The 576716-nt window shown below is 36.5% G+C and overlaps 1 protein-coding gene across 5 annotated transcripts; it reads left to right on the forward strand.

The window, feature by feature from the left end:
• Nucleotides 1-202516: 202516 nt before the first annotated feature.
• TRPS1 (transcriptional repressor GATA binding 1) lies at nt 202517-459748 on the forward strand. Of its 5 annotated transcripts, none has more exons than XM_057532194.1 (7): nt 202517-203014; nt 246214-246373; nt 249452-250380; nt 263713-264839; nt 279820-280423; nt 449783-449905; nt 453485-459748. In XM_057532194.1, the coding sequence occupies exons 2-7, from the start codon at nt 246337-246339 to the stop codon at nt 454544-454546; spliced, it is 3882 nt and encodes a 1293-aa protein (XP_057388177.1). In that variant the 5' UTR covers nt 202517-203014; nt 246214-246336; the 3' UTR covers nt 454547-459748. The 5 variants fall into 5 exon arrangements, with proteins under 5 accessions (XP_057388177.1, XP_057388181.1, XP_057388180.1 ...); XM_057532195.1 differs by lacking the exon at nt 202517-203014 and adding an exon at nt 203563-203678; XM_057532196.1 differs by lacking the exon at nt 202517-203014 and adding an exon at nt 203563-203678 and having other exon boundaries at nt 246214-246359.
• The last annotated feature ends 116968 nt before the right edge of the window (nt 459749-576716 follow it).

Genomic DNA, 576716 nt, shown 5'->3' on the forward strand with positions numbered 1-576716 from the left:
AGATGAAGGAACAAGATAAAACACCAGAAAAACAACTAAGTGAAGTGGAGGTAGGCAACCTGCCAGAAAAAGAATTAAGAATAATGATAGTGAAGACGATCCAGGACCTCAGAAAAATAATGGAGGCAAAGATCCAGAAGATGCAAGAAATGTTTAACAAAGACCTAGAAGAATTAAAGAACAAACACCTAGAAGAATTAAAGGAAAAACAAACAGAGATGAACAATACAGTAACTGAAATGAAAAATACACTAGAAGGAATCAATAGCAGAATAACTGAGGCAGAAGAACAGATAAGTGACCTGGAAGACAGATGGTGGAATTTACTGCCACAGAACAGAATAAAGAAAAAAGAATTATAAGAAATGAAGACAGCCTAAGAGACCTCTGGGACAACATTAAGCACAACAACATTCGCATTATAAGGGTCCGAGAAGGAGAAGAGAGAGAGAAAGGACCTGAGAAAATATTTGAAGAGATTATAGTTGAAAACTTCCCTAACATGGGAAAGGAAATAGCCCCCCAAGTCCAGGAAGCACAGAGAGTCCCAGGCAGGATAAACCCAAGGAGAAACACACCGAGACACATAGTAATCAAACTGACAAAAATTAAATGCAAAGAAAAATTATTGAAAGCAGCAAGGGAAATACGACAAATAACATACGAGGGAACTCCCATAAGGTTAACAGCTGATTTCTCAGCAGAAACTCTACAAGCCAGAAGGGAGTGGCATGATATATTTAAAGTGATGAAAGCGAAGAACATACAACCAAGATTACTCTGCCCGGCAAGGATCTCATTCAGATTCAACGGAGAAATCAAAAGCTTTACAGACAAGCAAAAGCTAAGAGAATTCAGCACCACCAAACCAGCTCTACAACAAATACTAAAGGAACTTCTCTAAGTGGGAAACACAAGAGAAGAAAAGGACCTACAAAAACAAACCCATAACAATTAAGAAGATGGTAATAGGAACATACATATCAATAATTACCTTAAACGTGAATGCATTAAATGCTTCAACCAAAACACACAGGCTGGCTGAATGGATACAAAAACAAGACCCATATATATGCTGTCTACAAGAGACCCACTTCAGACCTAGGGACACATACACACGGAAAGTGAGGGGATGGAAAAAGATATCCCATGCAAATGGAAATCAAAAGAAGGCTGGAGTAGCAATACTCATATCAGATAAAATAGACTTTAAAATAAAGAATGTTACAAGAGACAAGGAAGGACACTACATAATGATCAAAGGGTGAATCCAGGAAGATATAACAATTATAAATATGTATGCACCCAACATAGGAGCACCTCAGTACATAAGGCAACTGCTAACAGCTATAAAAGAGGAAATCGACAGTAACACAATACTAGTGGGGGACTTTAACACCTCACTTACACCAATGGACAGATCATCCAAAATGAAAATAAATAAGGAAACACAAGCTTTAAATGACACAGTAGACCAGATAGATTTAATTGATATTTATAGGACATTCCATCCAAAAACAGCAGATTACACTTTCTTCTCAAGTGCACATGGAACATTCTCCAGGATAGATCACATCTTGGGTCACAAATCAAGCCTCAGTAAATTTAAGAAAATTGAAATCATATCAAGCATCTTTTCTGACCACAATGCTATGAGATTAGAAATCAATTACAGGGAAAAAAAAAAAACGTAAAAAAGACAAACACATGGAAGCTAAAAAATACGTTACTAAATAGCCAAGAGATCACTGAAGAAATCAAAGAGGAAATCAAAAAATACCTAGAGACAAATTACAACGAAAATACAATGATCCAAAACCTGTGGAATACAGCAAAAAGCAGTTCTAAGAGGGAAGTTTATAGCAATACAAGCCTACCTCAAAAAACAAGAAAAACCTCAAATAAACAATCTAACCTTACACCGAAAGAAACTAGAGAAAGAAGAACAAACAAAACCAAGTGTTAGTAGAAGGAAAGAAATCATGAAGATCAGAGCAGAAATATATGAAATAGAAACAAAGAAAACAATAGCAAAAATCAATAAAACTAAAAGGTGGTTCTTTGAGAAGATAAACAAAATTGATAAACCATTAGCCAGACTCATCAAGAAAAAGAGGGAAATGACTCAAATCAAAAAATTAGAAATGAAAAAGAAGTTACAACAGACACCGCAGAAATACAAAGCATCCTAAGAGACTCCTACAAGCAACTCTATGCCAATAAAATGGAAAAGCTGGAAGAAATGGACAAATTCTTAGAAAGGTATAACCTTCCAAGACTGAACCAGGAAGAAATAGAAAAAATGAACAGAACAATCACAAGTAATGAAATTGAAACTGTGATAAAAAATATTCCAACAAACAAAAATCCAGGACCAGATGGCTTCACAAGTGATTTCTTTGAAACATTTAGATAAGAGCTAACACCCAGCCTTCTCAAACTCTTCCAAAAAATTGCAGGGGAAAGAACACTCCCAAACTCGTTCTATGAGGCCACCATCACCCTGATACCAAAACCAGACAAAGATAATACAAAAAAAGAAAATTACAGACCAATATCACTGATGAATATAGATGCAAAAATCCTCAACCAAATACTAGCAAACAGAATCCAACAGCACATTAAAAGGATCATACACCATGATCAAGTGGGATTTATCCCAGGGATGCAAGGATTCTTCAATATGTGCAAATCAATCAATGTGATACACCATATTAACAAATTGAAAAATAAAAACCATATGATCATCTCAGTAGATGCAGTAAAAGCTTTTGACAAAATTCAACACCCATTTATGATAAAAACTCTCCAGAGAAAGTGGTCATAGAGAGAATCTACCTCAACATAATAAAGGCCATATACCAAAACCCTACAGTAAGCATCATTCTCAATGGTGAAAAACTGAAAACATTTCCTCTAAGATCTGGAACAAGATAAGGATGTCCACTCTCGCCACTATTATTCAACATAGTTTTGGAAGTCCTAGCCACGGCAATCAGAGAAGTAAAAGAAATAAAAGGAATCCAAATCAGAAAAGAAGAAGTAAAACTGTCCCTGTTTGCAGATGACATGATACTATACATAGAGAATCCTAAAGATGCCACCAGAAAACTACTAGAGATAATCAATGAATTTGGTAAAATTGCAGGATACAAAATTAAAGCACAGAAATCTCTTGCATTCCTATACACTAATGATGAAACATCTGAAAGAGAAATTAAGGAAACACTCCCATTTACCATTGCAGCAAAAAGAATAAAATACCTAGGAATAAACCTACCTAGGGAGACAAAAGACCTGTATGCAGAAAACTATAAGACACTGCTGAAAGAAATTAAAGATGATACCAACAGATGGAGAGATATACCATGTTCTTGGGTTGGAAGAATCAATATTGTGAAAATGACTATACTACCCAAAGCAATCTACAGATTCAGTGCAATCCCTATCAAATTACCAATGGCATTTTTTACAGAACTAGAACAAAAAATCTTAAAATTTGTATGGAGACACAAAAGACCCCAAATAGCCAAAGCAATCTTGAGGGGAGAAAACGGAGCTGGAAGAATCAGACTCCCTGACTTCAGACTATACTACAAAGCTACAGTAATCAAGACAATATGGTACTGGCACAAAAACAGAAATATAGATCAATGGAACAGGATAGAAAGCCCAGAGATAAACCCATGCACCTATGGTCAACTAATCTATGACAAAGGAGGCAAGGATATACAATGGAGAAAAGACAGTCACTTCAATAAGTGGTGCTGGGAAAACTGGACAGCTACATGTAAAAGAATGAAATTAGAACACTCCCTAACACCATACACAAAAATAAACTCAAAATGGATTACAGACCTAAATGTAAGACTGGATACTTTAAAACTCTTAGATAAAAACATAGGAAGAACACTCTCTGACATAAATCACAGCAAGATCTTTTTTGATCCACCTCCTACAGCAATGGAAATAAAAGCAAAAATAAACAAATGGGACCTAATGAAACTTCAGAGCTTTTGCCAAGCAAAGGAAACTACAAACAAGATGAGAAGACAACCCTCAGAATGGGAGTAAATATTTGCAAACGAATCAACGGACAAAGGATTAATCTCCAAAATATATAAACAACTCATGCAGCTCAATATTAAAAAAACAAACAACCCAATCCAAAAATGGGCAGAAGACCTAAATAGACATTTCTCCAAAGAAGACATACAGATGGCCAAGAAGCACATGCAAAGCTGCTCCACATCACTAATTATTAGAGAAATGCAAATCAAAACTACAATGAGGTATCCCCTCACACCAGTTAGAATGGACATCATCAGAAAATCTACAAACAATAAATGCTGGAGAGGGTGTGGAGAAAAGGGAACCCTCTTGCACTGTTGGTGGGAATGTATATTGATACAGCCACTTGGAGAACAGTATGGAGGTTCCTTAAAAAACTAAAAATAGAATTACCATATGACCCAGCAATCCCACTACTGGGCATATACCCAGAGAAAACCATAATTCAAAAAGACACATGCACCCCAATGTTCATTGCAGCACTGTTTACAGTAGCCAGGTCATGGAAGCAACCTAAATGCCCATCAACAGACGAATGGATAAAGATGATGTGGTACATATATACAATGGAATATTACTCATCCATAAAAAGGAACGAAATTGTGTTATTTGTAGAGATGTGGATGGATCTAGAGACTGTCTTACAGAGTGAAGTAAGTCAGAAAGAGAAAAACAAATATCATTTATTAACGCATATATGTGGAACCTAGAAAAATGGTACAGATGAACCGGTTTTCAGGATAGAAATAGAGACACAGATGTAGAGAACAAATGTATGGACACCAAGGGGGGAATGTGGTTGGGGGTGGTGGTGGTTGGATGAATTGAGAGATTGGGATTGACGTATATACGCTAATATGTATAAAATGGATAACTAATAAGAACCTGCTTTATAAAAAAATAAATAAAATTCAAAAATTCAAAAAACAAAGAATACTTAGACAATTTATATCTTTCAACATCTTTTAGCACAGTAGGTTTTAAAAAGATATCATAGTTTACTGACACTGATGAGGAACAGAAAAATGAAATGTGGATTAAATCTTCTAAGTAACTTTCTGAGTCCTTTTCATACTAAAAGAAAAATTAGCAAATGGTTTTTGAATTGCTTCTAATTCATCAAATATTGATGAGTACTTGTGATTAATTTTGTTGTACATTTTACTTAGCATGAATAGGAATTTGAAAATTAGTTTGAGTTTTGCTCATAAAATGACTGCAAAAAGTGTTGTGGATGCTCCAATAATCAGGACATTTATTGATGATTCTTAGTAGTAAATGATGCTAACCCAACTTGATCCAGCTTAGGTGTAAGGATTTATTGACTCATCTAATCAAAATGCAGGCTGGGCCTATATAGATCTTAGCGACAATTAGGTCCACAGGCAAAATTTTCCTCCCAATATCAGACTTCTTTTTTGAAAAGTAGTGCAGGAAATATTTGATATGATATGGTGGTAATGATTTTCCAGGTGAATACATATTTCAAAAAGGATCAACTTACACACTTTAAAAATGTGCAGTTTAATGTACTGTGATTATATCTCAGTACATTTGTAAAAAGAAAGGAAGCGAGGAAGGAAGGGAGGAAGGAAGGGAGGAAAGAAGGAAGGAAGGAAGGAAGGAGGGAGGGAGGGCAGGTGGGCAGAAGGGAGGAAGGAAGGAAGGGAGGAAGGAAGGAAGAGTAGGAAGAAAGGAAAGAAGGGAGGGAGGAAAGAAGGCAAAAAAAGAATAATAAGGATGGTCCAAAACATTACTTCCCAATTTTGCCCCCCAAAGGGACTGAGACCTGCATCCTTTAGCCAAAATCCCAAGAGCTATAACTGGTCCAGCTTTGATCAAGAACCTTTGCTAGCCCATCATTGTGACCAGCCAGGTGAAGTCTTTGAGAAGACAGCCACTCCAATCCCACCCTCACGGTTAGGAAAACATTTCCCCCTCCTCCTCCCTCACCCCCCAAAATGGGAAGTGCTGTTATGACCAGAAAAAATAATATTTGTGCCCCATGTTTGAATCTATGATTTTCATGGGCAAAATATGCAAGTAAATGTCAAGTCAGCAGCATTAAAGAGAAGTTTTACTTAGAGGAAGGTTAGCAAAAGTTATATCCTATACTTTTTTTTCTTTGATTATTTTTGTTTTGTTTTTTTAAATATCTATGTAAAAAATAACAAGTGATTTACAGATCTCTTTCTCTAATCAGAACCTCAAGTGTATATATAAAGGTACTGTACAATATATAAACATTTACAACCAGTACATATTTTGCTTAGTATTCCAAGGCCACACTGCGAAGTCAGTAATCCTATACTTTTTTTTTTAATATCAAATGATTAAAAACCTATGGTCAGGATTTTTTTAATTTAGGAAGGTTTTCCTGATAAAAAGCTGTCATCCATTTTCTCAGGGCAAGGCAAGTTGTAGGAAGAGAAGGGGTCTGAGAGGAGGAAAAGCTAACACTGTGAAAACACATTCTTCTCAAGATTCAGATTTAAAGATTAGTTAATCGTTACTTCTTAAGGGTCTCGATAACAAATGAATATTGCTATTTAACTAATAGAAAAGTTTCCCTGGGAAATTAAGAAATGCAAAATGGCAGAACACATGCGTGTATAGTGTTTCCATCTTTTCCTGACTTGATAAATAATAGTAAAATATTGTGAACACTGTGATTTTGAGGGGTGGGTTGGGATAACCATTCAATTAGCGCAATACCTTTTGGCTTCTTTCCATTTTCTTTTCCTTGGGAGTGCTCTGAGTCATTAGCTGCTAAAGTCAAAAGGAGAAAGAAAAGAAAGATAAAAGAGGAGAACTAATTTTTTTTAATCTCTTGTGAGACAGACACTTTAAGAATTTCTGTATGTCATCTTATTTAATGCTGATAACCCTGAGTTTTATTATTTCCATTTTACAAACAAACTGAGGCTTGGAGAAATTAATCCAATTACCTATATTTAATCAATATAGTAAATGCTAAATCTCTCAAACTTCAAAGCCCATGTTCTTTACCTTATAACTAGCTGTTTACCATTTACAGTTGGGCTGTGTAAGTAAAAGAAAGAGCAGCATTTAGGATCTTCATTTAATTTTACAATTGAGTATGGGAAAACCAACTCTTCTTCGAGAGTCCTACTCTTCTTTATAAATATTGTCATCTGTCCGTTTCCTCTCGCTTTTCGGTTTTTTTGTTTTGTTTTGTTTTGTTTTTACATCTCCAGATAGCCAGAAGCTTTAGTAGGCAAACATCATCAGACTTGTGTGAAGTGGAACTCTTCTAGATTCTCTTTCTCACTCAACTCTAAGATTCCTAATTGTAAAGATTTTTTTGAACAAGGAAAAATCCACCTACTAAAATGTCAGTGTTGTGAGGTGAAGAGAATTAATATTTAGTGAATTTCTACTCTCTACATTACTATCACTGAGCAATTTATCTTTATGATCACATTTCCTACAACCTCTGAGATAACTATTATTATCCCAATTTCATGTAAGAAACACGAGGCCTAGACAATTTATACGCTCATGGATTCAAATTCAGGTTTATCACCAAAGCTCAGACTTGTTCCATCTAATAAACAGAGAATAATTGCATGTGTTCCGTTCCATAAATGAAGGATTGTATTGTCAGAGAGTTTGATATGTAACCTACTTTAAAAGACTCAGTTTAACGAATATATAGCAAGGTCCTGATTTATGTCAGGCACTGGGCTAGGTCCTTGTATAAAAAGAGGCATAAGACATTCTTCATCCTTTAGGAGCTCATAATCTTTTGCATGGGGCAGGTTGAGACTAATTTGAATATATCAGATAATGACACACTCTTCATGTAAGAGAGGCACAAACAAGTGAACACCAAAGTGTCTAATCTTGAGAAACTCTATTTTTATTGTAAAAATACATGTGTATATATCCACTTTCCATTTCTGTTTTGATTTTTAACCTCCTACTAAATAAAATATTTTCTGAATGACGAGGTCCCTAGTTTAGCCAATATCTTTGTACTATTCATTTCAAGAGTAAAGGGTTTTCTTATAAAATGTGTAAAACATTTTGAAAACTTTTTTTTAATTCAAATCTTTCTCTTAAATGTTTTGTCACTTCAGAGAAACTTTTGCTTCTGAAGCACTAACGTTTCTTTAGTATTATATTAACTTACATATTTTTGTATAATTTTAAACAAAAGCTGTCTTAAATGAAAACACAAAAATATATGGATTTCAAACAAACAATTTTACCAGAAATGTCTACTCTATTAGACTTGTGACAAATCTGGTTAAGACCTTCTAAGAATTGTATAATTGGTTTCAGAAGGGGAACAATTTTTTATTAATATAAACTAGCAAAAATATTTTTATGATCTCTGCTTGCCCCAACATAAAAATCAGTTGTCGGCAAAGCTCAGCTGGCTTTAGAAGGTCCCCATGTAATTTAGGAAGTTTCTTTGACACTCAGAATATCTCCTTGGCAGTTTCATTCCACAATTAGAGAATTACTTTTATGGCTTAAGATTTCTTAACTCTTATTAAAATGTGAATACAACAGAGAAAGTAATATCTTAAACTCTGCCAGTCCAATATTTACTTAAGCTAAACATATGCCTATTCTTTGATACTCAGTTGCTTTCGTAGATGTACAACCAACAGAAATATTTACATATGCTCACAGAACTAAGATGTTCCAGTAGCACTACTTGTAAGAGCACCAAATGAAAACTACTTAAATAGTTATCAGTAGAATTGGTTTATTCCACAATGGAAAATATAACAATGAGCATGAACTGCAACTTTTACAATATTGGTGAATCTCACAAGCATAATGTCGAGTGGGAGAAGCTAGACAAAAAAGAGAATATACTCTATGGTTTCATACATATGGAGTTTAAAAAGAAGTCAAAGTAATCACGGATGTTAGAGGTCAGAAAAGTGGTTACTTTTTGTGGAGATGGATTAATTACTGGAAGTGGATAAGTGGGAGCTTCTAGAGGCTGGTAATGTCCTATTTCTTGATCTGAATTCTCATTATATATACGTGTTCAATTTGGGAAAAAAACATTGAGCCGTACCTTTTTGATTTGTGTACTTGTATATATCAATAAAAATACAAAAAGAAAAACAAAAGTACAAAGCTTTGCCAGTCATTATAATTTAATACCAATGAGTTGAGCCTTTATTTTGGTTTTTACTATGGTGCGTGCCAGAATCAGAATGCCTGAATACAAGGTCAGAATGCAGTACAAGAGAAAAGTGATCCAGAAAGGGAAGGTTATGGGATGCTGTATGTATACAGGCATACAGTTGAAGAAAGGAAATGGGGCGACTCACCAAAAGGGTTCATTTAACTGTGACTTAGCTTTGAGCTCTTAGAGGATGGAAATTTATTTTAAAATAAGCACTCTCCTTAAAAACACTCCAATGTTCTATTTCCTGTCTGTCTGTCCCCCCGCTCTCTCTCTGTGTCTCTCTGTTGTTGATGGGTAATAATCAATAAAGCAATCTATAATAAGAATAGAAAAGAGTTTTATCTGAGCCAAACTGAGGACTATAGCCTGGGAGACACAGATTCAAGAAGTACTTGAATTGTGTTCCACAGGACTACAAAATAGGGGAAGCTTATAAAGGCAAAACCCACAAAATTACATACATTGTTTGGCATGAATTAGGATTAGAGCTGGCAAGAAGTAAGGGTGCTTGTTAAGTAAGGATTGTTTGGAGTCTGAAATGGTTGCATAGTTACAGGGGGAGATCTTGGGACTGTAGCATTGCAGCTGTCAGCTAGCAGATATTGTTTTGGGAACAGCTGGTGGTGTCCTTGAGTCTGATACAGTTCAGAAGATTCAAGTTCTCATTAATACAGGAACATGTCTGAAACCACATCCACAATGACCACCCAGCTCCATTTTGAATGCCTGAACCATGGTTACTCCATTTTGATTTTGATTTTTAATGGTTAAAGCAGTTGTACAATGCATGTTTAATAGGCCATGAACAGGCTGTTTTGGTTAGCCTAAATTCAAGTCAAATCATGTATAAGCCAGAATGACTTCTCCATACCTTAATATGTGAAAAATTCTCCCATCACTCTTTGTGTGTGTGTGTGCGTGTGCATATATGTGTGTGTGTGTATGAAAGAGAGAGAGCGAAAATGACTCTCTGACTAGGTGAAAAGTTCTTTGCCTCTAGTTCATTACATGGCAATCCTGTATTCTGTAGGCACTGCTTTAAAGTTGCCATTTGACTGCTTCTTGGTGCAGGTCTGTCTATCCAAACACAACTCTTTCCAGTGTGGCAATTAATGTCAGTTTTGAACAACTTTACAACCCCAGAGTACCCTTAAATAATCCTCATGTAACTAACCTCAAAAAAAAAAAAAAGCTCAGGCTGTTCAAGCTTCATGCTTCAGTGCAGGCAGGGCATACCTAGGCTATAGAAACAATTGGGTCTAAAGGCAAAACTTCTCTCCCTTTTTACACTATTTCTTTTGAAAATCAAGGCAGAAAATGTTTCGTATCATAATTATGGTGATAATTCTGGTTTAGTTCTAATTCTTATTTTGTTAGTTGTATATTCCCCACTGTGTGTTTATATATGCAACACATACCCTAATTGTAGCTGATGCAACTCTTCTGTGGACAGGGGACATTTGGTAGAAGCAAGATGCTATGCTTAGCCCACAGGATGATAAATTTGGCTCTTTGATCTCTTAATAATCAAAGATTTCTGTTGCTTCCACCCAACAGATTATAGCTAAAGGGTAGCAGAAAGAGATCTAGCTGCTTGTTCACTTAATACAAATATTTTTCCATGTCACTAAATAGCCTTAGAACTATTTTTAATGAGTAAATTTTATTCCAACTCCCAGATTTGCCTTACTTCGTTTAATTGAACCTCTATTGTTGTATCCAATTTTATCCTTTTTTTTTTTTTAATTAATTAATTTATTTATTTATTTTTGTCTGTGTTGGGTCTTCGTTTCTGTGCGAGGGCTTTCTCTAGTTGCAGCAAGCGGGGGCCACTCTTCATCGCGGTGCGCGGGCCTCTCACTATAGTGGCCTCTCTTGTTGTGGAGCACAGGCTCCAAACGCGCAGGCTCAGTAATTGTGGCTCACGGGCCCAGTTGCTCCGCGGCATGTGGGATCTTCCCAGACCAGGGCTCGAACCCGTGTCCCCCGCATTGGCAGGCAGATTCTCAACCACTGCGCCACCAGGGAAGCCCTATCCAATTTTAATATCTAAAATTATCTTCATTTTTGCTTCTATAAAAATCTACACATGTATGTTTCACACACATTTATTTTTATTTCTTTAGGACAGATTTTTAGAAGTAGAATTACTGAACCAAGAGTTATATGCATCTTAAGGCACTTGATATGTACTACTAAATTGATCGGGGACATTTTTATTATTCCTCAGGTTTTCCAAAGGGATTCATTTGGCTTTAAAAGAACATCATCAGTCATAATTGAATTCTCAAGTGCTTTTTTATATTGAATAGAAAAAGTTAACAAAAACTTTTTTTTAAAGATATAGACTGTGACATGGAAACATACTATAAAGTAAGAATCCTCAAAGATAAAATAGATAATAGTTCACCTAGGTGGATTCGTAAATGATTGAATCACTGCAATCGATGTGTGCAGCTTAACAACAGTCAATATCAATCTGTAAGTAGTCTATAGTGGCATGCCACAGGAGACTGTATTCAGTTCTGTCTTGTCCAAGCTTTTATTAATGATTTGGCAAAGAATGTCACCTTGTGTGTTTGCATATTGTTTGCATGTTTGGTTTACATTGTTTGGGGAGAGAAACCTAAACGTTTGGAAGATCAAATTCTAGAGAGACTCAGCAGACTAGAACAGTGGATAAAACTTAATATGAAAGTCAACTATGATAAATTTGCAAACTATGATGAATAGGAATATATTAGCATATGTGAAAATTAATAAGGATCATCATTTTACCAAAGCTGAATAAGAGGTCATTATGAGATAGATAATAAAGGTTTTATGATTTGAGATTTTATTACTAGATGTATATTCTCTAGAATGCGGGAGGTGATATAGCAAATCTATTCTATGCACCTCACACCAAGGACATTAGCAGTCTAGAATTTATTCAGAGATGAGCAACTGTCTTAGCATAAGTCCCTAGAAAACATGTTAATGTTTTATTGAGTGATGCAATCTCTGGGCAACAAGAGTTATGGAGAATGAGAAGAGAGGCAGGGAAAGAGGGAAAGCTTACCAAGCCATCCAGAGCCTCACAAAAAACCCAGCCAGTTGCTCAGTCATATGGGATGTCTTTAGAGAGATACATAGAACAATCAGTAGGGGAGAGAAAGACGAACTTACCTGTGACTCCTTCCCATCTCTTGTCTGTATTGGATTAAAACTTGTTCACAGATTCGCAGACATAGAGATCAGACTTGTGGTTGCTAAGCGAGGGGGGAGGTAGAGAGGTGGACTGGGAGTTTGGGATTAGTAGATGAAAACTATTATATATATAATGGATAAACAACAGGGTCCTACTGTATAGCACAGGGAACTATATTCAATATCCTGTGATAAACCATAATGGAAAAGAATATGAAAAAAAGAATGTCTATATGTGTATAACTGAGTCACTTTGCTGTACAGCAGAGACTGGCACAACATAGTAAATCAACTATACTTCAATTAAAAAAAAAATTGTTCTACAAAACCATTAAGTGTCCTGCATTTCCAAACTGACTTTACCAAGCCCTCCGGGCAGCCACTAAGGAACCCAGAGACTCCATAGACCTGGTTGCTTTGACCTTGGGCTCTGGAGCTGCTGGAAATCTTTTAGCAGTAGATGATACAATGAAATCCTGCTGAAGCCCAGACCCAGTGGCAAGAGGATAGAGTTGGAAATCTTAGGAGATAAGACAATGGTGACAGTGATGGGGGCTCTCCATTGAGCAAGTACCCAAGGCCCAGGGAACAGGCTTTTCAAAGTAAAAATATGGAGGCACTGGATCCAACATAATCCACTACTTGATATAATTTACTACTTGAGCCACTCAGATGCATTTTCACCCTTTATTATATCCATATACCGTATAAGAACTAGATGTTCTTACTTCTTCCTAAAATGAGAGGTGCAAGAACATTCTAGGAAGATAGTGACTAGTGTCAACCTCTTAAAATCTAGAGACTGTCATACAGAGTGAAGTAAGTCAGAAAGAGAAAAAAAATATCGTATGTTAACGCATATATGTGGAACCTAGAAAATGGTAGAGATGAACCGGTTTGCAGAGCAGAAATTGAGACACAGATGTAGAGAACAAACATATGGACACCAAGGGGGGAACACAGCAGGGGGTGGGGGTTGGGGTGGGATGAATTGGGAGATTGGGATTGACATGTATACACTGATGTGTATAAAATGGATGACTAATAAGAAAAAAAGTAAATTAAATTTAAAAAAAGACTTAAAGATTAGCCCACCAAGCCCTAGCCCTTCACTGCTATAACTGTACCTGGGACCCTAATAATTATTGTCATCCTCCTTTATTATTCTTCCTGTAATTTCTCACCTTCAGCCAATATTTTGGCTGGTCTTGATTTCTTGCCAGGTAGAGTGGCACAAACCTTCCTTTTCAGGGGCCTTCAATGACCCATTCACGGTTATCATTGGGCATGGAAGCAAGAGTTCCCCTAGTGAATATTCTGGGTTCCAGACACATTTTGTTCTGCTCCTGCTGTGTAGCAGCAACCTGTTTCTTCATGTTAATCAGAATTTATTATCCCAGCCAATACAGAATTTCCTGCCTTTTTCTACCGATTCATTGGTATGACGTGTAAAAAATGGCCAGGTGGTAGTCTCAGCTCATGCATCAATACAGCCATTGCTGTGTCCTCTTGTGGAAGTATCCTTCCTGGGAACCGGACTCCTAACTACAGGAATGGGATGCACCAGTTGTACAAGTGGGTCTCTGAGAATGATGGTGACAGGCACTAATTATCTCCTATTTCCACCACTTGGTTCCTGGACCCATATACTTTGTTTATTTGGGACATAGCACTACAAAAAACATGGTCGGTTGCTAGTCATACATGACATCTTGAGGCTAAGATAGACGGGCTCAGCTTTTTCCCCTCGCCCACCTATTAGTGGTCAGATTGCCCCATAGGATGTTCATTCTTAGCACTTCTGAGGTTTATTACCAAGCCCCTCTAGGCATGCTGAGGGAGTCAGAGTCTCTAAGGATCTAGCAAGATAGGACCTGGGCCTTGGAACTAGTGAAGATAATAAGGAGAATTAGTGTGTGCCATATGAGGAGCTTCGGGAGGTACTAAGGTTATCAAACTCAAAGGATGGAATACTCGATTACTTTCACTAACTTAACATGCCCAATCATAAGCTGGACAACTATTGGCTGAAGAATCTTAGAGTAGAATTTCAATAGTACCGTGAAGCGAGTAAATAGACATTAACAGGACAGTAAAGCTCTATTTATTAGGTAATTTTTCAACAGTTTCAAACAACCTAGAAAACCTAAACATACATAGAATATCTTTGGAATATATCCACAGCCAGTTAAATCCATTCCTGTTTAATGAGATTGGATATCTGATTTTTTTCTTTCTGGGACATGGAAGTAACCAGATTACAAGTGGAAACCTGACTAGGGCCACAGGTTGAAAAGTGGTAAGTGAGTCTAGGCTACCTCACCATTAGGACCAGCAGTCTTGGGTCACTCATTATGGAAGTAACCGGTTCCTATAACCTTCACAATATGACTTAAAGGCACCATGATAAAATTAAATTTATGTTTGATTGACTCTGTTTCCATGTGATAATGAATACTACAATATATTAAAGTCTTTTTACCATATGTAGTTAAAATAAAATTATTTCGTGGAAAATATTAATTCAACTTATTTATAGAGCAGTTATTTATAGAGCACTTACTTTGGATGCATCCCTATTGGTTGTCATATGCAGAACTGGAGACAGAAAGATGCCTCGGCTGTACCATAAGTATTTGTTTATTGATTATGGATCCACTTATGGCAAGGTCTACTCAATGATAATATTGTTTTTTAAATAATGACTAACTTACAAAGCAAAAAAGACATTTTTCTGCCTGTATATGATGTTAAAAGTGCTCTAAAATTGTAAGACCTAATTCTAAAAGTTATCTACCACTGTTCTGTTTATCTAATTCTGTATAACTCATCACACAAGAACTTAGTGGCTTAACAGAACAACAATCATGTTAGTATCTCTCATGGTTTCTGTGGCTCCGAGATTCTGGCAGGACTCTCAGCTGGGCAGTTCTTACTCAAAGTTTCTCATGTGGTTACAGTCAGACCATGGCTGGAACTAGAATAGCAGAGGTGGAAGGGAGCAGAATATCTGGGAATTGTCTTGGCATCTCTCTCTCTTCTTGTAAGTTCAGGCCTTTTCATGCGGTCACTTTGCATGTGGTAGTTTGGGCTTCCGTACAGCATGGATGTCTGAGGATAGCTGGGTTGCCTACATTGCAGTTGAAGACTTCTGTGATGACTTAGCCTTAGAAGTCACAGAGGGTGGCTTCTGCCATAATCTACTGGTCGAAATAGTCACAAAAACCCACCCAGTTTCAAGAGCAGCAGGTTGAGTCTACCTCCTGATGGGAGGAGTGTCAAAGTCACACCGTAAGAAGGAGCTGTGAATATTGTTGCAGCCATCTTTGGAAAATGCAATCTACTACAACCATGTTTAAATTATGAAAACTAAAAATTATCTGCTGAATCATCGGGATAATAATATATCTATGAAAGTTGCTTTACATTGTTGCATTCTGTAGAAAAACACTAATACTCCTTTAAAAATTAAAATAGTGCCTTTAAGAATGTGACAATACTACCCAATTTAACCTACATATTCATTGTGCTCATATAATTCCAGATGTTGGGGATTAAAAAGGCAAGGAATAATTAAGACCTGATACCCTTTTACTCCCTTTATGTTCCCAAGTAGAGAATCAGAGCTCCTTTTACAGAAAATGGAACTTAATCACATATTTTGTTCATGACAAGTGAATCTGAAAAGCAGCAAAGAACTCTTGGCAACCTTTCACATTATGTAGTCAGAGTGATGACAAGTACCTCCAAAACGGGTGTCCTATGAAATAAATTGTTCATGAACGAAGAATCTGCACAACGCTGTCTCAGAAGGCTCTATGGGTTCCTTATAGCTGCTGGGTTACAAATGCACCGAAGCAATCTCAGAGATTCCTCTGGGGGTCCTTATAGCTAAAAAAAGAAAAAAGAAAAAAAACTACGAAGAGTTACACACACTGTAGGTTATTTGGGAATAAAAACACCAGTAAGCATCCTTGGGTCTAACCATCTCAATGGATTTAGTTAACAACTCAGATCAGTATCTTGGTTTTAACATCTCATCTTTCATTGTAACGTGCCCAGCCCTTAAGATGTGTTTTCTTTGTTTCCCAAATTTGACTAGCATTTCAACTTTTTAGCTATTATGGATTTTTATGGATTCAAAAGTAATATGAAAAAAGAATTTTCACTTCATTACGTTCCATTATTTTTGTGTTCACACAATAACAGATTTTTAGTAATCGAAAGAGGGTTTCATTTTCTTTTTCATCTATGAATAAGGCTGTAGTCTCTAGTTTGAGATCTTGTCAGTTTCCCCTTAGGATCAAAATATATAAACGAACATATTGCTTCATTTAAGGGGAAAAAGATGTAAATAAAGCACACAAAGAATTGGATGACTTGGCAGACTCATTCTAGACTGCTTACTTCTGTGAGGAAGGTAATGTTGACTATGTGCAAATATTTTTTGAAGGATATTTTTAAAAGCCTATGTTGTTATTTGGGGCCATCTCTACCTGGTGAGAATCTTTAGAACATAGTTATTTTGAAAATTTTATTTTTTGTTCCATTTCAGTGAAGGGAATCTCAGCCTTGGTATGAACCAGTAAGTAAAAAATTAATTCCTAATGTAGATTCCTAAAGTAAGCCACTGGAAATCCCAAATGTCAAAGTGGGAGAATTATGACTTTGTAATGTAGCCATAGCATTAAGGAATGATTCCTAAGGCATTTTTCAATCTGCAACACCTTTTTTAAAAATTAGTAAGAAAAATGACCTCTCTTCTAATTCGTTTTCCCAACACTGATGTATTTGACTTAGCAGTGTCTGGATCTAAATTAAGATTAGTCTCTAAAGTACCTTTTGGCGAAGGAAAACTATAATGATTTTATTACTCTTTTACATGAACTAAGAAAGGGAATTTTACAAGCATGAAGAGGTTCTTAAATAGAGTGGGTAATGCAGGAAAAAAGAAAGAATGAAAAGAAAAGCTAAAATCAAGATCCTTTTCCATTGCATTGTTTAGCTTCCCACATCACAGAAAGAAGGAAGGCTGTTTGCTCACTTGGTTAATCTCATTTTTCCATTATCAATGCACAGGGTGTGTTTTCCACCAGTTTGAAGCTGGAGTTGTAAAATGGACTCTAGAGTAATGTGAGTGAGAACAAACAAAAGGGGCTATTCTCTCCTCCCTGCTTGTGTGTCACTCCCATTAATGTCAGCAGGGATTATGTACTCACATGTAGGAAAATGTCTGTTTACAACTGGAGTGGATGCATTACTCTCCCCGTTACCACCATTTCAATTCATTGAAAATGGAATGGATTCACACGGGGTGTGTTTGTGTTTGCTTCAAAAAGGCATTCTTTTAGAATAGGCCACTGATGTTGTAAACCTAATTATGTTCTTTTTTTCCCCTGACATACTAAAGTAATACAGCTGGCTTTCACTATTCATTCTTGCTTTTCTGTGCCCTACCACCTAAACTTAAAAAAAAAAAAAGAAACAACAACAACAAAAAAAAAACAGGCAAAGCAACTTTTCAACTTCCAGCTCATTTACATTATTTTTTTAAGGCAAACAATATAATTGAGTGATGTTAAGTTCAACAGATTGTAAATGGAACCCAAAGTACCTTGTTAAGACAAGATGTGTTTGCTGTCCACTTAAGCACTTCTTGTTGCTGGTAGTTTTCCCCAAATGATCTGGGTGTAAGTGATGTAGCTAGTGGTACTTATGCCATGGAAATAGCAGTGACCTATATTTTCATGCTTCAAAGTAACCCTTATTCTGCTTAGGGTGCTGATATTCTCCCCCTCACTCTTGCCTCATTCTTTCAGAATAAGTCCTCTTGGCATAAAACAAAGCAAGCTCTCTGCTAACATAGAAGCTGCAGATTTGTAAGCCTGCTGCAAAGATCTCTAACTTATCTTTGAGCCAGAAAAGTTGGTGTGATTAACATGATGCCAAATCTGTTGGACCTCTTGCATGCTTCAGTTTCTATCAGTGCCCCAGTCAATAAGGCTAAAATTATACAGTCAGGGGTTTATTTACTTTAAAGCTGCTTGCAAAATATCAGGAGACTTTTCAAAGCATTAGCAACCAATTTAAGAGAAAATGAGTGGTAGAGGGGTCAGGGGAAAATATTTACTCTGGAAGGTCAATTGAATATTTGAAGAGAGTAACGGGTTTGGCTTCTAGGGTCATGTTAATGTACCTAGCTGTCTATTTGATCCTAAATAATTAAGCTGTAGAAGCAGGAGGTCGCAAAGTTGTTGTAGATTAGGTCCCCAGCAGGGACCATGCCTTGACATGGTTTGAACAAAAGAAGGGCTGTGTCTTGCATGTAAAGTATGGTTTGTTGCTAGGGCTGATCGATCCTGCTGTCCCCAATCCTTAGTCTGGGCAACTATACAAGAGATCAGAGCAATCACATTCTGTTCTGTAAAGCCATATGGGCAGCGTTTGTCCTGTGATCCGTATTTTATGTTACTGCCACAAATGATAATGATTCTATAGATGTGGCTGTTTCAGGGAGATGTACAAGCCCTCCCTGAAGCTGAGTATCACCAATCTTTGAGTCACACACACATTTCAACGCGGTTGGCTTTCTTGAAATTGAAGTACAACCCTTAATTATTTTAGTTAATTGCAATTACTGCACTTGAATTATATCCATGATAAATGAGCACTGGCATCTATCAAATTGACTTTTTTTTTTTGTAGAAGAATTTGTGTTTTTTAAAGTGATTGTGTTATCTGCAAGAACATTTATGTTATAAAAATAAGGGGGTGGGAAGTGGAGAAGTGTTACACTTTTCCAGTGGTAATCTTACTATGTTTATGGCAGGTAAAATCCTCACAGATAGACGGCTGAGTTTTTCCTTTTACACATCGCACTCTATGAATTTAGTGGTCACAAAGTTAATAATGATGAAAATAAGCAAAATGCTGTACTTTCTATTTTGATATTAATTTAATTAAGTTTTAAAATGTGGCAGAGCCAAAATCTTCTTTTCTTGCATTATCCAATTTAAAAGTCAACTGTTCAGTTGGGAGTTAAATAATTTTTCAGTCTCTAGCCTTTGATTAAAGTAAACTGAAACTAAAGGTTTGTTTAGTTCACAGATTTGACTTTCAAAATTAAAATCATATTTTCCGGGAGGGATTTTTCCTTGCTGTTTCTATGCTCTGTACCTTAGTGGTTCTTTCAGGAAAGTGCAGGAAGAAATTTAAGAGTGTTTTCAGATACAAATCGTTCATGAACTCACCATGACTCTTGAAGGAAAAAAAAGTACGTTTCTTTGCAAACTGATATTTCTGCTCAAATTTTATGTATTATAGAGTTTCAAGTAAGAACTGGATTGACTCACCAGATTTTGAGTACTTTTTGGTTAGTAAAATCTAACCATGCGAAGTTCAAATTTGTGTAAATGGGTATAAATCGTGGTTGGATTGGGGTATTTGGTTTTAGGTAAAATAGAAAACAAAAGCTCTACTGACCTCAATCGAATTCAGGTGAGCAAAAGGAATTATATTTGGTTGAATGGAACAATCTTAAAATGTTTCATTTTATACCTCCTAGGATTACGCTCAAAGGTGTTTCTGAGATGTTTGTATTTGAGGTATCATCCTCACCAAAAATATGTTAAGTTTTGTAATAGCAATTATTGTCATCACATAATGCAGAAAAAGAGAATCATCAGCTAGCCTGACTCTGGTATAATCATAATATAAAATATATTTTACATTTAATAAAGGTAAATTATGTGTGGAAAAGTAAAGCAACCTATAATTAATAGGAACTTGGCTTGCAATAGCCAAAACACATCAAAGCTCTCTGTTCCTTATTGACTAATGTATGTGCTCTGGGCAATCCCCACCCCCGTCGGTTGAGATCTTTTAAGTTTAATAGTATAAGATGTACATGGAAAGATTTTTTTTAAATAAAATATCTGCTTGTGGCTAAATTTTGTAGGTGCCCGATGATTATTCTAATAGGATTTTGACATACGAGAGAAGAGAGAAGTGTGTGTGTGTGTGTGTGTGTGTGTTTGTGTGCGCGTGTGTCGTAATTTCTCACTCTTTAATTGCAAGATGAAACGGGCACAGATGCCTTTTATTATCAGTGATTAAGAAAACACACACTTCTTGACGGAAAATTTTGTGTTTGTAAATGAAAATTAGCCCCTTGCTCTCTGCATTTAGCACTCCTTACGCCAAATGGAGGGAGAAGAAAAAGATATATTTAAGATATTAAAAAGAACTATGTGTTTATTACTCCTGAACATTCTCTCCTGTTAAATTATCAGGATAGAGTGCTTGTTTAGCCTGAATTATTCCTGTTTGTTTTTAAAGCACTTTTGAACGGTTTTCATTAAGACAAGGTATTGAAAGCTTCAAAACTGGAAGAAAATTGTGTCCCTCTTATAGGAAGCCATAAGATTAAAAAAAAACAAAAACAAAAAACAAAAAAATCTTTGCCTGCTTTGAAATATGTTCTAACGGAGATTGGAGAACCAGACCAGAAGTTATTACAACCGTCTTTTTAAAAATGGAAATCAAGCTGAAACTGTTCATTTTATTGTTATTCTGGTGGTAGTTGCTGCTGTTGTTTTGACAGAGTGGAATCTTCCTTTAACTTAGCCCAGTGGAGACCTGGGTTTGCTGAGTGTCCTTGTCACCTTTCAAAAACAGGAATTTGATGAGTTATGCTGCAAGCAGGGGGCTTGGAGGAGTCTCTCAGCTGGCATATATTCCCTTTTTTAGAAACCGTGTGACTAAAGGTTTGCATAATTAAAGTTGCCCTGAAAGTGCTCACAGACCCCGGCTTCTTCCTTGCTTCCCTAACAGACTTTTGCTTCAATTCTGCCCAAGTAATCCATCTATTACAATTATTCTTACTAGAACCCCAAAACACTTTCCCCTATTTTCACTCTTATCGATCTATTCTAGACAGACCTGCTCCATCTTTTACTGTTAATTTTTTATTTTGTGTAACGTCTTTCTTAAGCTTTGCTTTATTTTTAATATCACTTGAAGTCGACAGAACTAATACAATGTAATATGATGTGTAATACGATGTGTATGTGAAATCATCTACATAATCTCTAACGGAGTCACCACATTTGGTCACAGAGCTATTTGATTTTTTTTTTCTCAATGCTATTTTCTTCCAGATGATAATCTCTACACATGTCTGAATAATGCCTTACTGCTTACTGAAGAACTTCAAAAAGCACTGAGAGAAAGCCTTCAATTTCTGTGAATCATCACAGGGCAAGAGATTATTGTAATCCCCATTTTATAGATGAACCCTCTGAGGTTTAAGTAATTTGGCCATTGCCTGGGTGTAAGACACGAAGCCAGAGTAAAACTCCCAGTGTATGATTTTGATCTCTGATGAACTTCTCTGTCTCTGAGAAGCGAGCTTGTTTTTCAGTTTTCTAACATGAAAGAACGAGGTTATTTGGTATGACTTCTATCTGTAAAAGGCGGAACTGACCTCATAATGTTAGATCATTTCCTAACCCAGTTTTAATTCACCTATAGCTGCTGATACAATTGAAAGCTTCTCTTCCAGTTTGCACTTGAGTTTTCTTATTAATCAAAAAACAGCTTAAGTTAGACTTTTGCAAGGGCCAAATATACCATTGCCAAAAATTCTATCAGTGGAAGAAGTGCTGACTATATAGCTTTTTTTTTCCTTGTTGTTTAATTAAATGTTTGGATAATAATATCTGCATTACCATTCTCCCTAAATGGTAATATGTATAGTGTAGACTGCACTTAGGAGTTTTCTTAAGTGATGGCTTCAGGGTTTCTAGACTAATAATACAAGCACATCGTCCAGACCTCAGGATCTCTATGCTGAAATCTGACTCTACTATTCTAGAAATATTCATTTTTAAAAACTAACTTTGTTTGCTATATTGCAGTAATAGCAGAATGTATAAGCCTGTGACATAAAAGGTGATTTTCATAACAAGAAAAAAAAATGTAATTGAAAGGGTTGAACAGTTAGTTCAAGCTTGTAATTAAAAAAACAATAGTTTTGAAACTTTATAGGAAAATAGTCTGGGATTTCTGTCAGTTACAAGTTCCAAATCATAAAATGGTCTTTTAAACAGAAGAAAAATTAATCAAAATAGTAAAATTCAGCCAGTTCTGGAAAAAATAAAACACCTTCATTTTAATCCACCTTGAAAGTGAAGATTAAGATTAATAAACTAAATAAAAGCTTTCTCTTCTATGTGGGACTTAGGATGTTACATCGTTGACCTAAAGATTCTCATTTATAACTCTAACTGCTTTCAATGCTCTGAATAATTTTCCTTTCAGTCTAAAACTTTCCATCGTTAATCTCAGGCCAATAGTAACTTTTTGTAATTTAAAAAATATTTAAGGAAGAAATTAATAACACTATTTTGGTGATTCTTAAAGGGGACTTGACATATCCTCTTACATTTAAAATACTATCCAAATAATTCAAAATACACCCTCACATGTCAAACTTTCCCAAGGTCTTTAATTCAGCAAAGAATTATTGCTCTTTGGAACTTTAAACATATAACAAATACATTTAGGTGCTAGAAATGTTTTTAATACATAAAGTATACAGTATTTCTAAAAATCTCTAATCTGTTGATTTTAGAAACATACACTTAAATACTGTACATTCCATAATTCCATAGTACCAGAACAGAGGATGTTACAAATCTAAAAGACAATATTGCCTAAAGGTAACGTAATTGGAGAAAATCGTAATTGTATTTTGCCAACTTGATTTTCTCTGATTAAAAAGAAAAACTTTAAAGTTGAAACAGTAAACATTAAAGGCAATTTTACATTACTAGCTTTAAGTGAATAATATGTAAATCAGAGTTGGGAAAAAATCTTTAGTAATTCAGTCACATGTAATATTCTTTTAATATTATTGCAAGACAGCTAAATGAAAGACAGAAGGTAATAGATGCTAATGTATTTGAGATTCAAATAAATAGCTTAGTTGCTATATTCATATTCACATTTTATGCAAAACTACTTTGAAACAATGCACATGTCCTATTTAAATAAAGCTCAATCAAGTACCTTGATCTCTACATAGAAGTAAAGCAGAGAAAATAATCAGTAATTAAAATGCAAGTTCCAAGGGGAAATAACTTTCAGAAGAAAGTCACAGAATCACCTGATTCTAAAAATGCCAGGCAGTTTTCATAACCACGAGTGCCATTTCTTAGCAGGTGGAGGTACAGTTTTTCTCACAGCATGTGTCTGTCAATAGCTTCATTATAAAGCTGGTAATATAATGAAAAATTTTAAAAAATGATTAGAATAATCTCTCACTCATTCTGGTAGCCACCATTTTAATCACTGCAAATTATATCCTTCTTCAGTGATACAACTTTCTCAGTTCTTCAGCTTTCTTCAAAAATTAGCGATTTTCATAATATGTTTCTGTGAAATCCTGAAGCTAGTAATCAGATAGACATCCTACATACTTCTTAAAATATAAAAAGACACTTCACATGAATGTATGTGTTACAGAGGGATCTAATAGGATTCATAACAATAGGAATAGAACAAAATAGTTCAGTTTTCATAAAAGTGGCCCTTTTAGTCTATCTAGTAAATATGAAAACGATTTAAGATTTGCATTTGAAGGCAGTAAAATGGCAGACAATAACATTCCCTTCATTATTATTGTAAAACGATTAAAAAGATGAAATAAAACATCTGCCTCTTGATTTATTTAGCCAGCATTTTATCTAAAATATTTTCTAAGCAGGTGAGTTTAAAATGGACTCTACCTACAATTTCCTTTTATGTTTAATCTTGCTTCCCTCGACTAATGACTTTATTATTGGAAAACTGCAGTTCATTGTTAGTTTCTCCTAACCCAAAAATAAACCTTGAGAGCTTTGCCCATTTGCGTTAACATTCCCCTGGTTTGTTCTAGGGGACTTTGCCTTGCACTTATCTCAGTCACTTCCCCAAGGCCTTAACCCTTCTGGTGTATGAACGTATTTTTATGTTCTCCCTTCCTAATGCTTCTAATTCTCCTCATTTTAGCATTTTGGGAACTTCTATAAAGGCTCTGTAAGTACCAAGTACAGTTAGTTGTTACCCATTGTTCATGGGGGCCAAGTGTAAACTTCTCCCCCCAAATCCTTGTTAAACATCTATTGTAAGGACTTAAATGTATAAACCACTTTGCAGTTTACATTTGTGCTTCTGACTGTAAACCTGTTATACAGATAGAACCAAGGCCATGTATTGGATGAAGAAATAACAATGTCCATGTTGAAATTTACATAAAAATTATCAGTCCTGGATCCCACCCTCTGTACTAAGCACTGCACTCTGTGCTTTATGTGCTGGTTCTCATATGTATGTCTTGCAATAAGCAAAGTCTTTGCAGTTTTCCTCGTGCCCTCTTTTTCTTCCCCATCTCACAGCTGATCCCTCAGCAAATGCTGTCTGTTCTACTTTCAAAATATATCCAGAATATGACTGTTTCTTACCGCCTCCATGGCTACCATCCTGATTCAAGCCACCATAGTCTCTTACCTGGAATATCACAACAGTCTCTAAGGGGTCTCCCTGCCTGTATTTTCTCCACCACAGTCCCTTCTAAACACGGCAGCCAGAGTGATCTTGTCAAAACACAGGTCGGATTATATCATTCATTTGCTCACTGCCCTCCGTTGGCTGTTCATTTTACTCCCGAGTAAAAACCACAATTATGACTCTGCCTTAGTAGATCCTACAACACAGTCCATTCCCCTGACCTTCTACAATACACCAAGCTCTCTCTCAGCTCAGTCTCTGCCTCTGGTCATCTCTTTTCCTTAAAGATCTTTCCTCAGGTGTCATCTTGTCTGTGATTCCTCAGTTGGGTTCCCCACCTAAAAAGGCAGTCATTTTCCCCATCTTGATTCTGCTTGTTGTTCTTAATGCTTTAGTTTCTTCTCCATAGCACTTAATACTATCTAACATACCATACATTTGCTATACATTTTACCATATATTAATCATGGCTGAGCTCTGCCTGTCCCAATAGAATGTAAACTACATAAAGCAGTGGACAACACTCAATAAATATTTGTTGAATGAATGAATAAACACCTGCATAAGGTAGGCAATATTATTATTATCTGTATTTTAGCAATAGATAAATTCGATGTTTAGAGTGGTCAAATAATTTGTCTGAGGCCACAAAATCAGGTGCTCTTAACCACTACTCTATTCAGCCTGTCAAACCAGAATGGTAATGCTTGAGTCTATTGCTTTTCCCAATTTACCATGTAATCTCCTACATGGCCTGTCCCTGTAAGACATGAGTCCAGACAAATATAAAAGTGTGAGATAGCACTCTAGCTGTGCTGAATATAATGGCTTGCAGAGAGTGGGTATGTAATGCATATTTGATGGCCTGAGCTAAAAGGAAGGATAAGAATTATCATCTGGGTGTTTGCAACTTCTGTGAAATTTAAGGGGTAGAGTATTTATCATTAAATGACTCAATTTCTTCCTAGCTGGGTGACTGGGAGAAGGTCCTTCATTCCCCTGTGCTTCACTTTCCCATTTATGAAGTAGGGATGGTGAGAAGGAGTAGATGAGGTTATGGGTGGTACTTAACGCAGTGCCCAGCACATAGCAACACTCAATGAGTTACCTCTTGCTATTAGCATCATTACGGTTATTGCTGTTATTTTAGGTTAAATAAAATACAGACTCCCTACTGTGGGCTATGTATGATCTCACGTCTACCCAACGCTCAACTTCATTTCTTCTCCTCCCTCTCCACGTACTTGGCTGCAGCCAAGGCTTTCTTGCTCTTTCTTGAACCACTCATTTCCAGCTCAAGGTCCATCCACCGGCTGTTCCCCCAAGATTAAAAAACACCATTGCTGCCTTTTCACTCTTGAAGTCTCAACAAAATGTCACCTAGCTGCTGAGCGTGGCTTCTTTGAATGACCCAAACTAAAGAAACTCATGTCTCCCACCAATCACTCTCTCCTGATTTTTCTTTCCATAGTTGGTGTTACTTAATTTTCTTTTCTTCTTTTTTTATTGTCCATCTGACCACCGGAATAGAAAATACAAGAGGAAAATGACCTTATTTCTCTTCTTTACTACATTTCCTTTGTACCTAAAGCAGTGCCTAGAACATATAGGTGTCCAGTAAACATTAGTGGAATAAATAAATGCGTGAGTAAATAAATAAATAGCATGCCTGGTTCAGTTTAGGACATTCAGACGTAGTAGAGCATGAAAACACATCTGACATAAAATAGTCTAGGAGGTAGAAATGAGGGCTCTAAGGGTAGGACTACCCTTGAACAAAGATGTACATTTTGTTTAACCTCAGGTACAAATATTGTATGAAGCTCTTCAGATACAGCCCTTATATTTTCTCACAGCATTAAAGCATGGTATTCAGAAATGGTACAATTGCAGAACATTTTGAGGCTTGGTTCCCATCTGTCTTGAAGGGTATGATTTTGGTCCATGGCCCACTTTCACAGGGCTCTTTTCCCTAATATAGCCAGCATATCATTTGACCCCCTAATTACTGAAGATAATCTTAATCCCAATGCTTTTGAAGTACCTACAGGTAATGTGAATCATTAGAAGCATATGTCATAAAAACTGAAGACATTTTTCAAATCGCTTAAATTATAATAATTAATTTAATATGCTTCATATGTTTAAACTATATTTAGTTTCAAGCCATATGCTTTCTTACATGAAATGGAGTTCCAGATTTTTCGATTGCTTTTAAAGTACAGTACCCAAACTGGAATTTGCCCAGCACATCAAGAGTTAACATGCCCACACTAGAGAAGTGTCTAATATCTGTAATAAGTATTAAGAATTAAAAAACAAAACAAAACAAACTTGTCTTAAAAAAAAAGACCCACTTCTAGAGATACCACCTCCCAAGTCGGTTACTGCTACACTGGTGAATGCTTGCTGCATTCCGCAGCCTCAGCTTTCTGTTCAGAGTCCTGGGCAGCCAACTCTGCTAAGAATATTGATGTCAAAGCCTAAGATATGTTGCTGTCACAGGTTCTTAGCTCTATTCTTCAGACATCTTTTTTTTTTTTTTTCCCGAAGAATCTGTTTTACAAAATAGCTTCCGATTTGTTTTGTCTTTTTGTCCTTAGATCTTTCTAGTTCTCCCCCATCCTTTTGGAGATGAGTTAGTTGTTTTAAAGTTTATCATTGCCTTTGTTTTTTATTTTGCTCAGTTTACTTTTCCACTGTTACCATGCCAAGGCCATGTAACAGTTAAATCGTGCCATTTGTGGCTTTCAAGATGAACCAGATAAAAGGCAAAGTTTGCTGACAATTTTCACAGCGGCAAATGAAAGATTTTATGACATACATGTAACTTGAAGTGGAAATATTCATCATCCAGCACTGACTTCTCTTCTTAGACTTGAAATGCTTTCTTTCTTTTAGGAGAGTATTTAATTTGTGGCTTATCTGGCAAATGCTAAGTAGATTCATTTTAATTTGCTCTCCCTACTGCTTTCAACAATTGTTGGGTAACTGGGCTGATGATGGGATGAAATGAAGAAAGACTCCTACTTTGTGAAATGACAAATCATGATTACAGGTATGATTAATTATTTAAATTCTACTGTATCAGTTCTTTGACTTTCATGGACTTATATGTAGAGAAACAATGACATCACTTTAGAAAACAATTTTGATAGAGATGGAATTTGTTTTCATCCTGATTCAGGACTTCCAGGGATTCTCTATTTTTTTTAAGAGAAAAAGCCCCCTTGTTTCAATTTGCATACTTGGGGTTACTTCACTGATGTAATAACCTGTTCCACTGTCTACTGTCAAACAGTTGTACATAAAATCACCCTGATATTAATCTAGGGAGACACTGGCAACCAGAACTTACCACCACCTACATAGCTATATTTTGAAAGGTTCTTATTCCAAATACATGTGAATACTTGTGTGTTTTTTTGGGGGGGGAGGGGTTTTTTTTTGTTTTTTTATACAGACAAGTCGTTTTGCCACATGTGTAAATCCCAGGGAATCTAGCTGACAACATATGATATTCCCTATTCGATGTTTGTAAACTCAAATTAGCTGCAGAAAGAGTGATTTCCAGGCCAGTGTGTAACTCTGCTAACCAGCTGCATGGACAGGGCTGGCTATCTACTTCTGGACTTGCTTTAGCTAATGTCCACTGGAACATGAGAGGAAACATAAATAAGTTTTCTTTTTGTAAAGACTACTTCATTACAGGCCAGCTGTAACCCTAATGATCAACAGCTGTAAGTACACAGCAGCCAAAAGCAGAGAATTAAAGCATAATGGAGATTTAGGAAATAGAAGAATTGACAGGTGTTGGGAGGATGAATTATTGCTTAAAGTAATGTATGATTTAAAGTAGAATATTCTGGTAAAATATTTATAGGAAGAACATTCCTGGTAGTAAAAAAATACTAGTAACCAGTACTTCAGCATTAAGAATTGGTCCTTAGCCTTTAATTATTTATTCACACTTTTAACTCTCATGCCCTATTTTTTACAAATGCTATGCCAACTAGGTTGGTGACCGACAATGGGTGAGCGTAGATTTTTATTTTGGTCTATGTGCATTTGGGGGAAAATGTGTCCTGCTCTTACCTTTGAATTATTGAGTACTTTTTGAAAAAAATGTTTCTGATCCACTTTATTTTCAAAGTTTTATTGTCTAATTAATTACATATTTTTCTGCTCAGAACATTAATATTAGAGCTATAGCCTTAAAAGCTCTGATTTTTCTCAGATAAAAGCCAAATTAATAATTTTATGATATCCCTCAGGATATTTCAAATATTACTAAACACTTTTATGACACATTTAAAATTTTGTCGGGCATTTCTACCGTACTATTTATTGAATTAAAGGAATTGGGTCCAGGATATCAAGTAATAAATGCATTGTTTCCAAGAATTAATTTCAGCTCTACAAATGATTCTCTTTCTGATTTTAAAAATGTGATCTACTCACATTTGGTTCTCCAATTCATTAGATTTTTTAAAAGATGATTTTCTCTATGAACTTTCAACATGCAATTTTGTGCACTCTTTAAATTGTTGCTAGTCAATAAATATTACTGGGGAGTTATTTTATGTATAGTCTATTCAGGTTCATGCAATAAATTCTGCTCTGTAATTTTAAAGAGCCGTTTGTAAATAATTTTTTAGATGATCGCTTTAGGTATAAAGTATTAACATTTGGGGATAGTTAAGAAGTAGGACGGAGGATGGTAGGGAAACAGTCTTTGCTAATCAACTCACTGTTCATTTTTATTTTTGGAACTGCCAGGTGATGATTTATATGTATATTTTCTTGTAAAACCACAATTCATTAACTTCCCTGAGACCTGTAGCTATGGAAATTTAAGTTACATTAAATCTGCAGCACCTGCTTGAACTTCAATAGGTTTGTGGCTAGACTCTCGGTCTCTTTCTGCAAACCTTCCACCAGTAGAAATGCCAGCGCTGCCTTCTGGCACCCTAGTAATGCCATGCTACCATTTTACAGCATATTGAGAACATGGTAAACACTTGAACCTCCAAAGCAGCAATGAGATCAGACTGCAGACTACTCTCTTTATGGTGATGGTGCCAATGATAGCATTCTACAGAGCTACCCCCTCCAAAAAATAGCCTTCTCCTTCTCCTCACTGATACTATGTTCTTCTTCTTTTTTTTTATGTTCTTCTTTTATTGAAAACCTTTTTCTCTTCTTTTTGCTATCCAATTTTACAATAAAAGAAATGAAAGGAGGCACACTTTAAATAAATTAACATAAGTTAAAAGCATATCCTTTTATCTCTCCTAACTCTTGTCTCTATAACAATGAGGCTTATAGTGTCCTCCTTGTTCTTGCTGTTAAAAGAAAGTTTACAATTCATGCCGAAAAGTGTTCTGGTAAAGCCTCTGGCAAATGCATACAGTACATCAGCCCCGCCCTGGCCGAACTTTTAATTTGCATGCCTGTGTCTCTGGGAACATTCCGGAGCCTTCTAAGACAGCATTCCAGTGTCTGCCTCGGTAAGAGTCCATATGGCAAATGCCTCTGAGATCACAGAACTTTTCTTATTTGAGGCCAAACATACCCCCCTTTACGTTTGGAGTTCTCAGTAGGAGCCTAACAAAGATTCTGGAAATTATGAGAGAATAAAGGCAAAGTGGAGTCAAGATAATGAAGGAAGTATATTGGAAGACAAAAACCTATATGTGCTGATTAAGCGACCCTCACGTAATGCACATCTTGGAACAAGACATACTTCTTGCTCTTGGCTTCAGGAAATGAGAATGGAGAGGGCATATATCAGATGATGGAGTTGATTAGGTTAGCAGTTCAATTAAGATGTTTAAATGTACCCTCCGATACATACTGATTTTGCATTTATTTTACTCAGGGGGGAACCTCCCGTGAATGTCCTTTAAAATGCAAGAGCTAGAGATTTTCTGAGCATGTGATTTTTTGAATGTGGCACTTTTAGATGTCCTGAGTGTGCAAACAAAACTTTCAAGTGTGTGCTTCCTCAGCTCAGCCCTAGATGTAAAAGGCAATCATGCTTCTGGAAAAAATAAATCACAACATCAATTTGGTCTCTGAAATGCAAAATTACAACTTGGAAATCACATTTAGGACCTTGTCCTAATGATGAAGGAACTTAAAAGGAATAATAAAAGGAAAGCTATTTCTAAGTGAGTCTTTTCCCCTGAAGACATTGGTGGTTTCCATTCATTGCACAAGCATTCATCCAGTGTTTGCTCTGTGCTCTGCACTCCACGACGTGCTGGGGGGAAAGGGAAAATTACACCATAGTTCATCCCTTTAAACAGTCTAGTGGGGAGACAGACACATAATAGATGACTGTGAAACCACGAAGGGAGAGCATGACAGAGATGGCTACAGAGTTAAATTCTTATTCCCACCATCACTGCTAACCTGATGGGGTCAAGGGTCTTATGAAAAATAATCACTGACTGAGTCTTAAGGCTAGGAGTTAGCCAAATAAATTGGTCTGGGATTGGGATGGCAAAGAAGAGGGAGTGCGAGCATGGGTCAAAGAGGGGTAAGAAAGAGCCTGGAATGTTCTCTTAACCACTCAGAGTTCTGCACAGCTAAGGTGTTAAAGGTCAGGAATGGAGTGATGAAGGGTGATGTTTAAGAGGTGAGCAGGCATGAACCAGGTGATGTAGGCTCTTGAATGCTTATTAAAGAGCTTGGATTTTTTTTTTTTTTTATTCTAAGTCTGGGTGTCCCAGAGTTCACGGTTTTTGTCATAGCTCTGCATCTACTGAAATATATTCTTTCCATTTATCCTTCTTTTTACATCAGTAAATTTATTTTAAAGAAACTTTAAGTATGTTGGTCTCAGGATCACGATTTCAAAGGGGAGTCACTGGAAGTGCGTTGGGTGACAGCCATGAGGAGGTTTGGGGGTGAGATGGAGCTGGAGACGTAAACATGGAGGGAAGTGAACAAGTTCCCCGTTAGTGATGGGGACCCAGGACAGTGCTAACCACACAGCTGGCCCTGAGGTCTGGCAGAAAGAGGAGCCTCAACTGTACAAGCCACAGAGACAAAATTTTCAGGGAAAACTAGGTTCCGGTTGAGGGCAAAGGAAAAAGAGTCCTCTGCCAACATTGGGAGGCTATAATAGAAGCTGTTAAATGAAACTTGTGTTCCAGAGGCAAGAAGCAAGGGAGGGTGGTCTACAGTCAGGAGTTCCAGGGGAGGACATTTATGACAAGAACAACAGGTGGGGACCAGAGACGATGACAGTCTTTGTGGGGAGTAGAAGGTGTCAGTGAGAGCCTTGGAGAGTGAGTGAACTCGAATTGTCAAGTTTTTACCCAGTTGTGTCTATTGCAGAACTGGTTGAGCCACTGGAGGTCCAGGATGGTATCAGAGTAGATTTGCGATGGTGGTTTGTTTTTTTAAATTTTTATTGGAGTATAGTTGATTTTAAATGTTGTCTTAGTTCCTGCTGTACAGCAAAGTGAACCAGTTATACATATCCACATATCCACTCTTTTTTAGATTCTTTTCCCATATAGGTCATTACAGAGTATTGAGAAGAGTTCCCTGTGCTCTACGGTAGGTCCTTATTAGTTATCTATTTTATATATAGTAGTGTATATATGTCAACCCCAATCTCCCAATTTATCCCTCCCCCCACTTTCCCCCTGGTAACCGTAAGTTTGTTTTTTACATCTGTAACTCTATTTCTGTTTTTTAAATAAGTTAATTTATATCCCTTTTTTTAGAGTCCACATACAAGTGATATCATATGATATTTGCCATAGTGGTTTTTGATTGCCCTTTATTGACCCTCTCCCGGAGTCCAAGCTACAAGGGAACCGAATTCTATTACAGTAAGTCCCCTACATACGAATCTTCAAGTTGTGAACTTTCAAAGATGCGAACATGCTACGACCCAGACATCACTGGATCATTTTTTCAAGAGGGTAGATAGAATTGAATCCAGCAAGGAACCAGAACCTGTGCCATCAACATCAGGCATGAGTGACATTGCAGCTTGCCCTCCATCTCCTATTGCTGACGATCCTTCAGCTCTACCATCTCCCACCTCCTCTCCCTCCTCCAGTCAGTAACTCTTCTTGCCTGTTCACTGGGTGCCAGCCCCTGTATGCCAGCTGTCGTACTGTACCACTGCACTTTTCAAGGTACTGTACTGTAAGACTTATGTTTTCTTTATTTTTTGTGTTTGTTTGTTTTCATGTATTATTTGTGTGAAAAGTATTATAAACCTATTACAGTACAGTACTATATAGCCAATTGTGTTAGTTGGGTACCTAGGCTAACTTTGTTGGACTTAGGAACAAATTGGACTTATGAAAGGGCTCTCAGAATGGAACTCGTTCATATGTAGGGGACTTACTGTATTAGGATTGCAATGTTGACTTGGCTTCTTACTTGTGTGATCCCGTAGCTCAGTTTCCTTAGCAAAAAAATGGATATAATCACACATACTTCATAGAGTTGAGGCACTTGTTAAATGAAATAATGCATATAAAGTGCTAATCAGAGTAAGTGTCCCCAAATTTTAGCTAGTGTTAGATGGGACTTGAATCACTTGGAATATAATGCTTCGCTCCATTTTCACTATTGCTTAATGAAGTTTTAGTGGAGTATCTTTATAGAGAAATACTTAGGGCATATATTACTCTTGGGTCGTATACAGAATACTTAAAACATTCCAGCATTCCAGGAACATTCTGTTGTTTTTTTTGTTTTGTTTTGTTTTGTTTTCTATCCCAGGCACTTAAAATTGTCTTTGAAAAATCAAAATCAATGGGACAAGCTACCTTCATGACAAATAATTTAGTCTAAGACACAAGATACGGTATTTTATAGCCGATATGTACACCCATGCCTGCTTGGTGAGAGCTCCTTTTGGTATGTCAAATACCCTTTTGCTACCACTGCAATATGACTACCATTTCACCTCTGGGGAAATACTCATTTTTTCACTGTTTGCACGGCTTCCTATACAAAGTCCCTCCCAAGACATGTTCTTGTATTACTTATATATATTAAAGGAATGCTTTCCATCACTCAGAAATACAGTAAAACCCTCAATATTTTTCCAGGAGCCAGCTCCTAAAGACTTCTTAATGGGAACAAACTATTGGAAAGGGAATGGATATTACAGACAGGGAGGATAAAAATTAGTGATGGCTGAATCCAAAGGGTAATATTAGGGGTGTTATGGGACCAAAAAATAGAAGGATGGGTTCTCCAGGTTTCCTTATCCTCATACGCTACATTTCCTTGCCTCTCCCAAGTTTCTCTGCCATCCTTATTCCCATTATAAACTTATTTGGCCAAATGTGGAGGGGTGAATAAAATAGAAAGCATTTTCCCAGAAGCTCAGGAAGCAATACCATTGGCTCCCGGAGAGATTGCCAGGCTCTTAGCTACCTCCCTATGGATCAAGTCCAAGGAAAGATACAGGAATTGATGGAACGGTGCAGTCAACTCATCCATGTTTCAGAACATGCCACGAAACAACCTGGATTTCCAGAAATTTCAACTATGCAGATTCTTACTATTCTCTAAATTGGCTCCTAAAAAATAGTAAGATTTATTGTCTTTGTTTCCATCCTTTTCTTTTCAAACTTCTGACATCAAATACTTAAAGCCTTCCCAGGATTTTCTGCCAGGAAGAAAAGTGATCTGATCAATTAATTCACACTGAAATGACTGTGACTACATGAGTTTATTCTCCCTGGGGTATATTTAAGGTCTGTTTAAAACGAAAGAAAAAAATCATTAATAATAAACCTTTAGAGAAATTGTAGTGAAAGGGAAATTTCAGCCATCCTTAATTTTCATCTTCTTTGCCTATCCATAATATCTATTTACTTTCCAATAGTCTGTTCCTACGTGGTCCTTCACCTATCTGTAGATAATCCTAAAGGCAATATTAAGTTTATTTTTTTCTTTTTGTTTGCTACTTGATTTATGTGAAAATTATACTTAAAAGCATTTTTTCCTCATAGTTACATCATGAGAGCAGTTATGCCAGATTGTAAGCAAAAATGTAACTATTCATTTCAGCCTGATTCATCTTCACCTCTTCTTTCTCTTAAATGCATTTCCTGCAATTTCCTCCTTGAAGTCTAATCTCATCTTACCTTCCAAGGTAATGAAGGGAAAACAAAAAACAGAAAAAGGGAAAAAAAATTCTCACCACAGTTATTTGTGTCTGAAAAATGGAACAGCAAAATATGTTTAATTTAATCTCAATATAAAAGTGAATATTTGTTCCACATATATATAATTTTACCTGGGAGAGGCTCTGTGTGTGCTGGTCCTTCATTAGCTCTCTGACCAAGTTTCCTATTTCCCTCCCCGACTTTTACTCAGCTACAACCACTCTGACCTCCTCGTTGCTCCCTCTGTTGCTCTCCAATTCAGAGCCTTTGTGTTGGCTTTTCCTTTTGCTGGGAGCAGCACTGTCCACTAGAATCTTCTACAATGATGGACCTGTCCTACGTCTGTGCTGTCCAGTAGGCTATCCACGTGAGCCTAGGAGCCACTGTATTTGTACAGTATGTGTTTAGAGCCATTTTTTCCCTTAGCTACGTTACTCATTCTTTTCCTCTTTGGGGTCTTTAATGTCACTTTACCTAAAATTTTTTCACCCCCTTTCTCAGCATTTTCTATCCCCTTCTTTGATTTATTTTTTTCTTCTTAGCATTTATCACTATCTACTATACTTTACGTGTATTAGTTATCTCTTTAGTGCTTGTTTGCCTCACTACTATGTAAGCACCACGAAAGCAGGGAATTCTTTTTCTCCTTTTGTATTGGTTTTTGTTTGTTTTCATTCACTGTTGCATTCCCAAGAACCTAGAACAGTGTCTGGCACAGAGCAGGTTGCCCCAAATATTTGCTAATTGAATGAATAAATGACTATAAATTAATTCTTTATAAAACAGACATCATGGGTTTCCCTGGTGGCGCAGCGGTTGAGAATCTGCCTGCCGATGCAGGGGACACGGGTTCGAGCCCTGGTCTGGGAAGATCCCACATGCCGCGGAGCAACTAGGCCCGTGAGCCACAACTACTGAGCCTGCGCGTCTGAAGCCTGTGCTCCGCAACAAGAGAGGCCGCGACAGTGAGAGGCCTGCACACCGCGATGAAGAGTGGCCCCCGCTCGCCGCAACTAGAGAAAGCCCTCGCACAGAAACAAAGACCTAACACAGCCAAAAATAAATAAATAAATAAATAATTTTAATAATTAAAAAAAAAAAACAGACATCATGACTTTTGCGTTGGTCGTGACACTTGCTGAGGGTATTGGGGGGAAATAATAGAATAATTCAATTCCTCTAAAATTCCCTGTGCTTCTGAGTTTTGCACTACCCAGGCTCAAGGAGGAACTGCTATAATTCCAGGCACTAGATGTTCCTGATGCTGTAAGTTACTGCACAGGCCTGTGTAATACTCCTGTGTAAATTTTGCTCGAGCTGGGGATCTGGGAATACCGTTTTTCTTTCTTTGTCCAACTATTTATTTGTCAATAAAAAAAAACTTTCAGGTTGGGTCAAAAAAAAATTCCCATTACTAAAAACAAAACAAAAAATTCTTTAAATGTATTTTATTGAAGTATAGTTGATTTACAACTTTGTGTTAATAATAAAAAAAAGAAACATTTAAACACAAAGAAAATGACTCCATGATCACTTACTATTTTAAAAAATCAAACCTACTCCTTCAGCTGCAGCCACCTGGAAGTCTGTTATCTAACAGTATTATGTTCCCTTATGCCGCGCTACATAGGAAGATAGAAATCTAACTGACAAAAGCATACTTCCCTCACAAAAGTGCACAGAATTTTACTATATCCAATTAAAGCTCCGAATAACTTCCAAAAAACCTGAAATAATACATAAATAAAAATTTCAAAATAATTCCTTTGGCCTTACCCATCTTAGCCCTCAGATGGCGGCTTTAAGAGAAATGGAAGAATACCAGTAACACACTGTAAATTTCATCTGATGCTAGAAATTATCTTGCTAAGGAAATATTAGGGAACAGAGCTTAAGTCTGATTTTATTTAACTGAGTATTGAACACAGTACCTTTATTTTTCTGGTTGGTTTTGGGAGAAGGTGCTTTAAAACGTATTGAATGTGCCCATGATTCTAATAGAATGGGAGGGCAGCTGTCTGTCTGTACTTTTAACCACTCCCATCCCACCCTGCCCCCACCCAAGAAAAAATAAAGTCTGACACACATCATCAAGCTATTTCCACATGATTACCTGCAGGTTAAACACTACCTTCTGAAGCAGATGGTCAATTGCCAGTCTAATAGAAGGAATTGTTATCCTTCCTCTCATCCATTTGAATATGCTTTTGATACTCTCAGTGCCAGCAAATTGCTACAGGTTCAAATAGTGCCCTGTGTATCATCGAGAAACTGAATAATTGAGACTGTCAGATAGCCTCTCTTTTCCCATCCTTTTCCTTTGTACAGGAAAATTGTTCTACTTTTATATAATTAACGTTCAAGAACACAGCACAAGGGAATACCCTGATGGGATCTTACAACTCCATCAAAATTAAAATCATAACAGTATGTAAGATAAAGGATTAGCAATAAATGCAGAGTTCCCAGAGCAAAAAAAAAAAGTCTGTTTTCACAAGTGGGCATACTGTAGCATGAACCCAAATCCTTTTTGTTAGCCAAAAAAACAGAAAACAAAAAGTTAACTTGGATTTTTAGTTGAAGCTGTCACAAAGGTGAACTGTCCACCACGGTTCTATCACAGCACTGCAATTTTGTGTTGAAACTTATCTTTGGGAAATTTGTACTTATTAAAAGTGGGAAATTCTTGTCGATACAATGTCATTTATATCTCATATTGAAACTTAAATATTCTCAAATTCCACAGACAGATGTAATGATGTGGAATGAGCATAGAAAGAAAAAAGTTCGTTCAAGTTCAGTTATGCCGTTGACTGGCCATGTCATCTTTGGCAAGTTTGAATTTCGGTTCCTTCATCTTCCTACTTATATGGTTAATTTAGGGGTTAAATGTAAAGTAGATAATGTATCTGGGATGTTATGGATGCTAATAACTTATGGATATCATCATTATTATTATCATTATCATTATTAAATTGTGCAAGTGGTATAATTACAACTAAAACATATTTAAGAGAATGAACTCATAGAGAAATAAAGAAAAGGATCCACATCAAAGTGTCAACAGCAGTTGTATTTATGTGATAAGAAGCCTTTTTTCTTTTTCCCGTATATGTCTGAATTTTATTTAATAAATTTAATTTCACTGTTAATGAAAACATTTGTTTCCGTTTTTATACTAAAAATTCCTTCTTTGCTTATCAATATGTTCTACCAGGAAAAGATAATCCAAATTATACATTGGTTTATATAAAATATGGAAGTGCTTTTTTAAACATTTTATATTTCAGAAATATTCAACTTAATCTGCCAATATAATTATCTCCTTAACACTTTTTAAATCTCTGTGAATCTGAAAGAAAACTAGTTTCAACTTATCAATTAACATTTTATTAAGAATTATTTGATGAAGAAATGTTCTGAAATTTTTATAAATTTTCTTCTTTGAAATAGAAGTTCCTTTTCACCAAGACTGAACAAACTTCTATTCTGAAAACCACAAGATTTGAATAGAAATTCTGGGCAAACCATTCTTCCTATTCTAGTTTCTGCCTCACATCATAGCAGTTTAAACTTTGCACTAACAGCAACTTTTCATTGAAACTGTATAGATTCACACATCTGAAAAGACTTCAGCCAAGGTTTAAGATCACTTCATTTTTGTAAGTTTAAGAACCAAGAGTAATCATTTTTTAGTAGAAAACTTTCCACAGTGTGTGTATATATATATTCTTGAATGCATACCATCTCATAACATTAATGGCCCCAGGAAAACTTTCTGCATTGATTTCTTTTGGCTCTTTTTTGAGTCATTTATCCTTACTCATTTATCCACCCCTTCTCTTTTACTTGGTTTATTTTTCTTTGTTTGTCCTTTGTATAAGATATTACAGAGTGTCTTTGAGTTTGAAAGAAAAAAAAATAGAAAGAAATGATGGAAGGAAAAAAGGCAGAAAAAGGGAAAAGAAGAAAAAAGAAAAAGAAACCTAGGACAAAAACTTTTCTTACTTCTTTCTGTTCGTGATTATCTCAGCCTTCGGTGGCTGGTTAGCAAAGAGTCAAGTGCACAGCACAAAGATTCAGTGAAAATTTGCTAGGAGGTGAGGGACTACTCTCTTTTCCCCACACAGCAAAAAGACAAACAGGACTTCTTCAAATGTAAATCTCAACTCCACTATGAATATGAGGTAGCTGTCTGTTTGGAAAGATGCCTCCCCCTGGAAGCATCATTCCTCTCTCTGTGGCTTTCAGCACATGACGAAGGCTTGTTTGGCCTATTGTTCAACCTTTAGATCATTCTGAGACACCACATAAGCATTCTTACCCCTTTCCCCCAGAAGGTGGCAGGTGCTTATTAAGCACATAGAAGGGGGTGTATTTTTCCTTTGTCACTCTATTTATCTTTCCTTGAGAGAGAAATCTAAATGTCCCTTGTCACCTTGAGTCTTCCACGAAATGGAAAGAGCTTTGCAAATATCCTCCACAGAACCCTCTGATTTCATTCACAACATGACACGAGAGCTCAGAGCAGTACTTTATCTGTCATTAATCCCACGGCAGCATGTAGCAATCATTAAGGGGGTTACTTACAGCTTTCTCACCAATGAATATACAGAAAGGAGTAGAAAGGAAAGTTGGCAGAGTCCATGACAAATGATCCCTGTGACTGGGAACTGAGACCCAGCTACTCCGACTGTTGGGGAGCTATTTCCCCTGTGTCAACACACAGCCCACAGGGAAGAGGTAATTTTACCATTTTATGATCTACTGTACTTGGCATCTGTTCTGGCACTGGAGACTGTCTATTTTGGGGATCAGTTGTATATTCCCAGATTGCCATTTTCCTCTGCCTTGCGCTCTGTTAAATATTCTACAGTATATTATCACTTCATTTGACTTCAGTTCTTTCCTCTGACAGTGGTGCAGGGCAGTCTGGACTCAGAGTCACTTCCTCTCTCAAACTCAATCTGTCTAAATGTCAAAAAGAAAAAAAAAAGTAGAACTCTTTACAATCCTAGCAATCTGGCATTTCTGAGGAAATATTTGATAGGTGTTGCATTTCTGAAGCTTTATTTGCTGGATGCAGGGGCGGGGAGGGGGACACTTGGGGTTGAAAATACTGTTACTTTCAGAGTTCGCTTTTTCAGAAAAGTGATATTTTGTTCTTAAAAGCCCCAGTCACAAAAACAGAGGCTGTGTTGATATAAAGGTTTTTTGTTTGTTTGTTTGTTTAGGACAGTCCTTCTTCCAACCTTTACTCACAGATCTCAGCTATCTGGCGACAAATTTGGGCAAATGACTTGGAACACAATTTGTAACACTCACGAAGCTGAGAATTTTCTGTGATTTCTTTCCTCTCTCCCCAGCTCCCCTCCTGGGTTCTCTCTTTTTCCCCCTCCCCTTTTCCCTCTTTGTGTTTGCATGCTGAAAGATTGTCAAATCTACTGACATAAAAGGACAAATCCCAGAAAAGACCTTACAGAAGGTTTTGCTTTTGGGGAAGAGTGTCGGCATTAAATATTTTCAGGCTGTTTTGGAGCATCCTAATTGAAGGCTATCAGAAATAAAATTAGAGATGACTTCGCTAGGTCAGCAGAATTCAGGATCACATATTACTCTGCATTGGAGTAGCTTGGATTCATGAAATGTTTTACCTAAAAGGACTTCTACTGAGTAACTTTCAGGAATGCTCCTGTGCTTGGAAGCAGCGATGGATCGACGAATAATGCTGAATAACTCAAGCCACACAGAGACAGGATATGCCTGTTGCACCACAGATTTCTTAACTTTTAGAAGTCAGGGTAGCTTTTCATTCCTTTAGTTTCAGTTAAAAAAAAAAAAAAAAAGAACGAGAAGGAGGAGGAGGAGTCAGTATAGTCAGAAAGCAAGAAAAAGCAAGAATAGTGTGAAGGAGAGAAGAGGGCAAGGGAAATAATTTTGGTTGAGAGTCCACAGCATGAGTCAGGCTCCAAGCTAGGTATTTAAGAGACAATAACTCATTTAACTGTCAGGCCCTCTCTGGGAGATGTTTCTTTCTCCATTTTCAAAATAGAGAAACTGAGGCTCAGCCAAAAATAACCATTTGCCTAAGATTACAACATTAATAAATAGCAGAGCCAGGATTTTTTTTTTTCCTCTTTATTACTAAAGTCCATGCACTTCCCATAACTCTAAACTGAGATCTCAAGTCTGTGTTGACCAGGCTTTTTTTTTTCTTCTTCTTTCTTTAGAGACTTGCCTGCTTTCTAAGACTTGAAGCAGATTGTTAACCTTCAAAATCACTGCCCACTCATCTGGCTAGAATGCATGCAAGGCAAAAGGAAAATTTATTCTGGATTAGGAAAATCATCACTAATTTCATTTTCTCACTCCCGAGGACAAAGACATGTTGGTCAAAAAAGAGGAATAGTCTGATAAATATTTTCAATTCATTTTTAATTTGAAAAAATATTGTGAAATATTTTTAAACTTTAAGCTATTTTGCATGGAAGGACTTTATCATTACTATAGTCGCCTATCTCTAGGCATTGAAGAAGAAAGAGGCTACATGAAAATATCGGCCAAAATTATGTATTAGGTTTCAGGAGATTACAACCCTAGCTTTGAAAATAAATAAAATTATTTTTTCTGTATTTTTAAAAATCTATTGCCATGAAAATACTCAGGATCACCTGAGTTCAATTTCTGACAAACATGACCCTGATTTTTTAAATGTCATCCAAATATGTTTTTAAATCAATAAAATTTCCAAGACAGAATTTCCTATTTTTCAAGTTTGGCAGCGTTTTGGTAAGGAATTCTGGGTCTCTTCCCACCCTTCCAATGTGGGGTTATTTTCCAGAAGAACGGCCAATAGTTCAGTTATCTTCTTGGAAGAAACAGAGTTGTCCGGTTCCCCTGCTGCCTTGTGAGTTATTTCTTAACTCGACAGGAATAAACCCATTCCCGTAGACTCACATGGCAGGGGCTGGATATTTGAGCCTGGTTTTTGGCTCTTTCGTCAGAACTCTTCCTCTGTTGACAAGCCTGTGTTCTGGATGGTTCCTCTTTTATCAGCGGCACTTTCCGTCTACAGGTTCATGGTCCATATCTAAGCTTAGGAATGGTGGAGACAGCCATGGGGAGATCTGACCCTCATATTCCACACACTCTGTGACAGCAAAAATTTCTTTTAAAAAGAGCTCCAGTACAAGAGACATTTAGTCCAGTCTGGCTACAACATGAAGGATAAGCCTAGAGCAATTTACCCCATGTTACTCTTTCCTTTCACTCTGATTAAATGTGGTCTCTCTGAATACTCTTGCGTGGTAACTTCTAATACCACACCTAAACTTTTTTTTTTTTAACTAAAAGAAAAATAATGCCTGAAGGTACAAAAAGCCGTACGGCTTCTGACAAAGTAATTTCAGAAGGCAAATGATAGCTACAGACCCCAATCACTGTCATATAGTTAGACTGTACAAACAGAAAAAGGATGACTCTAGAATGTTGAATTCTTCCTGACAACATGATGTGACAAGTTTTGGATAATCTTGGGAGCAGGCTTGGGTTACAGTCATGGAAACTCATTATATACACACACAGACACTCATACATAAATACCATATATGTGTGTGTGTATTTGATGAATATAATGTGCTACTGTTCAGACAATTCTATTTAGGAAGAGAATAGTAAGTTTATTTAGGGAATATATGTACTTTGCAGTTAAGTGGGGATTATGTTTTTCTAAAGCCACTAGTAGGAACAATAAAGTTGCTTTATCAAACTATCATTAAACAAAGAAGCTGCCTTCTTCATCTCTATATCACTCAGCCCAAAAGTGGTAAAAAATTCCCTGTCTCTGTTGCATCTTAGCAGTTTACAAACCACGAAAGGGGCAGGCACACCCCAACATTTCCATTTTAAACCATTTTTTTCAATGTGCATGTTGAAATGAGGGGACTGATGAATAGAAATTTATATTCCTGGTATAAGTCTGATTGATATCATTCCAGTGGTATTTTTGTTTTATTTCCACCGATCACTCAGATTTCTCTAGAAAAGCCACACTGCATTCACTAAATAGCCTCTAGCAAGGAGAATAAGAAAAGGACCATAGTTTTCTATCAGATTCATAGAAGAAGGTTCCTTTCAGGGAAGAAAGAACCTTGAAGTATTTGCCAAGAATGTGAAATTCCTGGTTTATCTAGAGTTCAAGTGTCTTCTTGGTGATTCTTACGTAGGGAAAGAATTTGAAGTAAAGAGAAAGGTTTTTTTTAAAATATTATATATAGGGAAAGAATGTGAAGTAAAGAGAAAGATTTTTTTAAAAATATTATATATTCCAAGGGAGCTAGACTGAGAAACTGAACAGCCTCAATGATCTATGGAAAACTTAGATGTACCTAAGAATTGTCACTGATCTCAGCTGTTCCTGAAACCTGGATTAAGCCATTTGTAGTGGAAATCTAACTGAGTTTCATTCACTTCATTTATTTGCCAGTATCTACTAGCTGCCACAAACTGTGCTGTGTGCTAGGGATACAGGAACGGAGTCCTGCTCTCACAAAGTTCATAAGCTAGTGGAAGAGAAAGCAATTAAACACAATGCGATTAGAAGAGATAAGTAGTATGAGAGAGATGCAACGAAAGCACTAAGTCTGGTGGGCTTTTCAGGGGATGATCAAAGAACACTTTCTGAATAACATGGCACTACCATTGATTGCTCTAGGATGAATGTAGAAGGGAGAGGGTGTTCCAAACATGACCAGGAGGAAAAATCAGAAAACCTCAAGCCATTTATTAGCCATTTATTAGCTACTTGCTGGGGACAATGTGAGATCCTAAGCAGTAGAAAGGAATCAAATCTATTCCTTTACATATTCCAGTATTTGGAGTTTATCCTCAAAGGATTTTAATTGAAGGATTTTAAATAAGAGAGTGGCATGGTTAGATCCTTCTTCTTCCTTCTATGATTGTAGACAGGTTGCTAAGAGGCTTGGGGATAAGAGTTTGTACAATGGCACTAGCTTGTCAGAACCCGTTGTTCAAAGCAGATTCACCAAAGCGGTGGAGACCCGCACATGGTTTCTGTGTTGGGATCTGATTATCAGACAGAAAAGAAAAACCCATTTCTGCTCAGCAATTATTCATGGGTGGCTGTGGAGGAATCACATGTGCTCTACACTATTTCAGCTTAGATTACTCTGCAGCCTCATTGAATATTTATCTCTGATTTTTTTTTTTTGGCAACAAAGACCAGTTCCGTTTCCTTTGAGTCTGTATGACTCAGGAAAGATAGATCATCTCTCATGACACTTAGGTAAAGCCAAAAGTTAAAATGATTTTTCAGGAAAAATAAACTTTTCATGTAAGCTTCTTTTCTAGTTAAATTTATCATTTCATTAACAGAGTGAACATAATGACTCATCTTTATCTATTTCTCTTCCTGTTTGGGGAAGTAAAGGTGGGACACATCTTACTTAAAAAGGCTTCAGGCAAGGACAGTTCCACTTTTGGCAGTAAGCCTGCTATTATTCCTTTAATAGGACACATTCACATTTCTTTCCTTATCACTACCGTTCTAAGCAAGCATTAGTTGCTAATATAAATTCATATTTAAACTTTTTTTCAAGTATACTTATTTTTTATAAATCTGCGTGGTGGGCTGTGCTGGTTCTTAGAATGGAATCCTCCACATAATCATTTGCCAAAATAAACCAATGCTCTTTTAATTCACTAGAAAACTCGTTATCATTTTACATTTGTAAATTAATCCATGAGGTTGGAATACAGTGCTGACCTTTCAAAGTGCCCCTTTATTAAGAATATCACTTTTTATGTTTATTTTCTGCCCCAGAAAATATGTTCTCTTTGTTTTTTAAGAAGACTCCATAGGACTTCCCTGGTGGTGCAGCGGTTAAGAATCCGCCTGCCAATGCAGGGGGCATGGGTTCGAGCCCTGGTCCGGGAAGATCCCACATGCCTTGGAGAAGCTAAGCCCGTGCGCCACAACTACTGAGCCCACGTGCTGCGGTTACTGAAGCTTGTGCACCTAGAGCTCATGCTCTGCAACAAGAGAAGCATCTGCAATGAGAAGCCCGCGCGCTGCAACCAAGAGTAGCCCGCTGCTCACTGCAGCTAGAGAGAGCCCACGTGCAGCAATGAAACCCAACAGGGTCAAAAAAAAAGAAAAAAGAAAACCCCATAAAGACTTTGCTGATCAAGTCAGAACCCTCTAAAAGATATTTAAGAAAGTAATTGGGAAAATATGATTATGTTTAAAGGTAGAAAGGTCCCTTCTAAAAGTCAGATCCTGTTGTGTTTTTTTTTTTCCTTTGAGTCTCTCTTATGCATTTACACTACCCTCACCCTGTTCCAGGCTGTCTTTACTTCCCTATTGATTTCCTCTTCCCTTTTTCAGCTAGTTTATAATGTCATTGTCCAGCTAGCAAAAATAGCTAGAATTTATAAGACTCCATGCTAGGAACTAGGCATGTATTATTTCATTTAATCCTCACATTAATCCTAAAATGTGGGTGTTACCTCCCCATTTCTTTACAAAGAAAATGAAGTTCAGAAGAGTTTAGCAATTTGCCCATGGTCATAAAAACAGACAGGCTCACCTGTATCCAAAGCTGATGTGCTCCCTGCTCCCACACTCAATCTCCCAAAGCAGCATCACTTAAACCTTGACATTTCCATGATCAAGAAGTCTTCATTAATTCATCATATTGAATCTATACTCCTCTGTTTGATTTTGAAAAACCTTTCCTAATTTGCTTCAGTTGAACTCAATAAACAGTAATTGAGGGCAGACTGTGTACCAGGCACTATTCAGGGTACCAAGGACGAAAAGAAGGATGATGTGTTTACTCTTCACATGCAAAGTCATTGGCCATCACTCCCTGACCTCTTCACCTCTTCAGTCAAATCAGTATCCTTCTTGTTCTTCACGGCAGTCATGTTCTTTCTCACTCTCACACATTTTTTTTTTTTTGCCTCGTTGAACATTTTATTAACAGGCCATTTTAATATATAGGATAGGCTTTCTCAAACTTTGCTCTTGAAGATATTAATAGGTGCTTTTAGAAAGAAAGAAAAAGAAGAAAGTAAATTTGGATACATTTGGCAAATGCTGTCAAATATTAACTACCCATTGGTTACTAACAATGATAACTAGCTGACAGAATTCTCTGAAATACCTGGAAGTAAAGAATTCCTAAATTTGTTTAAGCCAGTCTTTTCCATACTTTTTTGCCCACAGAACACATTTTTCTTCCAAAATTCTTAAACTTCATTGCATTTAGAGGAGAAAATTCTTAGGATGCATTCTCTCATTCTTCTTAAAATTTAGTTTACTCTTTTGAGTCAATAATCCATATGATTCAAAAATCAGAACAATACAAAAACATTATATTTAGATTTTTCTTTTCTATTCTGTTCTTATCAATCACTCCCATGATTAGCCACTTTTTTAGATTCTTGAGTTTCTTTCTTCAAACACGAGGAAATTAAAACACATGTATATTTTATTTATTGTTTTTTTTTTTAAATAGCACAATATATTACATTTTATTCTCTATGTCCTGTAGTGAGTTTTCTTTTGTATTTTCAAAGTATAGTCTTCTTGCGAGGCCTGATTTAAATCTCACTTCTTCAAGGAGGCTTGCCCAGTCCTTGCTGAAATAGCTGGTGCCTCATGGTTTAAACTCTCAGTATCTTATTGTTTCCTATCTGTTCTTTTGGTCTCACCAGTGAGATGGTAAGCTGTGCTGAACATGGGAATCAGAGACACTGCTTTTTTCACTTCTTACATACCACCAAGCCTGCAGTAACTGCTGAGTTAATCATCCTGTCTACACATTAGCAGTCAGGAGAGAAAGCCACAGAGACCTGTTGGAATCTGACTCATTGCCTAGAATTATGGGAACTTTCTCTCCACATTGCTGCGTACGGAGTCTTGTCCAGTATCATGAATCATAGAATATCACCAAATTAATTCTTCCCCAATATGAGAAAATAAAACATTGAACATATTAAAAAGTATGGTAAATCATAAGAGTAGGCATCACGAAATATGGGCCATGTTCCTAGCTGTAACATTTCCAACCCTTGTATAAGCCAATAAACATTGTCTGCACCTATAGAATGAAAATAATTACTTATAGCTATTGACGTTGATACGTATAAGGCCAAGAATTAAAGTTCTTAAGATTTGGGTTACTTAAACAACAACAACAACAACTCTTGGAATCCTCATTATTATAATGTTTTGAACAAGCAGCTTTTTCAGAGAAATCCACGAAGATGATGGCTGCTGAAATAAATAAAGCATATTGCGATAAGATTCAAGTTCAGCCAGCAATGAATGACTGCCCACCTTGGCAAAGCCACATGCAAAACTTGAGGAGGTAAAGCTTGAACAAGACAGACTCCCTGTCTTCTAAGAGTGACAGTCGCAATGCCTCCAATTGACATTAGATATTTTGTGACGAGATGTAGAGAGGTAGAAATTGTTGTTGGCACTTGGACAGATGCCTGGGGGGGAGAAGTCTTCACGTTTATTCCCACAGAACAGATCTCATGTAGACGACTTGAGAAAGGTTTAGGAATATTAAAATTTTATGAAATAAATAATTGTAAAATGATGAGATGCAAAACCTGGATATAGATATGATTGTTTTCCTTTCCCTCTCTCCCTTTCAATGTATTGAAACTCCAGTGCTTTTAAAGTGAAAGGTACTCCTTGATGGACACCGCTGTTGGTAAAAGAATCCAGTTTCCAGGTAGACCAGGGAGCATGATTTTCAGATTTTCTGATAACGCTATCAACTGAAATCTCAGTTCTAAGTACAGAATCAAACATCATTCCAACATCCTGCCAGGGTTGTCTTTCATAGAAAAAGAGAGATGGCAATCACATAACTAAGCCTCAGGTTAGAGCTGGATCATATTCACCGCCAGGAGTTTCTATGTAGGATACGGGAAGACTGGCAAGATAAGCCCTTCCTCTTTTGGCTACAGAGTTTCTGATGTGCCCGTGAGGTTTCTCTGTGTTAAATGGCCAATGCTTTCCATTGCCTTTAAAGACACGCACGATGCCCATTCCTTGTTTCTCTGCGCAGTACATTAAACACAGGAGGTTTTCTTCTGGTTCTAGACTGTCAAAAGAAATGAATTTAATTGACTCTAAAAAGGGCCAGAAATAAGCCTTTTTGTGACTGAGTTCTGCCATTTTTACCTGGAAAGAAGGATTATATCCTTTCCTGTGGCTGCAAAGTAGATGTTATGCTTGAGAAGAAGTTTTAGCCATTTCAAAACATGGCTTTTCTTTCCCAGTGACCCATCTGCACTCTCCTGTTAAGATTCTGAAATAAGGAAGTTAACAGGCTCAGAGATCCCACTGTTTCCTATTTCTATTTCCAGTAATAGCTCTCAGGGCTACTTTGTCACCAAGACCCACAGAATTGAATGTGATTGCAGCAAAAGGTACTATGAGTAGAAAATGAATTCCTTATGTTGAAAAGAGAAAAATGTGTGGGTGCTTTAGGAATGAGGCTGTAGACAATGGTAGACTTTTCAATAACATATTACAAAGGGATGGCTAAACTGACAGTTGATTAGATGATTGACATAATTTTTGAAAGTAATAAAACTGAATTTTCCAATTTATTATGGCTTTCATGCATTTTCCTTTTAAACTGCTGGTTATAATGCTTACCCCCAATTTTTATGTGCAATCTAGTTTGATGTGTTTTGTCAGCAAAAATCCATAAAGCAATATGAACTCACATAAAGCTGACTTACCTTGTCGTTTTCTTCCACAAAGTAAAAGTCCTTGGCTGGAATCTTGACCAATGATTCTTACAAACAAAAGGCACCCAGATACCCATAGCTACTCAGTCAAAACTGAAATGGAGATGTCATTTGAGATTTGGATGCTTAGTGACCTAATGAATTCAGAGAAAACTATTGGGAATTTGAACAATTATCTATCATACTGTGCCCTATATTTTCGTCCATAACATATGTCTAGGCTACCTTGTTTCACCCTTCTGCCATAACCAGTCTTTTTAAAATTTGATGAGCATATTCAGTGCAGTTGCATCGTACACAATGATTAGGTTAGAAATTCAGCTTGTAAAATCAATAATTACACAATAAAAATTACCAGTTAAAACCTCTTAAGTTACCCATGAGTTATAATAAAATGTGTATCATTTATATAAACAACCTCATACAATATGTGTACATATGTAATGTGTAAAGTACAGTATTTATTAGCAAATGCATTTTGTATAATTGTGGTAAAATATACATAACAAAATTTACCATTTTAACCATTTTTAAATGTTTAGGTCAGTGACATTAAGTGCGTTCACATATTTGTGCAACCATTACCACCACCCATCTCCGGAATTCTTTCCATCTTCCCAAACTGAAACTATGTACTCTTTAAACACTAACTCCCATCTCCCTAATGGCTGGCAACCACCGTTCAACTATCTGTCTCTGTGAATTCGATTATTCTAGGTGGCTCGTGTAAGTGGAATTGCACAATATTTGTCTTTTTGTGACTGGCTTATTTTACTCAGCATAATGTCTTTAAGATTCAACCATGTTATGGCAGATGTCAGAATTTCCTTCCTTCTTAAGGCTGAATAATATTCTGTTGTATGTGTATACCACATTTTGTTTATCCATTTATTTGGTGATAGATTCTCGGTTTACTTCTATCTTTTAGCTATTGTGAATTATGCTGTTATAAATCTGTGTGTACAAATATCTGAGTCCCTGTTTTCAGATCTTTTGGGTATATACCCAGAACTGAAATTGCTGGATCATATACTAATCCCGTTTTTAATCTGTTAAGATACCACCAGTTTGTTTTCCATAGCTGTATCATGTTACAGTCCCACCAGCACTGCACAAGAGTTTCAATTTCTCCACATCTTCATCAGCGTTTGTTATTTTCTGGTTTTGTGTTGTTCGGTTTTTATAATAGCCATCCTAATGGCTGTGAAGTGGTATCTCATTGTGGTTTTGATTTGCATTTCCCTAATGATTAGTGACACTGACCATCTTTTTATGGACTAATTGGCCATTTGTATATCTTCTTTGGAGATATGTATCTTCAAGTCTTTTGCCCATTTTTTTTCTTTTTAATTATTAGCACCTTTAATTATTATTCATTTATTTTTTTGGCTGCGTTGGGTCCTCGCTTCTGTGCGAGGGCTTCCTCCAGCTGCGGCAAGTGGCGGCCACTCTTCATCGCGGTGCGAGGGCCTCTCACCACCGTGGCCTCTCTTGTTGCGGAGCACAGGCTCCAGATGTGCAGGCTCAGTAGTTGTGGCTCACAGGCCCAGCTGCTCCGCGGCATGTGGGATCCTCCCAGACCAGGACTCAAACCCGTGTCCCCCGCATTGGCAGGTAGATTCTCAACCACTGCGCCACCAGGGAAGCCCTTTTGCCCATTTTTTAATCAAGAGGTTTTTTGTTGTTGAACTGTAGGGAAATTGATGCATTTTTAATGACATATACATTTGAACAAGTTGAATGCATGATATGATTCCATTACAATGCATTCTGGGGAATTCTGATTCAGGGGAACTTGAGATATAATGACTTACTATTCCACAGCCAATGCTTTGACAACATACTGGATGTTATCAATAGTAGAGGAAAAAGAATGAGTAAAGAAGATATTTAAGTAAAGAGAAGACAGGCAAAAACCACTGAATTGCTCATTCAGACAAACTTGCCGATCACTGTGTTAGTTCTGATGGGTAAGTTACAAATTTAGGAAGTGAGTGACTCATTTCTCCATTCCTTATGATTGCTACAGAAAGGATTGCGTGCACTCACCTACTCACCAGCAGTGAGCACCCAAACACACCGGGTCGGCTGGGTGAGTGTTTCAAAGCTGTTGAGCAGGGCTGACTTCTCCGTTGCTAGGCTGTGCAGAAGCAACCTCAGACTCTCTTCACCGAGCAGGTCACTGTGACCTCCAGTGTTCTGGTTCCACCTCTGAAATCCCTCCTCTAGCTCTGGAAGTTCTGCCAAACCCTCTTGACAGTAAATAGCCTACAACAGGTTAGTCTGCCGCCGCCGCCGCCGCCGCCGCCGCCGCCGCCGCCGCTGCTACCGGTGCTGCTGTGGTTTCCTAGCTGTGTCTTCCTCACCTCTGTCTGGCCCCAACTTGTCGGTTCGCGTGTTTCTTCTGCTCACTCTGCCCATGCGCTCCTCACTTCAGCATCCTCTACAGCAGTGCTTGCGAACCCCGCCGTCATCCATCCCGAGCACGTGTCGCACATCATGGGAACCTGTTGCAGCAAGCCCTGTTGGGGCCTGGGCTGTGTTCCAGAATCTGTTTGTCAGGGCTCCTTCTTACCGTGTAAGAAATGAGGATCGGGGATAACGCTGATGAAATTGTTTAGAAGGCTGAATGTCGTGCCTCTGGAGTAGGTCTAGGTCCTATCATCGTTAGAAGGATGGGAGGGACTTGCCTTTCAAGTCTGGGTGGATGCACAATTGCAGGGATGCCCCAAGGACTTTTACTTGAAATGCATGCAGGGCAAATCCCATTTTGAAAACTCCAAGAGCTTGTTTACTTTGCCAACACTATGAAGGTTCTTCACTGATGCACAGATTTTTTTTTAACCACATGGAAGTCTTACAAGTTTTTTCATACTTCTCTCTATCATACACTTGAAACACTCTTCTTCATGCATTCCTTTCTTTATTCAACAGACAGTTCTTGAGCACTTAGCATGAACCAGGCACTGAGCTAGGGAAAAGGAAGCAAAGCATCTTGGTGGGTGAGATTGCATGCTTAGGAGCCATACTACATGCTTACGTGGCACTCCAGCTCTGCCACTCAGTAAAGGAACTCAGGGCAAGTGTCCCCACCCCATTAGTACTCATTTAATCTCATTTGTAAAACTGCGAAAGTGATAATATTCTTCATAACATAACAAGGATAGCAAGGATTATCGGATATTGATGTATGTAAACTGCTTAGCACAATGCCTAGCTCGGAGTAGGCATTCAATAAATGAAATGATACTATCGCTGTTATTCTTGAATTGAGAGGTGGAATATCAGGTTTTTACCCTCAAGTAATGCATCAGCTAGTATCGAGACAAGCATGTAATCAATTACAAGATAACCTAAGTACTATAAAGAAGATAGTGAGATAGAAGCTCTAAGGAGGGGCTAATTAATTCTGTCTGGAAGTTGGGGGTATGGAAGTTTTGTGCATGGCATCTCAAAGGAGATTTTACTTGGGCTGGAACTTAAACAAAAAAGATTTTGACAAATCTTTTAATGTTGTAAGATTTTTTTTTTTTTGTATTTAATGTGTTTCTCAAAATGCCCCTTCAGCCCTCAATATCCTTTCTCTCTTCCATTCCCAAGCCCACATTTTATCAGTCCTCTAATCCTTCAAAGGCTCTGCTCAAATGTCAAATCTTTCTTGATTCCTTCCCTGATGAATGAATAAATTAAATATCACTTGAAAGTATACTTGTATGCTGGGGCCTGAAAATAATTTTTCTTATAGAGAAATTTATTTTGTCAAGAGAATTGCTGTAATGCAATATAACCTGTATTAACATGAGTGCCATCAATCACTCTCTGAGATGAATATGATAAACATTTCCATTTTTGATCCAATTAAAGCTAGTGGAGCTAGAAAAAACCATATGGACTCCTTTTCTTTTTTTAAGTGGGGTATAAATTTTCAAGGCATAACTATCCAACTGATTCAGAGACAATAATATGCCAGTAGAGTTTGGATACAATCTGCTGATATAACATAAAGGTCTTAGAACAATAAACGAAACCCATAATATAAGGAACTGATGGCATCGGGATAATTAGATCCATCAGGACATTCAGTAACAACCAAATGAAAGAAAACCACAACCCAGCAAGCTAGAGGCATATTACTTGTCCCTTTCTGCTGAATAGCTCCAACTAGATAATATTCAGTGATAATAAAAATAATCAGTAAAGTTTACTGCGTAAATAACTAAGGCAAATTATACCTATAATAATTCCAGAAAAATAAAACCCAGTAGGCAGTACACAACATACACCCACGTTTTTATCTCCCACAAAGTATTGCCCAAGTCCTAGTGCTGAGAATGTAAATATCAGCTGCAACAAACACAGGACCATCATTCAGACATGAAATGATAAGCATATACCATAAGGGTTCTAGCAGAAAGGCATGAGAAACAGCTGTATCTCATGCAGCAAAGAGGAATATGTGAAGGGAAGATGGAGAGAGGGTTGCTGGGGTTAAATTAGCCATAAGATGCAGAACTGACATTTTTGCATAGAAAATGAATAATAAATGGATGAAGGGTTGAATTTTACAGAAAACACAAATTGGATATCTTATGTATAAATGCAGTCTATTGACATGTTTTGTTTGTTTGGCCCATCCAATATTTAAATTAATTTTTAATGAGAAGATTTCACATGAAAGTCCAGATTTCTCTTTTCATTTTAAAACTGGAAACTTGGATACTCCATGTGCAGATATTTGTAATGCTCTCACCCTCGCCTCCTTTAATTCTTAACTCAAAATTCTAACTTCACAGATCACCTTATTTGCAGTCATCTCCTAACTCTTCATTCAAAAATTGCACCCCACACACTCCCTATCACCCTCCTCTGTTTTGTTTTTCTCCATAGCACTTGTGACCTTTAATATGGTGCTTAATTTACTTATTTATGAAAGCTCCGGGTGGGCATGGATTTTGTTGGGTTTGTTCATTGTCTATTTTTCTCTATTTTTCACAGTGTCTAAAATGTGAATATAGTATACACTCAATAAATATTTATTCAATAAGCCAAGCTGCTTTCATTGGACAGGTTCCACAGCCCCCAACTCAGCAACCCCCAGTCCTCACACCTTAGCCCTCTCTCAACACATAGTTTAAAAATATCAGTTTCATTCTAATCATACAGTACTCCTACAAGATTAAATGAACATACAAAATAAGTTTTACAATACAATACACAATACGCTGTGTCAAATGCTTTTACATACATCAACATCTGTTTTACAAAAGAGAAATCTGAGGTTCTGGTAGGTATGGTCAGTTGCCTAAAAAAGGAGACCTGAGATTTCAACCATGATATATCTCATCTCAAAGCTATGCTCTTAACCCCTAAGGGTCTTGGAATTTATTAAGACATAATATGAGTATTTTTATCTGTGGCAAAGAGAGATTGAAATGTCTTTATAAAACCAAGGCTTTATTCATCCTAAATCTAAGAAAAGCAAAAATACCAGCTCTAAGAAAAACAAAAGAAATGTTTCAGGAGATTACTCAAAGATCCCTCAGTAAAGTCAGAAATAATGCTTGAGGTGAGGAGTGGAACAAATACACCAGATTTGTTCTCTGGTGGGCAGTTCTCTGGAGGAATGGGCAGTCAATGGAAACACCTGCAGATTCTCCTAGTAAACTGTAAATCCTCCCACCAGCCCCAGTTCAAGACAGCGCAGAAGTTTAGAAAACTTCTGCTTGATATCACTCAAGTCTATGCAGAACCTGTATAATCCCAGAATCCTGATTTTAACGTCAAAAAAAAAAAGAGATCTGGCGGAATTGGCGATTCTTATCTCCACCATGGAAAAAGACTGTATGGGTGATTTGACTGTCAATCATGATCTGATTGGTGCTCTCACCTGACAAACGAGAAAATGTCAACTGTTGCATCCCTGTTTACTCTTCATGAGTTATGTGACTTTGGGCATATCTCCTCATTTTTTATTTTCCTTTGACATAAGCTTGGCTGCGGGAAAATTCCAGTTTCCCTATGGACCTCATCAGTTGTGAAAAAAGACAAGGGGACAATTAACATTTCCTGCCATCTTTGACTATAAATCCACAGAGGACAGTGCCTTGCCCCAAAACCTATAACAATACTTTCTGCTTCTGTTCATACTTGCTTTCCAAAATCCAACCCCAGGTAACATAGCTCTGATCACTCACAGGAAAATGTTGAGCCATAACTCCTTTCATTAAAGAATGGCCTTGGCGATTATGGATGAAAAACAAAAGAAACAAAGTTATTTTGTTGTGTTGCTGCCATCATTAAAAAGCTTGGCTCAAGTCCATGCAAATATAGTAAGTTGATATTCAGAGAAAATAGCCACCCCTCGGGGCTCCCCAGTTTTCTTCCTCTCCATTTCTGTCCTCATATGGCCGGAGGAAAGAACTGTTGCCTCCCTCTCACCTTCTTGCTTGACTGTTGGACTTCACAATCCCATCTCAATTGCCTGTTCTGCTCTTGTGTGAGGGTAATACTCATATTTCTGCATCCTCCCTTATATGTATGATGTTGGTATGAAACGAAATTTTTAAAATCACCTTGCTGGGAACTCCTAAAGACCTGTTTTTGTTTTTTATTTGGTTGATTGATTGGTTAGTTGGGCGGGCCTACTTTTGTTTTTTTTTTTAATTCTTTTTTGATTATACTTTTTTCAATGTTTCTTAAGTACCATGATGGGGTATATGTTTTTGGCTTAAAGTGTTACACAAGTTTGATGAGATATAGAAAAATATGAAGGTAGCCCCTTTGTTATTAAACAGTTCAGGTCCTGGCATGAAATGCCCCAGGCCTCAGCCCTAGGAAGCCTGGCATGACAGAACCTGCGGTCCCAGACAGCACAGCTCGCTCCAAAGGAAGTGCTCAGTGTGGTGTTTGTGCAAACAAGTGGCACCCCTCAGGTGGTGCTAAGATGCTAAGACACTTTAAGATGGAGTTTCAGAAAACTTCTGCTTGATATCACTCAAGTCTATGCAGAAGCTGTATAATCCCAGAATCCTGATTTTAAGGTCAAAAAAAAAATCAAAAAAAAAAACTCGGAAGGGGAGGTGATTTACTATGATTTCTCAGTCAAAATGAATAACTACTTGGTTGAATGACACCAAAACCTGTCAAATTGAGGTCAAACATAAAATGCCCTGATCTTAGGATATTGAACTCTGATCCAAACAATTCAGAGGCGACATGAGAGAGAATCAAAAGTTAGCATCCACAGTATTAATACAAAACATATTTAAAGATGTTCTTCACCCCTCATGGTATGGAACGTTCATTAGTTCATTAACTGAACATATTTTTTTCCAAAGAGATGAATTGATTTTGATATGTACCTTTTTCTTGCGATGAATGGAAAAAAAGAGGCCTTTTCCAACAGAAATATTTTTACATGCAGTCTAAGTAGGTATCCTCATGAAAACTTTCCTCAATTCTGGAATGTCTAGGCCCTCACTGTGTTTGAAGATTGCCACCGAGTGTGGAATTTGTTTTTTGCCCATCTCCTAGCTGCCCTGCATACTGAGATCATGAGGTACACTGCTCTTTGGAAAGGAAAAGTAAATATTGGGTTGCTCTAACTGAGGTCATAGTTTCTCCATGTCTAGACATCACTAGTAACTGGTGCCTTCTGGACCTGCTGTGCTTTCCATGGATTTATAAATGTATGAATTGCTTTCTATTTGGTTGCATAAAATGTACTGCACTTCCCGACAAGTTTGAAAATTGTATTTCAGATCTTTCCGATAAGTCTCTGCTTGAGCTATTTTTCCCTCCACCTAAAGCAAACGACTTACGTAATGAATTGGTGGACAATATGATGGCCATTTTCCATATTTTCAAACTCACCAGGCAAATCATTTTTAATTTTTGTAAGCTAGCTATATTTTTATTCCATTGGTACGGTATCTTTCCTCAACAACTCTGAGTTTAAATGAAAAAGAGAGAGTAGAAAAAGAAATTTCTACTAAAAGTAGTATGAAAAAACAATTGCTTGTTGTAGAAAAAAGAATGAATGGAAATTATTTTTTCATTGTACACTTTTTTTCTCCTTGTTGATGGACCATTTGCTTTGGTTCTTTAATTGCCTTACTATGTCACAATATATAAGAAAAGTGAAGTATGGAAAAAGACACAGTCATACACATATGTTTTTAAAGATAGTCCAAGGAAATAAGTCTTTATGAATAGGCCTGAACAATTTTACAAATGGTATAACTTTCGAATTCTATATAGTTACTTTCTTAAACTCACCAAATAATCACAAATGCAGATCTATATATGTACTTCTGCAAACAAAAAATAATTTATTACTTGTTATGCCAATGTCCAAATAAAATTTAGGTTCTGTGTGTGTGCCTGCTAGAAAAAAAAAAAATGTGTTCTAAAAAACACCCTGTGAGCCTCTGTGAATATTTCAAGACACAAAGTATTTTTTTCAGCTTCTTTCTATTCTGTGCATAGGATATTGCATAATCTTTATGTCTCCAATTGATCCACGTTATGTTATTTAGAGAAACACATTATAATGTATTCTTTGACATTTGATTCCTAGTGATGCTTCAGTTATTTGTGTTTTTAAATTGAAAATAAGATATTAGGAGACTACAAAACCATTACAAAATCTCCTCCTTATACTTGCTATCAAAAAATTTTAAATTATGTTGATTTGCCTAAAGCTAATTGTTCTCTCTAGTAATCTCTTAGCAATGATTCCACTTTGTTGGTTTTGCTTTGGGGGAAGAGCAAACCTTCCTTCATGCCAGCAGCAGCAGCAGCAGCATAATAGTCTTGTCAAACTGTAGTATTATTGTATTAACCAAGCATTAATACAGAAGAGTATTACCCTTGCCTAAGTTTCAGGAAGGCCAAGCCGTAGTAATGAAAATACTTCCAGTTGGCTTTCTTCTCGATGTGTGCAGGGATTTTTGCTTTCTTGAAGGAGCAAGGGGGTGTATTGATAATCCATACGTTGTTTCATTCACTTGCCCCATTTCTACTTGCCCTTCAGTTTGTCACCTTATAAAGCCTCCCCATTATCCTCCCATTTCTGTTAAGCAACCTCAGTGTTTCCTATAACATTTTGTACTCTCAGAGTACTGGTCGTATTTTATTATATCAAGTTATTTCTATGTCTCTTTCCTTCTCTGAGTTTTCTAAAAGCAGAGACCTCCAGGGCCTTACCCAGCTCGTCAATAAGTGTGAATTAATTAACCAATTAATATGTATTAAGTGAATGTTTTTAAACTAGTTAGCATTTTGAAAGACAATTAATTTCACTCCGTAAGTTATATAAAGTAAATTACAGCTGGAACAAAGGATCGAATGTTAATAATAATACTATAATGAAAATATCAATGTAAGAATCAGGAAGAAAATGTGTTTTTCTTAGCAGTTGAATTTGCCTCTAAGAAATGACCATTTTTTGTTGATAGCTGCATGGGATAAGACCCTAAAAGCAAGACTGAGCAATAATAGTTATTTGCTAAGATTTAGGAAATCAAGTTCAGTTAAATTAAGAGCTTTCATTGTCCTAACTCAGAGTAAGTATGCAAAATTGGAGCAAGCACTGAATTGTTTCAGAAAATAGAAAGGATTTCAGATACTGAAAATAAAATAAAAAGAAAAAGAAGGAGAAAAGAAAGAAGAGATTTTTGACATACACAAAGGGAACTGGGGGGAAGAACAGCAATATCTATAGAAATACCATGTGAAAACCGTATGTATTTTGAGGGGTGAAATGGAATCATGAATCCAGTTTCAAGATTGGTATAAGACAAGACCACACCACATCCGTGTTTACACTGGTCAATCTAAGAAGCATGCTTATTGATTTTGTGGAAGCATAGAAATGCTTTAGAGTCTAAAAGAATAGGAAAAATAAAGAATAATATTAGCATATTCAATTGTAAAAAATTTAAAATTTTATATCATAGAAAAATATATATAAAATTAAAACTCACCAAGAAAATATTGTAAGACAGGGTTAATTCATCTGTAAGAGCTCATAAAAATTCATAAGAAAACATCAAGACACTAATATGGTAAAAAAAAAAAAAAGATGAAGAGACAGTTGATAATTAGTAAACAAACATATGGGAAAATGCTCAAACTCACTGGTTATTAAAAGCATGTAAATTGAAAAAAATAACAAGCTACCTTTTTATATTATTAAATAAGTAAAAATTTCAAGTATCGTTTTAACCTTGTATGAACGTAGATGTTTTCAAAGTAATATGCACACATTCTTTGCTATTGGCAGTTTAAATTGAGCAACTTTTTCAGGAAAAGAAAATGTTACTTTATGTTTCAAAACCCATAAATATGTTCATATTCTTTAACCTAGTATTTCTGGAATTTATCCCAAGAAAACAATCGAAAAGGCAGAAAATGTCATATGGATAAAGTTGTTCATGACAGAGCAAATTAAAACTGTTGATTTTAAAGAGCAGTGATATTTTAAATGCTTTAAAAGTTTTACTTTACATTATTCTTGTGCTGTATATGAAGTTTTTTTAAAAAAACGTTAAAGCTTAAGTTTTTTAAAACAAGATTCTTCATTTTCTTTTTATCAAAATGTAATCAAGATCATTTTATTTTATTATGCAAATTTTGCTCAAAAATAGAGTGAACAAATACTATACCAATTAAAATATAGCTTAGAAAATAGTGCTTTGGTTTCAGAATTGTCATGATGTTGAAAAATACATTAATTGCTATTTCTTCCACTTAATTCATATATAGTATTGTTCTGCTTTTAAACAAAACAAAATTGGTTTTACAGTACAATGCTGAGACATTATTACAGATTTCTAATAATATTTAGGCTGGGCAAGCCTTGTTTTTTAAGAATCCCTTTTTTATGATCAAAGAGTAACACATAATCACTGCAGTAAATTTGGAAAAAAAACAGAAATGAAGAAAAAAATAAAATCTTCAGCCTCCTATCACCCCAAGATAACCATTATAAATATTTTGGCCTCTACTCATTCTATATCTATGAACAAAAATAGAATCATAACGTGCAAAACTGTTTTGTAAACCTTTCTTTGCCTTTACATAACATGATGTATTTGTGCATTTTATTAAATATTCTACCGCATCATAATTTTTAATCCCTGGGTTGTATCTAAAACTGCCTTTTTTTTTATGGATATATATATATTTTTAACATCTTTATTGGAGTATAATTGCTTTACAATGGTGTGTTAGTTTCTGCTTTATAACAAAGTGAATCAGCTATACATATACATATATCCCCATATCTCTTCCCTCTTGCATCTCCCTCCCTCCCACCCTCCCCATCCCACCCCCCTAGGTGGTCACAAAGCACCGAGCTGATCTCCCTGTGCTATGTGGCTGCTTCCCACTAGCTATCTATTTTACATTTGGTAGTGTATATATGTCCATGCCACTCTCTCACTTTGTCCCAGCTCACCCTTCCCCCTCCCCATGTCCTCAAGTCCATTCTGTACGTCTGCGTCTTTATTCCTGTCCTGCCCCTAGGTTCTTCAGAAACTTTTTTTTTTTTAGATTCCATATATATGTGTTAGCATACGGTATTTGTTTTTCTCTTTCTGACTTACTTCACTCTGTATGACACTCTCTATAAACCTGCCTTATTTAATTCAATATCAAGTGGTGAATTAGATCTGTTCTTCTAAAGGCAGAACGGAAAAAGAAAAAGTCATGCAAATGCCTCATAAAGAAAGATAAAATAATAGTACCAAAAAAACGTTTTAATAAAGAACACTTTTGTTCACTTGACCCCCTATAAGTCTGCTTTACGGAGTAGATGTCAAATGTTTTTGCTTTATTGTGATTTTTACCATAGCTCAAAGTCAATATTCTGCTGTCAGATGTGAGCTTATATGTGAATAGGAAAGGAACTCAACTAGGAAGTATGAAGCTCAGGGAATTGAATTTGCATCTAATTCACTAAGCATACATGTTTACATGACCTTTAGAAAAAGGAATTAAACCAGTTTTTCACTAGCTCTAGGCAATCCAAGTTAAAGAGGCGATTGAATCAAGAATCTGAAATACTCCTTACAAGATAGCCAGGCTAACAGAAAATTACATTAATTCAAATATATTTCACTATTAAATTCATAGTTGCATTAATGTGGTACTTTGAGCCTAGTAAGAAACTGGGTGTAACTTTTAGTTCTAGCTGAGTTGTTCCATGAACCATAGGTTATTTTACAAAGCACCAAAACAATCCTACTTCTCCCCCAAAATTCAAAAGCAAGATTTTTAAAGTCCCATTTGGAAGCACCCAGATTTTCTTTTGGCACTATTTTAAATCAGTTCCAGAACTGTGAATAGAGATATTGTCTAGTATAAAATTGATGTAAAATCAGGAAGCATAGGTTAGGGGCCGCTTTCGTCATTAAATGTCTATATGATATAAAGAAGTAACATAATCTTTGTAGGACTTACTTTTATCACCTGTAAAAAAAAAGAATTGGGTTATGTAATCTTTGAGAATCCATTTAGCTCTAATACTTTGGTGTTCTAGTCTGCATTGCCCACCCTTTTTGAAAAGATAGCAAAGTGGTATGAGTACCTTGCAAGGGACCTGCTGCACTTTGCCGTTGCAAAGATGGGATAAAATAGCTAAATCTCACCTCGTTCTCAGACTTCCTGACTAATGCTGAGGAACATATGACTAAATATTTACTGAATGAAATGAATGTATGAGTAAACTGCTATAAATATGTATGTAGGGCAAAAAGAGGATTGGATTAGTATGCCAATACAGTATTATCTATTGCCAGGGTTGTATAAAGCACAACTCTATACATATTTTTTAATATTATTGAAGTATAGTTGATTTACAATGTTGTGTTAATTTCTGCTGTGCAGCATAGTGACTCAGTTATATATATATTCTTTTTCATATTTTTTTCCATTATGGTTTATCACAGGATATTGAATATAGTTCCCTGTGCTATACAATAGGACCTTGTTGTTTTTCTATTCTATATATAATAGCTTGCATTTGCTAATGCCAAACTCCCAATCCAATCCTCCCCAGCCCCCCAGCCCCCTTGACAACCACAAGTCTGTTCTCTATGTCAAGCACACCTATACTAAGCAGGCATACAGTTCTCTTTCCTTTACTGTATACCAGCTCCTATATACAAAAGATTCTGACCTTATAGGAAAGGCAGTAAGAAGAGGACAGATTAGGGTCCAAATAGATGAGACAGGAATAAATATTCCAGTAGTTAAAAGTTATTTTAGTATTTGTCCTTTTTTAAAAAAAAAATCTATCTATCTTAATTTCCTCTAAACATTTTACTTAGGAGAGCTGAAGAGATATGATCAGTGAACAGGAAAGGATCACCAATTTGGAGAGAATTCAGAAAAGAAAAATTAAAAAAAACAAGCTCCATGGATTTCAGAAAAAAATGATTAAAAGAATTACATATAGCCTGACTGAGCAGAGACTGAGAATTTAACGATATTTTTGTTACATAGAATTAAGTTCGTACACTTGAGTAAGAGGGATGGGCAGGGTGGCAAAGCTAATGAAATTAATGTGAGAGTCCTGATATTTGAATCCATAGAACTGGATGAGATCACCTAGTAACTGATTGTAGGTAGATACACATACAGATCTGTTACCATCAATTGTTGCCCTTGGAGTGTGTGTGTGTGTGTGTGTGTGTGTATACATCTATATATGTATATATATATATATAATTTTTAAATGCAGATGTTCATGGATTAAAAAGTGAAAAATCATTATTTATTTCCTGCAGTTCTTCCACATCTAACTCTTCTCATCACTTCACCCTGCCAAGTCCTTCATCCTTATTATTTTATAGAAATTTTAAAAGTTTACCCTTCAAATGTATCACTCTCTCCCTGTGTAGCTTTTTCTGTCACTTAATTAAGACCTTTTCCACCTTGAGGTCATAAAAATATTCTCTAATATATTTTTTCCAAACGTCCAGCTTTGTTTTGTCATTATTGTTGTCATTGTTTTACTGTTAGATGCTGAATATATTTTTGTGTGTGCTATAGGGTATGGGCTTAACTTGATTATTTTACAAAAACAACCAATTGTCCCAACAAAGTTAACAAAGTCCCTTTTTTCCCCACTAACTTAACCACTGTCTTTATCATTGTGTTGGAGAGCTGCTCTTTTTGTCACATCCAGCCATCTTCTACTAACAATACCTCCACCTTCTTGGGGAGGTACTGTCAATCTTTGCTTCCACACAGTTCTCACGGAGTTGTCAATGATATAATTCCATCTGCTGAGGCAAGAGGGATGGTCAAATCACCAATCCAGGTCAGTCCAATTGTGTCTGTCAGGAATCTGAATTCTAAGAGCTGACACACTATGACAAAAGACAATAAATAGAGCCAATGACCAACATTTTGCCAAAGTCAATGACCATCCTTAGCCTTTTCTCACTTGCTCTCTCGGCAGCACGTCACATATTTGACCACTCCTTCCTGAACTCCTTTTCCCTAGTCTTCCACACCACTGAATCTAGTTGCACTGCCACCTGTCTCAGTGGCAGCCCTTTCTCAGTCTCCTGTGCTCACTTCCCATCCTCCTTCATCCTCTACATGTTACCTGGGGCTCTGAACTTAGCCCTCATCACTGATCTATCGCCTCTTTCTCAAATGATCTTACTTATATAATTGTTCAGGAATTTATTGTTTGCTTTCACTAAAATATAGTTTCTGGGAAGGCAGAATTTTGTCAGTTTTGTTCACTGCTCTATCTGCAGCACCTAATATAAGTACCTGACACATGGTAAGTGATCAATACATGTTTGCTGAATACCTGAAAAAGAATACAGCTCATTAAGAAGCTGTATTTTAAAGTATTCATCTTTCAACATACATATTCCTTGTGTGTCTTCTGAGTATCAGGTACTATATTAGACACTGGCTATAAAATGACATAGAATATCATCTCTATACTTGGAGACATTATAGTCTAGTCAGTGGTTACCATAGAAAAAGAGATGCCTTGTAATTGCAATCATTGTTGCTTTTGTTGTGGTCATCCATTTACAATGCTTGGTGTCAGTTTATTTATCTCTTGTAAAAATAAAATACAGTGTGTGTGTGTAAAAAAAAATAATAAATAAAAAAAGAAAGAAAAAGAAAAAGAGATGCCTTGAACATTATGGGAAAACCTCAGAATCAGGTGGGAAAAAGATAGGTGAGAAACTTTTCAGTAAAATAGAGCCAAGATATCCTCTGAGATTAGTATAGAAAGGAAAATAAGTTAAGTCCTTTGCACCAAGATAAAAGGCAATATCTAAGAGAAAAGCTTTATCTGGAAACATAGCCATAGATGGAAGCATCTGATGCTAAGTTCCATGACTATATTCTCACCATTTTGGCAGCCATTAGCTAGAATGCTCCAAATGATCTAACTGTGAGGGGAATAATCCATTTCTAAAAACACCCAAATCACATAACACTTCATTACTCAAAGATAACATCTTCAGTCATACTAAGTAGTAAATCAGCAAAATTATAGCAACAGGCTTGCAATATATTCAAGAACTAGAGTACAATTAGTCTTGACTGAATTTTCATTATGGAGTTTAACATTTAATATATGATAATATTCGTATATAGAAGTTTGAACTCCTGGTCCTAATGAGTCATTTTAGGGACAATGAGAAGAGAATACAAACTATGTGGCACACCAGATACTGACAAAGGGCTTTACTAAGTCCTTCTACCATTCTGCTTTCAGTGCCTTTTTCTTGTCCAGGCCAGTTACCCTTTTCATGCTTACCTTCTCTTTAATCCAAAAGTCTCCAGAGACTCAGCCAACATCTCCCTCCTTTTTAAAACAGTTCCCATTATACGCCAAGTTGTGGGGAAATATCCCATTCACAATAGCAACAAGAGATCTACAATATCAAGAACTAAAGGGGCTTCCCCGGTGGCGCAGTGGTTGAGAATCTGCCTGACAATGCAGGGGACACGGGTTCGAGCCCTGGTCTGGGAAGATCCCACATGCCGCGGAGCAACTGGGCCCGTGAGCCACAACTACTGAGCCTGCGCGTCTGGAGCCTGTGCTCCACAACAAGAGGCCGCGACAGTGAGAGGCCCGTGCACCGCGATGAAGAGTGGCCCCCACTTGCCACAACTAGAGAAAGCCCTCGCACAGAAATGAAGACCCAACACACCCAAAAATAAGTAAATAAATAAATTAAAAAAAAAAAAAAAAAAGAACTAAATATAACAAATATGGAAGGAAACCCAATGTGAAGGGAAAAAAAACAGTTTAATAGAGAGTATGAAAAAATATCTGAATCTATGGGAAGGCAAACAGACCATGTTTACATAAAAGGACTTACGTAAGTATGTCATTTCTTCCAAAATTAATTTATAGATTATTTGAAATTATTTGAAATTCTAATCTAGCTGCCAATGATATTTTTGGAACTTGAAATTTTAAGTTCATATGGAAGACTAGGCAAAAAGAATAAAGATAATTTTGGAAGAAAATTAAAAAAAAAAAAAGAACAAGAGAGCATTTGCTCTCCAACAAACAAAATTTTGTAGTAATATAAATTATATACAACTGGTTTTGGAGTAGATGAATGGATCTAAGTAATAAACTGGAGAATACAAAATATGACCCACATGTGTAGAAATTAGCATATGATTATGTACATTCAAGTTCATTGGTTGCAAGCAACAGCCATGGGAAGTGATTAATTCAGAGATTTTCTGAGTAGCCCATGGAATGGAGAGTGTTTTAAATAAGAAATGCAGGAATAAGGGAAGCTCTGGGATTTTCAGTATTAAAAAAAAAAAGCACACAGCAACAACAACAACAAAATCTCATGGGTTATCTCTGCGTGGTACCAGTATAGGTCTTTGGTGACCACAATTAGGTCAGTGAAGTGGTGAGAAAAAACTCTAGGTCGGTGTTGGTTGAAGAAAAAACGGAAGGGGAGAAAAAGAGAGATGATAAATGTCTACAACCATCTGGAGGACTCCTGTTATGATGAGTTACAGAAAAAATGGGTAGTAGCCAAAGGAGACAGTGGGTCAAGGAAAGTGTTTTGTTTGTTTTGTTTTGTTTTTTAAGATGTGTAATATTAAGACATATTTGTATGTCAAATTGAATGAGCCAGTTCAGAAAGAGGCATTAATAATGCTGGAGAGACAGTGTTCCATTATAGGAACAAATTTCTTGGGAAGGCAAGGTGGAAGTCAAGGTTTTTAACAGGAGAGAGAACATTTCTTTTACTTTAATAAGAAGAATGTAAAGTATATGGGTTCCGATGTAAAATGATGGTAGAATCAGTAGTGGGAAGATAAAGTGGTTCTATTTTCTTCTGTGAAATATGCAATGAAGTTATCACCTGAGAGTGAATCAGGGATGGGAGAGTAGAGACTTAAAAAAAGAGAGAAGGATGAAATAGTCACCCCAGATTGAAAACATGAAAGCAAGTGAAGGGAGTTAAATGCAGTAAGATCTCCAGACAGTGCAGTAATGTGCAAAGTGAGAGCAATCAGTACAGATGCATGTTTGGGGTTTTTATCCTTAGTGTTTAACGTCTCTGGTACAGTAATGAGAACAGGGATAGTTAGATTTAGCACATAAATAGCTAGGCTTGGATGTTTTCCAGACTAGATGAGAGGAGTGTTTAAAGGAAATCCAGGTTATATGCAAAGAGACGTTGTATGCTGAATCACAGAATTTAGGCTGGGTAAAGTGGGGAATGAGGATGTGAGGAGAATGATGCAGTGAAAACACAGTACAGTCCATGGATTAGAAGTACCAACCAGGTATCAGACTTGCTCGAGGAAGACTAGAGAAAGTGAGATAGGAAGAGTAGTAAAGAAAGCCAAAGGGTAGGATATTTGACTTCGAGATGTTGGATTTGCTCCAATTTCCCATGTTGTTAGGAAAAGGGAAGGGCAACTTGAGTGGGTAGCTGAGATCATTGGAATTAAAAGGTCACTAATTAAAGAGGTCAGAGAGATGAGTGGGTCAGAGACTGTGAACCTTCAAGTCACCAATTATTAGTACTATCGGCAGTAGTGCTGAGGGAATCAGTGAGCTGGATGCTAATAAAACTAATCAATGAATGAGGATGACTTAGAAGGGGTCCGTGGTAACATACTTCAAAGAAGTTTTGAAGGAAGAAGAAAGAAGGAGAGTTTGGGAGTAGTAATATGAAGGAAGGAGGACACCCGTGCACATGAAGCCTTGAGGACAAAAATCAAACTCTGCTTAAGAGAAAAATAGTGAACAGAGCATCTTCAAAGCACAACCGTGTTTCAGTTAAAGCAACAGGATGAAGGGAATGTCCATAAAATAAATAGAAGATTAAAGTGGTTTATTGATGATGGACCATGAGTTCCAGAAGGCCAAGTGGAAGAGTCCTGGCAGGGGAGAGAGGTGTTCTAAATAATACACTACAGAGAAGTGTGAGGATGAGTGCTTATACCATGCCAAGGCACAGAGGATGAGCTGAATGGCATGGGCCGAAAGCACCAGGCAATGAGCATCTCAGGGTGGTCTGCCACTCTGGAGAAAAAGAATTGAAGCAGAATGGAGCACGTAGAGACATTTTTCTTACATTTTTCACTAGGAATTCAGTTTGGGATTTTTAGATTCATCTTTGAATGAATTCACTCTAGGTGGCACTTACTAATCTATATAAAATCATCTTTTTAAGATGAAAATATTCATGGTTATTTTCATAACCATGAAGTTTAAAAACTTCAAATAGTGTGGAGGGTTGTAGGGTGAAATGTAAATGCCCCCTTTTATTCCAACTCACCATCGGATATATGCCCTTAAAGTAACTAGTGTTAACCATTTCTTACGTGTTTTTTCAGAAATAGTAAATCCAGAACCACAGATACAATTATGCATATTATCCTATACTTTCTTTTTTCCCTTTTGTTGAATAAGGTGAAGTTTCTTTAATTCCTCTAACAGCATACATCTCCGTGCCTCATCCATTTACAGGCTGCATAGTATTCCATTATGAGATATCCTATAAAAGGGTATATGTAATATTACCATACTGGCCACTGTTACTCCTGAAGACTTAGAAGCATCAGGGCTAATTCTGATTAAGACTGTCAATCAAGTATCTTAGCAAAGACCTGACTCAGAGCAAATAAATGAATGGAAATACTGCCTTTCAGCAAGCATCTCACCTGGATCAGTGACTTGCTAGATTTCCCTGCTACTGTTACATATTAAACAAGGAGTCAAAGCCATGATCAGGCTCAGTGGAACCACCATTCAGAAGGAAGCACTTGCACTGATGTTAATGAAACAATTTTTTTTCTGAATTACTGAGAATGGGAATGATGACTCATCTGTGAACTGGGATCATTTTATCTCCTGGTTTATCTCCTAGTGCCCTAGGAAATGGTACACTATTATCCTCTCCCTATGAATAATTTCTATGTGTTTTATTTAGCTAAATTTATATACTTTGTGTACTCATTGCGGGGAAAAGCAGTAACGAAAATAAAAACAATCACATCACAGTGAAAGGCTTAGCATCTGGCACTTTCTAGAACCAACGTTTCTACAAACTAGTTTTTGCAGAGATACTCCCCATTTTATAGAATAGATGTAGTCCTGGAAAATTGATTTAAACATGAAACTTTTTTTCCCACTGAATTTTATACAAAATGAAAAATAGTTTGCCTCATAAAATCCATAATCTGTTGATTTTTTAAAAATATTTTTAGAGCAGTTTTAGGCTAAAACCAAATTGAGAGGATGGCACAGAAGTTTCCCCTAAGCCCCTGCTCCAACGCATGCAAAATGTCCCCCATTATCAACATTATCCATCACAGTGGTACATTTGCTGTAACTGATGAACATACGTTGACATAATCACACAAGTTTAATCACCTCCCAAAGTTCCCACCTCCTGACTCCATCACATTGGGCTTAGGATTTCAACCAATAAACTGGGGGAGGTAAGGGAGCACAAACATTCAAACACGCAGCACCCCTCCTGAAGACTATATGGGTACTTTCTGTTACATTAGAAAAATTAATTCCTTTTTAAAAATTTTTATTGGAGTATAGTTGATATACAATGTTGTGTTAGTTTCAGGTGTACAGCAAAGTGAATCTGTTATGTGCATACATATATCCACTCTTTTTTAATATTCTTTTCCCATATAGGCCATTACAGAGTATCGATTAGTGTTCCCTGTGCTATACAGTAGGTCCTTGTTAGCTATCTATTTTATATATAGTAATGTGTATGTGTCAATCTCAATCTCCCAATTTATCCCTCCCCCCTTACCCCCTGGTAACCATAAGTTTGTTTTCTACATCTGTGACTCTACTTCCATTTTGTAAATAAGTTCATTTGTACCCTTTTTATAGATTCCACGTATAAGCGATACCATATGGTATTTGTCTTTCTCTATCTAACTTACTTCATTCAGTATGACAGTCTTTAGGTCCATCCACGTTGCTACAAATGGCATTACTTTGTTTTTTAATGGCTGAGTAATATTCCATTATATATACGTACCACATCTTCTTTATCCATTCCTCCGTTGATGGATACTTAGCTTGCTTCCATGTCCTGGCTATTGTAAATAGTGCTGCAATGAACACTGAGATTCCTTTTTTAAAAAACTCATCATCAGCATGGTTATTATTTGTTTTCAGCCACTTTGAACAGGGCTTTCTGTCACTTGTGACTTAAGTATTCATACTGATGAAAGAAAAGGAACATGTGGGGAATTTTGATCTTCCTTAGCACAAACCCATAGTGCCCAATGGTAAAGAAGCAATGTGGAGAAGCAGATTGAAACCAGGCTCCCAGGCCACGTTGGTGTTTAAGGTGTTTATTGTTAGTACAGTAAGAATTTGTCCAAAAGTTGGCAATTGGGAAGTGATGTAATTGGTAGGGAGAGGCAAATGTGGCTACAGGGAGAAGACGCTCTAAATAATCCATGTGACAGATGACAAAGGCTTAAACCAAGTGGTGGTAACGGAGATGGGGAGAATTAGATGGACATGAAATATTCTGTAGAAAGATTTATAGGCCATAAATCATAGGCTTCTCCAGCTCTAATATTTCCCATTTATTTGACCAAATGACACAATTGCTAGTCTTCATTCGATATGCTTCCTTTATGTTCTAAAGATTTTTTTTTTCCATTTCAATTTTTATGAGTCTCTGGAGATAGCACTTGAATATCATGGATCATTCTATTTTCCCCTCCCATTAGCATCCCCTGCTCCTTCCTCACCCTTCCCTTCTCCAAAGGAATAAGATACATAAAATAATAATCAATGAAATTTGGACTCATTCTCCTAATAGCCAATATTATTCCTTAATTGTGTGTTTTTTTTTAATTCAGCAGTGTGTTTAAGGAGATAAATTAATCCAGCTGCCAGGATGACATGAAGGGAGACATAAAAGTTATTGCTTTGGGGGCTGCTTCAGGCAACCCTCTTTCATTTTGCTTTACTGTCTCCCTATCTGTTGGAAAGGGGAAAAATATCTTTGCTGTTCGCTGATCTCTTGCACTGTCATACACAACTAACCAAGAAATAATATTTTTCTAGGTAATGTACTTTCATGTTTGATTTGATGGAATTTCATGAAGTCTTGACATAGTTTTGAAGTTCTCTTTAAAGATCCAGTGACTTTTGCATTTACTGAACTCCACCTTACAGAAATGCATTCTTTCAAACCTCCAAAAAAATCTGCAGTAGCGTTTATTACTTTACTCCCCCTGAATCCAAATAAGCCAACAGTGTACAAGTCAGCAGCTTGGTAAATTATAAAGTGTGGGAATATATAGATTTGCCTCACTTTACAGAAAGATGTGCTCCTGAAAAGTTAATCGGTTTTAAAATAAATCAATCCTATTTTTAAAACTCTGCGAAGTGGACTATTTAAGGGAACTCAGCAGCTAATCTTTTTTGTGTGTGAAGCTGTATCCTTTTGTAATGCAAATGTTCATGACTGAATTTATCTGCTTTATTATCTGAAAGCTTTGTATTTGGTTTTGGTTTTTATGAATGGCATATTTATATTACTTTTTAATGACCAGTAATTATAATGACAAGAATCTCTTTCTCAGTCAGGTACACAAACTTAGTACCAAGGTATAAATTCCCAAGAAAAGAACATTTCATATATACTTCTGTTCTTTCTAAAAGAACATCTCTACACTAAATTATCAATGTGGTGAAAATATCAATAATATTAACATTGGTAATAAGCATAAACAGCTAATTAAGGTCTTATTTAAATGACTATTGTCTAATATAACCACTTGATTTTCACTCTTGTGATTCTCTTCATTAAGCTATTACTACCCCTAAACAAATGAACTGTTTTAAAAAATTTGTGTGTTCTTTTTTAAATTTCATATGCTATATATTTGAAAGCAGAAATCCAGACTCTAGACAACATATCCATGTATATACACCCATAATCAAGGTACCATGTCATTATTTAGATAACAAATGTCTGGAACGGAAAGAAAACAGACATATGGGAGAAAAAAAAAAAGTCTTGTGCAGTTACATGTTACAGGAATCTGTTTGTCATATCAAAGGTTTTGAAGCATCCCATAGTGAGAGGTACCAAGAAAGGGCTTCTTGTGCCAGAGGAGAGCTTCTGCTCTACCAGGCATAAGAAGCCCCTTCCGAGCAAAGGATAAAAAGTGGTTATCATAGATCAGGGAAAAGAAAATGTGTGATCAAGGGAACATGATGTGAACCCATAATTTTGAAATCACTTAGATGAAGAATGTGTTGGATAGCATGGGTCTTAAAAGAAAATAAGTGAAGGGCTAGAGAAGCATTTACATGGGCATGTTGCTACCGTAATAAAAATTCTCAAGACTTCTACTGTAGTATGGGGGTGGGGTCCCTGAAAGGCTAAAACAAAACTTTAGAACATTAAAAGCATAGATTATTTAAGATAATTCTTCTGAATATTTTCCTTCAAGAGTGAAATTTCAGGGTCTTGGGCTAAAATGAGCATAATAAAGAGAAATTCAAGCGATGATAAAATCATTCCAATAATATGTATCTAATGAGTCAATTAACAATGAGTCTACTACTCAGCCCTCAAAATCATCATGTTTCCCTAACACAGATTATATGGATTTCCTTTCTAGTGAGAAGACACTGAGGAAATCTCAAGTATCCTCATCCTGAATCCCCTCTATCTTCTGATACATAATCAATTTCTTGAGCTGCACTGCAGTTGCCCCAGGAAACATTTCTTTTCCTTCCACTGAGCGTTTCCAAACTCTCCAGCTCTTAGTTGGCTTCATCTCACTAAGTCTATGTAAGGCTTGTGGAAATTTAACATTTCTTAAGTTGGAATGTAAAACAAGAATGAAGATCTGTTTTAAAAAGTCATTTTAGACATATTTATAATGTCGTATTTCAGTTAACTTAATGGATGCCCTCCAACAGCACCAGATATCTATCTATAAAGTGCTTCTGTTAATTGTCTTGAGCAATTTTTTTTACTCTACCCAAGTCAGTACTTTAAGTTTTCTCTTATTCTTTGACCATATTCTTTAAGAGCTTAAATAGTCATTCAATATATATTTATTAGAAGACACTGTTAATATGGTCAATAGACACGGAAGTACAGGATTCCTAGAACATAAATCTTGCTTCCAGGAGCAAGATGGTCTGATAGGAAAAATAGGAAAGCAAAACAAGCAAAGAGCAAGAACATAGACAATAAAATGGGATAAGTGTTATGATGGCCATAAGTGCAGGGTGCAGATGGTCTACAAAAGCAACTGTAATTTTCTGTGGAAATTACTTTTAGACTTGCTAAGACTATAATGTATAATGTTGAGTGGCAATGATGTTCAGCCGTTAATTAGAATTTTCATTTCCATTTGAGGGGGAAAAAAAGTAAAACTGAAAAGAAAGAAGATGGGTGATTTAACCGGTGAACCTATTAGATAAATGTCCCTTCATTATTCTTACCCCGGCCAGTCCCTTCAATACTCAATTGGGATGGTTTGCAGAGATTGTGGTGACACTCGATGACTTGTAAGATGTAATAAGCAATATCCAGGGTTGCTTCTAAAGGATCATACTGAGATAAGAAAATAATAAACAATGAATGTGGATAGGGATAGAAGTCTTACTTTCATGTAATTAACTTATAATGTGGAGCAAATAGAGACCAGATATTATACTTAGTACATTCATGTTCATACTTTTATGTATTTATACTATGCTTCTCTACAAATGCTTAAAATGACTTTTGAAATTTCATTAGCAGGGGGGAGGATATTGCCTACGTGATGAAACTGATGTGGTTTTGGATTAGATATGCTTAAATAGATTCAATGTTTGAACATGATAGGGAAATTATAGATTATGAGATAAGAGTAGACATAAAGCCAATCACCTTATTTATGCAAATAGATTAATAAGAAAATATTGGTTTAGTTGGTTTGTACATACAACAAACAGAGGAAGATGATTTTCACATTTCTCATCTCAGTGACCTAAAACTCCAGAAGGTTAAATCCAACTAAATACAGAATATGTATAAAATATTCACCCTGGGAGTGGAAAAAAGTCTCTTATTTGTTGACTAGTAATATGAACTTCAATGAGACTGAGAACTCTAATATAGGGAAAACTCTAGGAAAAATTTTTTTTAGTCATCTTAGGAAAATAGAATGCTTGTAAACCACATTTTTATTCTTCTTCACTCTTTTTTTCACTCCATCACCGGTCTTGATATGATGTAACACATTTTTTTAATTGCTTTTTTTCTTCTATCTTCATCTATCCTACTTACATTATCTGGATATTTAATTATTTTTCACTAGTGTGAACCACCTTTTAAGACAGGAGAATGAGCTGGTGATACCAGCTTTATGTATGGTTTGACTTGTTCTAGAATAATCCACTTACTTGATTTGTTAAAGCCATGATCCTTCCAGACTTAACTTTCAGATTTACTAGCCATGTAAAAGAGATGCTGTTCTCTCAGTGGGAAAGGATACCCTACAGAATGACTGCATCTCAGCACCCCTCCCCGTGGAATGTTATAATGTTAACTCACACTTCCCTCAGAGGGAAAGCAATTCAAAGGTAAACAATCAGCTACCTCTCCCAGACATCTGACACATTATGTACAAAGTACCCTCAGTCCTGGAGGCTATTTTGTCAGCCTCAATCTTTAAAGTATATAGCATAAAGATTTAAAAGAGCCATCCGACAAGGGCATGGACATGCCTCAACCTTCACTTGGCTACATTTCAAAGAAACTGCACTGGCCATGTGAGCAGCTCTGCTTTATATCGTACAGAAAAGACAAATCTTCTGAACAAGGGGGAAAAAAAAATCTACCAGACTAGAAAACATTATGGCCAGCATGGTTGTGGAAGACACAGCATACCTGAGCAGTAATGAGCCTCATCCACATAATGTGAAAATGAGGTGATGTTTCTGGTTTGTTTTGTTTATTTCTTTTTTGTTTGTTTGTTTGGGGTTTTTCTTAACCTGGTTTTTGCATCTGTAGGAGCTGAGTCTGGTTGTGATCTCTTGGGGAGCATATGGTGATGTACCATCGAGCAATGTGATCCTTTGGCTAGTTTGATAAAGATCTGTCTGTAATAGGCTATCTCATTTTCTTACATCGAAATACAGTTTTGTATTTTAAAATTATCCTTACTTGTGACACTTGCATTTCGAGTGTTTATATCAGTTTGTGCCAATTTACACAACTCCCAAGAATCCAGTTAATGGTCTAGAAGCCGGTTTCTTCAGAGTTTTTAAAAACTTTTATTAGTGTGTCAATAGCATTTTTGGTGATCTTTATTATGTAATTATGAACAAATGCTCTATTATCAATTTGAATCCATTTGTCCACATGGGCATTTAGGATCACGTCTATAGATTTTTACCTATGAAGAAACATGTTGGAGTAAATTGTTCTTGAATAGGAAGAATCACATTAAACTGCACAAGAGTCTGGCATTAGTCCCTAGCTCTCTGACAAAGGGAGCCTTGACAACCTCAGCAAGTATGGCCAAGCATGTTTTGGCCCACAAGGGTCCTCCTGTGTGTGTCCTACTAAGTTCCTGTTCCATGCTGTTTGGTCTGTGTTACAATGGCTGCTTCTTCCTTTAAGGCCTTATGTGTAAGTTTTGGTTTTAGCACATGTGCTTGCTTTAAAAGAGTCTTTAAATATGAAACCTTCATCGACTGATGTCAATGGGAAGTTTAGCATTCTGCAAAGCATTTTGAAAGCCAGCCATTTGATGAGCACTTGCTTCCCTTTCTCTCTGTGTGATCAGAGATCCCCTCCTTCAGAGCTGTACAGTAATCTTCTGCAGTGTAGGCAATGGAATAGATGCTTTGAACTCCTTTTGCCCAAAAGATTATTTCCTACTTAATGTCTACACTGAAAAGAACCACTCTATAGGCCCAACACCCCACTGCAAGCCCACAAAACTAGCCAAACGATGGCATTAAAAGAAATAACACAATTTCTTCATTGGATGCAAAGAGGTGTTTAAAAAAGATGTCAGTTTTGAAGGCTTAGACTTGGTTCAAATTGCAGCTCCTCACTTACTATCTGTGTTGTCTTCAGCAATGCATGATTTAGATTTCTGGGCTCCTATTTAACAGGGATTGTGAAACATAATGCCAAAGCAGCTGGCACATTAAACAGTTTTGAAGTACATGGCATTTGTGGTAGTGACTTGAGAATTGGAAAATTGGCAATAAGTGAAACATAAACTCTAACTACCCAAGAATGAAAGAGGAGATGGAAACGCTGCTTGGGTTTGCCGTGAAGCTAAGGTGCCTCTCATGAAAGCACGTGTCCTAGACAAGTTTTGTCCCTCAAGGGCGTTGGTCCTCAAATGCCTAAGGCTGGGTTGGAAGTAGCCGACATGCATTCCTGACATGCATGATTCCCTTCTGTCATTGTGGTTCAGATAGCACTCCTCATCTGTTCTCCTGCCATCTGTGTTCAGGTGGGGTCTAGGAAAAAAATTGGAGGGGTAGGTAGACTTTGTCTTTTGTCCACCCTGACTCAACCATTTCTTTGCTTTTGCCTGATTAATCCTCTTGTCATGCCTCTCCGCCCTTTCCTTATCTCCCTAATATATCCCCTTCAAATACTGTTTGGTTTTGTGAATCTTAATTTACGGACTTTAAAAAATATTTTAGTTCAAAAGGAGAATTATCAATGATAGCTCATTGGTTCTTCACCCCATTCTCAACCCCTCTACTATTTCCTATGTCTGTCCTTTTGTCACAATTTTTATTCACTTTCAATTTGCATTCTTAAACTTTTGTTGAACAGGCTTATATGTCAGTTACTAAGGCATACAGACCCAAATCACACCAGTGCCCTGCCCTCAGAAAGCTCATGTTAAATGTAACAGCAAATGGTTAAAATCCATTCATGGATATTATAATGTATTTATTTATTCAGAAAACATATACTGAATGACTGCAAGGTACCAGTCTCTCATTTTACCACTGGTAAGTGAAATGATTGCTTTCTATCTTGGATTTATAATATAGTGTTTCCATGATGGATTTATAATATACTGTGTGTGGGGGGGGAGATAAAAACTAATTATACAAATAATTATATGATTGCAAATTCTGATTAAGTGATGTAAAGAAATAACAAATGTATTACAGAGACTAACAAGAGACCAGAAATGCTAATTTTGCCTATCACGTGGTCTGGTAGGAATGCATACAGGCAAATGGTCATACATCTATATATACGGGAATACAGACAGGCAAATGAAGTTGGAAGCACTTTACAGCTTCTTTGCAGCATTGCCAGAAGCACTACTCCTATGCTTTGGGGCCATTATTAAGTAAAATAAGGGTTACTTGAACACAGGTACTGTCTTTCATAGCTGATTCTGTTTTTTTATCCACTTTGATCACCTCTGCCTTAAAATGTAATAATTATATTCTATTAACATTTAATATAATTATTGATATAGTTAGATATAGATCAACTATTTTATTAATAGTTTTCTGTTTGTTCCTCTGTGCTTTGGTACCCTTCTTCCCTTCTCATGTCTTATTTGAGATGATTTAAATATTTTTTAAAATTCCATTCTAATTTATCATTTGCCTTTTTAACATATATTTCTTTGTATCTTTTTAATGACTGCTCCAGGGATTAAAATATACAACCTTAACTTTTCACAGTCTAACTACAGTAAATATTGTATCACCCCAAATAAAATATAGGGAATTTGTTTATTCCCTCTACTTGAAACCTTTTATTCTAAGGTTGTCAAATGTGATCAATTTAATGTGCTACAATCCCCAAAAGAAAATATAAATTTTGCTTTAAATAATTCTATGAAATTTAACTGAACTTAGAATGAACATTTTTAAAAATATTTACACAGATATTTGCCACCCTCAAGGCATTTTGTTCTTCTATGAAGATCAAATGTTCCTTCTTGTTTCATTTTCCTGAGACTAAAGATCTTTTATCATCTCTTGTACTGTCAATCTGCTATTGACAACTTGTTTAATTTTCTATTATCTGAAAATGTGTTTATTTTGCCTTAATTATTGATGGATATTTTTGGGAACCAAACATTTCTGAGTTGATAGATTTGTTTTTTTCTTTCAACTTTTGAAAAATGTTGGTCCACTGTCTTCTGACTTACATAGTTTCAAATGAGAAGTCTTCAGCCATTTGAATCATTTTTCCTCCTATATATATGTTTGTTTTTTCCCTGGATTCTTCTAAGAATTTCTTTATATCTTTAATTTTTATCAGGTTGAGTATAATGTGCTTATGTTGGCTTCCCTTTATTCATGCTGTTTGGGGTATGCTAAGTTTCTTGATGTTGTAAATGTATGTCTACCATCAAATTTTGGAAGTTTTTGGCCATTATATATTTAACTGTTTTTTTCTGCTCTTTACTTTCTGTTCTCTTTCTAGCACTCCAATTACACACATGTTGTAACTTTTGATATTGTTCCACTGGCCGTTTAGACTCTGCTTACTTTTTCAATATTTTTCTCCTTTTATTTCAAATTACATAACTTGTCAGGATCTCTTGTCAAGTTTACTGACTCTTCAGCACTTTAGTTATCTTATTAAGGCCATCCTATGAATTTTTAATGTTAGAGTATATTTCATTTCTAAAGTTTCCATTGGGCTAATTTTTTCATAACTTTGATTTCTCTGCACAGAGTTTCTAATATTTCATTCATTACCAATATAGTTTTTGCATCCAACTGATGATAGTTCTACCAGCTGCTTTAAAGTCCTTGTCTGATAATTCCAACATATGATTCATCTTGCCTGTGGCCTCAGTCGACTGTCTCCTCCTTTCAGGACACTTTACATTTTCCTGGTTCTTTGTGAGGAGAATAATATTATATTGTTTCCCAGACATTGTGAATGTTGTGCTGTGGAGACTCAAAATTTGAATTTTGTTAGATTCCTCTGAAGAGGGTCGGCATTTTGTTTCAGCAGACAGTTTGCTTGCTTACGCCTAAACTGCAAAGTCTCACTCTCACCTCCGGTGAGGCAATTCCTATCTTGGTTACTCCTGTTGTCCTAATTTGAGGTGTTTGAAGTCTGCCTTGTACAAGTGAGAGTTGGGATATACAGTGGAATATTAGCTATAAAAAAGCGAAATACTGCCATTTGCAGCAACATGGATAGACCTAGAAAATATTATGCTTAGTGAAATAAATCAAGCAGAGAAAGAAAAATAATGTACGTTATCACTTATATACGGTAAATAATACAAATGAAAGTATATGCAAAACAGAAACAGACTCACAGTAATAGAAAACAAACTTGTGGTTACCAAAGGGGAGAGGGAAAGAGGGAGGAACAAATTAGGGGTATGAGATTAAGAGATACAAACTACTACATATTAAATAGATAAGCAACAAGATATACTCTATAGCACAGGAAATTATACCCATTATATTATAACAACTTATAATGGAGTGTAATCTGCAAAAATACTGAGTCACTATGCTGTATGCCAGAAACTAATGCAATATTGTAAATTAACGGGGCTTCCCTGGTGGCGCAGTGGTTGAGAATCTGCCTGCCAATGCAGGGAACACGGGTTCGAGCCCTGGTCTGGGAAGATCCCACATGCCGCGGAGCAACTAAGCCCGTGTGCCACAACTACTGAGCCTGCACGTCTGGAGCCTGTGCTCTGCAACAAGAGAGGCCGCGATAGTGAGAGGCCTGCGCACTGCGATGAAGAGTGGCCCCTGCTTGCCGCAACTAGAGAAAGCCCTCGCACAGAAACGAAGACCCAACACAGCCATAAATAAATAAATAAATACATAAATAAATTTATTTAAAAAAATATATATTGTAAATTAACTATATTTCAATTAAGGAAAACATATTTAAGGGGGAGGGATAAATGTGGAGTATCAGATTAACAGATACACACTACTATATATAAAATAGATAAGCAAGAAGGATTTACTGTATAGCATAGGGAACTATATCCAATATCTTGTAATAACCTATAATGAAAAAGTATCTGAAAAAATATGTATAACTGAATCACTTTGCTGTACACCTGGAACTAACACAATATAGTAAATCAAGTGTACTTCAATAAGAAAAAAACATTCAGTAAATATCTCATTTGAGCTATTGTAATTTTCATTCTTAGACATTCCTCTTGTGTCTTTTCATAGCCTCCATATTTCTATTTCTTTGTTTTCCTTTAAATACTACTATATATGATTACAATAGCTGTTTAATGCTTTTGTCTACTAATTTTTTCTTTGCTATTATTTTTATCTGTTTCTAATGACTGATTTTTGTCACCTAGTTATGGGTCACACTTTCCTGCTCCTGGAATGGCTGCTAATCTTTCATTGGATGCTGAGCACTGTGAATTTTTAATGTTACCTTTCTGGATTTTGTTGTCTTTCTTTAATGGCTGTTGGCTTTGTTCTGAGAGACAGTTAAGTACTCACATTTTGATTTGATCTTTTGAGGCTAATTTTAATTCCTAAGCTTTGTTTGTGTGGGTCTCAAATAGCCTTTACTCTTGGGATATTTTAGTCTCACTACAAGAACCAGCCCTTCTACAATTTCCACCAAATTTTCCAGTTGACCATGAAGCGATTTCCATTCTGACTGGTGGGGACTTAAATGCTTCTCAGTCCTGTGTGAGCTCTGAGAACAATTCAACTCACAGAACACCAGTTATAATGTTGCACAGTCTTATGGATTTCTACCATACATACACGCATGTTTGTATTCCAGAGATTATAGAAATTTTTTCATGATTCCCTCCTCCCCAGAACTATGCCACACAACTTCCCACTAGCTCAGACTTGATGACTTCTTCTCAGTTTTCAGACTTCTCAACTCAACAAGACCTCTACTTTCTACTTAGGATTCCAGCTTCCTGTTCCATAGCCCAGAATGTGTCCCCAGTCAGGACAACGTAGTCTTAAGTTTTACCTCATTTTTCTCTTTCTTTCAGGGATTAAGGTCCTGCATTGCTGGTGTTTCAAAGTCTGAAAAGAGTTATTTTATATATTTTGTCCAAGTTCCTGTTTTTTAAAACAGGAGGTTAAATATGGTCCCCATTCCTCCATTATCCCTTTAGAGTTTTTAACAAATATTTACTGCAGAAGGTAAAAGTTGTAGCAAACATGATGATATAAAGAGGAGAGATGGTGTTTGTTGAGGTGCTACAAATCCCATATTTGGTCATTAGTATCACATCTCATTCAAATTGCAAAGCAGAAAAATAATTGCTTAAATACATTTATTGATTGATTTCCTGGTATATTTTACTTAAAATATTATTAGCAAAGAGCACAAACTCCAAGAATCTTCAAGTTTGGCTAGGAGGTCAGTTTTATATCCATATGATGCTAGAAGAAGAAACTTCAAGATATCAGTCATCATACCTAACAAATAAGATAGATGGCATTCCATACATATCCTTGATTACCTGTGACTGCGGGGTCAATAATTAATTAATTTTATTTTCTGCTTTAATAACTTATTGTAGCTCCAGATACTAGACTTAATTTAATGAAGAAAAAGATAGAATTTTTATCTAATATCCAAATACAAGACTCCAGCTCCATCATGCCCCTGTGCACACCAAAAAAACAAAACAAAACAAAACAAATTCTTCAGGCCTTTTTCAAGAGTCTTAACAAGTTTTGTAAGATAAATGTCAACAAATGTGAACAGTTTCAATCACACATACAATTATAAAGGTAGCACCAGCTAACATACTATTGTGCCTTTATTTATTATAAAGGATCATATTATAAATTTATTGGATAACCCTATGCTCCCATCAAACATAAAATGCATGACTTTAGAGTATAATTAAACTATTTTAAGCTGTATATTTTACATGAACTTTGGAATTATTACCAGATATTTTTATTTTTCAAGGTCAACTTAGATGTTAGCAAACCATGGCTCACAGGCCAAATACAGTCCATTCCCTCTCTTTGTAAATAAAGTCTTATTGGAACATATTCACTCCCATTTATTTCTGTATCTTCGGATGCTTTCATGCTACGACGGCAGAGTCCAGTAGTTGTAGCAGAAGCTGTAAGGCCTACAAAGCCTAAAATATTTACTGAACAGGAAAAAATAAATGTATGTGGTGGTAGAAAGAAGAGATTAGAGAACAGGAAGGGAATGGTGGGCAATGAGTTGAAAGAGGTGGAAGAGGAATATGAAGAGAATTGTGTCCACATGGTTACTGTACATATTACTCTTTGATCCTCTGCCTCACTTAAAGTTAAAAATTTTAAGTTAATTTTTAGCATCTGGAAGAGAATCTAGAGAGCATTTAGACTTTTAATAAACTCCCCTAAATCCTACTGACTTCCTTCTTCACTCATGTGAAATAGGTTTGTAATCAGTTTTATACCAGATTAACATAAGACCAAGATGAAATAAAGAGTTTATGTGAAAATGTTTTCTAAACTTTAGAGTTGACCACCAGCACGCACTCAATATATGTTTGTTGTATGCATAAGAGTTGTCTAGACCCCCTGGTTTTACAGAAGAGGAAATCAAGGCAGGGGGATTAGATGGATTGAGCAAGATCTCCCTGGTTATTTTGTGGTGTACGTGGAAATTGATCCAAGTCTTGTATTTCCTCTTTCCACACCATTTACACTGGAGCCCTAGATCTCCTTCTTCTGGATTCCTCTCCCCATTGCCTAACTTCAGGCTAAAAAAGGTTTACTCAACCCTATTCAACCTCCCATCCAGCTCATAAGTATATAGGTATCTTTGTAAATATTTGGCTTGAAACTCATGGCTTAGGGTTTTGTTTTTAATTTTTCTTTTTTTATATCTTTCCATCAGATTTGGGTTTTTTGTTTTATCTAGTTTTTTTTCATTTCTTTTTATTCTAGGGAATGAAATGGAAAGGAAAAACATATCCTGTGGTACCCACATCTTATATAATAACATATCATAATTAAGATTGAAACTGACACATAGTTACAGTGGATCTTAGCTGAAATAGAAACATATATGTATGTATGCGTACACTTCTATGTTGGGATACATCTATGCACAGATGGAAAATAGATGCTTAAATACTACTTTACTTCCTTGAAGTGCCTATAGATTAGTACTGCCCAAACGTCAGTATCAGATCTAAATATGATTTTTCTTAATGTATAAAAGAAAGGCATAAGACCACTTTCTGTTAAACTATACAGTGTATCCCCAGGTATACTTTTAACCATTAGAAGCATACAGAAAAATCCTACTGAAATACAATACCACCCACACCAAGGGCACTTGAAATGTTCCTCCCAGCGAAAAAGATATTTTAGTCATTGTATCCTCAGTATCCGTAATGTCTATGATGTCTGGGGCTCGTGGTAGACACTCAGTTGTTTAGCAAATGAATTTTTTCCTCCCTTGAATGATTCCTTCATTTCAATCTCTTACAGGGAAAAAAAATATTATATTAGTGAACAAAGGACTTTAAAAATTATATCTTTCAAGCAAACTCTAAGTTCAAAAGCATTTTAAAGCATTTTAATTTGTTTTGTTCTTTCTGTACTTGATGCCAAAGGCATGATGCTGCCTGCCTTTGATTGCTTACAGGTAGAGGCAACTTGAATCTGTTTTGTGGAGGATGCCAGGGGAGGTGAGAGGAAGCGTGAGATGGAGATATTTCAGAACCAGATTGTACTTGGACTTGTCACAAATCTCCTTTGGGGGAGCATGGCAGCTCCAATTCTCTCCTTGCTATGGGAGCAACAATAAAAGAGAGGAATGTCCTGACAGTTTGTGGGTGGGTGGACTCTGCCAGACCTGAAGAACCCACACTGTTCTCCACTTGAGCCCAATTGTGTCTGAATCACTTTTGTTCCCAGAGCAGCTGTCTTTCTCTTGGTAAAAGATAGTCACATATCCATACTTAGTAAACAATAGAGGCTTGCTGGTCACTCAAAAATTATTTAGATTCCTATTATTGGCATTAGTTGATAAGACTTACCTCTGTAAAATGGTCCGCAGTGAGGGATCTGCATGTGTAGAATACTGTTGAAAAGAAAACCTGTATGAAAGAGGAAGGACTAGCATTTGGCAGGGTTATGCATGGTTTCATTTTTTTTTAAGTTTTTATCTTCTGAAATTTAGGGCAAAAATAAAAGACACAGAGAAAAATGCAGCTTGTGGGCAAGGCTTAGTTACCTTTAAAATGTAAACAGGGACAAATGGCAATACCACATCCATAAAATGGGATGTATAAGCAAAAGAGTTATCTTTTCTAAGAAAAAGTAAGTTGACTTACTTACTTTGGAAGTATTTACTACAAGAAAATTCATGTAACAACTTTATTATTGAATGAATAATATATATTAAATTTTAATTTTTTAGAAGAATGACAAAAATTTGGATTTTGGAAAAATATCAGCTATCAGCCATAATCCACCAACCAAATTTTATTTTTGCATATCATTTTAGAGTCCATGTCTACAAGTAACCATATTCTTGTCAGTAACAATTATTAAATACACATATACTATATAATTTTTCCATAATTAATTCAGTATGAATTTAAATCTGAACTATTTTGATGAAGACAACTCTCTGTATGGCACTCTTTAGGGTATTGAAATGTCGGCTGTATTTTTCAAAATTTCATTGACAATAAATACTCCCTACCTATCTGTACAGACATCAAAATGTCTTTACACAGTCATCATTTATTTTGACTTATCAAATATCAGAGGGGAAAATAAATGAGTGTGTTTCTTAAGGCCATCTCATCAGTAGGTGTGGCTGGTATTCCCTGGCATGGATTTTCTAGTAGATGGCATGCCAAAGTCTTAAGGCTAAAAGTAATTATATGCAATGTAAGTTAGTTATTCTTTGTCAGTTAAAAGTGTCTTTTCAAAGAAGGATTTGACTCTACATATAATATAAACTATTTCAAGAACAGAAGTACAAGACGTACAAGTTAAATGACTTATTCAACTTTCAGACACAAAGTGAAAGTCAGAAAATATTGAGCGAGAGTAAGTGAAAAATACGTTGGAGTTATAAAGGCGTTTCTAGGTAAGGAATTTTACCTTGTTTACATTGAAAATAGGTTGGCAGCAGACTAGAAGTTATTGAGCACTGCCTTTTTCCTGTATTGTGTTACCCTTTTCCTCTATTGTATTCATTATATCCTAAGGAAAAAAATGTCATTGTATTGCAACTGTGTATTCAACTACACCTGTTATATAATATTACTTAATTTAGCTAAGTGATAATGTTTCCTAATGTTGACTAAAACATTTCATAAACTCTGGTAGTCAGACTAGAACATCCCCTGGTAGCACAATGATAATATGCTTTCAGTTAAATTATATGAAGTTGAGTAATATAGAAATATATTACCCTATATAATAAGACATAGAAACCTAATTATTTTAAATTAGTGTTACTTTGATAGCACTAAATTTCTTGCTAAGGACATCATGACCTTCTCAAGGGTTTTGGTTTAATCCAACTAAGATTTAATAACAACTCTTTGAACTTACATTTTTATTCATCTCCTTTCCAAGTATTTTGTTTTAAATACATTGGTAATATTCTTTGAATCATAACTGTAATATAGTTTCTGACGTGTGCTAAACCAGGGATGTTTTCCTCTCTGGATCTTTACAATTTGTGTAAGTTACATGTATTATGCCCTTAATATGACACAATTATCACTCTAATTAGAGGCAGATGTGACTGACAATTATGGATGTAGTTTCTCTTACTTTCCGATCTAGTTTTAACACATCCCCAAATAATATGCTCCCCCTCCAAAAAAACATCCCCCCCAAAAAATCTGCAAACTTCTTTGTTAGGAAATTTCTACCTAAATGTTGTAACACTATAAGATTCTCAGTCCCAATAGGATTAAAAATAAAGAGATGAACTAGATTTGTGAATCTGAGTCTTCTCTTTAAAGCCACCAAACACCCCCCTCACCCCACTTCTTGGTGTTCACACCCTTGAAATATTTGCAGGCAGTTATCATGTTCCCACTTAGTCCTTGCTTAGCCAAGTTATACATACTCTTTTAATCTTTTTTCATGCAGTAAGTTAAACTCTTCCTTCTGATGTTGTCTGAACTCTTTCCAGTACATCCATATATTTTGAAATAGCATTCTAGTGTTGATATGTCCATTGTTTTCTATTTTAGAAAGCTTTTCATGGGACCAGAGCAACAAACTGAATTCTTTAGATAGAGTTTATTTCAGAGAGGACATGTAAATAATAGCATAATTATTACAAATTATCACTTGCCCATGTGACAATGGAGGGATGTCCCAATTTCACTTACTTTTCTACCTTTGTGGGTTATAGGGATAGATGATTTTTAAAGTCACATTTATTTTGTAAATTCTTTTTCTCCAAATGTATGTGAGGATGGGTTCTATAATATTTAATAATACCTTCCAAATGTCCCTTGGGTAAGTTTGTTTTTCACCCAATTTTATAGATGAAGGTCTAGTTTATAAATTATACTTTCACGTCTACTTATCTTTGCCTCCTCACATTTTATGCGGGCTTGGCAATGGTATGGTTTTACAATGAAATCGACACACTGTACCTTGATCCATCAAGAGAATTTGAAATTCTTTATCTTGCTTTGCAGAAGACTAGGGGATTTTTATTTTACTGTACTTTACATTTTATGAAATGGAACATACACATTTCTCTTCTTTCTGCCTCCTTCCTTCCCCAAAGAAGTCCAAGCTTCTCCAATAATGCATATGAAACCCACCATTTCTAATACCATTTCAAATCATGGACTAAAGAGCTGTTGGTCCAGTTTTCATGTCTGTGTTTGTTAATCATCCTCAGTAATTTGGTGCGAAGGGAGATGAGTGAGGATGATAAGGAGACGGGAGTGGACTCTCTTATGTGAATATGATATTAGTGAGTGGGAAGCTGGGGCTTTCCTATTCCTAAAAGAACTAATTTCATGGATATAAGAGACAGTGGTTCTACAAGCCCTCTGCCTGAACATATATGATTATTATCATCGTTACTACTCCATATTTCCCCAGAAAGAAGGCTGAACCAAAGAGCTGAAATCACTTGACAAAATCTCTGTTGATGAAAACCGTTGCCCAAATCTCTGCAAAAGGCACAAATGCGTTAGAGACCTCATCTTACTAGCTCACTATCATTCAAATGTATTGATAGTTTAATACTATCAGAATAAGATGAGTGCTGCATTGTTAATCAAAAAAGTTATAACCTAAGTAGGTTAGTAGGCAAACCTACTACTTATAACCTAAGTAGCTTAGTAGAAAAGATAAGTAGGCAAAGTAGGATTGAATGGTAAGAGAAGAGTAAACGGTCTGAAACAATGTAATTGGAAACATTAAAAAGGGCCACATAGCTGGTGTGTGTTTCCTTGAGTGTGATGGTTTGTCCAGGGAGAAGTTACCTAATGACAGTTTCTATCAAACTTCTATATGCAGATTTTTGGTGTAGGAAAATAGGACATTCAATTTACTCTCTGAAATTTTCAGTTTTTATCAAAATATTTTGGTTATATAGACATAGTCACAATCTTATTATTTTTCCATAACTCTAAAATGTATTAAAAGACTCTAAAAACATTTTATTGAATGAAATCCCACTTCTTCAGTGAGCTGAGCCATTGAACAAAACTTACTTAGAATGTTGGGATAATTACTCAGAGATATTCTCTCACTGGTCAACCTAAAACTTTCATATAAATGCATACAAATTTAACTAGGGAATTCCTAGTTTCCTCTTTCAGGAAGCATTTCCTCTTTCAGGTGGAATTTTTTTTTTTCCATAAGCAGATTATTTGGGAAAAGAGCCCACATATTTTTCAGGGAGGAATATTCTTCATTTAATTAATTTCTCTTTCTTTCCTTCTTCTGTCCTGCCTTCCTTCTTTCCTTCTTTCTTTCCTTCCTTCCTTTTTCCCTTTCTCCCTTTCTCCCTTCCTCCCTCCTTCTTTCTTCCCTCTCTCCAATTCTTTCTTCCTCCCTGTTTAAGGAAGAAAAGCATTATGTCCTACACCATTACAAACTTTACAAGATACTGATGCACAGTGTACCTAAACATGAAATGGATGCACGTGAAAGTCACAAGTGTGGTTTCGAATTGGAGGAGAGGAGTCCTGCCAGGATTGTCTCTTATCCTGCAATTTGTTGATTTTTTTTTCCTTTATCAAAGCACTTTTCTTGGCCAATTACAATCCATTTTGCAAGCGTAACTGCACATTAAGAAGTAAATCTAGTAAAAAAAAAAAAAAGTAAATCTAGTAAAGATATAAAGAGCAATGTAAGGGTCAGTTTTCAACCTAAGCAAGTAAATATAAGGAAATATGAAAACTCAGGTAGCAGAGTGTAACTTTTTAAATACTACGTGGACTAAAGTAGAATCTATGACTTTGGCAAGGGTTGAAAGAATTAAATTGTTCTCAAAAGTGAACGTGGATCCAATGATCATGTCGTTCCCTTGTTCACGTTCTTTTTCCTGAAAACAGACAGTTTGGTGTCAACTTCTCTCTAAAAGCCAAAGCATTGCTATTGAACTGGAAATAAACTCCAATCGTGTGTCTGAATTAGGAAAAGATTTGGACCTTGTGGGTGAGAAAATGTTCGGTGGCTTTCATTTCCTGCTTGATCTCCATTCTAGAGTGAGCTTCTCTCTCCAACTCTTGTCTTCTTCTTTTGGAGCCATGGCTGAAGGCAAGCATGGGTCCTCCTGAGCCATGGAACAGAGAAGTGTTTCCCTCAGCCTCCTTCCAGGTTCTCCAACCTCTCACAGGCCATACCCCTAAGAACTTTCACTGCCACTTCCTCTCAGCTTGAGAGGACTCTTTCCCAAGGGGAAGAATTCCAACAACATCTCGGGGAAGCTGGGTGGAAGGACTATCAAAGAAACAGATTTTGGTTGCTCTTCTCAGCCATTCTTTATAATGGTCACCGGCCCCCAGAGAGGCTAACATTCTCTGAGCATTTAGCGGGGCCAGGCACTTGGCACCACAGGGGTTCCACCTGGTGTCTTTGCAGAAGGTGGGAGTTGAGAAAACCTTTATCCTTAAACTTCCCATTGATGGGATTTGCTGTTTGCTCTCCCACACTCACAGGGGCAAATTGGACCCAATAATCTTTAATATTTAAAGGTATTAGATACTAATATAATAACACTGTCAGATGCAGTAAACGTCAACTTTATCTTTATTTATTTATTTATTTTGGCCACCCTGCTCATCATGTGGGATGTGGGATCTTAGTTCCCCAACCAGAGATGGAACCCATGCCCCTTGCATTGGAAACACAAGGTCTTAACTACTGGACCACCAGGGAAGTCCCTTCAAATTTATTTTTAGATGTCTTCTTTACTCAGATTTGCAAGTAACCAGAGAATGTAAATCCCTTTTAAGAGAACACTTTCTCTACTGTACAAGGAATCAAGTCACATTAACATTCACTGTAACTCTGCTGCTACCTGATAATAGAAGAAAAATGGTTTTAAAAGAATATTAGTAAAAAATACTTAAGATTTCTTGCTCAGATTAATTCTACTTGCAGGATCTAACCACTAAATCTGTAATGGAAATGTTGCTTTTATTTTGGTTTTCCTCCTTTAGAGAAAAAAATTTTTAACACTGTTTGTTCTTTCAAAGATTCCCAAATGTAAAGCATATTGATTAAATGTTAACCTTTACCCATCATAAAATAACACATATACAAAAAAAAACAAAAATAGGGTGAGGTTTTCTCAGTTTTTAAGGATATGTTTATTCTTAACTATAGTAATTTCTCTTGTGGATCTTGATTCTTGGTCTTAGAAAAGTAGATTTCGTAGAATTATAGGCTGGCAAAACATCCTTTAGTTCGTGTAGGCTTCTTAAAAAGATACCTGTCTAGTATATCCTTCACAACTGGCAGAGAATGAGACTCCACACCCTTTTGTAGAAATACAATTCGTAAGTCTCTAATCTGCAAGTTTTATTAAGAGGCTTACCTAAAAAACACACTCATAAAAAGACCAGTCTATTCTCATTTGGCTATTTTGAGGGGAAATAATAAGATCGTTTAGCTTTGTTCCTTGCAAGTATTTGACTATTATTAAATGTCAACTACGGCCTTCTCCAGGTTACATGACCAACATTCTTTTTGCCCACTTTGCCGTTCACCATTGCTTAGAGAGTCCAGAAAGAACTGAAACATCCTTAGAGCATAATATTGAATTTGAAAAAAAATATGTTATGAAATGATTTGTGGTTAGAAATTAGGCTGTTGCTGAGTTTGTAGGATTTACTTATTCAGTAAACATGTCCAGAGTACTTAATATATATATGCCAGGCATTTCGCAAGACTCTAGGCATAAAATGTCATAAGACAGTTGTACAGCAAAAAATTACACTAGAATCTGGTAAATACTATAACAGAAATTTATATAACATGCTATGAGAACATAGGGAGAGAGCTCAGTCCAGAAGAGCTGGAAATATTTTCACACAGCAAGTGACGTTTGAAATCGAGTGATAGCTCTCCACAAGAACTGAGCCTCATAGGCAAAGGCGGAGATTTCTAAAGTATCATAGTTAATAAGAAGTAATTCAATAAGGGTGAAACATAGGCCATGCATGTAGAAGTTTTGGCAGTTGGGACCACAAGTTTATAATGAAGCCTTGAGTTGAGGATTATATACATTGCAAAGCATTTGGACTTTTATCATGTTGGTTCAATAATGTATGTATTCATTCAAAAAAGTCTTTGAACACATATGTACTGAGTACATACTATGTGGTGGTAATATAGTAAACACTGGAGGCAAAGAAGCGAATAAAATAAAACTCCGTGTTGTTTAAGTGTTTATATTTTATGGGTGAAGACAATAACTAGTCAAGTAAAAAATTGATATAATTTTAAAACAATAATATTAATATATTTGTAGTAATAATGTGTTTTTTAGATATTGTGTTATAAAGAAAATTAAAATGCTTTAAGGAGAAAGGAACTGATGTGAAATGGAAAGAGTGGATAGGGAAGTTTCTTAAGAAAGGTAACACCTAAAAGTTTATCAGTTTGTAGGGAAGTAGTGAGCCTTGTAAAGGTTCTGAGTAAAAAGTATTGAGGGCAGAGGAAAGAACAAGTTCAGGGACTGCGAAATGAATTTCTTAGATGATGAGAGACCATCACTGAAGTTGAAATACGGTGAGCCTTGGAGGATATGGCACTAACACACATTCAGAAACCCTGTCATTAACAAGAAGATGAATGAAAATATATTCTTCTTTATTAGGAAAAAAAAGCTTTACATAACAGAATTAAAATCCTTTCAAATTGTTAACTCTAAATTCCTTTTTATACTCATTGCCCCTCACCTAGAATGAAGGCTTTGGGATATGGGTAATTTTAGAAAAGACTAATTCAAATATTGAACATTTGCCTACATTTTCAGATCTTAAAGTTCATAAATGTTCATGGCCAGTATGGGAGAATGTTCCCTATTTTGACTTGGGAAAACTAGGCTTTCATTGAAATTGTTAATGAGAACAATTGCAGAAGAAATCTTGATAAGGTAAATAATGGCAACTCAGAGTTCAATACATTCTGGGGTTTCCCATTCTTTTGTTTTCCCTATGAAAAAATGCCGCTCCTCTCACTGTCATTCTAAACATTTGTTATTAAGTCTTGATGCTAAAATACAGAGTATTATTGGGAGATGGGATTTTTAAGGGTTGTTTCTGACAGCAGCTTGAAGTTTGCCTCTGTGCTCTGAATTGGATTTAGCTTCAATTTATGCTCTTGTTCATGTACCGTTGGAGACATGACAAAGGCAAATAGATTGACTAAAGGGACATCAGAGGCCAAGATGAGTTACCAAAGGAAGCATCTTTAGTTTCCCAGGCTCACAGCAGATTTTCAAGGCAAAAGAGAGTTTCACTCTCTACGTTCTCAGAGCTTTCCTTTGTAACAAGGACACTTGCTTTCCCCGTCCTGATTCTTTGTTGTTTTGAAATTCACATGCAGGGGACAATATTTAACATGTTAAATGTCCTCAGATTTGCACTGCATTTGATTCTATGACTAACCTTCTCTTCTGTCACCTGACATTTGCCAGTGAATTTCTGTTCATAACTAAAGCCTTAGACAAAGACTTGATAGATCTTCCCCACAAGTGCACCCTATCCTGAATAAAACAAGCGACGGTTTCCCATATGTTTTATGAAGTGACACACAAGCTGTTTAATTACAGTGTGTCTTAAGAGAAGAGTTTGAAACTTCAGATTCAGGGAAAATGCCTTCCTTTTCTAGAGTAAAGCAACTCCCCAGAATTCCCATGGCCTCCCCCTATGCTCAAAGCAGGGAAAGATGTATCCCTGCTTCCTTGTACTATCACAGGTAAATAAGGAAAACGAATAGTAGCAGGTGTGTTAGAAACCAATTCAGGAGTGAGCAAGGAGGCGATGGCGGCATGTCGACTCTTGCGTGTCAGTGTTTCACGTCAATTTATGTTGAGTTCAGCCAAACTTCTTCTTCCTCTCTTCTCACTCCAAGGGCAAGCTATAAATCTCATCTCAGCACCTTAATTCTGGGTAATGCTGCAAGCACTTTATCAATAAATGTAGACAAATCTATATTTGTGTTTTATGAGTTGGTTGAGTTTACACTGTCGTAGGAGAGTTATAGCCACTGAGGGTTTAAAATATTTGCTTTGGAAATAACAGAGTTTGAAGAACTCAAGTTCTCACTGACAAGGAGCAGAAGAGGACGAATGGGGGATGAGTCAAAGAGAGCCAGTTTGCTCTGTTCCAGACACTTTGCTACTCTTTGTACTTCCCACGGTCCTTCAGCCTGAAAATGAGATAGATGCCTGACTGTCGGGGGAATGAACTTGAGGTTTAAGATAGAAAGTGTGGCGTTATTTTTCTACTTAGAAAGTATTTTGAATTCGTCCTTAAAATTTTAATTAGATAAACAGAAAAACTAAGAGAGTTGGATTTAACCAGTCTGTGGGACAAAAGCATCCCATAAAGAACTGTTAACCTCCTTAGCAACAATAGAGAGGAGAGGAAAACTGTGAAAGCACTCTTTTTTATATATATATAAATTTATTTATTTTATTGTATTTATTTTTGGCTGCGTTGGGTCTTCGTTGCCGCACGCAGGTTTTCTCTAGTTGCGGTGTGCGGGCCTCTCATTGCGGTGGCTTCTCTTGTTGTGGAGCATGGGCTCTAGGCGCACGGGCTTCAGTAGTTGTGGTTCATGGGCTCTAGAGTGCAGGCTCAGTAGTTGTGGCACACGGGCTTAGTTGCTCCGCGGCATGTGGGATCTTCCCAGACCAGAGCTTGAACCCGTGTCCCCTGCATTGGCATGCGGATTCTTATACACTGAGCCACTAGGGAAGCCCGAAAGTACTCTACTACCTTCTGCTTCCTTGTTCAATGCTGAGGATCATTTAAGAGCTTGTGATAATGAATGTGATATTTAGCTCCCTCTTTCTTCAAAGTGCGTGTATTTAAACCACACTGTATACCCATTCATTCCACAAGTATGTACTGAGTATATAATATACCATGTGCCTAGCACTATCCTAGGCATTGGAAACATAAAGGTAATCCATATAGACATTTTCCCCACTGTTCCATAGCTTATAAGCAAACGGTTAATTATTTAAAATGATCAAATACTCTCCTCTTGGGTATGGAAGGGAGGGATTCAGGAAAAAGGGAAAAAAAAATTCTAGTATAACGGTGCATTTGAAAAAAGTATTAAATAGGGAATCATGACAAATAGACCTAGGAAATAATAAAAGTGATTAAAAACTATTGGCAAAACAAACAGCCACGCAAAAAAGATGTATAAACATAATATCTACATGACTTGAAGCAAATGGTGTTTATGTGGTCATGTGCATGTAAACACTGATTATTAATCTAATTAAAATATTGCTATAAGTATAATAAGAAGCATGGGAAGAAAGAAGAGGGTTGGTATAAGTGATCTAAATTCCCATCTATCAAAAAGAAGTTAAAAGTACCAAAATTTATACATCAAGAAATTATATTACTTAAAAATATGGAGATAAATTCCAGAAAATAACATCTAAAGAGTTAAATGTTTTTTGTGTCTCAGAGACAGGACTAAATAGAGAGAAGGCAGGGGGTAATACTTCTATAATAAATCTGTGGCAACAAATTGATTTTTTAAAATATGTTCATGTATTGCTTTAATTAAAATTAAAATAATATTAAAACTGTGCAGTCTTCCTTTGACCTCTTTCATATCCTTTGTGAGTCTGTAAGCTTATTAATGTTGAGCAGAGATGTAGAATACAATTGATGGACTCTTCACAGAATATTCCAAGTGGTATTACCCTCATATATCCCATGTTACTTATCAATTCAGTCATTTATAATAAAACTAGGAGCAAGGCTATAGGTCTTCAATGGCCTTCTTATCTGTCAAGTGGTTTTCAATTATAAATTAGCATTTTGGAAGGAGAGGTAACAGGCAAAAGATCATAAATATTAGAGGTGATCTAACTATGTGTATGTCCTAATACTAGAGAGACTTTGAGAAGGAAAATGGGGTGGTAACTCCTCCTACATAAATTGCAAATCACCTTGTACTTCCTAGGGAAATGTTTTTGGAATATAGGCAGCAGTTCCATTGCCCCTCACTATAACTTTGGTGATAATGTATGGTAATGAATGAATATTCAAAATTCTAGAAAAAACACATATACACATAAGCAAATTTGAAAGCTATCCTGCATTTTCCTATTTAACCAAACTCACAAAATTGCTTCCTACCTCAAAAGCTGTTAAAACAATGCAAAAGGAAAGAAACAAAAAATCCTGGATACAGAATAAAAGAGATACCTAAATACAGAGAGTCATCTGTATCATTTATTGAAGAAGAAACTTAAACAGCAGATGAACAGTTCAGTTTCAGAATTAAGGCTTGTTGCTCAGACTTTGAAATCCAACACATCTAAATTCAAATCCTGTTTCCACCTGGAGCAAATTACTTTAGTTCATTTAGCCTCAGTTTCCATATCTGCAAAATGGGGAATAAAAAGACAGTATTACAGTTTTGTGAGACTTACATAAAACAATGCCTATAAATCACATGGTGACCAAACACAGAAAACCATCTCTAAGTACAGGCAGACCTCAGAGATATCGCGGCTTCTGTTCCAGACCACCGTAATAAAGCAAATATCGCGATAAAGCAAGTCAAACGAATTTTTTGGTTTCCCAGTGCATATAAAAGTTATGTTTCACTATACTGTAGTCTATTAAGTGTACAATAACATAATGTCTAAAAAACAATGTACATACCCTAATTTAAAAGTATTTTATTGCTAAAAAATGCTAACCATCATCTGAGCCTTCATTGAGTCCTAATCTTTTTTGCTGGTGTAGGGTTTGAAATATTGTGAGGACTACCAAAATGTGACACAGAAACACAAAGTGAGCAAATGCCGTTGGAAAAATGCTGCTGATAGACTTATCCGATGCAGGATGGCCACAAACCTTCAATTTGTAAAAAACACAATATCTACGAAGCACAATAAAGCAAAGAACACTAAAATGAGGTATGCCTGTATAGGTTTTTTCCTTAATTATTAATGCCAAATCACACTATTGCATGCATAGTGCAGTTTTTAGTAATAATGATAACTGCCAGTCAGTGACTATCCCATTTGTACTCAGTGTTTTACGTGAAGGTCACTAATCCCCAGGAAACCCTGTGGGATTATCACTCATTTGACACAGAGAGAACATAAGCAAGCCCACAGAGGGAAAAAGGAACTTGCTCTGGGTCACACAGTTAATGTGTAGCAAAGATGGAATTTGAATCCAGAAATGTTTGACTCCAAAAACCCAGGCATTTTACGTTATTATTGTACATCACCAAGAATGCTGCATTTCTATCAGGAGGTCAGAATTATTAAATAAAAGTGCTACATTCAAAACAGGTAGAAGTCCCACGGAAATGAGAACAAGCTTCTAACTATGTTTAATATTAGTAACATTAATACAACAATGCTTTCTTACAGGGGCAATTTTAAATCTGTGTCCATTCAAATTAATTAAAGCAGCACCTGTCTCCTTAAAAAAGAAAAATTAGGGCCAATACATTGAGCTGTATACGGGAATTACTTATTTGAGCATTAAGATAAAATTTAAAGTCTACTAATATGAGTCTCTAACAATGTAATATATTACACAGGTATGCAGGGCTTCTGACAGCAAAGTAATTTACATATATTATTTTAATAGTCCTCATAATTTTTCTGCTGGGAAGGTAAGTAGCAATTATTTCTCAGATTTTTCAGATAGTGAAACAAAAGCAAAGGGGAGGAAAATCTTTTATATGTATCTCTCAATAGATCTCAAATTTTATTTTTAACTTTGGGAGCATTTGCTGTATTTGAGGATGATTATAACAAAGTATGTCTCTATTTTAAGTGGGAACTAGTAATGACTAACCTTGAGGTATACTCTGAGTTATAACAAAATTGAGAAGTAAATCAATTTGTGTGTTCTTCCTACAACTACAAAAAATATCCAGGGGTACTCTGGCAACTGTTTCAATCAAATTAACAACAACTCTATCAAATAAGTGATTTTTGGATATCAACATTTAAATTGACTTGAAATGCAAGTGACAGAACCACCCCCTGGAAAGCAATTAGCCATCAGATTCCGCATCTACCTCATACTGTGATATGCAATGCAAGAATATTTCCTTGGGATGGTTGTTTGTGATACCAGGATCACAACCCTCAAGTAAAAACTCAAACTATAGGGGGTAAAAAGTCAGCATGGAACTACCACTAGTTTTATTTGAAAACTCATCATATGGTTTTTATGAGTTTTCAAACAAACTAGAAAGATGAAACCAAAATGGAAGTAAGGAAATCTGATATCCCTCATGAGTCAGATTCTGTTTGCCTGATTGTGCCAAGTTGGGCTTTACTGCATCTGTGATGAGTAAATGGCAATTTAAGCGCACTAATTCGTTGCAGAATTCTCCTATCAGCAGTTTACTTAACAATAAGACTTAAATTAGTTGTCTCCGAATAGTGAATGATGTTACAATTTGATAGAGCAGTTGTCCTTTTGTTAATTTTGCTTTGGTGGGATACAGAAAGTTTTAATTTTATGGGAGAAAAGCTATAATAACTGATTGGTGCATTCCGTATGAAAGAAAATATAGGAAATAATAAAACTTTGCACAAAAGATGAATTTGGAAGTAGTCTCATTTTGCTCACCTATCCTACACATATTTGATGAGCACCTACTATGTGCCAGGCACTGTTTTGGATAAAATGATAGGCAAAGACAGAGTCCCTCTGCTTATTACAGTTTTGAGGAGGAAACAGACATGCATCAAATAGTTATATGTAAATGTAAAATTAAAAATGAGGTAAATGTTATGAGAGTATATAACAGAGAATCTGACAATTTAGGGAAGTCAGAGAACACTTCCACTGGAGAAGTGATGACTGCATGTAATCTGAAGGGTGAGTAGGAATTGAGTGGACAGCAGGAGGAAAAAGCAATTTGAGCAAAGGAAAGACTATGTACAAGGGCCCTTTGGGAGTTAGCTCAGTATATATGAACACTGAATGAAGTTTAGTGTGCCTGAAATAGAGGCAGAGTGGAAAGGTTATATTGTACAATTATATTACATATAATTCATGTCAAGAGCTGTAGTGGAAAATTCTGTTTCCAGCCACAATGGAGTAATGGGGACTAGATACACCCTCCTACCTTAAACAATGATAAAAAGAGATGAAAATATATGAAACAGTGATTTTTCAGGCATTGCTCAACAGGCAATGCAGCACAAGAATTACTACAGGAAGGGAAGCAAACTAGATAGGTGCTATGGGCCCCACCTACTGCCTAGAGAGAGTATCCAGGCTACAAGGCAGGGAGGGAAAAACAAAACAGAGCCTGCAGGATTCCGAGTTGAAGAGACTGAGTTGAGAAATTGGGGACAGCAGAGTAGAAAAGAAAAGAAAGATACACAGAAAAGGGAGAGCCACACGGAGAAATAATTTGAAAATCTACAGAAATCTGAAGAAAGTGCCTAACACCAAGAAAGAACCACCGGAAGAGACCAGGCTGAACCATACTGAAATATCATACAGAGCCAGGAATACCACTTAAAATAGTATAAAAAATTGAAGCACTCATATAAAAATCTAAAGGAATATATTCAGAATCTCTGTGCTGTAAACTACAAAAAGTGAGTAAAGAAATTTTTAAAAGATCTAAATAAGTGGAGAGATGTATCTGTTTTGTGGATTGGAAGGACTCAATATTATTAAGATATCAACCTGATTTATTCAACACTACCCCAATCAAAATCCCAGGAAAGTTTTATCTAGAGATCAATAAGATGATTTTAAATTTTATGTGGAAAAAAGGAATTAGAATAGCCAAAAAAAAAATCCTGAATAGGAAGGAAAAGTTGGAGAACTCATGCTCCTTTATATCAAGACGCTATAAATCTACAATATGACAATGTGATATGGTGAAAGGATAGGTACAAAGGTCAATGGAACAAAATAGAAAGTTCAGAAATAAACCCACAAAAGTGTAGTCTAACTGAAATTTTACAAAGTTTCAAAAGTCATTATAATACAGAAAGAACAGTCTTTTCAACAAATAGTACTGGAATCATTGGGCATCCTTTTGTAGAAAAAGTAACTTCAACACCTGCCTCATATACTATATCAAAATTAAATCAAAATGTATCAAAAACCTAACTGTAAAATAAAACTATAAAACTTTTTAGATACAACTCCAAAAGTACGATCTATAAAAGGAAGCATGACCCATGCGTTAAAGAAGAAATCAAAAAGGAAATTAAAAAGTATTTTGGGGGCTTCCCTGGTGGCGCAGTGGTTGAGAGTCTGCCTGCTAATGCAGGGGACACGGGTTCGAGCCCTGGTCTGGGAGGATCCCACATGCCACGGAGCAGCTGGGCCCGTGAGCCACAATTGCTGAGCCTGCGCGTCTGGAGCCTGTGCCCCGCGACGGGAGGGGCCGCGATAGAGAAAGGCCCGCGCACCGCGATGAAGAGCGGTCCCCGCACCGCGATGAAGAGTGGCCCCCGCTTGCCGCAACTGGAGAAGGCCCTCGCACGAACCGAAGACCCAACACAGCCAAAAATAAATAAATAAATAAATAAATAAATAAGAAAATCCTTTAAAAAAAAAAAAAAAAAAAAGTATTTTGGACTGAATGAAATGAAAATGAGAGCATGATATATAAAATTCACAGGATGTCATTCTTAAGGAGAAATTTACAGCACTAAACCTCTATAACAGAAAGAAAAAATGTTTCTAATCAATGACCTAATATTCTATATTAAGAAACCGGAAAAATAAGAGGAAATTAAACAGAAAAAGTAAAGAGAGACATAAAGGGAAATAATAAAAGGTCGGAAAGCAAAGAAATAAAAAACATAAAACCAATAGAAAAAAAAATCAGTAAAACCAAAAGCTATTGAGGAGATCAATAAGATTGATAAGGTTCTAGCCAGACTGATCAAAAATAAGAGAATACACCAATAACCAATATCAGAAATGAGAGGAGGGGACATTATTATAAATACTACAGACATAAAAAGGATAATAAGAGAATATAATGAATAATTTAGGTCAATACATTTGACAACTTAAATGAAGTGAACAAACTGCTCAAAGACACAATCTATATATACTAAATAAATTGAATATATTGTCCAATTCCTTCTCCCCCCCCACCAAAAAAAAAAACTTCAGGCCCAAATGGCTTCCTAGATGGAGTCTACCAACTATTTAAGGAGTAAATAATGCCAATTCTACATAAACTCTTGTAAACATTGAAAAGTAAGGAATAGGGACTATTTTTCAATATATTCTGGGAAGTCAGCATTATACTGTCAAAATTAATGATATTACAAGGAAAGAAACCTACAAACCAATATCCCTCATGAACATAGAGGCAAAAATTTCTAACATTTTAACAAATTGACTCTAGTAAGAATAATATATCAATGGGGTTTTATTCCCCGCAAGAATACAAAGTTGGTTTAACAAAAGTTCAAATCATACCATATTAACAGACTAAAAATAAAAAAGAAGCATAATTATTTCAATGGATGCAGAAAAAAAAATTTGATAGAATTCAGTGTCGCTCTATAATAAACACTTTTAAGAAAGAAAACTGAGAATAAAAGGGAACTTCCTCAACCTGATAAAGGGTATCATCAAAAATCCTACAGCTAACATCACACTGAGTGATGAAAGATTAAATGCTTTCCCCTGAAGATCAAGAAGACCAGAGAGTATCCAATCTTACCATCTCTGTTCAACATTGTATCAGAAGTTCTAGCCAGTGACATAAGAAAAATAGAAAAGTAAAATTGTCTTTATCTCAGAAGACATGATTGTCTGTGTAGAAAATCCTAAGGAATATAACAAAAACAAACAAAACAAAGGCCATTAGAACTAGTGAGTTTAGCAACTTTGCATGATACAAGATCAATATCCAAAATCAATTGTCTTCCTGTCGTTCTTACAGTGAAACAGTTGCTATAATAGCAATTAAATCACAGACTCTAACACCGAAATTCATCCCACCTGAAGCCATGTTTTACATGCACTGTATTTTGTAGACTTATTAAATGTCTGAGTTAGAGTAGGTGATTTGATTTTTTTATTTTTACATCTCCATGACTTATTATTTTGTAGTTGGAAGTTTGTAAATGAGGTGATTTTAATACTGCCCTTAGACCTGGGTCAGGAACTTCTGCCCTGAACCCCATCTCCAGCTGCACCGCTTCCCACACTGGGGAGCAAAGAGGACATGCCCTCCTGGAGCCCTTGCTCCCACTTCTAGACCACACTCTGGGTACAACACCCTGCCCCAAATGGTCACTGAGTGGGCCTCTTTCCTGGGTCTGTCTTTCTAAGTGTGGACTGTACCGTAGTATGAATATTTCAAGGCCATTGGGTTGGCCCTGGGCTTCCCTTTGCTGTGGGCTGTTCAGATGTTGAACCTATAGGCTCAAGTGTCTATATACATGGGCACAAGACCCTGTGGTGTGGAAGGAAGATAAGGGTGAGATAAGGGTGGGTAGGATGAGAATGGGTGAGCCAGGGGCATAGGCCAGCTCTTCATATTGGGCCACAGGTCTCCAAGTCTTCCAAGAATCCTACATTCAAACCTGGCCTTCTGGATATTGAGAAGTATATTTGTCAAGGGATGTGGATAGAACATATTTTACTTTAACCATTTCTTAAAACTTTTAAATGTTTAGATCCATGGCAAGTGGGCCACCATTTATATTCTTGTTCCAGGCTCTGCAAACATCCGAAGGAGGCCTGTCTTTAAACAGTAAAGCTTTAGTTGAGTAACTACTAGGTACCTATCGCTCTAGTAGAAGTTCTTGATGATGTCTACTCTTCTGACATTTCTAGACTAACCATTTTGATTTCTCATCTACGCCATAATCTCAGGTTAAGCAATTCATTGCCTCATAGTCAAACCGTTCATTCCTCTTCATCTCTTTCCATCAACAACTCTTGTTTTTCTAAGTCATCTTCTTTCACTGTGGTTTATGTTACTGTTGATGATCTAGCAGACATTTATTTTTTCTCCATATGTAGTTTTCCATTTTGTTTCTGAACAGGTGCTGTTCTTTGCAGGAGAATTGTGGGTATTTTTTCTTATTTCAATCCTGCCTCTAAACCATCAGTTCTTTCTAACTGAAACAAGAATATAGATTTTGTTATGAGGAATAAAAAATAATTCAGAATTTTAAAAGTACAGGCTGATCATATTCTCTAAAATATTTACACCTGTTGCACTGATGAATCGTCTGGCTTCTAGCAAATGAATTATAATTTATTTTGTTTATTAAAAATGGCTTAACCAGGAATAAAAACATTTTAACACACTGAATCCAAAATGAACCTGTTCTGTCACATATTGTAGGTCTTAACTTCTCAGAAAAACAATTACTAATAACTCCTCAGGGGTTCATTTCAAATGTCACTTTTTCCTTTGCTGTTCTCTATCTTCTAAGTGATACTTTTGCTTACCTTTGGCTTTCTTTGGCATTGACAGCTGAAGAAAACCATCCTAATTAAAAAGTTTGGCTTTTGAGGTGAAATAGCCTATCTCGTGTATTTCACTGAGCCTCTTTAATTGAAAAATGTAAATATTTTGAGATGATGTGCTCCATTTCTGTCTTTTTATTATTTGCTTTAATTTGTGTCTGTATGCACCATGGTTATGATAATAAATAATCTGGCTTTATAAGTTTGTATTAATGTCTCCATAAAGCTACAAAAAGCAGCTGCTGCCTTCATCTCATTTTATCTTTTTAAATTCCTCTGTCGCTTAACATTTGTTTAAATCAGTTTAACTTTCCTTACAAGTCATGCCTTGAATGTGATGCGGGGCTTCTTAGTGATTTAAAATTTGCCATTTAGGATCAATTACTTCTTCCTTTATCTTAACCTTGAAGCTAAAGTATATGTGTTAAAAAACAAAACAAAACATACATTTAAGAAATGTTAATAATCTGCAGATTTTCTCCCACCAAGCTGCAGAAAGAACGAGGTACGCCTTAGCTATCATTGTCATCATCATTAGCATAACATTAGGTTTATTAAATTATTTGTAAAAGAAAATCATTTCTTAGAGCAAGAATCAGATAGGAATCAATAATGTGGAAAGGAGTGGAGAGAAAAGAATAAATAAATCAACCTGAAAGCTGTAGAATCTACAGTTTGTAAAATAGTCAGCCTCCAGACAGTTTTTTGGAAGTGAGGAGCCATCCAGTTCTAAGTATCTGAAAGCCAGAAGATTGTGTTTTTACCCATGAAAATCTGTACTGTTCCTCCTGGTTAGGGTATAGTTTTACTTAAACAGGCCAGCATTTATTTTCAGGAGAGAAAGTGATAGATGGTGGCTTCCTGCTTCCATGTGTGCTCTTCTGTGCCCAGGCACAATCCAGTTGACTGGAAAAGGAGAATGTGACCAATCCTCCCATCCCACTATTCACCCACTGGCAGGGCTCAAGGCCTGGTGCCAAGGCTCTGGCAGGTTTGAGACTATTTCCTGGCAGCCATTGGCTTTGAGAGGCCATATGACTCTGCTTCTGTCCGCCTGGATTTTGTTCTGAATTTCTTAAGGGCTTACTTCTGAGCAGCATCTCGGCAGCAGCAGGAGCCCTGGGATTCAGTGAAGCCATGTTAGCCAGGAACTCTGGAGCCCTGAACTGCCCCAGGCTCCTGCCAGCCGCTCGCTTCAGGGCTTCAAAGGAGGGCTGGGCTGGAGGACCCAGGGTGCTTTGCAGCGGCTGCCACAGCCCCTCTTTAGAAGCACCATGGTAGCCAACAGAGAGGATTCTGTGTTACGTACAGTATGACCCTGGAGGTGCCAGCCAGCTGCTGTGACTCAGCTAAAAACAGGGAACTCGCTGTAAGAGAGCGGGAGTAAAGGGGAGAGATTACTGAGGGGGAGGGAAGAGAGGAAAAGCAGCAGGAGTTTATGATGCCCAGAGTGTGTCAAAGAGCTCAAAACACATTTCTGAAAGAGCTTTCTGGATGGGCCAAAGGAAGCCCATCTCTGTGAGTCTCCAATCTGCTTGGGCAACATAATGTTTAATGGCCTTGGTATCTAATGAAAACAGGCAGCAGAAGGATTAGGGCAAACCAAGAAAATAAATTCTCTGTCCTCTGACTCTCAGGTGCCCTGAGGAAATGTGTACTACTTGGTCCTTCCAGATTTCATTTGTGATCAAACACACTGATGAAAAGAAACAATCACTCTGAGTGCAAACTTTTTTTTTTTTTTTTTGCTTTTTGCTTTTTGCTTTTTCCTATGATGCCCTTAGAACAGGAGAGGTTACTATCTGAACTGATAATCTCAGAAGCAACTCTGAATCCAAATTGTCAAGAACATAACACAACATGGGGGAAATTTACTTATGAAATATTCTATTATGCCACTCCCCTTGGCTCTGGACAGTTGTTTAAGGAGAAAATTGATGCTCAGCTAAAGGTAGGTGTTAAACAGCAATCTCAGTTTTATTTTGTGGAACATTTGCTAGTGTACATTGCTCAGTTCAAAGACGGAAACTTATAGACATGTAGAATATAAGATGCAAAATGCACCTTGGCTGAGAAAACAAAGACAGGCTTGGGAAAAGTGCTAGAGAGGAGACATCACAGGAAGAAAGGAACAAGATTTGATTCGATCAGCATTTTAAAGCAAAGACCAAGATACTCTCTCCTTAACATCCCATATGAAGAAGGCATCTCTGAGATGATGCAATGATCAGTCTGGTTGGACAGAGAAGAAAATCGGGTTTGTGTCTTTTATCCATCAGACTGGAGGTTGTGAGTGAGAAAGAAGCTTAGGGTTAAGACACCGGAATGATCAAGTTTGTTCATGACAAGCAAGAAGGCGCGTACAGCACATCAGCTCAGGCCTGGGTGTGTCCAATCCTGGCAGAGTTTCTAAGGTGAAAAAACCTTGAGCAAGTGGTGACAGCCATCCTCTGGGAAAAAAACTTGGTCTCCAGAATTTTCCCAACGATTTTTTTGCTGGTCGGTTCAGCTCTCATGAAACATGTCAAATTGATAGCAAAGGAAAAGAGGCTGGAACCAGGTCTAAGGTTTGGATTTGCTGTTTTATTTTTTGCTTTGCCTGTCCATGCCAGCTGGATAGGTAAGCAGATAGGTTTGATTCAAGAAGAATAATTTTCCTCTTGGATCCAATTCACACATAAGCTTATGAAAACTGGATCCTCAAAAGAAACTTAATGGGATTTCTGACACATTATTTTTATTGTGGAGTATATGTTCTTGATAAGGGGCATATGCTAAGAAAAGGAGAAGAGAAACATATATTTTCTTTTTCACAGGGGCTCTCTTTTGAAATTCTGTTTCCGTGTGAGAAGGAACTAGTATCTCCTCGGCAGGCCTTCTGATGAGTGCTTGAAAGCAAACTGAGGTTAAAAGAGGGCAAGTTAGAGTTAAGGACGGAAGCCTCATTTCTGCTTAATCCTAAAAGATTATAAATAGCTTCAATAGGAAAATGATATGAAAAGAAGCATATGATCAGAATATCAGAGAATGGTGTGAGGAAGGAACATAGAATCAGTAGAACTAGGAATTCCTCTAATTCAAAGAGTAAAAGAAAACATCGGGTGACATCTTCCCAAATGCCCACCATCTTGCCATTGAAATAAGAAGGCCATGAGAAGGAACAAAAATGAGGATGAAAGTCTGGATGATCTGCCTGACAAACTGGACTGCTTGTAGCCCCAGGTGAGATGGGGAGGATCAACTGGCTGGATTTCAATACTTATTCACATGGTTTATGTGACTCATTTATTCCAAGTCCCATTTGACCACACAGTAGTCCTTGCCTGATTCTGGGTATTTGGTGTGTGGTTTACTAAGCAACTGCCACTCCTAGTAATTTACTTGGAAATTTTAGGACCCAGTACTGGATTGAATGGCAGTCCTTGAAGAGAGTCATCTATAACCTGTGACTATGACCTTCTATGGAAAAAGGTCTTTGCAGATATAACTGTGAAGGATATTGAGATGAGCTCATCCTGGGTTAGTATGGGCACTAAATCCAACAACACATGTCCCTATGAGAGAAGAAACGGGGGAGAAAATGCGCAGAGGGGAAGACCATGAGAAGACAGAGGCAGAGATTGGACTTACACAACTATAGGCCAAGGAATGCCAGCAGCTTCCAGAAACTAAGAGAGAGGCAAAAACAGACTCTCTTCAGAGCCTCCAGAAGAAACCAACCCTGCCGACACCTTGATTTCAGACTTCTGGAAATGGTGAGAGAATACATTTGTTGTTTCAAGCCAGCCAGTTTGTGGTCATCTGTTACAGCAGCCCTAGGACATTAAGACGGACTCTCTTCAAAGCCGGCATTGCAGGACTGGATGTGCTGAAGATGGGACGGGGCAAAAAAAGCAACATGGATTGATTTGAGCTGATTATAATACATGTCTATATGAATTCCTCCAGAAATTATAAATGGCTTGGTAAATCAACTCAAGCCATGTGTGAACTGAGCCCTTATTATGTGCTGAGCACCATGCTAGGAGGTCAGACAATAATCAGCTCTCCTGCCCTTAGGAAGTTGATGGTCTAGCTGCACACAGAAAGTTTTTACAGATCACCAAAATCCCCTGGGAGATGGAAGCTCATGTTTGGGGGATACGAGCACGTTGGGAATTACCAGGTCTGATTTTCAACATTGATGAACCCAAGTTTCATCCTGAGTACCCCACATAGTGTCTGGAGTAGTCTGGGTGGGGGAATGTGTTAACTGGATAAATGAATAAATGGATGCAATTCTTCTTGCTCGAAGGTAAGGGCCCCAGGGAAGATATCAACAGCAGATGGTTAATAGTAGGTGGGATCCATCAAGGCCACAAAGTGCGGAGGGGGTTTTGGGATCAGCCCCAGAATCCCTCTTCATAGGTCTCTTGATTCCTCAACTGCTCTATCAACACTTTAAAACTCCCTGATTTCTTTGACCCTCACTCAGTTGATTGCGTTCTGAATGAACATCTGCTCCAGGGTGCCGTGCAATTTCTGATGCTCGGTTTGGAAAGGACCCATGAGCACGATGGGGGAGGCGTCTCTGGAGGCTCCAAGTCTGAGAAGTCTGCTCTTTTCACAGCCGGCACTGCTGTTGGTTTTGCCTTCTGGCTTACAGGAATTGGCTTTTACGTTTCTTAATTTAGACACTAGCGGTATGGAGACATATATGTATATACATATATGTTTTTTTTCCTGTCTGAGAAGAGCGATGTTTTCTGTTGCACAAATATGGACAAGTGCCAGGAGCCAGTAGGCACACAGAGCAGCACACAACCCACAGATGCATCACCTCGTGGCATGAGGCTGGGCCCTGGGGACTCAAGGTCTTTCCTGGGATTGGTTTAGACTGTTCCTTTGTTTGTTTGTTTGTTTTTAAATCTGATTAGGAAGCAGGATGTTTAAATAATAATTATGCTCATTCCATAGCGGGGGAGTGAATCTCTTCTTTCTGGTGTTTCCAAATGTTTGAGAAGGCATCATGTTATCAGAATTCCCAATCCATGTCGCAAGTAATATAACAAATAGTATAGCTGATAATATAAATAGCTACACTGTGTGCCAGGTGTTATGCTAAGTGCTTCAAGAACACTTCATACCTACAACAAAATGATAAGGTCCGAGTTAGTAGCCATCTCATTTTAGCAGAGGAGAGACCAGAAGCAGAGAGGCTGTCACTTCCCAAATTCACCTAATGTCACAGGTCAGTTTCCCTAGAAGTAGAGCCAAAGTAGTCACTTATTTAGGGGAAGACTGGCGCCTCAGCTGGCGTCCACCGTCACTCTGATCCCACATGGAGTTCTGAAGTACAAGGCACACCATAGATTTGTTCCCACCTTGAGGCAAGAAGAGGTCTTCTGTACCAGGCCGACAGCCAGCCTCTGGCTCTCAGGAGGTCTTCGCATTTTCCCCAAAGGCAATTCTCTGAAGCATGGGGTGGTTTGAACACGGTTGGCAGCCAATATTCATAGCAGATGCCGTGCGTGCAAAGGTTGGGTAAAGGGAATCTTGATGTGGCGATCACAGCGTCCACTACTAGTTAACAAGCAGAAGAACTTGGCTTTAAATCCCGTGTGACTCTAAAACCCAGGCTCTTAATACTGTGCTAAATTGTAAACATGAAATCTCTTAACAGGGTTAAAAAGTGCCATGGTTTTTAATCAATCTCCCGCTTCCCAGGAATATGCAATCTCTTATACTGACTCCCAGAGAAGGTGTCAATAAAATCTCATACCTTTCCTTCACAGTTGAAAATGACATGATCTCAGAGCTCTTCTAGGTGCTGCAGAATACAGTACCCACTCCTGGCCCCAAGGCTACTTGCCTTCCCCCCAGCTCACTCACAGCTTGTGCCTCCCACTTCCCTGTGGTCCCCAAGTTCATGATGAAGAACAGAGCCTGGGCAACAGCTGCATTTGGACATGTGTATCCCTGCTCCTTGCAACCAGCAATAAACAAGAAAGAGTAAGGAGAGAGAAAAACTTGTTAACACCATGCTGTATCTAAACAAGCAATCCCAGATGGCATCCTTTATGCCTTCTGCCTCTGATAAGAAAAGATTGAGCAAGGAAAATAAGCAGCAGCTGACAAGCCATACCCAGCATTAAGACCAACAGGAAGAACAGACCCCAGCTCTGTGTTCTGTCCTCAGTCATGGCTCAGCACCCAACCCAGAGGCCTGCCCGCCTTCAAACACCTTCAGCTGTGTGACTCTTACATGGAACCAATAGTCATGGAAGGTTATGGGCCCAAAGATTTTTCTTTCTGGTTCAACACTTAGTTTGCTGATGAAGACTGAGGCATGGAAGGAGTAAGGTGATTCACTTAAGGGTACTTTGTTGTTAAAAAGACAGAGAAGAACTGAAATTCACAAGCTCCTGACTCCTGGTCACTGTTTTTCCTGGAACCCAAGGTTGACTTTTCTTTAAATGTGTGTCATTCATATACATACATACATATATATGTATATGTATATATAGGTACGTATGTATATACATATATATGTGTGTGTGTGTGTATGTATTCCTTGAACAACATTCCCTGCACTTCAGTTTTTCCATTGGCAAACTGAAGATAATAATTGTACTGTGGAGGTTTGGGAAGCATTAAGTGAAACAGTCCATATGCAGAGCTTAGCAAAATACCTAACACACAGTAAACATTCAATGAAGTTAACACTTGCTAGCATTTGTCTATTGACTCAGGTAAAAATATTGAATACCTTCTTTATGCCAGGGACTGGGATAAGTCCATACAATATGGTATCCTTCCACAAAAAAAACTCAGTCCAGTTGTTTTAAAATGCTGTCTTGGAATTAAATGTAGCTTATGACACTTCACTATTTCAACATGGACATTGTTTATGTAAAGTGCAATAGGACATAAGTTTTAACAGGCTCCTTCCAAAACCCAAGTCAGCAATAGTGTTTATTAGTGAGAGCATGATGCTGAGATGAATTAATAGACGTGTTATAAAACGATGTGGAAGGAATACCTCAATGTTGCCACTAGACAACCCATTATATCCTAACCAACCAAGCATCAAGGATGGTTTTTATTTTCACAACTCGATAAATGTGAAGTAGTCAGAGATGGTGCTGAAATGATGCAAAAATTTTAATGAAAACCCTAGAACCAAAGGTCAAAGGCAATAGTGTGGCTTTTCACATAGATGTGAAACCCAACTGGATTTGACATTCTCCCCTTCCTTACAATTCCAGAAGATGGCTGAATGTTCCATCTCAGCAAGAGACACTGAGATTAGACAAAGGAAGAATTTTCTGATAGTCAAATTCCAGAAAGCAAAGGTTAGGAAGTCATAGATGACACAAATGCATCCTTTGAAAATGCAAAAATGCAGCAACTCTTTTAAAAGAGCTTAGATAATGGAATGGAAATGAGTCAGAAATATGCAAATTAAATTCACTTGAAATATATATGTCTTTAAAAATTAAGTGATAAATTGCTTTGTCAAATGCTTTTTGTATGTGATTTACCACCCTCACACACCCATATTTAAATTTGAGTTTAAGATGCTTTTCTTAACCGCGAATGAGTGTTCAGGAGTGACTGAGAAGGTCAGAGGGGAGGTATTCTTAAAAATGTGAGAAGAAATGGCAGAGTTCTTAGTTCAGCATAAAAGGCAAAAGAAAAATGAGGGTAGTATAGCACAAGTAGAGATAAACCAATACAATATCACAGGAATTTTAGTAAATTGGTTGGAGACAACTGAAGGACTTACATGCTGTAATGAGCCCAATGTGAGATGTTCCTTAAGAAGAGGGAGCTCTCATCATCCAATACACTATTCTTAGTAATTAACATAGAGCTTAGCACATTGTCCATTCATGAAATGCTTATTGAATAAATCTGTGTGCATTTTCCTGAAATCCTCATGCACGCCTTCTTTGGAAGTTGTCATCACAGATGAGCCTTAACTCTTCTAGGTACTGGGAGATGACAGTGCATTTGGTTGAGATGCTGTTCACTTAAAAAGACCTACAGGGCTTCCCTGGTGGCGCAGTGGTTGAGAGTCTGCCTGCCAATGCAGGGGACACGGGTTCGAGCCCTGGTCTGGGAAGATCCCACGTGCCGCGGAGCAGCTGGGCCTGTGAGCCACAATTACTGAGCCTGCGCGTCTGGAGCCTCTTCTCCGCAGCAAGAGAGGCCGCGATAGTGAGAGGCCCGTGCACCGCGATGAAGAGTGGCCCCCGCTTGCCACAACTAGAGAAAGCCCTCGCACAGAAACGAAGACCCAACACAGACATTAAAAAAAAAAAAAAAGACCTACATCTGATTGTTTCCAGGAAGAGCTACAATCAGGCCGAGAACAGCAGTGGATTAGGGAAACTAAGGTGCGGCCAAAGATGGATAGAACTCAGGCTAAGAATGAAAATGGGAAAAAAGAAGTTGAGGAAGTCAAAGTTAAAAGTTAAGCTTTCCAAACTGGAAAAACAAAACAGTGTCCCAAAGCTGACAGAAAGCGGAGAACGAAAAAGCCGGCACCTAGCCAGGGACAGGAATGGCCCCGAAATCCCTCGTCAAATTGCATTCATTAAGTCTATGCCGGTTTTTGTATATCAATTATACCTCAACAAAGCTATTTTAAAAAGTGATGGAGGCCATGCAGTGAATGAAAGCAAGGTGCCCAGCTGAGAAAGCAGGTACAGACTCATGGCTCCAGAAACATAGCCACCTTGAATTCAGCGAAGCCCTGACTCAGACAGGAAGACGTGGATGATGTTACTGCTGCAGCAGGCATAGATGATGACAAAAGGAGAGAACAGAAGAGCACCCAGAACCTCACAGTCAGCTGGAAGATGGCACCTGCCTTTACTGGGCAGCTTCTGACCCGGGCTATGTTGAAAGCTATTGTGGGACCACAGTCAGCAGAGCTTAAAGGCTCCTTGAAAATTGATACATATTTTTCCAACGATCTGTAAATCCCGAGAACATTGATAATGCCCTGCCGCTCATCTGACATGAAAGTGACTAATGCAGAGCTTCCCAGTGTCTCTCCTTCGTCCCATTGATTTCCTTCTCTGCACCATGAATGTGGGAACAAATGAAATGTGTTCTCTTCTGCATAATTTCTCTCTGCTTGCTTAAGCAGTGATCACACATCTTTGATTTTTTGTCACTGAACTTTCAAAGGTCTTAGCATACTCTAAGTTCACAATGTCAGTTACAAGAACCACTGACAAATATATTTTCTCACCCTTCTCGAACCAGTTTGCCAATGTAATTTCTAAAAAAAAAAAAAAAAAAAAAAAGGGAATGTACAACAGATACTCAGCAGATATTTCAAAGAGTGTAAGACAGGAAGAACCTCTCCAGATGGCCAAACCAATTGCTTGCCCCATCTAAGGGCTCATGTGTAATTGCAATTCATAGGGGATTCATGTACAGTTTCCCCTAGAATTCCTCAAGAAAAATGGCAATTCATTGTACCTTGTTCCACGTGCTGTTAGAAAGTTCTATGATACAAGGAAGTTTGACTCTCTGGAGTTCATCATGTTTGATATTAGTTCTACCCTCTGTAAGAACAACATTTTTATAAACGTAAACCTTTAAAATATTTGAAGACACTTACCCAATCAGACAAACACAAATCCCCAACCCTGAATCATTTCTTCTGTGTGTTATAATACCCAAGTTTGCATATGTCATGATTTTCATGTCTCTCAATATTCTGGTTACTCTCTTTGAGTATAATCAGTCTGTCAGCGTCCTTCTGAAAATGTGTCACCCAGAAATAAGCTCAATTTTCCAGGTATGACCTAACCTGTGCAGAGAGTTTTATGTACTTTCCTACCTGACACCGTCTTTGATGCAACTGTGATTGCATTAATTCTTCTGGCTGTGCATTACACATTTGACTCACTGAGTTTCCAATCAAGCTAAGTCTTGAGGTATTTTTTATATATGCTTCTGGGTAACTACAGTTGCTCTAGTCCATCAAATTGAACAAATAAATGAATGAATACAAGCAAAAATGCAAAGATCTTGAAAATGATATATGTCTTTCTTACTAATAGCAGCTTAGCTATTAGAAGACATTCGAGCAGAAAGAGAATTGGGAAAGATTATTTTTACAGTTAAAGCTGATTTTTTAAAAACGTAAGTCTAGGCTAATTTTTTTAAATTTTATTTTATTATTTTATACAGTAGGTTCTTACTAGTTTCTATTTTATACATATTACTGTATACATGTCAATCCCAATCTCCCATTTCATCCCACCACCACCACCCCCCACCACTTTCCCCCCTTGGTGTCCATACGTTTGTTCTCTACATCTGTGTCTCTATTTCTGCCCTACAAACCGGTTCATCTGTACCATTTTTCTAGGTTCCACATATATGGAGCCAGATATGTGGAACCTAGTCTAGGCTAATCTTGAGTTTCAAGTTCATTAAAGAAATTATCTGGTTCACATTTACGTGTTGCATCTATAGTGGTTCTGACTTTTAATTTACACCTGACCTCATTTAGATGATTATTTTAGACAAATCACTATCTTCAACTAGTAATGTGTTGTTATCCAGGCCACAAAATGTCTTTACAAACTAGATTTCCCATTTGCTGAATGGTTTTAAGAGTTTTTAAGCACCACTGGGAATCTATAAGTCATTTGAAATTTGGTTGTTAGCGTTAAGCACCATATAAAGTTTAAACCAAATTAGTATAAAGCAAGTAGTTTAAAAATGATTTGGAATTTTCTGATAGGCTTTTGCTTAAAAACAGATTTGTTGCTTTGCTTCCCAAAAAAATCATTTTCTTGAAGTTTGAAGCACATTTCTTGATAAATGATGATTAGGAAATCAGTGCCTTACATTATTATTTTATATCATATTACTTTTCCTATTTTTGCTCTAAAGAAGGTTGAGGAATCAAGATGGTGGTCTACTTTATTGTTTGTAGGTTAAGTGAAATGAATTCTCAAATAAAATTTGACTAAAAATACCAAGTCCAAGACTTAGCCCCATAATGAGTTAAGAGAGGTCTATAAAGCCCTGAACATGTGGAGGACAGTTGATACTCCCCCTGCCTGCATGTCACGGGATGCATATTTGGATCTAGAGGAGAAAAGAAAGGGACATACAGAGGAGGGAGCATGGGACAAATCCTCACAACAGAACATGATAAGCCTCTAGGTATTTTTATTAACTCCTTCACAGTAAGGGTTGGGTGCAAAACAGTTTGCTGAACCTCGATATCAGAAATTTGGAAACCCCAGATGTCTCTGTCTTCCCTGGCCATAGATCAATGCAACTCACCTCCATGCCCTGAAGAGGAATAAATATGTACGTTTCAACTAGAAGCCATCAATCCCGTGGAGCTCTGTCTGTCAGTCATGTGACCAAGGGGAAGGGTCCTCAGGTGAGCACCCCTACGATGGCCGCGAGAAACATTTTAGAACGACATCATTGTAGAAGCACATGTTAATAAATACATTCGTGTCCTTCTATATATATAAGCCAGTACACTCACATCTACACATGCAGATAATTTTACATCTCTAGGTTCAATTAGACAAAATAGGTCTATTGTGTGAGAACAAGCCGTAGGAAATCTGCCTGACAGTTACAAGTATCAAGGAAGGCCTAGTGCTACATAATGAATCACCGTTGTTGAAAGAAATAGCACAAAACAGCTATTATTTCTTAGATGAAGGTGAGGCTATTCTGGCTCTTTGGGTGATTGTAAATAAATCTTTTGCAATGTCCTGGAACCTGATCAGCCAACAAGAGAAAGAACAGTTGTGAAGCTTCTAAGCTGTTTGACCACAGCCTGAGCTGAGAAGGGAAAATATTCTCCTTGAAAATCTTCTTCCTTATACCTTCTGCATTTACAGGGCTTGAAACCAAAGTGCACCACCGCCCGTACTCCTTCTTTCTCCTTATAAATGGAACAGAAGTGTTGTCCTCTTTACTGGGAAAAGTTCGCCAAAGGGTTCAAGTTTTTCTTTCATTTGATTGCCAGTAACAGCTTAATGTGATGCCAGTCGGCAGACGCAGTGTGATCCCAGGCTCAAACAGGAAAAGGTAGTGGGGCCAAGCGGTACGAAGCCTCGGGGGCATAAGAGAGCCACAAAACTGTTGAAACGGCCTTCTCTGATGAATGGGCAAGATACGTGGAGAAAGCATGGAGCCCAGCCACAGAAGCACATTCGTCTTGGGTGGAGTCTTTTGTAGTAAAAGACGAGGTAGACGCTGACTGTCCCTGGCTCAAGATCTGAGTGGAAAGGTTGGAATGTCTGTTGTTCCCTGTAACTTGTGGATCAAAACATCTGGAAAAGAAGGAGAAGGAAAACAGGCAGGAACAAATGCCCATGTTGGGATCTGCTATTAAAAAAAAAAAAAAAAAGATAACTTAGAGCAACACTCATTGGGAAAGTTACTCTATACTTGAAAAAGTTTGAATTTCCATGCCTGTGTCGACTCAAAAGTCCACTTCCCAACCCAGTGGATCACTGATCACTGCAAGGTTCAGGGCCCCATGGAAATGTGCATGAGTTGCTGGGCCCCCTCTGGTATGTGTCATATTCTAGACCCATACTGTCCAGTACAGTAGCCACCAGACGCACGTAGCTCTTTGAATTTGAATTAATTAAAAGTAAATATATTTTTAAAAAATTAGTTCCTTAGCCACATTGACAACATTCACGTGTTCAGTAGCTACGTGAGGCTGTGGTTGTCATATTGGACAACACAGAATATTTCCTCAGAGCAGAAAGTTCTATCCGACTGCACTCTTCTAGAATATTGACAGATTTGTGAATTCCTCACAGATTTCCTTGGCGAGGTATAAAAGGAGCAACACCGGCGTGGAGCCACCTGAAATGGTGCCCTGCAGTTAATCTTGTGTGGAAAACCTGCTGCTCCATGAGAAAAACATTCCCTTTAAAAAAATATACCATCCTCTATGCCCAGCTGAGAAAATAGGAATACCCGTGACATGTTCTGAGAAGTCCCGTAGTAAAAACCTCACTTGTCATTGATTAACCCAAGTCCTTCCAAGATAACTTAAACATATGACCTCTATTTACAAGACATCTATTAACTTTTCACAGAACTTGGGTTCCGTGAAGCACATCTTGAAGACTTTTACCCTGAAAGGAGATCAAGCCAAGCCTCTACATTCACCTGCCCACCTAGGATCACCGCAGACAATTAGGACAGTCCGAACTAGAGTAAATTGACCAGGGTCTGACCAGGTGGGATTTAGGCATTCTGATTTTAGCGAAATCAAATTGGCAGGTATAAATTAGAAAAGTTCAGTGGTGGACATGAAATCAGGTACTTCTTAAATGTCATTCCTGGAGATACTGACCAGTTACACACCGCCCTTTCTAAAACGGATCACTGATTATCTACCTGAAATCGAGTCTATCACATAATCTATCCTGGCTTTATCTCCCATAATCCTGTGACATGGAGTCCTCTTATTTCATAAAATTTACTGAGCCAAGCTTGTCAAGTGGAATTCCTCATTGGATTTCTCTGTATACACGAGCTCCAGAATTTTTAATCTTCTCAGCTGACAGAGGCTTAAAATTTCTTAAGAAAAATAGAAACAGAGTTTGTAAGCAAGCCATATATTCTCAGTTCACTGATCCAGCACCAGTGGCAGGGGCTGTGTGTGTCGGGGGCGGGCTTGCTGGTAGGGGGGGATCGTGAAGTCCCTGCCACTGAAACGCTTTGCTTTACTCCATGCAGCAGAACCGGGATTCCTTCAGGTTCCCTCAAGTTGCTTTCCTCTTCTTTCCTCCTCTCCTCTTCTTTTCTCTCTTCTCTTCCTTTCTTTTCTTGGCTTCACTTTCTTTTCCTCTTCCATTGAGTTGGTCTGGTGGCGGCATTGCACTCCAAAGGCTCTTAGTATCCAGGACAGCCTCCTGCAAGTGTACGTCAATGAAAATAAAGAGGTGCCTAGTATCTCTCCTCTAAAAAACATCAGCAGTTTCTCCTTAGAATTTTACACCCTGGTATGTGTGCTGTGCCCTCTGAACAGAGAATTATGAAGTGAAATTAACTCCATACGGATTTCCGGGTTTTTCTCTCTGATGTCTTCTCACCTGAGGGATTTGTTCTTGCTCAAGGACCCTCAGGTATAAAGAGTGTTAATGCTAAAAAATACAAAAAGAAAGGAAAGAAAAAAAGCCTCTGTTGCTCATACTAATGCCACTAACGCGAGGATTCCTGTTTAGAACCATGTTCTTCAAGCCTCGGACTAAAAGGCTTATTCAAGATGACAGCAAGATTCAGGTTAATAATATATTTGAGCACTTTAACTTTAAAATGTAACGCAGATTATGTGGTCCAAAGTCAGTGATGTATAGTAAGAGAAAGCTAAGATAGAAAGTTTAGGTTCATTGGCTAAATTTATCTAGTGTTTATATTTGCAATACCAGTTGTGAGATTAAAAGGGTAATCATTTAACTTTTTATAAGGAATTTTTTTATAACAATACAGAGTGTTTGTACATTACCTATTGCTATAAATCAGCCACAACCCAAGAGAAGGTGTTTGAAAATATCCAGTTTCCCTCAGTGGAAAGGAATCAATGTTAACAAATAAAATCCCAGCAAAAAAAATCATTTTGGACAATATTATAATAAGGTCATCTCCCATGTGTTTTAAAAAATATTAGACAAGTCTAAATATACACTGACAGTACAGTTCCTGCATCATCACATTAGTGCTTTATTCTGGGGCACTAATTCAATAGAGCCTCTCTTCCATGAGTTGCAGAATTTTTTACTTTGGCAATATAAATAGCGCTACAATATAACTGGTTCACAAATCTTATTCATCTGTTGAAGACATGACCTGGATAGCTCTGCAATAAAAGCAAGCATAGCAAAAAACTGTTTTGCTGAGAAAAAACCCCACGAGCCAGCAAATATAAAAGAAAGCTGAAGAAGTAAATATGGTGTTGGTGCTAATCCAAAATTATGTGGGTAAATGTCATCTAAGTGGATGTATTTTCTCCTTTTGAGGTTCTTATACTTCACAGTGAGTCCAAGCATCTCTTATCCACTTAGTAACTAGAAGCAGAATGAGTTTGCTGGTTTCCTTAATGAACTAATTTCAAAATAGCCTTGAATTACACCAATATTTTTGCTTCTAGAGATTGCACCCGCCTTTGTTGTTTCAGTGACTCCGGGCATAGTTTTCTACCATACAAACCCCTGGAGGAGCGTTCTTGTGAGAACAGGTTTTCTGTAATCTCAAAGCACCTAGATTCTAGGAAATATTCCCCCTTCTTGCCCTTGCTTCCCAAGAATCCTAACTTCAAATACCTTCATCTGAGCTTTATGTTCCCTGAAAGGAACGAAATTGAAAGAAAGCAGGAAATGAGAATTAGATGTTATTTTGTCCTTTCTAAAGTTGAAAGTACAATTTATTGAAAAGAGGTTTTACTATTTCAGCTACATATATCTCTATTTCTATCAATACTTTTAGGATCACACATATTCATTTCAGCGATTCCTCCTGTAAAAGCTTTGTTTAGATCATAGAACGTTCACTCACTCTTGCACGGTCATCAATCTGGTTCTTTTTACCTGCTCCCCGTTGTGAATGTTAGGAAAACACAAAAGCATAGACCTGCAGCAAATAATCAGTATAATGTAAACGCAGGTACCTGTAATAGTAGCCAAAAGGAATAAAAGTAAGAGAAAACACATATCTTCTAGGCTTTGCTAATTTCCTACGTGTGGGCCATTTTCACTGGACTCTTCAAACAGTGTTTTTCTGTCAGTCCCAGATGAAGATGTAGGACATCTAATTACTAAAAGGTCCCTGCTTTATTGCCCCCAGAGGACTATTTATTGTTCACCTTCTATGTGTTTTCGTTGTACTATGTTTACACGACTACAGAGCTTTCTTCACATGCTATTACATTTGCTTGTCTTTCTCCAGATAGATGGCAAATTTAAAAGGCAGGGATCTTATTCATCTTTGTCTCCAGCTTCTAGAATAGTACCTGGTACATAGTAAACACTTATGTTAAATAAACATTAGGTTGCATTTAATTTTTCCCAGTAGAGGTGTGTGTGTATGCACACGTGTGTGTACAGTGTACGTGTATGATAGCAACATTCAGATGAGTGATAATTTATTTTGAGCACATATATGCACACACACATATATTGATCATTTATATTCATTTTGTACCCTCGCACACATGAACACATGGCAAAGACAATGTGATGTTTCAACACCATGCACGTGTGAAAATCGAACTTTGATTTCCAGCTATCAGGAGAAGTTATGTTTTATTTTCTCTAAGAAGCAGCATACTCTGCTTCCATATAAATTCTCCTAAATCATGACACTGATCTTGTTCCTTATCTGCTTAGAAATCTTCACTGAGTTCTCACTACCTACATATTAAAATCTAGATACTTTCACATTCTTTTTGGCTTAACCTTTTCCACTTCATTCCCCATTATTTCTGTCATTCAGTAATCAATGCCCTGACCTTGTTTACTCACAACTCCAACTCTGCACCTTTGATCCTGCAGGACCACCACACAGAATATTTTTTTCCACCTTTGCATATCCAAATGTTACCTCTCCTGCATGGCTCAGGTGAAATGTCATCACTACCTTCTGGAAAATTTCTCGATCCACTAGTGAAAAGTTAATTTCTCACCTCTCAACATCTGTAGCATTTGCATCTCCTCTGAACTCTGATAGCATGTGTGTTTCTGGCTTATTGATCTTATTGAACCAGCATTTATTGAATATCCACAATAATCAAGCACAGTTAAAGTGTCAAGGGAGTGCTTGTCTAATCAACTCACTCAGGGTTCTCTTTAGGAGAGAAACAGCAAATGTTGGGTGGATGTACTCTAAAAGGATGTTTTTAATTTACCGTTTAATATGACCAAAAGAACAACTGAGAAGAAAGTAAACTACATAACGAGGCTATGCACAAGGTTACCATCAACCCAATTTATACGTAATGTATGATCTTCATTTACTATCTATTAACTATCTATTATATCTGTAGGCATATACAAAATGTTTAGTGAATTATGAATAATATGCAGGCCCTGTGTGATTATAATTTAACATGGATACTGGTAACATCTTTAGCCAGAAGTCACTGGGCTAGACTTACCTCTTCACTTCATCCATCACCCTGATTTTTTTATTGCCAACCTCAGATATCTACTTGTGCACCTCAAAGGGATCTGCATTCTCCCAGACATTTCTTCATTTCAGTGGCAATATTAGAATTTCCAAAATGCCCACTCTAACATTCTCCATCTCTTTCTCAATTTTTAAACCCGGAGGGTTTCCATTGTGCTAGCTACTCACAGTTTCCTCAAGCAGTTGCTACAGAAGTACAAGGTGAGGAAACGGTAGGTGTTCCGTCTGAGTCTCTCAGCATTTTGGCCTCTGTGACACTCCCAGTCCTGGTCTTAGTGACGTTCCCCATCCTAGGTTAATATGTTGAAATAACCCAGCTCCTAGACACCCAGGTTCCCACTGTCGGCATGGGGGTCTATCTGTAAGAAAGGGAAGCTGCGTTAGCTACCCAAGGAGTACACACATCTCAAGTCTAATTCAGGATCCACGTTTCCCATGTGATGGATGCCCTTGGATACTGCACTGTTTCTTAGCCCAGGCTTCACAGTACAGCAAGGGTTGACCAGAAAGTGACAGTGGTTTGAAATGATCATAGATGAGCCTCACTAGGGGAAAGCATGAGATAACCACACTAAAGACATTCGTGTGAAGCAGATGGAGCTGTTAATTCCACAATCTTGATTTCTATGCCAGAGGAGAGGAAAGCGGCCCGGGAAGAACTAGAGAGGGGTAACAATCAACTGTTGGTAGTTTTTTTAATGCCTGAGCTGAGGGAAGGCAGAAAAGGATGAGATAAAAGAACACACCTACTACATCCAAGCATTTATCCCCAAAACTTCAGGAAACTTTTTTCACCCCATAAGACTAACAAGGTGAACTTTTGTTAACAGTGTTGGTCCGTTTTCCGAAAGCAAAATTGGTGCTCAATAAACACTTGACACAAATTGCTTCTTCCTCCTTATGTCTTTATTATGCCTACTCAAGATGGTATTTAATGAGAGACCCTTGCCTAGTTTTCTCAATTCTGGGAGGACCGCCTTTGACTGACATCATTCTATACCTCTCCATATAACAGTGGCTGTAAAAGATGTGGTCCCCTTTGTGACCCCTCAGAATACACATTCACACACACACACACAAATATTGGATTACCTTCTGTGACAGTTGGAAGGAAGCTGTTGGTGCCTCCACTGGGATTAGAAGGGTAAAATAATATATTCCTGGCAAAAAGCTAACAAAAATCTTTTTCATCTATGCTGCGTTGTGTCTCCCGCTACAAGTGTCCCCAAACATACCCTAGTCCTATGTTCAGTCTAGTGAGCATTTTAACTGCTGTATATTAACTAGTCTCACTTTAAGGATGACTTCATACATTATTCATCCAGCTGTATTACAAGAAACTTGAAGGACAGTTCTGCTGTCTTCATATCCCCTCATCATTCACCCTATACAGAGTAAGAACTTAATGAATAGTTTTTTATTTACAATTATAGCCATAGTCTAATTCCTTAAAATTCTTCCTATTTGGGAGTTTCTTACACTGTACTGTTTTATTTTGAGCTGGTGCGTGTGCTCTTGTGTGCCAGCAGCACAAAAGATACCATACTGACGGAGTGTTTCTTTAAACAGTTCTTTCATCCACCCTTTTTTGTGGTCACCTCATGGCAACTCATCATATTGAATGGTTATTTACAAACCTTGAGATTGCTTTCAACTTGGTCCAACCAGTAAAACTGTATTAGCATGAAACTAGTTTGCGTGCCAGTGGATTAGATATATACCATATTCTAATTAGTGATCTTTTATCATTTATGTCTTGGAGGTGTCTCTGGAAGGAAGGAAGGAAGGAGGGAAGGAAGGAAGGAAGGAAAGAAGGAAGGAAGGGAGGAAGGAAGGGAGGAAGGGAGGAAGGAAAGGAGGGAGGGAGGGAGGAAAAGAGAGAAAAAAAGGAAGAAAGTGAGAAGAAGGAGAGAAAGAGAAGGCAAAAATAGGATCTAGTAGTCCCATTATATTTTATAACCAAATTGATTATATACAGAAAGGCATACCTGAAGAAATAAAGAGAAACTTAAAGATCCTCAAAACTTGGTCAGTTAATTCTGCAGACTGACCAACTATGCCTCAAAGATGTTTACATGTTAGAGTGAGGAATTTGGTCATTGGTATTCAATCTACGGGGGCATGAACAGATTATTGCAAAAGATTTCTCTGAATTTTGATGTTGGTGTCAACTTGGAATTTAATAGTTAACAAAATTATGCCACTATTGCTATGAATTAACTTGTATCTTGTAGGATCTGAATGTCTGTCCGTCCCTGGAAGGCAGCAGTCACTTTCATCCTTGAGTATTTATAACTGTTTTTAGTATCGAGCACTGAAAGTGTTGTCTTTGGCATCCCCCAGCACCTCTTAGGATAACAACTCTACCAAATATTTTCAAGCACGACGCAGGTTGTAAAGAATGCTTGTAAGTCCTATCTCTCCTTTGTATGGCTCACATTCTAAATAGCAAGTACACAGAAGTTTCCTTAATCCCTTTCTAAGAACTTCATTTTCCTTTTTTCTTAAGATTATTTGGCTTTGTATTCTGCTTTTTCTATTTCAGTGAAGAGAAACTTACCACAGTTTTCAGACTGGTTAGGGATGAAAGTTAAACATTCCTGTCTCTTAATGTTTCAGCAAACATGGGAGGGTCAGGAATTGAGTTAGTCATCAAGTATTTATCAGCCATCCACCATGTTAATAGTTCTTAGCACATGATTTAAATGATGTCCAAATTCTCCTCTTGACTTAAGGCTCAGGTCAAGTGCCACCTCTTCCGGGAAGCCTTCCTGACTTATTGGCTGCTTTCCATGTTCTTCTTCACCATCATGAAATCCCATAGCACTTTTTGTTTCTGCCATATTTGTTGGCCTTTGATTTTCATCTGCCATATGTTGTTGCCTGATTCCTTTTTTATGTCTAAGATTTTCTCCCCTGTGAGAGTATAAAGTCCCTGGGGGATATGTATAGATAATATTTGACTATAAAACTATAGAAATGATTTGTCTCATAAAGAAACCTGAACTTAGTCATCCAAGTGAGAGCCCTCACCTTCCAAGCAACCACTGTGCTATGGAATTCTTGTATTGGAAGGAAATTGCCACCACTCAGAAATATCTGGGGGCCTGCCCTAAGAATCTATGACCAAGCAGATTCTTTGGAATATTCCCTAAGATGACAAATCTTTGACTTTTGAAGGTGGATTTGGGTTTTGGAAACGGCCAGGAGTCATTTGGGGCCTGGAATTATGAATCGTCCAGTGATTAAGAAGGCGTCACAGTTTCTAGTGAGGAATAAAGTAAGACTCTAAAACATGGACACTGATTTTTTGTGTGTTATTTATAAACCAGCTGTGATGGCAACGCCAAGGGTGTAGGGATACATGTTTTAAAGAACGACACTTCATTATTCTAAGCGTATTTCTTCCAAAGGTGACTCATTTGAAGGAGATGGTTCTAACTGTGAACAAAATTCCTGGTCATTTGGTTAAAAAAAGAAATTGGTCCTATTGCTTCATACACATACATCCTAGTTCTTCTGTTTATGTTTCTAGCCCAGTGCTGAGCAGTAGGTTATAAATAGAAACTACTACACATTCTGAAGCCAGATTGCCTGGGCTTGAGGTATGCCTTTGCTGCTTCCCAACTGAGTGACCTTGGACAGGTAACCTAACCTCTCTGTGTCTCAGTCTCCTCACCTCTAAAATGGTATGGTTCATTTGTACCATTTTTTTAGATTCCACATATAAGCGATATCGTGTATTTGTCTTTCTCTGTCTGGCTTACTTCACTCAGTATGACAATCTCTAGGTCCCTCCATTTCACTGCAAATGGCATTATGTCTTCCTTTTTTATGGCTGAGTAATATCCCACTGTATATACATACCACATCTTCTTTATCCGTTCCTCCACTGATGACATTTAGGTTGCCTCCATGTCCCGGCTATAGTAAATAGTGCTGCAACTAACAAGAACCTCCTGTAGAGCATAGGGAACTCTACTTAGTACTCTGTAATGACCTATATGGGAATAGAATCTAAAAAAAGAGTGGATATATGTATATGTATAACTGATTCACTTTGATGTATAGCAGAAACTAACACAACATTGTAAATCAACTCTACTCCAATACAAATTAATTAAAAAATGAAATAATAAAATAACATAAAATGGTATGGGTTTCTGTGAAAAATTAAATGAGTTTACATATGTGAAGTGCTTACAAACGAGCCTGGCACATTGTATTCACTAGTATATTAGTTATTCAAGTAGAATTGACTAATTAATATTAACTTATTATTTTATTGTTCTTTTTAAATTATAATCATCATCATTTTAACTCAAAGTTGAAATCACATTTTTAAAAGTCACCTTCTACAAATGTGATCTTTTTCAACTTATATATGGGAGGACATTCAAATAATGCTCTCTCCATGGGGTCATTACTTACTGCCTGTGCCACTGGGTCTGCCCTAACATTCTACACTGTGGAGACCATCAGCCTGAAGATATCATGAGTCAGAAAATCTTCACATTTCACTGGGTGTTATCTGGTCTCGGCATAAAGCAGCACACTATACAAAATAGGAGGTAGAAAGGAACTTGGAAAGAGGCAAAAGAAAATATCTGGGTTCTGGACCGAGGCACCATACATGTCAAATGGCTTTGAAATACCTGGCTGCCTTTCAACATTCTACCCTTTAAGACCACAGCTCTTAGTTACTCTGCTATATACAAGTGCAAGACACTTCTACTACCCATCTATCCCTTGGGTTACCCCAAGAATCACAAATGAATTAGAGGCCATATATCTCAGCTCTCTAGTGCAAGGGTAAATGTTCCTTTCCTCATGGATCACGAAACACCAAGGGCAAGCAAACCCTCCTTCTCTTTTTCATGGCCTCAGATATCTGACCATGTGAGCAGGAAGACCCTGTGACTCTCCAGTGATGGGGCAGCTGCCCCTGCTTCCCGCCACCTGGAAGTGGGTGGCCTTAAGCTGACGACCCATTAGTGTTGCAAACATGTATTGTGTTGAGTCCATCATCCTGTTTAACTTGGCATCACCTCCAACCACTCCAACATTTGTGAATGAGATGACTGCCAAATCGGTATGTTTCGGATTCAGTTACACTTAGCCCATTATCTCTAAGTGCTTTCGTGGTGCCTATACTGATGATCAACCCTGCCTTCAATCTTCTTTTTTTAATAAGACTAAGTTTTCTCTTTCTGTCGAGGAGATTGAAAGCCACGAGACTCTTTCCAAACACTTTTCAGGATCTGCAGTGGCATTTTCAGTGGGAAATTGGCAAGGGCTTATGTGTGAATGAAGACAAAGAAAGCCAGTGAGCAGTCGAAGCTACGCAACTGAGCGTCTGCTTGTCCACATGTCAGAGAAGAAATGTGCAAATCTTCCTTCAACTCCTAACAGGGTATGTCTGCCTGAAACTCATGAGGTCTGATGCATTTTAGGAACTTAAACAGAGGAGGAAGAGAAGGAAAAAAAAAAAAAAAACCACCTAAAGCATTAATGCAAGCTTGCCTGGAAATGTCATTCCTTTAACAACTGTGTGTAGTCACACCCTTCCTCTACTGCCTCCAGCAGAAAATGGAAGATATGACATAGGTTGTGTCTACACGGTGCCAAGCATCTGGGTTAAATTCGATCTTGGTGTTTTGATCTCATATGGACATAGGGTTATTTTTTTAACACCATCTGCAAAGCTGACATAATCTATGTCAGCTAGGATAGTACAATCGCCAGACTGCGGCGAGTTTCACCAGATCATAAAATTTTCACCAGCCTTTCTTTCAGTGACTACTGTTTTATCATCATTTTAAAAATAAAATTCAATTAATCACTTCCTTGTATAGGAAGCTGCTAACGGTTCTTGTTGAGATGGCTGTTTTACAAGCAAGATATATAATCATCTTGACCAGAAGAATCAGCTTCGGACAGTGTTTGAATGGCCAAATAGTAGATTCTGGAATGATTAGCCAAGTTTTCAGTTTTCAGCTCAGCTATTAGCCAAGTTTTCAGTTTCAGTTATCCAAGAACTTTGGAGTTCTTGACAAGCCTCAAAAAATACTAAGACATTAAAAGAGGTAATGATGTAAAGCAGAAAGAATATGGACTTTAGATTAAGATAAACTGGTATATGAATGCTAGCTCTGCCTTGTGATATCCTGAAAGTTATTTAATCTTCTAAGCCATAGTTTTCCCATCTGCAAAACTGGGTTATAATATTACATAACAAGTTAGAGTCGTTGTATGACTATCAGATTAAATGGTAGGTGCTCAAAAACATAGTAGCCATTATTCTTTTATTTTTATTCTTATTAAAAATGACAATATTATAAGCAAAAAGAAAAATGTAACTATTCTTAAATTCCTTGATCTGCTATTAGAGATGGGCTCAAAAGATGCGAAAGAGACATGGAAGAAAGAGCGCTAAGCTGGAGTGAATTTTCAGTCAGTCAATGTTCCAGAACTTGTTGTGGTGACCTTGGACAAGTCAGTTTCCTTGTTTGGGCTTCCTATTATTTATCCTCAATGGTGAACAGGTTAGATCTGCTGTCTAAGATCCCTTTAAGCTCTATTATCAATGTTTCAAAAGTTTCAATAAAGCTAGAGCTAAAATGGGTATGTGAATACAATTCCTCCATTTTTGGATTTGATTGTGCTTAATCAGTATTAGTTACTGAAACAGGTAGAAGTAAAGGGCAATCGTGTTGAGACTTTGATATTAGTCACCATTACTACTATATTCTGTATTGCTCAGATACTTTAGGTTGTACCGGTGGCTTTATTTTAAAATTCTTCACTATGACTTCCTGTCTTCACACTGGCTTTTACAATCTGATTTTAACTCAGCAACTTCACTGATATCCTGGTTGGAAAAGTCAACACTTCCACTCTTCTCCACATCTTACTTGGTACCTTGAAAAGATTGGGGGATCAGGTAGCAGCATCTAAAGTTTATGCTGATGTGTGTGAGAGTTTCATGGAATTTCATTCTTTTTCTCCACTCATGTGTGTTTTCCTAATGTCTTGTCTTGTGTGTGTTCACAGAGGGCAGAAATGATTAGCTTTCATCATTTTTTAACAAGGGAGGACACATCCAGTGGGAATCTGTTCTGTTATTGAAGGCGGAGGATTTGCTACGTCTGAGTGGCAGAACTTCACGTCGATTGTGTATATTTCCTATCAACTGCTTCCATGACTTCAGTTGCCAAGTACTTGATTCTTGTATTTTGGTACCAGCATCACTATGCTGAGATTTCTCCTCCCTCCAGTGAATTAAGGGGTGTTTTAAAGTCTATGTTTAGAAATGTCCAAACATGTTTTCTCTGACTAATATTATAATAATTCCCAGAAGAAAGGCAACATTTTTGGCTTTTTAACACTCTGTTTTGATCCATCATGAAGAAACCATATTTCTTCCTTACCTTCATCAGCTTTTAAACATATATAAAATACTGGATTGAGTGAAATAATGTGAAATATGCCACAGAAATCTGGCTAATATTAGAGTGATCATTTTCTTAAGGATGGGTCTTATGTAAGTAAACATGACTAGAACTGAATTTTCTAGGTGCCAATCCAGCATAAGTCATTTACATGGATTAAGTAGTGAATACATGTTTGTAAAACCAAAGAATAAGTAACAATAAAATATAAAAACATACAAAATTAAATTTAAAGGTGAGAGGACTATCTCTAAGAGTATGAAAAATGCTTCTTGAATATGTAAAGAATACCTGTCTACAATATGAAGTCCTAAACAAGACTCTTTAAAAAGTAATTATTGAAAAAATAAAAAAGGAATATAAAGGCCACAGATAGAATTTAGAAGAATTCTCTACCTTAGAAAAGAAGGCAGTCTATTACTCTAGAGGCAGGAAATAATGCAAAGTAGAGTCCTTCTCAAGAGACTAGACTTGAAGATGTTCGGCAACTTGAAGACTGACAAATTCCTAGAGTTAGCAAAATGTGTTTGTCCTATATTTCCCTTTCAAAAGTTTAATATCACATTTTTTGCAATCATTGAAAGTTTCCAGATATGAGTATAACCGTTTGACTTATGTCTACATTAGTCAGAAGAGTAGATCTAGAATACATGTTATCATTGCACTGTACATTTTAATTCAGATTCATCATCACTAGTTTTCTTTTTCTTCAAACATGGCTAAAGGATTTAAAGGCATCTAATATTTTTCTGTGCTTTATTATGAACTGTGTTTTCATATTCAACTTTCTAATATCATATTTTTATCCTATGCCTTTTATGTTGATTTTCTCTAGACTAACAACATCAACTATTTTTGTTAGAGTAGACTAAGCTCCTGAGACTACTACACCCCCAAGAATCAGTAAGGTAACAAATAGGAGTTTACTTTTTTCTTAGGAAGCAAGCCCGGGCAACAGCTTTAAGTCAGCAGCATCTCTGCTCCCTGCATAGGCTTTCAGGGAAATTGACTAAGATGGACACTGCCATTTTTAACACATGGCTTCCATCATAGACTTCTCCATTATAGTCTTCAGAAGTCAGAAGGAGTATGGTAGCCCATATCGCTTCTGCTCACATTGCATTGGGATGACCTCAATCATATGGCCACATCTGAATTCAAAGAAGGCTGGGAAATACGGTCCAGCTCTGTGCCCAGGAAGAAGGGTAATGCTTACTTTGGTTCTCCATCTACCAGTATTTACCCACCATATCATTCTCTTCCCCATACTTCTCTTTTATAGCATGAATAGTTATTCCTCTCCATCTTTCTTCACTTTTACATTATTTCTAACTCAGATCCCATTTAATTTGGAGGGCTAAAACAGAGAAGAAATTCAACCCAAGAAATACTAAAAAGCCGATCTTGAGGTGGTTGTCTGGCTTAAAATGAATTTTTTGTTTGTCATCGATAAATGGGATTAAAATAACAAACATCTGAATCAAATTGTATAGTTTGTATCCACAAAACTTATGTGAGAAAAAGTGTAACATGGTTCTAATAATAATAAAGACTAAATCTTAATAGTTACTGAATTGATCACTCAAGAGAGGTAACAAGTAGAGCTATTGAAACAACTTCCATTTATATTTAGAGAGAAATCTAGAGGTTATCCAATGTTCTTTTACATTTTATTTTTAAGCCTTTAAATATATTCAAATTCAGCAATAAAATGACATAATATTTCTTATATTTGATATATTTGTTAGGTGATTGTCACAACCTCTCATGTTATTTAAGGACCTTGGTGATGACACATCAAAAATGAAGTACAGAGTAAAGCATGTAGAAGCTGCACAGTATGTCCTAAATGCTTAATAAACCTTAGACATTATTATTTTTTTATAATCAGGCAATTATTTTTCCTATCCTATTACTTGTTTTCTTTATAAATGGGCCCCAAATAGCTTAATTGAAATTAATATAGCAAGAGGGAAGCACACTTTAAAGCAAGAGGTAAGAACTTGCCTTTTTTGGTGGGGGGAGGGGAGCATCTCTGAGATTTAGTTATCTCACTTTTGAAATGGAAGAGAATGCCTCTTCCCAATGCCTGGCATGGATCCTTTGAAATCAGATGAGGTTTTGCATGTGAAAGGACTGTGAAAACCCAAACCTAGTGGCTCTCTGACTTTTATAAATTTAGTTATTTGCAACTGGCCCCAGAGGTCCTTAGGATGAATATGTTTCTAATTCTGTTTAAACACAAATTTGAATCCACACGGTTCCTAAGTAAAAAAGATTCTGCTATTTTAAAAAGCATATTTAGCTACTGCCAGGATGGTGTACCTAAATCGCATAGCTAGTAGATATTTTTGAAGATAGGATGTAATAGGAGTGAGGAGGAGGGGAGAAAGGGAACTAACCCAGTGTGTCCCTCTTGCATTCCAAATGCAATCACAAATATTAATATCCTTGCATGGGGATGATGAAGAGAGACCCTCAGGGGAACTGAAATCCTATGGTCCTGAGTAAGCACTGTCCTCTGGTTAGAGAGTCGGGAAAGCACAGTGCTGGCATGAGTCAGTTAGTCAGAAAGGCTGAAGGAAAGGGGAAGAAGCCCTGGCCAAGGCATCAGTTGGCTTATTGGTCAGAAACACCCTCACAAACCCTGAAGGCATCACTTAAAAATCATCACTTATTGCCTACTGTTCTTTACAGGGTAAATTATAAGCTATAGAGGTATCTATGGATTTAGGGATTTGAGATCCCTCTGAAGAAATCTTTTGCAAATATAAAGGGCTCTAAGGTCATCCTGAAGCTTTAAATGGACCCACACTTCCTGTATTTAGAGCAAACTTTAAAAATAACGTGGAATAAGAAGCCATTAAAAGACAGATATTCATGTCATTTATCACAAGTTAATTGATTTGGAGAAATATTTTCCTCCTCCATTCCAGCAGCTGCCTGTTTCTTTTTTAAACTACTTCACCTCCTATCACAGAGCATTGTCTATTGAGGTGCTCCTTAGCTATGCAGCTGGAATGATAGTTGGCTTCTTAAGAAGTGAGATTGGAAACTTGCTGATGAAATTGCAAAGACACCGAGAGGCTGATTTAGCATTGCCCAATTCACTCTTTATTAGTAGATATATTACAATCAGAGCTGGTCTAGTCGATAGAGAGGGCTTGTGTTACTGCAACATTTGCCATACACATGCTGAAGAGAACGCAATATGTAGTAGGTTAATTAAAATTTTATTAAATAAACTGATGGTCCTATTTTATAATTCTGACTCTCAGGAACCTGTCTGGTTTCTACCCATTGGCACAATAATCAGGTTTATGTCACTAGCAATTTCTCATGAAAACTTGGATTTCTAATGAATCTACATAAATTTATGATGTAACTGTAGTACTTTTCCTCAAGCATAGATAAATGACTTTATTTTCGTAGATTCTACTTTGTTTCAAATTATTCACTTTCCTTAGAAGGACTTCAGGTTGCCAAAATTCAGGTCCCCGTATTCTGCTCTTGAAAACTGTTTGCTCATGACCAGTGGACACAAAGTCAAAATAGAATACACATGACCTCTTGCTTATGAGATGGCTACACGTCTCATTAAATCATGATATTGAGACAATTGCTCAGCTGGCCCGCATGGGATGTGAAAAGAGCTAGTAAGAATGGAAATGGCTTACATGTCAATCCCAAACACCCTAACTATTCCTCCCCCCACCCTTCCGCCCTGGTAACCATAAGTTTGTTCTCTAAGTCTGTGAGTCTGTTTCTGTTTTGTAAATAAGTTCACTTGTATCATTATTTTTTTAGATTCCTCATATAAGCAATATCATTCGATATTTCTCTTTCTGTCTGACTTACTTCACTCAGTATGACAGTCTCTAGGTCCGTCCATGTTGCTGCAAATGGCGTTATTTCATTCTTTTTAACAGCTGGGTAACATTCCATTGTATATATGTACCACATCTTCTTTATCCATTCTTCTGTTGATGGACATTTAGGTTGCTTCTACACACTGCTATATTTAAAATGGATAACCAACAAGGACCTACTGTATAACACAGGGAACTCTGCTCAATATTCTGTAACAACAAAATTGGGAAAAGAATTCGAAAAAGAACAAATACATGTATACGCATAACTGAATCACTTTGTTGTACACCTGAAACTAACACAACATTGTTAATCAACTATACTCCAATATAAAATAAAAAGTTAAAAAAAAATAAAATAAAATAAAAATAGGAAAGAAAAAGAATGGAAATGGCTTGGAAGATTGTACCAAGGACAGGAAGAGAAGCGCATTGGTAGTGAAAGGAAGTTGCAAGGGTTTATGACCATTATGCTAGAGTTGTTTTTTTCCAACCCAGTGAGATCTTTGAGAAAGTCATGATGTGCTATGACAAAGCCCTACCTCTTCCTGTTACTTCATACCCGTCTCCTGTATTTAGCCTAAGCCATCTCTTGCCTGGTCATCTTGTGGTTCCTCTAGCACACTAAGCTGGAGTGCCTTTGACCTTGACAATCCCTTTCCTGAAAAAACTGACCTGCTCTTGTGGCTTGCTGCTCACTTCATTCAGATCTCTAGTCTAATGTCTCACTTTGAAAGGCCCTGCCTCTCCACTCCGTCTAAAATAGCCCCCTCCCTCTCCCTACCACTCTCTTCTTTATTCTTCTTGAAACTATTTCTCTTTATCTGACTGAAATTACCTTTTATTTATATTGGTTTATTATTTTATGGTTCATCTCCTCCACTAGAATCTGAGCTCCACAAAGGCAGTTCGTCATATTCTCCACTCTACCCTCATGGTCCTGAGAAGTTCCTAGGATAGAAGAGATGCTCAGTAAGCGTGTGTTGAATGAATGAACGAATCAATGAATGAATGATATTTTGCAGCCATAAAGTTCAAATCCTAGATTGCCTGAGATCTGATGTTGTTTCCTGGTCCTCCAAATGAGGACAAGAATTTTTCTGCTTCCAAGATACTATGAGAATAAAGTAGAATTATGTATGTAGAAAGACTTATAAACCATAAAGCACTATATAAAGTTAGTGACTGTCACTGCTCAGGCACTGTGGTATGATGCAAAATTAGCTGACCCTGAGTTCAAGGTCAGACTGTTAATGGGGGCTTTGCCATTTCATATGGCATGTGCCTTTGAACAAGTATGTAACCCTCTGTACCTCATTCTCCTTTTCTGCTGTGTGAGAATAAAGTGAGATAATGTATATGCTTGCACTTGATCTGTAAAGCGATACAGGAATATATCACTTGTCTGTATAGAGCAGAACCACTCCCCTCACTGCCTTTATCCCTGATCTCCCATGTTCATTTATATACATGAAAATGTATACAGATGAGAGGGAAAGGTAAGCAACTTATTCTGTTACCAGGCTGATGCTTTCCCAGAGGTGGAAAGAGAACTTGGTAAATGGATGAAGGTATAATCCATAAATAAATAAGTCAAATTATCAGATAAATTTATATGCTACTGATGTCACCATGGTGCCAGAAGATAACCTTTAAATTTGTTTTAGGTTAAATTCTAAAGTTAACCAATTCCCTGGAATTCTTCAGCTGCAAAGAGCCTGTGAAGATCCTTGACACTTTGGTTCAAGTTAAGCCATGCATGAATTGAACCTTCTTCAGATTATCTGCTCATGCTCAAAGCACTGCATTAATCAGAGAAGGAGGCTTCAGTCTTGGGCTTGTTCTCAGAGGCTCTGCCACATTGTGTTGCCTTTGATGAAAAGCTTAAAAGGCAGAGAACAGGAAATCCTCTCTGATTTCATTGTTTGCTTTGAACAGTTCTTTCTTCTTAGGAACAGTGTTGGTTTGATTAAAATGGCTAATAATCACTACTATTTATTGAACATTAATTCTGTCCCAGGCACTGCACAAAGTAGTTTCTATACATCTTTACATTTCACTCTCACACCAGTGCTCTGAAGGAGATTTTATTATCCCCATTCTACAGAAGAAGAAACTGAGACTGGGAGACGCAGAGAAGTAAAAACAGTTCTGCTGTGGTCACCTAGTGAGAGGAGCATAGCTAGGGGGAAACCACATCGATCTGGCTCCCAGGTTTATGCTCCTAACCACTAAACTAGAACCGATAGAAGCTGAGGCCTGGAAGGAGTTTGGGAAAGACCAAGGGAATCGTTTCACATTTCCTGGAACAGTTTTTGAGACCTCTCAAATTGTAGACTACCAACTCCATCCATTGACATTGGAAAACCAACAATTCCATATCTCATTTGGTGTCTTTGTATATCATTACTTATTTTGTTCTCTGAAATTTGATTACCTGATTTTGTACAATGAAAATATGTCACCTTGGAATAATTGATTCAGAGAGATCATTTTGAAGTACGGACATAGTGCCTGGCATTGGCTGGATTTCAGGCAATGTATGTCGTAGCCAGTTAACTAGAGTTATGTATATTGATGTTAGCACTGTGGTTGCAGTGTGGGCTTTGGAATCAAGCTTGACGGGCCCCAAGCCCATGATCTATGATTCTGAGCAACTGCAGAATCTCTCTGATGCTCAGTGTCTTCATCATTTAAATGAGGGTGATGATAATTCCTATCTCACGGGCTTATTTTGAAAGTTGAGTAAGATAATGCATCTTTGATGTGAAGATTACTCGAAATCAAGTGTGTTAAGCATATAATACAGAGGTAGCACTCTTTTGATAAATGTCAACAGCAGTAATTTTTTATAAAATAGAAAATGTTTTTTGCAGAATCAGGACTATCAGATATATTTTCATGTACAGTATAAATAAGTATATACAAGTTGTTTATAACCTACATATTTCCAAAAAGGATTTGAGATTGCTAAATCGATATTTTACCCAGTGGCTGGCCTCTAAGCAGATCACTGTCTTTGAATATTTGGGAAGAAAAATTAATCTCTGTAGCCTGAAATCAACCTACAATTCCTTCCAGCATTTTTTCATTACTCTCAAAAACAAAAAACAAAATCTCTGCTCAAGATTAACAAATTACCCTCAGTTTGTAAAACATATTAGCATTTTTCAACACTGCTTTCCTGTTCAAATTCTCTGCCCTCATCTATTTATTCTTCAAATTAAGTAGCCACGCCAAAAATCTCCTCTCTTTTCTTTTCTTCTGAACTCAGCCAATACTAATGGACTGTCTACTCAATTGCAATTCATCATTTTTCACCTGATTTTATTAGTTGGATTTTCATGTGATTTTTTTTTTTTTTTAATTTTTTTTATTTTATTATTTATTTATTTTTGGCTGTGTTGGGTCTTCGTTTCTGTGCGAGGGCTTTGTCTAGTTGTGGCAAGTGGGGGCCACTCTTCATCGCGGTGCGCGTGCCTCTCACTATCGCGGCCTCTCCTGTTGCGGAGCACAGGCTCCAGACGCGCAGGCTCAGTAATTGTGGCTCACGGGCCCAGCTGCTCCGCGGCATGTGGGATCTTCCCAGACCAGGGCTCGAACCCGTGTCCCCTGCATTGGCAGGCAGACTCTCAACCACTGCGCCACCAGGGAAGCCCTTCATGTGATTTTATGTGTCTTCTCTGACCAGCTAGACGGTAAGCAGACGGTCCTATAACTTCTCTGTACCATTCACATTGTGGAATTTTAGTTTTATAAATATTTATTCATTATTAAATTTTCATATAAAATCGTTGACAAACAGTAGGTAAGGAATGAATGAATTCTCCTTTCCATGGTAGTTTGTGCCAAAATCCAGGCACTTGGATTATATTTACACTCCAGCATCCCAACTTCCGAAAAGTCAAATTTTAGTCATACAGCTAGATTTTTTGTTGAGCAGTGCTATGTAAATTTTATCTTCATTTGTTTAGTTTGTTCATTATTCATTTTTGAATATCAGCAATTGACTTAATTACAAGCAGTCAATTTTTTTGGTTACTACATAGACATAATGCGAACAAGATCAAGTGCTGATGTGCCCCATTTAGTTGATACTGTATTTAATCTCATAGTTTACAAGAAGATGTATAATAGCTCTCGATAATATAATAATTTGGTAACCGAAGCAAAAAATGGATGCTTGCTCTGATCAACTAGCATACCACTTTGTCCCAGACAATGTTTTCAACAAAGAAATGAAACAAATTTTAGAATCTTGATAAACCTGTTTTTACACACCCACAGCTGATTCATGAAAATCCTTAAACCAATAGCCATTTTATCAAGCTTTGAGTGTCTAAGAATTATTTCTATTATGTTGAGGTTTGCAAAAGTGACCATTCAATTTTAATATTCTTGGTTGATTTGGTAAATGCTGAGAGCATGATTTACATTTTGGTCATGATGTTTTCAGGTAAGTTAATAGAATAGATAATTCAAAAATAGATTCCATGTATGCACATAAATCCACCCTTATTCTCACTGCTAAAAAGAGAAATGTGGTGTTTGCGGGATTTCCTGAGATCAAATATTTTGATGTGTTCCAGCCAGGCACTCAATGACATGAGAGGTATTGACAAACGCACAGTCAATCAACAGTGGCTGAGTCTAGACAAAACTTGAGGAAAGTGTGGGAGGAGCCAACACATTTTGGTCATTACAAGAGTTGTTTACACAGCTCCAACCTTCTACAAAAACACAAGAACTTTTTCAAGGATCACTACTACCTGGATACAAAACCTTGAACAGCCACCCATGGAACCAATGTGGATATTGGAAGTTTTGGAAACCAATGTGGGTATTCCTGATGTGTTCCCACACTTCCGAAAATCCCTCTTTAAGAGCATTCATTGCAATTTGTGATATTACTTATTGGATTGTTAGTCTTTTATACCAGGCTGTGAGCTCTCTGAAGAAATAGTTGTGTTTATTTTGCTCTCTATTCTACCCCTTGCATCTCCAAGGCAGTTGGCACATGACAAGTCCTTAGTAAATATTTGTGGAAGAAAGGACGCAGACAGGTTGAGAAGAAAATAGTGATGTGTGGGGTTAGCAGAGCCTGTTTTAGAAAAAAGTGGTGAGGTTTGGTTCCAAGGTTGGCCTTCAGTGCCCTTGTGTTTGTCCCGTTTCAGACTTCTTTTTCCCACTTCTGAACCCTGCCCTCCCATCACCCATGGCACTCCAGTGAATGGATCCTGCTCTGTACTCACAAAATAGGTAATTTTATTGACTAAGGCTACTCAGTATTATACCATCACTGCAGCCTTTATTCTTAATCCTTAACCCCAAAGTGTCAATCATTAACAGTGGTGTAGAACAGAGCGGGTAGAGCAGAAGTTTCCCAGCACCAGATACAATCAGCTCTGCTTACTGTAAGACCAACTATCCCATGTAGGCAAAACTTCTACATTCATTCATTCAGTTTTGTGAGTCATTCATTTAACCACTATTTATTTAGCCAGTATTTATTGAGCATCTTTTGTACGCTAAGCTTAGTGCTGGTCAATGTCATCATAATCTGAAAAGAAAATAGCAAACTTATAAGGAAATGATCAAATTTCTCTTTGGGGGTCCTCTCTTGTTTTCTTGAACCAGCTTTCAAGATGTGAGAGTATGAGAGACCAATATTTATCCAGTCATTGACTGAAAAGGTACAAGCAAATCTTAAGTTGCTTTCAATCTTCAAGGAAACAAGCATCACTTAAGGAAGGAGAGCCAGTATGCCAGGCAACCTTTGGAAATCTGACTCTCCTTCACTGAGTCATCCAACAAACCTGTACTGAGCACTGTCTGTGGGGCACCCACTGTACGAGGCCCCAGGACATGCAGATGAAAGAGAGTTCCCTCCCTAAGAAGGTCACAGTCTAGCGACAGACAAGAACAGACAAATTAACACTTACAATAAATACAGCGAGATAAGTACAGGGCAGACGTCAGCAGAGGGTACTATGGCAACCCAAAGGAGGGGCACACAACTAAGCCTGAGGCAGCGGGTAAGGCTTCCCAGGAAAGATGACACTAGGAAAGAGGGAGCAAGCCAGGTGAGAGGGTGTGGAGGAGAAGGGCTTTTTCAACAAAGGAAGCAGCAAACGCAAAGGCTCAGAGGTGAGAGAGAGCAAAACACTTGTGGGAATCTACACATCATTCACTAAAGTAGGGACTTACTCTGGAAAACAGCTGAAATGAGGTAGCCCAGCAGGGATGGATTATGAAGGACATATCTGGGGAGCCACCAAAGGTATTAGAAAGCTTATGATGTGATGGAAGTAGCCTTTTAGAAAATTTATTCCAATAAGATGGATTAGACAGAGGGAAATGGGAAGGGAGGGTCTAAAGAGGTGAGTATTTTTATTTATTTGTATGCTTTTATGTTTTATACTCAACGTTGCTCTTAAAAAAGATTTTAGAGTCTTAAAAAGACATACAGCACAGTGACATAAATTATTAAGTAATGTTAGAAATAAGGCAAAGGGAAAATAAAGGTAGGGACATGAAATGAGATAGAACAAAAAAAAGGATACTATGCACTTATAATCAACATCTAAGGGAGGCAAATATAGCTCTCAGCTTCCTATGAGCCAATGATTCATATATCCATAAGATAAACATGTTGATCAGGATTGTCCTTGTGCTATGATTTGAATGAATATCTACTAAAGAGTCATATACAGGAAGTCAGGAACAATCTTACCCTTTGTTAAAACAAACTCCATGAGTATAAGGATTTTTTTTCATTGCTCTATCTTCAATGACTTGAAGAGTGATATATATCCAGGGAGGGATCAATAAATATTTCCTGAATACATGGATGAATGAATGGATGAGATTAAATAAGTAATTATGAATTAGAGTATTCTTTCTCCAAAAGTGAGATAAATAAAAGCTGGGTGAAAGTAGACCAGTATAGAATAGATCTATGGGATCCCTCAACCATTTAATCTATCAGAGAGATTAATGTTTCAACCACAATCATTCCCTGAAAGGAGAATAGTAAAACCAAACTTTCTGATTATTCTATCAAACTTTGACACCTTGAGAAGAAAAGGAAGGAATTTAGACAATTTTCAGTCTATCTTAATGAGCAGCATTTTCATGAGGATTCTGAGAGTCAACCAAGCAAGAGTTTTTATGAAGGTATTTCAAATAAGACTCTAAATTTAGGATTAAGATATCATACCAAAAAGTAACTTAATAAAAATGAATTATGGGCTATCTACTCTGTTCTCTAATAGTCTGGCATAATTTAAGAATAGCTTTTAGAAGAGCTTCATGAATTTCTTCTAAAAAACATCATGAATTCCTCTAGAAATATTATTTCTCCTTGCCAAGCCATGCCAAGTATCAGGCAGTAGTGAATTTAGAATTAGACTCTCTGACAATTATCTACTAGGCAGCCATTTGGTTTGTCCAGTTCAGGTTAAAGCCCTTAGCCAAACTGTGGATGAAGCTGATAACCTTTGAGACTACTGTAAAGCTTAACTAGGATAGTCATTGGATATAAGGAAATTCCTTTTCTATCCAGAAATAAGCAAAAGGGAAAGGAATAACATCAGGTAAAACCAATACATCACTGAAAAGATACTCACGTATGTGTTCTAACACAAAATTCTACATAATATGACATGACCGGAGCTATAGTCTGAAAAATGTAAAAGGTGGTTTGACTCTCCACCTAGGTAAGGACTCTCCTAGGTCCTTAAAATATATTAGTAAAATACACACAATAATGTAACTTTCGTATATACCCTTGACACTGAGGTAACTGTATGGGGTGACTTGATCAATGAATTTATTGATAACAAAAAAAGTTAGGGGCTTCCCTGGTGGCGCAGCGGTTGAGAATCTGCCTGCCAATGCAGGGGACACGGGTTCGGGCCCTGGTCTGGGAAGATCCCACATGCCGCGGAGCAACTAAGCCCGTGTGCCACAACTACTGAGCTTGCGCGTCTGGAGCCTGTGCTCCGCAACGAGAGGCTGCGATAGTGAGAGGCCCGCGCACCGCGATGAAGAGTAGCCCCAGCTTGCCACAACTAGAGAAAGCCCTCGCACAGAAACGAAAACCCAACACAGCCAAAAAATAAAGTGAAATTCTTTAAAAAAAAAAAAAAAAAAAAGTTAAAAGTTGTCAAATACTGATTAAAATGATGGCTTTTATTTTAAAATAGTGACCCATGGCCTCTTGTTGGGACAAATGTTATCCAGCTGGGCCAGTTTTCTTTTAAGGCCAACCTAGGTCATGGTAATAAAGCTGCATCATATGCTTAAAAAGGGATATTCACCTTTTATTGACAAAGAAAATGGACGTGCATCCTGATGATAAAAATAATATGAGACTACAAGATTAGAACATTAGAAGGAACTCATGCAAGTACAAGATCCAGAGGTTTAGGTTTCATCAGCTTCGTGGAAGATTTGATTCTCCTGGAGGGTCTATTCACTAAGAGAGAAAATATAGAATGAGAAGATTTTCAGGGTCAGTGATAAAATAAATTTTAGATATGTCAAGTTCTGGTGAGTCATCAAAATGAAAATGTCCAGTAACTAATTGGATATACAAATCTTGCCTTTAAAAGAGAAGTCTGAGTTGGAAATAGATAATTTAAGGGTGATCATTTAGATTTAAATCTATGGCAATGACTTAGAGGGAAATCTGAACCTAGTTATTAAATACAGAAGATAATTTTGCTCTGTGAGAGAGTCACAAGTCTTCTTTTCAACTGCTTAGCTCTAAAGCAAGACTACAAACATTAGTAATTTATTAAGAGCAGTTTGAAGATCATTACGTAAGTAATCTCAATTCCTGATACCATGTCAGGCAAAATTGGAGGTGACATTCTCAAACTCTGGTTTCATCATCTATAGTCATGAAGTGGAACAAATCAAAGGAGGGTAAAGCATTTCTGAGAATGAGTAATTGGTGCAGTAAAATTTATAGGTTAAAGGAAGTCTCAGTTCTGTGAAGATTGAGTTAACAACAAGTTTAAACAATGGAATGATGTATCATGGCATGCTTCTTATATTCTGCATATGTTGGAAAGGCTGATAAATTCCTCAGAAGACTTTAATTTGGGAATTTTGAGAGTCAAAGTTGACCTAGGACAAAACCATGGAGTTAGCAGAATGTGGTTTTTAGACCCCCTTCCACTAGCCCTTGTAGCTTCCCCTTTCCCCATCCCCTCTCCCGAGTCTCAAGGGTCTTATTGCTGGTCTAGATGCCTTGAGTTTCCAAACAGAGTGATCTGATAACCTTATTCATTTCAGTGGATTCATTCATGCATTTATTTATTCAACAAATATTTATTGAGTATCTATCTATTCTGTCTCTGTGTTAGACATTGTCCTATGTCTTAGAATACAGTGGTCAACAGATAGATGAAGAAATAAGTAGATATAGATGGATTGATTGATGATGAGAGAGAGAAGAGAGGGAGGGAAGGAGGGAGGAAGGATGGGAAGGAAGGAAGGAAGGAAGGAAGGAATGAGGGAAGGAAGGAAGAAAGGAAGGGAATATGAAGCAGGATACGTGATACATTAAGTAAGAATTTTAAAAAGCTAAGAGAAGAAAATGATACTATTTTAGATAGAATTTTCATAGATGGGGATATTTGTACCTATGAAACAAGTGGAATGACATAATGGAGCCAGTTATACAAAGAATGGAAGAAAAAACCTATTTAGACAAAGTGAATAGCAGGTGTGTGGCAGATTGTATTTTCCAAAGATGGCCAAGACAATATGTGCCATCCAATATGCTCTACTTGCAGTGTGCCACTGACGCTCCTCCCTTAAACCTGAGCAGAGCCTAGTGACGGACTCCTCCTCACTGGAATCTGGTGGAAGTGACGCTAAGTACTTTTGAGACTAGGTCCTAAAATTGCTATGCAATTTTCTCCCGTTCTCTTGGGATGCTTGCTTTTATTACTCAGTTTCCACGCTGTGAGGAAGCCCAGGCCACAGAGAGAAAAAAAGCAGGTGTTCTAGCCAAGAGCCACAAGTGAGTCCCCAGCCGATAGCCAGCATCAATCACCAGACATGGGCATAGAGGTGTTTCCAGGTGATACCAGAGTCCCCCCCAGCCTTTGAATCTTTCCAGCTGAAGATCAGATGTCACAGAACACACGCATGTTGCTGCCGTGTCCTGTACAAATCTGTGATCTGCAGAGACCGGGAGCATAATAAAATGCTTGTTTTTTGGGCCACCAACTTTGGAGGTGATTGTAATTCAGCAATAGGTAACTGGGACTAAGTACTAAAGCCCATAGGTGAGGATGAGCACAGGATATTCAATAAACACATGAGGGCTACCGTGACAGAGCAGAGTAGCTTTGGACTGGCTGTAGGGATACGATGGAGAGCCTGGTAGGACAGAGCACCTAGGGTCTTTCAAGCCATAGAAAGGAGTTTAAATCTTTTCTTTTCTAAGTGTGATGGGGCCCCATTTCCTATTCCTATTAATCTTTTGAACTCTTAGCTTCATCAGCAAAGTAAGGAATGAAAATAACACCTACTGCTTGACAGGGTTGTCGCAAGGTGATCTCGTGTGTGTGAAATCACTCGGAAAGGAAAAAGCATTCCAGGTTTTAAAAAGTTTGGATAAATATGATATACAAAATTAGTTAAAGTTTTAGGCCGAGAAATTTAAATGCATCAAATTTTCTTTTCCATGTAACTTTCCATTAACCAATTATACCATGCCTGCCCATACGGGATTATTAGCCAACTTGAAATATATACATCCCATACCTGACTTCAAGCCGATGGTCAAATAAATGCGGTGATATATCTGGTAGATAAATGGAAGATAACACTTGCAAATCTTGCTAGGAAAAGGGGTGATGGTATTTATATAGAGAGAGGGAAAACAGGAACTAGTGAGCGTTTTGAACTCTTTTCTTTGAAAGCCACCACTCCTCTCAGAAACCCAAGGAATATGGATGCCAGTGAACTCTTTATTACTAGCTGGGTTTTTGACCCAAACTCCATGTAGAATTTCAGTGATCTAGGTTGGATTATCAGAGTTACTTTTTATTTTGACTAGATTGGCTAATGCAGACGAGGACCAAAGCCAACTCTACAGGACTCTTTCCCCAAAGCCAACACCCAGGGGAAAAAAAATGATAGCAGTGGCGTGGTGATGGATGGAGAAAGACATGCACCTGTAGTTGGATTCCTCCTGCAGAGAGAAAGAGAGAGAGAGAGCGCGCGCACTGGGCTTAGACCAGCTTGACAGCTTCAGAAAACAAACACAGTCGAGAGAAAGAGCAATGGCTGGAGATTGTCTCATCGGTGAGCAGCTTCTGCTCCCTCACTGATCTCCCCAGGTTAAGGAATAGCAAAGCTGTTATGAGCAATAATAATTGTAGTAATAATAACATTTATTTAATGCCTACTGCTTTGTATGGAACACATTTAACATTCACAATAATTTACAGATATCCAAGTAATCACTGATAATATTATTATCACCATTCTTCAGGTAAGGAAAAATGAGGCTTAAAGTGGCTAAGTATTATACAAGTCAGTTCAGCTAGTAGGTATTGGAGCTGAGATTTGAACTCTGGTTTATTCTGACAACAATGCCGATAGTCTTAACTTCTAAGATGTATTTTGTTCCTAATTTCCAAAGGGAAACCACACTCAGTACATTCCAACTTTAGGTACTGCCAAAGTCCTTCCCCTCTGGCATTGTGCATCAATCTATATGGTCACGCCTCTTCCTTGGGCTTGGAGTAAAATGTCTGAAAGTTGACCACTCCCTGTTGGGGGTAAGGGGAGTAGAGAAGTTGCACAATGGGAAGGAAGCTTCACCAATGGCTTTCAAAGACTGACACATTAAATTCATCAAACTTATCCACATGAAACTACTCCAGTTTCATCATCATTGGTATAGTTTATATATTCTTTAAAATTTTAAAAGCATAATCTACTTTTGGGAAAAATAAGTTATATATATATTTTATATTCTAAATTCAAGCCCAAAACAGTACAAGCAGTTGCCTATGTGAGATGATTTTATACCTTTACTTTAAAATATCCTCCCCTCCTTGGTCCCTAGTGCCTGAAATCCTATCATTAGATGCTCATTCCTTCGAGAGCATTGTCAGACATTCAGATGATGGAAATTTTTATTTTTCTTCTAGAAGTCTAACTTTGAAGACACAGCCTTCATGAATCATCTAATTCATTATTTGTGATAATAATGGACATTCTGACTAGTGCATGTTCCAACACAGAACTGGGTGCAGAGATCAGATAAAAGGCAAGCAGACAGACCATCACAAAAGAGCTTTCAAATCCCATTTAATGATCAGTTTCTAAATATTTTACAGCTTCAGGTACTGCCAAATTGGGCAAAAAAGGAGACAGTCAGAAGACATTGTAATGGAGATTTCTGTCCTTTTCACTGTGCATATTCCCATGAGTGAGCTCTTTTTGACTTCAAATAGTATCAATGGATTACATTTTACGTAGGAGTTAATCACCATTCTTTTCTTCCTTCCTTTCTCCCTCCGTCCCTTCCTCCCTCCCTCCTTTCCTTCCTTCCTTCCTTCCTTCCTTCCTTCCTTCCATCTTTTCTTTCTTTCTTTCAACTGTTGAGCAATTCCTCTGTGAAACACCCTTTTCTCTTGACATTTGTGACATGATTCTCTGCTGATGTTCCCCCTACTTCTCTGGCCGCTCCTCTCACTTTCCTTTGTCAGCTCCTTCTTCTCTATCTGGTGCTCAATAGGCCTCAGCTTTCGGTGTTGTTTATCCTCACTCTCCACGTACATCTTAGGTACTTTCATCTGCTCCCATATCTTTGAATACATCTGTAAAAGAGCAACACCACATTCGTATTTCCAGCCTGCATTTCTCTTTGTAACTTCAGACCGGTATAAGTGACAGCCTACTTGAAATATCTACTTGCATATTTCAAATGTAACATGTTTAAAAACCAACTCTTTGATCTTCAACATTTCTTTCCCCCAAAGGCCTTTCCTCTAGTGTTAACCTTCTCCATAATTGACACCCCCGTTCCCCAAGATACTCATGCCAGGGGTCTGCCCTGGAGCCTCCCTTTCCTACACCCCTACAAACAATCATCAATTCCTTTTGTGTCTACACATGAAATATACTTATCATTCATCTGCTTAAATCCATCTCCACTGCCTGCCTCCTAGTCCCCAAAAATCATCTCTTCCCTAGATTACAGATTCCTATTAAATTTAGGAATGATTCCATAACAGTCTCCCTATAGCCAGTTCTCTAATACAGCCCTTTCCATTGAACTTCAAGTGATATCAAAAGTCTGTAGAAAGGGATGAAAAGTCTATAAGGAACACCCTGTCTGGCAGGGGTCTTCTCAGTGTAGTTTCTTCACTCCTAAGAACGAGACAAAGGGAGGCAACTGTTTTTTTCTTCCTCTGGGCATTTTTGAGTCTGGATGTGACACACGGACCTGTGGGCAGCCATCTTTCAAAGGTGAAGGAAACACACGTGAGAGCAAAGCTGAAACACTGAATCTGGCAGAATCAAGAGATGGAAGGAACCTGGATCCACGACAATAGCATTGAGCCCTGATGAAGTTCATACCCTGATACTCTCTGGTGGAGCTCATTCTATCTCTAGAATTGTTTATGTGAGATGATAAATGTATTTATTATTTAAACCAGTTTGAGTGAGAGGTTTTGCTACCATAGCTGAAAGCATCCTAACTGATAGAAGAGAGACCAAGAAATCAGTTTAAACCTATAGTAATTATAATCTAAATGAGAGACCACAGGAGAGAGGAAAGATGGATTATATGTTTAAGAGATTTAATCAATAGGACAGATACAGAGGAAAGAACTAACATGGGGGAAAAACATGAACACAAAGTAAGAGGGAAAATGTAATAATTACAACAAAAGTGCTAACAAAAGACTATGCGAACTCAAAGGAGAGAGTTCATTTCTCAGAAATAGGTGTTAGGAAATGCTTTATAATATAAAGATATATGAGATAGAACTTAATAGAAAATAGAATTTTGACAGGCACCAAGGTGAAGAGATAGCTGCAAGCATAAAAAAAAATTATAAAGGGAACATTCCAGGTGGGGAGAGTAAAATAGAAATGTAATACATTTATAGGAAAAAAAAGATTGAAAAGTTCCCCGAAGTTTGAGTTTAGAAGTTCAATGCACTATCCATTGTGTGACAGAGCCCCAAAGTTTGAGTTTAATGTGGTGGATGATTATATCTACTGAAGGTACATTATATTTGCTGCTAAAAATGTTTCCAATACCTTTCCAAGAAAGATTCTCTTATAAAGGTGCTCTTCTGGGTTGTATTCCGAATTTGATGGTCTGCTAAAGCAGAATTAATTAAGAATAAACTCATTTATTGCTAGTAATTTTAATAGATACTCATTATTTCCTTGGTAGATGAGATATTTAATATTTTTAATGATTTCCAAGTTCAATATGACAATAAATACTATTAATTTTCCCTTACTACTGGTGTTAATTTTCTGAAAGATTGTGGTGCAGGATGTTAAGATCTTATTTTTTTAATAGGATTAATAGGGCCAAGATCATGAAAAGACATGTGATGCCTTTTTGAATTTTTAATTAAAATTAAATAATAAAGGTAGAATATTAAAGAGATCAATGAAATGTTGCACTTACTAGGTTAATAGCAATGGATTTGAAGCACATTGAACTATATGAGATTATCAATATTTGGTCATTTGACCTACAAAGTGTATGTTTCAAACAGTTTAACCTGATATTCTATTGACAAGTTCTTATTTATTAACAAGGATATTATAGTTTTAAAATACATTGGTGAATTTATTCTGATTTGTAGTAAATAATTTTCATTTTAAGAGACATAAGTGCTAGTGATTAAGGGCATGGACTCTGAAATTAGAGTGTCTGGATTAAACCCTGGCTCCAAACCCCACATATGCTAGTTTTGAACAAGTTACTTGACTTTTCTCTGCCTTAGTTGCCTATTCTATAAAATGGGTATAAAGATAGTACTTACTTCATAGGATTATTCATGAGGAATAATAATTACATCTAAAGTATACAGAGCAATGCTGGGCACATGGTAAATCCTCAGCAACTACTAAATAGTAGTCATGGTCATCGTAGTAGTAATAGTATTCTTTATTTAATATTCAAAACTTTAAATTTAATGAATCAGAGTTATTGGTACCTATCAACTGAGTCCTGTTCTATATTCTTCCCAAGATAATAGGATAAAAACAACATCAGTCATTTGTATTTACTCTATTAAATATTACTAAATTGGAAGTTTCCCATCTCTTTCCTCAAAGGAGAGCTTTAAATGGTCTCATTCCACACATGGGTGACAGAATGCCAAAGGTCATACAGTCTGTCCTTCTTAAACAGTCTCAATTTTCAACCTCTTCCAACACCAGACAATGCTTGCATAGTCAGGTTAACTTCATTTGATCTTCATTTGTTTCTCTCTCTGATACATTGAAAAAGAAAATTCTATTTCCCTTCTGCTTTCTGGAATCTCTTCCCTTTCAATTCATCTTTTCAAATCTGACTTTTCCTAATGAGCCTGACCAAGGAGTCACTTGCAACTCACATATAATGGAACTGTATATTTCACATTTGCAATAAAATTTTACAGAAATAAAGTAGCATGTGCTAGTATTTTATATGAGGGAAACCATAGTTTGGATTTGGGAAAGGATTATATTTTTTTTATCAAGTATCTTTCTTATGATTTTAAGTAATAGAACCCTTAGCAACTCATAGTAGTCATGTAATCTAGTGCACTCAATTAAGGCTTTAAATAGGTGGACTTTGTTCTATTCAGGACTTTAGGTGATTAGATAAGTCCCATCCACATTATGAAGGGCAATCTGCTTTACTCAAATGTCATCTATTTAAATGTAAATCTCACCTGAAACCACCCTCACAAAAAATCCAGTATAATGTTTGAACAAATAGTTGGACACTGTGCCCAGTCAAGGTGACACATAACATGCACCATCACCTTTACCCAGAAATATAAATTTATGTGTTTAAGGACAATGGACCAGCTGGTCAGTTCCTCTACAAAGGGGATTTTACCATGGTTAGTTTATTCTTTTCAGGGTTTTTAACCTACCTTGTCTGATAAGAAACTTATGTTTACAGGTATAATCAACACAGATTCAATTCTTTGACTCAGGTTCACATTAAGCAAATTCACAGATCGTATAAATATAGTTATGTTTGTGTACACAAAATTCCGATGTGTTCCTTGACAATGAAGAAAAACTGTGAAGCCAAGACAAATGAGTGAGTCCACAAATATTTATTGAAGGCTGCCATGTTCCTGATACCATGTGGATGCTGAGGAATGTAATAATGAACACCACAAGCTTGAGTCCTGCCCAAAGGCAGCTTGCAATCTAACTGGTTGTATTGGAATGTGCCAGACTATGATATCTGTTCTTCATGTGTTGTATTAGTTTTTATTGATGTGTAACAACCTACCACAAACTTAGTGACTCGAAACAATGCCCATTTATTAGCTTACATTTTTGTGGATCAGAAATATGGCCTGCTGTAGCTGGATTCTCCACTTAGAGTATCACACAGTTGCAATCAGGTGTCAGTCAAGCTGAGTTCTTGTTTGTAGACTCTGGAAAAAATCTGCTTCCAAGCTCATTCTTGTTGGCAGAATTTAGTTCCTGGAGGTTGTAGGACTGAGGTTCTTCCCTTCTTGCTGGCTTTCAGACAGGGAGCACTCTCAGCTCCTAGAAAACTCCCTCCAGGACCAGTTGTACCTCAAAAGCATAGCATATGCTCTATCTGTCTGTCTGTCTGTCTATCTATCTATCTATCTATCTATCTATCTATCTATCTATTTATCTCTACCTCAGTCTCTATCATTTCTATCTCTATCTCTACCTCTCTGTTGTTGCTGAGAGTCCTTTTTACAATAAAGCAGGATTTCTCAACTTCTGCACTATTGACATTTGGGGCAAGATAATTCTTTGTCATGAGGGGGCTGTCCTGGGCATTGGGACAGTAAAATCACCCTTGCTTCAGTTGTGACATCCAAAATTGTCTCCTACCACTGTCAAGTATCTCCTGAGGGATGAATAGTTCCCACTGAGAAGCACCGTCTCAGGGCTTTGTTATATAGCCAAGGATCAGATGGCTGCGGAGTAAAGAGAGTTATGTGAACTTAAAAAATTCCTTTCAGTCTATCCATGTTGCTGCAAGTGGCTTTATTTCATTCTTTTTTATGGCTGAGTAATATTCCATCATATATATATATACACCACATCTTCTTTATCCATTCATCTGTTGATGGACATTTACGTTGCTTCCATGTCCTGGCTATTGTAAATAGTGCTGCAATGAACATTGGGGTGCATGTATCTTTTTGAATTATGGTTTTCTCAGGGTATATGCCCAGGAGTGTGATTGCTGGATCATATGGTAGCTCTATTTTTAGTTTTTTAAGAAACCTCCATACTGTTCTCCATAATGGCTGTACTGAGTGAAGTAAGTCAGACAGAGAAAGACAAATATCATATGATATCACTTATATGTGGAATCTAAAAAAAAGGGGGGCATACAAATGGACTTATCTACAAAACAGAATAGAGTTCCAGATGTAGAAAATGAACTTATGGTTACCAGGGGGTAAGGGGGGAGGGATAAATTGGAAGATTGGGATTGACATACACACACTACTATATATAAAATAGACAACTAATAAGAACCTACTGTAGAGCACAGGGAATGCTACCCAATACTCTATAATGACCTATATGGGAAAAGAACCTAAAAAGGAGTGGATATATGTATATGTGTAAGAGATTAACTTTGCTGTACACCTGAAACTAACACAACATTGTAAATCAACTCTACTCCAATAAAAATTTTAAAAAATCCTCTCAGCTAAGGCAGCTTTAAATTTTCTCACCCTATGCTGTCCCTTGGTGAGGAAACTGTAATCCTCAAGTTCCCTTAACCAAGGTAGTTTTCTTCCCCAACAGCACTTGGTAATGTGTCTTGCCCTTTCTGATCACTGTGTCTATCTCCCAATCTATTCTATTGATTATATTTCTGCTTATTAAATGAAAACTCTGTCCTCCCTCTCTGGGATTACTTCATGCTCACCCTGATGGAAGGTTTAAATGTCTCTTACCTCTTTAATTGCACCCTAAGGGACCCCCACTTGGTTTACCTTGGTTTGCTTCCAATGAACACAAGCACAATCATCATGCTTGGATTTAGTTTAATTCAAAGGACATTTTCAAATTCTTACAACATGAGGAGAGGGAAGATTTCTCATATTTTATATTTAACATCCATTTCTTTTCTATCTTTTCTTTCTTTTTTCTATAATTTAAATTATGTTTTTTAAATGTATTTTTCTTTTTTCCCACTAGACAAAGGGCTCTCTGGAGGCAAGGACTTAGCCTATTTTACTCCACACTAAAAAACGTAGACCTACATAGTGCCTGCCTTGTAGTAGTACTGCTCCATGAATATTTATTGAATTAAAGAAATGTGTGTGTGTGAGCCCTCACATATACCTATGTATTGATACATGCACATACATAAAGCATTCTGAACAAACTTTAACATTTCTATCATTACAGAATATCCTCGCTTCACCTTCAAACAAAGTAAGGTGTCTAAAAATATACACTTAACATGTGTTGCTGTTGTTTCTGTTCGATGGGGAAAAAGGACATCGGATGGCTGATTTGAGACAATAGCATGGGTGAGGGCTGCTGTACTGACTTCAATGTTTAAATTCATAGCCATGGAGTTATCTTGAAAACTGGGTTAAGTCAGGGAGGCAAGCCATGTCTATCATAGTAATTCTCTCCAGTACCCAGCAGGCATATGTCTTTTTTTTTTTACTTTTCTAATGAAAATAAAGTAAAATTTAGAAGTACATGCTTTATTTAACCAAGTGACGCAAATAGCTTGAATAGCTTCCTCAATGCAGTTTCTTAAGTATAATCACTATTATAGCTGAATTGCTATGATACATTCAGGTATGGTGATTAACAAGTAATATAAGTGATACATTTTAAACCATAGCATAAATCTGAAGAAGTGAAGTCAAAGCTCTCATAATTTCTTCACTCCCCTTTCAAAGGTCAAACAATTTTCCCTCCAAAAGGTAGAGCATGTGGTGTCAGCTGTGGTCTTACATCCTGTTACTTAACCCCTTACGCCTTGGGGAGCTCATCTATAAAATAATGATCAGATTATTTACTGAACAAGGTTGTCATGCCTCACACATAGAAAGTGATTAATAAGTCCTAACTTTTCTTCTCTGTTGGCAGTCACCTTTTTGTAAGAAATACCCCTTTTTATGTACCATAAAGAAAAAAAAAGAAGGGGTTACCACTTAAATTGTGAGACAATGCTCTCCTTTTATGTAGTATAGACTATAAGACATAGCCTAGTTCTTGAATGTTAAAATATAAAAAACAGTGTGTTTTATAATGAAAGATATATACATATTTAAAGTTATTTAGAAAGGAATCATTCACACATTCACTCATTCATTCAGAAGACTTTTCCTGAACAGTATGGAGGTTCCTTAAAAAACTAAAAATAGAACTACCATATGACCCAGCAATCCCACCACTGGGCATATACCCTGAGAAAACCATAATTCAAAAAGAGTCTTGTACCACAATATTTATTGCATCTCTATTTACAATAGCCAGGACATGGACGCAACCTAAGTATCATCGACAGATGAATGGATAAAGAAGATGTGGCACGTACATACAATGGAATATTACTCAGCCATAAAAAGAAATGAAATTGAGTTATTTGTAGTGAGGTGTATGGAGCTAGAGTCTGTCATACAGAGTGAAGTAAGTCAGAAAGAGAAAATCAAATATACAGTGACCAGTATTTGTTATATAACACATATATATGGAATCTAAAAAAAATTTTTAAATGGTTCTGATGAACCTAGGGACAGGACAGGAATAAAGATGCAGACATAGAGAATGGACTTGAGGACATGCGGAGGGGGAAGGGTAAGCTGGGACGAAGTGAGAGAGTGGCATGGACATATATACACTACCAAATGTAAAATAGATAGCTAGTGGGAAGCAGCCGCATAGCACAGGGAGATCAGCTCGGTGCTCTGTGACCACCTAGAGGGGTGGGATAGGGAGGGTGGGAGGGAGGGAGATGCAAGAGGGAGGAGATATGGGAACATATGTATATGTATAACTGATTCACTTTGTTATACAGCAGAAACTAACACACCAATGTAAAGCAATTATACTCCAATAAAGATGTTAAAATTAAAAAAAAAGACTTTTCCTGAGCACTAATTTCAAATAGTCAAGACAAAAGTTAGGTTTAGTTTCTTTTAGGTTGCACAGTTATTTACAGCATTTTAACAAAAGATTGAAATAAAAGCTAGCATTTTATTATGGTACTAGTGTTAATTAACCATTTCTTTAAGAATTGACTTATTTTCACATTCTGTGAAAAAATATCTGAACCAGGCTTTGGCTTAGATATTCAGGACAGAAAGATGATAAGGAATTGACCGTGTGCCGGAGGCATTCACCATCCAGAAAGGAGGCAGACAAGTAATTATAATACAATGGAACCGACTCACTGTCAGGAGAGCACAGGGGAGGGAGCAAATACCGAGCCTGCTCCAATGTACAGTGACCGAAATGTAAGGTGATTTCCCACATTTTCACAATAAGAAGGAAAAAAAAGAAAGAAAATAACTAAACAACGTTTTTGACCAACTTGAATTAATAACATTTTAGGATGATGATGAATTAGTTAAGAACAATTTCCACTATTTAATTTGTTGACCAGATTATAAAATCTATTTAAAATAAGATATCAATTTAGCAATTCTGTTTTTATACCATTCACATATTCCATGAAGCATTTTTTTCAAACTCTTCCTAGCACTTTGACATCAATGTCTTTATCATCACTAGAGCTGCTCCTTGACCCATCAAACTGTTTTTTTGGGGAACTTGCCATCTTCATTTTGTCTAAATTATTAGAGGTATAGCATTTGTTTAATCTTAATGTCATCATTGAAAATTTTATCCAAAGTCTCAAGTGCCTATGCAAATAAACATTGGAATCACTTAAAAAATATTTATCCTTTACAAATAATATTTTTGGGATCTCCACATTATAACCACTTCCTATACTACATTTTAAGTGACTGTTAAAAGACTTATTTTCAATAATATAATTTTTCAAGTATGATATCACACAGGAAAAAATAATTTTAAAATCTGTGTAAATGTATTTGCCAGCTTTTATTACCCAATTTCATCAGGGGCGTCTCTAAGAACCGATAGCAGTGGGACTTCCCTGGCGGTCCAGTGGTTAAGACTTAACCTCACAATGCAGGGGGTGTGGGTTCAATCCCTGGTCGGGGAGCTAAGATCCCACATGTCTCAGGACCAAAAAACCAAAACATAGAACAGAAGCAATATTGTAACACATTCAATAAATCTTTAAAAAGAAATGGTCCACATCTTTAAAAAAAAATAGCAGTTATTTCTGCTTAATATGACTTCCCCCAAATAAATTGTTATTCAAAATAGAAATGCATAGAATTTCCCATAATAGAAAATACTTTTAAAAGAATTAAGGTGTCCCTCCTTTTTTTTGAAAGATGATTTTGAGAACGAAACTCACTTTACTTTCAGACATATATGGTACTCCCGAGACCATCATGGGAAAGTTGTATCTTTGGAGGATATGTGACCGAGTCAGAACTTGAAGGATTGGTTGGGTATTCCTAAGAACAGAATGAAGGAAAGAGAGGAAGAAATAAGTGTATTCCATGCAGAAGGAGAATGCAGACTCAAATATAGTATCTTCAGGAAAAGATAGCTGTATTCAGCAGGAGCACAAAGTACAATGTAGGTGAGAAATGGGAAATAAAGCTAGAGAAGCGTGTAGGTCACGTAGAGCTAATGAATTTCACTTTTATCTTAGAGGCAATGAGGAGTCTTATGAGGTTTTTAAACAGACAAATGATAACATTAGATGTTTTTAAGGTACATAACATAGCTAAATGCCAGTGACATTACACTAAAGGATATTTGTAGTGAAATAGGTATAATGAAAGCTAGGCCTATGCGAAATGAATTTGCTATCCACACCCATCATTTTTTGTCTGTACCCAGTTTCCCCTCTATAGTATATTCATTTTATTCTATACAACTTGCCCAGTATCCCCATACACTCTGCTTCTTCCTCCTCTATCAAAAACTTCTCTTGGAGAAAGATAGGAAACCTGTCATGGACATCTCATTTAACCCAACAGACGTTATGAATAAGTCTTATTATCACTATTTTACAGACAACAAAACTGTGCCTTACAGAGTTTAGGTAAGTTTTAGAGCTAGAACTTCAGAAACAGGTCTCTGGGAACACACATACTTGCTCTTAAACATGGTATAATATACAGGTCTAAAACTGTGCTGAGTTTGATGTGCAATATCGGGGAATTTACAATCCAACCAGGGAGGAAAAACTAACAGATGGGGGAACAAAGAGGGAAGAAGTCAAGGGTGTATATAATTTAGTAGTACATTCAATTAGAGAATTAAAGAGATCTTTGGGAGATGTAAGAGTCATGAGAAAAGAACCTTGAACATAGAACTTACATAGCCAATGAGCAGGGGTGATGGGAAATCTGACAGTGGGAAGTGCAAGAACAGACACATGGATCTAGAATGTTCAGGAACATAAAGAGTGACTAAAATAGGAAGAGGTTCCAGTTACAGGAAATGAGATTGGATATGGGTAAAGGTTTACATATGAAAGACTCTGGTGTCAAATAGAGCTTACACCAGATGTGCTAGTCCTTATAAGTCATGATATGCTGTAGGTTTTGATATGATGAAAAAGATAAATATCAGAAGATTCCTCTGGCAGCCATATACAGGATGGATTAAGTTTGGGAAGGGACAGAATAGAAACAATAATAATCCAGGTGTGGAATAATGACAGCCTGGACTTTCTTTATCCATTATGTAAAACTCATTGCAACAGTCATGTCTCTGAAGCTTTTCAGAAAATAATACAAAAACATGGCCTTGCCAACTTGGAGATTACCAGTTTCACTGGACAGAGGCCATGGACCAGTGAGTCACTGGAGACATTTTAAACAATGCATTCAGACAGTCTCACTTTGTATTCAGCTGCAGTATACCTGGAAGGTATGGCAAGGTTATCGTCAAAAACTGTGCTGAATAATTCTGTGATGCATAAACCAGCCATTCAACCTATAGAACTGCAGCCTATGACCCAACCAGCAAATGGAATTATATGTTGAGAAAAAAAAGCCATCTACTGTTGTACATTCACATCAATAGGTTCCACTAATTGAAAAAAGGTTGAGTTTATCAAGATTTAGAGAAAGCAACAGTTTCTGTGGTCACTCTCAAATGACAGGGAAAACCCCTCAATTTGCTGTCACAGACAATGTCTTTAATGTAGGAAAATGGAAGAAAAAATGTTAATGTTGTTAAGCACTTCAAATGTTTTTGGATTCACGTTCTTTTTCTATTTGCTTTTTCAGAATGTTTCTGCCTGTGTGCTCTGTTTACTAATGTGGACAGTGTAATAAAGACTTCCAGGATAGAGGTACTCTTCCTATTGGTATTCTACAGAGTAGACAGAATCTACTTTAGGAGCCTATATGGATAAGCAGCTGAATTTACTTAGATGCTCCTGGCATTTCAGAGAACTTAGTGCTTCTCTCTGCTTTATCCCTTTAGATCTTACAGGAGAGGCAGAACCTACACTTGCCTAAAATAATTCACCAAGGAGCAAGAATAGTTCTAGGAGTGACACCCATGGTTTAGTGAGTGATGTCTCCTGAATTATTGTCTCATCAGATATGGAATGTACATTCTGCTGTTAGGTTGGGGTCATTCTGGGAGAAAGGAGACAAAGCCACGTGACATCTGAGGACAGCAACAGGGGGAGCTAGAGAGGAAATGGGGAACCTGAGAACTCTGGCCACAGTATTCATTCAATGCAGACCAGCGCTGTCCAACAGAAACATCATGAGAGCCAAGATGTGATTTTAAATTGCATATGCCATTTTAATTTTTCTTGTACCCACATTAAAAAAGTAAAAATAAACAGGCAAAATTCATTTTAATAATATATTTCATTTACTCTAATATGTTCAAACTATCATCATTTCAACAAGTAATCAATATAGACATGATTTATGTATATTCTGTGTTCTATTTTGTACAAAATCCGGTATCTATTTTACATCTTCAGCACATCTCAGTTTGGACTAGCCATGTTTGAATTGTGTAATAACTACATGTGGTTAGTGGTTACCCTGAGGTACCCTAACCTTTCACAAAACTTTTTAAGCCAAGAAAGGTGTTCTCATTCTGAAATAAGCATGGAATGTCACTGAGATAAGCTCATCAGGGTTGAAGAAGAACAAAGAGAAGGAGGTGAAAAAATCCCTCAGTCTTACAATCATTCTAACCCAGTGTTGAAGTTTATTCTCATGAGGGAATTCTCTCCTTGTGTGAAATGCAGAGAGCTTACAAATGAGGACACAATAATAAAGGTGAATACCAACTGATGGTGAAGGGTTTGCTGGCCTCCAACAAAATGAGCAGAACAAAGAAAATGTAGTGAGATTTCCATAAAGTAAAATGTATTTAAGTTAGAATGCATCCTTTTATTTTGATTGTCTGTTTTTCCTCTTTTGTGTGTCAAAACGTCATCTCTTCTATCAAATATTAGTAATATTGTTGGTGGATGTGTTTTTAATGTCTCCCATGACAAAATAAATTTTGGTAAATGTATATTGATTCTTTAAAAATGTCTGTTTGAAATATGAAAATCATGAAAATAAGTCTAGAGACACCTGTTACAGGTGATAGAGACCTATTTTGGGAATCAGAAGTTCAAGTCCTATTTCTGCAAACACCTTCAATGAGTCTATTCCTATTTTGTTACAAACATTCCTTTGTCTTATATTTTAAATTCCACATATAAGTGAAAAGATACAGTATTTGTCTTCCTCTGTCTGACTTATCTCCCTAAACGTAATACCCTCCAGGTCCATCCACGTTGTTGCAAATGGCAGACTCACAGTTACAGAGGACAAACTAGTGCTTCAGTGGGAAGGGGTTTTGGGGAGGAGCAAGATAGGGAAAAGCGGTTAAGAAGTAGAAACTACTATGTATAAAATAAATAAGATACAAGAATGTAACGTACAGCACAGCGAATATAGCCAATATTTTATAATAACTTTGTATGGAGTGTAATCATTAACAGTATTGAATCACTATGTCATATACCTGAAACCAATATCATATTGTAAGTCAACTATATTCAATCAATCAATCAATTAATTAAAACAAAAACAAAACACATTCAATGGCCTGAATCCACTCACTGAGTCTTTCTGATGCTCACATATTCATCTGTAAAATGAGAGATTTGGACCAGGTTGCCACTAAGGTAGATTATACCTATGAAAATTTTTGCTTTTATGACTCAGCTAAGATCTTTTTTAGAGGGCAGTGGCAAGATACCAAAGGCAGACAGCAGCTCCTGACACAGAACTGGTGCATATTTCCACTAGAGGCAAATTATGTGATGCCTTTTTCAGAAACTCCTCCTTCAATGCCTATGAAAGAAGATATATTACATAAATAATTATTATCAAAGGAAAGATTTGCTTCTAAAATATAACCTATATGTACATGGTGATGTAGACATGTAATACCTTCTGAGTCATACCGACAGAGCTGCCCCATCTCCTGACATGACTAATACACCTTCCGCAATCATTATGTGAAGCTACATTATGCTTTTGGCAGTTAAACTGATTGATATTTGGCTTTATCATTTTAATACTTCTATAAAATACCTGTTTAACCTGTTCTAATCTGTTGGTGAGTAGGAGTTGAAATAGTTTCCAATAAGTAAACTGAAATACCTCTCTTGATTTACTACCTAAAGTTAAAAGGAAGAGGAATTGAGGATATAATAGTATTTGAATATATTGTATAAAAATAAAACTGAAAATTATCCACTGTACAATAGTATTGATATTTCACTCAAGTTAATGATGTTAAATATTAAGCCCCTGTAGAACTTTGCATAGCTTTAAGTCTGAATTCTGCTACCTGGAACTTACTGGCCTTTGGTAGTACTAGCAAGGATCAGTCTTCCATGCCAAAGCTTTCAAACTGATCTTTTGTTTTTAATGGTCTTGGAAATGTGCTGGTGCCCAATTTTGAAAAGCAGAACTAGCTTTATAAAGTGTGTGTGAGAGGTGGACTTACTTTTTGTTGCTTAAAGTTTATGTGTGGCTATTATTTATGACTCTAGTTCCTTTCCATTTATATTCTTCATGACAGTAAATAATGAATGAATGAATAAATAAATAAATAAAAATAAAAGTAAATTTTAAAAAAGCTTGTCCCCAGTCAGTGGTCATGCCCCAAAACAAATTTTAAGTGCTTCAAACATCTATGAAAAAATATAAATGGAAAATATAAAAATTAAAAGTGAGGGTTTTTGCAATAAAACTCTTTAAACCCTAACCTTCCTAGTCTGATGTTTACTTATTATAGAGCACACTTCCCAGTATAGACCTTTAGCTACCAAAGAGATAAATTTAGCTTGATTTCCATTTACCTTATATATATTTAGACCTTAAATGAGTCAGGTTCAACAATTTTTAAATAAAAGTTTCCATGATTTCAGAAAGTGAAAAAGTTCCATATAATAGTTGAGAAGTGACATTTACTAAAAAACAGGCTGATCACATTATCATTTTCCTCTTCACATTGGAGAAATAAATAAGCTATTCTGGCCTTCCTTCTGAGTAATAATTCAATTATTTGGAAATTACATGTATGCTTATTATCTGAGAAAATTAGCTAAATTCTAATCATTTTAAATAAAGATGAAGAAAATACATAGACAAATCAGTTCATCTAATATAATTTTTCTCTGCCACGTTAAGTTTTTGGTTGATAGATGTAATAGATTATATCTATGCATACATGACTAAATACAATAGAAAATATACGATTTTCTGAAAATTTAATATTTAATGTTTCAGCAAAAGCAAGGAAGTAAACCAGATTTTTTTCCCTGAGTTACTTAAAGCAATTCCTCTTAATATATTTAGAATAGAACTAAATGTATGTTTCTAATGTGCCTTTTTAAATTTGAACAGATGATTTCTTTCATCTGAACAGTTGAAGATAATGAAGTCATTTCTGCAGTAATAAATCTCTTCTTTGCAAGTATTTGTCCACCGGTAATGAGCAAGTTAGGCTATCTTAGCGTTTGTTGAAAAATTCCACTTTCTCTTAAGCATATGAATTATGTTATTGAATCTGGACTTAATATTACTGAAGTAGTCACATTCAATCCTTCGTAGAAACAAGAATAAGAATAAAATATAATTGATCATTTCCTTGGTTCTGCACTTAAAACTGAGTTGTTTAATACATAGCAGGACACCAAACTGTTCATCCAATAAACATTTCTTGAAGAGCTTTTGTTCATGCATTTGTTCCTTTGTTTGTCCTGCAAAAAGTTTTTGAGTGCCTACTATGTATCAGTCATTGTGTTGGACACACAGAACACATTAATGAAGAAGACCTTAGATGGCCTCCATCTGCATGTAGCTTACAGTCTAACATGGGGAGTTCCACATCAAATAGGTGTGCAAGTGTGATGAATGTTATAAAAGATAAGAGGGCATGGAGGAGATTATGAAAGACAAAGGAAAATTGAAATGAGAGTTTATAACAGCTCTTTCTGATCTGAGAGGCAAAGAGAAAAAATTCTCATGAGGAAGTGACATGTAAGCTGAGAAGTAGAGAATGGGTAAGAGTTAATGTTAGGTTGAAAGAAGAAAAGAGGGAACAGACAGAGCATTTTAGACATGGGTTGAAGGTCCTCAGTCCTGAGAGATGTTGGACGTTTGAGGCGTAGGACGAGCAGACGGAAGAACAGTATAAGATAAGGTCTCCAAGAGCTGGTCAGGCGGTTCATGGTGCAGGATCTTAGGGGCCGTGGTATGGGCTTTGTATTTTATCCCAAGTGCAATGGGAAGCCAGAGAAGATGTTAAATAGGAAAAACCAATCTCAGGATGGAGTGTGGAGAACAATTTGATGGAAGGCAAGAAAGAAACAGACTGTTATAAGGTTATTGTGGTAGTCTAAGCAATAACGTTGACCAGCAGCATGGCTGTGACGATTGAGAGATGGTTGTAGATTTTAGATAATTAGAATATCAACCAGTAGGACGTGGCTATTAGCTTAGCTATGTGGATAGAGATAGACTCCTAGATTTCTGGCTTGGGCAACTAGGAAGATGGTGGATTTTTGAGGAAACCAGACCAGGAAGACAAATTCAGGGAAAGTCAGATGAGCTCACTTTGAGCATGCTGCTTTTAAGGTGCCTGTGAGACACTCAATTGTCGATGACAAGTAAGCATTTGAAAACATGATCTGGGGCTCAGAAAAGAGGTCTGAGCTGGAGATATAAATTTCAGATTTGCTTTTATGGATGGTAATTGAAACCATGTGAGTATATGAGATTGCCTAAGGAGATTTTGTATAGAATGAGCAGGAAAGAAGTTACAGGACAGAGCTCTGAGAAACCCCACTACCTAAAAGTCAGATGGAGAGGAGCAAGAAGAAGAAACTGAGAAGCAGTAGTCTGAGTCATAGAAGGAAAACCAAGAGGGGAGCCCACAGAAAAGAGAGTTTGGAGGAAAAAATTGATCCAAAGTGTTGAATTCTGTTGAGAGGTCAATTCAGGTATGTGCTGTGTAGGAGAAATTGTGCTGAGGACTCTGGGGAATACAGAGATGACAAGACATGGACCTCACCCTCAAAGAGCTAACTAACCAGTGGGGGAAATGGGCATGTAATTAACTTTCAACAGAATAGAATACAGAAGTTCTTGCTAGGTTATATGCAGACACTTGGAGAATAAGGAAAAATTAATGTTATTGTCTAAATGATTTGCAAATTTGGTTTTAAAAATTTTAGGCAAAATTCATATTTGAATGTTTTGTTGAGGTATTCACTTTAACAATGGCATTAAGAAAAATACTGTTCTACTTTATGTATGTGTTGTTTGGCTGGTACAAAGCAACCATGTATGGCAAAGGAGAAAGAAATACTTTCCTGTTCAGGAATCTGAGAGTTTTTTACTCTGGCTCAGTAACTCAGCTACATATTAGCTTATTCAAGGAAGAGGTTCAGGATTTGTTTCTTCTGGAGTTGGCTTTGCCCCATCCCGACCACTTCATAGAGATCCAGGAATTTGGCCTTAAAGAAGATTGGACCTTAAGGCAATGGAAGATATTGTTTTTTCTTCTTCAGGGTGACAAAATGGCCCATCTGTTAAAATGCTCAGCAGTAGCTGGGACAAATGTCATAGGCACTTAGTAATTCAAAATTGGAGATAATTTGGACACACCATAATTCAATTATTACTTAAACTATCATTAATTATTTAAAAGTTGTTCCCAAATATTTATACATTTTGTATGTATATTTCTTACTTTATCTTACAGTTCAAAATTTAAACTTTCAAAAGAAACAAATTCAAAAGTTCTTTTTAGTAAAGTATTATATTTGCTATTTCCTTTAAATAATGACCTCTCCCAGGAATTTAACATTCGTTTTCATTCATTTTCACCCTTATTTTACCAAAATTTCTGGCAGTTAAGCCTGTTTTTTTGTTTATTTGCTTTTGTTGTTGTTGTTTTAGGAATACCTTTGTTGTTGAATGAGACATTGTTGTAATATTCTTATTAATACTTTTTAATATCATACTAGAAAATGCCTCGTGCTTAAAAGCAATGATTACATTTCATTAAAATGATTTAATTTAGAATATTCATTAATTAGCTAGAATTTCTCTTTATTTTTATGATAACTTGATAAAGCTTTATAGACCGTAATTAAAATTATCAACTTAATTTAAATACCTTGAGAGACTTTGTCTTGGACATTGATTTTATCTTACCATAAGGCATAGTAGGCAAAAGGCCTTTTGGTAGCCCTGCTGATATTAAGATGCTCTTCTAGCCCATAGCCTCCCTCTTAGCCTTCTTAAATATGTCACTAAAGAGTTATCATTATAATCTGAAAATATTTAAAGTATGGAAAGAAACAAAAAAATACTGGTTGTCTTGGGCATAGTGAATTATTTCACATAAACTGTATGAATCTCAAACAAATTGGACAAGCCTTTATATTTATAGATGTATGTATTGAATCAAGTTGTAGTTCTGTATATTTTGATAAAAGTTCATATCTTAGGTGACATTTAAGGCTCTTTTGACAGGAACAAACCAGGAATTAAAATTTATTTTCTTCCTAATATATTCTAAGAGAGTATCCTTTCTGTTTCTCTGGGAAATTTTTTATTGACATTTCAGAGCATCTGTCACGAGAGTTTATATTTATCAGTTTGCTTAGTGTTTTTAAATTTAATCCCTAGCAATTTTGTCATCAGAAGGTAGCCATATTCATAACAACCCACTTTGGGTTTAATTCACATGTCAGAGATTCAACACATGTGGTTTCCTTTGGGCTCTACTGGTTGTGACTCAATATATAAAGAGCTAAAGGAATACAGGTGCCAGACGTTAAGCTGCATTCTCTGAAGGATGCTGGAATGAGCCAGGGGAAGGGGGAAGCAGCACGAAATAGTGTGAATGGAGGATCCAATTTTTGTTTAAAAAAAAAAAAGAGAGAGAAAGGGATGTGTTTAAACATGCATGTGAATAGGGCAGTGAGCTTGGAGATGATTTTTTAAAACCTTCTCTGTATCTTCTATTGTGCTTGAATTGTTTTTACTGAAACATAATCAGTAGAAATATCTATATTGTTTTCATTTTGGAGGAAAATGATGTAGACAGCTATTGAGAGGAGAATCTTTTATATATCAAATTTGAATATTTAATTATTAAGGACAATTTTGAGCAAGAAATAGCATTAATATTTTGTTCTTATGTTTTAACATTTAAAAATGACCAATGTAAACCTGAGTTCTATTGCAATTCTGAGTCTTTAAATAAGACACTCAAATAGATCCTGCATATGGATTTTACAGATTTTAGTTTCCAGATTTCAGATTTGAGGGTGCATACTTTCCTCTACAAATTTGCAAGAAATTTCTGCAGTGTTCAATGGTGTGCACAAAACATCCTTTCCAAAACTGAACTCTCTCTTTCCACACACAGACATTTTAGAATATTCTTGAAGTATTCCCAAATTAATCTAATTAATCCCCATAACTCTGTAATACTCCTCCTGTCTTTTTTCCCATTCCTTTTTACCTTTTGCTGCTCACTGTTGCTCTTGCTCATTCTTGGGAAAACACTTGGATGGACTGGAAAGAATTTCAAGTTAGACAACTTGGACTTGAGTCACATCTTAGCCACTTACCAAGTGAATAACCTTGAGTATCAATTAACCTTTCATGTAATTGTCTCAACTTCCTCATCTGCAAAGCAGGGATAATAACACCTGCCTTAAGTGCCTCATTGTGTGGATGTGGGGATCAAATTATAGGAAGTATGTACACTATAAAGTAGTGTACAAGGACAAGGTAGTGCTGTGATTATTAATATTATTTTTAGTAGGTTCAGGAAGGCTACCAAAGATCATGTGTTATCTTTTGCCTGTCTTTATCTCAGACCATAAAAGATAAAGCATTTAGAATTTTGAAAATTACAGTTTTAGGAGCATAAGTAGAAGGTCACAATTGTCTGGACAATAACAGGGAGGTTGGAGAGAAATATGAAATATGTAAATATGAATGCATGTTTGTAGGTATGAGAAAATTGAGTTGCATGCTAACTGGGTCAGTGTGTATTTCCCTTTGGGTGTGGAAATGCAGAGACAAATTTTCTTGAGTTTATCTCAAAAGTTCTGTGTTCCATAATTTATTTCTTTCTCTATGTCTTAATTTGTAAAATGAACTTAATAATATCTGATAATAGGATTTTATGGGGGCACTGCTTTATGGTATTAAAGAAGGACTTAGTCTCATGACAATTTCAATAGATTCAACCCAACAAATACCGACTAATTAGCGACTATGCACAAGATATTGTACTTGGCAGGTAGAGAAACCACCAAAACATAGGATGTAATCCTTGGCCAAACATACATTCTGAAAAGTAGATAATATGTACAAATAAATATGATGTAAATTAAAAAACCAAGTGCATAATGGGGGTAAAACAAATTGCCATGGGATTCAAAGGAGGGAAGAATCAAACTTGGTTGCATTAAAATCCAGAAGCTTTATAGGAAGGCAGAGGAGTGTGAGATAGTGTAGTAGTGTAGTTTGGCTCCCAGAGAGGATTGCCATAGTGGCATCTGACATAGACCTCAAAGGATCGTGATAAGGAGGAAGAAAGGCAGAATTCATTCATTCACTTCTTTGAGATTCAGCGTGAGCATATTTTTGGCCATGCATTGTGCAAGGACCTGAGAATATGATGGTGGAGCGATTACATATGAGCTGTCATTAGGCAGTAAGACCAGGGGAGGCAAGCATGAGGCACCTCATTCAGTTTGGTGGGAGCTGCAGGGAGAGAGGATGTGGTCATAGGATGTGTCCTGGGAATAAGGACATGTTGAAGAGGACACAGAATGACCAGTTGAAGATGGAAAGGCATTTTTGAACCTAGAGATGAAATACCCAGGAACCGGTTTTGAAAGTTTAATCTGACAACAGAATTCAGAATGAATTGAGGTGATTTTAAATACCCAGGTGCATATTGAGGACTTCATGTGAACGTAAAACATTTTATGTATATTCTTTCCTTTACTCCTCACAATGGTACTTAGAGGTAGGTGTCATGATTCCAGTTTTAAAGATGAGGAAACTAAAGTTCAGAAAAGAAAAATGACTTCTTCAAAGCTATAGAGTTGATGACTGGCAATGCTGGGATTTCAATCCTGACATTGACTCCAAAGTCTGTGATCTTGAACTCTGCCCTACGCTGAATCCCAGGGAGAAAGAAGTGAGCAGATGGGACCAGGCTGTCATCCTTGACCCTCAGCACTGACCATGTGGAGTCGTTCCATCCGGTTGACTCATTTTCACAATGGGAATTTGATGAGAAACTATGCAAGACATTCACACATTATTCATTTATTCATCCCTTCAACAAAATTCTTATTATGCCAAGTGTGGTGCCAGGTGTTTAGATATGAGATGAATGAGAATCTTTGTCTTCAAAGAGCTTAAAATCTAAAAGAGGGGAAATTTGGGTCAACAGGCTAATTCAGGGCACTGAGGTAAATACTATGGTAGGAGTCAAGGAGAGGATCTATAGGAACAAATAAGAGAAGCCGCTGATCCAATGCAAAGAGGGTCAGGGAAGGCAAGTGGAGGAGCAGCCTCCAGCATGAAATGGGAAAGGTAACGGGGTGCTTGCCGAGGAGAAAGCAGTGAAGCCCAGGGAGACAGACAAGGAGGCCGAGAACACGTGGGATATTGGCGGGCCTGTGAGTAGTTTAGTACAGCTGCCTAGTAGGGTTATCCTACTGGTGGTGAGAGAGGCGAGTTCTAGAGAGAGAATCTAGATCTTTCTGGGGCTGGATTGTGAAGAGCTGCTCAGCCTTTTGGAAAAATGACACCTACACATTACTAGTGGGAGTGTAAATATAGCCAAGTCTTTAAACAACATACCACAAATGCTTTAGAATTGTCATACCCTTTGATTTCATACTTATGACACCTCTGGGAAATTCCATTGAAGGAAATAATTTGAGATGTAGACATAGACTTATCCCCAAAGTTATTCACTGAAGTTTTACTTATAATACCAAATTTTATAAAAACCTAAATGCTTAACAACAGAGGGACGACAGTTCAGCCAGTCATGGTGCTTCAATATGAATGTGAGATACAGCATTGCTATACTATTATAGAGAGTTGAACCTCATTATTTGTGGATTCCATATTTTTTTAATTTTTATTTTATATTGGAGTATAGTTGATTAACAATGATGTGTTAGTTACAGGTGTACAGCAAAGTGATTCAGTTATACCCATACAAGTATCCATTCTTTTTCAATTTCTTTTCCCATTTAAGTTATTACAGAATATTGAGCCAAGTTCCCTGTGCTATACAGTAGGTCCTTATCGGTTATCTATTTTAAATATAGTAGTGTGTACATGTCAATCCCATGGATTCCATAATTTTAAATTGGCCAACTCACTAAAATTTATTTGTAAGCCCCCAAATCAATCCTCATGCACTTTACAGTCATTCACCGACATGCAGAGAGCAGCAAAAAAGTTGAGTCACCAAAGACATACGTTCCCAGCTGAGGTTAACAAGGTCACTTTCTGCCTTATCCTTTCAGCCCTCATACAGTAAACAAGGGTCCTTTACACTTAAGGTCATTTAAACTTAATGCCACATTTTGTACATTTTTGTGCTTTTTCTTTCTTGGTGATTTTGCTGTTTAAAATGACCCCCAAGAGTGAAAGTGCTGAGGTGAAGTCTAGTGATCCTTAGCCCAAGAAGGCTGTGGTGTGACTTACAGAGAAAATTCACGTGTTAGATAAGATTCGTTCAGGCATGAGTTACAGTGCTATTGGCTGTGAGTTCAATGTCAGTGACTCAACAACATATTAAGTAAGCTCTCTTTAAACAGAAACACACTTAACACAAGGTTATGTATTGATCGGCTGATGAAAGTGTTGTGACTAGAGCGTCCCAGGAATCTAACCCCGTTTTCCCCTAGGAGCAAAGGCTCAGGATTCGCTAATTCAGTATTATCGACAACTCTAGGAACATAACTAGCTCAAATAATGACTGTATTTATACACATACATACATATAGATGTGTGTACATGCAGGTACATACATACCTATGTGTGTGTATATACACAGACACACATTACCTAAGTATTAACTAATTATATATCTTTCTGTATTATAGGAGAGTAATTTTCTAGTGATTTTTTGTAACATTCTGTATGCCCTATACCCCTAATTCAGAATGAAAGAAGATTGGAAACATGTAACTAGAGGATCTGCTTTGTTTTAGCAACATTAATTTAAAGTGATAGGATAATGCAACTAAATAGCAGCAAACTTAGATATTTAATTCTGCTTCAGTTGAACGGCATGGGGATAGCTAGAAGGCTCGTTCGATATTGTGTTTAGAGGAAATCAAGGGCTGAAGTCAATATTCCCTTAACCTCCCCTGCGAAGAAGGCTGAGACACTGTCATATCATAAGCTCGTTCTCCTTAATCCTCACCCTCCTCTGTAAATTACCTCAGCCTCTGCTGATGTCACGAAGCTGAGTTGATGAATATCTCAACTACAAAGCTGTTTATATCTCTTGGACAAAGTCCACATGGGAAGGGTGATTTGCTGAAAGGATGATTTGGAATATTTTAAAGGTAACCGAGAGAAAAATCATTTTTGCCTCGGTGCATGCCTAGAGAAGGTCTCTGAGACATTTGGCTAGGAAATAAAATCATTTGACTGGGATAAAGCCAAGAAAACATATATACACACAGTTTACGATGGCTGCACATGAAACCACAAGACATGCCCCATAGTAACAGGATTAATCGAAGGATTCCATCAAGGTCCCTCCACGTGGTCAGAGGCAACAGAAGGAGATTCAGTGAGTTCTTCTAACCATCTCCTTAGGATTCTTCATTCTTGTTTAAGCAGGAAACGCCATGATGGCAGTTGTACGGTTATGACCAGGATGGCCAGATTTGGAATAACCGTGGAGAATTTTGACAACGAAACCTCACTGTTTAAGAACCTACGGTGGATCTGTGCACAATACAGCTCAAAGGAATCAACTAAATCGACTTTCTTTTTATTCTCCCCTCTTGTGGGAGTGCAGCAGTTTGGAGGCCGACTTTGGGGAAGCCGGTTCCTGGGAGCAGATATCTGAGGGGGGATCCCCCTGTCATTTCTATTCCAAGTTTTAGCATAATTCCTCAAGCACAGACTCTCTAAGATACCTTGAGTTATTTACTAATATTTAAAGAGGTTATTTGGCATGAAGCATGGAGTATAATTCTTAAAAGGAGCTGACAGCAGAATGCATTTGTTAACTAGAAAGACATGTCTAAACTTTGCCAAAAGAAATACTGTGCACATCAAGCACTGTTGATGGGGTGGGTTGTTTTTCCTACAGACGTGTTTGTGTACGTGTGTCTGTGATTTTTTTGTTTCTCCTCAATTTCCACTTAACACACCCCGCCCCTGTGTCTTGGACCCTTTTTTGAACAAAATACTAAAGATAAAGGAAAGACAGGCTTGCAATGGCCATGAAGACTCACTGCTCCCCCCATCTGCGCCCGGGGCAATATCTTCTTCTGGTTTAGGATTTAATAGTAGACCACCCCTACTGTCCTCCCATCTAACTTGTTTATACTTTGTTCATTTTCTTCATTTTAATGAGGTGATGAATAAATGCGCTTTACAAGGAAAAAGGGACTATCAGGGCTAAAGACTGGATCACTCTGTTCATTCATACACTAGGTGAGGTGCAAACAGGCAAAATGCAGCTCTATCAGTAATCACACATTTGGCCTGGGGGGAGACTCAGTTAAGTGAAGGTAGTTAATTTTTCCTCCCAGCTGCTTCATTCCTGGGCCTCTTCAGAAGGGGAGTTGAGTTCTGGTTACTGATTTCTTTCTTTCCCCAGACCACTGACTAACACATTTTGTTTCTCCTGCAAGCTTCATAATACCAAGATTTTCAGCATGCAGTGAAAATGTTGAAGTGTGCCAATAGCAAGTAAAGACAAATCAATATTCTATATAATTGTCTGAAAATGCTCTGAGAGCTCTCAGCACTATCAAAATGAAATACAGTTTAAAGTATAATGTCTAGGGATTCATGCTTGGGTGCCAAACCATAAAAGTAAAAGCAAGGAAATGATTACTAGAAAAATCAGGACGGTGGTTACATTTGAAGGGAGGGAACAGCTACAGTTAGGATGAGGTACGTGGAGGGGCTTTTGAGTAGCTGGCGAAGTTCAGAATGTTGACCTGGGTGGTGGGTATTAAGAAGGTGTTGACTTTATAATAATTCACTAAGGTCTGTAAAAAAGTTAAGTAAAATTCAGGATAGTTGGTGCCATTGGAAGAGAGAAGGGACCGGCCTGACAGGTACTTCTGGGATGCTGGCATTGCACTGTTTCTTGATCAGAGTAACGGATATATGAGTTTGTTCAGTTTGTAAAACTTCTTCCAGCTGACTACTTAGGTACAGTAGTTTATATGGAAATTATATTTCAATCAAAGTGTAAAAATTCAAAACTAGACTTCTCATAAGTCTTTAAAACAGTTACTAAGATTTCACCCCAACTCTGTTTCTACCTCCAATAAATCTCTTCGTGATTAACAAAAATTCTTTGATTTTCCTGAACTTTTCAGTGAAAAAGCCAAATCAACTACCAGAAATACAAACTGTGTTCATGTTGGGGGCTAGACGTGGAGGGAGGAATTTAGAAGGTGGATTTAGAGAAAAACAGTTTATCTAGGGAATGCCATAAGACTTCCCGAGGCTACGACTTTCTATATATACAAAACAACATTGCACAACCCAAGGCAGCAGGTCAAAATAAATATATAGTAGCTTCTCAAACTTTGACCTTGTATGTGTTAGGATAACCAAACAGCACTCAATGAGAGTGTTTTGATTTGTTTTTCAGTTTGCTGATAGGATTTTTCTTTCTCCTGGGCTGTAAGGTCCTGTTAGGACTGAAGCCAACAGAGATATTTTGGTAGCTGAATTAATTTTTTTTTCCATCTATTGAGAATGCTCCTCACTGAAAGTCAAGTCGGAGTCCATTTGGGATGTAATCTAATCTTTTTAATAGCTGATAAACGGAAATGAATAGCTTCTTGGATGCAACAGAGGTGCAGCAGGTTTGAACAGCTGGCATTCTCCTTTTTTTACATGTCCATGCAAAGACAAACAGCTCTTCTAAAATATGGTATGGCTAGAGAATCAAGCAAGCAGATTATTAACCATGTTCTGATTTTTTTTTTTTCCGCAGCATTTTACACGATGTTTTTTTTAAAATAGGTTTGTAAAAACATAGGAACAGTTTTGAAAATCCTAGTTGAAAAAAAAAAAAAAAGACTGCATTAGAATGCTCTGCTGAAGATGTAGTGGATGCAAAGACTGTAGGAATGATAACAATAAAGGGTGTGGGAAGACTTTCCCTGGCATCACGAAAATTAACGTGGGCAGATTGTCTTTAATCATCACCTAAACTGACAAAAAGAAAGGGCAAGGATTTCTGAGTGACGAGAGGAAAGTGCTCTTTTTCTAAACCAGGATTACCATACAGTTCCCCAAGAAAAGCCGGGGTGAAGGTAAAGGAAATACAGTTTAGTGTAACATCCCTTAATTATTTACAGATGTTTATGAAACTCCTAGTTGTCTCATCTGTTCAGCAGGGGAAAAAACATAAATGGAAAAACAGGGATCGTATCCCTCTGTCTGCTATCAATTAAATCATCAAAACAAAATTATCATTCAAATTACAATGTATCATTTCACTTTTAGAATGTATGGGGGAAAACCATCTATGAAACAGAAATCTGTAAACCATCAAAGCAACAAAGCAACATTAAAGTTCAATAAGCAGTTTGTTCATGCATATTTTAATCTAGTTAAAAAATGGAAACCATGTTCACGTGGTCAAAATAACACTTGCGTCAAAGGAGTCTTTGAGGTTCAATCCAGTGAGACAGGCAAACGATTTTTGTGAAACCCCAAAATATTTTCAAGAGGAGAAAAGGTTCCCTAGAGATCTGAATACGGTGGCATTAGTGGAATTTTAATGTGGGAAAGTATCTAGCATTAAGGCAAGCTTGTTAGAGGGAGAAAATATCATATGTTCAACTTCTAAATGTGTTCTTTTCAATGATTATGTAATTGAGAGCTGTTTTTTATTTTCTATTAATACTTACATTCTATTGTTTCCTAACATGCATATGCTAAGCTTGCTTTGTATTAAGTCCTGTGTTATTGTGTCTTGCCATGTTAAAGTAATTATCTGTCTCTACCAAAGAGATTTATTACCTTCATGAATCTGACCATACACACATCTTAAATAAATTAATGAACTGACAAACAAAGAGTGCCCCATCATTCTAAGTAGCTGACAACATTTAAAAAGCAGTCACTTTGCAGTGGCAAACGTTTTAAAGAGATGGGCACCTCTGGAAAAGCAAAGGAAATTATTTTCTGAATAGTCATTTCGGCAAGTATCCTAATTGGATCTAAAAGTTAATCAAAGATCAATGCTACTACTCCATTTTTCTAGAATATGGTTTTGTTAGAGATCCTTGAGTTATTTTCTACCAAAAGACCATGTCACACTGGTGTTTCTCAAGAAGCAGTTTTCTGGATTGGCTTAGTTATTTTATCCAAAACATACTGACCAGTTTGATTTAGTAATTTGAGACCAGGTATGTGGAACTTATTGAAGATGAAAAAAGATTATTTATTTATGGACATGTGTAAAGAATTAGCAAAGAAAACAAACACTAGATATGTTTAAGCAGAAATAGTTTTCTCCAATAAAAACTAAAAAAAAAAAAAAAGATTGTATTTCTTTAAAAAGACTGCATTGTCATATTTTTAATCTGAAATTTAAATGTTGGCTAATCCTTAGGACTGCCAAATTATCTCCCACTCCCCTAAAGAATAAAAAAGGGTCCATTTCTCCTTGTTTATCCATATTGTTCTTTTGAATTTTTAAATATAATTGCAGGAGGAAAATTCATGACTGATAATTCAAGAATTATGTTGACCTGATTTTACCATAATTGAACTATAGGAGATAGGCACAGAATTTTCTCTGAGCCAGATTACTGCTATGCTACTTTTCTTTCACGTAGCTAGCAAAGGGTATTATTTTCTTATTAAATTTTAAATCGATAAAATGGATACAACAAACATTTGATTCATCACAGGATCAGGGATGTCTCATTTCTGCATTTAAGAATCGTCATAGGAAGCAGGGAGAGTGTTTACTTCTGGGTCTCATGGATCACAAGTTTTGAAAAATTATTGAGACAAGTGGGCTCTGCTAGGTGCACAAGTAAGCAATTCCCAAACATTCATTTTTATGGTCTGACAATTATTTTTTTCCCCATGAACAAGGCTCTTAGGAAAGATTTGGAAACTTGATTGCAAGAGAGCTTCTAAAAAAAAATGTCACAAAAACCAGTAATTCCTCCACCACACAAATGTCTTCACTGTTGTGATTTCTTAAGGATGCTAAAAGTGTTTTTAACCTGCCAGATTATATTTGAGGGTTCTAAAATGTATTTTGTAGAACTAATTAACATATCAGACCCACATTTCAGAGACTAACTTTTCTAGTAAACAAAACGCTCATGTTCCCCTAGTGAAGTATACATCCTACATTTTCCTAAGCCGCTTGACACAATTTTTAAGTTTTTATTCCAATAGATTATCAAGGCATTTTCGATTTGCTCATAGAGGATTGATGTTGGTTTTCTTTCCTTAAAATTCAAAATGAAATGCTTAACTTGAAAAAGAAAACAAAATTTCTGTAAATTTAATTTAAAAGTGTAATTTTCGTAAAGATATCAAAAATATTCATTGCTAATAATAAAAATATTCATTCTAATTCATTGTTAATAATCTTTTTTATAAGCCCAGTACCCTAGATCTTAAAGTGTAAGCTTGTAATGTTTTCTATGCATTAAAACATAAGTAACTATTGCTTGCAGTTAGGATACACTACAGTAGTTACTACCTGTTCTATATATCATTGTATTTTATCATCATCGTCATATCATAATGAAAATTTTCCAAGCACTTGTTGTGTGCGATGCACTGTGCTAAGTGCATTATGTGCATCATTTCATTTCTTTATTTAGCTCTCACTTCCAGGAAAGTCTCATAAAATCAGCACTTGATCAGGGATGTCTTAATTTGAAGTTGTCTCTTGGTGGGAAGATTTCACCTAACAATATTGGTCCACATATTTAATGTCGCTATTTGAATTAATGGAAAAAAACTCTTAACAATTTTGTTCCCTTGTTCTTTCCAGCGCCCAGTAGAAAAGGAGATATTGGTGGGAGGAGGGTGTGGGGAAGGAGGAGGGTAAAAATAATTGCATGGGGAGAAATAGGAGAGTGGCCTCTATTTAGATTGGAGGGAATGGAATTATTTTCAAATACGATACTTATTTTCATTATAAATTTCTCCTTACATGTAGAAGAATGCAATTTATTGTGAATGCTATTTTCAGTGAGTGTTCAAACATACACAAAACTGAGCATTCTGAGGCCTGTTTTAGAAATGCCATATATTTCCCTCCCAACTAAAAATTATTTCTTTAGAAAGAAAAAAACCCCAATGTTAGCAATATTTTCTTTAAACTGTGCATTTCAATTTTGATTCTATTGTGTAACTTTAGGAGAAGGACTGCACCTGAAAAACATTCAAATTTCATTTTATCTTTCATGTCATTTGATACTATTCCACACTTCCAGGAATTCATTTTTGTTTTTTATGTTCTTTCACAGATGAAATAATTTTAAGTTGAGTTGAGCTTAATTTTAACCCTTCGGCCAACAAATAGAGCTTTTTAATCCCCCCAACTCAACTTTTTAAAAACGTTGATTCCATATTTCTTAGGTAATTTAGCAGTGGCAATTTATGGATAAAATTTTATTACTGAGGATAGTTTTTCTGTTACTAAAATTTCCTGATATTAATCTCGGTACAAATAATTTTCTAAGAATCCCTTTTTTCCTTCTTCCCTGTTTCATTTTTATTGACTATTTTTTCTCATAATGATACTCCATAAATATTCATGGGTAATAAAAGCTGTCCTGTAAACGCAAATATGCTTTAATGAAACTCTCCTCTACCAAAATGAGGTGAGTGAACATTCATTATTTTGCATGTCCTGGAAGAGAATCATTTCCAGAAGTAAGTTGCCGGTGGTATGAGTTCACGCAGACACTGGCCTCTAACGCATTCCCCATTTCAGCGCTTCACTAAGAATGTTTTCTAATAAGTCCAGCTTTGCTAGTTCCTTTCAATATATAACTTGATTTTAATGTCCTTTGGCTAGAATGCAGCACTGTTTTCAACTTTCAAAGAGCTCAGAGTAAATATAAAGTTGTGTGCTTCCAAAACAGTATGATCCTTTGTAAAAATTTCAAATCGGCCAATCACGCTTATTTAAATCCTACAGTGCAGTAAGAATCTTTAAAAAAAACAAACAAACAAACAGCCACCTACAGAAGAAAAGGAAAGGAAAAAAAAATAGAAAGACAAGCTGTTCCTTTAAGATAGAGAAGATCTTTTGGGGCAGTCCTCACCTGTTCTAAAGAATGTAGGTGTGGAGAATTAAAGACTGTTTCACCTGGAAAATTAGAGGAACTAAATCCTTACATTGTAGGAGCAAATTATATAGTGTATTTTTTCTATCGCAGAAAAATATGCAAGTCAGAAAGTAATGTAAACTATTCAATAGAAACTGGTTTATGATTGTAACACATTTATTAATTCTCCTAAGAGTATCACCTATTTTTTAAATCAACTGAACCAGCCCCAAAATGCATTAACTTAAAGGGAACATTGAATATCACAGTAATTTTTTTTTTCAGTTTGTTGTCTTTTTTTTTTTTTTAACATCTTTATTGGGGTATAATTGCTTTACAATGTTGTGTTAATTTCTGCTGTATAACAAAGTGAATCAGCTATACATATACATATGTCCCCATATCCCCTCCCTCTTGTGTCTCCCTCCCACCATCCCTGTCCCCCACCCCTCTAGGAGGTCACAAAGCACCGAGCTGATCTCCCCGTGCGATACAGCTGCTTCCCACTAGCTATCTATTTTACATTTGGTAGTGTATATATGTCCATGCCACTCTCTCACTTCGTCCCAGCTTACCCTTCCCACTCCCCGTGTCCTCAGGTTCATTCTCTACGTCTGCATCTTTATTCCCGTCTTGCCCCTAGGTTCATCAGAACCTTTTTTTTTTTTTTTTTAAGATTCCATATATATGTGTTAGCATGCAGTATTTGTTTTCCTCTTTCTGACTTACTTCACTCTGTATGACAGACTCTAGGTCCGTCCACCTCACTACAGATAACTCACCTTCGTTTCTTTTTATGGCTGAGTAATATTCCATTGTATATATGTGCCACATCTTCTTTATCCATTCATCTGTCGATGGACACTTAGGTTGCTTCCATGTCCTGGCTATTGTAAATAGAGCTGCAATGAACATTGTGGTACATGACTCTTTTTGAATTATGGTTTTCTCAGGGTATATGCCCAGTAGTGGGGTTGCTGGGTCATATGGTAGTTCTATTTTTAGTTTTTTAAGGAATCTTCATACTGTTCTCCATAGTGGCTGTATCAATTTACGTTCCCACCAACAGTGCAAGAGGGTTTCCTTTCCTCCACACCCTCTCCAGCATTTATTGTTTGTAGATTTTTTTACATCACAGTAATTTAATAAGGTGCATTTTTCCATAAACTAAGTTTTTTAACTTTATGGTTTCTCATAGAGAGAAACTTTTAAAATCAGCTGAATTTGCCTACATGCAAACAGTTTTGAGGATAAAACAGTTATTTGAAAACAAGGGAAATTCAGTCTGCTTGCAGAGAAGCAAGTGTAGCATGTTTTTTTCCTTCTTCTAATCTTTCCACAGGTCATCAATCATGAATTTTCCCTGGTATGTTGCCGAAGCAGGCAGTGAAATGCACAGCTGTGGGTCTACCAATAGGAGGGTTTCCCATACCTGCACATTTTAATAAGTCATCTAAACACAGCCAGAAGGAAACCCAAACTTTGTTTTTTTACCTCATCTGTGATTGTAGCTGACATCAGAGTGTTTTGGCTGAATGTATTATTCACTTCAAATAAGACACCTGCATGTTTAAAATGAGAAGACATAGTTTAAAATTTAATAACATTAATAAATATATAAATTAACAAAGTCAATTATGTATTTTGGACATAACTATAATTTTTATTTTTCATCCTTTTTTTAAACATCTCAGTCCCATTAAATCTGTGGCTTTACCTAGTACTTTCTGTGTGTTTAAATATCTTCTCCTCTTCATTTGGCATTTATAATTATAAATCAGTTCATCAAAGCAATATGGCAGATAATGTGATAGGCTTTTCCATATTTCCAGATAATAAAAATTTAGGATATTTTCTAAGGTTCATGAACAAAATGTGCTACAAAGAAAGACAGGACTTAAAAGCAACCAGTTCCTAATTAATTTCTTGAATCATTCTCTGCCACTGTTTCTAAAAGTGGTCCAAGGCTTCAAAGCTTACACTACAGTTTTCCACTAAAAATGTGATGGCATATTCATATTTGCCTTCAAGAGGCTGATGCACTTTTAAAAGTGAAAAGTGGAAAATTTAAACATGTTCAGGTTAACTCAACAAACAATCACTGAGCACCTATAATATGCAAGCATTATCCTAGGCACAGTGGAGTACAAAGGTGATCAAGATATGGTCCTTCACCTTAAGGAGCTTATGATATATAAAAACAGGAAATAAACACATAGAAAGAAATATCCAGGAACATATGGGGAATATCATAATGAAAAGTGAAGCTGCTACAGATCTAAGAAGACTTCCTGAAGGAAGGGGCACTTAAGATGAGTCTTGTATTATTGGTGTATTAAAATCTGTGAGATGTTGTGGGATAGGTCTTGAGAGGTTGACAGGTGGGTACTAGGTCTTTAGAGGAAGAAGCATGGATTTTCTCCAGTGCCTGAGAAGGGCTTGAAGCAGCAGACATAGATTGTTTTCCAGCTCATTCTAGAGTCAACGTAGAGGGAGGATGATGTAAGAGGACAAATATGGAGGCAATGTACCCACTGCTGTATTTAAAATAGATAACCAACAAGGACCTACTGTATAGCACAGGGAACTCTGCTCAATATTCTGTAATAATCTGAACGGTAAAAGGATTTGAAAAAGAGTAGATACATGTATATGTATAACTGAATCACATAGCTGTACACCTGAAACTAACACAACATTGTTAATCAACTATGCTCCAATATAAAGTAAAAGTTAAAAAAAAAACGAGATGATTCCAAAGTGTGATCTGCAGACAGCAGCATGGGCATAACCTGGGAGCGGAATCTCCTCCGGTTCCACCCAAACCCTAATGAATCAGAATCTGTTTGATCACGAGCTCCGGGTTATTCACGTGCTCACGGAAGTTTAAGAAGCACTGATCTAGACTAGACTGAGTGGGGCTAGGCAATGGGTTAGAGTTTGAGAGTAATTGAGAAGGAGAAGCCTAAGCCTGAAGGGGTGAGAGGCACTGCTGGGGTCTTGCACGCCTTCCACTGGAGGCTAACACACTAACGAGCCATAAGTATGAGCGTAAATGATCTGTTCAAAGGCTGGAGAAACTTAGCTCGAACACAGTACAAAGCAAATGCAGAGTAAAGAACAGGTGACAAAGAGGATATGGGAGAGGACATTTTTAAATTTTAGCAAAGCAAAATGTGAGATAACTGGGAAATTCAAAGGGAAATGTCCATTAGGAGTTTTGATTTACATATCTGTAGATCTGAGGAAAGGTCAGGGTAGAGCTAAAGATATGGGAACCATCAGTCTATATTTGGTTGTTAAAATCATGATAGAGGGACATAATCACACGGGGGGGATATGTTGACTTAAAAGAGAAAGAGGATGCAGAATTCCTGAGGACAACCCCAGTTGAGAGAAAGAAATTAAGAAAGAGAAGTCAAAGATTCCTGAGAACATCCAGGAGCCCAGGGAAAGGAGTATTTCAAGAGACTGTGTTCAACAAATTCCAATGCAGCAGGGTTCCAGGAAGATTTATGTCTACGGGATTTGGCAATCGTTTTAGTTCGAAAGCTGGAACATTCATTTCTTAAGGAGACTCAAATTCACAGACTCTGCTAGCTAGCTCATATTACTTTTATAAGTGAAATAGCAATCATTACTGAGTCAGAGTCAAAAATGCAGTCTATGTTGGTGGTTTTATCCAGTATTTAATTTTCTTCCTGACATTGAAAATTACATCAGGTTTCAGTGGGATTCCCTAAGATGACACCTGAAGATCCAGGTGCGATGTAGCACAGGTAGCCCTAAAATCCCTTGGGGAGTGAGTCACACGCTAAAGGTTAATTTTCTGGCAGATTAGCTGGCAGTGCAATATTAGTTGTAGGCAGTGGGATCCTGAGCTTGGGATTTGAAATCAGGCATCTCTGCGGTCAAAACCCACTTATGTCAATTACTAACTTTGCTCATCTGGAAAATGGGATGAATAATGTTTGTGGAATCACTGAATTATTTAAGGGAGAGAAAGAGGAGAAAGAAGTCCTGCAATTTGGCAGACTCAATCATCCTCTCCTCCCCACCCCTTTAGAATCACATTGATTTTGTGACTATTACCAAAAGGTAAGTGTAATTAAAAAGTTCCTTATCTCACCTTGAAATTATTTAGAAAATTATAGTTTGGATGATTATCAGAGGGCAACATAGTAGTTGTAATTGTATTTAGTATTAGTAATATCAGAAATACTACAAATATTAAGAATTTAGAGACCTGGATGGAAAGTTCAGTTTCCTAAGTAATTAAGTGAGCAATAGTCATTTATCTAACATATGTGTAGCACACTCATTGTAGATCAGTTCTTTGGTAGGAAAGACAATGTAAATTCCATGAGGGAAGAGATTTGGTTGTTTTAATTCATTGCTGTAACTTAGCATATAGTAAGAACACTCAAATATCTATATGTATCTGGGTCCTTAAGAGTTTTAAATTTTTGTTGTACATCTGAATTATTGTAGACCTCAATTTTATCATCTATAAAATGGTATCTAGGGTCTTTTTCTGCTCTAAGACTCCATAATTTTACAGTCATGGACAGACTACAAGAGATAGACAACTGTATATATAAATCAGAGCAGGAGCAATGAAACTGTCCATTTAGTTCATATAATTTTTTATTAGGTTGTTGAGACTGGGATGCCATTAATAGTCCAGGTAGAGAACATTCGGCATATATTTTTGTACCTACTGTGTGCTAAGCACTGAGAATTGGTAAACAATTTGATATAGGCTTTGCCCTCATGGGATCTATAGTTCACCCTCTCTTCTATATCCCTGTACCCAGTGGCATTAAATGTGAGATGGCTGGCCGGGAGATAGCCTGCAGTTTATAACCATGATAAAAAATGAATTAAACTAATCTATACTAGAGTTAGTCCCATTCCACTGAATGTTACTAAAAGACAGTGGTTTGCAGAAGATGAATTAGTACTAGAATAATTCCTTCCTGACAATTAACAGTTGTTTGAGATAAACAAAACAGATTATAGTCTACCATTGTAGCCATCAGCAACCAGACCAAGTAGGGAGAAAGTATGCAGGCAAGCAGAGAAGGAAAAAGAGAAGTAAATAAAACCACACAGAGGTAGAATCACAAGGGCGGTGAAAGAGCAAGGGTGACATAAGTCACGTTGACAGCCTACTTGGACTGAGCCTGATCCAGAAGAATGTCTTTGCAAGCAATGGGTTTAAATCCCATGGGCCCTTGCTGAATGTTTAGTTGTATTTCCTGGTGTATGGTGATAACCCCTTACCTACAGCCCAGGAAGATATTCATCACTATGTATGTAAGCCTTTCCATAATTTATCAGCCCCCCCTTTATTTTGTGGACAGTATTTCACATATGTTTAGAAACACCATCTCATAGCTATTCCCACTGGTTGTTTTACTATTTATTTATTGTGTAACAATAATTTTGTTACACAGTGATGATTTATAAAGTGTTTTTTAAAACTTTTGTTTAATTGTGAAATGTGATTCCATTTTCTTATTTCTATATGTTTTCCATTTTTAGAGTAATAATGATTGAGTAATTACCATTTAATTTGTCAAGATTTTCCCCTAGAAGATGTTAACAGTAATTACTGAGTAATTTCTCAGTTAACCTGAGAAATTCATATTAGTAATATTACTCTTGTTTTTGATATACTAACATGTTGTGTGCATTTGTAACTTATCTTTAATTAGTTGAAAATTTTCAGCTAGTGTGTCTGAAAATACACTGTTTTGGCAGATGTTTATATACAAAAATAAAGTCACATTTCTCTGAAGCATTAGTACTTTTATAGCAAACCTAAAATGTTTTCATATGTACGGTTTAAAACGTGATGTAGTGAAAGTGCCTATTTGTATGCGTAGCTGCTAATTAATGTTTCCTTAGACTGAGAGTAATACATAAATGTGTACATATTGACATGTATTTAGTATAGGCAAACCTGTGTAAATAAATCTACTTAGCCATATGTTAAACAATCAATACATATCACCTCCTAAATACTAAAAAGAGAAGCCCAAAATGCCCTGTAACCTGTTACAAAGTATTTTAAGGACCTCAAAACACTGGTTCCTCCAGGATCATTAAACCTGAACGCCAGATAGTTTCCCATCTTTTACAGGACCACGTATCCATGTTGTCTTCATAGAACTTCTACTAACCATTATAAAGTCTGCAAAGTTTAGAAAAACAAGTTTTCCTATCTTGCAGAATTTTTTGAAAAGGGGACTATAAAATCACAAAAATGAGCATATTTGCTAATAAAATCCAAGAACTTGATTTTGAATCAAGTTTTATTATATGATTTGAAAACAAACCTTTCTCCTGATTTTACAGCAACTTACTTAACTTTAGAAATAAAATAAAAGGAAACTATCTTTAGTGATCTTCACATCACTTAGAAGGAACAATGTGGAATTCAGATTTCATCTTGGATTGATCCCATGTGATTTCTATATGAGGGAGCTCTCAATTGCCATGGCATAAGAAAATCTCCATACACTGATTAATATTATTAAGACTTTTAATTACTAATGATCAGAGTGCTGAAAATAAAAATAGATTTTTATTGTTCTTGTTAATGTTACCATTTTATTTCAGAACACGAACAAGGAAGGGTTATCCTCATTGCTTAAGAAAAGATGTTGTAATGTTAATAGGCAACAAAAAATAAGCAGAACAACTCAACTTCTTTCTTTCCAACTTTTCTATCAAGGAGCATGATCTTCAAACTGGAAAAGTTAGAACAAACATTGTTAAGAGGGAATTGAATTCCAACATAGATGAGCAGATAGTAGAAAGTACCTAGCACTTCAAATGAGTTCAAGTCTCCTTATGAATAACATCCCATGGTGCTGAAAGAACTTGCAGATGTGATGATGAAACCAGTGTCAGTAATATTTAAGAAATCACAGACGACAGAAGAGGTGCCAAAAGACTGGAAATGTGAAAATATCCCAGTTCTCTGAAAGGGGTAAAAGCAAATTGCATCAACTACATGTTGGCAAACTTGTCAGCCCCCAGTCAAATTCAAGATTATGTTATCAAATAGATGGCTTATAAGTAAGTAAGAAAAAAATGCAGTAATACTAGAAGTCTTCATGGGTAACCTAAAAACAAATATTGCCCAACTCACCTCATTTCTGAATTTCAGTACAAATCACTATTAACTAAAATGATTGTCAAAAACAACTTAAACCAAAGCAGTAGGGTATTTTAGGTGATAAAATTATTTACTAGTTCAGGAGAGATAAAAATGTATATATCAAGAGCTGTCCGAAAGGGACTTGTGGTTTTTAATTGCCAACACGCTGTGTTAGGCGGCTGGGTGACAGCGATGCTGAAATGGTGACAACGTGGTAGGGTCTATTAATTTCAGGTGAAGGAAAACAGTATTACCGTTGCACCTTCAACTAATCAGAGCTCATCGTGACACTTCTCATTTCCAGTTTTGGGGGCACCAATATTTGGAGGATGTTGCCAAAGTGAAGCCTGTCCAAACAAGAGTGAAAAGGCTGATGAAGAGCACTTGAGAGTGGCAAACCACTGAGGGACTTCAAAAGATTGAAAGAGTCGTTTTCAATGATGTAAGTAGAAGGACACAGTCGTGAATAGCTTGTTTTGAGCAGATACAGAGCCCGTAGGCAGGAACAATTGGTGGATGTTGCAGGAAACCAGGGAAGAGGTTTCTTTCAATGAGAAATACCAAAAAATGGATCTGTCTCTCTTATGAAGCAATCATTTTCCTGTCTGTCTCTGGGAGTGTTCAGGGAGAGACTGCATAGAACAAAGGAACTTCTACATTGTTTGGGCAATTGATCAAGTTTTTAGATTCCTTTCAATTCTATGATTGTTTGATTCTAAGTATTTCTAACTACCACTTAGTATTCTTTGGATACCCCCCCCCAAAAAAAAAACAGTAAAAGAAAGAAACAGAGACAAAATAGCTTGAACAGTCTCTAAATATTTAGAAAAAGTTGACTGAGTATAGTAGTTTTTCACTACCATGAAGAAATGCATTCAGATGTCGTCATACAAGATATCCCAGAAAAAGCTCTAGTTTAGCTTTCTTCTTTAGCATAGGCACAACGTTTATGTCATCTTAACGATGAATATATATTTTGCCATTTTATCTGATTTGTTGTTATAAAAGAACCATGTTTAAGATGTATACTTACACAAGCTCAGCATCATCTTCTCTTTACTGATTTCGTTAAATATAGATTGCAAGACTCTGAAGTGAGCAATTGGTTGATGATTCTCAGAGCCTTTTGTGCTAAAAATTTATGACTGAGAAAGTAAAGATTCCCAACCAAAGAAGACTGACTGTAGCCACAGCTCCTGACAGGATGGAAATAATTTGATAATGTGAAAAATACAACCATGTTTACTCTGTTTCCATGAGCTACTCAAATTCAGCCAATGTAGTAAGATATGTCTTCACAAGTGACAACCTATAAAAATTTTGGACTCCTAATGAAGGAAATTTGCATGTTGGTTAAAGAAAAAATCTTTGAAATGTATATTCAAATCAATGAACCATATGCAAAAAAAAAAAAACTCTCTCTAAAACAGAGCACTCCCTTGAAAAATGCTAGTACCTCAGTGCATATTTTAGAGGGAACGGGAAGTTTTAAGATATGGAAAAAATTAATTTACCAGTTAGAAACATGTGAAGGTTCTCCTTCAAAATTAGAGAAAGCAGTTCTATTGTCTTACAGATCTTGCTCACTACACCATAAATATTTAATATACTTAACTATGGACTGATAACATCAAGGAATATTTTTGAACATATGCAAAACATAAGCAACTTAGCTAACATGACTTTACATATTCATTATATAAATTTCAATGCTTGCTTAAGTTGTGGGGAAGTAATTTAATCATCATAATGAAGTGCTTATAGGAGAATTACACTATTGGCAAAAGTTACTATATGTAGTTGAATTTTAAAAATAATGTTGTACAGCAAACTTCATATATAATACATCACATTATAACAAGGATTCATATATGCCAAAAGGCAAATTAAGACCCACCCACCCATTCCAACCCCCAAGCCTATATGAACTATGTACAAAAAAAAAAAAGAAAGAACTTGATGCACCTCTTTAGCCCTTGTTTTGAGTATTACTCCTAAATTCTGTATCCAAACATTGTAAATGATTTCACGGTATTTCAAAAATGAAAAGAGTTACTGCATGTATAATTTTATGATTAAAATAATCAAACAGATATGAACAGAAAAAGAAAAATCTTAAGGTATAAAACCTTAGGAAACAGAGTAAAAATATAAGAACAAATTAGTTTTAGGAAAAACATAGCATTGCTCAGAAGAATGCCAAATGAGGTAAAACATAAGATGAAACATTATCTTTCAGAAAAGCATTAATTTTCCTTCCCAAATAACTCTCGATGAATTTGTTAAGCAACAAGATAAGAATACATGAAAGAAAAAGGGACCAAAATACAAAAAAATGCTCTGTGAAGGTATGTTTTGTTATATAAAGGTATTTAAAGGGCATTACAAGTATATTTTCCTTTAGCTTCTTAAAGATTGAAGAAGGGCATCTATATTAATGGAGTTTGCAGTTGGATGCCAACATTATATTAAATTGTCAACACTAAGAAATATGTTAAAATATGAGTCGTCCTAAAGAACTGGAAATGGTTACAGAAATAATGATATAAATTAAACAAATATAAAGCAAAATGTCTGTGGAAAATCACTGAAAATGTACCATTCTGTGGTGAACCTAAAAGATACTTAAGAATTGTCATAGATCATTGGTTCCCTTCCTTGGGTCGTGACCCAGATTAAGGTTGCTGAGGGTCTACAGAAGGGTCAGGAAGGATCCTCAGGGGGAAAATGTGTTCCCTGACCTCCTGGATAAACAGAGAATGGCACAGGAGAAGGAGGTGTATTTTGGTTTTCTCTCCGCCCCTCCCCAGAGTTCCCTCCACCCAAGGAAAAAGGAAATAGTAGGGAGGAAAAATAGGATGCTGAGAAGTCTTTTTCTGGGCCACAGCATCAGAGCTGGCAACCAGTATTTACAGATCAACATCACACAAATACCTTCCTTTCTAGAGCTGGCTGCCATCCATAATCCTCACTGTCTACCTGGGACTCAGGGAAGCCAATGACCCACAATGTTTCATTACAATAATCCTTGTTATGTATTAATTTCAATAGCGCAAATAGGTGGAACTCTTTTAGTAACTTTTATAGTCTGGCCAATGAAACCATAGTGATGACCAGTTTATAGCTTCCTTAAGGGAAAATTGAGAAGCAGGGTAGTAGATGATAGAAATTGAGGGGAAATAGTTGGTTCACAAAGAAATAGACTGAGGTCCAAAAAGGAAGCAGTGTTTTTTTTTCCTTTCTGGGATTCAAATGAGGAAATTCAGAGCAATTTTGATTTTTCTGACTGAGAGCCAAGAACAACTAAAATAATGAAGAAGCTCCAAGGATATGTTGGAGGAGAAAAAAGATGCGTCAGTTAAGCCACAGAACGAGAAGCCTGCAAACAAATGAGTGTGGCAGGCAGTTCAGGTGACTGGTAAGAATAACATTGTAACTAACACTAAAAATTTAGTTTGAATAAACGGAGAACTATTTCCAAAAGATGAGCATCTAAATATCTAAGCTTGGATATAGGCTTTTAAAATGATGGATGGCACATTCATTTCTTCATAAGATGAATCTTAGACAATAACTTAGTACTATACTTTCAGAAATGAACCGCATAATCAGTTGCTATTTCTCTAATAGCTAAGACTTCTGTTCTATTTACACTGAAGGGAGAGATAATTTCAACCTGATCGTTTTCAGCTCTGAAATATCATTTCGGGTGCACACTGCCAACCTGTAGACCATCTCGGGGGTTTGCACACTGTAATCAGGGTTGCACTGTCCAACATTCTTTTCCTAGAACAATAAAGCCCTCCATACCTTTTCAACTTGTCACGTTTTCACTGCATTATAGAATTTAAGCAAGCTTTGAAGATGAAAAAGACTGTACACAATGCTTAAGTGTTACTATTATTATGATGATGATGATACGATCTACAAGATGTACAAGGACATTTTGGGATGAATGTATTATGAGTCACAAAGTTGCAACTGAAGACAGCTGTTTGATTGCTACTTGAGAGAGTGGAGTTGAACAAGCCTGAATATGGATGATCTCATTTGGCTTTATAAAACTAAACAGAGCACAGGCAGTTAGTTGGATAATATATCTCCAAGGGAAAGAAGAGTTAGTGTAATTCATCTCTCTGCTGTAGTGTATATCATGCTCTTGCTTATAAACGCCAGATAGGATTTCTGTTTCCAAAAGGTCAGATTATCTTTAGCATGGTGACCTCCCTCTTCGGTCACAACACATAAGCTTGCATTTTATTATTGTTTTTAAACTTTAGTTATGTTTTTCACTTTCTTGTTTTCTTTTATTTCTCGCCACTCGATTTTCATTCTTGTGTTACTGATATTTTCCTTTACCATTTTCTCCTCCTATGGGAATAAAGAAAAAGTTACTTAGAACATTGTCTAGTATTTATGAGCTCCTGCTACAGTAAAGTATGGAGAAAAAATATGGTTTAAAAACCTACAACCCACTTCACGATTCAAGACACAAAGAAATGAAGAGTGAAATAATTATATAAGATTAAATAACAAGAAATGTGGAGGCTATCATGTGGTCAATTACCATATGAGTCATATAGACCCAAAGGACTAGAGATTTAGGCATGGAATTTATCACAATATATTAACCTGGACTAGTAAATGTTGTAACAAAGAAGTCGGACTTTCCTAAAGTCATAGTGTTAGGAAAACAGGAGCAGGAATGGCATTTTAGACTGGAGGAATGCTATGAGACAAGTCATAGAGGTGGAAAGGAAGAGGTGCTTTCATGGAACGGTATGGTTGGAGTAAAGAGTCCACGGAGACTTTCTGGGAAAAAATGTTGGGAAGGTTGCTGGAGAAAGATTTAGACAGTTGTTGAATCTAGATTAAGAGATGAAACTTCATTCTGAAAGTCTAGGGCAGTAAATATCATGGAATCACATCTGATTTACTGATTGATCTATAGATAGATTGATTTGTAGAGGATGATCTGAAATTTGTGTTAACAAAGATTAGAATTGGCTCTAGGAAGGATTTATTTTCAAGATTCAGCTGGAGAGAGTGCCATGAACGTGGACTTAAATGTAATGGCCATATGATGCAGAATGCACACTAGGGTTGACCCATCTGTGGGTAAAGCAGTATGGAGTCACTGGATTTCAATAAGAAGAACAACTGGACTAAAGGCTTAAAAAATTTCTTTAAGAAATATGTAAATCTGGGGGCTTCCCTGGTGATGCAGTGGTTGAGGATCTGCCTGCCAATGCAGGGGACACGGGTTCGAGCCCTGGTCTGGGAAGATCCCACATGCTGCGGAGCGGCTAGACCCGTGAGCCACAACTACTGAGCCTGCGCGTCTGGAGCCTGTGCTCCGTAACAAGAGAGGCCGCGACGGTGAGAGGCCCGTGCACCGCGATGAAGAGTGGCCCCCACTCACCACAACTAGAGAAAGCCCTTGCACAGAAACGAGGAACCAGCACACCCCAAAATAAATAAATTAATTAATTTTTTTTTAAAAAAGAGAAAACTACGGAGCAATATCCCTTGTAAATCAACGCAAAGTCCTCAACAAAATACTAGAAAATCAAATCCAGCAGCATATTAAAAAAAAAAAAAGAAATATGTAAATCTGGATTAGAGAAAGAAGACAATGGAGCAAACCAACAGGCATGAGATAGAGGCCTTAATAAGGGGAAATGGCTGTAAGGAAGGAAAAATGATAGAAATAAATGACATGATAAAGGAAAAAATCAATAAGGCCTAATGACTTGTTCATATGGGATACGGTTGATAATGAATCAAAGATGAATACACAGTTTTGAGCTTGGGAGACTGAGAGGTTTAGTCTTATAACTTAAAGATGTACTTTTGGGGACTTCCCTGGTGGTCCAGTGGCTAAGTCTCTGCGCTCCCAATGTAGGGGACCCGGGTTCAATCCCTGGTCAAGGAACTAGATCCCACATGCCACAACTAAGAGTTCACGTGCCGCAACAAATATCCCATGTGCCACAACTAAGGCCTGGTGCAGCCAAATAAATGAATAAATTTTTTTTTTTTAAATGTACTTTTTCTTTGCATACGCCTCTCTGACTTGTGGAATCTGGATCATTGAGCAAACGGATTGTGTATTCTGAGTGAGTAATACTCCAAAATGGAGTGGAAGGAATACGAGGAAAGTTTGGTTGGTAGACTTGAAAAAAAGAAAAACATATCTAAGGTAGAGGTGATTCATTATAATTATTGATAATATTTGACTGGTGATTTTTTTTTTAAAAAAAGAATACATGATTTTCAGTGGCTTATATTGCATAAGTGAAGGGTGGATGTATTACACTTTCTTGACCAAAATGCATTACAAGGGTTGAGTGTGTAAGTTCCTAAAAGGCAGAGATCATATATACTTCTGATAGCAAACATATAGAAGTGGAAGCTCTTTGGAGAGCTCCAAATGAACGTTTCCACTGAAAAGGAAAGTATTCATTTGATTTTTTTTTTTTGTCCAGAAGTGGTCCGATGGACCGTGTGAAAATGAGGTCTTTCATCTTCAGATCACACAGCTCCTAAAAACGTAGCTTTCTAAATCATAAATTTTTCTTACTAGGTTGTGACACTTTGGGTAGTACATAAGATAAATTAGGCACCAAATTATAACATTTGGGAAGACTATCAATGGGGAAATTGGTCAAAAAACATTCACCAAGTAGAGCAGTGAAACTAATCCCTCTTCCTCAAAATTTATCATTGACTCTATCTTATACACAGCACTATCTCAAGAGAGAACATCCAAGGTACACAAGGTCAAAATTACTAGTCATATACTATTGTTTCACTATAGAAATATTCATCAGAGACTTAGTCACATATTCCCATAATATGCTTAAATGTATTTTACTTGTAAGAATTTGTTTTAGGCGCAGTTGTGAGGAAAGATATTTGTGTTAATTCGCATTTTGGTTTTATTTTGCTAAATTTTGAGAGCTGTTTCTCAAATCATGGATGTAGAGCTATGCCCTGTGATATATAGCTTAAAGTCAAATCCTGAAAGAGATAACCTACTTCTCCAAATGCTTGACATATCTAAGAATGGCTTGAACTCATATGACATAAGCTAACCTAGAAATGGATGGGGAAAATATCATAGCGCAGGAACTAAATTTGGTTCCGTTTCTTTTTTTTTTTTTAATAAGTGGCTGTGTGAACTTGAGAATGTTACTAAATTTCTCTGGGTTTTCATGTCCTTAGCTGTGAAGGGAAAAGATTATACTCGATGCTCTCTCATGGAACTAAATTTTATGAGGTTTTATCATGTGGAATCTATGTAGGTGGCCAAGCAGGCTGAACAGAAACCCATGAACTTTGATTCTGAACCCTATCAACACAAGAAAGTCTGGAGCTACTGGCTGACTGCTTTTTACATGCTACTACATTTCTTCACTGACTAATACATAGGGAAAAAATCTGAGAGGAATACTAAATGGAAACTTGATTATAGCGCCCCAGCAGCTCTAGAGGATCAAGGTTAGCTGCCTCAGAAGATATGAAATTATAGAGCCCTGCCCAGTGTCTTCAAAATAGTCTTCAAAATAGTCTTGGTTCCCATGGGCACTTTTATGCCGTGCTGGTAAAGTTATTATCAGTGCTTTATTTCTTGAGACGATTTGGGCAATATGTACCAGAATTTAAAATGTGTGCACCCTGTGTCCCAGCGATCCCCCTTCTAAGAATTTCATCTAGGAAGATAACAATACATGGGTGAAATGTTCATGACGGTGTGGTTTATAATGTGAAAAATTGGGAAAAATCTAAAATTTAGGAGATGAAAACTCTAGCCATTAAAATAATGATGTAAATAGAATGGGAAAATGTGGATATTTTATCAGGTATAAAAAGGAAATTAAGGACCTAGATGCCTGATATACCATTTATGAAAAATTTTGTATGTGTATACATATACACACACACACACACACACACACACACACACACACACATATATAATGAATTGGTAGGATTTCAGAATTTTTAAATTCTGTTTTGGAACTTTCCTATAGCACTTGAATTTTTTAGAATCAACATGTACCAATATTTCAAAAACAGTAAAATGAATAAAGAATAATGTTGGCTCCTAATGAGCTGAAAAGGAATACAGAAGAACACCTGGGTAACAGCTATACCAGTGGTGAGCATTCTTTTTGGATCATGGGTAAGTTGTGAAATATTAAAACTGGGAATGCCTTGTTTTTAGAAAACTCTTCAGTATCAGGAATTACAATGTCTGCAACTGTGCTTAAGTACTTGTCACATTATTGTAACTAAAGGATTTCCCTTTTTTTCTGGCTTAAAATCTCTGAACTTATATACCTATCAGGTATTATACTATATGATAACTTTGCTTGAGCTTTGAAGGGCAAGATTTTGTTGTGATTTTTTTAATTAGTATGTTTTGTCTTTCCTTGATAATCCTTGTGGGATACTTCTTTTGCCTGTCCAACATTTGAACCCACTCTTCACTATGTGACTCTTTGTAAGGAGTAAAGAAAAACCTCTCCTTATAGAAGCTAATCATGTGAGATACTTTTATGGTATCCCTGGAGAGAAGGCACAGCCTCCACCATCAGACACTCCTGCATCAGACTTTAAGGGGCTATAATGGCAAGAAGAGGGAAGTAAGGAGGGATACTCCTTCTTTCTTGGTGGCAGAAACAGTGGTGATGGCTGCATGGCCAAGATTCTGGGGGCAAAAGTGCCAGCTGTGCTAATGTCACATCTTGGGATCAGTAGTGGCAACAGAGATTTCTTTATCAGTCTAGTTCTGAAGACAGTTTCACGTGTTGTTTCTGAAAGCTAAGCTTTGAGTTGGTTTTCAAGCTCTCCCAATGATTGAGCAACTGAGAACACTTGTAATAAATTTATTTACTTCCTGATCATCCATTCAGCTTGCACCTGAGGACTCTGCCTGATACACTCATACTCTCTGCTTCCCATCATCAAATGTACACACATACCTGTATCTTTACCTTTCCTCTGATACCAGGGGGCATGGATGCCCTCCCTTATCCAAGGAAAAGGATATGCTACAGATATGCCATCTGTCGCAACCCTAAGGACTTGTCTTCTCACCTTATGTCCTCTTTTATCGATCTCTCCCTTTTCACAGAATCTTTCCCTGTGAACATGCAGACATGTTGATGGATCTGCCATCTTTAAAAAAGGTTTCTTGCCCCCATACTTTCAAGTAACCAAGCCTCTGGCTCCTTAATTGCCAAACATCCTAAAAGGGTTATGTGCTCACATTGCTTCCAGTTCCTCACCTCTGACTCATTCCCAGCTCTCTCCATTATGGTTTCGGTTCTCATCATTCCACTGCAACAGATTGTGACAAGGTCTCCAACAACTGAATGCCATACAATCAAACTTATGTAACTCAACCTCTTAGCTTTCCCTTTCTTGCAATAGTTTCATTCCTCTTGGATTGTTTGCACCTTGCCCTTGTTTTTTATCCTTCACATGGGTTGTTTTCTTCCCAATCTCCTTTTTCTGGCTGAGAAGAAATTTTTGTCCCTGGTTGATCTCTATAGTCTCGGTCCTAGGTGCTCATCTTTTCTGTAATTTTTCCAGGAATAATGTGATCTATTTCAATGGCTTGACATGTCACTTGCATACTGATGATGATAATGATGATGATGAGATATATATCTATATCTATCTATCTAGATCTAGATTTAGATCTAGATATATACATATTCTTTCCTTCCCAGATCTCTTTACTATGAGTTCTAGATGTCACATCTCCACTTAAAAGTTGCACTTGCCCCACTAAAACATACTCCTTCCCTGGCCTTCTCCTTCCTAGTAAATAACACCGCCATCACCCTATTTCTTCAAGTAGATAAACTGGAAGGCGTCCTTGCATCCTCCTTTCCTCTTATTTCTCATACTCAGTCCATCAGAAACACCTACTGATTCTGCATGTGGATTAACTCTCAAGTCTGCTCACTTCTCTGGCCTCTTTGGGCACTACCCTCATCTCTTACTTAAAGTACTAAGTACCCTGACAGCCCTATAACCACTCATGCTTCAACTCTTGGCTCCAATGGCTTTTCCCTATAAGATCATAAGCTCTATGACAGACGGGTTCTTGTCGGTCTTGAATTTCTTGCTCTTCGCCCAGTGCCTTATACATAGTAATATACAATTGATTAGACTCAACTGGCAGCAAGCTGAGCACTAACTTGTTCTAGAAAGCTGAGGAAAAATCAGCAGATGGTGATATGAATCGGATTTGGATGCTTTATAAATAAAATTAAAATCCCCATTATCACCGCTGCCAACTAAAGAACTTCAATGATAAAATGGAATATTCAAAGTAGGTGGACTGAGAGGTACATTCATGTTAATGACATTGCAATTTATCTCATTTGCAATGGAAATTGCTCTTAAAATAATTTAATACATCCAACTACTATTAATTAACTGATTAATATGACAAATAATTGCTGAGCACCTATTATATGCCAGTTACTGTTACCAATGCAGGAATCCAGCAGCAAACCAGACAGACAAACCTCCAGCACTTATAAAGCTTACAGTTAGTTAGGAAGACAGACAAATCAGGTAAATAAGTAATATTCATAGTGTATCATATACTGATAAACATGGAGGATAAAGAATAAAGCAAGAAAAGAGGGTGTAACGTGTGGAGAGGGATTTACCATTTTGAGTAGCCAAGGAAGGCCTTGCTGAGGAGCTGACTTTTAAGTAAACACTTGGATGAAGTGAGGGAGAGAGCCATGGGGAAAGCATTCCAAGCAGAGGGAACAGCAGGTGCAAAGGCCCTGAGGAGGTAATGTGTTTTCATATTAAATGAATATCAAAGAGACCAGTGATGGAGTGGAGGGAACAAAGGTGAGAGTAATAGGAAATTAATTGAGAGGCAAAGTGGGGAGTGGTGGTGGGATTCTTCCAGTGTTACAGTGAGGGCTTTGGCTTTAATGCAGAATGATATGGGAAGCTATTAGAATACTCTGAATAGAAGTGTGTTACATGATCTGGCTCAGGTTTTAACTGGATCATAAAATATGTTTCACTTTGATTAGCCTGCAAGGTTAGTTGAGTGATGCCAATATAAACCAGGTTCAAAATTATCTTAATTACAGAACTTGTACAAATATTCATTACAGTCATGTACTTTAGAGCATGTTAGTTATATGGTTTTCTGATACTTTGGCCCAAGCAAAAAAATAAAGACCCATTAAAGACAATGAAATAATGCTCAAGAGCACTTACAGTACTTATATTTCTTTATTTTAGAACAATTAATTCTAAAAAGAAAAAGTCACTTGATAAACACAGTATTTATATAACTGACTAATTTTTAGTGAGTGAAAAGATTATTTTTAGCCTAGTAATTATATATCATCATTAAGTATAAAATATAATATGAAATATCTTAATTACTTTTTTAGGGAAACTCTGGGGCCAGACTGCTTACATTTAAATCCTAGCTCTGTCACCCATCAGCCATGTAATCTTGGGCAAGTAATTTCTCTGTGTGCCTCAATTTCCTCATCTCTAAAATGTGAATAATAATAACTCCTTCAAAGAGTTGTTTTGACAATAAAGGACTTAACGCAGTGCCTGACACAGAGTAAATGTTCTATAATAATAATTATCATTATCATTATTATTGTTATTATTATTACGGTTGCTTATTTTAAAGTTGTTGCATTTAAGAGGGAACAATCAGATGAAAGAATCTTTAAAGAACCTTTCAGGTCTAACATTTTATGATTGTATTTGGACTAGAGTAAGATTATGTTGCATCTTGCCTCACACCACAGTTTTATTTTTTATAAACAATATTTCATGGGTAAATTGGAAAATATATGTTAGAAGGTCAGAAGAATTCCAATATTTTACTTAACAGATTTTTTAGATTTGGCATAATATCCGGAGTCTAGGTATCTTGTGCTTTTAGTGTCTCATACATTGTCACAGAATAACCATGTTTTAATATGTGCTGTGTTTATAGGTAAACATAAAATAGACACCATCAGAGCCACATTGCATAGAGTTCAGTAAGTAATAATAAAATACAATGTAAGGGGTTGGTATTTAATCCCTATTAAAAATGATAACAGAAAGATCAGAAAGATCATTTGAGTCTGTCTCCCTAGATATCTTTAGGACAATAAACTTCTTTTAGAGCTGAAAGCTTATAGACGTGATATATGTAATCATCATTCATACACCAAGGCTAACACTAAATGTAAACCTCTTGCACTGAACAGATTTTTTTTCTTTTCCATTATAGTTTATTACAATTTATTGAATATAGTTCCCTGTGCTATACAGTAGGACCTTGTTTATCTATTTTATATATAATAGCTTGTATCTGCTAATCCCAAACTCATAATTTGTCCCTCCCCCTGCCCTTTCCCCTTTGATAACCATAATTTTGTTTCCTATGCACCAGATTTTAATCTTGTCCCTCATCATTCTGTGGCCACCAATGACTTTCTATGAAATCTCCATTCCCACATGTGGATTTGAATTCCTTGGTCATCTTCTTATGGATGCTTTCAAATATCAAAGGATTATCAACATGTTATGATAAACATTTTGCCTAGTTAGTGTCTTACTTCCTTTAGCATATTTTGAAGGGTATTGTACCAAAAACAGTCTTCTATTAATTCAATAATAGTAATTTGTGAAGTCAAGGACACATGTAATTTAAGATTATTAAATACAACTGCTGATTTAAACAAACAAATATCTCAGAGCTTCAGAGAGCACAGGGTATCTCAAACATTCTGCTATTGTTCACAGCAGTTATTGGAATTTGTTTTTGGAGATATCTACTGCATTTCCAAATCGTTTCTAACATCGTCATCGTCTTTGCCATTCGAGGGTGAGGGTGGATTTGATGTTGAATACTGTCAAAAATTACACAGAGCCAAGTCTGGCAAGTAAAATGGCTCATCGATCTGTGCAATACAATTTTGGGTAAAACATGAAAATTTATTTGTTTGACTCCCTTATAATTGGCTAGAAATGCAATTATAATTTTTTAAGTTCCATAATAGAACAGTTCTGTGATACTAATTCACATTGGTTTAAGCCATAAGTAAACGGGAGAACTAAGGGGTTAAGGCTGACTTGGGGTGCAGTGTAATTCAGGGATCCCAGCAATGTTGCAGAACCCAAATCTCTCTCTCTGTGTCTAAAGTCTGTTTTCTCTGCATTCACTCAAACCTTCTGTGGTGACAAAACAGCTGCAAGAGCTCCACCCTCGCATCTTCGCAGGACCAAGTGCGTTGGAATGAAAGATCCAGATTTTCTCTCCAATTGTCCCCCAGGTGTCCGTGGCTCTGACTCTGTCAGGTTCCTGAATGTGAAGCTCTGATAAGCAAGGCCAGAGTTGGATGCTTGCTTTCTTGCAGTGAATCATCATTATGGATTAGAAACGGGGGCTTCTCTTCCTTCAGAGGGAAACTAGTGGACCTTGCTAGGGAAGAGAGAAAGGTTGTTGGTAGCTGAAAAATAGCAAATGCTCACCACAAGTGGGGACACACACACACACACACACACACACACACACTTCATATTTGCAAGGTTAAGTGTCAAGTCAAAATCATAGGTTTTAATTTGTTTCCCAGTTCTGCCACCAGAATTAAAATATAGTATAGTGGGGCATTAGACCCTTGACCCAGCTAGTTCTACACCTGACTACATGTGACTTTGGCTATGTCTTTGCATATGCCTCAGTTTCCTTATCTATAAAATGGAAACAATGGGAAAACACTCTACCTCTTAGAGTGTTTATTCAGACTAAATGAATTAATAGATGTGAAATACTTAGAGCCTGGCACATAACAAGCCCTGCACGGGTGTTAGCCATTATTATCACTTAAGTGTGTCCTTGAGCATTGCAGTCATTCACTGCCTAGGCCTCTGTTTCCTTATTTGTAAAATTAGAGGGAGGATCTACACTGTAATGGAAAGTCAATGCTCCGTAACTGTGCTTTCAGAAGCATACCCTCTAAATAGCCTTTCCTAAGGAAACTTTGAAGCAGGAGGCCTAAAGCCCGGCACAAAGGGGCTAAATTTTACCATGACCTCAGTAGAAATTACATAACTTTCCTCTAATTATATTCTGAATGAGAAACGAAACCCACTGTCAAAAATATGGCTAAGGAATATGTATGTGTTAGAATAGCTTGTATGTAGTTGAGTCATAAAATATCTTCATAAAGCAAAATGATCCTCAGCACTTCACTCTGCTCTATCAATAGTGTATCATACTGGACACATGACAAAACACTGAGCAAGATTTTAAGTTTGACTAATGACATTAAAAATCACAGTATAGTATTCTGAGCAGTGCATGCAGTGTAGCAGCGCAGAGCATAGAGTTAACAACTGTAGCCAGTACTTGAACCATCTTTAGAACATATTCCGTATATTAATCTATACACGTTGTTCAGATGTACCTCACAGAAGGTAGATGGTTTCTAGATGGTTACTTTATGATCATTTTTACTTTTGTGGTCTAAAGATAGAATTGCCTTTACTCACCTAACATGAGGTCAAGATATGAAGTGACATGTCTCTTTAAATAAAATAAGATTTGGTTTGAAGTACCTCAAATTTGCACTGGACTCTTAACTTATACAGCAATTAGAAACTCAGAGCATAATTGAAGTAGTAGTTGCATTCTTCATATGTTTTGATGTTTGAGAGACAGAATAGGAGATATGTTTGATGATGTTTCCTTGTTGAAAGGGCCTCAATAGACATGTGAATATATGTATATGAACATATATGTATTGTGCTATGATATTCTGTGTGACTGGTTAAATAATTTGACATGAGTAGTTCAAGGATCTTGCCCAGGACTGCTTTTAAAATAGAAGTTAAAGAAGGTTGAGAACATATTAGGTAGTACTGTCTAAAAACTTAGTTTAAGAATAATAGGAAAAAAAGATAATTAAATCATTTAATAAAAAGCTACTCACACTGATCATGTAGCTGTCATCTGTAGTCATTGGCATGCCCCTTATCTAAAGATCTCAGATATTTTTGCAAGAGGTGAATAATATAGTTAGAAGAAGTTTCAAATATTACCAGTGTTCTCAATCTCTAAGTCGTGAATTTCTTGGGGTTCAAGAAATTCCCCTTATTCCCAGGAGTCTTACCTTGTTTATCTTACTGACTTAATTAGCTTTGAACTATGAGTGTCTGTGCTTCTCTTTCCAGACAGAGCTAGCTCCAGAGTCTAGACTAGAGCAAGCTGCAACAATTGTGCAGAGCTCTGCTCTGCGGGGGAAACCCAGCAGCTGGGGCTGCTGCAGCAGGTTTGTGGATGCTGGCTGTGGAAGGAGGAGGAGGGCGTGGGAGTTAATACGGTAGAGCACAATGATCAAAGACAATTATCACAGTTTGTAAAGCATTGTCTACCCCTAACTTTTGACCACCCCATGATAATGCAGTAGCCCCAGTGCCTAAGCACTGCAAATACATGACCTTGCCCCCCATATCTGAACTACCTTATTCCCAAAAGTTCATGCCTTCATGCATTCACCCAGCTAAACTTTATCAAGGTCTTTCTTTGTATCTTCACAGTTGTAATGAATTATTTAATATATGTCATAGTCAAAGGATCACTCTCTCATTCTTCAGTGAAGACAAAAATCACATGGTGTCCTTATTTTAAGTGCATTCTCAGGCCCCACCTCCATTCAATAGGTGCGGCCCATACATGTGTACTTTTTTTAAAAAAGCACCCAAGCTAGTTTAAGAAGTACTTAATTAGACCATAAAATGCATAAGATGGGGGGCATGTCAGCTCACTTACCTCTGGGGCACCCAACACCTAACACAGTGTCTGGCACACGATATACTCAACATATATTTGTTTCACTTTATTGAACTATAGTTTATTGAATTATAAGGACTCTGCTAGACCCTAGGGTACAAAGATGATTTTATTAATCAGAGTCCAGGGAGATAAAACGAGGCACACTCAAAGAAAAATTTGAAAAGTGTTTCATTAAGGCTCATTTACAAAGTAACGGCAGAATTTAGGGATGCAAAAAGAGGTGGTGAAGCATCCAGGGCCTAAAAACCACCAGAAGCAGCTGCTCCTGGGCCTAAAATCACAAGGGGTCAGGGTGGGAGGGCTTATTACCGGAGCCCTATGAGAGTGTATCCATGGCAGATGGGCTGCTGGACAGAAGAAAGTCAAGGGAATAAGTACCCTGACTGTCGCTCCTCCCATTCTTTGAGCTCATGATGTCATTGGTCAAATCCCTCCAGAATCCAGATCACAGGGGAGCCCAGGTGATGAAGTGGTTCTCCTCTCATGGCACAGAGCAGAGAAAATGTGGAGTGTTGCTTCCTTCCAGAAGCTGATAGTTTACCGTCTTCTGAGCAGTGTACAAGTACTGATGAACAAAGTTTGGAGTCAGAGTAATAACTAATACTTCTCATTTGATCATTTGTCCATGTCTACGTGGATGTCTGTACACCAGACCATTCAAATTGTCTAGATACACCAAGGATGAATCAATTGTGTGAACACCAAGATGGAATGTTAACTAAATGGAAGTTTTCATTTACCAGGTGGTCACACACTCATAGACACATGCACATGTACACACACACACACACACACACACACTTCCACGGGATTCATGTGACCTTGTGAAACATGATCCCTGTGAGAACCTGGAGGTTTGGATCTATACCCTCAATTAAATGTCACATGTGTTTGATAATTTAGTATATGGAAAAATGAACAGTTATCAGTAGATTGGCATATGCTAAACTGATTCAATATTTTTATGTTAAACAATAAAGAGAAAAAACACTGTGAATGTTTAAAGAGATTGTTTATCTCTACCTCACTTCTATAACTTTCCTAATGTATACTTCTGGCTCCTAAAACTACAAATAATCCCTTCCCATCTAAGAATTCTCAGCTTTCAGCCTCATTTTCTATACGCCCACATTTTAATGCCTAGGATTTAGTTAAAGATAATTTAATTCACTATTTTTAGAGCAACATGGAATTATGAACCCAAACTTAACGATAATGAGGACAATATTTCAGAGCAGGACAAACATCTTCTCTGATACAGTGCCAAAAATATGCTGCTGAGACGAAGCCCACCCTGAAGCTTCAACTGGCACATAATGCATCAGCCCATATGTATTAAGGAAAAAAAGAACAGAAAGAAAGGAAGAAAAGGCCACATGGAGCATTTGAAACTTGCACTCCATAGTGTGTTTCTAAGTAAAATGTAAAGAGCTTGTTCCAACCTCCAAATTCAATTGAACAGATGTTACTGAGTACCTATGACTTAATGGTCTTCTGCCCTCAAGGATCTTACAGTTTAGCAGGGGAGGTGGTTAGGTCAACAAACGCCATTATATAAGTCACTGTGTTGAATCGCCACCTAGAGAGAGAAGCGAGCCTGTGGGAGCTTACTTCCTGCATTGCTGATTCTGATTTGGAATTTGGGAAGACTTCATGCAAAAGGCAGAATCTGACTTTGATCTTAGAAGAAGACAGGGTATTCAGCATGGAGATCTGGCATGAAAGGGCCCTTCAAAGCCTTCTAAGTAGAAGGTGGTGGTAAGGATAAAACAAGACATTTGAAATGTCAGATGGATCTGGGGAAGGGCGCAAGCAGTGGGTCAGGACCGTGTGGAAGAACGGAGTGAAGAATGAGGCCAGAAAGGTGTTGGGGACTAGGTTATGGGAGGCCTTGAACGCCCTCCGCCCTTTTTGGTGTAATTCTTTTGGCAGTTGGGAGTCGCGGGATTTTTGTCATGAGGAATAAAAAATGCAGAAGGGCGATGACCTGATCTGGTAGCTCTGTATGATAATGAACAGAGGGCAAGAAAGGAAGGAGGAAAAGCTCCATGGGATGTCTTGGGGGAGATGATGACTTTTTAATTTGGAAAGGGTCCATGTGGATGGAAAGAAAGGCAGTAAGAGGTACAAAAGTCTTTAGAAAGGGAACAATGGGAAGACTGGGCAACTGATTGGACGTGGGCCCTGTGGGGAGGGTGTTGCTAAAGATGTCAAGTGTCGAAGGTTTCTGGTCTGGATGACTCATGCCTTTACAGGAGATACGGTTTGTCTCTTTCCTTCCTCCTTCCATGTTGTCTGTCTTTATAGGCTCCTCTTCCTAAATTATGATATTCAATATGTATCACATCATTCAGATTCACAAGTTTGAATTTCCAGTGGAATATTTCAGTCTGAAATTTAGGCAGAATTGGGTGCTGGGCTTGTTTATATACAACTGAGAGTTCATTGCACAAAATTGGAAGAGTGAATGGGATGAGAAAGTATCACGGCAGAAGATCCTAGAGCAGAAGTTAGAAATATGGAGAAAATTGGAAAACACCTACTTTTCAGGGTCAGATGGTGAATCAGATGTAAATGCTCTCTCTGTTGTGAGACAAGGGTAGTGAGTCCAGCTATTTCCCGCAATGGCTTGGTTTGGATACACAGTGCTGAGCTAGCCTATATAAATCTACTGTCACTCCAATGGATAGTATATAGTTGGACATTCATAAAACCTAATGAAAAGGCAAGAATTTTTATTATTATTCTCAGGCACCCAGGCAGGGATTTTGTGTGTATGTTCATGTGTATGCATGCATGCTGTGTGTGTGGGTATGTGTGTGTGTGTGTGTGTCTACACCTCAGAAATTTGTTTCCTCTTTTAATTAAATAAAGCCCATATTTGTTGGCTTTTAGGGTGGGCTGCAAGGCCCATCTGTTTAACTAGGCAGTTGCCTGATATTGCAGGGGGAGGATTGGCAAGTGTTAAGTGTGAATTTGAAAACAAGATACAGGCTATTTAAAGCTGAATTTATCTTTAATAAATTCACCCAGAGGTGTTCAGGAATAGGTAGTTTGCAAAATGATCATAATTTTGCAGAAGAGTGTGTTTTCTAAAAGGTTGAGTGGTGTGTGATTGCAAGAAGAAAGGGACTCAGGGAAGTTCATCTTTGATACACACTCTGTTGCTTGTCTCACTCTGAAGTAGGGCAGCCTGCTTCAATAACTGCTTTTGATATGCTGGAAGGCCAAATGGTCTTCCATTTCCTATGATATAGTACGGTCTTGAGAGCAGATAATACATAAATATTTTCTTGTTAGTATGTGTTGAAGCAGTTGGCATTTAGGACAAGGGCTGTCAATCTTTGAGGTTTCTGAAAGGAATTGCAACTTATGATGTGTTAGAGTAAACAGTTGGATTACATTTCTGAAACACGTGTTCCATCAGGTAAAATCATTGTGATTACAGGCACTGGAGCTGTAAGTAAGTTATGTGCTAAAAGGTTGAAATGTAAAACAAGTAGGCTTGTGCTTAACTACTAATCCGTCTTTGTATCTCTGCTGAATAAACTACAAGAAAAGAGGGGAAAAAGAATGTTTACAATAATAAAACAGAAAAAAGTGTATTATGTAATTTTGAGAAATAAATAAGCATTAATACAGCGCAAGGAATTGTTTCATCAGTGGTCCAGCCATGAGAGAAAATTCCAGAATTCAAAGAATTAAGGAAGATTATAAAGAAGTTATTTCATTTGGAAGTTATTCCTTTTATTTGCTTTTTTAAATTTCTCTTAATTTTTTTTTTATTTTCTGATGTATCCTACAAAAAGGTAGGTTGTCATTTTAACATCCAGGCTCCATTGTTCAGAAATGCATTGCAAATAAAAACGAAAGAATAGAATGGTTTTAAGAGCTTTGCATATGTTTGACAGCAGAAGATAATAAATGTAAATAAATCTTTAATATTTCCCCTAATTCAGTTTGTGCCATGCAAATGTCAGGACTATAAAAACAAATCAACAAACATTTGAAGGAAAACAATATACATAGCTTATTTTATATATTAAAAACAACTGTCAAACAATTATGACCTCATGTATTAGCTGGTTGTTTTGAAATATTCCTACTAGAATTAAAAAATGCTAATGCCACGAGGGCCTTTGAGCTTAAACATATTGTGTCAATCAAGAGCATATGTAATATATCTAAACCATGAGGTAAAATTTTTCTTCATAAATTATTTCATAAATAAATAAGTAATTTGCTTGAAAAAGTTTACAAAAAATATCTGTGCTTCTATTAAGTTCTCCACAGATCTTTTGTGGTTAATGTAAATGGATTGATACAGACAGCATTTTGATCTGCCGTATATTCCAACTCAAAATACTGAAAGGAACATGAAGAGATTCTTCATTTCTCAGGCAAACTTCAGCAAAATTGAGTCCGTGAAACTTCATTCATTACATTTTTAACTGACCATGAATTTGTTGGCTTAGTACCTGAAGTGTAACTTTATCTTTTCAATTAAAGGACATAATTCACCCTCAGACCTTTGGCTTTAACTTTTTATATAATATATAATTTGGTGTACACTTAATGGTGAAATTTTTTATTATTACAGGTGGAAAAACACCAGCCATCTCAAGGGTTTTGTGCTCGCAAAAGCGTGTAATTTTGTTTTTTTGAACCAAGTTAATCAATGACTGTTTCATGTGAGTAAATTTACACTCTTGACGATTGCCATAGACTTGAGGGTGACAGAGAGGAAGATCACTTCCCTTTTTAATATATCATTTAAATCTTGGCGAGCAGATGGAGATTAGGGGACGAATCCTTGTGATAGATTGTACTATTTAACTTTGCTGCTAAGATGCTGTAGCCTGTTTTTATCAGTTACATACCAGCTTCAGCAGTTTTAGGTGGTATTAACCCTTTAAATACACAAATGGTTTTACTATTCAGATACATATTTCAAAATTTATTCGATCTAATATTTTTAGTTAGTCATGGCTAAAGAATGTTTCACTCAGATCCTTTTTTTTCCTGAATAAAAATGCTTCTCACTGTGCCGTGCATATTTCCATAAAAGTTGGTAAGCTAATCTATGGCTTAAAAAAGAAAATAAAATTCTATATTTAATATATGAATACTTTTTACAGTGGAAATTGGTGGTGGACAGTATTAAATGACTCTGGTGTGGAAATACGCAGGTGGTCATTAGTAGCTGACTATGAGATTTACTGAAGATTTTGATATTAATTTTCTCTGCAAGCAGGACTATATATAAATCTAACTCTCTTCCCAAATCCACTTAAATTGATGATAACATATGAACAACTCCATGCATATGAGGTTCATTGTCTTCTCACTCCTCTAGGGAATATATTGTTTGCCTCATTGTAAAACTGTATTTTAACTACTCTTTTACCTGACTAATTTCTCTACTGCAAAAGTACTATTGTCTTTCTACTCCTAAAGAGTGTATGGGACAGGATACTAAAATTCTGGAACAAAAGTGGTACAAAAGGAATCACATGTCTGCCTGACTAGGTGTATTAAGCAGAAATGAAGACCTTACAGAAAAAGCAGTAAAGTTCTAAAGAGCATATACTTTTTTTTTTTTAATGATTGGCTTTTTCACTTCTGATAATAGTATGTTTCAAAAATATACTCATCTTTTCTCTGAAAAGATGCAAGAATCATTTAGTGAAAATATTTTAGAGGAAATTACTTCATCTTCAACTCACAGATTCATGATTCGTACCTCTCTAAAACTCTAATTTTAATCATTTTATAGTTTGGAGAAGGAAGAATGTTTCTCCTTTTAGCACAGAATGAGTTTAAACTGACTTTCACTAGCGAAAAAACGAGCCACTTAAAGTCACCCCACTGAAGAAAATGAAGTCCAAACGCCCAAGAAATGTTTACTTAGTTTTTAACACCTACCATACTTCAAATCCTGTCTTGGTCCTCTTTTATGTATTGTTGATCTTCAGAAGTTAAAGAAAAGAAAAAAGAAAAAAACAAACTCTCAATTCAGTAACTTCACGTTGAAAGAATTTTATTTAACAATGAGAGTATCTGAAGATGTGAATTGGTGAAAAGAATGTCATGCTTAAGTCAGAATTCCTTATCTGCTACTAAAACCCCAAAGAGCAGCAGGTATTAATCTTGCCGCATTTGAATAATGTTCCCATTTTATCTATTTTGTAGTACCCCCTTTAAGCACCCATTGAGCTTGCTAGCTTCTCTCCAGCTCAGAAAACCATAGCAACCTCAGTCCTCACTTCTCCAACTCAGGATAGAGTTCAAGTTGTTCCCCTCCAGCCCTCTTGCCATCAAACGCAAGGGAAACCCTGACCACCGACTAGGTGTCCAAAGACTTTCAAGTCCTAGAAGAAGGGCGGGGGAGGGGACACACACACACACACACACACACACACACACACTCCTGCGTCGTTTAATTGGGAGCGAGAAGAGAAAGTAGCAACTGAAAAGGTAAACACTTTTAGAGTTCTTTTGATTGTTCAGGAGAGCATCTCCGAGTGTTTGGGGACCGTCGGTTGGGCCGCCGCGCACTGGCCCCCACCTCCCCCCCCAACCCCGCGCCACTCCCCAAGGTAGGTCCTTGTCTTTATCACATTATTCCTAAAGCTTGCGGATTTTTCCTCCTTGTCCAGCTCGCGCGTTCCCACATGGGGGGTGGGGGAGGAGGAGGGGGGAGAGGCGGGGCGGGAAGGTAGCCGGGTCCCTGCACCGCGCAGCTCTCATTCGCCTCGCTCCGACTCGGGCGAAGTTCTCGCGCAGCCGGCTGGCCGCGGCCGGGGCCGGTCCGGGCGGGCGGCGGCGGCGGGTGCTCGGAGCCGGGCGGGGCGGCGGCGTCGGCGGCGGCGGCGGCGCGGGGACGCGCGCTGTCTCTTTAAGGGAGCTCGGTCTGGGGTGGCGCTTTCCTCCGCGAAGGCTCCTTTGATATTAATAGTGTTGGTGTCTTGAAACTGACGTAATGCGCGGAGACTGAGGTCCTGACAAGCGATAACATTTCTGATAAAGACCCGATCTCACTGCAATCTTAAGCGTCCTCTTTTTTGGTGCTGCTCCTTTCTCCAGACCCCGCGTCCTCTCGATCGCTCTCTCGCCTTCCTAATTTTTTTTTTTTTTTAAACAAAAAACAACACCCCCCCTCCCCTCTCCCACCCGGCACCGGGCACATCCTTGCTCTATTTCCTTTCTCTTTCTCTCGCTCTTTCTCTCTTTTTTTATAAGGGGGGGGAGGGAAGGGAAAGGGGGGGGAGGCAGGAAAGACCTTTTTCTCCCCCCCCCCCCCAATAATCCAAGATCAACTCTGCAAACAACAGAAGACGGTTCATGGCTCTGGCCGCCGCGCCACCATCTTTCGGGCTGCCGAGGGTGTTCTTGACGATTAATCAACAGGTAAGGAGGGGAGGCCCGGGCGGGCCGCGGGGCCGGGGGCCGCGGGGGGTTCGGGGGGCGCGGGAGCCCCTCTGCCAGGCCCGGGGAGCCGCGACGCGAGTGCTGCGCCCGCTCGTGTGTGCGCAAAATGTGGGCGATCGCAAGCGGGGAGCCCTGGGAATTAAAAGTGACTTTCTTTGAAAAAAAAAAAAAAAACGCAGAGGGAGAGTGTGCAGAAAGCCAAGCGCAGGCTTCTCGGGTTTCACATGCATTTTCTTTCTTCCTTTTTTGCGCGTGTGATTTCTTTCTTTCTTTCTTCTTTTCTGCTCTCTTTTGCCCCCTTCCTCCCTTCCTTTTGGTGGGTCTAAGGCATCTGAGTCTTAGAAACGAACGACTTCAAACTGCAGTAGCCCTCGGAGTCAGGAGGGTCAAGTTCAGCCGCCGGGGAGGAGGAAAAACAAATCCCCATTTGCCAAAAAAAGAAGTTTCAGTCCGGTGCCCCCTCCCCCTCGCAGCCCCACTCCCCCTCGCTGTCTCTTTCTGGCTGATTTTAATTCTCTCCTACCGGGCGCAGCGGAGGAGCTGGGGGTGGTAGGAGCCGAGGGGCCGCCGCCGCCGCCGCCGCCGCCAGTTTTCTGGGGCTCCTGACAAGCGGGGAGCAGACTAGGCACCAGCATGCAGAGTAGTAAGTTGGGCGAACTTGGGAGGGTTGGGAGGGTCTCAGAGAGGGGCCTTCGTGTGGTCCCCAAAGTGGGAAAACAGTACAGGACTGGCGTTGGCTTTGAAGAGTTTGCAAAGCCAGGCTTCAAACTTTTTTCCCTTAAAGGCCCAGCTGGGCTGTAGATGGAGGGTGTCGCATCCCCCGATGCACCCGCCTCTGCGCGGCTCAGGGCAGCTTGACCGAGGGGGTCTGTGCCCTGTCTGTGCCATGTGGCAGGCCTTGCAGCCAGGGCGCTTCCGTAGGGGCTGAGGAAGGGGCAGACTTCCTCTGCGGTGAGGATGGTGCGCCCTGTGTCGCGGGTCAGCGGACACTGGCCGGTGATTAAATGCCTGACAGCGGTGGGACATCCAGGCGGACGGGCGCTTCGCCTTCTGTCTAGTTCCTGTTTGGGTTCTAGAGAAACGCATCTTTGAAAGGCCAAGGCAAACACCGCTGTCCCTTCAAATAACTCCAGGATTATAGGACCCCATGAATAATTTGAGGGTGAGGCGGAGGTGGGAGCCCTTTGAAGTGCAGAGCTGTTTTTGTGGCTGGGAAAGCTTTTTTGTTAGTACCTGTGTGAGATGGTGGTGTTTCCCCTTTTCCCCCAGGGAAGTCAGTAACTGTTTTATGGCCCTAAGACTCTAAAGCAATTCAAGTTAGAGGGCGAGAGGGTCTGGTGGGTGTCAGAGGGCATCTTGGCCGTCTTACATTTTAGGTCTTGCTTTACTTCCTCATATCTTTTTAGGCCTCAGAATTGATACTATGAAAGTGAGTAAGAGCGATGGATCTTAATGATGAATCAAAATTATGGTAGTGTATTCATCCTTATCCTATTTTGGAAAATCACAGCTAGAGTTTTAAGTGATGTAAGTGAAGTGAGAAGCTTAGCGGAGAAGTTAAATCCACTTAGGCCGATTCATTGAACTTTCATAGATTCATTGAACTTCTGTAAACGCACCAGGTGAACAGGAAAGGGTCTGAGAGCACAGCAAGTACAAAGGGAAAATGCAGATAGGGCCTGAGACAAAATTACCAAGAAATGCTTACTCTAGGCCTGCTTGTTGGCTTAAAAATTTGATTGTTCCAAGCAAAAATAAAATAGGAAGCTTCCAGCCACCTCTTTCGAGTCCTCCAGCTCTTAAGTTAAAACCTATGGATCTTGCTGGCATCATGTTACTTTTCCTGCTGGTTTTAGGAAAAGTTGATCATTTAGAAAAGTCTGCCAGAGTTAAAAATGCAAGGGGCAGCAAAGGAAAGTCATGCGGGCGGCCAGTTCTTGACGTGGACAAAATGAGAATGAAAGTTTCTGAGCTCAGTGTTGTAAAGTTTCTTACATGCTACTCATTTGCTTAGGCCACTTTCTCGGATGTTCCACCAGTTAATGTATAAAAGCAAACTAGCTCTAAAACGGTGTGGGCTTTTTCTCTTTCCCCAAGTATGCCAGGGTTGTGAATAAATACAGGGTTTGTATGGGAAGATGAATCGTTTCCTGTAAGTTGTGATGCTCACAGGACAGTCTGGAAACGATACCAACATTTTGAGGATTTTTTTTTTTTTTTTTTTTTACCCTTTAAGTGAAAGTTTATTAATGACATGCTTAATCTTAACAAGTCAAACATATCGTTCTTAGAGCTTCTCTGTCCTCAGATTTCATAACTTCCTTTTTAAGCTATACCCTTGGATGGAAACATCTCTAGATTCAGTTATTATACAGGGCCACCAACGTGCTAAAGTTTGACAATTATTTCTGGATATCAGTAACGTGAAAATAAAACTCCTAAAGGGGAAACAGAGTTTTAGTGCCAACATTATGACTTGATTTCTCTAAATGAGAGGCATTCCCAAGCTTCATTAATACTCTGTTGGCAAAGTATTATTTACCATCGGCGAGTTGACGTTTATGGCTTCCTGATATATCTGTTATATGTTAGGATATGTGTGTGTAGAATACTTTTCCACTCATAGTAACAAAGTCGGACCCTCTCCAAATAAATGGTGGAACATAGCAAGTTCCTCACAAAAAAGTTAGTCACTCTTGGATTTTAGACGCTGCAAGGGTCTTTGCTGCTTTTTAGATTTTGTCCTTTGTCTCTTAAAGGTAACATTAAAAGAAGGAGAAAAGTGTCATAGTAGCTGGGAAGTCTGACTTGATTTTAGAGCTCAGCATTTTGAAGAGTAGGATTTTATAGGATTTTATAAAATCTTCTACATACTTGCTTAAAAATAGGTTAGAATCCGTATAAGTGTGCTAGTCATAAGTGACTTACACATGGCCCTACCATATTTTCAGTATTATTTTTACTTTTCTTTTAAGTCACATACCACTCCTGAGTTTCCTCTGATTTCCACAGGGTAGGTCTCGCTAATACACACAAGGAAATCTTCATTCATAAGGAAAACCTTCAAAGCAGGGAAATGAATTCATCTGTGGAAAAGCTGCTTTTTAAGATTCTAGTATTTCAGTGATGTTTCTATTATTATTGTTGTTATTATTTTTGGTGTGTGTGTGTGTGTGTGTCTGTGTCTTGTGGGGAGGGAGAGAGAGAGAGAGAGAGCGCGCGCGCGCGAGAGAGAAGAAATACAGACTACAGTTTGCAATTAATGACCTGCACATTTGTACTAAATACATAGGGTGATAAGTTTTAATAAACTCTTGTCTTACCTTCTTTGTTGAAGTAAATAAACATTACTGAAAGTTTTCAAAGGGCTTGCAGCAAATTGTTTTTGAGCTAGAACTTTATTTTGAATTTGAAATGAGCACAGATATTGATAACAGGCCTTTAAATTTTTTTAATAATACGTGTATGTAAAAATTTTTTTCCTTCAATACCCCTTTTGATAGCAAACAATGTAACAACACTATACTATTGTGTGCAAAACAAAACAGACTTTAAGAAAGTTAGGGGCAGGTGTTTATAATGGATTTAAAGGGAAAATTATTATTTTTGTAAAAAGTGATGCACTTAAAATAAAATGACTGGTGCACATTAAAACATATTCTTATTAAGATATTCTGTGGTGTGTAAAATGCAGCCATTCATTCAACAGGCTGACAACTTTCCACTTGGTATTTGCCTTTGCTTAATTTAGTTTCCGCAGGACAGCTAGTGTGGTAGTCTGCCTCTGTTTTTGGCAGGCATAGAAAACTATAAACTCAGACAGTTTTGTCCCAAATACTGCAGCTCACAAGTTACAATCAATTTGATAAAAACAGGCAAGTTTTATGGACTTGCTTTCTGTTGTTCACCCTTGGTCAAGCTTTCAGGTAACAGAGGGTTCTTTCTCTTCCCCTCTTTTGCTGGTTATAAGTACTAATAGCCTTGATAACTAATTCTGAGTCTTGTTTACTCATTTAGCTTCCTTATTTATTGCTGATTGAAATTTGGGGAAATTAATGACAGCATGTCTAGACTTGGTTTTACTTATACTGTCTATCTATGTGATAACATAGATAGACATATTCTATATTCATCTTTTGATACCACCATACAGAAATAAGTGAATTCTTTGTTACTATTCTAGTTATGATTTATGGAATTGTAGGGTCCCTCTTAGATAAAATATGAAGCGACTCTTACAGCCTTTGTCAAGTAGAAATTTAGTCTGATTCTCTCAGGGCACTTGTAATCATCATGGATAGAGAATACTAACACACTTTGCAGTTCTTTATGTTGAAAAAAATTGAGAACAGTTTTTTATAATTATCAAAATTATTTACCTCCTAAAAGCTTTAACCAGTAGATTAAAGTAAATATGTTAAAATACCAAGTGGTATTTTATACACTGTTCAGTAGCAAACAGTGTTGCGGAGGGAATAACCACTTTTAAAAATTTATCCTCGGGTGTAAGTGGGTCTTAAGCCGTTTGTTTATTTGTATAGGATATTCTATTAATTATATATGGCCTATCACTCAGTGGTTCTCAGATCCCTGGCAACCAAATTCGTTGGCCTTTGATTTGGTTCTCTGATGGATATAATAACGTAGAACTTGGTTTAGGTTAGAAAGAGCTTTGGGTTTACGGAAACCCCTTTGCTGAATTTGCAGAAGGATCTATGGATGAAAATGATCTAAATTGTTAAGAGTGAGTTAGATGAAGAAGCTGGCTGGTCGCTGCAGCTGTAGTAGCTGTTATGGTAGCAATGTCTACTTTTTGTCGTTAAACTTTTTTTTTTCCAAAGAGCACAAATCCAGGCAGCAAACTGAAGATGAAATTATCTATGTACTTCACATTTGAAGCATCAGTGGAAATCATTTTCTGATTCAAAGTTATGATCGAAATACAAATAACATCAAAACACCCCAAAGAAAGACATGAAGGATATGCTTTTTGTTCCTAAGTATGTTTCATTAAAAATAAGAAAGAAAACTTTTAATTTTTAAAATGTTTCTAGCTCTTTAAAAACCTGCAGTAAATACTTTACAAGTGGCTAGACACCTTCCCTGGTGGTTTAGTTTATACAAGCAGGAAACTTTCTCTCTTACTCTTTCTCTCTCTCTTTCTTGTTTTCTTTAAACCAACTGACGTAATGCCAAACTTTGCTTTAAAAGAACAGACAGAAGTAATTGGTAGCTTTTAACTTTTAATAATGTTCTGGATTGGTTTTAGTGGCCAAAATGCCATTTAAAAAAAAAAAAAAAAGTTCAAGTAAGAACGGGCTTGTGGCCTGAGGAAGAAAGGCTCTGTTGATGCAGTTATTTTTATTCTGTTTTTCAATCTGTTATTAAAAATCTTTCCTGCTGAGCCCTGCTGGATTTCTCCAATTGCTCTCTGTGATGGCTGGTGCATTTCAGGTTACCGTAACTTAAACAGTTTTTGGGTTTTGGGGAGAGTGGGCATTTGTGTTGCGTTATTTCTTTCTTATTTGGGGGAAAAATTTGTTTTTGTTTCATTTGACATGAATTAATTAAGATTATCAATGGCGACAGGTCAATGAATACGTTTATATAAAGAACGCTACACCTGTTAGCAGGAGTCTGAAATGTGGAAGTTTAATTGTGACATTAATCATTTTTATGTGCAGAGGAAGGAAAATAGATGAAACTTTACAAAAATATATTTTTAGATTGAAAGCGTTAATTTTAAGGGTCATTTTGTTTCTATGGGCGGCCCTTTTTGCTCACAAATTTAGATGATAGTTTTTAACCCTATTATCACACAGTGTTTTTAGTTTCCTTTTTTTTTTTTTTTTTTTTTTAATAGTCATTTTCTCTCTTCCTGGTCTTGTATAGGCAAACAGAACTTTCTCCAGTTAAGAGATAACTTGGTGATGTTGGTTGACATCAGGGCAACTTCAGAAGCTGGCAAGTAGGAAAATCTTTTCAGAGGGCAAAAAGATTTGTGCCAGTTTTTCCTTCCTTGGAGAAAGACGTTCCACCCAGAAATGGGGCCCTGTGCCCCATTTGGTGGGCCAGAACTGACTATCGACATTTCTGGTAGGAATTGTTCGGAAGGTTTAAATCTTATGGTTACTTGTCTTGGTTTAAATCTTACAGTTACTTGTCTTGGACTTTGCTTTTAACCCCAAATTTGTTCTGAGGGTTTTTGTTTTTGTTTTGTTTTCCTTTTACACAGAGTGTGTTTTAGAAATAATACATACTGAAAATTAGGTATCATACAGATACCTTAAAATGTCTTTTAAGGCATTAGTAATTATCATGAAAAGCATTCCGTATATTCAGGGAAGTAGAAGAGTTCCCTGCGTGGAAATTTGATGGTTTTGATTTACCTTACGCTTTTCTCATTTTTTCTTGTGAGAACTACAGATTTCAGTTCACATCAGGCATTTTTTCTCTGCTAACCACTCCTTTACATAAGGATGTGTCAGGAAAAACCGTAGGAACCTAAGCTATAACTTGTTCGCATCAGCATAGAGAGAGTATCTTAGAGTGAGTCTTGATTTATTTTTTACAAAGTTTTCAAACAGGAATTTCAGGTGATGGGTCTCTCCATCACTACGTTTTTATTGAATGAATATTGGTTTATTACTGCAAAACTGAGGGAACAGTAATAAAGTTTGGTGAGAAGAGAAAAAAAAGGAAGAGAGAGGTGTTCAGAGCTGCAGTCCTTTAATATCAGTAGTTTGTTTACTGTTCAGTGGTGGGGAGGGGTTGGAGAGGCTTTGTGGAAGATGATACCAAAAAAAAAAAAAAAAAAAAATCCATCAATTGCGCATAGGATCCCCTCCCCTTAAGGTTTACTTAAACAATATGTTTCGGTTTTGCCTCAAGCCATTCCGCACCACTTCTGCTCCAAGAATCCACCACTATCTTGGTTCCTGAGCAATTAAGGATGACCCTTTCTGTTATATAATGAACTGCAGTATTGTTTGAACAAAGGTAATGTATTTTGATTTGTGTGATATTCTGGTAACTAGCAGTAGGATGTCTGTAGTATGAGAGGAAATTCTGCATTGTGAATGCTTGCAAACGGTTGATGTATCCACGGTATGTTTAAATTACTGCTGATATGTGTGCATGCTATTGCAGGTATGTGTTATGTATGTAGTATTTGCGGATGGACAATACGTAGATACACCTTGATGGCGGAATCCACTTTGCTAAACAATTAACTCTACACTTTAAAACATAAATCTTTTAAGGAGCTACATGACCTACTTTATAAAAAGTCTCGAAGTTTGAAATGAGTTTGGAGTTTAAACATAATGAAGCCATCATGATCATAATACTTATACCTACGCTGAATTTACTAAGAAATTTAAGAAATGACAAAAAAAACTGTACATCAAAATGCCACCTTTCAGTGTATCTAAGAAATGCTTCTGCAGATAATTTTTTTCAAATCCCAAATTTCTGTTGAGAGGAGCAGTTAAGTGACGGTGCTGTTTCTGAATATATCTTTTTAATGGATAGCACTTTATAGTTTACGATTCTGTCATCTTAAAACGTTATGTAGAAATAATATGGAACATGTAAAGACTTTGTACTATGATCCAATGCGTTTATCCCTAGGGTGATGGATTCTGTGCGTCACCCAAATGTGATGCTATTTGCCAGGCTTGTAATACTGGTTTGAGGGTTGCTGTATGTCCTATTTCATCAAGCAACACAATACAACAACTTTGGTATCTAGGTAATTGACGGTCAAAATACGTTCTGGAAAATGTTCTGAATACTTTTAAGTAAGTCAGAAGTTAACTTATATATTCAGTTTATTTAACATGAATAAACAAGTGACTCACTGTCAGCTATTTAAGCCTTCTATTATAGACAGTGTTAGAGGGAAATAAACAAGTGTCCATAGTTTATTTTCTGATTCTTTTTTCCTTTATTTAATGGGAGCATGGTTCTCTTTTTTGCATTTATAATTGCTTTATCTGTTAATTATTTGTATCCATGATAGTGAGTAGTATTATAAAGAATAATAAACATATTCATATTACCTAATGTATATGTCCCAAGCTCTAAAAAAGCATTAATATTACATTATTAAATTATTAGAGTAACCAAGAATGAACCCAGTAGAGGATGATAGATATACCACAACTGCTATTTAGACATTAAATGTATTTTAACTGTAGAAAAAGGAGAGGAAAAAAGATTTTTGCCTCAAAATTTTTTTTCACTTGTAGAATTTGGACAGAATTTATGAAACTTACAAATCAACAAACATTTTTTACTATAACATGTGTTTCTTGGTTAGATTCTACAATATGGCTTTCAGTGAATCCTTGTGAATCAGTATTTCTGTTTTGCCTTATAGAAGCATGTATTATATCTGAGATCAGATACAGCTATAAATAGTGTAAATGTATACGGCAGACGTTAGTTTGTGGAATCTGATTTCTCTATTACATGATACACTTCATGTGTAAAGGGATCAAGCATTACTAATCTATTTTAGCTTTATTGTTTTCTCTGAGCTATGCACAAGTGTAGCATATGAATTAGTGACTTCATATGAACTATGTACATGTACATGCATATGTCTGTATTCTCACTCGTATAGAATGTTTTCGCATTACAGGCACCAAATGGAATTTTAACGTAGTACATATTTTTTTTGAAATGACTTTAGTTTTTGTAATATCCATTTTAATTACTTAATGCATCCCAACACCTATCTGAGGATTAATTTAATTAGAATTTTGGTTCTGAAATGAGAGTGAGAGTGGCAAAACAAATTAAAACTAACTTCTACTTGTGACTTCTTTGTGATGTCAGTATCCACACATCTTTAGCTCTGAAAGATGCAGGAAGAAATACATCAGCCTGTTTTTTCTTTCAATACTATTAAGTAGCTCCGAACATATAAAAGTTCTTAAAAGAGATTTTGGCATTTGTTTCTGCTTTACTTTTTGATACCATTAAATATTTTTGAGAAGAGAATCTAGCTGGCTTTAATTTTTAAAAATACCATTCAACTGATGGAAGTTAAGACGGGTCATATATATATTTTTATATATATATATATATATATATATATATATATAACTTTTAATCAAGGCCCATGTTATTAAATTTTCTCAATACATATTAGTCTGATTGTTAAATAATTAATAGTTCTTTACCAGTTATTTATAGATATATCTTTGAGATTGTTTAAAATCATGTATTTTTCTGTATTTGGCTGCTAAATTTTTATGTTAATAAATTGATTAAATTATAAATTGAAAAAACACAAATGATTATGTTTAATACTGTCTTTAACTTATTTTTGGAAGTATTTTTTTTAAAGATTATTGCAAATTTTACTCCTCAGGTTTGCCAACTTAGGTACGTTTTAGAAGCTAACTTTAGGTACAAGTGGCCAGTGTAAGCAATAACACATTTAAGTAATGAGTAATATGAAACCTCATTTTTCTGTAATTTACAAGCAGATAGTAAGGAGATGTTTCTCTTTTGTATTTAGAATGAATTTGCATTACATTCATTGGATGCAAGATGTAGTAAATTACTTTAAGAAGCTCGCTGTCATCTAAACCCCAATTACAATAAACTCTTTATTTTACTCTCTGTCCCATCACTGTTTATTCTACTTTTAAATGTCTCGTTCTTAAGACAATTTATGTTGTTGAAAGAGTGTCCTCATTATTTACATTTTACTTTTCCTTTGTACTTTCATAAGCTTTAAATAAGAAAGCTGTCACTCAAGATTTCAGGCCAGTAGTAAAAAATCATAAAGTACACATTTTATGTGTAAATGTTTGTGTATGATCTTGCATGTTCACTTTGTCAAAACATTCCACTCTTTAGCATTCCCCATATTTGTGTACACTCTGTACACACCTGTCTTGTACTTTTTACTCCCAGGATAGTTCAGTATATCATTGTTAACATTTAATTATGTGTATACATGCTTGTCTCACTCCCTGAATAATTCCATTGGCAATAATAAAAATTAAAAAGTGAGACCAGTGATGATTAGAAATGGAAAATAGGGGGGTAGATATTAGCGTAAGCAGATTTCCCTCCTTTTTGTTTTTCCCATTTTCGGTTCCTATTTAAAAAGATTTATGTATGTATATCTGAGCAGAAGAGGGATTTGGATACTGCACAATCCATTAGAACATAAGGAACTGTTGCTGTGTATGGCTTTCCTTATTTATATATTTTTGACATGGAAAACTCTGACCTCTTTGCCTGTGGTACTTGGGAATTTTAGATAAACCCCACTGGGGTCCCACTCATCAGTTCTGGCTTTGCGTGACAAAAAGCATCCTCTAGCTTCTGGTGTGCTACTGTGCTGTTTCCCTTCAGGAGTGGAAGCCCTGTAAGTTAATTTGGCATTTGAAAGCACAACTAGAATTTTTCGTTTTTGAAAATCCTCTGGATGGTTTTCAGAGGAGTAAGCAGAGATCATGGGCAGCGTGATGTTGTTCATCTCAGGATGCTAAAGAAAATTATGCTGAGAGCAAGCATGCTTCCTCTGGATTATTCTGCCATGCTTTATTACCTTTTTTTTTTCCTCTTTGGGATCTAATATTTCAGGTTTTGGAGGAGTGAGGCTTTCTCCTTTCAGTGGAAAAATGTGCCAGCTCTAGGATTTTTACTTCCATTTCTTTATAATATTTATATTTTTAGGGAGAGAGGCATGAGAAGAAGAACTTATATACTGTAAAACAATAATTTGATTTTATTGTTTGCTCTTGAGCAGGCCTTTGCCATTCCATTTCTATGAGGAAATGCATCCAATGAAATTAAATAAAGTTGTGGTATAATTTTGCAACAATTCTAAGCACCAACTGTGACATATTTCTGGCAAAAAAATTAAGGCAATTTTAGATACTCAGTGCTTCCACCAAACTCTGTATTCCAAGTTTATAAATATGAATTTGATCGTTTGATCATGGATGATGCTTGAAATGAATGTATCTTGATTCAGGGAAGAGAGTACTTAAATTATGCTCACCATCAATGTGCTTTAGATTTGCAAGAAATAGAATGCCAAGCATCATGCTTTCAGCCCTTTGAGATCTTTAGGAAAGAGTTTTACTTGTTTATGGTAGCTTATATTCAATAACATCAAGCACAGACTGTTTATCTTATTTGTGCCTTGAGCTGTAGTGAAGTTCAGTAAGTGATTGTATTTCCATCAAGGTTTGGGGAGTAATGAACACTTAGTAGCCATCTGCTAAGGATGGTTCTGAGGTTTGGAATTTGTAACTGATTTTTAGGAGCTACGGCGTAAGTATAAAATAGGTGGAAATACTCGGTGATCTCCTTTTATAAAAGTTAGTTCTGTCTTTAATGTCTAGGAAAATATAGCAGTGAATATTTGCTTTTTGTATGTTTTGTCTCCAAGCAGAGGAAACTGACAGTTTTATGTTTTAAGTGCCGCAAGTTGTTCTTGGCTATGCACCCCCTAAGTTAATCACTGAGATGTTAACTTGATTTTCTGTCTTTAAAAAGTTTTCAAATTTTAAAGCACAGTACGCTTCCATTATTTCCAAATTGACATCCTGCGTTCTGGATTGGTTTTTAGAGAAATGTTCTCCAAATTCTCTTGAATTGCTTTAAGTCCATTGATTTTGAAATACTGAGTTTTGCTTTTTTAAGCTTTTCAGAAAGGAGAGGAAATACTTCATCTTTTGAGGCTTTTCTTATTATAGAACCCTTTTTATCTCCCATAAAATGCAAATTAATTTTGCATTCATTTTTTATTCTTGTGTGTGTGTTTTCTTTTCAGAAACTCATTTTGAGGCATCAGAAATTGATCAGTGATTTGAGCTTCCCTTTCACACCTTCCTCTGATAAGATATTTTGGTCATTTCTAAGGAGTCACTACGGATAAATCCTTTCTTATGTCATTTGCACAGTTTTATTTTTACTTCAAATGAGTGGTATTTGAAAAGCATATATTTATTCCTTGAGGTTAATTACAAAAATTATGAACAGTATAAAATAACATGACATTTAGTTGTTTCTCATTTGCGTCTGAGGCAATTTGTATCTAAAAATTTGATTGAAGGAAAAAGAAAAAATATTTCAACCAGCCTTGAAATCAGTGTAAGATAGTCCTATGGAATTTTCCAAAATTAGTAAGAAAATGTGAAATATTTTCAATGCACAGTGTTAAAATTAAACTGCATATGTAGTGGATACTTTAACCTGACATATTTTACTGTAAAACTGTTTTAGTATAAAGAAAAATTCCTCTGGTTTTGCCTGTATTTTATTTTTTTGCAAACTGCTTTGCTTAAAATGATTGGCATCCTTAAATTATAGTTTTGTGTAAAACAAATAAGGCTGCTACTTAAAGAAGCAGTGGCTCTGCACATTCATCTTAAAGACTATTTTGAAATATTTTCATTTGGAACAAGTGCATCAAGCCCTAAAGAAATAGGTACCAAATTGCAAACTAGTATCCCAAACACATCATCCAGCTATTCACTGAAAGTGGGATTGACTCTGAGAAAGCACATTATTTCCATTCACAGTGTAGTGTTTTTAACAGTATTTTGGTGTCTCCACTGGTAGAAACGTGGACATTTCAACCAACCACCTCCTTGTTAGGTTCCCGTGATGTCAGGTGAACATTTTGCCAGAACTTTTGGTCTGGTGTAATCAAACCGTGTTGTGGAATTAGGCTAATATGATGATTTCAGATCATGTTTAATGTGTTATTTTGAAAAGATACTTTAAAAAAATTCACCTATTTGGAATATAATGGAAGAGCCTGGGCAGTGTTTTTAGATTTGATTCCAAGCCTCTAGCTACAGATCAAGAAGGACAAAATTCCACAGATATTTCTTCTTTTCCTAATGTAGGAGAAAATGGGGCTTATTTGCATAAACACTTCTGTAGAAATAGTTGGTCAACTTTATTTCGACCAAAGATGATTGTATAAAATTGGAGCAAACTTTCTGAGCCCGACAATATTATGCATTTTAGTTCCTTAGGTAACATGGATAAAACCATGTACAAAAGGAAACTAAGAAAAGAATAAATTTCATCTCCTGTTGGAGGTTAGATGTAGAGTGAACTGCTTAGTCTCTGAGAGAATTTTCTTAGCTCTGTGCCCCATTTCCTTGGCTGGCAGGTACATTTCATCATGTGCATGAGTGTACAATGTTCTGCTTCTCGCATACATGTGCACATGTGGATCTATTCTGAAGAGTCTTTTAACACTTTTTTGTTGAGGAAAAGTAGACCGTGGCCAAGGAAACACTTCTTTCCTCAATGGCTGAACTTTCCTTGGATGGTCCGTTTTGTATCTGCTGCTCAAGTTTAAATTTTGTTTCTTTGTTTTTCTTTAATTCAGGTATTGTTCAGAGTGACCATAGGGTCCTGTTTTATTTTGAGTGATAGAAGGGGCATGACCTCTATCCATTTGAGCAGACTCGTCTTATTTTACAAAGGAGAAAACTGACAATTAACTGAATTTTCCATGATCACACAGCTAGTTAACTAAAGGACTGAACTAGAATTCGTGTTTGATCACCATCCTCATTTATATCTATAACACTAAACAATTTTGACATTTGTTGAGGAAATCTGCCTGCTATTTGCTATTCACTCATCTTTATTTTTCCTTTTGTGGATGGATGGGAGAATAGAATTAGAATACCATTTAGTATGCATTGGGGAATTGATGATCATATAATAAGTCAGTTGGTATATTCCATATTATTTCTCTATCAATATCTTATGAAGATATGGGAATCAAATATTTAGTCTAGAGGTTACCCTGGAAGGTTAAAACGTTACTGCAGAAAATCTAGGCTTAATGTCTCTTTCACACACCTGAGCAATAGATGCCTCTTTGGGTTCATATATATAAAATCCAGTTGGTCTGAAGAATTGGTTATAAAATGATCATTAATAAGAATTTAACTTTGTATTATTATTCTCCTTTTAACTTAAAATACCTCCAACATTTATCTATTTTGAGACCAGTTAAAAAAAAAGCAATCCATTTGAATTAAGGACTTTTTTTATCTTCCAAGAAACTGAGAAACTGGACTTTTCTTTACTCATAACACCCATAAGCCCCTTGGCAGGTTGAAAACTACAGACAACATCTGTGAGATTAGGCCTGAAATGTGCAATGAGTTATTAAAATGTGGTTGAGAAACCATTTGTGGCATTTTACATAGACTCCTCAGCATTTATAAAAACAAATTAACAAAAGAATAATGAAGGAACCTCATTTATTTTAAATGCTTTTCTTATCCTGTCTTTTGAATGATAAATTTCAACCTACATGTAGTGAAAATGAACTATTTTAAAATATAAATTTAATCTATATTTTTTAGCATTTCTTTAACATTCCATTTTTATCTATGACGCCGCTGTACAATATGGATGCAATTAACATTTCTTTATTGGTTGTAGTTAAGCTAATTTTAATCATTTAATCTGTTGCATTGGAAAAACGGGAAAAAAAATCTCTGTCTTTTTAGACATCTGAGGTATTTCATGTAAATCTCTTGTTTCTTTTTAGCTTTCAGTCCTAATAGCTATATTATATAATTTAAAATGTTAATGCAACTCCCCCATTCAGTGAAATTTGTGATTTATACCCCCCCATGCCACCATTTCCATTTCTGTTTTAAAGAATTGTGGTGAATGCCATGCAGAAGGGTATTGGACCCAAGACCTCCCCAAACTCTTTCAAAAGACAGCTTCAGAAGTGGCTTTGGAAAGCAGGAGGAGGTGTGTCCACCGCTGAAATGGGCTGGTTTGGTCCAGGGTCTGTATTTGAACTCGCATGTTCAGTTGCAAGGTGAAGATACCTGTTGGTCTGGCTTTTGTTTGTCTGGGTTTTCCTCTGTTTTTTAGCCAGAGGGCAGACTTTTTTTTTTTTTTTTCCTTTAAATATGGTTGTTTTGTTTCTTCAATGTTTCTTTCAGGTGAAAACCCTTTATAAATGGCTGTGGATAGTTATTCCTGTAAAAGGATATATAGTTTGCTTATGGAAGATTATCATATTCAGTTAGTTAGAGAGTAATGGAATGATCTTTAACATTAAAAAGCAGTTCTTCCAAAATGGATTAAGGAACCATTTTGACTATTATGCTGATCATCCTACAGAGCGAAAATCTCTTTCTTGGTGTAGTGAGCATACTATACAGAGCAAGGCTGAAAACTTCCATTATTATTATATAAATATCTAGGATTTTTCCCCTTCTCTTCCTCTGGCTATTATTTCTTTATATAGGTTTTACTTTTTACTTTTTTTTTTTTGCCCCGGCTGTAAATTACAGTTTAACATCCAATGTATACCTAATCGAACCATAGGAAACACTATCAGTGCCTATCTCGCCCTAGTCTGTCTTTTTATTTATTTATTTATTTTATTTATTTATTTTTGGCTGCACTGGGTCTCCATTGCTGCACACGGGCTTTCTCTAGTTGCAGCGAGTGGGGGCTACTCTTCGTTGCGGTGCACGGGCTTCTTTCTCATTGCAGTGGCTTCTCTTGTTGTGGAGCACAGGCTCTAGGCGCATGGGCTTCAGTAGTTGTAGCATGTGGGCTCAGTAGTTGCGGCACGCGGGCCCTAGAGCACACGGGCTTCAGTAGTTGTGGCACACGGGCTCAGTTGTTGTGGCTCGTGGGCCCTAGAGCGCAGGCTCAGTAGTTGTGGCGCACGAGCTTAGTTGCTCTGCGGCATGTGGGATCTTCCCGGACCAGGGCTTCAACCCGTGTCCCCTGCATTGGCAGGTGGATTCTTAACCACTGCACCACCAGGGAAGCTCTCACCCTAGTCTTTCTTAATGATTTTCTTAATGTTATTTTGGAATTTATTTTTCTACTTGATTCTCTCCTTTATATTCCAGCTATCTATTTTTCTCCTTTGACTTTAGGAGATTGGAACTTTATCCTGTATTCTTGGCATTGCAGATCAAAATAAATTTAAAGTGGTTCTTACTCTGAGCTTTGTTTATCAGAAAGTACTTTTTTGTTGGCTTTTAAAACAGATCAAATCCAGATAAGGTTTAAATGAGTTTTTTGTATTTCATTTTTTCTTTCCACTTATTAAGGGGTTTGCTTTCCTGATAAATCAGTATACATTTAATTTTATTTTATTCCCCCTGAATCAAAACTATTCTCCCTGAATATATTCACTTACTTTTGGTAAACACCTTCTCAAACAACTTTAAACCATTTTATACTTGTTCTCACAGCACGTATTTGTGAACAAAAACTATCCTGGATATTTTATAGAAGGTAGTTAAATGACATTTATCTTCTACTCTTTTGGATTATAATCCAATTGCAGTTCTTGGAATCTAGGAAAAGTTCAGTTGCAATTATATAGCTAATGTATGGTTACTGAAGCTGAGAGATAGGTTATGGTTAAGCACTGTATTGATTTTAGGTAACAGTCGGCAAATAATGAAGGTAGTTCCCTTGACAGTTTAGAAAAATACAAGGTAAAATGAAACAAAAGGCTACTCTTTATTTATTTCCAGATGGATTTCATCTCCTACTTGGCATGGCACAAAGTCAAAACGCTGCTCTTTGAGGTTTATTAATTAGAATGTTTCTAAGCCAGATATGGAATCCTGTCTCCTTTTTCAGATAAAAGGTAAACCTACTCATATATAAAAATAACTTTAGAGGGGGAAAATATTGAAAGCCTGAATCTGGGGCTCTTTTCATGTACATCTCCATGACTCCTCCATTTGTGGACACTGCTATATTGAGGACACCAGTGGCCTCATGGCAGCCAAGCCCAATGGTCTTTCCATCCGACTGCACCTCTTAAATGAATTGGATGCTGCCAGCCACTCTCATGAGTATCTCCCTTGGCTTGGCTTCCGGGGCACTGCATCCCTGCCACACTCGTTCTATTCTGTGCTTGACTTTCCTCTTAATCTCTGCAATTTTCCTTGAGGATTATATGCTTTCACCTTTTGATCTGAATGAAATCAGTCCAGTGTTTTATCTCTAGACCCAAGTTGACTCTGAGTTCGGGTTTATCACCTGTTTGTCATCATTAGCTTGGCATGCGGGACCCTAAACTCTGCTCCCAGTTTATCAGTTCCATCTTTACAATACCATGTGTTCTATCCTTAAAGTAGTATTGAGTTCCAGAACATGGCCAAACCTACCTTCCTTCATGTTCTCTCCTCTCTGAAATGCCTTTCTTTCAACCAGGCTTAACCATAGGAATTCTACCTATTCCTCAGATGTTGACTTTTGTATTTCTTCTTCCTGAAACCTTTCCATTTCCACTCATTTAGATTTAAACATCCTTGCCCTATGCTTTCACTTATTTATGGCTTTAGTATAGCCCATACCAGAATCCACTTGGCATTGCAAGTGTGAGGAGAGTAAAAGCATACCCAATTTCTGTTCTTTTTACAATGCCTTGGATACAGTGGGTTCTCAAACATGTTGTATTACATTGGCACTTAGGAGAAGTACACTTTGGCCAGAAGAGCATAAGACTTTTAGGGGTTGAGAAAATTGTGAAATTGGATTGTCAGGTTTCAGAGAGGAAAAGGATTATCTGATGTTGCATAATTGATAGACATTTTTTGAAGTCTGCCCTAATGTATTATTCCTAAAGTGTCATACTGCTGGTTACAACTTATGTTGTATTTTGCACTGTGGTTTCAAATTCTGTCTTTTACTGATTAATGTCCTTGAACCAAGTGTGACGGGGTCAGTGAAACCGAGGCAAAGGGAGACCCAAATACATTGGCGAACCGTAAAAAAATGAAAACCCACACCACCTTGTTGCACTTTATTGATATTGCAGTTGAGGTACCACAAAGTAATCAAAGATGCAAATTGATAAATGTTGTGCTCTTAAAATATGAGGGATAACAGTGTTAGCCTCTAAGGTCATGAGTGGGGAATGTATAGTTTTAACTTCCATGTGTTGAATATTTGTCAGCCAGATGTTGTGTTCTGATATTTGTGGTTTATGTATTGGCTTCATGGTGAAAGTTACCTGTAAGTGGTTGATACTTGGATGCTAAGTGGGCAAGGATGATTTAGACCTTCAGAAGGAGATATCCTAACGAGGATACTGATGAGTAGGGTTTGTCAGGAGCTGAGAAGAACCATAAGTAATGCTGCTTTGGGAAGTTCAGGTTTATGGCAGTGAGAGGATATTGAACCCCTCTTTGCTCTTTTTAATATCCATGTCTCCTTGAGAGATGACCAGTAAAGTGATAACTAAATAATAGCTGCTGAGACATTTCTTATGTTGAAATAAGAGTGTCTGAGACTTCTTTGAATACTTGATTTTTACTAATCACTTTAATTTCATCTTAAAAGCCAAGGAACAATTTTTGAAGCTTTTTTTTTTTTTTATAAGACCATACCCTTAGCCTTCTTCTCTCTGTAGTTTTTTCTTTTTTAAACTAAAAAACTTTCTTTTATCTGAGAATTGGGAAGTCCCTTTGATTTCATGTGTGAATCTGTTAAGCACTTAAATATTCTTTTAAACAGCTTTGGGAAAGTATTAAGACTTGCTATTATTGTGTATTCCCAAATCTGTATGGACCTGGAGCCATGAAGGCGAAATCAAGGAGAGGATCTATTTGATGAATTTCTTTACTTCTAGGACAGCTCATTACTTGTAGGACTGGTATTTGTCTATTTCTTCCTTAATAACAAAACATTCCAAAGCTTCCTAGAAACCGTAGCTAATTGCATCTCTCAAACATAGTTTTCTGATGTCACCTTGTGTCTATCAGCAACTTTAAAAATCTTTTGAAGGAGATAGTTGGAGTTTTAAAAGTAATATCTGTCTGAGATTTACAAACTATTTAAGTGACAGGAGAAAGCGTTTCCTCGAAGAGTACATTCTAGTTAATGAGTAGGGGCTTTTAAATCTTCTGTACTTTTCCACAACTGAAGGGGTGCATACTTTTGGTTGAAAGTGAGTAGGCGAAATTTAGTCCTGCTGTTCTGGTAGTCTTGGTGGTTTAGAAATCTCTTTATTGCAGTTTTATAATCCCTGACATGACTGTCCAGCTCTCGTGTCTGCTAAATACAGAAATAGAGGAAGGAAATGTATGTTTTGGCTCCATTCAAATGGAGCTTATCAGACTGTATGTAGGAGGAGTGGACTTTGTTGAAGATGCCTCTGTTTGCCAGCTGGATAGCATGTGCGCTGGGCGAGTTTCCTGTCTGCTAAAGCTGTGTGCTGCCCTTTAATGATGGGAAGGAGCACATTATTAAATGGGTCGTGGTGTTTTCACTTGTGAAAATCAGGGTGCAGAGGGCATGCAAACTTTGCCCAGAGGCTGGCCACAGTTTGCATAGAAACGAGTGACTCGAAGCAACAACTGATCTGGTGGGTGCGTGGCGAGCACTGATCACTAAAAAAGAAATGAGAGCCACCACCGGCCACAGGTGAGCTAGCTTTTGCAGGGGAAAGGCTGCATCCCAAGAGGTTAGTTTTCCATTAGGGGCCACCTGCAAATGATGATAATGGTTCACAGTTGTCGAGCACTGCTTGAGTGGCTTGTCTCCACTTGAGACAGGAACTGCTGTCATCCCCATTTCTCAGGGAAGTTTAATCAACTGCTTGGGCTACAACAGGGTGCAGTCACAGCATTAGGACTTGAACCCAGGCAGTCTGGCTGGAGCACTCAGGCTCGGTCAGTTCTGCTTTATTTCTCATCTGCGGTGAGCACGGATTTGCGATGCTGTATGTTCCGGGGGTTTCAAACACTAGGTGACTGTCATATCAGCAGTGTTCCATTCGGCTTTCTACTTAAGCCCTCATCTACCTTTGTTTATCGTCTGAGAGATAAAACCATCGCCTTTATATATAAGACATTTTAAGTCTGGTTTTCGTCATAATTCATGTTCAACTTGCATTCTTTCTATAGCGATAGCTGTAATCTCCTGTTAAAAAATCTATATTAGTCTAAGTGACTGCCTCTTCTTGGCTCCATTACAGCAAAAAGGCTGTGATCAGCAAACTCTCGTAGGGGGAAGTTGTTGATTGACGTGGGGCTGTGGTGCTGTCCTGGAAATCCTCTGGGCTTTGTGTTTCTTAAATTATTTGCACTCCTGGGTAACTGCCCCTGCACCAGATGGGGTCTTGACAGCGTGGCTTTCTGGCTTGGCTTCTGTTTGTTACAAACACATAAAGCAAAGGTTGGATTGGGTGAGACATACAAATAAACAAACAAAACCTTTCGTCATCTAAATATCAGCCGATTTGTCTCTGTTGGATTAATAAAAAAGTAATTTATATTTTATGAATGAGCTTTAAAGCCCCAGTGTGTTTTAGTGGTTAGTACTGCCCCAGAATTAAAAGCCAAGAGTAAAATTGCCTTCTTATTTTGAAGGAGAACTAAACAATCAGAACCGCAGATCAGTAACAAGAATAGGATTCCATTTTCTTGCAAGGGCTTCTCAAGAAGCTCGAGTCAGAGTGAATTGCTGGTGTCTGGGAAGGAGGCTGCTTGCTGCCAGGGGCCCTGCCTTTGAAGCTGCAGCGACCGACCCGAGCTTTGGGTGTGTCGGTGGCGCTCGCTGTCCCCTGCGCCCCGGGGCCGCTGCAGCCACGCGTGCTCCCCACCGGGCTGTGGGCGTGTTGTCGCAGGAAGTCCTAGGGAAGCAGCCGCGCTCGCCGTCCGGCTTCCTCGCCCGCTTCCCGGTGCGCGGAGCTCCCCGCCGCGCCGCCTCCCCATCGCCCTCCCTGCGCCCTGGCTGCACGGGGACCCGCGTCCTACCCGCCCGCCGCCCGCCCGGCCTTCCTCGCCTTCCTCCTCGTGCATCTCCCGTCTCCTTGCCCTTCTCCGCACTTCCCAACTTGGTTCCCTCTCTCCACGAACTCTTTCTCCTATCTTGGTTTCTCCTTTGCATCCTCTTCTTCTGCTGCCCCTGTTAGATGTGACGCTCACATTTCACTTGCTTCTGCCTGCCGATCCCCAGATGGGTTTTTCAAACCCTCACTCCGCTTTAGATCTTCTGATTCACCTGTGATCAGTGTACCTGTGCAAATGACATGGAGAGACAGTGGCCAGTGGAGATAACTGAAGTTCTCGTTTTTCATGAATTGGAAAAAAAAAAGAAAACTATTATGAGCCTTTCAATCAGTTACATACTTTCTCATACAGAGTTTTCAAGGAGCTGCTTAAACCTCTGTTGCTGATATTTTGAAGTATGTGTATTTACACAGACCTTCTCGAGTAGATGGAGGGATTGGATCTCCTGCATTCTCAGTCAGAAAGCTATGAATAAAATGAACACAAGAAAGTCATATGCACCAAGTCACAATTCAGGTTATAATTTAGTAGTCTTCATAAGCACATGAAGCCTTTTTGGAGTGCCAGAGGCTTCTGTTTTATTTTTGGTGTTCTGGGAATTGAGGCCTTTATATTTTTCTTGAATTACAAATTTGGAGACAGTTGCTCTACATGGATCCCTATCAAGTTTTATCCCTCTCTACATTATCAAGTTTATTTTTAAATTAATTCTTTTTAGAGCCATGCTTTTTATATCCTTTCTGTTTCCTTTTCTGGAAGCCCCTATTATTATGGCCATATCATGAAACATCAGTACTTTTAGTAAACTTGCTCTTAAATTCCCTACTGCAAGAGATATTTAGTAAGGATTGAACTTTATTGATTCATATAGTTTATATCCATTTGCTTCATTTTTGCCTTGATGGTTCCAGTATGCCTGACATGAAGAAAATAGTTGATATATAGCTGGATCTGAGGGGTTCATTTTAACTTGTAGATGATAGGATTTCTATATTGATGCCTTGGTTAATTTTAAAATTAAAAAAAAAAAGGAAACTTAGATCCTCCTTTTTAACTTGTAACAAATTAACTTCTAGTATTGAGTTCCATAGGGAGAGTATGTAAGTTGATATCATAAATTGATTTCATAAGACAGTATGGAACTCGAGATGTTTGAAAAAAAGTTGACCCTTAAATATGTGAAGTGATTTAATACAACACATCTTTTAAAAGTAATACATTGCAAAGAAAATGATAATCTTATGATAAAAATGTCAACACATACTAAACCCAATTATTAGTAGGCACTGTTCTGTCCTCAAAATTCTTAACTGAATAATAACTCTATGAAAACAAAGTACTGAAGTCACAGCACCAGGAGCACTGGTTCTCATATACAAATAATAAAGACTGAGCCTACCGTACATTTTTCTTATTGTTGGAACCACTATTCCTGGAGTTTAAGAGGTATTTATTACTTTAGCGGTCATAAACATGCATCACAGTATGTTTTAACCTTTTTGGTTTTGGTGTTTTTTTTGTTTTGTCTTTTTCTATTATCTGAGGACTTTGTCCTCTTTCCAAGCTTATTTGTTCACCAGCTATGTAGAAAATAAAATAAAGACGTTTCAGCCATCTCAGTGCCTCCAGGGCCATCTGATTGTCTGGAATAGGTTTATGTCCAGCTGTGTTTGGAAGATCCATAGGTGGTAGCTGTGTTTTCTTATCTGTGGAGTGGCTTTGTTGGAATAAAATCAGAATTAAAGTCTCTAACATCTCTAGTTTACAGCCTCCCCATCTATAGGCTGTGAGTCATATTACTTGGGCTCAGGTTGTGCTGAGAGGGGAAGAGTCAATTTAAATAATACATGTAGAATGGTTTCGGTGAATGCCAAAGGGCTGTGTGAATATTTATTATTATAATAATAATTATAATCATTGTTCTGTTTCTAATCTTTATAATTTTCATATATCATCAACTATGTGAGTACTCATTAGACTGTTCAAAAATGGTATTTCTAAGGCCTTATTTTAACTTTTAACTTAAAGAATTATAAGGATAGATACAGAGTGGAATTCTAGCTGTCAGGTATTATTGGGAAGTGTGGCATCAATTTATTCCAAAAGACTAGCTGGCATTGTTCCCTTGGAAAAATATATGCCTTAATTCATCAGTTCTTCTGTTTGGATTTCTGTTGTATAAACTTTGGTGTTTGAGGCCACTCTGAATTGTAAAAGTTCTTGAAAGAAATGTTTTGGGTTATTTTTTCACATTGTCCATCTGTGCCTCATTCTTTGGGCCATTAATGACTTATGCCATCATTTTTATTTTAAATTGCATTTGTACTGATACTTAAGTTTCATATATGACTTTTTTTAATACATGACTTTTTTTTTAACATCTTTACTGGAGTATAATTGCTTTACAATGGTGTGTTAGTTTCTGCTTTATAACAAAGTGAATCAGCTATACGTATACATATGTTCCCATGTCTCTTCCCTCTTGCGTCTCCCTCCTACCCTCCCTATCCCACCCCTCTAGGTGGTCACAGAACACCGAGCTGATCTCCCTGTGCTATGCAGCTGCTTCCCACTAGCTATCTATTTTATATTTGGTAGTGTATATATGTCCATGCCACTCTCTCACTTCGTCCCAGCTTACCCTTCCCCCTCCCCATGTCCTCAGGTCATTCTATACATCTGCGTCTTTATTCCTGTCCTGCCCCTAGGTTCTTCAGAAACATTTTTTTTTTTTTTTGATTCCATATATATGTGTTAGCATACGGTATTTGTTTTTCTCTTTCTGATTTACTTCACTCTGTATGACAGACTCTAGGTCCATCCACCTCACTACAAATAACTCAATTTCATTTCTTTTTATGGCTGAGTAATATTCCATTGTATATATACAGTGCCACATCTTCTTTATCCATTCATCTGTTGATGGACACTTAGGTTGCCTCCATGTCCTGGTTATTGTAAATAGAGCTGCAGTGAACATTGTGGTACATGACTCTTTTTGAATTATGGTTTTCTCAGGGTATATGCCCAGTAGTGGGATTGCTGGGTCATATGGTAATTCTATTTTTAGTTTTTAAGGAACCTCCATACTGTTCTCCATAGTGTATCAATTTACATTCCCACCAACAGTGCAAGAGGGTTCCCTTTTCTCCACACCCTCTCCAGCATTTATTGTTTGTAGATTTTTTGATGATGGCCATTCTGACTGGTGTCAGGTGATACCTCATTGTAGTTTTGATTTGCATTTCTCTAATGATTAGTGATGTTGAGCATCCTTTTATGTGTTAATACATGACTTTTTGAAAGCCAGAGATTTTGTCTCATACCTTACTTTTCGTATCAATTTTATGACATTTCTTCCTCTTCTCCAAAGTGAGTCTTACAGAATTCCCCTTCAGAATTAATCACTGTCTTATTTGTAAGTAGGTTGTGGTAACTTGTTCAGAATGCATCAGACCCTTTCCTGAGGAGTAGTTTCTCACAGATAATATTTTGTGATTCTCTCTGGACATTTCAGAATTTATCATTTTTTTCACATATACGGGATATGTGCTACATGATCATATACACTTTGTGAATAAAAATGATTTTTTACTACTGAGGTCACCCAGTTTTTCCGCAGGAGAATAATAAATAGTTACATGATTTCATAGCCACTGTAGGTTGTATTCCATGGTACAGTGATTCTGAGGCATCATTTGCAACCAAATGTCCTAAGTTTTCAAGCTAAGTGTGTGTGTGTGTGTGGGTGTGTGTGTGTGTGTTCTCTTTTTTTTTTTTCCAAGAAGTAAGCATGCTTTTAACATCAGCGGTAAAGATATTTATTTACAAAATATGTCTATCAAAAATAACAAAATGATTAAAATTAATAGAGGTTTTTTTTTTTAAGGTTAGAAGCCCAAAGCATTTTCTTAACAGTGACACATAAGATGCCACTTATATTTTCTAGGGGAAATTACAGTGAACCATTAGAATTGTTTTTTATTTGATAGAAAAGAGATCCCTACTAAGAGCACTAATCCTAAATTTTTGTTGGCAAGTGCTGCTGTCAAATTATATTTGGAATAAAAAATTCATAAGTTCTGACTAGGGGCTTGTATTGATGAGGTGACTTGAATTTCTCTTTTTGCTATGCAAGTTTTCAAATAATGGAGGAAGTTTTAGAAATCATTCAAGAATTTCCCAAATGGGACTGTCAGAGGGTCTGAATGATACTGAGTCTCTGCAAACTTCTTTGTCATTTTGACACAGTTCCCTATTTATTTTGTGTTCTGCGCTACATGACTCAGTAGGTTCGTATCTATATTTGTGTTTGTATTTTATATTGTATTTTGATTATTATGCACGTATATAGTGTTTGTTAATAAGTATGTGTCTATTTAAAAATACTCATATTCCTTAGGCTTTGGAAATTAAGGAAACTGAAAATGGGACTTTTTCCTCTCCACGTCAGTTTTTTTCCTATACAGATCTTCAGTAACTGGAAGCCATTCTATATTCTGGTAATCTGATAACCCATTTTGAAATGCATTTGTTGAGCTCATCGTTAATTCCATGTGATTCTAATGAAAGGCATGTGAAGGTAAAGATTGAAAGAATGAACCATAGTTGGTCCCTGTAGAGACCCTGCTGCTGCTTTTGGGCCATCTTTAACCTGGCACCCACTTGTGTTTTTACTAAAACGGAGTTTTCTAAAATTTAAATGATGTCACATTTGAAAGCGATGCCAAGCAACAGTGTGGCAGTTTCTAAATTTTGTGAAGCTAAAATCCCTGGTTACAAGAAAGCATACATGTCACAGATGAGTAGTTAGTAATGACTTCAGTTTAACAGGAAAAGAGCAATTCCCATATGCTGATTCTAGTCTCAAACAAAGAATGTTATAGAAAGATTGCACAGTATTTAACAAGCTGTGAGTTAATGTGACAGTGTCAGTGGATCTAGTTCCAGAAGGATAATCACTTTACCATATTTCTTCAAAAATATTTAAGTTCTACAGCAAACTTGCTGCAAATGAATCCAGACTGTTCCCCACTGCACCCCATCCCCCAGTTTAGGCAGTAATGCTGAGTTTAGTTAAGCAGATTACTCAGGACTGCCTTATCCTAAGTACCTGGATACCTAACTCTCATTGTCAGACTCTGAACCTCAGAGGCTTGCCTCCCATGTAAGGGAGACTGGGTATAGATGAGAGAGTTACCCCTTGAACCTTAAGTATCCAAGACTTGGTTTTCAGTACATCAGTTTATCTCTTCCTGAGAGCTACACCCCATTTGGAAATAGACTATATCCCTCCACATTGATGGACACCTTAGAAGTCAGGACAGTGAAGTAAAGTTGTATTGCTTTCAATCCTTTGGAACACGTACTGCGGACAGTCTTTGATTTGACTTGTTATCAACAGTTCATTTCCAAGGCCCTTCCCAGAGACTTGGTCTCTCTTGTATTTTCATATTGGCACTATGATTTCTGTAGAGCTATGAGCTCTAACAAATGGGTGGGTTTAATTTTGAATTGTAGGCTTGACTGTGTCCCTTTAGAGCTTAGAACTCACTCGTTATTTTGCTGTTGCAAAGATTCTTAAAGGCAGGGATAGAGAGGAGCTGGGGAATGGGGGAGAGGGTCTTATTTCCTTCAGTGATTTAGAAAAAAGTGCATATTTTCTGTCAAGGAAAAAGATAACCTTTTTCAAAATCAGAGAACATTGTTTTATCATCTCAGTAATGAAACTGTTTCTCTTTTTCCAATTAACATACATCATTGGCTATTAGGAGAGGGAGGTACGTAAAATTAACAATCTATCATGAAGAATTTTTACAAAATGCCTTTTATAAAGGATGTTTTTTCTTTGAAAGCAATTATAAACTTGGTAATTAAATGAGATGCAAATATGATTATATTTAAATAATATTTTCCAATCTTCTTATTGCTTAAGACATTCCCTGGTAATAGACTGTGTAATTAAGGTGTTCTGATTCTACAAATATACATTCTGCTACTACTGGGTATTAACTGCTTTAAGAAGTTAAGGGCTTCTAATTTGTTAAACGAGACAATGCTTACACTGATCACCTCATGAAGTGACATAGGCGACAGACATTCTGCTGCCACTCTTTGATTTAGCCTGTACTTCTAGCACACAAACTGTTTAAGAGAGATGCTGACTTAAAGCAAAAAATTCAGTGACTTTTGAAAAAAGTGAAAACGAGAAATATAGTCAAATTTATTTGTTTTTCTTTTTCTACCCCAAAATGTTTGGTTGACTGCTTTTTAAAAAATCATATAATGACTGTGAATTTACCTGTTCAAGAAGTACATCTTGCCTCCCAATAGATACTGGCATCTTGATGTCAGTTTTCATTCAGGGTAGGTATAGCGCCTGCCCTGTGTGCTGTCTGCGCTAGGAGCCTGGAGTCTAGCAGGGAAGAGTAGAATGCAGGCCAACAGTTATACCACATTGCCTTTTACAGTCTCTTGTCTTATGCATTTAATTTGTATCCGCTTCTTTTTTCATTTCCTTTAAAAAATAACTTTGTAGAATAGACACGTTATACATATTTTACAGGAATAAAGACAATACAGGTAAACTCGAAGAGGATAAAACCTGGCTAGAACCACTCTTGATTGTGGTTTATATGCTTCTGTAATCCTTTTGAGTGTGTGTGTGTGTAACTGTGTGTGTTTAAGTGTGTACAGTTCTCTATTTATCCTATTCAACCTCGAAAAAGAAGCAGTTTTGCCAGGGGTTGTTTTTGGAAGTACAAGGAGATCTCTGCCCACAACTTTTTGCAAGCTCTGTTACTTCAAACCTGTAACCTGAAATTTTCTGGCTAAAAATGCCGTGTGTCTTGTGCCTAAGGGTACCTTCTTGGCCTTAATACAGATTGTCAGGTCACCTTGTTTCATGCCCTGTGCTCACTCTTCAGGTTTTCTGCTATAGTCTTAGAGGAATTGTTTTGAGTGGGCACAAAGAAGGCTGATCTCTGCCTAAAAGTGACCTGATTTTGGAGTGTTCCTACTTTAAAAACAAATTCCATCTGGATTTAGAAGAATGGGACACTTGAGTGGTGACCAGGAAGTAGTGCTGTGAAACAAAATTTTAGATGGATCTTTAGTACTTAAATCTGAGGTCTGCCAACACTTCCTCTGTGTAGATCTGGCTTGAAATCTTTATTTAAAGGTGTGTTGTGTTGGGGTCTTCCTGGCCATTATTTTAACTACTGACTTCCATGGATCAGAATGTACTAGTTGGATCGTTACAGAGTTTCTGACCACATTCTGACTGAGTTCCCAGTGGGACTATGAAGATCTGGGATCATTTTGGAAGGCTTGTTTTTAAGTTACTTTGGAAAACTTCATAAAAGGCCGCAGTGTAAGAACTGAAGAGTTAGAATGGAGTCAGGAGAAACAGGGCTAAAATAAAACACTAAATATGGGCAGGCAGTTCAGAAACAAATGGGTGTCAAGTAGCTAGGTTAGTTAGCCGATTAACTATTTTTGTCTTTTCAATAAGCTTCAGAAGCTTATTCACTAAATTTCAGTAACTTCATTAAGTCCACTCAACAAATATTTACTAAGTAGCACCTACTCATTTATGGGTACTGTAGTTGGTCATGAGACTATCAATATGAATGACCAAAGGAAAACACCGTCCAGGCAAGGATTTAAAGTTGGAAGCAGATACATAAAATAGTAATAACTCCCAATTTGAACTATAGAAAGATATAGTGACACATAAATGCTTAAATAATCCATATCATTAATGTCTTGCAAAGGTATGTCAGTAACCCCATCTTCTTATCTGAACTGGTAAGAAATCTCTGATGTTTTTTAAAAAATTCACCCTTCTTTTATGATCAGAGTTGAAACATAGTTGATTGTCTGAAATACATAGCATTCTTCATTTTTCACTTTTCTTCAATGAACACTTCAGACAAGGTCTAGTTCAGTTTTCCTAATCTCTTCTACTTGGAAACTTCAAGTGGGTTCCTGTTTTCTACAAGTGCTCCAGCCTCATCAACTGGGATGCAAGATTCTGTCTTACTAACCTTTGCAACCACATATTTTAGTAATTCCAACTCTTCCCTTGACATGTTTGTATTGGAGAGTAACCCTTTGTTTCTCTTACATCCTGTTTTCTGAAGCGCTGTTTTCTCTTCCCCAGAGCTGTGCATTTCTTATTTCTTCCTCAGGGTCATCTTCACTCTCATCTCCCTTATATGTTTCCACTGCTCTTGACCACATTACATTCTTTTATTATGAGTGAAATAAATAGTGGAAATAATAATAATACTCATAAAAATAATAGCAGACATTTAGGACCTAACTGTTTGCCTCCAAAGGAATTTATTGTTTGCACTGCTGATTTTGGTGCATAACCCTATCTCATCCTGTATTGTTACTGAGATGCTTACTGTGAACTTCCCTTCTTTGACAGAGGGAGCTCGTTCCTTAGAAAGCAATAATTTTCTCTTAAAATTTCTTCTCTTTTTGGTAATCAGCAACATTGTTTAAAATATACTATGTGCTCAATAAATTTAGACTGTATGAGTGAATTAATTGATTAGAAATTTTAGTATGAAATGCCTTTGCCCATAAGCAGAATGTATATATGATATTCAGCATTGCTGTGGTACCTTATTTTCCAGACTGATGAACCAGAATCGTTTTTTAAACCATTAATATTCTGCATTTGTGGCGGAGTAAACAGGAACCTTATTGAGAATTAAATGTGAATTAAATGAGAATTAAATATCAAGCTTTTGGGAAGAGATCAATTTTCAATAGATTATACATATACACATAACCATTAATATATTAATATATAAATGAACATAAATTCATTCAGAATATAATAGTCCTATTTCCAGGATTATACTTAATTGCTTATGATAAGAAACTATAAGACTATTGGCACTATCTTATCATATGGTAAAAAAATTGCATTGAAGTCAGAGACAGTATTTTTAATATTAAATTATTTTTATCTCAGTAATGCTTTTTCCATAACGTAATTATATAGAAGATTTATCCATATTCCAGTAGTAAACACTTTGAATGAAGAGTTTATCTAAAGTTTTGTGAACATGGATGATAAGTGAATTGTGTACTCTTTTCAGAAAAATAGGAATTTCCCACAGGATTTATGCTTTAATCCTTTATTTCACAGAATTGAAAATTTTAACCGAACACCACTGAAATGGCTAACCCCTCAGAACCTCCTTCAGTTGCATTAAGAAGCCACGTCCCCTCTTGAGGGAGAATGGCCTTTTCCACTTGCTCTTTCTCCTGCCTGACTCCCTTAGTTCTCTGCTCTCGCCTGGCCAGCTTCTGCTCTTTCAGTTTGCACTCATTTTTCCCCCCAGGACCCTCTCTTGTTATACCAAAGCTGGATCAGGCACCTCTCTGTCCTGGTTTTCTTTTCTCTGGCTAGACTGGAAGCTCACGGAGGGCAGGCTTCCTGCTTGCCTCCTTCCCAGCTTCTTCTTAGCACCTAACTCGATGCCCACAAAAACACAAGTTGAATGAATAAATGTGATGTTAATTTATTCTTGAGTATAAGTATCAGTAATCATAGCATATGGTCATTTTTGTCATAGTTGCACAAAAAAATAAGATTTAGTGCTAAACGGGTACTGATGCCTGCAGAAACGCATGACCTGGGTTGCTGGGAAAAACATTCTGGTAGTCGCTTGTTTGGGTAATCATTTGCAATTTTTTCATGAGAGTGAGGTGAAGGATGCACAAGGGGATAAATTATGAGACATTATTCTAAGTATAAGTTACTGAATCAGACTAAAGCGGTTCTCTTTCAAGCAATATTCTGGGTCATCAAAAAATATTCTTGAGTAGTGCTATCTTTTAACTTGTTAGCACTATCCAAAGTATTTCCTGTATTTTTTTCGCCAAACTCTGAACTGTGGGCCTTACCTGCCAGAGTCCACCTCCTCTTTTAGCTCATTTGGATCATATTGATGATACTTTGTGAAGGAGAATTCCATGTTTATTTTCATAAACCAGGGCAGGATATTTGGGGACCTACAGCCTGTTTTTTTTTTTCCCTCCAGAATATGGTATACACTTAGTAGGCTACAATTTTCTTAGAGATTTCTGTCATGTGTCACTTGTAATGTAATTTGTTCTATTTCAACCTTAAAACAGGGCATTCTTAATATTATAATAAGATTAGAAGGACTGTATGTCACTCTCATGATATATTAACTTTTTCATGAAGTCATTTTGGTAACAGCATTTTATTTTCTGAATAAAACCCTGATTTGTAGCCTAAATAACCAAGGCATCATTTGCAGGTATGAAGATGATAATAATATTACCAGATCCCAGTGTTGTTTGTTCAGGTGAACTCTGCAGTAATCTTGATTTTGAAATAACTAGGTAAAACTGTCATTGTGAAATGTCAGGTCACAAAAAGTTCAAAAGAATCATGGAAGCAGTTAATTTTAAATAATACAACAGAGTGCCACTGTTTTCTAGGCATTGTGTTGCTCCTTTCTCAAACAGCTTTTCCCATCCATACCTCAACTTGTTTCCTGGAGTCAACAGGTAAATATATAGAGCATTAATGCTTTGATGTACAGGAAGCATACAAAGCGGGGCCAGCCAACCAGTTCTTGTTCTGCTTCAACCAAAGCTTCTTAAGCTCGTTTAGATGACTATATTCTCGGACTTTATGGTTCTCTTTGAGAAACTCCCTAAAATAGTCTTAAATTATCATATCACACAAATCTAGAGCGATTTCCGTAGGATAAAATGTGATTGTATTATATGTCTGCTTGTACCTACAAAACAAATACTAAACGTCCCAGGAAATACATTTAAGAAATGCTGTGTTCGAGTTTCTCTGTTAACGTTTGTATGCTGCTTTTTCATTCCTTTTTGGAAGCCACGTGATAATAGAAGCCAAAGTCTTAAGAAAATATTAACCAGGTGGAAAGTTTAAAACTGATAGAATTTTACCTATTAACTTATCTTTTTTGTGCAAGATGAGAAACACCTATCATTGTTCGATGTGTGAGATGGAATACCTTATTACATAGACTGAGAGCAACTACCTTAGATCAAGGTAGAATCTGCTACACTTCATTTAAACAGGGCATTTATTCAGCCTTATAAAAATACTCAGGATTTCAATGTGTGGATTCTCTGAAAAAGCCACAGTGTTGTTTGATTGGCTGTTTTTCATTTATTCCAATCCAGTCTTCTCAGGTAAGCGGGTTACTTTAACCCCTTTTCAATTCCAGTTTTCCTGTTTGTTAAAATAGTGTGAATAGATTTGGACTAAATGAGAAAATTATGTGAGCCAAGAAGCAAATGGCTGGTACATAATAGATACTCAACAAATATTTGCTCTCTTCCACCTTTCCTTAGCCTGTCTCTGTGGTCTTATGCATGTAGTGTGTCCTAATGATACACTTAACAACTACAGATATGTGTCTTTGCTTTGCACCTTTCTGACACCCCTCCACTATGACCAGAATCCAAGACCAAGATCGCTCTCCTGTTTCCTTGGATATTATCTTTTCCTTTCTTAGGGTGTCTGTTGCTTTTTGCTCCTGTTTTTACCTCTGACCTCTTTTTAAACCTTTCACCCTTTCAAATCTCTTTTGCCCAGAACTCTTTATGTTCTTCTCCCTTCATTTCTCTTTTGTTTTTTCTTCTACTACCTTGTTGCCCACTTGGCACATCTGGGCTCTTTGTGCCCTGCAACTTGGCTTGAATGGTCAATGACGACATTCCACTCCATTGGATGGCTTGATTTGCCCATAAAAAATATCAGCTGACAGGATTCCTCTCTATATATTATGTACTCCATGGTCCCTGCAGAGCAACTGCTATTTCACTGAAAAACCACACACACACTTTAACTTTTCATCTGAAAAATGCATAAATCATAAGTCTGTACTTCAGTGAGTTATTACAAAATAAATACACTTGTGTAACTATCTCTCATGTCAACAGAGACATCGCTAGGGCCCTCCAAGCCCAATTGTTGTGCCCCCTCCTCTTCTGTTCCTTTCCTTCCCACAGGAGTTAATCACTCTCCTGACTGCTCACACTTTAGATTGGTTTTGCTTGTTTGAGGCTTTGAGTGCGTTAGAGCACAGCATTCATAATGTATTAAAAGTATGCATTCTTTTATGTCTCACTTCTCAGTCAACACATCCCGTTTGTGAAATTCATCCATGTTGTAGTATGTAATTTATTTATTTTTATTGCAGTATAATATTCTATTGTATGACCACACATTCCATTGTATGTTGCAACTTTTAAACCTGTTCTGTTGATGAACACTTGAGTTGTTTCCAGTTTTGACAGTTCAAATAATGATGTGAGCATTCTTGTGAATGTGTGTGTGTGTGTGTGTGTGTGTGTGTGTGTGTGCGCGCATGCACACATTTTTAAATTGAACTTCTGGCTTTCTGTCAGTCCAGATGCTTTAAGTTGCTAGGAGTCTGATCCAGATGTTTGAGACTTTTCTGTATTCTTTTATGTTCCAGTCTGTTCCCTTAAAGATAGACATTTATTTATTTTTATATATTATGCTATTAGTACAGAATATTTTGAATTTTGGAATGTTAGAGGATACATGGTGAAAAATTTGTAAATAAAATTTATATATATAAATGCATGTAGGGCTTCCCTGGTGGCGCAGTGGTTGAGAATCTGCCTGCCAATGCAGGGGACACGGGTTCGGGCCCTGGTCTGGGAGGATCCCACGTGCCGCGGAGCGACTGAGCCCGTGAGCCACAACTGCTGAGCCTGCGCGTCTGGAGCCTGTGCTCCGCAACGGGAGAGGCCACGATGGTGAGAGGCCCGCGCACCGCGATGAAGAGTGGCCCCCGCTTGCCGCAACTAGAGAAAGCCCTCACACAGAAGCGAAGACCCAACACAGCCATAAATAAATAAATAAATAAATAAAATTTAAATGCATGTAGTTATAGTAAATATTAATATATATTGTAAATACATTAAATACCATATGATATTCACATATAGAATAGAAATAATCATGCAGATATATGAACTTGTAAAATTCATTTTACTGATTATAGTAACATTATTATAGAATTATTACTATATAGAGTGTGCTTGATTTTTAATGAACCTTCCTCTATGTAATTCAGTTCACAAATATTTTCAGTATGTAAATTTATATAGACATATATAGGACCCAAATCAAACCAACATAGTTGTGTGATTCACAGTTTCAAAAAACAAATTTAATAATTCTTATTTCTCACAACTTATGCATTTATTGCTCTATGACTATGGATCCGGAACTATGATATTTGATTCTTTGTTCAGCTTAAACAATGTCAAAATTAATACTTTGAGTCTCTGTATGTCTTGATTTGATTTGTTATTAATTATGTTAACGAGACAACTGTAACAATATTCTGGTTTTTATTTTTGAGAGACTATCTAACGTCCAGAGATTCAGGCCTTCCTCGAAAAGATAAACACTAAGCAGAGATTTCTAAGTGTGCTAACATTCATCTATCCAATAAGAACTTTTGTGAGTGTCTACTCTGGGTAGTAGGCTAGTCTCAGTGGGGAGGGCCATGTTAGTATCATTGAACTTTTAAAAAACTTGTATGTCCCTAGCCCGAGTATGCTACTCTGTTTCCCTCTAATAATCATTATCATAGTGTGTCACTGTTAATGATGAAGTGTGTTGTAGCCTCTGAGAATCGTTGATAACATATAGATATTTGAATATATAAATTCATTTTTTATCAATTTTTATTAAGTAGTCACATACAAGAATGGATATATATTAATACTTTGAATTGACATTAAAATATTAATAATGATATTTTCTGGTCTGGAGGACTTCACAGTCTAGGGAGGTAGCCTAAAGCATAAACTCATAATTACATTGTGTGTGACAAGCAATTAAAAATGAGATGTGCATACATTGCCACAGATGATAGTAGAAAAGACTCAACTTTTGCTCAGGGAAATTGTAAAGACTTTGTAGAAGTGAATCCATTTAGGGACTTGAGTAATTTCATAACCTTAGTGATGTGCTAGGTGTTAGGAGGAAAATTCAAACATTAGGATAACCCAGTAGTCCATGAGAATATTGGGAAGATTGTATATTTGCTTGACACAAGTATAGAGTAATTAGAAATTACTAATTGGGGTGCAGGTGGTGAAAGTCTTTTCTAAAGGTATGTGTGGGTATGTCTGTGTGTGTGTGTGTTTAGATAGATTCTTAGGTTTATATTGAACGTAAATGGGAAGATTGAGTAGATTAGCTATACAAAATATTTAATGAGTGAGCTCATTTCTGCCCTCACTGATTCTAGAGCCCCACTTATATGCATCATACCGCCGTTCTTTCTTGCTTGGTGAATGGTAAAGGAGGTGCTGTGGTGGCCATGAGTAACCTGAATATGTGGTCATCCTCTCAGACTTGGCCCTTACCATGACCTCACCACTATGTCTGACTTTGCATTTAAAATTAACTTCAAATAAATTCCCTGTTTCACATTTACTTTGGCATCTACCCAGCCTATTTCTATTTTTAAATTTATTTTTAATCTTTGTTTTCATCTTTGGGGGTAGGGGGAAAGCAACAGCAATAAAACAAAATCCAAGAGCCCATGAAGCAAGAGCTGAGATTTGCAAGGGTGAGGTAGAGAGGCCGCCCTCTCTATATATATCGTTGCTCTTCTGCATCACCCAGAAACACGAACTAGACTCTATTAAGCTGTACTAGAAAGGATGCAGTCACAGACTCAGTCCTAAGACACATGTTTCCTGACTGTGGTCCAGACACCGGTGTTCTATTCTTTATTATGGGTACAGATGAATCTGGAAGCAGAGGCTGAGTTTGGGGGAATGGGATTTATTAATAACCAGAGAGGAGCATGTGGGCTAGACGTATTCTCTCCAGTATCTTCAAGCAGTTGAGAACTACTGATGCTGTAAGTTCCCTCAGTGCAGTCCTGGGTCAGTCTCTGACTGCTTTCCACACACCATAGTTCCTTAAACTCCCTGCCATATTTCTGTTCCTAAGTTTAATCAGATACATTTTAAGTTATTATAAAAGACTGAGACACATTTAGTATACAAGGTAGTAGTGCTTTAAATTGATAAACTATAGTGCACAGCATTAGAAAGAATAACTGAAAAAATAGGACTTTTTTATGCAATGATATCTGTGTAAACTGTTTAGCTCAGAGATAACACTGGGCTTATATCCATACATGCTTATGCATATATGATTTGGACATTGGAGATCATAGTGTGCATTGATGTTTATTTCCTGCCTTTTTTTCCCCCTGATGTTCTAGCATGACTCTTACCCTCTGCCATTACACATTCTTTTAAAATACTGAATCTAAATCTTTCATGATAACAGAGCCCGATCTTCTTCTAGTGTTGATAACCATGCTGGAAAAAAACCAAAACAAAACCCTTCAAAATTGTCAACTTCATATCAAAGCATCCTAGTTTCCTTGCCAAATTGATGATAGAATACTTATTTTGTTTAAAAACATTACCTATGCTTTTATTTAATATTTTAAAATATTCCGTATGCATAAGGCAAGAAGATAGTTACCGTCCAGAGCAGCACCTCCCACTGTGCTCAGCGGAACATTAGTTTTGTTGGTAAGTGGTAGAATGTGACTTAAAGCCAATTGAGATTTGGGAAATTCCAGTCCAAATTGAACGGACTCCCCACTGTATAACTCCCAGGACTTTTCAGAGCTGTAATCGCTAATGTACATTGTGGATCTATGAAGAAGGGGTATAAAGTAATATACAGTTTCCATTAAACTTATTTTGACCAAGGAACCTCCTTACATTTCTTTTTTTGAAGCTAATATCATGGAAAGAACGTAGAGAAAATTCTTGAATTTCTTGTCATCTGTGCTTAACTAGTTACCATAGTAAAATTCCAGATAGAGCGTAGCTAAATTTGGGGTGAGCATAGGCAGTGTCCAGAAATAATGGTTTATTCAAAAAAAGTTCCTACAGCTGAAGATTTCTAAGCCTGTTACCTACCCAAATTACAAAGGAATTCTGTGTGTACTTTATTTTTCCTTCATACATAAAACTTTTCTCATCCTAGGAGTCAGGAAAAAGTGGTTTAACCTATTCTACTATCAGAAGTTGCTTTCCAGTTTTAAAATACTTCCCATTTAAAACAGGACCAGTTTTCTTTGAAAAATTTCAGTGTACTTAACAAAAGAGAAAAATGATTCCAACCTGTGTGTGTATAATTTGTTTTTTGCTTTTATCAGAAGGGAAAATGATGCTAAGTTGCTTACATTAAGCATTTAGCAATAACTAAGGGGGTGTCTAAACCAAATTTCATGTCATTAGTGTGTATTCATTACACAGTGTGAAAGATATCTTTGTACTGTTTGTTAACTTAAATGAACTTTTAAAAATACATACTACACAGGAAGATCAGCTCGGTGCTTTGTGACCACCTAGAGGGGTGGGATAGGGAGGGTGGGAGGGAGGGAGACGCAAGAGGGAGGAGATATGGGGATATATGTATATGTATAGCTGATTCACTTTGTTATAAAGCAGAAACTAACACACCATTGTAAAGCAATTAAGCAATTATACTCCAATAAAGATGTTAAAAAAAAAAAAGAATCTAAAAAAACCCAAAACAAAACTAAATAAAGATCCCTGGCCTCTTGGAACTTATATATAGAGCAACACTCTGAACTTACTCATAATTTCCTTTCATTGCCTGTATGCATTTGCTGATTCCTCGTGATATTTGTGCCTTACCTGGTAGGTACTCATTGGACTATTGGTCTCCGACGGGTGAGACCTTTTAAGCTGCTTCCTTTGGTACCTTAGGGATGAGCAAGTGGTACCTTAGTGGTTTGCAAGTTACTTACCAGAGTTGTAAGCAAGAACTGTTGAATGTGGTGGCACAAATTTATGTTCCCCATCACTTTGGCTATTTTATATACATACATATATATATATATATATATATATATATATATATATATATACACCCACACATACACACATATACATGTATACATTATGTTATGTATTATATATGACATTTGTTAAATATCATATTATGATAGTATATTTAACACATAGATACACATGTGTTTAAAATATATGTGTGTGTGTGTCTATAAAACCAGTATAAGCTCACAATATCCTTCATGGCGATTGTTTTAATCTTGTATCTAGTTTGGCACTCTTAAAAAAATGAGCAAAAACTTTGCCTAATACACTTAAACAATGCTGTGAAGACAGTGAGCATTCCTTTTGAATTGTCATGGAATGCATCTGTTAGGTTCACCATATTGTACATGTATGTTAATTTACCAAATGGATTGGCAGTGATTGACACAGATTTCTTACGGGAGGACACAGACAGCTGTAAGCCAGTTACATAGCTGGATTGAGGTAATAATTGAGATTTTCTTCACAATTGAATAACAGATTAGAAAACAGTCAAAGCAGCATCGATATATTAAAATTAAATTACCTTTAATATACAAAGATTTTTTTTGGCAAATGCTGGGAAGAAAGTCAAAGGCATTCCTATGGAGCACAGAACTCATTATTTTTGTTATCAGTAGAAATCTAATTTACATACAAATAAAATGTCAATTCCCATCATAACCATCAAGATAAAGAGCTGCATGTACACTTTTCTATGAGCTATTCTTTTTGAATTTAAGTGCTGTGTTTGGCTCTTTGCCCGTGGACCAGTTGAAATATTCTCAGTTTAACAGAGAAGAAAAGATAAAGTTGAGCCTGGCCCATGCACACTTGCAAAGTCAGACTGGCCTGTTTGAATCAACAGTTGTCATTGTAGATTATTTTAATTATTTTTTTTTCTTGGAGAGGAATACAAAAGGAAAAATGACTTATGTATGGGCAGTGAATGGTAACGTTTCTTAATTTGCTTAGTGAAATTGTAATCTTATTCAAATCAGAGTCTTTAATACATTTGCCTCTCACCTGTTACGAAGGGAAAAATAATGCCCTTTCTCTTTGATTTTCCATGATGTACACTTGCTCTATTTTAGTTATCCCATTTAGTGAAGTAGGCAGATGCTTAATTTTTTCAGATATATCCTACAGTTTCATTTAGACTTCTAGTATAAAGTCTTTAAACGCAACCCCCCCAAAATTTTTTTTGTAATTTTTTTTTTTTAGACATTTTGTGTCATGCTATGGAACTTGAACTTTATCTCATTGGTAATTTTTCAGCAGGGGAATAGCATAGGCAGAGTTGTGTTTTTATTTATTTATTTATTTTATTTATGGGTGTGTTGGGTCTTCGTTTCTGTGCGAGGGCTTCCTCTAGTTGCGGCAAGCGGGGGCCACTCTTCATCGCGGTGCGCGGGCCTCTCACTATCGCGGCCTCTCTTGTTGCGGAGCACAGGCTCCAGACGCGCAGGCTCAGTAGCTGTGGCTCATGGGCCCAGCCGCTCCGCGGCATGTGGGATCTTCCCAAACCAGGGCTCGATCGAACCCGTGTCCCCTGCCTTGGCAGGCAGACTCTCAACCACTGCGCCACCAGGGAAGCCCTGTAATGTTTTTAGTAAAAGTAAGTACTTAATGAAATTCTTTCTCTAAGATGTACATGGATACGTGGATACTCATTTTGGCAAATATGACATTATTACTTATTTACCAGACTATCTCCTTTTACCTAAACTAGTACATTTGAAATGAGATATTTAAAATATAGAGAGCATAGCATGATGAAATAAAAGCCTAATAAAATGTGTTTGGGCCAGGATCAAAATTCTTTGAAATCAGATATCTAAATAGTGTGCATTTTATCTCAGAAAGGCTCGGGTTAGTTCTAGTGTGCAGATGACTGTTAATGGGCTTTGTGCTCTGAAGCATATGGTAATAGAAGTGATCATTATGGATTAATTTGATGTGAATTAATAAGAGATTTATTTGATGGGAGTTGTTTGAAGGTGATGACATTTAAATCTCAACAGGATTTAAGATGTCCAGAAATACCTTTAAAGATTCAGGAATAATCAATTCAGAGAGAGCAAATTAAATAGACATGGATAGCAAAGAATAGGATCTGACACTGGATTTATGAAGTTTGAAGCAGTTTACAGAAAAAGCGATCTACCATTGAAGTATTGCCCTGGAATCTGAAGAAACAGAAAACATTTAAACTCCTTCAACAATTCTTGGGTTTGTGAATTGGATAAACAATGTTCTCTTGCATTTTATAGTTCACTTAAGCAATCTGATTTTGATCTGTATATATGGAGTAGACAGGATTCAAGTTTGTTTTTTTTTTCCCCCTAAACCAATGAGCAAACACATATGTTCTTTAAAAACTGAACTTTATATGTTGTTCATATGGAAGCTATCTAGTTTGCCATGAGCCTAAGATTCGACCTTCCTTTTATTTTGCTATCACTTGCTTAATTCTTTAAATTCTTTGTGGGGGACTTTTGATCAAAAGAAACAATTTGCTCTTCTTTTTTCTTTCTTTTTCATTTTTTAAATAAAAGCTACATGAAATGTGTAATTAATAACTCAGTACTCTTGGGCTGTTGATACAAAGAAGCCTGGAAGAAACATATATTAAGGAGAAGACTATGATATCTTTTCTTTTTGTGTAAAGCTTTGATTTTAAACCCTTGAAAGATTTATTATCTGGAAAAACAATAAGAAAATGTCATCTGGTATTATATATTATGATGATAAGAGCTGCTACTTATAATAAAAATCATACTCAGCAGAATTAGAGATTGAGGTCAGATTACATAGTCTTGCTTCCCTATCTTTTTAGTCTTGTTCGGGTTTTATATATATATATATATATATATATATATAAAGATGTGTGTGTTTATATATACGTGTGTGTGTATGTATATCGATATACATACATACACATATATATGTATATGTACATACATAGAGAGAGAGAAAGTATCAGTTGAAAGTGCACCTACTTGAAATTATTGTTTGGAAAAGTACTCGAAGGTTTCAGCTTTTTTTTAGAAAGAGGAGTTCCTTATAATTTTTTCTTTACTTTTGAAAAATATCCTTCCTCTCTTAAAATGATGACAAATAATAAAATGAAGTCCTCTTGCTGGATGTGTTCAGCACATAGCTGTTGTTGGATATACATGTGTTGAATGGCTGAATGAAAGTTGGAAAAAATGGAAAACAGTGAATGGTAGGTGTCAGTGGTATTTATGCTACCCTTAGTTGTTGATGGCTTAATATTTTGTAATGTTTCAAGAAAATTAGGTAAAGCTTTTCTAAGGTAAAACTAAAGTGCTTAAGCTATTAACCAGAACCATCATGGAGTCTTAGAGGCAGAGTGCAGGTTAGAAATAATTTATTGTAATTCCCTCATTATACGGATAAGAGAAGCTCTGGGAAGGGAAAGGGCTTGCCCTTGATTACATCAGCTGGTGATCTGAATCAGGTTCAGAAACTGGATGTGATTTGTGTCCCTTCTACCTTCTTAGGTTTTGATTCTTTATTGTGTTTCGGGTCAAGATGCCACAAAGAACATAGAGTTTATATCTCTTTCCTTCAAGGAGTTTCTCATCTAATGGAAATAAATTCTTAACTTCATTTGCATTGGATGGTTGTGTGATCTCAGCTCTCTTTTTAAATTACTGTGATAGTTGATTCCTTTGGTGGAATAATTCATTTGATTATCTATGGCAATGTTATTTGAGCAAGAGTATTTCATAAATGTATGTGTGTGTATATATTTTTATACATACATATTTATATACATATGTACTTATATATTCATAGAGATGAAATAAAACTAAGTAAATAATAGTTTAAAATATCTGGGTAATAATAGAAAACTTAGATTCCTTTTGCTGTGAAGGTGCCATTCTGGGAACTTAAGTCCATTTTTTTTCTTGTTATATTTAAGCATTTTAATCAGTGAGATGATGTAGTTACCAGAATTATATTTTAAGCTCTAATGCTGATTGTTTCCACTGCATAAACCTGTCTCAGTGATACTGTAACACAGAAACAGTGCAGTATGCTATTGCTTTTTTCTAATAAATTCTTCTACTAAAAATGCAAAGAAGACTTATAGATTTAAGTTTTAGTTTAGGAGGAGATAAGAATAGGAATTGAGATTTTTGCAAATGGAATGTCTTATATCTCAGTAATAAAAATTAATACAGTTAGAGCATTTTTAGGAAGCTGAATACATTTTGAACCTGCTTAACAATCTTGGCACGTGATATGCATTCATGTGTTTGTACAGGTGGAAAATGATGTAAATGTGGGAACGCTCACTGTTACCCTCTGGCCCCCTAGCCAGCCCCCAGGTCGGTTTTTATCTCATAATGAAGTAGAGGACTGAAGTGGGCACTTTTGAGCCTCGTAGCGCTCATGTAGGTTCTTCAGCTCCTCCTTGTCCAATTCACTTTTCGTTCATTTTTTGCCCCGTTGTCTAAATGGTTGTCTATAGTGGAGCTTCTGTAACTGGCATTTTGAACTTTTGTGGTAGTCAGTGTGAGGGATATTGCTGTACAATAGAATGAAAAAGTTTAAAACAGAGTTGGCAAAACTGATGAGTAAGGCTCATTGATGTGATTATATATATTTTTGTATATATACACACACACGTGTATATATGTAGTACATCTGTTTAATTATATTATGACCATTAATGCAGTATCTGCCTCAATAATTTCATTCAGATGAAAAAAAATGATATAAGGATGGTTGAATGCTGGTTCAATCATAGCTTTACAATCTTATTTATCAAGAGTGAAAATATGACTTAAAAATAGCTAAAAAGGTAATACATGTTATAATATGTAATGTTTCTGTAACTCTTGGTAAGGCGTACTTAGATCTGATGCAGAATTCCTGATGGCATTGAAATAGCTCTTTTCTCAGCCTCGTGGTATATGTACACTGGTACTGTGAGTCTGGAGGAGACTGGTTATGGGTACCACTCCATGTCTTTAGCTGTGACTGTGCAGATAGGCAAGTGCACTTTGTATCTTTTCCAGAAGCAGGCTCCCTCCATGATTACTAATTAAGATGTTTTATCCCCACCCCAGAGTAGGTAAGTATTGTGTTCCTTAAGGTTCAGGGGGAGTTCGAGGTTAACTAATTTTGCCAACAGCACAGTCTGCTGTGAAAATGACTTCTATAATCTTTTATATCATGGTTCCTCCTTCTCCTGTTGCTTTATTAAAACCCAGGGGAGGGAGAAAAATCTTACTCAAGATTTACTCATGCTTTTATCAGGTATCTTTCAAGCAGCTTGAGGTGCTGGCATATTAATGTGTTTTAGGTGTGATCCATTAAAATATGTTTACATCATTTAGGAAGGAAAATATTTTTTGTTTTGTTTTGCAGATGTACAGATCAGCTCTCAAAATGTCTTCTGTGTCTTCTGAGCGTCTTCTAAGACAATTGCATTAGCCCTCCTGCTAGTTGACTAATAGAATTAATAATTGTAAAAAAGCACTCTAAAGCCACATGCCTTATGAAGTCAATGCTGGGTATGATTTTACAAGTATGTGATCTATTTTTTCAAGTGAAATTGTTAACTGGAAAAGTTCTTGGCACACAGTACAATGTCATGCAATCTGTTATTTGTCTTAGAGATAATAACTTGAGGGTGGGTCTGGTCTTACGGTATCTAACTTATGAGTTGCTAGGGGAGTTTCTTCCACTTAAAAGTATTGCGAATGTGCTTATATTTACATAATATGTCATTCTGAAAAATTATAGCGATGTAATTCCAGTAAAAAATTATTTTTTCTCTAACTACTTCAAAGTGTAGTCAACTAAATTAACCATCATTTTTTTAAAAGCAGCTAAAAAGAACATGCCCCTTCCCCCCAGAACAAAAAAAATAAAACCCAAATGACCTTTCTGATACTTCTTTGAAGTTTTAGCAGTTTAACATTCTTTGCAATGTATATTATTAAGGGCCCTATTCAGTGAGTCATATGGGTTGTAAAGGTCTGTTCTTGGGTGAAAGAATGAACTGAAATTTGAAAGGATGATAATTTAATCCAATCATATTTTCTCTCAGTCACTATAGATGCTGGTTGAGTAGTTTTTAAACTATGACCCATTACCGTTCTTCATGATGATAATAAATCAGCAAGATCCAACTTTTTGGTTCTGGAAAATACATTAATTTTTTTCAATTATTGACATATTTATATCTGTTCATTTCTAAGTATTTTATCTTAGTTCCCTTGCTGTGTAAGATGTTGCTGTTTTTCTCATCGCCTTGACCTTAGTATATGGGCATAAACCATTTTCTTTTCATTTGAATGGAAGGATAATCTTAATGAATTGGATTATTTCATCCTTTTTTCTTCATGAATCCTGCCTTTCATATAGATTTTTATCTTTTCTGTGTAGCCTTATTTATTTCATCTTGGTGCATCACTGTTAGATTTTATTTATATGATGGAGGAAATGTTAAAATCCAATGGAAAAACAAACAAACGGGAAATTCTGGAGGGAAATGCATGAAATGCTGTACCAAATCATCACATTTTTGTATGCAGGAATGACTGATACTCTATAAACTAGTATTTCCTTTTCTGTAGGCCAAGTTAAAACAGTATATTTTTTACTCAAACTCTTATATTTTAGACTGTAACTTATTTCTTTTAAGCTTCCCTTTTATTCTTTCCTTTTTAGTTTTCCCTTTGTTGACTACCAGTAAAATTGCCCTCCAATCTTCCATGTGTTGGTACAAGTTCCCAAGTTCTGGCTGTTCTGACAGAGGAATAGAGGTCTAAAATGTCAACAGCAACAGATAAGACATTAAAATGCAAACATTAGAAGATAAATTAGTTAGCTAGTTTTCCATTTTTTTTTAACGATGGTTACCTGACTTAGTTAATTTTAGGAGCTAATGGTAATGACACCAAGGTGAAGACCATACTGCCTCCCTTGCCCCCATGCCAGGCAGGTTTACATGCCTCATGACCATCACCTTCACTGGAAACTCCAAATGGTTTTTCTTTTGGTTGTTGTTCTCGTTCCAAGTGGGAGATTCTATGGATATTTTGATGACTAACATTCTCGGTGTATAAGAAGAGCAGTATACTCTCTTAAGTACAGTTACACTGTTTTTGACATTATTCAAGAAAGTGAATTATTACCTTGTAACTGATTCCTTATCCTGTATCTAGTGCATTATCTTGGTTCAGTGATTCATATTATACAAATTTTGCTTGACCAGCTTTTCAGAAGCGAAGGTTTACCCATATATCCAAAGCCAGTGTGGTTCCTCAGCACTTGTGGGAAATTATAGATGAGAATGACTAAAACATGCTATTAATTTAGATTTTCTAAGGACATTTTGGATAATCATGGTGTAACTAACTCTGTTAAATCTGCCCTTGTGGTAGCGTCAGCTAGTAAAGAAAGAAGGTGGATTTTTCCAAGAGACAGTTGGGGTGACGACATACGGAGCCCTTGCAGTTTTTCGGCTGGAGGCTGAAGGAACACGGGCCATGAAAGTCAATTCTCCACAAGCCTTTGTTACTGCATTCTTTTATTGACACTGTACAATTTGTTTCTTATCTCCTTATACCCTTAGAGTTCTGATTCATTAGACTCCCCACAATGTTCTTATGTGGACCCTAACTTGAAAGGCACAGTTGAGCTAGCATGTGAAGGTGAACCATAGGAAACTGCTAACAGTTTGCCATGTTGAGCTACAAAATGGCAATGCCACATGGTTCAATTGAATATTTTACTTTAGTCAATTTCCAGTGTGCTCCTGATGGTGGGATAGGTACTGTTTCCAGCATGCTGTGCCTAGAAACCCTGGCCTTAGGTAGGTTCTCATCATGCCAGATGGAGTCCTAGTAAAACCCAACCTGGCCACTATGATGTGTACCAGGTCCCCCTTCTTTCAGGCAAGTCCCCCAAAGGGGGCTTAAAGTAATTTATCGGTACGGCAGAGATGAAACATTTGTTATCCTCCATTTCTGGAAGTAAAGGGGCAGTTTTCACTTTGTTTATAACATGCTCTTTCTGTCTTTTGACTGTGAGGATATTTTGGTTGAAACTATATTGGTATCTTGGTTGCACAGTGTGTAACAATATCGAGTTTCACTTTATAGTTGTTTGTATACACATATACGTATCATAAATAAACACGTAATGTATATTCTATAAACATAAACAGGTGTATATATTCTATAAACATAACGTGTACATATTACACATAGTATATAACACGGATAAATATGGAAGCATTTATCTATCAACTCTTAAGAAAGAAGCTGAGCAAAAAATATAATTGGCAGCCAAGATTAAGTAATAGGAATGATGATAGAGCTAGTAATAATAATACCTTGGTATTCATAAAACCATTTAAAAATAACAAATGAGCCACCCTTTGTGACAAAAATAATTCTAAATGTAAATCGTTGGCATCAGTCTCAATTTTTTGCTATTTTTTAAAAAATTAGCAGACTTTTTTTTCCTAGAGAAAATTTTTTATTATGTGCCTTAAAAAAAGCCTTGCATAGAGTAAGTAAAATGTTCTAGATTAGATTACATGCCTGCAAATTTCAAATAACCCTGTATCTTCCTTTTCCTTGTATTTTAACAGATATGGTCCGGAAAAAGAACCCCCCTCTGAGAAACATTGCTAGTGAAGGCGAGGGCCAGACCCTGGAGCCTGTCGGTACAGAAAGCAAGGGATCTGGAAAGAACAAAGAATTTTCTGTAGATCAGATGTCAGAAAATACGGATCAGAGTGATGCTGCAGAACTAAATAATAAGGAGGAACATAGCTTGCATGTCCAAGATCCGTCTTCTAGCAGTAAGAAGGACTTAAAAAGCTCAATCCTGAGTGAGAAGGCTGGCTTCAATTATGAAAGCCCCAGTAAGGGAGGAAACCTTCCCTCCTATCCACATGATGAGGTGACAGAGAGAAATATGTTGGCTTTCTCATCTCCAGCTGCTGGGGGAGTCTGTGAGCCCTTGAAGTCTCCTCAAAGAGCAGAGGCAGATGACCCTCAAGATATGGCCTGCACCCCATCAGGGGACTCCTTGGAGACAAAGGAAGATCAGAAGATGTCACCGAAGGCTACGGAGGAAACAGGGCAAGCGCAGAGTGGTCAGGCCAATTGTCAAGGCTCAAGCCCAGTTTCAGTGGCCTCAAAAAACCCACAAGTGCCTTCAGATGGGGGTGTAAGACTGAATAAATCGAAAACCGACTTACTGGTAAATGACAACCCAGACCCGGCACCTCTGTCTCCAGAGCTTCAGGACTTTAAATGCAATATCTGTGGATACGGTTACTATGGCAACGACCCCACAGATCTGATTAAGCACTTCCGAAAGTATCACTTAGGACTGCATAACCGCACCAGGCAGGATGCTGAGCTGGACAGCAAAATCTTGGCCCTTCATAACATGGTGCAGTTCAGCCATTCCAAAGACTTCCAGAAAGTCAACCGTTCCGTGCTTTCTGGTGTGCTGCAGGATATCAATTCCTCAAGGCCTGTTTTACTAAATGGGACCTATGATGTACAGGTTTGTGCTTTGTATTGTGATCTCTTTGTACAGAAAATGTTGTTAGTAATGAAATGTGAATTTTTACATGTTCGTTAAAATCAAGCTCCCAATACCAAGGGGGTAGCCTGCTCAATGGAGCAGAAGAGAGACGCAGTCTGTAGCTGTTTCATCCAAATGTGTATTCAGAGTTATCTTTAGCCTCTCATCATGGAAAATAATCCCAACATTTCTATTAGGCTGGGAAAAGTTTTTTCATGGAATTAGCTTGGCTTCATATTTCTGGACATATTTCATGGTAATTTGATGTTTTCAGAGTCTTCCAAAAATGGCACTAATCTTTATGGTTCTACATGATAGTAATTCGTGCTTTGTTCTAGTTTTAGATTATAAATCTTTTGCTATAGCCTTTACTTCAGGGAGGGTCTTTCCTGTGTCTTGGATGAGGATTTAATTTTACACTCTGCCAAACTGGACCAGAGTTGGGTCACACTGATGGTTGCAGAGATGTGCTACTGAAAAGGCAACATAATTGCAAATGAAACTTCGGGAAAAAAATTTTACATTGATTTAAAAAGAAGTCAATGTGAGTGTAAGTACTAGGGACACCAGAATGACCTTGGTGTGGACCAATAAAGCATTCCTTCCTGCGTTTAAAGAAAATCATAATTTATGAAAGCATTTAGTAGTAATTTAGATTTCTACTTTTATTAAAACTGGCATACCTTTTTGATCTACCCCTTCTGTGTTAGCTTATGGCATATGTGAGATAAAAAAAAAAACCCTACCATTTCAAATAGAATGAAATGCAGAACGGACTCAAGTAATGTATTCATTTCATTTTAGCAATTTTAGTATAGTTGAAACTGACAATCAGCTTGAGAAAGTGTATTAGTTTCTGTTACAGTCTGTAGATTTTTATTGTATTATTAGGCCAGGGTTTTCAAAACATATTAGGTTTAATATTAACCTTCTTTAGGAAAGATTAGAAGAAGTACCTGAGAACTAATGAAATCGCATCACACTTACTTGACCTCCTCAATCCCTGAAAATATCAATCATTTTTTATCAACTCAGTGGCTACAGCACATTTGTTCTAGACCTCTCTTTTGACCTAGTGCCAATTAAGAAAGACAGGCAAAGGGGTTATAAATAACAGGTAGTGAATATATTTTGCAATACTTGTGAGAAGGATCAGAAGAGAAATTTCCAAGCCCTTTAAAAACGTCAGAATGGCAATCTTTTCACTTTAAGGGAGATAAAGAAGAACTCTTAAAAAGCCAGTTTCATCTTTGTAAAGCTCTCAAAATTCCATCTTACTTTGTGAATTTCCACAAATAGAATGATTTCTGTGGCGCAGCAAATTAAGCCAACATAGTTATTATGCATGAAAGCTACATGCTTTGAACTGCTGTCTTATTAAAGATCATTTCACTGGCTTGTGTCAGATACACTCTGCTGTCAAACTATGATTGGAAAGCAAATACGTGTTTTAGATAAAAGGGTTAGAAGTGAATAATGTCAGTATGTGAAATGGTGTTTTATAATTAGCGGGGAATATGATGTTAATACCTGGATTTCCGGCCGGGGTTTCAGTTTGTTCACTCTGGGGACAACTTCTGAGGGAAGCTGATCTGGGCTGTCAGGAAGGCTCTAAAACGAAGATTACTAAGGGCCTATAGTTTGGAAGAATTCAGATTTTTAAACACACTTCCATTTCCCCCAAACAGTTATTTGTTAGGTTCCTAGTTATTTATAGTAAAGTTTATGTTTGGGTAGAACGAGCTGGACACTTTTCCTGGGCAGTGATTTTAGAAATAAAACAGATGTGGGAGCTATCTGAGTTTGAACTAATAGAACTAGAAATAAAACAGCTGATCCTAGACTCTGCTGTCTCCTAAATCCTCGCAGCAGTGCCCAGTAAAGAAGACAGAAATGGTAGGAAATCGCATGGAGGGAGATAATCTTGTTAAAATCAATTTTTTTTTCCAACGAGAAATAATATGGCTAAAAATAGAAAACAGCGATCTATGGAAAAAGTGACTGATTCTTTCGAAGAAACAATTGGAGAGAGAAAGAAGCCTAAAGAGAGTTAACTTTCTTCAGTTTGGGAAAAGCACACTAAATGTACTTTAGGCCAAATGTTAATCTTGAATACTTTACACACACACCAGATGTTGATGCAGAAACATGTCTGAAGATAAATAACTTATTAATATTTTTATGCTGAAATAAATATCAGGCAGCTTCGCTATATGCGTAAATTGAATAAAAGCGCATCTGAAATCCCCCTTTTTCACCCACATATGTTTGTGTTGCTGAAATGCCGTTTGAGAGGTTCTTTCCTTGGCATGTGTGCTGTGTGGAGACTAAAAGCTGTGGGAAGTAAAATGCTGACTGCAGAATTTCTTTAATGCAGTTTTGTCAGAAATTGATAGCAAGTTAATGGCTTGTGTGTATTCTGATAAAGAAGATGTTGGTAAATACGAGGATTAAAGACAAATAATCATTCCATTCCAGGAATTATTGATATCAATCTGTAATTTAAGCTAGTTGAAGTAATAGATGAGCGATTCATTAATCTTTTTCAATTAAACTTTTTTTTTTTTTTTAACATTCAGGACAGTTGGTGGTTAATGATAGATTTATGACATTTTAGGCCAAGAAAAAAGGAACAGAAGCCAGAAGTGGAGGACTTAAGGACTCTGTGGCTTTGATCTATATTTTGGTTTGGCATGGATGGTTTTAAATAATTCAAACTGACTTGAGTGCAAACATGAGATATACGGTTGGGGAAAAAGAAATAATTTAAACAAATTTTAAGATTTCTAGTTCCAAGTTCAGATTATCTGACATATATTGAAGTTAATAATTGAAGTTTTGACCTGCTTTTACTGATGGTATCCACTTCTGTGTAAGTTTTATTACACATCATGAAGTCAAAGAATTACGAATTTGTAAAAATAGTGTCAAACAACGTTTCTTTGTACTTCATAATCGACAAAGCCCCGGCCAGATAATGGAGGTCATTTTAAAGGGCCATCATAAAATCTGGACTGTCATTTCTGAGTCTGTTGAATTCAGATCCTTCACACACCATGAGGTAGCATACCCAGCCCTGAAATCAGAAGCGATATAGACCTTTACCAAGAAAAAATAAGGAAAGATACAATGGCTAGCTTAGGACTCATTGACTTGACCTGGATGTTAGTTTCTCAATTTTAAAATTTCCCCTGCGTGTTTTATCAATTATTGTGCTTAAATTTTTAAAAATAATGGATGTGGCATGGTGGCTAAGCCCTTCATGCAAGTTTTACTACCTGTATTCAGCCCTTGAGGCTCACGTGTAGACCGATAATAGGACAAGAGATTGAGTTCTTCAGAAAGTAATTACAGCCTCTTTCTTTCTAATCTGCTTTATTATGCTTATATTTAAACCATCGCTGAATGGAGGCCTGCGTTGCTAAACGCGGACTTTGCTGTTTCATTAGGGCTTAATGTGTGGTGCATTAAGGTGTTTGCATCATCTTTATGGGGGAGCTCTTAGCCCTCAGATCAAGTTATAAAAGTCGGAGTCTTGTCAAGTTGTGCTTCCCACGGGAAAGTGTTTAAGCTAGCCCAAGTTTATAAATGCTCACAGTGTATATGGTGCCTTTTCATATTAGGAAACCTTTCCTGTTATTCTGCATTATTCAGGCCTCTAAGAAGGGAGCTACAGGATGCCAGCTATTAAATTCATTTTGGCCCTGAATGAAATTTTAAGGTTAACAGAAGAATCTCAGTGATTGTCTTGTGTTTGAGTTAGGAGCCCTGCGTTTCTGTTTTATAAATATTTTTTATCAGAGTTGCACAATATGTCACGTTAGAAGCAGGAAGAACAGATTTTCGAGCTAGGAAGTCATCTTCTGTGTTTGCATTTTCAACATATTTAACTCCATGAGCTTTATAGATTCTTAACATGTGCCCGTACATTCATTTGAACAGGGGGTTACAGTTTGGTCTGGAAAAAAAGAAAACTCCAGAGAACATTCATCTTATTTTGGTCTATTTTGAATTTTCTTGAATTTTAACCTCCAAATATTTATTTTTTGCCTTGCTGTTTCCTTTGATCCTGGAGCAGGAGGGAAGCTGTAGATCTTAGCAGGTTCTGTTGCTTTGTTCTTCTGAGTTGAGGACAATTGCTCTTTAGAAACGCTGGTGAATGAGATTTGAATCACTTCAGACTCTCTCTAGAGTACGGAATGTTTGGCATATGAACCCATACTTATTTTCAGGACCGTGTCTCTTTAACAAGTAATAAAGTGTGCAAAATAAAACATATGCTCACCCTAAGGCCATAAAAGCAAAGCAGTGTTCTGGCATTTACCAGGTTATTTTCATCATGAAGATAGCTGAGCTTTATAATGCAGCCACAGGGATGGAACAGTTTGACCATCTTCACTAATCCTTTTACCTGCATGATGGTTAAATCTCCATTTGGCTTTGTTACAAGAGGGTCAGTATGATAAATGTCAGTCCCTTTTTGATTTTCAGTCTATTTGCCATCGTTTAGAGAACATGTATCACTTTCTTGAATATCTGTATTTCTCTCTAAGCAGAATGTTTAGAAGAAGGAATCATGGTTATCAGTGCATTCAATCGAATTTAGCATTATTCAACTCAATAAAAATTTTATCTCCAAATGGCATGTTCTGCTAACCATATCAAGTCAGCAGATTATTCAGTGCTTTTTGTTTCTTGGGTCATTGTAATTATAGCATATGTGCAGCTGTTGGAAACACAGATACATGAGTAGTATGCTAACTCCAGGAAAGTGGAGAGAAAGAGCCGTTCTCTTTCATTTTCTGATTTCCTTCCTGGAGTCTGTGTCTGAAAATCGTTAGACCATAGACCTCTTGAATTCTTCATCATATGATTCTGAAGTTTAAAGTCAATGTTATGCATGTTCAGAATATCAGAGAAGACCATGTTTAATTTTAATTGGAAATCAAATATAAAATTTATTTTTCTGTATTACCTTAAATGTGATCTATCCTTCTTTTATTTTTTAGCTTCCATAATCAAAATTACACATATGTCCTGTTTTTTCCCCCAGTTTTGGATTCAGTCCTAATAAGAGCTAGCATTTATTAAGGGTTTCTTATGTGTATATGTAGATCTAAGCTCTTTATGTGTATTAATTAACTCATCTTCATAAAAACCTTTGAAGTTGACACTACTATTATGTCCATTTTAAAAAATGAGGAAACAGACATAGAGGGATGAAAGTAACCTGCCCAAGCTCACAGAGTTGAAGTGGGGTAAATGGGGTGTAAACCAGGGTAGATAGGCTACAGAAAGTTGTCTTCACAACCACTATGATATATGGCCTTCCCAATTGTAAGACTGAGTTTACTGCAACTAGAAAAGCAATGGAAGACAGACCAGCCGCATGTAAGGGAGGAGATATAAGACTGGTACACCAGGGCTGTTTGATGCATACTCTGTGAATTGCATTGAATTTGGGGACTTCAGCGATTTCTTTGAGATGATCTCTTATCCAAACCCTGGAGTGTAATGCTGCCTTATTTGAACTTACTAGCTTATAATTGAAATCATTGAAAAGAGAATTAATTTTGCTGATTTGTCTTTTCTTAATTACTGTGATTCATTTTCACTGGTACTTTGGCTGCAGAAACCAGTTCTGATAGAGTGCATAAGGGCCGAATTTTGATTTTATCAATTAAGGATGCAGTGCTTTATCCCCACATTAAGGGACACTTCATCCATGTATTTGATTTACTTCATAGTCCCCTTGTTTGAAGGACTTCGTTTCAGGATTTTATGATTCAGTAGATGGTCTGAGAGTTGTATTCCCCTCTTTTGATTACTAGGCACAATCTAGGTTGGTTTTTCTGTGAAGATTCAGTGTTAAGGAGATGCACCCAGCTTCCATTTATGTTCTCCAAGGCTGGGTAATTAAGGTTTTACTCTTTGCCTTTGAGTAAGTAATGGAATGGGTGTGGAGGCAGAGGAACTCAGAATACTTTTAGACTGTCTAACTTGAGTGTACTCATTCCCCAGCCATGCTCAGAGCTGTGTGAGGTCCCCGGATGCTGAAAGTGAAGAAACTGGGGGCTGCCATGAGGGGCTTGAGAATTCAAAGAAAGTCTAATTGTCCAGCAATTCTCCTTTAATATTTAGATGACCTGTTGATGTAAGATAAAGAACACCTGCATTCTTTCATGAGTCCAGTAACATATTGGGAATCTTAATAATAAACAGTGGTTTGTTCTAAGACCTGTTTTTCCAGCTGATGGGCAGGTAGCTCCACCTCGATATTCCAACTGGCATCTCAAAGTCGACATGTGTAGAAGTAAAGTTGTTAGTTCCTTCCCTAAAACAACTTTGTGTTCCTCTCCTTTTTTCTAGACTGCCATTTTCAAGTCAGTCAGGCTGGAAATGTCAGTTCTCCTGGATGTCTTTCTGATTTGTATCTCTGTCCAAACAATGGAGTGATTTGTCCTGTCTTTCCTTCTTTATTCTTTCCCCAGCACCACCCTTTTTTGTTTTTTTAATTTATTTTATTTTATTATTTATTTTTGGCTGCGTGGGGTCTTCGTTGCTGTGTGTGGGCTTTCTCTAGTTGTGGTGAGCTCGTTGTGGTGCGCGGACTTCTCATTGTGGTGGCTTCTCTTGTTGTGGAGCATGGGCTCTAGGCGCGTGGGCTTCTGTAGTTGTGGCACGTGGGTTCAGTTGTTGTGGCTCGTGGGCTCTAGAGTGCAGGCTCAGTAGTTATGGTGCACGGGCTTAGTTGCTCCGCGGCATGTGGGATCTTCCCAGACCAGGGCTCGAACCCATGTCCCCTGCATTGGCAGGTGGATTCTTAACCACTGCGCCACCAGGGAAGTACCCCCGCCCCCCACCCCCGCACCACCCTTAATGTTTACTTAGTAAATTCTTAGTGGCTTCTTTACTTATTTACTTTCTCTTTCTGTTCCCTTCTGTGCTTTCTCTTCTCATCTGCTCTCCCTTCCTTCCTCCCCCTTCTCGCCTTCCTTTGGTTTCTGTTTCTTTCTGTTCTTTTTCCTCCCTCCTTCCTCTTTATCCTTCCTGTCCTCCATCTCTTCTCTTACCCATCCTCCTTCCCTCCCTTCCTTCCTTTCTTTAATTTTTAAAAATTCCACTTAGAGATCTGTCTTCCTGTGTTTTGTACGAAGTATAGGTCTACTTTCTATAAAAAAAGCAGATCGTTTTAATTATACTTGTATAATTCAATGTAGACTCTCCATTAAGACATCACTTTTCCAAATTCTCTCTCACCCCCAAACTTCCTCCACATTTCCTGAAAGAAACTTGCACTGTTTCATCCTCATTTATGCTTTACTCATTTTGTTTCCTGCACCTGAAAAACCTTTCTGAGATCACTGCCTTTGAGGCTCATCCCAAATGCCAACTCATCTGTCCACAGTTCAGTTGTCACCTCCTTCCGGAAGCCTTTGTGGACCAGTCAGTGTAGGTTAGGTGCTTTTCCTCTGTGTGGTCATGGAACTTGGTACAGCTTTCAGCAGAAGCACATATTCCACTGTTGTCATCTATTTACCTGGGAACTTTATGCACTAAAATGCAGACACGTTGGCGGTTTGGGACTTTGTCATTTCCTTGTGTCTCCCAGTGCTTGGCACATAGTAGGCATGCCACAAATCACCCTTCTCTGGAGGAAGGATGTTGCACAGTGATTCAACTCTGTTTTCTCATTTAGACCCTCTTTAGGACAAACATGCAATTATTGTTTATCTCCGTTATGAGCCAGCGGCAATGGCAGATCAGCTGGAGGAGAGGAACGCTGTGGATAATGTACTCAGTCTTACCATCCACTTGCACTGCGTTTTCAGTTTTCTTTTGCATATTTTCCCCTAAGAGATTACCTTCTAAATTAGTGAGACTGACTTCAAGGTTTACCGGTTTTCTATCTGTCCAAATACCAAATAACCATAGAAAATTAGATTGATATTATGCTGAGTAAAATGAGAAAACCAGTTTGGGATAGACTGTTTATTATTGTAAATACAAAACATTTATTATAAAAATGTAGATAATTAAGGATAAGCGGTATTTTACCCTTATATTTTCACCTCTACCAATTTAGGTTTTGCCCTCACCCCCCAAAAAATTAGTTGGCTCTTATAAATCCAATGACAAAGATGTATATGGGATTTATTCCAGCGACACAAAGAATAGGCTATGATAGCATGCGACTGAGGTGACTGCCGTTTAATTAGATTTGTTATTGAAATTTTTAAATACTTAATTTCCATCAAAGGTACATCGTTGAGGCACACTCTATATTCTGCAGTGTGTTTTGAAGCATTGTACAACGCGGAAACATTCCCTATGTAGATTAGCACATTGATTCTGAATTTAGTTATTTTCAGCCAAGATTGGCCCTGACAGATTTCTTCACGTTATTTGTGACTTCAGTATTTGAACAGTGATTTTTAACAACTTAGTTTTTTACAGTCGTGGTTTTACTTTTTTGACGATCAGCCCGTAACCTCAAGTCCTTTTAAATTAGTACCCTTCTAATTGTCTCTGTTGCTATCAATTACAGTCCTTGAATATGAACCACATCTGAGGAAGAGTTTGTGTTTAGTTCAAACAACTCTTTTTGTTCCATTGAAAATAAGTACATTTGCTAAAGTGTCATTTTAAGAGTTCTGAGGCTTTAAAAGATCTTTCCCTTTGACATATTCTTTTAGATACTTTTCTTACTAGTTTTTGTTCCATATTATTAGGAGGAAAGAGCTAAATTGAGGTTAAAGACCTTGAAAAAAAGCCAACCTTTTATATTTTTAACTTCTGTAGTGAAACATTTTTGTGAAAAGCCATATGTAGATAAATTATAAATGAAAGGCATGGAACAAACTACATGGAAGGAAGAGTTTTTAGAACTGAGGTTAAAATAGAATAAAAAGGCATCAGAGTCCTCAATCAGTGAAAAACAACTTAAAATTTGTTCTTTTTCATGCCTTAACAGGTATCTTGGGTGTTTCTGTATAGCTCTAATTCACAAGCAAATGACCCCATAGTCATTTGTTTTTGGGTTGAAAGATGCAGTTTGTCTTGTCTTTTGAAGAAGCCCATATGTCAGGTTGAGTCAATGATACTAGGGCCGTGAATTAGTATAGCTCCCGTAGCCCAAGTAAGTGGGAGATTTCACATCTCCAATAACTAGTTCGTTCATTCAACCAAAGTGTATCGAGCTCCTGCTTACTTCCAAAGATGAATGTAATACCATTCCTTCAGTCCAAGAAGGAATGTAAATGGAAGCATTAGCTTAGTAACAACAGAATTGATCTTTTACGTTTACAGCTAAGAATACTAGGGGTGACAAGTATTTGAGTTTGACTTTACCACTTCCCCTTCTGTTTAGTCTTTTCATTTCATTGGCAGGAGAAATTCAAAGAGATAGTTCATTTTATTAGTCCCATTCATGTGAATAGTACTGTAGAGTGTGCTGTCTGATATGGTATTCACCAGCTACATGGGGCTATTTAAATTTCAATTCATTAAAACTAAATTTATGAAAAATTCATAAAAACGACAAATTAAATTTTAAAAAATCAGTTCTTCAGTTGCACTAGCTCTGTTTCAAGTGTTCAGTAGCACTTAGCTAGTGGTTGCCGTATTGGACAGGGTAGACTACAGAACATTTCCATCAACTCAGAGTTCTGTTGGACAGCAGTGATGTAGACTTTTGCAGATCACTTTTTGGATGCATTCTCTCACTTTATCCTCACGATAATCCTATAAAATGGCAAAGTGTACAATATTATTTATAGCCACAAAGATGATGAAACTGAGGTGCCAGAAGGTTAAATAGTGTGTCTTTCTACAGGATTTAACTTGAGAACTTCCCTTGGGAGCAAACAAATGCAAGTAAAGATAAATACAAATAAATAAAGGATTTTACCTACAAATTTTGATCTTAAAATATAAGTAATTTAAAAGCAGAGTTGCGGTCTAGCTTTTCACTGTTGTATCCTGATGTCTGTCACAGAGATTGGCACAAGCTAAATACCCAGTAGCTACTAAATAGATGAATGAATACGTGTAATTTTTAGTCCAAACAGAATTTGCAGTTTAATAGGAATTTTTAAATGTGGATGTCTGTATCAAAGGCACTGCTGGATTATGCGTTATCATTAAAGTTCTGGTTAGCAAAAGAAGAAAGACTGAAGTTTACACTCTTTGTTCTGCTTGTGGTCTCTTTTTAGTATAGCCATAGCTAGGGAATAAGTTTTTCTATTCCTTGCTGGGTTCAACCGTTTGGAAAGTTTGAAATAATTCTCTGAATGTGTAGGTGCTGTTTCCTGGCAATAAGATTAAATAAACTGTTGCTGCAAAACATTGATTTTGCATTAACTGTTCTTCCTGTGTATTTGGGTTTAACCTAGAAAAGAATTGTTTTAAGTCAGCATTTGTGGGTCATGAACATGAAATGGGTATGGTTTAGTCTTAGGTATGGTGTCCTAAAATAATAAATTATATTTTATTTCAGAATTCAGTTAAATGATATATTGTACAACAGTCATATTTCACCATGACTTAAGGTACATCTCTTATAGAGATAGCATAGAAATGGCCACAAATGTAACCTTAAAACCTTATTTTGGAAAGAGAAAAGGAATAGAACACTGAGTAATTATGTTTTCCAAAGTTGGCTTTTATAATATGTAAGATATGTAATTCTAATATTATATTAGCTTTTAATAATAGGTAATACTAATATGATTAACTGCTATTTATCAGGAAGGCAAATAGATAATCTGTACAAGTGTCAGTATTTTTGTTCTTGCCATTAAGTTAGATCCTTGTGTTATTTGGTTGCTTGGGTGGTTTTTGAAAGGGCAGTGGGTAGTCTGAAGGCACTTTTCAGCATAAAGTATATAAGCATTAAAAGCATCCTAAACAATGGAGTTGGCTGAAGACACAACCTTTAGACACATAGACACTGCCAACTTTAAAGATTTAATGCAGTTTTCATAGTAGCTTAGTTAATCCCAGACCAAAATGATTTACTGGCGGTTTTTGGTATGAAATGTTCTCTTCACCTGATATTAGTCTTTCTTAGCGTGGATTTTCTGACTCTTAAAGTTGATGTCAAATACTGGAAGGGATGTTGTGATGCTTCATAATAATTTAAATTCCCTTCAAAATCATAAGTTTAGGGCTTTCTTAAGACTGTATGTACTCTTTGCTCAGCCCTCTCAGTGTGGGCATGGAACATGAGGCTTGAAGATTGCAAAATCAAAGAAATCGTGATGATGTGTCATGGTTTCTCAGGAATCCCTGTTCTACAAGCAGAAGTTCGAAACATTTTCTGTTAAGGAAACTCAGCAACTCTGAAGCAATGTGGTAGCTCAGAGAAGCAAATTTCCATGTCTAGAGCTTGTACACTAGCTTTCTTTGCTCACATTAGAGATGGTTGGGGTAGTTCTGAATTTGCTCCTTTTGATTCAAGTTGAAGTTCCTGAACCAAGTACCTGAGTAGGTGACATCCCACTGAAAGGTTCATTTTGTTTTTGAAAACAAGGTTCTTCTCACCTCTAGCGAATTGGGAAATGGATGAATTTTGCAATATTATGCATTACATTTCAGTGCAAATTTTATTTGCTTTGGTCACTAAAGTGTTAGGTTAGAATGGTGTTAGACTTCTCTTGTGTCGTCTGGCTTTGACATCCTTTACACCAGTGATTAATTGTCAGGTTGCTGCCTGGGAGGGTGACCCCCATTCTTGCCCTTCTGCTTAGATAATGCTCTGCTGTCAACAGACTGAAATCTGGGTGTTTGCCATGGTGAATATAGACACTGTTTAAAGTGGAATATTGTCATCCTTCGATTAACGGTTGTGGGAGAACTTCATAATTTATTAATCTTAGTGTACAGTAAATGAGCTGTTGATGCGTTCATGCACATTTCCTCCAACTGTAATATTGGAAGTAAGTTTAAAGGTGGCCCCCAGTGAGGAAACTGTTGGCCAGAGAGGTTAAGTAATTTGATCCAGGTCACACCTCTCTTTAAGTGGCAGAACGGACTTCAATCTTAGTCCTGTGTAGTAGAGAACAACTATGTCTCTCAGTGCGCTAAAGGAATATTATTTGCATATTAAGTAGAATCTTTTAAATGATTTTGAGATGCTCGAGACTTTTCTCATGGAGTGATTTGGATGTGAGCAGTGATCACACATGTCATTTTTGAGCAGCTGTGGAAGAAGGAAGAACACGATTATGCCACGTGCTTAATCTATTACATCTGGTTGCTGGAAAAATTCAAAAATTCCCTGATTGTTGAAAGAGGAAATTTCTCCCCCTTTGGAGCATTTCTGTCAAAAACTCTTTTAAACAATGAATTTTGGCTGCTGGGTGGTGGCACTTAGTTATGCTGCCTGATGTGGTGCACCCAGAGAAGAGTTTTAGATAAAATGCCCTTTGAAGGCCTTGATTGCCCTAACACTATACACAATTTTATAATTTTGGATAGAAAACAGAGCTGTGGTGATTTTTATGGTGAAATTATTTTATTTTGGCCCTTGACTGTCCCCATGACCCGCTCATGGGAGGGGCTGAGTCTTTTCTATGAGACAGAGCCTTAATCAAAAAAAAGCCCTGGAAGGTTTTCTTTATTTCATTTGTCCTAGATTGGGAAACATTTTAAACTCCTTACATTGATCCTCCTTCACCAAGATTTCAAGCCCACCGATGATTTCGTTTTACTTTCAGTCTAATTGTGCATGCTCGGGCTTTAACCATAAGCCATTTTGTGTGGTCATTTAGCACCTTTATTTTACCCAAAAGATAGACTTCATCTTTGCAGCCTTATTGCTGTAGGAACTGAACAGAGGATTTCTTTGGAGGACACCTGCGTTGAGTAATCTCTGAGCAACTGCCCCTGGTTTTGATGGCAACCCTTAGCTTTGTGAGAAGAAATCCCCACGTGATTTGGCTGCTTCCGTGGGAATGGGATTTGAAGGAGGCAGTAGTAAAACCTCTTTAATTGAAAGTCTTCTTCGTAGGTTTTTTTTTTTTTAAGTATATACTATTAAATCCTTTGCATTAGTTATAGTACTTTTATTACTTACCTTCATCAGATACTTTGGCCAAAAATGTTTTGCATAATGAGCCTCTCATAGAGTTGCTATTGAGTAATGAAGAGTGAATTTCTTTGGCTCTGATTATTCAAGTGATTTCATAATAAGCAGAAGTACTATTGTATTTTTGGATGTGGAATACTTGGCAGTGTCACCTCCTCCCTCCCATAAAAAGCACTGAATTAATGATACCTTTAAAGTAACATCCATTTCTTCTATGCCAGGTCACTTCAGGTGGGACATTCATTGGCATTGGACGGAAAACACCAGATTGCCAAGGAAACACCAAGTACTTCCGCTGTAAATTCTGCAATTTCACTTATATGGGCAACTCATCAACGGAACTAGAACAACATTTTCTTCAGACTCACCCGAACAAAATAAAAGCTTCTCTCCCCTCCTCTGAGGGTGCAAAACCTTCGGAGAAGAACTCTAACAAATCCATCCCTGCACTTCGGTCCAGTGATTCCGGAGACTTGGGAAAGTGGCAGGACAAGATCACAGTCAAGGCAGGAGATGACACTCCTGTTGGTTACTCGGTGCCCATCAAACCCCTTGATTCCAGACAAAATGGTACAGAGGCCACCAGTTACTACTGGTGTAAATTTTGTAGTTTCAGCTGCGAGTCATCGAGCTCACTTAAGCTGCTAGAACATTACGGCAAGCAGCATGGAGGAGCACCGTCAGGTGGCCTTAACCCAGAATTGAATGACAAGCTGTCCAGGGGCTCTGTCATTAATCAGAATGATCTAGCCAAAAGTGCAGAAGGGGAGCCAATGACCAAGGCAGACAAGGGCTCTAGTGGGGCGAAGAAGAAGGACTTCTCCAGCAAGGGAGCAGAGGATAATATGGTCACGAGCTACAATTGTCAGTTCTGCGACTTCAGATATTCCAAAAGCCATGGCCCCGACGTTATTGTAGTGGGGCCACTTCTCCGTCATTATCAACAGCTCCATAACATTCATAAGTGTACCATTAAACACTGTCCATTCTGTCCCAGAGGCCTTTGCAGCCCAGAAAAGCACCTTGGAGAAATTACTTATCCATTTGCTTGCAGAAAAAGTAATTGCTCCCACTGTGCACTCTTGCTTTTGCACTTGTCTCCGGGGGCAGCCGGAAGCTCAAGGGTCAAACACCAGTGCCACCAGTGCTCCTTCTCCACCCCCGACGTGGATGTGCTCCTCTTTCATTACGAGAGCGTGCATGAGTCCCAAGCATCGGACGTCAAACAAGAAGGCAATCACCTGCAAGGATCGGATGGGCAGCCGGCTGTCAAGGAAAGCAAAGAACACTCATGTACCAAATGTGATTTCATTACCCAGGTGGAAGAAGAGATTTCCCGACACTACAGGTAAGCCGTACGGGGGAAAAATAGTGAGAAAATGATAGAAAGTCTCCAGAGGGCTGACCCAAGAATTGTTGGGAATGATTGTGGTGACCTTGGGCAGTTATAGAACAAGATCATGTTCTGTAAGATCATAGACTGCAGATTCTATATTGGTAGATGTGATAACCACAGATTTTAATTTGGTCACTTGTTTCAAACTGTTTACTCTTATGTTTCATACCATCTACTGAATATATTTTAAAATTCTCAATGATGCTGATATTGCTGATGGTTTTACCGCAATTCATTAATTTGTCCTCGCTAAGTATGACCCCATATCCCATGATTTTTGATGGAGAGACTTCCAAATGAAAGATGCCACTATAATATGTACTATTCTCTATTCCAACTGGGAAAGAATCTGCTTGAGAACATGTTGCTCGTTTTTCTTTTAAAATGAAATCGGACATTCTTCTAGTTTTAAAAAATTAAGCAACATCCTTGTTTTGCGTACAGACAGTAATGTGAAGCAGAGAATTCTGTAATATGTGTGACTTTGGGTTTCTGTACACTCTGAGCGAGTAAAGCTGCTTAAGTTGTTTCAGATTTGTAAATAGATGTAGGGTGTGTTAGTGTTTTCCATCTACTTTCATCTTATTCTCGTTATAGACATTAACTTTCCCAATTAATCTTTCATACTTTCTAGAGATGAGTTTAGAATACATATCTTTATTTCATTTATGTATTCATTTCTTAACTAATTAACTCCAAAAATACACACAGTGCCAGGCATTGATTATAAAATAGGAGAAAAGAACATAAACATAGTGCCCTTATGGAACTTATGATTTAGCAAAATCCTGGTAGCATAGTGCATTCAGATATTACTTCCAGAGTATTGGGTACTCTTGTTATCATGCCTCTAAGCATCAAAGTCAAGAGCTTTATTTACTATTTTTAAGGGCTTTTCCATATGCAAACTCAATATCCTAGTTTAAAAATCTGGTTATTTAAATTTTCACATCCCGATATTTTAAATAGTTCCTCCCATTCTTTTAAAAAGTTGTGTGTTAGTACCATTGTGTGTCTGTTTTCTCAGTCACCAGTAATGAAGCAGTTTATGTCCAACAATAGGCTAACAATGTTACATGTTAATTTGAAGGGCATCCTAATGTTCACAGTGGATCTAAACGTTCAGAAAACACTTCCTTGAGATTTACACTGTTTAATTTATAAGGTCAGCCCTGGGAAAGACACAGTCCTGTGATCAAATATGTGTTCACACTTGCAGTGAGTGTTTCTGGCTCTTTTGATGTTAGCTGCATGCTTATTTATTTCTGGGGCAAGCAGACATTAGCTTTCTTCCGAGCCTTGTTTGTGTGTATACTGTGCATGTACATTTCTTAAGCGATGTAGAAATTAGATAACCCATTCTTTTTTTGAAGGAGGAGGCTTTTTTTAATCATGAAGAAATTAGCCAACACACACACACACTGATGCATGTAGATACCAGATCCCTTGGATGAGTGGCTTTTTTTGAGGAAGCTGAGGCTATTGGTTGAAAACTTGGCTGGAAAAATAGAGATTCCATATGTTTTGGTTAAACAAACAAAAAAAATCTAAGAAATAAATATGAATAAAAATACTACAGAATAATCTCAGAGTTTAATTAATATTCAGTAATGAAAGTAAGCTCCAGAGGGAAGAGACTAGTCCTATTTTGTTCATTGCTGTATCTGCACGATTTAGCGTAGTAGTGCCAGGATGGTAATAGGTGTTCCGTGAGTACATCTAAATAAATGAGATCCTTGTGAGATTTTGACTTCACAGTATAATAAGTGACTTCATGAATAAGTCAAAATCTCCATGGTGAGTTTTAATTTAATCTTTGACTATTGTATGGTCTTGGAACCCTTCTGAGGACACACAAAATGAAAGTACATTTTGAACTTAAGTCAACTTAAGTCAACCTTCTCAGTATTTTATTAGATTAAAAATAATTAGCAGCACTTGTCTCTAGGTCATTATAATCCTCTCACACTTATTCTTAAAACCTGATGTAGTTTGTGTGATCCTAGGTCCTTTAAGGTGCTCTGCCTGAGTTCTTTTAGAAATATTTGAAATTTGGAGACTTACTGTTTCAGGAGCCACAGCTTGGTAAGAAGTATAAAGAAACTCTACTGAAAGTTGAACAGTGGAGGCTCCAGGGATGTGAAAACAAATAGTCTCATGAATGTTGAAAACTTAATCTGCTATCAAAGCACTTCGCCCAAATGCTACATTTTGAAGGTAGTGTAGGAGGAGAGAAGTTTACCACATCACAATACTATCTTTCTAGTTAAATTTATATTTATTCATATTATTCATGTTGGGAAAATTTTACCACAACTCTGTTATTACTGGGGAATATTCTAGGCTTTTGAGTACTTTATGTACAAGACTTACAGTGTACTAAAAAAGATAGCACAAACAGAGAGCTGTACAATGTGTGAAATCATGTAGCTATAAAATAACTACAGCTAAGAAGCAAGAGAGTTGATTTAAAGCTATCGGAGAAAAACTTCAGTGTGGATTTCATTCCATAGGCATTTTCCTAAAGAACCAGTTTAACCTGAGTTGAACTGCCAACATTATCCATTTAGTAAGTGAAACTTGGCCAGTTCTCCTTTCTTTATGTTTCATATTTACTTATGATACCCCGTAGTTCACATCATGACAGAATTGTTATATTCCACTCATGTTTGTTTCTCACACTCCATTTCTTTTATTATATATTATTTAATTAACCAGTGTACCCATTCTCTAATTGACTACCATTCTCCTAATCAACATTTTCAGTGTTATAACTTTGTGTTTCTAGAGTCGTGGGAGGAATATCTCCTTACAAAGCAACTATACCAGATAAAACATAATTTCTTAGTGACTTGTTAGACTTCCATAAATTAAGTGAAAGTTCTGAAGCTTTTCTCTTCACCCCTTCACCAAAAGTGAGCTAAACCCAGACTGGGGAGAGCAAGCAGGGAATGCAAGTTTGCATGGATGAAAAATGCTGACATTGATACTGCAGTTATATTGAGACTAAGCCCAGAGTCACTGACAGAGAGAGGGCGTTGAATCCATGGGTTTCACTCTAAGCTGGCACCTTGAAGTTGGCTAATGTGATTCGACATTACTGCCTTCCTCTGGCTCCTGTCAGAAGTAAACACAGATTTATCTCCAGGAAAATACTCCAGTTTTCACCTCCATGTTACGTATGGCTTAAGATAAACCTTATATGAGCTTCCACATTACAACAGTTTACCATATGAGTGTGGATGTAAATCACTACATGTGAAATCAGTAGGAAAAGCAAATAATAGCTTTAGATACCCAGGAACTTCAGATCAGCAGTTTTCATTTAGAAAATAATAATTAATAAATGTTTAAAGAAATGAAAATTACACTTATAAATTGATCAAGCTACATGAGACTATAAATAACCAGGAATATTCAAAAAAGAAACAATAGCATTTTTGAATGGACAATCGAATTATTGAAATTTAAAACATATGGATAAGTTAAGTAATATATTAGCAAATGAGTTAATCAGAAGTTAAATCTGAAGATATTAGCCAGAATACTTAAGAGAGGGGAGGGCTATGGAAAATATCAAAAGTGGATATTAAGATATGAAAATACAAGAAGCTGTTCTGACATGCATCTAATTAGAGTCCCAGAAGAAAAGAATATTGAATGGAAGATAAGCAATCAATATTTGAGAAGATAATGGCAGATGAGTTCTTAAAACTGATGAAAGACATAAACACACAGATACAAAATAGGATAGCTTATGCTGAGCAGAATATGCAGATCTTCCTCGACTAATGATAGGTTTATGTCCCAATAAACCCAGTATAAGTTGAAAATAACGTAAATCAAAAATGCATTTAATACAACTAACCTACTGATATCATAGCTTAGCCTAGCCTAACTTAAATGTGCTCAGAACACTTGTACCCTATAGTTGAGAAAAATCTTTTAACACAAAGCCTATTTTATAATAAAGTGTTGACTATATTATGTAATTTATTGAATACTGTACTGAAAGTGAAAACCAGAATGGTTGTCTGGGTACAGAATGGTTGTAAATGTATTGGTTTTTTTCCCCTCCTGATCATGTGGCTGACTGGGAGCTTCAACCCAGCATCATAAGAGAGTATCGTACCACATATCCTGCATATTATTAGCCCAGTAAAAGATCCAAATTCAAAATTCAAAGTACGGTTTCTACTGACTGCATATGGTTTTTGCACCATCCTAAGGTTGAAAGATTGTAAGTCAAACCATCATAAGTTGGGGGCCATCTGTATACAAATAAATTCAGTCATAGACATCTTGTAGTAAAAATTGACATGCTAAGGCAGAGAGATTCCTTAGAGCAGCTAAAGAGAAACAACAGCTCAACTATTCAGAAAAGACTATTAGGTTAACAGTAGACTTTATATCAGCCACAGTGGAAACCAGAAGACGGAGGAATACCATTCAGTTTTGGAGGAAAAAAAAAAAGTCAACCTAGTATTCCCTGCCTGTCAAAACTACCTTCCAAAAATAAGAGCAAAGACATTTTCACATAAACAAAGACCAGGGAACTGTGAGTAAGTCTCAACAGCCATAGCATGCCTAATTTATGCAGTTAAAAAGGGATAGACTGAGTTATTGGACAACACTATTATGTGAGTTTGCAGGGAGATTGATCAGAATTAAGGTGTTCTAAAGTGCTTGAATTGTCTGGAGTTAGTGAGTTAGGACTTTGTTATGCATATTTTGATAACTTTAGGGATAACTAATGAAAGAGTAGGAAATGAGTACATAACTTCCAAAGCTTTAGAGGAGAAAAATGGACAACAAAATAAACAACACCCATAAAATTCAATCTTTTTTTTAATGTATCCTTTTTTAGAGGATACATGGGAAAAAAGTACACAAATAGAATTTTTAAAGGAAGATGGTAAAAAAAAAGTCCAGATATCAAAAATCTTAATGAACCTGTGGGGATTAAACTTTCCACTTAAAAGATATTATCAGACATATTAAAAAAAAAATTTAACTATAAGCTGTTTATAGGTTACACACTCAAAGCATAAGGCTATGGAGAGTTTGAAAGAGCAAAATAGACTAAGTTATAGGTGCAAATATAAACCAAAGAAAAATTGAGGTAGCGTTATTAATCTCATACAATTTAGACCCTAAGACAAAAAGCATATGCGGGAAAAGTAATTACTAATGATAAGACGTTCAGTTCATCAGGGAGGTATAATAATTCCAAATATATAAAATATAAATATAAATAAATATATATGTAAAGCAAAAATTGATCAAGAACTACAGGGAAAATATGACAAACCACAATCACAGTTGTACATTTTAGGAAACCTCCCTTATTAAAGGTTGAACAGAAAAAATTTTTTCAAAATATAAAATATTTGAGCAACAAATTAAGAAACGTATTTATTTATTTATTTATTTATTTATTTATTTATCTTGGCAGTGCTGTGTGGCTTGCGGGATCTCAGTTCCCTGACCAGGGATTGAACCTGGGCCACGGCAGTGAAAGCCCAGAATCCTAACCTCTAGGTCACCAGGGAACTCCCTGTTTTTTTTTTTTAACTTGATTTAATTAAAATACATAAATTCTACACCCAACAATTGGAGAATGCACATGCTTTTCAAGCAGATATAAAATGCTTATAAAATTTGACACATACTAATCCAATAAGAAATCAGATTTCAAAAAAACAGTATCATATAGAACATACCCTTATACTCAGTGTAATTAAATCAGACCTCTATAGCAGAAAGGTAAGGATAGATGAAATCACACAAGGCAAATATTAACCAAAGAAAAAAATGAGGTCATTTTATTTATTCCAGGAAACATAGGTGTTAAGACAAAAAATATATAATGGATAAAAAAATGGATAAAAATTTCCAGTACTTATGATTTTATAAAGTGAATTTAGCAAATTCTGGCAATATCAGATGCTCGTATTCCCAAAGACCATGTAATTTCACTCCTCAGAAGAAAACTTCTTGTATGGGAGCACTAGGAAACGTGTGCAAAAATGTTCAAAGTAGTATTTTTTTAAAGAGCAAAACAACCGAAACAAAAATTAAAAAGCAAAACAAATAAGAAAAAAACCTCAACTATACATAAGAGGTTAGTTAAGTAACTTATAGGTTTGTCATACAGTGGAATATTATACAATAGTGAATTTGAATAAATGACAGTTGAATACGACATGGATGTCTTATAAGTATAATTTTGACCGAATAAAAACAAATCAAAGACAACTATTTGTAGCTTCATACCATTTCATAGAAGTTCATAAAAGAAGTTCATAAAAACTAGCAAAACAAAACTGTATACATATATTCATATATATTTATATATGTATACACCATGTGTATTTGTTACATTCATATACATATATTGAACTGTACCATAGGCATTATTTTCCCTCCATAAATATATCATTCTTTCTTTCTCTGTATATATATGTGTACATAGACTCTTTGTCACTCTGTATCTCTCTATAGATAAAGAATATATATACATATATCAATCTTATTTTATGATCCTATGATTATGTTCATTTTCATTTTTTGCTAAACCTAGACATGAATGTGTATATATGTGTGTGTACACGTGTGTGATTAACATTACACGATAAAATTTTAAAATAAAAATGAGGCATAAGTTCTCATCAATACACATATCCAATAAATATTTGAATAAATAGTCAACTTCCCTTATTATTAAAAAACTACTTGAAAATCAATGATATAGTCATTATCTACCTAATTGACTAGAATGTGGGAAAATGTATATATTTTTTGGTAGTGTATGTGTTGACAAGCATCTGTCTGTTAGAGATTTATGAATGTGTTAAAATTTTTTAAACAGTGATTGAATATTTTAGACATAAAATATATATCTCAGGCTAAAGCAAATAACATTGGATGCAGCAGCTGATTAAATTAATGTAGCTACTGCACAATTTCTACCTTAAAAGAGCTCTGGGAAGGAACATGAACTGTGTGCTCTGCTAGTTCTGAAGAATAGATTTTATGATAAGCACTTAATTATCAGCACATCTGAAAAAGCTAAGTACACAGTGCATTAGTACAGAGTTTCTAAAAGGGTGAGTACCAAGATGGTTACATCTAGATTTGTGTATTTTATGTGTCATGTTCTTTTAAACAATACCTAATAAATCAGTTGCCTGTAAAACCTTGAAATGGACATCATGGTTCAAGTTGAAAATTCCCATTGTGAGAGAGAAAGTTACCCAAGGTATTATAGTCCATCAAGAAAATAACCCACAATTGCACTACCTTTATTTGGATACATTATTTATTAGAAATTTCAGATTTAATGGTCCTGAAGACTTTATATAGGAACAGTTATCAAGTCTTAGAATAAGATAAATTTTAGCCATGATTTACATTTCATATTATATAATTTATTTCCCTTTTCTTGTTTACTGTCTACTTCATGGGAAGATTTATTTTTCTGTTTTGAATGTTTGGTAGGGATATCTTCTTTCTGAAAGTGAATCATAAAGTGAGATTTTTCAGCTATGACATTAGTTGTGTTTTCTTCTACCGCATGAAGGTGAAATCACCCCGTACCCTTATAAAAAAACCCAGTTACTCCAAATGAGTAAATACTCATCATATTATTTCAGTATAAAAATACAAGATGAGTGGATTGAATAGAATCTTATTCATTCAGAATTTCAATTTTCCTTAGATTATATTTTGTAGACTACTCCTTTGCACTTGACTAAGACTGAATATTAAATTTTCAACTTTTAAAAGTTGATTATCGGTTACCCACCTATACATCTGTAATTCCTTTTCTGTTTTTGTCCCTCAAATACTTTCTTCAGATGCTTTTCATTCCAACATTCAACAGTGCCAGTGACCTCAAGTGCCACACCTGTAGACTCTTATGACACAAAAAATGACTAATTAGTTGTCACATATACTGAACTATATTTAAATTAAATCACTTCATTTACTCTTTCTTTGTGACAATTTATCTGTAGGTATTTGTTTCCATAATTACCAAAAAATACCTTTGAAGTCTTAATTGATTAGTATTTATAATTTATTCATTTACTTTGATGTCCATTTAGTCATTGAAGAAGAAAAACCATGGTTAAAACTATTGAAAGTGAAATACAGTTATTCGGTGAAGGAGAGCTTTTTAAGTCATGGCATAAATCTCTGGAAGTTAACATTAAAAGGAAAAAAACAAAGCGTTGTTTAGAGCTGACTCCACAAATACTGTGAGCTGTTTGTTATGAAAATCGAAATATAGAAATATTATCAGAGTAGAGCAAAAGACTAGCACCTTTTAGCTGATTTTTTTCTAGAATCTAGAAAACCTCAGTTCTTTATGAATTATGAAAATAATTTTTAATCTCTACTAATGAATAAAATGCTACTGCTAGGATAAAAGGTATTGAAATATGAATGGATCTGAAATAAATGCTTTCTTATAGCACATGAAAATTCTGTCAAGTAGGATAAGGAATAAAACATCTTTTCTCAAAGAAATTTTAAGTCACTTGAATTAAGTACAATTTGGTTTTTTTTATGCAGCTTGATGTAGTTTTCTCTGGAGGCAAAAGATGTTTATCTCTTTTATCAAAGTTGATTGTGTTCATTGTCTGAAGTTTTGCACTGGAAAAATTGAGATTTTATGTAAGTATGTCCCAAACATTGTATGGGACATACTTACATTAAAATATTATTTGTTTATTATCTGAAATTCACATTTAACTGGGCATCCTGTATTTTATCTGGCACCGATAATGGTAGGGAGATCTACAGACTGCCATCTCTTTTCCTCAGGTAGCATGAAGAGAATGTTTGCTATCCAGTTGGCAGCAGAGTATAGAATTTAAATTAATGCAAATATATTTGCAGTGTCTTTAAAATTAGTTGGGCTTAATGTAGCTGGAAGTTCTAGGAGTTTTTAAATAATGAAGAGTTTATTCAGAGAACCATTCAAAATATACCATCTGCAAAATATCTATGTGCTTCTTAATATTTCTCTGCTGCTTTATGACTTTACATATTAAGTCTAGCATTACCAGAGCTGTGGTGGTTCATTCCTTTGGTTATTAAGTAGATATTTACTGTCTGGATGTTCGGGGTGGAGCTGGAAGGGATATAGAGATGTGTGGGCTTTGATCTTGATTTTAAGGCAATTACAATATAACTGTAAAGTAAGACATACATGATTATTTGGTAAATGAGAGCTTTTTAAATGATGAAATAAATCTTTTTATGCCATCACTTAAATCAAAGGCCATTCATTTTAATAAAACGCAATGTGAAAAAAATCCTCTGGATGACAGAGTTTCAGAGTAGCTCAGAGGATGGTAGGTTTACTCTTGGGTTTGAGTCATTTGGGAAGTCTTTACGGATGAGAAGGTAGTTAAGGTGGGTCTTGAAAAATGAAGAGAAAACTCCCTGAACCTTCTGAGGTTTTCATATTAATGTTGATAAAATGAAATGCATTCAGTAGGTTAGAGCAGAGTCCAAACTAATGTAGTTTCTCAATGACTAAACTTTAATTCTTCAGTAATGTTTCTTATACTAGGCATTAAAATAATCTTTTTATTTTGGGGGGACATGGCATTAAGTTGAAGGGCTTTTCAGTTATTGTTGAGAGTGACACGAGTCAGAAATATACCCAAATCTTTCAGGAACTAATTCCTGAACAAGCTAGTAGTGTTGCATCAACTACCAAACAGCACACATGCAAGAATAACTATGGACACGAGCTAAAATACTGCATCACGCGCTCCGTATTATTTTATGAATTGACTTGTCTCTGCTTCACATTCTTATTGTGTGAAGTAGGGATGGAAATAGGTACTATGTGTGATTGTTGTAGAATAATATATATAAATGGCCTAGAACTAAAGAATACTAAAAGATGATCCCCAAACAGTGAAATAAAGAAGATGAATGACTATTTGGGGATTATGCTTGACAATGTCATGTTTATAGTTTTAGCTTATAAAGCTGTTAGGGTTGACTTTCGGAGGTGGGAGTATGTGCTTTAAGAGGGAAGACCATGTTACTCATCATAAAGAATTCATTTGGGAATGTTCTGTCAAGTACTGAGTATACATACTGAGAGTTCATTCTAATCTAATACTCATCTTGACGTATTTCTGACTATGGCTTCATGACTTTTGCTATTTAAGGTGTGGTCTGGGAACAAACAGCATCAGAATCATCTGAGATTTTGTAAGAAATAGAGACTATTGGGTACCACCCCAGATGTCCAGAATCAGAATCTGAATTTTAACAAGATTCCCAGATGATTCTTCTGCATGTTAGGGTTTAAGAAGCACTGCTCTAGATGTTAGCATAGGTGATTGAAAAGTTCTATGTTGTTCCCAGCTTTTGAAAGCACAGTGATGTTGTCTTTTTAATATATTTCCTATCATTTATTTGATGACTATTATATGGAGAAAGAAGTCCTTCAGTTCTCTAGAGTATTATGCAGCAAATTGCCTTTCCTGCTTCACCTCAGGGTGTTCAATGGCCTGAAAGATGGAGCAGTTTAGCAGTTTACTGCTTAATTGTCAAGCTTTACGCTCTTTTCATTAATAGGAGTCACACTCAGAATCTTATGATTCTGAATAACAAAGATAGTAAGGGCATTACCTGTGTTTTATTAGAGTCACAGGTGGTAGAGGATGTCTTTGAGTGTGTTCATTCAGTTGTTTTGAACCAGGATATATCTACTAATGCAGTTTGTGACTGGTCCCTGCATGGGTGTCCCCTGAAGACCTTACTAAAAATTCAGATTCTCAAGTTATGTCCAGGAGATTCAGATCTTCAATAGGGCAACTGAGAGGTCCTGGAATCTGTATTGCTAAGAAACTCCTTCAGTTGCAGCGCTGCTTGCAGCCTGTTTTGCAGACCATTGCTGTAGTCAGTCTCACTTCTGTCAGTTAGAAGACCTTTCCCTTCCCCTCATGTTTTCAATTTTTAGCCCTCATTTTTCATGGTCAGTATTGTCAGTAATTTTATTTATTGTTGTATAAAGTTAAAAATTCAGGCAACCGAGGATAGAAAAATAGAACATCAGTCTGGAAGGTAGAAGCCCTGTATTCTTGACTTGATGTAGACTAAATGGACAAGGCACTTTCTTCATTTTACTTATCTATAAAATGGGCTTTATACCTCAGTGGAATGTGAGATCACATATGTGTGAGTGCTTTGAAGTCTTCAGAAGAAAAGGTGTGTGCGTTGAGCTTGTTATTGCCACCTTGTTTTAATATCCTTCCTGTTAGTATGTGTTTTTCTTTTCAATGTAAAACCCGGTTCTCACTGAAAACTTATCTCTGCAGTTTCTGTCTCCTTTCTGCTTTACACCCAGCCTCACCGTCCTCTGCATTTGGACAGTCCTCCAGCACCTGTATCATGGAAGGTTTTGCCTTGATCAGTCAGAATAAGAGCTCCTCTGTGGGCAGATCAGAACAGCTCTTGCCGAGACCTGTAAGGAGTCAGGGAGTTGTCCGTTGGGACAGGAACTTGAAACTAGAAAACCTAGAAGCCCCCAGACACCTTGTTTCAGAGTGATACGTTGTGATGAATTCATTGCCTAGACAGGACACACCCAGAACTCCTTGTATATTTAGGAGGACATGTCAGTCAAATACCGGTTAAAGGTTGGATGTATTCGTCTTTTTTTGGTGAAGGAATAGGTTGGCTCAAGGACATTTCTAGATTGCAGAGTAAGTAGATATTGAAGGCACATAATCTTAGTTACTGAGATATATTACTAGATATATTATGGTTCTAAATCACCCTCCTGAATACACTTACAAAGCATCCCTACCTCTGAAGACTTCAAGAAAACACAGGTAATGCCCTTTCTGTCTTCGTTATTCAGAATTTTAAGATTATGGGTCTGACTACTATTATTGAAAAAAGAGTAAGGCTTGACAATTAAGTTAACTGCTAAACTGCTCCATCTTTCAGGCCATTGAACACCACTAGATGAAGCAGAAGAGGCAAAAAATATATTCTACCTGGTAATGTCTTAAAACAAAGGATCTTCTAGGAAATAAACATGGTTTTAAGAAAGATGTCTGTCATGGTTAAGGTACCTGGGGGAGTGGGAAAGAATGATACCAGAATGCCAGTTGGTAAGTTTTAGCTCCTTTGAATAGAGTGCAGAATGCAGATTCACACAGAAGGGGGGCTTTATTTAATTTTAGGATTTATATTGGTTAACTCATACTAGAGGCACTATTGTTTTCATTTTGCAGGTGAGGAAATTGAGGCAGGTTCAGTAAATTATCCGAAGTCACATATATAGTAAAATACAGAGCCAAGCTTGAAACTTAGGCATTCTGGTTCTAGAGTCTTACTTTTAAGTGAACTAAATTGCTTCTCCAATAGAACTATGAATCTGCTGTTTTAAAATAATTTGTCATGTGGTACTCTAGAGTCTCGCACTTCTTCTCTTGTATGTTGAAACTTTTTCCTCGTTGCCCTAGAATTAATTGTCTTTATTTCTTGAAATAATGTCACTGTAATTCTTGGGAATGTTTGTTCTTTGGAATTTTTTTGTACTTTGGTAGAAGTAGCAGTGGCCATTTATAGTCTTAATTTATGGGCAGGGATCCCATCACAGTTTTCAAGCAGAGACTCCACCAAGTCAGGGAAACCATAAACTCTCTGCCACAGTGGGTAGTGAGCTCATTAGAACTGTCTTGGGGTGAAGGTCGATCAGAGCTTGTGAATGTGCTTCCTGAAGGTTGTTTGTTTGTTTATGTTTAACTTTCATGACTGAATAGATTATGTGGTATATCTTCAGTAGGGTATTTCCTGAGTATGTTTTGAGCTTTGACCATTCTGATAAATCCATTTTCATCTGTCTGATCGAGCTTCATAAAAGCTAAGGTAACAATTTGGGGGTACAATTTTTGAGTTTAGGAGTTTATCTTCCATTGTTTCATATTCAAATATAGTTATGGTAGGAAGGTTCTCTGAATGAGGTTCCCAGAGGTTCTAGGTTCTATATTTTGAGTCTTGCCTGTTGTCCTCTGTGATCTTAATTCCATTTTGGGTTTTCTGGCCTAGACTTTGGTGGCAAGATTCTTACTCATCATCCTGTATATTCTCTCCTTAAGAGTTAGGCTTCTTTCACTTGAGAAAAATTCATTTTAATATTTTTATGGTCAATTCATCATCAAATTATTTTTCATTTATTGTATTTCCTTTTATCTTTCCTACTTCATGAAGAAAAATAGGACAAAAGACTGAAAACAACCTCCTGTAAAAAGTAGAAGTTAAATATCCATATTTATTCAACCAAATGTAAGCTCTTAATCACAAGAAGATAATCATGTACCAAATTAAGTACTCTCCACAAATGTTGGCTGAGATTTTGTTACATGTCTTAATACCTTTGAATTTTGCTTCCATAAAATAGGAACGTTCTTTTGGATTTTCAGCCATCAGACAGGTCTCGGAATGAAGTCACCCAATAGAGAAACTTTTACACTCCCAAAGTGATTAAAGCACACATTTAACTATGCTACTCCTCTGCCTATAAGTTTGCAGTTGCTTCCCTTTCCCTTTGAAGATACCTACCTCCTTGCCGTGGTCCACAAAGCTCTAGATGACCCTCCGGCTTGTTGATTATGATGCTTGTTGATTATGATGCTTGTTGATTATTATGCTTGTTGATTATGATGCTTCCTCTTATTTATTCCTCTCAAGCATTAGTGGCCTCTTTCAGTATCTCAGGCTTGCTGGAATGTACTGCCCTTTCCCCTTCCTCCTCCTCCAGCAAGGATAGCTCCTTTCCATCCTTTGCTTTGATAAATCGCCCTCAGAAAGGCCTTCCTGAGGACCTTAAGCAGCCCTTCCACCCTCTTACCATCCCATCCTTTTCGTTCTTAGCACATATTACTCTTTGCCCTTACATGTTTATTTAGAGACCAATGTGAAGCTTGTCATTCCTGACTAGACTCTGAACACCAGGTGGACAAGGGCTACGTGCCTTGTATTCACCAATGTGTACCCAGTGCCTGGCAAAGTAATGTTGTGATGATTATCTACAGATTACATATAGGGGTACCCACTTTGCAGTAGCTTTAAGTAACAGCTCTCAAAACTTATTTTGTTATTTTAAGTTGTAACTCCTAACACATTATATCGTGGAGTAGCAAGTGTTTCACGTGGTTATTTAATTAGAGAGCCATACAAGGTTTTTACAGTTAAAGAATGTATGCCTTATTCCCGGTTATTTGTGTACCTTTCCGGTATGCCTTTTAGGATACAGTGCCTCGGTTCTTCTTTGTTAATCAAACATTTTTCTTAATTTAACAGTTACCGTTCTGTCTTTAACAGCAGGAGATGCTATGAAATCCAACAATAAGGTTTCCTTGTTTTGTGCCTTATAAAAAGAAAACACACACATAAACATACATTCACACACACTCTTTTAATGAATATATCTGTACAGCGCCTATCATGCTGCTTGGTACCCAACAGACACTCCATTTGTTGAATGTTCATAAGTCCTTACAGATAGAAAAAATTTGTCTTAAAAAACTTGAGCTTCTGGTATATCTTATTTACTAGATTATGTAGCTCAGTCAACAAATGAACAGAGCAGGTCCTTCAATAATAAAGCAAATCAACCAGTTTTAAATGTGACTTGTCTGGAGTGTGTACGCATAAGTGTGTCTGTCTGTGCAGGTACCTGTTATTGCTAATATAACAAACGGGAATATTGCATTCCTTACCTAGAACTGAAGATGCCAGTTAATTACATGCCAGTTTCTGGGTATTGAGAATATTGTATTTCATTCTACCCATTACATTACAGGAGATAAAATTCAGGTGCTTGAAGACTATTTTTTAAAGCCCTTCTGAATGCTAGATTTCGAGTAATGGTTTTCTTCTTCTGCAGGAGAGCACACAGCTGCTACAAATGCCGTCAATGCAGTTTTACAGCTGCCGAGACTCAGTCACTACTGGAGCACTTCAACACTGTTCACTGCCAGGAACAGGACAGCACTACAGCCAACGGCGAAGAGGACGGGCATGCCGTATCCACCATCAAGGAGGAGCCCAAGATCGACCTCAAGGTCTACAGTCTGCTCAATCCAGACTCTAAAATGGGAGAGCCGGTTGCTGAGAGTGTGGTGAAGAGGGAGAAGCTAGAAGAGAAGGACGGGCTGAAAGAAAAAGCTTGGGCTGAGAGTTCAAGTGATGACCTTCGCAACGTGACTTGGAGAGGGGCGGACATCCTACGGGGCAGTCCATCCTATACCCAAGCAAGCCTGGGGCTTCTGACCCCTGTGTCCGGCCCCCAAGAGCAGACAAAGACTTTAAGGGATAGCCCCAACGTAGAGGCTGCCCACCTGGCGCGCCCTATTTATGGCTTGGCTGTGGAGACCAAGGGCTTCCTGCAGGGGGTGCCTGCAGGCGGAGAGAAGGCTGGCGCCCTCACCCAGCAGTATCCTGCATCCGGAGAAAACAAGTCCAAGGATGAATCCCAGTCCCTGTTACGGGTAGGAAGGTTTTATTTTTTTAAAATAATCCCTATATCTTGAAGGGAAAATGGGGAGAACGTACATTCTCTAGAGTTAGTATCATGACTTACCAAGTGCAACTAAATGATGTGTATCAGTCTGGGGATGTATACTTAATAAGGCCAAAGTGGTAGAAAGCAGCTCACGTGCGTTTGTGTGTACTCTACACATACTCGATCGAGTGGGTAGAAGTCACTTGTTTGTCACTACTCTCAGCTCCGATTGAATGTTTGTTAATCATTCCTGGTGATTATGCAAAACGATGAGGCCACTTTTGGAGAAGGGAGGCTCAGAATCCCAGAAGGTTGCACATTTGTTACATTAAAATAATGAAATGACTTGTAAATTTTAAGGTGGTGTGGCACGGTCTATGGTTAATAAGGAAATTAGCAGAGATTTAACTCGCTAAGAATGCAAAGCCCTCGGGAGACGTTAATACAGAAATGTAGTGTTTTTAAAACTCACAGCGTAATTATGTACAAATGACAATGCTTCTTGTTTTGTTGCCAAGAGGGGGGGAAAAATGAGATAGACTTAAGTGTGAATGGCGTGAAGAGCATCCAAAGAAGAGAACCATGAATTTTACATTATCGGGCTCTTGTAGGGAGAAAGACACAGTCCTGGGTGAAAAAGAAACTAAACAAAAGCTCTGTAAGATAAGATCCTTGCTCACTCTCTTCATGCTGTGTAGACTGTGAATTGTTGAGAAATATTTTAGATTTTGAAAATTCAGGAGCTCCCAGTTGAGTGATGCTTGCTTTTTGCCTAAGGCACTACCACTTCAACATCTCACCTTGACTTTGAGAAGTTTTGAGCTTTCCGGATGATTTCAAAGCTTTGTTCCTTCATGGAAGGTAGGATCAGAAACCAGCTAACCTTTACAAAAGAGCTGGTTAGGAAATACAGTTCAGCCAGCCCAGTGCTTTGACCTGGAGGTAGGAGACCACGAGTTCTCTCTGGATGTATTCTGGGGAGAAAAATTACTCTTGCCAATGTCGGCTTGGCTACTCTGCTCTCATTTCCAGTAGATTCTCCGAAGCTTATCTGTGCTTCTCTGGCTTTCCCTAGTGGAGTTGAGAAACGCCCCTTGGAGGAGCACAGTTAATTATAAAAGTTGTTACCTTTCCCATCCGCAGTCATGCCCTGGAGCTAAGAGAAGGGCTTGAATGCAGAAGAGGAGATGCCTCCTTGTACACTGAGAAACAAAGAATCCTTCCTGCCCGGAAGGAGCAAGCTTATCATAAATAACTTTGGAAAGAAGAGAAATAGTTCCTGTGCTTTTCAAGTGAGTGTTCAATTTAGGGAGCTTCTTTCATATATTATGCATTTTTATCATTGTAAATGCTCATCATTTTCTTAGTATATGAGGACTCTTCTGATCTCAAGTGGCTCTTATGGTTTCTGGTTATAAGTCAGGAAAGACGTGTCCTAGGATTTTTAAATTTCATGTTGCATCTTGAGAGCGTGGTGGAATTGATTTCCTTACATCTCTATCACTAGAACTCCCCACTCATTTTTCTTTTTTTCCATTTAAAACTGTTTTCATCCATGACATCTTCATCTGATACCAAATTGTGACTCTTTTAGACTGTTTCTGGAATGTTACCTTTTCTGCCACCATTTGTAAACACTAAGAACTTGGAACGAGCAGTAATTTATGAAGCAGTGCAATCTAAAACCTGAGCAGGATAGTTCTATCCTTTAAGCAGCCTGAGGATGATAATACTTTTCTAAAAAAATTGTTTTTCTCAATTCCTCCACTTCCTTAATTCCCTGACTTCAACTTTCTGTTGCATCATTTTAACTGTCTTTTCAGTTCCTCCGCATTAGCTGCTGAAGTAGGAAATCTTCAGCAAGAGGCTACTTAACTGCGTTCTACAGTGAATATCAGATTCCTAACTGTAGGATTTGTGATACTTAAAGGCCATCGTCTACTAAATTTTGAGAGCTGACAAAAAAGTGTATATATATATATATATATATATATATATATATGACATATTTTAAAGTGGCCTGGATCTTTCTTCTGTGATTTTAGTAAAATTTGATCTTTAAAATTTATATTTTCATTGCATTTGAATAGTGCTTTTGGAAATCACCCATTTTATTGGACATTTGCGTTAAGGAGGTGTAGCTGATTTGATTTATTGTGAAATATTGGGTCGGCCAAAATGTTCATTTGGTTAGTGAATATGCTGTTCAGTAAAGTTCTTGGTGAAATGAAAAATGTGGCTTTTATTTTTACTTAATATCTAATGAACTTTTTGGCCAACCCAATATTTAGTATATTAACTGAATTTAAAAGTTTTAATTTACACATATCTTGCTGATCAGCTTTTTAAGATAATTGAGAGAAGTAAGAGCCCATTCTGATTGTGAATTTGACAAGAATTCTATTTTGGTGAATTCTGATTGTGAATTTGACAAGAAATCTACTTTGGTGGTAGAAATTGGTATTGCTAAGTTATCATGGCAAACATGTACTTCTCATTCCTTCCTCTGCCATCAGTCAGGGGAAACCCAAAAGAATATTGCCATCATATTTACTAAGGCAAAACCAAAGTACTTTAATTTTGTAACTTTAGAGGTCTAGTTAGTAACAAAGGTGTCCTGTAAAAATTTATAAGTACACAAGTGAAATATGCACATACAATTTCCATGTTTTAAATGAAAAAACAGGGGTCTGTGTAAGTATATATCTACAGAATGTAATATTCATGTTTGAGTTTAAATAGTAGAATGGAACTTGAAATTAACTTGCTGTTTGGTATGTTTGTTTTGAAATAGTAAGCAATTTAAGAAATAGAAAATAGGTTTTAAAAGCGATTTTTTAATTAGAGCATCCAGTAAAGCATTAATAGGACAAATATAAATACATTTATACATGTAGTTTCTAATACTAAAAGTAAAAACTTGACTATCATCTTTGACTACTGGGCAGAGTGATTTCGAGAATTAAGTGTGGAAAATGTGTCCAACAGAAAATGTTAATTTAAAATAGTTTAACACTATGTTGCTAAATAATGGAAACATTTTAAAGAGTATGCTGAATGGAGTTAGGGTCATGTCACAAAGCACATCATTAAAATATCACTTTCAGAATATTAGTCTTTCTGTTACATGTTTCTAACTGGTTGTAGTTTTGAAATTCTGCTGCACTCAAAGTGAGGAAGGAAATATAAGAATCACAGAGAAGAGCTCAAGTTTCAAAATATTCATTAGTTTTCTTCACTTCTTTCTTTTCTTTTTCTTTTTTTTTCCTTAGGTCAGTGTTTGGCTTTTAGTTTGACATTCAGTGGCAGCTCATTTATGTGTATTTTCATTTGGTGAATGCCTTTAGACTTTCCTTGTTACTAGAATGGAATTGATCTTGTTATAAAAAATTCTAAATTGTGTATGTGACCTGTGTTGATGATTGTGCTTTGAGTACGGCAGGGAGCACATTAACATAAGCTTCATCTTGTAAATTGCTTTATGAAAATCAGGGTTTTGTGTGCACTAACAGTATTTCTATAAAATCATGTTTTTTCTTTTTATGAGTAGAAAGAAATATTAGCCCCTTTAGATGCTTTGCTAGAAATAGTCCAAGTTTATATGTAAAGTTTAATTGTTCCTCTTTTAAAACTTCTAGAATAGATCTTACAAAACATGAATAAGCTCCTGAAAATGTTTTGAAAACGCAGCATTTAAATTGGGCTCCATGAAGAGGTTAACGTCTTTAGTACTGTCTTGCTAAAAGCAAAAGTTAATTGGTTTTTTATATTCAAATAGATGTTCCTTTCTCATTTTAAACTAAACAGTGTAGTGTAGTCAGAACTCAGTATAGTCGGTGCTCTTTTCTGATCAGCTTCTTGTATAATTTTTATCTTAACAAAGGCATTTATTTATTTAATTATTTGGTAGCTTCTTAACGCAGATGTAACTGTGTTCGTTTTATTATTTCCTGGTTGAGAAATTCTAGGTTTCATTCTTGTAATTAACGTGTTAGATTGGATTTTATAACACAGAAAGCTTTGTCTTTTAACTGATAACCCCATTAAAAGGAAGCAAACACCTGTTATTAAATTTCACAAAGATTTTGCCAATATCAAATGCATTTTTTTCGTTTTTCAGTGAAACGCAGAAGTATAATTGTTTAGTTGGCAAATCTATACTTATGTAATACACTTCTGCATGTCATGTCAGGACAGAACGTCAGTCAGATAACTCATAGGCTCTAATTCTTCCACCAGTTCAGATGCCCTAGTTATCAGTCCACTTTCCACATGCACCTAGGGAAAAAATAAATCTCTTTGTGATTGATTTCGGTTTGCAGTGTAAATTTATTTACGGATTTGTCCGTTTTAACATGTACATTTTGCACTGCTTGGTTTGGGCAGAGATGCCTAGCCATGGGCTGTGGAGTTGAGTTTCAGGTTCTTGGAGTTGAGATCCGAGTTGAGCCATTGGCTCAGAGAAAGGGCCTCCCAGGATCCCGTTCATTTGTCTGCTAGAGAGGATCATGATGCCAGCCATCCTCCCAGGAGTGCTGCGCAGCTTAGTTAATTAATGTTTGTCAGGCCATTTGAGATCGTCAGATGCAGGGTTCTAGATAAGTGCAAAGTAGTATGATTATTTGTTCGTTTTGTAAATGTGATACCAAGACAGTACAAAGCAGATGTTATTTCCCCCTTTCTTCAGCGGCGTTAAATTTATAGTTTAAAGATTGTTGATACCGGACAGCCCATTGAGATGCAAAAATGTTCTTTTGGGGACAGTCCATTGGCAGTCAAAGAGACGTTTAAACAAGCGACAGCGTTGAATGCCTTTACAACCATTGACAGAAGACCGCAGGAACTTTTTTTTAACTAAAGATGATCTCAAGTGAAAAGTCTGATATTTATTGTTTTGCTTCATGTTTAATGAAAATAAAAGCAGCTATCATCTAGGTACTGTTGTCTAAACATAGTGTTTACATACATAACCATTTTCCTGACCCCATTTGAATTTTTTTATATTTGCATATATTGAATACCAAAGAGAAAGGTCTATACCAGGAAAAATAGGAAGTATACACCTCCCTAATCATTAGCTATGAAATAGTAGTTTTTAGGCCATGTTGGTAAAGTTTCTCTTTAAGTAGCGGCTGATATTTATTTTGCCTAAGAATAAAATGTTAAAAACCATTTACTGTATCCAGAGATTAACAATCCTTGTATATCTCTGTGCTTCTGCCCTAGATAGATGCATTTCTATTGTCACCTATTAGAAAAGGGTATGGTTTAAATTCAAATATATAATAGATTTATTTTAAAAATAACAATTACTCATCCTCTTAGTTATGTTTAATAGTGAACATTACCATTTTAATTGTTTTTATTAAATAAAATCTAAGTAGCTTTTTTTTCCTTTATTGGTTATTCATCTTTTATATTGGTATACCATACTTGACAATAGATCACTACTAAAATCAATTTGATACATATATGTTTGACTAATGGGATTTTCTATTATTCTGATTTCTTTCTTTTAAGTCAACTCCCCTGGCTACAGTAGTTTTTAAAAGCACATTTTTTTCTTTTTTTGTAACCTAGGCTTTTTGTGAAGTCTGGCATAGTTCTGCTGGCCCAGGTTTCTAAGGCAGGGGAAGCAGATGTATCTTTTAGTGAATTGGGCTGTAAGTTTGTAGTCCCTGTGAAATGGTATCCTTCAGCACGGTATCTGTTAATTATTTCCTGTATAACTATCTTTTGCTTGGCTTCCTTTTTTTCGCGGACGGCATGAGTCAGAAGATAACAGGGCCCAAGAAGGACCCTATTGTTGAGTGTTCTTAGATGTTGGAAGTGAAGAGTATACAGAAGGTGGCCCAAGTTTCAGGAGCACAGATGCAGAATGATTCAAAAGTGTGTCAGCCATGAGCTGCACAGCCTCGATGTGAATCTAGTATTTTTCTGGCAAAGTCCAGTTTGATGGGTAGATTTAACAGAAGTGTTGATTACCTAAAATCCAGGAAAAATTTTTACCTTGGATTTCTGTGTTTTGGTATTTGCTCCCACCAAAAAAGTGAATATTGTTTCCTTTGTCATATTCTTTTACTCTCCCTTCCCTTTGACTCTGTTAGTGAACTTTCATTAAGTGTTTATAGACAAGGACATTGATTACTAAGATGGTCTACCAATAAACTCAAGGAAGCTTGGCAAGTAGGATACTGCCGCGTGTGGTTGGCTACTAGTTCAAGGAGATGCAGATAGTTTCAGTGAGGCTCCAAGAACCTATTTCCTTCATTTTGGCGAAGTAACATTCTCATTTATAGATGTTTATAATTAACTATAATTTACAAGTAAAACAGAATCGGGGTTATGACATCATTTTGGAAAAAATCCACAACACTTTATCTTACGGCATATTTTTTATGTTGTTATCAGTGATTAGGAGTAAGGCAAAGGAATCTTACTTTCGTTTTGTTTTTGTAAGTACAGGACATTTGTGATGTGATCAGTTGAGTGGTATCATCTCTCATGTTAGGATGATCAAATAGCTCTCGCACATAATTTTACATGTTAACTTGCCTTTTTAAAAAGAGTTTCTCAATTTCTAAGATTTAATTTGGGCATATTAATTATGAAAGCGATGAACCATTTCATGCCCTGGAAATTTACCTATCTGTAACATCATGATTAATCAGAAAAAACTAAGGATATACAGATATATTTCTAAAAGGCAGAATACACTGTATAATATTTAAATGAGAAAATACGACTGATAATAAATGGTGTCCCATGTCCAAGTCACTGTCATCGAAGTGGGTCATTTTTAAGATACAAAATAAATTCACTCATAAATAATGCTTAGAGAATAATATCCTAGAAATACGTAATTAAGGAGAGCTGTTAAACTAAATTGACTTATTTAATGATGAATGCAGATAATCAAGGAAAAAGCAAATGATAATCTTTAAGAGCTATTTCTTATGTATATGAAATATGACAGATATCCAATAGCCAGATAATGGTATGATATGCTTCCCTTATATTATGTGTGCAGCACAGTTTATTTTCTAGAGGAATTTATTTCTAAGTACGACCTATGTTCTTATGCAGATTTGAGTCATGTTTCTTAAGGGAAAGCAGTCAACTCAGATAGGCTTACCTTTTTTAGGGGAGAACTGTCTCTTTCCTTGTTTTCCTTTTGCCTCCCTGGATGATGTTTTTACCACCCTTCACAATTTCTCAACCCAGTTTTTGCCTTCCTTGGATGTGTGTTGGATGTGGTGGGTAATAGTGTGGGCTTTGAGGGAATATAAGAGAGAACTTGATTTTTCTCTTTAAAATATGGAATTTAATGATCTTTAGTTTTATTTGTTGCTGAAATATTTACATTGATTCCATTAGAAAGTATTTTTCTTTCATAGGATTATCAGAATGCCACATAGAATAGTCTTTATTATTTCTTAATAACGTGTTAAAAAGACAAGGGAAAGAATACTTTCTCAATTAACATTGAGTTTGTGATTGCTATAGGCTAAACATACAGAATCTCAAGCCATTCTTTTTTTTTTTTTCTATTTATTTATTTTTGGCTGTGTTGGGTCTCCGTTGCTGCGCGTGGGCTTTCTCTAGTTGCGGCGAGTGGGGGCTACTCTTTGTTGGGGTGTGAGGGCTTCTCATTGTGGTGGCTTCTCTTGTTGTAGAGCACGGGCTCTAGGCGCACGGGCTTCAGTAGTTGTGGCACGTGGGCTCAGCGGTTGTGGCTCACGGGCTGTAGAGTGCAAGCTCAGTACTTGCGGCACACGGGCTTAGTTGCACCGTGACATGTGGGATCTTCCCGGGCCAGGGCTTGAACCCATGTCCCCTGCATTGGCAGGTGGATTCTTAACCACTGCGCCACCAGGGAAGCCCTCTCAGGCCATTCTTAACCCGTTAATGACGTTTATGAAAACATGCCCTGATGTTATTTATATGCACAAGTTAGGTCAGATTTATGTATGGGAATCTAAACGTTTACAAATATTACATTTGAGAGAGCTATTTGCTTTACTTAAAAATAATCATTTGCTTTTAAAAAAACCCCAGAACCTCAGTATGGGACTTTTAAAATTTCTTCCCTGATACCTCGAAAAATGAAAATGTTTTTATTTACTTATAACTTTTTAGAAGCTTATCTGTTTTGCAAAGCATGCTACAGTTGAAGCAGTGTTGGTCATATTATAGAAGATACACATGTTTGGCTAATCTAATTCTTAATGTCAGGAATTTACAACCTAAATTTTTCTTGATAATTCAAGAAAATCCATTACTTCGCATGAATCATATAACTGATTCAAAGAAAACTGGAGGTTTTTAAAATGAAGACTGTCGCAATGGGCAGTCTATGGTCTACAAATTAACTATCCCCTTAATATGCCTCTCAAAACTTTATACTATGATAATATATCTCATGTAGGATTTTTTAAAAAATCAAATCAAAATTTAGAGCTTACCTCAAATTTACATATGATTTAAATATTTTTCAAGACTCCAAAATATATCTGAATTATTCTTTAGTAGTGTGCCGAGCCCTTGGAGGTTACAGCTGGGTTTAGAGGTGGGTGTGTTCCACCTTTAATGGAGTGTCTCTGGTTGTGATTCAGGCTTGACAGGATTGTATTTTCCAGTAAAATTATATTTTATGTTTTCTTTTTACTCTTCCCTTGTGATGTAGTGGAAAGAGTACTGGATTGGAGGAAAAGAGGCTTTGTGTTCTAGACTCACTTTGTGACTAACTGGCCGTGTGACCACCATGGGTGAGTCACTCAGTCCTTATGTCCTGTTTCCTTCTTTGGAAAATTATGGAGATAGAAGCATACAATTGCTCACATCTCTTTAAAATTGCAAACTCTGGGGCCAAGCAAATTTTCTATAAAACCTTAAACATTTAGGTCTGTGAATTGATACCCAAGGCAACTTTAAGACAAATATCTTCTATTGTAGACTTAGTGATGCTAGTGTCCAAAGAGATATCATGTATTTGATGTCCAAGTTCCTAAGTTAGATTTCCCTCTAATGACTAAGAACCCATAAATTATAAACAACTGTCACAATACAGTCTAAAATCTTCAACAGGGGCTTATCTTATACAAGAAAGCTCATTCTTTGAAAATAACTTTGTTTCAGGGAATCATGCTATTAAGGGTACACTTATGAATCCCAATAAAGGGAAGTCTGCACAATGAGAAATAAAATAATTCTGGTGAGAATATGACATGTTCAAAGTCTATTTCTTCAGTTTCTTGGCATTGAGCGATGTTGCCTGTTTTTTTCACAGTCAGATGTTCAAATCAGAATTTTGGATGCAGAAACTAATTTTAGTAGGTGGGGTGCAAATTTCTTATGAGTCCATGAATAGACTCTAATCCCAGCTGTTTCATTACAATTATAAAAATAAAATTGGCTGTGAATCATTCAAACTCTATTTAATGGATGTGAATAATTCAGTTTCGCCTCACTGAAATCGTAAAACTATAAACCTATCTTAGATTCTTTGTGCTCCTTCAGAGTTAATACCTCATTATTCATATATGAATTATTTGAAGTATTGGTGGTCATGATGAAAATGACCATATTTCCACTCAGTTCCTGTGGGTTTCAGGAGAGAAGGTGGCCTCTAGGGCGGCGCTGGTGATGAAAACAAGAAAGAAATTAGGAAGAGTCTATGAAAAGAGAAAAGGATATCGAATTAGTATTTGTTGGCATTTTCTTTCCCATGGAAGAGTCTATGAAAAGAGAAAAGGATATCGAATTAGTATTTGTTGGCATTTTCTTTCCCATTATATGTTCATTACATACATTTTAGAAAATATAAATAAGCAAAAAAGAAGAAAATGACTACTCAACACTTTAATCTATCCCTTTCTGGAGACACACACACACTCGAAGACATGCACATACAAACATAGACTTATATGTTTATTATTAAATAGCCTTCAATTTCACTTTATAATAAATTGTAAACATTTTCTCATATTAGTGTTTATTCTGTTAGTATTTATTGACTTCATAATATTTCATTATGTATTGTACTAGTTGTACCAGAAAAGATGATTATTGATTCCTTGTTGTCAGACATTTAAGTTACTTCCAGTTTTTGCTGTGGTAAATAGTGCTGCATTGAATATCCTTGTAGCTAAATAATTCTGTCTTGCTTGCAATTTTAAATTGTTAGAACTGGCTTCCCTATAATCAGGCTCCTCCATGGGGTGACACAGTAGTGGAGTTTATTGTCAAGTATTGGTCACTTTACCAGGCTATGTGTATGTATATATACTGTTGGGAAATGGGAAAACATTTTATTGGTGAGAATTGCCTCACAGTGGTAGCTAAGAAATAGAAACCCCAACATTTTCTTTAAACATTATTATGGGGGAAAAGTTAGTATGAAGGTTTGAATAAGGTACATTTCTGAAGCACCGACATAGATTCAGTGAAGTATCTATTTCACTTTTACAATCAAAACATTCCTTAGTCACCTTGACATTCAAAGAGTATTTAAATAGTGTAAGGTACTGAAATGAATCTTACAAGGTAAATATATATATAATATGTATATATATGTATACATGTATACTTAATATATATGTATATATGTATTTAATATATAAAGGGATTTCACTGTCTCCAAAAAGATTCTTAAAGTTAATATGTTTTGGTGATCACATAAAGTTGGTGCCAGCAGCTATTTAGCGAAGTACTTGGTACACACACAAACTCTGTTTTAAACTATTTGAATTTATTTTAATTTTCTCAAGGTCATTTACATAGTTTAAGGTAAGGTAGGAATGAAACTCAGGTGTTAAAGGGAAGTGTAGAAAACCATTCTAAATCCCATTTTCATTTTCTTTTTCAAGCATCTCACTGCTATATGCAAAGTCCTTTCAAAGACTAGAAACTATTTGTGTTTATAGTTCATGAAATTTTAACAGTATACCCATTTGTTTGGGGGATTTGAATGCATAATTGGTTGTATCTAAATTTACATACATTAATACTCATCTGGGTTCAGGATTTATTTTCAGGGTTCAGGATTTATTTTCAAAGAACCACCATGTGTTAAACCAAACTAACCTAGACTCAGACTTGAAAGAAATAGAAATCCAAAGCAAAAGATAACTTTTGTAGAATCATTCCCTGATGTGCTGGTCTCTAACTTTTCTTGTCCCATAAATAATAATTTAGCACCTACTTTGTTTCAGGAACCATGAAAGATCCTATAAAGAGTATGGATATAAGTAAATCAGGGTTCTTGCCCTCAAGTAATATACAATCATGTATAAGTGATAAGCTAAGTATACAGACAACGATAATAAAAGTGAGACTTCCATAAAAGGGACAAGGAGAGGAGAGCAGTGGTCTTTGGGTGTTTAAAGAGGAACAGATCACATTCAGTTGAGTGATTGAAAACAGTTGTCATACATAGAGTTTTCTGAGATGATTTTTGAAAAAAAGACTAAGCTTTCAGCAAGTGAATATGACTGCATGGAGGGCAAGCTCTGTAGAGAGAACAATGTGAGTTTAGCTGAGGGCATTTTTAAGATATAGATGATGGAAAAGCTTGATCAAAAGGTATGTGCAGTATAGTTTGTGTAGCTAAGACCTGACATATAGGTTAGGAGAATTTCCTTAAATGCTTATTTGAAATTTTTTATTTCAGAAGGAAATAAGGAACCACCACAGGATTTAGATCAAAGATATCTTGATCAAACCTTTACCAAGGTTAATATCTATCCCATTTTACATAGGATGGCTTGGAAGGGGGTGGATAGGTGGGCAGAATTGTGATAAAGGAGATTAATTAGTAGGTTAATCCCTTATCCTATGACTGATAACAAAGGCTACACTAGGATAGTGAAAATGAGAGATTATTTTTATAGATATGCTAGATGTAGAATATTCAAGAGGTAGCCAAGTTGACATGTGTGGGTGACCAAGAGGAGGGAGGTTATGATGAATGAGGCTTTAAGTTTGGATGACTGGACAAGGAGACCAATAATAGCTAACATTTGATAATCAACAACTATGGGCCAGGCTCTCCTTTCTATTTGTAATAACTCATTTAATCTTCCAAGTAACCCCATGCCATAGAGGATATCTTTAATTCCATTTTACAGAGGAAATAGAGCCTCAGAAATATTAAATCACTTGCCCAAAGTCACCCAGCTAGTAAGTGACTGGGTCATGCTAGACCATGTCCATATAGGCTGACTTCAGAGTCCATACTTTTCTAAATTGCTTTTTGATGAATGGTAGTGCCATTAGCAGAACTCTAGCGTGAGCTTTTTTGTGAGTGTTAAATAAGGTAGTCTTAACACCTACAAAGTTTGCAGGGCATTCAGATGAAAATATCTAATGGATAGCAAGAAATGGCATTTCTCATAGGAGGAGGAGAGAGGAGTTGGAACATTCCAACTCCAACAGAGGAGTTGGAATGACTTCTAAATGAACCGACATTTCTTTAATAGTTGAATTTATATTGAAAACCTAGTTTGTACAGAATATTCTAGGAGTGATACCAACATGGACAAGCTATGGACACCGATTCTTTAAACCATTTGTAAACCAGTCTGGGAGATAATGTTCAGAAACATGATTATGGTATAAGGAAAGGAGTGCCAAGTGCCATGGAGTAGAACAAGTAAGCTGTAGTATTTAATTTAATTTAATATTTTAGCATTTTTTATTGAAGTATAGTTAATTTACAGTGTTGTGTTAGTTTCAGGTGTACAGCAAGTGATTATATATATATTCTTTTTCAGATTCTTTTCCCTTATAGGTTTTTATAAAATATTGAATAAAGTTCCCTGTGCTATACAGTAGGCCCTTGTTGGTTATCTATTTTATATATTATATATATATGTATAGTGTATATATATATATATATATATATATATATATATATATATAGTAGTGTGCATGTGTTAATCCCAAATTTAATTTTTTTAAGAGGAGGAAATTATCTATTCTTAATTGAGCCATCAAGAAAGGCCTCCTGGAAGAGGTTGCTTATTGGTTGGTTCAAAAAGGGTTGGGGTTTGCATAGGTGGTGATAGATGGGGCAGGGGATTACTGGGGTGTAAGAACGAAATAAACCAACAAAAAAGAACTTTGGTGTTTGGAGAACTTGAGGAACAATCAAAGTACAAAAGTCTAAAGATAATCCAAGTCAAAGGTGAGCTTTGTAACTGCAGCTTAAAAAAATAGCATAGTAGATGAGTCCTGCTCTAGAGTGACAGTTACTATTTTGACATTTAAGAGATTAAATTTTAAGATCCTCTGTGTATGGAAAAATCTTTTGTTAATTGATAGGGTTCAGAAATTTGCAGAAACATTCATACCTCAAGATCTTATTATTTGCACGATAAACCCAAAGGAAAGAATAAGCTTTAGAACAGAGTTGGGTTATTTAAATCAAAGTCTGAAGGAAGAATTTAATAAAATCTTTAATTAGTGTAAATAAGCATCAGAAAGTTACGTTTAATATATATATATACTTTATGCACAGTATATATGTGAATTACTCTTTTATTCAAATATAAATTAAAAATAATTCTACATAGGACCATACCATACACAGGTTCAAAAGAAATATAAATGAAAAAAATTCTTGAAAACCTGTTTAAAGTGTACGCCATACATACTATACTCATTTGATTGATTCATTATATATAAGAACTATTGTCTTTTGGTTTTATATATTGGTGTTCTGATTTATTCACTAATCATTTCTCTTAGCTTTGATTCCTTGGCTCATTTTCATGTCCTATTTAATGTCTTATTTAGTCATTGAGAAGAAAGAGAAATCCTTGCCTGTGATATGTCACCTGTTGTTTAATGACTAAAACTGTTACATATCTTTATACTGTATTACATTAAGTCATTTTAAAAGCATTGCTTTCCCTTTTGTTTAAAATTCCTACAGTCCCTGGGATATTGGTAGGGGGTTAATGGAAGTCTTGATTAAAATCTCCCAAGCTTCAAGGCTTTCAGTTCTGTAAACAATTTAGATCTGAGAGATAGGCTTATGTCTTTTTACTAGTCTATTTACTGATTGAATGTTAAGAAAAAATCATAAGTTTATTCTTTATTTTTTTGGTAATAAGTATAAATTAAAATGCATTTTTAAAAAAATCAACCACAGCCCACTGTGTGATGATCACAGAATTTATGGCAGTTCTTTCAAAAACTCTCTGTAGACACAACATCATCATTTAAAAGTAAACGAGCTGTCTTTGGTGTACTGATTTTCCGTTATTAAAGATAAGCCTTTTAAGTTTTATATCTAGAGTGTTTCCAAGAGATTCTTTCTACACTTGCAGGACCATGAACTCTAATCATGACTTAATCAATCTCACTTGCTTCATAATATCTAACCAAACCATAGGTGGATAAAGGCTCTGAAATAGGTAAAAGTCATAATGCACTTGAAGTTTACACTTAGACCCACAAACTTAGATTCATTAATTACCAATCTTTGTGACCAGCCCAAACCACTCCCACCTTTCTATGACTAGACAGTGACTGCACAATATTCAGGTTCAGTCAGATGTCTTAACTGTTCTATATTTAACGAATCAGATGAGTTTTAAACATGGCTTTGAGTTGGGATTCGCGTGGAATTGAGTTGGCACCTCTGTAGTTTCCAGTCCTTATGATTTTAATGTATGAATTTCATTGCAATGTTGAGATTTTTGTGATATTCTCTGGACCTGAAATTGAGATCCACTGAAGTACGTGTGTGTATGTGTGTGTGTGTGTGCACGCACGCGCGTCTGAGGTTTTTCCTCTGAAAGCAAGGGGTATTTGGACAAGTTTGGAACACAATAGAGCAAAGATGATATGGCAGAAACAGCAAATATTGGATCTTATAGTTTATCCCTTTGTGAATTTTTCTCCCTCAATAGATTGTGAGCTCCTGAGAGAGAAGGGCTATGCCATTTTTATATTTCTATTTGTCATCAGCCTTGCCATACTGCTCATCTCTTAGGAAGTCTAGAATCAATGCCTAATTAATTGAATGGAATTCTATGACTATATATCCACTTTTTTAAAGATTGGAAAACTACCTTTTAATTTCTGTGTGAGCCTACAATACTGCTAGTATAATTTTTACCGTTAATTAAGTTTATAATTGCAAACATTAATATTTGAATACTCTTTTTAGGACTAAAGGATTAGGTAAGTTATTACTTACATGCAAGTTTTTCCAATAGCCTTTAAAGTATAATACTATTTGGTGAGTTGTTTACGCTGGGTAAAAACATCATAAAATTATACCAGTTTTGGTTTCACATTTTAAAAATTGAGCTTTACTGGACCATTTATAAATTTGAAAATTTTTCTGAGTTATCTGGTGAAACAGTGATTTCTCAGGGTTGACAGAGTTTTTTGATACAGGAATCTAGAGAAGCAATCTGCCAATGTGTTTCTAGGCTTAAAAGACTTCCAGTAAAACCTGTTTATCTTTATTTTTAATTCACTTATCCAAAATTTATTTTCTTTGTGTAAATTCTTTTTAAAATAATAACTCTAAATCCCATTTTGGTTGAAATAATCAATCTTCTGCACAGCTAATGGTTTATAGAGCATGATGCTGGACACTGCTGAATCTAAAATGTGGGAAGAAAGTTTCACTATTCTTCTCTACGGTTCCCTCTAAGGAAGGGAAACATTTTAGAACATCGGGTACTGGGTTCAAAATAAGAGGGAATGGGCAGTGGGACCATTTATTCCAATAATTTTATGATCAAGTCAGGGAATCAAAGGCTTACAAGACTAGAAAATGTGATGTGAAGAAGAGAAAGATATTCATAGATAATATTTTTCCTTGAGCCTGCAGCATCCCATTTGCTAGAGACGAACCCAGAAAGGAGAGTTTGAAAGCTTTTGTGAACTCAGGAATACATGTGTTGTTTTTACTACAAACCCAAAATCATCATCTTAATCTCCTTGCCTGGAAGAAATGAATAGAAGAATGGGTTTTGTCTATGGAATTGAAATCTACGAAGTCAGGGAGCTTTGTTCTTTAAATGGAGTTCTTGTTTGTTTTCTTGACCCTTTAGGAAAGTAGTAGGGGGAGAGGAGGGAAAAGGGGTATAGCTGTAATGCAAAAGAAAACTGGTGAATTACCCTGTTCTTCTTGGCCCTGATGTTGTTGAATTGTACCTACACTATGGTATCCCTCTGGTACCCGATTCATTGCCTTTCAGGGTTGGAATCCATGCAGAGAGGAAGGATTCATGAAGAAATAATCAAAATCATAGTCTTTTACTGTTGTCTTGTTCTATACAGTCGGTTATTTTTGTCTGGGTGGTTTACAGAGATGTAACTCCTTCAATCATCTAAATGTGATGTAGTAAAAGTCATTTGCAGGAAGTGAAACTCTACTTTGTTACTTTTTTTCACTCAAAGGCTAATGTGATTAGCTCTAAAACATTTGTTCATCTTTTTTATCGAGTATTTGAACTATGCCTATGGAAGACATATGGATTTAAATAGTACTTGGCTTACCATCTGCTGATAAGGGTAAGTGAGATGCTAAATCAGAGTGGCAGGAAAGTCTATTTCAGTAGAAGCTATTTCGATCTGAAATACTGTAGGCAATCTTACAGAGTATTTTAATTGGGATTATATTGACATGTGTTAGTAAAAGGAGTATATTTGCTGGAATGGTTCAACTTATATAATCATTAAATTTATATATCAGTGTAGAGATGTGGGGCAGTGCAAAATTTTGATCCCATTAATTGTAGATTTTTTTTTTTTTTTCTAAAATAGTCATTTGTGGGAAAACCTTTCTGATTCATTCATTTTAGAGCAATGGTACATTTTATATCTCATGCCAGAAATCAAAACATAAAACATCAACTTTTCAGATAAATTAATTAGAAATTAAAAACCATAATTTATTCTTTTAATACAGTGCTCATTTGTTGAATATTTTTATTGTCAACTGCATTTTGAAAATCCTTTTTAACCTTGGAGAGATTAGAAGAAGAAAAAGAGAATATCTGTTTTTATGATGATAAAATGCTGAAAAGTCTATAATTGTGCCATATGTATGTTTCAGGTTAAAATTTCAAGAATGTAAAGTCATCTAGGCATTAAGAATTCTATGAAATATAGTATAATTTGAATCATATACAAGTATGTGCATATATATGTATATGTATATTTATATATTACACATGAGTATATAATTTTGATTAAGCCCCACACCGGGTTTATATTTGTTAATAAGTAAAAAGTTTTCAAGTTAATCTGTCATTCTTTTATAAAACATGTGTCTGGCACGTGACTTATGGTTGTGGTGACGCAGGGGTCAATATACACATAGTTTCTGCCTCCTGGGAGGAAGTACAGTAAAGAGTGCTTCACCATGTCCAGAATTATGCCAAGAGCCTTCATAGGCATCATCTCACTTAATTCTTTGAACAACACTGTGATGCTGAACATTTGCAACCCCATTTAAATGAAGGCACAAAGATATAGAGAAGTTGAGTAAGTCGCCCCAAAATAACATGCAGCTAGTTGAATTAAGTTTGAAGGTTATGTGGCAGAAGCCCATTGCGCATTGGGCTCTGTGCTCAGTGCTAAGTGCAAGATGAATAAGACAAAGAACAAAATCTACAAGATGCCAGAAACATAACAGGGTGATTTATGCAAAAAATACAGGAGCAGAGAAGGCGGTGCTGAGTGCAGGTAGCTATCTTGGCCTGGGAGGTCCTCAAAGACATACTGGAGAAGATGATGTCTAAGCTGAATTTTGGTTTGATGAATAAAGATGGAACAAGAGGCCAAGGAATCACAGCATGTGTCCGGTGCTGGAGTCATGAACTCGTATCCGAGCAGTTTATCTAGAGCAGTTCTGTGCAGTCCAGTAGGAACTCGCCACACTTGGTTATGGAGCACCTGAAATGCCACTAGTCTGAACTGAAATATGCACACCAGATTTCTAAGACTGGGTCTGAAAAAATTCAATATTAAAGCTATCACATTATATAATTTTATATTAATTACATTTTGAAATGATAATATTTTAACTATATTAACTCCAGTAGCTATATTTAACAGGTTTGCTTTGATTCAGTGAATTTGACTCACTGATTGAACAAATCAGAGATGGTTTGGTGTCTTGGAAACCTTAGAATTTCTGCATACTGTTGCTTCTGTTGATATTGTTTTGTTGGTGCATTTGAGTTATTGAGTTGACAGATTTTGGATGCATTGGCTTTATTCAAGAAACTTCTGGGCACCTCATCAGTTTATTTCCATAGGAAAATATAAGCGAGGTCCTTAAATCGTACACATAGTACATCATTTCTTAGAACTCGTTTTTTTTAATTTGGAAACTTTGCATTCAGTTTCTTGCAGGTAGGTCTGCGGTTTTTAAGATATTTAAGACTATTCTTTTTCTAGTCTGAAATAATTGCTGTTTTGAACTTAAGTATTTTCTAAACTTTTTTTTGCAAAAGTATATTATTTTCAAGACATGGAACCTCAGAAATTTCTGTTATACTTTGTTTGGTGCCAACTTTTTTCTCCCCTATCATGAAATTTACTACATTAGTTTTCTTTACTAAGGAGCTTACGAGGGTCTAATTGAGAACAAGATCTTACAATGTGATTGGCAAAACACAGGTCAGCACTGCAGAGTCTCCCGAGAAGCTCTCCTTCCTTAGATTATGTGATGCAACTTGGTACTGAATGAACCCCATTCAGCTGCCATTGCCAGGTTCCACAACCAGGTCTCAAGACACGGAAGGTTTTTCTCAAAAGAAGTTGTTATTTATTTTTGTAACCTTTCACTCTTAGAAAGACCACAGTTAGGTTTAGCAGAACAATATTGTCATTGATTTATTACAAACCACCCCAGAACTACTGATGGGTTAGTCATGTCCTTTTTTTTTAATAGATCTTTATTGGAGTATAATTGCTTCACAATACTGTGTTAGTTTCTGTTGTACACCAAAGTGAGTCAGCCATATGCATACGTATGTCCCCATATCCCCTCCCTCTTGAGCCTCCCTCCCACCCTCCCTATCCCACCCCTCTAGGTCATCGCAAAGCACCGAGCTGATCTCCCTGTGCTATGCTGCTGCTTCCCACCAGACAACTGTTTTACAGTCGGTAGTGTATATATGTGGATGCTACTCTCACTTCGCCCCAGCTTCCCTCTCCCACTCCGTGTCCTCAAGTCCATTCTCTATGTCTACGTCTTTATTCCTGCCCCGCCACTAGGTTCATCAGTACCATTTTTTTTTTTAGGTTCCATATATATGTGTTAGCATACGGTATTTGTTTTTCTCTTTCTGACTTACTTCACTCTGTATGACAGACTCTAGGTCCATCCACCTCACTACAAATAACTCAATTTCATTTCTTTTTATGGCTGAGTAATATTCCATTATATATATACAATGTCACATCTTCTTTATCCATTCACCTGTCAATGGACACTTAGGTTGCTTCCATGTCCTGGCTATTGTAAATAGTGCTGCAGTGATCATTGGGGTGCATGTGTCTTTTTGAATTATGGTTTTCTCAGGATATATGCCCAGTAGTGGGATTGCTAGGTCATATGGTAGTTCTATTTTTAGTTTTTTAAGGAACCTCCATACTGTTTTCCACAGTGGCTGTATCAATTTACATTCCCACCAACAGTGCAGGAGGGTTCCCTTTGCACCACACCCTTTCCAGCATTTATTGTTTCTAGATTTTTTGATAATGGCCTTTCTGACCGGCGTGAGGTAATACCTCATTGTAGTTTTGATTTGCATTTCTCTAATAATTAGTGATGTTGAGCATCTTTTCATGTGCCTCTTGGCCATCTGTATGTCTTCCTTGGTAAAATGTCTATTTAGGTCTTCCACCCATTTTTTAATTGGATAGTTTGTTTTTTTGATATTGAGCTCCATTAGCTGTTTGTATATTTAGGAGATTAATCCTTTGTCCATTGTTTCATTTGCAGATATTTTCTCCCATTCTGAGGGTTGTCTTTTCATCTTGTTTTATGGTTTCCTTTGCTGTGCAAAAGCTTTTAAGTTTAATTAAGTCCCATTTGTTTGTTTTTGTTTTTATTTCCATTACTCTAGGAGATGGGTCAAAAAAGATCTTGCTGTGATTTATGTCAAAGAGTGTTTTTCCTGTTTTCCTCTAAGCGATTTATAGTGTCTGGTCTTACATTTAGGTCTTTAATCCATTTGGAGTTTATTTTTGTGTATTATGTTAGGGAGTGTTCTAATTTCATTCTTTGACATGTAGTTGTCCAGTTTTCCCAGTACCACTTATTGAAGAGTCTGTCTTTTCTCCATTGTATGTTCTTGCCTCCTTTGTCATAAATTAGGTGACCATATGTGCATGGGTTTATCTCTGGGCATTCTGTCCTGTACCATTGATCTATATTTCTGTTTTTGTGCCAGTACCATACTGTCTTGATTACTGTAGCTTTGTGGTATAGTTTGAAGTTGGGGAGCCTGATTCCTCCAGCTCCGTTTTTCTTTCTCAAGATTGCTTTGTCTATTTGGGGTCTTTTGTGTTTCTATACGGATTGTAAAATTTTTTGTTTTAATTCTGTGAAGAATGCCATTGGTAGTTTGATAGGGATTGCACTGAATCTGTAGATTGCTTTGGGTAGTAGAGTCATTTTCACAATATTGATTCTTTGAATCCAAGAACATGGTATATTTCTCCATCTGTTTATGTCATCTTTGATTTCTTTCATCAGTGTTTCATAGTTTTCTGAGTACAAGTCTTTCACCTCCTTAGGCAGGTTTATTCCTAGGTATTTTATTATTTTTGTTGCGATGGTAAATGGGATTGTTTCCTTAATTTCTCTTTCTGAGTTTTTGTTTTGGTGTATAGGAATGCCAGAGATTTCTGTGCATTAATTTTGTATCCTGCAACCTTACCAAATTCATTGATTAGTTCTAGTAGTTTTCTGGTGGCATCTTTAGGATTTTCTTATGTATAGTATCATGTCATCTGCAAACAGTGACAGTTTTACTTCTTCTTTTCCAATTTGTATTCCTCTTATTTCTTTTTCTTCTCTGATTGCTGTGGCTAGGACTTCCAAAACTAGGATAAGAGTGGCAAGAGTGGACATCCTTGTCTTGTTCCTGATCTTAGTGAAATTGAAACCATAATTAAAAATCTTCCAACAAACAAAAGTCCAGGACCAGATGGCTTCACAGGCGCATTCTATCAAACATTTAGAGAAGAGCTAACACTGATCCTTCTCAAACTGTTCCAAAAAATTGCAGAGGGAGAAACACTCCCAGATTCATTCTATGAAGCCACCATCACCCTGATACCAAAAGCAGAAAAAGATATCACAAAAAAAAATTATAGACCAATATCACTGATGAACATAGATGCAAAAAGCCTGAAGAAAATACTAACAAACAGAATCCAACAACACATTAAAAGGATCATACACCATGATTGAGTGGGATTTATCCCAGGGATGCAAGGATTCTTCAATATATGCAAATCAATCAATGTGATACACCACATTAACAAATTAAGTAATAAAACCCATACGATCATCTCAATAGATGCAGAAAAAGCTTTTGACAAAATTCAACACCCATTTATGATAAAAACTCTCCAGAAAATGGGCATAGAGGCAACCTACCTCAACATAATACAGACCATATATGACAAACCCACAGCAAGCATCATACTCAATGGTGAAAAACTGAAAGCATTTCCACTAAGATCAGGAACAAGACAAGTATGTCCACTCTCGCCCCTCCTATTCAATATAGTTTTGGAAGTCCTAGCCATGGCAATTAGAGAAGAAAAAGAAACAAAAAGAATCAAGGGATCAATCCGAGAAGAAGATATAACAATTATAAATGTTTATGCACCCAACATAGGACCTCAGTACATAAGGCAAATGCTAACAACCATGAAAGGAGAAATCAACAGTAACAATCATAGTTGGGGACTTTAACACCCCACTTACACCAATGGACAGGTCATCCAAACAGAAAATAAATAAGGAAACACAAGCTTTGAATGACACAATAGACCAGATAGATTTGATTGATATTTATAGTCATGTCCTTTTTATATATCAGAGAAGAGCACTCTCCTGTCTCCTTAAGTGAGAAAAAACCAGGTTGCCATGTCAGTATTTTAATGTTGGTGATGGCAGATGGCCCAATCGCAGTAAATGCTTTTCCTAGTCTCCCCCTTTTTCTTTCCCATCCCCATTCTTCCGTGCACTCCCTTCCCTTTAGCTATTACATTGAGTAATTCTGTAACTACCCAGAAGCTCCCTTTGCAAAGGAATGATTTGAAACTCAGTGTTTGAGAGGAATTAAAGCCTAGTCCCTTAGAACTAGAAGATCATTGCTCCCAATGTTCTCCTCTCTGCCCCATCATGAACACTGAAAGAGGAGTTATTTAACGGTACTCCACAGCCATCCTGAGAGAGTTGCAGGAAGTACAGGGAATCATATCCACGTTGTGGATTCTATAGTGAGAACAGAAATGGAACCAAGGATCACCTGAGAAGGCCACCTTGGTAGTGAGAGGTAACTGGCACGTGCTCTCCTCTTCTGCCCATATTATGTAGGTGTGACTTGGTAGGTGGTACCTTTCTTAGCCAGGCTACTTGCCTCAGGGATTTAGAAGATTTTATGTTATCAAGCCAGTTAGAGCTTAAGTCACTGTACCAGTGTGCCAAATTCTCTTTCCTATATTTGCCTTGAGTATGTTTCTGAATATATAGGAAGACTTTGTCTTGGATGGAGAGTTATAAATTTTTTTTTAAATACTCTTTACTGAGCAACTTCCATCACTGTTAGAGTGTTGTCAAAAATATCTTGTTCACAGATTCTTCCAGGCTAGACTTCTAGAAGTGGAATTTCTACATCAAACGATATGCACCTGAACATGTGGGCAGGTAATGCTGGATTACTCTCCTGTTTCTGATATCAGCAAATGCTTTGAAAAATAATTGTGTCTGTTCCGAATTTTGCTAGATCAGAATGGCAATGAAGGTAGGAATGAAGAGTCAATGTGTGGAAAAAGTGTAACTAGGAATTCTTGTACTGACATTTTTTGTCATGTTAGTCCCTGGATGGCATTTATTGGGAACCACTTATTTTCATGACGTGGTGAATCTTTTTATCCCTCTATCTCTCTGTCTTTGGAAGGAGTGTATGTTGGATTTGACTGATACATATGACTTGACAGTGTCAACCAGCCTTACCTTTCGATGGTGCCAACTGCTACAGTTTTAAGAAATATTCAGGAAAAAAATGTAAATTTTTTCAGATGAGTAAGATGTGCAGGGTGATTTAAGGTAAAAAGTGGAAACATAAATGCAGCAAACATACATAAGGTACTGAAGTGATTATTATATTTAGCTCAGATATCAAAGCAATGGAATTGTCTTAGTTTCCCAATTTTTTCCTCCATTTTCCATCTTATTTCTTTTCTTTCATAGAACAGTCTGATGAATTTATAGGTACCAATCCATTTTTAGGTACTCATCTTTTGGAAAAATTTTGATTTCTAACTAAACCTAGGCAAACCAAAAGTGTATGACTAGCCCAGATTTTATTATCACTTCCGTAGCTGTCTTAGATTTTTACAGATAGTCAGAGGATCACATTGCCGTGACTTTGTGAAGAGTCGTCATCCCTATTTGGAAGAATGAGTGGCAAAAGTGATGACATTCTGGTTCTTCTCACTGTTTTCTGATTTCTGGAGCACTGCCATTCTCCACATTTCCCCTGGCCTTAAGAATGCCAGCTGGCTGTTTGAAAAAAAAAGAAGAAAAAAAGAAATGCAAAAACAACAACAGAAAACCTGAAATCATGGCTTAGGGAACCTGGGCGCAGCCCCTCCCTTAGTGCCCTATAGCCTGTAGCTCATTGGCCAGGCTCTTTCTGCTCTTTTGATACTCTGCACACCTGGATCCTTGCCATTTTCACCTGGATCCTTGCCATTTTCTATTCTGCCAACTGGCCTTGGGCAGTAGATCAACTGCTCTCCTCTTTACTCCAGGCTTGGAGGAGTGGAAGTGCAACTTCTTTCCACAATTCTGATCTCCCTGCTTTGGGGAAGTCTTGTTGAAGACTTCATTTAATGAAGCCAGCCTGTCTGTAGATTGCTTACATGCAGCTCTTCCGATCATCTGCTAAGATCTTAAACAAAGGGGCTATATGACATGTAGACAGACAGACACACACATATATATGCACAGACAAACTTGTGCCAATGATTGTATGGCTAGATACGCATGCACACAATTCAGCATGTCCATTTGGCTTTAGTATATCATTTGACCACGCACTTGCCAACATATGTGTTATAGTGGACGTATACCTTATGAGAAAATGAAATTGCAAGATTAGGTAGACAGTGTTGTTCATACGTGAACTTAGAAATACCTTCCCTTGAAAGTTTCAAGGAAATGTTTTTGTTTCCTTTAACTTGGTGTGATAAAAAAAATGTTGCCCTTTGGAGAAATCAGAATTATGGAGCATATGATGCTTTTCATTTCTTGGTGCTGTTATTTTTACTACACCAAATAGGTATTTCAGATGGGCATTGTGAATTACCTCAGTTGTCAATGCAGTCCATAAACCCATGATTCAGTTACCTTGCTTTCGCTCATAGGATCATTTTCTCAGCTAGTGCACCTTGGAAAGACAACTTCTGCAGTTTCCACCAAATTACAGAAGCTGAGACAATCGGGTGGAATTTTTTCTTTTCGTTTTGATTTACTTTGCGATCCTTTGCTTTGTAGTACTTTGGCGAGCTCACTAACATATGAAAGCACAGGCTCATGAAATGGAAAATAAAATCAAAACAGGAAACTCCAGTATGTATCTCAATAAAGAAAACAAAAATGCATTGTCATTTTTTCCAACGCAATTAAAGAAAAAGAGACCGCTGATATTACATTTATCTAATTAGCGTCTCTGCAATGCGAACGCTTCATCTTCATCCACTTCTTTGGACATGTGTGTATGCTGTCAGACTTTCCCAGCAGAATACCCAGTTGGGATTTTGAAAATAGCCTTTGAATCTTGTTGTAGGCCAGCCTGCTAAAAGATGGTGTTGGAGGAACCACTTGTGAGCGCCTTCTGAACTTAAGAAGAAAAACACCTGTGCTGTCAGCACTACTTCCAGTCTAACAAGCAGTTCGCATTGTCATGCGTCATTTAACTACTTTCGCTCTGTCAGCCGGAGTCTTTGTTTCACACCTGGGGGTTGTCAGGTCAGAAGTCAGAATAAAAGCCCATCGTCTCTAACTTGAATTTCAACAGCGAAGGAAGATGAGGATTTTTAAAATACCAAGCCAATTTAGCGGTCCAATGTGTACCCAGGGGCATCTTATACCCATGTGGCGATAACGTGTTAAACGTCATTTTTCCCTAAGAATCTTCCTTTCACTCAGCTGTCTTCTAGAAACCCAGATGTTTATTAGAAACCTCTATTTCTATGTTAAAGAGCATGAGGAAGTGTTTGACTGTCTTTGGTATGACCCTTTTCTCAACATTCAAGGGTATGTGCCATTATTTAGAAACCTGTGCAAGTTACATCCAGTGACGTTAATGTTCAAAAGATAACCGTGGGTGCAGACAGTGGTCAGAGAAATAGCCTTCCTCAAAAGGACAGACCTATCTAATCAGTTCATGTATTGTGGCCCCTTGATGTAGCGAAAGGTGTTTCTCTCATCCAAACCTGCTGCACGAATGGACAGAAATCTTGGGGTCCCAACATCATGAGGGGGTTGGTTGAATTCAGCATTTTGGCACCAAAAACTGGAAAGAGATAATTGATGGCCCATACGGTATGTGTAATGGGTACTATCAGCTGTTTAAACATACACCAGTTATTTTCAAGCTTTCCAAACCCATCTGTCACCATATTGTCCAGTCACATGAAATAAATTGTCATTTCTCTCTGTATAAACTGATATAGTCCTAATTGATTTCTGCTTTAAACTTTTGTGTAAATAGACCTGTGTCATCAGGCTCTATTGTTTATTTGTTTCTGTGCTTGTTTCCCCTACCAGTAATTTATTGCACAATTTTTGCATATTTGAAAAAGGAAAAAAAAACAGGTATAACAGATGGCCACATCATTTAAAAGAAAGTGTTAAAGACACTTGATGTGGGATTAAAAAACACCTTGTGAAGACGACAGCATAGCTTCTTTTCCAATGTGTAGAGATGAGTCAAGAAGAGCATAGTACGTCTTTATTGTAAATCCGAGTAATATATCTCATGGTGTCTCACTTAATCACTGATATTTTTCTCTCTTCTTCTTCACAATGTAAAGTGTGATTTGACATAAAGTCCTGGGCCTTTTGGCAATGTTGGCAGGCTCAGTTCGTAACTGGGGGTGATAGGAGAAAGGTGTGAGCACTTCTCTCTGTAAGATCTGAAGAATGTGTAGGATGCTTCCAGTTCTCTAGAGGATTCTGTGGGGCATTAGGAGGTGTGTAACCTAAGAGGAAAGTGCACATTTTTTTTTTTTTTCCAGTGGTAGTAAAAGCAGGAGATTTCTTGGTAACTGATTCACTGGTTCCTGAATATGTTTTACCTCCGGCAATGTTAAGTAGACCCAAGATTGCATTGGTTCCCGTAGGAGATATATACTCCAGAAATACCCATTATCATTGCATGAGTTATCATAACACCTAATACCTCAGCTGGAGTTTAAGCATTATGACAGTTAGGGGACTAAAGTGAGTACAGTAAAGACTTAGGAGGGCCTGTGTATACAAGTTAAAAATCACGCAGTTGGATCCCATAGAAGATTTAAATTATTACAGTAAACGTGTATGGTCACTGGGAAGCCTTAGCTTTTCCAAGTAAATTAACAAAGAAGTATATCATTCTCCTTAAATTTCTATGAGTTTATTTCTTTCTCTTTCACATTTGCATAAGAGGAAATGAAACAGTACAAAGTTTTAATTCCACCCCGCCCCCTTCCAGCTAAACCACCGGTTTAGTGATTATCAGAGGAGACTTTTATATATGTTTTGAGCTCAGTTCCCTGGCTGCAATTCACTCAACCTTGACGTAAATCTGAAATAAGTACTTTGTAAGGGGGTTAGCCTTTTGTGCTGGGTGTGTGAGAAATCCTGCCGGACCAGGTTGGTTACAGAAAACAGTGTCAAGTTGCCTTTCCTGAGGGGTGAATAAGAAGTGCAGACAACAGAAAAGTAGGGGGAAAAAATCTTCCAAAGCACACCCTTACCCCCCTACTTCCGAAAGGCTTATTGTCTACCTTTGAGGGACTCCCAGTCCGGTTTCATGATAAGTATGTATTGGGTGGGTTATTTTTGCTTTTTTTTTTTCTTTTTCAGAAACTATCCAGTCATTGCTAGTGGGTACAGTATGTCAGTACAGTAGGCAAGAGTTCCATTCTCAGAACCCACATTTTATGCGGTGCTTGTTGAGGCTGGTTGCCTTTCATTGAATCCATTTGATCGTGCTGTTTGCCTTAGGTGATCAGCAACCTTTAATGTAAATCTTAGCCAATCTAATAAGACTAATGGAAAGAGAGAAAATGCACACGCACACACACAGGAACTGTAGGCATGCCTTCACTGCTTATGTCTGTGTTGTCCTAGAGCATAGATAAATTATATGTCTCCTCCCCACCTTTGAAACAGCTACTCTTTTTCTCTTTTAATTTTTGTTAAAGCAGGTACTTTGTTGTTTAGAAAGAGAAGTATATTTTCTTATCAGTGCACTGACTTGTACTTGGAAACTTTAAAAAAAAATTCAAAATTTTGTTTAGTCCTGAATACAGTCTATTTCCAGTTAGTCTGAAAGTTGTTTTAAATAAATCATGTTCCTAAAATCCAACCAAAAAATATTTTTCCCCTTATATAAACTTCAGTTCAGCATGCGGGTGAAGCATTTTTTTTGGCAGTCACACTGACCAACTGATTTGAGTTTCAGTTCTTTTTGGAGAAAAAGAAGAGGGAATAATTCTTTGATAAGTCCAATTACAGAATTCTATTAAGTGCAAACACTAAAAAGTGTTTTTTTAATAAGAAACTTTTTAAAAGTAGTGGTCAAAAATATCCCCCCCCCCAAAAAAAACACCATGACAAAGGTAAATAGCCATGTTCTTTATTCATCAGAACAGTCAAAATAAAGGGGATGTTGAGTGCTGGAAAATACAGGGAATGGTCTCTCTGTTTCACATAAATACTTTTAAAGGGTCCTGCTGAGTTAGGATTTTCACTTTTAGTATCATTGAGTTACTTTAAAAAATCATAATGTTTAAGAGCATGGATTTTACCTGCCTGCAAAACAATACCTTCTCATAATTACCTTCTTTGACCCCTTTATTATTGTATCAACTTTTTTTTTGTCCACACTGCTAGAGTCTTGATGTATTGTCATAGCTGGTTACTCAGGGAGCACTTACACAAGCACCAGGAAAATTTAAATCCTTTTTTGTAATTAAATTTTGAAAAATATTTTTGTATTTGTTGATCAAGATCTGCACGTGATTAAGGCACTTGGCTTCCCTTCCCTTGGTAAGCTCTGTGTAGGTTGGTAACCATCAGGTGTTTGTTTTTACTAGCAATTGAAGACCTTCTTTTTAGATGGCGTATATATTTTTCAATACTTCAGGACATGCTTGGGAGTATTGTTAACGGTGAACAGAACAGTTTAGGTACTTTTCCTTGTGTTTTTTGCTTTCTTCCTTTAGTAGCTGTGCGTGATTTGAGCCAGTAACTTAAAGATGTGTATTGGGTGTGGGTGGATCTTGAGACATTATTCATGCTATTGTTCTCACCTTTAGCAAGTTTCATTTAATCCATTCTATTCGAAAGGTCACCAGGGGTAAAATTGTATTTTCATTACTTAATTTGTGTTTTTGTTTCTTTATATGCCCTCAGAATTGCACCTCATTTTGCTACTGGAGTTCTGCAATAATTGAGGAAAAAATAAAAACAAGATGAAGGAAGTTGAGAGCAAAATATCACCTTTCCTCTGATACAGCTAATATAGAAGAATGTGGCTTGTCCTGTATTCAGACAGGCTTCCTAAAGTTGAACCACCTGGCCTTGTACAAGTAGCAAGTGTCGTGTGTGTGTGTGTGTGTGTGTGTGTGTGTGTGTGTGTGTGTGTTTCTGTGCGTGCCAGACCCCACAGACTCAATATACAAATAGCCAAGATGAGCCCTTGCCTTCTTGGTGTTTTTAGTCTATTAGGGAAGATAAGCCATCACTCAATGACCAGAATATAGGTTAATATTTCATAAGTGTCAAAAGCAAGGAATAAGCATTTCAAAAATAGGTCTAACATTCACGCTTATCTCACTTTGCACCATTTGGAATTCTGTTTATAAAATGTTTGGAAACATTCAGATAGAAAAAGGTTGTGTTAGTACAAAGTAATCGTAGCATGATAAATGTTAATGTTACTTTAGTCTTTATGAAAATAAAACTGTGCCTCTTGTACCTTGAGTTTTAGTAGATTGTTAGAGGTAATAAGGGAAGAGAATGTTATGTCAAAATGGTAAGGAGGGTTAGATTCCTTCTTTTTTAAAAATTTTTATTGGAGTATAGTTGATTTACAATGTTGTGTTAGTTTCAGGTGTACAGCAAAGTGAATCAGTTATATACGATTCACTTTACCACCTTCTTTACCTCACTTTACCTTCTTCTTTACCTCCTAAAGCAAGCTTTCTGCATTTGGGCTGAGGTATTTTCCATGTTACCAACTCAGCAGGAACTTTTTGTCTGCTAAGCTGATGGTTCTTAATACTTCTGCAGTCAAAAGGGGAGTGAAAATAGTTATTTGTTTCCTCATCACGCTGTCTGCCAGGTAGCATTGTGAAAACATAAATATGCATATCACTTCAGGGCGTTTGTCCAGTTTAGTTTCTAGAAGGCCCCTAAGTTCTGCCTAGAGTTGATAAAAGTAAACTTTATAACCTAACAGGCAGTTTACACCAGTGTACAAATTATTTTACCCACTCACGGTTGTCAGCGTTTCTTTTAACTCTTCTCACAGTGCGTGTAATTTTGAGTTTGGGACATCCCTAAAATGGATTCAGCAGCAATTCTCTGGAATGTTCAAAATAGTTTGAGGCACAAAGTAACCTAGGTATTTAAACGGCCCCTTTACACCTTAGCAACGTGCTTGTTACGATTTTATGAAAACAGTCTTTGTTTCTTTTCTCTGCTAACTCCTGGCTTTGGTCAGCAAAGATTCCTCTGCCTCATTAATGTTGTAAGGACTCTAAATAAAATTTTTCTCCATGGATTGCTTTTGGGACAGGCCAGATATTGATCACTGATTTTACTGCTTGTATTTTCCTGACCCATTTTATAGTTTGGGGAAGTAGCCTTGTTACATTTTGAATGCCCACAGTAATCCTTTTTCTATCTTTGGGAAATGACTTATATAAGTATAAACTATTACTAAAAGAATTGTATAAAGAGACTTACAAGGCTGCTTATCCATCACAGGCTGTTATTAAAATCAACAATTTGATGATTCAGTTTCATACTAAGGATACACACACAGAAAAAAAGTGCATTTAAAACACGACTGTAAGATTTTTCCAGGAATTTGCATTTTTTTAAGTGTGTGGAAATTGATGTCAAATTTTATTTTATTTGTAAACACGGCATTGTCCTAAAAATAATGTCCTCATGTGGCCTCAGATAGGTTAATGCTGTATTTATTCACACATTCAATAAATACATATCAGTGCCTACTAAGAGCAGGGCCTTAGGCTGGGGACTGGCTAGTCGGGAGTAAACCAGATGGAAATATCCCTGCTCTTTTGGTAGTTACTCTGTTTTTGTATATATGAACATTCAAGGCTAATAAACATAAAATACTTGTGGTGCGTGAGGCTCAGGAATAAATCAAAATGAACTCACACCTACTGAATTCTTATTATAGCCCTAAAATTGACGCTTTATGAATTTGGTGTTATCCAAAGAATAATTCAATATGAAAGCGAATATCTAGATTTAAAATGTTAAAACCTGGTTTTACAATAGAAGGCCAGTGAATAACATGCTCTCACTTTTGTATCAATACTCCAAGGGCTGCTTGGTAACATGTTGATATGTGGACACCAACCATGGATGATAATAAATAGGGTATTTTTATTCATATTAATAAACTGGATAAAATAAATGGCGCAGACATCTTCATAGGAAAATAAATGGCTCAAGCATCTTCATAGGATTTCAAAATGGGTTTTGTCATTCATAAATATTAATGTATTTTGCAGCGCTGAAGCATTAACACGAAGGAGTAAAAGCAGGCTTTATCTTGAGATTTTATAGTGTTTAGTAGATTTTAAAACATGGGTATATTTTAAATAAAGCTCAAGCTCCTGAAGACCACAGGTATTCTGGCAGGAACATTATCCTTACAAATTACATCTTTAGGTAGAGTGTCTTTGTAAAAACAGTTGTTTCTAAACTCACCTCCCTGTCCTTTTTCTAAAAAAAAAAAATACCATATTAGCATTCCAAAGATTCTTTATCGTTTCTAGTGCCAGCAGTTATTTTTAAATTAGCATGGTGCTTTCATATATCTAGCAGGTTTGATTCTAGATAATTTGATAACCCTAAAAGCACATGCAATCTGTCATAAAAGTATGTTACAGAAATATCTTTTTTACGGATTTGAAAAATCTTAGTTGTACAGAACCCCACTGACTAGATAGATGGTGGGAAAAAAAAGCAGTGATTAAGTACAGGCCAGTAATAAAGGAATATAAAGCCATAAAGTGAATCTTTTGTATCACGAGTGTTTTCTTGTACTTCATTGCTAAAATGCTTTGAAGCAGTGAGAAATACTGAGGTACGAGGCTCCTTATGCCAGACTTTAACTTTGGATTCCATGTATGTCTGGTGCCAGGGTGCCTGGGTGGCACAGTCTCTGCTCTTGGGTCTGGCTTTCTCTCAGTCTGGGAGAGCTAGAATAGCTGGGTTTAAACACTGAGCTGCCGTTGTTTCCCCTCCTCACTTGTTTTCTGATTTCCGTTTATAATAATCTAAAAATTCGAGAGCTTTCATTAGAAGCCAGTAGGAGGTTTTATTTTATCAGCCTTTCCCCGTGTTAACAATAACTAACTTCTGTCTTTATCAATACTGTAATTTAAGTTACTCAAATATTGTTTACCATCATGTGCCCATTTATCCCTGGTCATAGGCTATAGTTTACAGACTATCCCAGAAATTTTAAGCATATAACACTTAATCTTTCAGTTGTGTCCGTAAGAAGGGCAAAACCATTCCTTTCTGTCTGTTTTGTGGATTGAATTTAGGATTGCCCTTGTGGTTAGGAATCTGGTTACTTGAGTACCAATGTAAGATTTTCTTGGTCATCCCCACTTAATTATACCATAATTACTAATGTTACATTAGGGGTTAGAAGTAGTGCTTTTGTATGTCTTAGTGTCACTGACAAACAAACATTCTTAGAAATATATTATTCTTCCCAACTCTGAGATGAAAGACAATAGCCATGATGCTTGAAATGTGCTGTGATGTTGGGATCGGGGATAATAATAGCATTTTCTGTTTAAGGGTCATGTTTGCGCATCTTCTTGGATCTGGTGCACACTTTTACATTTTGGAGGGGACAAAGGACAGTGTGGTTCTCATTTATCCTCCTGTGAATTTGAGACACATGAGAATGGGAAATAGGGTCTTAAGTAACCAGTAAACTTCAGTGCTGAACCTGTCCTTTGCATGGGCTGACATATTAATTACTGGGGTCAGAGGTGCCAAGGCTGTGATTATAAGCAGCTTGGAAATATGGCATGTTGCTGTACTTAGCATCATAAAAATTTTAAAATGCCGCTAGACATGATTGAATTTCTAGAGATCCTGGACAGAATATTTCCCAAATTAATTAGGTTACCAGATTTGCTAAACGGATGTTTGTGTGTAAAGTAGCAAAAATATTAGGAATGTATAACAATCGGATGTGCTTCGTGGCTTAAGAAGCGTGCATCTCTTTTGGAAGGAAGAACATAGGCCCGTGGATGGGCACAGGAATGCCAGTGGCCATCCCTTTTGACAGCTATGGTATCAGTGCACCTAGAAATGTCAAAAGGACACAGAATAAAGGACATTGATTTTTAGCAGAAGGACATTGATTTTCAGCAGAAGGACATTAATTTTCAAGACCTGTACAATTGACTCTGGGATTTGGAGTGAGAGTCAGTCCTACGAACTGGCTGTGGAGGCCTTGTAAGTGTAATAGTAGCCAATACAAATAGGCTACTTATGTGTCAGTAAAAAAAAGTTGGGGATTCAGAATATCAAGGTTTTTCAAAGCGACCATTCAGAAAAAAGTATACCCCACAACCAGTTTTTCCATTATACAAATATTTTGTCAACTTTTAGTTTTTAAAAAGACCTCATTATTCAAAAGACAAATTCAAAACTTTTGGGGGGAAGCAATAGTAGCCAACATGAACCTTGATATCTTCAGGTTGCCAATATACTGGGTGTTCTGTCTTTGAATGGTTAATCTTTTTCCCCCCCCTAATGTTGGTAAACATTTATTTAAAAAATACTGAATGGTTAATCTTTTACTATCTCTATGTGAGATCAGCACACAGAGTGGTTGGAACATATTGAGATCACACTTATTCTTTAAAGTTCTGTGAGAGGTTTAAGCATCGTCTTAGCAGAAGGTGTTGTGTGCTGGCTGCGGGTTTGCATATGTGGAAATAGACTGGTATAAGCTCCACCTACCTGCCCATATGCTGATGCTATGTGTCGTTATCCTGGCCCCATCAGCCTCCTGCTTCACATGGTCTTGTCTGAAGAGAATGTATCAGCTGGCGGGGAGAGGGAAGGGGTATAAATACTTGCCAAACAAATCTGATTTTTAAAATCCGCGGAAGAGGTCACTAGTGCTTGATAAGATATTGGAAACGTTATGAACAACTGTGAATTTTCCTTTCTCATTTTTGATAATTACAAAAGAAATCTTGGTGTTGAAGTGAGAAACACAAATGTCGAAATAATCTATTTCATTTACTCTATATGCTCCTCCATTTGGAACATGTAACCTGGTAATGAAAACTCTAATTGAAATTCTACTTGGTACTTTCCTGAAAGTTTTAACAGCAAGGTTAGCAGAGAGGCTGGGGGAACAAAAACTGTGTCATTTTAGCTAAATTGTTAGTTTGGAATCAGCCGTTTGGAAGAGCTTTACCTGTGAAAACTCAGTGCCTGTTGTACTGTGTTCGCTTTTGACAGTTAATAGCTCTAGGGTTTGGGTGTTTAGGGAATGAGACTCCTGAAGATATTTTGGGAAGAGATAAGAAGGTATCTGTAACCATGAAGTGGAAGAATAGCTCAGTGTTTGAGGTGGAACCATTTATTTTCACCCCTTTGCCCTGTTTCATTATACTCATTATCCAGCTGGTCTCCGTCTCCCTGGTCTTTCCTTTGTCCCTCTCCTCACCTACCCTGGGCCTCCTGTTCTCCCTTGTCACATTGTCACACCTCTCAAAGGGCCTTCTCTGAACCTGTGCCATCTGGAGCAGGCACCCCTTATCTCAGCGCTCCGTTGACTTGCCTCTTTTTCTAATCTCTTTGGAAGACTTATCTCTTCTTTTGGCCTCCGCTCTTAATTTATTTCTGCTTCTACTATTACATTGATAACTCGCACATTTAACCAGACGCTGAGGGGTGTGCTATGGAACTGATGTGAACCTTCAATTCGAGACAGTGTTGCCGCCCCCATTTGCCATAATGTGTAGCTGCTTTTGCACGTTGGAATAATCGTAGCTGTATCTCAGTTTAACATTTAAAAATGAAGTACAGTTCAGGTTTGTCAGCTTAAATCAGCCGTTTTATTTGGCATGTTGTTTTCTCATGTTTTTGGAGTAGGATTGATTCTGAGAAAGGAGTGGTCATTGAATTCAGGGCCATAGAAATGCCCTCCTACAGGTGCCTTGGGTTCGGAGTGGGGCTCTGGATGGGGCTGGGAGGTCTGACTGGCCTGTCATTTTAAAAAGCTCCCTTCTAAGACAGGTGGGGCTTCACCCTTAAGTCTACTCTGAGGGATTGAGAGGAAGAAAAATCCGCTCCTATTATTCATTAATGCCTAGGAATGCTGAGCCAGTTTTACAGATTTTCCTTCGTTTGTTTACTTTGCGTTAACTTTAAGAATGCTTTTGAGGAACTAGTTTAGTGAATGAGGAATAACATATAAACGCTCGCCATGGAAGTGTTTAATATTCCATACTGTTGACCGTTCCACAATATGAGCATTATTTCTTTAAAGTTAAAAATGTTTTCCTAAAAGTGCTGTTATATACAAAGAAATTTTGAGGACTTTAGGAAAAAATAAGTGCTTAATAAAGTCTATAAATTTAGAAATTGAGTTTAGCAAATATTTAGTTATCAGAGTTTGGTAATAAGTTTTTTAAAGGAGTAATTGTATAGGGAAGATCATGAACCCCAAATATTCCCCATTTATAATCAGATCAGAAATTTAGATACTGTCTTCCAAAGGCCAGCTCTTATTTGTTAAAGGATTCAGTAATTCTAATATGAATTTACTTACTCCTATGCTGTGAAAATGAGGAAAAGCAGTCAAAGTCTCTGAATATCAGTAATACCTATTGTCATAGTATTTTAACCTAGAAAAATAAATGAATTGAAAATTAATCCACTTAATATATGTAGTGATATTTACACTCTCCTAAATAGTTTATTTACTTATTTTTATTGCTATTTACTTATAAAGGTTACCTCCACATTAAAGAGGAAAGTAGAATATTGCAAAATAACATATATTATCACAAACTATAAATAGCAATAATGGTTTCCTATTCTAGAAAGGTTTTTAACAGCATGCTAGCCTAAACTTCATCTTGGTGTTTTAGTATGTTAAGTAAGAAAGGAAGAAATGTGAACTACTTTTTGAAGAATTGACATATACCTATATTTAGAGTGAGTTAAACATTAGGAATATGGACGAGCCTTTACTCATTCATTCCTTATTTATTTTAACAAACAGTTTTTATAGCATTTCCTGTAAATGAGCCAGGCACTGATCTGCACATTACAAGTTGTTATATACAAATATACAAAGTCCCTGATCCTTATAAAGGTTACATCACAATAATCTTTGTAAAAGACTATTATTTTTTGAAAGAGTAGTTACTCAACGATAATAATGCAATAGAAAATACATAATTTGATATTATTTTAAAATAATTTTTATATAAATAAAATAAAATAATAAATATATTAAAATAAATAAAATAATAAAATAATTTTTTATATAATTTTTGTCCCATTACTGTTAGGACACACGCTTTGAGTTCCTTTTGCAGTAGATGCAACACGTTTGTAAAGATCCTTCTATTCTCTAGGACACCTCATTTCCCTATTAGATAGTGACGCCTTTTTATGCTTCAGCATTTTGGCACCAGGGTGGAGGGGTTGAAGTCTGTGACCATTGTACTAGGTCAGATTTAATTAGTCATTTCTTGGATGGACCTTCCCCTCTGGATATAGTCAGGATTAAAGTTTGAAGGTGAGAGTGCTTTGAAGAAAAAAAAAAGTGCTGACAAATAGTATGTCTTCAATCAGTTGTGTAAAAGGGAGAATGTAAGCTTTGTAAGAACTAATGGGAACATTTTTTACAACAACCAAATTATTACAGAAATTAAAAGAAGAGTGTTAATGGTACAGCTCAATGACAGTGCAGTTTGTGGGTTATTTTTAGTTAACTGTCTAAAAATTACTGCGCTGCAGTTTTGAATTAAAAATACTAATTTATTTCTATACCCTAAGAAAGGGATGTATTACTATAAACCACTGTCATCTACTGTGCAATATACTGAGAAATTTCTGTTGAAAAAGTATCCTTAAAATTCTTAGTTTAATATGCAATTATCCTTAAAATTCTTAGTTTAATATGCATTTTATTTTACACTCATGATAGCTAATCTTTGCATGAAAGGTGGCAGAATTATTATTTTCTTCTGATATGAACAAATAAAGTGATCGCAGCAGACAGCAGATCAGAGCGTATCTGAGGTGTCTCTTTTTTTTAAAGAGAGATGAAGTAACTCTCCCAAGAAATTCCAGCGTTTTCAGATTATAAAGCACATTATGTAACATCATACACTAGCATGGATGTCAGACAGATTCTTTAATTTTTTTGGAAAGGCCTTGTAGCACACTTAATCTGCAGATCCTTTCCGGGAGGGTGGGGGAGAAGCATATCCTGTTAGATTTGGTGACATAAAGGTCAAAAGATAAACTGTAAGTGATACCTATGTTTATTTTTTTGACAGTGTTAAATTAGCAACCCCTCAGACCTCTCCTGGAGAAGTACAACCTGAGTAATTGAACATGTCACTAGGGAGTATGCTTGGTTAAGCTGATTCCTATTATGTTGACTTGTCAGGGGCCAATAATTAAAGCTGAGGAGCGATGCTCATTAGTGTCTGCAAGATGATTCAAAGAGTAAGAGGGAGAAGTCCTTGAGGCACACCTGCAAAAGGCAGGCGTTGCATGGAGGTGAGAGCGGACGGACTGGCTTGCTTTTCTGCTGTGTTAGCAGTCCAGCTCTAAAAGGGATGCACTAAATTAAGTGTTGCAAATGTATTCTCCTCAACTTCGATTTTAGAATGCATTTTACTTCTGCCTTTGAACATAATTTTGTTCCATGTAATCATATTCTGCTCAATTATGTTTTTATGCTATATACAATGTTTTAGAAAATAGATACAAGTCTATTCAAAAGCACTTTGAAAAAATTTTATACGGGTAATCATTTCATTCATTTTACTGGAAGCATCATAATAATCAAAATCTGCTTTGCTTCTTTGAACTCTCAATACCCTGCACGTAAAGCATGTGAGTTATCCAGCTTTGACGATAAAGGCTTTAGCAGCATACATTTGTCACATTTACTTTGCAAAAATGGAAATTTTTAATGTATATTTAGCGTGAACCAAAGCACATGTACGTGAGCTTTGGCTCTGGAGAAACCTAGAAGAAAAAACTACAGAGTATGTGTGGAATTTAAATTTATCACAACTTGAGCAAAGCTGTGGGCTTTTCTGGAACAACCCATACTTTTTAGCACTGGAATGGTATGGGAACTTGAATCATAAAACCATGAAACTCTTTTGTTCGTCTTCATTTGAAATTTGCCTTAGATAGGCACAGTTTTTGCAAACCCATCATGGAATCATGAAATGCCCTAATATTTTTGGAAAAGTAGGACAAATAATTGGTTGAACATATTTTTTTTTCTGTAATCTGGTTTTGGAAAAAAAGTGTTTTGGAGTGGTGAACTGGCCTTTTTTTTTTTTTCCCCCAGAAATAAAATTGTTTTAATTTTAAGAAATTTATAATAGGGTAATTCACATTAGTCAAATTTAAATAAAGAAATCAATTGGTGTTTTAAAAAATATTTGATATAATGTAACATCCATCCTTTTTTTTTTTTACATTTTATTTTATTTTTTAACATCTTTATTGGAGTATAATTGCTTTACAACGGTGTGTTAGTTTCTGCTGCATAACAAAGTGAATCAGCTATACATAAACATATATCCCCATATCTCCTCCCTCTTGTGTCTCCCTCCCACCCTCCCTATCCCACCCCTCTAGGTGGTCACAGAGCACCGAGCTGATCTCCCAGTACTATGCGGCTGCTTCCCACTAGCTATCTATTTTACATTTGGTAGTGTATATATGTCCATGCCCCTCTCTCACTTCGTTCCAGCTTCCCCTTCCCCCTCCCCATGTCCTCAAGTCCATTCTATACCTCTGCGTCTTTATTCCTGTCCTGCCCCTAGGTTCTTTAGAAACATTTTTTTTTTAGATTCCATATATTTGTGTATTTGTTTTTCTCTTTCTGACTTACTTCACTCTGTATGACAGTCTCTAGGTCCATCCACCTCACTACAAATAACTCAATTTCGTTTCTTTTTATGGCTGAGTAATATTCCATTGTATATATGTGCCACATCTTCTTTATCCATTCATCTGTCGATGGACACTTAGGTTGCTTCCGTGTCCTGGCTGTTGTAAATAGTGCTGCAATGAACATTGTGGTACATGACTCTTTTTGAATTATGGTTTTCTCAGGGTATATGCCCAGTAGTGGGATTGCTGGGTCGTATGGTAGTTCTGTTTTTGGTTTTTTAAGGAACCTCCATACTGTTCTCCACAGTGGCTATATCAATTTACATTCCCACCATCAGTGCAAGCATCAAAAAATCTACAAACAATAAATGCTGGAGAGGGTGTGGAGAAAAGTGAACTGGGCTTTTTGTTTCCTGTGTTGCCTCTATGAAATCCATCCTTCACACTTCAGCTGGAGGGATGTATGTGTCTTCTACAAGATTTCAGAACTAAGGCTGGTGTCTTTAGCTTAGCACAGGGGTCCCCCCATGTTATGTGTCCTCAGGATTTAGCCTTGAGGAGGCTCTTTGTGAACCCGAAGTTTGTAGAGTTTGTATCACTGAAAAAAACACATTAGAATGAAATTGTCTATGTTTCTCTCTCCCCCAATTGAAGGGCAGGGACTGATTCTTGTTAATGTTTTTTATGCATTAACAGTGGTTGAAGCTCAGTTCAAGTTGGTTAAACTTAACTTAGTCAAGGTGCAGAAGAGACCTTCAGGGATAGTTATAGATTTCCAAGAATACCAAGGGCTGTAGAAGTCAAGTAGAACAACCTCCTGCCCAATGCCAGGAATTCCTTACATGATGTTCTTTAACAGATCCTTGCCAGGCATGGTAGAAATTTTCTTGTGTTAAGGAGATTACTACTTTGCAAAGCAGCTGTTTCTAGATTGGGCAACTCCAGTTGATAACAATAGCACGTAGCAGTTAAAAGAGCTGTACTGTGAATGAGTTTTCATTTAAGTGACTGAGGCACAAATTATTATCACCTCCTTTTTGGAGTTAAAGATGCTGAAATTTAGAGAGGTTGAGTGACTTGCCAAAGTCCCACAGCTAATTAGTGGACCCCCTGGCATGGGGTCCATGTGTGCCTGACTCAAGAGCTGGAATGCTTGACTGCTAAACCCATACCACAGCTGCCCCTCTCTGTGTCATTGTTACAAAGCTATTTTTGATTACATTCCTTTCCAAAAGCCCACTGTTAGAGATTTTTAAAACTCCACAAATCATGTGTTACCACTAGAAATCGTTCTTGATTTTTTTTTTTTAAACAAGGAGAGACTTTAGCAACATTTGTTATCCATCCAGGCTTCCAAAGTCAACATTGCCCATCAGATTGTTATTGTGACATGAAAAGCACTGCCCAAAACAAGCGGCTTCCTTGAGTTTCTCCAGTAAAGCTGTAATTTACATTTAATACTTCATGTATCTTAAGTCTTACTCTGAAGGGCTGCTTTTAACAAGGTAGTATAGTGGAAAGTCTACTTGACCAAGATGCCTAAATCTGTCTTAACTAGATGGAAAAACTTGTGTAAGCCACCCAATGGACATATAGTCCTTTAGCTGTCAAAAGGGGCATGGGGGAATCCCTTTTCTACCCATCTTCTGGGGTTGATATTAGAATAAAACCGCCTATATATGAGAATACTTTTTATCAGTGTATGTATTGAAACTTTTTGCTCTTCCTTAGAAGTGCTTATGGTATTGATGCCCTCACCTTATACAGTATGATATTTCCCTATGACCTGTCATATTGGAAACATAATCAATAAATATTGACTCTTGTGGCAATGGTATAATGCTGAATATATACTCATTTTCATGAAGAAGATTGACTGCTTAAATTTAAAAGGCTCTGGCCTAAGCCTTGAGCATTTTTTCTTAAAGCTTCCTAATAGTAGGGAGTTGGGAAAGGATGGAGAGGTGTTTAATTAGACATTTTCATTTTTAAATAAATTTATTGATTAAAACTAGAAACAGCTCAGCTTCCACCTTAACTCATAAATTTCAAAGATTTCTCTTTGCGATAGAGTGAGATAAACCAATTATATATTCTGCCCAGTATGTCTCTCATCTGTTCCTTTAAAAAATGTTAAAGCGCCATTGAATCAATTTTTACGGTACTATTAATCAGTGTAATCAGTATTAATACACTACTTTACCAGCTCAGTGCCACTTGTCAGTAATATGACAGGGCAAATTTTACATCTTCTTCACAAAGCCTTTCATCTATTAGGGGAAAAAAAAGGAGATCAGGATTTTAATTGTTAGCAATCAGAAGCCTATGTGATTAAGACTGGCATTCTGAACAAGACACACCAGAGATTTTGCTGGGAATATTTTTTCATCCCTTACTAATTCTTTTATGAATTTGAATATAGTTTTATTTAACAATACCTTGAAACTTTAATTATAGCCCTACTGGAAAGTAATATGCCTGTTAGAAAGATAAAAAAATTTAATGTTAGAGTTCAGGGTTTTTAAATGTGGTTTCTACCTACCTCCTTCCCCCTTATGTCTTGGTTTGTAGGTTTCTGAAATATACGTTCCTCTTCCTCAATCCTCCAAATGAATCTTACTGATTTGGTTTATAATAGTCCCACTTTAAGACTTGATTTCTTTAGGTTTCAGCTTGTTATGAGTAAGTGTTTTCTGTGAAAATAGAAGTGATCCTTTGAGGAGTCACATGTTAATTTATTTCTAGCATTTATACCCCAGCACAGTTTAGTTTATTAGGTAATTAATTAGCTGTTTGAAGCGGAGAACAGGATCCAAAAGAAAAATCCAGATAAATGCAATAGGCAAGGAAAGTGATGAAGAGATGGCTAACATAAAGATTACCACTTTTCAGGGGTTAAGCCTTTACTGGGATGACAGTAGATCCAGATCTCTTTACAGGGAACCTGATGGGAGAAAGCAGGGTAAGAAGAGGGGGCCAAGAAAGTTCTGATTTTCCTGAAGCTGATTATGATGATTGCTTCCCATCTGGACCACTTAACAGTGTGCTATGCTTTTAATGACCAGAGGACCAGGTCACTTGCTTAAGATCCCAGAGCTAGTGACAAGAATTCACACCCAAGTCACTCTGCAGCATAGCGCATGAGCTTAAACCCCATGCTTCACTGGCCCAGTGAAAGCTAGAGAGACTCACTGGAGGATTTCAGTTTAGCACAGAGAATAAAATGAAAGGGAGAAGGGGGAAACAGAGAATGCAGTCATCTTTTGTACTCTTCCTTCCTTGATTAAAAAAAAAAATAGTGATACTTAGAAAGTCATTTTAACAAAGTATGGGTAATAAAAATATCTTTTGAGTGTTTGCTGTTTGATATGGCATTTTCATGATTTTATCAGACATGAATTACACTATTTGATATATTTCTTAATATAATTAAAAAGTAAAATTAAGTAAACTTCCCGTAATTTGGATGCTAGATTAAAACCCTAATTTCTAGGAAATTACAAAGTCAGTGATAAACTTCAAATGTAGTTGACAACTGTACTGACAGTTTTATTATGTAAGCATTTGAACTGGGCCTTTGTGGGGAAAGTTAGCATGGGATTCGAATTTTCTTCTCAGAATTATTTAATAACTGCCTCTTTTCTGTACTTGTGGGCATCTGCCCTTCTTTTCACCCCCCTAGATCTAGATCTAGAATGAACAAACCTCTGCTCCGTGTTTAAAAGTTAGCCAATTTCAATCAAAGTAGAAGTTAATTCATTCACAGTCATGGAGAGTTATGCAGATAACTGCTTTGCCCAAGTTTATGATGTCTGTTTGTATTAAATAACTATAATTGTAGATAATTTGAAAAAATTTTAAAGTAATTTATGGAAATATTAACTAGCTTAAACATTAAAAACTCTGTGTTAGCTATATTTTTACATGCCAAGATCATTACATTTATATTTCTTTCCTCCTTTATCCAATAGGCGTACAGTGTTTTCTTTTCTTGAAGCACTAAGGATAAAACATGTCAAATTCAGAAAGACTTATAAAACAAATACTATTATGTAAGAGCTATTGTATTTCTGAAATTAAAACAAGTAGTATCCCAAGCGTAACTTACATACATTGGAATACTGATTTTGATTGTTAGAGGAAAGTCACTGATTGGTACAGGGTTTTTATGTTTTTTTGTTTGTTTGGGTTGCATTTTTTGTAGGTAGCAGTGATTTTTGTTCAAAACATATTGCAAATGCCTTTTAAATATATGTGTATTTATGCATGTGTTTATACATAGGTGTGTATTTAATTACATGAAATGATTTAATTATATATTATATATATTTCAATTCATGACATTTTATTTCTTTTGAAAGTTGCTTTCTGCCTACTCTTGGCATTTTCTAAATAGGTTCTGGCATATAAATAATGTCAGGTCAAGTTTACAATTTGGACAATTTGAAAAGGCTTTTTTGTTTTTCCTTAAGGGAAGGATGATAATAAATTAAAGGCATTATCATGCTATTGTTGTATATGTATATTTTCAGATTAGAAAATGTCTTACGTTGTTTTCAGGTTTTATTGTATTCTGTGATATCTGGAGATGAAAGAATCAAAATTGGTGAAGTGAGTTGTAATATGTGTGTTTCACTCATATAACTTTATATTCATTTTCACTTCTTTGAATCTATTCTTGAACAGTGAAACCCTTTGTCCTAAAACTAACTTTGAATAATGGATTTATAATGTATAATTAAAATATACTTTGAGGTTGACTGTTGAAAGATTATTGGTTGTTTGGATTATTTTCATAAATCCTAACTGAATCATCTACAATATGCATAATGAAATGACTACCCTGTGTTAATATAATCATTTTTAGTAAATATAGAATATTGTATAGATCTGTTCAGTTGTTTTTATTTTGGCTTTAGTTTCAAATAGTTTCAAGAGTAAAATAACTGATATCACTGAATGTTTTGTGGTATTTTACTGACTATCTGTTCTTTAAGATTATTAGATAGTGTCTACCAGCAATGTCCAAGGCCCTTAGGCATAGTAAAGAAGGGATATGAATTATCTAGATGAGAATTAAAGACACATTTAAGAAAACACAGTGTTAGCTATTGAATCAATTTGAATTCTTTGACCGTCCAGTCAAAGTACTGCTGAACAGAGGATAGAAAAGTATAATTCGTGTGGTTTAATTACACAGGTTACCACATTGACATCAGTAGAAGGAACTTTAATATTGGATCCACGGAGAGCAGCATCTTAGGTTTCTTAATTTCAGCATACTTGCTCATCAAGGTGCTATTTCTTGTGTTGGACCGCATGCGATAGAAGTAGTTTCTGACAGAGTGAAAAAGTGACAAAGTGAAAGCGTTGTAAGGAAATACCTTCTCAAATCATGCATAAGCATCCACTTCAGAAATTACATATAAGAACTGCAAATGATGAGATTGATAAAACGGATTTTGTTTGGAGAATTCTCAAAAAAACAATTTTTAAAGGAAAATTTTCTCACTTATCTTAAGGGACAGTACATACGCATTCAGATGTCATGTACTGTTTATCTGTATTTTAAAATGAGTGTATTTAACCGTAGGAACTTTAAACGATATATGAAAAGATGGAAACAAAAAAGTTATTTCTTTTTCTCCTCCTTCCTCTCCACTCTCTTCCCCTTCTCCTGCTCCTCCAATTAGTTTCACTTACTTGTAAGTTCTGAAGTCTTTTTGTGGTTCACAAAAAGCAAAAACCAAGAATCCCACAAAAGTTACACTTTCCTGGAGAATGAAGTGATTAAATGTAAAAAATGAGACATTTGAACTAATACAGATGTTAAAGCATTAGTGGACTTCAGTGCCTCTGTCAGACAAAAATGGTTGTGCTTAAGTTTATGTTGGTATAAAAAACTGGACGTTACTATAAATATTGTCCATGAAGTGGATTTTCTGAGGTTGCTGGATGCCTATTAATTTTATTGAGTAAAATAGTACAGTACAAATTTTAGTTACTTTTTTCAGGTATAATTAGAAGATATTCTTCCCGCACTGGGATGTTAGCTATAGCACTAGCTGGCATCTCAACTGATGCCTTCCTGATACTCCTACATGTGTGCAATCCGGCATCATATAGGTCCTGATTAAAGAGTTCCTGAGGGCCAGGTGGGAAAGTATTTTATATATTAATTCATCAAATCTTCACAGCAATCCCAGGAGTTAGATACTATTACTCCCATTGAGGTGTGAAGAAGGCAAGGGGCTACTTGGTGGTGGGCTGGAATTTGAATTTGAGATTTGGTACTAGATCTTTCCCCTTAAGCACCAGTCTCTTCTGCTTCCTTCCCATTGTTACAGCCACTAAAGTGATGCTTCAGGGATTAAGAATTACTCCTCTTTTGGCCTGAAATTTCCTTTAAATCCTCTGATATCTTGTTAGGATTTTATTTCACGTTTAAGGTACATTTTTTGTTCATTTTGCCTTGATGAATTGTAAATAACGATTTGAAAAAAACCCGTCTACTGTTGAGGCTATTTGCATTTTCATGTTTTATTGTTGAGGGCGCTGTCAGTACTGTGTTGAACAGACAGGAGCGTCTAGAACATGCTATTAGAGCAGTTTCAGGGAAATCATTCCTCAAGTTATTTTTGTCAGAGAAAATCCTGAGGATTTTATAAGATGAGTAAATGATCTACACACAGATGAGAGGGCCATTTTAAAATCCAAAATAAATTAATTTAGACTCTTAGTTGTCTTGAAGTATCATTTCATTTTTGCTTCATTTTAATTTGATCTCATCGTGCACGGAAAGAGAAAAGACTTTTGGCTTTAAACAAGTTACTAAAGTGAGTCTTAATGAAGAAAAACATAGCATCACCATTTTTCAATTTGATAAAGAGGCAGCCTCAATTTTTAAAATCTTTATTTTGGTGAAATCTTTTTTTGTTCTCACTTACATAAACTACAATCAAAGACCTAGTATTTAACACAAAATCAGCACTCAGTTCTTTCAGAAGGAAAATCATAGATGGCTAAAAAATTTAAAAAGGAATTTTAAGGGGTCTTTGAAAAGCTAATGACTTGGCAATTTTTAAGTTATTCCTAATCTTCAATGAAACAAAATTTACCAAAACTTGATATTAGATGTGGATATACGTATCCCAACAACAGAAGCAACAGAACTCACATAAATTCAAACTTAATTTAATCCTTATCACCTCAGTGTGGTACCCTGAGATCTTTGAAGCTGTATCTTTTCTATAGAACCATGCCTACCTCCTTAGGAGAGTGATGGTGAGCAGTATCACTTGCTCATTTTCCCCACATGCTTCAAGTGCTGTTGAAAATATCCTGAGTCTTTTATTTTTTTCCCTCTCCCTCCTTTGGGCCTCCACATCCTTAGGACGCCAACCTGCTTCAAAAACTGCTATATAGGGACTTCCCTGGTGGCGCAGTGGTTAAGAATCCGCCTGCCAATGCAGGAGACAAGGTTTCGATCCCTGGTCTGGGACGATCCCACATGCCGCGGAGCAACTAAGCCCGTGCGCCACAACTACTGAGCCTGCGTGCCACAACTACTGAAGCCTGCACGCCTAGAGCCCGTGCTCCACAGCAAGAGAGGCCACCGCAATGAGAAGCCCGCGCACCGCAACAAAGACCTAATGCAGCCAAAAGTAAATAAATTTATATTAAAAAAAAAATGTAGCTAGAAAAAAAAACTGCTATATAATGACTTCATGAAATTGTTTATGTCAAGCTTTTGGAGAGTATGGATTCTCTGCTTTTTGCAAGTAATAAATAAAAGGCATAGGTTTTGTTCCTGGTTTTTGTTCAGTAAATTGACAAGAGAAAGCTAGAGCTGGTGTTTCTCCTTGTGGAACTATGATCATTTTGGAGTAGGTCATATTGTGAGACTGAAAATTGTTTAATTACAGCGTTTGACAGTTCTCTTGTAATAATAATATTATTTATATAGCCTGTTTCATCTTCAAAGCATTTCACTAATTTCAAAGCATTTCACTAATTTCACTAAGCACTAATTAGTTCTCACAACATGCCTGTGAGGTGGGTAAGTATCATCATCCCCATTTGACAGATGTGAAAATCGATGCAAGCAAGTTAAGAGTCTTGCCATTGGCCATAGTGGGAAGTCAGGATCTAAAACCAGGATGCAAATGCAGGAGTGGCTGGTGCCTAAATCCCCTTCCTTAGCCCTAAATTAGGCCTCCTCTCTCTTCCTCCCCATCTTCTCATCTTTTCTTTTTTTTGTTTTTTTTAAGTCCTGAAGGGACTCTGTGTGGTGTTTTCCTTTTCAGTTTTCCTCTTAGAGAGTAGTTTTTTTAACACTGCCCCAGAAATAAATAAATCATCTTAGTATAACAGCTTTAAAGACCTAATATGTCTAATCAGGATATAAATATTTCGGAAAGTCAGGAAATGAATTAGGTTTGGGTGCAAGAAAGGATTCCAAATTACATTTTGTCTAATAAATATTGCATCCGTAAACAGTAAAAGTAATGATAGTGATTAGTTAACAGTATCAAATAAAACATGCATTTAAAATGAACCTGACCGGACATTTTTGTGTCATCCTGACTGATGTGTACACAGTCCATTCTTTGAAAAATCAGAGCATTCATTTGAATTGTAAATTGCCAACATCGTAAATTGCAGTAGTCTTGTTGTGCTGAGATGTGACAAATTACAAATGGAATATTGGCTGGGCTTCCATATCGTGCATTTCTCCTCCACTAGCTGCTACTATCACCATTAATCTCTTTTGCAGAAGCTGCATGGAGAATTGTTCTGGACATGGAAAGAACATTAAGTTGCATTGTTGGCTTTTGCAGGGCTCTGTGTGGCTTCTCTGACCTCTAACTGTTCATATTGGTGTAATTCAGTACAGTGCTACTCATGCTGGGCCCTGCTGTGTGTGGATAGAAGGGGTTCTGGCACAGTTTATGCCTGACAGCTCACTTAATATTATGTTACAGTCCAGAATTTTAGCTATAATGTGTCAGCTATATCTTAAAATGGAATATGGTCCTTAAAAAAATCTGTATCAGAATCATAAAATGTATCAAGGATGAGTGGATTCTTAGTCTTATCTCTCATTTTACAAATGAGGAACCTGAAACTGAATGCTGCTTAATCAAGATTGGCTTTGGGGTATGAGGCAACCTAGGTATCTGTCAGAGCTAGACAGTGTAGTGTTTTCAAGTGGAATGCTTGACCTCTGTACTTATTTAATTTTTCTAGCTGTTGAGTTTTCATCTTAAAACACAAATGAATTGTGCATGTAACTTTGGAAGTGGGTCTACATAAAGAGGTTACATTTTAGCTGGGCAGTGCGAAATGGTTCTACTGCCTTGGCATAAGCTATGAAAATTGGGTACACTAGAATAAAGATTATTATAACTTTTTGTTTTTAATGGTGCCTAGTGAAAGCATTAATGTGTATTGAGTGAAGGTGAAGTTGAAAATTTTGCACTATGATGATAAAGAAAGATGGATGTTAAGAAAGTACAGTAGAAACCCTCTTAACCCATCTCCATTTAACTAGTGCTCCCTGGATCCTCTTGTAAAATGCATCCTCTGATGGCCGCAGCATGCTGAGGGCCTCCAGATAGTAGACGGTATTCAGTAATGTAATCTGTAGACACTTCTGGAACTACTAGTTGACTTGTGTGTCTACCAAGAGTCTGTGGGGATTGTTCCAAGCCTGTTATGGCATTTAAACTTATTATTATATTCACATAAATACATTAAAAAGTATATAAAGTTATGACATCTGAAATGAAAAGCAAGTTCTTCCATGACTGCAAAAATGAATACTTTAGAAAGATTTAATAAAGTGTATCACTTGAAGTATCAAATTAAGTGTGGATGAGATCATTATAAAAGATTAGGGAAAAGATCGTAAGCATTCAGAAATCTTAGAGGATCCATTTGTGCATGGGCTTATGTAAGAAAGACAACTTGGTATCTAATGCAAAGATGGGCAAAAAATATATTTTATGTGTTTTAACATATGACAGATGGTTTAATTGAATAATATGATAACTGATTAAAATAAAAAATAATACTATATATGGCACTTTTTAATGATTCCCCACTTCAACTGACTTTTTCAATTGTACTGTTCTGTCAGCTGGTGAGGTGACTTCTACAGTGATGAAGATCAAGAAATGTTACTCACTGGTCTTCTTTACTTCATGTGTGTAAAATCACCAGTCATCAGTTGGTTGTTTTGAGTGGACTTAGCTTTATAATAGTACTGATTTTTAAACATCCCTTGATATTTACTACATTTTCTTACAAATTATATACTTTCTCACTAGTATAATATTCTGCTTTGACTATAACATTTGTGTATTTTAGAATATTAGTATTGATTAGAGTGTCCATTATGCCGTTTTGCTATTTTGTACAAAAACTTAAAGATGTTAGTATTTCCTCCCTGATGGAGTTTGTAATCCAAGAGACAGATGATAAATTCTAGATTCTGAGAGATGAAGGGAGATCGGCAGTCTGAAAAACAGAACAAACATACTGCAGTCAAGAGGTGGTGTGTGGAATTTGAAGGCTTCTCTTGCCAAACGGTACCCAATTCTCATTCAACCGAAAAATAATTTGCACAAACTTTGAAGAGTGAGAGAAATGTGATTCTTAGGAGCAGGTTTTCAGATACTAGACGATGGATAGTTGAGATGGGATGAATTATCCAGGAAAATGAGAAACTGGAAGAGGTTGGGATTAGACATAAGGATTTGGAAGTGGTGGCAAAAATTGGATAATCGAAGCTAAAAAATCCAGAGAGATTTTTGGAGCTCTAGATTGGAAATTAGAGTGAGCTCGATCCTGATCCCCTTACCTTTCATTGTAACCATTGTTGATACCTTTCCAGTGAACCTGTTGTGCTATGTTATGGACAGCTCTTTGCTGATGCATCTCCCGCAATGGAGTGAGGAAGGATACTTTGATTCCTTTTCCTTCTATTTCTAGTATCTGAGACAGTATAGGCCATCAGTAAATTTCAGCTAAATGCAGCAAGAAATCAAAAACTAGAGAATTGTTTTTACATACTTACTTTTAGTTGACTCAGTTTTAACGCGATGTGATATTTATAGGCATCTAGAATTTTGAGTATGTGCATTATTTTTTTCCTTGTGGTTTCCTTTGATGCAGATCTTCATGGTAAGTGAATGCTTTACTTTTTTGATTTTGTGTTGCCAAGATTGGTTGAAAAAAACAAAAGCTTCAATTTAGAAGAACTGAGTCAGAACTATAGGTCTGTCTCTTACTAGCTCAGTGGCCATAAACAGGTTACTTTGGATTAATCATCTGTAAAATAGGAGTTATTATTCCTGCCTTTCAGTATTTTTAATACTTATGGATAGAAATGATTAAATTAGAATATTACAAGGCATATGTTATCTGGCACGTAGTATGTTCTCTGTAAATGTTTTCTGATTCTAAGTATTGCTTGCAGAAAAATGAATGCATCTCAGAAGAAATATTTGGAAGCTCACTTTTTTGTTTTCTGAAATTGTGGAGAATTTGACACTTGCTTCCACTCTTAAACATTACTTCCTCATGGTCATTTAGGTAATTGCATTATCTTCCTTATGATTTCATATATATATGTATATATTGAATATATATATCCACACACACATACTTATATGTATTTATGGCAAAGAAAGGCCTGAAATACTGAGAAGTACAAAATGGCAATACTAATGCAATTCATGAACATTTCCCAAATTTGCTGGCAAGACAGTCTATAAAATGTGTCATTTGCACATCTTGTTCATAGAACAAACAAAATAATACTTAACTGTGTAATAATATACAGTATTAAATCCCCCTGGGAAAAGAGTTGGTTTTAAATACTTTGAAAAGAAACTTTCAAGTTAGTGATTTACATAGTTAATTATAAACAACAAGGCTTGTAATTAAGTGTTGCCATTTTGGGTGGAATTGGTTTCACCCATCACTAATCCATGTATCCTTGTTTTTGGCCTTTGAGAGATTACGGGAAAATGCACAGGATGAAAAGTTTAACTTGTCAAGTATAAATTTAGATGCAAAGTCAGGAATATCACACACTGCAAGTGATAATTATCGCCACCTGGAAATAATTTGTACCAGTGAGTTAGTAAAGAATTCTCCCTTTCTGCTAATGGGGAGTTTTTAACCTCCTGATCGCTGAAGCACTCCCTGCAGTTTACAGTGATGTATCTTGTGGTTCATTCCCAGTAGTCAACATAGCACCAAGCAATTAGTAGAACACTGGAGGATAAGTGTTAGCTTTGTGAAATGTGAGTAAGATTAAACCAAGAGCAAATTAGAAGCAAGGATGATCGGCTGTCCGGTTTTTAAGTTACTTGAAGTCCATCCAGCTCAGTTACCTGTCAGTTTCAACAAAGCCTGGACCTTTTGTTTAAACGGTGAATAAATAAAAATTTTACATGATTGGGTTTTCTGGATTATATCTTAATATCTTACGGACATATTTTCACCTATGTTAAAAAAATCTTTTTGAAGTCATAAGATGTGTCTGTTTCATAGAGACTTAATTTGGAGTCCCAAAGCATGGCGATCAGAGAATAATTTTTTATAATAAATAAATATGGGTTTTAAATACCCATAAGTAGTTGACCTACTTAGACTTACTTAAGAGTTTGGGAGGCAAAAGTTGTTTTTATTCCCTGATGGCTTTTTTTTTTTTTTTAATTTTTTTTTTTCATTCATTCATTTATTTATTTATTTATTTATTTATTTATTTATTTATTTATTTATTTATTTATTTATTTATGGCTGTGTTGGGTCTTCGTTTCTGTGCGAGGGCTTTCTCTAGTTGCGGCAAGCGGGGGCCACTCTTCATCGCGGTGCGCGGGCCTCTCACTATCGCGGCCTCTCTTTGTTGCGGAGCACAGGCTCCAGACGCGCAAGCTCAGTAATTGTGGCTCACGGGCCCAGTTGCTCCGCGGCATGTGGGATCTTCCCAGACCAGGGCTCGAACCCATGTCCCCTGCATTGGCAGGCAGACCCTCAACCACTGCGCCACCAGGGAAGCCCCCTGATGGCTTTTTATATATGATTGAATTTCTTAGCTTTATTGAGTTTTTGTGATTGTTAATGGGATTTCTGTATAGTCCTCAGTAGGCAAGAGTTGATTTTGAAATTTTTGACTGCTTGTGTTTAACAAGATTTGATTCCCATTCTCAAACATTTACATGTATAATTCGGAGAACACATTTTATTTAGCACAATATAGTAAACAAAATGAGTCATAACTATGAACATTTCCAAAGGCATTTCTTGGATAAGTTCTTATAAAAAGAAAAACTAAGCTACATGTAAAAGACTTATGGAGTGGAGGAACTTAGGTGTTTGAAGTTAGCTTCCGAGTTGATTTAAAATTATATCTGGCCCTTTCTCTTTAAGAAATGATTTTATTTTTAAGGAGTCATCTAATAGAAAATTTAAAACAACCTTCATTTGTCTAATGAGAAGGAGGAGATGGGGGAAAATCAAATATGTGTGAGCTCTCTCTGTAGCACTGTAATAACATTTTATTCATGCTGTATGATGTGGTATGGAAACTTTTTTGCTAACGTGTCAAAACAAATTGACTTTTCTCCTAAGGCAATTTATAATTTTATTTTAATAGATTTTAAAGGAAAGCCCTTCACAATGTAAAATTCAGATCTTTGAATTCGTGTTAATATATTTAAAATGATGAAAACATTAAAGTACATCTATTTCTCACCAATGAGATGGAAAGAAACTTCAGCTATGTTTAGGAAGCGCTCACTTAACTTCTAAACATTACAATAAAATGCAGGGTTTAATCATGTTAAGAATCAATTTGGATTATATTGGTGACCAGATTGGCAAACTAGCCATTTGAGTTCATACTGGCTTTTATATTAATTAAAATAAAGAAATAAAATATGAACACACAAAAAAATGTATTGGTGAAAATGAGGAGTAGTTTGAAATTATGTAAATAATATTTTATAATCCTGTGAAATACTATTTTATGGTACCCTAGGTTAATTTTTTAAATATGCCTTAAAAGTTTAGGGTTCTGGAGCCTGTGCTCCACAGCAGGAGAGGCCACGATGGTGAGAGGCCCGCGCACCGCGATGAGGAGTGGCCCCCGCTTGCCACAACTAGAGAAAGCCCTCGCACAGAAACGAAGACCCAACACAGCCAAAAATAAATAAATAAATAAATAAATAAATAAATAAATAAATAAATAAATAAATAAAATTTAAAAAAAAATAGTTTAGGGTTCAGTGAACTGCATTATTATAAATATTAGCCTTTTCCTGTATCGTGTCCCTGTATGCATTTGAGTGATTTCAGAAACAGATACCTTAGTACTTTACCTTAGTTACCTCAGTAATTTCATATTTGAGTAAGAATCATCTAATCTTACTCTTTTAGAATTTAATTTTAAGAAATTCTGTTATGACGAGAAATGGTAGAATTCTTGACTATATGTATCTATTTGTGTCATAGTGGGCAATGTAATCATCACCCAAATTGAAATGTGAAATTTTGGGGTTTGAAATATTACTCAGATTATAATACTCTGAAATTTTTTTTGATAACAATTAACATTTACAGTGAGCTGAAGCACTAATTTTATCTGATATCTAAAGCAGGTGAATCAAAAGTCTTGACTCTGATGTGTGAATAACTTTTTACTCTAGATATTACATTTTTTATCTTTTTTTTTTCACCTTTTAAAACCTGACATTTTTGGGGCGGCAGCAGGGGAAGTTCCTAGTGAATTTTTAACTTTATAAAGAGTATTTCTGTTTTACCTAAATAATTATTTGAACTGGTAATTGAAAAAGAAAGGAATGTATAATGCAGTTTATTTCTCCATGTTTCTCCCTCCAGATTCAATTCATGTCAGTTAGTATCATATGTCTTTAACACTTTCTGAAATCATTGTTGTTGATTTACTTAAGATACCTTGATCTTTAGAAAAGAAAAAGGGCAAGAAAGGGATTGAGTTTTGGGGCATTGTCTTTTTTCCCTTTACATGTGTGGAAAATGTTTTTATCTTCAGAAGTCTTTTGCCATATGTTGTGGACTAAATGTTTATGTCCTGCCTAAATTCATATGTTGAAGTTCTAACCTCCCACCTCCCCAACCATGTGATGGTATTTAGGGGATTTTGGGAAGTAATTAAGGTTAGATGTGGTCTTGTGGGTGAGACCTTGGTCTAAAGGGATTAGTGCTCTTACAGGAAGAGACACCAGAGAGCTTGCTTTTGCTCTACGTGGGTATGTACAAAGGAGAGGTCATGTTAGCACAGAGCAAGAGGGCAACTGTCTACAAGCGAGGGAGAGAGCCCTCACCAGAAACTGAACTCTGCTGAATCTTTGATTTTCGATTTTCCAACCTCCGGAACTGTGAGAAAATAAATTTCTGTTGTTTAAACCACCCAGTTTATGGTATTTTTTATGGCAGCCTGAGCTAAGATACCATGTTCAGAGGGAATTTAAAATGAAAATTTTAAATTGACAAAATAATGTAACTACTTTTGCTAGCTAGGAAAAAAATACATGCATAGTTTGTAGGAAACCCTTATGCTTTTAATTCTAATTATGTAAGCATTATATCCTTGTGACAACTGAACACTTAAAATATTTTAACTTATTCACTGTCTTTTGGAAACTGTTTTCAAAAAAGACAAGTTAGATATAGGAAACGGGGCCCTTAAAATTTGGTCCTGTTCAGTGTCAAAGCTTTCATACAGGTACTCCATGTGTGACATTATAGATGGATTTTAATCATTGACAACATTTCAAATATTGGTGCTCATTTTCCACTGATGTGTTCACAATGGGGTGGAACGGTACAGGGAAGGTATAATCTTAAGAGTATACTGGACAACCTAGCAGATAACCTTACAGCTTAAGGCTGTGAATCTTTCATCTCTGAACCATTAACAAGCTGCTAAAAGTTTTATCAAGCTAGAATTTACTCTCAAATCCCAGCGTTCACCACTGTTGCTGCAATATAAAAATCTGGATCATCCAGTATAATTAGAGTGCAGAAAACTTAGAACTCCTCACCTTTTTTCTTTATCTTTACTCACATCTCACATCCAATCAATCACTAATGTGTCTTCTCATCCACTTCTTTACTTTAGACCTTGTTCTCTTTTCTCAACTTTCACAACTGGTGAGCTTCTCTTCTTGCCTTTGGGTTCGCTCTCTGTAATCCATCCTCCACTCTGCCAACAAGAATAATCTTTATGAAATCGGATCATGATCCTGTTTTGCTCTTGCTGAAAGCCATTCACTGCCTTCTTATCGACATGGCATACAAACCCCTTCATGGGCTGGCCACTCTCTTCTCATGCAGCTTATCTCCTGAAATCCCCCCTTTCATGTTTTGCAGCCCAGTGAGATGAACTCATTTACTAATCAAAAATTTTAAGCCTTTTTGCGTGGCCAAGGATACTAAGATAATTAACACACTGTGCCTGTATTCTGAATGGTGGCGGTATGATCATATTCATGCTTCAGAACTCAGCCCAACCGTTCACCTCCAAGGGGAAGCTTTCTCTGGTCCTACTGTTAGGTAATAGTTCTGCCTACGGACCTTACTGATAATTCTAAAATTGCACCATATTGTCACTAGTTGTTTACAGCTCTGTCACCCTTCTAGACCCTGAGCTTTTAAGACAGGGGCTATGCTCTATCCATATGTTCCTGATGCCAAGCTTAGTGCTTGACTAAAGTAGTCTCTCAGTCTATGTTTGTAGAATTTATTGCACTGGAAAATGCTTGAAAAGCCTGTCTTTGGGTTGTAGCTTCTTCATCTATTCTCTGATTTATAGTTTTTATCAGTAAAAGTATTTGGTGTATCGTTACCATAAATTGTAAAAATTACACTCCAATTTCAATTCCACCTCCTTCCTAGACCGTATAGGCTTGTTTTAGAAATATTGGGTCAATTGTAGCTAATTTCAAAAGAAAGTCATGGTTCAAACATGTACTATCCAGGATCTGATTATCTAATCTGTGGATTATTTTGTATACTTTGTGACTCTTCCAATATTTTTTTCTCTGAAAAGGTCAACCTCTTCAGTGTCAGTAACCTTTACACTCCTTTCTCTTCAGCTTTTTGCAGGCATGCAATACCTCAGATTTCATCATTCTGTACAAAGACATCCCCTTAAGACCAAGAACTCAAAAACCCCAGTCTTTGACCACATCGTCCCATTCTTTCTTTGACCTGATCAGCTTTCTCAGTCTTTCTGAAAGGATGCCCAATCTCTGCATCATCAGATGTTTTTTTTTGTTTTTTTTTAAAGGATTTTCTTATTTATTTATTTATTTATTTATTTATTTTTGGCTGTGTTGGGTCTTCGGTTCGTGCGAGGGCTTTCTCCAGTTGCGGCAAGCGGGGGCCACTCTTCATCGCGGTGCGGGGACCGCTCTTCATCGCGGTGCGCGGGCCTTTCTCTATCGCGGCCCCTCCCGTCGCGGGGCACAGGCTCCAGACGCGCAGGCTCAGCAATTGTGGCTCACGGGCCCAGCTGCTCCGTGGCATGTGGGATCTTCCCAGACCAGGGCTCGAACCCGTGTCCCCTGCATTAGCAGGCAGATTCTCAACCACTGCGCCACCAGGGAAGCCCCATCAGATGTTTTCACGCTCTTTATCCCTTGCTGGGCCTCCATGTGTATTTACAGTTCTTATACTGGTCTTTATTTGATTGCCTACGATCTTCTTCACAAATGAGGGTCTTCTCTTTATTCTACCCATCTCAGGTATCCATTCCAAACTTTCTCATTTTTTTGTAAATAATTGCTGCTGTTTTATTATAAGAGCTTCTGGAGCTTCATCTCATCCTTATAGGAAGAGGCGCTCTCCCGCTTCTTTCTAACCTAGCTCTTTAATTCCATTGATCTGTTCTCTCCTGACTCTTTCATCAGTCCTTCCTTTTCAGTCTTCCTTTCTACCAATGCATTTACATATGCATAAAAATATATTAAATTATCCCCTATCTTATTAACATTTTGCTCTGAAATTGTTTGGGTTTTTGGTTTTTCCCTTCAGTTTCCAGCCTCTCTCATTTCGAGAGATGTCTGGAGCTGAAAGTTTCCTGAAAGTTTAGTATCATAGCTAATGGGTTCAGCCAGGCCTATGTCATCAACACGTTACTTAAACTGGCTAGTCTGTCAGGTGGCTCTACTTACAAACATCTTTGGTTACAAGAATACTTTGGTATTAGTTTAATATCGGTAGTAAGTTAGGAACTAGACAGTCTAATGTCCTCAAGAAAACTTCTCTATTTCAATCTACATGATTGTTTCCTTCTCTGCCTTTCTTTTAGTGACTATCTTTTGCTAATTCATAAAATCACTCAACCAGAAGTTCTTTAAGCACCTATATGTTTTCATATGAAAATTAATTACGTATTCTTTAGGGCAATAGGCATGCTTAATAAAGGGGTTATGTTTCTCACGTAGTTACTGCCTTTATCTTGATATTACTTTATGTTTTCACATTGATATGCACATGTATCCAAGTGTGATAAGCACGATCATTCCAGTTTTCTTCCTACTTACCAAGGACCACACAACTGGCTTATCTCCTCATATTGGTTAAATGCTCTTTCTATACCAACTCCCTGGGTTATTCATGCCTAATTTTTCCCAAGCAGACTGCATGTTCTACCATGGCTGGATTTTATCTTTAATTCCTCTATCTCCTCTAAAATATCCAGCATAGTACTAAAAGTGGAGTTGACACTTGCTGATATATGTCACAATCTTTAGAAAATATGTAAAAACAAAGTCAGGTAAAATAAATGTTGATATATTCTTTGTGATAGAATATTATGATGGCATTAAAAGTCAGGTTTTCAGAGAATAATTAATGACAGAAAATGGTCAGATTATGAAATTTATTCAAAAAAGAAGCCTTCAAAAACTAAAACATGAGGAATTTTTTTCTTCTTTACCATTGATGTTTCCAGATTAGGAGGAAACTATAGGAACCAGGTAAGCAATCTCAGCTTTTCCTTATGTTATTCTTTCATTACGCCAGCGCTCATAGGTTTGAATGCTCATTTAAGTATTTATGCTGATTTATTGGGTTGGCCAAAAAGTTCAGGTTTTTCCATAATGTCTTACGGAAAAGCTCGAACGAACTTTTTGGCCAACCCAATAATTTTTCAAAGATCTTCTATATACAGAACACCTTTATATTACCCTGCCAGTTGCTGTTAGATGTCTGTTTTTGTGTGCTTTGTATCTTGTGCATATTGAGGACCTGTGCTTTCCACAAGCTGGTTTACCAGATGCTGAAAACTAGTGTTATCAAGTAACTACCTGGCATTGATCTCTGATTTTCTATTGTCCTGGTCAACATCATGGGTACTGTTTGCACAAAATAAATACACCAAAGACTTTCTGTAATACAGATTTCATGCTGTGGGAACACCTTGTGGATGGCTCCACTCCCTCATGAATGTGGTACAAAATTGGTGTGAAATCTTTCTGCAGGATAAGCTTTCTATTCTTATTCAGCAGAGTTAGTTGTAGATGTTTACTGCATGAAGGTGTCCTAAAAAGGCACTTATTTTCTTCCGAATAAGTTAAATGCTTAAGACATCTCTTCCTCACCAATTTCCAGACCATGTCTTTAAATTACTATAAAAATATGGGGACAGTTTTAATGCAAATATATATATGTGTAATTTTCAATGTACATGTTGTATATGCAATTGTTATTTTAAAATTTTACTCAGAGCAGGTTATTTAAAGCCACAGTAAAACTTTGCATAGGTGTTTGAAAGTGTACTCTTAGATTTCACATATTTGCTCACCGACCCCTCTCATGTACACCATTTCTGTGCTTTCCCTGCTAGAAAGTTCAGTTTTCTTTTATTCTTGCCTTAAAGCCAGTTGGCCAATATGTCTTCTGTCTGCCTGTGTTCATATCCATTTCCATTTATTCCCTCTGTCACTGCCCCAACCTGGTTCTTATTCATCTCCTTCCTAGCATCGCTTCCTGAGTGATATAACCCACTGTCTCCAGTGATATTGTTCTTAATTCCACTTCTTTGCATTTGATTGTTAACTGTCATCATTCTGTATGTTGATTTGTGCTCATAATATTTAACTGCTCTGTTATGTGATTCCATTCTAATTTCATTCAAATCCTATTTTGAAATAGCTTCTACAAGATTTATAAATAAATAACTCATTACATCACCTTTATATACTACATGTTGTATCATATCCACATTTGAATAGTATTAGATATAAAGCTCTAGTTGACTTTTATAAGAGTTAAAGTGATTAGTGGTTGAAGACCTACCTATTAGCTAGACCACTGTTTATCCACTGGCTTAGTTTTGGTGTTTTTTTTGTTTGTTTGCTTTTTTATTTTTGGCTGCGTTGGGTCTTTGTTGCTGCGCACGGGCTTTCTCTAGTTGCGGCGAGCGGGGGCTACTCTTCGTTGAGGTGCGCGGGCTTCTCATTGCGGTGGCTTCTCTTGTTGTGGAGCACGGGCTCTAGGCGAGCAGGCTTCAGTAGTTGCGGCTCGCAGGCTCTGGAGCACAGGCTCAGCAGTTGTGGTGCACGGGCTTAATTGCTCCACGACATGTGGGATATTCCCCGACCAGGGCTCGAACCCGTGTCCCCTGCATTGGCAGGCGGATTCTTAACCACTGCACCACCAGGGAAGCCCCGCTGTGTTTGTTAGTTTTGAATTTTGTTCTTTACTTATCATTTATCCCCCTAGGATTTTAGCACCATTCTGAGGACAGTAGCTGGATTAATAATCGTCATTGAAGTTGAAAGTGTCATGTGAATGTATCATCCAAATATTAAAGTGAGATCAAGAGTGTTTGAATCTTTATTATCATTTAAAAATGAAAGTCAGTTTTGCTTTTGTGTCGTTATGGAGTCAGACTTTCTTGGTTGTAATCCTGACACCCTTCCTCCCTGGCTATGGAAGGGCTTTACTCTCTAAGTATTGTGAGGATTGAGAGAACGTGTATAAAACTCACTTTAATGCAGTGTCTGGTGAGGCTAAGTGTTCAAGGCATGTTAGTTATTATTGTAATCAATTCCCTATTATAAAGAGATATGCATTAGGCTTATAGTTACTTAACAAAAGATTAGTGTAACAACTTTTGTCACTTGAATTTCCCAGCTTACAAGTTATCATGCTTAGTAAAGAGTTAGTTTTGAGTTTTACTTTCCTGTAAAAGGACATAGTTGTCTTTTATGTTGTCTGTTTGGGTTATTTATTTACTTTTTTCCCCAAAGATTGCTTCTTAATGCTAAAAGCAGAGAGAAGATGAGTAAGAAGAAGATCAGACATATTTCAAACTATGGTTTTGGGGGTCTACCAACAAGTAATTATTTATGTTTTGATTTTTCCAGCTTTATCTATCCATCGAAATTCAAGATGGCTGGAAACAAAATTGTCCTTATTTCCTGGTAAAGGAATAGGAAGGCTCTAACTTTGGATGCCTTAGTCAGATTCTGACACTTTGAGAATGGATAACAGTGACCATTTGATTTTTATGTAGAGGGAACAGTTTATCTCAACTCTCTTAGCTCAAAGAAGGTAATGTCAGCTGAAATAGAATACCAGAATGGCTTCTTTTTATTAATGCTCAATTATCTTGAACATTTGCGGAGGTAAATATCTCCTCATCTGTTAACTGCATTTTTTTTTAAGTTGACTTTTCTCCTCAGGACCATTTTCAAGTGAAGGTAGGTATAATTGGCTAGTCAAAGGGACCTTTACCTCATATAGTTTCAGTTTTATTATAAATTGCCCATTAGTGTATTAGAAACGAAGTGAAGGAGTACAATTATAACTTCTTTTATTCTCTTTGTTCCAAGCCTGCCACTGAATTTTTCTTTCTTTCTTTCTTCCTTTTTTTTTTTTTTTTTATATAGGAACTCAGCATGAAAGATGTGGGGAGATTGAATGCATTAATTGGTTAGATTGTCAGAAAAAGTATGATCCTTAAACATTCATTTTTCTGATTCAGTGGTGAACAAAGCTTCACACATTTGGGGTTAAATTATTTCACCTTCTGCATGAAGTATAATTTTGTCTATCTGAAAAATAGATGGTGATATACTTACCTAAATGATGTCATTCTCATGCAGAGCACACATTTCCTTAGGAGACTAGAGATTAGAGAATAAGGATTTAAGTGACTGCTAAAAATTAAAAAGGAGGCTGAAGTCAGAACGAAAAAAATATGGCTGAGGGTTGAAATCTCTGTTTACATCACTTACATAATCAACACCTTCTCATCAAACTCTTGAATCCACAAGTAATGAAAATTCAAATTTCTTATGAAACTTGATATCCCCTGGAATACTTGGATACAAAATGCAGTCTTCTTATGTTCCCAAAGGGTGCTGGACCCTTGAGAGAAATACATAATATACACACTTTGGAGTGTAGGTAGGTAGCTGAGAAAAATTTGTAACAGGAAGCCTCACATCAATATCTCTCTGCTATGAATTAAACCATTCAGATTCTCTTTACTAAAAATTCCTTGGTAGAAGACCAAATTTGAATTATTGTTCAAAATTGGGCTACTGGGCAGTGTTTCAAGGGTCAGTTTTGCAATTAATCCTTATGTGACTGGCTAATTTATTGCTAGTAGAAACAAATAGTCTGGTTCTTTGCCACATAATTTAAGGCAGGGCAAGCTGGGGATTCCTTTTCTAATGTACTAGAACTAATGTTTTGTCTTTAGCACATAGTTTATTGCCTTCTCTTAAGTGAGGCGTGCATTTGTGATTTTTAATTGTGATTTCATTATTTTTAAATTTCTAGTACTTAGCCCGGACTGTCTCCTCTCTCTGCACTCTCTCCAAACTAATTCTATTAACCCCCTTTTAACTTTTTTGTCTTTGTCCAAATTATAGAAGTAGTGTATTGCTGGAAAAGAGAACAAAGGGAAAAGAGATTTAGGCCGTTGGAAGGTAATAACACTGGTGCTTTATTTCTGCGTTACCTACTAGTTCAAACATCTTCAGGTTATAGAAAAACAGACCCAAATAGAGTCCATTATAGCATTACCATTATAAACTAAATGACCCAGAAATTTCTTGAGTATTATACATGTTTCCATTTTAGCCTGATTTAACCTGGTATTGTCAAGTCTTTGCAGTTGGTTTCCTACCCTACATGATTTCTCACTGTTTACTCTGTCAGTCTCACCATAACTATTTTAGGTAAAAGACTTGCTTAATAGACAATTGTCATTGTTGTCATTTTTTAAGTTTTATCTGTTAGTCATATCAAACAAATGAAGCCCTATTTTGATTTACACTCCTATAAACCCCTCTAAATTTCAGTACCTTTACGCTCTCTATCTCTCCTCTCCAATAGAATTTTCTGTGATGTTGGAAATTTTCTAGAATCTGTGCTGTCCAAATACGATAACCACTAGTCACATATGTCTATCACACCGAATGGAATCTTTAATTATATTTCGTTTTAATTATTTTAAATTTGAACAGCCGCATATGGCTAGTGGCTACCATACTGGAGATCACAGCTCTAGAAAATTAATCTCTATTACCGCTGTTTCTATTATGTGTCCATGCTATTCAATTCATCAAATACTTTGATCTCAAAACAATATGGTAGGTTTATAAGACCTAATCTCAAGTAGTCTCAGACTAATACACGTTTCACAATCTTTTAATCATCTTTTAGAAACAAAGCACTGATGATCTATGTAACACCTGTGATATTTGTATCATGTAGTTAAATGTAATTAAAATATTGAAGGTTCTTCCTTCCCGTTATACCATTTGATCTTTCTTTTCCTGCCTTCTCTGAGATTTTGCTGCATCAATTATATCCCTTGATTGTATCTTTGTTTTCTCCCTTCTCACCCACTTACCAGCATAAAACCTCTTCTAATAATACCTTAATAAGACCCTATTATTCAAAGGAGAGTATAAACTCCATGAGGGCAGGGACTGTGTTGGGTGTGTTATGGCCCCAGGGCTTAGCACAGTGCCTGGGTTATTGCAGGAGTTCAATTCATTTTGTGAATGAACAAACAAACGTTATCCCCTCCCAGTACTCTCTAACCCAGTGTGGTATAAAGACATGGCTTTGAAGTCAACTTCAAACTTAACTTTTCTGAAAATCATTCTTCATACCTAAAAACAAAGAAAATAATTTCTGTTCATAAATTTGAACTATAAAGGAATAAACTGAGGAAAAATGGACTAATGTATTGTAATAAACTGAAATAGGCTAAAGAACAAATTGTAAAACATGGCAAATAGTAGTTGTCTCATATTTGTTGAATAAATGAGTGACTTTCACTGATGTTACGGTTGGTATTTATGAAACGCAAATGAAGTAAGTTACAATTTACGATGGTTTACTCTCACAATTTCTCTTATTTATTTATGAAAATAATAAATTATTATTGGGTTTTAAAAATTATTGTTATATTTATTTAATTGAATCATTTTAATCTTGAGCAACGTATGACTGGTATTTGGCTTAATAGGTCAAAATCCATAGCACGTGTGTTTGGCATCAGAGTTTTGAAGATAACTGTGAAGACAACATAAAAGGAATAATTATTGCTGTTACATCATTTTTCTTCCTTCAGAAGCTTTGATTCTACCCACTTTCCCATGTTACTAAGGTGTTAACAAAAATGAAAGCTATAGTTTTCAGGAATCTATCACATAATCAGGCTGAATGGTTATTACTATTATACCCATAAACCCATAAATTGTGTTTCTGTTGTTATTTTCCATCCCACAACCACCATGTTTTAGGAGGAAATATCTTCTCCTCAGTTTTAAATGGGCTGTGCTTATGAACATAATCGTCACACCAGGATGGGGAACACTGTATGAGCCTGTTGGAATACAGACTCTGCTTTCCTGGTTTCTTAGTAATGCGGGCAAAGCCTTACTGTACCTGTGTTTAGAAATCAGTTAGAATTGTACTTGAATTCAATTGTAGGGCACTAAGTTAATAGTGTTTTCTCTCATAGGCTTTCTATGTTTTATGGGAAAATTTTGAACTGTATACAGCCCCATGTGCACATAGGGAGAAGAACAGGTCTGATTTCATTGAATCCAGAGTACACCAAAATACCTAACCAGAAGATTGTCCTGAACACTCAATTTCTGGTAAAATGGAAAGATTTAATGCTCGGATAAAATGAATCAGATGCTTTCAAAGAAGTTCGAATACATTTTTATCTTTAATAGATGAGCTTCTATATATTGGCAAAAAAACAACCTTTAAAGGGCAGAGTTGTTTGAACTTAAGACTCCTTTGTTAGAAGCCATACTGAGATCTGTGTAAAAGTTAGAGAAATTCTAAATTTTAGAAAGGGATTATCACCTCTGTAGTAAGGTTACTTAAAGCTGTCGTCAACTTTGATCACTGGTCTGAGCCAGTACAATTTTGTTGATGACATTAAGATAGTTATTGGGTGCTAGTTAATTTAATTGCGTTTGTACACCATTTTTTAATGTAACCAACATTTTAATGCCATCTTTATATTATTTGAGAACTTTCTATCCATTGTTTATTTAGTACAGATTTGTATTTGAGAAGAGTTGATACTAATGCAAATGACATGGGCCTCTTCTAATTTTATTCTTAGAAATGTGAAGAAAATAAAACCAAAACAAATGTTAGGATTATGTGAACTTTGTGATATGAAACAAGTCAGTAGTCTATCAGCAGTGCCAGCTATTGCTGAAGAATAGACAATAAAATGCCCGCTTAAAGCCACAACCTGGCTTAATGTATGTACTTAACATCTATATGGGCAGGTAAAATAAATTTTACCCACTTATCTGATTATTTTAATAACCTAATCATAGTAATGATTCAATAAATTCAATTTTTATAGCTTTTTAAGGAGCTAGAATAAAAGGAATTTCCTCGACCTACAGTTTTTTTGGTTATGAAAATATTGTCATATAAAGGGTCCTGATAAATGCATTCTTTTTTTAAAAAAATGGAGGCTAGACCATTCTTAAGATAATTTTAGAAAGAGAATGGAAGATTCTTTTATGTATCTTGAGTTTAGCAATAACCTTCTGAACCTTCTAGTGGCATTCATTACAGTTCACAACTGATTTGAGTACCATTCCTGGTGGTTCATTGGTGAGCTGGAAATGAAGCCTCCTCAGCTACCAGCCAAACCCTAACTGGAGACTTACCCATGTACCAGCAGATAACATTATTATGATACTGTTTCAGGTAGTGATTTTTTTTTCAGGTTAGCTTTGCCGTGTGTTAAAGCCCTAGTCTCTAGAGAGACATCCTAATATTCAGAATGGGATTTGGGGGATAGATCAGTGGTCTTTCAAACTAGAGTTTGCATTAGAGTTTGGGACAACTTTCCAAGTGGTTTGCAAAGACAGTTTTAAGGGACCTGGTTTCTAGATAGTATGTATGCTTTTATAATCACTTTAGAAAAGAAAGGCATAGCCATCACATATCCAAAATCTTAGCGTGATACCTCTCTCTAGGCTATGACAACCCCCTGGACACCAAACCATGGGGTAAGTCAAGCATTGGTCTTCTTGGATGCTTCTTTAGACTTAGCAGAGCACTTTAAACCTTAAAACTTCCTGCTTTTCCCTGTCTTTTACATTTTTAATATATTTCTGCTGTGTAAAGCTGTGTAAAGCTTAAGTATTTTGGACTATGTTGGATGTTCTGAGGACAATCTCTTTTCTCCCTGAATATAGGATCTGATCTCTGAAAAGTAAAACAAGAAGGGTATCAGAGAAGCTTTGGGTGACTAAGATAGGACCAAGATGCCTGAGAAACAGTAGCTTGGCTACCTGTTGACCAAAATGACAGTACAAATTCCTAAATAAACATAGAAATAACATAATTGTTAGGAACCAGACATCTTTTAGAATCAAGGGCATGCCAAAGAAAGCTCACAGAATAGAAACTTATTCTGGTGAACAGAATCTGTGATATCTGGGTTTATTATATGGAAGGTAAAAAATAACCTTTTACTAACCTTTGCTCAGAACAGACTAAATGCTCTAAGACCAGTTTATCATTTTAGCAGAGATAAGAAGTAGATCTAATTTTGCATCAATAGAATATATAGTGGCAAAGGATTCACAGGCTCCTTTTTGTTTTATACTGTTTTATGAGTCAGTCTATCAACTTGCCAAAATTTAACACATTTTATTATCTTTTCAGGCTCTTTATTTGCTGGTATTATTAAACCAACTCAAGTAACGTTTCCTGCCCTCAACTCTTACACAACTTATTGCAGACACTCAAGTTTTATCTTTTATTGTAGTTGGTCATATTATGAAGCAACCAGACACTTCACTTTGGAAACTACTTTCTTTTTTTTATTATTTCCCCTTGGTAGACAAAGAACATGTTCCACAACTTGCTTACACGGTTAGACTTTTCTGTCACTGTTGCTTATATGAAGTCTTAATCACCCATGTTAACTATAATGTTTAACCAGATTAAGTAATTTCTGTTTCACAGAGAGTGCTAAGAGGTAGATATAAGGTATGGCTATTATTCACAATCATTTTAGCAGATTCGCAGAGCTCACAAATGCCATCACACAATCTCCTGCATTCACATTCATTGATTTTACACTTTTGTTAAGTGCAAAAAATGAATACCTATATTAAAATGACTCAGATATAGTGATGCTAAAATTTTGACGGATTGGTGATTAGTTTAGTAATACCCTATCTTACTTAGATATTCACCAGTTATCTAAAGATTCCTCATTAACTCAATTACGTTTAGCCTGACAAACTACAGAATGTAATTATTATTGATATAAAAACCTTTGGTTGAACACAGCTTTACATTTTTCACAATCCTAGACATAATATTGGGAAAATGTTAACATTTAAATTTAAGACAGCAATGAAACTAGAGTCTTTAAAAATAAAAGCAATATTTTAAATCTGTAAAAAAAAAAAATTAGGAGTTCAGATTAACTGGTCTCTTCATGAGGACACAAAACTAAATTTTATATAAAATGAAATGTAAGCTTGAATTACACTTACCATCAATAAGATCAGGGAAAGTTATGTAGTATTTTCAAACCAAAATGATCACAATAGCCATGGTAATCTAAGACTACCTCAATTATATAAACCTGGATTTATATTCTTATATAAAAATACTCTGAGCTAGCAGATTCTATGTGGATTACACTTTTTTCTTAAAATACCAGCTCATTTAAATTTTAGAAGTTCAATTTCTTTATTTTCTTAGAATCTGAGAACATTAGAATGAATGTCATTATACATCTCTCAAAAGCAATAATAACACAACTCATTTAACTTAGACGTTATCATATAATTGTTAATATACACTGAATATAGGAAATTATTTATTGTATAAATTTACACAAATTGATGAAGTCCTTTTTCAGAGAAACACAGAGTTTTCAGCTTCAATTCTTCAACCTCAGCCAAGGGTCAAGAGTAAATAAACACAAAACTCACTGGTAGAGATCTGAAATTTTTGTTCTATTTTCTATGGTATGAAATGTGTTCTTGCACAAACAAATTAACATAAGAGACTGACAAAACAGAATTTCTGTTGTCTCACATCCAACAGAGAATAGAACCCCAGTACTTAGAGATCACCAAACGGTCAGTAATAGGATTCCCTGTTATTGGTATCTCCAAAGGGGAATAACTTATTTGCTATGTGCACATCAGAACCAGAATCAAATAACTTGGCCAAGAACCAGAAACAAAACCAGAAAAAGAAAGAAGGAACTATTGAAGGTAAAGTTTTATTGTTGTTTGGGATTCACTCCTGGGACCAAAAAAAAGAGTGCCTTTGCTTAACTACTTCTGGAAGGTGAGTGCACTCAGGTATCTCAGTGGAATCTCCAAAACTGTCAAAGAATAATTTTAGAAAAGTTTAAAATGGCGTACTTGTACAAATATAGGATAAACACATGTTAAAGTTTTTTTTAACTCAATAAAAGAGCCAGTAAGATGGCAAAGCTGCTTTGAAGGAAAATTAGAGGAATGTGAGTTATATAGTCCCTCAGGAATGACATTCTGACTTAGGGACAAGACAGTTAATAGTGTTCAATAGGACAATGGAACCTTAACCTTTGGGGTTATCTTTTCTTTTAGACAGAAAATTAACATATAATTTCACAGAATCTGAGCCTTTAATTAGCAGTAAATAGCAAAGTCAAACACAGGTACATTCCCCTAGATAATTCAACAATCCTTGTGTGAGCGTTTAAGTAATTCCCCTGTATGTAATTGAAAGAACATGATGCCTACTCCTTTTTTTGCCTTATTCCCAAGTTTTGGATAATTTTTCATAATAGGGCTAATGGAGAAAAATTTTTAGATGTCAGCTTAAAAATGTGCATGTTAAAATTAGGTTTTCAGTTTTCTTAAGGCCTCCATAAACAATAAATTTGTCTACTGAATAGGCTGTCCTTACCGTCTACACAACATAGGTGGCTTGACGGACAATCAAGAATCTACAGGCTAGTTATGGGAAGGAGAGTTGGAAGATACATGATCTGAGATGAGTCAGGATAACACCCAGTCCTGTGTTCGTTCTTCCTGATTTTTCCTGCTCCTTAGTCTATTTCTTCTGGTCTCCTAGTGCACAAAGTGTATGTCTGTGCATGTATACAGAGCATTCCTGGAATTTAAACTTAAGGATAATCGTCTTGAAACTGCTGACAGGATAAAAACCCCGTATAATTAACACTGCCAATCACAATCAGGACATATATTAATGCTGCTTTTTTAAAGTGTTTCCACCTTTTTCTGTTGATGAATTAGCAAAACAATCATGATTACATTGACAGTAAAGAGGTATATATATGCATCACTGTCTAGAATCTAGATCAACCCTTTGCTGAGTTGAATAGTTTACATGGAATCAAGTGGGAACTAGAAATGCCAAAGTATAGTTAGGAATTTTATAAGAGGTATTTCTTAAAAAGCGCATTCTAGGTTTTTGTGTTTAATAATTAGTATTTCTGAGTTTTGGAAAAACCTTGTATTCATTATAATTGACCCTTCTTTTCTTTAGAAGTGTCATAGAACCTTACTCCTTAATCTATGTTTTTAATAAATATATAATTCAAGTAACATCCTTTACTTTTTTGTTTTGTTTTGTTTTTAATTCTTTTTACATTATCATAATTGTCTGCACAATGTTAGGCAAAGCTTTTTCAATTTAAAGTTATAATACAGAAAACATTTTTACGTGTACTGGATTTCATAGCCAAATAATTTAGTATTTTTTGTTAGCTTCACATCTAGTGTGTATTTAAATACATTGGAAAGAACAAAATGCACATACTTTTAAATTGCAGCTCTTAAGGTTTTTATTTAAACCAATGATCATTTATCGAAATGGACTTAGAGTCACTAAATAAATTATGTTGAAAGAGAATCTTTTTATTAGATTTTAGTTTATTCTAAGCCCTTAACCGGAACATGATTTCTAAAGGCAACATATTTCAAATTTACATTGTGGATTTCAAAGCTAATTAAAAATTTAAGTTCAAAGGATCACTCTAATGAGCATTTATGAGAGTAAATCCTCCCTGGGAATATTGTTAAGAAGTTACATTCGTCTGAAGGATGTGTTTCTACATAGTTTGTACAGTGTGTGCCTTTATGACTGAAATTTGACTTATTTTTCATGACACATTTGGTTTTTCGGGTTTTCTCCTGTCAAGTTCAGTGCCCATGAAAATACTACTTTTAAGTTGACAATAACAACAACAACAAAAATAGCAAGGAGAGAAAGTTGAAATATATTACTGTAAAAATAATACATCAAAGAAATCTTAATGGATTTTTCATCATATGATTTCGGTGGACACGAGTACCTATGTACATTGAAATGGTTCCTGCCTTTTAGGAAAATGCTACATAGTGGCACATAACATACATGACCTTGGCAATCACAAAAGGTCAATAGTATTCATGACTGACATCTTTACACATTATATCTGTGTATGAACAGTTATTTGTGTCTGTTGATGTTATGAGAAAATAAGTTTGTGTTTCTATCTGATTATTTACTTTGAAGTTGGCAGAAAGTACTACAGGGAAAATATCACTATCACTCTTCTAATCTATTAATTTTTAATTTTTTTTCAGATGGCCATACTGTTTCTTTAACTTAACGACAAATATATCCCCTGTCCCTAATAATTTTCTCCATTTAGATTAGCATCCACAGGGTGGATCTCGGTTTTGTGGGACCTTAGTTAAAGCTTACAAAATTTAGAGGACCTCCTTTAAGAAAAATAATTCATAATAATGGCTACACAATTAGGCTAAAAATGAATATTTGTTTAGAATGAGAAAAGAAATCACAGCACATTACAGAATTTTAAAAGTTGACAAGTCCCATAACTATCATGAAAATCTAGAAAAATAACATAATATTTGTGTTAATTATCTTCCTGACCACCTCTCTAATCCCTTTCTCTCACATTTTTGTCTATATGATCTTTGAACACTTCATCACATGACAAGAATTTTGTAACATTTTCAAGAGAGAGAATAATTTTTGCTTTAGCCTGGATAATCAAAATTCGTTATGTATGAATGATGTTATAGGAGATTTCCTTTCGCTTCTACTGGATTCAGTCTTATTATGCTCTCTTGGAGTCATACTAAATAGTCAAATAATAATCATAATTAACACAAATATGTGTCCAAAACAATCCTAGAAGTAACTGCTAAGTAGTTCAACAACCAATGAGGCCAAAGAGGTCATGGTGAAGAGCACAGTCTGGAGTCAACTGAACCCGGTTTGAAACGAATGAAAGATTGTCAAGTCTCTGAGTTCCCCTTCTCTCCAAAGTGGTCTGGAAATCAGAATTTGGAGCATTAAACTTTAATATAGTTCGGATACCAGACATGTTTAAGGTTGTTTTCTTTCATGCAGAAAGATAAAATATTTTGTATATGATTACATTAATTCAAACCACTTATCTGACTTTTTTTCTCTATATATTGAGTCCTGGAAGCTTCTCCTCACACCTATTGTTATTGTTTTAATGCTGTCCTTGCTAACTAGGTCTTCAGAACCCGTGTGACATCCTTTGGCATCTTTACTCTGCCTCATTTTAGTAGCAACTATTGTATCATAATTATGTGAGAAAAAGATCCTCAAGTTGAGAGCCTTGATCTTCTTTCCTCCTATGGGCAGAAAAAAGCAAGCATCTTCCAGGGAAGGTGTGTGTTTATGCAAAGCCTTTCAGGGGCTTTTTAAAAGTGAAGTGCATGATTTGAATAAGAAAGTAATTAGAATACCTATCTAAATGATAATAAGAATCATTGAGTACAGACTGGCACTTTGAAACTTATAGGAAGAAATAGATTTCATATTTTAAAACAATTTGTTAGAAATATCAAAGTGGAAATCTTTCCTGTTTTTGACAAGGTGATTGTTCTAGATTTAGATGAACAATCATAGGTTTTGGTTTAAAAGCGCAAAAGTCTCAGATTATCTTCTTGCATTAGGAATGTACATATAAAAGACTATGGAAAATGATTTTATTTTACCACTTCTTTTCTCCTGCAAAGATAAGAATGAAATAGAATGTTCTTCCCCACCCTTTGCTTTTTTAATTGTAGGAGTCTATTAATTTTTCAGGCATTCTACAAAATATTTATAAAGTTGCTTCAATCCGTGATGTAATGTTATATAGTCAAAAGAACACTGGACTGGGATTAAGAATATCAATGTTTTAGTCTGAGTCTCAAATGACCTTGTTCATACTCTTTCCCCTTGATGAGCCTCAGTGTTCTGCACTCGAAAATGGGACTAATTATATATACCTTGCTTACTTCTAAGTTTGTTGTGAGGATCCAATGATAAAATGTGTGTGAAAAGGACAAGCAAATTGCAATTAATAATGTCATCCCTGCAATGACTATTGTTACTGAGATATTAGCAAGACACCAATGATTAAACTTTTAAATGCTGTTCTACATGATTTATCATTGATCATGTTCTTTGTTTTTGTTGTTGTTTGTTTTTTGGGGGGTTTTTTTGGCCACATGGAGCGGCATGCGGGGATCTTAGTTCCCCGACCAGGGATGGAACCCGTGCCCCCTGCCATGGAAGCGCAGAGACCTAACCTCTGGACTGCCGGGGAAGTCCCCCAATCATGTTCTTTGCTATTGGAGTAAAGTTAAGTTCTCAACAGCAGCATTACTGACATTTTAGGCCAGATCATTCTGTTTTTTTTGTTTTTGTTTTTTTAATTAATTAATTAATTTATTTTTGGTTGCATTGGGTCTTCGTTGCTGCAGGTGGGCTTTCTCTGGTTGCGGTGAGTGGGGGCTACTCTTCATTGCAGTGCACAGGCTTCTCATTGTGGTGGCTTCTCTTGTTGCGGAGCATGGGCTCTAGGCACGCAGTCTTCACTAGTTGTGGCGCATGGGCTCAGTAGTTGTGGCTCATGGGGCTCTAGAGTGCAGGCTCAGTAGTTGTGGTGCACGGGCTTAGTTGCTCCACCGCATGTGGGATCTTCCCAGACCAGGGCTCAAACCCGTGTCCCCTGCATTGGCAGGTGGGTTCTTAAACATTGCACCACCAGGGAAGCCCCAGATCATTCTTTTTTGCGAGATAGAGGCATTGTAGCACGTTTAAGCAGCACCCCTGGCCTCTACCCACTAGAGGCCAGTAACACCCTCCCTCCCCAGTTGTGACACTCAAAAATGGCTCCGGACATTGCCAAATGTCCTTTTATGGCAAAATCACCCCAGATTGAGAGCCACTGGATTACTATAAAGTGATAGGTCTTAGGTCAGTTGGTTATTGAACAGACAACCCCCCAAAACAAAAGACAAAAAAAATGGATTAAAGCAAGCAACTGTTTAAAACGTGAATACCTTAAGCATGTTATTGCAACTGAAACAAACAGAACATGTGCTGAAGTAGAATTTTCTCTGAGTCAGCTCTACTGATTGTAGTCTTACCTCCTGTTTTCCTAAACCAATCCTTTAATGTGTCTTTTCCAGCTTGGGATATCCAATTTTCAACAGTTGAATGAAAGCAGAAAGGCAGTTAGGAAATAATTTCAGGGTAGAAGTTGTAGGAGAGGAAAAACAATTTTCCCTCTACCCTTCTAGGTTCTTGGCTAAGACCCCCCTGTAATAAAAGACAGACTAACAAGGGAAAAACAAACAGAAGTTTAATAACATGTAGACCTCTTGTATACATGGGAGATACCGAGGAAAACTGAGTAACTCCCCAGATTGGCCCAAACCACCACTTTAAATACCATTTCCAGCTAAAGACAGAAGAAGATGTTTGGGGAGTGGATTGGGTCCGGGGTGGGGGTGGAGGGGGGAGGGGGAAGGGGGAGCCGGTTTTGAGAGAAACCAGGAAAAGCACAGTAAAGAAGGCTAAGGTTGTTATGCAGATCCAAGTCCTTGCCTTCTCCATTAGTAAGAGTTTCCAGAGATTTAGTGTTATTCTTCTCTTCCTATAGGCAGACACACCTATAAATGGAGATTTCTCTTAGAAATGTAAATGTCTTTTACAAAAGAGTAACTTCTCAGTTTTCAGAGCTTCTGCTGTGTTTACTGTTTTTTAAAAAATAACCAGTGCAAAGTAATCAGTATACTAAAGAGGCATGTTTTGGGGTGGTATATTTTGCTCCCCTTTAGCCTCCAGATATTATAACGTTTCTTTATTTTTTTATACATATCATCTGTATCCAAACCAATGTTAATTTTGTGGCAGCTTGTCTTTTTCAAGTCTTTTCAAAGATTTTAACTTACTTTTCATAAAAATATCAAATATCAGTTTCTTAATGTTCTTAGGAGTACTGACTAGAGGTCTACGTGAAATATAAAATTTACAGTTAAGTATAAACATATATTTAAGATCCAATACTAGATATTTTAGATTCATTTGTGCATCTGAACAAAAAAGCTTGAAATAATTTCAATACCTATAGCAAAATTCATTCATTCTGTAATCAGATATTTAAAAAATGCCTACTGCCATATATTTCTTTAAAATTTGTCTTAACATTGTTAACACATTTAAAATAAATGGGTGTCTGTGTGTGTTTCCCTTTTCCCTCACTATGTGTACCATTTGGTAATGACTTAGTGAATGTCAGCATAGATTCAGAGACCAGTGGTGTGTCTGGTTATTTTTAATGATGTGCTCTAGTATGCTTGGGTTAAAGGATGCTTGCCAAGGTTATTTGTCCTACACAATATCATTGGGAAGACTTTGGAAAGTTTTCAGGGAATCAGAGAAAACTGAGTTAAGGAAGACAATGGGGGCTTCCCTGGTGGCGCAGTGGTTGAGAATCTGCCAGCCAATGCAGGGGACATGGGTTCGAGCCCTGGTCTGGGAAGATCCCACATGCCGCGGAGCAACTAGGCCCGTGAGCCACAATTACTGAGCCTGCGCGTCTGGAGCCTGTGCTCCGGAACAAGAGAGGCCGCGAAAGTGAGAGGCCCGCGCACCGCGATGAAGAGTGGCCCCCGCTCGCCGCAACTAGAGAAAGCCCTTGCACAGAAACGAAGACCCAACACAGCCATAAATAAATAAATAAATAAATAAATAAATAAATAAACCCAAAAGTTAAAAAAAAAAAAAAAGAAGACAATGGTCTTAGAACCCAAATTGAGTTTTACCCCGTTGAATAATGAGTGGTAACTGACAGGAAAGCTTTAATGTCTATCAGCTAATGTTGGCCTTCCGTTTTACATGGTAACTACAGACAGCATGGGCATAGGTACGTATATTCTCTTTCATTACTTTATAAAGATATTTAAGGCATAATCAAAGGTGAAACAGCTGCTTTGTTATTTAGCTTTTTGTACCCACAATTACTATGCAACAGACATTTCCTCATATTAATGTTCATATGAAAGAAAAAGCCTCTCTTGGTACACATGACTTTTGACATTTATTTATTTATTTATTTACTAATCAAAACTAGTCCTTCATTCAAGAAAGAAGATAAAACAACATTTAGAATATCTTATAATTACAGAGCATGTGATTCTATACATTATGAATATGAAACACTTAAAGCTTATTAAAAGATTCATTATATCTTGATTTAGGTCAGTTACGTTAAAAAAGGGGGTTGATCTGTGTTTACTAATGCTACATGCCAAACTAGTTACATTTAAAGTCATAGGAAAAAGGTATTTGGCATTTAATTCAATTTATTCTTCATGGCAAAAGGCACAGATTTGAGTAATCTGCAGATTATTAAATTCTTTCCACATAAAATGGTAAGCTAATTCTAACTTTTAAACGAAACTTGTTAATGTCACTGCATTAAATTTCTGGATCTATTTGGATAATGACTCTCAGAGAGGAGTTTAGTCTTTTTTTTTTTTGGCTGCATTGGGTCTTTGTTGCAGTGCACGGGCTTCTCATTGTGGTGGCTTCTCTTGTTGCGGAGCATGGACTCTAGGCGCGAGGGCTTCAGTAGTTGCAGCATGCAGGCTCAGTAGTTGCAGCACGGGGGCCCTAGAACGCAGGCTCTGTAGTTGTGGCGCACAAGCTTAGCTGCTCCGTGGCATGTGAGATATTCCCGGACCAGGGATCAAACCTGTGTCTCCTGCATTGGCAGGCAAATTCTTAACCACTGTGCCACCAGGGAAGTCTGAACGAGGAGTTTGGTCTTTAAGAATGTCAGATCTCCTTGACTTCTACAACATGTCTGTCACAGGGGTGGCAACAAGAAGATCTTTGTGTCATTTAGGCAACATAGAATAGTAAAGAGTTTGGACAATGAAGATATGTCTTTGTATTCTAGCTTGACTCTCTCCAACTTACTCTATGGCCCTGGAAAAGTTACTTCATTTTTCTCAAGTCCTCAACAAATTTCCCATATATACCAGCTTAATTATATCCAATATGTACTTGTATGTACTTGTATGCCATCTCTGGAGATTCCTTCTAGCCTTTGGCTCTACTATTCTTTGTCATACAAGAATAACATTTAAAAAAAAACATCAAAATATATCCTCTTTTTCTTATATTGGAATTGACACATTACAGTGTAAAGATCTTGTGATGATAGACATCATGCATTTGAACATGAGAATATTAATGGAACCATAACCATTTCCTATACTTGCCTGAGAAGTAATTTTTCCTATTCAACTGTTTTTCGTGTGCTTGCTCTTTATTTGAAAGGCTAAAGTGGAATGTGTTTAGAATTATGGTGTGTAAAGTTCACTGCAGAATTAAACTATAATGTATACAAATGAGAAATAGCATCAGTATGGTGAACTCAAATCATATAAAGTAATGATAATCATAATAATTTAAGGAATTTTTAAAAATATTAACTATATAGATGAAATTATTAAAAATCGTAATAGCTTGGACCATGGGAATAGACCATGGGATAAGAAAGAAGGGAAAGGGAGATTCATTTTAAACATATGCTTTATCTAATAAAAGCAAATTTTAAAGACTAATTACACCTACTGCTGTATTTTCAGTGAAGATCCTTGAAGTGGTCATGATATTTTCACTCTAATTTTGTGTTTGATTTTTACATCAAAATAGTATTTTTGTTTTTGATTTATCTTTAACACGTTCACCTCCTTTTCTTGTTTTGAGGTTCTTCAGATGTTGATCTGCCCATTCAGTTTAATTCTTGATAGTATCTATTTTCAACCGATTTCTAGTATAAGTAGGAGGTAAGTGGCAGTTGTGAACTAATTCAGCTCACGGTTCTACAGTGAAAGTATTAAGGCTTGAGCCTTGCATTTTTGCAGACACTCTGGGGCTTAGATAACTTAGCAACACCAAGCCGGCTCGCCAGGCCAGCGGGAGGGAACTGAAGGCTGGTCCTGTATGGGTCAGACTGTGGAAGGGGGTTATCAGACTGCAGAGTGGCATGTGACAGAGCCATTGAAAGAGAATAAATTAGAAAAATCACACGGGAAAATGGACTTTAGGTTTTAGAGTTCTAAACTCTGATAGCAAAGTCCCAAAGGCAGAAATGACACCTCTGAAAGGGAAGGAGAGTGAATTTTGGGAAGAGCAAGGGAGGGTCGGCCCCTGTGTCAGCAGGATTGACATATTTCAAAAAAAGGATCGCTATGGGTGTGAGGGAAAGATTTGGGGTGATAAAAAGTGTTCTAAAACCAGACTGTGGTGATAAGGTTGCATAACCTAAGTGTTCTAAAACTCAGGTATGGAAGAAAGACAGTAGGCCTATGGAGGACATGTTTGTTGAAAAATATTTCATAGGGAATTTGTGTAAAAGGGTATGGATACAAGTGTTTTCATTTCCTGTGTCTGGATCCACAATTAGATTATGCACATCTTAGAAACAGGAACCAGGCCTTATTCATTTTTTTGTGTGTGGCATTCCCATTCCTCATAACAGCATTTGGGACAGAGTAGTTAGATACTTTGAGAGATGAAATAATAATTAAAATTCTCATATATATTGGGATGTGTTTAATGCAATAGTAGACCAGCCTTATTAGGACATATATGTAAGATAAATCATGTATTGTATACATAGGTATACAATAACCTTACTTTTGTATGCATGTATTTATGGAATTTAACATATGCACACAAAATTCAAGGGAGCTAAATTTTGACCAAAATCTAAGGCTATGGTAATTAATGACAAATAAATAAAATTATTTATTTATTATATATATGTACACATGTATGTATGTATTCTCCGACCAAAAATATGATGGTGATTCATTGAACTTTTTCACCCATGAAAATAGCTTCTTTAGCTCAGGAAAAAAAAAAAGAAATGATGCATTTACCTTTCACATCCATATTGGAGGGATGGTCGGTATAGTTATTTCTGGGAACAGTCTTCTGAGAACAATGAGTTTCTTCCCTTTGTGATAGGCTCCATTTTAAATTATTTTAATTTATATAAAATTTATGAAGAAACAGGGCCAAACTCTGAATTTATAGTCTGCAGATTTCCATTTTTAAAAACAAAGTAGTTCCTGAGGAATGCAGATTTTTTTTTAAAAGGCAACTAAAACCTCAAAAATTCTCTCCTTTTTGTCTTCTTATGCTTAAAAAAGTACATGAACATACTGTTTTTAAATTTAGGCTTTAAAAAAAATGTCCTCATGCTGAGTTCTTGTTTGCCAAGTTTCAGCTTGGAGAGAATTTTTATAGCTGTTATAAACCCCTGAAAATAGAAAATTTTAAGTGGAAATCCTTACACACCCTTAGTAAGGGCTACAAATCTTGCCACCTTTTGAGAATGAAGGTAACTTTTCATTGTTTAAAGAAGGCAGCAGTGACTTGTCATCATAGTTTTTCTAAGGACAAAACTTTTGTTTAGCTGTACATTTGATATGTCAAATTTTGCATGTGATAAAACATTTTTAAATTTTAAAATGCATTTGTCTTCAACCAAGTGTAGTTTATGTGTAGAAAGCCTTTGTCTTATCCATCTTGTGAATGTCACATATAATTTAACTTGTTAATTAAATATATCTTGTGAGTTAACTGCTAAATGTGGTTTAGATTCACTGTGGAAGTTGGATTTGTTGTGGTCAAATTGATCATGGCTGAATATCTTTGGAAGTATAAAAGATACCCTATGAAAGTCTCTCTCCTCTCATTTTTATCATGTAAACCAAAGGGTCCCTTGTCCTTTGGGGAAACCCAGAGTATGTCAGACCTTTATTGTGTCCCAAACCTGTCGTGGGGATTTTAGGCCATTGGAACCCAAAGTCTCACTTCCATAGTGATAGCATGTGGTACTTTACCACAAATAGGGGTCAATTTTAGACTGGCAAACAGAAGGGAAAGAGTAACTAATTGAAACTTTGGGCACAAAGAACGTGCAGTGCTGGGAAGCAGATACCCAGGAGGGAGAGTTGGTCATTTTTGCATGAACCTAAACAAAATTGAAGACATACTGCCAAACAAAGACCAATCAAATACATGCATACTATTTTGGTTATCTCCCGAAAAGAAAGATTTCCAAGTAACAATAAATATTTATTTTGAACAAAACCTGATAGAGCAGAATGTTAGTCATGTAGAAAATTTATAGACCTCTGATAAGTTTTGTTGTAGCAGATAATTCAGATTGAAAGAGACAAAAGTCCTTGTTTTTCCTGGTACATGTCTGTGGCTTTTTTCCTCCACTGGAAAGACAATAATTTCAGATTTGGCAGGAGGTATGCTTTTTAAACTCTTGACATGCCTAGCCTTTGGCACAAGTGCCCCTAAAAGAAGACCAAGCAGTTTGATGAAGGACAAGTTTAAAGGAAAAAAAAAAAAGTAAAACAGACTACTCTAATATTTAGTCCTTGAAACAGGTACATGAATTAGTGATGCACTATTGCTTGACTACATCCTTAAAATCCTTTACATTTATTTCTTCAATTGAATGAAACTTTCTAACATCTGTATCTGGAACTAATTCTGATAACCTTGACATTCAAAATGGAGATAAAGGATAGATAGCTTTCCTCAAAATGCTTCAATATGGCAGGAGGAATTATCTAATATTGATAAATAAAGCAATGTGACATCTGTGTTGAATTCCAAATCGACTTGTTGAACTGTGTAAGAGGTGAACGAAGGACTTATTTTCAAGATGTGAAATGCATTGGGAAAAGCCAAGGTCAAAGCCGAAACAGGACTCCCTGCAAAAGATTTTCAATCTTAATGAAAATCTCTTTCAAAAAGAAATTGACAGTTGAGGAGCAGTGTCACTGTCAGAAGTTTAACATTCTTTTTAGAGCCTAAGAGACAAAGTCCCAGAGAACCGAGTTGTATTAATAGCTACTTCAAAATTTATGGCTTGGGAAGAGCAGATTAATAGCTTTTGGAGTAAAGCCTGAATTATAGAGGGATGACCTGGGCTCTGGCGTGAGTGATCAATGAGTTCAGTGTCTGCAACTGCAGGACTTTAAGAACTCTTAAAGGTTCCTCGTTGGCCACTGAAAAATGCATCATAGACGATAAATTTGTCACAAGCCAAGTTTTGTATATGTGTTTATGTGGCTGTATAGGTCCAATGTTTCTTTAAAGAGAAGAAGCAAGGGGTAATGGCACATGGAGGGTGATTTCCAGATCTGTATGAGGGGATGTGACTGAACTGGGCTTTGAAGGATGGGGAAGACTAAGATAAGTGGGATGGATTGGATATAGTGTGGATACTGGAGAAAGTTGCAATCTATTCTGGATCTAGGAGATCTTTCATCTTAAGGAAATAGAGCTGAAGACACAGAGGTAGAAACCTTGCATATCAAGCTGAATGAATTGAACTTTACTTATGGGAAAAGCCATTGATGTTTGCAGATGAGAGTAGTGTTTCATGCAGGTGAACCCTGCCACAGTATCAGGGGGAGAGGAGCAGGACCCTGGAAACCCATTTGAATAGCAGGTATTACTGATATAAAGCACAAGCAAGGCGGTAGAATGGGGGCCATGGCATTGGAGAGAAAGGCAAGGAAGCTTCATAGATGAGAGGAGAATTCCCAGGACTCCAAGAGGCACTGTATATTGAGTAAGAGAATGCTAGGAAGAAAAGATCCCTCAGGTTTAGTTCCACTCACTAGGGTATAAACAGGTTCCTTCTCTGTTTTCTGTAATTCACTTCTTTTGGAAATGGATCAACTTCCCAAGTGAAAATTCTATTTTGGTTATTTTCTTTCTTTCTTCTCTGTAAAAAGACAAGAACTTTAGCCTTGCAGGAACAATGTACTGCATTGTAGATGACAAAAAATTGACAATACTAACAAAAAATAGAATTGGAATTACTAGGTTTAATATTTGGCCTAAACAAATATGTTTCATCTGCTCTGTGCCACCAACATTGTAAGGTCCTGTGGTAGTTATCAAGCCCTTCCTCACACTATACAGCAAATTCCTTGATGACAGAGATCTATCTGTCTCTGAGTTCTTAACCTTAACCTCATGCCTGGAACCTAACAGACGCTCCATAAATGATAATCAAAAATAAGTGGAACCATATTATGATTTCCAGCATTGATTGGTTTGTCATAAGCCTTCTCATTGGAGCGGGCCTTGTTCTGTTAGGAGCTGTTCTACTTCTTTAAAGAGATGATGAGAATTTGGCTTTGGGGAAAACATCATGTAGATTCATTCAGCATTACTCTTCTTGGATGTTACCATACTCAGAAACATTTATTACTACTCCCTAGCACACTAAGGTTTTAACTCAGCATAAGGAGTAAATGAGAGGAATTTTAAGACAGAAAGGAGAATATTTAATGGGGCAGTGTTTTTGTTTAGTTCAAGGGAAAGAAAGGTAGGCCCCAAATGCTGCACAAATGCTAAAATTCTAGAAAGGTCTAGGTTCAGAAACCATAGCGGAGTTATAAGGAAAGGTTTTCTAGCTTCTGTTTCTTATGCCATTCAACAAGATTGAAAAGGAAATGCAGCCAAATTTAATGGTCGTTACCTGATGAAAAACAGACATCCTTTGGATTATCCTCATGCAGTACTGAGCAGGACTAAATGCAATTAGAAGACTCCACCGAGGCCAAGATGGTTGAGGAATCACAGAAAAACTATTGCATATGAAATATGGTCTCACCGTGTTAGGTAAGCCATGCGTTTTCAAAACAGTATTATAGGAAAAGTATTAGCGCAATTGACTATGTCGTGAAGAGCACGTTAGATTCATCAGCTGAGTATAGCATTAAGTCAGTATTTTTCAGGCGGTTTGGAGAACTTTGCTTTTAATTAGCTCCTCAAAGAATGGAGGAATCCTTTAAGCTGTGCATATCATTCTCTCTGAATATTCTACCCCTTCAATCTGTATTATGACATTGTTTTTCTCAAAAGAAAGTTCATGCCATCTACATTGATTCCTTTATATTTGTAATATGTGATACTTTTTGTTTTTAAAATGACAAATTCCTTCTATATCTTTATAGTAAACTTGGATTTAGTCCTTGTGTTGGACCATGCAGTAATTTTTGCATTAACTGAAATATGGGACCTATCTATGTAATTTAAATGAATATGGTAAGGTGGTCATTACTCTTCAAGGGAAGCTAATGTTTTGCTTTTTTATTTCAAGAAAGCAAGTTGTTAGAATTTTTTTCCAGGGAAGAGAATGCAAAAATCATTGTGATCAGAACTTGCTCTTGAGAAGCTAGACCAGCTCTTCCCTGTACACCAACAGTGGAATGGCAAGACACTTTAGTGACTTAAGCAGTCATTAGGATTCACAGCCTATGCAGAGGCTTCGCCCTCGGGCCAGACCTATCGTAGTTGCAAGAAAATGATTTATGTGTTGTAATAAATGTTACTTCTCAATCTGTTTGCTTGTTCCATGGTTGAGGTCCCAAAAGAAAAGGTCTATCTCAAATTAGGACTGGCATGTATTATCTGTCAACTTTATATAGTACTGTAAAAGTCATTCAGCTGACAGTAATATTAGCAGAATGTTTTATAGGTTTTGTACTGTGTGAAGCTTTGTATGGGTGAGGAAAGGCGATGGGTCTGTGGGGCTCTGCGGTCCGGGATAAAGTTGCGTGTAGATGAGTCGTTTCAATGCTTCTCTGTAAATGAACATCTGGCTCACATATTGATTCCATGTGTGAAAATGAGATCAGCCCATATAATGACCAGAATCAATCAGACTTCAGCTGAGGAGTAACATACACTGGCCTTGATTTGTTAGACAACCCGAATTGGCAGCACCTTGCATAATTTGGCACCAATTGACAAAGATTAGGCTGTTTGGGGGCCTGGGTGGTTATTAATTTGAAACCCCCCTTAAATATTTTGCAGAGTAAAATCAGCTGTAACTTATTTGTCCCAACCTCCTTTTCATACTAGCTCTAATTGTTTTAGACAAACAAGTGAGCTTGCGGCCTGTTCACTTTACACAGGAAGACATGAATTCTTTGATCCATACAATATTCTTTAGCTCAACCTTGGAGCTATTTACTGAGGAGATTTATTTGCAGACAGACGGTAGAACAGTTCTTTGTGAGTAGAAATGAGTACAGCTTCCATGGGTTTTCGGCCTCACATTTCTGCTACTTACTGTAAGAAAGAAAACCAAGCCATCTTTATCTTTAATCTGAACCATTCTTTTCTTCATATTTATAAAAACTGAATTAGACTCTCAACCTTCCCGTCTTCTCCTCACATTTTACAATTATTAGAGCAGAGATCGAACCCAGAGAATGAGCAGATACCATTTCATGTTTGCGCTTTGCACAATCGTGAAGAAAAGAATTGTAAGATTTAAAACAGGACAGATGTTGATTGTAAACCTTTTACAGATAGGTCTCACTCTTCTTTCTGGGTACAAGGGAAACTACCTGTGCTGTATTAACAGTAGATATTTGAAGAAAAGAAATAGTTATAATGGTCCAAATGTAATTTTAAAAATTGATTGTTGCTGCCAGTTTTAAAGATACAGACTCATTTACTTTGAATTTAGGTCATCTTATTTAGGTAAGTATCTAAACCAATATTTAATTTTTCCTCCAATTAAATAAGAGTTATTTGAGCAAAGCCTCTCTAAATGCTTTATATATAATGGGCCAGACAATGTAATAGTAACAGTCACAAGACAGCTCCATAAATATGTCTTTTTATAATGCTGTAAGATATGAGCTCCATTAAGACTATTTGATTTCCACCTAGAGAAATTTGATTCGTGAAATCAGTTCTAGGGATAATTCTCAATTCTTAATTATCTCTGACAATTTATTACTAAACTATATTCTCTTTTGTTATCTCAGAACCACATTTGCTGGGCCTCTTGTTAACCAGTATATGAAAAGTCATCTCCCTCCTTTAATTTTTTTTCCATACAAACTTGTAAATTATAATTTAAAATGTGTTTCTTCAGAGAAAAGTCAGGATCTTCTGATTTTACCTCCTGGTCACTTAGGTTATCAACATCATATATGGCATTCTTTCCTTTCCATTTTCTTTTGAATAATTTACCAATAACATTTTAGAAAGCTATGAGTGGCATCATGTAAATCTTTGCAGTTGATTAATGAGATAAACTGCTCTCACTGAAAAACAAAAACTATTTTGACTCCTAAAAAATGATCACATGTTAATCAAACATTTTATTTTCTAAAATACATTTTTAAGTTATGGATTAATGTTTATAGATTTTCAGATTTTCATTATAATTTTGAAATGTACTCCTTTCCACCTATGTAAAACTTTCCAAATAAAGAAATATAACTTTGAGAGGAAAGCATTTTCAGACACTTAAACATGCATTTTTTTTTTTTTTCAATCAGGAAGCTTTTAAGTCTAAACAAGCATTCAGTTGGTAAGTCCTAGTTTTTCAAAATCTTTCAAATTGCCTCCATAAGGGCTTAAGATCTAACTTTGGTAAACAAAAGTGCCTAAGTTTTTGCCAAATGCTTTACAAAATCACTTTTTAAGAATAATGTCTAAAGACTTTGGAACCAAATGCATACCTGTGGTCAGTAGTTAGATTATTTATTTGTTAAAAATAAAAGGATTAAGAGAAAGTTTTAAGAAAGAATGCTCGTATGTATAGGTAGAAATGGGCAGGCCAAAAGGCTTTATAATTTCAGACCATTAAATAACACAATCACACATAACTCTTATTATAGAAGATACCCTATCAAGACATCACATGCAATTGACATTTTAGAAAAAGGAGAAATGTGTGGTTGTCTCACACATTAAAACAATTTCAGCACACATGCATTTTCCTGTCTCCTACGACTAGCCTCAGGTAAGAATCCTTGCATATTAAAAATATTACCACCATGATTTCAAAGTGAGACCAAGTCCTGTTAGGGGAATGTGTGATAATTTACCGTCCTGTCTACACTGTAAGTGAAACCATGTTAACAGCAGCCGTGCTTAAACATGGTTTTCGTTATATTTCAGACATGGTGTGGACAGCTTTATATTTCAAGACACTTCTTTCTTGTCTTTTTGGTACATTGGTTCATTTGGCATAATTCTTTCACTGAAATCATCCATAAATACTAATTGATAATGACAATAACCTTCAGAGCATTCTTCCAGATATCCTGAGAGGACTGTCTTTTGTTTCACTTCTATTTACAGAGGCTTGTTGAATGTGGTAAGACAAATTTTTTGCCAGAATAATAGATGATATGGCTCTCAACTTGGATCTGATGGCATGTATCTTGTGCCTTGCAAAAATGTCAACCAAAGACCTCCACACGATTGCTGTATCTTTGAAGAATACACTATCCTATGGTCATTTGACAGTGAAAGATTTTCTTACACCTGAATAAGTTCTCATTTTTACTTTATTTTAATTTTGTTTTATTTGAGGTGTAACTTGAATATATATGAACTAGCTGTGAATGAATTGTTGAGGTAGGTGTTCATGCATTTCAAAAGCAACAATCTTTGGGGGATTTCAGAAATAAATATGCCTAACAGATAATAATTTCATGGAAAATGACTCAGCGCTATCACTATCACTCAGAACCACATGGCCTGACCTATGCTAAGAAAATTATTTCCCTTAACAAGATTACTGAAGCTGCCTATTCTACCACTTTTTTTTTTTTTAACAAATGTATTTAAAGGTGGGGAAAGAACCAGCTCTCCAGTTGAGTGCTTTGGGTTTTTTGCATGAGAGCAGTGAATGACATGAATAAAAAGTTGTTTAAGTTCTAATGATGGAGGGGGTCTTGAATACGCTGAAGTCATCTGAACTTTGTTTTTTAGGCAGCACGAGTCATAGCTCCTGGCCTTGTTCTACCCGTGTATCATTCAGTAGTTTAAGAAAAAAAAAAAAAAAAAGAATTGTGGACAATGGTTGTCTTTATGGTAGTCCCCCAAAATTCCAGTTTCTCAACCCATTATGCCTGGTTCTCATTTCTTGTGTCCTAGGATATCTTGGGCCGCAACTCTTCTTCCCACAGGACAGGCTAAAAACAGACCAGACTGATATATATATATTTCTTTTTCTGATAGTCTAGGTAAGACCTAATAACTTTCTGAAGTAGGAGCATTGTAGTGGAATTGACCCACAGGATTTCGTGACCAGTTGGCAATGAGAAGGGTTTGAGGGATGATAAAAAGGATGCAAGGAAGGAGGTTATCCTGCCTGAGGTAGGAAACAAGGGACTATAAGCAAGTTGTGACTTTACAAAGGCTCTTGGAAAAATATGTAAGTTGTCGCCTATAATAATAAGCGTGCGTAATTTTCATCCACTGTCATGATAATACCAGATAAGGGAAAACATGGTTTTCATTGCAGTAATAAGTTGGTGGTACAAATTATATTACCATGCTAAGAAAGGAATGTTTGTTCCTTTCTGTCAACCCAGAAATAACTCCAGAATCAATCAGGATGACAAAATGCATATTGTTTGTAGGTTTGCATCCTTGCTAATAAATGAATACATTTTGCCTCTTTCAAAGTTATTTTTAACCTCTTCATTTTGTCAACGTGAATTATCATTTTTCTAGAGCTGAGGCAACTTCAAGAAGCCTGACCCAGCCATCTAATTTTTAAATAAAACTGAATTTTGTCATATATTTTAGTTTGGAGACTATTATGCTCTAAGATATCATATATATACATACATATATATATGTATGCATTTTTTTTACCCTATATTTTGCTCTATTTCAGGGTATTTAAATTTATTCCTTTGTGTTTATCAATTATTCCTAGTAATTTCAAAAGGGGCTTTTTCTTAAAATGTAGAAAATAAGAGAGCTTTATCCAAATCTATGATTAGATTTGAACTATTTCTTTTCACTGTTGTGTCTTTATATATTTATTTATTTATTTGATGATAGCTTTTTTGACAGCTAGCACTAAACTGTGGTTGAATTCTCTAGTAATTCACCTGCGTTTGTGTGGTATCTTAAGTGTCAATCTTAGAATATTTTACACACAAAGAGAAATGTCATCCGGTAGGGTTTTAGCATTATGTTACAAATCAAGGAAGCCAGATTATTTCTGGTATTTACATTGAAGATTTAATGAAATAAATTATCTAAAAACAATCTTCACTATTAATAATGATGAGTATGTATCATACTAATGAAATATTAAATAAATGAGATGCCATTTAAAAACTGTGTACATGTACATATATGTGTATTTATAAATATTCTAAGCATGATTGACTTACTGTTTTTAACAGTTTCATTATATAATGATTCATACACCACATTTTGTTGAACACCTACTGTGGGCCAGACACAGTGTATTGTTTCTAGATATTTTATCTCAGCTCTGGATTTTAGTGTGAGCCTGGATACCATATAAGCTGGGGTATCAGAGAGCCTTTGGGTGCTTTGACACCTCAAGCCTTGTAAATGTCCACATTTCTGTTCTGTGGCTTCTCTGTTCCCATCCCTTGTGTTTTGCCTGGATCCTGCATCAAAGAGATAAGGGGGAGGGAGTCAATGATTGGTAGTAATAAGCCTTTCATTATTCTAGTTTTTGAAGTTAAGGCTGATTAGTGCCCAGGCCTCCAAGATGTTCTCATCAGCTTTCAGCTGCTGGATTCTATCGTCTGTGGACTTTCTCCAGTTTTTATCACTGTGCTTTAGAAGACTAAAACCATAACTCAGAGGAATGGTTGTGACTTAAATGATCTTACCCTGATCTTCTGACTGTACTTTGCTATATCAAGGAAAAATGGGCTCAAATCTGCAGCTTATCCTAAGGGGGTGACTTTATTCTTCTAGTTGATTCCATTCTTAACTCATTTGTAATCCACATAGGAGAATTTATTTCCCATATAGTTTAAAGTATGTGTTGGCTCTGTAATGCCAGGAAGGTAGACTTGAAAACTTTGCTTGATAGTAAATCACTGAAAATTTTAGGGAAGGACAAGATTTCTGCATTTTAGGATTCTGCTGGCAGTGAGGAAGGTGTCCAGATATGAGGAGACCAGTTAGAAATCAATTGAAGACCTGAACTAAGGCAATGGAGTAAATTTAGAGAAGGGTGATGTTTCAGAGAAATTTAAGAGGTTAAGTTACCTAACGTTGGTAAAGATTAGATACATCCTACGAGAAAAAGGGAAAATGACTTCCTATTTTTCCCTGACTGATGGTGTGAAAAGTTGTACCATTTACAAAGATAGAGAACTAAGACGTATGGGTTCTTTTGTGTGTGTGCATGGGTGGGAATCATATTGATGATAATGATATTGTTCGTTTGTCTTTGAAATCCACATGTTTGGGTCCAAAGCAGGTGAGAATGGGGCTCCAGTAGATATTTTTGTTTTGACTGTACAGACCTGGAAATCAGGGGTATTTAAGTATTAGTTGAAGTCATAGGCATAAATGAGATTTCTCAGGGTTCAGAGCTCCTACTGGAGTTTGTGGATACCTAGGTTACAGCGATTATACTATATTATCTTTTTTATTTGCATGTTAATCTCCCCACTAGCTGGTAAACACCTTGAGGCCAGAATCGTCTTTCTTCCTTTCAAAGTCTCTAACCCCCTAATATAGGACCTGGAACACGGGCAGTATTCAATTATGTGTTTAGTGAATGAATAAATAAACAAATATATGAGTAAACCCAGGAAGCACAAAGTGAGAAGGGACTCTCGTTTGGAATTGCAGTGCTAATTCTGAAGAGTAGTCTCACAACATTGATGACAACTAGAAGAGACTGGTGGGTATTGTTGCAGCCGAGTTAAGAATTCAGAGTTCCTGGTCATAAAGCTCCTTTAACTCCTGCACCCCTGACTCCATGAGAAAGAGCAATGGAAGAAATTACCCCATAACTAGTTCTGTACACACATTGGGAGGATGTTTGGTTTCATATGCTTGAAATTTGGGTTTCTCTGTCACCGTCAAGAACACATGCCGTGACTGGACTATCTTGGCATTAAAACCCAGTTCATCTTGTGTTTATATTCAATTTACCTGAATACTGACGACCTCTTCTATGTTTTTCCACACATCAAATGATCAACTGGCAGGAATGTTTTTAAAAAATACTGTTTCTACATCTGAAGAAATTATTTGAAGGTGCACACGTTTAGCGTGAAGATCCTTGCAGAATTCAGTGAGGTTCTATTAATAATAGCACGCCGAGCATCTAGTTAGTTGCTGTTGCAATAGTGGAGGTTGATCGCTGAGACAAATCTGATTAGACAAAATCCTGCCCTGACTGTTCTGCAATGACAGAAGGATGGCAGTGAACTTGTTTAAATAACTTAAGAAATAAATCCAGCATTTTCTCAAAGCCCTTCATGTCATACCAGTGTCACAAACAACTTCACATGATATACCAGCTTCCTATATTCTGCCCAGTTGTGTGCAGATATCTTTATACTGTCTAATCAGTTATGTTGCTCAGGCACAGAAAACAAACTCAATAATTTATCTTAATCTGTGTTCATTAAAATTTTTTTAACCTACAAGAACAATGAAGCAGCATTTCTTCTGCCCCCAGGAAATGGTATGGAAACACTTCAGACAGACCGACTCCATTACTAAAGAAAACTGTGTGTTTCAAGAGACACACCTAACTTATGGTTTTGATTAAGGATTCTTCTTACATTCTCATTACTTTTAACTTTTTTTTGTTTTTGTTTGGAAGTAAAGCCTGATCTATAAAAGATCTCAATTTGAAAATCTTAGATTTTTAAAAACTAGAAAACTTTGCCTACAACAGCTAAAGTGAATGTCCTCTGGAGGGTAGAAGGCACACAAGCAAAAAAAAAAAAGGAAGGAAAAAGAAAAAACCTGGTATTAAAACACAAGAAAGCTATTGGCCCTGGTCAGTCTTATTTTTGTGTATCATTTTGAAAACAACCGAAAATTGTTTTGTTTTCCAAAGAAGCAGGGCAAATTGATTCATCGATAATACATACATATCACTAATGTAGCACCTTCCACTTGCTGAAAATTTTTGTTCAATAATCTTCAAACACGTTATAAAGAAGCAAGAAGAATTTTATTGGTAGATAAATTGTAGTAAATTTGAGTCAATTGCCCTTTACTATTTATCAACATAATTTCAGAGTTTAGGAAATAACCAAGAAGTGTATCGTTTCTGAACTTACATAATCCTTGTTGTCAAAGTAGCTCTTCATCCATTCCTTAATTTATTCTTCTATTAAATAAAAATGGGAATAATAATAATTATATCACAGGTTCTGCTTGAGACATAAGAATATTATTAAATGCCAAAAAATACTATGTAGTTTCTGAGAACTTTTATCTGTTTTGGATATAAAGGTACTTCATTTTTCAGAAAACTTTAATATAGTAATGAGTAGGCTAAAAGGATGAGTAAACATTTCTAGTTTATGAAATTTATTCCGAGGTCTACCACACTTGCCAGGTGGTAACTACTTGTGAGAGAAACAGTTTGCTTTATTACAACTTCAGTAAACAACCAGGACTGGCTCATTTCTGTATGGGGTTATATGTATTTTCTTTTAGTGACAAGAAGTGTATTGTGATGAATCATAGTTCCATCAACCCTGGCATTTCCTCAAAGAACTACATGGCATGAAGTTCCTTTTGTGTTTTCAAGCAAGGTTTGATTTTCTTTACTTTGTGTAACATGAACCTTTTTTTTCAAATACATTAAACTCCACACTACAGGATTCAAATATATATTTATGCCTTCTAGTACATGTTTTTCTGGCTTACCAAGTCCTACATAAGTGAATTCTCCAAATTCTGAAATTATTTTCCAAGCTTAAAAGTGAAAAAAACCTCAACGCTTTTGGGGTGAAGTATTCCTAAAGTATTTGGTAAACTACCTAGTTGAAGTCAGTGAATCAACTGCAATTTCTTTTGTGACTTCATTGATTCTTAGTATCATAAGGTAGCAAGCAGTGCCCATTGCTCTTCTTACTTTGCACCTGTTTTCTATGTTTTTTGCTTTTGTTTGTCTTTTAATTCAACATATGACTAATATTTCTGCCTTGCTAGTGATGTTAGATGACCTTCCCTACCCGTCACCTCAGCTTTCTCTTTTGATGTATCCAATCTGCTGAGGACTTCAAAACCATAAGGAGAAAAGAGAATCTGATGAAGGACATGACCCAGTCAATTTTATTCTTAATAAAGCCATGATCTTCATGTTTCCTTCCATCTGTTTTGACTGGGAAGCTTTTATTATCTTTTGGACTTTTATCTTATTTGGAGAGAAGAATTTATTTTCATCCTTGATTTTGAACTTCAAGATTATTCCTACGGAGAATAGGGCTAGAGAACCAATATAACTTTTAATCTTGGGATCGATTGTCTTCTCAAACAGTAAGACTTCGCTTTCAAAAGAGCAAAGAAGGGGGCTTCCCTGGTGGCGCAGTGGTTGAGAATCTGCCTGCCAATGCAGGGGACACCGGTTTGAGCCCTGGTCTGGGAAGATCTCACATGCCACGGAGCAACTGGGCCCGTGAGCCACAACTACTGAGCCTGCGCATCTGGAGCCTGTGCTCCGCAACAAGAGAGGCCACGACAGTGAGAGGTCCGCGCACCGCGATGAAGAGTGGCCCCCGCTTGCCACAACTAGAGAAAGCCCTCACACAGAAACTAAGACCCAACACAGCAAAAATAAATAAATAAATAAATTAATTAATTAAAAAAAATTTATTAAAAAAAAAAAAGAGCAAAACTGCGATGAGGTGGGGATGGTGATGTGCTGAATTGGGCGATTGGGATTGACATGTATACACTGATGTGTATAAAACTGATGCCTAATAAGAACCTGCAGTATAAAAAAACAAACAAAACAACCAATACTAAACTTTCATTGGGTTATTTGTATGGAAATATGTTAATATAAATGTTTCAGACATTACATGAAATTTCTAAAAATCTTATATTTGTATTTGTATGGAAATATGTATGGAAATATGTTAATATAAATGTTTCAGACATTACATAAAAAAAAAAAAAAAGAGCAAAGAAACCTCACGTCAAGCACATTCACTTACTAATTTTCATAATAATCTGCCAACCATTGTCTGTAGTTCTTAAACACTGGTTTCAAGTATCTTAGTATAACATAGACTCGGGGTGGAAGCATGCCTAGGGGGATGAATTCTTAATTCCACCGTTAGATACTTAACAAAACTCATTTGTTACTAATCTGACACTGTTCTAGGAAGACACTGGGGATACAGTAAATAAAAAAATCCTAACTTTTATGGAGCTCTTTTATATGTGGAGACATCACCAATAATATAAGGTCTTCTTCTTTGAATGCTTTTGTTCCTGCTCAGATTAAGATCATAAAGCTAACTGAAAAAGACCAAACAATAGTAAATGCTATTCTTGGTGAAGTCTTTTCTCCTCTCTTATCTGTACTCTAGGAACATTTGTATCTCTCTTAATGCCCTTGGCAAACTCTTATATTTATTGTAAATAAAATTGTATAAATCTTCCACTTCCTAGATTCTAAACTCCTTGTAGGCAAGGTCCATCTCTTAAATATCCCCATATTTCCTATAGGGTTTTTATATGGAATAAGCTCAGATATTGATTGAGCTCATCCAGGCTCGTAGTTCCTTGACACCATCGAGAATGTCTTCTTTTTTTTTTGGTGCCTATGGCATCTTTTAACATTCAATAAACATTGATTTAATATGTATTCAGGTAATATTTTAATATCACAAGAATGCACCTTGTTGGCATATGCCCACCATCAAAGCCTAAGCTTATAATAGATGCCTTTTACAAAGGCTTATTCATGTAACACAATTTTAAACTCTGATATTTTTGTGTCATATATGTTGTCAAAAATTGAGCAAGCAGGTGGTTTGTCTTTGAACCTGAGCAACATGAAATGGGAGAATTATTGCTCAGGCCACATGATTATTCCCCAAACAGAACTGGCAGAATTATCCCTTACCCTTTAACCACTTTTTCTATCTTGCCTCTGTATAATTTCCTCTGTTTTTCAGAAGACTAAGAACTTGAGGGCACTCGAGCCTACGATCTCTAGACTTGATGTAAGCTGCAAATAGCATAACTGAGGGAAGGAGGGAATGAATGTTTTCTATGGCACAAACAAACACTGAATTATATTAATACTGTGTTCACTTAGAGAAATATTCCATGAGCAAGGTGAAGATAATATTTGATGCCTATATTTTTTACCTTCGTTTTCTAATGTTGTATCATCAGTTTTTTTTCTCCTTGCTTTGGACCCATGAAAACACTACTTGAGATAAAAGGTATTTTTGAGATTGATATTTGGTGATTTAGCATCAGAATTTTAAGCAGCAATTGGGGTGGGAGGTGTGTAATAAGTGTAAAAATACATTTTTATACACACATAAAATATTTTAAAAAGTGTGATCTAAAATTGAGATACAAATGTAGGAAACTCTATGGAGAACAGTATGGAGGGTCCTTAAAAAACTAAAAATAGAATTACCATATGACCCAGCAATCCCACTACTGGGCATATACCCAGAGAAAACCATAATTCAAAAAGACACATGCACCCTCATGTTCATTGCTGTGCTATTTACAATAGCCAGGTCATGGAAGCAACCTAAATGCCCATCGACAGACAAATGGATAAAGAAGATGTGGTACATATGTACAATGGAATATTACTCAGCCATAAAAAGGAATGAAATTGGGTCATTTGTGGAGGCGTGGATGGACCTAGAGACTGTCATACAGAGTGAAATAAGTCAGAAAGAGAAAAACAAATATCGAATATTAACGCATGTATGTGGAATCTAGAAAAATGGTACAGATGAACCGGTTTGCAGGGCAGAAATAGAGACACGGATGTAGAGAACAAACGTGTGGACACGAAGGGGGGAAAGCAGGGTGGGAGGGGGGTGGTGGTGTGATGAATTGGGAGATTGGGATTGACATGTATACACTAATATGTATAGAATAGATAACTAATAAGAACCTGCTGTATAAAAAATAAATAAAATAAAATTTTAAAAAATGTTGGAAGCTGCTGTTATAATAAATATTTATTGAAACTTCGTATATGTGCTGCTGGTCAGGTTGAAAATTCATGCTTCAGTGGGTTTGTTGTTCTTGTTGTTGTTGCTTTTTCTGGATATGAAGTTGGCATCATCCTTTCTTCACAATATTGAGAAATTCACCCTACCTCATGTTTTTTATAAGACTTGACTAGAAAAATTGCTGACAGCAAAGTTTAATTTACTAGATTTTCTTCTCCCCTGGTTATTTTGTAGTAAGTGATGACCGTTATATTTGAGACTGAAAAAGCCAAGTACTTGCATACTTTTTATGCAGACAAACATTATAGGGTATTAATCACATTTAAAGTCTTTATCGTCTTTCAGCCTAAAATGATTTATATTTCTGTCTTTTAATATTAATGTTGATATCAATGTAGCAAAATAGTTACCCCTCTGGAAAGGAAAGAAATCTTATCCAGATGTAGGCTGTGCTTTTTATATTTAACAATTGCTTGTTATATTTAAAGACTTTATTACTTATTGTCATAATACAAGAACTGGAAAATGCTGTTATTTCCAAGGTGATCCATTGCTTGGAAAGAGCTTGGGCTTTGGAGATTAAAGAGGTAGATTAAAATTGTGATCTGCTAATTGGTACCTGACTCTTGTTGAGAGTTCCTTAGACTTTCTAAGTTGCAATTTTATTTTCCACCTGGTGGAAAATTTGTGCATAATTATTGTAAGGTTTTTCAGATGCAGGTTTTGACATGTAGTTGCTCAACAGATATAGCTATTAATTTATTACATGAGCCATGGGAAACTGTAGGAGGAGTTGATGAGGTGGCGGTGGTAGAAGACTCTATGATGTTGCATCATTGACTTTACTATAAAGTGACAATTGGAAATAATCATCCAAGAAAGGAACTAAGGGGCTCCAAATACTCCCTTTTTGAAGATACCCCAAAATTCAAGAAACACCATGCTCAATTCAACTTAGAATTTGGACTCTCTATAGAGTTTTGTTTGAACAGTATGATTAGCTCAGTATAATCCATTACTTGGGGTTAACATGGTCCTCTGGTTTTCCTGTAGCCCTTTCATAGATTTTTATTTCATGTTGCACGGGTGATGGCGGAACATGTTGAGTAGCTGGGAAGGTAAACCAATACTGTTTTGTGTAAGCAGTCACCCTCTGTGTAAAGAAGTTGTTTCCATTCTTCAAATGGAAAACATTCCAATTTCAAATTCTTTAGGAATAGGAAAAAGTTGCAATAAAATCCCATTCAATAAGTGGTTAATTTAGACCTATGTTATTTTTTCTCCTCCAATTTCCGCCATAATTTAGCTTTTGTTTTTCTGACATAATATCTCTTAGACTATAGTACAGGTTTCATCACAGAAGTAAATAACAGCATGTTTCCTTGGGAGCAATTGAACAACAGAATAAAACAGTACTTACTGTTTTTTGAAAGTTGTGTCAGATTGTCATGGTAATACAGAGTTGCATTATGTTGTCATAGCAACCAGAATTATTAAATGGATTTAAAGAGGATGAAGAGATACCCTTCGGTGTGGTGACTTGTTTAACTTTAAAGATTTCATTCCTTCTCTACTTCTGTTTATTTCATTTTGCTTGTTTTTTGTAAAATGTGGAAGGGGAAGCATGGCTAGAGGGAATAATGGGAACCCACCCATACTTCTTCCCAAATGAAGAGTTGCAGCATAAAGGTTTAAGTCGTCACATTCTCTTTGAGCCAGGTAGAATTCAGGAACACGGAATCAGATAAACTGCTGTGTCAAGCCACCCCAACCCTGAGCAGGCAGAAGTCTCACTCCAAGTGGAGTTGAAAAGGTATTTCATTTTTTTAATGATTATTCATCGCTTTTCTCTCAAGTAAAAACATCCCAATCTTCCTCCGAACAAAAAGCAATATTGAGCATTGGGAGCTGATTCATCAACTTTATCAGGCTTTGGGGAAGACTGTTTCTTCTCTGTTATTAGAATGATTTCGGTCATTAGACTTCTTCAAGAGGTTAAACTTTGACCCTTGAGGTGAAAAACTAATTTCAATGCTAAACCATTTCCATTATTACACAGTGGGGACCAAAAAGATAAAAAAGAGCTTTGCAAGGTAGTTGAGATATTTGTTGCTGGAATACAAGCAAAGACAGATTCCACAAATAGTAGCGACTGGAAAAAATTAAATGTGTTAAATGTAAAACTTTGCTAAAAATCAGCCGTTTTAAGTATGTCTTCTCTTAACTCAGCCCTTACCCTCTTGGCGTAAGCAATTTGCTCTCATTCTCTTTGTTGCTTCATTGCCTCCTCTCAACTTGCTATTTAACAAACTGCAAGTTGCAGCAAGTTTTAGGCATTAATAGTGGCCAGGTAGCATAATACTATTTTTAATGGATGTCTGTTTTCTATTCTTTAACGTGCTTTCTTTGGAAAGAGGCCCACGAAACAAAGTATTAAGAAAACACACTGTTGCCCTGGAATGTGTGTATTAGCTGCAGATTATTTCCTATTAGCAGATTAGCTGCAAGACTATTGGCTCAGAAAGGTCTTTGAGAGTATTTTGTTTTGTAACTGATTCAAGCCATGGGAGAGAATTGCCACCATGATTGGAAAGAAGAATTAGCTACTGTTGCCATGGACACTGGAGTTCACAGTCCCATTGTTAAATCTAGTGCTTGAGAATGTGATGCCCCAGCATGAGTTCAAGCTTTGTTAATGAAATGATCGAATATATTTTTTCGGCACTGTGACAGAATCTTGTGAAAGATATGTGAAATACATTTTGGCTACAGAAATATTTAGTTTCCTTTATAAATCAGTGTTTTCCACTAAAATGAAATAATTCTGTGCTCTAGCACTCCATGTCAACTAATACCTGCATCTTAATCTTTAATTACCTTTGTAGTACATAACCATTTAGAGCATGTCTTTGAAAATTATATTTTGTTTAAATATGTAAAAATGACATTAATATTCAAATGTTTGAGTAATTAGAAGATCCGTACCAGTATGCTTTCTAACAGTATAAATAGATGATAGTATTATATGTGAGGTCTGTCTTTTAAAAATGTCATTATAGAATCATGAAATTCAAAGCTGCCCAGTATGTTTTAAAGGTGGGCTGTAGACCATGTGACATACAGTGGATTTCAATTTTTAAAACTGGAAAGAATTTATGAAAGTTAAAGACGAGTGGCTTATTATGGTGATGTGAGGGAAACCTGTGAAGTTCAAAGAGAAAGTGACAAAATGTTATCAGTCCCAGACTTCTGCTAATGGTCCAGTCAACAGATATTTAGTGTAGGCGAGAAGCCAGCCATCATATTCTACACTTCAAAGGGAGCTTGTGGTCTTAACCAGGCTTTCTTTTTTTATATCTTACCCGTCCTATCCATCAAAACCACTTTTGTTCCATTTTCTTCCCTTCACAATACTGTTTTGTTCATGTACTTTTCAGAGAGATATAGGTCCAAATCATGTTTCTGCCACTTACTCATCATGTGACTTTGGACCAATTAATTGTCTAAGACTCAGTTTCCTCACCTATAAAATAGAATGACGAGAGCACCCACCCCATAGTTTCATGGATTGAATTAAATAAAAATGATAAATTTAGTGATGCATGGTGCATGGCATTCAGTAAATACAATTATTTCCCAAAAAATTCAGTGGCTCCTGTTTCTCACAAAATGCTTAGATATTCTAGCAATGAAACTTGGCCTGTTGCTGCTAACTTCTCTGCCTCTCTGACTAACTTGTGCAAAATATACCTAGTTATTGCCCTGATTACCCCTAAATATATTTTATGAACATTCTCCCCTCTGAGTCTTTGCTAAAGCAAGGTCCCTTTTCAAGAGCACCCTTGCCCCTTCTTTTCTACCTAAGGTCAATATTTTCTTTAAGATTCACAGTCTCTGAAGTATTTCCCACTAATCCAGCCTCCTTCCCCCCAATTTTTTGATTCTCGTTTTTTTCAAATTTTTAAATATGTCTATATTAGAAGCCAAGGGAGAGCTGGTTTGAAGTTAAAAGACTCTTAACCCTTTATAATCATCAGGCCCTCCTTGAGGTATTTTATTTATTAAAGAAACATCACACACAAAAAAGTATATCCCACGGATATTAACTTTCTACACATTTCATTTATTCTAAAAGTTTGAATTAACTACTTTGTGTTTGACTTTATTCTTCGCTGCTAAACCTGTAATAGGTTGGGTTAACTTGTCCTCTCGTTATTGATCATTAGACAGTGACTCTAATGGCCTCGTTGCTGCCAGATTCTCGTCAGCTGGGAAGGCAGCATTGTCAACTGTTCCATGATTCCTTTCTGTTGGCACTGTGAGGAGAGAAACTACAGCCAAGCCAAAGCTAAAGGACAAAAGCAAACCAATAGTACTTCAAAATGAATTGAGTAACAATATAATGTGTTACGGGACTGTTCATACTCTCCTTCCAGTGGAATATCTTAGAATCTAAATTGCATGCAAATAACTCCTTTATTTGGAGATAAAATCTGGCAAATTCAGCTACCTGTGACATTATGAAAAAGACACAAAGGTCTCATCAAAGAAGACAGTGAGTAACAAAGCTGCACTGGAAGTTCAGATGCTACTTCATTTATCTTCCAGTTAGCACTTCTGAAGAAAAGTGATACTAAACAAAAAATGGCATCCTGAATACTATATTGAAGAATTTTTCTGAAAAATTAAAATTGAGAATATATGTTCCAGTATTTTGTTATTTCTTTATGCCATGTTTAGATAATGGTGGAATTAGATTATGAGTACAAAGGATCCCGCCAGGTTTGTACTCAAAGAGCTGTAGTCTATCCTCGATTTAATCTGGATAGAGGAGCAATTGCTTTCCAGTTTACAAAATAATAAACCAACACCCAAAATGCTGGAAGAATATTTTTTAGTCCTTGATAGCAACTTAAAGGAAAGATTTGTTAGAGGATAATCACAGTTTCAAATTCCATGAGATTAATTCTGTGGTCTGGGACAATGGAATTATGTGGGCAGATCAACCTGTGACTGTTGGCAACAGCAATAAAAGACAAACACAAGTTTTAAAAGCAGAAAGGTAGTCCTTTGACTCAAGAAGGATACAAAATAAAAGACTGAAATATATTGATTGCTGTACGCAATGTACAGCTTCTAGTAGAAATATGAATTTATACTCTGGAATTCCAAATTGTTACAATCCTATTCATTAGCTCTATTAGGAAAAGAGTTATTTTTGCATGCATAAACATGCATTACATGCACGTGCATGTATACAGTAGGTTTTATATGGATTTTAGGGTGTGGCATGTAATTGAAAGATTTTGAATAAATGCAATGGCATAATTAACTAAACCTCTTTAACCTCATAATAAAGATATTAAATTATCCTCACCTTAAGGAAAAATTGTGATGCAAAGAGTTATTTTACAGACTTACTACTTGCTTATTATAATTTCTGGATTTTATGAGAATTGAGACATTTACGAATTCCCTATAAAACTTGGTGTTGCCCCAGTAAAATGCCCTTATTTTAGTAAGATAAAAATTTGTTTGACAGAACCTCCGTATGTGCCTTGCACTGATACCTATATAAAAATAGAAGTGTAAAAACAAAAGGGAATGAAGTGTAGAGATAACCATCAGCCAAATTCCACAGACATTATTTCATCCTTTTTTCTTCTACACTTACATTTAGGTAAAAAAGGGAAATTAGAGGATCAGTAACTTTTCCCTAGCAGAGGATGGAGGGACACAAAACAATACAATGCATCTTTATATATATATAGCATAGGAAATGGCTTTTTTAAAAAATTAAGTTTAAGATGGATCAAGAAACATTAGTTTCTTATAAGGAATTAATATGAGAAAATAAGAAATATGCTGCTAGAGATATAAAAGAATGGTAAAATATCATACACTTGTTCTTTGAATGTTTTTAAAAAACAATGTGAATGTTTCAGAAAGTTGTAACTTTAAAGAAGCTCTTTCAAAAAACCTAATTCATACTAACAGGGATTCTAACAGAAGTATATTTCTGATAACATTTAGTGTCCTCTTCAAAATGTCATAGACAAATTTTTTCTTCCTGCTTAAAGCCACACTTTGCTTTGAAATCAGAACATAACGTGTCCTCAGAGCGTCATAATTCATGATCTTTTGATACAAGTAAATGAAAACAAAATGTACGCTCTTTAAGCAATGTTTAAAAATCTAACTCTCTATTAGTAAACCAAGAAATATGTGATTGTTGAACCGAATTCTGTCAGACAATGGTAGGCTGTAAACTTTTTTAATTAGAAAAGATTGAATGCTACAGGAATAATTCTGCATCTTTTCTCTAAAGCAGAATGGGGAAAAGGTTTAATTTGTTTTTCCTTAAAAGCTTGTTGCTTTTTAAGACTAGGATTCAACCAGAGTTTTAGTTTTGGTTTTGTACGATGGGAGAAACCGGGCAATGTGGCCGCACAAAAATGAAATAGGAAAATACATCCCCACGTGCTGTGATGAAAAGTGCTAACATTTTAATAACATCCCGTATATCTCATCTGTTTCTAAATGAAAATGTATACACCATGTAATTCACTTGAGACTAGCTATGTATCCAAGTTTAGACAGAATGGGAGCAGGATATGGAGGATACAAAGGCCAAACTAAGTCACATAGATTGTTTTTCTGTAGACAAAGGGTGTTATTATGATGGGGTGAGAGTGAAAATCATCAGAGTTGTACTTTTAGAGGACAGAAATGTTGTCACGATTAAAAAAAGTAGAAGTAGGACTTCCCTGGTGGCGCAGTGGTTAAGAATCCACCCGCCAATGCAGGGGACATGGGTTCGAGCCCTGGTCCGGGAAGATCCCACATGCTACGGAGCAACTAAGCCCGTGTGCCACAACTGCTGAGCCTGCGTGCCACAACTACTGAAGCCTGCTCGCCTAGAGCCCGTGCTCTGCAACAAGAGAAGCCACCACAATGAGAAGCCCGCACACCGCAACGAAGAGCAGCCCTCTCTCGCCGCAACTAGAGAAAGCCCGCATGCAGCAACAAAGACCCAACACAGCCATAAATAAATAAATAAATAAATTTATAAAATAAAAAAAAAAGTAGAAGTAGCTGTGACCTACCAAAAAGAGTATGTAGTTATTGTTATGAGAACATTTTTTAAGTATTGAAACATATATACCCTAACCTCAATTGTAATAAGCCTCAGTGACTTATGAGCTGATTATTTTAATCCTGAATTATCCAGTCTCTGTCATTAAATATCTTGCTTTCTACCTTTGGGTATGAATTCTCCAAAGGCATCTTGAATGAGAAGGAAAATTTTAGTCTCTGAAAGATTCAAGAGTGGCTCTTTTAAAAAATGGCAGTTACTCGTTGGCTGCCTTACTTATACTAAAACTAAACCTAATTGATGGGTCACCATGACCCTTCCCCAACACATACACAATGACAATGAAAAAAGAAAAAGAACAATTTTTTTAATTGAGAAAAACATGCTTTTTAATCCTCTATATGAATGGCCCTGAGTGAGTTACTTTAGCTTTGTGCCTTGTTCCTAGCACTGGAAGCGAGAAAGAGGCTAGCTATTGGTTACATTTGACTTTTAGATATGGCTTTAGATTCTCTGCTCACACTTCTGCTATTACTATTCATATATATATATACACACATATATATATATACACACACACATATATCGTTCTTTCATTTGTTTCAATTTTACTTCTTCATTTAAATATTGAACCATGGCAGCTGTTACAACTTTTATTATTTTTTATGAGAAAAAAATGTCCTTAATTGATAATCACTTGGCCAGTCACAGTTAAGGAAGGGTATCATGTCATAGACTATGAGGTTTATGTGGGATTGCTTCTGGGAACATAGTAAGCCATACCAAGCCATACCTTAGTGTGTCCTGAAAGGGCTAAAGTATATCCTTTGCTACTAATATTACCAGGAACTGAAATGAGGCATTAGGAACAGTCTCCTTTATTGTGTATGTCATTTTAACCACTTCATATTTTTTGAGCAGATTTATGATGGTGAACCAGGTTTTCTCAATGTATGAGTCATTAGGAAGTTGTGGAAACTGAGAACAGTAGCACACATTTTCATTAATACTGAAACTGAGATGTGCAATTCACAAATTTCACTTTACACAGGCAGGTTTATTCTTTATTGGATTTATCCTAAAGAACTAATTTTCAGACTCGTTTTTTAGCAACAGTCATTCATGTCAAATCCATGGCTGTACTTGGGTTATAAAGATTTCTCCATATGTGGTAGGGCAATATTTCTCAATCTTTTTAGTCCATGCCCTTTTTTGATGAATATGGAAACCGTCACCTGCTCCATCAGTTGACTGTCCGTCCATGTTCCAGTCGAGAACCGCTATTTCTGATGTTTAATAAATATCAGAAAACACAATTCAGTATGAATTTTGAAAAAAATAATCCATCTTTCTTGACTTCAGGTTTAACAATAACATCTTCCAGTCTGCTACCTTTGTTTAATGCAAGATAGAAATAATGTGTTTCCTTTATAGTGTACATTTACCAGTGACTGAGAAAGTGGTACGGATAGTAGTCATTAGTGAATTTTTTAAAAAGAGCAAATAATTAAAACAGTAGCTTATTCTTACATAGTGATTACTCTCTACTGTGCTCTATCCTAAGCTCTGTACATATATTAGTTTATTTGTTCCTAAGAACCCTATTGAGGCAAACACTACGAGGCAAACATTATTATGCCCATTTTATCAATGAAAAAACAGGTACAGAGAGGTTTGTTTCAGGTTTATTTTCAGGCTCTCTGTTTCTTTCATTGGTATTACCTTTTCTTCAGTCTTTCTTGCACAAAAACTCAGATTGTGCTTGACTCTTCACTCTCTTTTTCCTTCTTTCTCATCTCTCATCTGTCATCCTTCTCGCTTATTCAACAATGCTAGGCTTTGCAACAAGTAATCCAAACTTAGCGCTTTCTGGAATTACATGATTTGTCTGCTTTTTGACTTTCTGCTTTTTCTCAGAAGGGAAGCTCCTTAAAGGCATGGCATTTGCCTTGCTCTCTGCTGTATTTCTAGCACCTTCAATGTGCCTAGCACATAGGGGGGTACCCAGTAGACACTTGGTTGCATGAATGGATTGCAAAGATTCCTCTACCTTCTAAGGTGGATATAAACATCTCACAGTGTGATGAAGAAGACAGTGGAGTCTAGTCTTCTTCTTTCAGTTATGCCACAGTGAATTCTTTCTCTTTCATTCCCACGGCTCACCATAGGCCTCTTTCCTTCTCTTTTGATGGTAGTGCCTGTGGTCTATTACCTGGTCTTCCTAGTCTCTTTCTTCTCTCCTGTCCACCAGCAGTTTCTGCCAGGATTATCTTCCCAAATCGTATCATGTTCTAGGTCAACCCCTTCCGATGATTCATGCTGTAACCTGGGTTGTCATTGAGCTATTTCTTATGTCTGTGCCTTGTTCCCTCATCTCCACACTAAACCCTGGCAGGGATTATGGCAGAGTTCTTTACCATTCCCCTCCTGAGTGGCTGTATATAATACTGACTATATCAGTTGACAATATATAGTAAGTACATTTTTGAATATAGAAATGTATTTCTATATATAGTAAATACATTTCTGTATATAGAAATGTATTTCTATATACATTGTATTTCTATATCCATTCAGGAAACATGGGATACATTAAAAAACTAAAGAAGCAGATTGCTTTCCTATTGCTGTGTAACAAATTACAAACTGAGCAGCTTAAGATATGGCAAATTTATTCCCTCACCCATTTCTGTAGGTCAGGAGACTGGATACTCTGCTTAGGGTCTCACTGGGCTGAAACTGAGGTGTCATCTAGGGCTGTAGTTTTCACCTGGGCTCAGAGACCTCCTCTGAGCTCACTGGCTGTTCGCAGAATTCATTTCTTTGCAGCTCGAGGACTGAGGTACCATTTTCCTTTTAGCTGTTGGCTGGAGACCACTCTCAGCTCCTATTGGCAGTTTCTTGCCCTCTTGGCCCCCATAAATGTTTGCTTTCTTCTAGGCAAGGTGGGCTACATCTCTCTTTTTCTTCTGAGACCAGAGAAATCTCTTTGTTTTTATAGGACTCATGTGATTTGGTTAGGCCCACCTGGGTAATCTCCCCATCATAAGGTCAACTGATTTGGGACTTTACTTACATCTGCAAAATCCCTTCACAGCAACACCAAGATCAGGGTTATTGAGTGACCAGAGAAGGTGTGCGTCAGCCAGGGCTGGGAGTCTTGGAGGCTCATTTTAGGATTCTGCTTATTCCAAGGAGTTCCAGATTCCATAGTCTCAAAAGGCAATGTAGTTCTAGAGGTGATGCCTCATGACAACTTGTTCTTCAAGATTGGTGATACATTCTTCATTCAACTGGTATTTCTGGAAGTTCTCTTAGAATGCATCAAGCACTACTCTAGGAGTTTTTGAAGGCTCTATCAGTGAGATAAAATTGGGAAACTAATATAGCGTCTTCCCTCAAATACCAAATTTTGAAGACGGCATTGTAGAAACTTATTCCCAGGAGAAGTATTACTTCTGTGATGTTATTTTAGTTGAAGCTGAATAACTGAAGTATTCTCAAGAAGAATACTTTTATAATATGTTACAAAGCAAATAACATGGAAGCAACACTCTAAAGAACTGAAAGGAAACAGGACAAGGATTTAGGAAACCTGACTTCTAGTCTCTGATTGCTTCCTGTGGCAATATTTGAGATGTCTTTAATATCTTGATACTATAGATATTTCTTCAAAATATTGTATTGACTTGCTTCTCCCAGGTTAGTGTTACAAGACTAAAAGTTGCAAATTTATATGAAATATTGACTATTCTCACTTTTATTGAATCTTTCAATATTGAATATTAGATACTTAAAATGGATATAGAATGAATATAGACAGATTGTGATACTGTGTTTACCTACGTTTTCTCTGCCAGAATCTTATTTTAGGCTTAAGCTCAAAAAATACATGGCATTATTAATCGTGTTAAAGATGGAAGGAATGCTTAGACTTTCTAACTGGGAAGTAGTCTGACTTGTTTCGAGATACAATGATGCTGGTTTATCTTAATGAAAAAAGATGCATTCACTATATAAAAGATTTGACTTTTGATGACCTCATCCCATTCTATAACAAGAATAAAATTATTATATTTTTCTCCAGAATTATAGTATTACAGTGATTAAAGAGGGGAAAACATACTTTACAAAGCAACTATGAGTCAAACACACACTTTTCCATGAGAGAACATTTGAAACTGGGAAGTAGCCTCCCTTGTTCTCAGCTGTTTTTTGTCTGGAGGAAATCCAGTTCTTGTCACTTATATGCCTTTCAAACCATCGTTCATTTTAGAGGCTACTGTGAGCCAGTTATAGTGCTATTTGTTTGCTATGTTAAAGTGCATGAATGAAATTTGCAACTTGGTGTGTATTTGTATCTATAGCTGGCTTACAATTTTAGAAAAGAGGTAGGTAGTGCCTTTTCTTTTTTATTTATTTATTTATTTATATATTTTAACATCTTTATTGGAGTATAATTGCTTTACAATGGTGTGTTAGTTTCTGCTTTATAACAAAGTGAATCAGTTATACATATACATATGTCCCCATATCTCTTCCCTCTTGCATCTCCCTCCCTCCCACCCTCCCTATCCCACCCCTCTAGGTGGTCACAAAGCACCGAGCTGATCTCCCTGTGCTATGGGGCTGCTTCCCACTAGCTATCTATTTTATGTTTGGTAGTGTATATATGTCCATGCCACTCTCTCACTTTGTCCCAGTTTACCCTTCCCCCTCCCCGTATCCTCAAGTCCGTTCTCTAGTAGGTCTACGTCTTTATTCCCGTCTTGCCCCTAGGTTCTTCATGACCATTTTTTTTTTTTTTTAGATTCCATATATATGTGTTAGCATACGGTATTTGTTTTTCTCTTTCTGACTTAATTCACTCTGTATGACAGACTCTAGGTCCATCCACCTCACTACAAATAACTCAATTTCGTTTCTTTTTATGGCTGAGTAATACTCCATTGTATATATGCACCACATCTTCTTTAACCATTCGTCTGTCGATGAGCATTTAGGTTGCTTCCATGACCTGGCTATTGTTAATAGTGCTGCAATGAACATTGGGGTGCATGTGTCTTTTTGAGTTATGGTTTTCTCAGGGTATGTGGCCAGTACTGGGATTGCTGGGTCGTATGGTAGTTCTATTTTTAGTTTTTTAAGGAACATCCATACTGTTCTGCATAGTGGCTGTATCAATTTACATTCCCATCAACAGTACAAGAGGGTTCCCTTTTCTCTACACCCTCTCCAGCATTTATTGTTTGTAGATTTTTTGATGATGGCCATTCTAACTGATGTGAGGTGAACCTCATTGTACTTTTGATTTGCATTTCTCTAATGATTAGTGATGTTGAGCATTCTTTCATGTGTCTGTTGGCAATCTGTATCTTCTTTGGAGAGATGTCTATTTAGGTCTTCTGCCCATTTTTGGATTGGGTTGTTTGTTTTTTTGAGATTGAGCTGTATGAACTGCTTGTAAATTTTGGAGATTAATCCTTTGTTAGTTGCTTCATTTGCAAATATTTTCTCCCATTCTGAGGGTTGTCTTTTCGTCTTGTTTATGGTTTCCTTTGCTGTGCAAAAGCTTTTAAGTTTCATTAGTTCCCATTTGTTTATTTTTGTTTTTATTTCCATTTCTCTAGGAGGTGGGTCAAAAAGGATCTTGCTGTGATTTATGTCATAGAGTGTTCTGCCTATGTTTTCCTCTAAGCGTTTGATAGTGTCTGACCTTACATTTAGGTCTTTAATCCATTTTGAGTTTATTTTTGTGTATGGTGTTAGGGAGTGTTCTAATTTCATTCTTTTACATGTAACTGTCCAGTTTTCCCAGCACCACTTATTGAAGAGGCTGTCTTTTCTCCACTGTATATTCTTGCCTCCTTTATCAAAGATAAGGTGACCATATGTGCGTGGGTTTATCTCTGGGTTTTCTATCCTGTTCCATTGATCTATATTTCTGTTTTTGTGCCAGTACCATACTGTCTTGATTACTGTAGCTTTGTAGTATAGTCTGAAGTCAGGGAGCCTGATTCCTCCAGCTCCGTTTTGCTTTCTCAAGATTGTTTTGGCTATTCGGGGTCTTTTGTGTTTCCATACAAATTGTGAAATTTTTTGTTCTAGTTCTGTGAAAAATGCCAGTGATAGTTTGATAGGGATTGCATTGGATTTGTAGATTGCTTTGGGTAGTAGGGCCATTTTCACAATGTTGATTCTTCCAATCCAAGAACATGGTATATCTCTCCATCTATTTGTATCATCTTTAATTTCTTTCATCAGTGTCTTATAATTTTCTGCATACAGGTCTTCTGTCTCCTTAGGTAGGTTTATTCCTAGATATTTTATTCTTTTTGTTGCAGTGGTAAATGGGAGTGTTTTCTTAATTTCACTTTCAGATTTTTCATCATTAGTATATAGGAATGCAAGAGATTTCTGTGCATTAATTTTGTATCCTGCTACTTTACCAAATTCATTGATTAGCTCTAGTAGTTTTCTGGTAGCATCTTTAGGATTCTCTATGTATAGCATCATGTCATCTGCAAACAGTGACAGATTTACTTCTTCTTTTCCGATTTGGATTCATTTTATTTCTTTTTCTTCTCTGATTGCTGTGACTAAAACTTCCAAAACTATGTTGAATAATAGTGGTGAGAGTGGGCAACCTTGTCTTGTTCCTGATCTTAGTGGAAATGGTTTCAGTTTTTCACCATTAAGGACCATGTTGGCTGTGGGTTTGTCATATATGTCCTTTATTATTATGTTGAGGAAAGTTCCCTCTATGCCTACTTTCTGGAGGGTTTTTATCATAAATGGGTGTTGAATTTTGTCGCAAGCTTTCTCTGCATCTATTGAGATGATCATATGGTTTTTATTCTTCAGTTTGTTAATATGGTGTATCACATTGATTGATTTGCATATATTGAAAAATCCTTGCATTCCTGGGATGAACCCCACTTGATCATGGTGTATGATCCCTTTAATGTGCTTTTGGATTCTGTTTGCTAGTATTTTGTTGAGGATTTTTGCATCTATGTTCATCAGTGATATTGGCCTGTAGTTTTCTTTCTTTGTGACATCTTTGTCTGGTTTTGGTATCAGGGTGATGGTGGCCTCGTAGAATAAGTTTGGGAGTGTTCCTCCCTCTGCTATATTTTGTAAGAGTTTGAGAAGGATAGGTGTTAGCTCTTCTCCAAATGTTTGATAGAATTCGCCTGTGAAGCAATCTGGTCCTGGGCTTTTGTTTGTTGGAAGATTTTTAATCACAGTTTGAATTTCCGTGCTTGTGATTTGTCTTGTAGTGCCTTTTCATATATACCTGCAGTATATCTACAAAGGTTTGGGAATTAGACCAGAATTTGAATATTGACTCTGCCGCTCACTAGCTGTGTGAGCTTAGGCAAGTTTCTTAACCTCTCTGAGCTTATATTTCATCTGTAAAATGGGGATAGTTATTTCTTTATCATGGGATACTTAGGATGAAATAAAAAGGCATGAGTACCTAACACGATGTCTAGGGCATTCTAATCACCAATACTGACCATTTTCCACTGACCTCCTCTCTTTCATAAGTCATGGTTACATGTCTGTTTTGATAGTAAGCTCTTTATTTATTAGCAAACAGGTACTGTTTATTCTGTGTTACAATCTGTATTGGGTTGCATAAGACATGGCCTCTGCCCCCAAAGAGGGCATGACCAACTTCTATGGAAGAACAACGTATATGCATTTAAAATTCAAAACAGTTAAATAATACTCATGAAAATGTCAAATTGCAGCTGTTTATACAGAAGATAGTAAGTTATATTACAAGTTATATTGATCACATGGAAATAATTACATTAGTCTTCTTTCTGGGTTTTGCCATGGCTTTCCATTCATTTCAGTTGCAGTTAAGGTGGGGTTCTTTTATCTGAAATGCCCACAGGATATGGAGGCTGGCTATTGAAGTTATATTCTTATTTCCTTTGCTGCTAGAACTGTGGTGATGGTCAGCCGAAGCTGTTTTCATACTCTCTCTAGATTTGATGTTTGATGAGAGGAGCCAGAAAGAATTCAAAGGAGTCACCTTGCCTTAGGGACTTCCTTCTATTAAATTAAATTGATACTAAAAGGCCCATGTTTATTCAGTTTTGACTTGAAAGTTGGGAGGTGGGTGTGCTCTCCTAGTAATGCGATGTTTGCAAGAGTAGATTTAGCTATTATTCATGATTTAACGCACTGTTTCTTGCCTTAAATATTTTAGATGTTCTTAGTAATTGAAGCAAGGAAAACTGCTTGGTAAAGTGCAAAATTAATTCTTTATTTATTACTGTAAGATTTTGCAAAGTCAGAATTGACCTGCACATTCAATTATGATTCAGTGGAATCAGTTTTCATATATAGGCTAGGTTTCATCTTACGCATAACCAAAATGTGGCAAGCTAGGACTAAAAATGTCCGAACATTTATATGTTACCCTATTTGAAATCATGTGTTTTTTTAATCCCCATTGAATGGTTAGTTTTCGTTTAAAGCTGGTATCAAACAGCAAAGCTAACGACCTGATTTGGGAATGGCCCAGTGAAATACATCAGTTTGGGGTCCTGACTGAGCCCCTAATTTATGCTCAATCTTTACCCCAAGGATTCTTTACCTCCTCTGTCCTTCCCTTAGCATTTTATGAGACATGAAAAACACTATCCTATCCTGCCCTGTACTGTTTATTTGTATCATCATTATACTTTCTTCCTAATCATACTGAAATTTCCCAAGGACCGTCTTTCATCTGTGACTTCGTCATAGTGCCTTTTGTAGCATCTCATCTGAAGTGGTACTCAGTAGATTTTTTCTTAATCGGAGCCTTAAGGGAAAGGTTTGATATTTGAGCTGTACCAAAACATTTTAGAAAAACTCAGAGGGAGGGGGAAAAAAATCACTTTGTCAGCAGATATACGTATTCGGGTTTCCACTGTGTTCCTGAAAGCAGTTCTAAACATAGTCAATTTCTGTTCCGCAAATAGTGATCCTCCTTATTTGTGATGAGCCGACAGGAGGTTCCTTAAACAGTGAAAGTAGTTGCTCAGATTTTGGCATCAATCGAGCTCTCATAATAGTTTTTATGCCCTAGTTTTTGGAAAAATCCGGTACAGTTAGAAGAGGCGCTTTACTGCTTAAGTTATGAAACAATATCGTTTCACTTCCAGCATGTTTTCCCACCCTTGTGATTGTTCAGGGCAAATAAGTAAAATAATTACTCAGTATTGGAATTTTTGTGGGAGAATGGTGAGGTTGGTTAAGATCAAAGGACTGTTTGGGGTAAAATGAAGGACTGGTAAACAGCACTCTGAGCTCCATTTGCTACACCACAAAAGTTTTGGGACAAATTGAAATTTAAACTCCATGTGTTGGATGAATAGTACTTGGCTAGGGCACACTTTGCTTCTTAATTTATTTCATTAATTCTCAGCAGCAACCCGCCTTTTGAAGAGCTATTTGTAAACCTGAACTTTCTGATCTAAAAATGGGCAAACAAGTCAAACCTGTATATATCTTATTTACCAAATAGTTACCTTTTTCTGAATCTGTTCTATCTCTTGATACTTGGGGAAAAGGGATGATACTTAGAAAAATATCAACAGCAAATAAGAAAAAGCAAATATCAACACATTGCAAATGATAAACCTAACCTAATATTTCTCTTTATGATGGTAAAAAGGAGCATAGCATTTGATATTTATTTGAATCTAAAGCACTTAAAAATATTTGGTAGTAAACCATTTTTCTAACCAATGTTAATAATTCTGTCTATTTATCTCAATGGTTGAAATGCACATAAATTTAGTGTTCTTATTGAATCAAATCATTAGCATGAAAAAATTACACAACAGCAAGTCCTGTTAACTAATTATGCTAAATTGGCACTTCAGCGGAGGTTCATCACATACAAGTATTATCATCTATAGAAAGGAATCGTTTCAAAGAAGGCTTCTATTTTAAAACTTATTAATGAAAGGAATTTTTAAAAAATAAATATATATGTATGTGGAGATTGTTTCTGAGTATAATATATGCATCCTTTACATGCATTCATCTTACAATGAGAGGTTATGCATTAAGATAGATTGTTTCCCAATTTGATGGAATGTTCCAGATAGATTTCTGATCTTTGAAAGAATTAAGTAGAATAAAGGGAAAAAATGAATCAAAAGGAAGGAAATAAAATAAATCTCTCCCCAGATAAAAACTCAACATACCTAGAAGACATCAGGTTTCCCATGCTTTATAAACGTTGATCCTTCATATTGAAATTAGCCACTCAGAATATAATCTATGAACTGACATTTCCCCCTCTAAACTCTACAAAAGAATATAGATACTCAGCCAATTTCATGTTGAACTCTTATGTTTAAACACCCTAATAATAATAGCTACCACTTATTGAGTGCTTCCTTTATGCTGAGTGCTCTGCTAAGTGTTTTGTATAGTATTTCATTTAATCTTCCTTTTAAAAGCTATAGATTAGGCGGAGCAGCTCAGAGGGAAAAGTGAATTTCCTAAGATCACATGCTTCTAAGTGGAATCAGGATTTGTGTTCCTGGTGGTCTGACTTTCATGTTCATCTTCAGTCTGAGCAAAAGAAAATCCCTGAACACATTTAAACTGCATCATCTATATAAAGCAAATTGAAGCAAATGCTATGAAATTTGAGTAGATAGATATGAATAAAACTATATCCCTATGACCCTGCTCTCTTCCACCTCTCAGCTGTTTTTAGCCTCTGCTTCTTTGGGGAATGAATACCATCACTGGCTCTGAGCACTGCAAAGTTATCTAGTCCTTTCTGCCCACAACACTATTTTGAGGACTCTCTGATGCTGTGATCAGTTGCTTTGGGGGAATCTTCTAAGAATTATATTTAGAGTTTATGTCATGTTTTCATTGCTAATTTTTCTGGCTTCAGTTATTTATTAAATGCAAAATCCGTGACAAGTTTACTGCTTGTTAATATAAAAGCTTCTCTTTGCTACTCATTTATTCCTTTAATATATATATTGATATCCTGGCTGTCAGTGGTTTGTGATGCCATTAAATATAGAGAAATGCGTATAAAAGGGGTATATTAGGGATAAGATTTTAGAAAAGATCAAATTCTTCAAGAAGTTTACAGAAGTCTTAGGTTTTGTGCATGTGTGGTTTTTTTTTTAATACTGATTATCTGCATTCTTAGGATTAGATCATAAATAAACATTTCACAGGGAAAGGAGAATTTTTTTCTTGATTTAATTTTTTTCGCCATACAGACCACTTCATATTTTTTGTGTCAAACAGATCCAGGCAAGATACTTTTTCCTCTAGAGAGCTTTTCCAACTCAAAGGAATCTTTAACTCAATATTTTCTCACCTGAATTAGTGTTATCTGTCCCATTGTGCCTCTTACACCAGACCACAAATTATGTAAAATCAACATTTAATTCACCCATAATCTTGGGTAAGTGCTCAATTAGTGTTTGTTGAATCGATGGGTATTTATTATTTTAAGTAATAAGTCTCTTAATTGTGTAAAGTATTCTTAATTTTTGAAAACTGTCTTCTTACATAACTTGAAAAGATAAACTCAAGTCAGAAAATTGTGCCTGATTTATTATTCTATCTCCCAAACACTAGGGCCTTGCACATAGTATATGTTCAAAAACTGTTTATTGAAAGTTAGCTGAATTAACATTTGTAGAGTAGAATTTCTTAACACATCTTCTGTGCTCATGTAGAAAATCTCACTGCTCCACCTGCAAACACATAGAAAGCAAACAATGTGAAAGGGCTAGTAATATTTCTAGTGTTTAAGATTCAACTTATAATGTGTTCAAAACATTTTTTGGAAAATGGATATATGGCACTAAAACTGAGCCAGTGAAATTCAAAAAATGAAGAAATACAGATGACCAATTAAGTGTATTAAACCAGTTTTATTCTCATTATTGGTAAAAGGAATATACATTTGAATAAAGATCAAATTCTGTTTTTCTACCACATTGCATAAGTTTGGGCTAGTGAGTACTTTGATGATGTAAATCGGTACAGTAAGTCACCCATATATGAACGAGTTCCGTTCCAAGAACACGTTCGTAAGTCCAATTTGTTTGTAAGTCCAACAAAGTTAGCCTAGGTACTCAACTAACACAATCGGCTATATAGTACTGTACTGTAGTAGGTTTCTAATACTTTTCACACAAATAATACATAAAAAACAAACACAAAAAAATAAAGAAAACATTTTTAATCTTACAGTGCAGTACCTTGAAAAGTGCAGTAGTACAATACAACAGCTGGCATACAGGGGCTGGCATCGAGTGAACAGGCAAGAAGAGTTACTGACTGGAGGAGGGAGAGGAGGTGGGAGATGGTAGAGCTGAAAGATCGTCAGCAATAGGAGACGGAAGGCAAGCTGCAATTTCACTAACGCCTGGTGCTGATGGAACGCACGTTCGAATCTTTGAAAGTTTGCAACTTGAAGGTCCCTATGTAGGGGCCTTACTGTATATCTTTTTGGATGTCTTTTTGACAATACATAGCAGAATTTTAATCAGCATAGCTTGCTAGAAATTCTGCAGGTCCACTTCTTCTAGTAATTTAGTCAAAAGAAATATGAAACGTGAGTGCTCATCACATATTGTTTGTATTAGAGAAAGAAAAGGGAAAAGAGAGGAGGAAGGACAGAAGGGAGAGAGGAAGATTGGGAGTAATTGAAACATGTGATAGCCTGGAGTTGGCTAAATATACCATTGATACCATAGCATGGATACTTACGCACACATGAAAAAGGGCAATGTAGACTGCTTTGTGTTTATTGACCTGAAATGATGTTAGAAGAGAAAAAAAAGTGTAGGTTGAAGAAACAGTCTTTATAGTAAAACCTTATTGCCTTTTGAATATTTGCTCTGAGATATGGGAACTAGAGATACAGGGATGGAAACAAGAGACCATGTTCTAATGGAACTTACTACTATGTAACTCTGAGCCTAAGGAGCTGACGGTGGATATTTTATGCTCAAAAGATATGACTTGGTTCCAAAATTGTGGGTCTAAGCTGGAGAAGCATCAATGTATCTACAACACTGAAACATATTGGAGTTCAGTGGTTAGAAATTCATCTCTGTGGTAGAGCTTCCAGATCAGTCTTTAGTTAGAATTTCTAATCAGCTGGGAAGAAGTCATGGGCTGGTAGTTGAGAGATGTCTAACAACTTTCCCCTAGAAGATGATAATACAGGAGCAGTTCTAGGCACTTGAGGGCCTCTGCAAGATGTAAAAGCAACCCAACTAGTCCAGAGCTAATGATGTATAAGCCATTGGAAAAGCACAGTAGGATATTGGTACCTGTTGGTATATCTCTATTTTATGCTGAGAAGGTACATTCCTTAGCGCTCATCACTTTCCTTCTATAACATATTTGTTCATTATAAGTGCATTAATCTTTCAAGTTTTATGCTTTCTTCCACATCAACATTTTTTTTCTAAATCCATATCCGGAAATGATAAATAGTGTCCTGATATTTCTGTGACACATTTCTCTCAATCTATTCAAGTGTTATTTCACTTTTTTAACCTAGGAAAAGATACAGATGCTGAAGAAACTATTCTAACTAACTTCAGCATATTACTGTGTTTCTTTAACAGAGTCCATAAAATTTAAGGTTACTTTGTGATGTGATGTTTTTGATAATGGCTATAATTATTCTATTTTTGAAAAATGCAGGCATATGAAGGAATTATTTTATTTACAATATATTTATTAGCTAGAGAAAAAGTAAGCATGTGGTAAGCAGTCTTTGAGTCTTATTTCAAGGGTATTTTCAGAAATAGAAGGTAATATTTTTTATTCCCTGTTAAGACTTTGGATGGAAATCAAGGGCATCATATCAGCTGCAGCTCCCAGTATTGTATGGTTCTTTGTTTTGCTTGATCGTGTTGGTCCTTTTGAAACTCAAACATTTATGAAAATTCCTAATTTTGTGCAAATATTGAGGACCTAGATTTGCAAAGTCTATATAAACCAAGAACTGCTGCTTGCTGGTTAGGCAAAAACGAAATTTCCCCCTCACTCTTCCTTGCATTTTTAATTAGAATTACTTTTTTGTTACAATACGATTTTCTTCAGAAATATATGCTCTGAAGCAAAAGAGGAACCACAGGCTATATGTTCAATAGGAGGTTGATTAATTGGCCAAACTTCAATAGTGGGAGCCTGCCATGCTTCCTAGGGAAATAATTCCTTCTATGAAAGTTTATCGTGCTAATTACTAGTCCCAACTTGAGTTCAATATTGCCAACAATTGTTCTACAGCTGCTTCAGCTGCAACAGTTTATGCATATTTCCTTGTGCCTAAACAAAAATGTATTTTCTGAAGATCCCTTTGAGGTAAAGTGTATATTATCATTAAAAATCTACAACGTTGTGTCTTTTTTTTTTTCTTCTTCTTTTTTTAAACTCTCCCTGCTTCAAGTTTATTGGGCTACGAGCTAGGGCATATCATAGATTGTAAATGTGGAAAAGGTGGTACACATGAAACTCCTTCCACATAGGAGTAGGATAGGTGACTACATTGAATGGTAGTTGACAGTGCGAAGCATTCCGTGGAGTATTTTTATTGTGCTTATTTATAAGGTACAGTCCTGGTATTAAATGATAACTATTGAGATAGCACTGCTAAAGTGTATGACTGGGGCAAACTATAAACTGGGAATAACAGAATCTTGAAATAATATTTGCTTTTTTGAATAAAAAGTACATAGTCACTCTATTAGCATGTCATTTATTAAGACTGAACTGCTTTCTTTTCAAATTTCCTGGACCTTATTAGGCTTTTGTTTTGTGTGCAATACTTTACAGGGGCTTATGCAGTTATGATAGTTTCCAAGAGGAATTTCAGATTGGTACCAACTAACTGTAAAAATAAAGCAATCCAGGTTTCATAAGGAAGGAAAAGGAAAAGGAAGTAGGAAATGCGTGCACGCGTACATGCGTGTGTTTTCTTTATAATAACGGAAACCATAAAAAACTTGTAAAATTACTTGCCATCATCCCTAGAAGTTATTCAAATTCATTCTTGCTTTATAAATAGTACATGACTAAATTTGTGTTTTATGACAAGAAAAGTTCATAAAGTAATGCTTTTGTTATGGTGCTCTATTAAATACCATTTATGCATTTTTTATGAACCTGATTTTTCACTTAATCCTCTGCTTTATGCACTTAGAGTTTAAAAAGTTCTGCAGTAATAAGTTATTGTCTTTAGTTTTCCATATTTTAGTTCAGAAAGAAAGCAAGTTCATTCTACACTTTTTAATTTCCTTTTGAATCTGGGGAGCCATTACTTTTTTTCTTTTTTCTTAGTGACCAGAGAGGCCTGCAACATTATGGTCTGCTATTTTTATCTCTAGTCTTTTAAGTAGAGTACTAAATCCATATGCATGGCTTTTAAAATACTCCCTTTCCCATAGTTTTTTTTTTTTTTTTTTACTTCTTTAAATTTTCTTTGTTTAAAATTGAAAATTTGCCTTGACTTTCCATATACAAATTATAGAAATACTTTGTATCCCTTCATATTTTAATAAGTGAAATTTAGGTGCTGCTTAGTTGGCAATACCATTGTACCTTATATTACTCACTTCTGCTTACTAATGAACCACTTCTAAATAGATACTTTTCACTGTTCTAAGAGGAGAGTAAAGAACTATTCTGTCTTCTCACTGATAATGGGACAGGAGAAAGATTTAAAGTACAGTGTAAGAAAGAGAAATACACAAGCCAGTTCTAGAATAGTATCAATTGCTAGAAGGAACTTTGCAGAGGGCTGTGAATTCTCCCCCTCTAGGAATCCCTCCCCTCATCCTTTCCTCCCATCCATCCATCCTGGAGTATGTTGTCCTGACTCAGTGGATTTATTTATGGTCCTAAACAAAGTCAAAAAACAGACCTTTTGAGGTCCTTTCTATCATTATGATTATACAACGATGGAAATAAGCTGTATGCTTTGTGAATTACTTTTGAGAAGTTTCAGTAATTTAAAATTTTTCAACTGATTTTTTCTTTTCTTTCTTTCTTTTTGGGAGGAGGTTAATATTTATTTCACCATGGCTACCAGAATTGTTCTAAGTTATTTTAGTAAGATCTTGTAATAGTAAACTCTTGTCAATCCATAGTGAACAATTTTCAGTAAATATCACAGGAAATTCTGTTACTTACCGGACTCCACATGGCCAAATCATGAAAATAATTCAAAATGATTTACTTAAAAGCTAGCAGTGTAATGACTATCAATTCTCTGAATTATGGACTATCCCCTGCCCACTATGGTTACACAATTTATAGAACAGAATATTTCATCTAAACCTGGCATCTTCCTTTATTGTTGGATTTGCCACTCATAACTTGGGATTTTGAAATTCCCATAGCAGAAAGTTTTGCTTCCTTGTCTGTCTCAGAAAGGCATATTTCTAATGCTGAAAATCAAAACAACTCCTTAGAGCACAAAGTCAGAACATATAGCTTATTTCAGACCACTTCTCTAAATATTAATGTAACTTACATGAATCACACATAACATATACTGCCCCTTTGTGCTGGGAAATGCCACACTTTTTATAGCCATTGCTGTACAGCAAGGATAATAGGAACCAAAGTCATAAAACAGTAATTAATATACTTCAGAAGTGAGCTGTTTTATTGGGTAGATGCTAATTAAGGATGATAGATGGCAGTGATTGAAATAGGCATAAAACCATTTGGTCAACACAAGTGAAAGGTCAGGTATCATCTTGAATGCTTTAATTAAGGAGGCTTTGCTTTTTTCCCCCTCTTTTAAATATCTGAAGAAACATGGAAGGAAAGATCCACAGTAACTAAAAGCAAAATGATGTGTAGTGCATATCCTAGGGGTCTGAGGGTGGGATAGATATGTGTTAAAACTTCTGATTGATCTGACTCCCAGTGAAATTGTATTGTTCTCTGCAAACAAATAACACTAGCGCTTTCGACCCTGGCACAGGTGAGTCATGTCTTTATGGGACTTTGGCATCAATCACAAGAGCACAGCCTTATGTTATGGACACTACTGCTGCCCACATTTAAAGCAAGGATTCTATGCCCAGAAATAAACTCTGAAAAGTTAGAAACTGGCTCAAGATCAGCTCCATCTAATGGAATGCTTACTATCTATGAAATCATCTATAATATAAAATGAAAGGAACTTCGCCGGGATGCAAACTAATAAAACCTAATGCATTTTCACATATTTGGCATGGAGAATATGAGCCGTAGATATGTTAGTTATTAACTTTAATTGGGCAGCTGCCTATTACCCATTTGGTTACATTTGTTTACCTTTTGTCTTTCTTAAATGATATATACTGCTATCATTATGTTTAATAGAAAGATTCTTCCATTTCAGTGGTTAATGTTAAAATATCTTAAATGACTGGCCTTTGGTAAAATTATATTCACCAGACCAAACAAAGGCACTGTTTTTTTTTTAACCAAACTAATGCCTGACTATAATAACACACAAGTACTTGTTATTCTGTCCATATTATACACATAACATTCATAGATAAGCCTATAGTTAGACAACAATCTTTTGTGGAATTGTATCCCAACATGTATAATTATATTCTTGATATGTAAAAGCATGCATTAAAATGTTTAAATAAGTGCAACATAAGAATGAGTAAACAGAATTCCGTATTTTCCAATTTGAGTAGTGATCAGATCTTGCATAGAATTATTCTAATTGTTGTGTGGTATTGTTTCTCATTTCAATGTCTTCGTCCAATACTGGAGAGGACATTGTGTTTAAAGCAAGTGTGATTTAAGATTGCTGATCCATAGAACATTCCAGTCTCTGAGTAGAAGCCCTAATAATACTGCTAAAAAAAGAATAAGGAGAAAAATTCTTGAAGTTGATATTCCTCATCACTTGGGAAGCAAAGAGTAAAAAGAGATGTCATCCTTTAAAACCCTGTCCTTGTCACCCAATCATAAAGAGAGTCAAGCTGTCAACGACCAAAGCACATACAAGCCTGGACAGGGAAATACTCAATCTGGTTTCAGTAATAACCTTTCATGAAATGAATGGAGAGGTTTATATTTCAAAAAGTTTTCAACGGAATTGGACTAGGGCTGTAGCCAGGGGGTAGCACTGATGTGGTGTAGTGGTTAATTTTTTTTTGATCCTGAGTACATTGATATATAACCCATAGATAGTCTTTGGAAGAGAAGTGATAATATCATTCTGGCTATATTCATTTGGCCATTATGGGCAAAGTCATAGCTAGAAAAAAATTTTTCCTCAAATAACAAATTTACTGAAGACAACACCAAGCACTGTCTTCTTACCACCAGTTAATGACATTCTCGTTAATTTGCAGCTTGCACAATATCTCTTCTTGCTATTGCTACCAAGCATATTGCAGATCAAGGAGCCTGTTATGCAACTGTGAATAAGAATCTTGGGCCACTTCACACTGTTTCATCTTGTCAATTGGGAGTTTTGTTTTTTTGTGCGTGCGTGTGTGCACGTGTATGTGTATATGTTAACTAAAGTCTAATGACTTTTAGCAAACAAGTAATGGACTCTGTATATCCTGTTTTCAAAATGTATCATGAGTTCTTCAATTTCTAATTGCTCCCTGTGTGCATGTATGCTTTCGGGGGGAAAACATCGGTATACATGCACTTAACTTCTGCTTTTCAAAATGATGGGCTAGCAAGGTAGCCTCTCTGTTCTACTCTTCCGTTTCTTTGTGCTGTTGAGAAGTATGAAGCTTTTTACAAAGTCATTTCCATTTAGCTTCGGCAAGGGTTTTTTATTGTTCAGTGGAGTCTTTCTAATCTGAAAATTCTCCATAACTCAGACACTGTAACTACACAGCTCATACGTGGCTCATGTAAGGCTGGAAACACTGCCTAATTTTTCCACCCTGTCCTTTGAAATCCATTTTATTGCTACTGCCACTTTATTCTGGGAGTCTACATTCATGCAGATGTACTATTTGCTTGTTCCTATGTGCAAGGGAAATTATTTTTATTCCTAGAGCATTTCTCCCTCCTAAAATCCTGGATTAGATTAAGCAAATATCCCATTTATGTAAATAAACGTTTAATTAAGCAGAGTCGGTAACAATGTCAGAAACAATAAAACGGATGATTTGTCAGAAATAAACTGCAGGGCATCTGATCCTTTGAAGATAATGGAAAGTTGACTATTTAAAAACATGAATTGAAAAAATATAGAGATAGATCTTGATGAGTTCCAGTTACCTAAATTACTGTGGCATGAGTATTTTGGAAAGTAAAACTCAAAGACAAAAACAGAGGTCTAGTGTGTCACTTCTCATCAGTAAAGTGATCTATGGCAAGTAGTAGTAGAATCTTCATGGGCAATTTCTATAGGTGAGAAAATTCTAGAGTGTCAGCCATGGAGGAGGATGGCTGGGTTATTCATGGTACAGCAGGACCACAGTTGGATACCATTTCTGTTGCACCCAAGGTTACAAAGGTTTTCCTGCAGTCAGAGGAAGGAGTTCAGTTATGATCAGCCTGGAGAAAAATGATGACACTTCTCGCTTAGGTAGCAGAGAAGGTTTAGGTGTGCTCCAAGCACGGGGTTATTTACACAGCGAGGTAAGTGCGGTGGTAAGGAATTTTATGTGTAAGGCTGGTGTCTTATCCTGTTGAACTTTGGTCTCATTTCCCGGAGTGACTTTATAAGGTGCCAGCGATCCATCCCTTTTCATATCTGTTAACATCATTTTCAACGCTGTACATCTAACTTATCCCTCCTCGTTTTTTTTTTTGTTTTTTTTTTTTCATGTCTCTTACTCTCTATCTCGGCTCTCGGATACACATATATCAATTCAGATCATAAAAAAAGAGTTTAGAGGGTTTTATTTGTATATAAAGAGCAAATTAGGAATATTGATTTTTTTTTTCTTAACTAAAGGCCAAATTCCTTTTTGTCAAGAGGTTCCACCATTCACATCTCTGTACTACTGATTTCCTAGCAAGGCAGCGTTTCTGGACCAGTTTTTGTGACACAGCAGGTTTTACCGTCACTGTTGTGCTTGTCACTTTGCCTTCCACGTGCCAGAGCTGCTTTTTTTATTTTTAAAGATGTGGGGAAGAAAAAGGGCGCTACCACTCTGTATGAGGGAATCAGGTAACGTCAAATGTGATTTTTTTGTGTTGTAACTTCTCCAAATTTTCAGTAAATTTGTTGTGGTCATTTCCTTTATGTAAATGATTTTTGGGAGAAATAAGAACCTAATATGGGAATATGATTCAAAATTTCAGAAAATTCAAACCTGGCTTCAAATACAGGTCTATGGTGAGATCTTACTAACCATTACAGTATACGATTACAATGAGAAAATTATTTTTATTCAATTCTGAGGGGAGGTCTATTAAAGTGGTGCATAATTTCAGAGCCGTTCTCTAGAGATGAACTTTTTTATGGTAAAATGAAGCAATGTGACATAATGCAAATCATACTACCATTACAAAAAGGAAATTAAAGTGGGAAGAATCTGTCCAAATATTGTGAAAGATGAGGAATCAACCTTTACTACTTTATTTTTAGAATTTGCAAAGATGTTGCACTGCAGAAATGCCTCTGGGCATTTGAGAAATGGGAGGGAAAGAAAAAGAGCAGTCCTACTAAAATGCCTGTTCCTTCGGCCCTCTGCCCCTCCTCCTAGCTTTCATCCTGCTCCTTCTTTACCCTGACCGTTCTATCTGAGCAAAGCTACATCCCCAGCCAGTATCTGTCCAAAAGGGTTTTGTGATTTCAGATGTTTCCTAGAGCATAAGCTCTTCGGCATACGAATTGTTTCTCATGTTGAAACTAGATTGTGTTTCATTAGAAATCCTTCATCACTTTGTTGAAGAGTTTGCATTAAGGTTTCAGAAAAATTCTCAAACTCTCAAACATTTAGGGAAAGGAAAAAAAGCGCTCGCTTATAATACATTTGTCGACAGTTTCCTTTTATGGCGGAGTTTATAATATTACAGAGTGATGTTTCCCTTTCCCCTTTCAATCAAACTACTGACAGCATTTTCTTAAAAAATAAAATTAAATCAGCACTGTCTGGTGTTTGCTTTGTCTGTGGAGTCACACAGGTCCTAGTAAATTCATTTTTAAAAAGTTTAAAAAGTCAAGCAGAAGTGCCTTTAGCTACCATTTTCTCTTTGTCCCCTTTTAATTACTGAAGCCAGATTATAATTTATAAATTAAAACTAAAATATTGAGGAGATAATGTATAGACAGTTTATGGGTTTAACAGTTTGTGAGTTCTGGATTGAATTTGAATGTATAAGCAGAGTTTGTGCTATGTGATTGTAACTACCTACTTCATTAGAGGTAGCCTTAATGATCTAAAGTCACAAGCTCTGAATCTCCACCCTTGAGTGAAGTAAATAGCTCAATGATTTTTTTCGGTTTTAAAATACATATTTAATATTTAAATTCACTATAATAGGTATCAGAGAATCCAATTAATTTTGTCAATTGTTGCTTTTTTATAATAAGACTCTAGTATATGTGAGCCCTTATAATCTCAGATAAAATGAGCCCTCATCTTTAAGTAGATTTTGTAAATGAGAGCCCAAAGCTTCTGTGTCATTCTCAGTTCTTATGTGTGCAATAATAGATCATTCCTTTGCACAGAAATTAGATGTGTTCTAGAATAATATTACAACAACTCAATTCATTCTCACAGTTTAGGGTTAAGAATATTACTGAGGATAGTTTATGTATCTTTTCTATTTTATATATACATATATATTACATATATTATATATAAAATGTAAATATTTAAAATATATATAAATATAAAAATTTTATATATAATATATAAAGTATATATTTATATATATTGTGAATGGATGTATATAAGAGAATACACAAAGACATTTATTTTTGGTATAAATTTAATATTTGAGAATTTCAGGGACTTAGTGCTTCAGAATTCTAACTAGCTGAACTGCTACTTTTGATGGTTTCTGTTGGCCAAGGCAGAGAAAGCCAAATGTATTATAAAAATTTATATTGAAAAATCTTAATTATGTGTTTAAGCATGCATTTTTGATGCCTGGAACTGTGTTGAATTGGTTTCCAAAAGCATTTAGAATTTTTCTTAAGCCCTGGAGAATGCCTTTTGAAATATTACCCCGATTTACCAACAAAACATAGCAATTATAATAGGACACATTGTAAAGATTTTTAATTTTCCATTTGTGATCTTATATTCTTTGGTGGTTAGGTCTTTAAAACCCCAACTCTAAAGTGAAATTGAAAAGTTCTTAAGAAAAGAAATCTGTTGTTACAGAGTCTAGGGTGGGAGAGAATAATTACACATAGCTTTTTGTTAAACAGTCTAAATTGTGCTTCAAAGGACAGATGTGGCTTTAATAATCTGAAACATTTGCATTTTCAGATTAAACTTTGCTTGATTGCATTGTACTTGATATGTATACTTAAATCTATATGTTAAACGTTATACTTTGATATAGCACATCTTGTTTGACTTTGTTCCTATGATCTGACAAGCTTCATTATATAATAAACTAGTTTAAATAAATCTTAAAGACATAAAAGTGTTCCTGACAGTAAGAAAAAATTTAAAGCACACAAATGATATATCGGTTAGATGTTCCAGAGAGAGTCAAAGTTTTTTCATTCAAATCTTTGAACATGTGTTTTGAATAAAGCTGTAAGGCATTTTCCAGTAACCAGTGTTGTATTACAAAAATGAGTAAAGTAAAACAAAAGGAAAACATGTTTCAACATTTTATTCAGTATTGTCACATATTGTTGCACATTTCCTGCTGGAAGTCAATGTGACATTTGTAATGCTAATTTTTCAAACCTAACCTTTTATATCATATAAAATATTACTGAGAATACGGTGCTCTTGCCAGGCAAGCACAAATAATCAACTACTCCATCAGAGTTCAAATGGGTTCCTAATAGTTTGCGTGCAATTATGTTGCAGCTCTGATGTAAATCCTTCATTATAATTTTTGTATTTTTCTACTAAATTCCATCTAGGAATAATCAATGATATGCAGGTTACAGAATTTTTGACCCAATATCGTAGCCTTTTACACAGGGTTGAAACCGGGAAATAATATCACTATAGTTAAATTGATTGCCAGAGTGGACAAAGCATTTGGATAATATAATCTGGTGATGTAATGAAAAAATAAAGCAAGAAGTTTATATAAAAGTAGGAAATTCCATGCTCTAGTACTAGGCCTTTTACTGTTTTTTTAATTGAAAATTAATGACTTAATTGACTCTGAAGTACAAAAACATATCAGGACATCTATTTGGTTAGTTTGCTTTCCATAATAAACAGCTGTCAGGCGCTAAATACATAGCAGTAAGGAGGCAAAGTATTGAGCATGTGCAAACAATTTCAATATTTAAAATGCCAAATTGGGGAGAGAGGTACTTAAAATGAAGCTATGAACTAATTTCGAGAAAGATGCATATAATTTATTTGACCATTATATTTTGTTATATTATATATTTTAGTAAGATATTAGCTTTGGAACAAAATCTGCAATGTGTACTTTGTAAGCAATCATTAACAGTACATTTCTATGAAGGGAAGCTACTTCTTCTGAAATAAGGAAAACTGAAATTTAATATTCAAGCTGGGGAATGTTCCCTTTTTACAATGTTAATTTATAAAGCTGTTTTAAAATTTAAGGTTGACTTAAAATTAAATTGTTTTGAATAATTGGTAGCCTGAAATCAATGAAACACTTTAGCCTGTTCCTTTAGCAAAGCTGGGAGTTCCTATAATGAGGGTTTCCAGGTTGGCCAGCCTGGGGATGGGTATTTGGATTCATACACTGAGTGTGGTCAGCAGCTGGCCAGACTCCCTCACACCACTCCGTGGGGTCCCCAGATCTGACCTCTAAGGTTAGGAGTATTTACGTGAATTCTGTCATTGTTGTGTCTAGGAACTTAGAATTTATGAGGAGTGTGGTAAAACACATTACTTTTCTCTTCACTCTTCCTCCGAAGATAAAATAGTTAAGTTTCTTAGAACAGAATGAACGTGTCTTTTCCTCGGTGTTCGAGTTCATTATACTAAATTTCATTTTTATATCCAGCCGTTGTTTTTAGCTTATGTTCAGTCCACGTGAGGGAAATAGCGGTTGTCGGGTAGGTTTCTACCTAAGCTATGTGGCACGTGGCTTCCACGATTCATGCCCTGCTTGAATAGACTTGTGAATAGTTCTAAGGGAACATAGCAGCCAAGCCAAAGTCAATGTCATGAACTCTTTGGTTCGGATGGTGTTTCAGCTTGCACCAAGTTTGGTTATAGAAGTGATTTTATTTCAGCTCACAGCAAGATGAAGAAGAAAGAGAAGGTGTTACTGACCTTATTTTATGGATGAAAAAGTTGAGGTTCAAAGTGGGTGAACATTTTGGGGTAGCAAATGAAGGATCCTACATTTAGTCCAATGTGGGTGCAATTGTGTGTTTAGTGCATGACTTTGGGCGGTCTGGTTCATCACGCTGTATCCCCCGTGCCTACAGAATGATGTTTCATTGGTGCTCAAGAAGGGCATCAGATGAATGAACAAAGACTAGAAGCAGGAGAGCCTGACTCTGTCATCTTCCGCTGCAGGTATCGACCTCTAGGCTCCAAAAGTGTGTGTTGTTTTTCGAGGAAGTGCATGCCTGCCTCTGAGAGACTTCTGCAGATGATGAAAAGGAAATAACTCTTCCCTTTGTAAAATCTTGCTTGTGAACCTAGGATTTAATAACAGTTAACATTTTCCGTGAACTCACTGTGTGCCAGATACTCTTGTAAGCATCTTACATGCAGTAATTCACTTAAGCTGAACAGCTCTGTGAGGTAGACACCATTGTCATCTCCATCCTATAAAGGAGATGACTGCTGTACAGGGGAGGTTAAGTAACTTGCCCACGGTCACAAAGCAGCAGCAGTGACTCCAAGCCCCAGCTGTGACCACTGCATTATACTGCCCCTTGCTACCTTATACATTCCCAGTCTATTGGTTTAAGTCATCGTATGAAGGAGCTGTGACTGAGCACAATGATTTTTCTACTTAGGCAGCTGCTCGATTGTCTGCAGAGATCCTTTGTCCTCTGTGGGTACTGGAGTTGCTTGGGAACTGTCTTGTTCCTTGGGGGCCATTTGTGATGACCCACGACATTGTGGAACTTTGAAAATGAGATATTTCTTCAGGGTACCCTCATTATGAATTTTATTTACTTCTGGCTGTCAGCTTTGCTCTTTGGGGAAGAGAAAGATACACATCAAATTTAGGATTGCCGTTATCCCTTGGAAAGGAGAAAGAAAGAAAGTATTGGAAACAGGTAAACAGGAGACTTCTACTCCATTGATAGTGGGTTTGCTTTGTTTGCTTGTATGCATATTGTTTGTTTGCTTTAAGGTTAGAATCTTTAGATTATGCTTTCATTACATTATTTTTATATTTGTTCAAACTCATTCCTAATTTTAAAAGAAATTAAGGAACATAAACCTGGATTTATAGACAATCAATAAGCATCTTGAACCTGGCACTGATGAGTTCAAGAATAACGTTTGTATGAGCAGCTTTTACTTATAGCCTGGAACAATAATATTCTTTTTTTTACCCATATAACTGAGGTTTATAGAAATCAGTTACTCAATATGGACTTAGAAGGAAAACTTCATAATATTTTTTTACCTCAAAAGGCCCTTAGAGACCAACTAGATTGAAAAAATCTGAGGCATAGAAATATTAATTGACTTGAGAGATACCACAAAGATACTTGGTTCAAGTGTTCATTAGTTCAAGAAACTTTTATGGAATGCCTACCATGAGGAAGGAACCTTAGGTGTTGCTGGGGACACATAGACGAATAAGACAGTGTCCGTGAGGGATTCATGCATGGTCTTTAGAGGGAAGGCATCTGAGTAAACAAATAATTATAATGCAAACTATTAATTGCCTTAACAAAAGATGGAATTGATGGTCTATCTATCTCTACCAATCACCTATGTATGTACCTATGTATGTATGTAAGTATTTATCTGTCTCATCTGTTTATCGTTAATACATATAAAGCATTTAGCACAGTACCTGGAACATAAAGAGTTCTTAATAAACAGTATTTGTGTGATCTGTTAATACCTCTAATTGCCAGATTTTTCATTTTATTTTATAGCATTTAGAGAGAATTCTGCCAGGATTGCTTGTTCAGCCCTTATGTTTGTGAGACTATGAAACCTTCCTTAAAGTTCTCTGGCAAAACTATAAACCGCTCTCCTATTGAAGGGCCTTGTAAATATTCCTGTAGCTATGCTTATTTGGCCATAATTTAATTATTTGTTACATAATTTGGTTTCAACTACAAAATAAACTCATTTATATAAGGCACTGTCTCTTACTCATATGTGTATGATCAGGGCTTAGAATATAATAGGTGATCAATGAATACCTGTTCGTTGCTTGAATGAATGCATCTTACAAAGGATTTCAGCCAAATGCATGGGGGGCGGGAGAAGTGGTAGAGAGGTTAAGTGGTCCAAACTGCTTCTTAGACCTTTCTTTGAATAAAAGCACTTTAGAGGCTTGTAGAATGGGAATATCATGGTGTTGTTTGTAAGGCTTGGTTACAAAGGCTTAACTCTTAAAAACAACTCGTTCCTAGATCACATGACTGGCTCCTTTTATGATTCCTCCGCCACGTAATGTCCCTACAATCTAGTAGCAAAATTCTGCTCTACAATAATATTCTTGCCCTAGTAAATATAATTTCTAGTGCATATATTATATGAATGTAATATCAATATAAAGAGAAAAATATCTATAATATAGAAGTTCTATAAACCATAGGGTTGTACAGAAAAAAATAACCTGATTTTTGGTTTTAACTCCAGAGAAACTTGAAGTTAAGGTTCAAATAGCAATTTTAATCAGATAGGATGAGCTTCTCACTGAACTTCCAACAAGATAATTATGTTTTATATCTGCTATGGTGTGTGTGTGTGTGTGTGTGTGTGTGTGTGTGTGTGTGGTTTTACATACTGTATAAACTAAGATATTAATATTTAGAAAAGGAAATTTTTTTTTAATCTGCAGTCTGATCATAAATTTGAGCAGGTGTTTATATTTAGGGATTTGCGGTTCACTCACTTATCAATTATTTATTGAACTCCTACTACGTGTAGGTCACTGTTTTAGGCACTGAAGATACATATTAGGCACTGATGTAAACAAAAGAGAGAGAGGTCCCTTCCTGCCCAATACCTTTCTGATATTTTTAAAAATCCAATTATTAATGGGTAGCTAATGTCTGACAAGAGCTCACTAGTGTGTTATTGAATTACATATTACATATGTATTTCATACATAATTCCATATTACATATGTAACAGTTTTTAAAATATCTCTATATGATTGGCCACATTTTTGCACAATTTTTACTTACTCTGCTGGTATACAGAAAAGGCATGGATATCCATTTATTTTAACTCAATATGCTGACAAAATCCTAGCTTCAGAGACACGTGGATAACTTCAGTGGTCTGAATTTGATTCTGCTCTACATAAGTGAAATAATCGAAGTAGTGTATAGGGATTTCATAGTGTAACTCCATTAAAATCAATGAGAACTCTGCACACCTAAACACCTGTTCACAATTCAAAAATTCAGGCAGGCAGGCAGTTCTACTTAAAAGATAACTAAATCAGTAGTCTGATAGTCTTTGGGGGTTATAGTTTTATCATCTCACTTGCTTTCTCATTTAACTTTGTCATTATACAAACCCATTATCAGGGGTAAGAAAATTACACAATTCTTTTAGCCCAGTGTGATTCTGGGGGTGTCGATCCTGTTTGAAGTAAGTCTCAAAAACTAGATAAATGGGGAGCTATCTTAGAAATATCACCAATTGGAACTTTGAGAAATATAGTGAACTGCCAGCTCTCCTCAAATATGAATTGGTTAAAAAAGAAAAGGTAAATTTTAAAACTTCTAAGACTTGTAAACAAAATTCGTTTTTAAGCTATGAATCTTTAATGAGTAAGCACTTATTTTGCCAGTGGCATTACAAGGAATTGAAATCCATTTGGAAAACCAATAGCAACAAATTAATTACTTTCATTCACAGTGACTTTCAAGTTTCTTAAATTTTAGGTTTTCATGGGCTGTATCTAACTCTTAGAGTGTCTTAAGTTCTTTTCCATTTTCAGAATCAGATATGCTGGTATTTTACCTTACATTGCTCCAAAGTTTTATTTTCTACCATGAAGAAAAAATGTTAAACAAGGTAAAATGTAAACAAGGCAATAAATGGGTATTTAAGATTTTTTTAGGATCTTAGCCTATTAACTATTTGTCTGTTTACTGTAAATTACAAGTTAATTTTATCTACTCTGGTTAACACCAATACTTGGCTTCATTTTTGAACAGTTAGCTTAAATTAATAATATGCATTGGAGAAGCACAAACATGCATTAACATGCAATTAACAATTCCATATTTTTTTTAAAAACTGGCCTTAGCAATTAATTTAATAGTTTTATCATTTATTATATTTTTAAAATAGAATTTAAGCATAGTTTTGAAGGGATTTATTTTCTTTTTAATGGCAAATAGTTTTCAACTCCCCATAAATGATTTTAATTTAAAATAGAATTATAGATGTCTACCATAAGCAAGCGATTCTCTACTCTTTCAAAAACACTTCTCTAAGTGCTAAATTCTATGTTCTTACATGCTTCCCTGGTGCTGGATGTCATACCAGGTGCTGCCTTAGTCATTGCTCATTAAATAAGTAATTCCTCATGTTCTAAGTCTCATCTTTGATTTTCTACAAGTGTATTGTTAAAATTTGAATTGAAGTTTGGCAACATTGTTTACTAGAATCATAGCCTATGAGAATGAAGGAACATCATTGTAATGTATCCAACCCTGTCTGTTTACAGATGAGACCCACAGAAGTGCAGTGAATGACCAACAGCAACTGGATACTGGGTTTAGATTTTGCCCATTTGGTTCAGCTGGTCACTCAAATTGTTATTAGTGATATGATTAGATAGATTTATATATATTAAGAAGACTATACTATGGTGTGTCTTTTAAATTAGCTATTCATTTAAGAGAGATCTAGGTTCAAATATGCCATGCACATTTACAAAACAAAGTTTTCTGAGCAACTCAATAGTGCGTCTATTTTTGGATCCCTGTAAACAATCTAAGAGCACAGCCTCCTGTGAGCCATTCTGTGAGCTACCAGATCATATCCCTAGGGAGCCCCCTCTTTGACTGCCCCCCTTCTATTTCCTCACATCCAGTCATTGAACACCAGGGTTGAAAAGGAACTTAAAAGTCATGTGACTTCATGCAGTGCCAAAATTTCTCTTGGATTTAACCCCTCCTTTTGGTTGTCTCATTGTCACGGCTTAGTCATCAGAGCCTCGTGGACTTCCTAAAGGGACTGTAATTTTTACTACTCCAATTCATAATCCATACTTCCCACAAATGTATATGCATAACACACAAACAGGATTATATTATATTACCCAGCTCAAAACTCCTTAATTGTTCAAAACCCCTTAATTGTCCAAAACCCCTTAATTGTACTTCTTGCTTTAAGTAATCACCATCAACTCTTTTACTGCGCTATTCCACACCCTTCTCCCCGTGGGTAGCAACCCACTGCCCTTCTAGCTTTGACAGTCACTAAACTCTTGCTGGGCAATCTAGAACACTGGTCACCATTCCCATCCTTATGAATGTTGAATCTGAGCCAGACTCAATGGCGTTTTTGTTTTTGCTTTTTTTAACCTTTAAAGTAAAGCTACCAATATTCTAATCAATCTAAATTAACCTAAATTGTTTACCTTTTAAAGTAATGCTACCATGCTTTATCTAATCAGTCTAAATGAACCACTTCCTCTTGTTTGCATCAATACTGTTTTGGGTGCACACTGTACTTTCTCTCTTCTTGGCTTTTTTAGGACAACAGTGTTTTAGCATTACTGTTCTCTCCATAGCTTTTGAATAGTGTGTTTTCTCCCCCACTAGAATGAAAGCAAGAATTTTTGTCTAATTTTGTCTCTTGCTGTGTCCCCAGACCACAGGATAGCTTGTAGACTCTCAGTAAACACTTCTTAGATGAGCAAATAAGTTTGCTCATTACTAGATGCTAGATTGCACTGATTTGAATAGAACTTCTTGAAAAAATATATTTCCATGTACTTTATTAAGATTTTCCTAAGTCATTCTCTTAGCAAATTTCTTAACAAATTTAGATGCAAATGATCTAAAATGGTGAGAATTTCATTATATCTAAGAAAGAAGTGTGCCCATGCATGTTTCTTTGAATTTTCTTGGGGAATAAAATAAAGGAGCCATATATTTTCTTATTATTTCTTTATGATTTGCTTAAAGATATACTAAGAAATATTCCAGACAGTCTTCCCAAATTTACTGAGAACTATTCCAGACAATCTTCCAGTGTATAAATCTTAAGATGACCATTGCCAAAGTGAGTAGTTTGGACAAGATGTTAAATTCCCTTCATTTCTAAAATATTTTGAATTTATTTCTTAATCCCCAACTATTATTAATTTGAATACTGTAAAATACAGGGTATAAAACACATCTTTAAAGTTAACAATATCTTATAGGTTAATTAAATATTCAGCATACAATTCAAGTTCCAGATCAGAGTAAGAATTTAGGAATAAAAAGCAATATCAAATCTGAATCATCAAGAAATAAAGGGCTAAAAATTCCAAAATAGCAGAGGGACACCCTGAGAAGTTAAAGCATATAATTCAAGGTCAGCTAAAATAAAATAGGATGTATGCAGATGTTCATCATAGGTTGTCTAATTTTTAATCTAGAAAAATTTGCAATTACTTATAAAAATACATTGTCCATGTATTATAAATGTGGAAGAAAATATTTTCCTCTTTCAAAAAGAAGCCATATGGCAAAGAAAAAAACAATTCCAGCTTTAGAGGAAAAAGAAAAGACCCAGATTTGAAGCTTATTAGATGTATTATCTAGTCTCTCAGATCGGTTTCAAAGTCTGGAAAATGAGTTTAGTTTCACCTGTTTAAGTTTGTTAATAAATGCTTTAGTGTTCAGCCAGGATTCCCCAAACTATCTTAATTGTGCAAGCCCAGTGGAGCCCTAAGAATTTTATCAGACCTTCTCCCTTCACAACTTCACTTACACTTAATTATAGAGGTTGAGCATCTATACAAGGTTTGAAAAAATGGTTTCACTGGTATAAAAAAGCTTGAAAACCCCAGAAATAACGTATATAAGCCAGAAATTAGTATGTGCTCATAAATTATAGCTTCCATTATTTGGTAATACATGCTAAATCTATTAAACATTAGAACCGTGAACCTCCTGTTAGTAAATCATAACATCTCAGGTCACTGGACAAAATGTCTCATAGAGGAGCACATCTCATGTGGAATTAAGCCCTAATTCAGGCATTGCTACAACCTGAGGTTTTATGGTCGCTTAAATTTCTTTTGCCTTTGTTGCAATTGGCGCCATTAAATTAGGTTAGTGTAAAACTGGGCAGTGAGAACAACTATATAAAGACTATTATGTGCTTTTAAGTGCAAGAAAAGTAATGTGAAAATACCAACAGACCTTTGGCATCGTTCAAAGCTAGGAATGAATTCTCAAGACCTTTAAAAACACAAAAGAACTTGGAGCAAATGATGGTGTTTAATTTGATCAAGATACTGTAAATGTTCTTTAAAAAAAAAATTCGTACACTATCTGGAATCCAAAAGCTTAGAGACCTCACTTACAACTCTACTAACTAATCTAGTAATGGATTATTATGAAAAGTTTGGGAAATGGGAATACGTTTTTAAAGTATACAAAGTTTAAGGTGAAATGTTTGTATTACAAAAGATTTACGTTTCACGCATGTAACAATTTTCAGAAAGAAGGATCTTCTAATGTTCTTGTATTCTGTTCTGTAGAATTCTTTTCTTTGAAAATATTCTGTATTTCAGGAGAATTCTGTGAATTTCATAAAAATGACACAATAAAATTGAACTCAGCAAGCTTCCACCTCACAGAGTTAATTAATGAGGAGTGTTACAAGATTCACAAATAATCCAATCCGTCAAAGCGCAGTTATAATAATATCACTGTTGACTACATCAGATTGAGATTAATCAAGCATCAGTGTCTCGGGCTCTGGGAAAAATATTAAGTAATAGACTGTTCTATCGCTGCAGTAGTGTGAATGCTGATGAAAGAACTGGTGGTCAGAATCCTCTTGTGGAATTAAATATGTCAAAACAGCTTATACACAGTGGAGCTTACTTTGCATAAAAGCCAAAAAACTTGAAAAACTTAAAAGACAAACAATCATAGCATGAAAGTACAGTAGTACAAGTGGAATAATTTAAAACATTACTAGAAAACTATTTGAATGTTTTTAGGCCAGCCAATTTGAATGGCTGTATCCAGGGTGATATACAAAATATTGAATAGACAGCATGACAGTCACTGATCAGTCCAACAGACACGCCGTGTGGTACATCTCCATCCAGAGTAAGTGCACAGTGCAAACTTGTAGGGGGTGGGGAGGCTTAAGAGAAAGTAAGTAGACCCCAGTATCCAAAGATTCCAGGGGACCATCCTAGAACTCCTGACCTGGGATGAAGCCCAGGCATTTATTTACTTCTTAACAGTAACCAAGGTGATACTACTAAATAGGAGTTTGGGAGTGACCAGATTAGACACCCTATTTCAGCTTAACTCAGTTTGAATTACCAAATAAATAAATTCCCTTGCAAGTAAAGATTTCTCTTACTCACAGGCTTCAAGTGAATTAACTTGGGTCAGGCCAGATGTATACACCACAATAAAAATGATCTCAGTGCAAACAGCAGTTCATAGGTATTATGTAGTCAAATTCATCCAAATCAATTGCCTGTTTATAGTTTGGGTACTTTAGAAATTGGCAGTCTTTTATAGTTGACACTGCAATAGGTACGTGGCTCTGTGCAGGTGTTTTGAAAACCACGTTCATTTTAATGTCTCTAGTAGTTACTGTTGATAGAGTTGATGTGGCTTTCCCAGGATGCCAAGCCCACAATGGGTTTCACATTCTGAACTGACTTTCAACTTTATCTAAGACACGTGATGAATTGTCTGAAGGCAGGTGTGGGACAGGTTCACTGAGATATCTACATGTGCACGCACACTCATACACACACACACACACAAACACACACACACTGACGTACCTATTAGCAAAATTGAGAAACGGATCGGAAATCATGGGGGGAACCTTTATGTGGTCGATTTTGTTTTTGTATTTTGCCAGTTAACACTGAACTGGTGTGACTGCATACAACCTGAGGCTTAGGAATTGGGGGTGAAGGACATGTAAAATTCTGTGACGGCTAATACTCTCTTCCAAATCCCCACTGAGCTTTTTTGGTTTTGTTTGTTTTGTTTTCCGTTAGCCTAGGTTTGTTAAGAATCTATTTCCGTACTGATACATCTAGAGCATTATTGATGGTGATGCAACATTTTATATGTCAGGCTCTTGAAATGATTTAGGTAAAAGAGACATTAGTTTCCTCAGTTTCAACTAAAATGATAAATTCTTACTTTACATCTGTGCTCAAGGAAATGCCACTAATATCGTCTCATTTATTTAAATACTTGTCAGGTGACTGCCTAATTTTACGGGCTTCTGAGCCTTCTCCAAGCATGCCAAGGCCAAGGTCCTTGGAAGTTTCTTTGTACTTCAGTCTATGGCATCAGACACAGCTCTCCCACCCTCCCGCCCCATACAAAAAAAGCAGTTTTAATGTTATCACATCAAAGGAAAAATGCCATTGTCTGTGAACTGTCTTAGGTCTGTCAGAATAAATCAATTATGGGACAGAATTCATTTGAGGTACCATTTCTTCCAAACAAGAGAACCCTCTCCCCCATTTCCTCTCAGAAATGTAAATATATAATATATAATATATATATTTTGTGTGTTTGGTGAAAAGATACCAGTAAAGTGATAACATCTGGCTGGAGCAAAACGCTGCCAGCTAAGGAATGGTTTCCTCTCTGCGGGTCTGACCAGAGTCTGATGTTGTACAGATGTGCACCCAGGCCTGACTGTAAAAGTTATAAACATTGTCATAACATTGTTCGACTTCTCTAGTATTTCCTGTCTTCTGCTTAGCACTTTATTACTAAGTCTGGCTCACCGCCAAGTGAAATGCAGGGAGTTAAGGCCTCTGGCTTGAAATTTAAAACAAGTCCAGAATTCATTGGGTTTAATTTGATATGCGAACTCTGATAACTCACACTTGTTAAAATAAAGCCGCTTACCATTCAAGTTAGATTTACACAGCTTTGAGAGAACACGGGAGAAGGGGCGGGGGGGGGGGGGGGAACACATTTTTCAAAACTTTAATATTGGCTTTTAGCTCTTGGTTTTAGAGGTGAGGGTGGGGGAGGGAGGAGGATACTGAGTGCGGAACAGCTGATTCAGAAGCTGGACAGCTTACAGCAAACTTGTGTTCATTTCCTGTATTAGATGCAGTTCCCTGGGCACAGAATGGGCCTTTCTTTCAACACTTCTGAGCACGTTCTTTCTCTTGGCTCATTTTCAGATTAGGAAGGCCACAGGAGGCTCGTTGCCTATACATCATAACAAAATGGTGAGGTGAAAACAAACGAACGCTACACCACCCGGCTGTTTTTCTGCAAAGGGTATCTTATGCCAGGGTGGAACAGAACATCATTGAAGCACCAGCATGAAGACATGTTAACCCAATTTTTCCTGTAATGTATACATGATTGATTGGCAATTTTGGGACCACAGGCTGTGGTTAGGATTACATCAATCAGGAAGCAGTAACTCTGGAGGGACTTCCCTTAAACCATCTAGTGTTTATTGGCGAAAGTGGTTGCATTTCTTGCTGTCTGTTTCTTTCATGTGTTCATCAGTTCCATTCTTGTTTGACATGTGGTATCCATGCATGAGATAGGTCACTTTTTCTCCTTTTATCCCCGTTAGTCACTTAAAATTAAAGATGACACACTTAGCACAACGTCTGGTACACAGAATGCACAAATTTGAAAAAAGAATGAATTTTGAATGAATGAGAAATGAATAGGGAAACAAGAATACGTTTAAGTGTATTTGGATTCTTTGCTCTTCACAAGTGGTTCGGATCCCTCTGTGAATTAACAGCGTGCCAGAGGTTTAAGTGGAGAGCATCACTGCCCTGAAATAGAGCACTGCATGTATAAATCTATCAATTAACATCAATATGCAGTTTTTAAGTTCCTTCCATAATTATATTACATCATGTAGTTCTAGTAAATAAAATTAAAAGTAAATATAGGAAAAAGAATAGGCTAGAGGAGGAATTTGCTGGACACTGGTAGTCCTCCATGTTCAAACATACCACGCTTTGGGGGGCAATAGGAAAAATTTCATCTGTGATGTACCATCTCAGTTCTGATTGCTGTCTTTGTTGTTTTGCGGGTTTCCATCATGGTCTTGAATGTATATAACTTCCTACGTTCCCAAAAGGATATGTTATGGATCTCTGAAATTTTTGTAAGGCGTGAATACTAAAAAACTGTCCCAAGGCTCTGCGGTTAATTTGTTTTTATTGAAGGGGAGGCAAGAATGAGGCACATGTGAGCACGACCACTTTTCCCTGCTCTGTTTTTTCACGTGTAATGGGTGTTCAGGGATGCCTGGGTGACACATGAGTTACAGTTCGTAACTCTGGAGCAGAAAAAAGTTCCTGACACAGATCTTCCAGACTGTCAGATTCTAAACTTATAAAACGGAAAGGTAGGAGAGAGCAACATCTGTACCGTGACTTCAAGTTCAAGGTTAAAAGTTATTTTTAAAAGAGTCAGGGCATTAGCTAGTGATTTGGTGGACGCGGTCCTCACAAAATCATTGGCGCTTAATTGTATTATCTAATTTTTGGAAATGGAATGTAAGGCATTTGAAAGTTAAATAGCGTGAAGAATGAAAAGCATGTTCAAAGCATTTAAGATGGTCAGCTAGGCCTGTGCCATTCACAGCAAGCTCCCGCGGACATAGAAGGATTCTGAATACTGATCATCTAATCACATCGGGTTTGGAATTCAGTTTCTGGCTCTACATCACGATCAGAACAGATGTTTCCCAGGCTGCATAGGTGGGTGCAAGAAATGGATTTCAGAAATAACTCGCTAAATTTATAATCAGATTTTTGTAAGAAAACTTTGGACTCATGCTTCTCAGAATTCTCCATTACACACAGGCTAGTGGCTCTGAACTAGATGTGCTTGTGGATATCGTTCATCACATTCCCATAGACTCTTTTTTTCACACAAGAAATTTCCTCCCTTTTTTCATTGTGCCTGTGTATGTCTGTGTCTGTGTGTGTGTGTATTTTTTTTTAAATCACGTATTGGCATCTCCACGTGAAGACAACATGCATTTTAAAGTGTTATGTGTGAAGTTCAAAGTATTTCCTGTTCTTTTGGGACTGCTGCTTTGACCATTATTTTTCTCCCAACAGTCTGATGGAAACACGGCATTAATTATGTATGCCTTTATTGGAACGATCAAGTGAAACAGCTAGTTGGTGTTTACCAATCTCCTTTGAATATTAAGTAGGCAGATAAGAAGAGCTCACCTTAATATTATGCTCTTCATCTCTGGTAGCCTGTTACAAAAGAAGTATCTAGCAAAGAATACAGACCAGAAATCATGAAATCTTGGTGTCAGGCCAACAGACCTCGAGTTGGCTGCTGGACTGGTAAGAAAGCAGCTTTCTGCTGTCAGAATCAACATTACTCAGACAGTTGCAGAAGCTCTGAAGCCTTTGGATTTGTTTGCAATGAGAGATTTGTTGTGGATTTTTAACAAGGCTCCTGTGTGTGTGCCATGCTTAGTAAATATTGTCCTTCAGGGTATTTTGCAGTCACGCTGAACGGACTGTTAGTTTCCCCAAACTGCAAAGCGAAGAAAATCCATTTCCCTGATTTTGTTGCCACTGAGATTGCATCATAAGTTTTGCGGTATAAAAGCAAAATGAAATCTAGCAAAAATCTTTAGAGCGCTGGAAAAGCGATCAGGAAAAAAGAAAGATACCTGTGATTATATAAACAAATGGGCCTAGAAAGGATCTATCGAAGTATTTCATAGTTAAACTGTTCAAACTAAAGTAACTGCTGAAGCATTTTGATTTCTTTAGAATGGGGGAAATGAATAATACCGTTAAGTATTTTTTTTTTTTTTAACGGCTCTGATGTCCTGCTAGCCATCTTTTTTTTTTTTTTTTTTAATTTATTTTATTTATGGCTGTGTTGGGTCTTCGTTTCTGTGCGAGGGCTTTCTCCAGTTGTGGCAAGCGGGGGCCACTCTTCATCGCGGTGCGCGGGCCTCTCACCATCGCGGCCTCTCCCGTTGCGGAGCACAGGCTCCAGACGCGCAGGCTCAGTAGTTGTGGCTCACGGGCCCAGCCGCTCCGCGGCATGTGGGATCTTCCCAGACCAGGGCTCGAACCCGTGTCCCCTGCATCGGCAGGCGGATTCTCAACCACTGCGCCACCAGGGAAGCCCCCGTTAAGTATTTTGACTAATGTAATCAGTTACCTTTTCCAATATTATAATATTGATATGTTGAACATACTTTTCGAAGCTTACCAAAATTTATTTTATAAAAAATAATCAGAGATAATCATGGTAGAACGTATGTGATGTGGCTTCCCAAAACAAAAACAACTCGGCCTGTCACCAAATGTTTTCTTCTTTTATGTATAGATTTGCGGTTTTCCTCCAGCAATTGAGTCAATATTGGCAATTATGTTGTACTCAAGGATTACTTGATATTTTTAAAATTGATATTTAAAACTCACTTTCAAAGGGTAATCAAGTTCTTTTTTCAGGAGATATCACAGTTATATCAAGGGCAAACTAACATTGGAGGTCCAAAAGTTTCATTATAATTGTTTAACGGTGAACAGTTCCCAAAAAATGAAGTTATCTAGCAGAACTAGTGTGCTTAGATACTTTATGTTCTTTTAGAAAATGATCAACATTCCTATAGAAAACACTTAAACTGTAGGACCTAAACTCTCAAAATTGTGATAAGTTGGGGATGAAGAGAAGTATTTAGAGACACCCATTTGAGCGTGGATTCTAGGAAACTTTCTCTGGCCTACATTTTCTACCAAAGGCCTTGCACATGGAAGAATAACCGGAAAGAGGGTACTTTTCCATATGTTGTCCATTTGGCTGTCAGCGCTTGTTCTGACAAAAAAGGAACAGGGTCTTGAGTGACTGCTAGTCTGCCTTAAAGTATGGTAATGAGGCTAATTAGGAGAGATGAGAGCTAAACTAGATTTGTGAAGGCAATTATCCATCTAGCTTTGGTGCCATGCTTTATCTTTATCAGATCCCTTTTCTCTAATTTTGTCATTTCTCAAACATCACAAGAATAATGAAGGTGTCTAAAGCAATATGAGCAATGTGGTTGGTAGAAAAGAATAAAATATACTAATGAAATTCTGTAAACCTCCTTTTTATTTGGACTCTTCCGAAATAAAGATTTGGAGCATGGCTAAGATGGTCCTTGCTAGTATTCTTGTTCTTTAGTTTACATAAATGAAAATTAATTGCACTTTATTGTCATGAGTCTATATATCTTCTTTGGTAAGTGAACAGTATTTTGCTTGGTTCTTTTATGTTAGTCATCATGGCAAGTTAGTAATTTAGTGTACTTGAAAGGAAAAGACATCAGAGGCTTGCAAAGCAAGCATAAAATGTATTCTCTTTTATGTGATTTAGAAAGTTGAGACATTTTAGTTTCTATTTTCAAAGGTTTAATACATTTTAACTTTAACAACAATTATGAAAGTAAACTAATGTACTCAGATCTCTACACAGCGATTTCATAGTAGATGACATTGAACATACGTTTCGTTTGTTCTAAGTATTTAATCACAACAGTTAACAGTTAAAATACTTGTTTTAAAAAAAACTGAATTATTTTGAATAGTGCTATTGACATTTCTTCTGAGATATATAAAACATGGCATTCTAAGAACAACACATTATTTCTGAAGTGTAACTGTAATTTTAACCCCCTGTTCCCCCCATAAAAAAAGAAACCTGGAATTATTAAAGATTACACTAAATGTTTAAAAGTTTACAAACTCATAGAAAAAGAGATCAGACTTATGTTTACCAGAGGTGAATGGTGGAGAGAGAGAATTGGAGGAAGGTGGTCAAAAGGTGCAAACTTCTAGTTATAAGATAAATAAATACTAGGCATGTAATGTACAACATGATGGCCATAGTTAACACTGCTATATGGTATACAGGAAAGTTGTTTAGAGAGTTAACAAGAATTTTCATCACAAGGAGAATTTTTTTTTCTTTTTTCTTTTCTTCTTTTTATTGAATCTGTGAAATGATGGATGCCAGCTGAACCTTTTGTGGTAATCATTTCACAGTATATGTAAACCAAACCATCATGCTGTATGCCTTAAACTTATACAGTGATGTATGTCAATTATTTCTCAATAAAATTGGGGAGGGGAGTTGGCTTGAGAAAAAAAAGTGTTGGCTTAATCCACTAAAACCCCAAACTGGGTTTGATTGGTGATTGTTTATGCCCACATTACATCTGTGCATATTTTTAATTACTTTTAGCATATTTTATGATAATTTTCATTACTTCTGTCTTTCATACAAAAGTTCATTAGCCTATGAGCTTCTTATGGACATAAAGGAGGAATTCAGGGGGGGTTGTTTTGTTTTGTAGAATTCATGGCAAAAATCTAATACAGCAAGAACAACGTATAGGCAGATAATCTAAATTGCTAAATAATTTCCTACGTATGAAATTCCATTACCTTCTAGTAATTCAATAGCAAATCAGGGAAACTCCATTTTATCTCGTATTTCGATGATCACAAGGCTAAGATACTAGGGAGCAGGTATGGAGCAAAGGTGTAGTAAGTATACATTTGGTAAAGAACTTGTAGCAGAACTTGGACTTGGACTTGGACTAGGTCATAGTGCAACTGAAGTTGAAGGACTTAGAAGGACTTAGAAGTGACTCAAACTTGAATATGACCAAGAATCACTAGGGGACCTTGTTAAAAATACAGATTCCAGATTCATAGACCTTATAGCTAGTGATTCTGAGTCAGTGGGTCTTGAATGGGGCAAAAGACGCCACATTTTTTAACAAGTATACCTGGGTGATTTTGATGCCAGTGCTATGGTGGACCACACTTTGGGAAACACTATTCTAGATCAAGAGATTTACCATCCCGAATATCAGGGCAAGGCTAAGTGATGAAAGCAGGGAGGGAAACTGAAGTTGAAGCACAGGAAGACATCGGAGGAAAGCAGAAAGGAGGCCTGAATCGGCAACCTGAGAAACTACATTCTACTGGGTCAAACTCTATAAAAGGGCGACTGCATAAGGTTTGATCTATAATTCTGCTTTGTCAGAATGAGATTTTGTAATCCCCATGACTGGTTCATGGTCATCATCTATAAACTAGTTCTAGTATTTGGGGATTCTAGAATAGCCGTGGATAGAGAGAATGCAGAGTAGGACTGAAATTGGGAGGATGTTCACATCATGGACTGAAAAATACAAGTGATTAGAAACCACGCCAGGAGCAGAGAACCAAGAATTTTAGAGGAGGAAAAACAAGGAAACTAAATTGATGCAAGATTCTTTTTTTTTTTTTTTTTTTTAAGGATTTTCTTATTTATTTATTTATTTATTTATTTATTTTTGGCTGTGTTGGGTCTTCGGTTCGTGCGAGGGCTTTCTCCAGTTGCGGCAAGCGGGGGCCACTCTTCATCGCGGTGCGGGGACCGCTCTTCATCGCGGTGCGCGGGCCTTTCTCTATCGCGGCCCCTCCCGTCGCGGGGCACAGGCTCCAGACGCGCAGGCTCAGCAATTGTGGCTCACGGGCCCAGCTGCTCCGTGGCATGTGGGATCTTCCCAGACCAGGGCTCGAACCCGTGTCCCCTGCATTAGCAGGCAGATTCTCAACCACTGCGCCACCAGGGAAGCCGATGCAAGATTCTTGCTCCTAACTGAAGCAGCCTTCTGCCTCAGGCCCAGGTCACTTTCCTGGTTGTTTTTGAAACAGGAACCAAACTCAATACAACTAGATGGGGTCCTGCGGGTGGAAGCAGGTAATTGGAAGCAGCTGGTGCAGGTGAAAAGTGTGAGATCAGGGGAAGCAGCCGTTGTTTTTTTTTTTCTTTATTCTTTTTTTCTTTTTCTTTTGGTTTGCTAGGAAACAAAGTCAGAAAAGAAAGTGTTTTCTTATAGGGGAAACAATGAGTAATAAACATGTAATAGTAATGTATACATGGCACATTGCTTTTTATGTAAATGGTGTTTCTAAAATAGCTTAAAAACACTTACCTGAGTGTTTTCAACATTCCCGCTATACACATCCTTACATTTTTTTTTTATGAACTCTATAAAGAAATACTTGACAAAGGTGAAGCAAAGGGCAACTCACATACCCACACCCAGCATTACAACATCCACATGTGTGCTAGCCCAATGGTCATTTTACAGCACTTTCATCCAAATTCAGAATTTTAAAGTAGTCAGTGTTTGAAAGGAAAATTTTTTTGCAACAAACAATAGTATTTACTTAACGGGAAAACCATCATGATAAATATATGCATCCTATATCTATCCACCCTGTTATAAATGAATCCATGAGTGAAATTGTGGTTAATGACCTGCTGCATTTTATATTAAAAGCCTTATGCACTGATATTTATAGGTAAATTTCTTAAATCCGTAGTGGCAGTGTAGCAATAACGTATTATTTTAGTGATTTTTCTTTGGTACCTCCATCTCTCTTTACACAATTTTAGCCTTTTGAAACAGCCATGTTTTGAAAGAAAGACTGTCTTTAAGTTAAATCAGTGGCCTCCTTAAGTTTAGAAATTGAGTCATTTTATTCTTCTCAATTCTTTACTGAACAAAGTTTCGCTTAGTTCAAAGTCATAGTTTCCTGCCTCCTAGAATTCACAATCTAATACATAAAAAAAACACTTGATTTTTTCATCGGCTCTTTGTTTCCTTAAGTGAAGGAGGGATTTTGGTGCAATTTAATTCCAACATCTCTGGACCACCTTAAAGAGGTATATGATTTCAGGTACATGATTAGAGTGGAGAAGGATTCAACAGGACTCACGGAAGGGAAGTTTGGGGGATGGCGGAGAAAAGGATAAGTAGAAAGAGAAAATAAAATGTTTATTTAGCAGATGGGGTCAGCTTTGACAGCATAGGAGCAATAAAGCAAGTTACCTGGAGCTTCCTTAGAAGGAGTGCTGGAAGCCACATTTTAGCAGTGAAAGCTTCTTGAAGTCTGAACTCTTGGGCTGGGCTTTGAAGGTTACAACAGGTTTCAGAGGTTGAGAGGAGGGGAATGTACGAGATCTGTGTGAGGGAACTTGGAGTAAGCTAGTTTACCTGGAGGGTTCAGGGAAGGGTGGGGGAAGTAACTGAGTAATCTAGGTTGTAAAGAGCATTAAGAATGTGGAACAAAGGAGTTTGGAATTTATCCACTGAGTTGTGAAATGATGAAAATTATGAACAAGGAAGCGAGAGAATGAAGATTGTCTTCAGATAATTAATCTCGAAATGGTGCTCTTGGTGGATTGGAAAGCAGTGGCGCCACACAAATAATGAGAAAGAGGAGGAACCAGTTGTGGATAAAAAAGATTTTCTGTAATCAGTTATTGGGTTTTGAGATGATAAAAAAGCATGATTTAATTGAATAATTGAGCACTGATGATTTGCATTTTTAAAAATGACACCCCAAAAGTGTGCCCTCTGTCCTTTATTAACTCATAGTTTAGTGGAAGAAGTAGCCATGTTCACAGACAGCACTGAAGAAGTATAGTTTGAAGATGGTGGAACTACCAACAAAGTGAAATGAGAGGATACAGGAGAGACAGAGCCATCTTCTTGGAAGAGGAAGCAGAAGAAGTGTTCTGAGCTAGACCTAAAAAGATGGATAGGAAGAACTTAAGTTGGATTCATTCTTCATTTGCTCATGCATTCAACGGAACTTTTGTTGAGCACCTGCTCTATTGCAAGTACTATGTTGGACACTGAACAGGGTGGTAAGAGAGCACAGTCTCCATCAGAGAAAATAAAGTCTGGCAAGTACAGAGTCTGAGTGAATGGCATGTGATCCCAAGTGGATGGAGCTAAGGGGTGAGGATGGAGGGAGTTTGTACAAGATGAGATGGTAAAGATCAGCTAGACCAAACGGGGATGGAAAGCGGGTATTCGGTTATGTTGTTCACTGAATGATGGAGAATTTTAAACGTTTGGCGCGGGCGGAGATCTGTATTTTAGATCTCTATTGAAGACATTGTAGACATATATTTTAGAAAGGTAACAAAATATCCAAGTTAAAATATTTATTTACAGATAGATTAGGCATGGCCATACACTTCAGATGATCATCCAAACGGTTGGATCCATTAGTCACAGGAGGTACAAGTGTGCTAAGTTAGTATGAGGAAAGAACCGAAGTCTGAAACTGGAGTTATAATAATATCATTTATTGAGTACTTACCATTATCTAAGCACTGAATTAACGCCTTTACTCTGTGAAACAACCTGTCAGTTAGGTGCCATTATTGTACCCTTTTTACAGATGAAGCAATGGATCAAAGTGAGTTTAAGCAACTAGCCCAAGGTCACACAGCTAACTAGGGTCAGAGACAGAATGTGTATCTAGGCTGGCAGGCTCCAGTACCTCCAGATTACAAAGACAGCTCAGACAGAAAAGGCCTAGGATAATTAATATCAAAGGACTTGAAAGTTATCATGGCAAAATTAAATGCTTATGGTAGCTAAGCAGGTAGTATAAATGCCAAGGCTCAGAGGTCCTACGGGGGAATGCAAGTACAGTTTCTAAACGAGGCAGTCACAGCCACCTCCACTATGTCTTGTCATGAGAGAAAATGAACCTAGCAACATTGGGCTTTACAAGTGCCAATAAAACCTAGGGGAAAAATGGATTTATGTGAGATCACCCAATTTTTAAATATTGATAGCTAATTGAAGTTTTCCTGTCATACTACCTTGTGTGATCTACCTGCCTCCACAAAACAAACAAACAAAAAACACAACCTACTGCCCAGATTGAGTCGTCTGTTCACCAGAAAGAGAACTCTGATTTACAACAAAACCCTTTGAAATTTTTACATACATTACGTATGTATTTGTGAAGCCCCCTATTTCTTCTCATGGACAGAGTTAAAGAGTTTTCAAATATAGAACTCACTACTGTTGTCCAATTTTAGGTGAAAATTCATACTAACTTTTCTCCCACATTTCTGCAAGCAAAAACAGAAAATCAGATGTGTGTTTTTCCTTCAGAAAATCAATGGGTGAAAATGTTTGTTGCTGCCCACACTGTGTCATCTACTCAGAGAATTTGACTATTTATATAATACCAGTGAATCTAAATCTGACATTTGAAGTCAGTCCTCCAAGTTTCCAAATAGCCACATGCCTTGCATCATGTAGACTCAGTAATGAACTTTGCTTCAGTTGTTTTTACTCAATTTTACCCAGAAAAGTTAAAATATTAGTGATCCTACAGGTCCATTCTTAGGCTTTGTGAACCATGGTAAGAAACTTGTGCATTTATGAAGAAGTTTAATAATAATAAAAAGCTATAAAGTTGTGTCAGTGCTTCAAAGGGAGTAACATCAAAAACTTGTGGAGAAAAGCCACAGGCTACCATCAACCTCAAAACACACACACACTTGGTTGGGAGAACTATTTTGGTAGACTGAGGCCTGGTTCACCAAAACCTGGTTCACCAAAGAAGAGGCATAATGAGGCCATTTTTCATTATTTTCCCAGTGGATTTTAAAATAGTTACCTCATAAAATAAATAGTTTAAGTTTCCACATTACTTTTGCCGTTAATCTGTGCCTCTGATGCAAATAAATGAGTGGAGATTTTTATACTCCCGAAGGTTTATGCAGAGGCAAATACATTAAAAAACAAGCATCCAAGGTAAGTGTAATTTCTTACTCAAAACAGCAGCTTACAGAATGCTCTGGTTGATAGAGGGAAGATGCTTTATTCAAACGAATCTATAAGTAGATTTATTTTTAGATGCATCATTCAAGTAGATGCTATACTACCCAATCGCATCTTCACAGTGATATGTTTCTCTAACTTGGACTTGGTCTAAGTGGAAGACTTTAAAACTCAACTGGGCTGCCCAAGCAGAGAAATATACATTTGGAATGTGGGTTCCTGTGGAAAGGTTGGACCCAAACTGCTTTTGATATGAACACCAGCAAGACCAAGGTGTTAAAGACCAACTCTAAGCTTTCATAAAAATTAAAAACCCATCCACTAAAATTAGAAATAGTTTACTGTCTTTGTTAAGAGGCAGCTGAATGAACCTAGCTATCTAGCTAATAAAGAGAAAGAGTCCACCTTGGCCAAGCTCTAATTACAGCCTCTGAACCTTTCAGTAAGTTTACAGCTTAAAACATCTGAGTGATTCTGCCTTTTGAAAGCCATGTGAAGTTAGAAAGGCGGCCTAATTAAAACAAATCTTGGATAAACCACTTCACGGAGATAGAAGTTTGATGGTTGGATATATCAAAAATTGTTACCAGATGTTGTGTTGAGGCCTTAACAGTTTAAAGATCATGAGGGGTTTTTTTTGTTGTTTTTTTTAACAAAGCAAAAATTTTCTAATTGAAGTTGTCAGCAGGAGTGAGACTAATATGCCTGTATTTGATTAAATAATAGTTTATTTAACATTCAGTGTGGCCCAAAATTGGCCAAGACAAAAGTCAGAAAACATTTTAGCTAGAAGACATAAAAAGAAAAACACAACAAACTGACAGCGCTATGTAGGTAACTCTCGGGCGCGGTGGTTTGATAATGTCAATTTTGAAACTGTTCTTGCCCATTATCCTCATATGCTATACCAAATGCATTCTGCAGCAGTGCCTCAGAATCGATTCTTTAATGTACTTTGTATTTTCCCAAAAAGAAAAAAAAAAGCTAGGGGACCAATACAAACTTATAAGACTTATGGCTAAAACCCTGGAAAGCAAACATCATGTCTTTTTCCATTATAAAAATGTAAACATCTATATTTTTAGGAGTTACGTGTGTTATGTGGACTGCTGTTCTGACTCTCACTGGGCTGTGGGGATTTTCTCTGTATAAAATAAAAGAGTGTAAGACTCACGTGGTCTGTAACAACTTGCAGGAACCTTTTCCTGATTACACGATAGGAGCACGTAACTACTTCCTTCCTCTTTGGTGGGCAGCTGTGCACGGCTCTCAGATGAAACCAGGCTTGTCCTCCTTTAGAAGAATATGGAGTCTTGTCTCATCCACACAGCCCTTCCTCTTGACTTGAGCCTCTCTCTCCCCTTCTATCTTCTTCTTCCCAGGTACACACCTTGCCTTGCACCAATGAACAGGGAGGCAATACCTTGATTTTTCCAGAATCAATATTTTAGACTTTTACTTGACATAAAAATGTAAGAACTTGTCTGCAAAGAATACTGGGAAATGGATGCATCTTTTTAAAAAATGAATTTTCCACATAGCGGTCAATGCCTGAGCTCTCACTTGCTCTCCATAATACACAGAGGTCTGGATTTTTCAAAGTAAATTGCAGCTTACTCTGTGGCAATTATGAGAAGACAACTACACTAGAGGGTCATTAATCATTTAAACATTCAAATAAAACTCAGTGTTTCCTTTTAGATCTAAAGTGCAGCCCATAACACAATCGAAACAACATTAATGGGAGAAGGGAACGAAAAGACAGAAAACAGCTGTTGCTGCCTGGGCCAGGGTGCCGTGGGCTCTAATCAGAGGGTGAGACACTGTATACAGTCAGGGAGAGGACTCTGGTTGGTTCCCTTCATTTCCTACCGTCTTGAGCTCTCTCAGTTTAAAGGAAGTTAGGCTGGATGTTCTTACATGTCATAACACTGCATTTCTGGACATTCAGCAGAAGAGACCAACGGCTGGAAGGTTTAGTTTTCCAGCTGTTGCAGAGGAGTGTTTAAAAGTTGCTTGTTAGCTGCAAAGTGCTAATAATAACGTAAACAGGGTACAAAATGTCTCCCGTGGCTAATGAGCAAAAGCTCTGCTCTTTAAATATAACATCTTCGTTATGAAAATACATTTCAGTTTTACCAGCAGTTTACTTTAAAAACAAACTTGGTGAAGACCTGAAGGACATGACATAGTTAACCAAATGTGTCCTAGATGATAGCACGGAAAATAACTTACAGGCCAGTTGAAAAACTAATGACTCCATCATGTCTCTGCGCTATTTGCCATTTTAACAAGTTCAGTTTCTGTCTGTTTGATACTCTTTAAAATGCCTTGACTTTGTTGGTGTGATTTTTACTTTCACGTCCATTTCCCGTGTCCTAATTTTTCTTATCTTGTTAGTGTCCCTGAAAATGGCAGTGGCAATTATGAGAAGACAACTACATTATGAGATCATAATTATGAGATCATACCTTCTTTTTTTTTTTACTTTAAAAAAAGAAAAGTGAAAGTTGTGAAAGAGAATAACAATTTGTTCCAGTCCAAAAATAGTCCCAGGTAGAAGCAGGCTAGAATATAGGTCTCCAGACTCCCAGGTTCCTGTGCTTGTCAATATGCTGTGCCAGGGAATGGAAATCAACAGCACTTACCATCCTGAAAGGCTCACTTCTTGCTCCCCCATGCCCCGTGGGTGATGAGTTCCATTCCTAGTTTATAGAAGCGGTGACTGAAGCCAGTAAGGAACTCGTCATCTGCACTCCAGCTCAGGCACTTTGTAGACTGTCTGAGCTTAGCAAAAGGAACACATCTAATGCTATCTCCACAGGCAGTTAAGACCATTTGAATCCCTCCCCTCAACCAACAAAAGACGAACCTGGAAAGAGTGATGTGTATTTTACTGAGTACTCAACAAATATCTGTTAAGAGAACAAAATCAACATTAGTTCATCCTATTGCTGCATATACTATGAATATGTCTTATGTTAGGTCAGATCAGTCACCAGTCGTATATCTGGATCATGTTTTAAGTACTGCCATAAGATGATCTTGAAGTGTTTCTTTTATTGAGAAATAAAGTTTTCCTTAGAATCACCAGTGTATAATGCCTGAAACTTAGTAGTCTGAAAAATGACAAATGAACAAAACAAAGAAACAAGGAAGGAAGAGGATCAGAGAAGGAGAGCGAGGGAAAGGAAGCCAGGAATGGGGGAGAGAGAGGAAATGAGTCTCAGAGCTAATGAGGTTACTCCTGATCATCTAGGAAAAGAATGAACTATTCATGGATTACTAGAGCTGGAAGGGACCTTGGAGACCATTTGTTATTTACACTCTCTGCCCTCCCTTTTATATAAATATATAAAGAGGGAAGGAGGGAACTAATTTATTGAACACCTTTTATGCGACTGGCCCAATGCAAGATGTTCTACATGCATTTTATTCATGACCCTTCGGAATGGTTGGCCACTTGCTTTTTTCTTTTTCTGAGTCAGAACCTAGTCAGAAGCTATCTAATAGCTTTATTAGATAGAGCACTTATTGGGTCTTTACTTATATGGCTTCCCTGATAGCTGGTGAGCAGCTTGAGACCATGGGTCATGTCTTTTACAGCTGTGTGTCCACAGTATCAGCATTGTGCTGGGCACAGGGCACATTCATACTCAGTGAATGGTATTAAATATTAGTTAATGAGTAAATGAATTACAGCTAAATACCACCCGATTATCGCATTTAGTGTGTGTCATGGCCTTGGTGCTTATGCAGTTCTGTGCATGGAAGACTTCTTGGTGGTAGATTTACATGCTTTTAGCAGTAAGTGAGCCTTGCATTGTTTCTACTTTTTAGACTTTTGAGTTTCTTTTGGATGATATTGGTTTGCTTTCATTTAGATACAGAAAAAAATATGCCACATTTTGATATTTTGGCCTTAATACCCTCATGTAACACTTATAAAATTCACTTGCTAGATTATAAGATGCTTTCAGTTCATAGAGGAAAACAGAACTCATAGCTTTTCTTTACCTTAGAAAGAATATGGAAAAGTAGTCTCATGGTCTCCTTAACTCTGAATTATAACCCAGACAAACTAGAGACATGCCCAGTGATGCAGAATTCAAACAGAAGAGTCTACCAACTCCTTAAGGATGTGAATAGACCAGAAGTTGAAACTGATGGTAGCTAATCTAATATTTACAGTGTAAATATAAGAGAGTACCAGAAGAGGTATATAGTTTTTCCCAGTCCATTTAGATACCTCATATCAAAGAAGGTAAGCCTTTCTTCTTCTTCATGTAGTTATTCAGTCTTTCTAGAAATAAGGATGATACTTTGTCAATTATTAATTTTTTTGACATATGTGCCAATGGGAACAGTTATTGACCCATTAAATACTTTTTGATATTTGACACAGGATAGTAAATACATGCATTCAGAAAACAATCTGATGCTACCTTTGTCATCATTGTGACACCTGAAAAGCTCTTTTGGTCTTTCAAGTACAGATAAACCTTCAGGAGAGTTCTCAGGTGAGCTGTCCACAAGGGCTTTTATTGTGAACCTTCCACACGTATCCTGTATATTCATTGTGAACTAAGGAAGTGGCATGGATTGAATCTCAGATCATTGATCATGGCGTCCGTCATGGTGCTATCCTTGCTTTTTGTGCCAGCAACGTTTTGCCAAGTTCTTTTAAACAGACTCTTTGGCGGTATAGTGATCGTTATGCTATTTTCTCATAGTGTGGCTTTTGTAGAAAAAAAAGAAAATGGCATGGATCGATTTTGTCAGAACAGTTACATGAGAAGTGTAGATAATGATGAACTCTTTCAAGGATTATTCACACCAAAGAAAATACTAGATGGCATGGATGGACTACTCAGATGTGATCGGTACTGACTCTACTTAAGTATAGAGGCTCTACTTACTAAAAGAGTTCTCTTCTGGATAAATAACATGCAGATGATCGGGTATGTGCGCGTGTGTGTGTGTGTGTGTGTGTGTGTGTGTGTGTGTGTATTTATAGAAGAAACATGTTGTTTTATTTTTTTAATCTTTTACCTCATTTTTAATGCCTTACTTCTGGTAACAGTCCTTAATTTTCTTTTGAGAATCCACACTTCCCTCACTTTTATTTCATCTAGTTCATATGAAGCTGATTTTGCCCCAGATTCAGGGCTTAAGTGTGTGCTAAGATCCATGTTACTTAGACAGGAAGCTTATTAGAAATGCCTAATCTCAGGTCCCATTTCAGACATACTAAATACAAATCTGCATTTTGATAAGATCACCAGGTGATTTGTAACTCACATTAGAGAAACTGCTCTAGACCTAATAAACCAATCCAAGCATTCATCCTATATCCCACCTGGCTGTAGTGGGACAGGGACATGACCTGAGTTTGGCCAACAAGGCCCCTATTTGAGGACACTGGGTTGAGCCATCAGGAAAGTGGACTCAGTGCTTCCCCCTCGCTTGTTCAGTTGAGTACATGGCTCTCAACGTGCAACAGTGATGTTGCCATCCAGGGACAAGAGCTATGTGAGTAAGACTGTAGTCAGCATATCATGATAACATTTGAATCCTAGTTAAACTATGCCTAAGTCAGGGTTTTTCCCAGTTTTCAGTTGCATGAGTCAGATTTATCTTCATATTGATCTGGTTTGGGTTGTATTTTCTGCCACAAGCAACTGAAAGAAACTAAAAGATACAGTGATTAGTAATGATTCAGAGCTTATTAAAAAAAAAAAAAAAAGAGCTTATTGAAGTCCACCACCTACTTGCATGGTCTCCTTAGCTGAGAGAGATACAGAGAAAGAAAGAGTGTTTGAGTGTGTTTCACATTTTACATTAGTTGTAGCACTTAGAAGCAAAGGAATCATAAAAGTCTTGGGATTGAGACATGTCTCCTTTCTTGCATCGTTCTCTTAATTGCTTCATGTATATTTACCTTACCTCCCCTCAAAATTATAAACACTTCAAAGGCACTGAACTTTTCTTACATGAGGTGATAATTGGAAGTAATAAGACATTTATAAATAAACATACCAGAACTTACACCAAGTGAGTGTAGACTTTCAAAACCACCACCTGAGGAAGCTGCCAATTTATTCAGGTTTTGCTGACTTTGGAGAGAACATTGTTGTAAGTCTTTAGAATAATGATCAACATCAGTTTCTGAGCCATGAGATCACATCAGTGAGTTGCTAGTGACATCTGATTTGTACTAAAGTGACACAACTGGCACTGCTGTTCCACCTGGTCAGGACACTTCAATCCTGATTGACTATCGTCAGCCCTGTGTCCCCAGAGCTGAGGGGCCTTGATACCCCTAGTATCCCAGCTACTCCCTAAGCACTCCCTGGGAACCACTGCCATCTAGTAATGAAGGGGCAGAACCTGTCCTCATGGAGGGTCCCCCCGAATTCTGCTCCTGTGCTACAGCCAGTGGGGTTCTGATTCTGATGTGTCCAGGCCATATGGGTCAGTTACTGCTTTAATATCACCCTTGGGTACTACCAAGGTGGTTCTGCCATCTTTTTCATCAGCTTTCCTCTGAGCAAATGTTGCCTTCTTCCAGAAATGAAATTGACTCCAGAATTTTTCTACAGCTGAGAGAACCAGTAGAATGAATGTTATGACTATATACCTCTGAGCAACTTACAAAGTAGAATTATGAGTTTAGATTCAGAGGCCTTGTCATCTTTGTATAATAAAGAGTGCCTAGCAATTGTATTCACAAATAAGGGATGAATAATCTATAATGAACTAGTAAATAAGAGCATGTTTCTCACGCTCCTCAGGGTGTTGCAGTGACTTGACGGCTTTGATTTCGTGGGAAGCAGACAGTTTTCATTTCTTCTCCTAAAAGAGGAGAGGAGGCAGAGTTGATAGAGAAGTAAATTCCTAACGGAGAAAACCCCTCCTTTATTGATTAAATATCAGGCATTTAGATTGTGAGTTTTTCCTTTCCTGTCTGTGACTTCTGCAAGCCAAGAAGATTTCAACAGGCAATAAAAATTCAAAGAAATAAAAGGGTGGAACAGGCTGTGCGTTGGTTGTTAAGGAAAATCTAAATCAACTGAGAAGGAAGGTGAAGGAAACCAATGTTTATGGCTGGGACCAAAATGAATTTTATTTGGAGTTCTAATGGAAAATTATACCATTATCAGCAAGTTAAAAATTATATATTTATCTAATAACAGAAGCATGTCCAATCATTTAAGCTACAAGCTGAAAAATATATTTTCAAAATAATGATTTTTGTGATAAAGTGATGAAGGCATTTTTTTTTTTTTATGAAACATAATGTTATGTTATGATAACCTGGTGTAAATTATTTTCTTGGACTATTAAAGCAAAACCTCCCTGCTAATAGTCAGGAATTACATTACAATAGCATATTGCATAGTAAAATAAAGTAAAAGAATGGATCAGCTTCCAGAAGCCCCTCTATTGTAAGTGAATATTGCTTTCAGAATTTGTTTTGAAGTATGAATTTAAGAACTATACATAGAAGACAAAACTTTTAATAATTGTATTATACCTTAGACTTTCAATATTACATTCCCATCACAGATTTGTCTAAATATTTTTCTTAACTCAGAATGAACCATTTAGAATCACCCATGTAGAATATATATATGTGTATACATATACACAAAGGTAAGTGTGAATGCATATATCCTGGGTTAATTACTGTGCTATGTATGGATATTAATTATGCATGCTCCATTATCAACAGCAATAGCAGGTTAAGTGTGATATAATAATCATTTTTAAATAATCCTAAATCTACTCAAGTTGAAAAGATTCTGACAGCAGGAGCCTTAAACAGCTGCCCTGAGCAAAATAGACACTGCTTTCTTCTAAAGCTGAAAAGGAGAAAGGTAACAATTATCCCTGAGACACTGGAAACAGAGTTGTCTGATTTCTTTTTTTTTTTTTTTTTTCTCTCTCAAATGCCTCTGCCTTTTGTGAAAAGAACAGTGTGCTTGGGATGCAGTAGGCAATGGTGGACCTTTCAGAAGCAGTACTCAGATAAACAGATAATTAATGTATTAAAGGTGTAATTGAAATTAAGAATAGCTTTCATATGTGCTTTTAGTACTGTGCAACAATTTATTATTTGTCTGAGGTGCTTTCTTGAATTTTAAGTCAAGATGCCATGTGGAGCCAAGGTGGAAAATAACACTTAAACATAACTACCTCTAAAGGTTAAACTTGATACAGAATTAAGTAGGGGTAGAAACGGAGATTATTAAACATTTGTTTTGCCCCTCCATATTTCTTCCATAAATCCAGTGTTCCTTTTTATCATTAAGAGAATTCTGAGTCAGATCAGTATTCCAATTAAATCAAACTATTTAGTTGCTACATTAAATGTATCTGTCCAGAGGTATCTTTAGCACAGATTAAAATTCCCAATGTGCCTGCAAATTATTTGCCCTGTAAGAAATTTAGAAAAAAAATTTCCCTGAAAATGTCTAACTTAATCCTGATTTATGTTTAGTTTTAAAAAGTAAAAACTTGCAGAGAGCCGTCTTAACTTTAAACATATTACAATTTGCAATGAGTATATAATGGCATACACTCAGTGGTGGGAGTTTGAAGATCTGAACGTTCAAAGGAATTGTTTCTCTATTTTAATAATCATACCTCCTTATATTAATGAATTCAGTTCACTGTGATATTTTCAAATTCCTTCTACATTATTTCTTTAACTGGCCACAGGTGTTTGTTTGTATTACTTTAGTGTTCTTCTCTAAGTTTCAAAATGGCTCGCTCATACAGGAACTCACATTATTTTTCCATTTTTGATCCCTCCCTTCCCCCACCATCACCAAAGAATACTTGTGCCTTAGTATAAATCAGTCTATTTTCATGCTTTAAAAAAAAAAAAAAGTCAAGTTCGAGAAAGAATAGCACAGCTGTTCAAGATGTCATATCTTATAAAACAAATCTATTAAGAAGGTCGAATCCTGGAAAGGGTCAAGTTAATGATATAAGTGGAATAATTTGGTCATTTTCTGAAATTTGTCAACCTACAAACATAAAAGCCCTGCATTAGATTGACTAATTAGCTAAACCTCTGCTAATGGTGATTTTCTTCTTTAAAAGTTAGGACTTTTATGTTTAAGGCACACTTTTCTTTACCTTTTTTTTTTTTCTTTTTGGTAAATGTGAATTGCTTTGAATATTAGTCTGGTACCAATCAGTCCACTGTGTTTATTTTTGAATTATTGCCTTCATTTGGGATGAATTTAAAGGAAGATGGTTATTTCCATTTTTATTTTGCCAAAGAAATATACACACGAGCAACAAAATATATATATATATATATATATAATTCTAAGTATATATGTGTGTATGTATATATTTGTATATATAATAACAGTTAATAAAATAATAAAATCTTGGAAAATAGGTAGAAAAAGAGGGATGACCTAGGTCAGATCTAGCCACTTAACTTTTTGGAGCATGTAATATCTACAGATTCCTTTAATCATACATAAATTATTAATTCTTCATGAAATCTACCTCCTGGTTTCTTAAGTTTCATTGATTCATTAATTCTGCCATTACACTTTTTCATCAGAGATATTTTATCTTCTAGCCTGTTATAACCCTTTAACTTGGGAAAGAAGTATAACTTTCTGATTTTTAAAAGCAAGTATTTTAAAATATAAGACCATCAGTCCCTGAATTTTTTAAGTTATTAAACTGGAAGACCTTGAAACCAATTTTTTTAAAAGGAAATATGTGCATGTATTCACACAGATACATATTTTAAGTATATGTTTGTATGCACGTGAATATATTGTATATATGTGTGCATTTTATTTATATGTGTTTATATTTATATATGTGAATATATTCTATATGTATATGTATTATATATATATATATATATATATATATATATATATAAATAGAGGATGTCAAATTCCAAATGGTTGTTTACGGACATAAATTTATCCAAAATTATTTCTTGTCCAAAGATTTCTAAGTCTTGATCTATATAAATCTAAATGAATCAACTTTGTGTGATCCATGAATTAAATATACATTGTCATATTTTATGATAACATATATAATCTATGTGATCGCACCATATGAAAAGAACACTACATTCATCTAGAATGAGTAATATGCATAAGGGAACTTGACCTACAGTGCATTTCTTTATGTTCTAGAAGATTCCAACAGCCACTGATTCCTTCCCCAAATTTCCACTTAGCTTTTAGGATGAGAAATATGTATCTTTTTTTTTTTTTTTTTTTTTTTTTAATTTTTATTTATTTATTTATGGCTGTGTTGGGTCTTCGTTTCTGTGCGAGGGCTTTCTCCAGTTGCGGCAAGCGGGGGCCACTCTTCATCGCGGTGCGCGGGCCTCTCGCCATCGCGGCCCCTCCCGTTGGGGAGCACAGGCTCCAGACGCACAGGCTCAGCAATTGTGGCTCACGGGCCTAGTTGCTCTGCGGCATGTGGGATCTTCCCAGACCAGGGCACGAACCCGTGTCCCCTGCATTGGCAGGCAGATTCTCAACCACTGCGCCACCAGGGAAGCCCCCGAAATATGTATCTTTGACAGACTCATGAAACTCGTGTAAGTGACTAAGTCACCACCAAACTGCTTTATGTAATGAATCCTTAAAGGTCTTTTGGAACACAGTCAAAAAAGAAAGGAGAGAGAGAAGTCAAGAGAGAGAGGAGAGCTATTTCTATTTTTAAAATGCATAATTAATGTTATAAACTTTTTTTAAGACAGTCACCTATATGTGAGAGTTTTAGGATCAATATTCATACTTATTTTCATATTGTAAAATAAAATAAATATGAGGTCCTTTGTATATGTTTTGCTCATATTGTTCATAAATATGTAGCTACAGATATTGAACTTTTTATGCGTGTATATATACACGTCCAAAGCTTATTCAGTTATTCAGTATCTTCTAAAATCTGATATCTATTGATACTTAGCATCTTCTGAAATTGAGAGAGAAGGAATTTAATGCTCACTGAGTGTCTGCTACATGTTAAGCATGGCATCCATTATTCTCTCATACATAATTATATTTGTTAATTGTGTATGTGAATTGAGAGAACTCTAACATAGTAATAAAAATAAATCACAGAGTACTGATATCTTATTTTCCACCTAATAAAATCAATAGTTATTAGGCTGACATATAAGACACTCTCCTAGCCTAGGTACTCTTACTGCCTTCTTTTTTTTTTTCACAGTCTTTTGTGCAAGTAATTATATTTATTCTCAACTCTCCAGGAAACTCATGGAATTTTTTTAATCTAACAACATCATTGGTATTTTAGTTTCACTTATAAAATATTATATTGCTTTAATGAAAATAAAAGTAACTAGTGACATCTCACCATGTGTTAGTACTGAAAATGTTTTAATGGATTCATATGTGTATATGTGTATATATACACATATATACGTGTATGTGTATATCTGTATGTATATGTACATGTATACACACATACACACACCAACATATGCCACTTCTACTAGTTCTGAAAATTGCTCAGAAGCTCAAGCAAACAAAGCTCATTCCTTTTCTCTCCTGTCATATAATGCATCGTTTAAATATGGTACAAAATTTATTAATTTTCTTTTATGTTTCACAAAACTGAAACTGTTTTCAATTTGAGTCCTATTTTCTGTGATAATGGCTGCCATTTATATTTCATGAATACAGCTGCATTTAAAGTGATAACACTTTAATCACAGCATGTATGTATATGTACACATGCACACATATTTTAACAGACGGTTTATTAAAATTAGCAGTATCCTCTCTTCTGATAGAGGTCAATTCAATTAAACTGTCATTAATTAAATGCCTACTGTGTGCAATGCACTGATAATATGAAAGAGTAAAGGAAAAAAAAAAAGGCCCTTCCTTCAAAAGTCCCCAGTCCCTTGGGAGTGACTTGCATATGTATCGATAAATAATTGGAATCCAGCGCTCTCTCTCTTGTACCTAAATGCTGAGAAAGCAGAGCTGTTTGATGATTTAAGACAATTCAATATATGAATTGAATTCTAAGGCAGAATTGGCATTCTAATGTTCCAAAAGCTAAGCTTACACACTGACAACAGAGTACCTTTTATGAAGAAGGGTAGTTTTGATATATTGGGGGGTAAACTTGTAAGTGTGGATTAGCACAGGAAAACAACTAAACCATTTTGGGGATCTCTTTTGTTTTTTCTTTTGTGTGTTTTAAATTTCAGCTTCTCAATGAATCTTTTTTTCAAATATTTTTAAGAGCTTAGTGATTGATGGCATTTTCTTTGCCATTATTATTCATGTCACTCTACAATAGGGAGAAATGTTATTTTTTGTAGGCAAATCACTGTAAAAAAATAATAATTTGGGGTCATTTCTTGATTTAATTTATTTGCATCTTCTGCAGAGATCGTGGACAGTTTAACAGTGTTCACCCAGGGAAAAAATAATGCCAACAGAAAAAGAATATAAACATGAGGGAGGGGAAAATAAAGTTTTAAAAACATTCGCACTGTTGTAATTTTATGTCTCATGACATAAAATCTCACTCACCAAGAGGTTTGTGTCTCAGGATGTACAGCCAGGCCTCAGTACTGGTTTCCTTATATTCTGCTCCATGTACAAAATGTCAAAGTATGAAATGATTTTAACTATTCCTTTTGGTAGGAATGACTGAGGGGTCATCTCCAGAGAGAGTAGTTCTTGCTTTGGTACGTGATACAGTGTGATTAACAAACTCCAGATAGCACAGAGAAGCAGGTCCGAGTAAGGTTTTTAAGTGCAGTTCCCTACCCAAGACGATGTATTGCCTGGCGCTGATATGGCAGTACTGGAGGGGGAATATATGCATCTATATAAAAGCAAAGACAATCCTTGCTTTCTTCTTGAGCAGCTGCAGCCAGTCCCACTAATGGACGTGCAAAAGCAGAAACGAGCAGCACAAGGTATGTGTTCGTTTTCACAGATGGTACTGCAGACACGTTGGTAATGGAAAAGGAAGTCGTGTACGTGAGCTATTTGACCATGGGGGTGGGGGGCAGGGAGCTACAGAAGGACAGCCCGATTACAGTACTTTCCTGTGTAATTGACCGTGTGAGTTATTGAAGCAGTTTTCCCATGAAAGATTTCAGTTATTACAAAATTACATCATTATTGTTAAGGAAATGCATAATTCCAAGTTGTCTTTTTAAAATAATGTCATTAAAACTTTAAAAATCAGCTTAGATTTCCCTGTCTGCCCAGACCCTCAATAATGAAATTATCTGCTAGATCTGGGTTTTACCTATAACAGTCACAGAATCCTTATTTAAAGACACATCTTTCATTTGAACAGCAACAAAATGTACTAGGTACTTATTATAACTCTTGGAAAGGTGTATTTAAGTACCTGATTGTATGGGTCCTGAGAAAATACAAAGCTGAATAAAAAATGAGATAACATTTTAAAAGAATTATTTATAGAATCAAAAATTAAATGAAGTTTAGGTTTGTTTCCCTTAGGTCCCACCCCATGTATTTAAAAGTCACAGAGAATGAAATAGTACAAGAAGTATTCCCAATACAGTCTTATAAAGTATTTAGTTATTTAGTACAAATTGCATATTTGGTATCAGGGTCTCTCGTTGATACATTTGCAGATTTTTAACATGGTTCTTAACTGTTTCAAACTTCAGTATATTTAACTGTATTTCCGCAAGTTTTGTTGTTGTTGTTAAGAGGAAATAAGCAGCAATTACCATCTTTCTAATGAGCAAACTATATGCTATGTTTTAATATCTGATCTCAACTCAATAGCCTGTAAAACATGTTTATAGAGTTAATAATATTTTAGTCTTGCTGTTATGTAATGAAATGGAAACTATATCACACATGAAAAGTATAAATAGACTCCATAGGTCACTGAAGAACATGTACTTTTATATCTAATAATGGGGGAAATGGTTAAGGGAAAAGAATTGTAAATATTTTTGTATTATTCAAATCTGAGGAATTTGATGAAATGACCTCATTTTTCAGAATTGGCAGCACTTTATCTTGAATAATGAGGATACCACACATTGCAAAAGGTTTCTGCCAAGGAACATACAAATATATAAATTTACTATATAAATCTAGTTAATTGTTACCTGAACATGTGTGTTTACAGAACTTGTCAAAACCCTAGCAGCATTTTTCCTGCCCCATCTCTAGCTATGGTGAATGCAAAAGAGATCCTGGTTCACAGCTGCCTTTTCATGCTAGCATTTTAGGGACTAAGTCAATGCACTAATTTCTGCTTTTAAACAGAGGCTTTTTTCACATATTTTTTTATTCTTATTTTTTGAGACAGCAGGATCAAAACTCATGCTCTGCACCCATCCCCCTTCCCCACCACTACCTCTCCATCAGGCAAACGCTGCGCTCTTCCTCTGGCTTCGGCTGTATCTACCAACTTCAAAACTGATCGTTGCCATATCTGATCAAGGATGAGTCATTTCTTTCTGGTACCTCAAAACTTGGATAATTTGATCAGCTGTTATAGGGTGGTTTGAAGAGATAAGGGTTCTTCAAAGCCAAACTATGGTGAAATATTTTTGGTAAATATTCCCCAATCACTTCTTTAGTAATATGGCCTGAAACATGGTTAAGAACTGTAGCTCTGAAGTGAGGGAGACCTGGGTTTGTATCTTAGCCTGACTATTTAACAATTGAAAAATGTTTGAAAACCTCAGTTTTCTCATCTATAAAGTGGATAGAATAACAGTAATAATAATAATAATAGTAACAATAATTCCTATCTCTTAGGATTGTTTTGAAGATGTCAGATAATGAAACTAAGCCTTTAGTATATTATCCTACGCAAAATAAATACTTGATAAATATTAGATGTATGATGGTGATTATTAAAAAGGGACAAAAAGTAGTCAAACAAGAGAATTCTACCAGATAATTGATTCAAAAGTGCTTTTTAGAAAAAGTCTTGTGCTTTTGCCTAGACTTAGAGACTAGGATGTATTTTTTGATACTAGGTAAGTCAAAGAACCATTCTCAGTCTTTTACCTCACCAATAAAGTGAGAGAATAATAATCCCTGGTAATTCATTTTGAATCTAAACTGAGGTAATATATGTCAGGAGTTCTTAACCTTGGGATCCATGGGCACTCAGATCCATGTGAAATCTTTGGATACATTTTGTGAAGGACATTCTTTTGAACAGCCTGAAGTTTATTTGTAAAATACTTTACATATTTTTTTTTTATTATCTGGGGAGAGTGTCATAAATTTTATCAAAAGAGTGTATGACTTCGAAGAATGCTAAGAACCATTGATATAGATGTAAATGCCTTGAGGGATGGTAACACCTCATGGACCAGCTATTATCTGTTAGCTGATACAAAAAGAATTACTGATTATTATCTGTTATTTTCTGTTTCTTTCAAAATGACCATATCACCATCACTATCATATAACCAATCCTACTTAGGTAATACATAAAATACCTATATTTGTTTCTTAAACTAAATTCTTAGAAACTGAACCTTTTGAACTTCAGGCTTTTTCTAGAAAAGTCCCTATCACCAAGATTTTTCTTTTCTATAATGTGAAGAATTCCCATAGTAAATGTTTGATAAATATACTGTTTAAATAAAATTTGCAATAAATTTATTAAAACAGAATCAATTCTTGTATTCTCATGCTGAGGTTTACTTTAGAGGTGCTAAAGTTGTGCCTCCAAAAAGCCTTTTTTTTTCCTTTTCAGTGTCAGATTTTGGCACTAGCATAGAAGAAGGTCCCTGTAGAAACTCTCTCAGACCATTGTTGTTACTGCAGGAAAGGTGGAAATGGATCTGTGGTGGCAGAAATAGAAGCAGTGAGAGACATGAGCAGTTCTTTTGACAATAATGACTTCCATGTGAAATGAAAAAAGACAGTGTAGACATAAATCTTCAACCATATTTTCAGCTGTCCAAATATATATTGCTATAAAGGCAGAACATTGTTATAGAAACAGCATGGGTTTAGAACTCCAAAGATCTGGATTTTTCTAGTCCTGGTCTGTTATGTAATTTGTGTGTGACATCAGATGTTTGCTCATTTACTAAATATGGAGTAAGTCAAAGTATGGAGATGGGGGTCCTTCAGACCTACGTAATGGGTTATATATCTGTGTGATAAATTTCTAAAATCTGAAGATTTGAAGAATCCATATGAATAATCTAAAGCGTGAGATTTACCTGGGGAACTCTTATTTTCTGCAATCCCACTCCATAAGTCAACAATTGCATCTCAGAAGAAATGGAGCTCATGTGTTTTAGTGTGTCCTGATATACTGGACAACTCCCATGTGGTGACGAGTCAGTGGAAAGGTCTTAGGCACATTCGTACCTGGGTACAATGTATGATTACTAGAGTATGAATTGCCTCATGTCCTGGAACAGAAGTTGTTCCATTGCTCCTAGCCAAGGATGTCAGTTTAGTTTACACTGGTCTCCATTAGCTTTGCTGATGTGTTGAGGAAGTGAATTTAATAAGCAGGTAAACAGGTTTTGTTTCCAAACTCTGAGATAGGTAATTACAAGATGGATGCTTGGCTGAACCTTGTAGAGTCTCTTCAGTTTTCTGGCAAGAAATCTGAGGGCATAGAGGGCTGTTTTCAAGCAGGCATAGACTTGCTGTTTCAATCAATTCTTCACGATTTTATTTGGAACAAAAGCCATCCAAGGTATTAATATCTGTTGCTTTTTGCTGGCAGAGCTCTTTCCCTGCTCTTGCTAAAATATTGGCCAGCCCATGCTTCTGATAAAATTCTGGCTATTAATTTAAAGGTGTTCATTGCAAGCCAGCATCTGTTTTAAGTGGTTTTAGGTACTGCATTCCTTATATTCTGCAGGGTCTATTGGTGTATAGTCATTAGTCAATTAATTCCTTAATAGGCGGAAGTGGGGGAGAGTGGCCTTCTATGTCTCTTAGTGGTGAATAATAGTGATAATGACTAAAATAATATTTGTCATTTATTCAACAATTATTGAATGTCTATTCTATATGACAGTCATGAACACATTATTTAGTTTATATCAACTCTTTTGGTGGTTAATAGGGCAAAGTTATTGATAGGACATTATTACTGATGGGACAATAAGCAAGGATCTTGCTTCTGAAATGACTAGACTATTACCCATTTTTATTAAGGAGCACAGAGAGTAAGCCCTCTGATTATTAGACAACTTTCAGCCTTTACATGAGATTTATTCGTGGGAGATGCTTTGGTTTCTTCAGGAATGTTTCCATATAATTTACATGAATTAAACTGTCAATGTTCATGAACGATCTCAGTTTGTATCACGTTAACTCAACACGTAGTTAGTTTTTAGCAGATGGTACCGGAAACTGAGAGATTACAGATCATGTCTGCCATATACATCACTGTAACCCCAGCTTCTAGCACAGTGTCAGGCACATGGTGGACATTTAATAATTATTCCCAGAACTGAACTGAATTAAATTTACCACTGAAATTTTATTACTGCAAAGTTGTACCAGAAGGTTCTATCATAGCCATCTGTGCATTTCCCTAAAATGAAGTTTTCAAAGGATTCTTGATATAATCGAATAAACATAGAAATTATTTAAAGAGTTAAAAATACTTGAGGTACCTCCAGACTAACAGCATGTATATCAAATTTCAGATTGATTTGATTTAAAATGGCTAAGATATAAAACCATAAAAAATGTGAGTAAATGCTCTGCCTATCAAGGCTTGTTATGTAATTACATGGTTTCAGTATGGTTCTTATTCATAGAAAACTATTATAAAGCATCATTTCTGCACAAATAACTCCACTAGTAGGGATTTTTAATATCTTGAAGATGAATATCCATGTCTCTAAATGTTAAGCCACTTGAATTAATAATTCACTCAAATTTACTTTTTATTAATCAAATGAATAAGTTCTGTGTTAATAATGAAATTTGAAAACCTTAAAATGTTTCTTTTTGGCTGATCTTCAAATAATAAAATAAAATAAGCAATAAAAACAGATGAACCAATTTGAAACTTTTTTTCCCATTCTTATTCTTTTCTAAAAACACATCTGGGTTTACCAACATATGTGTCAGGGCTCAGCACAGAGGGATCTGCAACTGACTGAGGATTTAAGCACCATAGAAGCAAAACTTCAATCAGAAGCTTTGAGAAAAATTTAATGATAGTGATGCCATGCAGTGGTTAGCTGTGAACCTAAAGACTAAAGGTTTTTTAAGTTAGTCATTACACTTCTTGGTGTACTCTACAGCAGGAAAAGGAAAAAATTACATTGGATTTAAAGTGTACGTATATTAAAAGGTGGGTGTGTCATTTTCTGTTTCAAATCCTGGCATGGATGATTGTCCAAATTCATCACCTAAATTGCTGTTGTGAAAATCAGTATGGTGGTTATAATACATTTGAAACGTGGAAAGGAAACAAGTGATCCAAAGAATTCTCAGTAATTGAAAAGCCCTTGCGAGGCCAGTCCCTGGGCTGGCCTCGGAATTCCTTGCAATTAACTGTTCCTACCACGGTCCATCCAACAGAAATAACATGAAGGCCACACAAATGCAACCTAAAAGTCAGTGGGCAAACTATCTAAACTTGAAGTTAAAAGCAAACAGTTCCTTGTTGATTCCAGAATTTCCTCTGTAGAAATTCTCAGTTGAGATGGCTTTCAGGTAGATTTGGGTTTTCGGCCGACCTTCCTTCACTCTTGCCCTCTGTTGAAACCACATAGAAACAGAAGGTGCACTTAGAGAAGGCCAGGGGCAGAGGATGCTGTGACTGTGTGTAGCTTTGGATGTGCAAAGGACAGCTTTCCTTCAGCCTGAAAGGAGCACCTGTCAAGTATGCCACCGGTGTTAGCCACTAACTACTTATTCCTATCATTTCCTCTCCCAGAAGTGTCCTTATCCATATCACTCCATTCTCCTCTCTCCTGCACAAAGTCATGGAGGTACAAATTATTATCATCTCTTAAAAGCAGCCTGTAGGAAAGGGAGAAACAATTTATTATTTAAAACATACACATGCACATATAGAACCATCAGCAATGCATGACTCTAATTATGCATATACAGGAGAGTTGGAGCTTTGTGTTCTACCTGACCTTGTGTCCTCAGGACATAGCACGTATCTGGCTTCAGCTATTTCTCAAAAATAAGTGTGGGATGTAGGATTGGAAAATTAACTCTCTTTTTTTTTTTTTTTTTTTTAAAGGATTTTCTTATTTATTTATTTATTTATTTATTTATTTATTTATTTATTTTTGGCTGTGTTGGGTCTTCGGTTCGTGCGAGGGCTTTCTCCAGTTGCGGCAAGCGGGGGCCACTCTTCATCGCGGTGCGGGGACCGCTCTTCATCGCGGTGCGCGGGCCTTTCTCTATCGCGGCCCCTCCCGTCGCGGGGCACAGGCTCCAGACGCGCAGGCTCAGCAATTGTGGCTCACGGGCCCAGCTGCTCCGTGGCATGTGGGATCTTCCCAGACCAGGGCTCGAACCCGTGTCCCCTGCATTAGCAGGCAGATTCTCAACCACTGCGCCACCAGGGAAGCCGAAAATTAACTCTCTTGATTTTATCGTCTACAACCTCATTAGCCCTCTCTGACCAACTGAAGATAGATTTGTCAATCCAAATTTGTCAATCCAAATCCAAATTTGTCAATCCAAATCCAATTTGTCAAATCCAGATTGATAGATTTGTCAATCCAAAGGAATATTTTTTAAAAACTTTCTTTTCAAAAACAGGAGTGATGACTAGTGATAAAAATAATAGCAAGAGAGATTATTTTCAACTTTATTAATGTTTAGCTGCTCAAGACAGCACTGTCCTAGGTGCTTGTTACTTAGACTATTTGATGACTGTTAAGAGACATGATTTCTGTCTTTAACATAGTAAAAAGGAGAATGACAGACTATTTTAAAACTCTGTTATACCTGATAAACTATGAATGAAATAAGATCTTTAGTGCCTTTCTTTCTCTTTAACAAGTTCATTTTTAAAAAGTGGGGCAGGGGAAACTTCTATTCTGCTTCCTTCGGCAGCAGACTGCTTCTCAGCACTTGATTGGGCTAAGGATGTTGGTGACTTCAGCCATACTCCATCCAGCCAGGTTCTCGCTGTGGGTCAGGGCTCTCATCTGCGTTGTGATTTAGAGAGTTGTGGCACGGTGTACAATTCTGTGCTCACACAACTAAGGACATTGCCCACTTCTCCCACCTTCTCTGTTGCTTCCAGTAATTCCAAGTGCATCAAACATAAGGTTCTACAGTGCTTACCAAAGTGATACATTTGTTTAGATGGGAGGTAACTTACTATGTGAAATATTTCTCACCTACCTCCCACTCTCCTCCCGCACACAGGCACGCCCCTATTGAATTCTAGGTGTGAACACCTAGACATTTCACTCTGACTCAACTTTCCATTCTCATATTTGATAAGATTGGCACAAATAAAATACATGTGATTATACCCAACTATATGCTTTAAGCATATCTAAAATGTGCAATAAGTAGATTAAGGAGATATAAACGAAACCAACAAAATATTTTTCTCTTACAAAAGAAATACAATTGAATCCCCTTGATGGATAGCTAACTTGAGCGCCTACTACATACCTGGCATTGTTTTATTACATCCATTTGTCCACATTAACACTCACAGCAGCTCACACTTTAAAGATGAGGAAATTTAAGCATTGCCAGGTTAAGTAACTTGCCCAAAGTTGCACCCAAGCAACTCAAGACAGAGACATGTTTTGAGTACAAGTTGTCTGATTCCTAAATCTGATTATTAACCCCCCCATGCCATACTGACTCCGAGTAAGTGAATCCAAAGGTCTCCTGATGTATTTAAAATAAGATATGGTTTACGTAAAATATACCAGCCTTTATTGGAGCCTAAGTGCTGCTTAAAGCAAGATACGCCTGTGGAAACCAGTCCTGTAATTTCTGAATTTTCCCTCGAACTAATGAAGGGCATTTTCTTTGCAACAGAATTAAGCACAAAGTTGTGCAAGGATTGAAGCGTTCTCTGAAACCAGGATTACACCCACTTTGGCATGCTGTGTCAAGCAGCCAGGGCATAAGGAAAGAAAAGCAGGCTGCAGTGAATGGTTATACATTCAGATTTGAGCCTCAGCCATATATGTGGGTCAGTTTCCAAATGGACATTTACATTGCCTTTATATGGATCAAACTGGTGTTTATTTGCAAAATGTGTTATTTACATCTCGGAAAAGAAGACAGCATGGCCCCAGGGAAGTTTCACAGTTATAACCTAACTAAGCTCCCCGACTTACCTCGGATAAAGGGGGCCCCCAGAGTGTTTGATAAACACAACCTCTAATAGTTCATTGATTCGGGGGAAACGGCAGTCTGTACTTTTGCAGTAGGTCCCAATTTGGATTTTGAGGGCCAACACCCAACTTTTGTGCTGCTCTTATTGAGACTGAGAAATTTATGATACATTCCTGGTCCTGATTTGGGGTGGGGGGAGTAAAGAAAAAAGGGGAGCCAGAGATTATCTTTGTGAAAAACTCTGGCTTTTATTACATCACCTAAAGTAGCCCAACCTGCTACACTAATGAAATTGTGTTCTTGGTTGAAAAGGACAATTGTTAGCCTGACTTTGTGCTCACTACAAACATTCCCCCAATCTTGTTAAATTATTGCTCTCATTTCAGATTTTTATGGCTATGCAGCTTACCAGTCCTCATTTCTTTACGTTTCATTCATTTTCTTTGTATTGATGATTAATGGAGGATGTTGAATGTTAGAGTGAGCCGGCATCAGCAATTGCAAGGTCATAATTAGTTTAGCTGACGAGGGCCTCTGATAGCACTTGCATCTGGATGGAAAAATTACCCTATAGGGAACTGGCTGCTCACCAGGTCTTTTTAGTGATACATTGTGAAACACCCGATGAATCAAATGCCCTTTCAATGCCAAGAAAGTGTTCCAGTCTTGAAGCCAAAATTATGTCTGCAGAAAGCTTTCCATTTGAAATGTATCAGAGTACAATTATAACCATTGTATTTTCTTGGCAGGGATACCACTCGTCTACAGTATGGACTCAAGTTAAATAAATTGCCTAAATTTTATGAATCCCTGAAATTTTGACTTATGGTGTTTGTAATTTTAAATTTATAACAAAATTGGGCTCCAGCAAGACTTTTTCCACTCCTTATCTAACATGCATATTTTATCATTAAAGGCTTTACTTCCTAGAGAAAGGAGAGCAGAGTTGCAATTCAGGCTCTTTTTTTTTTTCAGCAAGAGAGTTCCATTTCCTGCCTGTTAGTATTTGCGCCTAGGAACACAGCCTGACTTTTGTTTCAATGAGAAGTTTAATGGAATCATTACTTGATAGCAAGAATGGAACAAGCAATACTAATGATCTACTTTCAAATATTCTTGGATTATTTTTGAATCTGGTGATTAGAGAATTCAGCCCACTAAAATCAATTTGTGTTCAGAAATGCTTGTGATTTCCAAGTCTGAGTCAAATAAAATAAATAAATAGCCATTGATGGGACTATGTTGTCTGGCTTAAGTAGGCCCCTCATAAGGATTCTCATTAGTAATACTGTACTTCTAGTTGGCAGAAGTTTCTACTATTCCTCTCAGCTTTGGGAGATAGAGGGTGTGTTCTCTTTCAGATTTTACAGTTGCAAACCAAAAATTAGAACTGAGTGTCTTACAGTCTCTTAATACTTATGTTACATGAATGACATCCAGAAAGACACACATCAGGTTTAATTGTAAGTGGTTTACGTGCCGCATTTATTCCAAGCTTGACTACATTTTAAAGCTCAGGTAGCCTGTGCTCCTCCCTTTCCAGAGTATATTAAACATATTGCCAGGCTCTGTCTTTGGACTTTTGTTTTGACACTTTTAAAAGGTATATTTTAGGGTTCAGCATTTAGGAACCATCATTAAAGGCACAAAACCCAAAGTTCAAAAAGTTAAAGCTGTTTCTGTGAAAGGCCTTTGGTGTTGCACACACCTCATCCATCACTGCAGGGTTAATTATAATGAAAATCAGTGGTGCCTATTAAACACAATTGAACCTGACCTCATTATGGGCAGTGTGGTTTTATACTGTCATTGTTGCTAGTCTAAAGACAAAACTCCTGGGTTGATTTGGTCTAACTCCACTGATCATGTGACTCACCTCTGACCTTGTGTTTTTTTTTTCCCCATTTCAGAGGCGTAGAGGCTCGGGTGTTTTTTGTGCCAATTGCTTGACCACAAAGACCTCTCTCTGGCGAAAGAATGCAAATGGCGGATATGTATGCAATGCGTGTGGCCTCTACCAGAAGCTTCACTCGGTAAGAACTTGTTAGACTGTTTCAGGAAAAGCTTTATAAAGCACCCTGGTCTGTGGCGTGATAAGTTCCATTCCCTGGCTTGCAGTGCCTTGCCCCTGCAGAGTTTAATGCAGTCGCTTTGAGTGCACATGTGATTTATGGTGGACCGGCCTTAGAGGTTATGGGGAGATACATTTGAGATCATTAGTAATGCATTATGCTTCTTTTGATATAAAAGAGGAAAAAGATTGATTTCTGGGGACGTCACATAACAGATAGTTGAACAAGTGGTTATCAGAATTCGGTGAAATTAATTTAGGTAGAGAGGAGAAACCTCAAAAATGCAGAAGTACATAAAAAGTTTAAAATAAAAAGGGGGACTCTCCCATGTTCATTATAACATCTAGGGCAGGGGGGAAATGCTTATTTTCCCATTTACCATTGGAATTTGCAAGTGTCATTTGGGCTGCTTTGGGGGCTGGAAGTTGGACACGTTCAGAAGAGCGGTTCTAAACTGGGGCCCAGGATGCCAGTGCTCTACAGTGCTGCCAATGGTATCTGAGGGCTTGAAGAGCACACAGCAGAGCAAGATGCAGAAGTGCTTTGTGTTTTAAGATCTCTGGCTGACTAATTTCTAGGGCTCTCTGAGGTACCTCAGTTATTTCTAACCAAATTTTAGGTGGAATCCTCTAATAAAATTTAAACTCACAAATCTCCCATCTTTATATGCATTTGACTTCTTGAGGATATTTTTTTAGTTTAGATAGCTTATCTGCTGACCAGAGCTGCCTTTAAAAATAGGAATGCCGGGGCTTCCCTGGTGGCGCAGTGGTTGAGAATCTGCCTGCCAATGCAGGCGACACGGGTTCGAGCCCTGGTCTGGGAAGATCCCACATGCCGCAGAGCAACTAGGCCCGTGAGCCACAGCTACTGAGCCTGCGCGTCTGGAGCCTGTGCTCCGCAACAAGAGAGGCCGCGATAGTGAGAGGCCCGCGCACCGCGATGAAGAGTGGCCCCCACTTGCCGCAACTAGAGAAAGCCCTCACACAGAAACGAAGACTCAACACAGCCATAAATAAAAAAAAAAAAAAAAAAAGGAATGCCCCATGTAGTAAACAGAAATCTATTTCCCTCTGCCTTTTTCATTTTGTTTGGCATTTTACCACAGCTCTTAGCACCAGCCAATGAATAGATTACAGCTACGGAGCATATAATTTTAGACAAAATGTCCTCCTAAATGGACCATTGGAAGCACTCTTTTAAAAAATGCATGCTGCCAACAATGCTAATTGGTAGTAAACTGTGAAAACCTTAGTTATTAGCATGGAGCTAATAGAAGGATTCCCCCCGCCCCCCGACACACACACACACACCACCATCACCTTACTTCTTCTTAAACTTCACCACTTAAGCACAGCAATAAGCTTCCATTCAATGGGTACTGACATTAATAATTTTAATTGAACTCAGACCAATCAAAGGCCCAAAATTAATTAAACTGCTGCTCTTTCAGGTTATGGTAATTTAACAACTGTGATATAAACTAAACTTTTTTACAATTATTTTAATATTCATCTCTCCAGAGATGAGATGTTTTCAATTCTGAGGTTTTTTAAAATCACAAATTTAAACACATAAAGGTTATGCTCACATTTCATGTCAAAGACTGCCACAAAAATTATGAAAGTTTAAAAAAGGTATTAATGCATATTTCAGATTTCTTTAGAAGATAAACTACTGCATTTTTATATATATATATATTTTTTTTAAATTAATTTATTTGTTTTTGGCTGTGTTGGGTCTTCGTTTCTGTGCGAGGGCTTTCTCTAGTTGCGGCAAGCGGGGGCCACTCTTCATCGCGGTGCGCGGGCCTCTCACTATCGCGGCCTCTCTCATTGCGGAGCACAGGCTCCAGACGCGCAGGCTCAGTAGTTGTGGCTCACGGGCCCAGCTGCTCCGCGGCATGTGGGATCCTCCCAGACCAGGGCTCGAACCTGTGTCCCCTGCATTGGCAGGCAGATTCTCAACCACTGCGCCACCAGGGAAGCCCCTGCATATTTTTATAATATGAATATGAGCTCTTTATAAACCTGAAATTCTGAACAAAGTAAATGAACATGGACTATCCAAGGGGATGTGGCATTTTCATTCTGAAATGAATAATTTGATTGTCAGTAACAAGTGTGTTATCCGTTTTCCTTCAAAATATCTTTGTGACAATAAAAACACTGCAAAAGGTTTTGTATTTTGTTTAACATATAAAAAGTACTCTCCTGCATTGAGGTGCATCCTTTCTAGGTATAATTCACAAGTTACGTATTGTTTATATTCATATTTTATGTAGAGATTACTTCCTGATTTCAGTAATCTTTTAGAAAAATCAGATTTTAGCCCATTTAAAGATTCTCCTAAATTTTTAATCTGTAAATATGCATTGATTTATTAAACATATTCTCTTGATTTTATAAGTCAAAATTAGAGCTCTTACTGCAAGTAAAGTTTTTATTATAGTCTTATCTATGGATTTTAGTCATGTAATATAAACACCTGTTGACCATGTACATAAATACGAATCATATAATACTTAAGCTGAGTGAAAGTCAGCATTCTATTTAAGTACAGAGTAGACTGACAGATAGGATATTTGAACCGAGCCTACCAATAAATTTAGATTGTCAACAGAAAACAAATGCTTCACCTGTTAACAAGTAAAATCTTCCATAGTGAGTGCTTACATAATTAAAGGAGAAAAAAAGTGAGAGATTTTTTAAAAAACCTCTCACTGATAATGGCTTTGATTACCTGATATCTTTCCTTACAATTCTGTCAGTTTGTCTTTGATTATTTATGTTCTGATGTTTAATATTCTATATTTAGTCAGCTGGGGCTGGCATAACAAAATACCATAGACAGGGTGGCTTAAACAACAGACATTTATTTTCACACAGTTCTGGGGCCGGAAACCTGAGATTAGGGTGCCTGCCTGGGTATGTTCTGGTGAGAGCTCTCTTCCTGGCTTGTAGAAGGCTGTCTTCTCACTGTGTCCTCATTTAACCCTATATACCTCCTAAAGGCCTTATCTTCAGATACAGTCACATTGGGGTTAGAGCTTCAACCTATGAATTGTAGGGGGGGCGGGGAGAGGGGGACACAATTCAGACTGCAGCCATGTATCATTTTTCCACAGTTGTCATCAAAACCTATCTCCCATGTTACTATATTGACATCTTGGTGCATGACTCAAAAGTTGAGAATATTTCAGAAAAATCACATTTCTTCAAGTAACTTTAAACACCGTTTTATCACGAAATAATGCAATTCCAAAATCTATTGAGTTTGGAAAAGCTGTTTCCAAGTAGCTTAAAGTTTTTCAGTCCTCCCTGTAAAGATGGGCATGATTTAATTAGGGTAAAATAATGTGCCTTGGTTACTTCCTCTGATCCTGCTTAGGGCAAAAGGAGGAGATTTAGTAAATCTATAACGTAAAGCCTATCTTTGCTTTGAACTTAAGCATGGTTTATATTTGTGAGGAATTGTTAATGCATTTTAATGTGTTTTTTAATGTTTTCCTTTTGTGTATTGTGTGTGTGTTCCCCGCAGACTCCCAGGCCTTTAAACATCATTAAACAAAACAACGGTGAGCAGATTATTAGGAGAAGAACAAGAAAGCGCCTTAACCCAGAGGCACTTCAGGCCGAGCAGCTCAACAAACAGCAGAGGGCCGGCAGTGAAGAGCAAGTCAATGGCAGCCCCTTAGAGAGGCGGTCAGAAGATCACTTAACTGAAGGTCACCAGAGAGAAATTCCGCTCCCCAGCCTGAGTAAATACGAAGCCCAGGGTTCATTGACTAAAAGCCATTCTGCTCAGCAGCCAGTCATGGTCAGCCAAACTCTGGATATTCACAAAAGGATGCAACCTTTGCACATTCAGATAAAAAGTCCTCAGGAAAGTACTGGAGACCCAGGAAATAGTTCATCCGTATCTGAAGGGAAAGGAAGTTCTGAGAGAGGCAGTCCCATAGAAAAGTACATGAGACCCGCGAAGCACCCAAATTATTCACCACCAGGCAGCCCTATTGAAAAGTACCAGTACCCCCTTTTTGGACTTCCCTTTGTACATAATGACTTCCAGAGTGAAGCTGACTGGCTGCGGTTCTGGAGTAAATATAAGCTCTCCGTTCCTGGGAATCCGCACTACTTGAGTCACGTGCCTGGCCTACCAAATCCTTGCCAAAACTATGTGCCTTACCCCACCTTCAATCTGCCTCCTCACTTTTCAGCTGTTGGATCAGACAATGACATTCCTCTAGATTTGGCGATCAAGCATTCCAGACCTGGGCCAACTGCAAATGGTGCCTCCAAGGAGAAAACGAAGGCACCATCAAATGTAAAAAATGAAGGTCCCTTGAATGTAGTAAAAACAGAGAAAGTTGATAGAAGTACTCAAGATGAACTTTCAACAAAATGTGTGCACTGTGGCATTGTCTTTCTGGATGAAGTGATGTATGCTTTGCATATGAGTTGCCATGGTGACAGTGGACCTTTCCAGTGCAGCATATGCCAGCATCTTTGCACGGACAAATATGACTTCACAACTCATATCCAGAGGGGCCTGCATAGGAACAATGCACAAGTGGAAAAAAATGGAAAACCTAAAGAGTAAAACCTTAGCACTTAGCACAATTAAATAGAAATAGGTTTTCTTGATGGGAATTCAATAGCTTGTAATGTCTTATGAAGACCTATTTAAAAAAAAAATACTTCATAGAGCCTGCCTTATCCAACATGAAATTCCCTTCTTTTATTATTCTTTCTTTTGATGAGTAGGTTACCAAGATTAAAAAGTGAGACAAATGGTCAGTGAGAAAAAAATGGAAGATGGTATATGGTCCTGTTTAGAACCTAGTAGGTCAGAACCATCTTGGTGAATGTGTACTATGGAAACCATCCGTAAGAAGTATCACCAGACTATAATTATTATGTTTGTAAAGAAAGAGATCAAAGCTGTCTAGAATTTGGAAGGGTTTACATATTATGATCCTAAAGCAGTATTGGGCTGGCCATTGGCCCATTTGTTCAAAAACCATAAATTGTTGCCTCAATTTCGAAGTGTCTTGAAATCCTAGGCAGATGAGGAGAAATCGAATCTCCAGGGCAGTGAAAGGAAACTGGCACCTTCCTGGATGAGAATTCTCTCATTGATCATGTTTCGAATTTAGACCTAGCAATGCGAGCTGTGGTTAGGCTTGGGGAGAGAACAGCGGGAAAAGTGACAATGATTTTGGCCAGCCCTGCCTGTACATACACATGCACACCCTCTCTGATATTTTTGTCCTTTAGATGTTCAAATACTCCTTTCAAAAATAGTCCTCTTGTTTGCAATTTAGGGTCATTTTGTCCAAATATATATGCATTTTTAAAAACAATGTCCTCAGTGCTTACGTAGTAATTTTATTTTAGCCAGATCTTTTCTTTCTTGTATGTGATGAACCAGTTTGGGTTTGTTTTTTAAGCTTCCTCTTGGTCACTAATCTCACTTGGCACGTTCTAACTAAAGGGATCCCCTCCGTTCAAAAGACTAGATGGATACAAAAGTTCAGACCATGGGCTTCATTGGTTTAGAACACATGGTATTTCTCCACAAGGTAACCTGCTGTATTTATTTATTTTCTTTTGGTTTAAGTATAATTTCCAAACTTTGTGGTCAGGCAGCGTCTAAAGTTACGTTACCACAGACTGACAGTTGGTATATGTACCAATCAATCCCTTCATTAGATTTATACAGGTTTAGTTAAGTAGCATTAAATAGGATTCTTAGAAGTTTGCTCTTCATAGTACTTTTAATACATAAGGCTTTGTAAAACTATCCATGAAGGGAAAGCCTCAGCATAACTGCTCAGGGAAATAGGGCTAAATAACTGAACATTAAATAATTGGTTAAAGGTGCTGTTAGTCGAGCCTCAATGCTTGCTACACAGATGTATGTACAAGGACTGACTTTAATAATTTGCATTATATTGTCCCAACCAGTAGTTTATTTTTTGCCACGGAGATGTAGAAGATATTACAAGCTACTGGATGCACTGTCAGATTAACTTATTTCATTAAAGAAGTTGGGAGAACAAATAGGAAAAAAAAACCTTATTTTTCTAGTAAATATTAATGTATTACATTTCAAATAATGGTGCCTGACATATTGAATAATTATTTTCTACAGTGTACGTATGCAACAAAGATATTCCATCATGCATTAGAGTCAGTTCTGGCTCTGCCTAGCTGTTTACATTTGCAAATGTAGCAAACAAGGTAATGAAGCAACTATTTCTATTGCGGTAGATATCTTTTGTGTGTGTGTGTGTGTGTGCATTAAAGTTGTAAACGGTAACATGAAACAAATGAAAGTTCTTGATATAATGGTATGGAAAACAAGAAGGAAATGAAAATATTTTTATGCCTACTTAGGAAAAAAAGGGTAGCACTATTCATTCCAAGTACTTTTTTTTTTAAATTTTTAAGCTCTTAACTCACATTGTTATGCTTAAAGTGATAAACATATATCCTCTTTTTATTGCTTTGTCTATGTTTCAGATGAAACATTTCAGAAATTATTTTGATAAGTGCTGCTGGAATCTGCAGCACTGATGTTTTTATTGCATTCTGTAGTTGCATTTGCACTCCATTTTTACATTAATTCGCAGTTGCTTTGTATTGTTTTGTTTTGTTTGGGTTTTGTTTCTTTTTCACAGTGCCAGGTCTTCGTTTCTTTAAATGGATGGCAGGTAGAGTTCAACCAGTTTGTGACTGTTGTAGTGAATGAAGTTAAAAATGTCTTTCTGATGTGTTGTCATTTCCATTCTTGCATTTTCATTTTCATGTTTAAAAAAAAAGAAAAGAGAGAGAGAGAGAAAGAAAGAAATCAGGACTAAGACTTCTGCTTCAGTTTCATTTTTAAAGGGTCCTATTCCAATCTTACCTGTCAAGTAGCTCTAATATAATTCACATGAACTGAGATAGAGAGGTGGAATGAGGGGCTTGGACATTCAAATTATGTGATGTCATTTATCTTTCTTAGGAATTTTGATGAATGCATCTCAAAATGTACAGGCAGATTGGAGAGGTGGTGATTAAAGATCTAAACAAGAGGAGATTTCCCAAACAACAAAACTATATTTAATTTTTTTAGTGAAAGGACTAGAAACAAAGTGCACTGTGGCAATCTGCAAGTAACATGATATGTGGACTGCTCAAATCAGAAAATACCCAAAGTTTGGTTAACTTGGGCAATAGTACAGGTATGACTTTTTGGGCAAAACTATTCCTTAAGCAGTTTCTCCAGTGTGTCAGACACAAATAGGTTGTTCTTTTTTGGTATATATGTCTTTTTTTTAATCTGCTTTTTTGTTTTTGTTTTTATTTTTCTCAGACAGACAAGTAGTAATGGTTAGCAATGGAAATACATATCACTATTCTTGGAATATTTATGGTCAGTCTACTTTTGGTAGAATATTCTTAGATAGCATTGACACAATAGATCTTATTCCGTATTCCTTTATTATTGATTATTTTATTTTATTTTTCCCATATTTTGATGGGGAAGAGGTTGGGCTATTAAAAAAGATGAAAATTTATCACAACACTAAAATACCTCTTATTTTTTTGACTTATGAAAGCCTTTGTTCCAGCTCTCAAAATATATTACAAAACTGATTGGTTAGTATCTTTATTTTTATTTGGGTTTAAGATTTCTGAATCATTTTGTCTTAAATTATGATTTTAAATGAGCTATTTAGGTACTTAACTTTTTTTTTTTTTTTTTTTTGAGGACTTTCAAAATGACTTAGGAATTTCCCCTCTTGGAAAAGGCTTTCCCTATGATAAAAACTATATGCCAGCCAAAATTGTATGTCATTTAAAAACTGTAAGTCTTTTAAAAGTACATGTCCATATTCTGAATTGGGCTTTGGATCAAACTTTAGGCCAAAACCAGCTCATGCATTCTCATTCTCCTTTTTCTCACTCTTTCTCTCTTCACCTCTCACCCATATATTCATATTGTTGTTTGGGATAGAAAAATCATAAAGAGCCAGCCCACCTCAGAAGATTGTGGATTGAGAGACACTACATGGCTCTTAAGTATATGAGAAAAGGATGGAGCTCTCACGGTTAACACGTTAATAACTCTGTAGTTCAAAAGGAAAAGAGTGTGCCCATTCTTTCTATATGACATATTGAGATGTTCTTTTAAAAAATCAACTTTTAAGATAGTGATGTTTTCTTCTAAACTGTTCTCTTTTAGTACAGGTAGCTTTTAGAAAGCAAGCATGGGGATTTTTTCTAAGGTAACATTAATGAGAAGAAGAAAAAAGTGATTATCTTTAACAGCTCTTTGTTGAAGCCTGTGGTAGCACATTATGTTTAGGATTGCACATGTGCACATAATCTATGATGATCCAATGCAAATACAGCTCCAAAAATATTAAATGTATATGTTTTTTTAAAATGCCTGAGGATATATGTTTTTCTTTCTTAATTAATTGAAGAGTATCAGTACTGCTACTAAAATAATGATTAGCCTCCTCCTGTGTGGCTACAAAACATCACCAGGTGACCTGTCTTAAGACCTCTGAATTGCCTGCCTGTTTAGTAAGTGAACGTGAAACACAATTCTAGAGAGAGAAGATCTGACAACCCGCGGTGGAAGCATGAAGGAGCTGGTGGTCAGCTTCTGTGCCATATGCCAGCTTTTTGCCTAAAGTTTACTTTGAGCTCGCAGCTTCCTGTCTTTGGGTTGAGAGCCATGACCAAAAAAATGCGAGGCATCTTTGGTGAGTGAGTAGGTGAAAGCTTGCTGACTGTCCTAGATCACAGGAGAAAATGGAGGAATTGAAACCCAACCTGAATGTGAGACTAAAGATGCTAACCAAAGGTAGGTACTACTAAGTGGAATTCTATCAGCAGGCAACTGTAAATGAGAAGAGGATAGAAAGACATGCACCGGGACTTGGAAGGGCTGTGTTATTTTCCCAAAGAAAGACTTGGCCAAGGGCAGAAGGCATGGCTTCTTTGCAGTGCACTTCCTTTTGGTTTTCAGTTAGCGTTTCATAGACAGCGGACCCACGTGTTCCTGCTAGCGGTCAATGGTTTAGAAAACATCAACAGTTATCTGCAGTAATTAGGACCTATGGAAGATGCTAGGTTGAAGTGTGTCAAGTCAGGGATGAAGAAAATGTGAAATTCAACATTGGTCCACACATGGAAACTGGATAATGTATGCTCACATGTTGTTCTCTTGAAAAGTAGAGCTAGAAGCTTCACTCCGTCCTACACCAGAGAAAAGCAGGAGTAACTTTACAAGGAAATAACGTTTAGCCTTTCTTCATCAGAGAAAATGGTCCCTCAAGACCCATGAGTCCCAAAACTGTATACTGATTTTTACCCCTGGTTTTTTTTTTAATTGTATGACCTGCAACAAATCACTTTTTTCTTTTTGTGCCTCAGGTTCCTCACCTGTAAAATGGAAAAAAATATATTAATAATAATAATATTAATAATAATAATAATAATGGTAATGTAGTACTTGTTTGTAAAGCACTTTGAGATCCTTGGTTGAAAGGCACCATGGGAGTGCCAAGTATTATTATATGGCCAAGGGGCTTATTTAAACTCTCAGTTCCCAAGGGCCAGGAAAGGTTGGGGTCATTTTTATTAAATATGAGCTGTAAATATCATAATTAGGCAGCCTATAGCGTTGACTATGAAGAGGCAAAACTATTACAAGGCTGATAAAACCATAGTTTCTTAATGGCTACCAACAGGGCAAGTATCACAGTAAGAAATGCCAAATTTCTTTGGGTGACAACATGAATAATTTGGGGGGGTGGGATGGGATGGGAAACATCTCAAAATGCCAATGTAAAATTCACCTACAGCAATATTCACCAGCAGAAAATGTCTTTCATATGGAATGATTTCATGTTGCTAAGAAAAAATTCAATTTGTAGTCCTGATTTGAATACTAGAATGTTGGCTATAATAGTTCTGTTCTTACAACACATGGAATTTTTTTTTTGTTTTATTTAATTTTGTTTTCATAGTGCATGTTCATTTCTACTCACAAACATGTTCTTGGTGTATTTCTTATGCAAACAATCTTCAGGCAGCAAAGATGTCTGTTACATCTAAACTTGAATAATAAAGTTTTACCACCAGTTATACATAATGGTGTTGGTATGTTTTATATGGATTCACTTTCATCCATGTAGCAATAGGAAATTCAGACCATTGTAACATATAGACAGGTTCTGATGAATTGAGACGGTGAAATCAAATCACCATTTTCAAAACAATATGACTAAGACTGAAAAAGCCTGGATTCTCTCAACTTGTTTTGTTTTGCTTTGCTTTTTTTTTTCCTTTAACCAATCAATCTCTTATTGATAGATTTTGTGTAAAAAAAAATTATACAAGTTTTCTTTAGGAAGATTAACAATAAAAATTGTGTTTATTTCAAAAACATTTATTGAGTATCACGTATTGAGTGTCGAGTATTGGGAAATGATTGTTACAATATGTAAAAAATCCTGCTTTTGAAGTCTAAGTTTGAATTCAATTTAGTATACCCACATGAATATGATGTGAAGATCTTGATAAATCATCTCAAGAAGTTTATGTTAATATATTACATGCCTTGTGTGTTGCCTTAAGATGAAATTAATCAGAGAGGTTTCCGGAAGGTTGATTTTGAAAGAGGGAAGAGGCAGAAGAAAACTAGGTAGGCAAAGAAGACTCACCCAAATGTTTATGGCCAGAAGGAAAAACACAAAAAGGACAGGATGTAAAGTATATAAATAACTCCTTGCTTCAGAAGATTTATTTTGGAAATTTCGAATTAATTAGTGTTTACCCTCCTAGCCCAATCTTCACTTCTCATTTTTGTGAACCCAAATTAACAAATCCTTTATTTTTTCTAGTTCTTTCTCTTTTCCCCTGTTTTGAAAACAGCAGAGTAAAGGCTTTGAGGGGCTGATCATAATGGTAATAAGCTTGTTTCACAGCTGGAGGCAACATTCTCTAGATAAGAGTGTAATAAGAACACTTCATGTGATTTGTTTTCCTTATATAGAATTTGATTCTTCTCTCAGGGAAGACTTTTCAGGTAAAGTTAAATACACTTTATTCTCACCCAGGACTGTCAGAATCCCATTCAAGGAGAACTATGTGCCCATCAGCTCTTTACCATAGTTTGAGGGGAGGGAAGAAGAGTGAATCAGCGTGGACATCCCCCCCTCACATTTTGGTATCCCACATCCGGGCTGGGGTCAGAAACTCAGTGCACAAAAGGAGCAGGCAAGTGGCCTGTGTGGGTGAAGCCAGGAACTCTATATAAAGGTAGCCTTTCCTCAGCTCTAAGAATATTGCCAAGCTGACTTGTGTTCCCAGATTTGCAGTTTTCAAGAAAATCTGGACAAAGGAATTTTCTATGAAATCTAATTTTGAATGTCAGTGACTGACCTTTTTTTTTTTTTTTTTTAATACCTCAAGCCAAACAAAACACTTCTTCAGAATACATTCCACCCCTAGACAGGCAGAGTGTGAGCCCTGGAGCGTGAACAATAGTGAACTCTGGTAACTGGCAGGGAGGAAATTGGGCAAAAGGCTGAGGTTAGCCGTGGCTCCTCTGGGTTTTGTCTCAGGTCCCAGTGCATCACCAGCTCTGCCAGGAAACCCGAAAGCACTGTGGCAGCACCTGCCTGACTCTTTCGCAGCCAAATTTGCTTAAGACGAAAAACATTTGCACAGAAGAGAAAAAAGCCCTATTTTTTTTAGCATACTGCTAATTACTTTGTACTTTTGTTCTCCATCTTTGTAACCCCAAGTACAAGTTTTCCTTCTTTTTTTTTTTTTTTAACACACTGGTAGGAACAAAGAAATCTCAAAAACTATTCAGAGTTGCTAAAATTAATGTCCAGTAATGTCCAAGATGTCCTTATTTTCCTCTCCAGGTCATATTTTAGAGTAAAAATAACAGGGCTAGAAAAGTAAAGAATAACAGTAGATAGGAAGGGAGGGGCTTTTTCATGTTATGTAGAGTTGATCGTTTTCATGTTATGTAGAATTTCTTTAAATAAAAATAGGTAATTTGTATATGAAATCTTATTGTTAGATTTATAATGCTGTTCTCCAATATACTCAGGATGTCAGTTCTGAAAGCCATTTTTCATAAATGTTGTAGTACAGTTGACCCTTGAACAACATGGATTTGAACTGCATGGGTTCACTTATATGTGGATTTTTTTTAATAGTAAATAACCATAGTACTGCATGATCCATGGTTGGTTGAATCTGCGGAGGAAGAACCTCAGATATGAAGGGATCGTGGATGTGTTGGGCCAACTATAAATTATGGGTGGATTTTCAACTGCACAGAGGGTCAGCGCTGTAAAACCCCAGTTGTTCAAGGGTCAATTGTATTTATATAAAATACTTTACGTGAGGTAACAACCCATTCACCCAACTTCCTGCTCAATAATTAACAAATATTAACTTTTTCCTTCAGGTAAGCAATAGAAACCAGGAGAGCAAGGATTATTAGAAAGTATAATAGAAATTCTTTAAATTATTTCCATAAATGGAAGGTACATTTCCAAGTTAAAATTGCATAAGCACTAAACTATAAGCAATTTCCCAGGAATATTTTTGAACTCAAAATCCACCAATACATAACAGGCATTTTCTCAGAACTTGTACCATCTCTTACATGAAAGCAGTTTACACATCAGTCAGTTTTTATTTTGGGTTTTTTTTTTCTTTTCTTTTTTTTTTGGCCACGCCACATGGCCTGCAGGATCTTAGTTCCCTGACAAGGGATGGAACCCATGCTCCCTGCGGTGGAAGTTCAGAGTCTTAACCACTGGACCTCCAGGGAAGTCCCCATCAGTCAGTTTTTAGAGTTAGTGTAATATGCAAGCAATGGTATTTTCTTCAGAGCTTCAATTTCCTTAGATATTTTCTTTCTATATAGCATACATAACCTAATGAATCGATGTATTCTAAAAAGCATACAGTGAGTTTACAAAGCTCAATTTGATATCATGATGGTTTGTTCTCTATAATTTTATCTTTTCTAATTGCCTTGATGATTTTTTTTTTCTCTAATGAAATGATCACTGTCGTTGTTTTGCTGGTTGTTGGTGATGACATGCTGTACAAACCCAGGCTTCATGCATTCATTCAACAAATATTAATGGAGCTTTCCCTATGTACCAGGGATTATTCCAGACATTTGGACTATTTAAAAAAAAAAAAAAAAAGACCAAAACTCCTGTTTCTGCGGGAGGGAGAGAGACAAAAAACATACATATACAATAAACAAATTATAATATAAATAAAATTTTATGTTAGAAGGTAATAAATGCTCTAGAGAAGAAAGTAAAGCAGAATGAAAGGGAGATGAGTGGCTAGTTGTCATATTCAATAAGCTACACAACAGTTCAGCCCTCATTTGAGCCAAGACTTAAAGGAAGGACCGGTAGAATGGACAGCTGGTACAGTGGCCCTCCGGTGAGAGAGTATACCTGGTGAGTCGGAGGAAGAGCAAGGAGGCCATTGTGGTCCAGGCAGAGTGAGCTACGGGGAGAGTATTTAGAAATTCACTCAGAGACAAACACTGAGGTGGGAGGAAAGCAGATCATTTAGGACACCGTAAGCCACCTCGAGGATAGTGGCTTTCCATCTGTATGAAGCAGGGACGTATTTTCGTGTTTCGAGCAGAGGAGTCTTACTTGATTTGTGTTTTAATGGAACTCTCCTGTGCTTGGCATAAATCAGGGGAGGTATTTATGGAATAAATCATAAAAGGAGAGAAACCAGGAGACAGGTTGGAAGCTAGTTCAGTAATTTCTGCAAGAGATGTAAGGGGCAGAAGAGCAGTTAAAATTCCACAGATCGTTTGAGGACGTAGAACCAACTAGATTGCCTGGATGTAGCATGTGAGAGAAAGAGAAGAGTCAAGAAATAGGCTAAGATTTTTGGTCTGAGCCACTGGAAGAACAGATTTGATTGATCAAGTTGGGAGAGTGGAAGGAAAGAAGTTAAATTTAGGACAAACTAAAGTCTAAGAACCAAACAGAAAGGTCCAACAGACTATTAGGTCTATGAGTCTAGAGTTTGGAGTTGGAGAGGCATTAGCATATAGACGCTATTTAAAATCATGGGACTCACTGAGATAATCTAGGGAGTAAACAATTAGAGAAGAAAATATACCCAATACTTGTAATCAGGGAAAGGAGACACAGAGACTGAGGGAGGAGCCCCTGAGGTAAAAGGAAAATCAAGGTACCTTGGAAACCAAGGAAAACAAAAATGTATCATGAAGGAGGGAGTGACTGACCTTGGAAGATACTGCTGATAGGTCAAGTAGGATAAATACAGAGGATTGGCCATTAGCTTTAGCAACGTGAAGGCCACCAGCAGGCTGGTCTATATAATGTGCGGGGCCCAGAGCAAATTGTTCAAAATTTAAGAATTTCAGGATGGTGACATCAGAGCATTAAACGAAGCTCAGGGCCCTGGGCAGCTGCACTGGTTACATGCCCATGAAGCTGGCCCTGGTCGATGGTGACATTGACTAGAGCAGTTTATTTGGAGGGGTGGGTGTGACAGCCTGATAGAGTAAATGTAAGAGAATAGGAAGAGGTTTGGAGAACTGAGTGAGTGTAGAAACAATTTGGGGAGCTTTGCTGTAAAGAAGATCAGACAAAAAAAGGTGATAACTGACAGATGTTGAAATCAGTAGAAAGTTTTTTTTTTCTGTTTTAAGGTGGGCGAATTAAGAACATGTTCCTTTGCTAGGTGAAGGCTTATTCATCTTCAGCAGAGAGAGGAAAAAATAGTTCTTTAATAGATGAGTAGGTGAAAGGAGATAGAATCTTATGCCCAAGTGGAGAGGATGGCTTTAGAAAAGAAAGGGATAATTCTCACCTTCATAGTCACAGTTGGCAAAGCAGACTATGTAGGCCCAGATGTCGGTACATGTGTGGATGTGATTGTGGAGTCCCCGAAAGCTCGATTTTCTTGATGAAATGTTTTTCTTGTGGCACTGCTGTTCTTATTACTCGAGTCAGAACTCCAAAGCACTCCATTCAGAAACAAGGCAATTTATACATTAAATAAGCAAAGATAGTTTCCTTACATCCCAGTGGTGTTTTTGGATATTTGGGTAAAGTCAGAAAACTGTCACTTTATTGAAGATGGTATTTGAATCTCACTTCAAAAACTGTTCCTATAAAAATTTCCCCCAACATATTGATTTTGTTTAGTTAGTTCAAAATATTATTTCTCATTTTCTTAATTCTACTTTTAAAAAGACAGCATGCACTTAGTTATGCTAATAAGGATCACCACAGGAAGTATAGCATTCTTAGTTTCTCTTAATACCATCTTATAAATTCCTGAAGATACCCCCAATAAAAGGCAGGATTTTACTAAGTTTTCCTTGTGACTGTGATTGATTTTTTGAGTGAATTAATTCATGTTTGTTGAGTACTGATTCTGGACCCAGAACTGTGCAAGACCAGTAAAAGACATAAAGGAGGTTTAAAATGGGTGCATACTTCTGAATTTTTCCACAAATGTACAGGCATACCTCAGAGATACTGCGGATTTGATTCCAGACCACCTCAATAAAGTGAATATTGCATAAATTGAGTCAGATGAGTTTTTTGTTTCCTGGTGCATGTAAAAGTTATGTGTATACTATTCTGTAGTCTAAGTGTGCAATAAATTATGTCTAAAAAAACAAGGTACATACCTTAATACTTTATTGCTAAAAAATGCTAACTGTCATCTGAACTTTCAGCGAGTCATAATCTTTTCGCAATACAACATCAAAAATCACTGATCACAGATCACATTAACAAATATAATCATAATGAAAAAGTTTAAAATACTGCAAGAGTTACCAAAGTGTGACTCAGAGACACGAAGTGACCAAATGCTGTTGGAAAAATGGTGCCAATAAAGTTACTTGCAGCAGGGTTGCCACAAAACTTCAGTTTGCGAAAGACACAATATCTGCCAAGCACAATAAAGCAAAGGGCAATAAAACGAGGTATGCCTGTACAGCGATTAAGTTTTAAGGTTGCTTCATTATAAATCTTTTCTCATGTGGGAGTATTTTCTGAACTTTAGTTGTTGCATTTCATTTCATTGTTGATTTTAATATCCTTGACAAAAAGTCTTCCCATTATCTTAATAAAATTTTATTGAAATTTTAGGAGAAACTCATCTATTATTATTCCTCTATGACTTTTAAAAATGAGATAATATATTTGGTGGAAAGGCTTTGGTATTTGATAACAGTACAACTTTTATGTAACTTCTTAGTTAACGATGTAACTTCTAAGAAAGCGCTTCAGGATTGATATCTTACCTTAGATATCTAATAGGGTAAAAATCAAAACTTGAAAACTGAAATCAAGTGATGACCCACAGATGTTTTAAACAATGAAATTGGTTTCGTTTTTCCTACAATGTATAGCTCTTTAACTTGTAATCCCGCAATCAGGCAGTGCAATTTTATCGATGAGTTTTCCTTGCCAAACAGCAGCTGTCTGTGCTCTGTAATCCAGCAATCACACTTCCTGCGTGCAGCAAACTTTAAGCTAAAGCAAGCCGCTCCATAGGCAATGGTAAGTCTTCACCATCATTGGAGAGCATGATTACAGTAGGTTGCCTGATCCCCTTACATGACTGACCAATGATGGCAATTTCAATATTCTCAAATGCAGTGGAAAATCTTTTTCTCTGAATGGATGCCAGCTGGCCCTGATTTCCCACACAGTCTTACATTTAAAGACCACAGTTAAGCTTTCCTTGATATGTTTGGTTGAAGCTGTCCACAGCAAAATCATGGGGAAGCCTTTCTCACTTGATGCTTTTGTGTCCTTGGCCATCTATGCTCCTGTCAAATACTATCACCTTACTAGCATCTTAACATCCAAAAGGAAATGAATTGTCATTTGCTTTTGAAGACACTGGATTCTTAGTGATGCATAGTTTTCTTTGCCATTATAAACCTTATGTCATGAAACTAGTGTGGTATAATACAAACACAACCTCCAGGAGCATTTTCTTTGATTGAAATCAGTGGCCTTAACAACTTAGACTCTGAGCAGACATATTTTCATTTCAATTAATTAATTTCAAAATAAATGCATTATTTTAACAAGGCCCACTCCTGAATGTCTCTTCGCCAGACGATACTCACATGCACTCAAGTATTGAACCACTAAAACTTCCTCTTTTTAACCTTCCTGCCCCCAACCACTTTAACCTCAAAAACAAACTCTAAAATGTTTTTAAATTAACAAGAACTGTTCTTTCAAGACAAACACCAATATGCAGTTCTGTTGCTAGTTAAATTCAGTTATAGAATGGTCTTTTACATAGAAATAGATTTTCAATATTTCTTAAAGGTATAAACACCAGAGTAAAGAGTACTGCCTATTGACACACACCATTGTCCTTGATGATTTTTGATAATTGATCATTTTAAGATGGACCAAGGCAATATAAATCAACATTTTATAAGCATTAAGACATTGAGTCAGGTTTTAAATTTCTTTGGTCTGAAAGGAAGACACGAAAGATAACGAAAACAACAAAAAGCTGTAACCTTAAAAGTTGTTTTAACTTGCTGACTTCTAATTTGGGCACAATTTTCATGGAATTCTTGGAAGGTTTTTATAAACAGTTCCCATGATATCAAAAACTTGAGGTACTAATAATGAATGTTTAGGATCCAATCAGCCATCAAAGAGATTCTTATTTTCCTTTTTTAAACTGTGTTTTTTCCCCTAAAGGCATGTTTGTTTATTGACTATGTTTATTAATAGAAATAAATACATGGTGATACTTTGCATTTTGGCAAGTCAGTTTACATATAATCAGCCATTTACCACTTACCAAACATGCAAAGTTTACAAAAGCAGACAACCAGGGCAATCTACTCTGTCTTACTATATGCATAAAGAGCAAAGGCTGGCTGGTTCTCCAGGGCTTCTATATAGATTTTTTCATACAAAGAATTGAGCTCTGCAGCTTCTAGACACCTGTTAATTGTCTATTTCCCAGATGACTAAATCAACTTGACCTTATCCACACACATTTCTAGAAATTCTGTTGGTTATGGGCACCATCTTTACAGATGGGATCCTCATGTATGGAGTTCCATCATGATGGGTTTGATGTTAAATAAAATAACTAGATCATTATTTAATTTTCAGATTGTCAAAACATAACTTCAAATGTAACAAACAACAAAAACATCATTCTCACAGGCAGAGTGAACACAAGCAAAAGTTTTAATTAACTCATTAAAGAGGGAACCAGCAATATGACAAAGCTGTTTCAAAAAAGGATATGAAAGACTGAAAAAAAAAGAATGATGAAATAAGATTGCTAAATTAGATGCATATGCTTCATGTTCTATTTGACAATAATGATCATAACCTTTTGGGTTATCTTCATTACTGGGTAAGAATCATTGGCATCTCTTCTGGACAAAAAAGTAATTATGACTGATCATCATTTTTCTATAAGGTAACTTTATAAAGATGTAAAATAGTAATAATATTTGTTATAGTAGTAATCATTCTTGGAGAGTAGAATGATAATAAACCTTAAGATAATAAACCTTTTATTTAGATCACGCTTAGTATGGCCTTGAAAGTTCAAGCAGTTATTTTTGCCCCATTTCCAAAGTTGGTTATTTTTCTAAACAAAATACAGAAAAATCTAAAAATAATTTAAACATTTTTATCTTTCCACAATACATACTTTCTAAAAATAAAAGTTACCTCTCCCTGTGAGCTATGAATTACAGTTATATCAGACAACATAAATGGAGTCTTTTCCACAATTATAATTGAAATTAAATTCACCACAATTTAAGTCTGAGATTACTCAAGATTTCTGTGATCAGTTATAAAAAAAATCCCATACGGAAAAATATTATAAAGATAAAAGCTAGGGTATTCTAAGTATATTTATGGGGAACGTAAATAGGTTTTTTTAATGCTTTGAGGTGAGTGATGTCTCATTGAAATGTCACAGAAGACTAAAATTCAGGAGAATTTACCTGCTCTCACTGTATAGTTTGTAAATCACTGTAGCTTCCTTCTTTTCCAAAGCACAAGGAATGTACCAAAAATTCTCCTTTGGACAGAGAATATTTTCAATATTTCTCTTAGGATATGACAACAAAATAATTCTCACGCCCACTATTATTTATTCCTATCTCTGCTACGTTAGCCATTATTTTTTAAATAAGGGACTGATGCTACAGATGCTAATTACAGACAATTTCTCCTCCAACTACTTGCCTTTGGTCTATTTTAGAAAACTTTTTTATATCTACCAGAAGAGGGCAGGGAAGAGAAGAGGAGGTAAAACTGTATTAGGATAACTTTTCCGCTTAGTCAGAAAAGACAGAGTTCATTTCTTCTTTGTTCTTAGTTTTTAGCATTGTATCTAGTAATAGTGAGCATTCAATAAGCATTTTGTTTTAGATAAAATGGAATCACTTGTTAATGGCTCTAAAAATGTCTCCTAGGGGAAGAGGTTTTAACAAAAAAGAAAGTAAAATTTGGGAAATATTTGAGGATTACAAGTCTTTGAAATTGCTTTCCTCTTTTCAGTTTAATACCTACTGAAATTATTTTAAATGTAATAGTCACTGAATAAATACTTATTGATTAAATCATGAAGGGTCAAGGATTGGGTGTATTTAAGCAAGGATTTAGAATGCAGGGGAACAATATCACTAAACTGTACACGTGAGAAACTGCCAAACCCAAGTTTGTTCTCGACTTTTTCTTTTTTTCTAATTGAAGTGTATTTGATGTACAGTATTATATGTTACAGGTGTACAATATAGCAATTCACAAGTTTAAAGGGTACACTCCATTTATACTCCACACAACTGCCAAGTAAACTCCGTAAAACGCAAAGCTGACCTTGGTATTCACCTACTTAAAACCTTCGTGCTTCCTGCTTATTTTACAGAATAAAACGCAAGTGTATTTGCATTGTAAAGCCTTCAATGCCTGACCCCCATCAATCTTGACAGCTCCACACATGCTACTCCCTAGGAGAACTACACTGCTTCTCATTTCTCAAACACAGCGAGGACTCTTGGAGTCTACATCCTGACTTATGATGTTGCCTCTGATAGGAGTGCCCTTCCCACATTTACTTGCCTGTCTTCCTCATTACTGGAGTGTCAAGACTCAGGTCAGGAATGATCTCTAGCATGACTTCTCTGAAGAGTACTGAAAATTCCCCTCCTCTGGACTTCCTGGCACATGCCTTTCTCCTCACTCACATCATACCACTGGTCGTCCCTACCCGAGAGCCACACTTGAAATGTGGCCAGTATAACTGAGCTACTGATTATTTTATTTTATTTTATTAAAATTAAATTACCACATGTGGTTGGTTTCTGTTGTACACGGCAGTGTAGCCCTAGACTCTTCCCAAAAGGGATTTCATGCTATACTGCTCTACTGTAGGCAAAATATCCTTTCTTAATATCCTTTCTTGCCCTTTGTTTCTATGTAAAAAGCTCAGTAATTAATTATAAGCACTTCATATTTATGTGTATTAATGTTTAAGCATCAAAAAGGGTCATTTTTTAAAAAAGACATCATTTTTACTAATTTTTTGAATAATTTGCTTCAGCAAATATATTAAAGTCATTTTATATTATAATAATAAGCCCCTGCCTCTGTAGTCAGCTGAAATATGCTTTATTCCATGGGCCTTTTTAACCACTGTGAAAAATTGATTACACTTCATTTGATCTGGGGTTTACGGTATCAGAGTATACATGTCTTTCTGGACATTATTGGTGGTTTTATAAAACAAGGAGAAAGCAAAAGCTGTGAATAATTTTCAAACTTCAACTTTAATTTCAATATTTTAAAATTTAACTGACAAGGTAATTATCCCAGAAATTGTCCTAACCAAATGATTTGTGAAACTATGATTGTCCCATTAAAATGACAGAGTACTCAATCAGAAGACAAAAATGGTTCTCTGAGGTTTGGCCCTATTAAACAGGTTCTTTATATTATTATCCACTTCTCCTTTTGAATATAGACAGCTGTGTATTTCTGGGTTCATGAGGAAAAGTGTCACAACCAGAAGATGGCTAATGTTAATGCAGAGCAGTGAAGCAGGGGACGAAGAATACAGAGTCTGTGGGGAGATTGCCTGATTGGAACCCCACAAGGCTACGTCACGGGGGGGTGTGATAGAAACTGTTCAGTTGTCCTTTCTCTACCTGAGTGTCTTCATCTGTAAATGGGGATGATACTTTGACCTGTCATGTTGATCTGGATTGCGCTACAGTAAAAACCCTCACATCTGAATTTTATAAAACAATAGGTGATCCTTTTTGCTAACACTACCCGCCCATCTCAGATCAGCTGGCGGCTCTGCTCCTCATCACGCTTACTTAGAGACCCTGGTAGAAACAGCAGTCACTATGTGGAAACTTGCCAGTCATCTAGCACAGGGGAAAGAGCGCAGGAGGGGTGTCTGCAGCAAGTGCGCTCACCTAGAAGCCACCCATATCACTTCCCCTTATAAATCACTGGCCAGATGCAGCTCCAAGGCCAATAGTGCAATTCTACCATGTGCACAAGAGGGAAACTGAAATATTCAGTGACAAGGCTCTAATGATTACCACAATAATTATACATATCTCATGTACTAAAGAGTTATTTCACACAGATTCCTTAGAGCAGGGACCTGAAGTAAGTTATTTTTATAAACTAACGGAAGAGTAAATGCTTGAAGTGTGAAATTAGACAATTTCAATTTCACGTCAAACTAAATGATTTTAGGACTCCAAGTCTGCTAAAACCAACTAATCTGAGGGGGAATAGTTGATAAGTTATCCAGAAGGTTAATACTATACTTCCATCATGTATGATTTATTTTAAAAGGTTACGTTGATTATAACTCCTTCATGTAAAAGAATGGTCATTTATTCATTCATTTGTACATTCAACAAATATATACAGGCACTGTGTTAAGTGGTGGAGACACAATGGTGAACAAAACAGAAATGGTGTCTGCCTTCAGGGGATATTTGATGTTAAGTATATCACATGTAAACAGTTACTTAAGATTGTGATAAATGTTACAGAGAATTTCTATATAGGCAATAGAATCAATGATAAGTATCTGGGAATTTTACAACCCTTTAAAGTATACTATATAATAATGCCTTCATCATACATACATTTAGATATTGAACATCAACAAATCTTATGGTCTGGGGAATTCCTGGAGGCCCAGTGGTTAGGACTCTGCATTTTCACTGCTGAGGGCACAGGTTCAATCCCTGGTCAGGGAACTAAGAGCCCACAAGCCCCAGTGCAGCCAAAGGAAAAAAAAAAAAAAATCTTATGGTCTGGACCTGTACTAGGCACCAGAAATGAAGACATTATTAAGGCATGATCCCTTCTTTCTTCAAGGAGTTCATTGTCTCCCTCAGAAACTGCCACTTAAATAAATAATCTTGATATGACACAATAAATACCATGATTGAGATAAACCGAGCAAGTACCTAGGACAGGGAACTATCCCCTACTGGGAGAGTGAACATGAGAAATGGCTTCTGCGAGGAATATACACCTGAAATTAGGTTTGATATATCATCAGCAGCTAACTAGACAAAATGATGAAAACCATTCCAGGTGAAGCATGTACAGAGACATGAACTAGGAGATAAAAATTGTATATATGAGGAATGAGGAATTACAAGCAGTTCATGGTGCTTGGAAAGAGGAAGTGGTATGTAGTCAGCCTGGAGATCCTGCTAGGCCTGGAGATAATCAAGGATTATCTAATGCCTGCTGAGTTTGGGTTTTACACCAAAAGCAGTAAAGAGAAATTAAAGGAGTTTAATATGAAAGAGTGTTACTAAATCAGATTTGTTTTTTTATAAAGAAGCCTCTATTAGTAGGATGATTTGATGGAGGTTGAGGTTGGGGAAGACAGATCAGTTAAGAGTCCTTTGCAGCCATGACTCAGTGGGATTTATTTCAAGAATGCAAAGGTGATTCAACATACAAATATAAGTTAATGTGACTTATTACATCAATACAATAAAGGGCAAACACCATATAATCATCTCATTGATGTACAAAAATCATTTGACAGTACTCAACACCTCTTCATGATAAAAACATTCAACATACTAGGAAGGGGAGGGAACTTCATCGACCTAATAAAAGGTATCTAAAGACCTACAGCTAGCATCATACTTAATGGTGAAAGATGATTTAATGCTTTCCTCCAAACATCAGAAACAAGACAAGGATGTCCACTCCTGCTACCTCTATTCAACATTGTACTGGAGGTTTAAGCCAGGTCAGTCAAGCAAGAAATAAAGTAAGGAACATCCAGATGGAAAAAAAGAAATAAAACTATCTCTATTACCATATGACATGATCTTATATATAGAATATTCTACTGCATCTACTAAAAAAGTTAGAACTAATAAATAAGCTCAGCAAAATTATGACACAGATATCAATTGTATTTCTACAGAGTAACAATAAGCTACCTCCAAAAAATTAAGAAATAAATTTATTTACAACAGCATGAAAAACAAATAAAATACTTAGGAATAAATTAAACAAACGAGGAGCAAAACTTATGCTCAGAAAACTACAAACCAAATTTCGGAAACAAATTAAAGATCTAAATCAATTGAAAGATAGCCCATATTCTTGAATAGAAAGACTTAACTATTGTTAAGATGGCAATACTCCCCAATTGTTAAGATGGCAATACTCCCCAACTTGTTCTACAGATTTAATTCAATTCCTGTCAAAATCCAAGTTGACTTCTGTGCAGAAATTGACAAGCTGATTCTAAAATGTATATGGAAATTCAAAGGACCCAGAATAGCCAAAACAATCATGAAAAAGAACAAAGAATTTAAACTTTCCAATTTCAAAACTCACTACAAAACTACAGAAATCAAGACAGTGAGGTATAGCCATCAGGACAGACATATGGATCAGTACAATAGAATTGAGAGTAAAGAAATAAACCCTCACATTTATGGTTAATTGATCTTCAACAAAAGTGCCAATACAATTAAATGGGGGAAATAACTGTCATTTCAACAAATAGTTTGGGGATAATTGCAGGCAAAATAATAAAGCTTAACTGTGACCTCACACTATATACAAAAATTATCAATAACTCAAAGTCTATCAAAGACATAAATGTAAAAGCAAAAACTATAAAATTCTCAGAAGGACACTTTACTGTAAATCTTTATGATCTTGGATTAAGCAATGGTCTTAGACAGGCTACCAAAAGCACAAGCAACCAAAAAAAAAAGATAAAATGAACAGAGTTATCACTGAGTTGTGAGACAACTTCAAGAAGCTTAATATATGTAAAATTGGAGATGAAAATGAGACATGAAAAAATATTAAGTAAATAATATGTGAAATATTTTCAAATTTGATGAAAACTATAAACCTACAAATTCAAGAAACTCAATCAATTCTAAACACACAAAAAAATGAAGAAAACCACACAGACACATCACAATAAAATTACTTAAAAACATTAATTTAAAAAACGTTAAAAATAGCCATAGATAAAAGACAAACTTTGTACAATTGCAAAGATAAGAATGACGGCAGATTTCTTGGAAACAATACAAGCAGAAGACAGTGGAGCAACAACTTTAAAACAATGAAAGAAGAATTGTCACCTAGAATTTTACCCTTGGTGAAAATATCTTTCAAAAACAAAAGTGAAATGAAGACTTTTTTAGACACAAAATAGATAAGAAGAATTACTAGCAGACTGCTCTACAAGAAATGTTACAAGAAATCCAGCAGATGGAAGGATATGATAACAGATGGAAATCTGGATCTACATAAAAGCCATGAACAAAATTGAGAATAGTAAACGTGCAAGAGAAAGCAGATCAGTAGTTGCTGTGGTTGGGATAGGTCTCAGTGAGGAAATGGAAAGAGATATTACAATGAAATTTGAGGAAATTTGGAGGATGTTGGATATGTTCATTATCTTTATTATGGGGGATCGTTGCATGAGAGTATAACTTGCCAACACTTAACAAATGATACGCTTTTACTATGTGCAGTTTATTGTATGTCAATGATGGCTAAGTCAGTTAAGTAAACAGAAAAAATTTTGAGTTGCCAATTCAAGTAGATCAGATTTAGGTTAGAGCAGTACAACAGTTAGCTTGTTAGATATAAGGGTCTGTAACTTCAGGGAAAGGACTAGATTTACAGAATTGTTTGTGTTCTTATAGCCTTTGAATTGAATGAGAGCATCATGTTGAGAAGCCTGAGTTCTGGATTCAGTCAGCTTGACCTTGAACACTGGCTTTGCTGCTTACTATGCATGTGACTTAAAATTCTTCTAAAAACTTCCCCATGCCTCATCTGTAGATAGGCAGAATAATAATACAAATATTTCAGATTCATTACTTGAAGTCCTCAATAAATGCTATAGAAACAACAGCAACAAAAAAGTCTTGGGAGTGGATTAGAGTTTACCTAGGAAGCAACATATTAGAGCAGTATTTCATAGCCTTTTTCATTATTAATGTCATAAGGAGACTTTTTGAAGACTTTTTTCTAAGCTCAGCCACCTCATGAAATTTTAACACCACAATTGCACTATGTATCTGTTTTTCTACTGTGGCCTTTGGAGTGTCACAAACCATTGTAATAACTACAATATTTTTCCTCCCCAAGAATCAATTTTCACTCCCTTGGGGAAAATATTCTCAGTCCCCATTCCAAGTTGAGAATGAACGGATTATTAGAAGATAGAGATGGGCTCATTACATTTAAAATAAAGAGTGGAGGGGAAATAGCTTAGGGGTATGACTGAATTCAACAGACTTTTTCTAAATAGGCCCAAAACTGCAGAATAACTAAAATTTAAACTCAGAACTGTAAAATAAATGGTACCATTATTTGCCTATATATACATATATAGCTATAGATAGATCCCACTGATCAACTGTAAGTGTCTTTTTAGGTGTTACATGTGAAACAAGACAGTGCCTGAAGACAGTCTCAAAAGTGATAAGGTGACTTTGGTTGACAAAACCACGTAGACCACAAGAAACCCTTCTCCTAGCAGAGCATTAGTTCATCTTCTCTCAATTTCAGTCCCTTCCCAACACAACACTATACCATAATTCATTTTATCAACAAATAATTATGGTTGTTTATGTGTGAAAATTAAGACATTTCAGTTTTTCACTTCTATAAATAATAATGCAATGAACATCTGTATTTATAAAATTTCACTACATCGATTTCAATGTTAGCCAAGCCTTCAACAAAATCTCAGTTTAAACTACCACATGAAAATAGTAACTATTCTATTTAAAAGAATTAATTGGTACATGGGCAGTCTATGTGATAGCCCACATTTTTCAGCAAATATAATATAGACTGATATAATGGGTGACGGTGGTCAAAAAGTACAGACTTCCAGCTTTAAGACAAATAAGTCTGGGGATGTAACGTACAGCGTGGTGACTATAGTTAACAACACTGGATTGTGTATTTGAAAGTTGCTAAGTGAGTAGGTCTTAAACGTTCTCATCACAAGAAAAAAATTTTGTAACTAGATGTGGTGATGGATCTTAACTAAACTTACTCTGGTACTCATTTTGCAATATGTACATACGTCAAACCTTTATGTTGTACACCTAAAACTAATACAGTGTTATATGTCAATTATAGCTCAATTTAAAACAAAGAAAAAATGCAGGCTTTGCTTTTTTCTTTTTAATTTGTTAAATTACCATCCGTATTTTTTTAGCACAGTAGAAAAAAATGATTATTATGCTTGAACACCAGGAAATTGGTCAAAAATTTCTCATATTAAATTCTGTGATAGGGGGCTTCCCTGGTGGCGCAGTGGTTGAGAATCTGCCTGCCGGTGCAGGGAACACGGGTTCGAGCCCTGGTCTGGGAGGATCCCACATGCTGCGAAGCAACTGGGCCCGTGAGCCACAACCACTGAGCCTGCGCGTCTGGAGCCTGTGCTCCGCAATAAGAGAGGCCGCGATAGTGAGAGGCCCGCGCACCGCAATGAAGAGTGGCCCCCGCTTGCCGCAACTGGAGAAAGCCCTCACACAGAAACGAAGACCCAACACAGCCAAAAATAAATAAATAAATAAATATTAAAAAAAAAAATTCTGTGATAAATGTGCATCATTCTGGTGTCAGGGTTTGGTGGTAGTGGAGTGTAAATGATATAAGGATATGAGAATATTTCTTCATGTGTAAAAAGGCTCCGTAAAGCTCTTTCTACAGGAAGACAGACTTTGAAATATCTTACTTTGATACAAGGACCTTCTACTAGAGAAAGCTTGAATTCTTAGCAAATTACAGATGCAGAAATCTCACAATATGTGCCCACCTCTGAGTAGCTGGGCAGGAGAATGTCTCTGTTGCTTAAGGATGGAAGAGGAAAATGTGAGACCAGGAGAAGATCTAGAGGACTATCAAATCACTTACTCCACCTCCCTTATGAGTTTTAACCAATTGCAAAAAAGACACAGTAAGCCAAATGTTGGTTAAGCAACAGTTTTATCATCCAAAGTACAAAGTTCACTGTTCATCCTGTGTGGGAGGATAATGACTTAGGCTTAAAAGGAAATGAACCTATTAGCCTCTCTTTGAATTAAAAAATCACCTGCACAGGTAAGAGACTTACTTGAATTACCTGCCCGGGCAGAGAAGGAGATGTTAGAACAGAGATGGTGGAAATCTGGATAATTGGTGAAAACAGCCATTCCTGTTTTGTCTAGCAGAGTGGTTCTCAAAGTGTGGTCCTAGGACCACAGTATCAACATCACTCGTGAACCTGTTAGAAATGCAAGTCCTTGGACCCTAACCCCAAACTACTGAATCAGAAATTCTGGGAATGGGGCCCACAATCTGTTTTATCAAGTCTTCCAAAATATTCTGGTGCTCACAAAGTTTGAGAGACGCTGGTCTACAGATGGAGAATAGAAATGCAAGACTCACGTGGTCCCTGGGCAGAAAGCCAGTCCTGCCTCCTGTGTCTGAGGAAAAGTCACCCACACCTGGGACTTGACCAGTGGCTCTCACCAATCAGGTGAATTCTCTCTGCTTGATGGAAGAGAAGAAGTGGAAAAAAGCTCACTTCTCCAAAGGCCAAAGTGGGGAGCTGAGAAGAGAAAAATTATTCGAACTGGGAAGAAGTTGACTTTTTCTGAACCTAAGGTAAACGCAAACACCTGTCCATCAATAAAATGTGAATAACTTAAAAGGCTCCACTACTGTGTGAATTTGCCTTTCCTTTCTGGCCACTTTGACCAGGATTCTGAAAGATGCATGATCTTTTTTTGGTTGATAACACAGTACTACTTTTAAAACATAACAAAGCAGGGTTATCTCTTATAATTTCTTCTGAAGCTTGCTCAAATATCTAAAAAATATTTGAATGTTGCAAAGTGTTCAAAGTTTAATATAAAGGTACTTCTTATGCCAGTGAGTGTCAATTAAAAAAGAAGAAAAAAAGTGTATTCATTCTACGTACTTAGAGAGAAACCAGGAGACAGGAAAAGACAATAGCCTGGATAAACAAACATATACATAAATTTTTAAAAACAAGCATTTTAAACCAATATTTGCACATCTCTCATCCATCAAATATTCAGCTACCAGTTTCTTAATAGAATGAATGAGGGTTCATCCTATGGTAAAAGATAAGTTACTAAAGAACAGGGGAGAAAAGAAATGGAAGTCAAGTAATAAACTATGAGCTTAAAATTGAATAATTACAAAGGTTTTTTTTTTTTAACAGGGTGTTTTTGTTCCATTAGATAATAGGAATACTAGTGTGTACGTGTGTGTGTGTGTGTGTGTGTGTGTGTGTGTGTGGAGAGAGAGCATATACTCAAATAAGTTTGAAAAATACTAATTTAAGCAAAGTGAAACAGCTTCCTTTTTTGCACAACTCCTCAGAGGCTTTAGATGTACTGATGTGCATAAAGTTTCCCAGGTGTGATATATAGCATTTCTCAAACTTGTTTCACTATAGAATCCTTACTTATCTACACACCTACCATCTCTGATCAGAACCAATTTAGGAAATGGTGACCCATCCTTGCTAAGTCTTAGTAGATGTTTACATCTCTGCAGACCAGTTTATATAAATATGGAAACTTTACCGTTTCCCCGATCATTTGAATTCCCAGTTGACTAATATAGTTACTCACTAAATAATTGAGAATTAAGAATAAATTTTACATGGCTTATCCATCTGTTATCACATCTGGATTTTTCAGCCTTACTTATATCCTCTCTTTTTTGCTTTTTGGGTTTAGAGTATATGAAATTGATTTTACACTCCAGTTCAACAAATATTTATTGACTCCTTACAACAGATTCAAATGGGGGTAAATACAGGTAGATGAAATACAATAATAAAACATGTTTCTTAGGAGTTACAGCATGGGTGAACCATATCTAGATGCAGAACCAGTGCTGCGAAGCACTTCACAATCAAAATCATATAGAAAGAAATTTTTATTTGAAACATTACCATCTACTCTTAAAGTAGGATAAATTTTTTTTTAATATGAAGGGTTTTTTTCTCCTCTACTTCTCCTTCTCACTTCATCCCTTCAAGCAGATAGTGAACTCATTACCTTAGGGAAGGAAAGCAACATGTCAGAAAGTATTCAATAGAAAAAAGTGGTATCTTCAGGGCTTTTGGTTTCTAAACATGTCAGTCCATTAAGGAGATTTTGCTTACCTTTGAAGCAAGCAAAGGAATGAATTTTGCTGCTCCAGATGGAAGAGAGATGGAGCAGAGATACTAAGAGGCAAAACATCAGAAGAACCTGTAGGGAGGAATCCTGTACTTGGGAGACTGGTGAAGTCCAGGGTAGTGCTAAGACCTCAGAAAGGTGTGGTGTGTGTGGGCAAAGAGCTGTTTGGACAGCTTCTCAGATATTCTTATGCTCTAGCAGGCCTGGAAGGCAGCAGGATTATTTCATGGCCATCAAGCCATATCTTCAAGGACTGATGATCTGCAGATCCTAGGAGCTTGAGCCTTCTCCCAATCAAATGCCTTGACACCATGCAAATGCCCCAAACTTAGAAGCCTAAGGAAAACAGAAACCCCAAAATAACTAAGTTCCTACAATGCCAACAAGATGGGAGTTTATATTAATTGTCACTAGTTTAATTATCTAAGGGAATGGAGGTTCAATACCAGTGTCTCTATGTGCTGGCCATTCTTGAAGTCAAGGTGATCCAGGGAGGCTCATTTAGGTTGCAGCTTAGTGCTGGAGAAAGTGAAAGAGATCAGAGCCCCAGACAAAGGGGCTGAGATCTGATCAGGACTTTATGATGGCAGCTACCTTTAATCCTGTCTAAGAATCCAATTCACTATCAAGGTTAAGTGTGTGGATTTAAAAACCATGCCAAGCAGGGACCACATAGAACAGTTACCTATACCCTTCCCACCTTAGTTGTACTGAAGGTGTTTGTTTAACTCACATTTCTTAAATCTTATAAGTACTGAGCTAGGCACAAGAATACAATGCGAGACATGCTTTATGGGAAAGACAGACAAATAAATTAGCAGTTACAATCTTTTGTGATGCATGCAGGAACAGGGAGAAGCCCTAGGATTTGAGGGTACATCTGTAACAGCATGAGAATATCCGGGATAGAAGTGGTGAGAGCCTTGAGTTGATTCTTATAGGAGAAGTAAGAGTTCCTGAGGAGGGCACCAGAGCGTCAAGCAGAGGATGAAACATTTGCAGAACAAAGATAGCTTAGAACACTACACAACACTAGAGAGTTTGCTATTCCCGCGGTGGTGTGAAGTCTTTATTCAAGAACTACCAGAGAGAAGGAAGTCAGGCAGGATGAGTCAAATCATAAACAGCTTTAACACCTTCATGAGTTAAGGATGTCTCCTCAGGTGAAAGTCTGACTTGGAAGAATTTTAAGGAGAAAACTGATGATCGGATTAACTTTCCAGAAAGATAACTCCAGAGGCAAGGTAGAACATTTAGTAGGTAGAGAGATAAGTGTGGCGGCAGTAAAGTGGGAGACACGCGGTTTAGGGAAGTGTTGATGCTTTCTTAAATGAGGGGAGTGCCCTGAGGGTGGAGCGAATGTGGGAAATCAGAGAGAGTTTTGAGGTTGAATTGTCCCAGCTGAGGTGAACAGGGGAATTCAGTAGAGAAGGGTATTCAAATTATCTTTTACGTTTCTGGCACTAACTGGAGAACAGAAAGTGAGAGCAAGGGAGAGAAGGAGCAGGAGAGAATGTGGGCACCACCACGTGACATGTGATCTGCCTTGGTCAGTCTGGGTCCCAGAGTAAAGACCAGGTGAAGCAGTGCTTCCTCTGGGCTGTGAAAGACATGATACATACATCCCGTGGGATTTGGGTGTTGAGTTATATCACTGTCTATCCTCAGCAGATCCTGTTGAAGTTTTCAGTAGCATTTAATTTTTAAAAATATTTCCCTTTTTAATCTTTAAAAATATTTAAATAATATAGGCATTTATAAAATAAAAAGATTAATAAAAACTTCCCTTTACCATGTTCCGCTCCAGAGATGACCACTGATAACACTCTTTTTTTTTTTTTGCTTAAAAGAGGAGGCAAAGAGGGGGAGATGAGACCAAGGGGAGGTAATCAGGCAGGTTTGGAGGAGAGGAACAGATTTTTTTTTGGCCTCGCGGCATGAGGGATCTTATATAGTTCCCAGACCAAGGATCGAAACCCTGTCCCCTGCAGTGGAAGCACTGAGCCCTAACCACTGGTCCACCGGGGAACTCCCACTGATAACACTCTTTCACACATTTTTGTTCAATGTATTTACATATAAGTAACAAACATGTAAATGTAAACACATAGATTTTAATCATACATATCTGTCATCTGTCTATCTCTGCCTTTTCCTTTTCTATTCCTGTTCTAATTAATAATATGTCTTGGAGAGAGTCATATATTAAAACATACACTTCTTCCTTATTCACTTAAATCTTTGCACAGTATTCTGTTATGAGAATTTATCGTAATTTAACTACTAATCTATTGATAGTTATTTAGTTTGATTCCAGTTTTCTGCTTAGTAAATAATATATAATGAACATTTTCCATGCCTTTATGCACATGTGCAAACGTATTTCTCTAGATTAGGAGTCTAGAAGTAGAATTATTGGGTCAAGGAGTAAGCACGTTTTGCATTTTCATAAATACTGCCAAATTGCCCTCCACAAAGTCCATTCCAATTTATATTCTCATCAGTAGTGTGTAAGAGTCAGATCTTTATCTTACTTTAACATTTTCTCTCTATTCCCCTTGCCCAACAGCTCAGATTTTTGCTTTACAGTTATGCATCATGGGTTTGGGTGGGATGCGTGTGTGTGTGTGTGTGTGTGTGTGTGTGTGTGTGTATGTGTGGTGGTTGAATGGGACAGGGCGGGAAGATTTTAAACAATCCTCATTTTCTTGCCTTTCATTATTTATAAGGAACTGTTTCTCATCATCTTTCTTAAAAATTACTATATTATCCACAGTGCTTCGTTACAAAATCTTTTGCTATGGTGGGGATCATTATGTCCTTAATTCAATACATCCTCATATTTTGTATCTCCTCAAGAGCATTATGGAGATTTTCACATGGAGTGTGTGGCTGGCATACGTTGAATGGCATGTATTCCTCTTCCACGTCAGAAGGTCAAACCTTTGAGGCATACATTCACAGAGTGCCAGTCAAGCCGAACACATTTTGATGTCTAATAGATGGGAGACAGATTCAGCTCAGTCGTTGGGAATCTCTACTGATATGCAGAAAGCCTGTGATAAAGGTTCTCTCTGGTTCCAAACATGAGGGTTGAATTGGAATTTTACTAAACTAACTTGTAATTGCCAAATGCTCTTCTAAGCTTACTAGCCATGGGCTTCCAGGCTTCTAAACTGGCTTGTCTCCTTCCTCAAAAGAGTCCCTCACAACCAGTGTTTTCCCAACCATCTTACTCCTCCTGGCTGCATGGCTTAAGGACCATCTCTCAAGATTCCATCTAATGAAGAGCCACAGTGGGTTAACCTGAGTTCAAGTTCTGCACGGTTCCCTTTATCACGTGTAACTGAGATTTAACTTGGGCTAACATCTAGACATCTTGCTCTTTAAATTCTATGTATTTAGTCATAGTTTTATACCGGAATGAAAAACCAAGAGCAATCATACCATCCCAGGGTACAAAACTGAGCCCAGGTGTGGCTACAAACCCCTCTGCTGTACCATGCATGTCCTCTCTTACCTTTTGCTTTGCCGTGCCTTGTGGGTTTTTTCAGAGCCTGACACTACAGATGGTTTGGAGATTATGTCTAACCACCAACTGATCTATCCAGGCTGTTCCTACTTTTTAAATGGTTAACTGAGACCAGTATAAGCATCTCATTTATCAGTCTTTTCTTGGTGAAGGGTAATTTTTCCTCTATTTTTCAAAATAGTCTCTATTCATTTGGTTGTCAAGTAGTCCTCCCTGACTAGGGGCAAACAGGTTATTTATTACCAAGCTAACTTTCTCTTTGCACAGGAAATCACTGGGAAGGTAGGTTGGAAGAGTTCCCTCATCTTCAGGATCATTAGCGGCAGCGTAATGTTTTGCGGCTGTCAGCCTCAGACTCCTAGCATGGTAAAGGGGGTCATCCTTCGGGGAGAGCATAATGCTCCCAGAATGCAGGCTGACAGGGTCTTGATCTGTGCTTTTATTATGTTCAATTTATCAGTCTCTTCGGAAAGAATTGACCATGGGACTCTTTTAAAACATTTGAAATCTTTGGATAAAAGCTCAGAGACAGGCTATTCCTACTTCCATTAATTTCATAATCAATGATGTCAATTTGTCACTATTAATCATGTTTCCACAACCACTTTCCCCAGGCTTTTCTGAACTTAAAAGCTTCTAGATAAACTCCTCCTCCTCCTCTCCCCCTTCTTTTTTTTTTCTGACCTTTGTTTTCCTCATTCTACTGACTATACTCAAATTGACTTCACTTTTTCCCGGCCATCAAAACGTTTTTTATGTCCTTGCAAGACATCACAGTATAGTTTACAATACCCAGTTTAAGATGAAATTTTTGAAAGCTGACAACATGAATTATGACTGTCTGTTTTTAACTTTTTACATTTTACCCATGTGGTTAAGTTTAGCTTTTTGGATTTTTCTCACAAAAGCGATATGTATGCTTGTTTTTCAATTTATTGAGAAATTCTTTTCATGATATCCCAAGTCTCTCCAGTCCTGCTTGTGTGATCTCTCTTGTATGTTATTAAAGCAAAACAAAACATAAGCACTTTTTGTATTTTTATATCTGAATAAAAATATGATTTATTAAAACTTTTTGAGTCTTAAAGATGGCTAAATGTGAATTACTAGGTGATACTGGTTAATGGTAGTTTGCCATCAACATGACTGGGTTGGAATACGGCATCTGCTTTGTAACTTTGGGCAAATTACTTCACCGCTCTAGGCTTTGGTTTCCTTATGCATACATAGTACTATTAATACTAATTTCCTAGAGTTCTTTAAGGGCCCGACACATGTTATCTATAATAATACTAGATAATAGCATCATAATGATATATAAAATATAATGGTGTTGTTACTGTAAAAATATGCTCTCCTGTAGTATAGTTCTAAGTTCCTTTGGCTGGATCTCCTTCTCGGATGCAAACAGGAGTAGGCTTGCAGATCACAAAAAGCCAGGAAGCCATACTATCTTTGCAAGCAGCCTCATTAGGACAAAGTACAGGTGAGAGCTGTGTAGGTATTTTAGGAGGAGGAAATAAGAATATTAAGAAGTTAGATGAAGAAAGGAGAGGAGACTGGATATCTGGGAGTCTGTGAAGGACAAGGGAGAAACTGAAGCAGATGTGTACCTAGAATTAAGAATTCAGGAAAAGAAAAAAGGTAAAAGGAACTCAATTTCTAAGCAGAGAGACTGGGACACAGGAAAAGGTTTTCTGCATCCAGTAAAGAGATGGATTCCGATGTGGGCTGGAAGGCTCTGGGCTGTTCTTGCCCACGCAAGACTTTCTTGGAGCAGGAATCCACACTTTATTCCTTCCAAAGAATTTTTTTTTTTTATTCCAAAGGGCAGTTAGCGTTCAATATTTTACCAAAGAATTTATGGAAAAGACCAAAGGCTTTACATTGCCTAGTATATAACATTTCATTCCAAAATTCTCCTTCTCAGTCTGTTTTTCTCCCAAAGCCACACTTAAGCTTTGGCTTCTCCTGACCCTCCTCTTCATACCCAGAGCCTCTAAGAGTCTCCCATCTCCAACGGCATTTCTTTTCTCCCTTTTCCTTACACAGAATAATTTCATTTCATTGGTTCTGCCAATCTCCCAGCCTCACGCCCATCACTTAATACTGGAAGCAACCAGCCAAGAAGAGATTCTCCAGGATCTAAGACCTACATTTCTTACTGAGTAGAAGGAGACATAGCAAATGGTTTCCTTTGATGACAAATTTTTTTTTCCTGCCAAAATTACATTACTCTGTGCTAGCTTTTTGCTTTTACTAGGTGGCTTTTTCATACCACCCCCGTTAGAGGAGATGACAATTGCCAAGCTTCATACTTGGGTCCCAGGCCTACAGACCAGTAGCAGCAGTAGCAGCAAGTGACAAGAGAAGAGGGGCAGTTTAGCATGGTTTGTTTAACACCCAGGTTAAATAATTATATTCTGACCATGGCCCCAGAATTTATCCAGAATATCAACAGTTACCTCTCCCAACATGCCCATTCATTTAGCCATGAAACTGTAGGGGAATTAATATAAATTAATATAAATCTGTTACTAGTATTGGATATATAAGAAGCATTTGCCTTTTTTTTAATGCATCTTCATTCTTTTTTTATATATATAAATTTATTTATTTATTTATTTATTTTTGGCTGCATTGGGCTCAGGCTTCGTTGCTGGGCTCAGGCTTCCTCTAGTTGCAGCGAGCGGGGGCTACTCTTCATTGCGGTGCGTGGGCTTCTCACTGTGGTGACTTCTCTTGTTGCGGAGCATGGGCTCTAGGCGAGTGGGCTTCAGTAGTTGTGGTCCATGGGCTTAGTTGCTCCGCATGTTGGATCTTCCCAGACCAGGGCTCGAACCCATGTCCCCTGCATTGGCAGGCAGTTCTTAACCTTGGCGCCACCAGGGAAGTCAAGAAGCATGTGCTTCATTGAAAATAGATCAGTAGGATCAGGGTTATATATGGACAAGACATATGACATGCAATGCAGCCTTAAAACACAGGTCAATTTGCCTTTTTTTCCCCTAATGGGAATAGAGTTATATTTGTCAGAATAGTGTTGTCATGTAATGTTATTTTATCAACTATTGAGTGTGTTTATTTTATAAGATTCTAAAACTTTATGGGTTCTGTTTATTTAATTAGTAGTTATTTACAAAATATTAAAGGAGGCTATATGTTGAACTGTCTTCTATGCCAAATCTAATTCATGGTTTCCCACCAACTCCAAGCTGAACTTCTTCCAAAGTATCCTGCTTCACTAAATGACTTCAATATCTACTCATTGTGTGAGTCACAAATGATCTAACAGTAACTCTAAGATGGACTTGGAGGTTACTTAGATTCCCAGTAAAGTCTGTCATTCCTCCTCCAAACCACACATCCATATACATACACCACCTGAGTAAAAATGGTCTTCTGGCTAGGGAAAAACGTTTTCAACAAAAGTTGGTTTTGTTTTTTTTTTTTGTCCAGATCTTTAATTTTTCTTTTTAAAAATTTTAAAAATTTTCGTCTTTTTTAGAAATGTTGCCACCATGGCCTACATCTATATCTCCATTCCGATTTTTTTAAAAAACCTTTGAATTATCTTTTCATTACCTCTAATCACCTCACCTCTACTGTCAAAACCTGGAAATAACATCAGCTTCACCAGGCCTCCTAACTAGTCTCCCCACACCTTCTCTAGCTCTTCTTCTGTCTATTTTCCATAGACAACCAGGTTTTTTTTCACAAAGTTAATCTCATCATATCTTGTCCCGGCCCTCCACACCTATACTTCTTTGTCAAAATGCTTTCTTTGCCTTCCTATGGCTCTTAGAGTAGAGTATATATAATCCTTAACATGGCCTCCAATGCCTGAGGTGGTCTGGGCCCTAATTTCCTCCCCAGCTTCATTTTGCCCCATCCTCATAGACTTCCTTCCCATTCTCTGGCACCACTGGACTTCTTTCTTCCACAAACATTCCACACTCCCATCTATTACAAGACTTTGTACACGCTATTCTCTCCTCCTCAAATTCTCTTCCTTGTGCCCCTCACACTTATTTTTTTTCACTGAACCATCTCCTAATCTTTCTTCAGATCTCAGCCCAGGCATCAGTTCCTTAGGGACAACAATTTCTTGATGTCTTTCACGATGTCTCTTCATTGTTTTATTCACTTTGGTGGTACCATGCCTCTAGCCTTTGAAGCAGTAACCACACTTGTAATTTCACATTTATTTTTTGATTATTTACTTAGTCTCTCTCTGACCTTAGGTTGTAAACTTCATGAGAGCAGAGTTAATAAATGTTTTGTTTGTTTGTTTGTTTGTTTAATCACTGTTTCCTCTGCAACTAGTAGAGTGCCTGGAATTTAAATGTGTAATAAAGAAAAGATTTGTTAAATGAACATCTGGAAAAGATATGCTTTAAATCAAAGTTTATTCCCACCAAATACCTTATTAATAGCTACTCCAGCAGCATAGAATTACTTTGTTTTCACACACACCATAATATTTTTTCTTCTTTGCCGTTATCCATGCTGTTCTTTTGCCACTAGTTCTCTTTTCTCTTAGCTTGGCTAGCTACTATTTATCCATTTATTTCAGAATTATCTCTTCCTGAGGACCTTTCCAACTCTCCTAGATTGAGTAGTTAGCCTATATCTATATTTTATTAGCAATCAATAAATATTTCTATTGTACCAAATGTATTTCTAGTTGCTCAGGTTGAAAACCTTGGTTCATCCTTGACTCCTTTTTGTTTTTTTTTTTTTAATAACTCACATAAAAGTCATCAACAAATCTTATATGATCTGTCTTCAAAACATCTCCAAATTCTAAATATAACCATATCTTACTAATTCTGACCCTCTAATCCCTATCACCATCTAATCTGCCATCTTGTTGGCATTATTGCAAAAGCCTCCTAACTCCTGGGTTCCACTGTTTTCCCACTACTGTCCATTCTCAACCTAGGAACTATAGTAGTCATTTTAAAATGTAAGTTATATGAATACTAAGCTAAAAAATTTCTGATAACTTCCTATGTCATTTAGAGTAAATCCAAATTCCTTACTGAGGTGTTAGCTTACAATATGGCCACCAATGATTTTTGACTCCTGGTATGTATGCCTTTAAGTCGTTTCCTCTCACATTGAATAATGCTGACCTATGTAACCATTAGGATGTTGTAGAAATGATGGTGTGTGATTCCTGAGAGCAGGTCATAAAGACACAGTGCCTTCTGCCTTGCATTCTCTTAGATCACTTTCTCTCTGGGAAAGCCACCCGCCATGTTGTGAGGACATTCACGCATCCCTATGGAGAGGTCTATGCGGCGAGGAAATAAAACCTCCTGATAACAGCCAGCACTGCTCCCAGGCAGTGAGTAAGCCAACCTGGAAATGGATACTCCAGTCCCAGTTAAGCCTTCAAATGACTGCAGTGCTTATAGACATCTGACTGCAATTTTCTGAGAGAACTGGAGACAGAGCACCCAGCTAAATGATTTCTGGATTCTGACCCACAAAATCTTTGTGAGCTAATACATATTGATTGTGTTAAGGTGTTAAGTTTTAAGATAATTTTTTATGCAGCAATAGCCAACTGATACACTTTCTATCACCAAAGGACACCCATTATATGACCTACCATTACTTCACTAGCTTCAACCCACTCTAGCTACGTCAGGCTTTTCTTGAAACCAGGAGTGCTTCTGTCTCAGAGTCATTGCCCTTGAGCTCCCTGCCCATTTCGGGTCTTTGTTTGACCCTCCTTGACCATCCTTTGACTCCTTTTTTGTTTGGTTTTCCTCCACAGCATTGATCAACACTTGACATGTGGTAGGTATATTTTACTTTGTTGTTTTTTCTCTCTCTGCATAATAGTGTAAGCTCTGTTAGAGCAGAGATTCTGTTGTTGTTGTTTGCTGCAATTGCTTTAACACTTAGAGCAGAGTCTGGCAAATATTGAGTGGTCAATAAATACTTATTAAGTGAATTAATGTTATAGTATTCTGAGTTTTTGTTTGCATATTTTCCCCACTTGACTCCCCACTCCTTAAAGTCAGGCACTATATCTTATTCATCTTTATATTTCTGTCATCTATTTGGTGATGTATGAAATAACAGATTCATTTTCTAAAGTAGAAAAAAAGGGTCTGAGTTATTTTTGGAGTTTATACCACAGAGAATATTTTAAGAAGTTAAATATAAGTTTAAAAATGTATGGATTGAAAAATAATATGAATGAGTCAGTGATCTTGTGAAATTAGCAACGATTACTTAAAAATAATTAAATTGCACAAAAATTGAATTTAAAAGCAGCAAGACCAATTTATTATGAAGTTTTAAAACAATTGCATTTGAACTCAATAATACATTATAAATAAAAATTAATTTCACTGTATTTTTACCCCTTTTGAGATTTTTTTCCTTTGCTTAAGCAGGCTGTATCTACCAGTTTGAATGAAACTCCTTTTATAAATTGACAAACTAGAACTCACTGAAAAATATGAATTTTTTGATAAACATTTTTAACTCGGGGAAAATTTGCAATTATATAATCATTTTCTCCATAATTATATTTTTGTATTTAAATGGTTTCAACTTGAAGACAAGTTGAATTATATATGTTCGATATTTCTTGTATGATTTTCTAGCCATTGTTAATTATAAATATCACAAGTGGAAAATCAATCATTGTGGAATTGGATCTCCTAAACCATGTGTCACCTTCTAAAGACAAAATTTAAAAGATAAGAACTGTATTGTTTCATATAGAGAAGCTATATCAGGGTTGAACACATCCTGGTAAATTAGAGAGTTCAGATGACTTATCCAAAGTCAAATATGTAGTTAGAGGCAGAAACACAGCCACAACTCAGCTGTCTAAACTCATCATTATCAATTGTTTTGCTCACTATCGGTATTCTGTTTCCTAAAGTGTTAGGGGATGTTGTATAACAAGTGTATCTCTCCTCTGGGAGTTCAGGATGCCATTATGTGAAACAAACTCATTACTAAGAAAGTCATAGGAAGAGGGAGAGAGCGATATGGGAGGAGGGAAATTAAGCATGTACATAATTGAGCTAAACTCTGCAACATTAAAATGCAAAACTTAGAATTTGCTGTCACTAATATTCAAAGACCATTTGGGGCTAGAAGCAGAGGATGGAAGTGGTTCAGTAGGGAAGGTTATCCCTTCTGGCTCAAGAGATGTGGGATGCCCAGGAGATTATGAGGAAGGTGGGGGGAAGTGTATAGCCCTAGCGAAAATTTTGTATTATTATATCAGAAAAAAAAGTTACATTCCCAAAAAAAAAAAAAAAGTTACATTCCTTATGAGAATTCACAGAATATTATACAGGAGGTAGTGGAAATCAATATGTTATTATTAAGGAAGCATAATAGTTTGGTATTTACTAAATTTACTCACTTGGGTTTTTGGAGTCAGACAGTTCTAATGCTTCTACCATTGAGTATGGTGTTAGCTGTGGGTTTGTCATTTATAGCCTTTATTATGTTGAGATATGCTCCTTTTATACCCAATTTTGTTGAGTTTTTATCATAAAAGATGCTGGATTTGGTCAAATGATTTTTCTGCAGCTATTAAAATACTTATGATTTTTGTCTTTCATTCTATTGATGTGGTGTTTTGCATTTATTGGTTTGCATGTGTTGAACTATCCTTGCAAGTCAGAGATAAATCCTGTTTGATCATGGGCTAGAGCCAGTGGTGTGCACATACTCAGCTGTGGGCCACCTGCAGGTGCCTGTGCAGTCACACACATAGTGGCGGGGGCCAGGGCCAGCAGCAAGGGCCAGGGCCTCCTGTGGGTGCGCTAGCAGCTGTGGAAGCCCTGGCTGTTGGCGTGCTCTCCTGTGGTCATAGGGTCTCACCATGGGCATGGCGTGCAGGCTGGTGAATGACTCAGGGTGGTGGGGTACAGGCGCACAGATGAAGGATGCAGGGGAGTGGTACAGGCCAGTGACAGGAGACAGGGCAGAAGCTGAGCCCACAAGCACTGTGGGAGCCTTGGCTGTCAGAGTGCACTCGCACAGGATCCATGGCAAAAGCTGGCCAAGGGCATGCCAGTGCACAGCTGGAGGGCACAGTGGTGAGGGTCAGCCACAGGGGTCAAGGCTGCTTTCTTGCCCTTTTGCAGCTGCAGAAGCTGGGGATGGCTGCATGGTATTAATCCTCCCAGGCTGGCGGTGGAGGTGAGGGAGGGAGCTGGGAGAGACTCAGGCTGGCATCTGAGAACATGAAGACCTGTGGGGCAAAAAGGAGTGAGATCTGCAGAGGGTCCTTGGCAGCTGTACTGACCATTAGTTTCTTCAGTGGTGAAGCTCCTGGGGTTCTTGGCAGAGCAGGTAACTGGGAACCTCAGTCACTCCACTGTGTAGCTGATGGGCATCTCAGCTTTGCTGGTCTCTGGGTGGGTGCGGTGAAACCAAACAGGGCATTTGTGTAGTGCCTCAAAGGCTTCGGAAGCTGGATGTTGACCCACTCTTCCTTTCCTAGGGAGAGAAACGCTTTCTAGCTGGGAAGTTCCCACTTGGTGCTGAGCAGTCCCAAGGGATTGTGCAGGCAAAATGAAGCTGTTCTTCCTTCCTTTTCTGTATGGTTATTCTCAGGTTTTTATTCTGCTGTCTTGCTGAAGTTTCTTAAGTGGATTCCTGAGCTCTCCTAGAGCTGTTTTTGTTCACGGATAGCTGTCTAATTGTTGATCTCTGCTAGTGGCATGGAGTCTGGAGTCTTTTATACTGCCACCTTGGTGACATCTTCCTGAGTTCAAGTTTATTAAATCAATTTGCTCATTGTCTTGTAAATGGGGAAAACATCCAACTAAAATGTTCTTTATTGTACTAAGTTCACTATTCATACATTTATTTTAGAATCATAATTGGAAAAGTCTTTAGATAATCATCTAGTTATGAATCTAACTCATATTACTAGACAAAAATCACCTCAGTTTGAAATATAGGTAAATATGTGCCTTAAAGCCTAGGATTTGATTTTAAAACCAACTTGCATGCATGGCTGAGCAGCTCATATATGTAGTGGAATTGATGCCTGTATGATCACCCTTGACCATGGGGGCATGAGAGCTGTTGGGTGAATGCTTTTCCCCTTCCATTCCCTAAGGGGACAGTGCTGAGATGAATTTTATAAGGCTCTAGTTAGGGTACCATGGGATTAAGCATCAGCGACCCACTTGGTAATGCACACTTGAATTGGTTATCAAGAAAGCACACTTTTTCGGGCATCAATTTTATGTTTGATAGGCTTTTTATTTTGACTTTTTTGTCTGTTGAATTATTTTGATAACTACTCTTGGATGTGTTTAATGTAAAGCATTTTGTTTCCTAATTTATAAAGCTATTTCTTAAGAAAAGATGTTTAAAGCATGGATCCAAGTATCTCAACATAAGATATTTTAAAAAAAAATAATGGATATTCCAAAGTCCAGTATATGGAGGGAAATTTAATAATTCTATGTGTAAATATGTATTATATGATAAAATCTTTTCTGTAAATAAACAAATGCAACTAACCTTATTTTCAATAATCATCTGTCCCTTAGAGCTGGCATAAACTTTTACATTTTATTTGATCAATACTACCACATTACAGTTCTTGCCCTCTTTTCCTTCACAAATTTTGATAGTTTTTATGCCTTTCAGAAGATGAATAGATTTCATTAACACTGTTCTTTTTGTGAAATAATAGTCTTAAAATTATCCTTAAAGCCGTATTTTAAAAGGCTTAACTGTTTACAAGAAATATAGTTTCAGGGGCTTCCCTGATGGCGCAGTGGTTAAGAATCTGCCTGCCAATGCAGGGGGACACAGGTTCAAGCCCTGGTCCGGGAAGATCCCACATGCTACGAAGCAACTAAGCCCGTGCGCCACAGCTACTGAGCCTGCGCTCTAGAGCCCGCGAGCCACAAGTACTGAGCCCATGTGCCACAACTACTGAGCCCATGCGCCTAGAGCCCGTGCTCCACAACAAGAGAAGCCACCACAATGAGAAGCCCGCGCACCACAACAAAGAGTAGCCTCCGTTCTCAGCAACTAGAGAAAACCCGTGTGCAGCAGCGAAGACCCAAGGCAGCCAAAAATTAAATAAATGACTAAATTTAAAAAAAAAAAAAAAAAAAGCTCCTGGAGGCCATTAAAAAAAAAAAAAGAAATATAGTTTCATCTTTGATTTTAAAGTTGAATTTTAAAAAGCTATTCACTATACTTGTTCAGAAGTTCATTCACTTAATCATCCTACACTCCACTTTGATCACAAATCTAAAAGTGACAAGGAAGCGAGTTGAGTTTTACTCAATTTAAGAAAGTACAATTCTGGGATGAATAGTTTCAGCCCCAAATCTCACATTCTCTACAGCTATAAGAAGTATTGGTTATTATGAAGGCTTTGAGCTGGGTAGTCAGATAAAATACAGTACACATACTTAAATGTGAACTTCCAAAAAAATGAATAATATTTTTAGTATAAATATGTCCCAAATACTGCATGGGACATTCCAATTTAACTAGGCACTATGAAGTTTTATTTGTTAAAGCTTGCAATCCTACCTTTGTATGATTTTTAAAAAATGGTTATTTTTATTGAGTACACTTGTGTAATATGCCAGCATAGATTGAATGAATCATGAAATAGGAAGTCTTCCACCTTAGACAGGTAAAAAAAAGCTTGATAGCCACAGTATTTGTAGTAAGTATTGTGACTTCAACTATATTTAGCTTCAATAGTGTAGTTCTAAGCCAACTAATTAATATCAAAAATAAACTTTTTACAATTTACAAATAAGACTTGTTTCTCAAATTTGATGGGTTGGCATCAATTTGGCACTTCCCTACTGACCACAGTAGGATGTTGGGGGTGAGAGAGGTGTTGGATTCTTTAAGGTAGTTACATCTGTTAGAACTCAGATGTGAATTTGCCTTGTAATCAATTTCTTCGAAGTAGGTGTTTTCATCATCATTATGAAGGTTACAAATCAAGGATTAAATTAACCTCTGCTGCAATGCCACACGCTGTGTTGGTTCTCCTTACCATTCATTTCATTTAATTGGAAGAGGAATTTCAGCATGTGGCTAGATCTGTTACTGACTTTCAGTGTAGTAAAGAAGTCTTCTGGGAAGTCTCTATTTTAGTCATTTTGTTTTATTTTTTTGATAGAAAACCGTTCTGCCTCTAAATAGTGGAATTTAGCACTCTTTTTTGAACTGAAACTAATGAAGTCTCCACTTCTTTACTCGTAATTCAGATCTCTGGGAGTAAGGAAAGTATTTGCAAATATTTAGCACCTACACCTCAATCTTTCATCTTCAAAAATCTTATTTTTATTTAAGAGGAGAGTGTATGACCAAGAACAACAGTTTACAGTGTTCCTTGATTAAACAAAAACATTCATGGAATTCGAGTGGTTGCATCTGAAATAGACAGTTTAGACTGATGCAGTGTGGAAATGATGTGGAATCACAGAAGAATTAATGTGAAGTATATGATTTGGCACCAGGAAGGCCTTATGAATACCATCAATTTGAGATTTTTTAAAAAAAATATCTAAATGTGTTTACACAGCTGGATATTCAGTTTCGGCTTGATCTCTTTTCTTCATGTTTCCAGGTTATTTACAAATGTGTTTCCCTTTGCTTTTTTCCTTTATGCATTTTATTTTCCAAGTTTGAATTTTAAAAGCTCAGATAGCAACATAATATTGTGAAATACTTTCTGGGAGTTTTGTTTGTTGCTGTATTATCAGTATTAGGAGAAAAAGAGGCATCTGGAACATAAACATTTTTTTAATATAATCTTACAGCTTTTTCTAATTAAGGAAAATAAGAATTCATTAAAAAATGCATTTCCATATGGAATTTTTGTATCTTGGATTAGTGTTGACAATATCCAAATTTTAACAATATTCTGAAATAGCAACTCTCTTTAAATTTATATTTTCCTCTTTGTATATCCTTGATTATTGCCAGAATTCTTTAAACTTAATCTAAAGTCAGTGCAATGTAAGGGATGGAAAATGTGATGTGAATTTTAAAGATCTCTGTCCTTGTCCCAGGCCCAATTGCTGGCTGTTTGATTTAGAGAAGTTATTTAACCTCTCCATGCCCCAGATTTATCTCTTGTGAAATGGAGTGTTATTTTTCAACTGCCTTCTTCATTTAGTATCAGGAGGCCTAATGAGATAATGTGCCAGAATCGTTATCCTGAATCATCTTTTTTGGGAGAACATAAGCTCACAGGCACAAAGGCCAATCCATGCGAGCTGGACAGAGGCGTTCCTCCTCCATCAGTTACATGTAGATTGAGAACCTGCTGAAACTATTCTTGGCCACAAAATCCACAAAGGCATGCATGTACACAGAACAGGGAAGGGCAAAGCTCTGGGAAATCCAAGAAGGGAAGGTGGTATAGTCTAGGGGCAGAAAAATTATTAGAAATCCACAAAGACCTACATTAAAATATATTACCAGCTATAGTAATTTATGTTTTGTTCACTGATGAATTTGTTAGCACATTGCCTAGCACATAGCAGGAGCTCAATAAATATTTCTGGGGGGGGGTGTGTGAATGAATTACTATGAGTTTATTTTTCCAGATGTGCTAGAATTCTTCCTCTAATTGACCTTTAACGGCCTTTTTTTTTTCTCTTTGTGCTTGAGAGGAATCTTAGCTTGCAATAGTATTCAAATGCAGTATTTGCTTTAGAACAGATTTTTTTGGTGTAATTGTCCTCCTATTAATACGTGGTGTTTGTCTTTTCCAATATATTTCATCTATACCTAGGCTTGAGATGTTTTCTACATACTGTTGCTCTACCCATTCCTTAGAAGATTTTTTCAGTCATATAGAGCAAGTAATTCTGCTTTAATAAACAAATCTGTTAGCAGCAGGCAAATAGAATACCTTGCAGCTGGAGCTGGATCTTTCCCTTTGGCTGAGAATAAATCTGCCTGAAAAGGTGACTGTGGACAGAGCTGGAGGGAACATCTCTCTTTTGGCCCCCGAGGGAACATGTATTCCCTGGCACAAAGGGGAAAGTCAAATTTTCTCATTCTTCCAAACGGAGATGAGTGCATTTTTCCCCTATACTAGTGCTTCCCAATCTGTTTTGGCTTGAGGCCCACCACGGTCCCTGCTTCCTGTAATGTACTTTTACTAGAATTCCCATGGCAGCTGCTGCTCTTTTTTTTTTTTTTTTTTAAATCCTCTCTCTGTCTAAAGAAAACCTTAGTTAATAAATGTGTAAACTTTCCTTTTGCTTAAACCCATGTGTCTGGCTGATGATCACATCATCTCTTCCAGATGATAGCAATTTCAGTGACTTCACAGCCTCCCATGCATCCGTGCACCCCCTGGGGTCCATTTCCACGCACTATCGTGAAACGTAACTCCACTTTTCTATGCCAGTTCTGCAAGTTCCTTTTTCCTTGAGGTTTGTGTATGGCATGTCTGGCAGCCAGTAAAGGACAACATAACAAATTATGGGTCAAAGACTTCTGCTTCTGGCATTAGGGAGGACCAGCGAGTCCGAGAATGCCCTCTCATTATCGAACACCTAAAAAAGAAATGCTGGATTAAATATTAAATCTTATTAACAGCCTGGCTGAACAAGCAGTAAAATAAAGGAAATAATCAGCGCCCAGAAATGTTTAAGTCCAGATGTGTACGCAAGTGCTAGGTTTGGCATTTGCCTGGGAGCAGCTCGGATCACTGGTCTAGAGTGAGTTGTAATAGGCACACGTTAGCAGAGGACAGCAGACAAAAGTTGAGGACCCAGGTCAGAGCGCCAGAGAGCAAGGCGAACCTCGAATAAAATTCAGACACCAAAGGATGACCTATTTTTAAGGACAAAAACTCTTATCTAGAAGGCCCAGGCATACTTGTCTGTGCCAATGTTGACTATGGCTGGGAGCAGGGAAAAAGAGATCTTTGAAGATTCCTAACCACAACGTGGCATTCCCAGAGATTTGCAGCTGAAATCTACCCTGCTTTTGTGACCACTCCCCACTCCCTGAACCACCCCCCTCCCCCGAAAAAAGCTGAAAATTTAGCTTAATGTAGTCCTATGTTGATACTGCACATTTAACAGCAGGAACATGCTGGGTGTTGACAATCAGAGCTGTTGACCATAACATAGTATACCCATTCCGTACTGCCAGGCATTATGGAAGGAATGGAAGGTCCTGGGAGGGGCCGGGGCTGTAGGTGGGGTGGCACTCAGGGGGTCTCAAGGCAGCCGCTGTTTACCGGTTGGCACTGCCATATTTGGTTGTTGAATGATTGATGTAGCGATATCAGCCTTAGCCTTGCTAGGTCACTCAACTGTTCGGAGTCTTGGTTGCCTTCTCTCTTCCGGCCTGCTTACCTTACACGGTTATAAAATAATGTCTGTGAGAACGCTTTGCACAAAACAACAAGTAGCAGTCAACGCAGGTCCGGTTTTTACAGTTTCCCTTCGGTGCACCAGGTAATGTTTTATGGTCTGAAATAATTTAGTTAGTTCCTCAATGTGCTCAAAGTGGAGGTTTCGTATGATTTTCTCATCTGAATTTCTATTGAGTGAATAGTGCTTGCTGTTAAAGAAATGTGGTGAAAGAAGGTCAGTAAAGTACGCTTTGGGGAGAAATTTCACAAAAGCATAACTCTCTTCTTGGAACAAACCTCTCACAAGTACTTGGAAATGGGGATGAATGGTGGAGGTGTTAATCAGGAAGGTGACAATTCTGAAGGTGGCGGTCTGGGGGGAGGGCCTTGCTGAAGAGGCACCAATACCTTAGGAGCTGCTGTGAAGACCAAAGGAAAAGCTGCTAAAAAGGGTGGTGAGTGGCATGGGTGAGCAGAAGTTGGCTTCTCTCCTCTACAAAGGAAGAAAAGAGATCAAAGGGAAAGGTTAAAGCCCATTAAAGGAAGAGATATCAAGGAAAGGTCAAACATTAAACCAAGGAACAAAAGACCCTAAACTTCCCCGCTGCATGTGGACTGAACACCACCTTTAGTATTAAGTAGGTCAAAGCAAACTTCTTCTTTAAACTGATAGCCATTTTTTTCCTTTTGTTGCCGGGAAGTAGAGTCTGGGTCATAAATGGGGTCACCCAGGGTGAAGCAGAAAGCAGTCAGTGACTGCCTGCTCAATCAAAAGAAGGCTGCACTGGTGCAAAATACAAGGTAAATCGTGACATTGTCATCCAGGAAACCAGCTCTCATTGCTGGTGCAGGCTTGAGTGTTCCAAAATTTCTAAATAGCGGTATCCTGAAAAAGCAATGGAATTGGAAGTGTGCAGTGAAGGAAGGGAATTGTGCCAGAGAACTTGTCTTGAAAAATGCTTTTGAGTAACAAAGACTAAGTTTCTATTTAGATTTTCTGTTATAGCTTAAAAAGAAAGAAAAGAGGTAAATCATTCTACATATATTTTTACTCACACTTGACATAAGGCTGAGAAACTCAATTGTCCTTATTAAAGGATACTTAAGAGGCTGGTAGAAATTATGAGAGAGCTTAAGCTCTGCTAATCCCCCTCCTTGTCACCCCCTCACCCCTGTGCCACCGCTGCTCAGAGAACTAGAAAAGGAAAGAGGGACACCTTTGTGTCCCTGCCTGAATTAGCATTATTTATCTCCGCCAGTCTATTTTTATACACTGGGCTTCTTTCCTTTTTTTTTTTTTTTTTTCTTTTCAGTGTCCCTTTTCTTGGAACTTCTATATCCTCACCTCCATTCCCCCAATTCTGAAAACCTATGACCATGACGGCTCCCCTACCAAAATAATTTTTAAAAGATTATGGTGAGAGATAAACCAAGTGAGTATTAGAAGATTAACTGGCCTTTCCTCTCAGTTTCTATGTACAGGGACCACTCTTTCAGGGGCCTTAACACTTGGATTTGAGTTTTAGCTCTGCTGTTTATGAGCCGTGTAATCCTGGAGCCCATCATATGACCACATAGGGTCTTAATTCTTTTCAGCTATTAAATAAGGGTTTGAGGCTTTAATAGTTGACCCAATTGCCCCCATTTCTCCTAAATATCCTGTGACTAAATTATCCATGAGGATGAGAGGTTTATTTTGTTTTGTTTTGTTTTACCCTTCAAACTCTAGGACAGCAAAATAACATATATTTAGCATAGCTTCCTCTAAACTTATCTCGGGTGGGTCAACTGAGTTTCCCAGTGGTATTCCAGCCTATTCTATTCCTCAAAAATTTTAATTAAATGTTAGGTTAGATCACACTACCTCAACTGCCCAAGCCATCTGTACTACTTCAGAATTTTTCTTCACATTTTTAATTACTTGCTCCATGTCGTCTTTCCTGCTATATTATAAGCTTGTTGAGGGTAGAAACCAAGTATATGTTTGTGGTTCATCATTATATTCCCAGCACTTAGTGCTTGGTGCATAGTAGTTACTCAATACACATTAGATAAATAAATACCTGAATGAATGATTTTATAAATGAAAGGCATAAACATCTAAAATCCAGTAAGAGTTAATAGTCTTAATCTAAAATTCAAAAAAAATTGCCTGCTTTTGTTATTTAAAGCCCATTAGAAATAATGATCACATTCATCTAGAAGGACTGGGATTCTGGCTGTTTGGTGAAAATCTTAAAGAGATAAGGGATTATTTATCTCCGTAGTTTTGACTTTCAGCCTATTTACTAATCTCGGTGGATCTCCAGTGTCACTTAAAGTTCAGAACACAACCTCCATCTGATTATCCCTCTGCTACCTAAAGGCCAACGTGGTGGCATCCTTAGCATCTTACTGCCCCAGGTACCATTTTACAGACAGTCCCAGGCTAGTCACTAACAACTACACTAATTTAAATTTAATTTGCCTTCATGACCTATTTATGTCAACTGAGGTCATTAACTCTCCTGTGTGACATGGCTTGGGTGGGTAATGCGATATTCTTCTGACATATGAACTATCCGAGGAAGTCTGTTAGCTAAATTTCCAAGTTCTGTTAACGTTTTCAAGTTACTATATTGTCATCAAGGAATTATTGATCCTTCACTCTTCTAGTATATATAATCATGAGCTGTTATCTGTCCTGGTGAGGTTCTTTTGTTCATTCATTCACAGCTTGTAAGCACCTGCTATGTGCCAGGCACTACAGGAACAGTAGGAATTATTATGAAGTTTCTGCCCTCAAAGAGTCCCTGTTCAAATGTCTAGTGGGAAGTGTGGTTGCCTGGTCAACCGATCATTACAATACAGTTGCTGAGTGTTATGCTAAAGGTTGATCTAGAGTACTCTGGGGCACATGAGAGGAATACATGACAAAATTGGGGGGAGGGGACACTAAAGGCTTCTCAAAGGAAATAGAATCTGAGAAGCAAGTAAAATTTTGTCTCTTGCTTTCAATTCATGCTCTAAGAACTTAATCTTCCACTGCCAAACAGCTCACTGAGGTATTTTCTTTAAGTAGATAATTCTTTTCCTAAAAGAAATTCTCGTATTAGTTATCAAAACCATGTTTTAAGAGGCTACTCATTAGTAACTGAATAATAAAGAAGTAGAGAAGGAGGGATTTAAGTTAAATTTAACGGAGAAACTGTGTGTATGCATGTATGTGTGTGTGTGTGTATTAAGTGAATCAAAAAAGTGACAGCCAAAAGCAAAGAGGAAGTATGCATGGCATATTTTGTGAAAGAATGAGTAGACTAACATGTTTGGAAAGGAATATTTACAGGAGTACTTGGGGATAAACGTTTTGGTTTTTGGTTTTTTTGTTTGTTTTTTATTTTTGGCTGTGTTGGCTCTTCACTTCTGTGCGAGGACTTTCTCTAGTTGCGGCGAGCGGGGGCCACCCTTCATCGCAGTGCGCGGGCCTCTCACCATCGCGGCCTCTCCCGTTGCGGAGCACAGGCTCCAGACGCGCAGGCTCAGTAATTGTGGCTCACGGGCCCAGCTGCTCCGCGGCATGTGGGATCTTCCCAGACCAGGGCTCGAACCCGTGTCCCCTGCATTGGCAGGCAGATTCTCAACCACTGCGCCACCAGGGAAGCCCAAGGATAAAGTTTTAAAGGTCAGTCTGGGCCCGTTTCTTCAAAGGCTTGACCATCAGACTTAGGAGTGTGGATTTTATATGGAGGCATTTGGACTTATTTTTTGAGTGAGGTATTACACTCCCCATCCCATCCAGCTGCAACTCAAGGCCTTCATATGCACATGTGGTCCTTCATGATTTTTCCAGTTTTACCTTACTGACTACTTATAGTGTCACCAACACATCACTTGGTTTCACAATCACAAACCTTTGCATATGCACATCCATTAATGGATTCCTATTCAAAGTCTTGTCTTGCAATAGCCAGGTGAATATTTCACTGCTCCTGCACTTCCTCCTCATCTGACATAAAACTAGCCATTTGTATATTCTTTATTATCTTCATACAATATATGATTATATTCATTTTTTTGCATATATATTGTCCCTAATAGACTATAAGATATAGGAGGCCAAGCGTCCTCCTTTCTTTCTCCTCCTCCTCTTCTTCCCCCTCTTCTTTCCCCTCCTCTTGTCCTTCCCCTCCCCTCCTTCTTTTTCTTTTTCTTCTCCTCCTTCTGTTTTGACACCTCAGATCTAACTCAGTGCCAGAATTACAGTAAATTCACCTTAATGCAGTATTTCACCTGCATTAATCCGAAGTGCTATGTGACTATGGAAAATTTATGAAACCTCACTGAATGTCATTTTCCTGACTTTTAAAATGGAGATAGAAATTACTTTATCCAACTATCTTGGCTATTAAATGAGATTGAACATGTACACAGCTTAGGACAGTACCTTGTGCATAAGATACATTTAAATCTGTTTTTCTGTTCGTTGTTTTTAGGATGTTAACTGAATGTAATCTCCTAGATATTTGGTACAATCTTGGAGTAGTGCTGCAATTCAAAAAAACCCTAATTCTATAGCCAAAAATAACTTAAATCTTTTACATATATTTCTGAGAGAAACTCAAATGAGACCAGTTATAATCTACCACATATTGTACCAACGCCTTTCCTTTCCTTCCTGATATTTTCAAAGCTCATAGATACTTCATAGATGCTCTCTCCTCAAACCACTCAAGTGGGAGAAAAATTAAAAGGGGTATTAGACCATCTTTAGCACCTGTGTCAATTTGTGTCTGTGTGTTTATGCATCCACATGTATTTGTACCTTCACCAGTGTTTGATCTTTATCTGATTATATGAGAAGGTGCTAGAAGAGGTAAAATCACTGTTAAAAGAAGTGATGCGGTAGAGTTTGACTAGGCATACAGGCAAGTGGAAGATATTACAAGAGCCCAGAAACAGAATGGACAATGTTAAGGTAAAGAACAAAGAATGATCAGATATGTAAGGGACAACTTGTAAAGTGGCTGGGTGCTTTAGAAAATTAGATAAATTCAACACTGCTATTTAAACTGAATTGTCTCCAATGCCACTCAGAGGGAATGTGGTAATGAATAATCATAACAGAGAGTGAAGACAATGAGATTAGACCTAACAGATTTTCCTAGTTAGTCAATGTGTTGTATTCAGTACAAATACAGAAGCTCATGGTATCCTGGTTGCTCAAATTCTGTGACCTTGACAACAGTCAGATCTCTAGATCCAAACTTTAAAAATTAATCACATACACATTATGCCAGGACATGAATGGGATGGACCCACAATTTATAAGTGATTCAGCAAACATCAAAGCAACATAAGGTTTGCATCTTGTCCAATTATTTTTCTTTAAAGTCTCAATACATTTTATTCACGTACTTAGAGTTGCCAGAAGGAATACAGGCTGTAGCAAATATTTTTGAATAAGTATGTATCAAATGTTTCAGGGTGTATGCTTACACTAAAGGTTTGTCTGTTGTTTATCTGAAATTAAAATTTAACTGGGAATCCTGTATTTTTATTTGCTAAATCAGGCAACCTTACATATACTATGTGCATATTTCACAGACAAGGATAAGAGTTTATAGTATTTAATAAAGCAATTCACATGCCCAGTCAGGTTTTTTTTTTTAATTTAAAATGAATTTTAAATAACTTCTTTTAAAATATTCCATCCTCCACCTCATACATGCACCTACTGATTGAGAGGAAAAAAGTCCTCAATGAATTTTAAGGTGTTTTAGTGAAAATGTGTAATTCTCTTTGCTAATGCCTTTCTTTGTTTGATGGATGTGATTACCCTGTAAAATAACTTCATTTATATAACATTTTAACAAAAACAACAACAATGAAAATCTGACATAAAATTCTAGTTTTAAATAATCTCTTTTCCTGAAATCTATTGCCTATAACTCAAAGCAGGTTTCTTCAGAGTTGGATCACATGCAAAAAAATAGACAAGTATTCTGTGTCTGAAGGGAGTTTTAAAAAAGCATTCTTTGTCTTAAGGATAGTTTTCATGTATTTTTCAAATATTTGACTTAGATAAATAAAAGATATGAAGATGGAATTCTTCAGATTAATACATTTCTTAGGAAAACATTCCCAACTGGAACTTTAGATTTGAGTAGGGAGTAATTCAATGTCCTCCTGTAATTTCTTATTGTTGGAGGGCTAAACAATTTCACCAGGAAACAGTTCAGAGTAAATGCAATTTCTCTCCATGTCCTACACTGAGGCTCACCAAATTAGTTTCAAAAATGACAGTGCAACATTTTGAAAACAGGGCATGAGGAGACTTTCAACCATCTATCCTTGGTTGAGACGAAATCTTTACAACTAGGTAGATGCTTTTGCTTTGCTACGGTTATTAAATTATTATACTTTAGGAATGTGAAATAATTACAAGGATTATTAAATAGAGCCTGCTGATTTTTTGGGGGGATAAATTCCCCAAATGTATGTAGAAGGAATTACAATATTTTTTTTAATTGATGGCAAGTTTGTATAATTAATGGGGAAATTTGTTATCTGTATGACAGAAGGACAAAGATAACCATTTAATTTCTCTCTAGTGGAAGTTTCAACATTTTCATTAAAAAAATATATACAAGGGCCAAGACTATTCTTTGAAAAACCTTTTCCCGAAGCTCGCAGCAGTGTTTCTATAATTGAAAAAATAAAGTTAATACATAAAAAGGTATTTTTATGATTATCTTTTCACTGTTATAAGAACATTCTTATGACTTGGAGAGATAACGATGGCAAGATGTACAACTAGATAGTAGCTATGAATTAAGTTAAGCTGGCATATGGTAGGCACTTGAGAAATGTTGATACAATGAATGAATGAATGATTATGCTGATGTTTCTAATATATATAAAAATACAGAAAAAAATTTATTGATTTAAAAACTCTCCTTTTAAAAAGAATTGAATAATTTAATAAACTACTTGGAATAGAGGGATGAGACTAACAGGGGAAGTGATTGAAAAAAAAAGATAATAGCTGCAGGACTTTTGTTATCCTGAATGGGGTACACATGTTGAGGGTAAAAATTAAATTGCTCAGGATGACTGAGGAATTTTTTTTTTAGAAATTGGACAAAGGAAAGAGGAAGAATGGCAAAATGGCAGTAGAGGGGACTAGAAATATTTAACTGTGAACTTTTTATTATTACTATTGTATGGAACAAACTTCCCTATGAAATTTTCTGCAAAATATTTGCATCTCTGTTTAATGCGTTGTGGAGTTGGATCTATCCTGGGAATTGTTCAAAGTGGTAAATATAGTTACAAGGTAGGAATTGGGTAAGAAGTGATACCCAGTGGTCATGGAGGACCTATACATCTGGATAGGAGGCAAATCTCTTTATTCATTTCTTTGCTCAGAATTAGTCAATGGCTGTCCAGAATCCACAGCAGTGATTTTTCAAATTAGGTGGAAAGGAGGGGATGCTGTATCAATCATCTGAGACATTTTTCAGAACACATATGGTAACGATGTGTATTTAGAAAAGTGTTCCCATGTGATTCTTCTATTTTCTCCCCAGAGCCTTTGTCCATTTGTGAGTGACTGACAGACAGGATAAAATTCAAATTAGCATAGTATAGAAGGCTGTTAAGATGTGGTCCACACTTTTCTGTTCACCATTACCTGGCCATTCCTCCTTCAAGTTTTATACTCCAGAAATAGGAAACAACCTACACATTTGGTGTCCAGCCCTATCCTTTTCTTTGCATTTGCAAATGCTGTTCTCTCCTCTTGGAATATCCCTTTCTCTACTACCTCTCCTGGTCAATGCCTATGCATCCTGCAAATATCAGATCCCTGTTCCTGTAATACTTTGTACCTTACTAGTTATACATGCTATTTGCATATCTATTTGTCTAAGCTTTGAGACTTTCAGGGCTGAGACCATGTCTTTCTATTACTGTACTCTCAAGAGACATTATAAGGTCAAATACACAATAGATTCTTAATAAATATTAGTTAATATTGAATGAAAAAAGCAAAGGATAGAGCTTGGGGTTGATGGGATGGTGGCAAAGGCAGATACACTGTGTCTCTGCTGCCTATTTTATTTCCAAAAATGCATCAAAGATAAACCCCATAAGCATATTTGTGAACTCCAACCACTTACCTTTTTAAACATTTCGTAGATCCATATGAGAGAAATGATCTGATACAATATTTTTGTTTGTTTGTTTTCATAACTCAGGACCTAATAGATTGACTTATACTTTTTCTCTTTTTAAAAGGAGAGCAAAGCTGCAATAAAAATGACAACCATTTAAAAATCTCGAGTGATATAGACATTAAGCCACTTCAGAGAAGACTTTTCTTGGAGACATTGAGAATCCATAATTCTTTTTGCCATAAAAGAGAACCAACAAATTGATATGTGAATGGAGGGGGAAATAGGGTCGAGAGAAAAAAAAATTAATTGGAATATTATACTTGCATAGTGTTGGAAATGATTCAGTAGGAGAGAAAAGAAAATGATATGAGGAGGAGACGGGAGAAGCATCGGAATGAAAAAGTAATGAGTTAAGTATAGGAGTTGGCTTTTAGGGAGGACAGGACTGAGCCACCAGGATTGATGGTCCATGTTTAACCCCAAAGCCTAATTGACTGTGAGGAAATGCTACTTCAGGCATATCCTGAGCTTGAAATTAAGACTCTGCCTATTCCAGCCACACTGACCTTGTAGACAGGACTTGGGTAAATTGAAAGACAAGTCTTGGGTAAGCTGCCCAACTATTAGCAGTTCAGGCCTATAAATTGGTGGGGCAAGAGGCTCTGCTGCCAACAGCCTGAAAACTGGACACAGGGAAACTACCGTCACAGAGTGTCACGGTGCTTTCCTCAACACCAATTGTTGTTTTCCCAGTAGAAAGAAATTTGACTGGACTTTGGTTTTGGTTATGAATTATGCTCAGATGACATGAAATCTTTCAGTAGAGGACAGAGAATTTACTAAATTGCTTCAGTGATATATTTCGGTGTAGTGTGCCTGGATGTTGCCAGCAGTAGGCAAGAAAATTTGGGCTACAGAAGCTCCTGTTTTCAACAGTGATGCCATGTGTAGTCGCACTAATGACCGTAGCAACATATGGGACCCTCTGGTGGGTAGATTACATTTTTTGGCTTTTTTCTCTACTTACTGACAGTAAGCAGGACTTAGTAAGCACTCCCAGGGAACTGTTGAATGCATCACAGAAAACAATAGGAAGAACCAAAATTTATCTAGTATGGTATCTTAGCTCTTTTAATGCACTATTATGTGAAACGAGACTTCATTTTATACCCAAGTTGATGAAGCAGGACATATAGGTTACAGTCATAAATATGTCACACTCTTCCCCATGAAGTTCACCATCTACACACATATAACAACAGATTGTAAAGTTAAAATCTCACCTATTTATTCTATTGATAGAATATATAGCATATTCTTTTTTCATCTGAATACCTTATGAGTATAGTGCAACTGATGAAATATATATAATACTCTCTACTGTTCAAGCCAAAACAAGTGAAAAGTTATCATAAGTTTATAAAGAAGAAGTAGTTGAAAACCATTTAAACAATTACATTTTTGCTTCCTATTCTGTTGATTTATAATCTCAGTAGACATGGTGCCTTGAATTGTCTGGGGACTAAGTGATGGTTATATGTAAATTTGAATTATAAGTTTATAAACTTATACTCTTTATGTATGTTATCTATAACATCTTCAGAATGGGAAAATAACAAGTATATTTGTAGTGCTAATTCTCATGTCCACGTTTAGCTCTCCAATGTGTTGAAGAGGCTACAAAACTATCTATGAGATTATTTGGAGCTAATATGTTGCAAAAATGGTATTCTTCTTGTTATATCGTCAGCTGGAGGAAAGATTATTGGATGTGGAGTCTGAGAATTGAGCTCTGGTCCTGGTCCAGTTTATAAGTACTTGTGCAAACTTTGGTAGATCGCTTCTCCTAGATTTCAATTTCCTGTACATAAAATGAAGGTGTTGAACCTGAGAATCTCTAAGGTTCTTTCCAACTCTCATGGTCTGGGGATATGCTGTATCCATTCTCTCCTGTTGCATGCACTACTGCTAACTGGCTAATGTCTAGGGAGGGTCAGAGTTTTGCTAGACAATAGCCAGGACATGGAAGCCACATAAGTGTCCATCAACAGATGAATGGATAAAGAAGATGTGACACGTATATACAATGGTATGTTACTCAGCCATAAAAAGAAACGAAATTGAGTTATTTGTAGTGAGGTGGATGGAACTAGAGGCTGTTATACACAATGAAGTAAGTCAGAAAGAGAAAAACAAATACCGTATGCTAACACATATATATGGAACCTAAAAAAAAAATGGTTCTGAAGAACCTAGGGGCAGGACAGGAATAAAGATGTAGACGTAGAGAATGGACTTGAGGACACGGGGAGGGGGAAGGGTAAGCTGGGATGAAGTGAGAGTGGCATGGACATATATACACTACCAAATTTAAAATAGATAGCTAGTGGGAAGCAGCTGCATAGCACAGGGAGATCAGTTTGGTGCTTTCTGTCCACCTAGAGGGGTGGGATAGGGAGAGTGGGAGGGAGACACAAGAGGGAGGAGATATGGGGATATATGTACACACATAGCTGATACACTTTGTTATACAGCAGAAATTAACACACCATTGTAAAGCAATTATACTCCAATAAAGATGTTAAAAAATAAATAGAAAACAAAACAAAACAAATATTGTTTTGATATATTACATTTCCTAGGAAGAACAATAGGCTTCCATTAAATAAACAAATCATTAAGTGGAGACCAGTTCACTGAACAGAAGCATAATCTATTTGCTGAACACTGTGAGATATTAACAGGTTATAGATAAACTAACTGGTCCAGCAAATATTTTTATGTGTATCCAAGATTTCAATCATTTGTTTTATGTATTGTTACCTTGGCAAACTCCAGAGTTATAGAAATCAATTCAGGAATTAATGGACAAAGACATTCTATTGATAGAAGACAAAACAGTGTATGGTTGAGTTCTCTAGGCTGCTTTCCAGACATTTACTTGAGTAGGAAGAATCTGATAGACAAAGATAAGAAATAAATTTGTCCTATGACATATTTAGAAATGACTCTTTTTTTCTTATCATCCCATCCAAGCTCTTCTTCTCAGCCAAGTTAACTTCTTTAATTTAGAATGGATCTTAGATATTTTTAAATAGTCAGTTTATGAAACCATTAGGCAGTTTGATGTATTTTCATTATCTGTTCATAAAAAGAATACTACAACCTCTATTTGATATTTCTTGCATCTTATACTACCTTTGAAGGAACTTAATCACTTCTTCAAAAAATACTATTAACTTTATTCAAGAAGCTCATGGACATTTAGGAAGAAAACAAAAATAATCTTGGACCTTAGTCAAATTATACAAGGAAGTTAAACTTGGGGATAAATGTCTTTATTGTGTTTGTTTATTTTTGTTCTTTTTTAAAACAGTGAATTATGCCTTTCATTATAAAGGAATGTGTACTATTGCGGTTTCATATATAATGTTAGTTATCCATATACGTGTTGTATATACCCATGCTGAATGTTATTTGATGTACAGAATCAGAGCTGGTTGGAACTTTTAGATGAAAAGCTTAAGGCCACCTAACTTGAACTAGTGATTACTTCAGCAAATAGCTATCTGCTTTCATTTAGGAAATGTGCATTTGAGAATATGCATTTCAGTAAGTTTAAAAAACAATTCTTTAATGCTTACTCCTTACAAAAACAAACACAAACTTTAGTGTGAAATTGTGGATTTGGCTCTCACACAAACAATTCATGTAGTACAAGGGATAACCTGTACTTTACAAAGATGGTTCAAGTTATATTATATCCCCAATCTCATGCTTTATAGAAAATCTAGGCTTCTGCTTAATTAAGAAAGTCGAGGATGAATTAATCCACAACTTTAGCTATATCCACGTCTTCAAAAATGGTAGTGTGTTAATCTCTCTAGTTTTAAAAATCATTTCTTTATTTTTCCTATCAGCTCAGATTTTTATGTTGTTGTTTCTATAACTCTTTCCATTATAAAAAATACTTTTTTGTTTTTTTCTCATACCTACTGGTAAAACCCTTCAGATTGTCAGTGCAGGTACCACTGAGAACATCTGAGCATTACTGGAGATGGTCACCCTGGAGAGCACATATTTTCTATTATTAATTTGGAATCACTGTGTTCAAATGGGTTTTGAATACTGCTTGACCATTCCCTACATTTTTCTGGTGACATATCTAATCTGCTCTTTTCTATGGCCAGTTTGTACATTTTCCATCCTCCTTAAACATCCTAAGCACCGCCTCTTCCTTGTCACTCTCAGCGGATAACACAACCTCCTACAGAAAATCCTTCCATTCACCACTGCCAAACTAGAGATTTGCCCACATTTGCTTTGATCATTTCCTCCTCCACTCCAAGAAAACTAAGAGCTTTTACTTCTTTTTAACGATAATCCCTTCTCCTGGGTTGAAGCTTTCGATCGAATTCCTTCCTGCCTTTTCAGGAACCACACATTTCACTCTTACTTTCTCATTTGTCTGTGTTCACCCTCCCTTTCCCTTCAAGGGAATCCTTCTCACTTTTAAACATGCTTGAGTATCTTCAGTTTTAACAAATTAACCACACAGGACTTCATACCTACTTTCCCATTATACCTGTCTACCCCTTTTCAGCCAATCTTTTCAAAATAATTATTTTTACTTGTGTTCATGGTTTTCTCAGTTTTCATTCTCACTCCTGCTCACTGTGGTTTTGGGTCCTACTCCCATTATTTCACCTGAACAACTTTTGCTAAACTCATCAATGAATTCCATAACAATGGTAATAGTAGTAATATAGTAAGAGAAGAAATAATACTAGTTGTAACAGGATGCATCACAAAGTGCTGACAGGGAAGTCTTGGGCAGTGACGAGATGAACATTTGAAGGGTTGTCTCACTGATGTTGTCCCAGGAGCGGGTGTTAGGGTGGTGGCTAGGACTAATTTTAGCTGAGGATAAAAAAATGGCAGTGTGGGGTGGCGGTGATGGCTGAGAGGCCATAAAAAAAATGGCTGGTGTGGGGAGAGTTAATTATTTAATTACTTTGGTGTAAAATATTGAGGTATGAAATGAGATGTGGAGTATCCAAAGCAACTTTCCCTAAGTAATATATTCATATTTATAAACATTTATAAATATGAATATATAACCTTATATTCATATTAATAATAAAATATGAGTCATATTTTACTGGGTTTCTATCCTGCTTTCATTATTTTTTCCTATCTATACAAAGACTGACAAACTTTATAGGACTATAGTACAATAAAAATATACTTGCTTAATACAAACATAACAATGAACCATTAAGAAATATGGCTTTATGTCAAAATATGATTAAACATAATATAATTAAAATATGGCTTTATGACATAATATGATTTTAAATGATTGTATTACTTTATCTATTGGAAAATTGTTGTTCAAACAACTCTGACCTGTTTACAGCAGTTATTTGTTGAAAAATTGCCCATAGAAACCTGGTACCATTTCTTTTCTCTCTGCCTATTGTCTGAAAAACTACCAAAATGAGTGTTCATACGAGAAAGGAATTGAGAGCTAGAAATGGAGAGAAGGAGTGAGAGACTCTGGGCAGTGAGCATACGTCTTATCAAAAGAGTTTATGAACATAGTAATTGTGAAATACTCTTTCAAGATTCGAAGGGAAATTAAAAATACCAAAAAAAAAAAAAAAAACCAAAAATATACTTTACTCAGTTTTCTAAATGTATTTCTAGTTTATTCATTTACTCAAATAATGGTTCCAACCCTTCTCTTATGCATAATTTCATCATAATTTTGGGATAAATATTGCTTTGAATGCTTGTTTAGTCTGTTTTGGGTGTGAGGTTTATGCTGGGGATGAGGGAAGGGGAAGGGGCAAGGAAAACGTGTGTGAACCAACATGGTCCACTACGTGTTATAGTACATGTAAAATTTCAGTACAAAATTGCAGGAAAGTGTTACAAATGATGGAGAAAAAATTGTCTTTTTTACTCACTAAAAATCTTTTAAAAGACGAACAGACAAAAAGGGTAAAAATGGAGAAAATTATATTTTCAGTCATACAGGGAGGTGGCTCTAAATCCAAAACAAAAACTGTGTAATACTATACTATTACATTTGAGTATTAGCGAAGGAAAGTACTGAGCGTTGGAACATTCTTTCTCGAAACTAGAGCAGAAAAATACTTTCCTAAAATTGTCTGCAAAAAAATCTACATAAGGGTCTATTCATTAGAAAATGAAACCGAGAATATGGGTGGCCCATAAGATACGTGAAAACGATTCCTGTAAAGCCTAGCTGGAACCCATAGACTGGGAAAATGATGGAGCAAGTATGTGACGTAGACCCATGATGCGACTTTTGTTGTCTCTGACGAGTCAGGGCAATTAATATTGGAAAACCCACAACTATCAATGACTTAATTTTTTGCTTGTGTAAAGTTTGTTACGGGTTGGACAACTCTTGTTCACTTTTATCTTTGCCATCTGGAATGGGTCCTTTGAGGAGGGGACATATATAACTTCTGCTCACAACACAGTCATTGTAAAGAGCTACATGCCTTCCATTTATCAGCAAGGAGACTGGGGATGTGGGAGGATGTAGAAATTGGGTGAGCACTAGTCTTCTCTGCCACAATGACAGTCTTTAAGCAGAAGGACAGTAGAGAAGGGAGAGAGGAGCAATTATCATCACCACATTTCAACAAAAAGTGCTTGTAACTTAAGTGGTTCTAATTGAAATACACTAACCTCTTCAGCAGGAAAAAAGAATCAGAAGGGAGACATAAGAGAAAAGGAAAGAGTAGTTTGGGTGAGAAAATATTCAAAAGGCAAAATTCTGAAATCCTGGATCAGAGCTACAATGTACACCTGTTCGTACTTTCTTGCTTCACCCCACATTGTGCTCATTCAACCATACACAACAATTCAAAGGGGAAAGCACCAGAATTATGCTTGGATACCACATACGTCGGTTTTGTCTCTTGGACCCCAGCCACACTTTGTCTTTCTATACTTTTTCCTGTATTTCTGAGGGCTGGAAACCTATAATCTCTACTTCACAGGCTCCCTTGTTGGTGGATTCTAGTGAGGATCATCCAATAAGAGATACTGACAGAAGACGAAAAGGCAAGAGGGAAGGAGAAGTCACTTTTTGTTCTGGTAAGTGGTATTTTGCAGGTGACTGGGGCCTCCTGCAATAAAGGTGTTTGCAAGCATATTGTGGTGGGCAAATGTCAAGTGGCTGCATTGGCCTCAGCAGTGGGACCTCTAATCACAGCAGTGACAGAACTGTCACTCCAGTAACCTCAGTGGCAGCACACTTATGGGCTCTGGGTAACACTATTTTCTTCCATTTGCTTCTCCAGCCCTAGAGATGGGAGTGGTTTCCTCTAGTTAGGGAGATCTGTGTAGCACTGGCATCACCCATTTGCTTTTCCTGCCCTCTCAATACATTTGTATTGGAATCCACTCTGTTTGAAATACCTACAGTAGTCCTCACTGGATTCTACCCAAGGCGCTGCAAAGCAACACAAATTCAATGGAAGAAAAAAACATAAGGAAAAAGCAGAAAAGTCACATAAAGAATAAACATACATTGTGAAAAGATTTACTCAAGGACACAGAAGAAACATTCTGACAAACTTATTCCAAGTTCTTAATTAAATTGTAGGTGATGTGATTTACCTTAAATTAACTGCTCAAGAAAGAGATACAAGGGTTCAAAGATGAAGGCAACACAAGAATACAACAAAAGAAAAGAAAAAAATGGCAAAATTTATGAAAGAATTGGAAGAGAAACAAAATGATGCAGGAAGAAAATCATATTCAGTGCAGTAAAACAAATTGAACAGCGAGAGAAATCACACAAAACAAAACTCCAAAGAAGAAAAGTATAGAAATAATAAAAGAGAGATTTAGATATGGAAGATAACTTGGAAACTATAATTGGTACAGAAGACAGCAGAACAAATAGAACAGATAACAATGAAAATTTTCCTTAAGGAAATATTCCTGCAATGAAGGAATACTTGAATCTTCAGATCAAAAGGAAACCAGGAAATATTGTGGTAGAGTTATTCCACATCAGTAATGAAGACAAATTATATTGCATTCAAGCAGGGGGAAAATAAAAATAAAAACAGGTCAATAGGAAAAACTTAGACTTACCAAAAGTGCACAGGACTCAGTACCAGAAGGTAGCAGAGCAACATATTCAAATTTTTCAGGGGAGAAAAAAAATTTTATTTACACATTTTTTGTTGTTGTTGCAGCTCAGGCATAAAGGGTAAGAAGCAAATGGTGTCAAGTGTGGAAGGATTAGAAAGCACCGTGCATCCTTCTTGAAAAAAACACCTTGACAACAAAATCCTTCAACCAAGAGATGAATCAAACAAAGAATCTAGGAAAGGAGAAGCCATAGAAATTGAACTAGTGGAGATTATTGAATCTATTTAAGTAGATTAATATCATTATAATGTAGCTAATAAAACCCAGGAAATTTTTAGGAGGAAAAATAAGAGGAAGTATAAAGAGACTAATTTCTTTATTTTTACAATAGATAGTCAATAGATACTGTATGAATTTAAACAGCAGGAGAAGAAAAATAATTTTCCCTTTACCCTTCTAGGCTCTTGGTTGAGACCTCTCCTGTAATAAAAGACATAAATAGGAGAAAAATAAACAGATGTTTAATAACATGTACACTTCATGTTTACACGGGAGATACCCAGGAAAACTGAGTAACTCCCTGAAATGACCCAAGTCATCACCTTAAACACCATTTCCAATTAGTGACAAAAGAAAGATGTGTGTGTGTGTGTGTGTGTGCGTGTGTGTGTGTGTGTAGTGGGGGGAGGGTGCGTGAGTGAAGCCAGTTATGGGAGGTTACCAGGAAAAACACAGTAAACAGGGGTATGGTTGTTATGCAGATCTAAATTACTTCCTTCTCCATTGATAAGCGTTTCTAGAGATTTAGTCATACTTCTTTTCCTGGTACAGAACGGGAAGACATCCATGCAAATAGAGATTTCCCTCGTAAATGTAAATAGCTCTTACAAAAGGGTAATATATCAATACTTGGTTTTCAGAATTTCTCCTCTGTCTACTGTTTTTAAAAAAAGAATCAGTTCAAAATAATACTTATGCCAAAGAGACATATTTTGGGGTGACAAATTCTGTTCCCCCTTTAGAACATGTGGTTTAAAAATTAATAACATATCTCATAGTTTTCTTTATAACATTATCTTTTCCATCTAGAAGACTATGTTTTAAAGAAAGTAATAGGTCTTATAAAGGAGACATATTTGTAAGCAAATAGGGTAGAGGGGCCCCAGAGAAAGAGAACCAGGCATGGCTTTCTTGACATAAGAGAAACCATTTTTGGCCTAAGCCATTTTGTGAGCTAAGCCTGAGCACAATGCTTATCCTTAAACTGATTTCAGTAACTAATGATCTTAAAGTGTTAGGGAACCATCGATTGAAACTGCCCACCTTGGCCAGGCACAATGATAACCGCTTGCATGAGTTGTCTCACAACAGGAGGTCCTGACTGATAAGGAACATGGTGCTGCCGAAAACTAACTGGGAGAATTCAGGAGAGGCCAAAAGGAGGGAGGAGACGCCAGCCCATAATATTGTCCTACCAACCTCCCAGAATCCTTTGTGTGTGTGGTTTTTTTTTTTTTTTTGGCTGCACCTTGCCTTGCGGGATCTTATTTCCCCAACCAGGGATCAAACAAGTGCCCCCTGCAGTAGAAGTGTGGAGTCCTAACCACTGGACAGCCAGGGAAGTCCCCCAACCTCCCAGAATCCTTTGCGCTGAAATCTATCTTGGCTGAGAGATGCATTTGCCACCAGGAAGGACCCTGAGTCAGACCAAATATGGGCCAAGCGAGATGAGTGGCCAGAGACAACCCAGAAACTAACCCCGTTACCATAAAACCTGAGACTGTGAGTCATGTGGCATAGCAGCTCTCCTGGGTTCACTTACCCCGCTGCTCTCTGTCCAGGCACCCCTTCCCAATAAAGTCTTTTGCTCTGTCAGTACGTGTGTCTCCTCAGACAACTCATTCCCAAGTGTTAGACAAGAGCCCACTCTTGGGCCCTGGAAGGGGTCCCCCTACCTGCAACAAAGGGAACAAAAGGACAAACTTATCAGGCAAGAGAAGTAACAATAACAAGAGTAACAAATCAGTTGTAAAGACTCCCAGTTCTATTTCAATGGTAAAGATTAGCCTAAAGCACTGTCTCAATTTAAGTCCCCCCTCTGGCGCTCAACCACCAGATCAATTGGAATCTAAGGGATGATAACATTGACCTTTTCTGACCCTCATGACTTCAATCAACTGATGCTTGGGCTCTGTCTACTGCCCAAGCCCTTCATGAATATGCATGTACCCTTAGTTTAAAACTTCCCCAATCTTGATGTTTGGGGAGACACTGCTTTAGGAAAAATCCATGGTGTTCTCCTTACTTGCTACCAGTAATAAATCTTCTCTTCTGCTCTTTGCCTTGGTTGTGTCTTTTGGCTCAACACCCACCAAGAGGAGGAACCCAGTTTTGGGGTAACATATTTACCTAAACCCAAGTAATAAGAATTTTTCAACCCTTCAGAAGCAAAGGGATTTTTCTAAAATATAAAAAAGAATGGAGGAAATTTCAAGACCTCCATGTAAGTAACTTTATTTTAATTATAAATCAAGCCCGAAGGGGAAAAGTATCAAAAGAAAACAAAACAAGTCATCCACACACATTGCTTGTTTGTAAGGTCTTTTTACCCTGCTATGGAGAAAAATCATAAGATTAAGCCAGAGAACTGGGCCCATAAAAGTAACTGCTACAGCATATTGAGAGTACCCAAATGAGCTCTAACAAAAATTCCAGTGATAGAAATCCATTTCACGTTCCAGGGTTCCTGCTGGGATGACATTCTTTGCATTTTGTTAATTTGGGCTATGTTATACGATGTTCCACTAATGAGTAGAATAAATGTATCTACATAGTTTAAACCAAACCAGGAATTTTAAAATATTTAATTATTTAGAGTAGTACATGAAAGACTGGGCAACATTTCCATTAAAACCCACAATGTTGACTGGTTTAATACCAGACTCTAAATATTTCTTTTAGGATAAATCTAGAAAATCAGAGCAAATGCATATTTTACATGCTTAGATAGTTTATATTTAAACACACACACACACACACAAAGAAGAAAGTTCAATTCTTTAGTTCCTTTTGTTAACCTTTGCTCACAACTACCAGAATGAATATTAAAGACTTTGGGAAACATTTAGTCTATAACTTGACCTAATTTTTTTTATCATTTATGAATAGAAAAATTTTAAGTGAGTATTCTTGTAGGCCAGCCAATTCATCAACACTTTTAGAAGCATAAAAATCTACTATACTAATAATCCCAAGGCTGAAAGGCTTTTACATGGAAAAAAAAAGTAATGGATTCAAAGGAATTATTACAGGAGTTATTACAGTTTGCCTTGTCAAAAATCCATTCATTGAATTGTGTGGAATGAAACAAAATGACTTCTTTACAGGTCTAATAGCCAAAAAGTAGTATGTTCATTGAAATCTGCTATTACTTGTTACACTAATGCTTAAATACTTCACATATATTTTAACATTTTCACTTCATTTATTTTAAATGTTGATGAAGAGGTTACTCTGAGAGAAAAGAATGAAGAATATGAATACATTTTATTAAAATAAAAATCAATATAAGTCACAAGGAGTAAGAGGAATCTAGATTTTATTTACTAATTGAATTCAGAGTATACAGTTTTTCTTAGTGAGAAATGATGCTTTCTCAAATATTTTCCTTTTTAGCCATTTTCCCTATAGATAACTGTTTGTGTGTGAATAATGTGTGTAAGTGGAAATATGTATTTTTTTTTAAGTCTTTTGTTGAATTTGTTACAATATTGCTTCTGTTTTATGTTTTGGTTTTTGGCTGCAAGGCATATGGGATCTTAGCTACTCGACCAGGGATCGAACCTGCACCCCCTGCATTGGAAGGCAGTCTTAACCACTGGACCACCAGGGAAGTCCCAGGAATATGTATTTTTTAATACATACCTAGGCATTTTTAGCCATATTCCCACCAGTATAGTACCATTAAGTTTTAGGGAAAAGACTTCCTGTTGGATTGATAAACTTTTTTTTTTTTTTGCTAATTCCATTCAGGCAAATTTGTATTTGTATCTCTATCCAGGTATAAAGTCTGACATATTGGAATGGCTCACTTTCCAATAATTGAATAATTGAAATGTAAAACAATGTTTCCCAAACCTTGCCAAGATATTTATGTGTAGCCCAAGAAAAAGGAAAGTAATTTGAATATTTCAATTCAAGGGTGTATAAACATGTTTATTTTTTATTTAACTTAAACACAGTCCTAATACTATTTAGAAAATACATGGAAAATGAAAACCACAAAGAATCTGAAAATTCTTTGGAAGTATTACTTTAAATTCCAAGATATTAAAAATAAATCAGGGTAATCAATCAAAATACATGACTTTAAGTTAACCTCCATGTATTTTTTATTACTCCATTATGAGACTACAGTCATCCCTTGCTATCTGCAGGGGATTGGTGACAGGACCTCTGAGGATACCAAAATCCACAGATGCTCAAGTCCCTTATAATAAAGTGGCTTGGTTATCTGTATATAACCTAGCACAACCATATCCTTTAAATCATCTCCAGATGACTTATAATACCTCATACAAAGTAAATGCTGTGTAAATAATTGCTGGTGTGAGGCAAATTCAAGTTTTGCTTTTTGGAACTTTCTGGATTTTAAAAAGAATATTTTCGATCTGTGGTTGGTTGAATCCATGGATGCGGAACACATACAGAAGGCCAACTGTCTACCCATCAGGGTAGGCTAGACCAGGAATTGGCAAATTAGGGCCCCACAGACCTAACGTGACTCACCAACACCATGTTTTTATAAATAAAGTTTTATTGGAACACAGTCACACCTATTCCTGTATCTTCTTTCCCCTACAAATGCTTTTTCAATAGCAAAGTTGAACAGTTGCAATGGAGATGTTATGGCCTGCAAAGCCTAGAATATTTATTATCTGGCCCTTTACAGAAAAACTTTGCCACTTCCTGGTGTAGGCTGTGCTGTAGGAATAAACAAACAATTCCCAAGTTGCTTGGTCTGAGGATAAGAACATTTATTTCTCACTCACTTTACATGACTAACAGGGGTGGGCATGCGTGCTAAGGCAGGGTCCCAGGTTGACAAAAGTTGCATCCTGATACATGCTTCTAAGAGCAGGGGAATTGCACTGGGGCCCTTAAAATTTCCATCTGGAAGTGACACAGCAATTCCACTTGTACTTCTTTAGGAAAAGCAAGTCAGAGGACCGTGCTTATCCTTCAAGGGAATGGATAAGGGAATGTCACATATCCGGAAGGAAAACTTGAATGTTTGTGAATAGTCCTAATAAATACCACATAGGGATTATCTGTACAATCCAAAGGGTAGTTATCAGGATGGTTAAGAGGTGACAATAATTGGACTTAAAAACTAACCATGAAACAGAAGTTTAAAACAAAATTAAAATGTGTGTAGCAGTTGTAAAAGAAACTCTGTTATTCACCTTGCAAGCAAAGGATTTAAATGCATCCATGACATATATTTATAAGAAGATAATGTTACATATTAATTATTAACACACATCTGTAATGATTTTACAATCTATACTGTAAATTATAAAGAGGTGATTAAAGATGTTGCATAAAATATTTAAACCATTGGTGGATATTGCTATTTCATAACTGTTTAAAACTTTAATGAAGGCTGTAATAGTTTTCTAGGTCTATGTAGTATGCCATAAACTAGACAAAAGTTAGATAGTCAAGTTATTAATTCTGCTTACAAGCAACATTTTAATGCCCTGCAAATTTTCAGTGTCATTAATGCAGTAAATATAGCAGTCTATTATATTTTATAACACAAGAAAAATAATCAATTTAGTTAATTTTTATACATAATTTTAAGGCACAAAAGAAAAGCTGATTGCCACTTAAAATCCTATGTTGTACTTCCATTCAACAATAAATTATTAAAATGAACATTGACAAAAGGACTATTTATGTTCATTTTTTTCATTCATTCAAAAGTAACCATTATGTTGAAAGAGTATATTGCTATAGAGTGTAACTTCATAGAAACTTCTTAGAAAATAACTTCCTCCACCCCCATTACAACTGTCTGATCAAACCCACTCTGTTAGGCTTATTCCTTCTCACATCTTGAAATTTTGAGACAGATCTCTACTTTTCTAGTAATTTTCACATAATAAAAATCCTCTTGGCATTTTCAGTGTCCCCCCAAAAAGTCTCATTTTGTAACTATTGTTTTCATTCCAGTGTAAAATTAGAATTCTGAACTTAATAGGGAATTATTGTTTCCTCAGCTAGGATCTGTTTCAGGCTGGAAACTGCAGGGGGAAGAGGAGTTTTGCTACATCATCTTTTCCTCTTTCCTCTTCCACTCTCTCACCACTAGGCTGTCTCTGTCTCTTACAGGATTAGAGATCGGGCAAGTGTAGGAAGTTGATGTGAGACATAGGAAAAATCCTCCTGGAATTACTCTCTCATGAAACACTTTCATTTCTGCAGCCTCACTAGGAATGTTATTTCACCCTAAACTCTTGTGATATGGATTATTCATCTCCTCTGGTTGGGCATCTTACCCTGTGCATGAAGGATCTACCCCTTATGTTAAGGTCAGGTAATCATTTCAGGAAGTCCTCTTGCAAAGAATGTAAAATGATTCCAGCCTGGCAAGAAATAGCCATTCATCCTCACTGTCAACCCAGCCCAGGCTGATAGCCATAGCCTCTTACAATTCAATTTCTCTGGTGTGTTTCAAACAACAGCCTTGTGTGCTGCAAACTCGAAGGACCACGTATTAATCATTCCAGTGGTGTTCTTGGAGCTCTTCCCACAGGTTAAAGGTGAAAGAGAACTCTTTCCTGTATCTGATTCTTTTCCAGTATCCCTTTGGGGTTGTTCATATGGCTACTGGGCAAGTGTCCCAAACTGGTCTTTGGCCACTACCTTTGCGAGTCCTGCTTTGGTGGTCTAGTAAGTCACTAGAAAGATGGGTTCACTTGCAACCTGTTCTTTTGTTCTAGGCATTAAGAAGCCTCAACTAAAACGGAGACAGAAAGAGTGTGTCTACACAGTGCACATGTGTACGTACCTATTATATGTCAGATATTATTTGGACAGAGGGATGCACTGCACAATGTCTCTCCCCCCATATAAATGATGGAGAACAGGGTGATGATCAGAAAAACATGATAAAATAGTTTTTAAATTGCAAGAAATGTTATAGAAAAAAATGACATGGAAAAATGAGAGTCTGTAATGGTGGATCTGGATTAAGGTGTCAGAAATGTTTCCTTGAGGAAGTCACAAACATGCTTATTTAAAGACGAACATGAGTCAACCTAGAACTAATGAGGATGAGGGTTGTTAGAAGGTACAGAATATTAGTCTCGCATTAAAAGATGTTTCTCTGAACTCTCTTTTCCTTGTGGGGGGGTGCACATAGTCCAAAAGTAACCTCCTTGCTGGGTGCCCCTCTTTTCCTCAAAAGAGCCTTTTACAAAAAAAAATTGGATTTTTAATGGACATTATCCAGCCTTATCATGTGGCTTTCATCTTAATGCTCATCACTTTGTGGTGACAGGGGGCTATTGTGTCTCCAGTATCATATCCTCCAGCAAGCGTCATTCAAGGCTGGAAGAATGATAAGGTCAAAGGGAGAAAGGGACACATCAACTGAGTCTCTTCCTTTGCCTTGTCTCCTTCCTAGAAGTTCCTCCCTGCTTAAACCATCCTCTCCCACTGACCCACCTCATTGATCAGGACTTGGCTTTTCCTAGCTATAAGAAAGACTGTGAAATTTAGCTGTTTTCCGGGAGGGAGGCAAGGAATATTATTGACACACACAGAATCAGTAAGGTAGAGTAGAATAGATATTAGAATGGCAATAAATAATGTCTGCCACTGTATCGAATCATCCATTCTAGCTTGTCAAAAACAGGTTCTAGTTCTTTTCACAACTGTCTTTAAGATTTCTCTATCAATTTTCTTTCTACTCTTTGTACTTTCCTTAAAAGAAAAATCTAATTTAGTTTTCCTGGGGCTATTTTCTCCATCATAAAATCAACATAATACAAATTTGTATTTACATACCTGATTATTTATTGTCTTTAGTGTATTCAGACAGATAAAAAAAAATAAGGTATATGGGGTAGAGAAGAGAGGACATGAGGAAGTGGATTATTACAAATAATTATATTAATTATTGAAGTCTGTCTCTATGCCCCATCAGTCTATTAACTGTCCTATCTATCTATCATCTACCTAATATCTATGCCATGTATTCAATTTACATAATTTTATAGTATAATACTGCTTGGTGCAATTGAATACTCCAAGAGATTCTGAGAGATGATTCACATGGGTTTAACTCCACCAGTTACATCTGGTCAGTCCAAAAACAAAACAAAACACAAAACTATATACCATGGTTTTATGTAAGCTATGAGATGATATGTATTATTTAATATTGTCCCATTTTGTTAGAGACCTATCTAATTTTAATTGTGTGGAGTAGAAATGAAAAGTAAAAAAATATTTCAGCAAACATATATTGATTGCCTCCTCTGAATTTTTCCACAAAAAGCCCCATCAGTTGAAAATTTGTGTATTAAAAATGGTATTTTCACGGACATCAGAATTCAAATTTATTTTTAACTGAAATGTTTTTGTTCCATTTTCTTTGAAAAATGTTGAACACATTACCACAACTAATGACATGTTTACTTGGCTAATGCTATACCTGTGAATATCCCTGCGGGCAAAATACTGTTTCTTTAGTATTTATGACATAAACAAAGCTCAGTATAAATGAAAGCATCAATAGAACCATTTTTCTAAGCTAAATTTTTGACTCCAAAAGTCATAATTAGTCAAGTCCGTTCCTCTGATTTTCTTTAACCAAATAATACTCTTCAATTTGAATATATTTTCCTGGCATGTGGACCAATGTAGATAAATTAGGCAGTTGGTTGTATTAAGATCCACAGATTATAGTCTGCCAAAACTCAAACAGTGCCATATCATCACTAATTAGCTGTTTGCAATACAGAGTTGAGTAAAAGAAGATATCAAATGTGAAGCTGTGTTATTTTAAGTTGAGTTGAAATGCAAATGAATTCTTATTCATCCAATCAAGAAATATTTACTAGGTGCCTACTACAAGACCAGAACTGTGCTAGGAATGATGGCAGATTTTTAAAAAGTGATAAATGGACCCTATTATGAAGAAAATTATAATGTAGCTGGAGAACCAGTAGTAAAATATCTGAAATGTTTGAAATTGAAATACTTACATGTAATACTAATACTAGTGTAACAAAGAAAAACAAACCTGACTCCATATTGAATCTATTCCTTTAGCTCTAAACTTTGTGCTCTGTTGCCTGTGCTTAGTTATGCTGGCTCTGCACTTTTGCAAAAGAATGTTGCCTACAGCCTAAAATATATAGGATAGCTCATTCACAAGGCTCTGACCTTTAAAGTTATAGCACTTTTCCATTCATATGGAGCTAAAAAGTTGCAGAACAGAGAATAACGATTGTCTTGTTGGAAGTTTACAGGAACGTTATAACCAGACCTATGTGGACAGCTGCAAAAACAAAAGATTCCGGCACCAAGAAGTTGGCAACAATCAGCCACACTCCCTCCCCTTTTAGCATAAAAGAAGCCTGAATTCTAATTCAGCTAAGATGGTTCTTTGGGACACAAGTCCACCATCTTCTCTGTCTGCAGGCTTTCTGAATAAAGTCGCTATTCCTTGCCCCAACACCTCATCTCTTGATTTATTGGCCTGTCATGTGATGAGCAGTATGAGCTTAGACTCTGTAACACCAGCAATGCCAGTAATACTAGAACAATCACTAGTACTATTTCTACCACTATTAGTACAGTGTAGTACTAGTAGCAAGAGTAGTAATACTAAGACCCCGTACTTGCTGAGTCTTTACTATATTCCAGGAACTGCACTAAACATTTCACCTGGATAATCTTCTTCATTTCTCACAACAAACCTGTCGATTATTATTATCAATCCTATTGTGCAGATTGGTAAAATAAACCTTAGCAGGGTTAAAAGTAATTTGCCAAAAATTACATACTTAAGGATAAGTGTAGGTAGAATTTGAACTCGACTACTCTGACTGCATGTGAAATCATGTGGTATGCCCACAGGGCATCAACTTTTCAGTGCTGTGCTACAATACTTCCTATCACTATTGAGTAAATGTGTAGGGCCCATAAATTGATTTTCCGGAGAAAGGAAACCAAAAACTTTAAGTGCCAAAGTTTTAAAAAAATGGAATGTAATTTTGATTGTGGCATTTCTAAGGTTATTTATTTTATTTATTAAATACAAAATGTGGAAGATAGTTTAATCATTTGTTGGTGATTTCAAAAATTATGATGACCCTCTGCTATAGATTAAGATAGTTCTTATTTTCTTTCCTATCTGAATACACTTTTGCTGCAGTGTGACCCTCTCTATTCATCTTCCCCATTCTCATTTAGGGCTTGGACTTCACTGGGTTCTAAAATATCAGATAAAATGTTGGAAGTGTATAAAAATGATTCAACACTCCTTTCTCTCTAGATCTAAGTCATCTGCCCTAAGATTATTTTCTCTACCTGAATATTCAAAAATCTGAACTTATATGCTTTTTTTTTTTTTCTCCCTGTATCCCAAAGATAAGGGCAGTCAAATAAGCTTTAAGAAGTTTGACGTGTTTGTTGAAGAGGGGATGAACTGATAAGCAATGCAGAAAGGAACTTTGTCAAATGTAACTTAATAAAAAATTTAAATCCTGTCAATTTATCTATCATTGGCTGAGCCCCTACTGTGTATCAGGTACCTATTGTGTATCAGGTGCTTTGCATGTATCATCACTAATTTTTCTAATAATCTTGTAAACTAGGTGATTATAGATGGCCTAATTGAGTTGCAGATATGTTTAGTAACTTATTAAATTTATTATTCAAGTTATTGATACAACTCATAAATACCAGAGCTAGGATTCAAATCCAGGCTGCCTAACTCCCTAGCTCTTTTAGTGCTGAATCAGTTACTTCAGAAAACATTTTTTTTTTTTTTTTACTTTTTTGAGTTTCTCAGCTATGTTCTCAAGGTTGACTTTGCTGCAAGTTTGATCTCGAAGTCCATAAAGAGATCAGCACGGCTCAACATTTCACAAAAGTTTCTATGAAGGGGGCTCAAGAGCGGATCTGAGGGGCAAAGAGGAGGCCAGATGGATGCGGATCTGGACTCTCAACTCAGGCTTCAACCAAAATACCTTTCATTTTATAGGTTGTGTGTGTGTGTGTATGTGTGTGTGTGGTGTGTTTGAGTGTCATATTTCCTTAGGGAAATAAAAAAAGCTCTGTTATTAAAAATTGTTTAAATCCTACCTCCCCCTTCCCCTCAGTATTGTAGACTGTAATAGAACAGCATTTGGGACCCCCGTCTCCTAGGGCAAATTGTCTTCAGTAAAATTCATCTCCAAATCCATTTCTGATCTGTACTGTAATAGGGATAATTTTATTCAGAATCACTTGAATTTGCAGAAATAAAACTTGACTAAACTTGCTTGTGTGCTCACAATCCATTTCTACTTTTGTCAACAAAAACAGAAAAAAAATCTTAGCCACTCTGAGGAAGCACAGTACCATCCATTTTAGAATTTGGTCTCTCCCAAAATAACTTAGTTAACTTTGAGTAAATACTCAGCTTTTCACCTCTTCTGCCGTTCTTTTCTCCCCAAGATAAAGTGAAGCTTGCATACTATCATGATCTTGGGTAGAGTTCTCTGGTGTCTTGCTGTTCTCTGGTGCAGTGAGCTGTAAACTGGAGATAGGTCCCCCGACAAGTACCACGCAGGGCACATGAAAATTCTCCAATGAATTGAAAAGTTTTTAAGGGAATCAATTTCTAGTGTCTCATCTTTCATATGTATTCTTCACTAAAACTCATTGGAGGACTCTCCTGCAGTTGATTTTTTTTTTTTTTTTTGCCTGGCTGTGAGGCTTGGGGGATCTTGCCTTTCCCCCACTTACAAAGATAAAGCATCCTGAATCTTTCTTGGTGCTTTGCTCCTGGGTGTAAAAAGGTCTAGGGGCCCCCAAACAGATGGACAGTTTGTAGGATGTCAATGAAACCTCCTTTATACAAAGGAACAAAACCCATGGTGTCCTAGATTTCTCTCTCTTATATGTGTGTATTTCAAGGGTGAAGGGTGATATGAGAAACAACGTAATTTTTTCTATATCAGTATGTTCTGAATTAAGAAAGCACAGGGTGAGACAATAGGAGTGATGATTTTTATTGATTCAAAGCTTCTGCTTGTTCCATTCCTTGACTACTGTCAGAAAATGCATTGCTCCTGAATGAGAATACAGTAAAAGCAACACAAAGAATGTTTTGGTAAGAAATACTCAATGCTATGTGACCCATTAATCTAGATGACAAATTCCTGGCAAGGGTCTCTGCCTTATCTATTTTAGAATTAGGTAATCAGCAGTGGATCATTGTCAAGAGAAAGTATATGCTTATCTGAATAGAAATAACAAGTTAGCCATTTTCTGGCAGAAAGTGAATCATACTGGGCTAATGAATCTCACAATAAAGATTAGCCTTTCCAATTAGATTATATGGTAAGACATTTAAGTAAATTAAATAAACTAAATCTGCAGCTTCAAGGTTTTAAAGAACATTTATTGAAAACATGGGAGAAGATAAAACTATTTCATTAAAAATATTACAGTGGAAAAGTTATTGACATTAACAATAATTTTATTTCCTCAATTCTTTCTTAGTGTTAAAAAAGTGCCTCTAAGTAAAAGAGTAACAGGTATCAATAATAGTCTTGATGACTTTTTACAGCATCTTTATAGGCTTCTACAAAATTGAAACAGTTAATGACATTATTATTAGAGTCCAGGTAACAAATCATTCTTCAAATTAGATGTTGTCCAGTTATTGGCTTTAAACAAAGTAAAAGGAGGAGTTAATTCAGTTATTATCTGATAATTAAACTTAATTTTTATGATAGTTCACTATAGGATTTTTGGCATAAAACGTAGAGATTTTTTTTAAAAAGGGTGCAATGGCCATACAAAATTCCTTCTCCCATCTACTTGCTGTATTGCATAGAAGGTTTCTCAGCAAATGAACTATATCATGAAAAATAGGGTAGGAGTAGAATTATTCCTGTTACATTGTAGTGGTAAATAATATTAATTCATACATATGTAATTTAATTGGAAAACTCCAGCCCCATTCATCTCATTAAGTGATACATTTTCATTGAAATGTATTTTTTGGTTATTAATTATTTATCAAAATTTATAATATTTCAGAGTGTTTTGCCATGATATATTAGTAATAATCTCACACACACACACATACACACACACACACAAATGTATGTATGGCAAATATTCAAAGTTTCAAAACCCAGAATTAATTGTTATTTAGTGAACATTCTTCAACCACCCTTGTCTCATCTCAACTCTACCATATGAGTATCATATGTGATGACTTCATATTTTCTTAATAATATTTTAGAGGGTACTTTTTTTTTTGCTTAAAAAATCAAATCTGCATATAAATTCTTATTTTACTCTCTGTTTAACACATTATTCTGTTCCTTGCTTTTTACTTGACATACCTTAGGATATGCTCTATATTAGTCTATAGAGACATAGAGAGTCACCATTGATTTTTTTTTTTTTAATTATTTATTTATTTATTTATTTTTTGGCTGTGTTGGGTCTTCGTTTCTGTGCGAGGGCTTCCTCTAGTTGTGGCAAACGGGGGCCACTCTTCATCGCGGTGCGCGGGCCTCTCACTATCGCGGCCTCTCTTGTTGCGGAGCACAGGCTCCAGACGCGCAGGCTCAGTAGTTGTGGCACACGGGCTTAGTTGCTCCGCGGCATGTGGGATCTTCCCAGACCAGGGCTCGAACCCGTGTCCCCTGCATTGGCAGGCAGATTCTCAACCACTGCGCCACCAGGGAAGCCCATCACCATTGATTTTTAAGCTGCATAGTATCCCACTATATAGTTATGCCCTGATTTAACTGGACTCTTAAAATAACACTTTTTCTATTTTTTTTAACTTAGAGCTTCATGATCTTACGAAGTCAAAATAAAATGGAGAATTTCAATTTATATGCATATTTTTGTTTCAATGGCATATATGTTGTTTAATAAAATACTTTCTAGCATAGTATTGCATTATCTCAGATTAGATTATACAGTGAAATTAAAATGAAAATAGATGATAAAATGGAGTTAGTAGATAGGTTTAAGTGACTAAATGCTTTTGGTCCTTTAACTCTTTCCATCACTCCCTCCCCCACAAAAACTCCTCATGGGCTCAACTAGGAAATAATATTCATTGATTCCTTGGAGTTATGTGACCATGGGCACCATATACCCTTCCCAAATTAAAACTTTTTTTTCTAGTCTATAGCTTTTCACATTGGCTAAAAATAAAGTGGGAAACATATGGTTCTATGTTTTCTGTGTCTTCTACACTTTCATGAATCTTTTAAAGATACAGCTTTGTGGTTATAAGTTAAACAGAGGAAAGAGTTTTGTTTAATTGTAGCCTTTTGTGGGAAGGATTGGTTGAGAGCTGGAATCTTCTGCCAAACACCTCTGGTTTCTTAATCAGAAAGGTGTCTCAGGGTGGAGGTCAAATTCTGAATGCTGTTTTTGGCAGGGTTTGACTACGTAAGTTTGTGGGCAACTTAGGTGAACAGATTGTCTGAAATCAAGAAAATTTACAAAGGGAATTTAATGAAGATAATATGACAGAGAGGATGAGAGAGCTTGGGCATGAAGGACAGAGATGTAAAGTAAAAACTGGGGCAAATTTGTGGAAAGTCTGCAAAGCACTGAAACCGCTGTAGAGCCCCAGGGTTTGTAGAACACAATGGCTCAAGTAGGAACAGGTTTTGTGGCTTAGGCTCCTGCCTGGGATGAGATTACATTTTTCCATACAATTAGGCACCTAATTGTGCTCCTACACTTAGTGGACGCACTTACAGCACCACGTAATTGTGATTTATTTCAGAGCTCTTCTTGTGGACCTACCACCTCTTACATATCAACAGACCATATTTGATTGTTGAAACTATTTGTGATGTTTTCTGACTTGCTCTGACTACATTTTGAGTAATTTAAAAGGCACTTAATATTGCTCATTCAAAAGAGAATCTAAATATCAAAATTTATGTCTCACCAATAAGCTCACAAAGGTGTTAAAAATGATCAGTATTTTCTACCAACACTGAAAATGAGAGCATTGGTCAAAGGACGTGATACCGCAATACTTTTAATGATCAAACTATTCATTAGGAAAAAGATTTAAAACATCCCTATCCATTGTAATCAATAATTTCATTTTTAGGAATTTTTTCTAAGGAAACAATTAAGATTATGTATAAGCAAGTATGTACAAAACTACGTTGTTCAGAAGAGTAAAAACATAAACAAAATATTAATGTTTAACATAATAAGGAACACTATAGAGCCATTAAAATATTATAAAAATATGTAATTGACATGGGAAAATTTACTCTTAAATATTGTTGATAGGAAAATCAGGTTTATGATTCTAACTTTGCAATAACTAACTAAATAAGCATCAATATCCATCTAATTCTATGACAGGAAAAATGTGGAGGAACATATGCAAAAATATTAACAGTGATTTTTCTTTTCAAAGTGGAACACATTTGCTTTTTTCCCTGCAATGAATATGTATTGCTTTTGTTATAAAATTCAAATTATTATAATAAGAGATTTGAGTGACAAAAATATATCCATATCAGCTAATTTATGCCTTACTGAGAAGGCATAAAAATATGGGATTTCATGAGTAATTCAAGGATCAGAATTTGGGCATATAAAAATAAATATTTATTTGTTAAGTGATGTAGCAAAATTTTAAAAAAAATGAAAGTTCTAAAATTGTACTGGTTCATCTGCTGGAGAAATGAAAACATATTATCAAGAGACAGAGGCTTGCTTATGTAATGAAGTCCTGTACAGAATAGTGAGGACACACAAAAATAAGGGAAGACCGTTTTCCTCAAAGAGCTAACAATCTGCAGGGCTAGATTAACAAGCTCACAGTGGTTTAAATATCTGCAGGTATGCTATGCATCAGAGAAAATGAGAATTTCCATCAGACTGAGTGATCGTATAGGCATTGCTAGTGGAGGTGAGAGTTAATATTTACATTTCCCTGATTATAAAAGTTATATGCTAATTTAAGAAAAATTTAAAAAGAGAAATAAATATAACAGAGATAATAATCCCATACCACCATGTTGGTTTCTTCCTCCTTCTCTTTCTCTCTCAAAATATATAGCTAAATATGGGAATTCCCTGGTGGTCCAGAGGTTAGGACTCAGCACTTTCACTGCTAAGGCCCTGGGCTCCATCTCTGGTCAGGGAACTAAGATCCTGCAAGCCGTAAGGCCAAAAAAACCCCAAAAAGGTATAGCTAAATAAATATATAAACATATGTATATATGGCATTATAAGGTCAAACTACGTAAATATCAGTTTACTTGACTGTCATCTGCAATGCCAATATATTTTCTTTATTTTTTATTGATTTTCATTATGATATTGCACAGTATTCACTTACTCTTCCATCCACTCAAAAGTATTTATTGAGCTCCTAGATTGTGGCAGACCCTATTCTACAATTCTAGGGTCATCAGTCTATAAAACAAAGATCATTGACCTAAAAGAGCTTACATTTTAGTGCGAGGAGAGAGGGAGACAGAAGGAAATACCCTTGCATTGCTGAAATAAAACTAACTTGGTCATAATGCATTATTTTTACTGAAAATTTGCTAAATCATGTTTAATAATTCACTAGAGGGGGTGAATAGTAGATTTGAGATAGCAGAAGAAAGTGTCAGTGAATTGGATTCAGGTCAATAGAAATTGTACAATTGGAAAGTCTAATCTGAGAGTTTTTGCCTTTTATTGAAAAACTTGAAAATTTATTTTCAAAAATAATATAGCTAAGTATTACCTTTGATCCAATCTTTTGATATAGTACTAGGTACTGGGATTATAATATTAACTAGATATAATCTTGACCTTTTTGTGATTACAGTCAAGTGGACAAATACAGACCAGTAAGAAAATATTTTCAATACATGGTCTATGAAGTGCTATGATAGGGTAGGTTAGGGTATGTTATGAGAATACATAGGAAAGACACCTAACCTAGGCTCAATAGGTAAAGGATGGGTCCTCAAAGGCAGTGAAGTGTAAACCAAGATTTAAAGAATGATTATGTACTAGTCAAGTGAAAGGGGATGCGTTAGGAGAAGAGTTGCTGTCAGAAAGTGCAGAAAATACGAGTACTCAGAGACATGGTATAGTAAGATAAATTTAAATATTTTGATGGTTAAAGCTTAGAGCTTAAGGAGAATAATGGTGAGAGATGAAGGTGGAGAGGTAAATGGATTGAGGGAATTTTCTAAATCTTTCAAAACAGATTAAAGAGTTTATATCCCATGGGAAATGGGAAGTCAACATGCTTTTTTGCTTTCTTTTCTCTTCTTTGAAAAGCAGGGAAGTGACATGACTAGGTTTAATTTTAGAAATATCAGTCTGGTTGGTGATGGACAACACAGGGTCAGAGAGACCATATAGGAAACTGTTGCAGTAATTCAGGAGAGAGGTGATAATGGTGGCCTGAATTAGGAAAATGGCAGTGAGGATGAAGAGAAGTGGGCAGATTTGAGGGACAGATTTAAGGATCACTTAAAAGATAGACAAAATTTAGAGATAGTTTAGATGTGAGAAGAGAGGAATACAGAATATATCATTTAAGACAGTGCACTCTCCATTACTTGGAGGTACTGAAACATCAGGGAATGTGAGAGATTTAAAAAAAAAAAAAAGAATGAATGGCATTGTGCCAAATAAAAAAATACTGAATCAAGGCCTGTAGTTTTCATTATTTTTTAGTTTCAAATGTTTTCTAATTTCCATGGCAATTACTTTTTTATCCACTGGGTTATTTAAAAGTATATTTTAAAATTTCTAAACTTATCAGGATTTTCTGCTATTTAACAAAAAATTTGTTAAGTCCCTGATAGTTGTGGGTTTTCCACTGTTAATTGCCTTGACTAGTCAGAGGCAATAGAAATAGCATCATGAGTCTTTTTAATTTCTAAATTCATAGGGTTTTCTGCTATGCCCTAGTTTAGAACATAGTCTGTGTAATTTTCAATACTTTGATGTTGTTGATAATTGTTTTATGACCTGATACATGCTCAACTTTTAGCAATGTTCCTGAAGTACACATTGCTAGTTATGCTGTTCAAATTTTCTATATACTTAATTGCTTTTTGTCTGATTTTCCTACCAGTTATTGAGAGAGGTGTATGAAAATCATCCACATAATGGTACATTTGTCTCTATGTATCTATCAATTGTGATTGATATACGTTAAGGCTATACTATTATTGCATACAAATCTAAAATTGAGGTAACTTCCTGGTTGATTGATTCCTGTTCATCATTATGAAGTGACTTTTAATTCTACCAGTATTTCTCCATAAGATCTATCTTCCCTGACACTATTCCAGCTTCTTTTTATTAGGATTTTCATGGTATTTCTTTTTCTATCCTTTAACTTTTAATCTTTCGGCATTCTTCTGTTTTATATCTTCCTTTTTCATAATCCAGTTTGGCAATCTGTGACTCAACTAGAATATGTAGTACACTTATATTTAATATAATTCATTATATATGTGGTACACTTATATTTAATATAATCCATTATATATTAAGTAAATTCACTGTTTTATTTACTTAATATGCTTGGGATTTCTTGGAGCTTTTTGAATATTTGTAGTGATGTCTTTAATTAGTTTTTTAAAAATTTCAACTCTTTTCTCCTTAAATAATGCCTTTATTTGATCCTTATTCTCTTCTTCTGGACTTTGATTAAACTTACGTTTGACTTTCTCACAGTAGTCTCTCTTTTATCCTCCCTCTTTATTTTCCAAATTTTTGTCTCAAAATATTTTCTTCTAATTTATCTTTCAATTCAGTAATTCTCTCCCTAACTGTATCTAGTTTCCCTTTACAACTTGTCTAATTAGTTATTTATTCCAATAACTAGAAAATGTATTTTGTTTTCAAATCTTTGATGTCATTTCTTATAGCTTATAGTTTTATAGTCACTGTCTTAGTTCTTTAAGTGTAGACATATAATTATTGTATAATCTGGACTGAATATTTCCCAAATCTGATTTCTATGCAGATTTGTTGCTCTTGTTTGTTATTTGTTCTGGTTATTGCTCATAAAGTTTACTTTCCCTGTGTGAATCATCATCACTGTCTGTGTGTTGCACAATGTATTTGATAAAAATCTTTTCAGAAATAAAATGAAGTCTATAATGGAAATACTTTTCTCCAGAGAAGATTGACATTTGTTTCTGCTAGAAGACCATGGTCACAGCCTCCAGTACTACTTTAATACATTTTCAAGGTTTAAAATATCCCTGAACAACACGGAAGATTAAAATCTGAGTATAAATCCATGTGGGATACACTATTTCTGATTCATCCTCACCTTAAGAGCATAGTCTATTCAGCTGGGTTTCCTGCTTAGCTTTCCACCTTATACATGCCACGCTTTGATTTCTGTCCCCCCTTCTTTGTGAAGCTGACAAAACAAATATGGTAATTTTCCTGAATCAACAAATCCTCTTGGGACAAAAGCAGATTCCAAACCAGCTTTCTTCCCTTAGTCCTCAATTTTCCTTCCATTTGGGCCTAGTAATTCTTTACTGTATGGCTGCTTTTTAAAAATATTGTTAAGACTATATATATATATATATATATATACACACACACACACACATAGTCTAGCTATTAAAACACCAAAGATCAGGAATACACTTATAGATAATGACAAGGAATAAAGAACAGAAACTTTCTGTGTTTCTGGAAATTTCTTCGACTATGAGCCTGTGTCAAGGCTGCTATCCAGCTGACTTGTATGAGCTATTTACAGACAGGATCCATTCTGTAGTTTGGCAACATTCTGATTAAGCATTATCCATACTGAATGGATTGTTAAATATGCTTAATATTACCCATTTCCTCTGCTGTTAAAAAAGAAAAAAACTATAGCTCTCATACTATAAAGTTATTAATGCAAAGATGTTAGGTAAGAAAGGAAGAAAAACACTAAAATCTTGGTTATGTCAATTTTCCTTCTGTGCCTAAGGACATATCAAAGAGAGGTTAACTGCACTGTAACCACCAACGATGCAATAATTGCTATGCTTAAGTCTCTCTCTCAGAAAGCACTGTGGGGATTTTCATATAGCCTCTGGTATTTTACAGATTTTTATACAAAGTAGAAGTTAGTCTTTTTTTTTTTAATTGCATTTTAATTAGTATCTGTATTGGTCAAGATTTTTTTTAATCTTTTTTTTTTAATTTATTTATTTTATTTATTTATTTTTATCTGTATTGGGTCTTCATTGCTGTGCACAGGCTTTCTCTGGTTGCAGTGAGCGGGGGCTACTCTTCATTGTGGTGTGTGGGCTTCTCATTGTTGTGGCTTCTCTTGTTGTGGAGCACGGGATCTAGGTGCATGGGCTTCAGTAGTTGTGGCATGCAGGCTCAGTAGTTGTGGCACACGGGCTTAGCTGCTCTGCAGCATGTGGGATCTTCCCAGACCAGGGCTTGAACCCGTGTCCCCTGCAATGGCAGGCAGATTCTTAACGACTGCACCACCAGAGAAGCCCAGAAGTTAGTCTTTTACAAAGGAAGGTTTGGACTTTTTTAATGGCAACTTATTTTGACGTACAAATTTTAAGTTTTTCATGATTTTGTTGCATTATTTATTCATTAACAGCAAATAATAAATCAAACCCTGAAGGGAAACTCCTCTACCAATCCTTGGAAAATAATTCCCAACCTTATATGTCTACATAAGTATCTGAAGCTTACTTACTGTGTGACATGGTGACTAGTGCCTTGAAAGAGAACACAAATACACACACAAAGTTAAAAAAGGAAAACCTGAGAAAAGTATAAATGTATGATTAGGTGTATTAAAAATTCCCACCTAAAAGAGAGATGTGGAATGAGAATAATAGTAAAGCTGTTGACCTGAAAGAAAGATAACATTTTACTTGAATTTTTACCTTTCTGCACTTGTGGGAATTTCTTTGTGATGGAGATTTGTGGGATGTTGTACATCAGAAAAGCGGTTTTAATTCAGTAAATGATGGTTGTAATATTACCTGCACATGTTTAGAATTAAATTTCAGAATAACTCCAATAGTAATTGCAACTGCATACAAATGTGATTCTTTTGGGGGGAAAAATAACTGTAGAAAAAATACAAGGACAGCAGTGGAAATATACATAATTTAATTGAAAATAAAATATCATGGGTGGGGTATAGAATCTTTTTCAATAGTTACATTTGTCGTGTTACATAACAAACATACATACACTTCATAACATACTCTTGACTTTTTGTTTTCTTTTTTGGCCTCACTGTACAGCATGTGAGATCTTAGTTCCCCAACCAGGGATTGAACCCATGCCCCCTACATTGGAAGTGTAGAGTCTTAACCACTGGACTGCCAGGGAAGTCCACTCCATAACATACTCCTAACAGTAATAATTTATCTACTTGATGATTGGTCTAGTTTTTTCAGTATATAAGCTACATAAATTATGGGAATGAATCATTTTAAAAATTACTTTAGTTTTATCATTTGCCTAAGTCAAGACTTAGTTACTCTGGAGAGTTATATGATTTGAAAGTCTCTGAAAAACTCTGAATGAACACTAATTTAATTTGTTTTCTCAGATAGCTGGAAAATAGTTTCCTTGATAATTTCTCTAATAAAAGTGTTATCTACATCAATATTATTTTTCCCTTTTGTAAATAAGTTAACTAAACTGTAAGTACATTAAGTTAATTATTTAGGGTTTCATAGAAAATTGCTGACAAAGCTTGCCTCAGAACATCTAAAGTTAAAGAATTCCTAGAGGGGAAAAAAGCAAATGAGCACGGTCATGCACATTACCTAGCAAATGGATATGCGCACACACACACACACATCTCCCCATCAAAGGTCTATTCTGGGCACTTGATGAACAATTTGGGAACTATAGTGGTTCATTAGGTAGAAAATAACTTATTCAAAGCAGAAAACAGAGGTGCAAGTATTGTGAGTAGATCTATCAGAATGTCAAGGAAGAAGAACTTTTCCTTTATCCTTCTAGGTTCTTTTGTCTCACCTAAGAGTTATGTTGACCAGAGACAGATTAACAGGAGAAAATCAAACAAAATTTTAATTACATGTACACATGGGAGAGAACCAGGAAAACTGAGTAACTTAACAAAATGGCCAAAGCCCTCAACTTAAATACCATCTTCAACTAAAGACAAAAGAGGATTTTGGGGATAGGGGTTTGGGACTTCAAAGGGGAGGAAGGCAATTCACATGGAGATGGACCAGCAAATGATTGGTAAATAAATGTTTGCTTAGCCATGCAGAGAAAATGGGACACAGAGTGGACTCTGATCTCTAGACTCTGCTAAGTTTCCCCCTATCACATCTGCCCCATAATTTTTGTAGATATCACTGGTGCTAGCTCTATTCTGGGAACTGGTCCGTTATTCAAATTTTTAGGCAAATGGGGGGGGCGTGTAAAAAGAAAAACTTTCTGAGTGCTATTTTTTAAAAATAATCAGTCTAGGGGCTTCCCTGGTGGCGCAGTGGTTAAGAATCCACCTGCCAATGCAGGGGACATGGGTTCAAGCCCTGGTCTGGGAAGATCCCACATGCCGCGGAGCAACTAGGCCTGTGAATCACAATTACTCAGCCTGCGCGTCTGGAGCCTGTGCTCCGCAACAAGAGAGGCCGCGATAGTGAGAGGCCCGCGCACCGCAATGAAGAGTGGTCCCTGCTTGCCACAACTAGAGAAAGCCCTCGCACAGAAACGAAGACCCAACACAGCCATAAGTAAATAAATAAATAAATAAAATTAAAAAAAAAAATCAGCCTAAGTTAATCCTCATGCCAAAGAGATACATTTTGGGTCGGCAAATTTTGCTCCCCTATAAGAACATCTAAATTTTTAAGTCCTCTTCCAAACCTTAGTCTCAGATGATTGGCTTTTAAGACTCTAAAGCAAATGTTAACATTTTCATGTCTTTTGATTATTTTAAATTACTAGATGAACAAATTTGCCATCTAAAAATATATTATCTACCTCCAGCTCCTATGTTTCCAGAAGGTTCTTCTTGCTCAGCTTTCCAGTGTCTATTATGGAGTTGTGAGTATTGCATTGTTAGTCATGCATGGGAATTCGGATCCCATAGCAATCCACTTCCATCAAACTGGTACATCAGAAAAATCTTTGTATATCTATTTTTTTTTCTTTTACACATTCTCTAAGATAGGAATATTAATAAATATTTATTGAAAGTAGTATGCCTATGATAATGTAAAAAACTAACCCATTGTCTTAATAGTGAACATTTTAGGATAGCATAAAAGTAATCCCCCAGATAGCTCCAAGACATAAAAACAGAGCTGAATTGAACTGCTCACTCTAATATAAGTGGAAAACCTTGACAACTTTCAAATCCTTTCCCAGGGGAAGTCTGGGGAAAATGATGGCTATTAAAAACAAAATCAATGGTAGTACTTGTTTTCAGATCCCAACTGTTTGAAGACAAACCCTTCTCCAAACTGAATCCATTACCACTTTAATTTCAGACAAAATTTGTTTTTTAGAGTAAGTGAATGAAGAGCAGGGACAATCTCACTGACACATATTTGGAGACTTCTTGACAGATTAAATATACATGACATAGACTATTGAAAGTCTAAAGAAAAATCCAGAAGGAATGTTTGGTATAAACATAAATAGCAATCAAAGACAAGCTTTTACCTTAAAAAAAAAAAAAAAAACACTGGAGATGGGATGAATCATGTCTCAACTTAATGTAATTTTTTTGCCAGGCTGTGACAGTCACAGGATGGTTTTATACCCTTGCTGCTTTTGGTGGAAAGAATAACTTGAGATTGAGTTAAATTTGAAAAGTCTTTCCTACAGTGCATAAATCATGGGCATCCTGAAAGTCCATATGTAACACCATTAAACAGCCTCTGTAGCTATAAAATCTGAGTATTTTCCTTAGGGCATAAAGTGGAATTCCACTTTAGCAGTTACAGTGGTCAGAAAAAAATCACTTGCTTCCTACACTCTCTGAACCTTGATGAATCCTTATTGATATAATTCTAGTGCAAAGCTTTCCTCTAAAGTTTACTTTTTTTTTTTATTTATTTATTTATTTATTTCTTTATTTTTGGCTGTGTTGGGTCTTCGGTTCGTGCGAGGGCTTTCTCTAGTTACGGCAAGTGGGGGCCACTCTTCATCGCGGTGCAGGGACCGCTCTTCATCGCGGTGCGCGGGCCTTTCACTATCGCGGCCCCTCCCGTTGCGGGGCACAGGCTCCAGACGCGCAGGCTCAGTAGTTGTGGCTCACGGGCCCAGCTGGTCCGTGGCATGTGGGATCTTCCCAGACCAGGGCACGAACCCGCGTCCCCTGCATTAGCAGGCAGATTCTCAACCACTGCGCCACCAGGGAAGCCCTAAAGTTTACTTTTATTTGTATATTTTCCAATGGATCCTGCATCCAGAAAACATAGAAGTGTTTTTTGTGTTGAGCACATGTAGAGCAGAAAGGTGAATTCCAGGGGCAAAATTCACAAAGAATAAAGTGGGAATAGCACTCCTTAGAGCATAACATGGTAATCTCTGTGAATGCTGTGTCCGGGTTCCGTGAATGTTTTATACATTTTTTTCAGGCTGCCTCTTCCCCTGGCTTCAGGGAAGGAAGCGCTGGTAGAAGCGCAGGAAGAAGCTCCAGCAGTGTGCTGAAACCACTGGATACTGACTGCAAGAACAGATTGTGAAATCCTCATTCATTTTTCAAGTGGGTTGTTAATTCTTGGTACTTTGAAATCAACGACATTGGAAGTATTTACAATATGGAAATTGGCAAATACTACAAATTGGGGATTTATTTTGCAGAGGGAGAACCTGATTATCAGCACACTACTGAACCAGAGGATTTCTCCCCTCTCTCTGTCTCTCTGTGCTTCAGGTACTGTCTCTAGCAGAGATGATTCTCCTCTGTGGCTTCAGCTGTGGGTGGAGAACTTTCCAGTGAGGTCTGCTTCCCACCAGGTATACTGAATTATTTCCTTCCAGCAGGAGGCTCCAGCTCCCTTGTTCCCTCCATTCTTAGAAGTAAGTGGTAGAAGCTTCCTGCTGTTGATGACATCTGGGTGACTTCACAATCCCCTGCTTAGTTTTTCAGCTCTTCAATTACCAATATAGTCTATCGCCTGTATTCATGTCTCTCTTCTTTAACTATCTGGAATGGCTTCTGTTTTCTGACTGAGCTGTTGTTACCATTTCATGTACCTTTTCCTTTTCATCCCCACGTGCACTCAGACAGAGGGACAGTATACTTTATTGAGTTTTTTTTTTGCTACATTATGGATGCTTAAGCTCTAGGGAAAATTCTCCTGACATTTGTATTGCTTCAGATTCATATGAGAGGGGCATTTTTAAAGCTGAGTTAGCTGATCGTAGCCTATCTAGGTCAGTGAATCTTGAATTTTGCAATACAGATTTTGTGACCTTCATTTATTCATGTAATAAGATTTTGTAGTTTGAACCATGTACCAGGTACTGCATCAGTTCTATAGCAGAAAGAGGAATAAGACAAGGTCCCTTCCATCGCCTCCAATTTTTTCTTTTATTAGGTTTGATAATTTCCTAATATCATTGTATTTGATGAAGTATATTGTAATTGTAATTTTGTCTATTACTCCATCATTAGAGAATGAGCCACATGAGAGAAGCAACCTTATCTTTCTTATTCACTGTGGTATTCACATATCCCAACATAGTTAAGTACCCAGTGTGGAATTAAATTAACTCCTTTTCATTCTTTAAGTTTTAGCATAAATGTCACCTCCTTTATAAGGAGTTCATGATGTCTCCAGCTGAAGAGAAATTAGAGAATAGTAAATTTTTTTCCAATGTTCTCTGGCATTGCACTTACTATTTTGTTTTAAAATTATTCGTTTAAAGCTTTCACACTCTAATTGACTGAACATTCTTGGAGAACACATGGAGCATACAAATAGGTTTCACTATATCAATAGATGAATGAATGAATAAGTCTGGTCTGGTTATACAGGCAGGAACAATTATGATTCCTGATAAAGAATAGAGTTAGTAAAAACTAACCAAGAGCAGTACATACAGTAGTGTACTCACCTGTCTAAATGCAGATTGACAGGGAAGTTGTAACAGTACTGATTCTTGTTGAAATTCGAGGGCCTGGAGCAAAGTACATTGGCAAAATACCTAATCTTCATAGATGGGTCTAGTTTCAATTCTCTGCCCTTTTTAATTTTACCCTTCCCATGATGGTTAACCAGGCTGTTTCAGAAGTGCCTTCAGAGATGAATGTGTTTAATCATCTAGCCATTCATTTGGCAAATATTAAGTAGCTTCTACCAAGTGCCTTCTCAATACTTGGCATAAGCAGACAAATAAAACCCAGCTTACACCTTCAAAGAGCTCAGAGTCTGTTATAATCATTAGCACTAAGCCAAAGACATTTCTGCACTATTTGGTGACATGCCAAAGAGTCTTTTCTTGGCTTAGGGAAAAAAAATTCTTATAGAAGTTCATGATCAGTACATCTCCTAAACAGAATTGTGATGCCCTACTCTTGTGGGACCACTAAAGCTGCTTTGTCAGTTTGGGCATAATTTAACTCTGAAGATGATATTTATTGTGAGAAGTAAGCATTGGCTCTCTTGGAGCCATCTTGTTCTTAGGGAAAAGCCCCGTTCCGCAATTGAAAGGAAAGCATACATGTCCAGCTTCACACTCACGGTCTTGTAGCATGCTTACATGTATTTTTTTTAGGAGCAGTATAGATATTTTGAGGTTAAAAAGAAAAAAAAAGGCATGGCCTGCTTACAAATTCTGTTTTCTGTACAATTCGTCAGACTAAAGTTTTCACTGTGCTTGTTTGATTAAATTAACAGAAAGTAAGGTTTTTTAAAAAAAAATTGGTATGGCACTCAAGGTGGAAAAGTAGATTATTATGCATATTATGTAAAACATATTATGTAAAACTTTACCAAAAAGCTGTAAGCTAGGAATGACTTAGGTGGAGTAGATGACAAACTTTCTACTTTTCCTGCTTTTGAGCAGAAAGGTCAATGCTATTTTCCAGAAGACTTAACACACAAACCAAATATAGGAGCACTAAACTAGCTCCCTGATCAGTTAGCTAATGTCATAAAAGAAACAATCACAACTCTTCGGTGGCATACAACAATAAATGAAATATTTATTTAGCTAAAGCATGTCACATAATCAGGTCCTACGCCAGAGCTGGGGAGATTATGAGTTTATATGACAAAAATCTGGGACACAGAAACGGGTGAACTGGGGACGGGAAGGCTGCATTAATGCAGTCAGTCTACTGCACTCCTCCGTGTAACTTGCCATTTGAAGAATCTGCTGAAAGGTCCTGTAGTAAAACTATTTTGATGAAAATAAAGTTAGTGGTATGAACCACTAAAGATGATGGCTGTTTTACTATTGAATAGAAATTTATCATATTTTTAGTTTTATGTTTAATTAAAAGCCTATTATGGGTCAGCTATGGTACTAAGGAGTTGGGATATAGTGATGACTAAGACATTCTTATGCCTAATGTAAGCTTATTGGGAAATTTCAACATTGGCACATTCATGCACACCTGTGAACTCAATGTGGTCCTGAAGAGTGGATGCTGAGCTCAGAAACCTTGTCAAGGAAGCTTCTAAAAAAATTTTTTTGTTTAATATCATCAATGATTTTTGATAAGCCAGAGTTGGAATCAAAACCTATCTTGGACTTGGCATTTATGAATACTGTGGTAAATATCACAAGGTCCTAAGGCTTTATGGGATGATCCTTGTGGCTTCGTTCTCTGGTGAATAATCAATAGCTTCTGACTCTAGGTGATGTAAATTATTATGATAATGTCTGGACTTCATTTTAATGCATTTTGAAAGGTTGGATGACATAAAATTCTTCAATATTCCCCAAAGGAGTCATTTCAATCACAGCATGTACCACTGGTCCAGGCAGAGGCTGCGTTTAATAGTTTACCAGTACTGCTAGAGAGTGGATTTATACTGCTTACTGTCACTGAACTTTTTGACAGGACCCCATCTTTATCACCTGAAATATGTTGGACTGCAGTAAACAATAAAGCATAAACAGGCCCTCAACTAAACTTTTCAGGGATGCATGGACAACTTTTGGGCTAATCCCACCCTAAATCAATATTGTATGGTTCTGTATGAACTCAAAAGAACCAAGAAGGAATATAAATACCACACTGATTTACATCGTCTTCCTTTTTCCCCACTCGTGGCATTCATGACAGTGGCAATGTTCCAGAACATCTCTTGCTGCTTTGATAACTCCTAAGTTAAGGAAGACAGAGCATTATGGGGCTGCTTTGGAGAATAATATTTTATATTCCTTTGGAGAAAAATGCACAGACTCTTTAAAAAGCCAGTTTTAGCATGTGTTAATGGCTGCACATCTGGGAATGTCAGTACCAGCTTTAGTAGGATTTCTTTCTATTCCTGTTCTGCCACATGGAAATGTGAGATCTGAAATATTATTTCATTAGCCTGCATGCTTTTTTAGATCTGTGTTCTGAATAAGCATTTGCTTAGTCTGGAAGAATAAGCATGCCTTTTCCATGGGGGGGGGAAGTCATTAGGAATTTAGTATGCTGGAAACAAGCAGTGAGGTATTCTTTCACAGGGCTATTTGGTAATCCTAGAAATGGGAAATTCTTCTAGGTGCACATGGACTTGTCACTTTTACTAATGGGAATTTACATACCAGAGACAGAATGACTTTCACACTACGTAGAGGCAACAATTTTATCCCCTTGGCAGCCCAACTGCATTTCATATTTCAAACCAACTTTCAATTATGAGAGTTAATGAAAGAGAAAGATAATGAATATAGGAAGAACACATAGAGGGTTTAAAATTTCTCATCTGTCAAAAACCTTACAACAGACATTGGCTGAAATATATTTACCTATCCAGTGCTTGCAGTTTATTAATTGACTTGATAAATACTTTTTTTCCCTGCACACTGAACCCATGGCTATTTCAAACAGGAGTGAATGTTTACTAACTTTTCTTGATTTTTTTTTTACTGTGAATGAGACACATGAATAAGTGTTTTATATATATTCACTCATCTCATTCTCATAACAATCATATGAAATAGGTACTATATTCATCCCATTTGACGGTGAGGAAATCAGGCGTAGATAAATAATTTGTGTAGAGTTCCATGGCTAGCATAATAGGGGAAGTATTCAAAGCTGGATATTTTGGATTAGAATGCATTTAACCACATTTAGCCATGCATTTAACCACTACACAATACTTCCTCTTCAGAACAGTGTTTTCCAATGGGCCATGGTTGCCAGAATCACCAGAGATTCTGAAAAGGAAAAATTCTACTTCTCTGAGGCACCACAGACCTATAAAATTTGAGTCTTTAGATGTACACCCTGAGCATTAGGTCCACATCATTGAGAGGACCCTCTGGGCCTCCTTTATTCATACTCCTCTCTGTAAGGTGAGGATTCCTTAGAGTCAAGGGTGCATGCTCACCCAGAGCCGGTGCCCACCCTTTCAGACCACATTCTGGGTACTCATAATTTCTAAATTCCCTGGACAAATAGTTCTGAGTAGGCTTCCAGGATCTGCATGGGTCTCTGCCCAGGGCTCTCCTCTTTTTTTTTTTTTTTTAACATCTTTATTGGAGTAAAATTGCTTTACAATTGTGTGTTAGTTTCTGCTTTATAACAAAGTGAATCAGCTATACATATACATATATCCCCATATCTCCTCCCTCTTGCGTCTCCCTCCCACCCTCCTTATCCCACCCCTCTAGGTGGTCACAAAGCACCGAGCTGATCTCCCTGTGCTATGCGGCTGCTTCCCACTAGCTATCTATTTTACATTTGGTAGTGTAGATATGTCCATGCCACTCTCTCACTTCATCCCAGCTTACCCTTCCCCTTCCCATGTCCTCAAGTCCATTCTGTACGTCTGCGTCTTTATTCCTGTCCTGCCCCTAGGTTCTTCAGAACCATTTTTTTTTTTTTTTTTAGTTTCCATATATATGTGTTAGCATACGGTATTTGTTTTTCTCTTTCTAACTTACTTCACCCTGTATGACAGACTCTAGGTCCATCCACCTCACTACAAATAACTCAGTTTCGTTTCTTTTTATGGCGGAGTAATATTCCATTGTATATCTGTACCACATCTTCTTTATCCATTCACCTGTCGATGGACACTTAGGTTGCTTCCATGTCCTGGCTATTGTAAATAGAGCTGCAATGAACAGGACTCTCCTCTTGATGGCATCCTGTGTCATCACGGTGCACATCCCCAGGTACAGGGTGAATAAAGGGTTGCTGTTTGTAGGGAGTGTGGACAGAGCTTGGATGTGCAGTGCAGACTGTTTATACATGCCTTAGTCAGCTTGGGCTGCCATAACCAAATACCATAGATTGGGTGGCTTAAACAACAGAAGTTAATTTTCTCAAAGCTCTGGAGGCTAGAAGTCTAAGATCAAAGTTCTGACCAATTTGATTTCTGGTAAGAACTCTCTTTCTGGGTTGTAGATGGCCAGCTTCTCCCTATGTCCTCATATGGCCTTTCCTCAAGGTGTGTGTGTGCACGCATGCAAGTGGGAGGGATGGAGAGAGAGAGAGAGAGAGAGTGCTCTCTGATAGCTCTTCTTATAGGGACACTAATCCTATGGGATTAGGGCCCTACCCTATGACCTCATTTAGCTTTAATTACTTCCTTGCTTTCAAATATCGTCCACACTGGGGGGGTTTAGGGCTTCAACATATGAATTTAAGAGGGGATGCAAATATTTAGTCCTTAACAACACGTGTGTTTGTGAGGCCTTTCACAGTTAGGGATGCAGTCTGGGTGGTAAGAAAAGGGGGAAAGATTGGGGGAAGGTGTAGGAGTTGAATCTATCAGCACCTTCATGTTTTGGTGTGAAACTTCACAGAATCCAATAAGTCTAAATTTGAGTCAATTCTGTGAGTTGGTAACATGTTAGTAAAACTAAACACCTTTTATTTATCAGCTTGTTAGCTTTATTTATAAGTTAAAAAAGTCAGGTCTAAGGTGTGTGGGCCTCCTGACAAGCACTAGAGATAGACCTGCTCCTTCCTCTACTCTGTCATGGAGAACACATGGGATAACTTCCTCTCTGTCCTCACTCCATGTCATCTGAGGGATTAGGAGAGTTGGTCAACAGAGTTTCGGGCAGTCATAGGAATTTGAATAGTTGTTAACGTACTATAGAAGGAATTCTTTGCTAGGGCCCTTCCATTCCCTACTTTCCATTATCTTTAATTTTTAATTACATTTCTCTCTTTGCTTTCTTTAACCTCTGAGAACCTCAGAAGCGTTATTGTATGTTTCCTGGGATGCTTGGTGTTAGTTTGGTTATCATTCAATCACATATAGCTATATGAACCTCTTTTCTGATATACTGGATGGCCTTGCTGAATTTTTTAAAGTCTATCAATTATTGGGAGTGAAATAATTGACAGCTCTGTATGGCTATGTGGATGTACATGTTTTGTACTATTTATTTAATAATAATATTAACTTACCCCCTTTTAAGTAGGAGATAATTTGGATAACCAGGCTGTTAAGAAGATTGGTTTCATTTTGTTTTCTCCCAAACTTCCTGTTGGTAAATGATTTAGCTATTTTCTACCTCGGTTCTTGACACCGTTTTTCCTTCTTGTCACTCTTATTTCAAAAATGTATTCAAATCGAGAGGCTCATCTTCTTCATTATCCAAATTTACTGCCAGTTGATTTCAAAAAAGTGTCCTATTTCGTGTGGAACTGAGTCCTTTTGCATAATGAAATCCCCCAGAAGAAGCAGAGTTGGTTTTAATCTGCAGTTTGCCACATACAAAAGACTCATTATTGTTTATTTTTACTTTTCAGCCTATCCTCCAGTTTCTTGTTCCTGTGACTGTTAGAAGACTCGAATAAACGCTCAATTAGACCTGATGTTTAGTAGTTGCCAGATCTGAGGCAACATTTTATTAAACTTCCTGCAGGGCGTCACTGGAATGCATCTGCTTCTTCCCACTGTCAGACTCTAGCCTTCTTTACTTTACTATCTTCCCATAATAATATTTTTTCCTCCCCTTTGTGGTATTTCCCTGGCAATGTAGGACGCCTCTTGCTAAAGTGTGGAAACAGCATGTGCCGGTCACCTTTCCTCTTTGGTGGGATAAACCACTTTTATTTTTTGGTAATCAATTCCATGGCTGAAAATTAGCATGTTTTTTCCTTTCCTTTGAAGCCTTCGGAATTCCAGTCTCTCTCCACCCCCTCAGTTTTTACAGGAAGCTTTTGATCTTGAGGAGTTCTAAATGTATCTTCCGAATTTCTTGGAGATTTCTGGGAACACCACGAATAGAAAGCTCTTGTGTATAGAGCATCAAGCACACGACTCTGAAACACACCTTTTCAAACAAAAGAGGGAAATGGCAACTGCCCTCGTCCCAGTCAGGTAAATGGCTCATTATACACCAAGTTGTGATAAAGGCAAAACAAAAAGTCACAATGCTGTTGATATTTGAGCCTAGTTGGGACAGCTTTTTGACTAGCAGGGACTTTGTACACTTTCAATGGCATTTCAACACTTGCCTGTTCTTTAAACTGCATCATCTTTCTAGCCGGAATATAAATGCGTGATGAAAATTTCCACATATTTTACACAGTCAGCCTCTTGGTATAGTATTTCCCAATAACAGAAAGTTGGTTGGCAATTAGGAAGTTATCTGAATTGTTCAAGTAGCTCTCCTGGTTTAGATAAACCCGTGTTCAGCAACTTGTTTTCGATTTGTAAAAACAAGCCAGATAAGCCTCTCTTGCTGGGGTTATCTCAGCTCTTTCAGAGGATTCCAGGCTAATTGTGCACCCATGCAGTCTGTTGCCAAGCCTTATTTAACAACAGTTTTCTGCCTTGCAAATGAGGCATGAAAATTTAGGCAAATATGCCCAGAAACCTCCAGATTAAAACAGGAAAAGACAAGACAACGGGTTTGTTGAACTAGGTAAGATATGAGAGTGAAGCCTCAAGGGGTCCTATTTCAGAAGATTGATGAAGCTTCTCAAAGGTAATGAGAAAAAAATTCAATAGCTTCTTTGAGAGATGAAGGAAGAGTTTTATGTTGTTTCTTCCTTAAACTAGCGATTTTGCCTATTCTTGAGGAGTAGTACACCTTTGGAATAATCCTACCAGAACAAAACGGTAGTACATCCTACATTCTTAGGCACTTTACCCATATTCTTCCTGGGACACTTATTTGTACCACTCACTTTGGCATTTGATTACCCATTCTGGTGATTTATTCTCACATTTCCTATTATTCTTGTCTTTCCAAAGACAATGAACATGTACTGGGCAAGTCTTTTATGGTTTATGGTCGATATTCTTGCATACTTTATCTCATTCAGTACTTAGGACAAATTTGTGAAAAATGTTTTATTATCTCCATTGTTTTAGTCTTGGAAAGAAAACAGAGCGATTTAAGTCACTTAGGTGGAGGAGCCTGGACAAGAAACTCCATTTATCTGACTCGGAATCTCTCCCACACTCCTCATCCCTAATGATACTGTAAATTCTTTGGAAGAACAGATGGATCCCAATTGGATTGAATTTATTATACTTGGAAGGTTATCTCACTAAATCAATTCTCTCAGGCCTGAGAGAGGTAATGCAAATGACTAGGTCACCAATATTCATAATAAATTCTTTATATACATTATCTCATTTGATCTTCAAAATAAATCCCCTGAGTAGGAACTATTATTACTAACATTTACAGATGAAAAGATGGAGGTTTAGTGAAGTTTAGACCAACCATGTCCACACAGCTAATATGTGACCGAATAGAAATTCAAACTCATGTCCATCTGATACTTGTTTCCAAAGTTTTATCCACTCTACTTATATGTCGATGAATGAATCATTGAGCTTTTAACACCCAGTCAAATGGGTCCCTTGATACTATAGACCTTCTGCTATAGACTGAATGTTTATGTCCATCCACCCCCTTACCCTACCTCCCACCCTACAAATAAATATGTTGAAATCCTAACCCCCAAGGTGATAGTATTAGGAGGTGGGGCCTTTGGGAGATGGTTAGGGCAAGAGGGTGGAACCCTCGTGAATGGGATTAATGCCCTTATAAAAGAGGCCCTAGAGACCCCAGGCCCCTTCCACCATGCAAAGTTATAGCTAGATGGCCCTCACCACTCACCAAATGTGCTAGTGCTTTGACCTTGGACTTCCCCGCCTCCAGAATTGTGAGACATAAATTTCTGTGGTTTATAAGCCTACGGTATTTTGTTGTAGCAGCTCAAAAGGATAAGATTCCTTCTTGCCCAAAACACCTCCTTCTTCATGGTCTGTGATTCCCTGTGACCACAGTTATCCTCATACATCTCTCATTGCTGTTTTAAAAATAATGTTTATCATAACACATCTCATGCATACCAAAAGGCACAGGGAATCACATCACAAATATTCAAGGTAAAGGCAACATTTTGGTTTCCTATGCGCTTGGCTTTTTTTTTTTTTTTTTTTTGGCTTTTTTAAAGTAATAAAATATTACAAACACTAGCTAAAACTCTCTTTCTTACTCCTCTCCTATTTCATTCCCCTCTCTTACCTGAGGCAATAGTTATCTTGAAGTTGCTGTTTCAATTCAACACAGTTCTCATTCACCTGCACATACTTTAATTACATGGGTATTAATAATTATATATATACACTATTAATTTATTTGCTTATAAACTTTAATAAATGGAATCATTGGAAATGCTTTATTATGAAACTTTCCAAAATTGTATTTTTTGTAATTTATCCATGATGACAAACAGCAATAACTTATCATTTATAGTGCTGAACTGTATTCCATTATATAGTACTACAATTATAGTACTACAATTTATCCATGTTTTTATTAATAGTAAGTTTTCAAGTTTTTGCGAAGTTTTGCAATTACTGTTACTGATGTTGAATAGGAATGTCATTGAGTTTTAAAAAAAATGTTGTCCTTATATCCAGAGCCCTTCTGAAGTCTAACAGATCTAAAACTTTCTCTCTAGATTCTCCATGAGGATAATTATATTGTCTGCACATAATAATAGCTTTTTGTATTTTTTTTTTTAATTATCATGCTTATTTCTATTTCTTGCTTTGTTCTTTAGCTAGGACCTTCAGGACAATGGTAAATAACAGTAGCAATAGGGCCACCCTTAAATTATACTTTATTTTGACGGGTAAACTTCAAAAGTTTTATCATTTGATGTAAGTTTTTGATAGAATACTTAGGTTAAAGAATGTTTCATTTTTTGTTCACTATTTTTTTTTTAATTCACAATTGAGTATTGAATTTTATCAAATGCAGTTTCAAAATCTCTTGAGATTTGTTTACTCTTTAATTTCCATTAGCCATTCCTTTTGGAGGCCTAGAAATGTAGGGTGCCCAAAAGCCCGTGGCATATCCTCCTTCTCCATCTCTATCAGGAATTCATAACTCACTCCGTGTGCTTGAGTGGGGAATTGGAAGAATCACAGATCTCAGACTCTATCTCAAGAGACTGAATCAATTGTTCCAGATGGGGTCTTGGCTTTGCTACTTTTAAAAGCTCCTTCGGTGTTTTCACCTAGAGTTGAGAAGTACTATCATAAAGGTACTTTAAAAATGTCTGTGGTGGGAGAGAGGTGGAAAGATCAAGGGAGAAGGATGTTTTACCAGAAGAGTGTATATTTTTCTTTAAAAAATATGTTATTCACTATTATAAACTTGCTCTCTCTCTCTCCAGTAGCAAATTCTTTTTATGATTATATCTTACAGGATGTAGGATGAGACCTTCAAATGAACAAACTGTGGCTGGCTAGGGGCTTTTCGATAGCTATAACATGGAAACTTCACTGTCTTGATTGTATTCTATACATTTGCTACAGATAAAATATTGCCTTTTATCTTCTGAGAGAGTTTGAATATTATCCCCTTCCTTCCCTCCGACAAGTGAAAGTTATTTTTCCAAGAGCCAGGCTCCAAGACAAAAGGATCATCAGGGTCTATTGAGACAAAAGAAGCAAAGAGGGTTTGGGAGGAGTATAAGATAAAAAAAGAAAAAAAAAGCTTGCTAAACTGGTCACTTAGCTCTGTGCACCACAATAAGGGGGAGGGAAAAAGGATTTTCCCTCCTCCAAGAAGTTTAAAGGGCACTTTGCTACTCCAGGTACTGGCATCAGCATCGCCTGGGAGCTTGGTTGAAATGCAGATTCTCAGACCCTTAACTCAGAACTACTGGGTCAGCATTTGCAGTTTAACAAGATTCCTGGTGATTCATATGCACAATAAAGTTTAGAAACAGTAGTTAAATGAAACATTAGTTCTCAACCTTGGATACACAATGTAATCACTGGGGGGAATTTTAAAAATGAAATGCTGGGTCTTCTCCAGAGATTTTGACTCAGTTGGACTGAGGTGGGGCGTACTAGAATTACTAGGGGAAGAATTAGCTCCAGTTGATGGAGAGGAAAGCGGGAGTTGGTGCATTCCTAGTGACCTGACATGGAGTAGTAATATCCAAGAAGTTAGTGGAGAAATTGACGGAGACTCCTGGGATTTTAAAGAATTGGGGAAACTGATAATATTGCTGATAATCCTTCCTGCTGTTTCACTCCTGAGATTCCTGACTAAAGGTACCTCTTTTTGCGCAAAAGATACACATTTATATGGAACCAATCTTCCACGGATACTGAGGGACAGCTGTATACACTATACCCCTGAGAGTGTTTTGAATCCATTTATTATAGTATCCTTATTATTTCATTGCCCTAATTGATCCCAGAATGCTTTTTAAAAAAGTGTTCTCAGAAAGAGTTATACTTTGTCCCAAATCTGAGGTTTTGTAGAAATAAAATCTCACTTCTGTGTATTTGATTGTTTTGCTCATTGTATTTTGTTAATTCAGGCAATTTCACTAGCTATTTAGTCAAGAATTTCAACTTCATAAGTATTTTAAAACACATCAGTTGTGTATGGGAAATGTCAGTATTTATAAGTCTGTGAAAGAAAGAAATATCTAGACTGTGGTTTTAAGTAGCATCTAAATAGTTTCAGTTATGTTATGTAGGTTTTTTTGTGTCATATTAAGGACCTAAATCTTATATAATTGCAGTTTAATTATTTTCAAATTAAGTTATTAAAAAAATTGAATTCTCTGGTTTTAGTTATTCACTTTTCAGTCATGTGTTTCATAATGGTAAAATTTATTATGTTTAGCTCCTGGCTCATTTGGTCATTAAAATGCACATCTTTGCCACTATTGTCTCTTCCATATTATTCCTTTGAAGCCCAACATACATTGAAAATATCATTTCTTTAATTTTATTAAACAGTTTCAGTTCCTTTATAATTCTCTTTCCAAGTTGACAAATAGAATTACCTTTTATTCAGTAGAATATCACAATATAATTTTACTTATATGTCAGTATAAGGGGAATAATCTTTCTCACTCATTTTTTGGATTATTTTGTAAATCTCTTCACAGTCAAATATAAGATTTGTACCCAATTATGGTATCTGCAGACTTAAATCCACTCATTTTTTTGTTGTACCTCATTTCAAATAGCACTTGAGCCCACTACCCGGAATTACTGTTTGTTTCTTATGCATTTGATAATAATGCGATGCTTCTCCTTTTATAGGCACTTTCCACTTAGAATGACATTCTAAGCCTCTTGATCCTGCTTTATAATCATTTAAACCATTACTGAACTCTTTTTCCTTCATTTTTCCTCTTGGTCTTTTCTGACAAATTTGATCTACTTCTACAACCACAGATGCCATTCATCCTGACTTACCCTTACTCAAAATTACATAATCAGTTAGTTATATCTCCTTGGTACAAATTATAGTACCAAGGAGATATAATTAACTGATTATGTAATTTTGCTTCTGTTTTTTACTCTCAGGATAGAAGAATTCACATTGTCCTCTTTCATGAAATTTCTAGCTTTGGGCGCTAGGTACTGTGACTCATATAGTTTTCCTATGCTCCAATTCTGAATATATGGCTCCATTCAAGAATATATTGACCAACTGAATACTTTTACAGGAAGAAAAAAAATTAAAAGAAATATATGCACTTTTACTGTATTGAAAAAACACTGAAGAAGCCTTCATTTTTTAAGTATAAGGTGATTTTGGAGAGCTAGGGTAGACATTTTGACATTTTTCCAAGTAGTTCTAGGTTTGTGTATAAATCTGTAAATAGTATCTGCCTACCCTGAAAAAGGTATTGAAAATTCCCAATGTGTCGTCATGAGTATCTTTTCTAGTTAGTCCACAGATAAAAACCTCACTGATAAATCTTCCACATGGTTTTCCTCCTCCCTTTAACAAGGTAAGGCTAATATTCTATGGCTAATATGTTTCCATATAGTCTAAAAATCTAATGCCCAGGTATTTCAGTAGGGTGTTCTGAGAACTCGCTCCTACCCTCAAATTACAAGGTCCTTAAGAATCAATTTTTGGAGTTCCTATAAATCAGGGTAAACTCATGTTTCTGAGGATATACTGGGTGAAGAGAAGGGACAGAGAGGCAATTTTGGAAAGTGAAGGGATGGAAAGAATAGTATCACATGAAGTTACCAATCATATTTCTCTTATTCTTTCTCTACCTGCTTTAAAGATCCTTTAGTTCTACATTTCCCTGAAATAGCTCTAAGGATCCTAATGGGGAATCTTGTGTGCTTGATGGATGGCCATTTTGGATGCCTTCTAGCTTCTTCTCTTTCCCCTTCCCAGCTCTGGATGGTTATGATGATGACTTCGAATACTGACAATGTCCAGAACTAATTCCTGTAATGCTTGAACGCATCAGCCCTGCTTCTGGGGCTCCACAAACACAACACCTGTACATTTAGGATTGGCTCAATGCTCCTACTGAAATTGGTCCCCTCTGAATCTATGCTGAGTATCCCAGAGATCCAAGTCATCTCCTGAGAGAGGTATTCCTGATCCCTTTATGTAGGAATGGCTGTTCTTTTGTTTCCTACATTACAGTTATTAAGTATTTTTCTTGTTCATTGCCCAATGCCAGACATAGTGCAATATTTGAATGAATGAAGGAAGATCACCTAGGCATTTTATTAAATATATCTATTATTAGGCTTCATCCCCAGAGATTATGAATCATTGTCTGGAGTTGAATCTAGGAGACTGATTTTCACAAAGTGCTCTCATGTGATTCTGCAGGTGATCTGTCTAGGGACCATGGGTTAAAAAACACTGCTATAGGAGCAATAAATATGGGATTTGGCAAAATTCTGCACATGAATTGGGTTTTTCCTTTGGAAAAAAAAAAATAACTTAAAGGAATGCCAGAAGGTAAATGATACTTGGATTTACTTAGCAGTTTATTTACATGTATCTATACCTAATTACATCATTTATTATACAGATGCCATGACAATTTTGGATCAAGTGCTATTTTCATTAAGAATGAATAACCCAATGATGAGTGATCAGAGGCAAAGTCCTAGCCCTGGCTCTTTTCTCTCTTATCCATCATTTTTTTTCTTGGTTGTAATATTGTGTTGTATAGTTTTGTGGCTACAGGGGCTGCTGCTGCTGCTTCCTTAAAATCATTTTGCCCACGTTAATGCTACCTTGCTAATATACTTCTTCATTTATCTCACTGGACATCAATTGCTCACATTTTGCATTTAAACTTTTGTTAAATTGTATTTCAGTGCTGAATGTGATGGAAATCTGTCTAGTTAGGAAGATATTTATATGCTGCATTTAGCAGATGTGATTGTTTTTTTCTGAGCTAGGTTTCCCTGTAGGTTACACTAACCTGAGCTTCCTCTTTGTGATATTTGTTGTATGTTTCTGTAGGGGCCCCTTGTGTTTTAAAGTAATCCTGCCTTCCTAGTCCTCTGTGGAGGTGTTTCTCAAACTATAATGTGCAAATGAATTACCCAATTCAGAAGGGGTGGGGTGGGCCTCAGGATTCAGCATTTAATCACAAGTTCCCAAATGCTGCTGGTCTACAGACCAAACTTTGAGTAGCCAGGCTCCAAGGAACCCAAGAGTTGGTTTTATAGCCATACAGCCATTGGTTTCACTGATCATAATCCTTTTCCAGAAAGGGGTTCTTCTTGAATTCATAAAAATGTTGTGAGTAATTTCTCTGAAAAAAAAACCCTTTTGGCTTTCTTATCATCTTGGCCACGTATCATAACATATATAATCACACTAACAAGTTTTAACTATGAACTGTACTGTTTTCAATTCAACTGCATTATCTCTCAAGATCTTACTCAAATCTTAGCCTCTTCTCAATACCTTCTACCACAAGATTTAGATCTTCATTGTTTCTCATTTTAATTACTATAAAATATCCTAAAGGGTTTTCATTCCTCGCTCTTTCCTTCCTTGTAATTCGTATTCTATTTATCTCCTCTTGCCTCCTCTTTCTTCTCCATCCTCCCACATGAAACAGCTCCTGATGTGCTTAACACAGGTGCAGATGGCGCCTAAGCCAGGAAGGAGGTAGAGTGTGACGGTGAGTTTCCATTCCACCTAACCTACAGGCTGAACTGCTGCATCTCACCCTCTGATTGAGTGCAAAACAAAAGCAGGGCACAGTCCAGCTCTCATGCCCTGGATCCATCATACCTGTGTAATTAGACAGCATTGCACAAGGCCAGCGAGACAAGGCACATCCCTATGAACTGCAGAGGGTTAAGCCCACAGACGCTCAGTATGCTTTAGTGACTCCAACAATGAAAAGCTTCTCCTTTCCCCAGCAGCATCATAGGCTGTGCTTGAGGTAAACGGGCAAGTGGGGGAAAGGGGTAAGTTAATAGGAGCAGCATTTTCAGAGGATCATTGAGGTTGCTATTTTTGTGACTTAGAGCCTTAAGCAGTATGTATGAGTTCCACCCCACTGGTAAGAAGAGATGACCAGGTATGCTCTGTAGACACAGGAAAGCATCCCAAGGAATCTCCAGAAATATTTGGGAGGAGCTCCCCAGAAAGAGTGGGCTCCTGCCAATCAAGCTGGTGGGTCCCAAAATGTGGAGATTTAGGAAGTGGTATTAAATCAATGTGACCCAATTTTATACACAAAATCTTTTGAACTTTTGGCCTTACAAGCTGTCTATACATCCGCAGGACCTGTCCACGCCTGGTAGATCTGGGATGCTATTAAATACTTCCTGAATAAATTTAAATAGCTAAATAATTTTTTTATGTATTATATTCCACAGGTTCCCTGGATTAGCTACCTAACAAGTTGATTGACCACCAGGAATGATGACTTTTCTTAAAAAATTTTTTGTGAATATTATGTTTATTTCATTTATATGAAAATATTTAGTAATCTTTATTCTAAATTAAAACAAAAGAAAATTGAAATCTTCATAGAAATGGCTTATATCTATTCTTTTTCAGACTATGTTCTGGAAAGCCCTGGAGTTCCAGACCTCTGCTCAGTAAGCAGACCTCTGTATTCCCCATCCCATTTCAAACAGATTAGATCTTCTTTCTTCTGCTTTATATATTGGATTTCCAAGTAGAACTTCATTTGGAAAGGGAGATCGTCTGCAAATGAGTAAGTAAATAAATAAATAAAATAAAAATGGAAATTCGATGATTGACAGGATTCTGGAGTGTGTTGGTTGTGTTAGTTTTCCTGCGGCTGTTCTACAAAGTATGTTCCCTCCTTTTGTTTGCTACCAGCATGGCATTACAGCCTCTTCCACTGGGAGACTCCCTTGTGTTGACAGAGCTCCAGCAGATTTCACAGGAAGCTGAACCTCTGTAAAGTGTGTATGTGAGGAAGCTGTGTGCTCTCAGATCTCAGTGTAGCCACTGAATTAATATGGTTACTTCTGAAGAGAGGTGACTCCATGAAATATTAACCAGACCTGGCTTCAGAAATAAAGGCTTAATTCCTGCTGTGTCATCAGCACTTTTGAGCATAAAATTTTCAAGAGCTGGAAAGTTTCCTTCCTTCCTTCATCTCTTTTAGTGTCAGTATTATTCTCCCTGGCTTTTTTTTTAGCTTGGTTAAGTGACTTTGTGATAAAAATTAGTGAACTACACAGAGGTCAAGTTCATCAGGGGATTTATTTTATTTTTTTAAGAGATCATATCACCCTCTGTGATCTCAATTTCAAATAGGGAAAATATTGTAATTTCAACTAATTTCATTTGAGGTTATTTTCTGCTAATTTGGTAAAATAATTCTTGAACTTATTTATATTTTTCATCTGAACTACGTTTTCAGATAGCAACTTCCTGAGCATAATTCAATAGTTTGTTCAGTTTACTGTTTGTCTTAATTTCATTGTTTCAAAACTTTAGAAGAGTCCCTTCTTATAGTTCCAAAATGGTGGCAGTAAATTTATATTTATCTTACTAATTTCCATTATGATTTTTTAAATCCTTTTTTATTGTGGTATAAAAAACAAAAGCTTTTAGCTTTTCACTGTTGAGTATGATAGCTGAAGGCTTGCCATATAGGTCTTTATTATGCTGAGGTACATTCCCACTATACCTTCTTTGTTGAGTCCTTATCATAAATGGATGTTGAATTCTGTCATTCGCTTTTTCTGTACCTATTCAGATGGTTATATGATTTTTTTCCCTTTATTTCATTAACGAGATGTATGACAGTGACTGATTGGCAGATGTACCATTCTTGCACTCCTGAAATAAATCCCACTTGATTGTGGTGTATAATCCTTTTAATGTATTTTTGAATTTGATTTGCTAATATTTTGTTGAAGATTTTTGCATTTATGTTCATCAGAAATATTGGCCTGGAATCTTCTTTTCTTGTGGCGTCCTTGTCTGGTTTTGGTATCAGGGTAATGCTGGCCTCATTAAGTAAAAGGAAATTTTGGAAGAGTTCCTGCCTCTTCTATTTTTTGGAAGAGTTTGAGAAGGGATTGGTATTAATTCTTCTTTGAATATTTGGTAGTACTTACCAGAAAAACCATCTGGTCCTGGGCATTTGTTTGTTGGGAGGTTTTTGATTACTGATTCATCCTCCTTACTAGTAATCAGTCTGTTCAGATTTTCTATTTTGTCATGATTTAGTTTTGGTAGGTTGTATGTCTCTAGAAATGTATCTATTTCTTCTAGGTTTTCCAATTTGTTGATGTATAATTTTTCATAGTAGTCTCTTATGATCCTTTGTATTTCTGTGGTATCAGTTGTAACATCTCCTTTTTCATTTCTGATTTTACTTGAGTCCTCTCTCTCTTTTTTCCTTTTCTTTTCTTTTCTTTTTTGGTGAGTCTAGCTAAAGGCTTGTCAACTTTGTTTATCTTTTCAAAGAATCAGTTCTTAGTTCATTGATCTTCTCTATTGCTTTTTTGTTTTTTTTAAATAAATTTATTTATTTATTTATTTTTGCTGTGTTGGGTCTTCGTTTCTGTGCGAGGGCTTTCTCTAGTTGTGGCAAGCGGGGGCCACTCTTCATCGCGGTGCATGGGCCTCTCACTATCGCGGCCTCTGTTGCTGCGGAGAACAGGCTCCAGACGCGCAGGCTCAGTAGTTGTGGCTGACGGGCCCAGTTGCTCTGAGGCATGTGGGATCTTCCCAGACCAGGGCTCGAACCCGTTCCCCCTACATTGGCAGGCAGATTCTCAACCACTGCGCCACCAGGGAAACCCTCTATTGTCTTTTTAGTGTCTATTTCATTTATTTCTGCTGTAATCTTTGTTATTTCCTTCTTTCTACTAACTTTGGGCTTCATTTGTTCTACTTTTTTTCTAGTTCTTTGAGGTGTAAATTAGCCTTTTTATTTGAGACTTTTCTTGTTTCTTGAGGTAGGCATTTGTCACTATAAACTTCCCACAAATTTTGGTATATTTCTATTTTTGTTTGTCTCAAGGTATTTTAAAACTTCTCTTTTGATATTTTCCTTTGACCTATTGGTTGGTCAGTAGCTTGTTGTTTAATCTCCACATATTTGTAAATTTCCAGGTTTCTTTGTTTAATTAACTTCTAGTTTTGAAACAGGAGGGAAGGGGGCAGGGCACAACCTTTAAAAGAATGACATACCCTGAGGACATGACATAAACTGATTAGAACAAAGTAGGTCCAAGATGGCAGAAGATTTGGCTTCTAGTGGACCTTGAGCTTCATTATACACTCATTATTATACATTAGTATATGCTGACACACCCACCAACTCCATGACAGTTCTGAGGCTGACCATCAAAAATCAAAAAGTGGGTGGTGGCCCAATTCCTGGAAATCTCCTCCCCTTCCCCAAAATAGCTGGAATACTCCTCCCACTCATCAGCCTATGAAATTACCCACCCCTACAAAAACTGACAATCCCATACCCTGGTGCTGCTCTCACCTTCTGAGATGGCCCATATTCTGTCTGTGGAATGTGTTTCTGTCTAAATAAATCCACGTCTTTCCTATCACTTTGTCTCTCATTGAATCCTTTCTGCACTGAGACATCAAGAACCTGAGCTTTATTAAGTCCTGAGACCAGGTGTGTGATCTCAGTTAAAAGAACTTGGGTTCAAGTCCCAGTATGGGTTTTGGCTGGGTTCAAGTCCCAATCTGAGTTGCATGGTTTCAGTTTCATACCTTTGTACTTGGAGAAAATGCTTGATATGATTTCAGTCCTCTTACATTTATTAAGAATTGTTTTGTAGCCTAACATATACTCTATCCTGGAAAATGTTCCATGTGTACTGGAAAAGAATATGTATTCTATTGCCTTTTTTTTGTTTGTTTTTAAAATACATTCAGCCACTCTATGTCTTTTGATTGGGGAATTTAATCTATTTACATTTAAAGTAATTATCGATAGGGCAGGAGTTACTATTGCCATTTGTTTATTGTTTTCTGTCTTGTAGCTCTTTTGTCCCCTTTTCCTCTCTTGCTGTTTTACTTTTTGTTTCATTGATTTTTTTCTTTAGTGACATAGTTTGCTTCCTTTCTCTTTTTCTTTTGTTTAATTTCTATAGATATTTTCTTTGTGTTTATCATTAGGCTTACAAAAAATGCCTTTTAATTACAGCAGTCTGTTTTTTTTGACAACCTAACTTCAATCACATACAAAAATTCTACAGATTACTTCTCTCACCCTCACTTTATGTTATTCATCTCACAATTCACATCTTTTTATATTGTGTATCCATTAGTATATTTTTATAGTTATAGTTACTTTTTACACTTTGTCTTTTAACTTGTATACCAGAATTAAAGTGATTTACCAACCACTATTACAGATTTACAATATTCTGTATTTTTCTATATATTTACCTTTAACAACAAGCTTTATACTCTCATATGCTTTGGGGTTATTATTTAGCATCTTCTCATTTTATCTTTTTTTATTTTTTATTTTTTTATTTTTAATTAATTTTTTATTTGTTTTAACATCTTTATTGGAATATAATTGCTTTACAATGTTGTGTTAGTTTCTGATGTATAACAAAGTGAATCAGCTATTTGTATACATATATCCCCATATACTGTCCCTCTTGTGTCTCCCTATCCCACCCCTCTAGGATGTCACAAAGCATGGAGCTGATCTCCCTGTATCTTAAAGGACTCCCTTTAGCATTTCTTGTAAGGCACATCTAGTGGTGATAAAATCCATCAGCTTTTGTTTATCTGGGGAAGTCTTTATCTCTCCTTTATTTCTGAAAGACAGTTATGCTGGATATAGTATTCTTGGTTGGTAGTTTTTTCACTCAGCACTTGGAATATATCATCTCACTGAATACAATTTTCAGTTTAGTTATTGTATTCTTCAACTCCAAAATTTGATTGGTTCTTGTTTATATTTCCTATCTCTTTCCCAGATTGCTGTTTTCTTTTGTTCTATTTTCATTTTTGAATTTGCTCTATTTTCATTTTATTCATGTATCATTTTCCATAGCTTGACCATCTTTATGTGTTATTTTGGATTCTTTGCCCAGTAATTCATATACCTTATTTTTTTCGTGTTTTTTTCTGGAGATTTTTTTTTTTTTTCATCTAATTGGGCCATTTCCTCCTGTTCATGTTCTTTGTATCAATAATTTTGTGTTGGTACCCGTGCATCTGAAAAAACAGTCACCTCTCCCAGTCTTTATGGACTGGCTCCACACAGGGAAAGACCTTCACTCATCAGCCTGAATAGAGATTCTAGGGGCCTTTCAAACTTTTTCTGTGGATGTGTCTCTAACTACAAATCTACACAGACAAGTGCTTTGTGTAGATTCCTGATTAAAGGGATACACTGTTTGGGTTTTTTGGGGTATTTGTTTTTCTTAAAGGAGCTTGTAATCTCTTGCACCCTCTGGCATCTGTCTGCTATACCACAGGTCCTTTGAAGCAGTGGCATGACACCCAGCTCTTTTTTGTTCTCAACAGCCTGTAGACATTTAGATTATGTCAGGTCACATCAGGTCCCCAAGTTGGAGTAGACAGAACCAGACCCTCAAGCAGCCCCTGGAAGCCTGGAACATTGAAGGCATGCTCCACTCTTCTCTTTCCCCCTGAGGATGCAGACGCTGAGCTATGTCAGCCTGTGTCTGCTGTACTGTGTGTCCTCTGGAGCAGCAGAATGCTGCCCAGCTTTTTTGTTTGTTGTTGTTCTCAGTGGCCCCCAGACATCTAGCTTGTGCTGGGTCCTGTCCGTGCTCTAAGTAAGAAGCAGCCCGCACTGCTCAAGGTCAGAAAGTTGTATGTACACCCTTCAGTCTTCTGTTTGCCTCTCTGTGAAGAAGCCAGAAGCTGGGAGTTTTATTCTGATTATGTGAGAGAGCTCATGATGAGAAGGCTCCATCAATTTTCCTACTGGGTTTGAAGCAGCTGGTTTTATGCTCACCTGGGGTGCAGGGGTCCCTGAGCTCTTTCCTAGATTTCTCATAAAGAGAATTATTCCACATGTTTTTGTTGAATAACTGTCTGTGGGAGAAAGGAGGGTCTTGAGCTTCTTATTCTGCCATATAGCTAATGTCACAATCTTTTTATTTCATCTCTTTAGAGGATTTGTGTTTACACAAATTAATCAACTTATCTTGAATATCACTTAAGGACTTGGTGCTATGGAATGAGTACAATAACCTATGAGTCCTGGTCTTCTTTCTTGAAAATTTACTATCTAACTGCAGAAACTAGTAATAGATGTTTTAGATAGTAATAAAGTAAGAATTAAATAACAAAAGAGGGGAAAAAAACGAAGTAACTTCATAGATGCTGCTTTCATTGTGCTCAGAGCCTTTTGTCCTGTGCAGGCTCGGTTTCACCTATTTCTTCAGGTCACTCTAAATAGGGGAGGAATCTTCTTGATATAATCAGTGGATACGATTGCAAACATCAGCACTGATATTGGTCTAGTTACTAGTCCTCCCAGGAAGACAAATGCTCCCCTTCTGCTAATCAAACCATGATTGTTCAGTCCATGTAGCTGCTCTTGGTTAGCACAGTAAACTGGAAATCTTGCTACTATATGCCCAGCAATAGATTGAAAGCCTTGGATATTAATGTTAGCCCAAATGAAACCAGATTTCAGCATATACAGCTATCCCTTTGTGAATAAAACTCTTCTGGGTTGGTAAGCACTTTTCTAGTCCTGGTTATTTGCTCTTCTCTAAGCAGACCACAGCATTGAGTTTCCAGCCTATTGTGTGTTGGGCCCCCTAGGTCATGGCAATTTCAAAGCAATAGTTAATTAACTACTGGCTGAATTATAGTCAACAATTAATGATGAATTTCAAAAGACTTGGAGATTTCAGGTTAGAAAACACTGACCACAATTCATGATTTAAAAATTCTACCTTCAGATGGAATCATCTAGTTTTATCCAGATCTTGTAAAAATAAAAAATAAAAACAAACTTTTCTTAATTCTAACTCTGTCTTTTAGGCTGAAAAGTGATAGGCCTTCTCATCTCATTTCTTATTTTTCTGTTATCCAGTTTCTTTTCTGCCTTTTCTGGTCTGCTTTTATCTCCACCATTTCAATCAAATGGATCATTATTAAGTTCTCCCACAACCAGTCCAAAGTCATGCATGTTCTTAGAGACTTCTCTGGCACTTTAGGTAAATTTTATAAATTTTCTACTTTAATTCTAGTGTTAGAATTACAAGGTGTTATCTAGAGAGATTAATTTACAAATGTGGAAACATTATTTTCAGCAGCTCAATGAGCCTCGTATCTGATATTACTTTTCTCAGGAAATTCCTCCCTCTGTTGCCCTCCCCAGTACCCATTACCTGAAGCTGCTGGATTATTTTCTTCATCAAGCCCTGCATTTGCCTCTGATTTTTTTCTTTCTCCGGAATGTCCTTCTTTCTCTTAACTTCAAGGATCAATTCCTCCGAGAAATATCTGACCCTCTTTCTATTGTTTTTCCTCTTTGCTCCCCAAATGTGTTCTTTTGTCCATCTCTCTGACAAGATGACAATGTTAGAACTAACAAATCATCACCACCACTGCTCCTCCAAGGGCATTATTCCATCATTACTACCTGTAAGCCTGCCTTGAAGTTTTATCCTGATTTCTCTTTTGTTTAGGTTATGACACATATAACTTCCTCATTCCTTGGACCCCAGTTTTAGGTAGCTGGCTTTTGGATTTTCCCCTTGCTTTCTTAGTTTCATTTAATTGCTGTGAGAATGTCCACAGTCACCCCACGGTGGAGATTGCACAATGATTTGCTTAAAAGCCCCAGCGCTAGAAACCATCATTGTGAGTTCAGGTACTGGCTCCTCCATTTATTAACTCTGTAACCTGGGGCAATTTACGTAAAACTTTGGAACCTCAGTATCATCACCTGTCCATTGGCTTTTTTCAGTAAAAAGAGAAAGATTAAAAGAGAAATTTTTTGAAAACTATTTAGCACAATGCCACGTATTTAGTAAACACTCTATAATGGTTAACTTATCCTTTATTATCAAGTCAAGGTGAAATAGTAAAGTCAAACTTGTGTTTTCCTTTATCTATTTTAATATGAACTTACTTCCTCCTAATCTATAGATAATAATTTACTTCTTTACTACATAATTTATATTTGCTGGTGTGGCCATGTACAGGTGATGTGGCTTTCTTTTCCCGAACAAGGAGAGCTCTTAGAGAGACGGTTCTGGTAACAAATAACAGGTCGAAAGAATAGTTAACTCTGCCCAAACTCATCTTGTAGTACTTAGTAGAGATTCTCCATCTTTTAATTGTTTTATAGCTTATAATATTGACAGCAAAGCAACTGAAAGGAAAGCTTATTTTTCAAATATTTTAACGTGGGTTCACATGTTAGAGACATTTTGTTCATTTTTCTTTTTTTTAGTAGTCAGTGTTGAAATTGTGTAATACTTCCTTAATTTTTTTTCATGTTAAAATCTTTATGTCTTTTTATGATGTAGAATTTCAAGGACGTCTAGTCCATTTGTATTGGAGCAGATTCACAATCGTTGTCTAGTGTATTTGCCATATCCATGGATGTTCCCTTGGATAAAATCTGGGCCAAAATGGAGTGGCTTTTATTTATAAATTGAATCTTTTAAAGTTTTCAACTATCTCAAGAGCAGAGCAAACCTACTTTGTACTTGGCTGATGGGTACAGAAGATTATTATCCTCCTCTGTAGCTCACAGACAACACTGTATCTTCAATCATCTCACAGCCAGCCAATACTTTCCTCAAATTTATTTGGAATAAATTATAATCCTGATGGATTTTCTTAATTTATCCAGAACTCAGAATTAGTATTTAAATTAAACCAGATTATCAGAGAACTTCATATGTAAGCTATATTTCATTGACCCTTTGTAGAATTGTTTTTACTTAGACTATTGATCTATGTTGAAAGACTTGATAAGAAATGGTATAAAACTTTTTATTATATTTACTGTAAAGATAATTTTGAAGATTTTACTGCATTCAAATGTTGTCAGGTCCATAGGCAAAATTTCTTTCAGATACCAATATTTGGATAGCTGTGCTCTTCTTGAACACGTTAAAGAGGTCGATTGTCAGGTCTTAGAAAATAGGTATGTAAACTCAGTAATTCAAATGTAAGTAAGATGTCTCACATCTTGATCATTCTAGATGTTCAATATTTTTAATGGTACTACAGAAAATCAAACTTATATCTTTTAATTTCTTCCTATTAAAAGGGCAACTGGCTATATATTATAGCTATAAAACTGATTATAAGAGTTTGATCTGGTAGAGATTGATACTGATACTGTAGTATAATGTCAATGTGGACATAACCAAGAGATTTATGGCCCATTATTATGCTAGTGTGTTCATTATTTGACCCATAGAATAATTTTATCTGGGCTAATTTACTTTATTTGACTATATTAGATATTAATGTCATTCCTTACCTAAGTCTACTGTTTGTTTTTTCCTTTAACCAAATTTATTGACTGAGTCCTTACTATATACGGAACATATTTTTCGTCATTCTGAAGAACAACAAAAGAAAAGCAAGACCTACCACCCTTTCTTCAAGAATCATTTGGATTACTGAGAGAGGATTAAAAACACATTTGGAAAACTAATTGGAAAATTTTCTTAGATTACATGAGATTAATATAGATTAAACAATATATTTAAGTGCCGTGGGAATATGAGATGAATGCAGTCATATAGCTTTATGAAGCAGTTTTTCCTCAAAGTTCAAAAAGAAAGTAAAATATAAAAAAAGAACAATGTACATCTCAGAGAAGTAGGAAATAAATTTTGTTATTCTCACTGACAAATAGATGAAGACCAGAGTGTTAATGCTTCTGTGATACTTTGGAATTGAGGAGAACTTAACTGGCTAGAATGTTTGGCAAAATTTGGAAAAGTGAACAAATGTTTCACTTTGAAAACTGACTTCTATTCTTCTGAGATCCTATAAGGATTGAATCATCTTTCTCAAGCTTACTCATCAGTTCTCTTTCACTGCTTTTTATGGACATTACATTGTCAAATGTAGAGGAGGGGACTTATTTTTGTTATTTTAATATGGTTTGTTCAGTATTTTGATGTGTATATTTACATTATGTGCTAGAATAGTGTTTACAAAAAGCCCTGAATGGATGGATTCACATTCAACCACAATTACTTGGTGTGCAATTTTACTTTAAAAAACCCAGAATAATGAAATATGTTTTAACTAGGATGACAAATTTTTTTGGTAAGGTAAGAAGTCAAGGAGAGCTTAGTGCCTTCATATTATGTGTTTTTTTCTCAAAATGCAAAAATCTAGAAAGAATATTAGCTTGTATCTTCATTCAACTTAAGGCATTTTTCTCTCCTACTATCTAAAGAGGGTCATTGATTTAACATGCAACTTTCTCATTGCACTTTTTTAAACTGGAAAACTATATTGCCCTGGAAATGGCGGCAACTGTAAAACATATGCTCCTCTTTATATGTTAAAATGCTGCAAAGATGAGAGAAAAATTAACATGTTCTATTAGGGGAAGGGCAGGTGGATATAGACTCTTAAAGATTTCATTTTGGGGCTTCCCTGGTGGCGCAGTGGTTGAGAATCTGCCTGCTAATGCAGGGGACACGGGTTCGAGCCCTGGTCTGGGAAGATCCCACATGCCACGGAGCAGCTGGGCCCGTGAGCCACAATTGCTGAGCCTGCGCGTCTGGAGCCTGTGCCCCGCGACGGGAGGGGCCGCGATAGAGAAAGGCCCGCGCACCGCGATGAAGAGCGGTCCCCGCACCGCGATGAAGAGTGGCCCCCGCTTGCCGCAACTGGAGAAAGCCCTCGCACGAACCGAAGACCCAACACAGCCAAAAATAAATAAATAAATAAATAAAATCAAGTAAAAAAAAAAAAAAAAAAAAAAACTTTAAAAAAAAAAAAAAGATTTCATTTTGAATAGGAAAATACTATTTTTCTGGAGTTCAAATGCATGAGAAAAAAATTCATTTCGTTTAAATAGTATTAGAAATTTAGAAGGAAAATATGCTGAAATACAGTGAGTCTTCTTGGGGACGTGGGTGGAGATAGATGTGTGTTACTCTGCTTTCTTAATTTTTCATAATGATCTTATTATTAATTTTATAATCAGGAAAAAAATGTAGAACTGCAAACAATTAAGAATGAGGTAGTTCATGATATTGCCTATAATAAAATAAAGCATCGCATATTTTAAAATTAAGATAACTGGGGAACCATATGGGTCTTGGAAGCCTTTAATGAACATTTGAAAGCCCTAACACAGAATTTGGAAACCAAATAAGGCAAGTATTAATTTGGGCTTCAGGAGTGAATACTTTTAGTCTTTCACGATTGTAGGCAGATTTCAGGATAGATGTTCACGCAGAGCCAGACTATAAATGGATTGTAGTCACTCCCCTGAGTAGTTTCATTTTCTGATAAATTTAGAAAAATCCTGAATCTCTTCCTGAGTGAACATCAGTAAAGCTGGGAATCTTTCCAAGAGAGCATAAAGGGATTTATCCAGAGTCTGAATTTCTGTTGCACTAGGAATGTCAGATAAGTACTTGGACTAAGAACATCACTATCAGTGGGTTTGCTGGTCTCTATAGTAAATTCTGCATTTATAAGCTATTTGTGAGAACTTTATGACCTCGGATCAGAGAACAGGGCTGGAAACATCTCCTGGATATATAACAAGTGACATTAAAATAACTGGCTTTGCTAATCCTTCTAAAATGGGGAGGCCCTAAATATCACAGTCTTCAAAGACAGGAAAGGAAAAATAATTGACAGACAAAATAAGAAGTAGCTAATTGAATATGAGTGGTCAAGACTCAAAAGAAATAAGGACAGTATAGCTTGTGTTAGCTACATAGTAAGAAATATATAAAAATAGTAAGACATTAAATAGGAAGGAAGGAAGGAAAAGAAAAGAACAAAAACTGAAAATCAACATTAAAGCTTAAACCATACAGTTTGGTTCAAAGACACGTACCTATGTTTGTATTGCCTTATTCTCTATTATGGATCCTACTGTTGTACCATATGACTGCACTGTTTTAAAAAAACCTAAAAGAATTTTTACTATAAGAGTCTGGCCATAATAATGAAACTTAATTCTAGACTTGGTAGATACAGAAAACAATGTTCCCCAGTGTTAAAGACTTAGTTTAGTAAAGACTTGGTTTAGCTAAACCAAATAATAATGATTACAATGGCCACCACAACAAAAAAAACTGAATTTCCTGTAACTGGAACTTAAGAGATCTTTGCAAACAGTTTTTGAAAATGTATGCTGGTGCTTCAGCCATGATGTCCATCTGCTTTACATTGTACAACTTCTACTGTGGGAATACAAAGAATTCCTGTTCTCATCCTACTGTATAACTGAGGATGTAGTTGAGAGAAGGAAACTATAATAAATATCATAGATATTTAGGCTCTAATTGGGATTAATAGTAAAAACAGCTACATTTCTGTAGCATTTCCTATGTGCCTGGCACTACCATAAGCTTTTAAGATTAAATAATTAACTATTTAATCTTTACAAAAACGATAGTCAATACTGTTACTTTCCCTATCTTATAAATGAGGAAATGGAAGTTTTCTAAGATCAGACAACATGGAAGTCACAGTGGAGCTAGGATCTGAATCCAAACCATCTGAGCCCAGTAAGCACACTTTTCTACTTGGTGCTTTATGTTCCAGTTTCAGTAGCTATTTTATTTTATTTTATTATTTTATTTTTCCTCAAATGAACCAGCCTATTTTCCTCCTTAGGATGTCTATTCTTATTAAATTATTAAATTAATTATCTTTCCTATCTTCCTCCCTCACCTAACTCAACCTGCTCATTCAGATGTTAAGTGATCTTTCTTAAGAGAAGCATTCTTAGTACCCTGGACTTCACCTTCACATTGCTTATCACGGTTGTAATGAAATAATCTTGACTTTGGTTTTGTAATTTCTGTATCACTGCCTGTAACGTTAGTTCCCCAGGGGAGAACAGATGACGGTTTTATTTGCCTTCCTGTTCTAGTTCAATGCTTTGACCAGAGTGGGTGCTCAGTAGATAGTTGGTGAATGAATGAACGATATAAAACAAGACTAAATTTCTGTGCTTAAATGAAAGCATAAAGCCCAGGAAATATATATTTTTAAAGAAAACAAAGCATATATTTTGATTCAATTTCAACAAAATAGAGGCTGACACATTTTTAAAGAGTAATTAAGTATTTTTACGTGCCATTTTTGTCTCACTGTGGTAAACTTGAAAGCTTACAAATACCTCCTGTCTTCATTCTCCTACGATTAAAAAAATTAAAAAAATTCAAAACGTGAACCAATTTTATTAGTAAGCTTTACATTTAGTCTGAATCAAACTGGTTGGAAACTTAGTAATTTTCATTCATTGGTTAAATTCTCTGTGAATATTTCCTTTCATAATGAAACTATTTCAACTTAATGACGTGTTAGTTACTGGAACAAAAATTATAGCCTCAAACGAATTAATGGTCCCACCGAATCGTGCCTGCTTTAACCACAGCCCTGTTTGTGGTAGCAACCTAGGGAGGTTTTAAATAGGCCAGAAACAGGGGTGTGGGGTGGAGGGTGGCGGGTGATGGGTGGCTTATCATTCCCAGGAGTTGCAGTACTGTGGAAACACAAAGTAAAGATACATTTGAAAGTCGAAGCAAAGCAAAACAATTAAAAAAAAAAAAAAGATTTTCATTTCACAAGACCCTACAGCTAATTATTTGTATAAAACCAAAAAAATCTTGGCAAGTTTATTAGCATTAAAACCTATTTGATCTCAAAACCATAGGATTTCAGATGAAAAATATCTGCATTCAGACCTTATGGTAAGTGTACTGATCTTTAAGAAAAACTCCCAGCTCGATAGCTCTGCCCTGCTTTCTGTGAGAGTTGGGTTGTATTGATCTTTTTTCTTTTTTTTTTTTAAGGATTTTCTTATTTTTATTTATTTATTTATTTATTTATTTTTGGCTGTGTTGGGTCTTCGGTTCGTGCGAGGGCTTTCTCCAGTTGCGGCAAGCGGGGGCCACTCTTTATCGCGGTGCGGGGACCGCTCTTCATCGCGGTGCGCGGGCCTTTCTCTATCGCGGCCCCTCCCGTTGCGGGGCACAGGCTCCAGACGCGCAGGCTCAGCAATTGTGGCTCACGGGCCCAGCTGCTCCGTGGCATGTGGGATCTTCCCAGACCAGGGCTCGAACCCGTGTCCCCTGCATTAGCAGGCAGATTCTCAACCACTGCGCCACCAGGGAAGCCCTGATCTTTTTTCTGATGAAGGAAGTAATAACTGATTGATATTGATATGCTAGGGAAAATAGAACATATTTTGTTTCCTTATATCAGTGAAAAATGAGAAGCTCTGTCTGCTTCTGTGTGAAAAAAAAATCTGATTTTACATAGGAAATTCTGAAATCAGTGTTTGCTGAAAAGCATTTACAGTAAAAAAAAAAAAAAAAAGCCTCTTTAGCTTTGCTTAGTTCTAAAAATTGAGTTAGAAGATATAGGGAATCTAAGCAGGTTTATAAATATTCTTTTCATAAATTTGAATTTATTTATTAGAGAATGAAATAATTGTTTACAGTTTGCTAAACACACGTGAGACTATATAAACAAGGACAGAGTCTTGCAAATAGAAATAACTTGTGAGAGTTTATTTTAAATGTTTGATTTTTTTCCAATGATAATAAAATGAATATTGTAGTTTTGTTTTACAAGCCTTTCTAAATAGAGCTAATATTATGAGTAGTACATTAGGTTAGAAAATGTTAGGCTATTATAAATGATCCAAATACATTTTAATATTAAGTTGAGTGTTTTCTTAACAATAGATTTATTGTATTTACAGCTTTAAAAGCAATTATGATTCGGCCTCTATTATAGAATTCTATGATTCTTACCACCTTTATGGCCTGTCTTTTTTAGAAGTAAAGGAACATTGCTGTTGTTATTTGTGAACAAGAACTAGACTTTGATAATGTTCTGAGGACAAATTCTAACCTATTTCATGTGAAAACAGTCATTGAATAAATGCTTTAGGTTATGAATATTTATAAGAAGCACTTTCCCTTCTTTATGCAATTTTAGCTCTCTTTTAGTTAATAAGAAAAGTTCTTTAAGCCTATTGATAAATTATGTGTGTGCTTGTATCCCGGAAGTGCGTATAGACTGTTAACAAAGGGGGACTTAAGTATATCAGCCCGAAGGTTCATGCCATAGAAGTTTTCATCATTGCTAATGACTAAATTATCAGATAGATAACCAACACTTTTAGATGATCAGCTCATACTGTTATTTAATTTTATCATGTTGACTTGGATTAAAATTCTTTTAAATCCCCATTCTTTTATCTCCATTTTATTACTCAATTTTATTTTGAATTGAAGGAAAAATCAGGACACTTCTTTTATACCAGTTGTCCATTTGTCTTTTCTATTCTAGGACACTAATTATAGAGGTAGTTCTTTTTTTTTTTTCATTGAAGTATAGTTGATTTACAATCTTGTGCCAATCTCTGCTGTATGGCAAAGTGACTCAGTTATACACATATATACATTCTTTTTTTATATTCTTTTCCACTATGGTTTATCACAGGATATTGAATATCTTTCCCTGTGCTATACAGTAGGACCTTGTTGTTTATCTGTAGTGGTAGTTCTTCTGTCTGCTTTTCAGTGCTCTTTATAGAAACTAGTTCCATTGTAATTTATCTTTATTTTTTTTCTTTCTACATTTTTTAGTGTATCTGGGGATCTTTTAACATTTTTATTAAAAAATAGTTATGGAATTATGGGCTGTTTTTATATCTAAGTGTATAAAGTTCATCAGTGATATTTTTAGAATGATCATATATATGTCTCAGTTTGTTTGGAAACAGTCCCAACCTAATTATTAATACTGCTTGCTTTCACTCTTACAAGTGTCTTAGCTTGAACAATACATATAATCACCCTAATGTTACCATCTTAAACAAAATGTCCAGAATTTTTCCAATGGTTTCACATGGTAAACTTGCCAAAGGATATTTCAATTTCCCTGGCAATTTTTATTTACAACAGTAGCAGATGCTTCAATTTTACTTTACATAATGTATTTGCCTTATTTTAAAAAGAAAAATATTTTCCAGTGATTGTAGTTCCATATCTTTGATCTTCACTCTTTGAAATGCTATTTGGGTATTTAGTTTTCACAAATTAAGTGGTTTTGAACTGTTCCGATCCTTATGCCCTCAAGCCATGTGAGGGAGTTGAGGGGTTGGGTTTCAGAAAAGGAGGATGTAGGGTTACTGAAGACTAAGATTTTTGAAACCAACATTTCTCTACCTTTGATACTGATCACCTAGAGATACTTACCCTTCACAAAATTTTCCTGATTCTCTAGACTCAATGCCTTAAAGAGCTATTGTTTTACCTATTATTTGAGGAGAGTAGAAACATTAATGAACATAGACAATTTACTAAAATGAAATATTTTTCTTTGGAGGGGGCCAAATAAATTTAAAATGTGTCCTACATCAGTTACACCACATACTATACATTCACCCAGATTTTTTATTACAAAGACTACCCAGTTACAGATTTCTCGATAAAGCGTTAAGGAATGAGTACTGGGAAACTACGTGGAGTAGGTTAATAAATTATTATTATGAAAGCCCTAAACAAGAATTAAGAGAACAAAGAAAATGAATGCTAGAATAGAAAAATAAGTTCCGGACTTGACCAGAAGAAATGCCTCACACAGGGTTAATATGGTAGATCAATACAGCTCCAAGAAATGGATGGTTTATTTTTAATTTTTCTTTATGTAACCAGAATTTAATGGGTACTTTGATAAAATGCAAAAGAAATAAAATTAGAAATAATATAAATTTTGAAACTGGAAAAACAGCATAATCACAAATAAAAAAGCAAAATTGCAAGAAAAAATGAGTAAAAATATTATAGTGATATGGATTCTACACTTAAATTCTGAGAGAGGAAGGGAAAGAATACAAAGATCACTGGAGCCAGGTTGGGAATATGAGTGCCAAGGTCCTTTGGCTATCTCTGAAGGTGTAAAACACATGAAGTCGTTTAATAAATTCCATTGTAACAAAATCTCATAAGAATATATACTTTCTATCCTTTAGACATTGCAGGCTGGCAAAGCGCTCTTTGCCAAAGTGCTCGAAGAAGCGCGCTTGGCAAAGATAAAGCTTTAGTGTATAAAAATTAAAAACAAAACAAAACAAAACTTAGGTCCTTCTTTCAAAGCATTTTCCATCCCCTTGATGTCCCTCTGCCAAGAAAACGTTCTAGCCTTGGGAGATTTCACCCTATGTATTAAAGCTTTGGCTAGGATTACTGTTAAAGGGATTGAGTGGGTGTTCACTTGGAACTGAAATTATAATTGTGTGTTAGATGTCGGAGGTCAGCTTTCTGTCTACCGAAAATGTTCTAAGATTCTAAATACCAAGAAACATGTAGCAGACAAATGTAAAAAAAATTAAGTGGATGGGTGTGGAAAAGGCTTGGGGAATTCAAAGAATACCATTCCTTGTCTCCACCGGCACTGTAAGACTTCATAGGAAGTTGTAAGTACTCAACAGGAAGGTAAAAAATATTGGGATCTAACATTCAGTTCAGACCAAAGTTGTTCTTTCCTATTATTTGAGTGTACCTATCCATAAATCATTTTCTTCTCCACATTCCAAATTAACAAATTCTCTTCTCACATTCCAAGTAGAAAAAATTTCTCACATACATACCAAACTATTTTTTTTTCAGTTTTCTTCTCTCTTATACAGTAAAATCTGAGAAGAATTTCAATCTTCTGATTTCAGTACAATTTGACCTTAAAAACATAATTGTTCAAGTTATGGAAATAGGTTTGTCAAGAAGAATACTTATCTATCCCGGGATGAGAAAATGTCTATGGTTAACCCGTGTGGTATAGAGTCTCTCACTCTCTCTCTCTATATATATATATCAGGTAAAGATGGTGCTATTTTAGTTGAAGAGTAATTGACGGGCCAGAATTCTTATTGCTCAATTATTTTTTTGCTCCAGAGGCAGCCTAGGAACATCTTGGCAGAATATTAAACCTTAGCAGAGCAAGTTTTTAAAAAAAAATATTGCTAGACTAATCATACTATATACTTAAAGATACTATTACTATGGTCCTTTAAAAACAAAACAGAACAATTACAAAGTCTTTTTGTGTGACTATAAAGATACTAATAATACCAGGATGTGTCTCTCTATCTTTTCAGTGATGAACAGATTTTATACCCTGGTTTTAGCTTGTCTGTGGCTACCCAGATGGAGACTACATCTCCTAGTCTCCCAAGGGGCTATGTGTAATCATGTGACTAAGTTTTCTTACACAATTGAGTTTCCTGTAATTTGTAACCCAATGTCCTAAATGATACAGAAGTCAAAAAGAAGTAAAAAAGTAAAACTACAAAAGAATATTTTAAAAAAATCACTCTAACAGCAAAAAGAATATCAAGAAATGTCAAAAGATCACCTGAGAAATGTTACGTCGATCAGCAGACTATTGAGATTAGGAAGGTGCACATGTATTGGTCATTGGAGAAAAGAAACAACTCAAGTTCAACTTTGACAAGCTTTGGTGACAACTGACCATGTGGAATAAAGGAAGAATAAAAATATTTGAAATTTTGTGCTTGTGAGATCAAATGAATGTTGGTGTCAAAGAAAGAGTAAAGTTTGAGTTCCAGCAGTTTGCTAAGTAAGATACCCATAAATTCCAATCTGGAAAAAAGTGTATATACTTAGGTTTTATGAGAATAAATTAAGCGATGTCTCAGTAGGCATGTTGGAACTAACTCTTATTGACCTAAAACATTTCGACTGCCAGTTATTTCTCCAGCAAAAATGGGTTTATTTGGGATTGGCAGAGAATTGCAATTCAGGGTCTGCAACCATGGCAAGCCACCTGCAAGTCCCCACTTCCAAGGGAACAAGAGCCCCTTTTATAAAGAGAAAAAGGAAGCTGAGAGGGCTATAGCAAACAATGAGTCCGTAGGTTTTTATTGGCTGAGTCCTTGCCAGGCAAGAAGAGTCTTTCCTCTTCCTGTTGGGCTCTGCTATCCTCACAGGGCATGAGAGCTCCCCTTCTGGTATCTCAACTCTACTTAATTGAGGTTTTTGCTTATTAATTTTTTATGCCCTACTAGGTAAAATAATGGCTATTTCTTATAGTTAATATAATTAAGATTTTCTAAAAACTGGTTACACTTGTACATTGGTACATATCCTATAAAGACTGAATTTTATTGAGGCATGTACCTGTTTCCAAGGGAATATCCATTTAGCTTTGATCTAAGGCTGAGTCTTTTTTTTTTTTTTAACATCTTTACTGGAGTATAATTGCTTTACATTGTTGTGTTAGTTGCTGCTGCATAACAAAGTGAATCAGCTATACGTATACATACATCCCCATATCCCCTCCCTCTTGCGTCTCCCTCCTAGTCTCCCTATCCCACCCCTCTAGGTGGTCACAAAGCACCGAGCTGATCTACCTGTGCTATGCAGCTGCTTCCCACTAGCTATCTATTTTACATTTGGTAGTGTATATATGTCCATGCCACTCTCTCACTTTGTCCCAGCTTACCCTTACCCCTCCCAGCGTCCTCAAGTCCATTCTCTATGTCTGAGTCTTTATTCCTGTCCTGCCCCTAAGTTCTTCAGAACCATTTTTTTTTTTAGATTCCATATATATTTTATTTTATTTATTTACTTATTTATTCTTTGGTTGCATTGGGTCTTCATTGCTGTACGTGGCTTTTCTCTAGTTACGGTGAGCAGGTGCTACTCTTTGTTGTGGTGCACGGGCTTTTCATTGCAGTGGCTTCTCTTGTTGTGGAGCATGGGCTCTAGGTGTGCAGGCTTCAGTAGTTGTGGCATGCGGGTTCAGTAGTTGTGGCACGTGGGCTCAGTAGTTGTGGTGCATGGGCTTAGTTGCTCCGAGGCATGTGGGATCTTCCTGCACCAGGGATCAAACCCCTGTCCCCTGCATTGGCAGGAGGATTCTTAGCCACTGCCCCATCAGGCTGAGTCTTTTATCATTTGTTCTTAGATATAAAACATCCCCACTGAAAGCTACCCAGAGGCTGAGAGGAGCTAGCTTTCTGTCTCTTGCTTATCTTTTATTTTTGCATCCAAATATCAAAATTTATACTCATTTATATAGTATTTTCAGATTTTATTCATGATATTCTGATTAATCAACCCTTTTTATTTGTTCACTTATTTTGCAAATTCTTGCTACCTTAAAGCTTAATTCCCTCTATATGTCATCTCTTCCCTAAGGAACTAAGATCAGCTGAGGTAATTTGTTGACCAGCTCAAGATTTTACCTTTTATCAGTGAGACTTTAAAAAAATAATTGGGACATATTCATCATAATTGATTCCAAAAATTTTTCAAACTTGTTCTTAATATTTGGTGCTGGAGGGAACTAGTAATTCTCAATGTGATTCTCTAAAACCTGTTGTCTTTCATTCCTTACATCCCCTGGCTATAACCACAATATGTTTGCTCAGTTACTTAGGGACAGAAATATAAACATTATAAATACAATTTGAGGAAGAACTGTCTGTGCAGGAGAATACAAAGGAAAGGACCTAGGGCTTGGTTGAGTAAATTTTGAATTAGTCAGCAATGTGATGCCATTGTGGAAATAAGCCTACCTGATTTAGTGTACAGAAAAGAATGCAACAGACCAAAGGCTGTAATCTTTTAATTTTATTTTTCTATACTTAAAGAGATGTGTAAATGGAAAATTACAAAATACTTAAAAGAATGAAAATGATTACATGGTTTGGGGGCTTAGGGAAGCACAAACGGTGTTTTGATTTTTGTCTTTATCTGTACATATATTAAATTGAGGAGGTTTGCTCAACAGTTATTCTCTATAATTCTGGACCACAAAAATATAATAAATTTCAGTAAAAATAAAGGAAGGAAGATTAGAATTAGGCACAAGGAAGAAATTTTTTAATGTGAAGGTGATGAAATTCGGTATCAAGGGATATTGCAGATGTTGAGATTACATTTGTTAGGTGCTCAATAAATCTTTCCCTTCTCTCCCATCCCTTCCCTCTCTGAGGTCTTCAAGAAACTATTTGTTCTGGGTGTCAGACATTTACTAGTATGAAGGATTGAACCAGGTGATCTTTTGCAATTCTGTCCTCTTCTCCACTTCTATCTCTTTAAAAGTGGTCAGCTTTTTGGGTGAAAATGAACCAGCTGGAATGATGATCTTGAAGGAAGAGGTTCTGAGAAAGTTTGTTCGCTTTTCTCTTGGACATTTTTTAGACCTCCAGTAGTACTCTCGCAAACCATTTGAATCATGGGGACCACACTAGGATAAATTAGATAGGAATGGTAAGTCAACTTAGCAGCTAGACAACCTCCGGGTTAAGTACACTGCAGGTTAAGTACACGGTCCTGTCTTGTTGAAGCAAAAAGCTTGTCTGTAGTGAATCTC

Source organism: Balaenoptera acutorostrata, chromosome 17, assembly GCF_949987535.1.
Source record: "Balaenoptera acutorostrata chromosome 17, mBalAcu1.1, whole genome shotgun sequence".
In the NCBI taxonomy this organism is placed as follows: Eukaryota; Metazoa; Chordata; class Mammalia; order Artiodactyla; family Balaenopteridae; genus Balaenoptera; species Balaenoptera acutorostrata.

What these genes read in the sequence shown, in the direction of transcription:
- TRPS1 (XM_057532194.1), top strand. Translation starts at nt 246,337, where the DNA reads ATGCCTTATGAAGTCAATGCTGGGTATGATTTTACAA. An exon ending in AATCCCAGTCCCTGTTACGG is followed by an intron (nt 280,424 to 449,782) that starts GTAGGAAGGTTT and finishes TCCCCATTTCAG; the next exon opens with AGGCGTAGAGGCTCGGGTGT. An exon ending in TCTACCAGAAGCTTCACTCG is followed by an intron (nt 449,906 to 453,484) that starts GTAAGAACTTGT and finishes TGTTCCCCGCAG; the next exon opens with ACTCCCAGGCCTTTAAACAT.